This window comes from Plectrocnemia conspersa, unplaced genomic scaffold (genome assembly GCF_051122295.1).
Source record: "Plectrocnemia conspersa isolate PC_06_02 unplaced genomic scaffold, ASM5112229v1 ptg000008l, whole genome shotgun sequence".
In the NCBI taxonomy this organism is placed as follows: domain Eukaryota; kingdom Metazoa; phylum Arthropoda; class Insecta; order Trichoptera; family Polycentropodidae; genus Plectrocnemia; species Plectrocnemia conspersa.
In genome coordinates this window covers 15,107,105-15,669,929 of record NW_028277172.1, presented here as the reverse complement: position 1 = coordinate 15,669,929, position 562,825 = coordinate 15,107,105, and the positions used below count along the sequence as shown (strand labels likewise).

The 562,825-nt window shown below is 30.8% G+C and overlaps 16 protein-coding genes and 7 long non-coding RNA genes across 63 annotated transcripts; 11 read left to right on the top strand and 12 right to left on the bottom strand.

Annotated features, from left to right (window-relative positions):
- Positions 1–5,145: 5,145 nt before the first annotated feature.
- tkv (serine/threonine receptor kinase thickveins) lies at positions 5,146–11,415 on the bottom strand. Its single transcript, XM_088189801.1, has 3 exons — positions 11,308–11,415; positions 10,760–10,938; positions 5,146–8,034 (listed from the first exon to the last, which is right to left on the bottom strand). The coding sequence occupies exons 1-3, from the start codon at positions 11,318–11,320 to the stop codon at positions 6,769–6,771; spliced, it is 1,458 nt and encodes a 485-aa protein (XP_088045927.1). The 5' UTR covers positions 11,321–11,415; the 3' UTR covers positions 5,146–6,768.
- Positions 11,009–13,938, top strand: LOC148233121 (uncharacterized). The gene is made up of 2 exons (XR_015810380.1): positions 11,009–11,551; positions 11,630–13,938. It is a non-coding gene; the product is annotated as an uncharacterized LOC148233121 (long non-coding RNA).
- Positions 13,207–14,746, bottom strand: LOC148233120 (uncharacterized). Its single transcript, XR_015810379.1, has 2 exons — positions 14,517–14,746; positions 13,207–14,458 (listed from the first exon to the last, which is right to left on the bottom strand). It is a non-coding gene; the product is annotated as an uncharacterized LOC148233120 (long non-coding RNA).
- A 26,117-nt stretch (positions 14,747–40,863) lies between these two features.
- LOC148233119 (uncharacterized) lies at positions 40,864–42,236 on the top strand. 3 transcript variants are annotated; one of them, XR_015810362.1, is made up of 3 exons: positions 40,864–40,976; positions 41,049–41,244; positions 41,400–42,236. It is a non-coding gene; the product is annotated as an uncharacterized LOC148233119 (long non-coding RNA). The 3 variants fall into 3 exon arrangements; XR_015810363.1 differs by having other exon boundaries at positions 40,875–40,976; positions 41,405–42,236; XR_015810361.1 differs by having other exon boundaries at positions 41,049–42,236.
- Positions 42,237–45,683: 3,447 nt separating this feature from the next.
- Rbbp5 (retinoblastoma binding protein 5) lies at positions 45,684–47,408 on the bottom strand. The gene is made up of 2 exons (XM_088189577.1): positions 47,265–47,408; positions 45,684–47,202 (listed from the first exon to the last, which is right to left on the bottom strand). Exon 2 carries the CDS (start codon positions 47,178–47,180, stop codon positions 45,750–45,752), a length of 1,431 nt encoding a protein of 476 aa, XP_088045703.1. The 5' UTR covers positions 47,181–47,202; positions 47,265–47,408; the 3' UTR covers positions 45,684–45,749.
- Positions 47,409–48,764: 1,356 nt separating this feature from the next.
- On the top strand, positions 48,765–49,762 carry LOC148233117 (large ribosomal subunit protein eL34-like). Its single transcript, XM_088191072.1, has 2 exons — positions 48,765–48,880; positions 49,427–49,762. Exons 1-2 carry the CDS (start codon positions 48,816–48,818, stop codon positions 49,713–49,715), a joined length of 354 nt encoding a protein of 117 aa, XP_088047198.1. The 5' UTR covers positions 48,765–48,815; the 3' UTR covers positions 49,716–49,762.
- Positions 49,763–57,731: 7,969 nt separating this feature from the next.
- On the top strand, positions 57,732–60,611 carry LOC148233116 (uncharacterized). 3 transcript variants are annotated; one of them, XR_015810369.1, is made up of 4 exons: positions 57,732–57,847; positions 58,563–58,773; positions 58,851–58,951; positions 60,180–60,611. It is a non-coding gene; the product is annotated as an uncharacterized LOC148233116 (long non-coding RNA). The 3 variants fall into 3 exon arrangements; XR_015810370.1 differs by having other exon boundaries at positions 57,748–57,847; positions 58,563–58,777; XR_015810371.1 differs by having other exon boundaries at positions 57,748–57,847; positions 58,563–58,782.
- A 17,659-nt stretch (positions 60,612–78,270) lies between these two features.
- lark (RNA-binding protein lark) lies at positions 78,271–79,991 on the top strand. Of its 2 annotated transcripts, XM_088189903.1 has the most exons (5): positions 78,271–78,437; positions 78,514–79,192; positions 79,293–79,564; positions 79,625–79,666; positions 79,741–79,991. In XM_088189903.1, the coding sequence occupies exons 2-5, from the start codon at positions 78,521–78,523 to the stop codon at positions 79,787–79,789; spliced, it is 1,035 nt and encodes a 344-aa protein (XP_088046029.1). In that variant the 5' UTR covers positions 78,271–78,437; positions 78,514–78,520; the 3' UTR covers positions 79,790–79,991. The 2 variants fall into 2 exon arrangements, with proteins under 2 accessions (XP_088046029.1, XP_088046030.1); XM_088189904.1 differs by lacking the exon at positions 79,625–79,666.
- Positions 79,992–87,097: 7,106 nt separating this feature from the next.
- bsk (mitogen-activated protein kinase dJNK) lies at positions 87,098–204,443 on the top strand. 11 transcript variants are annotated; one of them, XM_088191065.1, is made up of 14 exons: positions 87,114–87,268; positions 140,375–140,426; positions 173,049–173,107; positions 194,038–194,112; positions 194,214–194,377; positions 195,949–196,126; positions 197,754–198,021; positions 199,816–199,945; positions 200,029–200,226; positions 200,303–200,437; positions 200,501–200,630; positions 201,336–201,493; positions 201,562–201,687; positions 203,379–204,443. In XM_088191065.1, the coding sequence occupies exons 7-14, from the start codon at positions 197,924–197,926 to the stop codon at positions 203,526–203,528; spliced, it is 1,125 nt and encodes a 374-aa protein (XP_088047191.1). In that variant the 5' UTR covers positions 87,114–87,268; positions 140,375–140,426; positions 173,049–173,107; positions 194,038–194,112; positions 194,214–194,377; positions 195,949–196,126; positions 197,754–197,923; the 3' UTR covers positions 203,529–204,443. The 11 variants fall into 11 exon arrangements, with proteins under 11 accessions (XP_088047185.1, XP_088047191.1, XP_088047194.1 ...); XM_088191068.1 differs by having other exon boundaries at positions 87,122–87,268; positions 194,181–194,377; XM_088191067.1 differs by lacking the exon at positions 87,114–87,268 and adding an exon at positions 120,622–120,753.
- LOC148233114 (uncharacterized) lies at positions 194,377–196,549 on the bottom strand. The gene is made up of 2 exons (XR_015810550.1): positions 195,739–196,549; positions 194,377–195,701 (listed from the first exon to the last, which is right to left on the bottom strand). It is a non-coding gene; the product is annotated as an uncharacterized LOC148233114 (long non-coding RNA).
- A 5,324-nt stretch (positions 204,444–209,767) lies between the features above and the next one.
- Positions 209,768–210,867, bottom strand: Taf9 (TBP-associated factor 9). The gene has a single exon (XM_088191071.1). It carries the CDS (start codon positions 210,723–210,725, stop codon positions 209,961–209,963), a length of 765 nt encoding a protein of 254 aa, XP_088047197.1. The 5' UTR covers positions 210,726–210,867; the 3' UTR covers positions 209,768–209,960.
- Positions 210,868–211,930: 1,063 nt separating this feature from the next.
- Positions 211,931–459,299, bottom strand: LOC148233103 (uncharacterized). Of its 12 annotated transcripts, none has more exons than XR_015810352.1 (6): positions 458,520–459,277; positions 458,187–458,349; positions 455,562–455,939; positions 455,360–455,484; positions 450,777–451,049; positions 211,931–212,117 (listed from the first exon to the last, which is right to left on the bottom strand). It is a non-coding gene; the product is annotated as an uncharacterized LOC148233103 (long non-coding RNA). The 12 variants fall into 12 exon arrangements; XR_015810353.1 differs by lacking the exon at positions 211,931–212,117 and adding an exon at positions 451,123–451,181 and having other exon boundaries at positions 450,847–451,049; positions 455,360–455,481; XR_015810357.1 differs by lacking the exon at positions 211,931–212,117 and having other exon boundaries at positions 450,847–451,049; positions 455,360–455,481; positions 455,562–455,959; positions 458,520–458,684; positions 458,880–459,277.
- On the bottom strand, positions 213,512–216,081 carry MetRS-m (Methionyl-tRNA synthetase, mitochondrial). Its single transcript, XM_088190816.1, has 8 exons — positions 215,880–216,081; positions 215,335–215,615; positions 215,030–215,258; positions 214,848–214,963; positions 214,630–214,772; positions 214,360–214,565; positions 214,091–214,285; positions 213,512–214,021 (listed from the first exon to the last, which is right to left on the bottom strand). The coding sequence occupies exons 1-8, from the start codon at positions 215,962–215,964 to the stop codon at positions 213,627–213,629; spliced, it is 1,650 nt and encodes a 549-aa protein (XP_088046942.1). The 5' UTR covers positions 215,965–216,081; the 3' UTR covers positions 213,512–213,626.
- On the top strand, positions 216,359–234,894 carry LOC148233109 (hydroxyacyl-coenzyme A dehydrogenase, mitochondrial-like). Of its 5 annotated transcripts, none has more exons than XM_088190820.1 (5): positions 216,359–216,552; positions 227,416–227,624; positions 227,689–228,126; positions 228,193–228,382; positions 234,410–234,894. In XM_088190820.1, exons 2-5 carry the CDS (start codon positions 227,429–227,431, stop codon positions 234,867–234,869), a joined length of 1,284 nt encoding a protein of 427 aa, XP_088046946.1. In that variant the 5' UTR covers positions 216,359–216,552; positions 227,416–227,428; the 3' UTR covers positions 234,870–234,894. The 5 variants fall into 5 exon arrangements, with proteins under 5 accessions (XP_088046946.1, XP_088046944.1, XP_088046948.1 ...); XM_088190818.1 differs by lacking the exon at positions 216,359–216,552 and adding an exon at positions 216,629–216,782; XM_088190822.1 differs by lacking the exons at positions 216,359–216,552; positions 227,416–227,624; positions 227,689–228,126; positions 228,193–228,382; positions 234,410–234,894 and adding exons at positions 216,629–216,782; positions 219,954–220,229; positions 220,295–220,380; positions 220,996–221,210; positions 221,279–221,634.
- On the bottom strand, positions 230,949–231,799 carry LOC148233110 (large ribosomal subunit protein eL34-like). Its single transcript, XM_088190825.1, has 2 exons — positions 231,700–231,799; positions 230,949–231,278 (listed from the first exon to the last, which is right to left on the bottom strand). The coding sequence occupies exons 1-2, from the start codon at positions 231,762–231,764 to the stop codon at positions 230,990–230,992; spliced, it is 354 nt and encodes a 117-aa protein (XP_088046951.1). The 5' UTR covers positions 231,765–231,799; the 3' UTR covers positions 230,949–230,989.
- LOC148233108 (uncharacterized) lies at positions 235,579–239,510 on the bottom strand. Of its 2 annotated transcripts, XM_088190823.1 has the most exons (5): positions 239,319–239,510; positions 238,714–238,921; positions 238,517–238,647; positions 237,692–237,784; positions 235,579–237,634 (listed from the first exon to the last, which is right to left on the bottom strand). In XM_088190823.1, the coding sequence occupies exons 1-5, from the start codon at positions 239,428–239,430 to the stop codon at positions 237,015–237,017; spliced, it is 1,164 nt and encodes a 387-aa protein (XP_088046949.1). In that variant the 5' UTR covers positions 239,431–239,510; the 3' UTR covers positions 235,579–237,014. The 2 variants fall into 2 exon arrangements, with proteins under 2 accessions (XP_088046949.1, XP_088046950.1); XM_088190824.1 differs by lacking the exon at positions 239,319–239,510 and having other exon boundaries at positions 236,968–237,634; positions 238,517–238,678; positions 238,714–238,846.
- On the top strand, positions 240,328–248,229 carry Tbc1d8-9 (TBC1 domain family member 8/9). Of its 5 annotated transcripts, none has more exons than XM_088190813.1 (18): positions 240,328–240,458; positions 241,503–241,669; positions 241,777–241,944; positions 242,019–242,115; positions 242,184–242,444; positions 242,503–242,767; positions 243,483–243,691; positions 243,770–243,887; positions 243,985–244,264; positions 244,322–244,710; positions 244,775–244,924; positions 244,988–245,173; positions 245,238–245,420; positions 245,488–245,696; positions 245,760–245,863; positions 246,004–246,243; positions 246,307–246,416; positions 246,940–248,229. In XM_088190813.1, the coding sequence occupies exons 1-18, from the start codon at positions 240,415–240,417 to the stop codon at positions 247,111–247,113; spliced, it is 3,354 nt and encodes a 1,117-aa protein (XP_088046939.1). In that variant the 5' UTR covers positions 240,328–240,414; the 3' UTR covers positions 247,114–248,229. The 5 variants fall into 5 exon arrangements, with proteins under 5 accessions (XP_088046939.1, XP_088046938.1, XP_088046937.1 ...); XM_088190812.1 differs by having other exon boundaries at positions 243,764–243,887; XM_088190811.1 differs by having other exon boundaries at positions 242,488–242,767.
- LOC148233106 (putative alpha-L-fucosidase) lies at positions 248,220–252,888 on the bottom strand. The gene is made up of 6 exons (XM_088190815.1): positions 252,771–252,888; positions 252,396–252,631; positions 252,190–252,331; positions 249,175–249,641; positions 248,664–249,112; positions 248,220–248,445 (listed from the first exon to the last, which is right to left on the bottom strand). The coding sequence occupies exons 2-6, from the start codon at positions 252,619–252,621 to the stop codon at positions 248,344–248,346; spliced, it is 1,386 nt and encodes a 461-aa protein (XP_088046941.1). The 5' UTR covers positions 252,622–252,631; positions 252,771–252,888; the 3' UTR covers positions 248,220–248,343.
- Positions 256,335–258,454, bottom strand: LOC148233105 (alpha-L-fucosidase-like). The gene is made up of 5 exons (XM_088190647.1): positions 258,229–258,454; positions 258,025–258,163; positions 257,195–257,661; positions 256,684–257,132; positions 256,335–256,557 (listed from the first exon to the last, which is right to left on the bottom strand). The coding sequence occupies exons 1-5, from the start codon at positions 258,452–258,454 to the stop codon at positions 256,453–256,455; spliced, it is 1,386 nt and encodes a 461-aa protein (XP_088046773.1). The 3' UTR covers positions 256,335–256,452.
- Positions 259,712–277,392, bottom strand: Pc (chromodomain protein polycomb). 2 transcript variants are annotated; one of them, XM_088190526.1, is made up of 3 exons: positions 277,271–277,392; positions 276,691–276,962; positions 259,712–261,446 (listed from the first exon to the last, which is right to left on the bottom strand). In XM_088190526.1, exons 2-3 carry the CDS (start codon positions 276,757–276,759, stop codon positions 260,535–260,537), a joined length of 981 nt encoding a protein of 326 aa, XP_088046652.1. In that variant the 5' UTR covers positions 276,760–276,962; positions 277,271–277,392; the 3' UTR covers positions 259,712–260,534. The 2 variants fall into 2 exon arrangements, with proteins under 2 accessions (XP_088046652.1, XP_088046653.1); XM_088190527.1 differs by lacking the exons at positions 276,691–276,962; positions 277,271–277,392 and adding an exon at positions 267,927–268,062.
- Positions 459,300–508,505: 49,206 nt separating the features above from the next.
- On the top strand, positions 508,506–512,326 carry LOC148233102 (uncharacterized). 4 transcript variants are annotated; one of them, XR_015810405.1, is made up of 4 exons: positions 508,506–508,643; positions 508,710–508,868; positions 510,104–510,315; positions 510,392–512,326. It is a non-coding gene; the product is annotated as an uncharacterized LOC148233102 (long non-coding RNA). The 4 variants fall into 4 exon arrangements; XR_015810406.1 differs by having other exon boundaries at positions 508,710–508,910; XR_015810404.1 differs by lacking the exon at positions 508,710–508,868 and having other exon boundaries at positions 510,392–512,325.
- A 1,355-nt stretch (positions 512,327–513,681) lies between these two features.
- Positions 513,682–520,054, top strand: LOC148233101 (ras-related protein Rab-26-like). Of its 2 annotated transcripts, none has more exons than XM_088190105.1 (4): positions 513,682–513,918; positions 514,049–514,072; positions 519,235–519,385; positions 519,792–520,054. In XM_088190105.1, exons 3-4 carry the CDS (start codon positions 519,236–519,238, stop codon positions 519,915–519,917), a joined length of 276 nt encoding a protein of 91 aa, XP_088046231.1. In that variant the 5' UTR covers positions 513,682–513,918; positions 514,049–514,072; position 519,235; the 3' UTR covers positions 519,918–520,054. The 2 variants fall into 2 exon arrangements, with proteins under 2 accessions (XP_088046231.1, XP_088046230.1); XM_088190104.1 differs by having other exon boundaries at positions 513,837–513,974.
- Positions 520,055–525,096: 5,042 nt separating this feature from the next.
- On the top strand, positions 525,097–558,828 carry LOC148233100 (ras-related protein Rab-37-like). The gene is made up of 6 exons (XM_088190103.1): positions 525,097–525,238; positions 545,947–546,343; positions 546,628–546,738; positions 547,392–547,500; positions 547,906–548,016; positions 558,434–558,828. Exons 2-6 carry the CDS (start codon positions 546,173–546,175, stop codon positions 558,700–558,702), a joined length of 771 nt encoding a protein of 256 aa, XP_088046229.1. The 5' UTR covers positions 525,097–525,238; positions 545,947–546,172; the 3' UTR covers positions 558,703–558,828.
- Positions 558,829–562,825: the final 3,997 nt, after the last annotated feature.

The following is a 562,825-nucleotide window of genomic DNA, read 5'->3' as shown; positions in this document are numbered from 1 at the left end:
TAACTAAACTAAAATTCTACTGCTTTTGATTAAATTCAGTGTTCAGTTTATTGTCTTTTTTCTAGCAAATATAATTTAATTATAACTTATCGTAAACAAATATTATCAGGTGGTCTACTATAAAAGTGTAAATAGGGCCAAAATATTTGTTTTATATATTTATGATATTTTATATTACACTACTTATATTATTTTAATTCATGATAGTAGATATTTATGTTTGATTGTTAATAATATACTTTCGTCTTCGTTAAATTATTATGTTGTTTCGCTCTTTGCGATTATATACTATTGTATTTTACATATTTAATTATGTTCATATATAATATGTTAATGTCAATATATAATATGTGAACATATGCTAAGGATTTCGTACAATATATATAAGTGCAAAACATATGCTAAAAATGTTCTAATTCTTGATATATACATATAATATATGTATATCACACATTAGAGTTACTATGGTAGAGTTAGAATGGCAGGTATTGTAAGTTGGAGAGTCTTCGCTGACGTGTCAAGCTATATTATTGTCTGCTGCAATTTCGATAGATTGGCTGAGATTGTATGTGAGATGTAATGTGTTCTCGCAATGCTCTCTAAACGATCCACTGATATCCATTGGCTCGTCTCTACTGTTGTGACTCCGTGGCGTCTCTCTTCATCTGTCATCTGAATCTTTCACCGCGTTTCTCCCATCTGTGACCAATTGTCACATATTTTATAATGATGGTTCGAAAAAGATCTGGTGAATCGCAGATTAAGATGCTTGCGAACCATTTGTATCGCTTCTTGGGCATACCCACGAAATGTATTTACGCCTTAAAATAGAAACGGTCCAGATGACTACTTCTGCGATCGGTAATCAAAAGATAAAATAACACAATTCAAATAATATTATAAATAATACACCGAAATATAATTTTAATTAAAAAAATAAATTAATATTTGGTATTGTCGCAAATATATATCTAATGTCAGTTACGAGGAGCTGGACCAGTACGAATCATTTCATTTTATTATTTTATGATTTTTTCTCTTTAGAACCCCGAATAACACGGTAAATTGGGAATGTGTTATTTGTGTGCGTGTAGTTGGAGGATTAGAAAATACTCATACATTTTTTTGCAATATAATATTATATATATATATATATATATATATATATATATATATATATATATATATATATTTGTTAAAAAGCATTTTTAAAAAAAGCTGGCATTTATTAAAAAGTTACTGACTGTTTATGACAAATATACTGATTATATTATATATATATATATATATATATATATATATATATATATATATATATATATATATATATATATATATATATATATATATATATATATATATCCGACCTGTCCGCTTGGAAGGAAAGGACCCACGGTGGCGAGCTGTCGTACCGTCTCACTCAAGTAATGACCGGGCACGGCTGCTTCGGCCATTATCTTAGAAGAATCGGCAAGACAGCGAGCGCCGCTATATATATATATATATATAAATATATATATATATATATATATATATATATATATATATATATATATATATATATATATAGCATGTGGTTGTTCAGATCCGAACAACCACATGCTGGGCTTTGCCCACACCGGATGTTCATATTCTCAATTTTCCCCTGAGGATGGCTGGGCGAATCTGGCCGAAACGTAGGGACCATGATTCCACACGGAATCAAAAAAGTACGCGGAGTAATCCGACTCCTAGAAATATTAACCATATATATATATATATATATATATATATATATATATATATATATATATATATATATATATATATATATATATATATATATATATATATAAATAATAATACTAATAATCAAATGAATTTGCTGCTTTACGTTACGTAACAAAGTATTATTTACTGTAACTATTTTATGAGGTATTGCTAATACACGCTCTGTTACAATATATTATTTTTTTGTATATTCATGTATTATATGATGTTTACTCACTGTGAGCAAAAATATATTTTTTTTAAAGCTTTGCGCATTACAAGACTAATTTTAATTTAATAAGTTTTTATGAAACAAGTATATTAAAATTCATCCACCGGTAAAACTATTACCATTGATATTTACTCCTTTATCTGTATAAAATTCCATTTTTGATAATCTTTTAATAACATAATTTTATTATATACTAATCTTAGGATTTTGTACACATTAAATTAAATTAATTTAATATCATAATATGTTTGCTTAAATTATTTTTACAGTAAATGAAAAATGAACCTTCAATATCGCAAACAATTATATTTTCTTCCTTACAAAGAATTTGATATTTTATCGTATAATTTTCCTTCTTTTCCGAAGCAATTATATTATATTGTGATAGAGCAATGAATAAATTTGTTCACCACAAATATCACTAGCTCGAGTCGTTAAGGAAGAAGTAATTTAAAACTACTAGTGGATTGTTAAAAGTGAGAAAAATGATTCTATAGCATCGAAAATTTTTAATAAAGGTTCAATTGCAGGGAATAATTAAAGAGGCTTAATTTTGCTATGATATAATACAATTTTAATTTTAGTATCTACAAACTTACAAAGCTACATTAGTATATATTTAATAGTCTACTGGTAACTCTGATAACTCTGCAAAACATAAGATTTTTGATTCTATGTATCTGTCCCATTATGTTGTTAGATATTTCGTTTAATGTAATAAATTTAACGATACAATGAAATGGTATTCTAAAGCAAATTTTAGTTTTGGTCAAATTTTTATTGGATCTCTATGTCTGAAAATGGAACTTACATACAGAACAAATCTTATTTCGAAAAAAAATCAAAGCAAATGACAATCGATATAACTAGTGACATCATGTAAAAAAACAGACAAAAACATAAATGCTGGCCTCCAATTTTTGTATGTCTAGGTATGCTACAACTTTTCTTGGTACACGTCTGCGTAATGTAAAAGACTGGTTTAATCAATGCTTATTTAATATGCTCTACAAATTTGCATCAACTTTTAGTAAAGAAACCACTTAAAATTTAATATTGATTAAATACGTCATCGTCGCATTTAATTATAATAATGTGTTTCTACAACACATATTGTTTTTTACAACAATAAGGAAATGATGCTTATTAAATTTTAATCTAAGAGTAGGTACTTACAAAGTTGAAGATGCCTTTTTGTGGTCAACGATAATAATGACTGATGATGTGCGTCATTTGTAAACAAAAATAAAGTAGATTTTTTAATAGTATAATTAATACTACAATGTATAATATATTATAGGCAGACTCCAATAAGTGTATTTTTTATTTCAAAATAATATTCTGCGATTATCGAAGTGCAACACAGTAAAACGTCATAGATTTCTAGAATACATCTCAAAATAGATGGATATATCCGCTGTATTTATTTATTTAATGTAAATCTTCCGTTGCACAATGACAGGCGCTAACTCAATGCGTTACAGCGTGGTAAGGCGGCTTCCATAAACTATGTCTTTGGTGTTTCGTGAATTGTTTTAAAAATTGCCTGTGTCTAACATAAATGACTAACTTCGATCTTTCAGACACAATAGATATTGAAAAACACTAGGATCTATATGAATTGATACGTTTTTCTTGAGTCAGCGACCCAGCTAATATATTTCCGGGGAAATGGGAGGAGATTAACAATTCTCTCGTCTGGACTCTTCCTCGCTTTATTCGACCTATCATATGTGATTTGTGCTTAGAATCTCCTTAATTTTTATAGAATATTGTTTCTAACGCACGCTGGTTAGATCACGTCACGAGTGTTTACGTGACCTTGTAGCGTTTTTACGCTGAAATTTACAGAATAATATAATTATTTACTTGCCCAAAGGTATATGATTCAATTATATATTTTTCATGTATATTTGGGTCGGCTGTCTCAAACGGTCGCATTTTTTAATATTTTTCATTTAAATACATATCAGGCCAACAAAAAAGGCGTTAATTGCTCCGTAATCAAGATTTTAGTACCACATCGATAGTTCATCATCTTCGAAACTATTTTTGGTTGGTGAGCTCAAGTGTGAGTTCTTGCAAAAAATCCATTAATTATAACGATTTTCTTGACGGCTGATTTCTGTCAAATCGTTTACAATTAAATTGTGTCAATTTGTGATGATCTCTATATGAGATTAAGCTTGAAACTTCTAATGGCCATGATCTCAGTAAGTGTATATGACATTATGCTTTATCTTATTTATATGGTACTTGCTAGACTATCTCTATTTAATAGTTAGGTTTGCAGAATTTAAAATATTATATTTACTACTTCAAGCGAAATATTAATAGAATAAAGTAAATTATTTCACTCATTTATACTATTTTTTCTGATCTTTCCTTTTGTAGTTTAATGCTGATCGCACTTATACATTGGTAGGCTCATCCCCACTCATTGCTTGTCCTGACACTCGTGACGTCACGTTAAGTCTGAGGCTAATCTGTTTGGCTTTTATATAGATGGTATTGGTTTTACACAGATATGCCTATCTTTTATAATAAGTTATAACAATGACGTAAACATCATAGACGGTGTAAAATAAATGCCATACTTTGATGAAATGCATAAGCAATGTCATAACTTGGCATATTGGTTACATTTTCATTTAATTTATATGGGATAACGATATTATACGCCATTAAAAATAATTTAGAAAAATAAAATAATATATTGTGCAATATTTATAATAATTTTATCTATATAATACACATACATATGTACGTATGTAACATATACAATATATAATGTATGCATATTTAAATGATGATCACATGTGTCAATGAAAAAACCCAATAGCCTATTTCACCTTTGATCAGGATCCTTCAAATATTTATCTATGACGTACTTATAAATCAATAACTAACGTTTGAAAAATAAATAACTTTCATTTTTATTTAGTTAAAACATAAATTATGACTGATTATTGAATATCATATAATAGATGTATTGATTTATAAATATCTAAACTTCTAAAAGAAAACATTTCAATTTTAATTTGGAATGTTGCATAATAAAATGAACAATGTAATGTAAGTTGTCCTTATATCTAATAAATTTTGTTAGGATTATAACCATTGAATTGTTCGTGTAATTATTCAGTATAGGTAAAAATAAAACATTTTATTAAGGTATAGGTATTTAATATATACATAGTTACATATTTTAATTGTCTATATTTATAAACAACTATTGTATCTGTACAAATCGTTCAACAATGAATGTTTTCACAAAATCGATAAAAAATATTCTATTCGTAAATTATACACTTAAAAACAACACTTAATTAAGTCTGAATATCATATATCTTACATTGACTGCTGTATACGGAATAAATAGCCGCTGAACGTCGGCAAATAGTCGACGTACGAACAAATTAATTTTAAAATGGCACTGAATCGTTATCAACGAACGTTTTCATCCGAGTGTCTTTTAGTCTGCATAACAACTTTGTACACAATACGAATATTACGTTGGGCTAAATGTTATAAATATACAATACGCGTATAAAATACTGTTTCGACAGATAATTTTACATATATATATAAAAAATAATAATACGCACAGAGGTGATTGTCCTTTCAAATGTATCGAAAGCTGTGTCGGTTAAAAGGCCGCTTCACAAATTACAAGATTAGGCCACATTTATAAAATCACAGAATCGTGTTTTCCAAAATGGTATATAAGATCAAATATTTTATGAGACTCTAAAGGCACGTCGTAAATTAAACTGCACTTTATTTATTAATTCATCTGTGAATTGGATGGATGCGAATATTATAGGCACATTTTTTTTCTTCATAAAAATGTATATTATCCAGATTGAAGAGTGAAAGCTGATCAAAATTAATCTCATGTTAAATTTTATGTACTTTATAAACAATTTGTCTGTACACAATTACATCAAATAATCCTTGATCAGCCATTTACCCCAAATTGGACTTTAACGACAAATATTTATTTAACATATATGTTTGGTTTCGTAAAATATTATGCATTTCATGCAATACTAATGCATTTAATTATACGTTTATCAGTCTAATTGTATGTTAAGGTTCGAATAGATCGTTGCAAGAAATCCGATTGGCATAGCTCAAATTTGTACCTTTCAATATTAAAGACATATTAAAGCTATAAATACACATTGGTTAAAATATACGTTTTTCGACATCACAATATACAATTATCATCGCAACGCACACACATTCCCTCTTTCAATAAATCTTTCTGCAATTAAACTTAATAGATTGCTGCGCAGGTTAATCTAATCTTTATCGTCGATTCCGTGTCATACTTAATCAATAATAAATATACACAAAATATTCAAGGTTTTCATTTAAATAAGTTCATTCAGATGCATTCAGAATTATTTAACATATAAAACATGATTTCAAGCAGTTGTTATTTTTACTATTAGAATGATGTAAATTTAATTTAAAATAAACTATTCATCAAAAAAGAGTGGACCTACGCAACGCAAAAAAAAACAATATATGAATAACGACGACTGTTTGCGTTTAAATGTTAAACTTTCTACAGATAGCAACTTCTCTCACATAAAAATTAAAATATACATCGTCAACAACATCACACAATTTACTAACGCTAAACTCTTCTGTAACACACTTGGACGGCCAGTCTCAAAACATTCCTCCATGTACATCATGAACGATTTGGCCATCGAAGCGGAGAACAGCCTGTATATATTTATAAATATATACATTTAAATAGGTAAATCTAAAATTTACAGTAACGCGTCCGGCGAGTCGGTGTGAATTTTCGAAAGTGTCTTTTTTACTCTGAGCGCGGTCAGCCTCACCAGCGGATTCCGATGCCAGCACTCCTGCATGACTTTGCTCATCGTCAACAGGACGTCGTCTGTCTCCCACCTCAGCGGTATCTGAGGTCGGATCTTCTTCACGCAGACGACGGCGTGCATGTCTTCGAAGGACGGATCGTTGGGCACGCAGTCGTAGTAAGGCAGAGCATAATCGTCGACGATGAGAATCTTATCGCCGGTGACGCATCTCCTGCACATCTCCCAAAACACAAGACCCAACGAATACATATCGGCCATCTTGAACGCTTCGAAATTTGTAATATCGAGCGTCTCGTCCAGCACTTCGGGTGCCATGTACCGTCTGGTGCCGACTCTGGTGTTTGGAGCGATGTCGACTTCGTTACGTTCGGCTACATACCGTACAGCCAAACCAAAATCGGCGATGACGCATTCTCCGTTGCGTTTTACGAGAATATTTTTGGTCTTGATGTCTCTGTGCGATATAGCCGGTTTGCCTTTCGTTCCGAATATTTCTATGTGCAAGTGACTGAGACCGCTTGCGACCGAATAGACCATCACAAAGAGCGATCGAGCGTCCAAAGTTGCGATCTGCAGATAATCGTGCAACGAACCCAACTCGTGGAAGTCGGTGATGAGCAGCATTTGAGTCCAAGATCCCGTGCCTTTTATATCGGCGGCGATGAATCCCAAGATGTTCTCGTGTCGCATGAGCACAGTCCGGTATATCTCAGTTTCCCGGAACCACGAGTCTTCCTCGGTCGTGAAGAATACTTTGACCGCGACTTTTTCGCCTCTCCATCTAGCGAGCCATACTTCACCATAGCGTCCCTTGCCGACTGACGTGATCATCTGGATCTGCTTGGCGATCGTCCGCTGCACCAATAGAGGCAGGCCAGAACCAGATCCGGAAGATTGTTCAGGATGCAACAGCTGCGATATCGGTCGAGACAATTTAGTGGACATAGAGTTCTTTTGCTTGTAGCAGCACATGTATCTTCTCAACAGCAAGAGTATCAAAACGAAGAACAAAACGACAGCCAGCAAACCGAAGCACAAAAGTAACACCTGCGTAGATTCTGTCTCGGTGATTACGGAGGGAGTAGTAGTGGACTGTTCGCTCAGTTGAGGTTCCAGATCTTTATTGCACATGTTGGTATTGCAACAGATGATGGATTTGCTGCGGAAGTGGGGGGCGAGCGATCCCTTGCACTGTGAACATATAAAGGAATAATTTAAAATTAAGCATAAAATTGACAGCAGGGGAGATCGACATACTTATATATTCATTATTTATTATTATTTACACTAGATTTACGGGCATAAACCAGTCAATTTTACGGGTGCCATTAAAAATAGGTATATAGTAACGAGATTTTCAAAAATAAGAAATTTCCGAAAATAAAAATAATGTTAATATATTTATATAAAAAAAACCAGAAAAAATACTGTATGATATAAATCAAAACAGAAACCCATCAATTTGACGGGTGCGTAAATCTAGTGTTGAAACAATTAGGATTGTTAAGTTTTATTTGTTATAATTCAGCCCTATCCTCAGCGATCACATGAATTTATTTTTGAGCACTGACTTGAGATAAAAAAATGCAGGTAAGTAACGATTAACATTTAAGCAATGCTGCCACTGATGGAAGTTTCGGCACTTAAATCCCATTTATTTGGCAATAATTATAATCTAAAAATCTTAGCTAGGTATTTTATGTTAGCATTTTGAGTAGTGATTTAATTTATGCACATTTATTAATTTGTTAGTATACACCTGATAGTGAGTTAATTTTACGTATTATTCCATAATTATTTCTATATTATTATTTTATATTGCATTTAAAGTAAATTTTTAAAAAATCACTGATTCTCAACGTTTTCTTACATTGGTTTATTTTACTACTTTTTTTAATTAGTGTATTTTTATAATTTATTAGTATTATTAAATTTCCCTAATTTGTTTTACATATGTTTTGGCTTTTGTGGTATTTTTATTTATATTAATTAAGAGACTCTCGATACTTTTTTATAAAATGAATATAAAATATTTGTTGTTATGTTCATTTATTTCGTACTCTATAATTTATTTACTATATAAATAATTTTACATGTAATCAAATTTTTAAAAATATTTTATAAGTACAATGTATTTTATTTATTATTTCTTCAGTTAGTTTAAAATTTTACTGACTCAGATTCCAATTATTAATTTCAATAAATCAATTTTTGCCAGCAATATAATTGATAGCAATAAAAATAATAACGATTTTCAAAATATATAGCAAAAAAAGGATTTAAAAAATTCATTAAGGAAGAATAGGTCTCATCTACCTAATTCACCTTTATTGCCTTATTATTATAATATACTTAAAAAGTAATTACAAAAAATAAATACAATAAAATATACATAATATACATTAAGAAAAATAAAATATTTATATTAAGTAAAACTATACATTAAAATAAACAAAATAGCAAGTTGGATAATTAGATTCACAAGGAAAAAATCTTGTTTCATTGCTTAAATTTTACCAGGTTGACTAAATCTAATCTTAATGTTGAATAATACTAAATCTAAATTTAATCTTTTCCATCTGTGATTTAAACTGAATTAGATCTTTAAAAAATAATTGCTTCTAATAAATCAGTGTTTATGGAAGCTCTTAAATCATATTTGATTATTTTAGGCGCGGAAAATAAACGCTCTTTGGTGTACTGTGTTAAAGAAAATTACAAAAGGAGTCAAGTCAGTTGATTTTTTTACGACTCCGACTCTGCGGGCCTGGTTATATATAAGTAAAAATATAACTAACTGGGTAACCAGTTACAGGAACCTTTTGATTACCGAATGCTTTTGCTAATTTGTCGAAAATTGGTGGATTTAACAACATCATTGAAGAAAGAATCAGATACAGTTTAATGAGCTGTAGGGTATTCACTTCAAGGGAAAATAGCATGTTTTCTGAACATACACTATTTTTATTATGTAATAACATTGATAACTTTAACATATATTATATAGAGATCCCAAAAGTCTAGGCAATCAAAGGGGAACCCAATATACAATTTATGATGTGTTAAAATCTCAAGCTTTTTGAATACAACTAATTTGGAAATAGAATTAGTGGAATAACAAAATAACCACCAGTACCATATGTCCTATAGGGATCAAATTAAACCATCACATTAATTTTAAATTTCAGAACATGATTCCTACCTATTATTATTATAATTACATCGGTTACTATTTTTCAGGTCAGAATTTTAATTTCAGAATTTAAATTTTTTATTTCAGAATAAATATTATTGATCACGATTTATATTAAATGGTTAGAATCAAAATTGAACTGAATACCTTTGCATCCTACATACAATTAAATGGATTCGTTAAAGAGTTATTGGTGGGGTGTTCACTGTTCTGATCAATCCTGCGAACGAGATATTTTATAAGATTTTTCTAAAATAAATAATTTATTGCTCATTTACATTTATAAATGTTAAAATATTTCTTATAATTCACATGATCGTTCTAAATTTTATTTCTAATTGTCCTATATTTTAATTCTGACAATGAATAATATAATTATGACCAAGCCGTTAATAAAATTCTGACCGATCTGATTTTTATTCTGACTCAAAGTTGATTTAAATTCTGACCATTTAATTTGTTACCAGAGACATCATTTGAGGGGGGCTCACAGCTCTACAACATTTGTTCATTGAATTATAATACCTATACGTGTGATTTGGGACATTTGTAGCAGCTCCTATAATTTGGCAATTGATTTATTGATATAAAATAAGATTACCATAAAATATGAACTAGCGTGTGATTATTTTGACAACACATTTAGAAAGAAAAACATAAAATTGATGCATTTGTAATGAATAGTGGAGTTGAATGTTGTATAGAGTATATAGTTAAGTCTACCTGCATGAGACCGGTCTCGTCCGGAGGCAGACAGCCGAAAGAGTTTTCCGGCACCCATGATTCGGTTTCTTTGTCGTAAACTTCTTCGGCGGCTGCGAAGCAGTGTCCCCCGGGACGGGCGACGCAAGTGTCATTCCCGGACGTGTGGGGACAGTGCCCCTCGCAGTAACAGGAGATCCCTGAAAAGATACGCCATATCGATTAAAATCACTTTTGGTCCAAACGCGAAATCGAACGTCCGACTTATTTGCGTTGCGTTGCGTCGCGTCGACTTGACAGGGTGTAAGCGTAAATACGATCGTGATCGCCATCGCGTTGGCAACACTGCGCGGCGCTGGCTGGGAACGTTTTGGCGAAAAACACGCGAGGGGAGGATCGATAAAAGTCGGGGGGCGGTCCCGTTGCACTTTTGGCCGAAACGCGCAATATGGCGAGTCGCTCCGCTCAAATCGGGATATGGCGGAGCGCTAGATCCGAAGTCTATGTCCGACACGACGGCGGAAGCGAGCCAAAGAATCGAAGCAGCAATAATTTCAGTGGATCGTTACCCGGGAGCTTCATGTCGCGGCCATGTTCGATACCGGCAGTGACGTAGGTACCCCCTGGCGGCGGGCGACCGACTGCCGACTGCCGACTGCCGCCAGTCGTTCGACACTGTACGCATCCGCGTTCCGGCAGCCCATACACCATGCGCATATTTCAAAAAAATATTTTATAACATTCATTTCGATTTTGTTCAAGAGTAGTAATTAAATGATTCGCCACTTAAATATTGGGTCAGCAGCAAAAACGGTACAAATTTATTCTAAAAATAACATTTATACATTTTATTTATTTCTACAATATATACAATTATATTTTCAATCTCAGAGCATCGACAAAATGTGGCGATCAGCTAAAAGACACCAAAGAACAGCATGTCATCTTTTGGAGTCATATAAGGTAAGCCAATCCGAGTTTCCTTTGTTGGTAGCACTTTAAATTAGACAGCTGTCAATAATCAAGCAACGACACATTTACGAAATGAATCGCCTAACGCATTAAAATGATTCAATTGCTCTACAGAAATAACAATTCTGTTCGAACTGTGTATCGAAATTTACGGGAAGGTTTAAATCAATTTAATCGTCATACTGAGAAAATAATTTGCAACGTAGTGAAAAAAAATATGAGACTGGAAGCGCTGGAGATAGGATAAGGCCTGTGCATCATCATGGTACCCATTCAGCCGAGAATATTGTTGACGTAAGTGTACGTGCGGCCAAAGACGTCGGCGTTCGCAGCTTTTGGACTTTTTTATGGCTCCCTTTAGCGCATTTTGCATCTATACTTACACCTACACCAATAGTGTGCGCTATAGATGCATGATAACCGATTATTTTTGGCACGAAATCAAAGATATTAATGCGGAAGACACACGAGTCCATTAAGACTGCATAACTTGCGACACATCGGGTGCAACGTTGGATGATTTGCGTAAAAAGTTCCCAAGTCGCAATATTTCACGTTTTGGTGACGTCAACTGGCTTCCAAGATCATGTGATTTACCGCCGTTGGATTTTTTGTCGTGTTAAGCTAAGATCGTGTCTACGCTGACAAACCCAAAACGTATGAGCACCTAAAAACCAACATCCGACAAGTTATAGCCAAGATACCGCCCAAAATATACGAAAAAGTCATCGAAAATTACATCAAAAAGATTGACTGTTGCAAAAGGTATAGAGATGACCACTCATTTGATATTATTTTTCATAATTAATGAAATACGTCAAATGTTTGATTAATAAAAATCAGAATTATATTCTGATTTTTAAATTATTTTTTAAAAGCTTGGAAACAAAAGTTGGATGACCCTTTATAGTGTTAACCCTTTGGTTAATATGTAATTAACTTCTTCCAGCTGGTCCCTAGGTAATATTGAAAAATATATTAGAGTCCGTGCTACATCTGATCTGGTTGCCAAATAATACAACCGACTCACTTTTAACGGAAAAGATCCGGAAAAAGTTTCACAGTACACGAGGGAATATAAATATTATCCATTTATAGTTCTCACAAAATTCCTACAAGATACCATTCTTTCGAATCGCGTCGACGACTTGAGAAAACACTTCTTAAAATCGTAAATTTTGGTAGAGCTTAGTTTGCGTGTGCTAGTGTTCCTGAGTAATGTTTGAAGTTCCGCGTGCAAAAACAGAAGTATTAGACAATTCCTCAATAAGCATAGCTATCTGAATTTTTAATATCTGTCAGATATTATTAATTTTTTCTCATTCATATACTTACAGTTCGTTGATTCATTGAGGTCTAGCCATTATTATATAATTAATTCTAATTGTTCTATAAATATTTTTAATATGTTTCGCACTTGCCATCCAGTGGGGTACTGTTTTTAGCTGAAGCCAGGAAAGGGTGAGGCGGATGCTCCAGAAATAATACGACGGTAGTTCTAGTCTTAATCACTCCATATTTATAGTAAAAAAATATAATTTGATACACGTGTGAATAATAATAATTACATATTTTTTTCAAGTACATTAAATTTTATTAATGTGTAATGTGTCGATAAAAATTTATTCGTTGCTATGCGAATTTATTTTTAATAAAATAATGTGAGGTTATTAAACCCGACCATTAGCGGCAGTTAATTTGCTCGTCTCAACATATGTATTGTTTCTTTCTATGCAGGGGGCAATAAGCCCTATACAGCTGTTATTCCCTACACATTTATTTAAATAAATAAAGACAGGGCAAAATCTCCTAATTTGTGCAAAGCAATAAAAAATGATGCATTATCAGCATACCCGGTATATTTACTCCAGCGACGGTGGGTAAAGTAAGACATACACTATAAATATAACTACTGTATCCATACACCATGAAAATAAATGCGAGCAAGATTTACAATAAAATAGATGCAAATCATCACCAAATCTATGTATTTCCTATCATATTTTCGACTTAATTTTCAATCGACATAAGCACATTTCCTGCAATTTTTTAAATGAAATGCATAGATATGCATTTTGATATTTAACTCAATGAAAATTTTATCGTGTATATTCATTTGACTTTTCGGAGAATAATATCACTTGATTTACAATCACGTATTATTCATGTCATCATTTGTCAGTTTATCTGAACAACTATTTTAAGAATAAATCATACAAAAAATAAAATTGGAATAAATATATCTGACGAGCATCTTGAAAACTCACTAAGAATTGCAACCACCTCTATGGAACAAGATATTGATTGATCTTACATAAACAGGGACAAATATCCCACTAATTTTATGTTGCCTTACTTTTCAAATTTTTATATTTTTCACTTATGAGCATATATTTTATGTGTGGCAGAAGATGGTTTATTTTAGCTTATAATTGTGGCCAAGAAAACCATATCGTTGAATGTACTATAAATATTAAATGTATCTGTGATATTAGTGTGCAGCGTATATGGGTTGCGTGCTCCGGCTGCTGGCGACCGTCGCGCCACGCCGGCCATATCTAGCTCAGATAAAACTCGATTACTGGCATTATTTTTGTTTAGCCCGACTGGCGCATGGTAAATAATAATAAATGTAAACACGACTTTTGGGTCACTTTGACCCCAGAATTCGACCGAGCGGATGCAACAACGGGGCGTGTGCAAATCTTGCCGTCCATCTCGCGGAATGCTTTCCATAGATCAGGGTTGCTGCAATACACCAGAATAAAAAAATCCATAGACGACGGAAATATATTTTGATTTTTACCGGGGTAATATCGAACGTTCGCTGATTTAACGATGCAGGTTAAATTATAGTATTTTGGTTCATTATTGGACCGTTTTACAGAGAAAACATTTAAGTTTACATGTAAAACGAGCTCCTGATAAATTGCAGCTATTGATGCACTTGATAACATTGGAACTGGTTTGTATTAGCTGCGAATCTCTCGAAAGAAACGCGCTAAGCAGTAACCAGTATCGCCAATTACGGACTGCGATCATTCATTCATTTTCTGGTGGCCGCATTATGAGCGTCATACCCCTTCCCTCTCTCCCACTTCATTTTTAATATTCTAATCCTATTATAGAAATAGTGACGATAAATATTAGATAAGTTAGCCATAATTCTACGAGACCAACACATTTTACGAAATAAAAATAGTCGTAGTTTATTTCGTCAAATTCTGATAATTTAATTGATGAAAAATATAGTTTATTTGCTGGCATTTTGGATTTATGTTTACATATAAGTATTTCTACTTCAGGAAAAAGTGTAATATACAGGTTGATCCAATTATAGTTTCCTAGTTTAGCAGCAGTGTAAGTCAGAGAGCTGTCAATAATCACGTTTGTTCAAAGTGTGCCCACAAAGTGACTGGTGCGCATTGCGGTCAGGTGGCGTCGCTGAGCCATACTTTTTGAAAACGATGAAGGTTGGATTGTAACATTGAATGGTGAGCGCTATAGGCGCATCATAACCGATTATGATTGGCCCGAAAACCAATATGTTAATGTGGAAGACATGTGGCGCAACTTGTTTCACATCGGGTGATTTGCGTGAAAAGTTCCCAGGTCACGTTATTTCACGTTTTGGTGACGTCAACTGGCCGCCAAGATCATACGATTTAACACCATTGGATTTTTTTGTGTGGTTACACTAAGAGTCGTGTCTATGCTGGCAAACCCGAAATGTTAGAGCATCTAAAAACCAACATCCGACAAGTTATAGCCGAGATACCGCCCGAAATGTACGAAAAAGTCATCTACTTTACTACTATAAAATACATTTTATACTTCTTTTACTTTTTTCACTGGAAAGTTTAGCAATGCGTGTGATCTATTTTAACAACATTTTCTACCTTGTCGAGTTTATGCGTTCGATTAATAAGCTCCTATGTCAGATAAGCTCCATTGCGATATTCTTAAAAACAGTTCAAGTGACAATCGTTCTGCGACTAGCCAGCGAGTGTCACTCGCAGTATGCGGGTGGGATACATGGCTTTTGCATAACAAGTGCTGGCTCCACTTGTTACGCCACGTAAGCCACGTTAGCCACGGATATTCAAGCTGACAATAAAGTTGCTGTTAATTCTTTGACTCATAGTAGAAACACATTTTTACTGTCAACAATTGGGACGGGTGAGCCCTTTTACGTGTTTTTACGATAAGCAAATTTATATATTAAAACACACAGACAAAAGCAAAACAAGAGTGGTTCTGAAATATTTCTTTGCCATTTTTTTCCATCTTACTTTGGTTTCATCACAACATTTTAATCTATTCTGTGGACTTTAAAATTTGTATATTATAACTAAAATGAAATCTTTCTTATATATAACTTTATAAAAAATATATTAGTTTAATATGCAGTGCAATATAAATTATCAAATTGTTTATCTGTTATTCTACGAATATTTCAAAACTGATAAATTTATCAACCATAATAGTTTTCTAACAAATAATATTTTAACCGCCGTTGTAATTCATTTTGAAGTATTAATTTTAATCAAAATATTAATATGACGGTTGCAGTTTATGAACCCCCACCCCCTCTTCTTTCTTATACATTTTTTGAACATCCACTTTTTATTTCTCAGGTTCAATTTACTTAAATCAAGAATCAACAAATACTATATTATAATTACACATATTTTTTTATAATATATTTATTTTTGCTATCAGAATTCAAATAATTCTGATTTTTATTATAGTAATTTAAAGTTTTGTTTAAATAATTATAAATATTATATACTTATGTATATAATGATTAAATCATATGTGTACATACAATACATATATACATACATTCGTTGTCGATAACAATTACACATAAATAGGTATTTGATTAGATAATTAATATTAATTATATCAAATATTAACCCTTTGCACTCGTAATCGTTTCGTTTGTTGCAAAAAATTATCATGAAAAAAAGTTCTATGTAATATGAAACACTTAATGCGTTGATATTTTTAAAATATTACTTTTAGAAAAAAATAACAGCAATGATTAATTAAATTTCAAAACAAAATTAAGTCTTTTTTAATTGAATACTATTTTAGCAAAATACGAAATTCAATTATTTTAATTTATACGTATATAATATAAATTATATATCTGTATCAGTATATAATAGTGGACAAAAATTACCCGGAACCGAACCGGATATCCTGTTAAGTAATGGAAAAATATTCATTATAACTTAGCAACCACTTTGTGAAACACGTTGTAAAATTCCTATTGAGTGTCTAAAACTGTTAAAATATCAAATTATTATTATTTATGACGCTTTTATTTCACTTAGTAAAATATCGATTAAAAAAGCGATTAAATATGGACCACTGTCTAGTAATATTGAGCGTATAACTATCTATAGAAGTGCGGCGTCCCTGATCACAATTCGCCACTTCTGTGCAACGAACAGCTCCAGACGAAAACGACGAGAGCAAAAGGAATGCCACACGTGCAACCGACCAGCCAGCCACCTATGGACCGGCGGCTGAAAGGCGTAAGCTCGGTGGCAATAAATTTGTGAAAGTGTCCCCAGACATCTGCCATCTAAACGCGGAATGACAGTCTTCTCACGAATGTCCCTACAGGTACTCCACAGATTCCTGGGGCAAAGTGGCGTTCGGGAATCTCTCGCAAAAAGAAAAAGGTCGCCGCGACACATGTACAAACATACATACAGTAGCTATTTCTATTTATAAGCAAAATTAAAGGAAGACGTAGCTATAATCGGCGCTCACGTCTGTCTCACTAGCATTATGGCTATGTCGTTCCAATTATCGGAAATCTCATAAAGACAGCCACACGAAAAGAGACCCGGCGAGACGGGTGTGCGCGTGAAATATAAAAAAACAGCGCTTTTAATACCGTGTTATTAAATTAACTCGTACGTTCGCGCTGCACGCAGGGCTGGCCCTCGGAATTTTGATTCCTAATTATTTTTTTGGAAACCCAGGAATTGAGGATTTCACTTTGATGAATATCGGGAATTTCCGTAATTTGAGATTTTTATTCACCCAGTTATTATTATTTTTATTATTTATTATTATTATTTTTTATAATATATTTACTTGTAATATTATCACTTATATGCAAGTAAAACTCATACATGATATTTAAGTATGAATTAAAAATGTCATTATGTGTTCAATTGTCAAACATTTCGGCAATTGGCACACTAGTAAGAAATATTTACAAAATATTTTTAACAATTAACTATCAAAAATAAATGTTTTGACGGGACAATAATAATTTGGTTGTCTTAGCCCTTTGAGTAGTAAGTTAATTTATAAACCTTTGTTAATTTGTTAGTATACATCTGAGAGTATTTTTTCATAATTAGTTTTGTTGTTATTTATCTAGTATTATGTTATGTTGCATTTACAGTAAATTATAGAAAACATCATTGCTCTTACTACATTTTTGTATTAGTATGTTTTAATAATTTATTTTAACACTTTCTATTATAATTTCCGTTAATTTATTTTACATATTTATTATATATTATTCGACTTTTGTGAATTTTTTATTTCAATACAGAGGCTTTCAATATTAATATAAAATGTTTTTTGTTACGTTAATTCATTTCGTATTCTTTAATTCATCGGTATTTTTTTCCATAGAAATCATTTAATCAAATTAAAATGATTCTAAGTAATAATTAAGAAGTATAATTCTTATTTTTTTTTGAAATCACAGAGATCGAGAATCATACCTAATAGTTCTAATTTTTCGATGAAGCTATTAAAAAAAAATTTTTGAGCGTTATTTGACAATCCATAAATCGGTAATATCATTTTGATAAATCCCGGGAATACAAAATCTATATTTAGATTTTGTTGTTGTTGTTATTTTATTTATACTTACATATATTAATTAAGTATTTATTAAAACATGTACATGTGTATTTAATACCAGAATTCGAGATTTCTATATTTAATTTATTTATCTACAATTTTAGCCTATTAAACCTTAAAGATTTTATTAAATTTATTTTGTGCTTATTTTTCATTTTTTTATGTACATATAATATCCGTAAAAAGAAATGCTCTTTAACCCATTTTTTCCTCATTTTTAAGGAATTTGCTGAAGATTTTAGGTAGTTATAAAAATCACATTTACACAAAATATTTTATTTTAATTTCACTACACTCACATTTCACTTTATAGATTAAATGTATACTTACTTTTCATTTATACGCACATAAAAAATAATGTTTTGATAATATATATTTATCTGGATTTCATACCCATTTGGTTTCCTTTTAAATTCTGAGCAGTGGCGTAGCTATGGTGAGGCGGAGGGGGCGGGCCGGGCGGCACTTGCTTGGGGGCGGCATATTCGCGATGGAATCGTCTAATGTGGTTCTTAACCCTGAATATACTAAAATTTATGTAAATCTACGAATAGCAAGAACTTAACAATAATCAATTTATAATTTTAAGAAATGCTGATTTTATGAATTTGCCAAAAAAATGTATGGGGGGGGGGGGCGGCAATTTTAAGGATTGTCCCGGGCGAAACATACCCTAGCTACGCCACTGATTCTAAGGCATGCATGTTATGCCCACTATGATTTGAGTTACTATCTCCTCAAAATGGCACTCATTGACTCCTCGGAAATTGATATATATTGCTTAATACAATATTAGAGTGTAATTAATGAATCTCTGTCTGCATATATTTTTTAATTTTTCGGATAAGTATAGCATCAATTATTCGCAAATGACATTAATTATGTTTTGAAGCATCTATGAAAAGTTAACAAAATATTGATTTTGTAAATATTTTATTAAAAGTACAAGACTTTTACTTTTATATAAAGCCATTTAAACCTTGTTTTACTGATAATGGAGAATGTATCATATTTAACTTTTCATTGAAGACTTTTAAATGGTATTTTTTAATAAATTTTAGGTTTTTTGTATTCGTCTTCATACGAAGATAAATTATGACATTTTGAGTTTTTTGTTAAGCCATGATAAACTAAAATTCAGTTTCAAATTTTGACCGACAAAATATTTTTGACGAATATTCACTCATGCATTCAACAGAATGCACCTGAATTCTTTTCTAAGAGTACAATAGTCCTTTGTTATAGTTATATAAAAGCCCATCGTGTGTTATTTGAAGAAATCACAATAAAGAACAGGTATGTATTGCGTCGGCAGGTATACCCTCTTTATTCAGCGATCGATTGTATGCGAAACCCCATCCAAATTGGATATTGTCTGGCGAGGGCAATGCGAGTGGAATCCTTTGCTGCAAAAGGAGGTGAGGAGAAAGAATAAAAAAAGGATCGCTTTGGTAGAGAAAAAGGGCCGACGTTTGTGAATTCGGAAATAAAAAAAAATGGGATTCGTGTCGGACCGTGTGCCTTTTGTAACCTGGCGATTCGCTAATCTGCTATGTGGATTGCTTGGCACGTTTCTTGATTGTTGTACGAGGATAACTAATCGAAAAAAATAAACGCTACACGACAGAATGTTAATTTAATTAATTTCATCACAACAATCAATAACCTATTGTGTTTATCTATCTATTATCTAAGTTGGAATCAAATGTATAAATACATTTGCTTCGCAAAGTTTATAAATAAATAGATAATTTTTGAATATCGCATTACAATAACTAAGCATACGTATACGCCCCTCATATCGCATATCAGCTATTTTGCATTCCAAACTTCTACTTAGATCTATATAAAACTTCAAATGCATGTAATCTAAGCAATTAATTTAAGCATAAAAAATGTCATTTCGTGCTTTGTCGCACGAATTTCGTAACTATTCGTACGACTACTTATTGCTCTTTATCTTCGTAAGAAGAAGAAAAGATTACATAGATAAGATGGAATACAAATAATACATAGGAAGAGTAATATGACAAATTAAAATTATTATTATTATAAAATAATTACGCACATGTGTGTATTCATATTTAACGCTTTAAAATATAATACAAAAGTGGCGGCATAACATTTGAATAATTGTCTCGAAAAACCGTGGGCCGAAGTTGCCAGATCGGACACTGCTCCCTCTTTGGTGGGCGGACGATATTAACGGCATGGGCGGATAGAGCGGTGAAACTACTGAAACAACAAATCGATAGAAAACTCGAATCGCCCACGGAGGTCATCTCTTCGCCAGATTTTTTAGTGGGACGAAAGAGCGAAAGCTCGAGACGAAATGTTGCGAGAGATGTTATAACCCAAACGAAAATGAAAACTCTTCCATTTCCCCTTTTCATAGACATATTCAGTTGCGACAGATAATAATATATATAAGCTAATAAAATGAGATAAACAAATATCGGTAATACATCCGTGGTTTTATATAATAACAACCAAAGACACATTTTTACATAAGACTAGTAAACATAAAAGCGTGACGTGGCAGAGTCTCAAATCTTAGTTGCAGCAACATTGTTGCAATGTGTGTTTGAAATGGGCGTGTCGTACTTAGTACTACTAGTTGTTCTTAGTCTTCAGCAGGGAGCCCTGCTGAAGGCTTATTACAAGAATAAAAAAAGCGACTGAGCGTATAACTTAGGTACAAAAAAGACTATTAGCACTGAGATGCAATCAAAAGTATTTTAAAAAATAATTCTAAATTAACTATTCTAAGTAAAAGTACTTTAAATAATTAATTCAGTAATAGATATGTAATCGGAGGATGAAATAGACTACTAAAAGTCGATCTCTATTTGATAAATTTGATTCCAAATTTATTAATTTTTTTATTCCTGTCCTTTTTATTTAGGCTAGATTGTGTTACTCCCTTTAGTTCTCTCCCTCTTCATTTTATATAAAATTTGCATATCACAAAAACAGTTAACTTGAGGGTGCAACGTATTCCCCATAATTGCATTTCGCAATATCGATTAAACTGCGCAATTTAAGCTATTATGCAACGCCGATAAATATTTTCGTACACGATGCGTTCATGATTTATTTTTATTTTGTCAATTTGGAAACAATGGCTGTGAATTGTCGCGTTTCAGTCGTAAACAATGATGACACCTTAAAATTTGTAGCACGTCATATTTCACTTCCGAGTGCACGATTGATTGTACAAAAAAATGTCATCGACCTATTCGCGTTTTGTTGTTTGTCACATATGCGTCTATTGTTGTTATTATTTACAAAATATGTTAAAGGGAAATAAACATTTTACGATGACAGTTCATTGATAAGATATGTTGATAAGCAGCTTTCATTTTAAAGTAAATATTAGATTTGAGTCAGTTGTATTATCGTTATTCATGAAAGATCATTATAATCGTTTATTTACCGATATAGATAATATTTCTGTGGCGTGATAAAAACTGATAAAATATCATATATTGTTAAAAGAGCTAATATTTTAGTAGAAGGTTTGTTTAGAATTTTTATAGACGATAGGATGATACACAATGCATTCAATGCAAGCAATGAGAGCACGTCTCCCCGAGCGCTCGCGAGAAATACTAATGCAACTCAAATAAAATATTACGCACTATGAAGGGTGTGGATCCCAATCTGGCAGTCAAAGCTGGATGCCCGCCCATAAGGGTCGGACTCGTAGGGCCTTAGTATTGGTAATGGCAGTGGATAACATGTAGCTATACTTCTCACCATAGACGAAGCTACTAAAAGTCAGAATGGTGTTTAAAATCGCCAGTTATACACAAGCATTCCTCATACAAATAATTTGATTGCTTCAGCTGAGTATATACAGTTTTCCAAGAAACTCGTATAGGCATTGAAACAAACTGTAAACATTAACACATTGAGATTTTGAGTTAGTAAGTTAGTAGAATGAACGCACATATACAGAGAAGGATGTGGATTAAGAAGAACCGATGAATAAATTTAATTATAACTAAAAAATATTTTTCTCTGGACATTATGAGGGTCCTTGTAGTGTCAGTCTTTTGTGTTGTCGTTCTTACTGGTCATCTTTTATTTATATTATATTAGGGGTACCGGAAAAGATTCCATTTTTTTTTACATTCCTTGTTTGAGATCAGTTTGATCCTGGACACGGTGGAGTGAGCATCTTTGTATGTTTTTTTTCTATAGTATTGTTCCTCGGCTTTCTTTTTGCGCCATAAATATTTTTTTAATCTTAAGGGTAAAATTAGCAAACCAGAAGCAATCGAACAATACATACGGCATTGCATGCTACTTTTTTTTCGATCAAGGCTGGAAAGCAACTAAGGCAGCTAAAACCATTATTGAAAGTTATGGAGCAGTAATAACAGCAAACAGATGCCAGTTTTGGTTCCGGCGATTTAAATCTGGCGATAGGACCTTAACAGACGTTCCGAAATCAGGACGACTTTCGAAATTAGACGATGAACTGCTGAAGGTCATTTTGTAATCAAATCCTCGTTAAAGTATCGAGGATTTATCCTAAAAACTTGCTGCTCCGTGGTCTACAGTGCAAGAACACAAAAAAATTCGGCAAAACTAATCGAATGGGTGTTTGGGTTCCCCGTGCGCTGTCCGTAGCGAACAAAGAGGAGCGAATGAACACGTGCGATTCACTGTTGTCAAGAAACAGAATTCACCCATATTTGGATCAAATTGTGACTAGTGACAAAAAGTGGATAGTATACGACAACGTGGTGCGAAAAAAACAATGGCTTTCAAAGAAGGAAGTACCTGTTCCGACCCCTAAGCCCGACCTCACCCTTCGCAAGTCCTATTGTGTGTATGGTGGGATATTAGTGGAATTATCCATTATGAACTGTTAAAACTGGGTGATACGATAACTGCAGAAGTTTATTGTCAACAACTCGAAAGATTGAATGAGAAATTAAAAGTGAAACGTCTGAATTTGATAAACCGAAAAGGAGTGATTCTGTTACACGACCACGCGCACCCTCTCAGTGCAAAGATGACCCGTGAAAAAATATGCAATTTAAATTTTGAAGTCTTGAAGCATCCTACATATTCTTCAGACCTCGCTCCTTCTGATTTTTATCTCTTTAGATTTATGGAACATTCATTTAGGGACAAAAAATTTGAAAATCTGAAGGAAGTCGAAAATCATTTAAATTCGCATTTTAATTCGAAACCACCAAATTGTTATAAAGCGGGAATCCAAAAATTGCCTAAAAGTTGGCAAACAGTTCTAGATAACTATGGGGATTATATTTTATAATATGTAAAATAATATGAAAATAAAATTTCAATAAGACCTATGATGTTTAAAATAATGGTTTTCTTTCCGGTACCCCTAATATAATTGTCAAGATACATTCTTATAATTATCGTTTAGTTATGGTATTTGCTGAGCGAGTATACGTAGAAGACAATATATTTATAAATACGGTTTGCGAAACAAGATAACGTTTATTGGAATTAGATTTTGAACTACTTTTTCACTGTTCACGGAACTATGCTTAAATTTTGGAAAAAAAATATAGAAAGCATTAGCTTTTCTAAAGAAATATTGAATGCCACCGAGAGACACCTACCTTCGCCAGACGCTAGGGATATCACTCGAGCCACAAAGCCACTTGAGCTAAGAAGGACATTAGCAGCGAAACACGTTAGGAATCAACGGGATTCCGAGAATAAATACATTTAAATGTTCCAGTTAATGTACAAATCCTGACATTGCACAATTTTGGTGTATATTATTTATTACCACTTATTTTATACTTACTAGCAGCCAAAATAAACGCCGGAAAAGAGTTTATTTAATAAACATATATAGAGAAATGTAGATGGCGTTATCAGATGGTAGAGTTGAAATGACAGGTCTTGGAAGTCAGACAGTATTCGCTGGAGTGTCGAGTTGAATTATTACCGGCTGTGTTGGACGATCCACTGATCTCGTGGTCTCTGGTGCGTTTCTTAACGCGTATCCCTTTTGTGACCAAATGTCACATATCTGATAATGTTGGTTTGAGACAGCTTGTGAAGGTAGTTAAAACCATAATAGATTCAAGAGATTGAATAACCCAACTTCATAACTGGTAACTTATTCGTTGTTTATTATTTTTTTATTTGGTTAACATAATAAATATATAAAAATAGAATTGAGAAAAAAACATATAGTGGTTTTTATTATTAACTATTTAATGCATATTTTAATAGTCGATGAAAATCTATTATTCTTAGAATATCTACACATGTTAATTAAACCGAGAAGAGTTCAGCTAATTCCAACAACAAATAATACGGATTATATATCAATCAAATAAATAATAATAAGAAGAGTTGCCAGTCAGATTTTCTTTTATTGACTTTCCATACTAGACATTAGCTATTGGTCCTAATAATTATTTAGTTATTTACCGAAAATATCTGATATTCCAATGATTCGCATCGATGGCAGCGCCAGGCCTAAGGTTGAAAGTACGCTTTTATTTTGACGATTTGACTTTGATATAATTTTATGAGATTGACGCGACCGGTCGCCGAGACAATTCGCCGATAAATTGCGAACGGAGACAGAGAACTTATTATCGAATTGAACGCAATTGGCGTCAAAGTGTTCAACGACCGTGTTCGATGCTCGAGACTAATCTAAATATCATTAGAATACACAAATGCACTCGTGATCGCAATCAAAACTCGTTAACAACGCTCGGCAGTTAAGCGACAATTTAGCACGATTTGAACTTTTGATTTTACGAGCTTTTTATTCTCGAATGCGAGAATCAGTAAATAATATATAGCCATTACAGAATGATTCAGCTGCAGTTTTGGAATTATATGGACTACATTTTTGGTGTTAAAAATGAAATCCTCGGAAACCTTAGTGTTTCGCAAAATGAGCCAAAATTTTTAATAAATTTTGACTTAATAAACGAGCGATGTCTTGCAATACGAGCAGTATTGCAAGATAATGTTCTTGCTCATCCCTCAGATCATAAGGACGACTTACTGGAGAAATTCGAGTTCATTAAGATAAAGTTTCTTTCTCTCAACTCCACTCCATTAATTCTGCCTACGGATCAGCAGGGGATTTCGAACTTCATAAAGCTTTACACTAAACCACTATTTCAAATATGCTTCGAAGTGACCGAAGAAACAAATCTTATGCTCAGCGACATTTGGAAAAAGCATTTCCACATCGTGAGTTGCCTCAAGATTATCGGCAAAGCATGAGGTGGGGTTATCAAAAGTACCTTCAATTCTGCTTAAAGAAAACTGTGGCGTAAATGCGTTGGAACGTTTTCAACGAATTATGCTCGTAAATCGAGGTTCCACTGTAGCATGCCTTATTGTCTTTATATATGATTCTTTAATCAGTTGCACTGATTAAAACATCAGATATTTCATCAAAGAATAATATAAACAAAATTTTATTGAACCTCACAATTTGTTTTCGTCGGTTCGAAAATGCAATGATTAGGCGTGCGTGCTCAAGCGTATATGAATAATTTCCATTGTACACCATTTAGACGTTTATAGTTATTATGATTATGCCCAAGTAGATTAAAAACCAGTCTACAACTTTAACATATTCTACTTTTGATATTTGGTGTTGTTTGATTAAGTATAATTTATGTTGGTCGTTTTATGTTCATTTAATGTGCAGAAAATTGCTTTGATGTATCTATGTCAAGCTTGTGGTTTTGATTTAGATATTTAATCCCATTTAAGTATTAATTTAAGAGTAAATAATCCGTTTTTTATATCTGAAATGTGTGTTAATGTATTAAAAAACGTATCTTTAAATTTAATCCTTTAAGCTTGTCGTGTTCATTTCTCTAAATGATGAATGTAAGTTTGCGCAATGATATTTGTGTTTTTATATTAATAGACTTGAATTAAATCAATCTTGAATTTAAAAAAAACAGATGATAATATCTCTATTAGTATATAGAAAGCAAAAGAAAGAATTCAGAATTATTTCTACAGCATATTATAAACTTTTTAACGCCTCCTGTATGCATTTGATGAGCTAAGAAATGACTTTATTAATTGTCATTTCATAGAAGTCTTACGCCGGCTCTTTTTTCAGCACCCAACGCGAGCAGAGTTTCCGATATTTTACTCGTATAAGCCTATCAAAACGGTTTCTTCTTCATTTTTCTAAATTCAGCAGATTGGTATTCTTATCTTCCTTAAATTTATAACACTAATTTGCCAGATTTTTTTTTTTTTTATAAACAGAAAAATATGCATATTAATTTAAACAGCAGATTATTTATGGCCTAAACGGCAAGAGAATCTGTAAAATAATGTTAATCTGAAACTTTCAATCTACATTGACGGATCATAAATAGAAATCTGCAAAGACCAACATTCCATTTCAATGTATTTTTACGGTTTAAAAAATATACATTATACTTGTTAAAAGTTGAACATCACTGTACGCGGAATCGTTTTTCAAAGAACGATTCGAAAGCGTTTATTAAAACTTTTAACAACCACCCGCTGCACTAATATTAGCTAAACGCCGAGATTAGTGTAACTGTCGCTTTTTAACTTATTAACCCAACCGGTTGCGGAATAACCGGTGATTTTCCTACCTAATGCGATCATTATTTTCTCTCTTCGAAATGACTCAACCCTCAATTAGGATCGGCAGGTTAGAGAGGTAATAAAAAAAACGTGTCGAAGATTATTCGACTCGGGTTTTTAGCTCGCTTTTGTAGCTGCTTATAATGTTTATAACAAGTTGAAGGCCTCCTCCGAATATGGACTCTCAGAAAGGAGATCTCCTTCCGACAGGACAATGGCGGCGTTCGATTTATGCTCGCTCCCGAATGTATATTATTGTGCTTTTGCCATTTTCACAAAGGTAAACTGGCGGCGAAGCGTTTACCATAAGCGTTTGGAGAATAAAACAAGCCGACTTGAGAGGCGGCTCGGTAGGAAAATTCCTGGATTGGACAATATTAAGTTTTTAATTATTGTTACGTGTTATCCATTTTTTATATTTAAAATGCACGATACACATTCTGATACATCGAATAACTAATAAATTAATTATAGCAAAATGGTATATTAAGATATGGATCCAGTCGTTTCCGAAGCGGGTTGAACTTTGGATTCCTATTGTGGTGAATCTGTCTATTGTCACGTATGGACTGGCTCAATCGAAAATGTCAAACAAGGTGTTTATTAATTGCAAGAAATTCGTGGTTCCAGAAACATTCTTAAAAAAAAGTAATTTTTCAACATTGTTAATAAAAGATCAACGAATTGGCGAAATTATAACCAAATGTTTGACTTGCTATAATGAGAGGTTATTAAAAAACAGATGAAAAACAGACAAACTTGTTGATTGATCTTATCTAACTACCCCATAAACTAATAATGGGGCAATATTTCTTTATTTTACATAAATATACTCATATTTCATATTTTACATAAGTATACTCTTTACTGTATAAAGTATATTTAGACTCTACACCACTACAATACAAATACTATTTTTAGAATGTTTAATATAAAAAATGTATTAATATTATAAATAGTATATAGAGCCTCAAACTTGTATTTTAACGAGTTTAAATTGTCATACGAATCATAGTCTATGGTAATTAATTATAAAATTGACTTACACTGAAATTGGGGTAATAGTGTTTTGAGTCCAGTATTTTTTTAACACCCGTCATACAGTACCACACTTGATACCAAATACGGAAAGATTGGAAACGCTTTATATGTCGCTTTGTTCACTTTCAACGTACACAACATGCTACGTACATACATATATAATAGATACCTATGAGAGAACACCGATGGCATTGATTGTAAAAATGGTAAGAGCCCGGGGCGCACCATTCCTCTTGTCCAAACCATCATCGGCCGGGTCACGGGGAGTGTTCAATCTCAATTCTTCTTGATGATGATTTATAATATTCTGACCGACACTATGCAAATACATATTCACACAGGCGTGACACAACAGACAATGCATATCTCGTCAAGAATTAAGATGGGTTATAGGAGGCGTCAAACGTTTCTTCTATCGACGTGTTAATCATTATTTTTGTCAGGATCTGATGCCATGAATCAAATCGACGTCTTTTCGGATATAGTAGAAGTTTTTTTCGTCAGATCAATACATCATTGTTACCAACGGAGAATGTACGGTTTATATGAGGCGCGAGAAGCAGAATTTTATGTATGTGTATCACCCACCTGATTCTGGTGCAACGTTTTGCATTGTCTGAAAAACATAATGTGGGAGTAACAGGTAGGAATTGCTATTTAGCAGGCTCGTTTCAGTCCGGTTTAGGATCTCATTTTAAATTTGATTTATTTCCACGAGTATCCGGGAGAAATAGTTGCATTTATACATTCAGGTGTAGAAATAGTTGCATTTATACAACCAGTTTTTGTATGAAAATATCGTTGGATTTTGCACATATGGCTAAGGAAAAATGACTTGAGTTTCAGCATAAACTGCAGAAATACTTCCAGAAGTTTGCATTAGGAATTATGACTCCTGAAAAACTGAGTACGTATTTTCTATGTCCTGTCATGGTGCACATCTAGACTCTATATTTAAAAAAAATGGACTGCAAAATTTACGATAGCATAATTTTTATTAAGTGAACAATTTATATAAAACTGCATGTTATATGAATGTATTTACAAAAATTGCCTACTACGGCCCCTAAAAACATTTGTGTAGTGGTAGGTGATTCATTAGATATCCGTAAACGGAAAAATCGTGTTCGGACAGCGGACAGACGGCGGACAAACACATCTGTGTTTTTTCACACCACACACGATCGGATTTGTCCGCCAGACATCCGACACGGACACACCCGTGCGTGTATGGCCAGCTAATATCAAGAATAGTCCTGAATCTGCGAGACCTGCAGAGCTAGACGATGAAGTTCTAGCAGCAGAAATGGAAGTAAATTCTATTTAAACTATATATCTGCTGACCGAGTGATTTAACAGTGCATAGACACATTAAAAAATTGGGAAGGCTTGAAGACAAGGTGAGGGAATTTCACACTAATTGAGCAAAGAAAACAAATCTGCGCGAATCCGCATATCCCAATAACTTCTGGATATTGAAGCTGGTCGCCTTTTCTCGATCATTTGATAATCGGATGTGAGACCTACCTCCATACATAAAAAAAATTATGTATGGTGGGATTGCAAAGGAATTATGTTTTATAAAATTCTTATACCTGGACAAACAATAACATTAAGCTTCTATTGTGTCAGCTGGATCGTTTGCACTAGGAAGTAAAAAAGCCTACACTTGTCAATAGAAATCATGATAATGCGCGTCCTAATGTGTTTTATGCTTTTATTTATAACTAGCAAAAATACTGTGATTTAAAAGACAAAAAATATAATTTTATTAGTACAATAACTGTTTTTATTTTTCATATAAGTACATTCCATAAAATAGTTTTGTAATGTTTTACCATTATCAACATTCTTCGAGTCCAAACTCTAGAGCAGAGGTGGCCAGCCTTTTGTATACCATGCGCCAATTTTTTCACAGACAAGTTCAGATGCGCCATACAACTCAAGCACTTTTTTTTATCTTCTTTCGTTCACATTTTGGGTTGTAAAATAAAGATAGGAGTAGGAACTGCTTCGCTTATGGGAGAAAAAGGAATAACTCAATCACGGAATTCAATTAATTAATTTACGTAATTTTAAAAGCACACGTTTATTAGAGCACAAATCTACAATAGTAAGAAATAATCACATGGGCGAGAGGGTGATCGCTGTTCAAATTCTAATTAGTTTTTCGCGACCCTGTTTTGCTTTTTACTAATTTCATTTATTAAAAGGCTTGTTCACACCTGTATGCGGTTCCAAAGCGACATATATAACTTTTTGCATATTTTCTTAGCTCTGGGAAATGTTCACTAAGTAATGAATGCCAGAAATTAATAATGTCAGACGCATTTTGATCCGGGAAAAACTTATCAAATTCAATTTTTAAGAAGGAATTTGATTTTAAATCAATCAATTCCATTTGCATGTTACAAAGCATCTGCATTTTATTTTGTTCACTTACTGAAAATGGCTTTATAAATGAGAGCATACAGTTTTCTTCTTTAGCAAAATCACGAAACCACTTTCAAATGACTCTTGCAAAATCTTGATTTTGTCAATATATTTGGTCAAATTGCTATTACCCGCAGCACGTTCACTCTGCTCTTTTAAGTGTGAAAATTGATTTTAATCCTCATTTTGTAACTGGGAGATAAACATTTTTAATTTGATTTTAAATAAACTAATGCTATTTACTCAGCTAGAAAAGAATGTATTCTTATCTTGTAGTTTTATATTTAGATCATTAAGATGGCTAGTAATGTCAACTAAAAATGCCAAATCAAATAGCCAGTATAATAAAGTTCTTTCATCAGGTAGTTCATTTTCCTTTACCGAAAAATTAGAAACGGCATTTTTAAATTTCCAAAATCTACTCAGAATCGGACCTGTAGAAAGCAAGCACACTTCACATTGAAGGATAAGTTCACCATATTCCCAATCTAGCAATTCACAGTATTCTCTGAATTCTCGTCTGTTTAATCCTCTTGCTCTAATTTTATTCACACATTTCACAACCGGTAACATAACATGTTTTATATTTAAAGTTTTCCCACACAATGCCTCTTGGTGTATAATTCAGTGATATTTTAATACAGGACGTTATAAAAAGTTTTCAAGCAAAGTTGTAAATCCAGAAACTCCATCAGTACAGACACTGATGAGTTTACTATAATCGAATTTTAGATTTTCTATGCATAATTTTACTTTTTCAAATATGTCTGTTCTTCTTGTTTTACCATGCAATGACTTCAGACTAGCAAGTTCTTCAAATATATTAAAATTATCATTAATTCCTCTTATAAAAATGTTTAACTAGGCAACATCACATATGTCCATTGATTCATCCAAAGCTAGCGAAAAGAAAGTACAAGAATGAACAACATCTCCCAATTGCTGATCTACGTCCTTTCTTTCTAAAACTTTGGATAAATATTTGGAGACAAGATTTAACAATTTCTTCTCCTAAAGAAAAAAGGCTTCTTTTTTTTGCCAATGCTAAAGCAATTTTATATGATGCTTCTGTCGTCGCCAAGTCTTCACAACCTACTTTAAGAAATATATTTTGTCTTTTTTCTGATTTTTTCCTTTTTCTTAGTTACATATTCTTTTCGTAACTCAGACTCAAGAACAAGCTTCATTTTTTCTTCTATATTAGTCTGATGCTGTGTTTGATAGTGTCTCTGAAGATCATGCCTTCTATTATATGAAAGAGTACTTTCACAAACAATGCAAAACGGTTTTCCTGATGAATTTGCTATAAATAGCTATTCATTTTCCAACTTTTCATTGAAATCGCGCTTACTATCACTATCTTGGCTTCTTTTCTTCATTTTCTTTTGCATTATAACAGATAACAGGAATTTATAAAAAACATAGAAAAGTATATAACTCTAAAAAGTTGAAAAAGAACAAATAGATCCAATGTACGTACGTCATACTACACAGAATATCAACTATGTGGGATTTTAATTCTATATATTGCTCTGCTTCGACAATTGTTATACATATTTATTCTTGAATCTGTCTTTTAATCACTCAATACAAAAACCACGCTAGTACACCTAACACTCGCAAAAACTCCGCTTCAAACTCCACGCCACGGTGGCTCACTCAGAATTAACTGACAAGCACGTTGTGTGTTGCTAGTGCGCAGTGCTTGCGAACGTTTGAGTGGGAACGCACAATGGCAACACCTATAGCAGCGGTTCTGAACTGGTGCATCGCGAAAAAAAATATGAAAAGCCGAAAAATCCGCATAAAGTTGGACATTACCGAAGGCTGAATGAATTGAATTAAGGGGACTTGAATTAAATATGGAGTCAGTTATGACGCCTATTTCAAAAGCAATGCAATGCGCCACTTGTGATCATCCAATGCGCCACGTTTGGCGCATGCGCCACGGGCTGGCCACCACTGCTCTAGAGCAACTCATATTTCGGCTTTTTATTATTATCCTATAAATCAAAACTTGCTAACTAACTGTGAAATATTATATTGTCAAGCTTAGGTGTTTTAGTGTTACTTTTGCTCCGTTGTTAAACTATTAGATACAATTGAGTAAATTTGGATATATTTTTCGACAAGCTATTGTATAATTAAATACGTAGAATTGATTTAATTTTATTAAAAAGAAAAATGTCCAGCTACTTCTTAATTATTACTGATATCAAAGTCTAAATTAAAAGGTGTTGTGGTATTCCATCTTTTAATAAAAAAAAGTCACGATGCTTTTGACATATAGTCATGTGTAGAATATTTTTTTTTATTGTTTTATGTTTTTTAATATGCAAAAAATATTTTAATTAGTGTTTTTGCACACTGAACTTTAATAATTAATAACACAACTTTCTAAATCGCCCGAGAGAATAGTATAAAACACATAAATTTGAAGCCGTGTCTCCATTTGATAATAAATTATATTTTTTATATATTGTATCTTATACCTATCTCATATTTATTACCATTTTGATCTATCATGAAATGACTGTGATTTTCGCAAAAAAGACTCCAATTTGCGGTCTGCATTTTTGAAATAACCACACCACAAAAAAATCCTTCTCAAAACGAAATTTCACTCGAATCGGTAATTAAAACTAATATCGATATCGGCCATCGAAAAAATCGCTTTTTCGCCAAAAACAGGTTCCATAAAACTAAAAGAGTTCTTCGATGCTATGCTTGATTTATGGGTGCTATTTTTCACGGAAAGCCATTTATGTATTCACGTGTCGTAAATCGAAATGGGATGTATAATATGATACACGTAAAGCGTGTGATTATTTTCACCGAAGGAGAACCAACGTGGAACCAAAGGATTAAAGGCCGAAGATGAAATATGAGCATTGTGGAATGTGAATATTTGGAGGCTATGCGGTGGAACGGAGCCAGGTGAGGAGACTGGAGACTGGGGAGACTCCGCCTGAGGACGCTGAGGAGATTTACGATTAGAGATGTGTTCGGGGGGATAAGGAGTAAGCGCCTCGGTTAATTCGAAGCGACGACTGAGGACGCCCAGTTTCTTGGAGGATGTTCAAAGCATACAGTAGATAGTTAAATTTCTTAAATTTTCGATTATGATCTCTGAATATTTTTTTCATGACTTATGTATAAATGTATCATTCCATATATTTTTTATACAGGATGTACAAAAAACTTTTGGCGAATCTACTACTAGATTTATTCTATAATATATACAGTAATTACACAATCAAAATTAATCCTTATGCAAAACTGCAAACGAGAAATTGCAGTGCATTCAGATACTCGTAGAAGAGTTGACAACAAATATTTTAGATAAATTTGACTTCTTTTACCAATGTATGTATATATTAGGAGTTCGCTATTTTGTTCTGTTATAAGGCTACGCGATCAAGAAGGAAGCAAGAGTATATACATAAATCAAACGCTTATTAAATTAAATCATTTTAACCATAAGTAATGTTATATTTGTCTACTCTTTCTGAAGAACTGTTTTCTATGTAAATAAACATAATATTACATAAATGGCTCTCTGAAACTCGTAACATAATTATATAATAATTACATGAATCGAAACTATTAGTGGAAAATAAAAGTTATAATATTTATATGTTTACCTCTCACATATATAATATAGAAAAATAGACTCGAAAAATTATAATGTTGCTGTCTATATGAATATACTCTGGTTAATTTAAAAATGTATTACTTGTGACGAAAAAATGTTACATGTTTGATGTCAGCTCAGTAAATTGACCACTCACACGTCACGAGTCACTATTCCCCTAATATATCAGTTGAACAACCGAAGTAAAGTATTAAGTAACTGTTTTATAATTTTAACAAATCTTATAGCAACACGACAGACCAGTGGTTTAAGTCAGTGAGTAATATAATACATGAAAAAATTGAGTTCGAATCCCATATAAACCCCAATATTTTTCAATTTCTATCATGTCTAAAATTATATATTTCCGAGCAATCACGACAGATTAGGTTTTTCTAGATTTTCCTAATCTCAGGAATGAACATCGTAAAGAATAAATAAAATTAAGGTCGTGCATGGTGGCATATATTAATTGTAAGTTGTAATAACAGGTCATATCTTATAAAATAGTTAGCATTGATTTAGACTTCAATTTCAGTCTTACTTCTTACATGGTAATCGTTGGTTGTACCTTTTTGTAACATCTGTCATGTTGCAAATAAAGATTTACGATAAAAAAAACATAAGAACTTTTCTAAATGTTCTTTAAAAATATAATAATAAAATTTTAAGTAAAATCAAAGTAATATGATATTTTTGGAATTCGACATACGATTTTTAAACTATTTCCAATTAACATTTCTTAAAAATTGGATAAAGATCAGTTAAAATTTTATTGTTAGATGTGCTTCTTAAACTTGTATGGTGATTTTATAATATATTATACATATTTAGATAGATACATATGAATATCCGATTTTATATATTAGCAATTCAGTATAAGAGCAATTTATTATGGCTATTTTTTAGTAATGGTATTTTTTTATTCACAATGACCGATATTCTCGCTTCCTAAATACATTTTTTTTTATTCTAAATGCATTTAGTAAATTTGTATCGCCCACACTATAAAACGAAGGAAAACGCGTTTCACTAAAATGTTATTTTTATTACAATCATAATGAAATTTAAAGAAAAAAAACACACACATCTAACGAAGAAAACACATTAAGCTTATAAATAAGCAATTATGTTGAACAGAAAACCAATTCTATTGATTTCCATAAATTTAACTTTGACAAAGGAAGCATTCTTGTATATTGATAAATCATTTAATTCTCAGAAAGAATAAATTATAAAATATTATAAATATTTTTCTGGAAAAAGATAAACGATTTTATTTTGTGTCATACCTTATGAAAATTTATAGCTTCAATAAAAGATATTGTAGCAAACGATCTTCCGGCAATGAGATAAGATGGAAGAAAAAAAGAATAAAAATGTCTGCGGTTTCGTTGCAGCATCTCCACGGGGCTACCTGAGAATAACAAAAGAGCTCACACCTTTGGTCCGGTCAGAGGCGAGTAGAAATAAAAAGGATTCTCGAAGGAGACCAGACAATGGAACAAGGAATGCATTATAGTCGGCTGGGAGAAAATCGACTCGGGTGAAGGTTATCATTGGTTGTATCGATAAAATCCTCTTGTGTGCAAACAATTTCATCGAATTAATTATTAAATTACATATACATAAATGGCCCACTGAAATTATAGACAAAGCTATTTAATAATACGATAGCCATAAAAGGATTTTTTTAATTGCTACTTATCATTAAATCTAATTCATAAGAATTTAAGAATCTTGATGCCAATTCCATATATAATTATATGCAAAAGTGTTGGGAACTGCTTCTAAAGGTACATATACAACTCCTGAATATTATGCTACATAGTATGTAAGTATATACAATACAACAATAATTTAAGATATGATCTCCCGACACGCATCGCGCCTAAGTGTCGGGTATGACCTCTCCTCGAATTATCTACATAATTTGGGGTCTAAACCATTTTTGAAGGGAGTCAATCATTTTTTTCAAAAATATCTCGTCAGTTATTGCTTCTTTTTTTATTTTAGTCTCAAGTATATGTATATTGTGAATGAGAAAGGTAGACAGACTATTTATCAAACTTCTGAATTACTACATTGTTTCAATCTAATATCGTAATGTTGAAAGTTGTAAATGTTAATCTTAAATGAAATCATTTTATGGGTGTAGTATTCATGCGAAGGTTTACTGTATTCCAATTAACTCACCTCAAATGGGTGCTGTTGTGTGAACATCATAATGGTTGGTTGAAATGCAACATGGCGCCAAGTGAAATTAGAAAAAACGTCTTGCTTGAATTTTTTTAATAACTGAATGATATTTATATATTTTTTTCTACCTTTGAATAAGTAAGGATACATACTATGTAAGTTCTAATTACAAAAACGGGGAAAAATCATTTTTATTTTTATTATTTCGAATTTTTTATTGTATCAAAAATATTTGCATACAAATTTTCATTTTTACCTTGACTTTTTTTAAATAAAAGGTGTAATAACTAATTATTGTGTATATTTTTAAATACTTATCCATTCAATAGTTTTGACACTATGAATTAAATGAGAAAGTTTAAAGGACTTATAAATTTATGAAGAATCTATTCAAAACATTTTAAATTGACGAGTCTCGATGAAGCTCAGCAATGCCACTAGCATATGTTGCTATTTTTAGTGGTTATGATTTTCAGGTTTCGAACAATGTCTGAAGTATTCTATAAGATTTGGCGATTCTTCACAGCTTCTAAGTTCCAATATTATCGCAGGTTTCTAGGAAGGTATTTGCAAGTTTTATGAGGAACTTTATATACCCGCCTTAAAATAATTGTTATCGCTACGAGCTAGCTGCTACTCGACTAAATATCGATATTTTCAGTGTGGATGGACCATTTAGTACACAAAATAACACTATAATGCATCCCGAACAAAAAAAGTCTCTATTATAAGTAGTATGTTACCAGCCAAACATAACAATGCAACGTTTGTTGCTGCGCAAACGTTCGCTGCTGAGCGATTGACCTTCGCTTAAGCCCAAATATTAAACATTAGTTACCACTTAAATCGCAACACAATACAATTATAAAGATCGCAATATCATTTCATAAACAACTGCCACTTTAAGATACTCAACAACAGGAATTGTCAATCAGCTATAAAACATGAACTGTGTTACATAGTCTTAAATAAATATTTTTACGAAAAGGTTAAATATAAAGAAAAGATTTATATTTAACAGACAAGATTTCTGTATTGATAATTTTGTGTATACTACGTTAGATAGCATGATTCTTCATTAGAAAATTGAAGCTTTGACCTAAATAATAAAAATTAATATGTTTTATTCCTTACTACGTGTAAGCAAACTACATTTGTCAGAATTTATCGAGAATGCTATACTGATCGCCCTTAGAAGAGTGTCATAGGCTCATTAAGCTGTTGTCACTATATATAATTTTAAAATACATTACACAGTATTTTTAATTGTTTTTATAGATTTTTTTACGTAAACGCTTAAACTTCCTAAAAATTTAAATCCTATCCCATCTTTAACTCTGTCACGAATGTCGAGACGAAGGGATTAAATATTTATAAACACCTACATAACACGACCGATGGGTCACAAAAAATGTCACATATTCAACGATTCCGGAGAAATACGATCCGAGATCCAATCCCAATCCTGGCCATCAAAATAAAACTTAATAAACTGTTTCCTACGTTTTGGGCTAAAGGTGCCGGCGTCAAATATTTCATTGCCAGTAACACCTTATAAATTATCATTACCCCCTCAGCCAGTCTTGCTATGAAACGTTTACTCCTAAAAACTGGTTATCAGGTATAAGATAATCATCGAGGCGAGTGTTGAAAAAAGGAGACGAGGAATAAAGAACCAAGTCGAAATTGGGCGTCGGAGCGTGGAGGAGGCAAATAAACGAGGATTCGACGCCTGATCATAAACACGATTTCTTCGACCCGTGTCCAATCCATTTTTCTTTGGACATTTTTTTATGAACGTTATTAAAAAAATATTGTTTCGCGGAATAATTATAATACATATTTCACACCTAATGAACCATTACAGCATTGTATTATTTTATAAAATATCTGATCTGATAATTTATTTCTATTATTCATTTGTCATATTTCATTACATAAGTGCTACTTTTAGTGAAACAAATAAACGCAACCTGTATTTTAATTTTGAAATAATTTAGCCTTTATTGTCTCTAAAAAAATATGGTCACCGTATATATAATGGCAAGGATTAAGACGGCGCAAGCTAATGAAATTTCGCAAGAAGAATGTGTAAAAAGGCCGCGTGTTATATAAAAAACCGCCAAATCAATATAATTGTATATATAAAACCATATGTGAGAGTCGCGTGTCTTATAAACGAGAATCTAAGAACATAATTTCACAGAGTATGTACATACAATGTATGTATATTTATACATTGTACCGAGAGCTGCGTGTTCAACTAATTAATAAAACTCACAGACCTGAAATCCTCTCTCTCAGAACTCACGAAATCCACTTACGGATGAAAATGAACCAATTACAACTATTTCAAAAAATAATTATTTTTTATGTTGTGTCACTATACAGGCCGGTGGTACAGCATGTGTGTCATGTTTCCGCCAATAGTTATTGTCCGATAACACAACTCCTGTGCCACGTTTTCTTCAACAATTATTAGTCTTTGTCACAATTCACTATCATTTATATTTTTATTAGAATGCAGGAATTTTGAAATATTATTTATTAATTCTTAAAACGACTTGCCGGCATCTAGTTAAGTTTAACTCTGGAAGCTAAGAAGACTTCAAATTTATCATACTTACAGCATAAAGGATATTTACAATAAAGTTAACTTGAAATGTTTAATTAGTACTATTAACTCAATCACTTTGACACACATATTAGCTAAATAATACACAAATTTGTTGATTAAGAATTGGCGTCAGAGTTCTTGGCGAATTTTATTTGTTATAAATCATTTGACAAAAGCGCGTGGGTAGTGACGCCATCACTTTAAAAAACTGCTATTTGATAATATATAATTATCATAATCGCAGCACATTAAAAACATGAATATTTCATGTGTTTAGTAATGGGCGCGTATCAATGGCTGACATCGATTCGCTCAAGACCTACAGCGAACTGTCTTCTTCTTTTTTTTATTTCTTAATAAAACACGGCCCTAATCGCAAATGTGCCAACCGGGTCATCCCAGCGGACAGCTCATTTAATTACTCGAATTTATGAAGGTGTGAATTCACATCAGAGCCTCCATTGTCGGCTGCCATCAATGAGACTGACAAACGGGGGAAATATCAAAATAAAAGTTTATAATTTTTATTTTGCGATACAAAATCATATTCGAATAACAAAATAAATAGCTTCTTAATGCATGCAAATTGTTTGCATAGTTTAAAGACATACAAACGCACTTGAACGCAATGTATTCGTGCTTATAAATTATTTATCATTTGATGGGCCAAGCGGTAGAACAGACGATACCAATAATGGAGGGACGAATTTTCTAAAACGAGGTCCCAATTATGTATTTATAATATACATAAATCGTCGGACTACCGTCTTTAGTATTATAATAAAAAAATCATAAAAGAATGGGTAAAATTGATATATGAGATAGTTGACCAAAATTAAGGTGACCACACATCCCAACCTGAGACTGATAATTTAATTTTTTTGGAGATTAGTTTATGTAACCTTTTTTGCTAATTAATTCTATATGTTTTATAATACATATCGATTCAAAATCTCATCGCCTTTTCTCAGTTTTCATATTAAAGATGTAGGTTTTAATGGAGTGTTTGAGGTATTCTACAATAATTTAAACTCGAAGTATCCCTTCCCAGCTTCCAGGTGTATTAATTATTTATATGAGAACATCTCGAGGTAAATATTGGGGTGGTTTTTTTTGAGAGGCCTTAAAATAGTAATATGGAACATTTGCTACTCAAAAGTTAATTAATATATAACACTACTTTGCATAGCTGTTAAGTAATGGGAGGAGAAATTATTTGACGAACGACTTGTAAATGAGTAGACGTTGTATTAGCTCTGACTTACATATACTTAGCATGTGACGCATTTCGTGGTTCACACGATACAACTGTGCTTCTATTGTTCTTACATCGAATGTCAAAATTACATCATACTATCGTTCACCTCACATGATTGATAAAGATATTCAAATATCAAATTAATATGACTCGATTCAAAATTACGTTACAGCTAAATAATTGCGTTTCAATCATAGTAATATTTGCCAATAATATTTTATAGTGCAATATATAATATTAAGAATACATACTACATTATAAATCAGAGTATATAAAATTGCAAACATAGTGCTTCGACAAAATAACTGAAAATTATTAAAGATAATGGGACAGGTAGGTGTGCACATGCGCATTAACGTTTCAATAAATGAATTTTATTTGCATTTTCACGAGCCACCGTTTGCGATTCAACGGCGTGGCGTCCGTTTAAATAGCGCGTTAGCGAAAACAAATTTGTAGTATTCCAGACGTATTCAACGAGCTCCACATGTCGATTTGCGTAATGATTTCATTTATAAAATTTAAGGTCGCGCATGCGCAGATGATCGAGTGCAATTGAAATTGACAGGTGACCGGATTTTAGCCATCGCGCGACATTATCTTTCAAAATTAATACGCGTTTACTTTTTGTGAATTCTAGCGCCCTGGCATCGGAAAAAAACACTATACTATGCGTTCGTTCGATTCGTTAAGGCTGTCACAGGTGGTGCCATAAAGTCCGGCCGCGTCGAAACCGTCCGAAAAAGGAACGAGACCTGAGGGAACGTTTTTGAGAGGCTGCGCAGGCGCTGACAACCTTTTATAAAATACAATAAAATATTATACAAAAACAAATGGTATGACGATTTTCACTTTTGTTAATTAAGATACCGATCGTTTTTATTATCGATTTAAGCGATATAATTTGCGCGGTCATCGGTTGCCGATCGCTGATATGTGAGCGTTCACTTGTATATTCAACGGATAATATAATTGAATCGACATTATCCAGTTAAGGTTACGAACCACGGATCTATCCCGTGACAAGTGATCGCATACAGAGGCGCCGTCTGAGATGTGCTGGCACCAGGAGGGCGCATCCAAACAGGGTCAACCACAGCTTCCAAAAGCGAAGCGCAACATCTCCGATTTATTTTTTTACCTTTCGCTAGGCGGTCATGTTTGAAGAGTGTATGTAATATATTTTTAATGAGCGACTGACATATTTGGCCATAAGGTGACAATAATTGGCATAAAACTATGAATTAGCGTACTTCGATTTAAAAAATACATAAAAATAGCTAAGGAAAGCTTCGAAAGTGCTTCCAACGAGGACTTTTTTAATATTGTGTTTGTGCACAATTAAACAATATACAATTTAATTAATCTTATAATTGTTTCATTAATGGATATATTATAAAAATATTGTTAGCAATTAATCAAAAATTACAAATAATCAATATAAAGCTACAACGAATAAAGATATTTAGAAGAACGTCATTGTTATATACCTATGAAACTATATGTATATCTTATTGTGCGTTACATGCTTTTACAGCAAGATAGAAAAATAAAATGTTAATCTCCTACATCTATTCACTTGCAGGTTAAAATGTCCGGTGATTTGTTAATTACTATAAAATACATTTTTAATTTCACACAATAATTTTTATGAGAAATAAAAAATACTTTCAATTATGATATATAAAATACTCATTGCAAAATAATGTTGAAAAATGTCATTAAAACAAAAAACCTTTTAACGAAAGTATCCAAATCCGAAGCAAATTTGTAATCCCTTGATTTCAGAATTAAAATTTAAATCCAGTCCCAGGATTGGATGACCTAATCACGGTATATTTTTAATTTAAGAACCCTTGATGACTATTCCTCGATAATTTGTTGCTAAGTCGCATAGAAAAACTAAATTTGAAGGATTTTTAAATTGTATAAAAAAAACAAGAGATCAGTTTTTGAAATAAGCCAGGGACTTTTTCAGTACTCCCTGAGATCTTATTATTTTTTTAATCGAATGAAAGTATTTAATTTATTATATATGTTGTATAGACAACATGTATAACATTTTAGTTATGCATGTGTATATAGCTATTTTAAATAAACATTAATTTTCATGTTATGATACATATTGCGGGCTTTATTGATACATAAAAAATAATTATATTTCATAAATAAGTACCAAATCTATCGGCAGGGAGATATTATCAATATCGAAAAGGTGCACAATGATAGTTTTAACAAAGTCTCCTTTGAAGGAAAGCAATGGGTCATTTTTCAAAAATATGATGGCACAATACATGTTACCAGTTCTTTGTACCATACGGTTCTTCAGGGTACTACTGATTTTGATCTTCAACTGAATCGCAGTAATAATTATTTATGACATGTCAATAAAGTTTGTCGATAAATCTAGAAGCTGGAGGGTTACGAGATTCTAATTAGAAAATCTCAAACCACGATAAACTTTGGATATGGAAGCTAAGAAGAATCCCCGAGTTTTAAAGCAATGGTGAGAATTTTTTTATAAATTTAATTTCACACGGTTTCTTACTATTTTCGATTTTTAGTCGTTTCTGGGCAATTGAATTCAATTCTCTCTGTTTTTTGAATCATGTGTGTAATGCCTGTTTTTTGCCAAGCAAAAACGCAAAATTATATCTTCCCCTTTGTATTAAATGAGTCATTAATAATAATTTAAATATAGAAGAAAGATAAAATAATAAACAAGATATATTCATTTTTAATCCGATTAACATTTAAATAAGTATTTGTCATTTAGATTTAAGCGCATTAACGTCATAATTATTTTTAAGCCTTTCATTTTTAGGAAAAAAATGGAGAGATTAAATTAGTTTGTGTTCATCGTACAGCTTGTATATGTATAGATTTCTTTCAGATTTATCAATTCTAAATCTATAAACGTGACTAAAACCATGATTCGTAAGATATTGTATTGTGCAATGAATCTCGGACGCCAACGGATAAAAAAGCGAATTGGACAAACCCACGGGGAGCCATAAACGCGAGCAACAAAAAAGTAGACGCCATTTCTTATTTAAATTCGAGTTGACTCGAGATGATGGGCATCTAAACGGGATTCCAAATGGCGTAACCCTCGTCAGGAATCGTCGGTTTTTGGGGTTCGCCGCGTTTGGCGCCGCAACACTGGTGAACTACTTTTTTTTTTGAGGTCCGAGATCTGTGTCTCCAAAGGGACTGTAGATCGTAGCGAGAATCCAAAGCGCTCATTAAAATGTGCCGAGAATTTCTATACCGGTGCTTGTAGAAATTTAATTTAATATAACCTTCAGTGTTTTTCAACGTGGTCTTTAGTTTTACGTAATCTGGTAAAATTGGGAGAGAGTATTAATGGAAACTTTGTAAATACATATGTAAATTGTATAAATATTTGTCTACTTATCCCAAAAATATTTATTCTACCTTATTTACCTCAAGTCAATGACAAAGTAGATAACTTGAGAAGGTAAACTTTCAAAGTCACATTTAGGATAATATCTATATCAATATATAAACAACTTTATCTGAGGAATTTGGTGAATAATTTAAGATAAACGTAATAATATATTAAATATAAAACAGCAAAATCGACAGGTGCACGTTATAAAAATGTCTTTGTCGCAGACTCCGGTTATGGTCCAAGTCTTTGCATAGAAGGAAAGATTGTGATCTCACAATGACACGTACAGATCTCGGCGGTAATTTCGATCAATGGAACTGGTTATCGATCAAGCGGAGAAAAAACCGTTACGGACTGCACACCGGAGCTGTTTGATACGAGAAATTTTACGATTTACATCGAAACATTACTGCGCCATATAATAAAAAAAATATTTTTTACAAAAAAGGAGAGGAATAAAAATTAGCTATGTCGTGTTCCCGAAGATGATCCTTAATGGTGATCGACTGCTGCATAACTACATGTGTGCTATATTTATAGATTTAAACCTAAGAGAAAAATAATCAAAACATATTTATCGCATTAATTAATATTATTCAATGTTTTATTATAAACTTAATCTTTACAAAAATAAACTGTTTAAGCAATAACGCTTTTAAACGTGTGTAATCCTCATTCTGTCTATAGTCCACGTAATGCTTTGTCTTAAATACATTTTTTGATCATATGATAATCTTCTAATTATTGGCAGGAAATCTTTAAAGACTTGAAAATCAACGTCGTCGTCAAATTCACATTCATTCATATTGCATTGTATGTGTACGGATTTCATTCGGAGTGATTTTTTAGGTTCTAGTTTTATTTTTTTAGCCACTACTCCTTCAGTACTGCTCGAAGTATCAGTGCGCGGTATGAAGAGTTTATTTTTAACAATTTCACTTTTCGTATAGGGTCGTAAGAAGGACAATATATGAGCCAAATAAAATCCTTGTTTGTCTTTGATAGTTGCTGTTCTTACGCGAAGGTGATTCGGTGCCCTCATATAAGCAGCGCGAAGGTTTTTCCATAATTTTTGGCAATTTTCCTCTGAAATAGAAAAAAAATTACTATTAAAAGAACAATTTCAATTATTTTCCTTGGTGATTTTAATGTGAATTTTAAATAAGTTGACTACCCCCATTATACTTTTACTAACAACAATACCTGTATCAAACATTTCTCTAGAAATCTGTCCCCATGCTGAATCAGTAAGGTCGTTATTATAGTATTCCTTCAAAGTATGATTCCACAGACACGGATTCTTTTCAATGGCAAGTACAAAAGGTACCAGAAACAGAGGATCATCCGTCATTATTCAGCAAGTCAACGTACGATACTAACAACGTACGTCTTGTTTATGTAATGTTAACTACTTTATCGATCGAATATTATTATAAATAAAGGTGTATAACTTGTCTAATAAAAAGTAAAATAATGTTATAAATTAACGATTATCTCTAAAATAAAAATGTCAATGACAATATTTTTAACCATTTCTGTACTACAGATAAATATAATAATTAGCCATCGTTGCGACATATTTTCTGAAATCACATTTTATGCGAAATATTACAATTTATTTGCTGCACGTAATAATTTTTTCGGTTTTTTCTCATGTGGTAACGTCTTTCCAAAAATAAAAACCAATATATTAAACCCAAATCTTATATTTAAATATTTTTTTATCTTTTCTCCAGAGATGGCACTATATTTCTTTCAATTATTTTTTTCAATACAGCTACGGCCGACGTCTGTAGCATCGAAACTGTTAAACAAAAATTAAAAATGACATCTACTAGTAAAAATTAACAACAAAAAATATCTTGCAAATTTTTTATTACTAAATATATTACAGTATATAATTTATTAGTAAAAAAATAATATTATCTATTTTCTAGGTCTACCCGCTGCTTTTTTTCCACCTGTCGATGGTTTATCTTTGCCAGAAATGATAGGATGAGTTTCAGTCGAGTTAATTTTGATGTTGATATCATAAAACTTGACCTTTTTCTTCTTAGACGGAGGTGATTTTTCAGGCGATTCAGGCGGAGGAGCTTGCGCATCCATCGTAGCCGCCCAACCTTCTTCCGGATCCTCAATCTCAGGAGCGATCGGCAAGAACAATAACATATTATCATCGTCGGCTTCTTCGTCTGAGCTGCAGAAAGCAGCGACTGGTTCGCAAGTCGTCACGTCTACTTCCGTCTCTTCGTCGTGTTCGTTTTCTCCTTCTAGATTGATACTCTTATCTTCGTCGGTGACGTCGAATTCAGACTCTCTCTCTTCATATTCGACATTTTCGTCCAATTCCTTAAAATCCGGAGCAAATGCAGACCAATTTTCGACTTGATTTTGCGCCCAGATAGAAACGACTCCAGAGCTGATACTCGCAATGATCGGTCTGACAGGATGCCAAACGACATCTAATAGCAATTCTCCTTTCGTACCGTGTAAAATCTTTACGAGATTACCGATTGATTTTTCCCATATGTATAAAGCGTGCTGTCTAGCTGATCCGGCACAAATATATTCTCCGTCGCCAGAAAAGCAGCACTTCTTCCAAGTCGTCTTATTGACTAGATCTTGCAATTTCTGTATCGGTTCTGGTTCGCCATTCTTTCCGCATCGTAACACTTCTCTACCGTTATAAACTCTAATTACTCTATCGGAAGTATTAACCAAAAAGCATTCGCCTCTTCTGGCAAATTCGATACTTTTAATACCAGTGGTGCTCGAAGTTCCGATCGTGATTCTGAAGCTAGCTTTCGTTTCTAACGACTGCGAATCCAATATCAAAATGCGACCTTTGGCGTTTCCAGTATATACGTTATCGCCTCTTCTATCGAAAGAAGCGATAATGTTCACGTCACCGTCTTCGTCCAAAGGCAATATTTTATAATCACCGTCCAAATCTAATAACAATGCGGCGTGTTTCATAGGACATACCAAAAAACGTTTATCGTTTCTCGGATCGAATTGTACCCTCAAAATCGTCGTTGGGAATCTAAATTGTTGTTCGCATTCTCCGGATAATACGTCCCAAATACATACATTATGATCGGTGGACGCTGATAACAGTTTGTGGCAATCTCTGGACCAGCTCAAACTGCAAACGGGATGGACGTGAGCTGATATAGATTTAGCGATACCCCTCGTAAGAAAGTCCCATATGAAAATCCTTCCATCGTTACAGCCTACAGCCAATAATGTACCCCTTTTATTGAAGGCACAAGTTGCCGCTAATGAGATTGAGTCTAAAGTTCCGTCAAATTCTTCTGGATAATTCTGACCGAACGATTCCAACAGTTCCAAATTCATGATTGAAATTAAACAAGTATGCCTGTAACATGCAAACGTAAAATGAGTTATTCGTAATATTTATTTGTGCTTTTCAATACATACCTAAAAATGTTTTAATTCGCCTAAGCGCGAAATATCTATCAATTTTTAAATTTATTACGTTTTTTGGTGAATAATTGTGTTATTGTTAGAAATCAAACGGCGAAAGCCGGCATAAGCTATGAACTGTCAACAAAGAAACAACACAGTGCTGCCAGTGCTCATAAATGTATGGATTTGAGCGCTAACAATTTAAATCGAAAAATTACTTTTTGAAAATTTTTAACCATTTTTTACTGCTGATTCTAAGAATGAATTTTATTCTTTCTATCACGTAAGATTATTTTACAAAAAGATAATATATTATTAAGAAAACGACACAAAATGCAATTTTTAAGATATTTGTGTTTTAATGTTGACAACTAAAAATATATAATAATTAATGTTGCTCAAAACTAAAATCATTATTAAAGTTTCATAAGTTATTATAGCAACGTTTTCTCTTTCCCTCAAAACTTGTTTTTTCCGTTTTTCCTTATGTATATTTACTGGGAATCGTTCCTTTTAAACATCCAGCAATAGTTTGCGATTATGTTCACATTTCATCTTCCTTAGTATCGCATTTCCATTCTTTTGAAATCTAGATAACTTAGGTAGTTATTAGTGGTACTTATACGTTTAAATAACAAATTATAAAATAAAAAACAAAATTAGTAATACAAGGGCGCTTATTACCAGGCAACGACACAACATAAATATATATTTTATTTAAAACTTAATTGTAAATCCCTAATTTCATTTATTTATAAGTTATAAAAATATTTTTATGTATATGCAAAATAAGATTTATTTTATGAATTGTGAGTTGATTTCGAGTTAATACTAATTATTATTAATAATATTTAAGTAACTAAAATTAGCTAACCGGCATTTGTGTTTTTTTTTTAATATTATCGTGTCTGAAATATTGAAATTAGTGATTATTACATAATTATAATTTCATTCGATCATCACAGATAAGGTTCTCCTAAATTTTCCTAGTCTCACGAATAAATATCGTGAGAAATAATTAGAATGAAATGAACCAAGGTCGTGCATGACTAGGGGCGGACTGAGGAATTGAATCGGCCCTGGCCAATAGATTTTGAAAATATTTATTATATACGAAAAAAAGTCACCTCGGACATTTTTGATCGTCTACGGTTTTTTTTGTTTGTAAACAAATAAAAATGATTTTCTTGTTTATTTCTGCTAAAAATGGTGACATTTTTTAATTTATTGTAACTTCTACTTGTATTCCTAGTTGAAATACATGTTTTTATAAATTTAATTTTAAAAATATAAATGTAAAGAAGGAGGATAATTTTTGTAAATAATAGCTACCGTCGCATCGGCCCATAATATAACATAATTTCAAATATATTTAAATCAATAATTATGTATTACACAAATAATATTTTTATGAATAATATAAACCAAATCGCAATTGAAATAAGTCAACGTTCACTTTTAGCATATTTCGGAGCTATTTAGCGCTGTTCGGCGTTGCACTGTGGCAAACTATCTCTTTTCCCGTGGCGGTGGTGTCCGCATCGGTCTCCATCCGCTACAAACATGGTTCAGCGGCTCACTTTCAGGCGCCGCCTGAGTTACAACTCCAAATCAAACAGGAGGCGCATGTGAGTACCCTTAAAATTGCTAAAATCGTCGAAATAGCATCCGATGGCCTGAGTTAACCTAACTTTTGAATCTGTCAATTTTGATCAGACACCAATTGTATTGAAAGTTGAAGGACGATTAACAATAGAATAATGTTTGACGAGCGATTAAATATTAGTTCGCGTACATATAGGGATCTCCTAAGTATGTGATTATGTATACTTGTTGCGTGTAAATAATGTTTGGTTATGATTTCCATTTATGTATGACATGTGTGTTTTTTAAAATTGGTTAATTTTACACATGTGATATCTGCCTATTAGTATTATTTAATAGAGGATGTTTCGATTTGTGGTGTCGCAAAAGAGACATTAAAAGCAATCATTTGTGCTAGGTAGTCTTTCAGGATTATAATCAAGTGAATTTAAATATGATTTCTATCATAAGAGTAGTCCAAAGCTTGTAATGAATGACCATTAATAATTTTTATGAAAAATGTTTTGGTCAAGAGCTCATATAGTATGGCCATTAAAGGTTTTAATATAATTATTTTATTGTTATTTCAGGGTGCGCACTCCCGGCGGTAAACTCGTTTACCAATATTTAAAGAAACCCAAGCGGGTACCCAAATGCGGACAGTGCAAGGATAGGCTCAGAGGTATCACCCCCGCCAGGCCGATGGAACGCTCCCGCATGTCGAGGAGGAAGAAGACCGTGACCCGCGCTTACGGCGGCGTCCTTTGCCACAGATGCGTCAAGGAGAGGATTCTCCGCGCCTTCCTCATCGAAGAGCAAAAGATTGTCGTTAAAGTGACCAAAGCGTCTGGTATAAAAGTGAAATTGGTCAAAAAGTAAACGTTGTTACGATGTAAGCTAAAATAAAAACTATAAACAAAAACAAAGTTATTTTATTTTTCTCGTTTCTAGATAGTGCACTGATCTATAAGCGCTGTAACTGATACAAGATACAATTCGCAAATTCGATTTCTGTAATGTAATTGTTTATTTGATTTATAATATACAACGTTTATAATTTATTCATTAGCAATGAATAAATTTAAAACGTTTATTTCATTAGCAATGAATAAATTTAGAATGTATCAGATTATAGATTGACCCAGAAATAATAGTTTAATAATACTAGACAGCTGAAATTTGTATTTGTTATAATATGTGTAATAATAATCTGGACATGATAACCAGTTATGGGTGATGTGCTACTATACAGCAAAGACCAATCTGAATTTGAAATCAAAACTGTATCTGCTTCCGTATAGTATTGATAAATGCTACTGGCAATACTTAAGTCAACCGTTCATCTTTCTATAGTGAGAAACGTCGATGAATAATATTTTCATAATAACCAAAACTACAGATTGCCTGTTAACCAATATTATTCATAAGTGATTATTTGTGTAAACATATTTTATATCTGCGATCAAAATGTTAGTGAGGAGTTATAGCATTTATATATTATTAGAACAATTATATATAAGATTTTAGTTGGTTTAGTTTTGAAACATGTTAATAAGCTAGCCAACTTTATACACAGATGATAAATTCCATATGTTGATATATGTTCATGTATTTGTTAAAAGAAGAATAAACAAAAAAGAAAACGAATACATTAACCCGCTGGGCAGTATGGCCGCACGTATGCGGCGACACTCAATGGGTCCAGATAGAGTATCGCCGCGCATACGCGTCCACGACCATTTCACTCGATTTTTTTATTTTATGTTTGTAAATTCGATTTATTTATTATTTATCATGACGATACTATTTATTATCAGTAATATTTCGATAATAAAATTATAAAATTATAATAATTATTAGTATTTAGTATGTGAAAAAATCGTAAAAATTGCGAATATTACGTATGCGCTATTTTATTTATATTTTTTAGATTTTTGTAATGTCGATCAATTATTTATTAATCTCGGTAGTACATATCAATGATATTTGGATATCAATGATATCTGGATATCATTTATTTATAGTGAAAAAAAATAGTATAATAGATGTACACAATCTAAATTCATTGTATGTGATTCTTGGAATTGATATCATCAGGATCACAGATGTTCTTTGAAGATTCCAGGCCTAAAATGGAAGTAAATATCGTATTCAAGATTTTAAAAATAATTACGGAAATAAATTTCAAAAAAATCATATCAGTTTTGTCAACTCTGGTGTTCGTAAGTAAAAAAATTAAAAATAATAAAAGTAAAAATATTATTATTTTATAATAATATTTATTTATTTACATAGTAATATCAAACTTCTTCAATGAGTTTGTTTTGAGAACAAGCAACATGTATTTCTCATTTCAATTTAGGTTTTGCACGTGACAAATTGCTTTTAGGCACACAAAAGAGATTCGCATTTTTGGTCAAATCTCACTCTTATCAACCCTCAACAATGCTTATAGATTTTTTTTAGTCTTTTCGGAGAACGCTTTGGTATCGGATTGCGACAATTAGTTCGATAATTATTTCATTTCTCTCCCGTATCGTGTAAAAATCGTAAATTTATAAGCATGTCCCGTAAAATGAGTGATCAAGAAATAGACAAAGTTTTCATCGATAGTGAAGACGAAAATGTGATGGAAGATTTAGAAGACTTGGTGCTCCATCTAAACAATTCCTCAGATGAGGAAACAGACTCCGAAGAGGAGGCTGAATCGCCACTCGCTCGACGTCCTCGAAGAGAGGAACGAAAGTGGGAAGATGGTGATTTCTCCCCTCAGATACTAGAATTCAACAATTCATCATCTGGAATTCAGTCTTCATTTCAAAAAAATTTCACCCTTTTTTTCAATGTTGAAATTATGAATAATATTGTAACGGAGACAAATAAATATGCTAATCAAATAAGCATAAATATGAGTGCAAATTCTAAACTGCAAAAATGGGTAGATACAAATATTTCGGAAATGTATGTATTTTTAGCTACTATAATGTTGACTAGTTTGGTTGGTAAAAGTTCTATGAAGGAATACTGGTCAACAAATCCAATTATTTCGACTCCATTTTTTCGAGTATTTTTTTCCCAAGACCGATTTTTTCTTCTTCTGCGAGCACTACACTTTGCAGATAATACAATCCGGAGCAATGATGGCTTACAAAAAAGGGGCATTTGTCATTCAGAATTTATATTCCATCAAAAAGAAACCGTTTCGGTATAAAAATTTTTGTCTTGTGCGATGCACAGACTAGCTTTGTGATTGACATAATTGTCTACACGGGAAGCCAGACGGATATTGATGTGGATAAAGCCACTGGGATTTCAGGATCGGTAGTCAAAACAATACTGGCATATTATTTGGGAAAAAGGCACCGATTATATATTGATAACTGGTACTAGAGTCCAGCATTGCACTATTTATTCTAAAATAAAACTCACGCCTGTGGCACAATTAGAGCGAATCGTAAAGATTATGCTAAATTTCCCACAGGAAAGCAGAGTCGTGGGTATGTAAAGTTTCTCCACTCTGATATTTTCTTTGGTTTATTTTCTGTTTTTTGGAAACTTATTCCAATTGTATAACATTTTTAGTTGCTCTTGTTATTCTACCTATGTAATTTTCCACATATGAGATATCGTGACTTGTAAAAGATAAACACCAAAGAAAAAAATATTACAGTACTCGTGGACCCAGAGCAAGAAAGAAGAACTAACTGATTATTTTTTATGTTTATATAATGAAACTTTACCTATATGTACACCTTTATTATTATATATAATAGATTTTTATATTTTACTCTCTTGTTTTTATATTTTTATACATTATTCACATGAAAAAACTGACAATAAAATGTTCAGAACCACTAATTTATGTTATCAATAAAACAACAATTACTCTAATATAACGTGAATAAAAAATTCATAAATTGATAAAAGTGAGACATAAGTAAAACACTTACAATAAATGTTGAGAACCAATACAATTGTAAATAAAATAATAATAAGTTGATAAAAGTGAGACATAAATAAAAAATGCTTATAATAAAATGTTGAGAACCATTGAATTTACTGTATCAATAAAGCAACATTTATTTCAATACATACGGGAATAAAATGATCATAAGTTGAAAGCAATGAGACCGTAAATAAAATAATCAAAAGTTGATAAAAGTAATATGTAAATAAAAAAACAAAAAATGGTGAGAACCACTAAATTAATTTACCAATGAAGCAGCATTTACTCTAATATAAACGTAAATAAGATAATCATAATTTGATAAAATTGAGAAATAAATAAAATAATCATAAGTTGATAAATGTGAGATGTAAATAAAAAACTTACAATAAAATGTTGAGAACCACTGAATTACTTTACCAATAAAGCAACATTTACTCTTATATAAAAAAAATACTATTGTAAATATAAAATAATCATAATTTGATAAAAGTGAGAAATAAATAAAATAAACATAAGTTGATAAATGTGAGATGTAAATAAAAAACTTACAATAAAATGTTGAGAGCCACTGAATTACTTTACCAATAAAGCAACATTTACTCTTATATAAAAAAATACTATTGTAAATAAAATAATCATAAGTTGATAAAAGTGAGAAATAAATAAAAAATGCTTAAATTAAAATGTTGAGAACCACTGAATTAACATTATCAATAAAACAACATTTACTTCAATATATACGGAAATAAAATTATCATAATCATAAGTTGATAAAAGGGAGACGTAAATAAATAATCATAAGTTGATAAAAGTAAAATGTAAATAAAAAGCAATAAAATGTTGAGAACCACTGAATTTTCTTTAGCAATAAATAAAAATTCACTAATATATTAAAATTTACTCTAATGTAAATAAAATAATCATAAGTTGATAAATGTGATACATAAATAATATAAATCTTATAATAAAATGTTGAGAGCCACTGAATTTGCCTTATCAATAAATATAATACAAAAAAAATATAATACAATAAATAAAAATAATAATCGATGAAAAAAATAAACAAAACGAATTTAAAAAAAAAAAAAAAAACTGAAAATTAACTCACTCCCACGATGTATATGCCGAAAAAATAACTCACTACTCAAAGGGTTAAGCAGAATAACATGAAATAAAGCTAAATTTATTTACTTGAAAAATTGTAGTTCTTGAAGAGAATTCTTCACAAATGCATAGATATTACTACTGACTTGATCAATTTCAGATGCTAAAAGAAAGTACTTATTTCAAATTAATATTAATCAAGACCTATCTGCGATCAAGTATATTCATGAAAAACAGTTTGGCATTGATTTAAATGTGATGTGCTATGGAAAATTTTGCTATAATGAAAGCCATTTATCGAATAAATCTTAATTTAGTTATAAATAAAGATATATTTCTTCAGTCATTTAAAAAATCAGAACTGAGACATATGTAAGATCATATATTTTGGCTCTCATCTCTTTTTCATTTGTTATTCCTTTTATTCGCCGCTATTACAGAATTTGCAAAAAAAACATTTCTATTTTTAATTCGGGCGAACGTAGTTTAAATCAGTAAATCACTTAGTAAAAACTCGACAAATGGTTACCCATTTAAAAATTATTGAACGCCTTATATCAAATTAATTTTTAATTTATTTTCCTTGATTTTTTGCCGTTTCAAAACCTTTGCTTCTCTATATTTTAAAGAAATCGTTCAATTAATTTAACCCTTAAATTCATGATTTTTCCAAATTCAAAAACAAAAATATTTTTATACTAAAATTAAGCTGAAAATGACGGCAAAAATAATTAAAAAATATTTAGGTTTATTTGTGGATTATATTTATAAAAATTTGCTTATAATACGATCTTTTTTAAAATGGCATTATCACGAGTACAGTGACATCTGTCGAAATAATTTGTAAACACAATAGCTCGGCATTTGTTACACATATGTAACAATATGCAATAAAGTTCCTTTATTGAACGTATACTGAGTTATAAGCGCTTAAATAAATTGTTGCAGATTTTCAACACCGTGCTTTTAAGGGTTAAATGCTGTATAGCTAAATCTATGTGCATTTTTAGACAAAATTTCACTTCTTAATAAATTGTTAGAGAAAGTGATGGCAATTTTGTTTAATGTAAATCTGATATGTATACGACTGTTCTTCGACTTTATCTCTGCCACTCATGATAGATTTTAAAAAGTACAAACTTTTATCTACATTAGCGGTCCACAAGCATTTCAAAAAGTTATATCGCTAGTATATTTATTACAACATAAGCGATTTGATACACATGGGTAAGAGATTGTGGAATTTAAATGGATATTACATATATTTATAAACACATGATAAAAGGTTATTGGAAAATTTTTTAAAATTACAATAAAATATAAAAAGAGTTTGCTATGATAACATTAAAAATATACCACTAAATTTAAGTACAAACCATTTTTAATGAATGTAAAATTATTATCTATATACAATATATATTTTTCAATTCTAAACATTATTAAAAATGGCGATTTTAGAACCCCAATTCAATTGACAAATCATTGAAAATATTTTATAAGTAAGTTCAACATAAAAAAGTAGGCGTGTCACCGCATTTATAAGCTTTAATGAATATAGGTCATTTTTAAATATCATCTGCTAGCTTTACGAAAGGTTTTGAATGTACTCCAATTCCTAATTGTCTCTGATCGTGTGCACACAGCTGCTTGTATGCTCATCAAGCAATTTTAGATTTCTTTAGCATCACTTTTTCAAAATTTTTGAAAGAAAATTTACGCCTAAATTTTTTTTTTGTGCTCTGGTGCTTGCAAGGGCGAGGGGCGTTGGCGATTGCGTTTGGTGTAGCGAGATTATCTAGCGGCGACCTGGTGATCTCTGCCGCTACCTCGTCTGGCACATTGTTGCCAATGCAAGTGCCACCCTGGTGATATCAGAAGGTTATGTAGGCGGGTTACCATTTTGGAGCCGTCTTTGTCTTCCTTAATCACGTAGGGATCACCACTTTTTGTTTATAGGATAAAGTGTATAATTGTGCGAACTTTGAGTCTTTTAATATTATATTTTAGATGTCACTCAAATGTTTCAAGAGGGGGGGGGGGGCAGCAACAGCATGCACCGGGGCTCGATTTTTCTCTTGGTGGCCTTAGGCATACAAAATATACATTTTGTACTAAAAATATATCTCTAGTGACGTCACTTGTAGGAAAATCGACGGTAATAAATAAATATGTGTTTCGGAAAGTTGGTAGATATTTCAGAAGCTCTTCTATTGAGCCAACGATGATTCGAAAGTTCACCTCACAGTTGAGACCTGAAATCCGATCTTTTCATATGAGACCGGGAAGCTCCATAAGATTCCCATGTCATCTGGACGAAGTACCGTTACACGAAATAGCATGCTTTATCTCTTTCTTCGTTGTATGCGACACCACTCTCACTTTTAGTTCTAGGGGCTCGGTGTCAGTCCTGGATTGTTAAATGAATCAATTTGATTAATCTACAATACCACTAACTTCATTCCATAATTTTGCTACTTATGTATCTGATTTTTTAAATTTTTCCCAGAATTTTAACGATCTTTTAAATAAATATAATTATTATAGTCATTATTATATATGTTTCTACTATTGTTGTTTCCAAAAGCAATAAAATATTTATATTTATTATAAGAAAAGAGCATTATTGTATAATAAAAATAAAATAGTAAATATTTCTTTAGAAACGCAGAGTAACAGCCCCACGGTGTATGGCTGAGAGGCAAATAGTAGTGGATTCTAATTAGAATGTAACGGTAAACCGTCGAGCTCGATAGGGAATCTTATGATGCGACCAGGAAACGATGCTGTGCTTCTTCAACCAAGCCAAGAAAAAGACAGGACTACGCCTCACAGTCTGCAACAATTGTCAGGAGTACCACTGGGAGGCGTCGAGGATTTCGGCCCGTGTAATGTAGTCTCGCTAGTCTTGAGTGATGTTATTTGTGTATTTTTTATTACTTGTAATCATGACAAATAATACTTGGATTACTAGTTTCTATTTATCTGAGTTTGATATGAAATTTTTTTTGAGACAAGTCTTCGTCAATGTAACGTGTACGTTAAAAATCATTTGAAAGTTGTAACTTTCAAATGATTTTCATAAAAAGTAATTGTAAAATTGTAATGAATTTTATGTTTTTTTTTTTGTTAATAAACATTAAGCCTTTGTCCGCGGTTGGTATTTTTGAGTAATTTTTAGTTATTTTGCACCTCAATATGCCATAAATTATTTAAATAATATTTCATTAAATAAAGTGTTTTTAAGCTTAAATTATACAAAAAACATATTACAAGGCACAAAAATTCATGACAACTTTAGGTGCCCAATGCATACTGGCGATTTTATTAATGACATCTATAGGTGTCATCCGCAGTCAAAGGGTTAAGGTACTTATAAAGAATATCGGCCCTACGCTAAAAAATAATGTTTATGAGCATTTTTTTTGGTTTTTCCCTAACGGCTACGAACTTTTTGCTACATAAATACGTTTTAAAATTTAAACTGGTTAGGTGTAATCGAAAGAGCGTTAGTCAAAATATTTAAACCATTTATGTAATAAAATATTCTGGGCCATTTATATAATCATCCTTTTAAGTAGATACGTTGCAGAGAGTTATTTATGTGGTGTTCACTGTTCTGACCTAATCTGTTTTATTTTTAAAATGTATTTACGTAGCAAACGCAACGGATAGTAGTTCATAATCATTAGTTAAATTCATACATTAAAATTTTAAATTGTAATAATAATATAATTGTACATTTTTAGGAAGTAAAAATAATATTTGAATTTTTAAAATGTTATATAAACAATTTGCTTTTTTTTTAATTTTCGGGAAAAAACAAACTGGCGAAACGGTTAATTACGCGCACGAGAGCAATGAACTTTCGAACTGTAGACAATTTTCGTCTTCGGCGGAAGTGCAGTCTTCTTCCGGCATTATTCGAGATAAGGAAGGACCTGCTTACATAGTTTACCAGGTTAGCTTTTAAAAACTACCTCCGCATTCTTTGTAGTCTTATAAACGCAGTTCACTTACGCCATTGTCGCAGGAATTCAAATTCAACGGTTTGCCGTTAAATTTTTCAAGGTCGCTAATATTTCTCGCGTTTTTATCACAAAACGACTTAATGTAGACATTGACTAAAAGGGCACGATACGTGTTAAGACACGTAAGCACAATCACCGTCGCATCCCTTTGCGTGTAACCTGCAAAATCTTTGTAATTTTGTAATTTTCAAACGACGCACATGAAGATAAAATGGCGGCGATGCAATTTTATTTCATGCGCTTGTATTTTTATAGATTTCACGATAATAATTGGACATGAACTAACATCGACACTTAAATTATGCTCTTCGGGTTATTAACAAGTTATTGGCTATATAATGAATTAATTTGTGTGAAAAAACCGCCGCCAGAAAATAGCGCGGGTGCCATTTTGTTTCATGTCGTCCATCTCTTATTTCGTGTAAATTAATCTTAATTTGCATTTTGCAATAGTTCCATTGTTGAACGCTTTATCGTTGATAAACAATGTCAACGATAATAAACTGACCTTTTTAAAAATTTTAAATGTACGTATGGGCTGGGAGAAAAATATTCTTAATGGAATCCTATTCAAATCTATGGATATTTAAACAAATTAAATTTATAATGGTAAATACACTAAGTCTTCTACTTTTTTATCCTCAGAATAAATTTATACCAAATCTAATAAGTTTGAGGGATGGCGCGTCGCCAGAAGCATCATCAAGACAAACCACCAAAAACCGACAATGCTGATTCCCAAGCCTGTAAAAAGCAAAGTAACTATGACTGTCAAATTGTCAGTCATTGTAAGGGCTGAAGCCAACAGTTTCAGTAGGGCAGCCAAAACTATAATGAGTAAGAAGTAGATGGAGTGGTCAGTAAGGTCTTCCAGTGAGTATATCATATGTTAAGGAGATACAACTTTTAACTTGTATTTTTACTAAATTTCAGAAGATAAATTTGGGGGGGAATGACATTGGAACGAAACAAACATGGAATACGATTCAAAGAACCAGCAGCAATATTTGTTAGTGGACTCATCCCTGAAGAAGGTATACCACCTATTATAATTATTCTTAGTTAAGAGCAGTATTTATCTTTATACAGTCGATTCCGCTTAATTGGAAAATATAGTTTATGGTAAAATTAAAAAATTAATGTTTCTCTTGAATTTTATAATATTCCTGAACCAAGATTTAAATTACAGAAAAATAGTACGTAATTAATAAGTATAAATATTTATATAGAAAATGAAATAATCAATAAAGCTATAAAAATATATAAATTTTTGAAAAAAATATTATATATTCTGTAACCCTTAACAAAGTTGAAAATAAAAGTGATATTGATATAGTACAGTATAGAAAATTCATAATAATTAACAATTAAAACGTAGTTAAGCAGCTGCCCCGATTTAGTGGAATTGACTAGTTAAATTTTGGAAAAGAAATTCAGAACAAAGTAGGAATTGTAAAATGAGAATCAAGTACATGGAACTTGATACTGACTATTGTCACCCATCTAGTTGAAAATGTTTGCCGTATTTTCCTGAAAGCAAGAGTTTGGTGGAGTTTTTTATAATTTATGCATCATATAATACTTTTTCACTTAGTAAAGGTTTCATATTCACCCGTGCAAGTGTGACGTCGCTAATTCAGCTGAATTACACCTGGAGGATAATGTCCATCTTTTCGTCATTACTTTTTTCCATTTTTAATATACTTATATTGTGTAATATACTTATACAAATATTCCTGTATGTAAGATTATAGAAAAGACACAATGTAGTGAATTATTTTTTAAAAGTTCATTGTTTAAATAAATATTCTTTAAGAGTAAAAAGTGCTCAAATTTTAATATAATTTAAAGCTTTATTGAAGGTAAAAAAAGTATATAGATTAATGTTGTCATCTGGGCATTCTCTCATGTCACAATAGTGAGTGTGTACAACCGAGGGTTGATCATAGTAGTCTATCCAAAATTTGCCATCTCGAATTTTGTGCGATTTACTACTGTATATAATTTCAAATTTTACATGTAGAAAATGTCTTAAATGATTTCTTATAATTTTTTGCTAATAAAATTAGCAACGTGAATTCTACTTATTATTTCATTATCTCATTACCCAGAAATCTTGGCACAATATTTAAGTCACATTAAATGCTCATCAAATATTCAAAAAATAAAATTTATTTTACCAGAAAGGATTGAATATGTGTGTATATAGATTTTATTATATTTATATTTTCTACTGTATTTAACTTTGATTAATTATTTCAGTATCGACCATTGCAATGTCGCCGACATCTCGGAGAAGACCTCTACACTGCTTTCGCAATACACATATAAATGAGTATCCAAAGATTATATTTACAAAATCGACACCACTACCACTTTGCAAAATAACTAGATTGTTCAGTGTAAATTATATACAAATATAATAAATATTAAGGAAGTAATAACAATAAAGAATAAATTAAATTAAGCTAATGCATCGGAGCAATATTTATCAACCTTTTTTTGCTCCATGCACCTATCCCCCCCCCCCTTCATATGTAATAGTGTCATCTCCTTTTAATGTTGCAAGTTATCTAGGAAAAATTATTGTAAATATTGGTATAGTTGGGTTACAGAATAATTATTCTATGATACAACAATATTTATTTACTTCAGTTAACTTATCGCAGAATAAAGTGTATCGAATTAAGTGGAGCATTCAGTATATATATATATTCAGGAACATTTAAATTCCCCTCCTAAAATCCCCAACTCCTCATTTAAGCAACGTAAAGCATGTTAATGCTTTACATGTATGTTACCAATGCTGAACAGCGGGATAAGCCTTTTTATTAACTTTGTTCCAGTTTTTTTTAAGTACAAATTAGAATCAATATTTATTTTAATTTGTAGTTATTAAGATTTCATGGTTTTAAAATATTTAGAATACTTTTAAAGATGTCTTTTGTGCGGGGTTTTATATTTGATATTATTAATGGTAACCAGTCCATTATTTTTACCAGAATTTTACTAGTTATAGAATGCGTTTTATTAATTATATTTATACAAAATGAAACCAACATTTTATTATGTAATTTTTTTATTTTTGATTTAGAGCAGCACATATTTAGAAAACAACAGACTTGTACCAAATATTAATTTGTGTAACAATACGACTGACAACTTTTATTTTTTTTAATACAAAAGTAATTATTTTGTTTTAATGAAGCAGTTTGTAAAAATTCCTCAATACATCTCATCGTTAAAAAAAAAATTATTTGTTAGTAAATTTACTTGAATTTTGTTGTATAATACATATTTATAATTTATTAAGTTATTACTTAAATCTACAACATTTTCAGTTTCTTAAAATTATTATCTTAGTCTAGTGTAATATATTAGGCTAATTCATTATTTATAAAGGAAAAGTTGACAAAAACCTTCTTGCAGATCTGTTATTTTTAATTTAAAGATTTAAAAAAAAAAATTGCACTTTTACGTAATTTCGGCGAATCATCGAAAAAGATTTTGAATACAATTTTAACTAATTAACAGTATTTACAATTATACCAATAAATGAGCTCGCACGAAAATGTCTACATGGCATTTTTGGTTCAATGTTGAATGCGGGATCTAGCGGCGGACGATTCCTGGGCGAATTTTAAACCGAAAATTTGACGCCTCCACTTTCTCCGGGGACTTGCAGATATCACAGCAGTTAACACCTGAATGCAGATCATTAAACTTCTCGGGCGGTTCGTTTCTTAATTCATGTATAGGTAAGGTGATCAGACGTCCTCCTTTGAGGATTGTCATAAAAAATGCTGTCCTGTAAACAAATTTCCGAATTGACCCTTTTCTTTCTTTTTTAACTCTCATAGCTATCTGTCCTCCTTTATCCTCCTCAAATAAAAAATCCCGAGATGGTTTTTGAACAGAAATTTTTATTAAATTACTTATTTTAGCTCTCATAACAATTTGTCCTTCTTTGTCCCCCTCGAATAAAAATTTTAATTTTTTTTATAAACATTAAAACTGGTTTTTATGACCAACAATTAATTTTATTATATATTTTAAACATTATTTTCACCCATTGGAGCTTAAAAGTTTTCTGTTCTACACTACACAATCAAATGAGTTCAAGTAATGATAACTAGACCAGTTCGAAGTGCTTGGTCCTTTTCAGCTTTCTTTTTAAGTTGTCCACATTAAGGAGTTTGTTGCCTCGATGTTGACGTACCGTTGGAACCTCGTTTCATGTTGAGCTGCTAAACGTTTTATAGCACTATCGACGTCATCGACACAGGTCACGATGTATGTCTTGATCGCGAACACTTGAATTTTCTTAATCATTTTAATATGGCATTGTTTGGCATATGCTGTAGACCCAAACTAGTCTTAGCAGTTGATTGTATATTTATAGTTTGGAGGTTATTCCCATAAGCCAATATAGCTTTCTATATTTTATTTCAAGTTCTTCTTTTTCCTTTTTTATATGTTCCTTTCACTGCATATTGGTGTGCAAGGTCATGCCAAGATATTTAGCTGTGTTTCCAAAAGGGATAGTGTTGCCGTTTATGAAAATTCGTAATTAATTAGTTATATTTTTATTAGTGAGGTTGATATGTACCGATTTTAATTCATTCAACTCTAATTGGTGATCCTATCAGCGGCTTGGTGAAGTTTTTCGATAGTATTTGCTATTTATTTCCCCACTGCCATGATTGCTGTATTATCAGCGAATGTTGCAATTGTGACATTCTCTATTTGTGGTAAATCATACGCGTACAACAAATAGAATATCGGCGTTATGACACTTCCTTGTGGAACTCCAGCTCTTGTTTTATTTAATTCACAATATTCGTTATTTTGTTTAATTCTAAGTAATCTGTTGAAAATGTTTGATTCAAGTAATTCTACATATTGCTTCGGTAGTATGCTGTTTAGTTTTTTTAATTAAGCCTCTGTGCCTTACTTTATCAAAAGATCGACATTTAAGAAAATGGCCGATTTTTTTTTATATTTTCAATATGGCCTTTTTATTTTTAGTGTCCTTCTTTGATATTTTCAAATTCTGGTCACCTTAGTTTAGTAGCTTATGCTTATATCCAGTGGTGGCCGGTGAAACATTGTGTATCAGCTGCATGATCACAAAAACACCGTGCTGATACATGCGTGTGACAGAGAGAGCATACGCACGCGTCAGCACGGTTATTTGTGATTGTGCGACTGAGACGCAATTTTTCACCGACCGCCTCTACTTATAGCTGAACGGTAAGTTATTAAGGTTGTATTTAGGGAGATCAGTGAGAGAAGTGGTATTTATCTTTCTGCATTTTAAAATCTTTTAGAGGTCAAATGTCTTTCTATGACAAAAGTCCTTTATTATTTTTAAACGTTCACTTGGCAAGTGAAGTTCCTTTACGCTATTTTTAGGGTGGGCAAATAAGGCGATTATCAAGCACTTGTTTTGCAAAATACCTATTATGTAGAAGGAGCTATGGGATATGCTGGACTTATGTAACAATGGATTTATGTAACAATTGTTTAATTTTGCTACCGAGACCGCTTATTATTCGAAAAATTGGAGCAGTTGCTGAAATGGCTGAGATTAGTTTTTACTTATTGCTTCAACTTGTTTTCTCCAATTTAGACGACAATTCAAGCCAACCCGGGGTGTTTGACTGATTTTTCATAGGAAATTGCCTCGCCGTTCATTTTTATTCGTCACAGGAGAGTCTCTCTTGTTTTACGAGAGAACATGAGTCTATTTTACCGCAATTTATTTTTATCTTCCACTTGCTATATAAGTTGCCCAGTTGCTGCAATCCGTTTTCTAGTCCTTTGGCGAGCATTTTCCTGCTTGATGAGCAGGTATAGATCGCTAAATAATCCGCATATAGCCAACACGCCGAACAAGTAGTTGAATACAGGGCCGGCCCTAGGTTATTTGGCGCCCCAGGCAAAAACTAAATTTGCGCACCCCCCCCCCCCCCTATTAATACTTGATGAGCGCAAAAATATAATTCAAATTAAGTAAATAATATATTATATTTCACAACATGCTCTTTTTTACGATTGTGGGTATTTAAGAATTTATAATTTATTTTTTGTTGTGATTTTTTACGTGTGAAATAATTTAAAGAGTACACAGTAGTGTATAAAAACTAATATCAGATTATATTCCTTAACAATATTGTTTGATAATTTTAAGTGAATATTGCGCCTTTATTTGGTATCACGGCGCCCCACAAAATCTAGCGCCCCAGGCGATCGCCTGTACTGCCTGCCCCTCGGGCCGGCCCTGGTTGAATATATACGTTATATAGAAATAATTTTATCATGTGAGAACACAAAATCTGATTTGATTCTTCATTATGCGTTTAAAACTTATCTGCTTATTATTAATAGGTATTTTAAACAAACAACTGATTTTCAAAATCTCGTTATTTTATTTCCTATGTGTACTTGTTTCATTAATATCGTAAATTTTGCTTTAGAATATTTACGGCAAAATTGTTTGTTTTTAAAAGCTTTTCATTGATAATTTAACCGCAAATCAATTATTAACATTTCGCAGTTGAATAAATAGAAACCGCAGAAAATTAGCAAATATTACCAAAAAAAGTGCGTTAATTTGTTTCTTCTACTTCCTTATGATTGCTATAAAAATAGTCTTAAGGTGCTATAAAACATTAGCAGCTATGCTATAAGCGACTACATAGAAATTTTTCGAAAATCCCACTTAGGTGTAGTACGAAAAATGTGAGATCTAAGCCCCTAACCATGACTTGAAGCTATGAATGCATAATAAAGAATCGAACCCAATTTTGTGTTCTAACAAGATAAAATTATTTCTAAAACACGAATACATTTGATTAATTCTTTGACGTTTATTTAATTCATATTTTTTTAGTTTATTTTTAACATTTGTACTATAAACCACAATTTAATAATCATAATTTTAATTTAAATTTTCGGTACATAATTATAGATTATATTTTTTTAATTACCATTTAATAACATGTTATGCTTTTGCGCTTTTGTTATGCTTTACTAAAAATTGTGTTTTATGTTATGCAAAATTTATGATATTTATAAGATGTCTTCATACACTTTTTGCTTTGCTATTATGATTTTTTAAATTATGTACTATAAAGTATGTTTCATGTTATGCAAAATTTATGCTATTTATAAGATGTCTTCATACATTTTTTGCTTTGCTTTTATCTGTTTTTTTTAATTCTGTGCTATTACTTGTGTTTTAAAACATATGCCATATGTATTTTTCTATTTATAAGATGCTATGCTTTTATCTATTATATGTATTGTGTTTTATTGTATATAGTGTCCTATTTTTAACAGTGTTCTTTTTTATAAATTATTCTATATAATGCTGTGTTCCATTTTATATATTGTTGTAAATGGTATAGTGTTATTGTGTATAGTGTTTTATTATATATACAGTGTTCTAATATATATATAGTGTTCCGTTTTGGATAGTGTTATATTTTATATAGTGTTTTATTATATACAGTGTAATATTATATAGTGTTCTATTTTTTAAAGTAATTAATAATATATAGTGCTATATTTTATATAGTGTTGTGGCGACCACATAGATAGGTGTACGTTTAAGGGCACCCTATCAAGCACGCAGACATCCCGTTGCAGACACTGCGACAACCAGCCATGGCACAGACAGTGCAAGACACCAAGTAGAAAGATACGCGTATGACTTGTGATTCCTGTGAGTCGCTCCTTGTGGAGCCACTCAGAGTAACCACAAATCATACGCTCCCTCGTAGACAGTCCTGAAGACCAGTCCTGGATCTCCCAAACCAGCAGCCTCACAAAAAATTTGACCTGAAACTAGCCGCGCTCAGCCACAAGAGCCTTGAAGATCATCTACGGGCATTACAACTTGCAGTACTTTAACCGCAGTTGGAAGAAACGTCACGCCGTTAATCGTCTATTGTCACATATAAATACTACCACCGAAAGACTACTTTGATTCACACAAGAGCGAGATCAACCACTCCTAGGACTATGCACCATAAAGTGTTATATGTAATAGAGAGTTGAATTTAATACAGTGTTTTATGTTATATAGTGTTCTCTTGTGTTAAGTGTTTTATATTATTTTAGTGTTCTACTTTATATAGTGTCCTATTTTATACAATGTTTTATTTGATATAGTGTTATATTATATACAGTGTTATATTATATAGTGTTAAATATATTGTATTGTACTATTTTATATAGTGAAGTGTTTTGTTAAGTGTGTAATTATATTTAGTGTTCCATTTTCTATAGTGTTGTGGAGACTACACATATAGTTCTACATTTAATAGCACCCTATCAAACAAGCAGACATCCCGTGGCAGACTCTGAGACAACCAGCCATCGCACAGACAGTGCGAGACACCATGGAGAAAGATACACGTATGACTTGTGATTTCTGTGAGTGGCTCCTTGTGGAGCGACTCAAAGTAAACACAAGTCATACGCGCCCTCGTAGACAGACCTGACGACCAGTCCTGAATTTTCCAAACCACCAGCCGCACGAAGAATCTGACCTGACACTAGCCGCGCGCAGCCACAAGAGCCCTGAAGATCATCTACGGGCATTACAACTTGCAGTACTTAAACTGCAGTAGGAAGGAACGTCACGCCGTTAATCGTCTATTGTCACATGTAAATATTACCAAGGAAAGTCTACTTTGATTCACACAAGAGCAAGATCAACCACCCCTAGGACTACGAACGCTAAAGTGTTATATTTAATAGAGTAGTGTATTTAATACAGTGTGTTATGTTATATAGTGTTCTATTTTATATAATGTTCTCTTGTGTATAGTGTTATAATTTATACAGTGTTATATTATAGTGTTATATATATTTGTAGTGTACTATTTTAAATAGTGTTGTGTTTTGTAAAGTGTGTAATTATATTTAGTGTTCCATTTTCTATAATGTTGTGGAGACTACACAGATAGTTCTATATTTAATGGCACCCTATCAAACAAGCAGACATCCCGTGGCAGACTCTGAGACAACCAGCCATCGCACAGACAGTGCGAGACACCATGGAGAAAGATACACGTATGACTTGTGATTTCTGTGAGTGGCTCCTTGTGGAGCGACTCAGAGTAAACACAAGTCATACGCGCCCTCGTAGACAGACCTGACGACCAGTCCTGAATTTTCCAAACCACCAGCCGCACGAAGAATCTGACCTGACACTAGCCGCGCGCAGCCACAAGAGCCCTGAAGATCATCTACGGGCATTACAACTTGCAGTACTTAAACTGCAGTAGGAAGGAACGTCACACCGTTAATCGTCTATTGTCACATGTAAATATTACCAAGGAAAGTCTACTTTGATTCACACAAGAGCAAGATCAACCACCCCTAGGACTACGAACGCTAAAGTGTTATATTTATTAGAGTGGTGTATTTAATACAGTGTGTTATGTTATATAGTGTTCTATTTTATATAATGTTCTCTTGTGTATAGTGTTATAATTTATACAGTGTTATATTATATAGTGTTATATATATATTTGTAGTGTACTATTTTATATAGTGTTGTGTTTTGTAAAGTGTGTAATTATATTTAGTGTTCCATTTTCTATAGTGTTGTGGAGACTACACAGATAGTTTTACATTTAAAGACACCCTATCAAACAAGCAGACATCCCGTGGCAGACTCTGAGACAACCAGCCATCGCACAGACAGTGCGAGACATCATGGAGAAAGATACACGTATGACTTGTGATTTCTGTGAGTGGCTCCTTGTGGAGCGACTCAGAGTAACCACAAGTCATACGCGCCCTCGTGGACAGACCTGACGACCAGTCCTGGATTTTCCAAACCACCAGCCACACGAAGAATCTGACCTGACACTAGCCGCGCGCAGCCACAAGAGCCCTGAAGATCATCTACGGGCATTACGACTTGCAGTACTTAAACCGCAGTAGGAAGGAACGTCACGCCGTTAATCGTCTATTGTCACATGTAAATATTACCAAGGAAAGTCTACTTTGATTTACACAAGAGCAAGATCAACCACCCCTAGGACTACGAACGCTAAAGTGTTATATTTAATAGAGTGGTGTATTTAATACATTGTGTTATGTTATATAGTGTTCTATTTTATATAATGTTCTCTTGTGTATAGTGTTATAATTTATACAGTGTTATATTATATAGTGTTATATATATATATTTGTAGTGTACTATTTTCTAAAGTGTTAAATTTAAAAAAATGTGTAATTATATATAGTGTTTTTTTTTATATAGTGTTTTACGTTTAATTCATTCATATGTATTTATTTAATTTTTTAATTTTCTGTACATAATTATAAATTGTGTTTTTTTAATTTACCATTTTTTAGCATGTTATGATTTGGCGCTGCTATTGTTAATTTTAAATTATGTTTATAATATGTGTTTTATATGATTCTATATTTTTCTGTAACTATAAAATGTTTTCTCACACTTTTTGCTCTGCTATTATTATATTATAATTTATGTACTAAAAATTGTGTTTTATGTTATGCAAAATTTATAATATTTATAACTTGTCTTCATACACTTTTTGCTTTGCTATTATGATTTTTTAAATTATGTACTATAAAGTGTGTTTCATGTTATGCAAAATTTATGCTATTTATAAGATGTCTTCATACACTTTTTGCTTCGCTTTTATCTGTTTTTTTTTTAATTCTGTGCTATTACTTGTGTTTTAAAACATATGCCATATGTATTTTTCTATTTATAAGATGCTATGCTTTTATCTATTATATGTATTGTGTTTTATTGTATATAGTGTCCTATTTTAAACAGTGTTCTTTTTTATAAAGTATTCTATATAATGCTGTGTTCCATTTTATATAGTGTTGTATATGGTATAGTGTTATTGTGTATAGTGTTTTATAATATATATATATATATATAGTGTTCTAATATATATATAGTGTTCCATTTTGGATAGTGTTATATTTTATATAGTGTTTTATTATATACAGTGTAATATTATATAGTGTTCTATTTTTTAAAGTGATTAATAATATATAGTGCTATATTTTATATAGTGTTGTGGCGACCACATAGATAGGTGTACATTTAGGGGCACCCTATCAAACACGCAGACATCCCGTTGCAGACACTGCGACAACCAGCCATGGCACAGACAGTGCAAGACACCAAGTAGAAAGATACACGTATGACTTGTGATTCCTGTGAGTCGCTCCTTGTGGAGCCACTCAGAGTAACCACAAATCATACGCTCCCTCGTAGACAGTCCTGAAGACCAGTCCTGGATCTCCCAAACCAGCAGCCTCACAAAAAATCTGTCCTGAAACTAGCCGCGCTCAGCCACAGGAGCCTTGAAGGTCATCTACGGGCATTACAACTTGCAGTACTTTAACCGCAGTTGGAAGAAACGTCACGCCGTTAATCGTCTATTGTCACATATAAATACTACCACTGAAAGACTACTTTGATTTACACAAGAGCGAGATCAACCACTCCTAGGACTACGCACCATAAAGTGTTATATGTAATAGAGTGTAGTATTTAATACAGTGTTTTATGTTATATAGTGTTCTCTTGTGTTAAGTGATTTATATTATTTTAGTGTTCTACTTTATATAGTGTCCTATTTTATAAAATGTTTTATTTGATATATTGTTATATTATAAACAGTGTTATATTATATAGTGTTATATATATTTGTAGTGTACTATTTTATATAGTGTTGTGTTTTGTAAAGTGTGTAATTATATTTAGTGTTCCATTTTCTATAGCGTTGTGGAGACTACACAGATAGTTCTACATTTAAAGGCACCCTATCAAACAAGCAGACATCCCGTGGCAGACTCTGAGACAACCAGCCATCGCACGGACAGTGCGAGACACCATGGAGAAAGATACACGTATGACTTGTGATTTCTGTGAGTGGCTCCTTGTGGAGCCACTTAGAGTAACCACAAGTCATACGCGCCCTCGTAGACAGACCTGACGACCAGTCCTGGATTTTCCAAACCACCAGCCGCACGAAGAATCTGACCTGACACTAGCCGCGCGCAGCCACAAGAGCCCTGAAGATCCTTCACAGGCATTACAACTTGCAGTACTTAAACCGCAGTAGGAAGGAACGTCACGCCGCTAATCGTCTATTGTCACACGTAAATATTACCAAGGAAAGTCTACTTTGATTCACACAAGAGCAAGATCAACCACCCCTAGGACTACGAACGCTAAAGTGTTATTTTTAATAGAGTGATGTATTTAATACAGTGTGTTATGTTATATTGTTTTCTATTTTATATAATGTTTTCTTGTGTATAGTGTTATAATTTATACAGTGTTATTTTATATAGTGTTATATATATATTTGTAGTGTACTATTTTATAAAGTGTTAAATTTTAAAAAATTTGTAATTATATATAGTGTTTTTTTTATATAGTGTTTTACGTTTAATTCATTCATTTGTATTTATTTTATTTTTTAAGTTTCCATACATAATTATAAATTTTGTTTTTTTAATTTACCATTTTTTAGCATGTTATGATTTTGCGCTGCTATTGTTAATTTTTAATTATGTTTATAATATGTGTTTTATATTATTCTATATTTTTCTATAACTATAAAATGTTTTCTCACACTTTTAGCTCTGCTATTATTATATTATAAATTATGTACTAAAAATTGTGTTTTATGGGTTGCAAAATTTATGATATTTATAAGATGTCTTCATACACTTTTTGCTTTGCTATTATGATTTTTTAAATTATGTTTGTATTTATTTTATTTTTTAAGTTTCCATACATAATTATAAATTTTGTTTTTTTAATTTACCATTTTTTAGCATGTTATGATTTTGCGCTGCTATTGTTAATTTTTAATTATGTTTATAATATGTGTTTTATATTATTCTATATTTTTCTATAACTATAAAATGTTTTCTCACACTTTTAGCTCTGCTATTATTATATTATAAATTATGTACTAAAAATTGTGTTTTATGGGTTGCAAAATTTATGATATTTATAAGATGTCTTCATACACTTTTTGCTTTGCTATTATGATTTTTTAAATTATGTACTATAAAGTGTGTTTCATGTTATGCAAAATTTATGCTATTTATTAGATGTCTTCATACACTTTTTGCTTTGCTTTTATCTGTTTTTTTTAAATTCTGTGCTATTACTTGTGTTTTAATTAATATGCCATATGTATTTTTCTATTTATAAGATGCTATGCTTTTATCTATTATATGTATTGTGTGTTATTGTATATAGTGTCCTATTTTAAACAGTGTTCTTTTTTATAAAGTATTCTATATAATGCTGTGTTCCATTTTATATGGTGTTGTATATGGTATAGTGTTATTGTGTATAGTGTTTTATTATATATATATAGTGTTCTAATATATATATAGTGTTCCATTTTGGATAGTGTTATATTTTATATAGTGTTTTATTATATACAGTGTAATATTATATAGTGTTCTATTTTTTAGTGTTTAATAATATATAGTGCTATATTTTATATAGTGTTGTGGCGACCACATAGATAGGTGTACGTTTAGGGGCACCCTATCAAACACGCGGACATCCCGTTGCAGACACTGCGACAACCAGCCATGGCACAGACAGTGCAAGACACCAAGTAGAAAGATACACGTATGACTTGTGATTCCTGTGAGTCGCTCCTTGTGGAGCCACTCAGAGTAACCACAAATCATATGCTCCCTCGTAGACAGTCCTGAAGACCAGTCCTGGATCTCCCAAACCACCAGCCGCACGAAGAATCTGACCTGACACTAGCCGCGCGCAGCCACAAGAGCCCTGAAGATCATTTACGGGCATTACAACTTGCAGTACTTTACCCGCAGTTGGAAGGAACGTCACAATGTTAATCGTCTATATTCACATATAAATATTACCACTGAAAGACAATTTGATTCACACAAGAGCGAGATCAACCACTCCTAGGACTACGCACCATAAAGTGTTATATGTAATAGAGTGTTGTATTTAATACAGTGTTTTATGTTATATAGTGTTCTCTTGTGTTAAGTGTTTTATATTATTTTAGTGTTCTACTTTACATAGTGTCCTATTTTATACAATGTTTTATTTGATATAGTGTTATATTATATACAGTGTTATATTATATAGTGTTATATATATTTGTAGTGTACTATTTTATATAGTGTTGTGTTTTGTAAAGTGTGCAATTATATTTAGTGTTCTATTATACAGTGTTATATATATTTGTAGTGTACTATTTTATATAGTGTTGTGTTTTGTAAAGTGTGCAATTATATTTAGTGTTCCATTTTCTATAGTGTTGTGGAGACTACACAGATAGTTCTACATTTAAAGGCACCCTATCAAACAAGCAGGCTCAAGTTCGGCTATTTTCTTAGATGTTGCTCAAGCTTTTTATAAAGTATGGTGCAGAGGCTCAATACAAAAACTAAACAGCATACTATCGAAGCAATATGTAGAATTACTTGAATCGTACATTTCCAACAGATTCAGAATTAAACAAAATAACGAATATTCTGAATTAAAAGAAATAAGAGTTGGAGTCCCACAAGGAAGTATCCTAAAAGTGGCCGATACTTTATTTGTTGTACACGTATGATTGGTTTGGTCGTCACGATTGACGACCGTGGATGTCGCGAAAATGCTGTTGATGGCCTCCGGCATCACTAACCGATTGGAGATGGAGGCTAAAGAGGACTAAAAGGACTAAGCCCTTGGAATTGATCTAGTTATCATTACTGGAACTCGTTTACTATTAACAGAAAACCTTTGGACGCCAATGGATGAACAGTGTTTAAAGTGCCTTCCACACCTGCAGTTTTTACTTAGGTCTTGCCTGTGCAAACCGGTTTGCGCAGGTAATCTCGTGCGTACGAGTGATCTATTCCGTATAGTTTGCGAAAAATATACCCTGCAGGCAAGACTTGAATAAAAACTACACGTGCGGAAGCCGCTTAAAATATCAAATATTAAATATAGAGTAAAATTAATTGTTGGTCATTAAGACATTTTAATGTTTAAAAAACATTCTATAGAAACTATAAGATGGCTTGAAACAATTTTTGTTCTGCTTTTATCAATTTTTTAATTATGTACTATAAATTGTGTTTTTTTATTATGATACATGTTATTTTACAATTATATAACTTATAAGATAACTTTTTATATATAGGTATACTTTCTCTTTAATTATAAATTATAAATTGTGTTTTATATTTTGCTACATTTTTTCTACAATTAAATGATAGCTTGATCAACCTTTTGTTTAATTTTGCTTTTGTCTATTTTAAAGTTTTGTATAATAAATTTTGTTTTATATTATGCCATATTTTTTTCTATAATTATAAAATACTTCGTTTTTAAATGCAAAAAATCTAATAATACATTAATTTTAACAATATTATTGGCAATTTAATGTGAATATGGAGCTGACAAGTTATATTTCTGGGACACAGCATTTTGTTCAGGGAAATAGCCACCAAGCAAGAACTTCTCAAAACTGATAACTAAAGGATATGAAACAGAAAGATAACACATCCATATTGTGATTCGTGTAGGTTAAATGAACATTGAAACAGATGCAAGCAAAACATGTGAGAGTAGCTTTACTTGGACACTTCGCAGCATACCTTGTCGAAAGGTTGGCAAGGAGTGCAGGAAAACGATAGTGCTTAAGACTGAATTATTGACAGTGTATATCAGGCCTTGTAGTATTTCAGATACATTGTGGATGATTGTCCCAACAGTCATGCTTTACTTACCGAGAGGGATAAAGACTAACCTATGTTGTTAAGAGTCAAGGTAATCTAAGCCGTCAGTTTTTTAAGGTTAGAGGCCGTCCAAGATTCAGACGAAAATTTGCGCTACTTCATCTCAACCGGCAATATTCCTACCGCAGGGAAGCGATCCATCAATTTTATGCAACGACTGGTGCCACGTCCTAACAAGCTGTTTTTGAGTCTATGGAATGTTCGTAGCGAGAGTAAGAAGATTTCATCACATATATATTTGCAAACTTAATTACACTTCTGTAGCAAACTCATTAAATAGTAATAATCTACTGATTTAATTTGTGCTTCATATGAACTTTCTTGAATATCTCTTCCAAAAGAGCAATTCTCTTTTTTTTATCTCTAACATTTCATTTCTAATGTCATTAGCTATTTTTCTGTTTGTAAATGTTTGCGTGAGACTAGACATTGTGGGTGACTGTATAAACAATCTGTATCAATCTGTGAGCTGTGTTCACTGCTTTGTATAGATACCTGAGACGCAGTGTTTGTTATTTGAGTAGAATTATCATCATCGATTATATTTAAATTGACGACACTTTCATTTGGTAAAATTTCACTTTTTAAAAAACCCATCTGCTTAAAATATTGCCATGTAGGCTGATATTCGTTTCCGGAATCGTCTGATCTAGAGACAGGAAATTTTCTAATCTTTTCGATATTGATCTTATAAGTTTTTCAAAATTTTGTTCAATGAGAAAACTAGAGTAAAAAAAAAATAAAAAAAATTACATTTTTTTACTGATTTTTATTATTTAGAGTGTTAGCATTCAAATTTCGAATGGGTAAAGCGTCAGTAGAAAAGACAGTTTATACAATTTGCGAGTCTGTTTGGAAGAACGTTCTAGAAACTCACATGCCAATAGAAGACTTTTTTAAAGAAGTAGCAAATAAGTATTCTAATCAATGGCAGTTTCAAGCAAATTTTTGTTTCAAACAAACGACAGTTTTAATTAGCTTTTCAATATGGTATTTCAATAAATGGCAAGCTTTGTTGGCAAAAAAGTTGGCTTCGCTAAAATGGCAGAAATGAACTCCTTATTGTCAATTTCCATTTTTTAAGAACATGGACTTATTTTAACAAAGAAAAACACATTGCCTAACAAGGTTTTTAGGCAGCGTCTTACATAAGCGACCTCGACGCGGCGCGAAAATAACAAACAGTCGCTGCTGCTAGAAGTGGCCTGTGACCAAGCGCACGAGGGTGCATTGCGACGCGTAACGAGACGAAGTGAATGCGATCAGTTGGTTCGATATTCTCGCATGCAACGTGGACACAGTGCTGTTTGTAATTTTATAACGTCGAAGGTAAAAATTTTAATCAGTGCTATCCAAAAACGTCCTATAGTTTGGGACAAGAAAAATAAAAATTATCACAACCGGATATTATCATACCGTAAATGGGAGACAGTTGTCAAAATAATCGGTACTACAAGCAAGTACATATAACACATTTATTTCTAATTTACATTCTTTGTATAGGATTTTGTTCAAAATACACTTTAAAATTTTCCCTCACTTGCACGGCTGCTCGTGATGAAGCATTAAACTTTTTTTGTAAATTGTCTCGTGGTGTTCTTGAAATGTTTCCGCATGTATCCCGGAAAGATATAACTTCAGCATCATTTGTTGATTCAAGATCATGTATAAGATTGTGCAGTAAAGTTATGGCTTTCACGATATGTACTGCATTTTCTACATTGGTTTCGATAGGTTTATGCAGAATTCTAAATTTAGAGGTTATAGAACCAAAAGAACATTCTACCACCATTCTTGCCTGAGATAGTCGATAGTTATAGTTATCTTTAGCGTCCCCTTTAGTCGTTGTTCTTTCCGGAAAAGGTCTCATTAAATATTCCTTTAGAGGAAATGCCGCATCCCCTAGGAGAACATATGGAGCCTTGATATCGGATCCCGGTAATAATTCTTCTTTGGGTATTTTTAGTCTTTCCAGTTCTATTGCACGTCGAAAGGGGCATTCATCGAAAACACCTGCATCCTTTTCTTTACCATAGGAGCCCACGTTCACCGTTACAAACTTATAATTTGCATCGGTGACAGTTAATAATCCGATCGAAAAGAAAGATTTGTAGCAGTAATACATGGAACCAGATTTTCTGGGTTTTTTTATGCAAATGTGCCTCCCGTCAATACCTCCGATGCAGTTCGGGAATTGCCATCTCTCCCAGAAACATTGCGCTATTTTTTTAAAATCATCTTCTGTAGGCTCGGGCATGTGTTTCGTTAATAATGTTGTCCATATAGCTTTGCAAACGTCCGGTACGATTGTCGAAATAGCCGATTTTGAAATTCTGAAAGAGAATGCGAGTTGCCGGAACTGTATGCCCGTGGCTAAGTACCTGAAATAGTGAAAAAGTATATTAATTTCTTGTATTTTTATTTCAGGTGATAAGGCTAAGAAAAAGTGGAAAAACACACATTCGCGAAAGAAATTTAAAAAATTCCGAAACCTCGTTTGGGAACTGATACTGACAACGAGCCGGAGTATACAGGCATGTGGCCATATTTTGACTCCCTGTCATTTTTAAAAGTTGTTTTAAAACCCCGATTCAATGGATTTGTTGGAGTCTATGACGCTAATCCGAAAAACGAATTGGACTTGAACGTGGTACAAAATACTGCTGAAAGTGCTACCGTCGATGTCAATCTGTCTGACAATACGTCGTTCGTGCATCACACGGTAGACGTCTTTACCTTCATCCGCGACAACAGCTGTGATGAGACAAAAACGCAAAAGAAAAAACGATAGGCTAGAAGTATTTCTCGAAATTGAGAGAAAGAAGAAAGTTCTTCACCAGGATCAACAAGATAACAATGACGATGACCTCGTTTGGTTCAAATCAATATTAGCACACATAAAAAAGTTATCATTATTAAATATGTTGAATTTTAGGACACAAATGCAGGAATTACTATTAACGGAGCAGTCAATATTTATTATATATTTAATTTAATAATAATTTTTCCGTTGCTAGCAATTTTTCATAAAAAAATCAAAGTTCTATGAAATATATGCATTGATATTTTTAAAATGTTATTTTTTAGAAAAAACAACAGCAATGATATATTACATTTTTAATAAATTTGAAAAAAATATTTAAAGTCTAATCTATGTATTATACTAAAATATAAACGTATAATGTTCTCGTTTTCTATATCTATCATTATCTATTGTTTATTTGAGCACATGAATATTTCGATTAACAATTATACACTAATTCTTACCTTAAAGTCACCATCAATCGTTCTTCAACGGAAATAGGTCGCTGGAAATTAGTAGAGGTCAATTGCAGAACAGGTTTTATAGCGTCCGCGATATAATCGAACGTTGTAGGTAACATTCGAGCATACTCCTTAAATTTCAACGGTTGACTCCTTAATTCTTTAAATTTATTATGAAATTCTCCATAAATATGCCTTTCTAAATATAAGATATTAGTTTCACTTCTTTGCCGTATATATTTAGTCATTATTTTATATTTAAGATATGAGTTTTCCAATAAAAATTCCTTCCGTGCGTCCATGGCCAATGTACTATGTCGAAGGGGCCGGGCTGGGAGTTGGGGGAGGCTGGAACAGGAGGTCGGTACGCCGCCAGAAGAATAGGATAGCGTAGCCGCGTTGCATCGCCTCGAGATCGCGGTTGCTAGGATCGCTTACGTAGGCCGTTACTTTATTGTCGCTCCGTTTCGCTTCCAACCCGTCCGTCGCTCTGTAACCGCTCACTTCGTAGCCGTTTCAATATGCCACAATACATTTGTGTGTTGTCAACCGCTTATTCCGTAGCCCCAGCATTAGTGCTATACGAGAAAGATACATTTTTTTGTTGTTGATTTTTGACGTTTTGTACGCTTAATGAACTGTCAATTCTGATTCTGTGTTACTACAAGAAAAATTTTTTTTCGACGGAATGTAAATGTCTACTATTTGCTCGTAGTGAACAAAATTAGGAATTTTGAACGGGATGGAAAAAAACGGAATTTTGGAAATTTATAGGTAAAAATGTGTGGTTCTTTTTTATAAAAAGGTTAAAAAATAATAATTACAGATAGTTAATCATTTAGTCCAGCAAGGAGGATAAAACGAAAATTCAACCTATTTAAACATAGTAAAAGCTTTTTAAAATTATTTCATTTAAAATATTGTATATTGTATATAATACAATACAAAACCCCACTACACAAATACAAATGAAAATGCAAATATTTTCGATTAAATGTAACAACCATTTAATTATAAAAATATTATCTAAAAATTAAATTATTTTGTGTCAATTTACAAAAATTTTCGATACACAATTCGTATAGAACCAGCTATTATTATTATTGCCAGCTATCTGAGCCACTTTTGTTAATTATGCATGTGTAAATCGTAATTATTGTTTGTATACCTATTATATTATTTTAAATTCCAAATAAACGTAAGTTATTAGTTTTGAATTGAATTGCTTTCTTTTATTATTATTTTAGGCAATGGTCGCTATCGGCGAGATCGAGACCTTTGGCCGCGTCCGTTGGCAGAACCGTTTCCTGCGGCGTCAGCGTCTGCAGATCGGAGTCGCCGGGAGCCTCGCAAGCGCACGCCGTACCGCAAGACGTCCGCCACGGCAGACCTCGAGGAGCCCCCGCAGCCCGTCCCGAACTCGCAGCGGCCGTCGGAGAGGTGGGTGAAGAGCGAAGGGTGGAAGGCGACGGGTGAGTATTGACGGGAGTTCTGAGCTGTGGTGCGTGTGTTGCAGACCGATCATGCCGGGCGCGGGCACCTTCAAGATCTTCATCGGCAACCTGTCGGAGAAGACGACGTCGAACGAACTGCGGCCGCTGTTCGAGAAGTACGGGCCGGTGGTGGAGTGCGACGTGGTGCGCAACTACGGGTTCGTGCACATGGAGTCGGAGACGGTGGGGCGCGAGGCGATCCAGGGTCTAAACGGGCAGACGCTGCACGGGCAGTCGATCAAATGCGAGGCGGCCAAGTCGCGGCGCGCGCCCTCCACGCCCACCACCAAGATCTTCGTGGGCAACCTGACGGACAAGACGCGGGCGCCCGAGGTGCGCGAGCTGTTCCAGAAGTTCGGCGCCGTGGTGGAGTGCGACATCGTGCGCAACTACGGCTTCGTGCACCTGGACGCCACGGGCGACGTGAACGACGCCATCAAGGAGCTGAACGGCATGATGGTGGACGGGCAGCGTATGAAGGTGCAGGTGTCGACGTCGCGCGTGCGCCAGAAGCCCGGCATGGGCGACCCCGAGCAGTGCTACCGCTGCGGCCGCGGCGGCCACTGGTCCAAGGAGTGCCCCAAGGTGGTGGGGCCCGACCGCAACGGATTCCGCGACCGCGCCTTCGGCCGCGACCCCTATCCGCCGCCACCGCCGCCGCCCCCCGCCTTCCTCCGCGACCGCATCATGGCCGGATTCCCGGTACAGTCTCTCGTCTCTGTCTCTCTCGCTCGTCTATTCGCTTACCGCCTAGCCGTCGCATGATGATAACGCGCGCTCGTCGCGATGCTTTGACACGCAGGATTCGTACGACGGGTACTACGATCGGTACGATTCGTCCCGGGACTTGTTCGAACGCCGCTACCCGGCCGCCGCCGGGGGCCGAGGAGGCGACCGAGGCGCGATGGGCGGCCGGGGCGAGTTCGCCGCGCCGCCGATGAGACGCGAGCAGATGCCGATGGCTCCGATGCCGCCCGCGCCGCGCTCCATGGGCGCCATGCGATCCTCCTACGACTCCATGTTCAGCCGGAGGAGCCCGCCGAGGGGCGGCCCGCAGATTTCTCGCGGATTCGGGTAAATATCACGCTCCACCGCGTCCGTTCAGTTCCCTGAACCAGTGTCTTATTGTTGCAGAGCGTTCGAGGACTTTAGTCGCGATACGTTCGACGATAGAAGGTAACTCGGAGCGCGTCCCGCCCTCCCTCCTTCGCGCGAGAGAGGAGTGGACTAACTTTTCGACTATGTTTCAGACCCGCTATGAGGGGACCGTCGCCGCCTCGGAGATACGCGCCCTATTAATCGATCGGCGATCGCGCGAATTCGCCCGTTTTCGGTCACTCGCCTTCCCGACGCCGCCGCCGCCGCTCGTTCGCGCGTAGATCGGTCTAGCTATATAAACACACTATTTACTCTAATTGTATTTAATTATTGATTAAGTGAGATGCGTCGAAGTGAGATATGTAGAAAATATTTTTTCCAAATAAATGTATATGATTGACCATGTCCGTATTTTACTCGGTTCAAGGGCCAGAATAGCGCAATCGGTTCCGTCTCCACGTTTTCCATCTCCGGTGCGGGGATGAGCGCGTCGGCCCGCCTCCAAAATCCTACCAATGATCTCACAGATCGACGCGGTGATAGGGTTCTCGATTATTCATACTTTTCAACTATTCCAAATTTTTTTCTCGGTTTTTACCGATATTAATTTATTTAACTAATTGCCTGTAAGATATCATTTAATTCAAAAATAATTATTTTAATGAATCATCAATTACATGAATAATCATAGATATGCTGTGCGAATTACTGATCAGAGAGAGCGTCAAAAGAAAAATGCTTAATTTGTTATTGCATGTTTTTTAATTAATTCAGCAAAATTGTTGGAACGTTTTAAATACATTAATTTATCCAATGAATTTTCTACACAAAGATTGGATCCGTATCGGCGTTTTTGTGCCGATTTGCATATTATTTAAACAAGTAGAAATAAATTAATTGTGATTGAATTATTGAATTGATTTAAATAAAGTTTTTGCTTTTTTGAAACATCAAACACAAACATAATATGAACTTCACCAAAATTTATGACACACGTCTGTTTTTGGGATATGCATTAAACGATAATCAATGGTGAGTTTTTTCAACATCTTGTTTCCTTCATCTAATGAATTCTGCGAATTTCGGTCATAATAAATACAACCGATAAATATTCTATCCATGAATGTTTTTCAAAGGCCTATAAGCATTTTTTTGTGAAGAAGAAGCGTCTCATTGTCTCACATTTCGAAACAAAATTAAGGACAATGGATTTTGGAGCGGCACTTGTCATTTGGATATATTGAGAGAGAAAACGACCACCTGTGTTGCCCAAGTATACAAATTGTTTCATTTTAAGATATTTTTCAAATTTCATTCCAGATGGTATTAACGAATATTTGATCAACTATTCGAATATTTATGTAATTAAAAATCAAGCGAATAATTTGAATATTCGATTGAGAACCCTATGTGGTAACTTTCTTCATTTTATTACTGGTCCAGTGAGTCACACTGTTACAATATGAGTCACCAACTGTATAGATATACATAGTTAATTTCGTTTCTTTCTAGAAACAACGAAAATAACTAATAATAATCAGAGTATGCTGCGCCATGAGTGCAAAATCGTCCCAGATATTGCTACTGTATACTTAAGGTGGCCAGACGTTCTGTATTTACGGAAAATGTCCTGTATTCAAGTAATTGTAAAAAACATAATTCAGCACAATGTGCTGCCGGAAGATTGGAGTGTGATTTTGTATTTTTGTACTTTTCAGTATATACATTAAGAACAAAACGTTTGAAAGAATTCTATTCATCTGTTGTTATTGAATATGTTAAAATATTGTTGCATTTAAAGGGCCGTTGTATATATCCAGCGATAGATAGGATATTAAAAATGTTTAATGGACAAACTGCTTATTGGTTAGTCTCATTCGTAATCAAGTCCAGGATTTCCATATTCCAAAAATATTCAAAATAGTGTATAATTGTTGCCTCTGCATCATCATCAAACTGCAAATTTATATTTTAAATGGTAGGTGCTGGATTTTCTATATTTATCAACAAAATCTTTTAATAGAATGAGATCATCATCAGATAATTCAGAAAAATCAATTTCATTGTCTGATTTACTTATTAATACTTCCTCGTCACTTTCATAATCTGCTTTAAACATTTTGGACTAAAATTAAAATAAAATAAATATACTTTTTTTTTATGTGAACCAAGATTACATAAATTTCACATAATACAAAAAGTCGAGACTACAGAAAGATTTCTGATTAGTGGACTAAAAGTAATATTACATATTTTGCGGTTTTGCTTTCAGTTAAAAAAATTCTCTAGACGAAACCGTTAACAGATTAAATTTATGGCTGTGGATTTTTAATATTTCAAGTTTTCAGCAACAATGTGTAAGTTGATTGACTAACCACAATAAATAGTTTACTCATTGATGATTTTATAATGTATTTCTATTCCTTTAACTTTTAAATGTTGCTCCAAAATTACAGATACGTTACTTGCAATTATGTTGCAATTATCTCAATCCAACTAGTTTCATTACATCATCCAAAATTTGCTTTTAATTTATTAATATTCGATAATTTCACTCTCGCTGTTCTAGGCTTAATATTAACTACATATTACTTAAGACATTTCGTATTATTTGTTTGCTGACATTGCAATAAGCTGTAAATAGTTAACATTGTTTATATAACAGATGCAATGAAGAAATTTTAAAAGAGTGGTCTATCACATTCTTAATCAGGGTTGAAAATCAAGTTACGTACGTATGTTCTTGAGCTCAGTTAGTCTTGCAATAAGCACTATTTTACATTAAAACCAAATTTTTGTGAATGAAGTGCTCTTTCAAAAGCCATTTATGTAAGGTTATTTTTGTCGATTCAACCGCTGATTTGACACATTAATCAGTAATTCAAATGAACAAAACATACTACACTTGATGTAGAACACTGCTGCTGAAGTGTCGAGTCGACACATGATTTCTCTAGGACTTTAGAGCGAATCAAAAGGTCACGTCGACACATCGTATGTTTGCCATTCGGAGTGCTCAAATGCTTCATCTCATATTGTTTCGAAGTTTACGACGCAACAATTGCTTCTTACGTTATACCAATAGCAAGTTTTTTTAGTTGGAAAAAGATTGGATGAATCCAGAAACGTTATTTTTCTTTGGTAAAATAATATCTCAAAGGTCGCTACGACAGTCACCGTCATGACTTTTGTCGACTCGACAAAAACTGGCTCTTCAAACTCAGTCTAAAAATTGAGCTTCAGTTGATTTTGTTCCATTTCAATAATAGATTCTAAGAATAAAACATTAACTTTACTCATTATTAAAACAAATCTATTTTTAATGTCATTTAACCTTTTTTATTCCTGCTTATATGTGTGTATTTTTCATATGGTATTTTAATTAACATAAAATTGAGTTGTGGATGGGTATGTTTCTATTTTGTCTACTGTGAGGATTAGACGCATCTTTACTTTATATTTTGCTTGATTAACTAGATATTAAAAATAGTCTTGACGTTTGTTTGGTGTGGATTTTAATTGTATTAAATCAGCATAGGATCGTGACATGTTGAAAAGAATAGTCGATGCAGTCAAAACCAGTTCTGGATTATGCCAGAATGTCTTAACGCCTGCACCGCCTCATGCATCAAAACAATAAATTCGAAAATTTGTCATGAAAGTCGCAAAAAGCGTTAAACAATAGTAAATAATGAACCATTACGACTGTTTTCTTTAACACATACTTTTTTTAGATGTTGTAAAATTCACTCATAAATGGTCTGTTGTATTCTCAGTATTTCACGAAGACGTAAATAATGGGTTTCATATTGTTATTTTAATTAAAAACTGCGATCTCGCCCACCAATTTATTACCGAAACTGTGTCCCGGAGAGTTCCAGCCTTTACATGGTGTTGCTAGTTATTTAACCTCGTGGAGATATTTTGTGCTGTTTATTTTGAAATAATATAGAGGTTTTACTTCAATAAAATCTGGCATCTTATTTGGTAAATCGACGAGAGATTCAACGATTTCTCTCATAGCTGATAATTTCGCGATCTGCATTATTAGGTCACACGGCAAGAAATTATAGATTTTTCTTAATATAGTGCATTTTACATTGTCCATCTTGTGTAAAAATTGAATGGCATTCTTGTGGTGGTCTGAGGAATTTGCCATTTTAATAAATTTCCTGTACCTAGCAATGATATACATAGATCGTATAACTCAGCGAATAATAGTGATAGCGAAAGAGACGAAAGTCATAGCTGCTTCGGATATTGACTGGCGTTAAGTTTACATGGAAAAGAGAGATGCCGATAGACGAGGCGTCCACGTTGGACTGCTGCTGAAGAAGTGCTGACTGAAGCACAATGGGGACAAACGAAATCATTTTTACAAAATATCACTTATAAATGTGGAGTTATGACTACATTTTGTATTGATCTTAATCTAATGATTTATTAAAACGTCTCAAATAGTGTTTCATGATTTTAAACAAATATTATTACTTATCTGTTTAAATACTAATGTCACATTAGTTGTATGTTATACAATAATAAATCAAGAAATTGATAAAAAAAGTATTTTTTTACTATTGGTTGAATTCTAAATAATGAACTGAAAAGTGCACTTTTTTAATCAAAAGTAAACATACAACTAAAAACTTGAACATTGCGCATAAATAACTTGTAATAATTTTAAACATGAAAAATGCCTTTTATTGTATTTTTTATGATAAATGTTATTCAATTATAATATGTATTTTTGGCTCTAAAAATAAAACTACTCAAAAAATAAATAATATTTTTTATTTTGTCGAATGTGCGATAAGAAAAGATAAATTACATATCCACTCGATTAACTGTTATATTTTTTACAGTTATTGATGCAAAATATTGATGTTTTTTGATTAAAAATCTCTGGTAAAGTGAACCATAAAACTAAGAAAATTCTCACCATCCAGAAAAACAACAGGGATAAGACACGATATATTTAAACGAGAATTTTGTAGAACTTTAGCTTTTAATTGATACACCACGACAATGAAGAACTTTAACTTTTTATTGATACACCAATCAATAATGACAACATTAGTAAAAGAACTTTCGGATTTCAAAAAAGTCGGTGACTAATATTTAAAACCCTTATATGAACCTTATTGCTTTTCAATTTCTGTCGTGTCTGATATCGGAACTGGTTATTATTATACAAATATAATTTCGAACGATTATCACATATCAGATTTTTCTAATTTCACGGTATAAAGGTAAAACAGCTAAAATACAACTAGCCTAAAATTTTGTTAAAGTATGGATACTATTACCAAAAATTGCTGGACATTATTCAGTCTATAACAACAAACTAAAGGTATGTAAAGGGTGTTTTTCGAATTGGCAACTCTTTTTCCAGCGACAGCTGATTTGTGCTCAGTTTGGTTTGCCATTTCACCATAAATAGACTTACGCCAGAATAACGCTTGCAAATTTATTTCAAAAATCGTGGTTCGTCCATTGTACGGTTCACATAAACGTCAATCCTAACAAGTAATTCGAATAACTATGGATCGTCTTCATACCACGTATACTCTAATTGATAATACGCATCCGCAGAGACGTCGTACAGTGCGCACCGTTATTTTTGCTGTGAAGCGTAGTATTGAGGAAGACCCGAATGAGTAAATTCGCCATCGTGCACAGCAATTGCAGCTGTGCACCATCCATTTTATTAATGATTTTGCTGAAATTTCTTGGTTTACGAGCTTACAAGATCCAGCTCGTACAAAAATTGCTGCCGCTTTACAATCGTGTGCGCCGTACGTTTGATGAATGGGTCGAAAATGAAATTGCTCTTGATCCTCATTTTCACCACAAAATTGTGTTCAGCAACGAGGCTCGTTTTTGATTGAATGGCTATGTCAAAAAGAAAAATTGTCGCATTTGAAGTGAAGAAAATTCACAAGCCAATGGAAATGTTAGTCAATGGAAAGCGCTATAGATCCAAGATTACTGACCTTTTCGTTTCCCAATTGAATGGCATGTGAAACATCTTTGGTTTCAACAAGACGGCGCAACATGCTACACAGCGCGCTACAATCAATTTATTGAATGAAACATACATGTTAACAACATACTTTATCAGTTAAATCAACAGTTAGGCGTTAGTACTTCAACAGTTATGAATCACTTAAAACACGCTTTTACGGGCTTTTTTAAGTGCAATAAAAAATGGATATTTTACAGCAAAAAGCGGTCTAGACAAACATGAAGCTCCAAAGCATTTTGCGAAACCAAAATTGCACAAAAATGAGTTCTTAACCATGTGTTAAGTGGTTTATCGTATTTTTGTCGTTGATAAGCAGAAAGCCCAGATTCGATCACTTTGGCACTCCACAGTTAGCGATGATTATCATAGCTCACATACTGTCGGCGGTAACTAAAGTAACTTGAAAAAGAGCTAATAAAACCGTTCGATAAACTGAAGTTACTAAGCTTTTAAAGAAGTAGCTCATTACAAACTTTGACGAATGCTTTTTGACAGTCGGTGTAGATTATATCGACCTGAACCTTCGAAAGACGCAAGAGATTATGACACTGAAACAACGCTGACAAAAACCGTGTTGCTGGTCCACTAGCGCTTGCTATTGATTATGGATATATCTGTGAATAATCAAATCAATCAAACAATTTGGCAGATTTCGAAGGAATGGCAACCTTTATGAAGTTTTCGATACAGGATTAATCACTTTTTATGTGGATTGAGAAAACATTTGTACATCTCCTCAAATTAGGACACGATTAAGTTTCAAGCGACGAATTGAAAATGTATGTATGTATATAGAGGAGCATGGAGATTTTTTTAACAGCCTTTCAATATCAAGTCAGGAATAATGTCTGGTCCTGTGCGATTTAAACTTCTTAAAACCATATTTCATATAAAATACGTAAACTTCGTTATCAGGGACATCAGTGGTTCTACAATTTATATAATATTCAAGTGTCTTAATTTAGCTTTTACATTTAAACGATGGCAATTACATACACACAGATTAAGCTGCTGCAGTAGTATTTTAAATAAATTATTAGAATTTAGCTACACGTTTCATGAATGAAATAGATGAGCGACCAGCGGACGAGGCACTATCGTTCGTCGTCTCCACGTCAAAGTCGCCAAATAATGTGCTGCCCTCCACCGCTGTCACGTGTGCTACCAGAGTGCCGCTGGGTCTTGGTCTTAAAAAATAAGCCCCCCACAAGATAATATTTTTACAAATAAAGTTGTTATAAACAACATTTTTTAATAACTTATAATTAATAATAATAAAAAACTACTAGTATGCAATACTTGTATAAACCCGATACCAATTATTACCAAGAAAATTACTACATCTTTTGTTAGGACAGTAATGAATAAGATAAGTATAACAAATGTTCTAACAGTTAACCTTAAATAATATTTTTTATTATGTTATAATTTTTATTATAAAAAATTGCTACGTATACATGGCCGTTAAGCGCGTTGTTACGTTCGCGGTTGATGGCCGCTATTGCGTCAGTTAGGTCCGCGTGTCGCCGGCGGAGATTGTAGTCTGACTGCGGAGCGTAGACAGCGGCCGATCTCGGCCCGGAACCTCCCAGTCCGTAAATTGAACAACAATCCCAATCGACGATCTCGGATTTAGACCTTCAAACTCATCGACGGTAAGCTTCGCGAACGATCTCGCCATCGCCATTCGCGTTTTGACAGTTCGATCGATCCTATAAGACTCCACGGCTGTTACATTATCAAACTACATAATCTTATAAGAATTCAATATAATTGTTTTTTATGATAGATATTGTTAAGAGTTTTGAAACTCATACTTTTAATGTAATGTTTATATTGTGTAGATGACGTGAGATAATCGCGTGTTATTCTTATTTTTTTAGTTGTGTGATTAATTTTGGCGCAATTGCTTAAAATCGATAAACGCATTACGTCGCGTCGGTATTGCGGCGCTCGTGCTTATCTCGCTCGTTTGACAGGTGCGATGGTCATAAATTGTTTATCGGGTTTTGGTCGCTAATCGAGGTGTTACTGTCTGTGGTAGGTTTGTTTTTTTGGCGGGAAACCGGCGTTCGTTTAAAGTGGTGCGCTTCGACGCCGACAGCGGCGCCTTTGTCGCAACTCGCCGATCGATAGCGCGCCACCCCCTCCCACTCAACGCCTTCCTCGTCCCCGGAGAACTTTCAAAGGGGAGATTTTTTCGTTTTGTCAAGTTGTTCGGCCTGAAGATGCGACGGTAGATACAACTTTTCAGTTTGATCTCTACTGCTCCGACTTTTGTTGGTTCATTGTAAATACATATGTTCCTCTTTTGAAAGCACATATCTGGTTAGCCATTTGCTTCCAGAACCTTCAAAAGTTTTCAAAACATTATGCGAACTTGCCATTGTGGTAAAACAGATAAGACTTCATATACACTACTGTGTAAAAGTCTTGTGCCACCTAACGCAATGGAAGACTTCCACTAAAAAACTTGGATATCATGAAAACATTTTGATCATCCATTGTTTTTAATGTTTCTTTAAGTTTTAAGTCACATTCTTTAACCAGTTCAACGCCAAGCAAATTTCTATGAATTTGCTCTGTAGGCCACCATTTTCAACCCTTTAAATTATTATGAAAGAGGAACATTATTTACCTGGAAAATCACTGTTTACTTTCCTTTTTATTAATTTTAACATAAAAGTGAAAAAAAAGCACAGAAATAACAAGTTTTAAAAACCACTGTCAGGGCTGCCACACACAAATATTATATGTAATTTATATTGTATGTGGTTTATATTATATGTTTTTGGTTGTTTTTAATATTTGTATGGGACACGATAATTTCCGTTGTTTTAATCAAAATCTTTTATCAAAATGGCGGCTACTTCATATATTTAAAAAATTTCAATTTTTTCAAAAAAATTAAAAAAAAATTAAATATGGCAATAATGTTATAATATAAACAAAAACAAAATTCAAATTCAACAAATGTTTTTTTTTTACAAAAAATTGTGTTTTTTTATCATTTTAAAAAAACATTGTAGCAGCCCTAACAACGTCTGTATGCTCGATCGTAAATAATAAAAGAATGGTTCAAAAATTGCACATTTTAACGATCACATTCCATTTAATAGATGTCTCTGTATTAAATTAACGAAAAAAAAATCAATTTTATTAATAAATGTGTCCGTAATAACATTTGCGTGCCTGCACGCGCTGGCGTTTGACGGTCCGACAGCTTTGGCGTGCAGGCACGTCACTGGCGTCTAAAGGGTTAAGTTACCAAATTTTTTATTACACGATGGTGTTTCAAAAAGTTCTTACAAGTAACTAAATAGTCAATTCAAAATATGATCGAGTGCCATTATCCCGGTGCTAGAGCACGATTTTTAAAGCTCTTAAGTAGACGTATACTATATAGACAGGTTAGATGCGAGCAAGTGTTGGTCAGAAAGCGAACCCCGTCAATAAATCTGCAACGAAAATATTTAAAAGGAGAATTATATAAATTGGCAACATGATTTACCTTACATAAATGGTTTAAAATACTTATTAAATATATAAATTATTTAATTTTAACAAACACTCAACAGTGAGAGTATACAATACCTAGATACATTGTTTATAAATTATTTTGTGTGTACTGTGTGCAAGTGATTTGACAGTGCATATATGAAGGATGTTCTTTTAGAGATGTAAAACTTTCAAATTAAATAAAAAACATAACAATCGTGGATGGTATTGCCTTTATGGGAAAGGTAATTTTATACCATTAGTGTTTACATATAATTTTGGGCATATGAGCGTCGCAGCTAGCTCGAATAAAACCAATAGTCCAATTTTCGACCACTTTTTCGAACAGTTAAAGCCATATATCGGCAATAACGCGGCGAATGTTGGCTTCCAAGTCGTCCATCGTCTCTGGTTTATCGGCGTAGACTAGTGACTTCACATATCCGCGAAGAAAATAATCCAATCACACGATCTTGGAGGCCAATTCACAAGTCCATTACGCGAAGTTATGCGCTCATCCAATGTTTCCTTCAATAGATTGATTTTAGCGCGCGCTTTGTGGCATGTAGCGCTGTCTTGTTGAAACCAAAGCTCTTCCATATTAATGCCATTCAAATTGAGAATGAGTCAGTAATCATGCATCTATAGAACTCACCATTGTCTGTGACGTTCTTGCCGGCGTCGTTTTTGAAAAAATATTTACCGATGATTCCACCAGCCCCATAAAGCACACAAAACAGTGACTTTTTGTTAATGTCCAAAAATGAACCTCATCGCTGAACAAAATTGTGTGGTCAAAATGAGGATCAAGAGTAATCTCGTTTTCGGCCCATTCACCGAACGTAAGACGCACGCGATGGTCAAGCGGCTTCAATTCTTGCACGAGCTGGATCTTGTAAGCTCGTAAACCAAAATTTTCCATAAAGTGGATGGACACAGCTCTGTTTGCTGTGCACGATGCGCACCGAAGAAACAACTTCTTCGATGCGCACTGTACGACGTCTTTGCGGATGCGTATTATCAGTTAGTGTACGCGTGGTGCGAAAACAATCCATGGTTATTCGAATTACTTCCTCGATCCCTCGTAGCATTGCAGGATTTCTTAATGTGAGAGGTTGTTTTGAGCATGGACAAAATGAGTCATTTCAGGTGGTTTTTGATTTTGAGGAACATCAATTAGTTTCTGGGGATGAGTTTCTCACAATTTTTCCTCATGTAAAGATTCTCTGTAATGATTTGTTTTTAATATTCCTATCTCATCCGAGATTAGTATTTACATGTAAACGTCGATTTCGAACAGTCTTGATAATGATCACATTTTTATTTGTTCTTGATGTTTAAAGCTTTCCATCATTGATTGCTCCTGAAAACTTTAACATTTCTAATGTTTTTACAAGTTTCATGCAAGGTTTAATCATTAATCGCCACCAGAAGCTCCTCAGCGCTATCGTCTGTGACGAGAGTAAACAACAACAGTGTACTTTTGAACGTACCGCTGTTCAAATGACTCAAGCTCAACCTAGTAGGGTCCGAACGTGTAGCTGAGATCTCCCCAGCAATTACCACGACCCTAATTGCCCGAAGCGCAAAAAATATTACTATTACATCTCAATGTATTTCAGCAGCAGAATAAACTAATCACCGAACGCCCCCTTTCACTTGGCAAGATTAGTACAATAATTTACGCGACTATTTTAAACACACTGAAACAATTTTGCTTGATAAACTCTGATACATCACCCGCATCCTAGTGGAAACGGCAGTATTTCTAACCGAGTAAAACAAAAAAGCTCCCATTTTTACTACCGAATATTTCTGAAACGACTTTGATACATATTTAATTTATTAAGCATATTCGGAAGCTTAATAAGTTGGCCTCGGGCGAAACTATGTCACAACAAAATAAGCTTAATCTGAAAGACAAAGGGAACTGACCGTATCTCGAACTGACAGAGGTTAACAAGCGGCTCCAGGCTCTCGCCAATTTGACATTCATTGAATATGGTTCGCAAGAAATGTGATAAAGCATGCCCGTTTGAAAGGTACAGGATGAACGAGGACGGCGCTGATGACCCTTCAGTTGAAGGATGCCATCTTAACGAGGCCTCAAATAACCCTTTTGTGTTACAAGACTCCTGCTTGACTTTACATATTTAGAAGCGAAAATATCTGCATGCGCGAATCTGTCATTAAAATGTCGTGTCTTTGTTACTGCATATAAGTACAACTATAGCAATTTCGGTTAAGTTTTCCGGGAGATCTCAAACACATTTCAGTCTCGAATATCTTTTGATAGAACGGAAACTAATATTCATATTTATAACATTTTTTTAGAAGCTTTTACTTCATTTATCTTTAAATGATTAAATTTGTGAATGAGCTACGTATTAGGTGTAATGATTTTCCATTGGTTCTTAATGTACGTTAATTTAATGTATTATGTAATTGCTCCTAAATAATGTATGCCACATGCCGTATTTAATCCGCAAACCACATTCAATGTTTACCCTTAGTAATATTAAATTAACGCATTGAACCAAATTCGTTCGCCCGTGAAAGACTCGAATTCACTTACCTAATCATTTTAGCGATTTACTGTGCGGCAATAATCGGGTTAGCGCGGAAATAAGCGCAAATGATCAATGCCGAAAAACGGATCGATCTTGCGTTAAACCGAGGGTTAATAATAATAATCACGATCAGATGAATGGTTTGTGTTTTGGCCGTGTTTGTGGTTTTATAGTTGGTGGTTTTGCGGCAGAAAAAGACCATTTGTGTCGAGCTTTACCCTTCGTTTTTGCCGATTTAACCAATTAAGCCGGTAATCGGCCTTATCGGTAAAAGTGTTGGCGTTTCTGGGCTTTGTGCTTTTATCGTTGTTCAGATAAGCGTTTTGCTGTAATACTTGCGTTTTCAGTTTGTAATAAATAATCGTGTGTGGTAGAAAAAATGTCGGAATCGTGTTCAATATCAAAGTTAATCCGTCGTAAATTAAATTCACTATATATTAAATAGAACGGAGATAACTCATAAGAGTATTTATTATTTTTGATGAGAATATGTATGTATAGTTATTATAGAGTTATTTTCAACTATTCCAATATCTAATAGTAAGCGATAAAATATTCGTAAAGATATGAAGAATCAAAAAATACAGTTTAAATAATGAATACAGTTTCACTCATACGTATTTCTATGTATGTTAAAAAATATCAAGATTATCTGTTTTAATTTTAAACATAATGGAACATCCTAATTTAGTTGCTGTTTATGTAGGCTATATTGCCAACAATGTGTTACAGCAACTCGGTATGCCCAAAAATATATTACTATTATATTATATGATCAATTTTTTACAACACTTAAAATATTTTTTGTATTGATTTAAATAAAATTCAATACCAGCCGTCGAGAAGTCCACAGTTGTATAATATTAACTTGGAAATATATGAGTAATTTCTGCAATTACAAAGTGTTTTTTGTTGTTGTTAGCTTTTAGCTTATATAAATAACATTAACCATTTGGCTACCGAAATCCGATATATCGGCTTTCGCTACACTAGCGAGAACTGCCGGATCCGACGGCTCCGAAATCGTAGTATCCAATACATTTTCAACCGTCTGTAGGGTAATTGCTTCAGGGGTTTATAACATTTTTCAAATATATGTTATAAATATATTATAATCATTATTTTTATATATATACATATACATATATATATATATATATATATATATATATATATATATATATATATATATATATATATATATATATATATATATATATATATATATATATATATATATATATATATATATATATATATATATATATATATATATATAAATATATAAATATATATATATACATATATTCAACAGTCTGTAGGGTATTTTTACTTAAACCATTATTTAAAAATATCATATTTTATTATTTTACGAAAAGTTTTATTTACATTTTAAAAATAAATAACATATTATATACCATTGTTATTGATTCCTGGTCGGAGTTCGGCCGCTCAGATCTCGTAATTTTTAATACGTCATGCGATAATGACTCTTATTACAGCGCAAATAAGAACTAAAATAACACACAATCGCATATTCATCATTAATTAGGTCAAGTTCACTGCAGACAGCGTCGCACGCCGCGACAGCATGTTTACAAACTAAAATACACATTTTGACTTTTTAATTATTTAATAAAAAGTCCCGGCAGTTCTGGAACATTTTTCCCAAAATGCCCGGCATCCAAAGGGTTAATATAATAATATAAATTTCGCAAAACAAGACAGGACACATGAACTGTCGATACTACAGCGGTACATCAACACATTTTTAGAGTTGCAATATTCATCTACGAATTAAAAAATCATAATATTGCACTACACATGTGAACGAATCGTTAGACAAATACTCGAATAACAAATGTATTCTATTATATAATACATATTCCAATAGTCGAATTGGAGTCTCCGATATAAATATTATATATTATACGACGGTAGTTAGTTATTATCTTGTTAATTATCTTGTTGATTTCACTCTCATTAATACATTGATTGTTTGTTTGTTTTACAACCTTTAAATTCCTATATTATATTCAATTTGGCAGGCTTTTCAAGAACCCACCGAGCTACTGAAATTTGATTCTTATGACCTTTATTGCTCGAAGTCAGGTATCAGGTAACTAATATTTTCTTCGACGTAACACTACCTTCAATATCTTCATATCGGCACTTAAAATTTAATTTAGTGGTTTACCGGCAAGTTTTTTGTTATCGAACTATTTAGTATAATAAATTCTATATAAAAAATATAATAAGATTCCATGCCCTTGTGATATTTTTGGCTTATATGGAATGCCTTCATATAATAATTCAAGAACGAGGGATTCAAAACCCATTTGCCATTCCGAATTCAATTGCTAATGGCAAAACACGCTTAAATAATATATTAGAAAAACAGCTGCGCCTTTGAGGTTTCGTGATCCTCAAATTATAACATAATATGAACTTTGTAGAACTATTAATAATAAACTGCTTTTAAGTTCGAAACAGCTTTCATTGCTCTTTCACATATGAATAATTCCAGTAGTGAATTTCGGCAAATCAATACGTAGCTTATGTTAGTCGATGTTTATTGTTGCTTAACCTTTCCGTTAATTTATCAACTATTTTTTTGCTAGTGAACGCTACAATGTTTCGAATCGAGGTATGGTTTGGTGCTATCTGTTGCTTGCACCGCATCTAAGCCTTTCGGTGATTGTTTTGTATAAAGCAGTGAGCGTCACATCTTCCTCTTTTTATCCAAAACACACAGACGCTGGAACTAACATATCGATACGGTAGGAGTTGCCAACTAGTTACTGTGATATTACAAATATATTATTTATTTTGTGCGAAATGGGCCGAAATATTTATTTTTATAGCCGGATGTGAATCTTGAAATGAGCATTCTCGCATCAATAAGAGAAGCGAGAATGTATCGCTTCTCACTCACATTCACAAAAAGAATGCCGATGCACTACACCCATACCTCGCTTTACGGCCTAGATACGTTCCACGAAACTTGGCCGCTAAGCGAAAAGCCGTATAACGAATCAATTATTCTAATACAAATTCATACAAATTCAATGGGATCGGTTCCAAATTTGTTAAATATGTAACATGGTTTATCATTTAAAATGCATTCTATCTTTTTATTTAATTTAAATCAAAAATACATACATAATAAGTACATACATTTGTACATAAAATAATAACAGACTCCAAAAACCAACAATAATCCATAAACAAAAATGAAACAACTTCATGTTACATAACATATGTGTATGAATACATACATAAGTTTTTTTAAAATGGCTTTAATCTAAAGACGATGAAGAAATGGTAACCTGCAGATCACTGTCGTTCTCATTTTTCGCTGGTAAGGATGGGCCTGGCTTAAAAAAATTGTCCAACGTTGTTTGTCTTGCCTTTTTGTCTCTTTCGTTCTTCAGTGATTAATAACAGCTAATGGCTGATATCATTCCTCGAGAAACTTTAGCGCTACGTTCGACGTCAGGATCGTTTTCAAGGAAGATGTTTATTCCTTGTTCGAAATAGAAAAAAGCTTTTGACAATTTTTTTGATGTTAGCTGTTTGGATACAACAGGCTCTGTTTCTTCATCAAATGCCGGTTCTGCTTGCAACTGAATGAGTTCCTTATATGAAAGGCGTTCTCTATCAGCTTCAAGTAGATCAAGCACATCACGTTCGTTCAAACCTTCAAAGTCGAGATCATGTGCTAGATCCAAAATGTTTTGCCTAATTTCAGGAAGGCAATTAACTTCTGCATCAGTACTTTTTACACATTCTGGCCATATTTTTTCCAAACATGGTTCATTGTTGTTAATTTTAATTCCTTCCATGATTCACTGATGCTGTCAACAGCGTCCTTGATGTTATAGTTTTTCCAAAATGTTTTAATTGAAGATTTACCATCGGTTTCCCTTATAAGTTGTCGGAAAGTTCGGCGTAGGTAATATGCCTTAAAAGTGGCTATTGCACCCTGATCCATTGGTTGGATCAGAGCTGTTGTATTTTTCGGAAGGTACTCAATCATGACATCTTCAGATAGTTCGGATAAATTAGTAGGATGCCCTGGTGCATTATCCAAAATTAGCCAAGCCTTTTTGCTTAAGTTATTGTCTCGCAAATATTTTTTCACTTCTGTGCAAAAGTGATTTTTGAACCAATCCTCTAAAGTAGCTTTAGTCATCCAAGCTTTCTTGTTGGATCTCCATGTGACGGGTAATTGATTTTTATTTAGTCCTTTAAGAGGCCTTGGATTGTCGGACAAATATATTAAAAGTGGTTTTAGCTTAAAATCACCCGCGGTATTTGCACCAAGTAGCAAAGTTAATCGTTCTTTAGACACCTTATAAGCAGGCGCAGATTTTTCGGTTTTTGAAATGTACCTGCAATCAGGCATTCTCTTCCAATAAAGCCCTGTTTCGTCTACGTTAAACACTTGTTTAGGTTTATGACCACCTCTTTCAATAATTCCCTTTAAAATGTTGGGATATTTCTTAGATGCGGCCTCATCGGCGCTAGCTGCTTCACCTTTCATTTTAAAATTATGCAAATTAAATCTATTTTTAAATTTAAAAAAAAAATCGACATCGAAAAAAAGTTTTTTTGCCGTTATAGCGAAACATTTTAGGCCGTAAATCGAAAACGTGCCTTAATTGAAGAGGGCCGTTATAGCGAAAGGCCGTTTAAAGAGCGGCCGTATAGCGAGGTATGGGTGTATTGCAGTACGAATTAACAGCAAACTGTCTTTGGATTCGGTACACTCACAATTTTTCATAGTGACTTTTTAAAAATTGAAAATGTACTACCAATCTTCTTCTACATAAACTGAAAACTGACATAAAATAATAGTATTTTTACTTTCAACTTAACCGTGATTTTATTTTTAAAATGTAATGAATTGTTTTTTAAAATATGTATATTTTCCATGTATTGGTTGCGTTTCGAATGTTGCATAAACTAAAAGAGCTAGCTTACAAGTACATACATATTTGATGTGACATGTGTGGGGCAAGCGAACTGTTACTATCACTACGCACCATTTAGTCGAAAATATTGCACTAAACATTATTAACTTGTTTAAATCTAAAACAAAAATAATAATTCTAGATGTAAAGATTTATCAATCTTATATATTCGGAATTGATATTCTGTAAAATCTGTATCTTCAAGAGAAATTTTTGCGAACTTATTAAAAAAGTCGTTTCTCCTACTTACCAAATATTTTTCTTCGCAGTATTGATGTTTAATATTAGGTAAAAATATCAAAGTTGCATAATCAAAGTAAACTATGTAATATTGTAATTCTGTAATGTATACTTTAATTAAAATGTGATGATGGTAATTAATTGACAAACACAATTTACTAAAATTCGCTAACAAGTTGAATGAAAACCGCCGGTTAAATAATTGGGTATGGTTAGTTTTCGAGTGGTTATGTATGTATATACCAGTCGCCGAGTCGAATGCTAATGGTTTTCGTAGACGAAATTCAAAACAGGAGAGAGAGAGAGAGAATAAAAATAACGAACCACCACCTTTATATTATGCACACAGACACGAAACGTTACTCGATACACTGTTTTGATTAAAACAAATTTGAGCTCTCCTTCGGTTAATGAGGAGCAGTTTCAGCCGATATTGTTTCAGCAACATAATAATTGAAAAACGCCTACACAAATTGATATTTGATATTTTGCTGTAAGCAAACAATTATAACGTTTTATAAGAGCGTAGTTATTACGAGAGGTGTGCAAGAATGTGTGCGAAACTTTAAATTTGGGTTTATTGCTCGCTTAACGGCCGCGGATGAAAGATATGAGTACGCGGAAGATAAAAAAGACAGTAAAAGTCTTCAGCTATAACATAAATTAGTTTTATGGAGGTGTGCATTGTTTATTTTAGTGGCGTTTTGTTGAATGTATAAATTTGGAACCCTCTCTCTATTTTGAAGAATGGTGCTTTGCTTGCGGGAGTGTTTTGTGCAATTCGATGAATCTCTTGGCATATATAATATTGGAACATTTTATTAGACAAGTTGATCATAGTTTTGTTATTATAATAAGTTTTTCGCTTTATTTTTATTTTTATGGTTAGAATTAGTGATATATGAGCATTTTATAGGAAAGGAAGAGAGCATATTTATTTATATAATTTATGTATATATCTTCAAAATCTACTTGTACCTTCAAAAAATTAAAACCATTGTATACAAGATACCAAAATCTTATATATTTAGAATTCCATTTTTGAGAAGAATTCCTCCAATATATGGTTTTACTTTTAACATTTTAATGGAGTTTAATATTTTTATGTCATCGATGGTTAATATCATTTATAAACAGAAGAAATAATAGTCGACACAAATTTGATCCTCCTCAACCTCCAAATAATTAGGAAAAAAATCTTGTTAGATCAACTTGAAAGCCAGATACGAATATATATGATGAAAATGAACCAAAAATAAGTGGCGAACGCTTTTTCTTTTATTTATATTAGGCGAAATGTTCACATTCGAGTATATTGTATAAATCTTATCAGAATTCCAGATCGCGGAGTAGTAGAGCTCAGCAATCTTGCAACTTGACAGCTAATTTTCCCTGGATATATCGTAGTACCGCACACGCGTTTCGAGCACGTTCTGGGAAAGTGGGTTAGTTTTGGTTCGACTCTCCGTGAGCGGGGGAACGACCCCTTTCCGCGACAAGTGTCTTCTTATTCCTTCATCATCATGACTTTCCCGCGTTTCCGGGCCAGGGTATTACCGCAGCCGGCTCGCGTGTGGCTTCATTGATCGACGCCCGCTGACGTCACGGCCGTCGTGGGCGGCAGTTCTGGCGAGGGTTGGGCGGCCGGGGTGGCTGCCAGAAGGTGAAGACTGTGTGCACGGACAGTACGTATAATATGGACCGTTCATATTCGCGTACTGTGGCGAGAATGCGATTGTTTTGGCTGGAATAGTTCCGTCTGGGTTAACCTTTTGCAATTGTAAGGCGCCAGTTGAACAGTGAAGTCTGGCGAAATTTGGAGAAAAAGCTGTTAAAAAGATCAATGATCAGAATCGCCCGACTGCATCTATAGGCAAGTTAAAAACATATATAATAAACATTTTATTTACAACGGATCAAACGTATACATAAATTAGTCCAAGGTTTTGGTCTAGGCGCATTCATAAAACCTAATTTAGTTCGTTTCATGGCTCCATTGAGATATTTTAATGTCTAATTAGCATTCTAAAAATATCGACCCAAAGGCACAAACATTTTTTCGAGGGTTAATATGTAAATCTTTTGACATTGAAGCATTGTTACTAAAGTTGTACACTAATTTGTTAAATAAAACCGCATTGATAAAAAATGCTCGGTGTTGCTCGGACCACAGCTCCATACAGCATCGAATTCAGTATTTTATTTAAAACCAATTAGCTAATTCATTATATTGTCATATTTAGTAATAGCAGAAATGCTTTCGAGTCATATATTTTATTTACAACGTATCAAACGTACACATTAGTCATGAGTTTTATTGCTCTTGCAGTTGTATTACTTTGGAACATGCCTCCAAAATTATATTTTTTCACTAGTTTGGCATCAAACTTTTTAGTATATGTTAAAAGACACTTTTCAGATTGATATTGTCTATTCTGGCGATTCTGGCCGCAGTTTGATCTTCAGTTTTTTCTCGCTCTTGATCGTCTAACATCCTGCAAGGTTATAAATTGGTGGAAATAGTATAATAATATAATCTCTAATGGAGGTTTTCCGATAATAGCAACTTTCGCGTTGACTAAGCGAGTCCTATAATACTAAGATAAAATTCATTATTTTATTTATTCTATTAATTGATCTACTTCATTAAAGACGAACGTAACTCGCCGAAACTTCAGGATATTAGTTCGAACGTAGCTCTTCGAAATCGTTTTAAGTTTAATTTGTTTTACTAATCTTATACCTTTGAAGTAATGCTTACATTATTGTCGTAATCAATCTTTACGCTGTTACAAATACCAATGAGTTTGTTCGTGAAATCTAACATTGCTCATCGAAATCCTTTTTAGTTTGGCACAGGTGGAATAAGTTTGAATGTTGTGATATGGCTGGTAATACATCATCCGAGTCGAAAAAAGTCATTTATGTGTCGAATTTGATTGATTGTCGTATCGCACAATGTATTTGGACAGCGAGATCGTTGTTACGGTTTAATGAAGACGTAAATGGATTAACTTGCGTTTTATCTGAGAGAGCCGGGGGTGAAACTTTCACGGATCTTTATTGATTCGCTTGACGTCCGAGATTAGAATCAAATTAAGGCTGTCAGAATAAATAGCTAGTCGAAGGAACGGCTATGTTTTATTGATGAGATTCTGTCGATGTTATTATGCGTGACATTGTTGCTTTACCTCTTAAATTAAGTATTGAAATCAGGAATAGAACAGTGGTGGTTATATATCTTTGACGACTCTCTTCTTTCATTCGGAACGATTCTTGCAGCATCTATTGCCTGGGTAATTGAAATCCCGTACTTGACATGACAGTGCTCTTCCCTGCACTTGTCCCAAAGGTATCAAGTTATATGAACACTCTGGACTTTTACTGAAAAAATACCGAAAACTGCAAGATGCAGTGCTATTTTCAATATTTTTGCACACATTTTTTTTCAGATGTAAAATGCAATGAGATACGATGGTTTCTTGTTCCTGTAACCTGCATTACATCTTTGGTTAAAAGTTGATTCGCTCCTTGAAGGTCTGCATTTAATTTTGTGTAATATTAACACAAAAAGCAAAATCACACATCCATTCTTCATTAAATCCAGAAAATGAGTATTCCCTCATCTCTAAAAACAGTTTGATATCGATTTTTTAAATCGTACATCCATTTTTATATTTTACCGCGACTTAACCATCGAACTTCGGTATTTAAAATAACAATTATTAAAAATTCTTTAAATCCATTTTGTGTCATTTGCCATTTTTTATATTTTTGTACACAAATTTTCCTGATGTAAATTGGAATGAAAATGATTTCTCGTTTTTGTAGCTTGCGTCAATTCCTTGCTTAAAATTCCTAACACTACAATATTCATAATAGACATGGCTCTTGCTCTGTCTGTTAAAATTTCCACGATATTTTTTATTGGGATATTAAATCGGCACAAAAACTTTTCAATACTTAATAAATATTTATTATTAATAAAACCAAGAATGCTAGTTCTTCGATTTAATTAAAACTGGAATCTGTTCCTATAAAAAAAAAACCCCCAGCAAGTTTCCAATCCACTCCAGTTTCGAGGTTTGCTCCTTTAAATTTAATTCTATATCATTTCAAAGATCGTCAATTCTTTTGCAATTGTAAACCGAGATAAACTATTTTTTGCGATCGTTTATTTTTTATTTGGGAAAGCAACATCTGTTCTGCAAAGCACGACTTCTAAATATTCTTTTTTTAATTCTCCATTAGTAAATCGTTTCATCATTTCTGCTAAAATTTGACAGTATAACTTGCATGAACAGTCGTATCAAGTGATGATGAGGCAATTTAAAAAATATATCGATGTCGCTTCACTTTTTTGCAATTCATTTAATTTGTATTTCCGCAATTGTCCTTGTGTTTCTTTAAATTTAAAAAATGTTTTAGTTTCGTAACTTGATAATATATTCTTTAAAAACATATCTTTTTTCTGAACATATCAAACAAACAGCATTGCATTTTGTACACATACATATTTGTATGTTTATATTTCGAGGATTAAACAATGAGTTTCAAAGAACCATGAATAAATATAAGACATACCAACTGCAAGTAATGTATAACAGATAATTTTTGTACTGAAAGTAATGCATAACTGTTCATGTAGCTTCGAACAAAAACCAAAACACCAAAAAGATTTTGGTGTTTTGCTTTGGATGTCTATCGATATTTATACTTTTAAAACGTCGCAACTGCTCATGGACCGCGGGCCTTGAGTTGCTCATCACTGGTCTAGCTTATTGGTAGTATTATTTTTTTGTTTATTAATAAATTTAATTAAATTATCTTGCAGTATTATTTTTTGTAAATTTCAATGTATATAATTCTCATAGTATGCATAAAAACTACCCTAAAAATCTCTATTTCATCATTGTAATGCTAATTTTTTGTTTGGGTGTTTCAGCAACCATTTAAGTTTTTTGTGTGGGAAATTGATTTTTGCACTCTGCCAGTGTTTTCCCGGGTTGGAGATTGGCCGGTCGGAAATGCGAGGGTAAAAAACACGCGCAAGGGTTGAAGGGCGGTTTCATTACCGTATCCGGTGCGAATGGATGCGCGTGAAGGGATGATGAGGGAATTTCAACCCCATCTGTGTGCTGAGTGGTTTAAAAATCGATAACTGGTGGGAAATATGCTTCGCTAGGGTCTCCGTATGTAGCTGTAAGACCCTTGGCATTTACCCTGTGCAACTATATATATACAATCTGCATTCTTTCTCAAAATTTTATTGTGTATAACATTGTAGATGAGATGTTACGGCTGCCGGTTTTGAAGCGCGCACTAGAACGTTCCCGAAGCTTCGCGCTTCTAATTTTCCTGAACTAGCTGTTCAAAAAAGTTCATAGCTAGTTTATTGATTTACAATTATGAACTGTGTTTATATAGTACATACTAAACTAGAAAAATAGTAATAAAAAAATAAGTCATACAAGTAACGCGTGAAAAAATGCTATCGTGAATTTAGGGCGGGAATTTATGACGAGCAGGCCATCCGTAGTCACTGATGAAGTAGTTTAAAAATTTAATTAAAAAAAATCGTTCTCATTGGCGTGAACTTTATTTATGAAACGTAAGGCTAAACTGCGCGTGTTGGGTGCCGAAAAAGAGAGCAGGCGCGAGTCTTATATGGTATTGGAATTTAATAACTCGTTACCAGTATGTAAAATTAAAGAAAGATAGTTTCTAATCAATCAGTTAAATTCAAAAATAAATGCTATAAAAATATTTTATAATTATATTGTGTTTATTATTTGTGTGCGATGTAGAGTAATCAAAATTAAAGCTTGTTTTAAATTTGAAAATTCATTATAGCTCTCAAAACCATTTATTGTGCATGATTGGTGCTTTCGTTTTTTTTTATGGTTTTATATTATAGTACATTGTTCGATATTGGCGTTTTACGATCGAGATATTATCAAGCTCCCCGTTATGATGTTATTTATTACATTAGGACACAAATTACTACAGTGTGTTATTAAATTATTTATGATGGATATGAGCGATTTTCTAGCGATCCGTCATGTGTTGAATTCGAGGATGGATGAACGTCATATGCGTTATGAGTTGGCTTATATTGCCTTTGTAAATCTCAAATGAAGCAGAAATTTAATGAAATTATTCTCCGAATTGTGAAGTCAATACTAAAAAATGATGGCGACACTGGCAGAGACATTAGTCAACTTTGACCATAGTTACAATATATTCTATCTTGGGGCTTCTCGGCTAAAAATATATTTTGCACTGCAAAACTGGTAACAGTTTATTTTATAAAAATATATAAATTACCACATATATAGAGAAATGTAAATGTCGCTTTTAGTCAGTGGAGTTGAAATGGTAAGTCTTGGAAGTCGCAGGCGTGTCGAATTGTATTATTGTCGTCTGTGATTTCGGTGGAACAGCTGATTTTTGGACGATCCGCTGATGTCTCAGGTGTCGATGCAGTTTCCTGGTTTGTATCCACTGCTGTGGCGTATCTCTCCATGATAAGTGTATTTTATAATGCTGGTTCAAAAAAGATGTCTGCGAGACAATTGCATCGCTTTTTGGGTACCCTTGTCCGAAATTTGTTCACGCCTCAAAGGAAACGGTCCAAATGCCTACTCCGGCGATTAGCAACCAAAAAACAATAGTAATGTGTGTAGGGTAGAATGTATTGTTTAGCGCGCGTCTCTTCCAAACAAAGGGTAGTTTTTCGGCGATACTCGTGGCTGAGCAATGTCTCGAGACGAATGTGCTATTGAGTTGTTCATGCAATTTTTTTTATTAATAACGCAATTATTTGGTCACGAGATCTTGACTCGTGACCAAATAATTGACTAGAGAGACTCTAAAAATTACAAATGATACGTACAACAATAACAATCTGTTATTCCTAGGCGTGTCTTGAAGCTTATGAAAAATACCTTAAAGAGTTCTTATGTTTTGGTAATTAATGATAATTGACGGTTATCCAAAATCTGCGTGGCTATTGTGAAAACTTTTTGGGTGTTCTGAAATTATGATTTCACTCGTTTAGTTTAGCCAAACTTTTTTTCTTGTTGCTTTTTAGAGGACCATTGTTAGAACTTCCACAATAAGTATTCGATTTTAGAACATAATTCAAAATGCTTAGAAAATATAATGATTTTTTTTGCACTGAAGTTAAAAAATGCAGAAAAATAACTAAAATTCGAAATGCAAAAATATAGCAAACTTGTGACGTAATCCGTGATTTTCTGAGTTGAGTTTAGTTAGTCATTAATATTGTACTAATAATAAGCGTATGTTGAGTACGTCTTTAATATTATTAACGCCTCATTTAGTTACGATATCTTCCAAATACAATTTTGCTGGGCTTAAAATTAAAACCAAATATGCCTCTTTCCTTCAAACATATTTTTTGGAAGTAAAGTAAACTAATTTTATTTTCTAACCCATTTTGTAGAATATTTTATACATTTTATATTTCACATAGTAATAATACACATTGCCAAGCTACTCTAGCTTTCAAAAGTTACATGTATGTACATACATATATCTCATTATTTTTTTTTTGAGGAACCTATTTTCATTATGTAGTTTATTTATAGGGTATTTAAATCTCGTGTGCTTTCACCATGATATCGGATTTAGAGGTACTAGAAAACTTCCATATAAAACTCGCCAGATTCCGCACGGCACGTGTTCGCCACAAATCGATGTGTGCTATGAATATGAATACTATATCTCCAGCATGTGTTTGTGCGCTTTGAACGCTTCATCCCCCTTTTGTGTTACATTTATCCGAAGGTGTCAGAAGCCGAAGCGCATCCACCCTTAATCCGTGCGCTGAACTTTCTCACTCTAGGGCTTTGTTTCTTCTTCGCTCGCCATTTTGGGAAATTACATCTTGCAGCTTTCGGCGGCTGGGCGCATCGATTTGTCTGTGTTGATGTACTGCCGCGTTGTTGTTGAAGAACTCAACTCAACGGCACTTTCGAAACTTTTTTTTAATTTCTTCAGCTTGAAACTCGAGAGCTTATGGGGGTTGAATATTAAGCGCGTTCAAATCCGCCGCCGTAATTCAATTAGTTCGTCGCCAATGAGTGTCTGGACTGCACAATTTGGATTACAGTAATTTTTGCTCGATCACGTTTTGCTAGTATAAGGTATTTAATTTCCAAAACCATTAAATAGAGATCTTGTATAATCCTCGTTTAAATACATTCTGGATTTTCTGGACTTACAACTAATTCTATATACCTCAAATATATATAAATTAAACGAACTGAGGACGCTTTTTTGTCGGCAAATTATAATAATAGACATGGCAGACGGTGATGTGTTAATTAAGTGCGACCATCCATTCTTCATCTCGCTAACTAATTTGTTATTAGCTTTTTTGCCAGCTTCTTAAAATTAAAATTAATTTAGTGTATACATCGTATTTGTTCAAGAAGTTAACTCGGCCGACAATAAAACATGTATTTAAAAGTAATATAACTTAACATTTTCAAGTTATCATATTTATCGCAATAACAATAACACGCGTATAACTTTTATTTTTTTGCCAACCGGTGGTTATTGTATTTAAAGGAGAATTCTTAATTTGTATCCGTTATCATCAATCTTTGTCTTGTAGCTGCTTATTATTCATGTATCTACTTAAGCTGTGGAATCATTGTGATTATGTGATGGACCGGTATTTACATTTCAGTAATAGGGAGGGAACGGTTTAGTGAAACGTTAATATCTATTATGTTTAGTAATCTCGGAGAAGGAGGGGAATGTAAGGAGAAAATTATTTTAAAAAATATCTTCAAAAACTTACAAGCTATGTTTAGCAGAGTAGCCCTGCTATTTTATTTAATTAAAAACGCTGGGATGCTTAAGCCGCGCAGTCATTTGGTCCAAGAAAGTATGATTATATTGTCCTGACCTTCTAGTCAGGGTGTTTATTTGGTAAGACAAAGTTTGTGTTTTGCGCAATGATAAATAGTGTGTCAGTATACTTTGGATTTACTCTGTGTTCCGGACGTCGATCTGGAGTGGATGCGAAGAGAGAAGCGGCGGCGTCTGCGATCTTCGCTTGTCTGAAAATGAATCGGCCTCCTCTCGGTTGTAGTCTAAGTTGGAGGACTCTCGAAGATCTGATGCCTTGAACTCTGATGTGGACGTGTGAAGTGTGAATGCGAGTAGTGTACTCTTGTGATTAGTGGAAGTTATTCCTGGTTGCATGCGTATCAGTATTTATAAACATGGTCTGCTCCATGATAGATTTTGTTGTCAATTACAGAAAAGTGACAATTTTTTTTTATTTGGCTGCTAAGGCAGGTCAGAAGCGGTCGTTTCGATAATAAACCCTAATGCACGGGTTATTTCTCCTCAGGGCGGCGGATATATTAATTCTTTTGATCTACAGCGAGTACTTTTTAACGAAAAAACATAATTTTTCTTAAACCGTTGAAACGCTTTTCGCGAGTTAAACTGGCCTTTTTTTATGAATAATAGTATCAGCTAATCCTTCCAATTGTAAATAAATTGTAATAATATTTCATCATAGTATAATTACAGCACCTACTATAAATTTTAGATTTTAGAAAAAATCTTCTGGATATGCAATTTTAAATTATGATTTGAATTTTGTGAATAGGTTATACCATGGTTAAAACTTTCGCTGCATTAGAGTAGATCAATATACATAGTAGTGTTCTTTTTAACATTTCCCATCAAATATGTAAGTATATCTGCAGAATGTCAAGGACGACCTTTCTTTCTTATAACCGTTTCATTTAATCTTGAGCTTTTAGTTGCTTATCGGCGTATTGTTGCGTAACTCACCACCTAGGGACATACCCTTGAAAACTTGTATTATTTTTATACATATTACTTGCGAGACGCTCTGAAGAGTAGCAAGCAGCAGAAACATCCAGATGATTGATGGCGCAGCGCCGGGTCTCCTTCCATTATGAATGATTTAATATCTTACGCCGCGTTTGGCCTTCGCCCAAATCGATAAACTTCGGTCGGAGAATTCGCGAAAGATTCGCTGAAAGCGGCCTCTAGGTCAGATGTAGACACCTAGAGATGCGGGATTAAGACCGGGATTAGACCGGGAGTCGTAAATTGTGTTTTAAATTACACAGGTCTCCGACTCGCCTTAATCTTGTTAAGGCGACTCAATTTGCGATTAGTCTAATGAAAGTTTTATGAAAAGTGGAGTGACTCTAGAGTGGAATATTAAATTACTGTGATTACTCTTAAAATATTAAGTTTTCACTTTTATCGTCGGCTTGGAAAATGATGGTCATAACACAAAATTGACCGGGACAAATAATATGAACAAGAAATTCTAAAAGAGATTAGGATATATAATTTTAGAAATCTCGTACGATTTATGCAAAGGTACGGATACGTTGTCCTCGAAGCTTTATCTGGACCATGTTCTCTTCAATCGTATCAGAAGATTTCGCTGAGAAGCTGCTACTTCCTCAATCTTTCAAGTCTCGATCTATACTCAGCGTAGCTCCACTTAATGTGAGTTCTGATGAACTATCGTGTGTCTAAAGTCGTTACTTTTCTTATAAGAATGCACGTCTAACGACATTTTTCAAACAGTTAGAAATTTGGCAACGCAATTATAATTTTCATCCATGTAACTGCTAGCCACAATCACCGATTTTTCGGTATTTGTATTTGTATAGACACCGATTATATTACGGTGCATGTGGCCTGATACGCCAAATTCTCCGATCGTCACGTGCGCTTGTATAACGTCGACGTGAATAATATACTAATACACTTTTTCCGTTCAATTTTATATTTATAATATATAATATTTCCGTCGAAAACTGTAAATTGCTGCAATATTTGCTGCTAAAAATATACAATGTAAAGTTCACGATAACAGTCTTGGCACAATGCGTGAATCTCATACTCAAAATTATGGTGTAAAATGAGTAGCAACACAGTGTCATACCCTCTGAGATATAACTTGCAATTGAGTTATAATGACTTTAATTGTTTAAAATTCATATTATTAGGTTGTGAGACTATTTTTCTTGACCGACGATATGTCCTTAGTAACAATACTTTAATAGATTCTGTTTGAAAAGAAAACATCGGAACAATATCTTTGATATCCAAATAAGCTGTTTAATAATTCCTTCAGAGCTTATGGGACTATAAGCATGAGGGCTATCCCTTGAAACTCTCTAATCCTTAATGGATTTTGATTAAGTCACTCGTGTTCCCTAAAATAATACTTTGAACTATCTAACATTCAACATACGACTAAAGTTGTTTTCCTTTAGAATATAATATAACTTATTTTCGTAAAATATGTAGACGGTTACGATGAAGTTTTGCTATAGCATAAGTCGAAGCGTATACATTACCTCAGAGCAGAACTGTTTTTAATCAAAACCCTCTAAGTGTGCTTATGCATCTATTTATGAGATATAAGATTTTTATAGCAGTGCTACCTACCATTGCTGTATCGCATTCGCCTTATATAACATATTCAGTTGGAAGGCTTCCTAACCGATTCGAGCCAACTAGCTCTTTTTATAGAATTATTATAGGCACATGTATAGACGCAATCGCTATATAGAGCGTTTCGATTATCATTTATGTATATAACGCTCAGTCTATGTGTGTTCAAAATATTTATACTAAAAAAGTAGATACCCCATAACAATGAAGTAACTAAATATTGATTTTATAGTGTATATTTATATTTAAAAAAAATGTTTTTTAGGAATACTCATCTGTGCCTCAATTAGATTTAAAACGAGAGATAATTCAGTTATTATTTTTACGTATATTAAAAATATGTAAAATTAATGTTATTCTTAAAATTCATTTAGTAATATTATATTTTGCAGTATTTGTGCTGGCTGGGTATTATTAATAATAGTATCCATTTAAAAATAAATAATTTAATCCAAACAGCTGGCATTGCCTGTCTCAAATAAAATACAGGATAAATTCTATGAAAATGTTTCATATTAAACATTGGCTTTGAATGAATTCTCAGACTATTAATAATTGATGTGCGTATGTTTTATTTATCATAATACAATTCTCGATGTTTATTTTGCTTAATATTATTTTTAATTAAAATACTATTAGCTATTGAATACATGTACATTTAAGAAAATTACATTTTTTTAGAAAACGTCTTGGTGGACCAATAGCATTGTTTAAAACTCACGCGGTCAGCATTTTATTTAACAGTCACTAGATCGTTTGATTCAGGAGCTCAAGTTAATACCATCTCTGTGGATTTTGATAAAGTCTTTGTCATGGCATTTTTCTGCGAATATTATGGTTTGGTTATTCGGAATTTTTTTAATAGATCGCCATGGTGGCTGTAAATAGAGTATTTCACAACTGCAGTTCCAACATGGATTCTTTGTGAAGATAGGCTGCTGATATTCATCCACCTTTCAGTTTTGGAAAATGCTACGTCGTGTTGTTGATCAGATCTTTATTGCCGGCGGAATTTTCTTATCGCCTGCGAGAAATTTTCTACTGAATTCGAGAGGTAGTTAAAATTTTATCTACATTTCAAAAACATCTGTGCCAGGTCTTTTAAGATGCTCGTTTCTCTTTGATATTAATGATTCGCGTCTTTTGTAACACACAGGATCCTTAATTCATTCGAGGACAAAAATTCTTTCATTCTAGAAAAGCTTTCTGAGTTACCTCTATATGACGGAGTAGCGTAGTCCGTAACGTCTCAGACTCAAAATCTGAGGTTGCGGTTTCGAGCCTCGGCAACGACCCTCGAATTTTAATTTACCGGTTAAAAAAACCGGTCCAGCTGCAGTGATATCTATTGGTCATAAATTGTATTACACATAATAATTTATAATTATTAAAATATAGATGTCATCGACTCCCAGGTTTTCAGTCTGGTTATTATTACTTGTAGATATTCATTATATCTGACGGACTCAGTTGGTACAGATTTAACCCGTTGTAACTCATTGGGCATACGCCTATCAGGTTAAAACGGAAGATTTAAATGAGGAAATTTGGTTATTATCATTTCCTATATCTGATAGCCATTTTATTAGAAAGTTATTTATAGTTATAAGTTATAAAATTAACAATACTTATATTCTTGAGAATTTTCAGCTTTGGATTATGAACCACCCTTAAGCAACGCTTTCAATGCAACTTTTCCTGCCGGTTTCGTAAAGCACATCCGCATTTGCTAACTTGCCTATGGCATCCAGCCTCTTAATACGCTGGCATTGTGCATTGATAAGTCTAATGTCAGCTATGAGGAGCTGACATTAGACATCATATGTTTCTTGGTTTCATTTTATTACGTTCTTTTTGATTTTGATCTTTGTGACGCATTGCAGTAACCTGTTATCATGAGGGTCTTATTTAAAATAAATGAATAATTCCAGTAAATCTTATCATGATTCCGAAGAACAATTAAGATGTTATTCAAAAGCTAGACAATTGTAAAATATGGTAATAAATATCGATCTCAATGCGAAGAGTTAACGACAGATTAAAAATATGTACAGTGGAACTCGGTTACGAGCATAATTCGTTCTGGAAACATGCTCGTATTTTAAAGCATTCATATATTAAATCAAATTTCCCCATAATAAATAATGGAAAATTTAGTTAGTTTCATTCTAAAACCCTAAAATAAACATTTAAAAATGATACACTAATATATTTTATTAATTTAATTTATTATAATACAATGAAATCCTTTTTATTTTAATGAACCCGTCTAATGACACGCTTTTGCCTTATTTTAAAGATTTGGCAAAAATGTGACATTGCATTGTCATTGAATGGACTCGAGAATCACGCGAGAAAAAATTAATGCCCTCGGATGGTAAACTGTTGCTCACCCTCCATGTTCTCCCGATATAGCTCCATCAGATTACCATTAATTTTAGTCTTGATAACATAATTTAGATGTTAAAAAATTAATAGTGTTTGTGAAGTTAAAACATTTCTTTCTGAATATTTTAACTCACATCCAGTCAGTTTTTACAAATGTGGGATTAAAAACTTGCTTGATCGATGGAAGAAGGTTGCATCTGTCGATGGAAAATATTGTGTAGAATAATATTGTAAAATAAATTTGATATTGAAAAATTATTACTCATTAAATTAACGTATTGGAAAAATACTTTTCAGTCCAAAGGTTAGCCATAAATTAAGTAATTAATGCATTATATTGTAGTTAATCATAAACATGTTTGTTGTAGCATGTGTTAAAAAATCAATAAAAAATAAATATTTTAAAAACGCATATACAGCTGAATAATAAAATAATTATTATATTTACTGCATAAATGAGCAAAATTGCTTCACATATGCTTTCGGAGTCAGCCGCGAGGAGCTAGTTTGATACATGTGAAGTAGTACATAACTATTATGTGTATATTATGCTGGTATTTATATAAGTGCATTGAAGGGCATGATGGCCAGATTTTAAATAAATTTTAAACATGTCTGTTAAGATCTTATTAAATGTTCATTGTTTGTATCAGTAGTTTATAGGTTCTTATGAATCCTAGACTGTCCGTCTCCAGTTGGAAAGAGTAGCGACCTTGTGTATGTATATGCGAGGAATTCGCGTTCTTCCGCCGCATCGGCAGACGTTTGGTCTGGTCGGACGCCCACTTCGTCCGCGGCGAAAGACGCATCGGGAATTCGACGGGAGAGCCGCGGGACGCGGGAGCGGTCCCGCTTTAATGAAATATTTTGAAGGACGCCCAGTCGCGGGATGCGCTCGTGAATGAATCGGCTATTTACGACTGTCGCGTGCTCGGCATTCCTCGACCATTTCGCCGGTCTCGATGCCGAGCCAATGAGTATTTTCGCGACTGCGAGACGGTCGCGGGTTTTCCCGACACAGATTAGATTTTCTCTATGAATTGCTGATGATATGGAAGTTAGAAAATCTTGGACTCTCCCATATCGCCCGCCCATCTATTCTGTGGCTTGCCTCGCTCTTTTCTCTCTAGTCATGTATTTTTTTATCGACGCAGTATTTACTGATGCTTATATGGTGTCATCAACAGATTTCAGAAATACGTCGGTCACTTTTATGTTTTCTCTTATTCGAATTTTGTCCAAAAATATGTCTTCGTCGTCAGTTGTGACGAGCTGGTCCGATTCATATGAGATGACAATTTCACATTTAATAAATTTATTTATTTTATATTTATTATCAAAATATACAGTGTTTTATATTATAGGTATTACTTATGTTTTAAAAGACTCTTTAACTAGATATTTTTTATCACCTAGCAACTAAGCGAAAGCGATGAGGTGTAAATCGCAAAAAATGCATCAGCAGTGAATTGTAACGAGCGTTTGTTACCAAGTGTTAATACGAAATCGATACATTAGTGGAAATATACGTATTTATGCACGGAAAGCTCTTAATACTACGATTTACGGTTTGATATCGTTTCCATTCCCATATTGGCGTGTGTTCCATTTTACGATTTTTTATTTCCAAATTGAAAAAATATCGGAAAATATATGCATGCGCTCTATAAATTGACCCTATTTTACGAGCAGGAATAAAGTGAAATACTCATATATGTACATATGTACATATTCATATGTAATATAAATAATTTACTGATGCTTAATGTTATAATAATTCACAGTATTATTATACCTTTTATGTTTAAAAATAAAAGTGCTTCTACTTTGCTTGAACGAAAATTTTCCCCTCTGTATAGATAACGATATTTTATTAATTTCTTATTAGATAATGGCATAATTTATGACACTTCATAAATTCGATATTTATGTATTATTTAAATTATAACTTTTTAAATTTGAACCTTTATGTATCTGTATTATCAATTTAATAACATATTTCTCGTTGAAAAATCAACAGAGAGTACACATATTAGTATAAATTAATCGATTTTTTAATATTCATAATCCATATTAGTAAATACACTTAGTTTAACCTTTACTAAAAATGCGTTATACATTTTCATATACGTAAACCGCATTTTTATTAAAAGTTATTAAAGTTCTTATTATCTATTGGTATATATTGTGACGTACAACTGATCAGACACTACTTGAAATTTATTTAAAGTAATTAATAAGGTTCTTGAATATTATAAAACAGCATGATCCAATTCGAGCTTCTATCGAGCTATGTTGGCAGCACTGTAAATCAGACAGCTGTCAATAATCACGCGTGTTCAAAGTGTCAAATGTTAGTATGTAGCTGTTAAAATTGTTTAATTGCTCTACAGAAATAACAATTCTGTACGAACTGTGTATCGAAATTTATGGGAAGATTATGATCAATTTTGTCGTCCTACTAAGCGAACAATTCGCAACGTAGTTAAAAAAATAAAGACTGCAAGATATGGTAAGAGCTGTGTATCATCGTGGCGCTCGTTCAGCCGAGAATATTATTGCTATATGCGAAAGTGTGGCCGATGATCCGGAATTGTCGATTCGTCGTCGTTCGCAGCTTTTGGACTTTTTTTATGGCTCCCTTTGGCGTATTTTGCATCTAAACCTTATTATAATAAAATTCAGATATCACAAGAACTGAAGCTCAGAGACCATGGACAGCGAATAATGTAAGAAGATTGAGTGTTTAAAAAGTACGGATACTGTAATTGGATTACATTTATATATGAATTTTAATAGATAAAGCTTTAAAGCTCGTCATTTGATATCGTTAGCTACTACATATTTTACCCTTTTCCATTACTTAAAATTAGTTTGTATCACTGCACCGAATTTTAATTACTGTAAATGGCGTATTAAACATAATTTCAGCAATGTATTACATTTTTCCATTTTAGTAACAATATCTTTGAAAATTCATAAGAGCGAAATATATATTACTTATTCCACTTCTTCTACCATCGAGAACCCTTCTCATTACAAAACCTTTTTTTTTAATTTTCTTTGCGTTTTTCTTTACATTCGAGAACGCTTAACATCCATTGTTAGTTAACGTTTTTTAATTATCTAACTCTCAAAGTCACCATAATACACCTATTGTATACTCTTGTATTACATATATATGTATGCTTTAAACCGAGAAATAATTTAATGGTTCAATCCTTTTGTGTGTGAATGGTTCCACGTGTACTCTACATACATATGTGACCAGCATTGTAGCACTACGTGCTCTCAAACGCTATATTTTATTACAGCCCCGCAAACTGATAAAAGCAAATGATTAATCCATTACTTACTCACCCATAGTCAAATGTTATTTGGGAAGTAATTTATGGAATTTAATTACTAAACCTTTAAAACTCTTTTATTTTTCTTTGGTGAATCTAGAAACGAGTTTAATCTGTGTATGCTCTCTTTTTCGGCACCCAACGCGCGCCTAATATTTTGTAACTAGTATCAGAGTAGTATAACTTTTCAGACAGTCAGACACAGAAAGAGTTGTTTGATATACAGTTCATTGTACAAATGTTAGATACTGATATATAATCAAAACTGTGGTATCAATATCAAACGGCGGTGTTGAATGAGAACGAATCGAAGAGACTAGCGGTTGTAAAAATCGAGTCTTACTGGTCTCTTGTCGTCCATGAGTAGTGCTGTAACCAAGTGTCAAGTCCTTTATACTGGTTCTTCCAATTAAGGAACAATCGCGTTATTGCTTAGCTCCGACTCCGTTATATCCCTCGATGAAAGGATTATTTCCCAGGTGGCCATGTATGCGCGATCCGATAATGACAATGTTTATATAATGCGAGGCCATGAGTATTTTTTTCTAGACATATATCTCGAAACTTAGGAGTTTTCATGTTGGAAATTGACATCTGAAAATTCATGTTCAACATACCGATTTCTCACGTTTTGTTTGTTTAAACCTTTACTATTTTAGGTTTCTAGAGGAAGATTGTTGGATTGAGAAATTGGTCAATATTAAAACATTCTTTCTCTTAAATCTTTGAATGAGTTTCTCAATGACAATGGATGGCATTCCACTCCTTTTTCCACACTGCTTTAAATTCGCGACACTTGTTTATAACGTTACTGCTACAAATATCAAAAAAACATTACGGCCTAATAAACTCTGTTGCTGTTTGAGTTAAAAAAATTGCCTCTATCTTTATACTTCGTATAATACGCACCCCACAACATATTAGTATACGGTCAATTACAATTTTAACTCTAGATTGGCTATTACGTCGTATGCACCAGTCGTGTAGAATTTGCTTGGGAAGGCTTCCGTAGGTATCCAGCCGCATGGGGTGGTTGTATATACGTATGTATGTAGCTAGGGGGTGAGTGTGCGCGCACGTTTCGACGCAGCGGTTCGCGTCATGATCGCGACGCTGCATCCCGGCCAATTTTGCCATCGTCGATTTGCAAATTGTCAGCCTGCGCCAAGGAACGCGCGCGCCACAACTGTGTATCTATAATCGTATGTGTAGACATCGCGATTGGGTTTTTACGCTTTCGCAAGGTCGATTGATTGAATTTGCATTGATGAAAAATTAGTGCTCGCGTTACGAAATGTTCGAGTATTCATTGGCTGAGATGCGTGTCACACGTGGCTCGGCTCATTAACAATTCAAATATATATTAATATAACCCGTTTAATGTTTAGGTCCTGCTGTTGGTGGGGTAGAAAAACAGACTTGTGATTGCCATTTCGAACAGCTCGCGTCGAAACATCCAAAAATGTTTTGCAACGCAGCCAAATAAATATTGATGTTTTAAATTAAATAAACAGTTTATAAATATCGTATTATTCTAAAATTGTGTTTTGCGTAGATACAGTATCTATTTTTGTTGTGCTAAAATAGCCAAACATATAACGAAACGCATTACATTAATAAAAAGTTAGATTCAACTCATTATATATATATAAAAACTAGTTATCTCTGTTGATACTTCGTTTAGAAGTCAGATTGCTCTCGCTAAATAAATATTTAAAATCGCAAAAATAGATTGATATAGTATGCAAGATCGCAACGCAAGAGTGTGTTCCATGATAAAAAGTTTCGCAATCATAGAAAGACTCACTACCATGTAGAACTATTTTTGTACATACACATTTTTATGGCTATTCAGTAATTTGAATCCCCCCAAAGTCCATCGACTTATAGGGGATTTTAGGGAAATTCGTATTGACATTAAAAAATCACAAAAGGGTCATAAATTGATCAAAATTATATAATTTTAAAGTATTGAAATATTAGTCTAATTTGAAAATATTTAATAAAATTTTAAAATGAATTAATAATAGGCAGTCGCTATACCCTATTTCATATTTCTTTTTATACAAATCATTTTTTTAATTCGCGCAAATGATGCCGCGCGACTATGACGACGCGCAAATGTTAGGCGTGTATATGACGCCGCGCGATTGTGCCGGCGTGCTTATGTCTGGGTGCTTTTGCTAGGCGCACAAATGTCGGGGTATCTGATTTATTATATAATATAAGAAACATTTTATCGTACTGGAATTTATATTTTTCGACAATATTTAGGCTTAAATATTTTACTTATGTTCATATATATTGTGTAGTTATACGAATCGTTAAAATGAGCTAAGAGGTTCTGAAAGATTTCGCCCTCTTCAGATTTTTCCGATCCATCGGAAAAATCTGAAGAGGGCGAATATCGAACCTTATGCTCCTAAGGGTTCACGTTTATTTATTTAAACCCTTTTTTATTAGTATTTTACCTCTTGTGTTCATTGGTAATTGTTATCATAAAAGTCAATAGATAATGGACAATGTGTGGAATTTGAGCTCGACAAAGAGCAAGATTTTTGACCCTCAGAAAAATACAAGGGAAGGATTAGGGTATTTGTAAAATACCTTACTTAAAATAAAACACAAAATATAATATCTTTATATATTTTATTCGTAGATATTTGTAAAATATGAATATAGTTAAGAAAAATTATGTCTATACGCATAAAATGGAAGAAGCGTATAGTTAGACTTTGCTATATAGTATTTGCATATCTTAAACGTACAATACCGACATGTTTTTAATTTTATTTTGATATTATTTACAAAATTATGACTCTTGGGCAATGAGCTACATCTTTTAATATAAAAGGCAGTGATTTTTTATTACTGATATAATCAGAAATCTAAATAAATCTTGTATTCCAGAAAATGATTGTTTCAATTCCTGGGGTTTCAAAAAGTGGCGATAATATAAATCTTCATATATTATAGATTCATGATGAAGAGGACTTCGGTTAAATGTTTATCGATCAGCATTTAAAAAATTCTCTAGTTTGGATGTGGAATACGTATAATTAAATACTTAATAGCATAGATATAAAGATATTGAATATATAAGAATTGATTAATAATATTCAAGAATATCGGAACAATTTTGGCGAATGATAGTCATGGGTCGGCAATGAAACAGAAGTTAGCCGCTGTAAAATATTTATTTACGGGTTAAATTCGTACCGACTGGCACGTCCTTCCGTCGCGTCCACAAACGAGTAAATCCTCCCGCCACCGCTTCCTATCAGTATTACTAGCGTAGATTAAAAGTGTCAATTGAATTATTTATTGGAGCGCTGAATTAATATGGAATGTACTATATATAATTATTTTACATTTACTCGTACTGTTTCAATCCATTCTTCGAAATCAAACATACTTACATAAGCATTTAGCGAGAGCATTCCTGTATATTAATGATATTAATATCTTTCATATTTCATACAGGTAGTTAAAAAACTTTCTAATGGGACATACATTTTAAATTTACTGCTTCATTTAATTTATATATTTTTAAATGTAGTGTAGTTAAAATATATTTTTTATGTGCAAGATAGAGGCGCATTGGATTAAGCTGTTAGGCCCTACGAATCTATTTATAAATAAATAAAATATATTTTTAGGCATTCTAGGAAGTAGTAAAAAAATGGTTATATATGTATGTATATTATGTGAATGTAATGTAACAAATCTTAAAATTGGAGTACTTTGATCCATTGACTGACGTAAAGTCCGAAGTTCCGAACAGCGACCGTCAACCTTTCGATGCATCACAGCAAACTATCAACATTGTTTTTCATTGTTCTCTACCGGGTCGTTCGCACTGTTCGATACGCTTTATATTTTTGAAACGTGCTCAGTCAATGTCGCCGCTCTCGTTCGACATATCACATTTTTTGTTTATCCTCCGCGGATCGGATCTCAGATTTCGGAATCGTCGAAAATTCGATTCCCGTCCTGGGTAGGAAACGAGAGAAAACGCCAGAGGTGAATCGGGCCCTGGGAAAATTCGCTCAAATTATATAATAACACGCTCGGATACTCGGTACGCTCGATTAGTGTCAATTTGGATTACTGCGAAGATGCGAGAGAGCGTGGGCGAAAATTGTTATACCTACAATTTAAAAATATTGTAAATGTTCTTAAAATTCTAAAAATGTATACGTAGGCCAGAAAAGTTGACAATTTTAATAAAAAAAAGTTTATTTTTATAAAACTTTTTCGCCTTTAGAGGCTGTATTTCAAAGAAACGATCGCCAAGAGAGTCGTACGACCCTTCTTGGTAGGCAATTATCAGCATTGTTCGATTGTAAAAGTCAGAGTTTGCATTTTGAACAGATTTGCGCCAATAGGGAATAAAGTTTTATTTCATGCAAATTTGCGGTAAAAAAATTGCGGTAGATGAATCGAGTAATTTTTAAAAGTATAATGAAATTTATAAAAGTACACATAGAAATATCTGAGCATCTCGAACTTGCTATAGTAAATAATAGACGACAAACATGATAATGAAAATATGACCAATTTTTAATTGCCAAAATTCCAAAAAAATAATATTGTGCAGATGTGGACTTTTTCAAGACATATTAAATGTTCAACTTTTTAAATCAACTTTGGGTCAGTATAAAAATCAACCTGTCAGAGTTTTTTAACTGCCTGGTCATACTTATATTATTCAGGGTCAGAATAAAGTTATGGGAGATCATATGAATTAAAAAAATATTATTACATTTATAAATATAAATGAGCAATAAATTATTTATTTTAGAAATATCTTATAAAATATCTCGCTCGCACAAAAACTGTTGCACAGGTTATGTGCGGCAAGCATGAACAATTCTCAAAGAATCTATTTAATTGTATATAGGACGCTAAGGAAGCGAGAATAACGACAGAACGGCGGCGGAGTGCACGATTGCTTGTTGTGTTGCTATCCGACGATGTTGCGAGCCCAATCAAACAAGTGGGATCTAAAATACTTTGATAATAACCCTGTATTATTATGCTGAGCATCTGTCAACATAAAACTGACCTTGAGGTTAAAATATAGATCATATAATATAAATACTGGCTATTCTTTATAAACACTGATCAATGAACTTTAATAAATTTTCAATGGCCGGTATTTTTTTGTTTATTTTAAATTCAAGTCTAAGTCTCTACAAAGTAATTTACTTGAGTAATATATTTTTGAGCATTCTGAGTTGTACTCTTTTCGGCACCGGGTATAATTAAAATTAAAATTCGTACTAAATCAAAGTTTGAAACACTTATTTCTCTATTATTTTTAAACTTCATACTTTTTTTGTAACTATTTATTATTAAAACTGTATCTTTTAATTCTTGACAACTTAACGGATATATTCCAATGTTATCGTTTACTATTCGATTTTGAATAATTGAAAATAATAAATATTGGAAAATCTAGTTAAAATCTCCTTTAATACACAATTGATTATTTAAATTAACATTACTCAAACGCGATGAGAACATACATTTTTTGAGTTTAGAATTTCAACATTAAATTATATGAAATAACCATATAATAAGGCTCAAAAATTCATGGTGTATATATAGGGGGTCTACGTCGTACTAACGGTGTTCGAGATGGCATGTATAAATGCCATCCACGGTGAAAGGGTTAAAAAGCTTAGGTTAGAAAAAATCAATATAGAGGGGGACGCCAAAAAAATGTCTGAAAAGGGGGGTATTGAGCTAAAAAAGTTTGGAAAATGTACATATGAAAAGTATATTATGTAAGTACCGCGGCGCCATCACCACACTTTTTGCTAGAATTTCTTGATAGATTCAGTATGTATTATATTTTTCTCGATCATCGACAATTCGGAGTGCCTTCTGAAAAAACAGTTTAATTTTCCAAAGCAGTCATTTAGTTTTTACGTGTTCGCTTCATCGCAATTTCATGTCCAAAATCATGCCGAAGTATTTGAGATACTTAAAAGTTATAAGAAGTTACAAGTTTTTAAATCATATTCAATAAGAATGGATTATCCGTCTGTTTTATTCTTTTGGGATAATAAAATCTTTACATTGGACGTCATGGCTACACTTGTTATATCTAGAATAAGTCAGCCTATTATGCTAAATTAATTCTAACAATAGAATTTGATTGAAGGAAAATAGGGTGTTGCCGGAAGTTGCTTTCGTTTTCTACCGGTGCCTTTCCTTCTAGAACATATAATGCTTTCGAGATAAATAAAGTTTTTTTTACATTCCGGTTATGTAATTCGTTCATGTCCCAATTAAAGGAGTCCCTGTCCCGATTGATCGCAGTAAATCACGAAACTGAACCGTAAGCGCACAACATGTCGCCTTTCCGCATTTCACCCCGATAGCCTTTGGAGCGGCGCCCGGGCGTTCCGCCCCTCATCCCCGTAGGAAGTGCGTATGTATGTCATGTGCCGGTGCGTCGCCCCTTGGCGGGCGTATGCGCGTCAGTCGCTCGCGGGCAGCGCCCCCGTTCGGCCGCGCCCCACGATTCGCTACGATCGATACGACACCACGTGCCGCCACCCAACGCCCCCTGACTTGAATCGAACCACCGCCGCCGAGAGTCAGCTGTTTTGCGGTGCTTAAAAATATATATCATACTACCTTTGAGTGATAGTGAAGAGATAGTTTGTATTCATGTATTTTATGTACGCGTAAAGATATATAGATTTAAACTGTACTGTACTGACGGAATCACAGGTGGGTATTGTGTTTATTGAGTGTTTAAATATAAATGCACACTTCACCTGTGCAAACTGCGGCAGGAAATAGTCGCATTCTTGAATTGGACCTCGACCTCTCGTTGTTATTTGTATCGGGTGAAAGCGCGTTTTTTTATTCGAATGTATTTTTTTCCTCAATATCAAATTGTTACGCAATGTAAATTAATGTATATTATTATAATTTTACAAATTTTGCACGATTATTGCTACTTAACATATTATTAAAATCATATTCGGTTTGAAAATGGATGATAATAGTTAACATTTTAAACCTAACCTAACCGATAATTATATATTCAGTAATGTGTTACATATAATAATAATAATACATTTACGAGTAAAATATCTAAAATATTTGCGTTGCGCGGCCAAATTATCTTCTGCATAATCAATTAAGTAGAAAAAAATAGCACAGTTTATAGCGACTAATTTTTTTTTCAAGTAAAAAGTAGGTTTTTAATATTATTTTCTTAATGCTTACGTATCTCTACATTTTATAAACGGTAATAATTTTGGTAAAATGTATTATACAAAATAAAATTATCCTGAAAATTTATAAAAAACTTTGCTGGTTATAAAAGCTTGGCCACCCCTTATTAAATATGCAAATAAAAAAACATGTCCGATTACAAAGTTAAATTATTAATTTATTGTAATTTTGCGTTGTAACATGGCAGTCATTAACCCAATGCGTTACAATTAAGTAAACTCAATCGACACCTACTAGTAAATAGTTAGACATCAAAATCTGTAAATCAGTGATATATTTTATTAATTATAAACTATAATTACAGCTTACAGTATGTCACTATGCACAACCTAGCTCAATTTTATTTTAATTCTTCATCACGACTTTCATCCGTAAGATTAGGAAAACCTAATATCAGATAATCAGATGATTTGAAAGTTTGGCATAGAAATGGCGGGTAGAATGACGCGTGCAAATATCACGTCGTTATTGTCCACCATTTGGGAGGATTTCTTGTGAATGACTGTTTTAATATATAGATATCTATATTTTAATACGCTGTGCAATTTTAATAAAAATCACCATAATTTTGTACTGATTTATTAGAAATATTGAATATGAGAGTTAAAATTTACAATTAATAATAAACAAAATGTTAAGATCATATAAGATTGTAAAAAAATATCGAAGGTGAACCGTAAACGATTTACCGCAAGATTCTGAAGCATATCGTAGAAATTAAGTAACCGTATCCGATTGAAGAACTTCTTTGTTTGGATCATTCAAAAATATAATAATTGGTCCAAGATGATCAAAACACTGAGGCACGATTCAATATATAATGTTGAACATTGAAACAATAATTTGTCAAGTGTTGACTCTTTAAGAGTAAGCACGTTGTCATGTGTTATTCTAACTTTACGTTGTAGTTTTCACCCAATCAATATTTCTTAATTTTTTGTCATTTTTAAAAAGTTGTGTATTTCAAATTAAACTTCTAAATGAACATTTTGGAAATGTGCATATGTTTAATTATAGGTTATTTGTATTATAAATTATTTATAAAATTTTAATCGTTATAATATTTTGAATCCCGTACAATTTATGTATTTACTTAAAGATCGGGAAAGATTGGGTTGCATTCTAAATTTTGGATTTCATATCTAGTCTAGGTTTGACGTGAAGTGGGAAGCGGCTGCTTCCTCGGTCGATGCTTGGCGTAGTTCCGCTTGGTACGAATCCGAATGAACTCTTGTCCCATGTTGGAGTATCCAGTGGAAGTTTCTGACGGAAGTGTATTCCGAACTGTTTTATGTATGCGGTTATAACACTGGTCGAGATGGAGGTGGTTCATTTGCTTTGTCTACTCTCGACGCCTAGATTTGGAAGTTGAATTGGATTTGTTATTTTCTGCTGTATTTATAATAAGAATGCTTTTGCGTCTTGTTTAAACAGCTATAGATTCGTCAATATTGTAATAGCACTTTTAATCCTGGATAGCGCACTGCATAACGATTGCATTTGTACTAACCCTTTAGTAATGCTTCATTTGGGAATTCATTTACCTAATTTGTTCGAATCTCCGACCGTCACGTACATCAGTAAAACAAATGCATTTGTTCGACAAGTAGAGACTAATAATTATTTTATTTATTACGCTTTTAACACGTATTTACGATATGCCATTACTCACAGTCGGGTGATGTTCCCAATATTGTAGATACATTTACGTATGTTTTGTTAATTTTAATACATAAAACAACTTTGTACAATACATATCATAATCGTAACAAAAATTAGGTAAACAGTTCGTAACAAATATGAATTATTTTATTAAATTTCTTTGTTGTACATATTTGTATATAAAACATATATTATTTTACATACAAATATGTACGGTCTCCTTGTTCCTTTTTTGTTCCGCTAACGAACGCTTCAAAGCTCTCGAAAGCTTTTGCTCGCTGGTCCGTCGAAAGCTTTATCGATTCAGACGATATTAATAAACCGCCAATTAAGACAAAAATACCTATACAAATATTTGTTGTAGTTTAAATGTCGGTAATACATATTATTTGTATATTGTATATTATGAATTATTTATCATCACTTAAATATTATTTTTTGTCTTTGTTTTAGATTAGGTTAGGTTCATAACTTGTATACTCTCAAAATTGGAAATCGATCTATTTAATTTCCGCTTTGTTCAATAAATCTTAAACTCCATTTCAATAAATGCTTTCGATGGCAGACATTAAGTCGAAAGATGATTGAATCCGAGATTGAAAAAGTTGCGAGCGAAAAAATATGTATATAGGGGGTGAGATTTTTTTACACTTCCCGCATTGCAGTCGAATAGTTCGACGTTCGCAAATAAATAATGAAATCATTCGCGTGCTCACAGACATAGGATATATTTTATGTAAGATATTATATAAAGCATCAAATATTTTCATGCCGCGTGATATAACAATAACAACTTTACAACCCCTTAACGTACAGTTTTTTCCGGAAAGAGCTGAGCGGACGAGATAAGAAACCGCATTTGGGGCAATTTTACCGCTGCGCCACGGGGCAAAATGTTCCAGAAAAAATCCTAGCGGAATAACAAACGGCACTTAACTCGAAACACAATTTTGACAGGAATACATCACTGGGGGGAGGGTCGGTTAATGGGGGTCGGATCGGTGGCATGTCCACTTTCCTGGGGGCAACTCCATCAGCATAATCCCACTCCGGCAGTTCCATAAACGAGACCAACCGACGGCTAAAGGTGGAAATGTAATCGAATTTGGCTGTGCCTGTATTGTTTTAAAGCGCTTTGGGGGGTTGGATTGTAGATAATCTATCATGGAAAAGTTTTAATCAGTTTTGATCGTTGAATGGCTGAATTTGCAAGGATTAGGCCTATGGTAATCAGTGGTATACGGACTAATATTGCACGGGATTGTTTCAGAGATCAATTTGGCTACCATAATGTCACAAATTTTGTGAAAAAATGCATTTTTTCTGTTGACATCACGGATTTTTTTGTAAAAAGAACTAATAACATCAGAATAATATGATTAGATGTGTCGGTACTGGATAAAGCCCCGCCGAAGGCGCACTGCCGTGAGTCCTCTTATGGAAGCCCCATAAGCCAAGGGTAAAGCCCCGGCGTCGGACCCAAGGGCGTAGGCTATCTACGGTGCGCGGTCCTCGGTCTATGGTGACTAAAACTTTTCTGTCAAGCCCGTGACTCGAATGCCTGTTATATCTGGCTGAGAAAAGGGGTTTCTTGAAACCAAAACTTTTCAGATTAATATAAGCGTTTCTTATCTCGATTGCATTAAAAGAAGAATGGTAATAACATGATATAATAATATCCTGTTATTACCATTTAAAATAAAAATACGTTAGTGCTTAAAAATATTAATCCAGTACATATCGCGTTTTAGTACAATATCATACATACTTTTGATGGAAGATAAGCAATGAATAATTATAAACGGTATTTTTATTAGTTGTTTGATTATCGGTTGAACAGCAGTGAATACAACTACTGTGTAAATATCAACACCTGAAACTTTATATTATATATATAGATGAATTTGAACGATCCTTACACGTGCAAATTGTTATATGATTGATTGTATCGATATATCTATGATTTTATTGACATTTTTTTGTTAAAAGCGTAATAAATACAATTACTATCGGTATTTTTTCCTCTGTTTAAAATACGGTCGTTAAGCAAAAACATTTTTATAAGAAATGTGACAGACAATAACATCTGTTTCTACCCCTTAAATCGTCGCATTGGTCTAAACGTCGAGATTAGAAAGAATAAAAGTGTATTTAACTCATACTAAGCGGAAATACATTTCGTATTGTGATAAGCTGTTCCTTCTCAGATAAATACACAATACAAAACACCGCGAACAAATCAGAAAATCCGTTCTGGATATAATCGTGGACATACAAATCTAATAAAACATGCACAGTAGACCCCCCAATAACACGGTAAATTGGGAACGTGCTATTTATAATAGATGCCCGTTACTTTATGTGTGAGCGAGCCAAAGGAATGATATCTCACCACATGTGCCTGATTCGTACGTACGTATTGCAAAAAAAATATGAGTATTTTCTAGTCCCCCAACTACACGCACCCAAATACCACGTCCTCAATTTACCGTGTTATTGGGGGGGGGGGAAGGTCAATTGTATTGTGTATATTATATTATATTTATAATTACCTGCGGTTCCCACAGCTAGTGAGTGTATAAGAATTCTGGACCCTTAACTTTTCTGGTTATAAATATTATTTTTGATTCGTTCTGATTTTTCAAAAGCTAGTTTTAGTATTTTTTTCTTAAAATTAAATATTTAAACTATTGTATAGAGCTGTGCGCTAAATTTTAAAGTATACATTGTATAAAAAGTTACACAACACTGCATATTTTTATTGTTTTTTCCTGGTTGGGCTAGCTTTAAAACATTGAAATAAACATATTGGTTGCTCAGGGCCAAGTTCTAATTTCTCCGCTACTGTTGAAAGCCTTGAAAGCCTCACATATCACATCACATTTTACAAAAACTAGCATCGTACACCAAAACACAATAAACCACGAATTTAAAAGTAGAAACTTGCTTAATAAGCTGACTTAATATTAGCGAAAATATAATTTTATATAAACACTCTGAGAAATACTGACAAAAGATGGGTTAATACGGTCTAAGAATACGATGACTCGTGCCTGTCCAAAATATATGTATATCATACAAATACCTACAAACATACATTGCCATCTAGACTTTTATAAATATTAAACGCAAATTAATACATTTTTTTTAAATAATAACATTATATTCTAACAATAAAATATATTGTTTATGAGAATAAATGTCTAATATATAAATTATAATGACAACGTTAAATTTTTGTCTGTATATTTCACAGTATAGTAATTATAACAAATCATCGTTTTATTATAATATTAACAAAATGTTAAATAACCACAGGAGAGTTGTTAACGCGAAGGTCAGCGTTATTAAACAATAAACTAATGCGAATGTATATTAAAGCTAATGGCCAATGAAATAAGTAACAATAGAAAGCTCCATTACCATATACCATACAGCATACACCCTTTTATGCGGTATTTATGATAGTAATAATATTCAATCCTTTTTTCATACACATTTATGAAATGTTACATCAGAAACATTTTAAAAATTATCATTAACGTTTATATTTAAAAATTAATCTAATAGTTGAATTAGATAATATACAATTCGTTATCTTAAATGTTATTATTACCTATCACTCAGTATTTATATTAGTAATTTTTAAATTTGGAACAATTATCAAAGTTGCTTTTATGCGTTATCATTTAATGCCTTTCGATGTTAACTAAGCTAAATTAATATAAGAAAAATGCGATAAAAAAATTCTATTATATACTTACTCCTTAAGGTCATTACCATTTGGCGAATGTCAAAGAACTGCGAAACCTGTCACAACGGCACCGGCAATCAGCTGATCGCTATTATCGCGTGACGCTAGCCAATAACGGCTGTTCCGAAACTTTTCGTCCATCTTTCGAAGCAGATAGTGGCGTGCCGGAAAAATTCGTTCTCATTATCGATATTGCTACCATTTTGCCCCTGGTTAGGACGACCTCGGCTTTCTTGGTGAAAAATGTCAAACAGTGTAAAAGTGTACATTGTATAATCCGATTATCCACAGTTTATCGTGCTATAAAAAACAAGACTTATCGGCTCTACGCTCTTGTGTAGGATTATATCAATTTGTCCTCTATTCAACTTTATGTTGTGATCACGAAAATACTGATTTTTACACGAAATTAGTACACAGAGAAAATGGATCGTTTACATAGATATGTTAATCGTTTTTATATGTTATTTAATATTCATAAATCAGTACAGGCTTATCCTTCCGATCCAACGCTTGTGTTTTATTTTTCATTATATTAGTAGCCGAGGAATGTTGTATTTCTGTTTTTTGTGTATTTCTCGCATAACGTAGCCTAATATCATCATTTACCGGCGTTTGTTTAATTTAATCTGAAAACCCCAAGGCAAGGATAAGTTTACTGAATAAACGTAGTGGTAATAATGTTTTCGCGATATTTAGACATTTATATGTAGTTTTAAAGTTTATAACAAATACAAAGTTTTATGGTGGAAATGATGATTCAAATATTACAAAAACCCATGTTATTTTATGCATTTTTATCTTTATTAAAATAAAACTAGCTATTTTCCAATCTACAGCTGAACCATTATGTTCAATATTAGGTAGAGGCATTAAAACAATTTCTTAAATTGTAAAGACTATATTTTATTTTAAAAATAATTTATGAATGACATGCTTATGCATGTTATTCATAACCTCAAATATTAATTTACGCTGATTCATGAAATAAAACAATATTTTTTTTTCTCATTTTCAATTTAAAAAACACATACAGAGCCAAATGCTTACATATTTATCGCAGGAAGTTGTTAAATATGTAAGCTTAGCTTTTACTATATTGTCGTTATATTTTCCTACCATAAAAATCAAATAATATATTTTTCAGTTGCTGGTTTTAAATCTTAAAGTAATTTTAAGAGCACACAATACCAATTCTAGTAGATATTAGGTGAAGTGGCCGTTATTTTTACTGTAACAATTATTTTATTAATCAAAATATCCTTCATTTACAGAAGATCTCTTTCCCTATGATTTAACAATGAATCCCTCGTCTACAAAAATCTGCATTATTAGAAGTTATATAATCATTAAAGGTTCACATTATAATATCACTCTGATTATTGAATCTCTTATTTTGAAGAAATAAGTCTAAATGTTTAAAAACATCTTAATTTGTAGGATTGTAGGGGATAAGCGAAAAATTTCCAATCCTTATTAGTTTAATTTTGCGACAGTAATTAGTGAAGTATGATGTCTCGTATTATCATGAAGCAATATCACTCTAAGTAAGTTTACCAATATTTTATGTGTTATGGTAAATTTTCTGTGCGTGATTTCATTTTCTCTACATTATGATTCTGATGTCTCGCCTTTAAAAAACGATCGATTAATAGTTTCACCGGAATACGACATTTGCTATTTTACAATTGTTTTAATATTTGTGGTTATAGTAGAGAATCTATTTCTTATCGCAAGTAATGATTATCTTCAAGTGTGGTTCGCTATTTTTTCTTAGCACTAATGAAAAACATACTTTCTGTTTTTGCCTTTCGGTCAGTTCGTGCGGTACCCATTTGCCTTTTAAAATTTGAGAATCCTAGGGGGTGTTGTTTCGTAGCCAGTGAAATCCAGGTGGAATCTAGTTAAAATTGTATTAGATTATATTTACATATGTTGCGACAGACGATAAAAGGCGAGATGTTTTCTCCGAGCGGTGGTGGAGAAGCTGGCGGAGGGATGATGTTACTGGACGATCCTCAGAGTTTTGATTGATGTGGCAGCAACAGTATATTCTCCGAGCGGCGGTGGAGAAGCTGGCGGCCGGATTGTGTGTTGTCCTCGGGCGGTGGAAGTCTACTAGTCTCTTCATGTATCTGCCGGAGTCTGCGAGTGACTGCTTGTGACTACCCTCTCCTCATCGGAGTCAAGGCTTAAATTTGGCTTTGCTTACCAATCACAAGTATGCAGCGATCATCCAGCCAATAGGCGTGCTCGTTTCTTAGGTATACGGCTTTAGAAAGCGTCACTTGCTTGATGGGCATTGTCCAAAATCGTATGCTGCAACGGGAATATTGTGGATCCGGTGATTTATTATATCCGGGACCGTTTCGCAACAAAGAAATATTCTTTCAATGACGGAGAATATTTACAACAAAAACACTTTTATTTATGTGATTTTTTCTGTTCGTAACGAGGGCTTTTATGTGCGGTCCATCCTTCACGCTATTGTCTTGTTTCCTTGTTGATGGATGATCATTTTGGTAACAGTAAATTAACGCAAGTTTTAAGAATAAGGCCCTACAGTCTATTGTTGTACTTTTTCTATGGCATTTATTGTAGTTTTTAAATGAGTTTATAATGTATAGCAATTAAAACATTGCATTTGCTGATTTTATTAAAATAACTAGTGTTACAGCTGAAATTATATTATTTAGTTACGGATTTTAGTATATCATAATACTGGTTCTCATGTGTTATACCGCACCCATCTTGAGTCAGCCGCGCCTTTGGTTTGTTCACTTATTAGCATACTAAACATCGCCATTGATACCATTAAATCGTGTTATTTTTATTTCGGCTAATCTAACTTACAGCCACATTTGTATAATGTTAATTAAATACGATACTTGGTCGCGTGTTGTTAAATTTTAATTGAGGTAAATGTTGAAATATAACCGTTCGAGATTCGGCAAAGTCGTTAATAAGTTAATATAACCATTTGCGATTATAACGAGGTCGAGGTAGATTATAGTTAATTATTACATTCGTATAATAAACCCAGTGATTATACAACGCATATCATTGGACTTAAAATTCAAAGTAATGAACTGAACTTTCAAGTTCCATTCTCCTGTTATAATAGATTATGCTCCAGGCGCCATTGTTCTTGAACTCTGCCAATTCGTGTAAAATTCGCCTCGGTACGTATTGCCTTTTGAAATATATATATATTCGTCTGGCGTTCCTGTTTTACACAAAATCGCATTTAGCCAGAGGGTGCGTAACGGGGGTCCATACACAGGGGTCCTAGCGTTACATATCCATTTGCCGAGATTGGCTCATAAGAAAAGGGAGTTAGAGGGCCTGCTCTCTTTGTGGGCGGCGTCAGGTGCGACCAACGCTTGATTTACGATTCAACTTTGTCGATGTGAAATTTAACCGTCCACGTCTGAGTGGGATGGGTGGAGGTGGTAAAGGGGTGGCAGCCCTTGCGACAAGTGCTCCTACGCTCGGGATCGCAACGATAAAGGCGCTCTTTGTGAAATCCGCCACTCTTTTGCGGATTTGAAGATCGTTTGCACAGTCAGCAAGGCTGAGCTCTGAGGTTCTTGAACAATTTTCACGGAAGAAGATTATCTTATAATGAGGCGCTGTAGTATCAAGGCCTAGATGTATGAAAATTCACACAAGAAGCTCTTAATCAAAAAATTTCGCCTTTTGTTGATGACATCATAACAATTAACGCGATTGCTATGGATTTCAGGAATTTCGGTGGATTTATTAAATCACTATTATTAGTAAGCATCTGAAAATCCTTTATAACTTTTCCGCACGCATAGAAGTAATTATTATTCATGTAACTTTTCTGCAAAGTCAGCTGTAAATATTTAATAATAATCTCATAATCATGAATCAGCTTCCTTAAGAGCAACAATTGATGCAGGATAAAATATCATATATATTGATCTTAATGGTAATTGTGTTTTAACTGGAGGGTATTCTATTATTTACAAACGTGTACAGAACCAATATGTAATTTACAATTTGCTAATATAACTACAATTTAATTATGACAGCCACGAATGCTCGATTGTTTCGCAGACTTTGCGGCCGAAATACTTAGATACGGTATGTTTGTATTAGAAACTGCTGTTAGAGTATGTGCGCGGTTTTGAACGATAAATTCTAAGAGAGCTACGGTTTCGATATATAAATCGGGTAAAGGGTGTTCGTTAATGTGATGTTTTGGTTAACGTTAACCCTTGTGATGGAGTCTAACGCAAGTTAGATGCATGTATAAGGAGAGAGAATATTTATTACTCATTTATTAATTTTTCATTGCTTTCCTACATCCTACACCAAATGAATTTTGGTTTTCATTTACAGAGATAGTTCTTCAAAGATCCGTAATCTTTCATCTGGTTGATGTAAATATCACATGTAAAAAGAAGCTCCTTTTGTTTCTTATGTATGTAGATTTTTATAATCATTTATGAAATAAAGAAATATTTTATACTCTATTTTTATCTCTAGATAATTGTAGATTATCGTTGGAATTTTAAATTATAAAACTGCAACTCTATAATCTTTGTATCTTACCTTGATTTCGGAAGTGCGGTGAGGAAGATACTTTGGTTTGTTTAATATTATATAAATGCATATTCAAATATGCATTTATATAATATTTTGTTTAATATTATATAGATGCATATTCAAAGAACCAACGTGTCATATAAAATACGAAGTATATGTAAGCAATACAAAATAAAACATAGTAAATAAAAATCAGGATCGTAATAACTAAATTATTGACGACTAAGTCAGTCTTTATAATTTTGTTGAAGTAAAAAAGCAGTAATTGTTTTACACATTAACGACCAATCCCGCACTAATGCGCAACTTTTCACACCACCCAGACGGATAATCTCGCATTTCACAAGAACCAGTCAAAATTTTATTTAACCCTTTGTACTTGTACGGCGGTCGATCTTTCACTGTTTTGAGGTACCCCAGATAGTTATATATTTACGTATATAACTGAAAAAATAATAAATAAAAAACATTTATATAATTACTTTTTTAATTTGCTTTAATGTAAATGATTTCTATTGAAAACGAAATAAATGAATTTATGTTAATATTATAAAAAAAATATTGAGAGGTTCTGAATTTATATAAAAAAATCTACAAAGGTCGAACAATATGAAAATATAAAAAAGTAGTAAAATAAATCAAAACAATAAAACGCTGAGAATCATTTACTTTTTTTCTATAACTTGCAACAAATGGAATATAAAATAATAATAAATAAATATCATCAAAAATTAACTCACTACTCAAAGAGTTATTAATTAGATATAATAAAACGCAAATCATGAATAACGTCTGCTACACAGTTTTTATGGTGCCGGTTTTTTACTGTATTGGAATCATATTTCTCCATATTGATATGTTATAGACATGCTAAGATAAATACATATATGTATCTTCCGTTAGTCCGACAGCCTTGGAATTTTTACTACATGATTTTATTTTATTAACTTGTGAAATGTTTTTATTTTATTAACTTGTAAAATATGATTTTTTAAACTTTTCTTGTTATTGATACAAAACGTAAATTTGGGCTGAATATATGTATGTGGGTTTAGTGTATTAATTAATCAGGTATGGTCATTAAAGTGTTGATATATTATGCGCGTGGTTGCATATTTTGATTGAAACACATTTTATTTCAAAGCGGTAAATAATCATCTTTATACACAAATATCTTAGAAATTCCCTTTGTATTATCTTAAAATTTCTATCCCAGGATACAATATTTCAGTTCCATCGATCATGTTTTGGTAGTTGCTCCAATTTAGTTTTCCGTTATAATTTAATTTACTTACACAATAACTATCATAGCTAAAAGTTTATATATTGAAGTTAAACTTCTTAGCATTCCCAAGAGATCAGTCTAGAATCTCTTCAGAGTTAGTTTTATTAAATCCTTGATAATAAACTTTTCGAATTATATGGATCAATGTCGACGTTTACACATTTCTGTGAATCCGTATAAGAAGTAAGTATATAAACAAATGTACACACATTCTCGTGTTTGTTTATAAGTTGTGTCCTGTACACAAACTACCCTTGTTTTCCTCTTCTGTATTTTTGCGCATTGAAGTTCCGCATTGGGCCAAGGCGACACCTCACGTTTTAGCCGCGCGAGCCATCAACCCTTTTTGATTTGCTAATATTTCAAACTTTGCTTTCAGTTCGAACCCCCAAAGGTCCTTAACTGCTTCCTGAACCGTCAAAGTTACACACTGGTTGCCAGAAAAAAAACACGAGAACTTTTTATGTGCATAACTTTTTCTCGAGAAATATCTCAACACAAACGGTTCTATTTGTGTTGTGTCGTTTATGCTTCTGAATTGTGGACGCTGGTGGACGCTGGTGGACGCTGTACGCCATACTTTATCGGATTTGTATATGCAGTACCTACTAATATGATACCCGCGTGTCGTTTATGTAAATTTTGATGTTTTGTTAGCTCCACTCCGACAGTTTGCAAATTTAGTTTCGAGTTATATTAATGATGCTCGGAGAGTTAACGTTGTGTGCTTTATGTACGAAACTTAACACGATTTAAATTAAAATTTGATATTTCGCACATTTAGAATTTATTAGCATCCCTTTAGTCGATTCAATGTATGTATTGAAGCGAATGTGCATTACCAGTGAAAATATATTTTCACTGGCATTTCAGTAAAATCATATCGGAATAAATTTTCACCGGTAAATAAATATTATAATATTTTTTTAACAGGTGCTATTTAATTACATGCTGTTCTAAACTGTCATTTACCAGCTAAATGTGTTGAATCAGGTAAGAGTATTAATTATCAGGATAATGCTTATTTTTGATAAAAAATATTTTTCTATTTTTTTTTCAAATTAATACATGGAAAATACAAAATTATTTACCGTACAGGTAAAAATACAGTTTTACTGATATTAACCAGTGAAATTATAAAGCAGTTGTTTGATTCATTTTGACTGAACTATTTACTGAAATTTTATTTTTACTAGTGAATATATATATTATTACTAAAAATACATATTCACTATTACTTGTATTTTACAATTATATCAAAAGAATAATGAAAAAATCAGCACAATTTGATGAACTAAGATGGTTCTAGTCACGCTTAGTTTTTTTAAGGTAAGCTGCAGCTGAATTGTCAAGGAATACATTTTTATGCCACCCTACAAATATGTAATAGTACTATTTCATTATTTTATGGCTTATAAAAACTGAACAATCATTAATCGCCAATAATTTGTGACAGCTAGCAATACAGCAATCCTTACTGAAATTGTAATACCAAAACATATTTTCTAAGATCGTAATAAGACTTAAAACGGCACCCAAATGTTTGGATGCTATTAAGCCTTGTTATTATTGTGAAAATAGGCCCACTTAAAAACAGGTGACGGTCCGCAAAAAGCACAATTTTATACGCTGCATATTTGACAGGTTGCATTAAAACAATTACGTTAACATTAACCTCTAAATATTTAAGTTTAAAATAAAAAACCGTGACCACCACTGTTACATTTCGAACTATGCTTTTCAGGGTTCACGTAATTGGCCTTAAAAGCTTTTTTAAATATATGATTACTGGATTTATTTATAAAACTTTAATATTTACTAATACAGGCTTGGCCATAATAATGAGACACCCCAATAAATGTGTTATATTCTAAAAAATAGTGAAAATATAAATAAAAAACTGATTAAATGTTTATTTTCAACTTATTTTTAATATTTAGTATGCCTACCCTAAGCTTCAATTACAGCTGCAACCTTTTTTTTGCATAATGTCAAAAGCATTATAAGCATGTTAAAAGTATTTTCTTAAACATTTCTGTAAACTAAATATTTTTGTAAGGTACGCCTTTTAACTCTAGACTCAGAAAACTTTATTTAAATGCTTAATTCAAAGCATCTACAAGAAAGCAGTGTTTGTTAATTAAGGATAGGTAGATGAGTCGGAAAATTATGCAAATTTTACTTGAAAATCTGGAGTTTTTTTTTATGAATATTTCAAAGCTGAAATTTCTATTAGTAGTAATATTAAATTAAGTATGTACTCTAAAGCTTTAAGTCTAAGCATGTACTCCTTCTCTGTGTATATCGTGCAGACTTTAAATGCTTTCCCCTAATCGTATGAGGATAATTACGAACGCTACTCACCAACGGATACAAAAGGGAACGAAGCAGAAAAAGTTTCGCTCGATTTAATTAAAATGCGCAACAGTATCTCCCATCCTCAAAAGAACCAGCCACAACTGATGGAATAGTATCCGCAATATCCGCAGCATCCGGCTGCCTGGATATCGCGCCTTGCTTCAAATTCGGCTTGATTCGATTGGATTTGTCTCTATCCGAAAGATTTTAGAGTGAAAATGTATTAGTATGCGTGAGATGGGAGCTTAACGTAGTTGGTTTAAATCCCTTGAAGGGTTATTCTTCAATCTTGTTTGCTTACAAATGGAGTGAATGGCTAAATAATAATGTTTTTTATTAAAAAATATAGAATATTTAATTTTTATATTTATTAGCCTTTCTCGTTGTAAAACTCTTACATCACATACCTAATTCATTTAAAATCAAGTTGATTGCTCTGTATTATAACTACAGTTTTTTTTAGTGATTTTTTTGTTAGAATCGTATTTATTCCTACAAGTATTGAATTATCAAAGTTATATGTACAGTAATGCGATATTGTGCATATAGTGACATGTCATACATATACATAAAAATAATATATTTTAAAACTGAAATATTAAGGTTCTTTAAAAAAAATATTTACTGTGATGTACACCGAGTGTACATATCTTTTTATGTGAGTGTCTCTAAATATGTCGAATATAATGTTTATATTTTAAGTATTCCTCTATTATAAATTGGATAATTACAATAAATATGTATTATAATTACAAAAGTGACTAAAATAATTATTCTGTCAATAAAATCGGTATCAATTCGTTATTATTTGTTTTTTTTGCTTTGCACTGAAATTTTCGCACTTTAATTTCTGCATTTATAAATAATAATTGCGATGTCCAATGCATTTATTGAATTATTGTTGTGACGTTAACTATTGTTGTAATGATTATTTCTAGTTTTACTCATTTATAATTAATAATTTGTACACATTTATCCATGTACACTGAGTGTACATTACCGGAGCGCGAGGATTTTTTATGCACCGTAAAAACAAGGTCAATATAATACAATGTAACATATTTGCTTTTTATGTGTTATACCGCTCCCAATCTAGGCGTACTTCCCAATAATTTTATATAATAATTAATAATGAAAATTTAAATTAAAATTATATTGTTGAAAAAACTAAAAAAAAATACCACTAAAATCATTTTTTGTAGCAATATATACAGTGCAATTCAATGTTATTTCCTCACGCCCTCCCTTCACATACTCAATAGTCTTCGAATCGTTTAATGAATAATGAGCACAAGAAACTTTCGACGGGCCCTTATAAATCAATCAGCTCGTTATTAAGCTTATTTCTCATGCCCTTGCAGTAAAATTCTACCCTCGGAACTATTGAATAGTTTTTGCACGATAATTCATGGTGAAATTTCGCGTCACGAGCGTGTATTGATCTTTCGGTTTGGCCACGTCCTTACCCCGTGGACTAATGTAAATGTTGAATCGATACCCGCTTCCGCTTCCTATTCGTGTTGCCAAAAATAAAGCTCTCTCCTAGCGCGCCTACCCAGTACTTGAGTAATGATTTTTTGCGCTCGCCACCCCGACCCGGAGCAGAGCAGAGCTTTAATCCGGATGTCGTAGTTAAAGCTCGCGGTCTGAACTTTTTAGCAGATAACCACCAGACGAACGGAATTCGATATAATTTGCTTCGAAAATTGTCACTAAAGAAGTATCAATTTTCTTCTTAATAAATGATCGCGATTTAAAAAAAAAGTGTACCTATGTAAAGGTAACATTACTCGACATCAAAGAATCAATGAGATAAAAATATATTTGAATTATTATGATCTTTCCTTCTGCAATTGAGATAATATGGATCAAATTGTATTTAATACAATAGAAGGGAAGAAGTGGACGTGGGAGGGAATGACTCATTCCCTCAAGCTCCTAATGTGCAAGTGAGAAAATTGCTAAATATATATATATATACATCATTCATTATAATTCACATGTGTAATGCTGTCTAATTAAAATAAACGTTGTCGACGTCCTGATACACATTACATCAAGTTAAGTCCGTACAATTTACAAACTGACAATTTATAGAGGTACGCCTACACTATGCGTGTCCTTGTGTGAGACGTCCATTTTTATCGCTTGCTTACCTTTGTGACGCCGCTCCGGTAAACACCTCAATTATCCCGCGTCCCTTTATTCTACCTCTTGTGAAAGCGTATAATTTTCTTCCTCTGCTTTCGCTTGCCTGGTCCTTATCGCTAAAAACGACGCAGATTCGTAATATGGGCCTATTTTGGAAGGCACTACATTCTGAAGCACCGTTTGGGACAGGATGAAATTGAAGAAAATTGTACAGAATCGTCAACAATGCTTGAAGTAAACATGCACGATGTAGTCCTACTACTGAAGTACTTAGCTATATTTAATATACTAAAACACATATCAGTGTTTAACGCATGAAGTTAGTAAAATATTTTAGAATTCGTTTTAAAATTATATATTTTTATGTAATGAAAGTGGTTTGTTTTACTCGATGGCCAACACAGTAACATTGTGCTTCCAGTGTGTGTCAATTTTTAATACGGGGTTTGTTCAAAAAGAGAAACTGCTACTGAATCGTATTGCCAACTTTGCTTTGTAACAATATACAGCAGGAAGAAGCGAATCGTGGTGAAGAAATAACAAAGTCCATCTGTGTTATGTTACTAAATAATCCAATTCCGTGCGTATTCCAGGCTATTTACGATACATATGCATCCTTCGATTATATTTGACATAATTAAAAAAAAATCTGATTTGTTTTTTTGTAGAATAATTAAATTGGTTTCTATTCGATACACCTGCACTTGTCACGTGCGAGAATGCTAAATAATAAATAGTCATTTAATGGCGCATAACACAATTATAAATATAATTTTATTATCAAAATTAATTTAGAGAACGAAAAATAGAAAATAGAAAAACGATTTAATTTAATAGCATACATTTGCAAATAAAAATTATTGTATAGTTTATCTACTTCCGGAACCAATCCCGAGCTCCTAGGATAGTCTGATTACAATATTAAAATCTCGGGATTGCAGTTTTAAATGGAATTGGATTCTTTGGTTGTATTGATTGGCGTTTAACAATTACTATAATTAATTATTAAAAAGGTCACGAAAATATTGCTTTAAATATCAATGTATAAATATAAATATTTATATTAAATAAAACATAATATTTTCAAGCAGTTCATAAATATTTAGGGTTAGAATTATAGTTCTTAAAATGAAAACTTTCGGTTAATTTATAATGCTTTTATGTTCTCTCCGTTGTCGTTTAAACAGATACGATAGTAGTTATAATACATAATATTACTTACAAGTTTACCCCTATTCAACTTTGTTAGCAAACTAATGCGCAGGATTGTTACATTTTCAAAGAAATTAGTTACTAAAACATTTCTATGTAATCTACTGCTCAGGCCATTGCCTTCATGAATGCATAACTATTGTATAACCAGGCCTGCCGAAAGGGGGGGGGGGGGAGAGAGGGAAAAAATACCCAGGGCCTGTTCTCCTTGAGAGGCCCGACTCTAGAAAAAATCATAGCAGGAAATTAAAATCGACTTCAAATAATGAATCTGAACTAAACTACAATTGTTTGAGATGTACTTATATAGTAATGTATTTAAGGTATAAGTTTCTTTAGCCCTTTTTATACATATTATACAAGACGTAAAAGGAGCGGAACATTGCCTTCAAAAGCACCCACTTTTTATATAATACTTTCACAATTAACATTATTATTCAAAGGGACAGATTGTAGTTTTTTGACGCGGCTTCGTTTGTGTTAAAATTTGTTTGGAAATTATAGTTTAATTGATTACTTTTTGAAAGTTTAAAAAAATAAAAGGCATGAGAGAAAATATTCAACGAATGTAAATTAGTAGCAGTAAATTTTGGTATTCGATCTGAGACATTAACATCCGTTGTATACATGTTACATCGAATGTGTATTTTTTAGTAAAGTTATATTTTCATTAGTTATTCCAATTACATTTTCACCAGTATATATATTTCTACTAACGAAAATATAATTTTACTGATAGGCGCTAATGTAATAATAGGCTAAAATGTCTATGAAACTCAATTTGACAGTTGCGAAACGTCCATTTGCTATTCAAATATAACCTAATGAAAGTTCTAAAACTAATTATAGTTTTAGAACTTTCCCTAAGTCAAGTCGAAAATACTAATTTATGTGGAAAGAAGCATAAAAAGATGTACAGACAAACATCGCATCTCACACATTGCTCCATAGTTTGTCTGCATTTCGATATTACATTATATTTCAAGAATATGATAGTTATCCTTACCGATAATACAATGGACTTCTAATATAAGAGGGCTGATCAAAGTATATTCAAATCGAATTTTGGTCAATAGGAGAGCGCAAAAAACAATTATCACTTTTCAGAAGGCAAAAATTCACGTCAAATGCAATAAAATCGTGTCGGCGCCGTCGCAGTGGGAACGCTCGGTAACGAGCGTTACCACTGCGACGGTGACGGCACGAGTTTATTGCTTTTGACGTTAATTTTTTACTTCTGAGAAGGGATAATTGTTTTTGCGCTCTTCTATTGGGCAAAATTTGATTTAGATATGCTTTATTCGATTCTCACACTTAATATAAACGATTGATAATCGAGCGTTTTTACTGCGATGGCACCTGGACTAGAAATTCACTATATGGCAACACTGAGCAGCACAAATAAACACGACTAATTATCAGATAAATATAATGAGTAGATATTTTTAATAATTTTTAATGCATACTTAAAATATTTCGCATAAAATATGATTTCAGAAAATATGTCGCAACGGTGGCTAACATAGAAAGGGTTAACTCTTACCTATTATTATTTATTCAAGATATTATATTTATTACGATGTTAAAAAATATATAAAATGCGATTTTTGTCATGAGGCTCGGAATCATTGTTTTTTCAGGGCCCGGGTTTGCTCTCGACGGTTCTGTGTATAACTAATATACAGGATTATTTCTTTCTTTAAGAATCTTGTGGCCAAATACCATAATATCGTAGATACTAGAAATAACGATACCGTACTGCTTTTATAGGATAATTTGGGATAAAAATATATATTTATTCCGACATTGAAATTGCGTGAAAAACTTGATATAAAGGCCCTGCGTGGGTCATCAATCGTGTGCTGTATTTATTATCCGATACTGAAGCGTAACTGTGTCTTCAGGGAGTAGTTTTTAATTTTGTTTTGCCCAAAAATATGTGTAAATATGTTTCACGTGATTAATGTTCTCTTTTTGTTTTATCCGCAGGAGCTTTGGAAACTTGGCAACGGAAGTTCGACCCTAGTGAACTTCGTCTATTGTAAGTCTTTTAATATATATGTATGTTTGTCTTGTTATTTATATGTATTATATATAATATGTCAAATTGTAAGGCAAGTTTACCCTGGGGTGTATTTTGTTGTAAACTTACTGTGTTACATTTTAAACGTTTCATTTGCTTTAGATACAAGGCATCTTTTTTGCATATTATTTTGAGGCTAATAGAACATTATGTTTAATTTATGTATTATTCCTAAACACATTTTTATTTAACGACAGTCTTCATGACAAGTTTATGTTAGTATCATCGGATGTAACACGACACAGGTGTTAGCCCGATTAATCGTGTCACAAAGTTCGTGTCAGGTCTTTTTGACAGTATGTCAGATCGTTACACATTTGTTATGGAACGCTTGACGATTCAACAAGAATATTAAAACGTATTACTAAAATCTGTTTTCAATTACGGTCTAATTCTTGGCAGAAACAATACGCCGCGGCTTTTCGCTTTTTGCGTAGAACGAAGAACCGACAACTTCCACAAGGCGGCGTTCGCATTAATTGAGAATCTTGCGGTCTCTGCAAAATATTTGCATATGTATCCATGTAGGGTACAGTCGGCTCAATAACTTCAGCCTTGAGTTTATGAAGCGTAGCTACAGTATTTCTGTACCAATTGAATTTATACGAGAAGCCAATTTTGATGTTATCAATCAAAATAGTCGATATTTTTTCATTATAGCTTATAAACTACAATATTTAATGTATATTAATTTTATAATCGAATTAAAATTTCGTTAATAGTTAATCAAGACCAACTAAAGACGCAATGGTCTAGTCATAATCAATGTCGATTTATCGAGTGTTGGGAGAATGGGAGATCACGTATTAAGCGAAGATTAAAATTAGTGATTAAAATATAATTATAATTCCGATAGATAATCACAGATTATGTTTTCCTAGATTTTTCTAATCTCATGGATGAATATCGTGATGATTAATTTAAATTGAGCTAGGTCGTACTTATTAATTATATTTTTTTTAAATAGTAATCTATTTTAACGTATTGCCATTATTAAATATGTATAATAATATTTAAAAAAATGATTTATTTTTGCTATTCACATTCTTTTAAAATATAAATATTTTTTATTGAGTCTACTATTAATATTTTCAATGTCTAATATGTACTATAGTTTATTAAATTAGGTTGGGATCTATTTCCTTTAATTTATTATGTTATCCATATATTTTATATTGAGTCTCCTACTAATATTTCTAACGCCTCATATGTATATATATGTATATATTAATAAGCAGGTTGAGACTTTAAAAATATTTTATTTAGTTTAAATATTTCGTCAGATAATTTAGTTGTTGAAGTATAAAGTATGAGCCAATGTCAAATTTATCTAAAAAACGTTTTATAAATCATGGTTAATAACTAATATATCTTTCATTGTAATATGACATGCGTTAAGCCAATGCCTTACAGCGATGTAAACACATTCATTAATTATAAAATAATTATTAATCATAAACAATATTGCAGCTTACAATATATATTAAAAAATAAAACAGACGAAAGTACCCAAACATAACATACACGAATTAAACTAACCCAACTTTCATTAGAATATGTATTTCTCAGTGAATTTATATTTTCGCTAGTAGTAATATACATATTCTGGTAAAAATGTATTTGGACTTCACTAGCGAATATATAAATTCCCTCATAAGCGCTAGTAAAATTACATATATTCTGCTTTTAAATATTTATGAAACTCAATTTGACAATTGCGAAACGTCCATGTTTTATTTAAACACAAACTAAACGGATTAACCAAACCCAACTTTACATAATAAAAGTTCAAAAAATATAGTTTGTTTTAAAACTTTTATTTTTTCATGATGGGTTTGTTTGATTCGCTTAGATTACGTTTGATTTTGAATAGGAAATGGATGTTTTAGAGCAGCATATAATTTTACTAACGCTTATAAGTTGATTAAATTTTTTGGTTAATATTTCGATTTTTTCTCTACTGGTGAAATGAAATCGAATATGATTTCATTGAAACACTTACTAATAATAAATTTATACTAGTGAAAATATAAGTTCACTGAAACATACACATTTACTGTAATATAGTATAAATTGTTTAAATGTTACTAATGATAAATAATAGTGTTTTAATTTATCTTTATAAAAAAACTTTCATGTTGTTTAATTACGCAATTAACTTGGAACACTGAACGTTTTATATATTACATTTAAAATGTAATTACGATTTATATAGAATCAAAAAACTTTGAAGCAATAAAAATTATTTTGATGCTATTTAGAGTATGAATGTATGTGTTACTGCTCTATAAAAAGACAACTAAATTTGTTTTTATATCATTTAAAATTAAAAGGCTTAGTCTACACGTGTTGTATCGTGCGTGTTCATTACACATGCACTTTACAATCAACAGTAAATTCATATCTACATTCAGGCATTAACATTTTACGTTTGTGTAATATGATATTTATTTTTACTGTGTAAGGTGAAGTTAATTATTTTACGCACACCTTCTTTTTTTTATTATCGACACCAATTGATCACAAAAATTATGGTAGATTGTATCGAACGTAGCTCTCCGATGTTTCGTGTTTATTTATAAACACTTCCAGCTGATGCATGTTTTCGCTGAAATGTCTAAGGTTGCTTTTCGTAAAGGTCACCCACACCCACCATCACATATGTTTCTAAAAACAGCTTTCAAACTCAAGCTTAGGCTTTAAGGGCGCTTTTCAATGGACACTTCTGTGTGAATGCGCATGCAGGCTTCTACAGGAAGTGTCCTATTCACGCTCAAATGGGCGCAAACAAGTTTCATAAAGCGAATTTGATTTTTTTTACTCCAAACCACCCCCTCATGCGAATGTCTGTGTGCTCTAACGTAGTTCTAAGCGCGTGTTCAGTATAATAATCGTGAATAATGTGTGCGGGAGCAACCGAGCGATGAGCGCGTGTTTAAATATTCGTTTATGTTTTGAGGGGGTGGTCTGCAGCGGTGGTGTATAGTTGCCACCCGGGGGTCGTTGGGGCGACAACAACTAATGAAAACATTCCGTCACGGCTAAAAACGGACCCAGCCGCCATTTTTTTTATTTCAGACCTTCGCGTGTTCCGTGACCCGCGAACTGTACGTTGATTATTTTTATGCTAGTATTATGTATAACATATTGAATGCTTTAGCTTAATTAATAACACGTCCCGACAGCAGAGGTGGCTACGAGGTTGGTAAAATTTGACGAAACGCGTCAGTGAAAAGTTATGGCCTTTCTCCTGTTTTTATACACACTAAAAGTTTAACGTGATATTTAATGTGCCGTATATAACGCAATATAGCATGAATAAAATTTGTAAGCATTATTTAAATTTATGTTTTACACACATAAATATAACATATGTTTGAGTTACTTAAAATGTATCTGCTTTATATGAATTTCAAGTTATTGCTGTTAGTTGTTTATTGAGATCTGATAAGTTCCTTTAGCCCCTTTTTTATATATTATACAATATATTATACAAAAAATAAAAGGAGCGGAACATTGCCTTTAAAAGCACCCACTTTCTAGGTAGTACTTACACAATAAACTTTATTATTCAAAGGGACAGATTGTAGTTTTTTGACGCAGCTCCGTTTGTGTTAAAATTTGTTTGCAAATTATTGTTGAATTTATTCCTTTTGGAACGTTTAAAAAATATTAGACATGAGAAGAAATATTCAACGAATGATATATACGAATGAATATATTGTATAATCGGTAATTTGACAACTAGATTTAATGCTTTAAAATAAATAAATAATACATTCAGTTTCATATGATTATTTCTAAAAGAAAATCTAGAAAAAACAGTCTCGAATTTATTTTGAAACAGACTTGTCTACATTTATTTTTGAAACGCTTTTGCGTAACGGCTACAATTTGGACAGCTGGAGATTTGGCAACACTCGCGGTTCATTTGTAATCCAGGTCGACACATTTCCTTATCGGCGGCACTAGTCAATATGATATTGCATTCCTTTGTATTTTAAAGACACCTACCTACCCTTTGTTATGAACCTCCGATCGTCACGTGCGTCAGCAAAACAGATAACCCCTAATTTACAAATCGTTATCACACAAGAAATGTGACAAAGTTATATCAATACAATGTTTTGCATTGATGTGACTGTTAAAGAATGCACTTATAATTTATACAGTAGCTTCAGTGAATATATTATAGTTTCGAATAATAAGTATATAATATAAATAGCAATTATCAAATAAATTACTTTTTGATATTTAGTTAATTTGACTGAAAATAACAATATTTTAAAGGTCATGTATTTTTAAAACCCAGCAACTTTAAAATGTTTGTGTACTTAATAAGAATGGGTATTATTAAATTCTTTGCGCTTTGCCGAGCAATGAATTTACGTTCTTAAGATATTATTTTTGGACGTGTAACTCTTCGGCTTGGAACGCCAAGGCTTTCACGGTGTAAACTCGTTTAGATTACTAGACCAAATTTACTTTTCAACTTTATACTTTAACAGCGGTGCCCCCGGGCGTGAAATTGCGAACGGGGCGAGAAATTGTGCCTAAGTGGAGGCTTATGTACACTGATAAAAAATATCTACGGCGCATCCCCAGAGACTGAAGATCGGTTAAATTTATATTTGGCGTTTGATCCCGTTCTGCAGCCACATGGAAGTCCCAGAAAAAGATGTTTGGGCTATTTTTTATGTATATAATGAGACCATGGTCGTTGGAAAATATAAATTTCCCAAACGCCCCCTAACGGTCGTTTCGTTTTCCCGAATTGTCCCTGGGGGTGCCCGTGTGCTATTTGGAAAATCGCGATTATCCTTCGAAATCCGTGATTAACCGTCCTCCAGATAAGTCGCTGTCTTGTTTTGGTCGAAAACGCTTTTTCGAAAAGGTTCTTCTGCTCAGTGAAGTGAAAATGTTTTTCTATCTTGTTATACATGTACCTACAAAGCTGTATAAATGCGATCACATGTATAGTGTGCGACAAAAAACTAGACTAGTTGTCTTAAATTCAATAATAGGAAGTTAACAAATCTATTTGTTAAATTTAAAAGACAATAATAACTTATCTTGAGTATCACTAGAATTGTTACTTACTCTTGATGTGAATTTTCCGAGCGTTTTAAAAAGTAACAAATAAATTTGTGTGTTTATGGCGGTTGATTATTATTAGGTTGTTCCATAAATCTTTGCATTTTTTAAGGTGCGTGTTAAATGAGTTAAAAATTAAAACGTATAATACTTGTACTAATTTATATGTTCTCCATATTTTTCTACAATTATTCTCCATATGTTAATCACTTTTTTATATCTGATTCGAAATATATTGTAATTTTAAAAGCAATAAATTTTTTGATGTCATTTTTTATATACGTTTTTGTAAAATATTTTTTTCCACCTAAAAGCTGTTTCAGGGATCTAAATAGATGATACTCATTTGGAGCAATGTCTGAAGAATACGGTGTGTTCGTAAGGAGTGCCAAAAAAAATGATTTGATTTTTATTGTCTTCTTAGAAACACGAGAGCGAGCGCTATCTTGGTGTAAAATAACTCTAATTTATAAGGGAATGTCGCTTTTAAATGAATTAGCTGAGCACACTATGTGCCTGTTATAATTGTCTGCCAATAATTCAAAAACTGATAATGATATATGTCCTTCATATCTCACAAAATACATAACATTATCTTATTAGGATGTAATCCTGTTTTCAGAGTTGGAATTGGGGGTTGATTGTCATCCAATCACTGTATTTTACACGGCGTGTTAAAGTAAAGGATCTGTTTCTCATCTTCAGTAACAATTCGACTCAAAAATAAATCTTTCTGTTCTAGAATCAATAATTATTACCACATTGAGATTCGCTGCGCGTTGTTTTCTACAGACAATTAATGAAATACCCATATCTGCAAATTAACACATCTAGCTTCTGTATTGTTAATCTCGGACCTGTTTTGGTGGCAGCCCTAATATCCTCACTAACAACCCCGAAATAAAATTTTTAGATCCACATTTGAAACTTTCTAAATTTTATGGCATCCCTGCCTATTGCATTACAGATTGTCGCATTATGACCGAGTAGAAAGTCATTAATCATAATATAGCTTAACTGAGATTATTTTATCTACACTGCCATTCTTGATTTAGGGTTTGAAAATATCGAAAAAAAATATTCCTGCTATTAAATAGCATTATTACTACGATAACTGTTAACAAACACCGAAATAATTGTAAAAAGTTTTTCATTCATTTATAAAAAGTTTTACATTTTTGCAAATTTAAGAAAAAAACCGCAGAGGTTTATGGTACAACCTGTTCTTTTCCTCGTCTTCGTTTAAGGAATATTTTTATTTGCTAGTATTAATCAATTATTAGGTGTATCACGTATTCGTTTTGCCAGAACAAGTGTCGCACAGAAACGAGGAATTAACTCTTATAAAATTGGGACGGCACTTGGCGGAACTTCGGGGCTGAAACCGTTTTGAACGTGTCAAAACTTGAGTAAGAAAAAACTTCAGCGAACACTCGGGGCAAAGTTGGAGCATAGTTAAAATTGCGCAATGCCCTACGTCTTGCACTAGATAAGATAATTCTTGACGTACGTACATATATACAACACGCACAAGAGTTTTTAAAAAACCGTCAATAAGATCTAATCGCTAAGCTGGTTTTAAATGCGTCAGTAGTTACGATAACAATACCAATACTAAAAAATGTTTTTTTAATATAGTTTTAGCGATTAGGGTCAGATATGCTATTTTTTACTGATGTACGTTTTCAACAAAGGCGTATTTATTTTTAATCGTAAATCTATAATAGCTTAGGGCAATAAATTATAAGGACTTTTTATCACCGAGGTAGATTTACCATCATTGTACGTAGTTCTACATAGGGTTGCCAGATTTCCAGATGGAAATCAATTCTAGAATTTCGGATAATTTTCGATACATGTGTATCTCGAGATTTGAAAACATAATTAAATTTTTTTTGTCATGAAAAATTGAGTTGGCTTCTGTATTTTAAGCATTCGATGCTCTTTTAGTCGTGTTTGTATTTTAATAAACGGTGCATGCTTCATGGTACGCATTGGACTCCAGATAATGGAGGTTTATGATATGATTATAATAGGAGGAAAATGAGAAGAATTTATTCTGTCCCTGATACGTTCTACAAGCATTATATAAATTAGATACTGAAGCTCAACTTTCTTTATAGATCGTTCACTCTCATCTTAAGTTTTAATATGCAATAAAGATCTCTAATATATATGATACAAAGAGCATTGTAGCAAGCTAGACAAATAAATTATCAATACCATTTTGTCAAGTATCAGCACTTTTCTGACTTGCATCATTTATGTAAAGAAATTCCCTCTGGGTCATTGAACATAACACACTATTGCCGAATTGTTCATTACACCGTATGTTTTCGGGGGGTGGAGTAGGGTTCGGTGCGTTCAGGTATTCCTGTAATTACATTCCAGCACAATGGATGTTAAACGGTCCGGCGTCGTGTTACGGCTGCTGTGGAGAGGGGTGACTGGCTAGTTCTGTTCGCCGTACGGTGTGTGCGTGTCGTAAATTGGAGAAGAAGGGATGCTGTGATTACGCCTAGCGGGTATGATCTGCGTTTGTCTATTGTTGTGGTTCGATTACACGAGGCGGGAGTTGATCATGTATGGGGAGGGTAACGCGAAATTAACCTCGGAAGCTGTTCGCGATTTGCGCAGTTGTTCCCGCATTGGTGACCCCCGACTCGATAAAAAATGATCATTACATATATGGCGTTAATACGGGGTCGTTCGTTTTGATTTTTAATAGTTAGAATACTAGTATCGTCACCTTTAACAAATTAACATAGAGAACATCGAAGTAGGATAAACTAATATAATTTATTAATAATTCCATATATGGAAATTTTTGTTATTTATTTAAGTTAATTAATTACTTTCACAATAAAGTTTGTAATACTAATGTGTATTGTAAGGGTTGGAATTAATCGATTAAGTTTACCAATGAAACAATGGATTTGGCTTACAAAATTTCCATTTGATTGGTCTTTGGGAGCGATTGTGTTCTTCACAGCGCAATATTTAATTAATGTTAAAAAAAATACTTAATTAAAAAGTTGTGTAACTCGTTTAATTAAAATGCAGATTTAACTAACGGTCTGTGTGCAGCGAAACCAAATAAACAAGACGAACACTTACTTCATTACAAACTTTGTCTTGCGTTTGTAGCTTCGTTAGTTGAAATTAAACTTTATTTTCAGAGGTGAGATTCGTCTGGTAATATTTTTATAGCATAAAAATTATGTTACAATCGAATTCGCCTCAGTGTAATGGAATATATACTTTTTCATGTTAAAATATTTGCTGTATGGATAAAATACGTTCCAGAAATGTCGTCCATAAATCTCGATTTCGTACGTAGACTTGTTTTTATTCAAACAAAAACGGTCATAAATATCACTGTAGTATGTCGAATGAAAATCACACGAAAAATAACATGAAATTTGATGACAATTCTATTATATATATACATTATAATATTAAATTATATGAGATATATTGCACGATATTCCTACATATATACATGTATTTCATAATAAACATGTATTTGATACAGCTTAACTTTAAAAATATAATATAATAATATATTGTATTATTAATATGAATTAAGATTAAAGAAAAATATTATAATTTTTCTTAATTGTCTAACGAATTAATAATGGACTTTTGAAGCAAGATTTAAGTGTTATGTCAGTAAGACTATTTGGTAATTTTATCAATATTTAAAATTTGCAAAATATGGTTATCAAACTTACCAGACCGTGAGAAAAAACTTGTCGCAAATAAGCGTTAAAAGCGTAACAAATCTGACTTTACGACTTTATAAATTTCCAAAGTTAATCAAAGGCGTTCTTGTAAAAAATACAACAGAAAATAAATAGTTCAATTCCACCACAAAATTCTCGCAATTTTTTAAATATCAACCATTGTATATAATACATCTAGCACTTCCATTTAGAATACACTTCCATCAGAAACTTTCAGCAAACTTCCACCAGATTCTCCCGACTTGCGACATACCAGAGTTTATCCGAACTCGCGCTAAATGGAGCTACGCTAAGCATTGACCGAGACTTTAAAACCGAAGGAGCAGACGCTTCCCACTTCATGTCAACCTTGGTCTAATTCTGAGTTCAACCGAATTTTAGAAAATTACTGGATTTTACGAAAATTGTATGGGATATATTATTATCCTGTATTATCGATTAAGCTTATACCATTGCGATACTAGTCGCAAAATAATAATACAGCGTTGTTTTATATCGCATGAAAATTTATTTTCAAGCTAACATGCCTTTTCTAGCTTTATATTTTCATCTAAATTCGCATCCTTAGCCCTGCCACTCTGTAACCAAAGGTGGCGGTGAATATTGTATTGAAATTGCCACCTTAGCTCGTTTTTAATTTAACTTGACGGCGCACGGGTTTTAACCCGCACCGCACTCGTACATGCACTTGTCTCGTCAAAAACACATTTGCATTTTTGTCGCATTTATATAGACGGAGAAACAGAATGAGAGAAAAAAAATCGAAAAGCTACAGCGTCGTTACGTTCGAAAAGTTGATTGTTGCTTTATCCTTCCAATCTATGCTTATGTTTCATGATTGACTCGAAACTCTATTAACGTGCTCTGCAATTTGTAACTCTGATTTAAGTGGGTGAGTGTAATTTTGAATTGAATACATGTTGAGCGTTATTTAACAAATTTAGTTTCTATATCTTGCCTATAATAAATTTAATTAATACTTATTAAATGTGTGACTAATTTTTGTGGTGATTGTAACTTACTAATGGATATTTTGTTGCGTCACTTTATAGAATCCCGCAGATGGCCCATCGCCGGGGCTTCGCCCTTGCTTCGCACTATCTTTTGCCGTACCCTCAAATTGAGCGTCCACAGTGACTGCATTATATTTTTTTTATTTGTATAACTATTAGCATGTAATGTAACTAGTGTTTTTTTTTTTATAATTTGTCAAGAAAATGTCAAATCGATAAATCTTCATTTTGCCTTTTTAGTTGAAAATTTAGTCTGTACGACTATTTTTAAAAGTTTTACACCCACTGCATAAGAAAGGGTGGCTCCGTGCCAGACAAAAATATTCATGCTTTTTTGAAAGCTTTTAATAGGAGTCGGAAGTATTTGAATGGCAAAAAAATGTTTATGATTTTGTCAACTACTCTAATCGGCCTTATATAATAACTACAATAATATTCGGATAAGAAACTGCTCTGCATGGGTTTTGACAGATTGCAAAAATGTGCAATAGATCTTAAAATATACACGGATTCACCCACGTTTTGGCTTTCAACACGGAAGCATATTTTAAATCTGCACACATGTTTACTAGATAACAAATTAATTTTGTTCTCTTTTGACATAATAAGTGGATTCAATTATTTTATTATCTTGCAATAAAATAAGTAGCTTCTATTATTTTTCGCAAGCATATGTAGATAATATGTTATTGAGAGAACGGTTGTTTCCACCCACATATTATAATTATCTTCATCTTTAAACGTACAAAAATGTAATTATCTTTGTCCCAACATATTGGGATTGTTATCTCGTACGCATGCTCCATTTACGGATCGTTTATCGCTCTTTTCTCTTACCAGATTTGTTTTCGGCAATTTTTTTATTCAATTAATTACGTCAGTCAACGCGGCTAGATTTCAATTTAAAACATACCGTGTTTAAGCTTTCATTTCTCCGTCTTTCTCGCACACCATTCGTAATTCAATTATGGTAAAATATGCGACTACGAATAAGGAAAAAAGAAAGATGCGAGAAAAAGTAAAATAATATGTAGCCTTTTATACATTTTTTCTCACTTTAACGATTTAATTTCGCGTGGATCGATAGGGATAGCGAGAGGAATAAGCGTTGTAATACCTAGGTGTTTAATATAAAGTATACTCTGTGTCCTGGGAAAGATAAATGTGTGATGCTTAATTTTTGTTGTGTTAATTAAACGCACCCCTGGAGTCTTCTCGTTAAAAGCAAAGAGCTTTGCTTTTCGTTGTAATGTTTCAGACCCGCTTAATGACTTATAAATTTTGCGAGAATCTCTTAGAGTTATGACTGCGTATTTATATTTATTTTTTAATTAATTAAAAAAGTTTTTTTCGCAAAATAAAAAAACGTTAAACGCTTCCATTTTTCTGTGTTTTGTATTATTAGAGAACGCCTTTGTTATAAAAAAAAAATATTTCTCATAAGTTAACAAAGGCAGACCTGATCAAACAACTCGGCAACTTTTACTATGTCGATGTTATTCTATAGTGACCAACTTTTTTTTAAAGATTTAATACAAGGCTCTTCCAGGTGTTGGTAAAGGAAATACATTGAATTTATATCAAATAGGTTTCATTTTATGCTAATGCTTACGTCATTTTCTTGCACATACAGTAGTGTGCAAAAAATATATTTTGTATATAACTTGAGATATGCTTTATTTTTAATAAATATAAATCTTTTTTAAATGCTTTAATATAAACGTTAATAAATTCTAAAACATTAAGAGGTGATAATATATTTTAAAATCGTATATTACCACTAATAAAATATAATAGTATTATTTTGTTGCAACCCCTTTAGTTCTTGTTGTACACTTATTCATCGTGGCAATATTTTTGAGCACTTCTACAAATTTTTAGTTTTCTCCTTGAGTTATGTAATCGTTTTTTTTTCCTAATTACAATCAAAAGATATTCTACCAATTTAATTAAAAATTAATACAAGACCAGTCCAACAATTTTTTTTCACACTTTATTTGTAATTTTAATATAGTAATCTCCTTCTGGTGCCATGTCCAATTCCAGACGTTGGCGATTAAGTTGCACGAAACACTTCTTCGGCTGTCATCCTAATCCATAGGTGTATGTTTCGCCACCAAGACATATTATTTCTGATCCATTTTTACCCTCAATTTTTCCCATTATTAAGATATGAAAAAGCTCATATTTCAGACCTCTCGAATCATGTGTCCAAAGTATGCTATCTTTCTCCGATTGGTGCTTTTTTAAAGAAGTTCTCGATCGCGTCCTACCATGAAGAGAAGTCGATCATTGGAGACTCTTAGTCCATGGAAGTTTTAGCATACTCCAATAAAGCCACATTTCGCTTTCATCTATTGATTGTATTAATTTTTAAAGTCTAGGTTTGCATGTTTATTAGAACTGACTATAAATAGCACATATTAGTGCTTGTTTGTGAGACTAGCTTTAATTTTTAAAATTGCCTTCTAGCAATTTCGATGCAGGATCTACCTCGCCATTTGCGTAACATTTTTCGTTCATCTTCTCAATTTTATCTCAGTCTTATGATAAGACTACGCTTGCTTATAACAAAAAATATTTTATCGATGTTTATTTGTACGCTCTTTTTTAAACATTCCTTATTTACATTATTCGTCAACGGTCTAAGCAAATATTGCTGTGTCATCAGCATAACGAATATTGTCACCCCGCTGATTTTTATTATTTTTGTCCATGGAGTGCTTCTTTAAATATGGTTTCAGAGTATAAATCGAAAAGAGTAAGGAAAATAACACATTCGATTTGACAATACAGATTTTTGAAAAGTTTTATATACAAAGTATTTTTTTATTCTTATCTTTACTGTATTAATTAAATCGATAAATAAAAACATTACTGAATATTTCCATTAAAGGAATGAAAAAAAAATTTCAAACATTTTTATAATCCATTGCCTTCACTGTTGATAAAGTGGATACCTTCCATTCCGGAATATAACAAGCACACCCTGACTGTTTGGCTCGCTAGTTTTCGCAAAGTTGCCTGGAAACCCTTTTCGTCGCTTCTTTCTCCACCTTGACGACGAACAAAGTGCACTCCTTCTAATCCGTAAATATGTATTTTCCTCCCATTACAGAGCGTGACTCTTTTTTAATCTTAAACAATACAACTTTTTGATTTATTCTGTCAATAACGGTTTTTTGGCATACCACGTTTATTTTTTGTCGACATTCATCAAATGTTTCGCAATTACTTATTGGGAAAAATTATTTATTTATTCTATTCAAACTGAATTATGAACGATTTGGCATTATATTTTTAAAATATATTTTAACCACTAAAGCTGACGGTGAATTGATTAGATAACAAAAACAATATGGATATACCTCTAAATGAGTAATAAAAAGTCCCGAGAAATCCAACCATCTTATGCTATCCTCACCGAGCTTTCTTGAACACCGACTCGGAAAAGCTTTGAATTAGTGTAGCGTTATGCGTATATGAAGTTATTGAACTCTGAAATAATCTCGCACAAGTCGGGGTCACCAATTCGAGGGTCAGATATTATCAACAGGATTGTTTATTGATTAAGCCGCGGGGTGAATTACGGCAAATTTTCGCGTAAAAATAATAGCACCGCGGCTCCGTTAATAATATTTGTCCCTTCGCGTGTTTACAAAAGGGTCGATCTCACCCACTCGAAATAGCGCTCCCCTGCGCGTGAATTTAAACCGTAAAAGGTCAACCCTCGCAGGGCTTAAAATATTCCAAATATTAATAACCTAATCAACTGAGCGCGTGCACAACCCTCCGCAAGCCCTTCGTATATTTTGGCGCTTACATAATCGTTGTGACAAAATTACGACGCGTTTTAGTGCGAATTCCGTCGTATATTCAGGTAATAGGGGGGGATGAAAATTTAGCGATGGATTAAATTTACGTTTTTGGTTATAGTGCCTTTATAAGATTTGTATTAAGACCATGCGCAATCAAGAAATGCAAAATTTAAATGTATCAAAATACAAAATAGTAGTATATAATAGAAATCGGGGGTTAAATATGTAGATCAATATTAACTTATTTTGGAACCTTTTAATGGGAAAAATAAACATATGTATAAACATATATACAAACGATTAAAGAAAATTGCTATTTACACACTAGAATATATTTCGCTTGAACTTGAGTATCCAACTTTAGGATTGATCTGCACTAAATATATTTTAATTATTATTTAATATTTTATTTTTATTTTTATTTATATTCCTCTTAATATGTAACTACTCAAGTTTTCTTTATATTTTCATTATATTGTTCTAAAATAACTAGATTGTGAACATGAAAATATATACCTAGTCTTTTATTTAAAAGTAAGTTTGTAAATTTATTAATCATATTGAAATAAAAGTTTCATTAAAAAATATATCATGCGCAATGGAATTCGATTTTATAAAATATACTAATGATGTTGCTCTTCCAATTATCGTTGCTTTCGTTTTTTATGTTTCCGCAATTGAAGTGCTTCGCAAAGCATATCCGAAACTGAAAGTTCTATGCCTTTATATGGACACCAGATTGACCCTTAATTAAAATACCCTTATGTACCACCTGATAATAAAATTAGTCCGTCAAAGTTTCAAATTGTTTAGACTACGAGAACGTGTGACAATTAAGATTTAAATTCTTCAAAAATATATATGAGTTATATATTTGTACCATATATCAAATATAACTTATGTTACATGTATATATTGTTAAAACAAGATTTTAACATATTACATAACAAAATTTATATTTAATTTTTTTTTATAAAAAATAAAACTAGTAGTGCGGTGTCATTTCGTGCTCTGACTTCGGTCCCTTTGACTCGGGCCACAAATACCGACGCGCTCGAAGCTGGCTAAGGCGAAGCGAAGTCGACCGAAGTAGCCCACTACACTCTGTCCCCGGACGAGCTCGGGCAACTTCGAGAGAGTGTAGAGCAGGCATTAGAATTGTTATCGAGTAGTTAATTGTCGGTTAAGTTATGCATGTTATATGACGTTAAATAATGCAATCTATATGTCAATACCAATTTGAGTGGTTTCAAATCAAAGATAAAGTTAATGTTTTTCTGTAAGATTAGCTAACATTATGCGAGAAATTTCACACCTCCCAATTTATAAGCTACATATATAAAACAACACTGCTTTTGTGTCAACCCTTAGCATTCCACAGGCTCAAAGGAAAGAACCCGTCAAATATTAGCCGAGTCAATACGTTACACAGCGAAATACTCTTTTTATATTATACGCCAGAGCGACAGATTGGAACAGTCTGCTGGGATTACATCCATTATTTATGTAGCACTTCTAAACGAATCGACTCGCGAATTTCGAATCGTTAACTCCACCTCCAAAGTGTGAGACGAGCGTCAGAACAAATTTACTCTCACAAACTCTAGAAGATAAGTAAAATCGTTTTTTTTTTTTATATAAAATAAAATGAAAAATACAATCCCTCGTTTTCTACAAGGGGTAGGTAGAAATCTCGCTTGGAGCATTAGTCGGCAATTGGGATAAAAAGGAGCGAAATTTAATTATGGCGAATAAAAGAGAGATAGAGAGAGAAACCCTTCGGTTCTCACTGTTAACCGATGGCAATAAATAACCAGTGGAGTTTTTCCGAGTTTTCACGAATAATTTGCAAGCGCGATTAATACCGTTTGGGATTACTCTGGAAAGGTGTCTTATCGCCGTAATCCGACCTTTTTTTATTATCTTGGTATGCATTATTATTTCGGTGTATGTGGGTGAACATTTTCTTTTCCACGTAACAATATTATTTTATGAATGTATGTAATAATGTTGAGTGCTTAACTAAAGGTTAAGGTTTAATGTTATTATTATATGTTTTTTATTATAAGGCAGATGCTATACCCATGCCGTTAAAATTATTTAAGAAACGTAGCACACATAAAAAGTGCCATATTATCTTCTATTACTATACATATAAGGAAAATATTTTCAAGGAGACGTTATAAAGCGATCTGTTTTTCCACATTTTGGCCTATCGCCATTTAACCATTAAAATAACATTAATATTTGATAAACTGGTACAAAAAGCTAATTCGAAACTATAATAAAATGTTATTAAACAGTTTGTTTAAAAATATTACAATATTACTGTTACCCTGTTGTAATAAGAAATACAAATATTTACATAGATAAATTATTTTAAAGTCCAAAGACATCGGTGCTCATTAAATGAATCGATCACATACATATGTATTTGTATCCTAGTGCCTTTTCGCTAGGGGCGTTAGAATACAATTCATTGCATTCTCGGCGTAGCGTCTAATCAATGAAGCACTTTTTAAAGTTTTAAGGGATGGTGTAGACAAGACATGAATGCTCGGCAACTAGAGAGTCGCGATCGCGTCTCTTATTCTTGCCGTAGCAGCCAGGACGTCTGCGCTTGAGAATGCATCCAGCGTCTCAACTAGCTTGCCAAACATTAGGATGTTTTCGGCGATAGCTGTGTCTATTTTAAGTGCGCACCATAACTGTTTTTTTATTTATTTTTAATGTTTAATTGTATAAATATTGTTTGTATAATGGCCATCATGACACATTATGATGGTCAAATTTGTAATAATAATAAAAATATGTACAGACGTACAGCTTTAAAATGCAAATGCTTCAAACCCATTTTCGTAAATATTATTTAGATATTAAATATTAAGTCCAAATATTAATATCCAAATTATGAAAGAAGAAAACAAACGCAAACAATCTGAGTCTATTAGATTAAGCTGCCATAAACGAACCGATCCAAGAGCGACCGTGTCGCGAATCCTTACACCACCTCCATTAACTGTTTGTTGTCACGTGCCAAGCAAAACGACACATAAACCACCCGTGGCTACGTGTGTCGAAGTCGGCTGCATCCCGGCAATAATAACGCTACGTGCCGACAATTATGCTATACGCCAGTGATGTCCAAGTTTTCCTTCTTCTTCTCCAGACTTTGAGATTAGTTTGCCTCTTCTATGTCTACACATTCTATTCGCGTGCGTCGCCGGAAATTGACCGTAGAAGAGACAACCTTTCTTTTGCAGCTATTTTTCTTCCGAGCACAATGATTCCCTTTTTCTAGGCGTCTCACAGTCTAGCCGTATTGTGTAATTGATCTTGCGACAAGTCGTGGGAGTCTGACATGGTTCAACGCTGGGAGCGATGAATGGGGGTTAATGTGTTGGAAATTAGCCAGAAGTTCCAGTAAGTTATTATATAATATAATAAAAAAACGTTACCCCCAACTCCTCTCTGAATCTGAGACACACATACCTACATGGCGGCTAGATAAAATAATAATGAAGATTGTTTGCGTCATACCCTTTTCAGTTTGAGCAACTTGGATACATAGTTTGGGTTCGGATTTAATACTTCGTGGTCTTCGGTTGCCGCAGTGTTATGTACGTACGTAAATTCAAGTCTTTAATTTTAATCTGTAGAGATTCTAATTAATGTTTGAAACTGCGGTTTTAATTTCTTCTCTCTATATATTTATAATATATATATATATCGTCGGTTTGAAAAAAGACCTCCACAACTCAAAGAAATTAATATATTTTTCATACTTATATTTTGTGTTATATTACGTAATCCCAAAATATCGTTTATTTTAATGCTTCAAAATATAATTTTATTCTAAAAATACTTTTCCCACCTCCTAGTATTTTAAAAAAATTCCATTAGCATAAAATGTTGGAGGTGTGGGGGATCTTTTACTTGTAACTCACGCCCTTAATTACCGTAACCACGACATAATAAGGATGAACTTGACAATAGAGTGTAAAGGAAGAGCACACAAAAGCCTTCGTTACGTCTAGAAAAAAAATTTTCACAAAAAATAACGCTTAATTACTCTCCGATGCAACGAAAGAATGTTTCTTTGTTGCGAAGCGAGCATGGAAAATATATCATCGGACGACAAAACACACCATAAAGTCACAATATTCCCGTTGCACTATTCGCCCTCGGAAAGATGTCCGTCAAGCAAATGTTATTTGCTAGAGGCGTTTCATATAGGCTTAGATTTTGCTATAGTAATTTCCCATTCGATTTTTTTATAACATCTGACATTGTCTAATAAATCACCTACCACTTTACAAATATTTTGGTATATAACATACAATTTTGTATTCATTTTTCACTTGATAAAAATTTGGGTCCTATTTTTTTTAAATATTGTGCACCAACATATACATATATTATATAATATAATATATAATAATACATTTTTTTTAATATTGGAGTGTAGCTAGATGTGCACCAACACATACATAATATTGTATAATATAATATATAATAAAATATGTACGAATGTATCAACGGCCAAAGCCCGACTGACTTAATTTAAAAAAAACGACATTCATTTTGGGATTACATAATACAACTAGAAATAAAAAAGGGTTCAAAGTCATAAAGCTAGTCTCATTGCTCACCCAATATTGCTTTTTAAGCTCTAAAAAGGATCAATGCGATTTTTGTCTTGAGAATGATATAGCTTCGAACCTTACAAGAGCGGCACGTCTTGAGGGGCTTTCGGGGCCGGGCCACACCTATTTTTATATTTATATATATACCACAAATATACAAATTAAATAATACGACGAATATTCTGGATGTTTTATATTTATTTGCCATTTTTAATTTAAACAAAAGCAATGAATATTAGGTATATAGTTTTTTGTTGTGGTGATTTGTTTTACTTTGCCAAGCGTTTTTATACCTACAAAAGGCCAGCGTTTGCTGGCCCGTAGCTAATAGGATAACTTATGCCGTCACTGAGTGTCGAGCCTATTGCCTGTGTAGGTAGCTATGAAGCGAAATTATACGAGCATATTAAGCAGCAATTAAATTCTGAAATCCATAAAAATGTATTTTTCGACAATCATATAATTCTTTATATTTTTCATATTAGGCTTAGAAAAATTATATATTATTACATGAAGAAATTTCTTTTGACATTGATTTATTATTAGTTACTGATTAAAATACTAATGAAGTAGATATATCGTTTGCAAAATAGTTACACAATATAATTTTGCAGCAAGTGGTAACTTTGCCGAAAAATAGACATATTATTTACTATATTTATTTTTAAATTCTTAAATTTAAAATTAGATGAAAAAATAAAACATTAGGCAAAATTTATAAAATAAATGAAATTGGAAATTAAAATAAAAAAGTTTTTAAAAAAATTGTATATATGAAAAATTTGTAGTGGAGAAGATTTACACAAATAAAATTGTGTTTTAACAAAGATTTTTTATTAAAAATATGCAAGATATCTATCGTATGTATATTTTTTATTAAAATAGATTAATATAATTTGTATGACATTTTTTAATTTAGGATCCACCTGTTGAGATCACGAACCATCCCTAATAGTTTGCATAGTGCTGTCATGTCAAATTAGATATGCGTACTTTCCTTAATATGTTTTAAAATATATGATTTTAATTAATTATATTTAGTTATAAAGTCGGTTATTATGATTGACACGAAAGACAAATAAATATATGCTTGACTTTCTAAAAGCTTATAATGATTTATTAGTGTTTTTTGCACTTTCTATGAACGAGTTTACATTATACGAATCTGACCGGACATCTTTTAACCGTCAAAGCACTACATAAACAAGGCCGCAGGGTCGGTGCATATTACGAAGGAATACGTCGCAACCCCAACAGGTACCATGCATCCCTTGGAACCATATTCTATAGAATTCCAGCGCTTTTTTAAATACATATAATATATTCTGAGTTGAATAGCTATGTAGTATGTACGACCTAGCTCAATTTTAATTAATCATCACAATATTTATTCGTGATAATATAAAATTCTAGGTTAAACTAATCTGTTTTGATCGATCGGAATTATAATTATATAATAATCACTAATTCTGATCTCACAGACACGATATAATTTTGAAAAACAGATCAATATAAGATTCAAACCCAAGTCTTTCAGGTCAAAGGTTAACGACTTATACGACTATTGGTTTTCATTAATGATTTTTGAACCACCGTTTACGCAGATACAGTCAAACAAGTTATATAATAGTCAATATCAAATTGTATGTTTCCGCCCCGAATCATTGGATTGGCCGTGCTGAATCATTTTCATCATAAATATACTTTCTTCAGACACTTCAGTCAGAAACATCATTCAGAACTTCCACTTGGCTCCGAATAATAATATACTGTTTTTACTGATCTTGACAAGCCAAATCGACCGAGAAAGCAGCTGCTTTTCACTTCGACCTTCCGAACCGGTCCATCTATTCAGTCACCTGAACCATAGAATTTAATCCGGTATTCGAGACGACTTGATACATGCCATAGTAATATGTCGAGAACAAACATTTAAAATGTACCTGTATTCATAATTATTTTTTGCATGTGTTTGAAATGTTTAATACTAACAACTCAATGAATCATACTTTTCTTTGTATCCTTTCTAATAATTATTTTGAATATTTTATCGTAATTGGATTTTAAATAAGATAATCATATTCAAATATATTAAGCACATATGTGTCATATAAATAAGTATGACTACATTGTTATTGTGCCTCGCATTTCACGTTATATATTTTTGATGCTTTATTAGAATTATTAATTAAGTAAAATTTCCACATTTCTCTTTTAAATGTAATTTGCAAATAGTTTTACCTGATCTGCGAGAATATGTTTGTTTTTAGAATTAATTTATATTTACAGTTGCAATTTCACAATTAGCGAGAGTGGTCCAGCGATACAAATTATTTACACTGGCACGAGGTAAAGGGAATAATGATGCGAAACTATTGTCAAGAGAGCTGGGTGACACGTTTCACAACACAAAATGGTTTATTAATACTTACTACAATTAATTAAGATCTCAATTAGCGTAGGTGACAATAGAATAACCACTACGTTTAAGATATCAAACAATCATAATCGTGATTTCATTAAGAATATTCTCGGCGGTGACATTTAGAGTGCTGAGAGAAAAACAATTTGTCTAATATTATCTTGAGACAGCTATGAGTCAGGCGGTAGTAAATGAGTCAGCACAGGTGTGATTCAATTCATAAATAATATTTTTTTCGGAGACAGTAAATATTGCAAGATTCGACAGCCTTGTAAAAAACCTATTTTAGATTCTAGCCTCTTTTTTTCACTTCGACTTTATCCTTAATGTAATGAATGTACTTAGCATGGTTTTGCTTTTGTTATAATTATAAAATAACGTAAGGTGTAATAATAATATATAATATTTTCAAAGTAAAACAAGTTTTTTTTGTAACTAATTTTATCAATAATAATATGTATTATTGATTAATTATGTATTTTGTATGTTTGCATTTTATTTTTATTTCTTTAATATATTAATTAGATAGAGTAACCATTTCAAGCACGGCTTATAAGCGAATTTTCACAAATACAAGTAAAGGTAGCATCATTTTTTTATTACTATCTCATTTTATTTGGCTATTACTTTAATTTTAATATGTTGAAGTGGTTCGTTTTTCCACGTTGAATAATAATATAGATATTGCAAAAAATCGTTCAACAATCACTTTATTTTTGTATCGAGTCTGACATACTTTTCTCATTATTTTTTTAATTAAATTTGTGTGATGTACCATTTATTACACATTGTTTTATTAATGGAATTATTAATGATTTCAATCCTATAAGATCAATCTTTGCGCGTTTCGATGATACTTTTGTATATTTTTTACCGTTAAGAAATAACTCAATTTATACATTTTTCACTATAAACAGCAAAATCTCTTATAAATATCGAATAAGCATTACCAGTGATGGCACGTTAAAAGGAAATTTTATAAGTTTTAATATTTATGAACAGGGCAAGAAGAAGAAAACGTCGCGAAACACGTTATATGGGGTTTTATCGCTCCGGTTGCATTCCGCGAATCTGGAACGCGAGTGAACCATGCAGGGGCTGCCAACATACTTTAATGTGAAAAAATTCTACTTTCGTTACATAAAATTCTATAAATATTCAAGCACTTTTAAAAAAACAAAATATGAATTCCTTCTGCAATATCATATTTTATTAAATGTCTTGTGAGACAAAGATAATCAATAGTAGGATGGAAAATCTTTCAGTTCTCTAAACTATTATATAAATAGCCAAAAAAATCTTAAGTTTCGATAAATTTAAACAAATTACTACTTTAATGCTGTTTAAAGTGAGAGCTCTTATACATTTTTATGGTAGTTAGGATAAGTACCGCTATATGTATAATACATATCTGTAACAATCGAAACATTTTCTATAAATAAAATTGTAGATAACGTCGAGGTCACCAATTTTATTAGTAGACGTCATCGATTATAATACTATACAATTTACAATAGCTATTTTGTAATTAGTATTAGGTCAGACTATAAAAATGTTAAAGCTAAGCATTCTGCAAAATTTCTCGAGAATTCTCGAGAAATTTTGATACATAAAAAAGAATGTAACATTATTTTTATACTGTATTATTATAATCACATACTATAGTATGTGATTATAATAATACAGTATATTATTGATGAACAGAGTTCAATAGGATGATAATATGTTACAATGGACGTGAATAATCGAAGGACCAGAATGAATCGATTTACCTCGATTAATTACAGAACTTCCAAGTTACGAAGATATTTCGTACTCTCATATTTATACTCGAATCGTAGTGAAAATTGTCAATAATAGCAGTTGCTACTTTACATTTTTCGTATTTGGAATAAGATGGAGACAAAAAACCTCTTTGATTATTAGAAAAAACGAAATTCAAATTAAACGACAGGCAAATTTTATGGCGTAGCTCTGTGGAAAGCCCCCATACATTTATGCAATCTGTTGACTTCCGAGCGAAGCGACTTTTTCTTAGCTGATTATTAATGGAGTTCTTAGATAACCAAATCAAAGATAAGTTGAGAAATCGTAAACATTTCCATTCCAATAATTCCAACCTCTATTAAAAGCTTCGAAGAAAGCATCTGGTATGAACTTACCCATATATTCAGTGGTATTTAAATGCAGCGGTTGTGAAATATTTTTAAATATTTGTAAAAATTTAATTTTAATAAAAAAGCTCTGAAAATTCTTGTATAATTAAAGTGTTGACTGTTCTGGTTTATATTTTGAAAGTTTAAACAATGACATATTGAAAGATGTAAACGACAAAGGCTTGGCTTAACAAAACATAAGTGAAATTAACATTTGCAGAACACCAAATATTTCATATATAATAGCCACGCACACTTTTAAAAGCCTTTAATTAGCATAAAAATTATATAAATAATTTTCTTTATATGATTTAAAAATGTTTGGTGACGATTGATCCCCCAAAATTTCTTTATCCGTGAAGATTATAGATATATTATAATTAAATAGGGTAAGAGCAAATTTTTAAAACTATTACTTTCATTACACATTTTTTCATTCAAAAGCTACACATGTTAATAATTAATTTGTATCTATACGTAAGTAAATAAATAATTTTACTAAATGTATAAATAAATAAATAAACAACAGAGCAAACTTTTCAATATATCGTTATGAAAAATAAATGTAAAAATATATTTACATTAAATCAAGGTACAATTGAATCAACAACTAGAAGCAAATTAATTTGAAATAAAATAAATATATAAGACTCGGCGCTTATCTTGAAAATACAATTAGAGAAAATGAGATCAACACCCCTTTTCTCTCACGATTCTTAGATTGAACAGCTGCAGTTCGTTCGAGATAATATAAGTTTGGCAACAATGAAATTGTGCCTGCTTGCTCGGAGACGATATTTTGAGGTACGCGTCTGACAGTTGTCTTTTAAAAGTGTGCATTCTTTCATTACTCTGTGCCGTCATGATAGATCTGTTAATTACATTCGGTAAAGATATGCATAACTGGTGTTCTATTATGACAAAAGATGATGTCTGAACTGAAGGCAATTCTGTTTCTTTGAAAATGCTCGGCACACAAATCCATTAGGGTTTATTCCCTTAATTTTAAGTTTTCTTAACCTTTTAGTTATATTATTATTCCATATGTAACTATTTTTTGTTTGGTTGTAACTGGAAGACTTTCACTTTTACTTATCAAGTTAATATTATTTTATTTATTTAAACCTGATATTACTACAGCGGGAGTTTGGCGGTTACTTCCTCAATGATTGCGGAGGTTAAATTTTAGTTGTGGAATGTGAATACTTTAAGTTCGAATATTTCTACGAATCTCAATCGTAAGCATTTGGTCCGAGTTGTACAATTTTAATATTGAGCTATATGATTTATGTACTAGTTTTCGAAGTTTATATTCCAGACTTTATCAAAGCTTTGCGGTTACATTGAGAAAAATAACGGCGCAAACTTTATTTTATTCTATAGTTTTCGTAATATCGTTTGTTATCATCTTATACTAAACTTCAAAAGAAGACACGTGCATTCCATTTTCCTGAATATGTTAGTGAAAGCGACAATAGTTTCCTTCTATAACTGTGCATTTTCAAATGTAACCAGAAGATCCTTTAATATATATAATATCAAAGTTACCAACACAGTAGTGTTTATAATTACCATGTACATCTTTGAGTGAGATCATAGACTCAAGATTTCACATATATTAAGCTTTTGCGTTAAAGAGCATCACTCGGCGTTTTAAATTCTACGTTGACGCGTGTTTAGTGTGTTGAAAAGTCTCAACTGCCAACATAAATTGAATTTATGTTTCAAATCAAAAATTTATCACCGCTCGCGATTAGCGTTTATGGCCCAATAATGGCCCGCAAGTTTACGAGTGTGTCTTGAGTGGACCGAGGCAGTAAAAAGAAAAAGAAACACATAATGGGAAAGCGCCCGGAGGGTTCGAAAAGGTGTGAGAGCAGGGAAGGGAAGAGGCGAAAGAAAAGTTGTAGTACCTCGACGCCTGGAGCGTTTGCATTTTTGACGTTTTGTATAATGCTCACCTGAAGGCTGCTGCGCAAAGGGCCCGGGGATAATGGCCCAGCGCAGTTTGAATGCATTCTCGTAGTTTTGTTCTCGAAAGCGTAGGACTCAAAAGCTAGGCGCTCTCGTCGAAGCGAAATCTGAAAGCTTACATGGCTCTGTGAATAGATGTATGTTATATAAATAGGGAAAATGCGTTATACAATGGAGTGGTAGATAGGCGTACAAGTATATCAATGGAAAACATTCACTAATTAACACTTCACCATATACGTGGCTCTTTAAAAATTGTATATTTTTAATTCTGGAGATGCATTGCTTTAACGGGCCCAGTGTTGAATGTCGCGTCAATAAAAAAAGTGCCTATTTATAATAAAAAAAATAATAACTAATAATTTTATACGTACATCGAATACGCTTTTACACTTTAACACATAAAAAAGGCTCGTCTGTATATGTGATGGCTATGACGTTAACTTATGCTATGTTTACATCATTATATTCCATCATATAAAAAGCGTTTTGGTGTGACACGTCATTATATTACTTACATGTTTTATGAATTCAGGCCGTAAAAAATCTCTGCAGATATTTCACTCAGAATTTAGATATGCTCTTTTGAATAAGGAATTTATTTAAAGGTGTTTTGAATTTGTGCAAAGATAACTCGAAATCGCAACGCACTTGTGTGTTCAGAGAAAAAACTGGACAATGTGCGAAACCCCTCAGTATATTGCATAAATGTTTGTCATATATCATATCTAAGTGCACTTAAAAAAAATACTAACTTGGATATTCTAAAGGAAAAAAATTCTATTCTATCATATTCAAATATCTTAAGATTTTTTGTAAGGTTTATGTAGCAATTCTGCACATTAGTATGACAATGAAATCGAATAGGAGTGAACTTGTTGTGGTTTTATAAATAATATATTACCTGTTAAAAAATAAACAGAGAGGACGTAATAGTTACGCAAATTAACTGATTTTTTCAATATGAATTAGTCATAACACAATTTAAAACTTATCTAAAATAATTTTTAAAAAAAGAAGATTGCTTAAAGTCCTCCACGTAAATAATATCAGTTGTATTTAATAAAATCAAAGTGTGAATATAAATTTTTAATGTATAAATACATATTCAGCAATTGGAACTTATAATACGCTTCGAACGCTATTTATACAGTGCTTATTAAATTTCTCAAAAAATTTGGTGATTTCTCGAGAATTTTCATAAAGCCTGTTATGGTAAAAATTAAATTTGTACGAATATTTTTGAGTGCTCTACAACCGCTGCATACAATGGGTGGGTTCGTGCCAGATGTTTCAAAATATGCATGATTTCTTGGAGTATTTGAATAGTAAAATAAAATGTTTACGATTTTCTTAACTACTCTAATCGAAATTATCTTTGCTTTGGTAATCTAAGAACTGCATTAATAATCATATAATAATTCAGGACGGATTAGTTAGAATTATTTTATTTTTTAATAATTGTTAAAGTTGTACTATTTTTTTCCTAATTAATAGATGTGTCCCTTTTTTTCCAACTTATTTTATTACTCGTGTTAAGCCATTACCCTAAGTTGTATTAAAATAATAAATAAATAAATACCATCTACAGGTATACACATATGTACCCATTTACGACGATAGCCATTACGGTTTGTTAAGCTAACATATTTCGTTTTATTTCTCCGGCTCAAGTGGGATTCTTATATTTTCCGATACGAAAAAAAGAAAAGTATGAGGATAAATAGACGTCATAAAGAAGGATACTTGTCCGCCACGGAGTTCGCTCGTGCGGAACATTATACCTAGGTATCATACAGGGTGCTTATAAATGCATAATAATATTGTAGAAAAAATATTTAAATAAAAACTAGTTAATTTAATCAATGGCCTGTGAATTTGTCAAGTGTCAAAATACAGTACATATTAATGTATTCTTCATGTATTTTTTTTTTTTTTTGAAAAGCGCTGTTTTCCTATTCGTTACTTATTGTTGTTCGTAACAAACAAAAGGAGGCGCGTCGGAAAATCCGTTACGTGTTTGCATTGGTAAGTGCGCATCCTCGTTAAGCCCGTTTGCAGCCCGTAGTACGTGCCTCAGTCAAACAGGAACACGTTGTGCATTAAAACTTCATAAGCTGCAAAGGTTGTTACAACTTCTTTGTTCAATTGCTACAGTATGTCGGGAAGATTGTGAAATTTTTGAAGTAAAATTAAGCTTCCTGTAGCTTAATTTTTTTTTGTTTGGCAGTATAAAGTACAATCCATGTTATTTATGCTTTCAATGAATTTTTTTGTAAAGAATTTACCTAATGAAATTTAAAAAACTATAGTTTTTAAAAACTTTCAAAATGTTCGGTTTGGTTAATTCGTTGGGGTTAGATTCATGTTTGAACAGCAATTTTTTTGTGTAGTTTTATTAAATGTAATTTTTTCCTTGTGTAATTTTATCCCGACACCTCACGTGTGCTATCTAGAACCAGTCACGAATTTTTAATTTGTATACATATGTACATTTAGTTGGTCCTTATTTTATGAATTTTCAATTTGTTTGATAAATTAATAAGTAATTTTGCATTTTGATCGTTGATCTCACGCAGCGCGCTCGTAATTGTACACTATGCGCGTTTTTAGAATTTCTGGCAAAATTTACTTTTTCTTCGACAAAATTCACAAAAAATATTTTAATGATAATTTGTATATTATGTATAAAAAATATGTTGCATTGATATATTATAAGACTATATTTTTGTATTTTCAATAAAAGTTCATTTTTATTGTATATCAAAATATCCCAATAACGATGATGCTAATATTTTTACAATAAACTAGTAACACTAATTTAGCATTTAATTTTACAAATAAATCAGATTAATGAATCTTTGTGACAAAATAGCCCCACATATTGCTTTACTCTTAATATCCATCAATATAAATAACCCAAAACTGATGTTTATATTATATGTTAGCGTCTCTTTAAAATTTCACATAAATCAGTCAATTTGTGATTTTTTCTAAAGTAAACTGTTCGTTAAGTTTTGCAAAAATAAAAAAATACTTAATACAGTAACAAATACAAAATAGTATAGTTGATGGCAAACATATTGTCCACACACAATGGTGAAAAAGTAAGCATGTATGTGAGTTTTTAACATTAAAGTTTGCAATTTCGAAAATCACTGAAGAAAACATCGATTTGATTCACGATATGGTTATGGCATTTCCCATGAAGGAGCTTAAAACATTTTGAGTAATAGATAATGTCTTGTGTTTTTTATCAATTCCAATGAAAATATTTATTACTACCGGTGAAACAAGGGCTCATTACTATCCTGAAATAAAGCAACGGTGGCAAATGGCTCATGCTTTTGAGACGCGAATAGAATATTGATTATGAATTGATTTCCTACAGCAAGTTAGTGAAAAATAAAAATAGAGAAATGCCTAAAATGCCTGATGCGGCTTTTGATACCTCATATTCCCTAATCATAGGATATATCTCCAACAAACTTCCATATACACATTGCTGTACCTCGTGTGCAACAATTTTCATCCATCAAAGTTCTAACAGCATTAAAGGATTATTTTGCATACCAGAACAAAGTATTTATCAGACCATGATCAAAGCATTCCAGCATCGATAGACTATTATATATGAATTAAATAATAGATTAAAGAATGCTGAAAGCATTTGTGAAATTTTCACTTATGTATTCATGTATGATTACGGTTCGTATTGTTTTATTCAGTCATGAAAGGGAGTTTTCCCTTTAAACATTGTAAATATATAATACATTTGTCAGGAAAAAGAATCCATTAAAAACAAATCCGTCCGATTCAGTTTCAACCGTCTCTATTCGGACTCTCGTCACGCGTCCTTTTTTACCACCACGTCTGGAAAACTGTCCCGTCTCCTCCCCTTCTATTCGTTGTCTCCTTTCCGGCGGTGAAACTTTCCCGGGGAGAGAGTCCATAAAACGAATTAAGTCACATCGGCAAATTGATTTATCTAGACGGTCGTAAACAGATGCCGTTCGCTGCACGGAGGGATGCTGCAAAATAAACTTCTCATCGCCGTCATATCTCGTTTAGCGTGTTTATACTGATTTAACGATCGTCGCGTTGCACTCTGTAACGTAAATATCGTATAAGGTTACTTATATGAAGAAAGGATAACAAGCACGTATGAATTAAATATCGTTTCACATATAGAAATCTCTGATTTTTTATTATAAAATTATATCTAAATTTTTAAATCATATATGTTTTGCTGCCATTTATTATTAGTGAACTATGTATGAAACTTTTTTTAAATATAAAAATGTCATTTCATTCCCTAGTACATGGTTTTTGAGCTTTTCAAAAAGGCGCGAGCTTTCATTACATCCAATTAATCATTCCCACTTCCCGTCAATTTGTCTGCTAAATGATATCGTTTGCCTTGTTCGCATTCCCGACGGATATCCGTTTGTTCCGTTTGTTGGGATGTAATAATTATTGTTTTATACGCGAGTATGATACAGATACATAGGTATTGCAGATCACTGTCAGTAACAGGCGGCGCTGATCGTTTTGCCTATTTATTGTTTGACCGGTTTGACAGGGTGAATAATTCATTTATCAATCAAGGCTGTTCTCGTGAGTTATATTGTTTTAATGATTGTATTTTAACCCTTTGAAATTTGGAGAAATATTTTATATAAATGTTTACTTTTTGTACGATTTGAGTTGAATAATTTAGCAATTAAGGGAGTTATATTGTTTGTGTTCAAACCCTCGGTATTTTATATAATATTTTAACCATTTTAGAACAACGTAAAATAGTAACTGAAATGTGGTTTAATTGTTTTATTGCTTCATAAATGCTATAAAGTACATATACATATATGTTCAGCGATAAGTTATTTTTTTCTAACTTCGGCGTAGAATTCTTAGATTTTTTCTGATCCATATATATGTAACAGTGAATGATTATTTTTAAGTGAAGTTATATTTTCACTGTTTTAGTAAATTTATATCTGAATACATCTTCACCACTAGATAGCAAAAATATAATTTAATTGAAAAGTTTATTTTAATTATATTTTTATAATATAATATTGGTATATCGTGCTGATCCAAATCCGCGCCTGCTTATTCTTAAAAAAATGTACCACCCGTCCAATTTATTAGTTTATTACTAATATTTCAAGTTCCATAACTTTCATTTAAAATATATTTACAGAAATATACCCAAAAATTTCACGTTGCTAAGCTAAATTAAACTTTTAATTGCTAATTTAATTTTGCAGACATTCGTGTTATATTATCACTATGATCATTGATTATAAGATTGTCGAATTTGTTACTAGATTTTGACAACTTCAGCTATGTGCTTGTTTTTTTATATACAAAACGTAGATTAAGTGAACCGCAATCCTCAAATCGGTCGGTAGGTTCACTTGTATTGCGTTTTTCTCGCACGTGCGCATTATATATGGCTTTTTAAGCTTTCCGATATTATATTTTCCGCATTTGGCAACGGCGCACCCGGACGCCATTTTCAATTTCCTCAGTGACGTCACGAAATTTTCTCATAAGGGCAGACCGAGCCAGCGATCGTTATTCGCGCCGCAGCTATTATTTCCATTTTTTGTTGTTTCTCCACACAATATATGCTTTTTTCTTCACATATTTTAGCATATCTTTGAGTCGTTTTTCATTTGCCCTTTTCTCCCAACACATTCTGCGAATCCTACGCAAAAAGTTATTCTTATTTAAACAACGATGAAAAAAATTACGCAATGAAAAATGCCTTTCGGACGTAAAAAAGCTCTTGAATCGCATTTCACTTGAAATTCTTGACCACGCGCGTTTCACGCGAATGGGGGTCATTCTCGGTACGCGAGGTTTTGACCGTTTTTGCTGACCCACGTGCGAAAAAGGTTATATTGGAGTGGAGGATGTATGTACATGAAGATAGGAAAAATGGTATTTATACCCTTCGCGAAGGCGAGTGCCTTTCATTTATCAAATTTCATGAATCGTGATAATGATATTGTTATAATAATTATACAAGACAAAATGCCGCTTTGGACTAATTTGACTTCGCTCAACCGGGTATCAGTCCCTAGCAATACTTATACTGACTTTTTAATTAATCCATATATAAAGTATTTTATTGCAATGTTTGTTTAAAACGTCATATTTACTATTGTCACTTATGATAATGAAGTGCAATATTTGCTGTTAATGGTAAGACTTTAAGTACGAAACTTCACCTGCAGCTTCCATCCGCCTTTTTCCATTAATCATCCGAGCTCTCGCTTGCCCGTTAGCCGATGCTGTACTATAATACCGGTGTATAGTATAATACGTCTGGCGCGACCTTATAGACGTCTATAAATTGAAAATTTTCTGAATTAAACGTCTTCGCCCTTTAAAAGCTCTCACGAATTGCAAATGTAAAATATTCCTTCAGCATTTCCGCATTCAATTTCCATTCCTATTCCTCGGGGCTCTCGACTGTCTCCCTCCCTCGCTCATTGGCAGAAAAGTATCATCGACACAATTAAAACGGAAAAGTAAACGTAATTGTGTTTTAAATTGTAAATTTATGCAGAAAATTCCGTTTAAATCATGTGTAATTTTTTTATTATTTATACACGTGGTGGTACTTTATTGTCAAAATGTTATTAAAGAACGTACTGAAGCCGTATTATAAATTGTTGTTTTTATACTATATTTTATTTAATATGTTTGAATTCAGATTCGTTTAAGCTTTTATTTATATGTGGGGAAAGCGTAGGTCCTTCTATTGATTTGGAAATGCTTTGTTGGGGCGTGATTTGGACCCTGTTGTACGTTGTTCGTAAACGTGAATGGAAAAGGTTCAGGAATTTATTGAATTGAAATATTATTTGATTAAATAATATATTTTCGTATGTTATATATATTCTATTGTATAATAAAAATATTTTTGATCTCGTACCTATTGTGGTTTGTAAAAAATATTTTTATTATACAATGTTTATAGTTTGCTACACAAACTAGTCTGACCCACAAAATGTCCGCTTGTCTATCTGTCTGCAGATAAAAAAAATTGTAAGACCTATACCCTTTTCAGGGTCAAAATTCATTAATATGAATTGACGAAAATCAGGGATTGAAATAGCAGAATAATGTGGAATTTAAGCTATTATTATGAATCTGGAATACTAATTACTTTAGTTTGCTATACAACTGATATTTATTAATAGCATAAATGCTTAGATATGTATAGTATTAAAAATAATTCGTTAAGACCAAGTTGTAATTATGATTGTTAAGACCAAGTAAAAAATGTTACGCGCAGATAGACGTTTTTGACATTGATTAGTGGTCCTTTTATGTAAAATAGTTAATAAGAACAACATTATTATTTTTAAGTATAAGCTAATTATTTTTTTAATATGTGTGTTGTCAGTCAAAAGGTAACTAAACAAAAAATATAAATTATTTTTACACATAATGATGTTGAAATTTATGTTGGACATGTTTACAAACAACTTCAATTAAAATTTGAAGCTATAACACCACCACAGGGTTGCGAGCTGCTAATTTAAATGAAAACTAAACACGCTCCATGTTTATACGATAATCCACAAACTATCCGTACTGCAAATTGGATTTGTAAACTTTCCCCTAGCTATAGAAGAAACGTGTTTTTTACGTGTTTTGTATTTTACTAACTGATTTCTTTTCTTTTTTTCAGAGCTGGTCGTAAAAAATATTAGAAAAAGTTTATTTTTCTTGCACTGCGTGATTGATTAGGTGAGTTTTCTATTTTTGTTGTTATTATTTCTAAACAGCGGTTCCTTGCTGAAAGGACATTCGAACCCTGAGTGCTTTCACTCTATCCTGAATCATACTAGATAATCAAATCAATCAAGATGGGTTGTGAGATAGGAGATGGATAAAAGCATGATTCTATTCAATTGAGGGCAAGTTTTGTCACAGGAAACTATAGTTTTTTTATGTCGATGATAATTTCAGCAATGAGTTTCCTTGTTTGTAATTTTTTTTAAAACAATCGACGTATTTGTTAGTACGTAGTAGTATATGTATTTATGATGTACTTGCGATCATTTAAAAATATAAAAAATTTAGTGATCTTTCATCGCAGTCGTTCTAAACAAACAAAATGACGTCATTTAGTAAATGTTACCCATTAACAAATGTGTAAAAAGCTTACACTGTTATACTTACTTCAAATATGATGCGATACTATAAACATTAAAGCAAGTCGCTTGCCACCTGTAACGTGTGACGGCATCCTGTTATTAAGATTGTACATCGTACTATTACCATACCTCATTAACCCTTAAGATTACCATAAAACGGTAGTTAGAACAATGTTCTATCTGCCGTTCAGCCGCCGATAAATAACTTTACACAAACGACGTTATTTACGCTCGCACGTAAACCCCAGTTTCTCCAACAGCCGTAAACCTATCCCGATTTCCCTCGTCGATTTCGAATCGATATTCCGGTCACGGGGAAGGCCTCGTTCTTGCCACTTGCCTACTAATTTAAAATATCGATTCGGTTGAAAGCAACGGGCCATTCATTGTGGTAGTATTTAATATTAAGGTTCAATTAACCGCGCAATGATCGAAATTTGTGGCGCTACTTTTCCTAATTTTCACACGCTTCGGAAAACTTAAATGACATTAAAGGAGTTCAAGTTGCGCCCCTTGAAATATTTCACCGTTAGTTAAACGGATTCGTCAGTAATCATTACGTCGGAAATACGCGAACGTAATTAAACACGGCGGTAACTTCATAAATATACACCGCTATTCTTTTGTGTTCGATGGAAGCAATTAAATTATTTAATTTGAACAATACATCTTTATCTACGATCATTAATTATTGATTGATACTTAATTAAATTCATATTATATATAACATATACATATTTTATATGAAGTGATCTTGATTTAAAAAATAATAATTTATATAAGTTATTCTAGCCAAAAAGTTTATAAGAGAAATCAATGTCAAATATTGGGGTGGCTTAATAGTTGACAAGATGTAATTTATGTCGTTAAACTAAAACTTGATCACAAGTTTACTTTGAGAGACATATTGCCAAAGTTAGATGCCGAGTTTTAGTTTTGTGCGAGATAAATATACATATTTTTGTTAAATGAGAAAATCTTACAAGCATGGTATATAATTTGTAATGCTGTAATTAGTTTTCAAATTGAAAGCATAAACATGTTTTAAAATGTTTATCAACTGGACCTCTAACTTTTAAACTTAATTTATGTATTAAATTTTATTTGATAATAATTGCTAATATAATTAATATTTTATGTTTTAAATAATTTTCTACAATAATTTCTATACTTGATCTTATATTTTTTTTATTTAAGAAAATTATATAGTACATTATTCTTATTGTTTTGAATTTTCTACTTACATTGTGCTGTTTTTTTTTTGAGAACTACTATGTTTTTATGTAGCAGTTTCGCTTTTATAAAAATGTAGTACGCCACTTTTAAAATCTGAAATAGTGCGTACTATTATTTAATATATTAAAATGTTTTGAGCTGGCGTCCGTTGTATTAAAAATAAGGTCGAAATAACGTAATTCGTAAGGTCTAGACTGGTAACCCAGAGGCTGGAGGTTCTAGTCACAACAGCAGACTCAAATTTTTATTTATAAAAATGCGCTATTATTAAAAAAACAACGCCAGGTGCAAAATGACATTATTTTTCTTTGACCCGCATCGATTCCTGACCTTGACCTCCAGCATTCCCCAATTCTCTTATTTAAATGCACTCTCATAGCATATTCCAATCCTCTCCGACACAATCAATCCATTTCTTCCTTAGACCGTTTTATTCCTAGAACCCAACGTGTCATTATTGTGGGCGCTCTATCCTTTTTGTACATGATCCGCCTATCGAAGACTTTGGAACTTATAGAACGGCAGCAAGGACTCCTGACTGAATAGTTTCTATAGTTCGTGTTTCATGTTGCTATAGGAGCCATCTTCTGATTTTATCTTTTCCTGCTATTTTTCTCAACACTTGTCTCAGTCTTTTTTTGTCGCTTTGCGTTTTAGTCCAAGTCTCACTGCCATAAAAAAATTAGAACCGAATAGAATTTTACACGCATGATAGCACTTGTTGAGATTTCATTCTTCCTCTATCTTGTTTTGCCATTTAGAGTCAAGTCCAAGTACTTAAAATTTTCGACTCCTTTTTATTGCTACTGTTCAATCTCTGCAGAGTGATATCTATTACTTAAAAATTATATTACATTATATAGCTGTTACTGATTTCCATACTATTATTTCAGTGATTAATAGATATTCATTATGTCTGATTGATTTACTAAGATCATACAGATTTACCCCGTTGCAACGCATTAGGCTTACGCCTGTCAGGCTACAACGGAAGATTTAAAAAATAATAAAATATATCTATGTATAGAAAAAAAACGGTAAAAGTTTCTGGAATCAAAAATTACGATAGTCAAATACCCTTCTAGAAATTTCTGTTTTATTAACACCCTTGATGGCACAATAAGAATTATAGGGAAAAAATCAGACACTGAATCTGAAAAGGATTCAGATAATGATCGTCATTCTATAATATTTACTTTCGTTTATTGTTTTTAATTCTAAAATAAATACTGTGTTTTAAAATTAAATGAAATAAATGTACTGTAATTATTGTTGCATAACTTTCACCTTATTTTTACTTCCATTTCAAACGCACATTGCGGTTTGTGTAAAGTACAATATACAAATTTAATATATAGACGCAATGTAAGAGACAAAATAATATAACTTTGAAATAAAATATAATTAACTCTTTTGTTGCCGAAATCCGATATGTAAGATTTTGGCACCTTGGCGGGAATTGCTATCATTGAAGAAATAAACCGATACATGTTTACGGATTGTATGGTATTTGTTTCTGGGTAAATAATATTTTTTTCCGAACATACTTTTTTATTATGTAATACAATATCGATATTTAGACATTATAGTTACGCCAACCAAAAGGTTAAACGTAAAGCTATTGGTGAACTCGGTTGTGTTTCTCGAAACGTGCTAGCTTTTAGTCCTAAAGACGCTTTGTTTTCCTCCATATGGGATTTGTATTATTATATCATATAAATATATACTTTAATTTTTAATTCCTCTTATGCTTCCTATTACTTATTACTTATATTTACAGGTGAATTTGTGTTAGCATTTTGCACGTTCGAAGTTAGCTATAAATATTTTATATGTGCTTCCAGCTCCTAGATTTGTTTTATCAGCCTGAGCTTAGATATTTGATTTGATTAAAATGCCCTAATTTAAGGGTTGCTTTAATCTACTAAATAATTACCTGATATACTCTTCTTTCATGGATTTTTTTTTAATTTACAAAATAATTTATTTCTATACTAATAACAGCTAAAGAATTAATAACATGCTGTCTACTTTATTAAACTACAACAATATTATTCATATTCGCTTAGCCAGATTCTAAACAATTTGCTTTTTTATAAATGCAATAATATTTATGTTTAATAAGATTTAGTTGTGTATTATGAATTAATTATATTTTCACTAGTATATAATTATATAATATAAAACCTTATTAATTTATACTTATTTTATCTACCACGTAAACTTTTCAACGTATAAAATAAATAAAATAATAAAAAAGCTTCAAATTATTAATTAAGAAATGTTAAAGTTCAGCCTAGATTTAATTCAAGACTTTCTGATTCAATTAAACATTTCATGTGATCTTTAAAAAATAGACGAATTCTACTATTGAACACTTGTACTATAATTGTACTATGTAATTCATACAGATGGAGTTTAATTTTTAGCTGTTTTTAAACTCTAGTAGTATTAAATTTAATTCAATATATATATTTCTTTATTACTTGGACATTCTATTATGGTATCTTTGGCAAACGTCACAAGCGCTTATCTTCCGATTAGGCACGTATATTTGCGCCTGTTTAAATGTTATCTCTGCACACGTCTATCGATCCGTTCCGGTTTCGGCTTTGTTAAATGCCGTCGAGTCCCTTTCGCCATGGAGTAAGTGCCTCCCGTTTTACTCCAGTGATATTCTGGACTCCGAGGAATACGTACGTACATCTAAAAATACATCAAGTGAACTAGCACTATCAATGGATCTTCTTCCACCTCTCACTTGTTCGCCACTTTATGTCACCCACTTTTAATATATTATCATTGGATCCCTGATCTACCTCGATCACATAAATTTTGTTGTAATTCACTTCAGTGCGCAAACACATATCAGTTTGTTTTTCTATGAGGTTGTCAAAATAATTTATTTTACCCTGAGTTTGTTTCTTCACATAATAACCCGTTTTAAGTGACATTTACGAGTGTCCTTAAGTGTCCACGATCTGCTTGGGACGCTTCAAGTCCGATTTCGGGATAAAGCTCTATGATTCATCGCAGTCCTTAAAAGCGCCTTACACCATACGCAGCACGTATTGCCATTATGTCTTTCGCTCGCGAATAACTCATCTTTACAACTCCACATGAGTTATTGCTGCCTTTTCTTGGATTTGTTTTGTAGAGAAAAACTGTCGAGACGCCCGCTTCGTATGTGTATATCACTATTGCTTTTTAATATATACGTTATATTGGCTGTGTAATGTGTCAAACGCGATAATGTGTCTCAAGGTTGTTTGGGCCGTTTATGGTGTATTATACGAAGATTGTAGTGATAATGATTATTTTTAGATCATTTATAGATTGACTAATAATGAAAATAAATTATTAATCATGTACAAATCTAGACGGTTATGTGTGTATATATGTATATATAAAGATGGTAATATGTACAGATTTTCATAGCTTCAATCCAAAACGCAAAATGTTTTATAAAATAAGAAAATGAATTCAGTACATACATCTCATAGGTAATATTACGTACTTATTAATAAACGTATATTTTTATCTTGAAATATCAGATATTGATATTTTTATAAATATAACATATTGAATTGTAATCATAAATATATTAACACTCATACACGTTTGTCTCTTTAACCTTCTGTATCTTATTTTTATCCCTTGTTATTTTAAAATATATTTTTTCGTAGCAGTTAAAATTAATATAAATCTTTTAGTAAATAATATTAATTAATATGTTCCTAGAAATATAATTATGATGATACGTTTATTGGACATTTTCTCTGAAATTTTCCGATTCATTATTATCGTTCTCTCCGAATTTTTTTTCTTTAACGTCTTATGAACGTCTTTGTATATAAAAATGGTCCATTTTCTAAAGGCTCTGTTTAATGAATGCCTTTTATATTTTACCCTGAAAAGTGACATTTTATTTTTTTAATCAAAAAGCTCGTGCCAAACGTGAATGCCTATTTATCGTTTATTTACAGGTCTTTAGCAATTTCAAGAACCAATAGACTGCCGACGTACTTTTAGTACATTATAAAACGAATAGCGGTTTATGTTTGAGTTTAAGATTGGTCATTAGGAAAATCAGGGTTCAATTCGGTGGGTTTTGTATGTGTAAAACTTTGCCTTCAATATTTCATTTAAGTTTCTGCTGAGATTATAATTAAAATATTATATTACCATAGAATCACTTGAGTGTATTCACATTTGAATCATACACTCGATTGAATAATTTCTATAATTAAATAAATTCTACAAATTCTGATACCCATTGGTCAATCTCTTCTTTTTTAATTTTCTTAGTTATAGGATTCTAACATTTGTATATTGCTCCATCTAATTTAGGAAACCTTAATTTATTTATTTCAATGATAATTTCAATTCATGAGTTCACTTTTACTCCTTTTATTTTCTCTAGAAATGACATTAAGTATTTTTCTTCAGCACCACATTTACATTTTTCCCATCGATGTTCTGTCAATCGTGATATTTTATTTTTTTGTGCAAGGCACATTTTTTTTATTGGCAGAAACATTTTGATTTTCCATATTTTATGTTTGATGTAGAGGCAATACATTTGTACAATTTTGATTAAAGGTTTCTTAAAAAAAATCTTCTAAATCTCTTATAGGCTCATTGTTACCTATAAAAATAATTTGAACGTTTATTGCACTAATATTTATCAATGAAAAGAAAATTACCATTAGCCAACGTTTTCATCTGCAGTCAGTAATCGAAGCACTTATTCAACATCACATTTTTTATCAGTCATTCTAAAATAATATCACAAAATATTTAGTTCATTTATTTATTGTAAATCTTCGGCATTAGAATATACGATACAACGATTTAATTAGAAAAAAAAATAGAAAAACCTAATCTGTGATGATCGATCAGAATTAAAATTATATAATAATCGTCAATTCCGATCTATCTTGGAAACACAATAGAAATTAAAAAACACTAGATCCCATACGATATTAGAACCCATGTCTTTCAGATAGTTGCCAAATAATCATTGCATATTGCCATGGTTTTTTTATAATTCATGCTGAGACTTATTATCGAGATGTTATAAAATAGATGACTAAATTAATATTTTTTAATATTAAGGTTACACTGAACAATGTCATCTATTAAGCAGAAAAAACTCAACACTGAAACTTCGAGTGGTCTCAAAAGTTTTCCAAGAAGCTGAACCACCACCTGACTAGACTAGATTTTATCGTACCCGTCGCTTCGCTTGGGTTTAATATAAACATACCCACACACGTCGATTTAATTAAAAACTTAACGTAGGGAGTCAAAATGTCACATCTTTCATAAAACCCAAGAGCACCGCTCATAGTATATACTAGGTGCTTAAGGCCATACATACCCAGATGCGTAACATGTACAAGAAAGCTCACCGATCGCAGAAAAGCTTACTGGCAGGGGCCACTCGCTGATACCCCGGGCAAAGAACAACTCAAAGGGGCGAGCAACGGTCGGGGGGTGGCAAGATAATATTGAATAATGCATCCGATATTGTGTCCCCCGCGGCGTATGCGCATGCACCGTCAGGCCTATGCGATATGGTAATGCAAGGTTTACTATAGTAGCCTTGCTTTCACGCCGAAAGCTCTAGGCAAATTGCTGCTCTTGTAGGGTGGGCTGCTAGTTTGAACAAACAGGGTGGCTAATTATGATCCGGACGGCTTCGCGGAAAAGCCTATGGGGTGGTGTCACCGGAATCAATTTGCCTATTGGATACGCTCGACACGAAGAGTGTCAGCTAGGTTGGATGACACGTTGATGGTAATTTCTTGGCTCACATTTATCAATTTGAAGCAAATCTTTGAATTAACTTTCATTGCGCTATTCGTTGTTTTGATAATAGGTATTAATTACCAGAGAAGTGAAGCACTCTAATAAATATTTCATATTAGGTAATTGACATAATAAGATCATAAGATATTTATTTTGATATTAGACAAAATTATTTTTGTTAATAATTAATATTGTGCAACAATTTGAATGACGTTAGCGTACAGTTGAACTCTGGCTTTTGCACTTCAAACAAACCAGGGTGGCGTGAAGAGAGAAGCGGCTGCTTTTTCAATCTTGTCCGTCTGTCACTGGTCAGCGGCTCCTCATTGGCTTCGAGTTTGTACAAACTAAGTGAGTCCATATTGGAAAGCTCTGGTTGTAGTTCTTGATGATACTGTCGGGTTGGTGCTTTAATCGTAAAGTTATCATTTGGGACATTTATACACATGGCCGACCTGGAGAGATTTTTCTACAACGACTACTGGTGGTGCGGTATTACATCTGATCATTACGTCGAACAGGTTGCTTTGTCATTCGCGCAGGTTTTGGAACGCTATTATGATGAATTTCGGGATGCAAATTCCTTGAAATTTATGACCAATACTTACAAAAAACAATGGAATTTGTATTTATGAAGGCAACCCCAAAATTCTATCGACACAATATATAATAGCAATCGTCAATTGTAAAGATTCCGAATAGCTATTGTTATGCATCTATTGTCACATATGGTTTACACCGGGCACTAATCCCTTCCTATATTGCAGGTACTTTAGCTCTATCCTCCGATATGACAAAGGCATGTCGACGTTTATGACTTAATATGTAAAATTTTGCTTCTGACGATCAGTGCCTCAATTTCACTAATTGTATTGTTTTGGATCTGCAGGATTTGGATAAATCAATACAAATACCTACTTATATATTATGTCATTGTCAAAATTGTGGTAGTACTGATTTTTTGCCTATCCAATAGCAACTTCAATTTTCATTAATGAATTCGCCAATTGGTTGTCGACATGCAAAACATAGAAATGGTAAAGAACTACTCAAAACATTTTTATGGTTCGTATATTATCGCTCGTTGATGAGGTGTGCTTTTTATTATTTGGAATATATAACAAGAGTGACATTAAAAAAAAAATTCGAACGGAATATTAGAATATTAACGTACAATACTACAATCAAGCAATCTTAAAATGTGTGCCCAAAATGATCTTAGTATGACGTTTCCTAGTTAAGAGTCATGAATTATTGAGTTAGTGATATTTAAAAATGAATAGCCCATATGAATAAAGTACTTAAAGTTGTGTGCACCCTGCCATAAATATTCATCATTATGTATCAGAATAAAAACACTGAAAGAAAATACTAAAATGGTAAGGGGGTTAAACCAAAATGGCTTAAAAAACCTCTTCATCATTTAGGCCTAGCATATTTTTATATAAAGTTTTGCCCTTATTTTTCCATAGGGACTTTGAATATTTTATCAACATTATCTTTTAGCAATAAAAAAATTTAGTTTTTTAGTTTTCTAAAACTTTCTTAGTAAAAATATCAGACCCAAAATTTGCTCATTGCCGTACTTTCAATGTTGCGAATATACATATATGATTATTTATTTAAAGCATGTTTTTCATGTGTAGTCAACAGTTAGGCGAAGACAATTTTCTCCATACACCTACAATTTTTCCCGCAGCTTTTTTCCTTTAAAATGTATCACAAATGCTTTATTAGAATAATGTCTGGTAATTGTAAAACCAATACAAAACCTTCAACTCCTTCAACGCAAATTATGATCTGTTTTTTAATAAAGTATGGCGAGTAGCATTGTTTTATTATAATTGGATGGTAGAAATATTTAATTTAGAGTGAATTCTAGGTTGAGTTTAATGTGATAATAGTCATGCTACCTTCGGTCATAAACATCGTTCCTACTTCTTCTGCTGGTATGCAAAAATATGAACGCATTCGAAGATACGAGGGGGACCCAAAAGTAACGAGACTCGAACTGTGGAAGGGAGGTACGTTAAGTGGTGGTGTGTTTTAGAGGGAAACAGTATGAGTCAGTATGTAACGTTTCGTCGCCGTGAAAGCATCCGTCCGTGCGTAGCATTTTTTTTAACAAAACAACTTTTTCCCGCGAGATGGCTGACGCTTGAGTCAACGCGCGGCGTTATAATTTTGTTTTCTGCTAAGGAAAAAGGCCGCGGAAGCTCTTGTAATGCTTCAAACAGCTTACAAGAATGATGCTAAAGTGAAGGTAACTCACTCTACTTGTCCGAAAAAAGCACGCAGGTGAAGTTAAACAGCAAGACAATGCTCACTTTTTTTTATACTAGAGGTGTTTTGCACGCAGTTTGTTCCTCCAGGCTTAAACACTTAATACACACATGGAGGTATTAAATAGATTGAGAGAGAGAGCACCAGGAAGAAAAAGGCGGATTTTTTGTGCACATGAGATTGGTTCTTTCATAATGACAACGCACTGGCTCACACTGCGTTATCTGTGAGGCAGTGTTTTAAGTAAAGGCGGAATTATACCGATTATTCCCTACCCTACTCATCTGACCTGGCCATCTGTTACTTCTTTTTGTTCCCTAGACTCAAAAGAAACATGAAAGGAAAACATTTTGGAACTGTGGTGGAGGTAAATCTAAAATCGCTGGAGGGGTTAAAATACACGGAGAGTACTCTGAAGGTGATCAAAATTTGGAGTAAAAATATTTAAAAATTAAAAATTAATAAGTAAATATTTTCTTCAATTCTGACACACACACCAAAAACAGTAATCATAAAAAACGACGTCAACATAATGATAAATTAAATGCTTAATATTAAAATATGCAAACAAAGATTAATTTTAACGTATATGACTTGTCCAATCTTCAAGTGTGCAGTCATGGTTTTGCCAAACCTATTTTACCTTTCTTATATTTTTTTTTCTTAAAGTCATTAAAAACGACTGAAAAATATTGTAAAAATAAATACAATAATCGATGATATTTATAAAACACGACCTTATTTAAAATAAATTAATTAGGCGTATAAATTGAGTTATCTTATATTTGTGACACAAAATGTACAATGATATTGTTATATGTCAATAGATATCGTGGAATACATATGTAATCTGTAACGTGAAGAAATCAGCGATAACAAAGGGAAAACGGCGTTCAGGTGGCAGCGCCGCGTTTAATTGGCAGCGGCTCTCAAACTTCGTTGCGCAAGACTAAAATGCACTCAAACGGTGACGATGTGCAAACGACGTGATATATGCAGTCTAGACGTGTTCAAATGTCGTGCTAAATCGCTTTCGGTTAATACGTGCATAAATTTTGAATTAGTGGTTCATTAAATCTCAGCAAATTTGCGTGTATGTCAGGTGTGACTATGCTTTAGAAATGAGTGAATATGTTTTACTATATCATGAGTTATCTTAGTCTACTTTATATATAGTTATGGACAGTATAGTAAACTTTCTAAAAAATACTAAATAAGCTGAAAATGATTACTTCTTCTTTTTCCTTTCTATAAATCATTAAGCATTCATCCCTCAACCCCTCAAAGCTCAAAACTCGCGACGTCCCTCGTCAACCACACAGTTGTCAAAGTCAAATAACATCTCTTGAAATTGATATAAAAGCGTCCCTATCCAGAAGGACCCATTATTAATTTGCGCCCAAGGCCAAGGGCCCAAACCGGCGGCTTAGCGGATCCCGTGTATTTGTACAAACAGACGCAGTACGTTAATTAAACGCGAGAAGCGGAAGCTCGACAGCTCGAAAGGCCGTGGCGAGAAAGCTCAAGTACTTCCTGGCATTCCTAAAGCGCGAAAGAGGGTCGAAAAAGTCGATATTGTGCGACTTCTGTCGTGCTTTGTTTCACTGAGTTGTTTTAATTAAGGCGTAACTGGATACTCGGGCGCAACTGAAACCCCTATCGCTGAATAGAGATATTGGATTCGAGCCTCGGACTGAATTGATTGGGGAGGATGGAGTATCCTTTAATAGATTTTTAAAACCCGATACAAGGGTTTTATTTGGGTTAAACTATCCTAATTCCATATTTAGAATGCCTCTCAATATTGATTTTCGTATTCGGCTTTAGGGTTGAACATTAATCAATCTTAATCAACTCAGAATTTTTGTATTTATTATCCAATTATCTCAATACCCTGTTTCTTCGATCCTTCTAGTAACAATGAGCCTTTATATAGTGAAGCATTCATATTAATAATTCACCGAGAAATATTTAACATTTTACTTCAGCACCATTTAAACTCATTTTAGCCCTCATAGTCATAAATCATATAAAATGTTATTATATATTCTTTCATTTTTATTTGTTGAGGCCCATCAGTATGGCATGCGGCATGATACACCAATAAATGAACTCCATGTAATACCGCACGGCAAGTGCGAGAAATAAATCATCACAGTTCGTCGCTATAAATGTGCAACATTTTCTAAATTAAACATTCAAAATCGTGTATTAAATATAATCATATTAATGGTATGACATCTACATCCAAATGGTAGGCGACCTACTAAGTAACTATACCTGTTACTTATAACATTCATTATAGCCTACTGTTAATAGGTCGAAATATGAAGACAATGGCAATTGAAAGGTTTATTACATTACATACGTATATATACAATAGCACGACAATTTTAAATATTTGTGCATTAATGATATTTATACATATGTGTTTGTTCTAGAAGTAGTAATGTGTCGCTGTAGTCTTCTAGTCGTATCGAAGATAGGGTTGAACTCTTAAAAATTTGAATAGACCATATTGTACGATGTTAAGTGAAAACGACTACTTTCCTTATATTTTTAATGGTCATCTCGTTAATTCGGCGTAGCTCAGCTTAGTGTGAGTTCGACTGAGCTCCCTTATTCGTCGGGAGCAAAATCGTAGTTTTGTAGTCAAGTTCCGGATGGAAAATCTTGACTGAAATTCTGGTGGATATGATTAAGTATGGCAGCGCTTAAGCTGCCATAATATTAGAGGTACCCAACAGAAAGGATTTTTTTCTTTAATGAAAAGTATTTTACTAATAACAAATTTATTTTTAAATATTCTACAAAATAATCTCCATCGACAGATACAACTTTCTTCCATCGATTAGGCAAGTTTTCAATCCCACATTTATAAAAACTGACTGGCTCTGAGTTAAAATATTCAAAAAAATATGTTTTAACTTCACTAATACTATTACATTTGTAACCATCTAAATTATGTTGTAGAGACTTAAATAAATTATAAGCTTATGGTGCTTTGGTGATTTTGCATCCGAAAGCATTATTTTTTTCTCGCAGTATGAGGTAGGCGCGTCGCCTTGTTCTCGTCGCTTAGTGCGTGTGGAACCCACACGCCTCGTTTCCACGCCTTCCCGATAGTTTTTAATCTTCTATGAATTCTATATTATTATCACACTGACTTAAAAGTTTAAAGTGTGTTTTTATATATCCAGTATTTACAAAATATATAAAGTTTACATCGTTTCAAGCCAGCAACATTCGTCTTAAATTTTAAATAGCGAGCTGTCACAAAGCTATTTTTTTTTTTTAGAAATTTATTTAAAAAATTATGTAATATACCTGCGCAGTGAGTCTCTTTTGTTCAACAAAAAATATCTAGGTGTGCTATATTATTTTATAAAATTCTTGAAATTAATTATTAATAAATTATCGAGTGTTAAAAGTATCTGATACGGGAAAATAATTCATGTTGAATGACAATTTTCCGTTTTTTAATATATTATAAAAATAAAATAAAAAGTTTAAATAATAGAATAATGAAATTATCGTTAGTTTAATAAAATGTTATTAAAAAAAAAACAAAGATACGGGACAACCTGATGAATAGATTATATTTCGCTTTATAATTTTGGTCAGGTAGTTGTCGATTCCTGAATTAAGAGTATATCTTTATTAAACGGGGAAAGATGTAATAAATAAAAATACATATGTTGAGTTGATATAATAACACGCGCGTACCTCAAGGGCCGCGTTCGGCTCGCGAGCTACACACCCTGTGATAATGTATCTTTTTTTTAATCGCGTTTTATTTTACTCTTATTATTTATATTCCAGATTCTATATTAACTTTTACCTTTATAATTAATTTATATTTTTTAATTTTCCTTTAGAATAATTATTTATTAAAATTATAATTGAAAGGTATTAATTTATATAATTGTATTGTACTTTTTATTATTTTTTGTAAAAGTTTCTGAACTAAATTATTAAAATAAAATATTTAGAAATCGCCTCCTAATTAATACATAATAAACATGCTACGTGTTACTATTATATTTTGCTCGTTTGCCGTGTCTACCCTTCGAGCGACATTAAAGCCATTATTTTACCAGCAAAATGACACGCATGTACCAGCACGAACGTCACAATATCAAAATTCATTATCTAAAATTCAAGGTTGTCGTCGATTGCTTCATGTGTTATATACGTATAGTCTTTTTACATGTTTATTAGTCGAACCATTTTTATTTTGAAAATCGAACCAAAACCGTCGACGATTGCCGTCAACATACAAATTAATATTATTTGCGGGTCAACAATCGTCCCAAGGCGATTGGATATCCGATAGTCCGGACAAATGTCGTGAACCCAGGCTGGGTCTTCGCTCCGCTGGGAATCGAACCATTTGGCCAAGACCTCCCCTTCGAACCGTCACTTTTCTGCGAAAACATCGAATTAGGGTGTGCCGAAAAAACTGGATAAATGTCAGAGGAACTCCACGTCCGGGAAATGGATAGAAGGAGAGCGAGGGCAGTATCGAATTTCTCGCGGGAATTAGGGGAAATTAAATCAACAACTAGGTTTTAATTGGATACTGGAGGGTTGTATGACATAGTCGAAAGCTTTCCACCTTAGAATGTTGCGGTTTGTGTACCGCAAAACCGACGTTTATACTAAGGTCCCTCTACCTTCAGCAATGTAAATATTTACTTTAAACTCCCACCCCCAGCGTTGATGAGAAGCTAATGACAATCTTGTAGTATCTTTTGAAAGATCAAAGGGTTGCTGCGTTAGATGGCACACTGACATTGTTTTCAATGGTTAAACAATGGCTATTAATATCTTGGGGCAATATTTATTTTATAGCTTAACCTATCTTAAGAAATAAAATACTATAGAAACACTTTGTAAAGGTCCAAATTTTTTTTGCAAAAATATAAGATTTGTATAAATATATTTTTTTTCGATAAAGCCAATTTTATTTATAATATTTAAAAATATATCGTATTAATTAAAAACACGAGAATTTTTTTATGAAATTATATTATTGTTATTGTGTATAGTCTACTATTTTTGTGATATGCCTTATTTTACTTTCAACGACATTTTTCTAAGAATTATTTATCAGCAAATATTAGTCTATAAGTCATTAATGTTTCTCATATCAGTTTGTAATTTAAATTTCGTTCTATCAATGTGATTAAGTTTTTAAAATGAAAAATACTAAAATATGTTGCTTTTTTATTTACTGCTGTATCTTTTTTGTTGGATTTATAAATCCTTTCCTTACTTTCACTCAGCGATGCGAAGAATTTATATACATTTTAAAAGTATAAACATAGTTAAGAAGTACTTTACTGCAACATTTTCCTGAGACACCCTAAACTGATTACATAATTCGAAACTTAAATGTTCAAAGTTTCAATGCTTTCCTCTTTGCGAATTATTTCACTTCTTTGAAGTGAAATAATTCAATAATTTAATTTAGCACTTCATCCTATAGATTGGTACTTGTATATTTGTCTATTTTTTCTCTTTTCCGAACTGATCATACGTGATCCTGGCTCGTTTCTCTTCGTTAGATTGTGCAGCGCTAATAAAGCTCGTCGGTCCCTTCGCGTTCGCGCGTGTGTTCGCTCACAGCAATTTCGCACTGAATACCCAAAGGCCCTTTTTGAGCCCTCAGCTCGTCTCGTTTTGTTCGCGCTACCCTTGTGCCCAAAGTGGAACGCAATCAATAACTCTCGGCCGTGTAAAACCTTTTTTACGGCTGCTAAATCGGCAGGGACGCTAGGTTTTTATTTTAGGGAAATTCGCATGATTAAAAAGGTACGTTAGAAATGGTATGACTTTTTTGACAATGATGAGCTGTACAGTAAGTTCGCGATCGAGATCGATAGTGATAGATTGTATTTTTAATACGTTACTAAAATGGCATATATTATCGATGATCTATAATCAGTAAAAAACGAAAGAGATTATTATTACTAAATGCTTAGTATTAGTATGTAGTCGAAAATATATAAAGTAATATAAAATATGTAGTCCATCTCGTCCATACTTCCCTGTTTGGTTTTGTAGATAGATTCAAACTCGTTCTTTATACATTATAATTATTTTTAGTATCTTGTATCCACGTATTGCAGTAGCACGTAATCGGTCGTCAGCACGTTGCTGTTCAGCTCAATTTGACCTAGAAATGGCAGCAAGAATGACATGTACAAATGTCACTGTTCACCGTTTGGGAGGAGTATAGATACATCTAATGTTACGTGTGTTCTAGTCGTTGATCGAGAGTTAAAAAATATTTTTAAGTTAATCTTCGCTTGGATCAAAGTGAAAACATAATTATTTGAGGTATATTAAATTTATCATACAGGAAAAATATCAAAAAATATTGCGCTTTGCGAAAAAATGTGAATACCTCGACAATTTCATTATAGTGAAATTTTCTAGCTGCGCAGCTAAATAAGTATGATCGATTACATTCAATAAAAATTGTTTTTAAATTCAATAAAGTAGATCCATGACTCGCCCTAACCAATAATAATAATAACAGTAGTATTATATGCTATAAATTGTAAATAACGAAACTGTTTATTTTCCTGCGTATAAAGCAAAACGTATGTACTTACAAAAACAAGTTATTGCAATGAATATAAATGCATATTTTACAGGGGCAGAGTTGATGTGAAGGGGGAAGCGGCTGCTTCCTTGTTTTTTTCAATCGCTGTCGATGCTCAGTGTAGTGTGAGTTCAGATCAGCTCTTGTGTCTTAAATCGGGGATATAAGCTGAAAATTCTTATCGGAAACGAGGTAAGGGGAGGGGGGATTCTTACTTGCTCACTCTACTCACACAATTATTCTCTACTCACATAACCATCAGAGTTTGAACAGGTGGATATTTGGCAACCTCTCACGTCATTTTGCATCTAACCTGCTGCGTCTGTTAATACATAACAATAACATTTGTATTTGTAAGGCCCCAGACAGTCGTTAGGAATGTTGTTAGGTACCCAACGGACAAAAATAAAATTTTTGGCCGATTTATTGTCCTTTTAACGCGAATCGCGACAAGTTTTTTTCTCGCGGTTGCTGCTTTTGCGATTGCCGGATATTATTTTTGCCTTATACAAAATTCTGCTAGACTTCCATAATTAAATTCAACTTTTTATCTAATTAAATATCAATTATTTATGCTTGAGCTTCATTTTTTATTATAATTCGACAGTTGCAGATAACGATAATTGTAGTAGGGAATGATATTTCATTGGTGGTAAAAAAAACTCACCCTAGCATGAAAACATGTTCGTGTATCTTTGATCTGTCCGCGAAAAAAGCTTTGGTTGTAATGGTTTAAGTTTGGTACTATTCCCTAAACAAAACACATCCATTTTATTAAAGGAGGAAGATAGATCGTTTTTTGTCATGAAGATAGAAGCGAAGTTTATTATTAAGTTTTCTAAGCACATGTTTTCGTAAAAAAACATATAACTTCGGTATGATACAATATAAATTCATACAGTAGAACTCATGTTGATTGTTTTAAGTTTTGTTTGATTGAGAAGCACTGGCGCAGAAGAACCATTGCACACTGAACCGCATAGAATCAACATGCAACTGAATGTACTCTTGTATCAATTATTCGAAGAAAGATCTTGAATCAATAATAAGAAGGACCTTCAACCGTCTGCAAACTGTGGGTCACAAACCTCATCAATGAGAATTATCTATATCAAGATTGGTTCATACACAATTTATTGATCGAGTTCTACAGCCGTTTTCTCAGCAAGTAGGGGTTTTTGCTTGGTTGAATTTCGCTCATTTGGGATTTGAACCTTTGCCAACATTGACCGACGGCGTCAACTTTTTATTCTAATCCATCATCCGGAAAATTTGTAGCGCAGACCGCAAACAAAAGATGTGGAGAGACATTGGTGGCGTGTAAACATGTCTCGGAATGCGATCTGTTATCTTTAAAACATCACTTTGTTTTTTTAGTGAATATATATTGACCCTTCAATACTTAAATTATCAATTAAAGAGTGGAATAATGTCTTTCGATCTTTTTTAATACTATATTTAATTTTAAAACCACATGAATCGTTCTTTAACGTTTTCTATCCAATGTTAGATAAAGACATTCGAACAATTTCTTTAATTTAAATTAGCACATTTCATTACATTTTTTTATGAAGGACGTGCATTACATAATCACAAATATTAATATTTTTTGTTAAAATAATATTTAATGTAAACACAGATCCATGAAATAGAACAAACCAAAACACGTGTATGGCAAAAGCGTGTTCTTACCTTGTTGTTGGTAAATCTTTTTTCAAGCAATGAAACGTAGTCTAGTGGATATTATAACTAATTTTCGTCAGAAATATATATGAGAACCCTGTTCAATGAACAATAAATTTGATGGATAATATTTATAAGTGCGTGTAAAAAAATATGAATTATGTATTATCGTTCAAAATGATGGAATATTGCTATCCAAAGGTAAAAAAACTTTCTCATAAACCTATCAAGATCCCAGGCAGAGCATGTTACAGCTGTCATTCGAAATATGACGCGTAACGACGCGAATGACGTAGTCAAACCCGTATAAAATCGAGCCAGGTCCCTTTTGTCGTGTCAGGATTAATGGAAATTTCGCCATTTCACTGATATCGCAAATATAATTAATATTGCATCGTTTACAAACTACATATGCTTGCAATTACTCATCATATTGAACGATTCAGATGATTTAATTTTTTTTGTTAACGTTGGTTTTTAATATAATAAACTGTTAATATATTACAATAGTTGTAACTGCATTTAATAAAAATGTTTTCAATTAAAATAAATATATTTTTTTAATTACAAATTTTGTCATTTTTCTTGATTTTATTCATATTTATATATTTATATTTTTAGGCCTGGTTGTCTTATCTAAAATGTAAAAAATATTCATTACTTAACTGAGTCTTATTAAGTCTATGCTCAATTTATTCTGTCATATGAATTCTGCGTGCTACGCGTTTATTTTTATATTAAAGCGTCTCCGATTTTGGACTAGGGTTGCCGTGAAGTGGGAAGCAGCTGCTTCCTCGGTCCTCTAAATCTTGTTTCAGTGCAAGTTCGGATGAACTATAGCAATGCTCATCACGCTATCCACATTTCATCCAAAACACTGTTGTATTGTTGGAACGAAACCAAAGAAAACTGACTTCCAACTTAACCGTGATTTTATTTTGAATTTTTATTTTTTAAATGTAATTAATTGTATTTTAAAATATGTATATTCTCTATGTAAATTTTCTGTAAATATATTTTCTATTTATATAAATTTATATCTATTATATGTATATTGTTTGTATCACTATATAACAAACATATTTTATTCATTTTTTAAATGTTTTTAATTGCATTTTTTTAAATAATATATCATAAGTGTAAAAGTTTACAATATATTCTAAACTCTCCAAACTATGCCGATACGCTGCAGTTTCCCGATAATAACCTTTATTGCAGCGCATGTAGAAACAAAAACAACACACAATCGTATTTTCGTGCGACGAATACGACTTTATTCTTGTGACTGTGCTCTAGCACGCGCGAATGTATGTGTGTACAAATTTGTATAATTTAATTTCGTGCAGAATCACCTTTTGTATAATTTAATTTCGTGCGAAAATTATTTTAGGGTACCGCAAAAACCGAATGGTGATTATTAGTATGATTTAACGAAATAATACAGACCATTTATGTTAATAAAAAAAATACTGACGATAAACGGGTTAAGGAAATTAAGGAAAATATCCGACGTTTCATTTTATATGAGTGCTATGCCATTTCTGAATGAATGAGATATCCCAGTCGGAAACCGGTAACATCCAGCCGTAGCGTCGGACCTCTCAGTTCTGGAGCTGTCACTTCCGCGTCCTGTCATGTCTACTAACCACCCACGATCCACCCTCGCACCACCCTCTAAGCTTGTAAAACATTTCGCGCAGGCATTATGAAATTTCTAGCCGAATATCATCCCGGGCGAATATAGGATTTACTCATTTTTTATAGCTGGTCATAAAAATACCCTGACATGGCAGTCACAGAATAAATTTTTCATACGAGCGCTCTAGATCGATATAGCCTGTTTGAATTAGTTATTGCTTTAAAGATTTTTGCGTTTCACGGTCGGGGGAGCGCAGGTGTGTGATTGATTAACGTTTGTTTGAGCGTAGTGCAGGGCTGCCAACGCGCGAGTCCGCCGTTAAAGGGGGAGATTGTTTTATGCTTATTTTGGAGAGAATGTGTATTTTTGTGGTGATTTATCTTTTTTATAGCATTGTTAACGTTAAGTAAATTTAAATCTTTAATGGAGGCAATATGCAAGCACTATAAAGTGCATTTTTGTAAATAAATTTAATAATCAGGGTGAAGTGAAATATTTAGAATTTCATTATATTTGTACCCTTTGATTTTTTTATATATCCATATTCAGATTTAAATTTAATTTATTAACGACGTTTACACCGCATAAATGTTGTTCAATTTTACATTGAAAATCAGCGCTCCATTATTTTTACATACCTGAAGGGTATATTTTTTATCAATAAGAGCCTGGATAGACATAGCTTGTTATGGTATAAGAGATCCATGGTCTTAATCCCAGATTTATCACTTAAGTAGAATTATAAAATGATCTTATCCAATAAACATTGACGCTTCAAAATCCATTTTTTCTAATTGCAATAATAATTTTATGAAATAAAAATATGTAAATCGATTTTAAAACTGTATTATTTAATCCTACTTTAGAAATTAAACAAACCCGATTATAGATGGTAACAGTTTTCAGCAAGAAAACTTGTGTACTCGAGTCACAACTAATTAATGTATCACAAAATACCGCTAGTGTATTTATGCATATCTTTATGTTGTTCACATCTTGTGCATTATTCCAGACTGCACCTGCTCGCCTGGTAAAATTCCCAGCATCGTGGATAATAATGCAGCAAGTTCAATTTGTAGTTCCTTAATATACCAAAGTAGTTTATGTTGCATATCAAATAATCTTAGTACAAAATAATCCTCCGTCTACTTCAAGTGTTAATTTAATTTCAGAGAAATTTGCTCTTTCCCAAATATAAATTTATCAGTTCATATAATACGAATATTCATGAATTCCTATTGTGTTGTTTCAGGTGAACTGTGATCAGATCTAGAAGTGAACAACAGCACTGCGGCGATAGTTACAAAATGATGCGTACAAATTTATGGTGAGTGGTTCATCGCTGGCGATGCACATCAAACATGCATATCGTGATCGAGTTTTGTATTTTTGCAGACATTACTTTGAAACGCAATTGTCTTTTCACAGGAGCTCAAGTTAAATTACGTAGTTGTAATACATATCATAGACTGATAAACTAATTCGTCGTCTTTAAACGGTAATGATCGTTTAAAACTGAGGCATATTTAAGTGATTGACTCTTCGAGGAGAGCAGCAGCGTTTGCCGTCGACGATTTGCGAGGAAAGACTTGGTAAGTTGTATATTTGCTATTATCTACAAAAGACTTCAATTTTTAATGATTATATGTACTTAGTATATTGATACTCTTGAATGACTATTGTTCATATTTTACTGCCAGTAGTGTTTTTAAGTTTTGGTAACTATGTTCTGAATACTTATTTAAACGTGGTGCTTATGATTGGCAATTCAAATTGGAGTTATGAGCTTCATTTCACAAGCAATGCCTGGCGATGAATCATACAGTGATTAATTTAAATGTTTGGATTATTCTAATCGCCAAAGCCGAAAATCCACTAACATGACCCAAAATAGCTGGAGCTCCATCAACAGAAACAGCAATGCAATCTTTCCATTTTAAATTAACGTTATTGAAGAATTCATTAGCTTTATTGTAGACATCAATTCGAGAGGAGAACAAAACAATAATTCCTTTATGTAAACCTTTGTAATGAGCAAATACCATCAGCTGAGAATTACTACTGAAGTCTGTAGATTCATCAAGCTGAATAGCAAAATATTTACTTTCTTTTATTGAAGAAATTACTTGTTCCTTCACGTTTTCTGCTAAAAGAGAAATTTATTTTTTCACAACTTTTGCAGACGAGGGCACTGAATTTAGTTTTATGGTTCCTTTCTGACCACACATTAACTCTACCACCTTCAATGGTGCAGGTTTAATCAAATCGCCGTATATGGTTTCTTGTTTCAAAAATTAACCAAGCCACTCCAAAGCTTTGAACGTTGATTGAATGTACCTCTCATGTTGTTTTCCAGTCTTTATCTTTTGACAGAAATTTACAAAATATTCCCACAAGCTGGAAGAAAAATTTGGGTGTAAATTATCAAAGTGTTTCTGTCAGTAAATTATCCAACTCTTTTGTCAGTACATACTTTCAAACAGACAACACGCTGGTTTCATTATTCCTCTGTGTAAACCCATAACCGAGGAACTCTTCCTGGTATATTATTTTTCTTATTGATGCCATCTAATGGGTAAAAAAGTGACCAAAACAAATCTAACCCTTCAGCACACGGTGAAGTAAAAGAAAACTCCACGTGTACATTATATGTAAGTCAGTAGCGTATATTCATTGTAAATAAAAAATATAGTATAAAGAAAAAATTTAATTACTCCGAAAATTGCATATTCCTAATAAAGAAATGCTCTTAGCTTTTTGCAACGTTGACATATTCATTGGTTCAACTGGAATAAGGATCAATTCATTAAAACAAATATTTCAGAAAATGTATATTTTTAAATGAAGGAATGCTCATTACCACCAAAAAATTAATTTTTACCCCATTTGGGGTAATTTACCCCGGCTAGCCGACCACTGCCTTAGGCAATCAGCTATTCTTCTTTATAGTTACAAGGGTGTAAACGTGACAGCTTTTTGAGTTCTTACAAAAACGAATGATTCTTTGATACATGTTTCAAGTGCAGCGACCATTTTAAACTACTGCTGAGCTTTCGTGTCGTATGCCTGATTCATATTAATTTTTTTATGAGGATGGAATAGCGTAGTATAAATTATTCTTTGTATTTTAATTATAATATCTAATGATTATTTCCTTTTTCAGTAAATTCACAGGCGAGTAGGCCCTGCCGCATGCCGCACGCAGCGCCTCCGTCCTCCCGAGCCATGTCCACTCGCCACACCTACTTCTATACGGTCGAGGTGGGCGACACAAAATTCACGATCCTCAAGCGTTATCAGAACCTAAAACCGATCGGTTCCGGTGCCCAAGGAATCGTATGGTGAGTGCCAAATCAAAAAAATCACTCAAGCATCAACATACTTTAGAATCTATCATACTATTTGTAATTAATATTATAGTTCAATCTTATCTTAATACATATATTTTATTTAAACACTGCATGTGGTGATTTAATATGCACATTCTATTATTAGATAGTATAAGTAATATTTGACGTTAGATTTGCTTATGTAGAATGATTAGACCATCTGCTTTATGCTTTAAGTCTGCTTTTGAAAAGGATAAATTTGATTGTATTAAATTAAATTCTTTGAATATTATGAAAACATACTCTGGTTGAATTATCGGTCAGTACATAGCATTTGCAATACTGATCAACTATGACTGAAGGCATTCCCCTAATACAATTTCAAAGCTTTCGACGTTTTGGTATTGCAATTTTACAATAATAATGAATAAAAAATATATTAGCTTTCTTTCCTGGTTTCATTCGCGTTTTTTTAAATTATTCTCGCACATGATTTTGCAACATAAAATTTAGCACGAGAGAAGCATTCATCTCACAAATCAATTCTTATTACATTTAGCGATTATTCTCGTGACTTATTTATTACAATGGCGAATTGAGCCGCTTGAAGTGAAAAGACAAATCGCTAGGATTTTAGTGATACTTAGAATCATTGATCATTGAGCATTGGGGTAAACTGTTAAGTCATGACAGCCAAAATTTTAAATTATTAAATAGATAAATATATATTTTCAATGCTTTCACAATTTTACAATTGCACATTTTTAGTGAATTTAAGAAATTAACTAGATAACTGATAGCTCATTTATCGTTCATTATCTTATCAATCGATTAAAATGAACATGTTACAACTGGCATTTTTCTTGAATCAATAGATTTATTTTGTTTTTGAAGTCATTCGTTTTATGTATTATTTTTTAAATTACCTTCCGAAAAAATATTGAAGAACAAATGTAAATTAAAAAATATCTATTTTAGCTATAATACCATTTTAAAAAAGTTCCATTGCCTTATAAATTTGCAGCACATGTTTATAGTTTCCTGATATTTTAATCAAATATTTTATTATCTTATTAACGATAAATTATGCTTCATACTGACTCGATAAATAGGACAGAGTATAATTATTATAATTAACTATCAATAGTGATTTGCCAAAAGCTGAGAAATTGTTCTTGCCTTCTATTTTTTTACCCATAAGCTGTCTGATTACGTTGGGTCACTAATAAAAATATTCTGAAGCCTTGAAACACACCACTAGAATTTGCATAAAATACTATCTACGATAAGTTTCAACTGTAAATTTATCAATTCAAAAGTAATGCAATGAAAAACACAGCAAAAGAAAGTATGTTTATATACTTTTCATATCTACTACTCTTATCCAGCTAGCTATTATCAAGCAACTTTCGGTAAGATTAGATAAATTTCTGATTTTAGTATTCGTATTCAAATAACTTCAGTTAGTGCTCGAGAGTCGATGAAAGTTGTCATCGAATCATTTGCATCCATCATCACAGATTTCACACACTTTCTCTCACACACGAATTTAACAATCTGTATACTTATTGTTTGTATTATTACTATTATTACATACTATTTTATTTTTATTATTTATTTTTAATTTGTTTTCCTGTAGCTGACGCTGTCGGTGATATTGTGTTGTGATTCGTTACATGCATACATAGACGTTAGTGTAAATAGCAACATTATCATATGTCCGCCGCACATGGTTTATCGCAATCGTTGGGTTAATTAGCTCTCTGTCGCTCTCACTGACTCGAGGAGTTGCGCTTTGAAATCTTTGATATGTTTTGTACCGTCGAGTTCGGTGGCACAGAGTTCACCGTGCCGAGTCGCTACATATATCTATCACCACGTGGCTTAGGAGCCCAGGGGACCGTTTGGTAAGCAACATCAATAGCTTATGTACGACCGACATTTGGACATTTTAATTTATTAACAAATATCACGCATCGCATTATATACATATATTAACAAGTTAACCATCATCCATGTTGTGTGCGTATCTATGTATTGTATATTTATCCTATATAATCAGATTCAGTAGAGAAGATTGATCGAGAATTTTCAATATACAACTTTTATGTTTAAAATACTCTTATAATAATATTTGTATATACAATAAGATTTGATTAAACAATTCATTGAATCAAACTGATTTTATCTTCATGTCAAATACTTGTGTTGTATGATTTATGCTAAAGCTAATTAGGCGAGATAAACCTTGTGCTATCAAATATGCTATAATTAATATAAAGAACTTCTTTATAAGAGTGAAAGTAATATTTATAAATCATAACACAGAATGCAAATGGTTTAGTTTATATTTTATTAAGTCTCCCGTTTCCTAAATTATAGATACTAGTTAAAATTAGAATTATTGTAGTTGTTGGAAAAGTGACAAAATTTAGTAAATATATTTATTAAAAAAATCTTTTTTATAAAGTAGTTCTTTAAGATACTTTAAATAAGGCATTGCTAGATTTAGCTATTTTTAATAGAAGACTGTTAGCTTTGCATGTTTAAAATATTTAAATAACTGTTTTTTAAAGTATCATATAAATCTTTATATTCAGTTTTCTTTAGAATTTATAGTACATGTTTTGGAAGAAGCGTTGCGGTAATAAAATATTATTTTGGCTTCCGAGCTATTGTTTTAATACATAATTAAAAAATGTATGTTCAGATAAAAATATTTGCCCTGAATAAAATACTCTACAGCCCATTAACAATGTATCCGATTCCTTCTTCAATGATGACAACGTATCCGGCAATTCTCGAATTTCGGCAACCAAAGGGTTAATCATATATTTCAGTAATCTCTTTATATTCTAGACTTTCGATACTCTTTAAAATAAAATATAATATAATAAAAAGCAATAAAATAAAGAATATGAAATATCATATTAGGTGCAGTAATTAAATTCCTGGATTAAGAGTTTTTGAAACAGTAAACAATGGCGTCTAAAGAAACTGCTTTCAATTTGGTGATTACATTTTACTTTTGGAAAGAAAATAATCTGCTGGAGTTATTAATAATACCATATTTTATGATAGTTATACTACAAAAACATTGACGTTCAACTTATCTACTATCTAATTCAGAGTTTTATTGCTGCAATTTCACGAGCTTTGACCAAATAAATTCGGGAAATAAATAGCATTATAATTATAACAAATCAGACACGTTTCTTCCAAGATGTCGCACTATATAATATATATAAAACTTTTGATATTGTCATGTTAATACACTATTTTTTTTTTGCCGTTATAATAAAAATCTCTTCTTAATGGATTTAGTATGAATATTGATACTTTATATCATAGCATAATAGATTAAATTAGAATAAATAATATAATTTCTAACAGATTACTAAATTATTTATTCCATTGCGAGTTTTTATTTGTATAATACATCATATCTTTATAGTTTGATTATGAAAGATTTACAAATAAAAGGAGTCAATACCATTACAATTGCATTATCTCTCGTAGTCAAACTATGCTATATCTACAGCCATTAATCATTTATTTTAGAATTTAGTGTATAACATCACTTCTTATATATGCACCTTAGATACTAACAATTGTGTGGTCTTCGCCTCATTCTAAGCTCATTTAAATCTTGTATGTTACTCATTCGCATACGATTAATAAAATGAAACTTTGTTTTTCAGTGCGGCTTATGACACAGTCACGCAGCAAAATGTAGCCATTAAAAAACTCTCTAGGCCCTTTCAAAATGTGACGCACGCGAAAAGGGCCTATAGAGAGTTTAAGCTTATGAAACTTGTAAATCATAAAAATGTAAGTTTGTGTTTCAATATTCAAATTAGAGGGTATTTCGATTGTACACTATGGATGTTAAACGATTCACTAATAAATTTCAGATAATCGGACTATTAAATGCATTCACGCCACAGAGGTCATTGGAGGAGTTTCAAGACGTATACTTAGTAATGGAATTAATGGATGCGAATCTATGTCAAGTTATACAAATGGACTTGGACCACGAGCGAATGAGCTATCTGCTGTATCAAATGCTCTGCGGGATTAAACATTTACACTCAGCTGGAATCATACACAGGGTATGCGATATTTACTATATATGTATATATAAATTCAAAGTCAAATCGTACTATATATGTTTTTTTCTTGATACAGGATTTGAAACCGTCCAATATAGTTGTGAAAAGCGATTGCACATTAAAGATTTTAGATTTTGGATTAGCGAGAACCGCCGGTACGACGTTCATGATGACACCGTACGTCGTGACACGGTACTATAGGGCGCCAGAGGTTTGTACGCTTTTATTTTACTGTATCAAAGAGCAAGGTTTTGATTTGGATCGATTGTTTCAGGTCATCCTGGGCATGGGATACACGGAGAATGTAGATATATGGTCAGTCGGATGCATCATGGGTGAGATGATCAGAGGCGGAGTACTGTTTCCGGGTACTGATCATATCGATCAGTGGAACAAAATCATCGGTTAGTTTATTTTATCTTCTGCATCTATCCGACACACAATATTCATAAGCATATTTTATATAATCAAATTTGAGCATTTGTCTCCATTTTTACATCTCAAAGACTAACAATACTAGCACCAATAAAATAAATGCTAGTTGTAGCATATTCATTTTACTCAATTGACAAGATTATTTTTATCCACTGAAACTTGAAGTTAAGCAGATTATAAAAGCAGATCAAAACGAAAGTGGTTACGAAAGCTGGTTTCTTATGGAACTAATGAAATTTAGTACTCAAGATAAACCATTTTTTATATATAGTCTCACACTTAAGCATATTTTTTTTGCTTTCGATCTTAACACATTAAAATTATAAATATGTACATTATCATCTCTAGAAAAAAAATTATAAGCATGATATACATCATTTTAAATTCTCGAAAATGCGTGAACCGACTGGTCACAAAAATTTTGCTATCACGCGAAAACGCGTGATCGGGTCATAATTTGCTAAGACGATTCTGTAAACTTGTTACAAACAAAAATGTTGCACGCGAAAACGCATGATCGGGTCATAATGTGCTAAGACGATTCTGTAAACTTGTTACAAACAAAATATAGCAATCCTACGAATTCTATTATACATATATCATATTTATAAGCTTCTACATAAACCACATTTCTACTAATTTTCAATAAATAACATCTTGTTTTTAATGTTCAGAACAACTTGGCACACCGTCTCAAAACTTCATGACTAGACTACAACCGACGGTTCGTAACTATGTCGAAAACAGGCCTCGACATAATGGCTTCGCATTCGATCGCCTATTTCCGGACGTGCTCTTCCCTTCAGATAGCAATGAACACAACAGATTAAAGGTAAAAATTTATATTTGCAACATTAATGCTTAGTTTATTTGTCACTTAATCATCATGTTATTTTTTAGGCTTCCCAAGCACGAGATTTGTTATCGCGAATGCTCGTTATTGATCCTCAACGCAGGATATCAGTCGAAGATGCTTTGATGCATCCTTACATAAACGTTTGGTATGACGAAGGAGAAGTGAATGCTGTAAGTTGTATACAATTATTTGATCCTAGATTTTATATGTTTAGATTAAAATATAAATATACTATCCGTCTCACATTCGTTATAACAACAAAAAAAAGGTTGGATATTATGTTTACAAATCGTTACAAAAGGTTTAGAGAAACAAGAAGAGCATATCAAATGGTGTAATTTTTGATGATTGAAAGCTTTTTTCGGAGGGGTGTTAATCAGTGGTCGTTTTTTAATATTTCCACTTCATTATGATTCATAGCCCTTCATTAAATGACATGATTTTTTTATTAAATTCAAGTGGCTCGAATCCGTGGCACCTGGCGGAGGGAAAGGGTTTCTCGGAACCAATATTTTTCCATCGACGTGTTATTTTTATCTCTTTATATGGGAAGTAGTTATTATCTATTTTAGAGAAGCAGTTTGACATAACATATCGTCGCCACAATACCATTGGAAAAATTTAATAAGACAGACAACTAATTTTTTCAAACTTGTCTGACAAAAAGTAGTGAATGCAATAGTCGCAAGATTAATTACTATTCCCCATACTAAATTTAAATAAATATGGCTATATTATTTTTAACTTGAGGTACAAAAATCCTACATTATATAGTGAAATTGATGAAGATTTATCAATATCTAGTACTTTGATTCTTGTCTAAGAGTAAGTTCGCAGTAGATGACAATTGATGCTAATGTTAAACTAGGACGATTGGGAGATGAAATAATTGAGAGCCAATCAAATTAGTTTTAAGCTCCACTTCTAAATTCAACCCTTTGTGAAAGCTTAGGTTGTAAGGTGACTGTACGATAATTACAAAGGATATTTTAAACAACTTGTATATTTGGCGCCTAACTAGATGCAAAAGTCACACCACTCAGCCACTAATCCTGAAAATAGATAAACTGGTAAAATGTTGAGAATAGATAGACTAAGAGTAATCGATTCGATTGATTCAAACAAAACATTAAAAAGTGTCAACAAAAATATTTATCTAGTCCAACTTCACTGCAAGATTGCTTAAATAATCTACTTTGAACTAAAACTATTGCTGCATTTATATTGATCGAACTGTCAAGAACCAATTAGAACACTTTAGTATAGAATTGTATGAACTTTTCCATCTCAACTTATATCGTCAGCTATGAAACTACATGCGACGTAAAATCGGGAGATTACTGTAATTGATATTCAATGGTGTGTATACTCTATTTGCGTTAATACAGTCAGTTTGAGAGCTCTCCATTTCATCATTATTCATAATTGAGAAAGCACACGATACGAATATACGTTAGATATACTTATCATTACTTCAATTGATTGATAAATAAAAGATGTAGTAATGATTTTAATTTCTATAAATTTGTTCAAAATATAAACATGAGTAATAATAAATATATTGAACGTATATCTGTATCGTGTGCTTTAGAGCTAATAGTAGGGGTGTAAACCCAAACTTTTCATCTATTTCCCAATTATGAATAATGATGAAATGGATAGCTCTAGAACTGACTGTGTTAACGCAAATATAGTATAGTGAAAATTATGAATATAGAGAGTCATAAGATTCAACACTATCTTCTATGATAGAAAATAATAATAATTATGTGTGAGGAGACTTGGTTTACACTGTAATAACGAAATCTTTCATATAATCAGATATTTATATGATTAATGTAATTGTTGATTTTTGTTTCAGCCTGCACCAGGTCCTTATGATCATTCAGTGGACGAACGAGAGCATACGGTCGATCAGTGGAAACAGTTAATATACCAGGAAGTGATGGAGTACGAAGCACAGCATAATCCGCCGGCGACTGTGCAGCCTCAAAACGAGCCGGCAAACTGAACTATTCATTATTAACTTACTCTAAGATTGTCATGTCATACCTTTAAATGAAAAAAAATCCTCTAATATTGTAGGCCACAGTTTAACGAAAGTACTATGGAATGTGTACTCTTATTATTATTATCATGAATTTATTATTAGTATTATAATACATTATTTTAAAACTAAGTTCTACTGTCCTGCTGTGTCTTTTATCTATCACTTAATTGTAATTAATAGTATAGGACAATATGTTAATTAGTATTTAACGTTTAGTGATGATTGGTTCCATATAATGCAATTTTGATAATAGTAAATTATGATTGTTTTGTGTGAGTTACTTAATAATTTTTTGGTTATGTTTGTTAAATCAAGGCGACATGATGATTTATATTTTTATATGGAAAATTAATATACGAAGAAGCTTTAATATTAAATTTTCTTCGTCGATTAAATTATTATATTTTAACGATCAGGATGTTTTTATTATATTTTATTATGTGAATTTGTTCAAGATGTTATTGTTTTACTTGTATGAGAATTTATTATATTTTCGTTTTTTTAATATCAATTTTATTATGTTGAAAATCATTTTTTTATCTAAATTGACGCGATCACATTGCAAAGAGGTTCATTACAGGGCTTACGGTGATTATTTTCACGAACTTACTTTATACGATAAGTGTAAAATTATACGATTAAGCTCTACACGTAAGATCATGGCGCACGATTATTTTTTAAAACGGTAGTGACATTCCTCAAATTTCGATTAAAATATATTAAATACCATTTATATTTACTATATACACGTATTTGCCAGTAATGAGTTGAATCGTATATTATGTGAAAATAAATAAATATATACATGTATATTTAATAAAATAGTCTAATTACTTTAGTTATTTTTTATTTAGAAAGATTCACAAATACGAGCAATAATAATGGAGATGAAAAAAACGAAATTAAAAAAATAATTGCCTTAAAAATAATTAATTCATAATATTATATAATAATTATGTATTACAAATAGATTCATTTTCATTTTTTTATAAACGGCTTATCTATATATTATATAAAATAATATGTATTTTAATCGGCGTCGATTCAATGACGATGTCAAATAGTCGTGAATCGTCTATTGTAATTTTCGTCGTGTCGTCTGGTGCTGGTCGCCTTTAAAAAATATTCTATTGTAACGAGTCGGAGCGAAATTATTAAGAAAGCTGATCGTCGTCATTAAACGAACGCCGATCTTATCGAGCCTTGTTTGCAATAAAAATCAAAAAAGTAAAGGATTTGAACATACTTTTATTAATTTACCGATTTAGAATGTTACGTTCAGGATTGATTAACGACGTGAAAGTGCAATAGTGTTACGTGCGAGTAAAAGTGCAATTACGATGACGTACTGTGACGATTAGTGACTTACCCGAGTTTGGAGTGTGTCGTTCGTTTTTTGAAGCCAATAATTAGTTTGTACTGTTTAAAATAAGAATACAATCAAATCATAATAATTGTAAATAAACTATTTATGATAACATATATATTTTTTTGTTACGTAACTAATTACGACATCATTTACGCTAGTGAATTAACTGTAAATTAATTAATAATACATGTAAATATTGATGCAAATGTTAAGTACTAATGTAAGACGTAAATACAGTTACAAAAATACTTAAAACATAGTCGTAATAACGTTGGCTTAACGATAGATACTTTTTCTATTATACATCATGACTATATTTTGCATCTTTATATACATATGATTAATATATATTTATGATGTAAAAGTGATATAAATTATCTAAATGCAACAATCCGTTCCAATAAGTAATAAATAATCCTTTCCAATGTGTATAATGGTATAGTATTTTTTTTTTATATACATAAATGCATAAGTACGGATTCTTGCAAACGATAACTTTGTAGCGACTTGATGACGGGTTCATCACTGATATTTTGTTATAATTTTACCGTCATCCAAATTTATATTATTCAATTCTTAAGTATCAATACTTTATATATTTTTATCGAAAACGGTCTGGAGATCTTTTGAATCTAGTGCAAAGTCTACTCTATGCATTTTTCTAATATTTTTTACACCCTCGGCTTAAAAATCTATTTTAGATCAACAAAAATGCTTTTTATACATTTTTTGCTGACAAACTAGCACTAATAATCATTATTTTAGAATAAAAACAAATTATTTGAATTTTCATTATTTGGGTGGTCAATTGAATGCACTCGTATACTCTTTGATTCTTATTTGCTTGCACTGCTTGTACCACCTCCAGACTGTTTCTGATCTATTTAATATCTAGCCTTAAGATAAACCAATAAGTTCAAAGTTACTGTCACATCATTGTTATACTAAACTCTGGAAAATTGAGATAAATATGCTTCTGATTATATACTACTTTAATAGACGTTAATATAAATAAATAGCATCATTTTTTGCACACTTTCTTGTCACTCGTTGCATAAAACAGTGCCACTATTTTGTTCCTGCAGATCCGCCTTCAAAATAGACTCCCCATTGTGTCTCCATATTTTTTAATATAAGTATGAAAAACTGTACATATATGTAAATTTTATCGATGATTACTTTTAAAAAAAGTCGCCGTAAAAATCAAATTTGTCGACGGCCAAATCAAATACGAGGATCCGATATCATCAACATAAAAAAAATGTATTTAAGTAGTGCAGTGTCGGTACTGTGATCGCTTCGTAGAGATAAGCCGTCTCTCGTCGCCGACGGACGGAGTCGTAGTTTTTGAAATTAGCCACGTAAGGTCTATTATCGGTTCGGAGCGTCATTTTTTTTATTTTAACACATTCCATTCAATGATGATGAATAAACTTTCGAGGGGTATTTACATAATATAATCAAAATCTAATTCTAGAAGCACTGGATCAGTCTTTTGTCTTACTAAATCTTTTATGAGAATTTTGTCTCATCTAGAATTGATTTAAAAAATATGTCTAATTTAAATCTGTTTTGAAATACACCACTTGTGACTTAATGCAGATATTTTTAAGCCCCTCAAATGTTCTTCATAAACAAGACAAAATAAATAATACCCGTCTTCCGCATTATTGGATTAAATCCACTGATTCAATCAATTTAATCGATATTCATCGGGACGCGTCGGTAATTATCGTAAAGTTCCTCGTATCGTTTTCTACATAACGATGTCATCACCCACAAACGAATAAACTCGTCTTGGCTAGTCAAGCTTATCTAGTGCTAGTTAGTCACAAACTTTGAATTAAATAGTGATTAAAAATAAAAATAAAATAGCTTGCACGTACAACAATTACGTTATATAGCTTTAAAACATCCCAAATATTGTTATATAAAGTATCTCGCAAGCGTACGTCCAAAACATTTTTGTCCAGACTCTCTAACGTTTAATCAGTAGTGGCATTGTTACGATTAATTAAGACGACTACGTCCCCGTGACCGAGTACAATATTTTTTATTACATGTGTATATAATGAAATATATATATATACATCCAACAGATCACAATAAAATAATACACAATACACTTTTTTATATTGTACAATGTTCTTTATAAATAATGTGTAGTACTCGTTTATTGGTTTGTTTTGTAAACGTCTGCGTGTAAGCGACACAGATCGTCTTCGAAGATTAATATTATTGTATTGAAAAATCCTTGTATTTTAATACTCAGGACACTCATGACTTCCTAGTGTTTAAAAATGATGAAAAATAAAATCGTAAAGCTGTGTATATGGAAAAGAACCTAAACATTGGTGTTTTGAATAAAATAGCTAATTTAAAGTGAGTCATGTATTTTATTTATTATATATATTTTAAATGATATTATTTACAATAATTTTATATTTTGCCTGACAAGTCGTCTTGATTCATTTTATGCGTTGGTGTCTATGGCAGAATGAAATCTGAAAAACCACAGATCAACGTATTTTGCAGGATCGAAAAGTTTGATCAATAAAAGTGACGAAACTGTATTGGTCTTCAACGAAGCTCTTATTGATGGTAACAATTAGATTCATTTGCGAAAATCCATGTTCACATTCACTAAAAAAAATGGGAATAGAATTCATAGCATATATCAAACGCAATATTTTTTCAGGATGTCTTCGACAATGTATTCGCAAAGTTCACGAATCATTTATCTTTCGATTAGTGGAAGTCTGATTGACATGTTTCTAATTTCCACATCTCCAAATGTCAACTGAGCATTAATAATTTCTTCACTACATCAATAACTCAAGATCAGCTTGGGATGATTCAGATTAATCGATTTGCACCAATATTTCCATATTTTCTGTCGTTTTTATTATTGTTTTAGTATTTTTTTAGTGGGACTGGAAGTTGAGAAATAATTGGAATTTTCTTTCAATTTTAAACTTGGGGTTAAATTTTTACACTAAAAAATAAATAAAATAAAAATAATGACGTCAAAAGACACTGGGCAAAAGTGGCCTATGGACCAACGGAATCGAACTATATACCATTTAAAAAAACTAATCAAGACTTAATTTCTTTATTTTGATCCCATCAAAATATTACCTACAGAAATGAAAATATGCAAACTTAAACATTACATCACGTGAGGGACAGAGCAATTGGGTTTAGTTGCAAGTAGTGGCATGCCTCTGCGCAGTGTTTCATCGTTTATCGTGAATCATTGTGTGCTTTTATGAATTTTTCTATTACCTACTATTGATAACTTAAGCTTTGACGTTTCACCGACGTTTCCATTGCCCTCGCGGGCACGTAAAAAAATAAAAGTTGTAAAAATAATAATCGTTTTATTTATTTACCTACCAGTATCAACCCATATGTCTTATGGTAAAAAGAAAAATGATTTTCTCAAAATCCTCGACGCATATTTTGATGCGCCTTTCTATGAATATAGAACTATGGTCCACCAACAAAAATAGCATACTCTCTCATCTCTATTGGTTCATAGGGCACTCTCCATACAAATTTGCCCAGTCTCCTTTATGTATAAATAAAGAAATAAAATGTTCCACACATTGTCAATTACTATGCACATGCATTCAGAAACAACTATTTTTGAAACCTTAAAAATACCGTAAAAATAGGTGCCGGAACGCCAAGTGAATTTATCCACTTTTATGTAACTTTTGTTCAATTTTAGGAATAATACAGCAACATTCAGGACGTCCATCATCAACACCGTCACCATTACTTTTAATTGGTAGACATTTTATAGAAACCCACGGCAAATAAAGACAGCCCTTTTTTTAACAAAAAAATCCGACAGTGTAGAAGTATGTTGCTCATAAAAGAGTGGAAACAGCAATAGAATTTGAAAAGAGATAAGATCCTACTACTGTCCGAATTGTGATTTATGGTTATGTATTGAATGTTTCAAAATATACCATACCAAAAAAACTTATTGAATAAATTCTGTATAAACATTGTATTAATATTACTAGGTAACTATTTTCTAAAAAAATCTGCCAAAATTTGGACGCTCAAAATCCAACTGTTGAGTGGTTAAGGTAGCTTAGAATTCTTTTGAATTTTTTATCTGGTCATTGTCGAAAGATGTTTTGGATGAACCAATCAATTTGATATTTCTGGTAATATGCTTCATCGTGCAACAGGAATATGTTTTTGGTCGCTTCTGTTGAATGGCAGTATTTTATCTGAGAATGTTGCAGCAGGATCGAGCGGAAATCTTTACTATTTGGTTGTATTTCAGAATACTATTATAAGATAATGATATGCTCACTGAGAGACACATATGTACATCTTAAAACAGCAGATTCTCTGTTTTACATCATTCAAAACGTATGTCGCTATTTCTTACATCAATTTGTAAATTACTTATAGTCCATCCAAGATGTTAGCGCTCATCATCGTTGTGTTGGAAATAGGGTGCGTGTACGCACGCATGCATACACAGTTTTCCGCGAATTTGTTTACACCAATAGGAGAACTTTACCAATACTAAATCAGGACTGTTTTAAGGGTAGGGTGACCATACGTTGGAAATTGAATTAAAAATAATAATGGGTTATATTTTTATTATAAATTATTGCCATGTTGTGGTATTTTGTAATCAATAAAACAATTCCTGTAATATTCTGTTGGTATTTTTTAAATTATTATATTGAACAGATATTCAACCTGTAAAGTGATAACTTGAGTTGTGATGTCTTTCAAATCGAAAACCTCTTAAGAACTGGAAAATTGTTATGATTAATATAATATAATAATAAAACATTGGTAATAAAAAAATGTGTTTTATTTATACAATATTCCATTAAAGAAAAGATTTTTACAATTATAAAATGATATAAAACAACTTTATTTAAAAAAATCATGATTTTTCATATCTGTCCCTAGATATCAGTTACAAATGCATTTAAGTGTAGTGATTACACTCGTTATATTTATAAATATATATTTTTTCAATAAAACTAGAGCACGTCGTAATCGTCATCTTCTCTTTTTCGCTTTACACTCGACAAATCGTCATCAATCTCCATCTTGATACTGTTTTGATCTAATTTGGCGTTAGATTTGTTGACAGTCTTTCCGCCTGAGCTAAATTTGAACACGGGTTTGGGGACGTTAACAGTCTGCGTTTTAGGTACGGTCACAAGCGTGCCAGGTTTCTTCACCATTACGTTCTGTTGAGTTTGAATCGGTTTAGGGGCTTGTTTTATCGCATTGTTGATGACGGTCTTGGGAAGCAGCTTACGAATTTGCGGACGCGCCAATCGGTAATTACACGCCGATAGGCAATATCTATCCGGAGGCAGGCGTAAACCGCAATGAGCTTTGACCAGCGGCAGCGGGGCGAGGTTTTTACATCTAGTGAGATCTAATAGTACTTCTCGGGGAGGCGGCGCTGTGAAACCGCGTTCTAAATACGAAGCGACGGCTAAGCGCACATCTTCGGCTTCGACTGATTTCTTCTTGGCGTGGTTCGCATATACTCTAGCGTCCTCTAAGACGGTGGTGACGTATCTGTAGGCGAACTCTAGCAGCTGACATATGACTCTCGGGTCGTATTCTTGAATGCCCAGTTCCTTCAGCATGGCCATGATGGCGTGAGCGTCCTTGGGTACTTGTCGGGTGGCCGCTCCGGTGGCGTTCGAGGAACTGCCGCCCCCGGAGCCGGCGCCTCTTCGTTCCCGGTCTTTTTCGCGTTCTCGTTCCCGTTCGGGGCGCTCTCCCATGTTCGCCAACGTTCGATAGTGTGGCTTAGGAGTGCACTAAAAGCGTTATTTGGACTATGTTAGTACAAAAAACGCTTAACGGAGATGTCAGATCGCCAAATACAGTAAACAAACTGACGGCTTTGCAACTTTGACTGCTAGTGCTGCCAGTGTCCAAAAATATTTGGCCCTAACAACACAAATAATCAATTTATTTATTTATTTAATATTGAATTTTCAAATAGTCCTAGACTTATATATAAAAAAAGATTCAAATACTTATATTTTTATAAAAAAATATGTGTTCTTCTCACAAAATAGATCCACTTAAATAAAAATATTATTTACATGACAAACTGCATTTCAAAAAATAATTGATATTTATGATAATATACACTCAAAGTTTTACATCAGGAGTTTGTAACTATTTCCAGAAAACAAGAATTTAATAAAGTACACGAGATACATTTTCATCAATATTTTTACAATATTTTTTTTTATATATTTAATAATGCTACTTAATTACATTATAAATATTTTTATACTTGCTCCTTACGCTTAAATAGTTGTTTATAAATGACGTTACATAATTTTTGATATTTTATTGACCCCTCTCTCCCCATTATCACATTTTCATACAGAACTAATTTATCTAAATTACGACATTATGCTTCGCTAATTGAAAAAAAACGCTATTTTTGTAAATCAAAGGTTACTAATTGATTATAAAGTATGAACTTGACAATAACTCTAAACTTTAGAGTTATTGTCAAGTTCATACAGTGATTTCCAAAGTGGTCTATATCGACCCCTAGGGGTCGACGACGACCTGCAAGGGGTACATGTCAGTGAAAAATAAAATTGGGGATCCATGAGATGTAAATGTGGGTGACTTTATTTTTGGCTTTCAATGAATGGAATAATCCACATACACAGATAGTAGAAATCTTTCAAAGTGAGTAGCACGATACCAGCTGTCAAAAACACATTTGAAATTGATGAATTTGCAAAAAATCAATATCAAGCAAGCAGGGGGTCTACCCAAAACCTAAAAGCACGCCAAGTGGTCTACGAGACAAAAAAGTTTAGGGACCTCTGCTCTAAAGGCAAAAAATGCTAAACTTATCGAAAAACCACTAATTTCCCATACTTATTATAAGTAAGTTTAGTTGGCCTTTTATATTCTTTTGGGGCTGTGATGACGGCGGTTGGCAATGAGACACAGATTGAGCCGCTGCAGTAATATTTATTCAAGGTTACAGTGATTACATTACAAAAATGGGGCGGACGCACGACGGCACGCGTCCGAACCCTTACAAGCTTGCCGGTCGAGAGAGCGAAAACCGTCACAACAATGCTATTTCTGCGCCGACCAGTTTTGGCCATAACAAATCTATATTGGCCCCCATAATTCTAAAACAGTTAAATAACTCTTTTGACTTTCTGCTTATAGTTTTCATGATAAGCCAAAAAAGTAACTTTACCGTTTGAAAATTAAATAACTTTTTCAATGTTAAATATTTATATAAATAAAATATATGGTTATTAGTATAATATGCACATTTTTATGGATTGTATCGGAATCATTTGTTATTATTTCATAATTTTAATCTTCAATCAATATATTGGTCCTATAAATGAACGATCAACTTTCCATTGCCGCAATTAGTCAATACATTTCGAGGTTGTTTAAAATGTTTATTTTTATTATTTAGCAGGCCCACCCTTAGCTTTAATTACAGCTGCAACCCTTTTTAACATACTGTCAACTAATAACTTGTAGGTGGAAGGAGCCAATTTTCTCCATTCCATCTGTAATTTTTCTCGCAGCTTAATTTTGTATTTGCAATTTTAATTTTGCCCATAAATGCTCTATAGGATTTAGATCTGGTGACTGCATGTCAATCTTAAAGCGTCAAACTCTTTGACGCAAACCAACCCCTGATTTTTCGCAAAGTATGGCACGGAGCGTTTTCTTGCTGGAATCAGATGGTAGCTTGGTCTGCGCTTGGAAATATTTTCCTGTAGAAACTCATTAAAGTGGATTCCAACGTTGAAATATAAATGTCACTATTCATACTACCCTCGCAAGTATACAGGTTTCCTAACCCTGCTGCTGTTATGCAATCCCAGACCATAAAGCTTTCGCCAACATATTTGGCTTTGGATACTACGCAATCAGCTAGATATTCTTCTCCAACTCTTCGACGCACGTGTAGTACACCTAAGGTCCCAAAAACTCAAAAAAATGTTAATAAAAATATGATTATTTTAAAAAATTACTGCTTCATAAATTTTAGAATAAATTAAGTTTTTAATATTTTTTTTATATTATTAAGGCGAAAGTGTATTCGAAATATGAATTCCCTAAAACTCCAGTGAAAGTATACTTTCACTGCTAGTATGAAATCATTGTAACATATACACATTATAATAAAAAAAACGAAATGTTTAAATGAAAACACATATTAGTTTGATGTAAAAAAGGACAATATTTATTAATGAGCATATCTCTTGTTTTTCTGTCACCCTTTACTAATAGTAAAAAGGTTTATTATTTTTTGCAGATCTTATTATAAACACATTTCACTGATGTAAAACAATCGCTTTATGTATAGTTATATCTTCCCCTCAATGATTTAGCATGTACTACCTCAACAAAGGTGGCCAAAATAAAACCATTGTGCTGAGAGACAAAGATAATATTCAATGAAGTATTTTATTGCTTATCAAAAACAATAGTTATGGAAAATGAGATATATAATAGTGTCCGGAAAGGGTTAAACCAAATAAATGAAAATATAATATTTGTTTAAACATTATTTTATTGTTTCAATAACAGTTTTAAAATAAAATAAATAAAAAAAACTAATATCTAATATCACCAAAAATAAGTATCATATTTAGTTTTTATGACAATTATTAAGCTTTTCTAGTGATCTTCTCGTCGTTTGCGACGATCTTGTTGAAGAAAATAAACTTATCCTTGGCCAAATTCCTCGTCTCAATGATTATATCATCGTTCCAACTGACGCGAGTAGCGTAAGACCAAAACCTACGGTCTTCCGTGATCATCAGTTTATCTAATAGATTTGAGGCCATGTGAGGAATAATCGGTTGCAACGTTATCGCCGCAACCCTGAGTGCTTCCAAAGTCAAATGTAAAATTACATCCAGTTCCTTTTGCTTCTCCGGCATGTTTTTATAAGCCCACGGTTTTTGGCAATTGAAGAATTCGTTAGCGGAGTGTAACATAAAGATAATTTCGTCAACGCCTTTATAAAAATCGAAGATTTCAAAATGCTTATAGCATTTATCTAAAATTATAAATTTATTACATTTTGAATGGTTTATATTTTATTATATAATAATTCATATAACTATACCCGCTAGACTTTCGGTCGCTCTCATTAATTTTATAGCCGATTCCGATTCTTGAAGCATTCTGAATTCATCGTAATGCAAAATAGGAAACTCTAATCTAGGATTCAGTTGAGAGCTAGTACACCTATTCAACAGATTGCCTAAAGTATTGGCGAGTTCCGAGTTTAATATCCTAATCATTTTCGTTTCGCTGTAATCTGTAAAATATGTCAATGAAACACCATTGAGATGTATTAAACCCGAATGAAAGAGTTTTATTTAACGAACATACTTGCGTCATTATATTTCGTTCCTTCTCTCAACAGAAAATATCTCAATGCTTCTAAAGATGTTACAGTGTTACGTGGATTTACTACGTTGTTCAACGATTTAGACATTTTTTTGCCGTCGACCGTCCAATGACTGTGGCATAAAATTTTCCTAGGCGGATTTAGGCCGATTGCCATTAAAAATGCGGGCCAATACAGAGCATGAAATCTGCAATAAAAATATGTCAATATATTTAGATAATAAACACTATTTTGAGACGCAGATTTATTACTTTAAAATGTCCTTCCCGACGACGTGAATATCGACTGGCCATTTTTCTAACAAGTTCTCATTGTGTGGATAACCGATTACAGTTAGATAATTAATTAATGCGTCCAACCAAACGTATACGCCTTGCGTCGGATCATCTGGAACCTTAGAAAATATAAGGAAGAAGACTATCAACTCAAAAACACTGTAATAATAAATAAATTTATACGATCTAATTACCGGTATAGAGCAAAATACTCTATTCAAAGGTCTGCTGATGGAAATATCTGATACATAATTGTTGTTAATAAAATTTAATAAGGCGGTTTGAAACTTTTGCGGAGTGACAACTCCCTCTGTAAGTTAATTATTTTTATATAAAACGAGTAAATAAAACGTATAGATTAATATAAGATATTCACTTTGACTCAACCATTTTCCAACGTCTGATTGCAAAGAACTGAGCCTGAACATGTAATTCTGCTCTTCGGTCCATTCCACAGGATGGCCCGACTCTATAGACACCATAATCTTTTTTCCATCTACGACTTCTTCTTTTAAATGAGATTGCGTTAAGAAGGTCTCGTCGTTTACGCAATACCATCCCGAATATTGCGAAAGATAAATATATTTTTTTTCTTTGAGTGTGTTCTGAAATAACAATGTCACAATTCAGTACACGTTAAATAAGCGAATTATCTACGTATTGTATTGTATATCTACCAACCCAAAAATGTCTAACGGCTATGTTATGCCTCTCTTCAGTGGTTCGCACAAAGTCTGTGAATTGCACGCCGGAATCTTGGAACAGTTTTTTATACTGATCAGAGATAGACGTACAATACTCGTCGATCGGTTTATTGAATTTGGCTGCCGCTTGCTGTATTTTCGAACCGTGTTCGTCCGTACCCGTCGTGAATATTATAGAACATTTTGGGTCAATTAACTTTTCGAACCGTTGAATTGCATCAGCGATCACAGCCGAATATAAATGACCGATGTGTGGCGCTAAAAATAAACGTACAATTTATTTATAAATAAAACAAAAACAGTTGTAAAATTAATTGAATAAGTTGGCATTATACACGTACATTTATAATAATTTGCGTTTTAGGTAGGCTTACCATAATTATGAAATTCTAAACCGGGACATATGGTAAACCTAGTGTTAGGTATGATTTAATTCGTAAGTAATTAAATGTAAGATTGTGAGGTTATTGGCTAATATATTTGACAGATGGTGACAATAAAGTAAATAATAGCTATGCTTACATGCGTTTACATAAAATATGGGCGTCGTTACATAATACGACCTGGACTTGATCGTCGAGCTAAATAATCGAGCGGAAAGACGCATTTCGACATTAGCGCCGACATATGTTTTCGTAAATGGCGCTAGATGGCTCTGACGTGTTCTTGAATTGGTAATAACACCTCAAAACACGACCAACAAAGAAAATCACATTTTTTAATTAAAAGCTAAAAATCACATGAAAATTAATTTTTAATTATATCTAAAAACAATGAATAAATTTTACACTAACACACTAGATTGCTCACATGCAATTGATATGAATCAAATTGGTAAAATATAAGATAATCTTTAATAAAGAGGACGAGTTGTGGTATCCCTTTTAGCAGCAGCAATGTTAAATCTCTACTAATTTTTATTTGTGGTTAGTTTCTTTCCATTTTTTATTAAATCTACTTTTAATTAAATTAAATGACAGTAAGGCAGTCAAATTTTTTTCATCCCATTGTAAAGAATTACGTGTGATATTTGTTTTTAAATTTAAATTTTACAATATATTATCGATAATATTTTATCGTTTTATTTGTTTGCAGCGTTAAATTGTATGTAACGTCAATATGTTTTCAGTCGCCCGTCTGAACCGATCCAAATTGTATCGGCGTTGTGGGAATTTTGCATTCGGCTGCCGTCTCGGTGAGTATTCACGTTTTTATCTGTTATAAATTTTAATCAGACTGTCCTAAGTTAGCGGTCGATGTGTTAATAACTCGCGGGGGCAAAGTCCGCACCGAATAGCTGCTTAAAACGCTCGCGCTCCCGGCGGACTTTAGTACGCCGCATCTCGCTGGTTAAAAATGTCGGTTTCATTGGTGCGACATGTCACAGTCATCGGCGGCGGCCTCATGGGCTCCGGCATTGCGCAGGTTCCTTTTTATTTCATAAATTTCGATCTTAGTTGATCCAATGTCGACATATTTTATATGCACTGTCAAACTGTCGTTATGTCAACATCAATTTTTAGTTAATTATTAATTGCTTATAAAGTAGGACTATTTATGCCTACGATCCAACGGCTGCAACAATTACTATTAAAAATATTGTTACAATTGCTCGATGATTATGTCGTTAACATTTTGAGGTCAAATTTAACTATGTATTTCATTACAGTCTTGTGGTTACACATGCGATTGCATTTGTGATTTTTGAAGATTGTAGCATATCCTGTTCTAATAATTGCCATGCGATTCAATAACATTAAAAGGTATTATTGGCAATAAATTCTATAATATTATTAGTATTTAGCCTTTTGATTCCTTACAAATCGGTAAATATAGTTTGATTGACTCGACTCTTTAATTGATATTTTTATCCAAATATTAATTGTTTATTATTGCCAATAAACAATTTATCTATTATTCGCTTAAATTAACATGAACACTAGAATTGAGCAAATTTTAATTTATAAAATAAATTAGATTTCCTCGAAACTTACGGATTGTGAAACACAATATAAAATTTGAATAGAAAAAGTCTAGACAACCAAAACGGCAATATATCATAATAAAATAAAATTCAAAAGTGATTGCAACAACGAAATTTAGTGTTTTACCCGTTTTGATTGATTCCCGTGTTAAAAAACATTTTTATTTAATGAAATAATATTATAGTTAATACACGTATATATCAGCCGCGGTGAAATTTATGTTAAAACCGTACGTATAAGGCTTACAGTGACGTTGAATTAATTGTTAAGTCAAAGTTGGCGATATATTCACAACACGAAATTAATACATTTTCATAATAAATAATAAAAACGATCAAACTATGCGACCCACGTTTTAATTTTATGGTATTAATCAGGACTGTGCAATCATTTCAAAATTGAACAATTATAATAAAATCAGTTTCATATCAACATTTCTTTGTCAGCGTATAAAATGATTTTCAAATTAAATTAAAAGTGTTATCATTTTGATAACATTTTTTACTTTTTTCCGTACGATTTTTTTGCTGTTTTGAATAACCGCCATTTTGAAACAAGATGGCGTATCAGGTTGGATGCCGTACTTCTATGAAAAGATATATTTTTAGAACAAGTTTTATGTCGATATGAATAAAACTATGGGAGCTATAAGACTGGTTAACGAACTTAGCCAATATTTTTACTATGTTTATTCTTAGAAAAAGTTTATTTCTAATAGGTTAAAAATTACAGCAGTCATCTTGTCCTCAAATTTTTTTATATCTCATATAATATATATGTACCAGTGTCGTGCCGTCCATACATGTGGTAGGTTCAAAACGTCAACCCGCATGCACGGTTGATCGACTATAAACACGAGCATGTGTAACTGCTGAGTCGCTCGCCATCAACCGTACATGCGGTTGAGGTTTTGAATCTACCGCATGTATGGATGGCACGCCACTGATATGTACATATATAGATGTTTTTGAAATCTTGTCATGAGTACTTTTGCAATAGATACATGTCTTAAGAAATCTACCTAATATAATATATATATTTCTTAACATATCTACCTAAAGAATAAAGAACATTAAACATTAAAAATCGCCACGTCCACTCGACTCTTTAGCTCTTTCTATTCATGTTTATTTTTAAATTACATTTCTTTTAAATAAAAATACATTATATAATATAATTTTTAAAAATCCTTCTTTTTTATTTATATGCAACACATTTTAAAAAAATACTTATCAAAGAAAAAAAAGTGAATTTTTCGATTTTTTTCAACTCCTGATTCCGCCTAAAATGCCACAATTTTACAACTCGGACTCCGACTTCACAGCCCATTTTAGACAAAATTAATATTATAAATCGTTAGAGAAATCATAATAAGGTCATGGAAAAACTTTTTTGTAGAAATTCCTTTCTACTCGGCCACTAATATATTTTTTTCTTACGACTTTATTTTATTGCAGTGAATTTGTTATTTAGTGTCTTAGATTTGCAATATTTGCAGTGAAGAACTGCTGTTGCTCATATAAGATTTTCATAAAAAAACATTCCTTACCTTTCTGCACCGTCAAAGCTTTCATGTCTATGATTTTTATTATTTCACCTTCCTAATTTCTATATAGGTTATTTATGCCCATCTCATTGATAAGTTTCTTTAAAATGAAAAAATTTTCATAGCACATTTCTTCCACAAAATACAGTTAATAATTTTTTGCCTGCCTAATAGGCGATGTGTACTTTTCAGACAATTTGCTGATGCCATTCAATCATTGTATGGGTATATGCGTTTACGAAAAAATTATGTACCACTCTCACAGATTTATAGTATAACTGCACTTATTCATATTTTCCTTGTACAGTTGTTTCTAAAACTAGCCCCATTTATTATTTTGAGCCTTATTGTTTAAACGAATGAGACAACTTCATTCTGATTTTTTTTATTTCCATTTGCATTTAAAAATGTAAAACAAATATCGCATTGATAATTTTTCGGGCTAAAAATGCAACAGTGAGTGAAACCAAAATATAGAAGAAGCTACTCTTCCACGAGAACAGGAGAGGCACAATTGGCATGTGATGCTCTTACTCAGAATGCCAGTGAAAAGAATGCCACGCTGTTACAAACTTACTTTACTCTCTGCAACATAAAAATATTGATCAATTCCAGTTATCTTTTTTTAAACTGACGTTATATATTTTTGACATAATTTATTACTGCGCTAATCTTATATCGTTTTATCTTGGCTTATTTATCAAATCATCGTTTCTGTCATAGTATGCTATTTGCAGTTACTGTGGTGTTAAATAGGCGCACAAGTTCTCATTATTATGAGAGTAACATGTTATCTTTTGTATATATTATTATTTTCAAAGTAACATTAATACAATACAAAAAATTAAATTATTCACAAAAGTTTGTGTTGTGAAGTCTTTTAAAAACATACGACTTGTCAATCTTGTGTTTAATCGCCTGCCATAAAACATCGTGAATGTTTGCTTTAAAGATAAGTTTCTTTACATTGTAATCAAGCATTTTACACATTCTCGTGCAGTATTTTATTTGAATTTAAAAATACATAATTCTTTCCGTTTCATTTTCACTTTTTAACATTTTTAGGTCGCAGCTCAAGCCGGAAACAGCGTCACTTTAGTCGACATCAACGGCGATGTGCTTAAAAAGGCGAAGGCGTCCATCGAAAAAAACTTGCAGAGAGTCGCAAAGAAGAATTACAAAGATGATGCCGCAGCTGGCGGGAAATTCATCTCGGAATCGTTATCGAGATTGAACTGCTCTACGGATATGAAGGAATCTGTTAAAAACACCGATCTGGTTGTCGAAGCCGTCGTTGAAAACATGGCATTGAAACACAAAATCTTTGCAGAGCTAGACAAGGTAGATACTAATCATGAATTCATTAAAATTTATAATTTGATTAAAATGTATTAATTTATATTTAGATCGCTCCGGAGCACACCATGTTTGCGTCAAATACTTCTTCGCTTCCCATTACTGAGATTGCATCTGTGGTATCTCGTAAAGACAAGTATGATTCATATTAAAATAAATTTATAGTCGAGTTCTTCATCTTTTCTTCATGAAATTCGTATTTTTTTTATCAAATATTCGCCTTTGATGTTAATAAATATTATTGGCTATAGAATGCATCCATTACTTACACGCTTGTATGTTATTATAAAATATATTATATTTATTACTTGATATGGGAAATATTGTTTTTTCCTCAATGACTGTTTCAGTCTATTTGAGTGTTAATTATATATTATAAATATATTTATGCTCTCAAAAACTGTTAATTAATTTGGGAATTCAGTATTTTATATTGGGTTTGCAACTCATTAATTAAGAAAATTTTATACAATTTTATAATAAACGAATTCTTAAAATAACTCTTTATGGAGAATGAAATAAAAGTTTATCTCCTATTTAAAATTGCTTATCTCTTGCTAAAAAATTCCAATTAGTGCTGTATGACAATAATCATGTACAATAAATTATGTTTTTAATTTATTATTATATTCCTCTTTAGACATCAAGAAAATAATGATAAACTTATGAACCACATAAATTCTTAGAATATCTACAATCCAATAAAGATGTATTATTTCTGACAAAAAATATTATTATATTTATAATACAGATTCGGTGGATTGCATTTTTTCAATCCAGTTCCGGTCATGAAACTACTCGAAGTGATTCGAATCGCCGAAACCTCCGAAGAGACATATCAAGCTTTCATGGCATGGGGAAAATCCGTCGGTAAAACTTGCATCACATGTAAAGATACTCCTGGATTTGTAGTTAACAGACTGCTCGTTCCATATTTGGCCGAAGCCGCCCGATTATTCGAGAGAGGTTATTTTTATACAAATAATTATATAATTATATAAAATAAAACATTAATTTATAATTTGTCATTATAGGAGATGCATCAGCTCGCGATATCGATATTGCAATGAAATTGGGAGCAGGACATCCCATGGGACCTCTGGAATTAGCCGATTATGTCGGTCACGACACTACTAAGGCAATTTTAGATGGTTGGCACCAAAAATATCCCGATAATCCACTTTTCAAGCCGGTCGAATCTTTGAATAAGTTGGTAGCTGAAGGCAAGCTTGGCGTAAAGAGCGGAGAAGGATATTACAACTATAAAATTGAAAAATGAGATTGCTGATTGAATATTTTTTTTATATCCACAATAGATATTACTAGTAAATATAAATTGTTTTTAAACAGAATTTGTAACAGATAAATAAATATATTTTTGTGAAAAGTGCTGAAGTTTTTTTATCTGTAAAATGTATGTTAGCATTGATGCGTAATCTGAATCAGTAAGATATGCGTAAATTAAGTACAGTTCAAAGAGCTTTCCGTGTAAATGCTTTATCTTTAAAAACATTGCTTGATATTGTTATGTGAATTTGTAAAATTAGGTGTGAAACTGGTATTGGCTGATGATATTGACATTGTTGAATGACTTGCTAGAATTAAATAAAAATACGAAGATAATAAGGCAATCAAAAAAGTAAAGAAATATCCACAAAAATTTAAAGCGCCAATTGCTCTTACCCATAATAGTAATTCCCTTACCCCATACTATTATTCTGTTTGATATTTTTAGCCCAAGGTTAAGTTATGTCCGTTTAAAATAATACGTTATTATTTGTTTTAACATAGACATACGTATAAATATTTTGAATTATTCTTCTTCTAATTATTAATAATGAAATTTATGGCTTATAATATGGGACATGTTTGTTTCCAATTTTTTTCTAAACTTATTTTGAAGCTGGTATGTTTTTTTTATTGAAAGTCCATAACTTCCATGGAGGAGCATTGCCCTCAAAGTCGATGGAAAGGATAAATAATTCTTATAAGATTTTTTTTATCTAGTTGACATTTATATTATTTATATTTATTTAGTCTTTAAATGACAGCAATTTTCTTTTTGCCTCACTCGGATGCAACGTTCTTTCACAATCATCACACGAATATTTTGATGAAGTGTATCATTTATATTTAAATTTTTGCCTTTACACCCGATCTAAGTTCTATATATCCAAGTAGAGCTATATCATCCACTAATGTGACCGTTGTTGTATCCTTTGAAAGTATCCTAAGTGTTTTTTCCAAATATTTCAGGATCAAATAATAATAGTGAAGTAGGTACTTTTTCAATTTGTCAAGTAAACCATTTCAGCACTTCTTATGAGGTACAGCCTACTTTTTTACAATTCTGTGAACTTTCTAAATGGTGTCATGCTGCTGTCGAATACTATATTAATGAACTAGTTATTTTGAACAATTATTCGGGGACTATTATAACGGTAGAGACATTTTTGATCTGATATATATAATATATTAAAGAAGCTATACCACCCACTAATATGGCCATAGTGTTATCCTTTGTAATGAGCGTATTATAAGTGTTTATTAAACATAGGATCGGTCAGGGCCGGCCCTAGGTTATTTGGCGCCCCAGGCAAAAACTAAATTTGCGCCCCCCCCTATTAATACTTTAATAACTCATTACATGAGCACAAAAATATAATTTAAAATAAAGTAATTTAATATTATATTTGACACCATACTATTTTTTGAGATTGTGGGTATTTAAGAATTTGTAGCTTTATTTTCGTCGCGATTTTTTACTCGTGAAATAATCTAAAGAGTGCACAGTAGTGTATACAAAAAAATAATATCAGATTATATTTTTTAACAATATGGTTTGATAATTTTAAGTGAATATTGCGCCTTTATTTGGTATCACGGCGCCCCACAAGATCTAGCGCCCCAGGCGATCGCCTGTACTGCCTGCCCCTCGGGCCGGCCCTGGGATCGGTCACATGATACTGCTCTGTAGAACTCCTGAATTTAATGAATGGAGTGATATTTTTCCTCCTTAGTATATACATATTTCAGGTATGAGTTCAGGGTCATATAATGCGTATGTAGAAGGTTATTTTTTCAATTTGTAGAGTTAACCATTGTGTCTAAATTTAAAAAATTCCTGCTTGTACTATTTTTCATCTATATATTTATTAGCACCTAATGCGCCACACTTACGCGAAAAAAGACACGTAGAGTGTACGTCGAAAAAAGTGCCAAATAATCGCAATTTTCAAATTGTCATATTACTAAAACTACGCTACTGATAATTATCAAAATTGGTGTGGGCACTCACCAAATACAATATCTAGTAAATATTCAATTAGCGCAACGTTTTTGTCGGCTTTAAAATTTAAAGGCATAAAATGAGACTTCAGAATACGAGCACCACATGTGTGACTATCCTAGAATTTGTGAAGTAAATGAGAATTCGTTATGGTGTGACATTTATATATAGCGGTTTAGATGAAAAGATTTTTTTAACAACATCTCGAACCACTAATTATTTATTAATTATTTAATTTTGTATGAAAAGAATTATAATAATGACATCTGCTAGAAGAATATACTATCTAAAATATAATTAATCCCTTTTGGTGCCCTAAAATATTCAAAGATGTCAGTAAGAGTCTGTTAAAGATCGAATTTCATTAAAGCGTGTTAACACTCATCTGACTGTACGATCGAGTACCCAAAAAGCGTGTTAATCGGATTGTGTTAATTATCTGAACTCTGTGAATTTGTTTAATATTTTGCTTCAGAAAACCAAATTTATGATCAAAAAATAGTTTGTTTTCATGTAGTATTTGGTTTTATTCTACAGAAGAGCAATTTTTGAGAAAATGGATAATATTGGTTATAAACTAAGAGATCTATGTAAACACACATTTTCTCATGGTCTTCCAGATTTATGTGTAAAAATTATTTGAGGCACCTTCTACTGGGATGAAAAATATCCCATTTTAAGTACGGCATCCAAAATTAATATAGTAAACATTATAGCTTTTTTGGAAGTTCTTTTAATACTCTGAGTATTTATGTTATATCCAGGGCCTTAATTATTTGTCATTGTTTTAAATAATTGGTAATAATTCATTGATATTGAGTTGCCAAATGTTTTGCATTCAAGTAAGGTAAATCCGAAGATTTACCTTACATGAATGCAAAAACAATTCGTTTTATGGAACAAAGTATTTATTTAAATGCACATATCTCTCAAAATAATTCCAAGTTAAATAGCATCCATTTTAAACGTGTATTTTTTGGAGGTTTTGATGTTTATTTAATTTATTGCTAATGAAAGATGTAATTTATTATATTTTTCATTAACAATTTATGTATTTAACCCTTTGTTATGCAAGAATAAACATGTTTATTTTTATGAAGTAAGCTAAAATGAAATACGATATATATGAATGTAAAGTTCTAAATATATTATCATTTTTTAATGTTTTTGCATATTTAGTTAAAAACTATAAATAACAGTCACTTCTAATATTTATTTTTGATATCACATATGTTCGTCATACACCATCTGTCCCAAATCCGCGAGGACCTATCAAAAACAAATACTAGAAGACGTTTGTTATTCTGCAATATTATATTAGTTTATTTAAGATACAATCATAGAAAATTCATAGAATAGACAGAAGTCACAGGGAGCCAAATCAGGTGAATACGGGGGGTGGCTGAGCACTACGATGGCTTTATTGCCCAAGAATTTGCGTACAATATTTTCTTTGTGGGTTGGTGCATAATCATGCAACAACCAACTGCCTTGGGCTCGGTATTCTGGTCGAACCAAAAGAGCTAGCGCCAAAAATATGATAGTGGTGAATGTCAAAACCTAGACTTACAAAACGCATGCCATAACTAAGGAATAGCACTACTAGAACCAGAGGTATGACTAATATAACTAGTCCTCGCGGATTTGAGCAGATAGTGTATATAAACAAAATATAGAAAAATACATCGTTGCATAGCAAGGGGTTAAGTACATATGACTATCATACCCACATGGAAAATATTTTTAGTAATCCAAAGTAGTTTTGATTGTATTATGTATAAAATTGTAAATTAATACTAATTAATTATTTGCATCAAAAAACAGACGAGAATCCCCGTCTGTGGTTCACCTTGAACAGCTATACCTATTACGTTCAATCATATATGAGTCACGTTTTTTGTTTGATTTGTTTTTTGTTCTATAACAGTCGGCCAACGATGTATTCTTCGATGAGACATTGAGTGGTCACACATTGGCTCAGTCATCGAATTGATGTGTGATATTGCAAATGTACTGATAAAACAAAAGTGATAGAAGGATGTCTTGATACGTGTAAGTATACGTATTAACAAATAATGATAACGTTTGCTTTTAACGTTAAGTCCCAGTGACAACTTTGACAGATTTAATTTTTTATATCAGCTGATAAATAATTCAATTAGACGTTATTTGTAAATCGTCCACATAGGTGGAAAGTGCACCCAACATATAATAGCAGTTTATATTGTAAGTTTTTTATTTATAATCCATATCCCTTTAAATGGATAATTTCCGCTTTAAATATTATGTATTCTATGTAAAAATTACACATTAAAATGGGTAATAATAAATATTTTATATATTTACTTGATTTTAGTATAAAATTATATACCGACAGCCAATTTTATTTTTTCATGTAATTTTTTTTAAGTAGTTTATAATTGAGGCTATTTAGATAATATTTTAAATAATAATCGAGCTTAAGACCGCTTATACTTTTGTACGAGAACCTTTTTAAAATGTGCTAATGCCGATCCTTAAATTAAAGTAAATTTTATAAACATATTATTTTAAAAACTAAGTTTAACTGTACTTATTCTATAAAAGATAAGTGTTTACTTGTTGGTTTACACCGATAAGGTGTTTACTATATCAAACTAATAAATATCACTAGCTTGGTACACAGCTTCGCTCATGTTTTATTTCAAGTTATAGTTTATCCTTTAACACTTAACCATAAAGGATGATTTTTTTATCTGTTAACACATGTTTCGATGCTTTGCTCGTGATAATGCGACATAAAATTGACTATGTGAGAAGCATTCATCTATCAAACCAATTTTTGTCACTGACTGATCATGTGACTTATATATTATCACATTGAAGACAATGTTAATTGAGAATTTAAGTTACTTGAAGTAAATTAGTGATTATTATATAATTATAATTCCGATCGATCATCACAGATTGTGTTTTTCTAGATTTTCCTAAATAAATATCACGATGATTAATCAGCTAGATCATGCATATATGGTATAAAAAGCTGTAATACATAAAAATTAAGGCAAGATTCTGAGCCTTTCAATGTGCTAGTCAGAATTGTCTAAAACACATCTATGCTTCATGCGTTTCATTGCACAATTCCACGTTCTTTGTGCTGAGGTTTTAAGAACTCAACTACATCTACTTTTTCGTTCTGTGAAAAGTATATCGGTCGAGTATTCGCAAAGCTTTATAAGTGACTGGCATTATATTATTTTTACCAAAATATTTTTCTAATTGTTCAATTTGCGATGATTGAAAATAAAATATCTATAATCTTTTTACTCGGTTGCGACATACATATTTTATTCTGCACAGGTGTCTGCTTATTGATAATATCATCGCAGTATATTGACCACTCACAAGTCAAGAATCATTATAGTGAGGATGTGTGAGGCATTGCCATGCACTGCTTAAACAGAGCCTTGTTTTTAACTACTATTATTTTTAATATAAACCTATAAAAGTTGTTATTATATACTAGTTTTCATGTCAATACAATTTAATATATGTATATTTAAACATTGCAAGATATAACAATGACATTTTGCATACTCTTTGCTACATCAACTTTGGTTGTTTTAAAAATGTATCATTAGCCGCGCAATGTAATACCTTTCACGATTACGTTACATTTAGTTGAAATGTTTTATCTTTCCATTTTTAATTTTATTTATCAGTAAGTGTTTTTTTTTTCTGTGGCATGCATTGGACAATAGACTCGTGATTTGTGAGTGTTCAATTTACATGCTTCAACACAGAACTCACCGTTCAACATAGTGTTTTTTTTTGTAGGGTTATGGCCAACTATTTTTTTTATTATTTTTAATACTATTAATAATATTTTTATTATTATTACAGATATGATTGAAACATGAACGATAAAAGACCTGCAAAACAGGAACAAAAATCAGTTACTTTTGCACCACAAGTGAATGGAAAAATATCATTAAATGAACTATCTGATGATTTACCATTCGTACGAAACAAATCAATATCTGATTACGTTGATTTGGAGCCGTTCGACAATCAGGTAGCTGGTCATCAGTTTGACGGGAAAGAAAAAATTGGTAACTATATATAAAAAATATGATATACTGAATGATAATCATTTATATAACATTAATTTTATAGGTTTGTTGAAATGCAAAAACGGTACTGTTTTAAAACCGATCAACAAAGAAAATATCGGTGCTAGAGAAATAGATTTTTACGAACAACTGAAAACTACTACAAATCCGTCTTTGTTGGAATTCAAAGAATTTTGCACAAATTACCATGGAACGAAGACGGTCGATATCAATGGTAAAAAAGTTAAGTTTCTCATGCTGGACGATATCACCGACGGGATGGTTGAACCTTGTATCATCGATATCAAGATCGGTAAAGTGACTTCGGATCCGGAAGCTAGTGAGGAGAAAGTTATGAAAGAAAAGCTAAAGTATAAGCAATGTAAAGATGATATTGCATTTTGTGTACCAGGCTTTCAAGTGTACAAAGTATCGACGGAAAGATTACACAAGTATAATAAGGAATATGGAAAGAAACTTAACGGAATGACTGTCATTGATGGTAATTGATTATAATAGTATTTCTATTTATATATTTTATTGTTTTAAAACCCCATTTATTTTATAGCTTTGAAGATATTCTTAAACGCAGATAATAACCGGATCATATGCAGAGAGCTCATAGTAAAACTACTTTCCGTTTTATGGAAAATCCAAAAGTGGGCCAGAAATCAGAAAGTCATACGTCTCTATTCATCTTCATTGCTCATTGTATACGACTGTAAAAAACTAAGGAAAATCTTAGAAGAAAACAAGAGGTAACTAATTATTTTCATTCCATATATAAAAGTTGCCCAGTCAAAAAGGTTAGAGCGTTCCCACTGCAGCGGCACTGACGATTTTATTGCTTTTGACGTGAATTTTTGACTTCTGATAAGTGATAATTGTTTTTGCCCCCTTCTATTGACTAAAATTCGGTTTGAATATACTCTAATCAGCCCTGTTATATCAAAAGTGCACAGTAATGTCGGTAAGAATAGCTATCATATTTTAATACCGAAGTGCAGACAAACTATGGAGCAATATGTGAGATGCGACATCTGTCTGTACTTCTTCTTCCGCTTATATCGCCCTGAGAGATGAGTTGGCTTACTTTGTATTTTGGACTTATTTAAAATATAATTAGCTTTAGAACTTTCATTAGGTTAGGTTTGTTGAGGAGGACGAAGAAGGTCAACATTTTTGAGGAGAACGTCTGATATGATATGCCAATTCTAACCGACTATCAGCTCTTCCTGTATGCTGATGACATTTTGCTATATGTATGTCATCCCTAAGTCGTAACCTCATTTTAAATCGAATCTAGGAGGCACTAGTCAAATTGGTGACATACATCCGCCGATGGAAGATAAAAATGAATGAAGTCAAAACTGAGGCGATCATTTTCTCAAAAAATGGATTAGCTCCACCTTCTTGACGGTTCTGTTTTAATGATTCAATAGTGAAGTGAAGTGAAAAAGTTGAATATATAGGATTTCACTTAGACCGTATATCAAACTTTAAATTTCAAATGAATAAGTTCCATAAAAAGGGATGTATGGCCTTAGCAAGTACACTATGTAAAATAGCGAATATTTTTTAAAATAAGTAACCATACATATGTATGGATATTACTAAGTGAGTTACTGGATTAACTAGGTTTGCCCAGTGTCGAGCAATAAAATTGTGGGGTCTTATTCTTAAAATTCGCATTCATTTACTGTGACCAAAATGATCATCCATCAACAACATCCACACAAAAGCCCTCATTATCAGAAAAAAATCGGACATCATCCCTTCGCCAGCTTCTCCACCACCGCTCGGAGAATAACAAACTCGGTCAAAATAGGTTGTCGCAACATATGTAAATATAATCTATTGAAACTCGTTTCCACTTGCGTCTTACTGGCTGCGAAGTCACACCCCTTAGGGTTACTAAACCTTAAAAATTTATTCAAATTTTGTAATAGCAGCAAAAAAATAATAGCAAGTGAAAAACAGATGAGAACCAAAATATACTTTAATCTTATGTATTTCTCAGTTCTACTTTTTAAAATTACTAAAGAAAAATATATTTATTTATAAAAAAATTCAGGTTTGTTTATCTTTTGCTAAAGAGGGAAATCAAGATTTATTAACTTTTAATTATGGGCAATAATATTTTATATTAAAATTACTGTGTTTTTCTTGACACATACTTGATCGCAGATAGGTCTTGTTCAATATAAATTTGGAAAAATCTTTCTCACTTAGCAACTAAAATTGCAAGTAGTACTTTCGGCGCATTTGGGAAGAGTTCTTCAAAGTTGTCATTTTTTAAGTCCGCTTTTGTTGTACTACTTATCTTCTTTAATTTTTCAAGAAAATCAATGCAGTTCTATTTCAAGAAATTCTACTTAATCCCTTGAGTAGTGAGTTAATTTATACTCATTTGTTAGTATACAGACCTGGGAGTAAGTTAATTTTACGTTTTTTTCCATAACTATTTATTTATTATTATTTTATATTGCATTTATAGTAAATCTGCGTTTCTTAACGTTTTATTGCTTTGATTTATTTTACTTTTCTATTATTAAATTAAATTTATTTTATATATTATTCAGCTTTTGTGGAATTTTTTTATACCAATTCGGGCTCTCAATTTTTTTATAAAATTAATATAAAATACGTTTTATGTTAATTTATTTCGTACTCTTCAACGTATTGGTATTATTAGTATTATATTTTATGTAAACATCTTTTTTGTTTGTGTCAAGTTTGCCATCTTCTAAAGTAATTTATAAACGGTAGCATTTTTCACTAAGATTTTAATCGAAAATATAAAATATATTTGCACAATAAACATTGATGAACGATATTAATTAACGGGCGGTCTGTAACGATGTTTCTCAATCACATGAAGACATAACGAGCCTTATCTCACTGGAGGAAGATGAATGGTTGTCTTACATATTGCCAACAACATTTAGCAATATTATTGTCTTAACAATCCTACACAGAAGCAGACGCAGTTTCATTTTGGAATCCAAATGGAGTCTCTCTATTTAGATATCATTTCCAAATTATTATTATATATATTTAGACAAATGAAAATTGAAGTTGTCCATATATATCATTAGATAACTAAGCTTTTAGGTAAACCTTTCATCTAAAGATACAATCTCATTAGCAAATGATTCTATCTATCTTTGATTTATAGTATACAATCATTATCTAAAACATGGGATACTATATCAAATATTGTACGATTTAACGCCATAGAAACAATTTTAATTAAATTATGGGAAGTATACTAGTTGTATCTTGTATCGGTTATATTATAAGACTTTTAGATATAAAACGAGATAAATAAAATAACTTTTTATTTTAGCTTAAGTGTACACGGTTTACTTTTTGGCTAATTTCACTTTTATGCCGGACGCTTTGGTCACTTTAACGACAATCTTTTGCTCTTCGATGAGGAAGGCGCGGAGAATCCTCTCCTTGACGCATCTGTGGCAAAGGACACCGCCGTAAGCGCGGGTCACGGTCTTTTTCCTCCTCGACATGCGGGAGCGTTCCATCGGCCTGGCGGGGGTGATGCCTCTGAGCCTATCCTTGCACTGTCCGCATTTTGGTACCCGCTTGGGTTTCTTCAAGTATTGGTAAACGAGTTTACCGCCGGGAGTGCGCACCCTGAAATAACAATAAATAACTTTTAATTTTGACAAAACTTTTATTCAGAAAAAATGTTAATTGTTAAGTTAATGGACTATTTTTATGATAGAAATCATACATTTATATTTATAAATAAGACTAATAGGCAATTCACATATGTAGAATTAGCTAATTATAAAAAACACACATGTCATACATAAATGGTAATCATAACCAAACATTATTTACACGCAACAAGTATACATAATCACATACTTAGGAGATCCCTATATGCACGCGAATTAAGATTTAATCGCTCGTCAAACATTATTCTATTGTTAATCGTCCTTCAACTTTCAATACAATTGGTGTCTGATCAAAAAATGACAGCTTTAAAAGTTAGGTTAGCTCAGGCCATCGGGTGCCATTTCGATTGTTTTAGAATTTAAGCGGTTCTCACATGCGCCTCCTATTGGATTTGGAGTTGTAACTCAGGCGGCGCCTGAAAGTGAGCCGCTGAACCATGTTCGTAGCGAATGGACAACACCGCCACGGAAAGTGAGAAATGTTGCCACAGCGCAACGCCTAACAGCGCTAAATAGCTCCCAGAGTTGCTAAGAGTGAGCGCTAACTTATTTCATTTGCGATTTGCTTTATATTATTGGTGTATTATATAATTTAATATCGTATATATTTATCATTATTATATTAATATTTATTTATTAATTTATTGCAAATCATCTATTATGTCATAATAGCAGCTAACCCAAATGCGATTCAAAGAGTTTCACACAACCAGCAACTATTGTGAGACACCAGACCGTAATTAAAGTCTGTAAATCAATGAGATATATTTAATTACAACTTACAATCAATATATGTCACTACGCAACTACCACTAATAACTAGGTTATCTACATTTTCAATCATTTTATTTTGCCTAGGATATCTATATTTGCTTCAATTATATGCTTACTTAGACATGAGCTTCCACATTCGTTATTATTTTTTTACTTTTTATCTCGACTAAATTTGCTTGAACTTAATAAATCCAAAAGGTTGAAGATGAATCCACATTTTCTATAATAATTATTTCGTCGGCATGTTAGTGATATCGACAAGCATACCACACTCACAAAATAAGAAATATTTGTTAATAGATTCCTTATGCATTATTTGGTTGCGTCATATTCTAGATAGTATTCATTCATAATTTGTTCCAGTATCACAGTTATTCTTAATTGCTCCTGATATCTTATATTCAACAGTAAATAATAAAATATGTGGACACCAGAGTGTTATATCAAGCATATTTAAAATATTAAATATATTGCTAAGATATGCTACACGTGTCTATTTGAAATTGAAAAACTTTTTTGATTGTCGTTAATTTGCGTAAGAACATTTCTAATACACATTTTGCAAAGTCAGCGTACTTTTGTTTAAAAAGTACATTTTTACTACAGCTCTTTTCAGATTTTTTCACCAGCAAAAGTTCTCTGTTAATATACTAATGTACGAAATACCAGGATTTCAATGTGCTGTTGATATGAGATTTGAGGGTGAAACGTTTGCGTATTATGTATAAGATTATCTGGAAAATTGATATCCAACAAAATCACTGATTATTCACTATGGAAACATATTTAAATGCTAAAACAATACATATGTATATCTATCCCCAAATTAAAGTAGACACACAAAGATAAAAACAATAAAAAATGAATTAATATGAATTGTTAGGATAATGACAAATAATAATAAACCTAAATACTGGGAGAGTTCTAAAATCACTTCCCAAAAGATTTAAGCTATAAGATTTATTATATTAATTTCGGAAGGCGGCTCAAATAATTCGCACACATAAATCTGGAAGACCATCAGAAAATATGTGTTCACATAGATCTTTTATATTGCTACTAATATTATCCAGTCTCAAAAATTACTATAAAGTAGAATGAAACCAAATACTGTATAAAAACAAGCTATTTTCTGATCATAAATTTGGTTTTTAGAACCAAAATATTCAACAAGCTTACAGAATTATTCAAATAATTAATAAATATATAGATGAAAAATAGTAGTCGCAGGCGTTTGTTAAATTTAGGCACAAATTTAACTCTACAAAATGTGAAAAAACTCATACCTGATAAATAGATACTAAGGAGCAAAGAACATCACTCCATCCATTAAATTCAGAAGTTATACAGAGCAGCGCCATAGGACCAATCCTATGTTTAATTAATATTAATGTTTAATTATTATTCTTATTAATCATTATTATTAAAGTTTAATTATTATTAATCCTATGATTAATTAATATTATGGGTAAAAGCAATTGGCACTCTCAATTTTTGTAGATTTTTCTTAACTTTTCTGATTACCTTATTATCTTATACTAGTAAGTCATACAACGATGTTAATATTATCAGCCAATATCAGTCTGATCACACCCGGTATAGCTTCTTGGATATATAGAACTTAGATCAAAAATTTCAATAGCGAAATAAACCAAAGGTTACAGTCAAAAATAATTTTATCAATATTATAGTCCCTGAAAATATGTTCTTGAATAGACAAACTATAACGACAAAAAACACGCTAATTTATCAATTTGGTTTTCAGTAGCAGAGTGCCATCTTTTAGAACACAGTGTTCTACAATAGTCTACTTGACAAATTGATCTGTATCTTCCATATTATTATCATTTGATTCTAAAGTTATAATTTGTCAACTATCAAGAGTAACATATAACTCCATAAAATAAATCAGGAGTTCCACAAGGCAGCGTCATGGGTCCAGCCTTGTATTTAATATACACCACAATAACCAAAATTCATGGTTGTATCAAAATATTTCATAGGCAAAAATTATCAAAAGTAGAAATTTCAAGAATCTTTAAAGAACAAAAATAAAAGTACTAGATACACCTTAAAATATACTGAATAATCGTTCCAAAGATCTCAACTGTCGTTCAGAAATATATTGTTACTGTATTAATCATCGAAATTATGCCAAGATTTCAATCAAAAACATTGAGGTTGTAACTAATGAGAACTGTGTCTGCGAATCACTCATGATGGACGCAGAAATTCAAAGTTTAAACATTTAATAAATATCAATAGTTATATTTTAAATGTATCTGATTTTAATTAGATTTTATGTTTTAGCGATTCTTACCAACGATCAGCAATGAAATCCAAATTGACCAGAAAAGTGTCCTTCAATTCACCCGAGAGTTATACGAGCGGAGGAGCTGGACGCTTCAGCGGTCAAATATCTTCGACAGGTCCTATTCTTAAATTGACAATGACGCCAAGTCGACAACCGTTGATGCACAATTCTGAAAGTATGGTTTTTAATAAACCGAGCGTAGAAAGAAAGGCTTGTGTTAGAAGTCATTCTTTCCATCACAATTATAACGATTATCTAGCACAATTGAAAAAAGACTACGCTTCGACTTTGAAAGAATTGATCAATCCGAATAGAAACAACACTTGGTTCGAAGTGAAAGCTATCGATTTCGCTCACACGTTTTCATCGGATGAACCCGAAAGAGACACAAATTATATAGAAGGCATAGATAATTTAGTAAGGATTTTCGAAAATTTTTTGGAGTGCGCTGAGTGACTTTAAAATAAATATTTTTTGTGTATTCACGTTTTTTTATTATCATCTGCAACAAACGTACATGTAACGGAATGTTTTATAAATAATAACTGTTCATCTGGTTATAAAAATAATAATTTCAAATCACTGCAATATAGCAAACAATCATAGATCACAGATTAGTAACAAAATTTAATATATTAGTGTATCAAACTGGAGCAGAAATGACATGCAACAAATTTATAAATTCTATATATGTATATAATACAAATCAACGAATAAATATATATATCAATTTATATATTTATAAATAGATATATAGATTATTCTAAAACTATAATATTAAAGCAATTCTGAATCTATAATATTAAATGTATTTAAAGCGGTATTATTTAAGTGCAGATCATTAATGTTATTAATACACAAGCGCATACATATAATATATGTCTATAATTTTAAATGTATATATTATTACTTCGCACCATTTATTTGCAACACCTAATAAATCTTTTTAAGTTTTAGCTTTGTAAATAATAATATAATGATAAGAATTTCAATAATTTTAAATTAAAAAAAACACTTGTGTATTAATAACTTCTAAGATCTCAACTTATCATAATTATTATAAACAATAAAATGCAAATATTAACAATTAATAATCATATAATTTAAAAAATATATTAATAGTTGAACATCTAGTCAAATATGAGATTTTATGAGTGTATCTCACTATTCTTTACACACAACCATAACATACCTTCCTACTTCTTAAACATGCAATTTATATATAACAATAACAATCTCTTGGTCCCTTACAAAAAATAAAAGTATAGTAAAACTCTTCCGTATTGGAAATAAAATCTCTAAATAAAATAATGATTCACTAAAAGATGATAAAAGTGTCTGATAATATTATATATAAAAACATTTTTTTAATAGATGCAATGAATAACTTTTTGAAAGCAATATCTCAGTGAGTAATATTGAGAAAGCATGAAATGAAATTGTTGATTCATTTCAATGTAAAAAATATATGTATAAAATAAGTTTTTTTTTTAATTTAATTTCAAATTAGAAGAGTTTCACTGGATAATGACGATTGCCTCATAAAACTTCATATTGAAATAATATTAAACAGCACATAAATAAATAACATTAGGATGAAATCAGCGAAGATAATCACAATAACACAGGAATTAGTTATGTGTGAATTGTCGAGTTATAAAAACTGCTTTGGAGTGGTATTACTCCTATTATATTGCGTTACAAATCTAATTTCAAATAATCTATAAAATAACATATTTGTATATTGAGATTCAACGAGAATCTCTGACAATTCTTAACAGCATTTCTGAACATTTTCCCAAAATAGAAGAGGCACTGGGATCGTTGCATTGATTCAAATGGCATTCAAGTTTAAGATCTATAAGTACACTTTAAATATTTTTAAAAAATTAATTCTGGAAACTTTTGGGTATAATGATTTGAAATAAGATTAATTCAAGGCACATAATTTGCACTAGACTGTGAGTATTCTACATTTCAACAGTTTCTACCAATACATTTAAATTGTTAATTCACTTACGTATACAACAAAATTTGATTAAGATAAGTGAATAACTCTTTTTAGCTTAAAAAAGCTCACAAAGCAGGTTTTAACATCTTGACGATTCCTACACTACAATACAATAATATTTTTGCTATAAATATACGAAAACCTGGTTTATACCTTTTTTTTGCTATAGTCGATTTCAAAATGTATCACTATTGGATGGTGCAATATTTTTATTATTTACTATAATTATATTTTTTACACTAACCTGATTTATATATAAAATTGCTAATTATACATGTCAGTATTTTTGCTTAGCACGTATTTATTTTTATAATTTGATTTAATGCGTAATTTTGCAATACTTTTATTGTGACGAAAAACTCCACTATTCTAACATCAACATAATGTGATTGTATCTCTATTAATATATAACCATCATAAAGAATGAATAAAAAAACAATCATGGAATGTTTTCGGATACTTTGTGTTGATAAACTTTACAATCGACTGTAACAAAAAAACCTATACATGCAAAGAAAAAGCTAATTAAATAAAAAATATATATTAGCGTGCAATTTTATATATAGATCAAGTTATCGTATTTCTTGTGACTATATTTTGGGTAATTTAGGTAAACTATACGCTGATGGATTCGCTCTATGTAGCTGCATCTGCCACTCTTTACTATAGTCATATTTACAATTGTGCACTTCGGAATAGCGGTGTGGCGCACAATACGATCCGCCACACTGACAAATGTGAACCGTCGAAATGGACAGCCTTTTCCGGCACATGAAGCACCTCACGCGCTCTGTCTTCCCCATTATTTGACGTTTCCCGTTCTCCTTCATCTTCGTGTCAATCGGTGGCAGAAAATTTCTCTTGTTCGATTCTTTATTTAAACTACTATCGGGCGTTGCGTTAACTTTCGAAGACTCTATCTTGGGTAAAACTTTAATCTCGTCGTGCAGTCGTAGTATGCTTTTAGCTATTTCCTCTTCGCTGCAACTGTAACTTTGTTCATCGCATTTAAAATGCTCTTCGCAATCACAGTCTATAGGGTGTTGGTCGAATACGAATCGTCTGTTGTGGACTTTTTGTATTGACGACTCGTAGCTGTATTTGTTAATGGGCTTCCTATAGTATTCTCGTATTCCGGAAAGCAAGGAATCGACGTGACTTCCCTCACCGCATGGACAGTTTTCCGACGAACAGTTTGTATAATAATCATCTAAAAATTATAATTATTAACATTTGATTAAATTCAATAATTCAATTTGTAACTCACTATTAAATGAACTTTTTTCGTATCGTTTTATCGACAATTCCCGCATTTTAGTTTGAACGTCGATCATTTTGCATTTGGTAACGCAGTCCTCCTCTAAAAAAACAATGCCATATTAAAATCAATAATTGAGTGTTGAAAATTCTCAATACAAAAAATCCTCAAGAGAAATAGCCATATTAAAACCTTAAATATTAATTACCATAACCAAAACTTCTTAACCGTTTGTTACAATTTAACACCAAGTATTGTGCTCGTTTAAACAAAGGAATATTTCGCTCAAACAAAAACAGCATCTTTTCAGGATATTTTGTTGAGTGAAAGGGAAGTGAGCACAATGGTTTTGTTTATAAAGGGCCACCCGAGATACATTTAATAATACATCCTATTTGGTCTAAATAATATTTGTTCAAGCTTCTGTGAAATAATATATATAAGGGATAAAAAATCAGATTCTGTTACTTCTAATACTACTCTACCACTGCAATAATTATTCTATATTGGATTTGACCGCTTGCATTAACTTCATAATCAACCTGGATTCTTCAGCATTCGATATCACTGAAAAATACTGACACCTGAATTACATCTGTATATTGATACGAATAATAGCTCGTGTAATAAATATATATATGTATTATATATATCAAACAGATGTTCAGTATTTATCATGTAAAGCAAGTAAAGAACATGTTAATTACACTATTGTATATAACAAAGAAGGCAAATATATCATTTACGACAATAATATATTAAACGCTGATCTGTTCCGTAAATCAGTAGAATAATTAGGTTGATTTTTCATATTAAATTGAATAAAATAATTACCAGTTAAAGGAATTCCCGGTAAAAACATTATTTGCGGATTATCGATCAACACGTGGCTGACATAATCGTCTTCCTCCTCGTCGATCATTAGCCCTTTACAACCGACGTGCAACCATTCGACCGCCTCTTCTCTGTAAGTTTATCGTAAATTATTTATTTTACCTAACGGTAATAAAGTAATAATAATAAAATATTACTTATTGTTTTCTAAAAAATGTTTAATGTCCGTCCATTGTATGTTATCCAGCGTCGATATATTCCGTCCGCAATCCGATATCATTCCGTTCTTCAACGACACAATCAATTTCAATATGCTACCTTCGCCGATTGAATAACTGCTGAGCGTAGCCGAATTTGAAAGTTCCTTAAAGTTGTACATCAAATGCTGCTGTGACACGGGAATGCCTGTAACATATTTTTATTAAGTAATTACATGGTAAATGGCATTATATTTTCTTGAATCAATAGGAGCGTAAGTGTAATTTGAACAAAATTCCATTTATAAAAACGTAAAATAGCAATTAGCACAATTAATATATTTTTAATCAAATCGATCAACACGAATCAGTGTCAAGTGTTACGTTAGGAGGGCGTTAAGTTAATAGTTGTTGCGACTTTCACAAACGGAGAACGAATTTATTTGAATCAATTTATATTAACGGCACACTACCATACATCGTAAAATATATTATGCATTCTATGGATAAGCTAATTTTCATTTGATATTTATACCAGTAATTTAGCAATATTTTACCATTTCTAGTGTTAAACAAATTATTTTTTACATAACGTGTTGTTATACCTCTCTTGCGGGCAATCTTGCACTTGAGCAAGTAGATGTTGTCCTCGGTGTTGACGTAAACCTCGAGTTTAACGCCAAGCGGTGACTGCACGATCACTCGCACGGTCTCCATGCCTCGCCGAGGAGAGCCGAGCGACCTTCCGATCTGACACTTGCCTTTAGAAGATCTTAACGAGGCGGATCGTGGCCATTGCTGGACAGTCAAACTCACGTGGTAAAACTATTACGAGTGATTATTTTAAATGTTTTTAATAGTATTATACATTCATTTTCTACCATATTTTAAAACATTTAATATCCTCTATTGTATCATAAAAAATTGAAACAGGTGACCGACACATCAAAAAACTCAATATATTCTTTCGATAATGTACCAAAATAAATAAAACAATTATATCCTTACATATGCTTTTAAACAAAACAAAGAAACATTTCTTGGACATTTTACAAAGAACCTTCGATTTTACAAAAAATGTTTCGAGATTTGATGTAGTTCAGTGACAAGTTCGATCACTATACGGGAATATTTCAAGTCAAATGCGGAATTATTAACGCGTGGCCTTTGTGTGAACCCCTTAATATAAAACTCACTGCCATGGTTCTATTCGATAAAATCTCGTATACGGTAAACGGGAAAAATATTTCTGTGTGAACCCAGTCTTAGGCATCAAACTAATATATATTGCATTTGTACATCTGTTATCTGTTTAATACGAATATGATAATTAAATTAAAATACGATGATTATGGAACGAAAATATTAATTTTATATTAGTAAGACTGCAGACCTGCAGCCCTTATGTCATTTAACAAGAGAGAACTGGTTTTTCCTGTGTTTTCGTCTGATATTGAATCCATTAATACAAAATTACAAATAAGAAGTAAACTTCTGCACTAAATTGAAATGTGTTAAAATAATAAATTTATTAATGATACAGCTAAAGTGAAAAAAGTAAAGTAAAGATTTGAAATTATTTTCTTCTAGGTATGGTATTTGAATGGTACAATTGTCCCATGGCAACACTGTTCGCTAGTTGACGTACGACGTACTGCTGGTCGAGTTGTGACCAGCTTTTTAGCCGACTTCGGCCCCAGGATGTGGGTCAAGCCGGAGGAGACGACCCTCAACCTCACATTCTGGTCAGATTTCATCTAATCTTCCTACGTACAAATCATATTCTCGTACGAATCGGCAACAAAATAAATAAAAGTGATTCCTTATCGCCTCTTTTGTATTGAATTTCGTCAATCGGTATATTGTGACTAATTACGCACTTTTTGTGCATTTACAACTGCTAAGCAATAGCGCAATTCAATTAACTGATCGTTTTACTATTTTTAACCATTAATGTTCTTTGTGAACGATTGATTTGTTGCAAATTATCGTTTGTTTATTGTTTCTTATAGGTAGTGTTTAAATAATTGATTAATATCTTTTTATTAATTAATATTGCTATAGAGCTGATACTGAATTATTGCACAAATTTATTCAAATTTTATTTTTGTTTATTACTAACTTATTTGCTTTGTCTACCAACTTTCTAAAATTTATTTCAATGTGTTACAACTTTTTCACTATTTATTATTACTAACGTTGTGTAAACAAGTTATTATTCACACTGTAAATGTTACCTTATTATATATGCACTCAAAAATTCAAAAAGCATTGCCACAAAAAGTTTAAAGCTATTTATATTAACAGCATTGTTAATATAAATAGCTTTTGTAAATAAATCTTCTTGAAAATTTAACAGAAACAATCTGCCAACGAGTGTCATTCGCAGATACGGGAGGAGTACATAATATTGCATAGAAAATGGTAAAAATTATTGTTATAAGACAAGGCCTCACAACTCACACAATATATACCTTCTCTGCTGAATAAGCTCCATGGTAGTTTACTTAACACCAAATTTACGGAACCTGTCAATTTGCCGAGTTTCTGATTTGTATTTGGGTTTTTTTACGACTGTTTATATTTGAACAATGCAAATATATTAACACTATTATTATTTTTGAAAATCTGATCATTATATACCTATTTTTTATACCTGTAAAACTAATTTTTTACCAGTCTCTGATTGATCTTCTTCTAATTTAAATCTGACTTTTTTGTTTTTGTTCAAAAAAATATGATAAAACTACAATTTTGATTAATGATCCTCTTTTATTTTGACTATACAGGGAGACCGATCAAACCACACTATACTTTGTCCAGCAAAGACGCAAAGGCCACGGAAACTCCAAAAAATTAGTTACTTTCGTCGTCGAAACCATAGACATATTCAGTGGGAGCAAACCGGCGCCTTATAGGATACTTCATCAAGCACCGTCAGCCGAATCGTATTTCGGTAATAATTATTAATAAATAAACTCATTCAGTATCAATTTTTACATAACACATATTATCTATTGTAAACATCGACTGATTCATTCACTCTACTGATAATATTTGCAGTAATAGCATGCGCTTTGACCCAAGACGAGATCGAGAACGATTGGAAATGGTTATTAGAAAATGTCTGTCCTACGTTGCATTCCATCGAATCGGAAGACGAGATAAGAAAGTTTGTTTGCGGAAAGATACAGTCGATTATTGCCATAAGTCAAAATAGCATAACGGAAGGTATTTTGAATTGTATACCTTTAATAATATAATATGATACTAATGACGCATTTAATTATATGTATATATTACAGATGAAGATTCAAATTCTTTCAAACATATGGCACTCGATTTTCAAAAGTTGTTCAATATGTCAAAAGAGGAGAAGTTGGTCAATCATTACTCTTGTAGGTGAGTATATGATGATACTGTGTCGAAACACATTTTAAAAACAACATTAATTTAAAAAAAAATTTTAGTTACTGGAAAGGTAAAATGCCACAGCAAGGAACTCTATACTTATCCGTAAATTATTTCTGCTTCTACCCGTATTTTCCGGGAAACGACAACGTTATCACAATACGTTGGGCGGACATCACGGAACTGTTGAAAACTAACAACTACATCAGGATCAACTATATCAAAATAGCAACTAGAGATAAACTCTATTACTTTTCAATGTTCAAAATGAACGATATATTTTTACTGATGCAGCAACTCGTCAATATGGCGATTAAGGGGTATGCCTTAAGATAATTGAAATATTAATAACGTTCATTATAGTGTACATTATTATAGATTGATCGATGATAAAGCGTATACGTTCAACGAAGACACTGAATTGCTCCATAAGTCGTCCAAGAACGTTCCAAAGCAACCTTCTTTTTTGAAACGCGATTTGGATGCTAGAAATCACTCAGCGACTTTCACGCACAAGTTTAAATTACCGCAGATGGAAAAGTTAGACGGGAGAGTGAAATGCACTCTGTGGACTCCTTACGATAGAGCTCAGAACTGGGGTTGTTTGTATCTATCCCAAAACTATCTGTGCTTTGATAGTAAGGTAAAATTATTTAATATTATTATCACATTGAGTACCGGACATTATTCCTAAAATGCTTATTTGCGAAAATTAGAACCTAAAGGCCTTTCCAAACAGAGAGCGAAGCGAAGGCGCGGCGAAAGCGAACCGAAGCGTGAGCAATGCGAAGACGTCACACTAGACGCGTGGACATGCGAAGCGAAGGCGTGGCGAAAGCGTGACGATATTTTATTTTTGCCTGTTTTATTATTAAAAAATAAGAAAAAGGGCAAAGAATTTGGCTACACGACATAAATAAAACCCGGTAAGACTATGAAGAGTATCATAGGCTCCATAATTGAATCTTATGAAGACCGATTTTATACTTATTTTTGTATGTCTAACGAATAGTTTGTAAACAATCACAACCGGCACGCTTCGCCGCGAAAACGCCTCGGAACGCTTCGCGTTCGCTTTCTGTATGACGAGACACCTCTAAAATAATTTCTTTATTTTTAACACTGGTCGATTTACACAGCGATATTCGCACGACTATCAACTTTTATACTGTTAACAGCGAAAAATATCGATACATCATTATATATTTTGATCCCAGTCACTCAGGCATCTTATTAATAATAATGGAAGCAGTAAAAACAGTAAGAAATATATTTTTCATAAGCCCTCTTCGAACAATCCTCTCAGACACCACAAACAAATTTCCATGCATTTTTAAGTGATCACTAATATTTTACAGCTCGTCAAGCTGATTCTTCCATTATATACTCTCTTAAAAGTCGAGATGACTTCAAACAAGACAGGCTCGGATTCAGCTCCGGCGAGTGGCAGTGATCAAGCGTCCATGCTAATCAGTACGATACATGATAGTCGTTTTTATTTCTCTCACTTGCGCGATAGAGAATTTGTAGTCAAGAAAATTGAAGAACTGATCACTAAATTGCCCAAGTAATTAAAACATAGCTTTGATGTATTACGTAATATGTTTTTATATATATATATCGGTCATGTGATTTTTAGAAACAGGCTCAATAGAGTGACCACACCGGAAGCCACAGAGGAAGAGTGGAAACCACAACCACGTTTGTCTACATTGTTTAAGTCCCATCCTACTGCGGTCATAAAGGAAAATCAAGTTGAAAAGGTTGGAATTTTATCTATGTTTCTTGATAATTTTTTTCAATAGTAGCTGGTGTTAAATAGATTTTAATATTGTTTAATAACATGTATTAAACCTACAGGAAAAACAATGGGAAGAACATATGTCAAAAGTAGGACGAGGCGTCAGCATGTACCGTACGGACACAGGAAGCAATCTCGTATTGAAAGGTATCCCAGAAAATTTACGCGGAGAGCTATGGGGCGTTTTTTCTGGATCGGTAGTGAGACATGCTCAAAGTCCAGGACTTTATAAAAAACTGGTAGATCAAGCTCTCAAGACTCAAACTCACGCAAACGAAGAAATAGAAAGAGATTTACATAGATCGCTCCCAGAACATCCAGCATTCCAGAACGACATAGGTATAACCGTCTACCGTATAGTTTTGAAGTAGAATTTAATTTTGTTGCATTTTTAAGGAATCACTGCCTTACGAAGAGTCTTGTGCGCTTACGCTCTTTACAATCCACAGATCGGCTATTGTCAGGCTATGAACATAGTCACTTCCGTCTTATTGATCTATTGTCCTGAAGAACAGGCCTTTTGGCTTTTAGCCACAATCTGTGAGACTTTATTGACCGATTATTACAATACGAGAGTGATCGGCGCTTTGGTCGATCAGGGAGTAATGGACGATCTCATTAAAGAGTACCTTCCAAGCTTACACATGAAATTAGCTCAATTGGGAATGATGAAGATGATATCTCTGTCGTGGTTCTTGACTATATTCATCAGCGTCATGCCCTACGAGAGTGCCGTGCATATTATGGACTGCTTCTTTTACGACGGCTCTAAAGTGATCTTTCAAGTGAGTCTTTAAAATATTTAAGATCAAAGATAGATGTTATTATTTAATTATTTTATTGCGATAGGTTGCTTTAACCATATTGGATTGGAACAAAGATAGACTAATCAATTGCTTAGACGACGGAGAAGCTATGCAGATTCTCGGAGATTATTTAGAAGGCGTATATAATGACGAAGCTGTCGCCGTTACAGTTGAGCCGAGGAATAAGAATAAGGTATGTGTCATATAATATTCAATAAAACGTTAGATAAAAAGCTATTTTATATTATTATTCTAGTTTATACGCATACAAACTTTAATTCATGAGTCGTACGTAAGATATGGAAAGATTAGCAGCGAAGGTATCGAAGAGCGCAGATTCAAACATCGCCTTCGTGTCATCAGTCAGTGGGAAGAGGGCTTGGAGAAGAACGCTATAAGATCAATGGCTAATAATGGATATTACAGTCCCGAAGAATTGAAGGTATTATTTAATTTGACGATAAGATGATTTAATCTATTTAATATTATTTTTTTAATTGATTCAGGATATTATATCATTGGTACGAGAAGTTCTATTCTGGCGTAAGTGGACGCCGTATGAAAGATCCGACGGTTCTCCTTGCGATCCGTTCATGCTTGACTTCGAACAGTTCAAGATTCTCATCACCGATTTGTCTCCGTGGATGTTAGGATATTCTTCGGAGAGTCTAGCCGCTCGCATGTTTAGGGTATGATATTAAAATAAAATTAATTTAACTCGATCGAATAATGTTAATTGTCGGATTAACTTTTCAGTTATCCGACGCTGAAGATACAGGATCGGTCAGCTTACAGTCACTCGTCGAATGGGCCGGTCGTAGTGGACGAGCCGATATTTCAGTTAGACTCCGTGCATTATTTTGTCTGCATGCTCCTCCGTTGCTGTCGACTAAAGACTTGACAGCGCCGAATCCTCTACCGACGGGCGAAGAAGTAGCCACAGATGCCGTAGACTTCTTTGAAAGGTTTTAATTTATAATATACTCTTAGTACGTAATAATGATCTATACACTTGAAATTTACTGTAGCATGCCAACGCCTGGAACGCCTCTCGAAGATTATTTAGCGCTTTCAAGCGTACCAAGATCGATCAGCGATATGGAACGATCGACGGAGAGCGCAAGTCAAGCAGGTAATGTAGTCTTATAAAAATCTAACATAAGAGATCCCACCCATATTTTTTATTACCTTTGAAGAGAGTAGTCAGGCTGTAGATCTTTTTATAAGTGCTAGTAATTGCCGCATCTGATTTAAAAATATATTTTGTTTTAGGTGGTAGTGATTGTTGGGAAGTTCACAGTATATCTTCGTTGAGGTCGATCGCTTTAAAATCGGAAGCTTCGTCTTTCAACATCGGCGCTTCTTCAAGTACTGCAATTAATGCTCCATCGAGAAGCAAAAAGCCGGTGGTTTTACCTAAAACTCATTTTATGGAGTTGTGGAGACTGTTGCAAGATATTGTCGAACAACATCAGTCGTCGTCAGAACTGCATGACAGAATTGCCGTTATAGGTATTTTTGTTTAGCTTTATCTATGGAAAATTTAAGGTTTTAACATTTATTTTATATTTTCAGGCATTCGATTACTCGAATTAGGCGACATGAGAAGAAGCCGGTGGTCTTTGGAGAGGGAAGAATCCCAAGAAAACATTCCAGAAGATATGAATCAAGAAGCAGTCACACCTGTAAGTATTTTTGTAGCTATCGGTGGCTAGTTATTCCATTTAGCTGTAAAAAATATATTATCGACTATAATAAGAGAAATGGCATATACTGACAATAAACTAATTATGCTCTGGTTGTTTCAAGAATGTATTACTAACCACACATATGACTTGTTAGTGGTCCTTTTTCTGTGATGACGTAATCGGTAAGCGGAGTTATGCGCAGAACGAAATATTTTGAACCCAAGCAATACATTCTTAGCTTAACTAGAGTATACAGCAGTAGGTTCCGTACATAAAATATACTATATCCATTATTATCAATCATAAAAATGGATTTGAAGCATATTGTCAAAGCAAAAGTTCTGAAAAATAATGTAAGAAAGTTATAGAAAAGAACTAATTTTACACATAAATTAAGTTAGTTATTTTTCTTGCAAAAAAGTATAATTAATTTATTTCTTCGTGGATCCTTTATATGAATTTAAATACAGATTGTTTAGGTCTTTAAATTAGTATTTGATATAATTTTTATGTTTTACAGTTATCGGATTGCAATGGTAATCCATTCCGTCCGACTCTGGAATGGGCAATCTCTTTGGAGCAGTTCTTAGCCGAAGCTTTGGCTTGTCCTCTGTTCGTAGACTTTTTCTCGACGAAAGTGCCGTTGAATTTAGACGCTCACCGGCAGAGAGGCAGACTGCAGTCAATTTCATAACCTAACCTCACCTTAAGTATTGAGCGAATATGATTGAATGATATTACGTATTATTGGATAAAAGTGAGATTTGTTGCGATGTGCTTTATATAAAAAAAATGTTGACTTTTATACTTGACTTAAAATATATAAAGGATATTTTAATTGGCACGCTGTTATATGATTGAATTATATATTTTAAGTTGACTATGCCATAAATATATTATTGTATATAAATCAGAGATGGTTTATTTTTAAAGTTGGGAGGGATTTTAGCGTTGATTTTATAATATATAACAATAATCAATTATTATAGACACAAGATTCTTCTCTAATTTGCATAATGTTAAACATGATTATTTTTACCTAGTATTTATAGTTTGTGAAGATCTTTCTCCTTGTGTGTTCCAAAATAAGCAAATAAAAACAAATCAATGGTCTGATCATAATTAAGTAAAAGATCTTGATGTGTTGGAATAATTATAGAGCAAAAATAAGTAGATAGAAATGCTTGAATGACTTGAATGGACTCTATTTGAAATAATGTTATGACAAAGTACAACAATTATATACTATATAAATGTATTTTTACGGGATGATTATCGCTTATTTTTAGCTTACATGTTTATGCATTGATAACGAACAAAAAGTATATTGTCTTGTATTTAATGCTGGAATAGTATAGTGCAATAATAATTATCAAATTTGTATAATAATCTAAAAGTTTAAAGCTTGTTTTAATTTATTATTTATATATTTCACTGCTAATAATATATTTTATATATGTATATATTGCTTGAAACCTTTATTATGTACAGGACGCACATTAAATGAACTTTTTAGATCGTCCTATATATTTTATTTATATTATATTACTGTGATAATTGTACGATTAATGGCACACAAGTTTTATCCATATAACATCAAATATCTTATCATTTCATTCCTTGTATGTATGTATTTTTTTATAATCGAATCATTAAGAATCTCTATGATTTTTTTTATATTATTAGACAGAGCAGCTGTTTGAGTATGTGTTATTTTATTTAGGTATAGTTTTATGTGCCATTGCGTTATATAGTTACAAAAGGATTATATTATGTAAAGATATCAATAATAAACGGGCGAAAAGATGTATGTTATTAATTTTATTACAAAATTTTCATATCATTAAAATACATAATATATATAAAAATATTTTTATTACAATTTTAAAATAAACGACAACATTTTAAAGTATTGAGGTTTTTATTACTGTAATAGGTTAGTAATGCGAAGTGTCCAACTCAGGTTGGAAGTCACGATGCTCTTGTTTGGAAACTGCACCAAAACGTGGTCCTGAATCTTCTCCCACTGAAAAAAAACCGAAACGGATTCATAAAATCTTCTCTTATTAATTAATTCATCAGATCTCATTTTTAATGAGACTTAAAACAGTGCACAAATAGGATACTTTAGTTTTTTTTTAAATATCGTTGATATATAGTTGATTACAACCAAGAAAATGACAAGGAAGAAGTTAATAATATTAATTAAAACCATCATATGAGTTGATTATATAAAAAATTTACCCTCAAAGGTGCTGCAGAGTTGCCTAGTAATATAAATTGAGTCTTTTCTGAAACTAGCGGTACTATATCTCCGAGTGGCAGCGTATCCATTTTAGGCCATTTCAGCGAAATGGCATAAACATCACCTGTCTTTGATTGTGTATACCAAACGTTACCGTTCAGCGAATCGTTCTGATGCTGCCAAGGTTTGGTATTGAAAATAGCTTCACCGTTAATATCCAGCCATGAGCCTAAGCCTCTTAATCGGTCTTCAAAGATTGGCGCTATAATACCGTCTTTCGTCGGACCTACATTCATCAACAAATTTCCTCCGCAACTAACAGTAGTGACCAGATCTTCGATCAGTTCACGAACGGACTTGTAATCGGATAGTTCGGCGTTCCTTCTGAATCCCCACGACTTTTTATCGATCGTCATGCAGTTCTCCCACTTGTGTAATTGCAAAACACCTATAAATAAACGTTAGTTGCAACATCTATTATAAAAATTAATAGATAAAGAGTTATCTGACCTGGATTGAATCTATCGGTGCATGTGTAAAAATCGCCATGAGTGCAAGGAATGCCCCTGCCCCATCTGTCGTTAACGACAACTTTATCTTTGATCGGACTCTCGTTGTACAGCCAACTCAAGAATTCCGTTGATTTCCAGTATTTATCTTCCGCTTCCCAATCCCCGTCTGTCCAGATGATATCCGGTTGATAATCGTAGACCAATTCTTGCAGTTCTGGCCACATTTTCTCTTCAACAAACTTTCTTTCATTGAAATTACTGGATTTGTCGTCTAAATACATGGGATTGAACCATTCGTACAGGGAATAGTATAATCCAAATCTTATGTCTTCTTCTCTGACGGCTTTTGATAGTTCTGCAATTAAGTCTCTGTGAGGTCCGACGTCCATGGCGTTCCAACTGAAGGCACGTTTCGATGGCCATAAGGTAAAACCTTCATGATGCTTACTCGTGAGCACAATATATCTGTAATATAAATTAATATGTATTGGTATATGTAAATAAGTTAGTGGGTGATTATGAAATCTAACCATGTGGTTGCCGATGAGCTAAAAGAAGCCCTATACCAGCTTATTACGAATTCAATAGAAAAGCAATAGACAGTTGCCAATCTTAAGTCTTTCTATCAAGAAACACTTAATATATTTTAGTATATCTTAGCTTAAAAATGATGTTTAACACATCTATAACTTACTAGTATAAAAGCATTAAGTCCTCTTGTTTTTGTACTTTACAATATGACATTGTTAAGTAATTTTCACCCAAAAGTGGAGTTAGCAAATTTTTACCCTTTAAGCTATTGATATGAAGAATTAAAATCAGAAGCTAATGAAAATAGCCAGTAAGTGTTTATTTTGAAAGCAAACATCAAAATATCATTAAATGTTGTGCTGATGAGTTAACGTCTGACTATTGATTCAAAAATAATGAAAATCTGTTCAGAGTCAATGTATTTAATAATATTATTGACATGATAACTGTTCAACTAAAAGGTCGATTTCAAGGAATGCAGTTAGTGAAAAACTACTTCAGTTTTCTTGAACCTCGCAATATCATAAATACTCAGAAATAAATACACATAAGTTTTCTCAGAGCAATTTGAGCTTCACTATTGAAAAATAACTCACTGAATATATGTCTATAAGACAATTTTTTAAATTATTCATCACGAAATACAGTTGTTTGGAATGTGAATTTTTAGAAGTTTATGTCGTGTTTCTATTATTTCTTACTATTCCAATAACTAGGAAGTGTTGAAAGGTCGTTTAGTAGGTTAAAAATGATAAAAGACGATTATTTTTTACTTCTGAAGTTGATAGTCTCGAAATTAATTTTTGGCAGACACTTGCTTGTTGAAAATCTTACCCTGTAATGCTTGCAATACACTCTCTGGAAGTTGTCCGAACCGAAGTTCAACTGAAGTCGGCCGAGGTCGCCGACTTCCGAGTAGCGGCCTCATTGCACAAATGTCATATGCCGTCCGGACGGCGGCCGTGAACGATATCCGTACGGCAGCTGCTGTCACGTACAGCTGGCATATTTGCGCGCGATAGAAAAATGTGCCAAATAATCGCAATTTTTAAATTGTCATATGATTAAAATTACGCTACTGATAATTATAAAAGTTTGTGTGAGCACTCACCAATACAATATCAGTGAAAACTTTTCGGTCATAAATATTCAATTTACGCAAAATCTTTGTCGGCTTTTACAAAATGCCATAAGGCATAAAAATTATACTTCAGAATACAAACACCACATCTGTGACTATCCTAGAATTTGTTGCCATCGATTCTAAATAAGAATGCGTTATGGTGTGACATTTATATAAGCCGATCATAAGGATATTCGAAACGATTTTTTTTAACAAAATCAAGTACCACTAATTATTTTTTAATTATTTAATTTTATATATAAAAAAAATATAATAACGATATCTGTACCACGATGCAGCGCTCGTCATGCGTGCTAACCATAGGACGCCTACGCGCATACTGAAATTGAACCGAGTTACTCGTTCTATTTCAGTTTGCAAAAAACCATATCATATCTCTTTCACTCTCGTCACTTAACACGCGAGAGAGCGAAAGGGGAAGTATCTCACCGCTCACGCTCGAAAGAGCAGCTCCGACTTCGGTCCGTTTGCCGACAATGTTCGGAAGCGCTCGAAGCTGGCCAAGTCGACTGAATTACCCCCACTTTACCTCCCGATCTCGGTAACCTCGGACAACTTCCGAGAGATTTTAGAGCGGGCAGAACCGAACTCGACCGAAGTAACCCACTATATTCCCCGTCCTTGGCCAACCTTGGCCAACTTGCAGAGAGTGTAGTTCAGGCATTACAAATGATAATCTGTGGGTAAGATATCTAGTGAGTATGGTGGATGAGGCAATATTTCATAGCACAACTCATTCAACTTTTAGAGTGCCAATCATGAGATGTGTCGTGAAAAAGAATTGAACCTTTTTGATTGATCAATGCATGAACAAGACGTAGATTTCAAAAAGAAACAACTCACAGCTGTAATAGTTTCCTAGTAAACTAATATTTTGTCAAGAACAATTGTAAACAAATACAATCGACCCTATTTAAAAAAAATAGAAAGCAATCTTATCTTTGAAAATTTTGCTATACAGTGTTATCTAAATAAAAAAGTAGCCATTCCTGCACTAGTAAATGTAAAACTATCGATTCAAGATATGATGCTATTTGCAGTACATTTATTTTACTCAATTGACAAGATAATGGACGAAGAAAAAGCTATACGTGCAGCACGATCACTTTACTCAATTGATTCTTAAATGCATTGAATAGAAGTTGATTACTAAAGTACAAACAAACGTTGCTGAGAAGTTTGGATTTACAAAACACTGCAATGAAATGCGGCTGGTCTGATTGGCACATTTAATTCCCATTTCTTATTTTTGCTTAAATTCCCAATTCGCATTGCATTAAAATCGACTTAAAAATGAATGCTTCTGTCATTTTTGAAATATATAGTTTATAACATTACTTTGCATTAGATTTCTTGAATATTTCTGCCCATTTGGTTGCGTTGAAGAACTCGGCCGTGAATTCCGGAGCGAACTCTTGATAAGTGAAACCAGGTGGACGAGACTTGTCCATGTACTCCACATAGTGAGGCACTTTATCATCTAAGCATATCAAAAACACATAACATTAGTTCAGAACTCGTTGCGAATCAAGCTAATGACTTACTTATCCAATTGTTCCAAAACCACTCGCTGCCGTATCCAGGGACGGAATAAACCCCCCAATGCAGGAATATTCCAAATTTGACATCATCGTACCATTGAGGAAGAGGTCTCTTATCTAAACTCTCCCAAGTCGGCTCGTAAGGTCCAGATTTTGAGATGATCGTAGGCGGAACACAAATTACGCAACCGATGACAAGAAATAAAAAACCAACCGCTTTTGTCCACATTTTGATGACACTGTAAATATTTATGTATATCTCACAATAACCTTTGATCTTTGTTAAATTATATTTAGTATTAGTAATAAAATATACAGTAATACACTATGTTTAATATATTATTATAAATATGTAATAATCTTTAAATAGAAACTTACAAGATTATACTGACCACGGCTATTGTCGGTGGCCGACTGACAATGAGAAAGCTGATATCGGCCTATTAAATATGAGATGTTATTGTTGTTGTCAATCTTGTCGCCTTATCACTATTACTATTTCAACAATTGACTGATGAATTATATAATAAATAAATGTGAAAATAAAAATGATTGACTATGATACAATTTATTATTATTAGTATTGTTATTAAAACCATAGGTAATAGAAAATGTGATTCAATCATTTTGCGATTTTAATCGTGTTATACATATGTCTGTATTATGTCATTGTCATGTCAACAACATTTAAATGTTGATATTATTTGGTTCAAAAGGTTGATAAAAACTCATTGTTTATATTAAAAGCGGTTAATTTAAAGAGACGTTGAATTGCAGCAACAAAAAAATATGATTATTCGAAATTGGATATGAACCATTCTGAAATACTACATTCTAAAATTAGCATGAACGTGAAGCTAACCTAACTTTCATTTTTTTACTTCGGGTGCTCTTTCTTCAATATTTTGTAAAGGAGTTTATAAATACATATACTTACATCAGGTTTCACTTTTTTAATATTTTAAATGCATCGCGTAAAGCAGACAATATCTCATATTTTACTGAAAATTAAAATTTTTAATATTTCATTACTGAAATTAAATTACTCATTTTTGTGAATTTTACACTGAATTCAATCAGTGTTTATAATTTTAATATCCTGTCAAGTATTTTTGCTATATGTAAAAATGAGTGATTGACATTTAGAAATTTTTTATCGACTTAATTTCGAACGTGTTTCTTATTAAAATGATCAAATATTTTGATGTGATTTATAGATAATATTTGATTTTTTACCACTTAAATCACGGAATTTCCAGCGCAAAAGTTCGTTGAATAATTAAATAAGTGAAAAGTTAATAATAAGATAATTAAAACTTAATTAATTAAAATATTTTTTATAGTTAATTTAACGGATTTAACTATTAAATATAAATGAAATAATTTAAAACTAATAAAAAAATAGAAAAATCGGAGACAAGAGATTTTGTCAATTATTTTTAATTTTTAATCCCTTTTGGGCAAGTGTCTGCTTGAGTATTTGAGTGGCTGCTTGTAACTGTCCTCTCATCATCGGAGTCCAAGACTTAAGTATCCAGAGATGCAAAGCTTGCTGACCAATCACAATCATGCAGCGATCATCCAGCTAATATATACTCGTTTGTAAGTACAGCGAAATAGGTATACGCCTTTAGAAAGCGACATTTGCTTGATGGGCATTGTCCAAGGTCGTATACTGCAACGGGAATCTTGTGGATCCGGTGATTTATTGTGTTTCGCAACAAATAAATATTCTTTCAATGACTATATAGATTAATTATTAAATTTCAATAATAATATAGAGACTTGGAATTCTTGAATTTATTAAATTGCTGTGCTATCACTTGATTGAAAGGTTTACAAAATAAGACATAGCAGATTGGAATGTTTTAGATCTTCATGTCTTGAAAAAAAATTTAAATACAGAGCTTGGAAAAAACATTATAAAAAAACTATGTCTTAAATATGAGTATCAAATTAGAAGTAACGATGAAAACTATTCAAACATAATATTGGAAAATTTACAGATTTCAAGTTTTTAGTTGATAAAATAATATAAAACTGGTTGTATAAACATTTAATGACTCACTTATGTATGTCCTTACAGATAAAGAGTATAAAGAACTTTCGGTTTTATCTGATATTTGTGGAACATTTTAAGCACCCAGTCCTGAATCTACGGATCTAGTTTGATGAATGTTATCAAATTTAAAGCACGTACTAAAGATAAAATATTTAATGAAAATTAAGTCGTATATATTATTAGAAAAACGGATTGATTTGGATGAAACAGTTTGGCTAAATCGTAAAGGTTAACGCGAAAACATAAAATTTATTTGTTAAAAATATTTTTAACACATGCTCTGTAATTATGTCAATTTATGCTTGATCAACTTTTGTGAAAAAAAACACACGTTTTATAATAATTTTTGTGTATAGAAAAAAAATATTTTATCATATTCTAAATCATTGTATGTTTTATATATACTTAACAATATGAATTATAAAAAGTAGAGTGTAAAAGTCTCGCCTCCTATAACATATATTATTAATTTTTAGTTAAACGTATTTATGTCGCCTTTATCCACGAAAGCAGAACCAGAATTTTTTATTGTTAAAATTCTTATATAAAAAAATACTGTATTAGAATTCAGTTGTATTTTGCATAATTATGAGATTAATGTTATCGTATAATGATACTGCAGTGTTATTCACAGCAATTCTGCACTTCTGTGCTACATGATAAAATAATTCGATATATACATACATAAGTAAAATTACAAAAACCATTAGCTTATTTTATGAATAATACTTTTTATTTTTTACATACAAATTTTATTTGTAAAAAAAATCTAGAAAATTCCTTTTCATTTAAATGCATGCTTTGACAAAATACTAAAAAAGTGTTTGATCCAATTTTTACAATTTAATATTGTGTGGTATATCATATAATATTAAATTGTAAAAGTTTGATCAAACACTTTTTTAGTATGTATTGTATTTATTATTAATAATTATAATTATACGAAAAACGACGACGGCTTACAAAATGAAATGCGAGGAGTATTTTTTATTTGTAAAATCTTTGAATCTAAATATCGCAGCATCAGTGCATATAGCGGGAGCTTGCGTTTCTAATAAAATAGAGAATTATGATGACGGCGAATAACATTATATTGCTTGCTTTTTAGTAACATTTTAAGCGATAGCGAATGTTAAACGGCAAAGAATGGGATAAAAGGTTGAGATAACACGCCGGATCGAGTTGCGAGCGTGGGTTCAATCTATTCCGAAAATTTTTCAGTGTTATTATCAAAAAAAATCTGTATAAAATAAATTCAATAAAACATTGATTAATAACAGAACAATGTTAAATTCTAATTTTATGTATATTAATCCATCAGTGTTTTTTTTTTAATTTTTTGCTAGAAAAATATGGAATATAGAAATATTATTGTAATTTTGTTTAAACAATTTGGCGAATGTGTGATAATTAGTGGCTTTTAACAACGAAAGGGTAGCGCAACAATGGGTATAGTAATTGTGTAAGACACCTAATACTGCACAATAACCACAAATTTTTGCAAGGCAATAATAATCGCTCATTACCTCAGTCATAAAAAGCTAAGTTTCCTGTATCGAGCAAATTGGAACGAACACCTTGACGAACGATTGCCATTCGACACACCAAAGAAGACTCTCGAACTTTCAATACCTAGCATTTTAATTCCACCGCCTGATATCGACATTTAAATTTCTCTATATAATAGTATATAAATTAATGGAACATAAGTTTAGTTCATATATCACAAACTATCTTATCGTTTTATTCCTTGTACATATGTATCATTTTTATAATAAAATATTTAGAAATATCTATGATTTTTATACTATAAAATAGAGCAGCTCCTTAATAATGTGTTATTTTATTTATGTATGGTTGTTTTATGTGTCATTTCATTATATAGTTATAAACGGACCAAATGATATATGTTACAACTTTTTATTTCGTTAAGTACATTAATCTACTATTTATTAAAATATATCTTTCATACATTTCTAAAATATAAAATTGAGATTTTTATTGCTGTTTAAGGTTGGTTATACGAAGAGTCCAACTCAAGCTAGAATTCACGATGCCCTTGTCTGGAAACTGCACCAATACGTGGACATGAACTTTATCCCACTGAAATTTACAAATTTATTTTGCTCAAAAAGTTCATGAAAAGTAAAATCAGGGCTATCATTGAGATATTTTAAAGTACAGTTCTTTTCAATCCCTCATTTACGGTACAATTATGTATAAACTAACCTTTAAAGGCGTTTCAGAGTTTCCAAGTAAAACAAATTGAGTTTGTTCTGAAACCATCGGAACAAGATCACCAAGTGGTAGCGTATTCATCTTAGGCCATGTCAGCGAAATGGCATAAACATCACCTGTCTTTGATTGTGTGTACCAAACGTCACCGTTCAAAGAATCGTTTTGATGCAGCCAAGGTTTCGTATTGAAAATAGCTTCACCGTTAATATCCAGCCATGAGCCCAAACCCTTCAAACGGTCTTCGAAAATTGGTGCTATAATACCGTTGCTCGTTGGACCCACATTCATCAGCAAATTTCCTCCGCAACTAACAGTAGTTACAAGTTCCTTTATCAGTTCAAGGACGGACATGTAATCGGACAGTTCGGCATTACTTCTGTATCCCCACGATTTTTTATCGATCGTCATGCAATTTTCCCATTTGTGCTTTTGCAAAACACCTATAAACAAACGTGAGTTGTATAATATTGTATAAAAGTTATTAGATAAGAAGATATCTGACCTGGATTATATCTGTCGGAGCATGTGTAGTAACCGCCGTGATTGCAAGGAGTTTCTTTTCCCCATCTATCGTTGACGACAACCTTATCTTTGATCGGACTATCGTTATATAGCCAAGAAAGGAATTCTGTTGACTTCCAATATTTATATTCAGCTTCCCATGCTCCGTCTGTCCAAATAACATCCGGCTGATAATCGTAAACCAATTCTTGCAGTTCTGGCAACATTTTTTCGTCAACAAACTTACTTTCGCTGAAATTATTGGATTTGTCCTCTAAATACATAGGATTGAACCATTCGAAAAGAGAGAAATATAATCCGAATCTTATATCTTGTTCCCTCACAGCTTTTGATAGTTCTGCAATTAAGTCTCTGTGAGGTCCGACGTCCACGGCGTTCCAACTGAAGGCGCGCTTCGATGGCCATAAAGTAAAACCGTCATGATGCTTACTCGTGAGTACTATATATCTGTAATATGAATAAATATGTATTAGCAAGCAACCAATTAATGAATTTGATCGACAACAACGTAAACAATGCCTTAATAATAGCAGTCAATAGCAGTTGGGGAGAAAATATTAATTATTATATTTCGACTGTGTTTGACATGTGTCTTGCCTTATAGTTAAGTGTGTGTGGCCTTATATTTTATTATACGAATGTTTTATTTGGCGTCATATGATTGCTAGGAACGGAGTGCCAATGCAGAGTATGCGTTTGTTCGAATCTTAAGATTAAAAAAGAGATACATATATTGGTATTTACCGCTAATATTATAATTATATGTATGTATGTAAAATCAATATTAGCTAGCAGTATATAATAATTTACTTTGCGTTAGATGTCTTAAATAGTTCTGCCCAATTAGTTGCGTTGAAGAACTCGGCCGTGAATTCTGGCGCATACTGTTGATAAGTAAAACCAGGCGGACGAGACTTTTTAACGTATTCCACATATTCAGGCACACCATCTGAATATTAAAAAACACATCAAATTTCAAATCAGTTCAGAACTTGGATGTGTTTAAAGACCTACTTTTCCATCTCTTCCAAAACCACTCGTTGCCCATTCCGGGGACGGAATAAACGCCCCAATGCAAGAATATACCAAATTTGACGTCGTCGAACCATTGAGGAATAGGTCTTTTATCTAAACTGTCCCAAGTCGGCATATAAGGTCCAGATTTTGAGATAATCGTCGACGAAACAGAGCTTCCACTACATATGACTAGAAATAAAAAGCCGATCACCTTCGTCCACATTGTGGTTATACTGTAAAAAATTACCTTATTGAATTTTATTTAGACTGATATGTAATAAATATTATTATTTATATGTATTTATAAATATTTATGATCTTTGAATATAAACTAACAAGAGCATACTGACCACGGCTATTGTCGTTGGTTTACTGACAATAAAAAAGTCAGTATCTGTCTATTAAATATGATTATCACTATTTATTACTAAATAATATTTTTATGGCGGTTTCAAAGTATATTGCTCAACAATAATTAAACATGGAAATAATTTTTTTATTGTAAGTATAGTCATAAAAATCATAATTGAAAGTGTGATTATATATTGGAATTTTAATGATAATATATTCTTACATTTTTGGATTTAAAAATATTCTTCAAATATTTAATTATAAAGTAAATATTTTTTGGTTAATAAATATTTTTGTAAAATAAAAATGTAATTTTACAATGAAGATTTTAAAACTTGAAACTAGATTCGAGCTAAAAATAAGCCGTCAAAGAATTAATAAAAAGTGCATAAAAGTAAGGGAATTTGAGCTTACCGTAAGAAAATAATTTAATTTTTTTATTGAGGAAAACACCTATATTGCTTGGAATATTTCATCGTTTACCTGGACCGGTATCGAAACCTTTAAAAATGATTGTTACATGGTCAATGTGCTTCGATTTAATAAATGCAAATTTAAGGCAAAATGATTTTTTAAATGCTAACCTAATAATAGTAGATAATTGATAACTTGCTCAAATCATATACATTATCACTGTGAATACTAAAACGGCTTCAAGTTTTTAATTCGATATTTTAAAGTTAATAAAAATTTTATAGGGTCGTAAATTTTCAATAAAAAGCAATAGTAAATTATTTTTATATCGTTTTATTTTCACATCACATTATATCATACAATCAACAAATTTTAAAAATAATTTCACTAAAATATACAATTTATTTACAGCCGTTTCTTGTTTTTATATTAATTCTGTAAAAACGCTAACAATAAAAGTTTAAATTAAAAATCGACAAATGACTGACGCGCGTTTTAATAATAATAATATATTATCATATAATCTATGAGGAATGAGATTTTATAATAATTTCAATAAAATTATTAAAAACAAATATATTCAAGTTTTCTAATATAAATATATAGTACCTATATATATATATATTTATGAGAGTTTGCTCGTGAGTAACAAATTAACGATCAATATTGACTTGCAGTGAGAAATTCATAATTTTATGACATAAATACAAAAAAATTTGTTCAGATTTGAGCAATCATTTATTATTTTTTTTAAAAATGTCTATTAAGTATTATAATGTTGATTGTATATCGTAAATTTGTAATAAAAAAGTTTGTACATTTGCGCAAGGCCTTTTCTTTCTTTGACACAATAAATCTATATAATGACTATAGTTAGTTTTACGTCCTTAAATATCATCATCACTTTTAGTCACCGATGTAATAAATATCGTTTAAAATTAAACAAACGCTGTACATTATACAGAAAATTTAACAATCATTTCTACAATAAAAATGGTTCTTCTGTACATATTATAATTTCTATATTTACAAGATAGTGTGTATCTACAAATCATTATACACATTTTATCTAAATTTTTTGGTCATCAATCTTTTTATACATACAAATCAAAAAATTAAGGAACATAACAAAAACATAAATGATAATTAGATAAAACGTAAACAAACATTGCAACCTGACTTTCATGCAAGGGTAAATCAAATAGTAAGGGCAATTTGCATTTCTCACTCTGACTTTTACAATCGGGAAGTCAGAGTGAATAAAACTCTCCAATTTTTAAATAAATAAATTATAATGAAGAGCATTCGAATCATCTTTTTGTTAACAATCATATAACTGCCTCGACTTCTTTTAATTTACCCTAATACTAATATTTCGTTCATGGCTTACAATCTGGAGACTCCTCGTCGGAGAGCAACGCTGAGTACACTTCGTCAATAGTCTTTCCGATGCACCAATCTTCCTCTGTATCGAAATTATCACATTGTTCGCTGGGCAAAAACACAGATTTGAGGTCACCGAGTGACTCGTGCCGAAGTCACGCAGGATTTAAGTCTCTGGATTTGAAAAACCCACGTTCGGATCGACACTCGCGTATCGTGACGGTCTGGGTGTTAACGGTTACATCTGTGATGAATACTTCGTTAGCTATCGCACTCCGAGCTAACCAAAAAGCTGCCGTGTACTTCGGAGTCGGCGGCGGTTCGGTTGCAGTGGACGTAGCAACTTCCGGAGCGGTAGGTGTGGGAGTTTCTTCTATTATGCCGGGTGGAGGATCAGCAGGCCCTGACGATTCCGGTCGAGACGCCGGCGTCTGCGTTTCAGATTCAGGCGAGTGAGGTGGCCGTCTTCCGGCTCCAGATTTGGGTGCAGCTCCATTAGGTGGACATGTTAATCCGACTCGAGGCGGAATCGGGGGTATGTTTTTAATGTGGATCGTGAGAGGAGGTGATATGGCTCTAATTTTGTGATTGTTGTGATTAATCGGAGATGGCATTTGACTCTTGAGGTCATTTAATAATGAATTTGTGTCTATTATTTCCTTCATTATGTGAGGTGGTGAAGGAGACTGAGGAGGATGAGACGAAGGCAGATGGTGTCTCCCGTTGATCTTGTGAGGGTAGTTGTTGTTGAGGAGCAGCGGCGCTTTAGGAGTAAGACCGGTGGGACTAGTGGTTATTGTGACGCCTATTTTGCCTGACTCCTTGGAGAGGACCTCGGCTTTGCGCTTAGTGCCAGCCGGGAGGATGGGCCTGTCTTCTGAGGAGGAGCTGGAAGGCGAAGGAGGGGATGGGGGTCGCCGGCGAGGCGCTCCACGACGACCACCGCCTTCGCCGCGAGTCATCACGAAGCTGTGTATGAGCCGAGCGTCCAAGATGTTCTCCTCTGGCTCCCATGTATTGTATTTAGGACTCCATCCTTTCCATTTCACATAGTATTCGACTTTGTTCTGAAAAAGACAAATATATAATTAGTAAAATATATAACAATTTTTTGAAAGTATAAGAATATCTGGATTTGAATTAGGAAATTAAATTGTTTTATGGACACTGATTTTGCATTTATATAATAAACACCAAAATTCTTGTGGAATCCATGAAGTTAGTCACATATGAGATAATGAATATTATACCAATTTTAAAGCTGAATAAATTTCTTTACCAATTATGTTCAAACATTTAAGTAAAAATAATAAAATTATTTTATTTTATATTTATAGTAGATCTACCTATATAGAATTATTGGTTTTAAACTTGGCTAAATTTATTTACCAATTATTTTAATATTGTGTAAAAAAGTTTTATACATATTAATAACTTATAATAACAACAAATTGTCTGATTTTATAAAAGAGTAATAATATTTTTTAATGGATATGTACCTATAATGGAAAGCTTGTTTTTATTGATTTTTAAATGGTTACCATAGAAGTTTTGCAATAAAATATATAAAAATATGATTATAAGGGGGGTATTTACATATCTTAATATGTAAACTAAAACGCAAAATTTGTTGTCTCCTATACAAACGCATATTGAAGAAAGACTAGTAAATGCATGGACTATCCAAAAAATTGCTCAGTTAAAACTAGTTATTTAGCTGCTAAATAATAAAATGATGAAAATATAATTGTGTAGCATAATGCATGAGAACAATGGGTAATTGAACGAGAATCGAGATGATAAGCCTTATAAAATATAATTCAGTGGACTAAAGACTTATGAATGGTTGCATCACCGCCAAAGAGATCTTATAGAATTCTAATTAAAACCATTTTAATATTGAAAGAAAATTTATATGCGTATATTAACACTTTTAACCAACGGGCCGGGTAGTATTTACCGGCTTCGTCCACTGATGTTAATCGATGGGACTGGTAGTGACTATCTTTTATGATTTCTGACGTTTAACGACGGGTCCAATAGTATCTACTTGCAAGAACTAATGCGTTTTGTGCTGCCGTCTATGAATGAATGTTTGTACTTTAAGAAAAAAAATATTTCACTGCATAATTATTTTTATTGCCCCAGCTGATTTTTCGTGTGAGGGACAGTCAAAGAACTCTTTGTATAAACAAGAGATGATAATAAATCTTGACCTTAAATTATTTTTAAAGCGTGACAGAGCTATAAGCATACGATTTTTAATCCATGGAAGACCGAATTATGACCGAATTTTTTGTTATAACTCTGTTGCGCAAAGTTCTCGTGAAACAGCGACACGCATAAAACAAAATCAATGCATTTCGTCAACTAATCATCAAAACCAGCATTTTTTATTTTTTTTTATTTATGTTGAGTTTCAAGATTGTATTTATTGTTTTTGTAAATATTTTTTTAAGCTAGAGATAAAATAAAATAGAATAAAACAAATTTTATGATATTAATTATTATCTAATGCGACCCACAGATTGAAAACCACTGATAAAATAATTTTGACATATGAACCAATACAATGCAGAACTTTCGGTAAATTTTTGTTTTTTAATTCCGTTTAATTAAAAAATTATCATATCTTTTTGTTATAACTTTGTGTTGCACAAAATTCTCGCGAAACACAGAAAAAGTGCTAAGCCTTTTAATTAAAAGCTGAAGATTTGTTTAATTAAACATAAAATGCGTTACTATTCTTATATGTAGTTTTTACTGAAAATTTTAAAAGCAAAATACTCGATAGATCCATTACATGTCAATCTATTTGTGAAATACAATCTATTTTCAATTTCGCTCAATTGAAACGAGCTGCATACTCGACAAGTAAAGCCAATTGTGTCAATTTGACAGGAGAGCTTTCACCCAATGTTCGTGACAGGGCACACCGCACGAAAGAGAGAGAAGAGAGCAAATAAGCGCAAGGGAAACTAGCAAAACGGGCGCCATTGTTGGTAAATAGGGATGTGATCGTAAAGCAGCAATAAAAATAGTAACCTAATACTTAGGTAGAAAAATCACCGTCACTTTTATAAGCGTTGCAATGGAAGCGCACACTTTCTTTTGATTGCGAAGATAGTGATTTCACCTCGCATAAATTAAATTATTAACAATATGTACCTCTCACATATGAAGTATAGAGAGGTTTTGATCTGTGGAAATTCGACATAAGTGTTACTACAATGATCGCTTACGTTTTTAGTCTTTCTTTAAGGTTTTACGAATTAATCGACGCTCACTGGTATGTTCCTAATGACGTAATACATAACGACCTTAACCCTTTGCACTCGTAATCGTTTTCGTACTAGGTATGTCGCCAGCTCGGGAAAAATGAAAAATGTTAAATTCTTTTTAAATATTAAAATTATATATGTAGAGCATAACTATGAATAAACTAATATCAAAAACGAAGAAATCAGAACAAATACTTGCATTTCTCTAAATTACATTTTTATTTTTTTTGGTTCTCTCAAGTACCATTGGTTGGCAATCCATAACAATAAATTAACACAATAGGGTGACGACCCTTTTTAAAATATTTATGGGACCGAAAAATGTTTAAACCATAAATATACACAAATAACAATATGCCGCTCGGTTTTAGGTTTAGATATATCTACCTGCGAACGAAGCCAGCTTACATCGCTCGCAGAATTACAAATTGTACGTTTTTCCATAATTAAAGAAACCCACAAGATATCTATATTTATATAAACTAATATTAGTCTCATCGCCCCATCGAAGGGCAAATGGAACGTTGCAGTTAGTGTCATATTATTTTATATATTTCTTAATTAAAAATAGACAAAACTTTTATTAATGAATAGCTGTATGGTAAATATGTATTTGTTTGTAATTTTATACGACGACGACGGTCAATTGGGCGATGGTTTATTGGGCGACAGAAATTAAAAAAAACTTGCACGCCTTGCTTTATTGTAAATATTAATAAAATATACATTAACTATTTATAGGACACCTTGAACAAAGTGGTACATGTATATACCACCAAAATTAAGGTTTATTTTTCCTATGTTTTTTTTTTAATAATGAACCTAATGTTACAAGAGCACCCGTGATAACGTACATTGGTAGGTCAGTTTACCATTCAATATAAAGTTGACTTAATTTAGAATATTGCAGCCTAAAACGACAAATAAGATATTAATTCATTTTTAAAAAATGTAAATAAAACAAAAATATGTGTCCTATAAAGGGTTAAAACGAAAAATTATATTGGAAATTCCAAAAGCTTGTTCTCACAGTAATTTATAATTCTCAAAATATAAAAAAATCGCGTAAAGGGTAAAATCTGCGATAAGCACTTATCAGCGCTAGTTCTGGGTTATTATATTTATATATAACTACCCTATCCAGTTTAAAATAGATAACGGTAAAGTATGCGATTTTTGGAAATTCCAAAAGATTGTTCTCACAGTAATTTAAAAGTCTCAAAATATAAAAAAATCGCGTAAAGGGCGAAATCCACGATAAACACTTATCAGCGATAGTTCTGTGTTATTATATTTATATATAACAATCCTATCTAATTTAAAATAGATAACTGTAAAATATGCGATTTTTGGGAATTCCAAAAGTTTGTTCTCACAGTAGTTTCCAAGGCTCAAAACATAAAAAAAATTCGCGTCCCACTATAAACATTTTTTTGGTAGGTATTTATAATAAAATTACCGACTTTAGCCTAAGTGTTTTATGATATCGAGTAACTCTCTTAAATTCTTGAATAAAAAAATCAAACTGTTTAAGTGATTAATTTTATGATTAAATATGCACAAATGATAAGTAAATATACATATACATATATCTTATGTAGGTATATTATATTTTGTTTAGACCGAATAATGTTTTCATCTTTTAATTCTTTTCTAAAAAATATTACTTATATTTTCGTATGTATTTAATTACGTTAATTATTTAATTAATTATAAGATCATGATTTGCATTACATTTATTTGTAATGCATTATTATTGTATCGCCCAAAAGACCATCGCCCGTTTGTCTGTCGCCCATTTTGAATCGCCCATTTGACTGTCGCCCAATATACGATTATACACTATCATTACAAAACATATCTTCACAATCACTATATTTAGCCATAGCACTATTTTTTCACAATAATATTTAAAAAATACCTTTACAATAACTTCACAATAAAATTACAAATAAGTAATTAAACAAAATTATCAGTCACTATATATAGTTTCACTTAGACACAAATTACGGACAACCGAGCCACTGTCGAAAACAGAATAGGTAATAAAAACGTCACCGACGCGTGTCAACCGAAAGGTGATCGCCAACTGCTGCCTTTGGGAGAAGCTACGGCAAATCTGCCGTTAAATTTAGTCATCAAAAAAACCCCGACTTATCCCGATAAATAAGCTCTCCCCGGCTTGATTCAGGTAAAAATGATATTTTTTTGATAAGGTATGACTCTTGAAACTCTTGTCTACAACACTGCAAAAACGCCATTCAAAACATGCACAGGAAATACCCAAAAATCGACGTTATATTTCATTAATTGAAACGGTGCGTCTGACGCGCCTGACGAGTAATATAGACCCAAGTACTGGTGCGTCTCACGCACCATACGAGCGGAAAGGGTTAGGATCATAAAATTGTAGTTTTTACTATAGAGGACCATTGCTTATATGTTGTGAGTTTGAATCGCAGACGAGAATAGATTTATTTATTTTTTATCATTTGAATATTATATTTATTATAGGGTTTCCTCTTGGTAAGTGATATGTTTTAAATAGCATCATAAAAAATCTCCTTAATCCAATATATTACAAAGAAGAAACAAACCACGTTACACGAAGTCGTTAGTAATGGGTAAGGATTCCAATCCCGGGTCAAAATTTTGATCCCGGGATTTCGGTATTGCAATTAGTCGATCCCGGGATCCCGGGACCAGTCCCGGGATAATTTTCATGTTATTTTATCGATAAAAATAATTTAAAATGAATAATACAATATATTTTTACATCCGTTTTTTATAACGTACAATGTATAAAGTACGTATAATTTTAGTCTTGGACTTAAAATAAAAAATAATATAATAAAAATAAAAAAGGGAAGGTCTTATATATTTATTTGAGAAGAAAAAAATGAACTTTTGACAATGTATGTACATACCTGTGTACATTCATAGACAATTAATTGAAAACATTATTTTGAATAAAACTCACGAAGTAACATCAAAGCATCAAGTGTTTTATCATTTAGCCTTGATCTGATTTTGGTTCCTAAGCAGCCTGCTGCTGAAAAAGCACGTTTAGACTCACAGCCTCAAAGATTCACAGATGACACGTGCAACTCGCGCAAGTTTGTACACGAAATATAACGATGTTGTCAATAATAATTCGATTGTGCTTGATAAATCAACCAATCCGAAAAATTCGGGATTATGTTTTATAATCCCGGGACTCATCGGGTATTGAAAATCGTTCGGGATCCCGGGATTGGAATCCCTAGTAATGGGCAATAGAATATTTCTAGAGTGCACGGAGTGAAGATTGTAAGTCAAAATAATATTTTTCGGAGTATTAAAAGCTAATGAATCATATTGAAACTAAGATATTAGTTTGGTTTAGAATGTTTAGATAATAGCATAACAATTGCCGTGGTTTATATTATTTTATGTTTTCAAAGGCAAAGGCAAACTTAGTCACACAAAATGGTTATCTTTAGAAATTTGTAGTTTCGCCTCAGTGATAATTGAGTATACGCTTTTTATGACTACTCACTATTTTACAGATGAGGAGACATAAAAAAAAGGAATTTTCATTATGGATTTATATACAATACATATGAAAAAGATAAATAAAATTGACTGGGTAAAAACACAGAGCATTTATCTATTTTGCTGTCAAGTCAAGGACAGTTAAATCGCAAGTACCTTCATTTCAGGTAGTCAGAAATGTCCTTTATCTATTCTTGGAACACGAAAGAACCTCTACTAAGAATTCTTCATAATAACATGTTCAAATAACATGATGTATTATATTACAAAAAAATGAGAACAAAACACCAACACTAATGCAAAATGACACTATCGTGATAAAACATGGCAAATCGTATTTCTATAGACAAAAATGATTTTAAAAAGGTTTGTTGTATGTGTATAACCACGTAGATACACGACCTACGCCGGTAATAACAGGTAAAGTAAATAAAAACCCTATTTACTTTTCGCACATCACTAGCACGCGTTCAAAAACCCAACCCAACCGAACTAAACCAACCACTAGTGCGAGCAGCAAAGCGACCCCACATTTTTGTACCGACGGCACAGCCCCAACGGTAAAACTATATACACGCTATTCTCACTGCACATAATTATTATTATTACTCGCAATTTTAGCTGAGTTATATATAAGATAACTCGAACAGGTCTCTATAAATCGGGTTTGAATAAAAAAAAAAATACGGATATAAAGAGTGAGTGATTGATATAAAAAAAGTTTTGCAGTACCTAGCGAAGCTCGCGGTCAGGACGTGCGGCCGCGCGGAAATCCGCCGGCCAACTGACGCACCAACGGCGAGCGACGATGCATGTGCATTAGTCGCGCGGCGCATGCGCACGGCGGCCACAGCTGGCGGCTATTCGCGCGACTCTTTTTCCCCTGTCGTTACTTACTACCTGTGCTCTGATTTTTTTCGGTGCCGGAAAGTGTTGCTCTAATCCGCTATTTAACATCATCATTGTTAATTGTTTTTTTTATGTTATGATGTCTCAACTGCAGATGCGTTAAGCCTGGTTCGGGAAATTTATGATGCGTTATCTCATAAAATCATACTGTGCATGAACAGTGCTAATTAATGTATTTATATATTTTCGTTATGGAATTTCAGTGCAATTTAAAAAATATCGGTAGCAGCTATTTATAAATATTTAAATTGAGATGGCACCACTGCTCAATCCACTATATAATTAATCTTTCTTCGGTCTTGTTAGTGTATGTAGTAAGAAAATTAAAAATTAGGCGCGCAACGCCAAATTGTTAGAAGAAACATCAAGTGTGTTAGACCGTAAAGGCAAATTCTTACGTTATTTTTACAATAACTAGTGCTTTATTTAACGAAAATATCACAGGCAATTTGGGCGAAATTTCACTCATAAACTACTGATTTGATCATATATTTCCGATAGTTGGAAACGGATATGTAATTTTCTTTTTAGCGTTGATTTGTAATATGTTAGAAAATTAAATATGTTTTGTGATGAGCAAATATAAATTCCAACGTCGCCTCTCTCAATTTGTGACATAATTTATAGTGAAAAAATGTCGTTATGATATCAAAACGGTTGAAATATCATACAGTAGCGTAGATATGGATATATACAACAAACAAGAGGAATTTTTAACCCCAATTTAAATTATCTATGAGTCAGAGGCTAGCCATTTTGGATTCGCATCACGATAAATTTTATATAATGGTTTATATAATACATCGTGGTGTATTGAGGTAGTAAATTTCAACAATTAACATGTCTCCAGCCAAAATAAGTGGACCGCGAGTAAATGTTTTTCTCTAATTTAATTGAAAATAACTTATTTGGTCCGCGATTTAGTGTAAGTTTGACACGCCTGCATATAATTCATTAGCACAAGTGGTTTGACTAAACGTCGCATTCCAAAAATCTAAACGATAAGAACTATTTTCTGTGAATGAACGGTTCGAAAGTTACGGCCTCCCGCTGAGTTTTCCATTATGTGTATACACGTGTGCGAAAATGTTGAGAGCCATTAGACATTTTGTAAAACCCTACGTAATTGCACGTATTTTCGCGGTTGAAACCTTGAATTTCTTGAAAACACACAAATCTGCATATTTTCTGTAATAGTATCAAAGCGATTTTCATTATTTTTTGACTAGAAAAATCTCATGTAATCTATCTTTCATGACTATGTGGAGGAATGTTATGTTTCATGAATATGTAGAAGAAGTAAGACATGAATTTATTTAATCTTATTACACTAAAATATAAATTATGCCATCCATGCATATTATAATTAAATATGTTATTTTTAGTTAAATACAGGTAACCCCCCGTTCATTGCGACCCCGGCGAGTGCGGATTCGTTACATCGGGACCGACAATTTAAAAAAAATATTTAATGAATAAATCACTTAGTCTTTAGGATCATTTAAAATCTCAACATGGAAGAGAAGAAGTATTTAAAGCAAGCAAAGGTTGGTTTGATCGGTTTAGAAAACGATCAAACTTGCATAACCTTAAGATGAATCGGCAAGTGCAGACGTAGAATTAGCTGAAAAGTATCCAATGGAGTTTCGTGAAATAGTAGAAAAAGGAAATTATTCACCAAATTTAATTTTTATGCGAACGAGACTAGACTTTATTGGAAACGAATGTCAATACGTACGTTAATCTCCATAGAGAAGAATGCTTCTGGATTTAAAGCATCCAAGGACCATCTATGACACAACATTTATTTATGGACCTGACTATCGAAGAGCTGCAGGAAATGGACTGCCATACGTCCCTAGAAAATGACCCTGAACCTGTCCCCGTGCGAAATTTAACTGTTAAAACCACCAAAAACGCCCTTTCTCTTCACAATCAATGCATGGAATTGTTAGAAGAGAAAGACGAAAATTACGAGCGGGTGAGTGCTGTTAAACGTGGCTGTAACGCATTACTTGCCTGTTATCGGCAAATTTTGCGCAATAAACGTAGAGACCAAACAAGGGAATCTAGACCGTAGAATCTAGCAACGTGGAACAAAATGAATAAAGTATTAATTGTTTAACGTATGCCTTTTTGTTATTATTAATGTTTATTTAATTCGAGTTTTACAATGTTTTATTCAAAAATCTCCCGTTGATCTCGGAATTTCGCTTAACGCGATTGTGTCCAAAAGGTATCCCCCGCGTTGAGCGGGGGTTTACTGTATGGTATTTAATTTAATAAATAGTTCAAAATCCTTGAACTATCATTGAAAATAAGACATTGCCTATTGATTCAGCTATAAATAACGATTTTTTCTTGGCATAAATTATATTATAGTCTTTTTACTTTTTATTAACGCAAACGGACAATTTTTTTTATTAACTTGGTTACAAATAATTTTTAGTTGATGTAAAGTAAAGGAACCTATCTCACATTTTCATAACTGGAGTTATTTTTTTACACGTTATTTTCATGGTAGCTTCCGGACCGTTTTTTCCGTGTAAAAAGAGAATCAGTTGTACAAATACTTTCGCTAAATTTTTGTTTAGGTCTAACTTATGAATGTTCTCGAAGCGGCACATTTTATGGTAGTCATGAAAAAAAATCTTCACGTTCCATATAATATGACATTCGCAAAATAAATCCATCTCACAATCGCAATTTCGTTCGTATTTCATTATTCTTCAAGCGCCGATACCAACTGTCGCGTCACGCACGAGCTGCTCGAAGCTGCTAATTCCTATAAAATCCCAGAGTCGTGCGGTCTCAATAATCACGCATTTGAGAGTCACTCTTAGACCGTTCAGCCATACGGCAACGAGGAGAGATGTTGAGAGAAGTCGGCTTGCTTCTATCTAATTAGCGATGCTGTCCACGACCGCGAGCGCCAGACTGAAGGTCGGTCTGGGCTCTTTATTTATTTATTCAAATGGCAAGAGAGCGAGATGGAGGTGGACAGATAAAGAGTGGAAGGTATTAAGCTCTGGGCGGAAAATCGCCTCTGGTAAACGTAGGCCACACGAAATAGCGAAAGATGTGTTTCGCATTGCACACATGTAGGCCTCATAATCAATTAGAATTTTAAGATGACCAACTTTGCTTCAATGTTACAAATTTTATAAATACTGATGTTTAATTAAACACAAGGATATACTTATTATGTTAATATGATCGTAAAATGTTGCTAAAAAAGTCTTTACGACTACTAAAAATCCGGCCCAAAGGCTAAGAAACTATGCGGTTCCTTTTGATGTAAGATTAACTACAATAAATTCAATATAAAGCCCCGGAATGTGTCACAGATAAATATATTAAGATAGACACAATACATAAGAAAGCTTTAGTATAGGATGCAAATATAATTTATTAATGATATAAAAGGAGGACACTCATCACGAAAATCCTATTTGTATATTATAATAAAAAGCACAAAAACAACCTAGACTTTACAATGAAAAAAAATATTCAATATTCTCCATTGCAATACATAGATTAGCAATCTCCACTTGCGTGGACATAAGAGGTAAAAAATTATGGCAATGATAACTTTATTAGTTCAGTTTAGGGTGATAAAAAGTAACCTACAAGGCGAATGCTGTACAATTTTATGTTTGTAGCTCGTTTTTGAGATGTCAAGCCAAAACAATGGCGACGACACTGTTTTATTGCTTTTAACGTAGATTTTTGATTTCTCAGAAGTGATATTTTACGCTTTCCTATTGGTCAAAATTATGTTTTAATGTATTTCGTCCAAATCTCACTTCTCAGAAGTTGTAAAACAATGTCGTTTGATTACGTTGTATTGATTACGATATCGGCATGTAAAGAAAACATCCCATTGGTGCCTCTCCATATTTATTGTAACAAAATCTAATTTATTATTTGTCTTGTATGTCAGATATGTATGATGGTCTTTGTTTAAGTCATCAGATCTACTACAGTCAAATAGTTTGGTTGCCATTTTGTTTAGTTAGTCCCTCTGTATATCGTGTATTTGTTTGTTATTTCGTCTTTTATGAATTAAATGTTCAAGTCATTATGTATAACGTCATTAGGAACATACAAGGGAGCATCGACTATCATTCGCAGAACTATGTTTTGGAACCTATGGGTGCACAGAGTTGAATCCCGTATGTCCATACTGGTTTGATATTTGATTTGTACATTAGTATCTTGTTTTCCAGTGCAATCTATGATCTTCTTCCCATCATCCAGTGCATTTTCCGAAATTGAATTCAGAGTTGTTTCCAATTATACTCCCAGGTATTTAACCTCTTTCTTGTGTTGGAACACTTGACCCTTTAGCAACACATTTGGGCAGGTATTTTTATTCAACGTGAATGTTAATGTGTTGATTTCGTCGTATTTGCTTCCATTCTCCAATATTTCATCTATTGTTCAATTCCGTTAAGGTTTCTCTGGAGGTTATCTGACGCTTTTAATAGCCATCACAGTTGTATCGTCCGCAAATGTCGCTATTGTTGCTGAACCGATCTTCGGGAGGTCAGCTGTATATATTAGGTAGATTACAGGTCCCAATACACTTTCCTATGGAGCTCTGGAGTTGATCTCTTTCAGCTCCGTGCACTCCACGTTGACTCTCACGCGAAAGTATCTACCTACTATATTTTATAGATTATGTTCGGTAGGTTTACTTTTATCTTATAGAGCAGTCCATCGTGCCAAACTTTTTAAAGGCCTGCAGTACCTTTTGCCCGCTAAATCATTTCCCGTGGCGATTTTTAAATCCAAATCTGGAGTAACTATCTGGTTTATTTGTTGTATTAGTTTTTCGAATAATTTTGACAGCGTCTATACGACGTTGTTTCTTAGAGTCGAGGAAAAGTATCGGTAACTGCAAAAAAAATCCGAGCGCCCCGCTCCCGGTAATGTATACTCAAAGTACATGTAAACATGTGTGAAAAATAATGATTTAAATTTGGATGAACATGAATATTATTACGAAATAATCATTATAATAATAATCAAAGTGGTAACTTATATTGAAATAATAGGGCTGAAAACGAGTAAATGTAATTTACATTGCAATTATTTTGTTAAAATGCAGAAATTGAATATACCTAATATTTATTCAAAAAATTATAAAATTAAAAATAGGAACGATGTACATATGACTCGATAGTCAATTGCCAAATATCTAAACAAGCGGTATTAATCATAATATCAAGGCAAAATTCTTGTACTATAATTATTAATTTTCTCAATATTCCCGTGTTTTTAATAGGATAGATTAAATACCGAAATGAGGTTACGGAGATAACTCTCAAAAGAAAATAAAATTAGTGTCTCTGATATCGCGGAGGGAAAGCGATAATTGTTTTTACGTTTGGTTACTGGGAACGGCAAATAATTTGGAGAATGATATGGCTAATAATTTATATGCAAAATGACTGATTTAGAAGTGGGTTAATCTCTTAATTTCACACAATCGAATCAGGTTACATCTAGTTTTCTATCATTGATAGGTAAAACAAGTAGTTACCTACTAACACATAGAAACAGCAAAGGCAACGCAATCAAAAAATAAACACCACAAAACCAACGAGTCCAGAAAACTGCCTTTAAAAAACAAAACAAAACCTTTATCCAGGAGTAGGGCACTAGGGGTCGCCGTCCCGAAAAGCCAATTTCGCCCACCCGCTCCCGAAAGAGAAGAGAGAGAGAGAGATATTTAAAATAGATAATGGACAACAGGCTAGGGAGGAACGTGGGGGTTGCAAGGGAAAGCCCCCGAGGCACGGCCCTAACCCTCCGATCTATAAGGAATTTATTACATATCGCGAGCTAACCCCAAATCCTCCCTCGCGAGCCAAATTCGTCGCGAAGAAAATTAAAACGAGATCTAAAATCGAGATTTTCAATAATCCTATAAGGCTTATAAAGTTTATGTAGACCACGTGACACTGAAAAATGATGATCACCGTATCTTGGAGAGAAAAAAATAACCGCCTCGGTCTTAGAATATATGCTAGTTATATAAAAGCCGTGAAAATAACACTAGGATTTTTTTATTAGAGCGTCGAGCGAATTGGGGAATAATCTAATTGTATACTTTAATTGTTTTATATTGATATAAACATATTGAGAACATTAGATCGCGTCACCTGCGTATGTCGCCACGTGGCGTCGATTCCCACGGAGACGCCGGCGCTCTATTTGCCAACTGTCTCTTTCCTTCTCTTTGTACTAAACATGTTACAGACTCTCGATGATAATGTGATTAAATCCAAATGAGACTTGTAAGCGCGACTTTTAGTACCGTTCCGATGGGAAATGACATTATGTGACGCATTGAAATTGTGCAAGAATATACAGGATATGGTATGACATGACTGTTTTCTTATTATTGTATCAATACTAAGATAAAACTGAAACATTCGATAAACTCAATAATATTAGATGCACACAATGTATTGTTTTTATATCAAGTTTTAAATGCGACTTAACAGGGAATTATTTTAAGAGATATGTGCATTTAAATAAATACTTTGTTCAATAAAACAATTTTTTGTGCATCTATGTAAAGTAAATCTTTGGATTTTTTCTTATAAAACGGATTCGTTGTAGAAAGTTATGTTCACTGTTCTAACTAAAGCTCGTTTGCACATAATCTATCCAACAGTAATGGGCAAACAATTCGTTTTTTGGAACAATTGTTTTATATATTGCGCATTTAAATTGTCTTTGTTTTAAACTATTTATATATGAATACTAGTTTGTTTATTTTCTCTTTGATTAAATTAGTTATACAATAATATATAAAAGATGATCCAACATCAGTCAAAAATAATGTTATCATGCGCCTATAGCGCTCATCATTTACTATTCAAATCCGACCTTCGTAGTTTTCAAAAAAGTAAGACCCAATGACGCCACCTGACAACAATGCGCACCAGTCACTTTTTGGGCATGTAATGATCTCTCGTGAATCACATGAAGATTTTCTTCGTCCTATATGCGGTAATTTTGCTTATTAACATACTCAGAAGGTGGAAATGTGCCTCATTTTCCTCGACAAATCAGCACCAACTTCCTGCTGCTTTAACACCCAATCTGCGTCTCTGCTTCAGATCTTGTATTATCTAATTTACAATGCTGCCAACACAGAAAACGCGAATTGGATCATCTGTAGCATATATCAATATTTATGTATATGGAGCATATTAGATAATTTCTCATTTTATTAACTTTTCAGTTAATTATTTGTAGCTTTTTTTAAGAATGATATAATCTATATATTTGTATAACATTTGTAAATATAAGTTTATTGATTTATTAAAGTATTACAATAATGTGATGCATATTTAAAAATAAAATTGGTCGTGCATGACATGATGTTTGCAAGCTGTATTAATTAGTTTATAATTAATAAAATATATGTCATTGATTTACCGACTAGTTTGGTGTCTTACTATTTTTGTGTAGCGAGACACCAGACTCTTGTATTTAAATCGTTGTAACGCATTGGGCTAACGTAGGTGGCATGATGCAATGGAAGATTTACAATAATTATAAATTGTAGTTTCCATTAATATTTAATATTCAAATCTTTAACTCAGTAATTTTTAAGTTTTTCCTTAATTTATTTATTAGGCCTACAAGATAAACTAGTGGTGACTAATATACGAAAGACCTGGGATCAAATCCCATACGGAGTAGTGTTATTCAATTTATATCGTGTCTGGGTGATCGAAATTAGTGATTATTAAATCAATAAAATTCCGAACGATAGCAAATATAAGGTTTTCTTAATCTCAGAAATGAATAATTAAAATAAAATCAAGCTAGGTCGCGCAGACATCTATTGCTGTAATAATTGTTTAGAATTAATGAAATAGATGCCCATTTCGGTCTAGTGCCTCACTAATTAGTAGTGTTGGTTGTGTTTACTGTGTCATTTTAAATATATAAATTCATGACGAACTAGTGTAGCCAATGCTTTGATATTCACGAGTGATAATAAAAACTCGATTTTTTCGACATTCTATGGTAAACATTTAAGTTGTTTATGATTCGCTATACTCAAAAGGGTATTCAAGATGTTTTGAAGTGCTTCACTTGAACTTGTTATATGCCGACGATTTGAAAATATTTAAATCTATCAGAACGATCACTCTTAATCTCTAAGATGTACCATATTTATGAATGATATGACCAATTCTTTTGATTGAGCTCTAATTTTTAATTCAGTGTTTCATAAATGTCTTCCCATTTTACCTTTCAAGATAGGTTTTAACCTCCAATGTCGTGTTTAGATTATAATTAGATATACATGGGATTCTTCAGTGTCGTAGATTTTGGCACAGTACTTTTCTCGACTAAATTCGCAGCGAAGTGCGTTTATCTGATAAGAACCCAATAGTGCAAACGTCAAACTGATTTTGCCGCCAAAAATTATATAAACAAAAAACAGCTGCTGCGGATCGGAAACGCCAATGCGGCATAATTTAGCAAAAAAAAACGCTCCACGTCCAATTGGGGTGGGACACAATAGGGTCGGCGCTTAAACACACGCGCATACCTTTCTTAGTCTCTTCTTGATTATCTTCTCGGCGGCGTACACCCTGTCGCCGGCCATCCCGAGCTCCATGCTTCCCGCAATTTTGACGAATCAACACCCCCTACCCCAGCAGCGAGACATATCCGATTCGAATTTGGCGCCAAACACCGCGTGAAACGACAATGCGTTCAACTGCAACGACAGCCGGCGCGGCACTGGCGTGACGTATTACCCCCACCGCTTCGAGCAGTTCGGAGCTTCGCCGACAGAGTGCGCGAGTGCAGCAATTGCCTCTGAAACGTGAAACATTTGAATATTAAAAAAAAAATATGAATCGAAGTACAGAACCGAGCATCGATCGAGTGGTGAGCGTCATTTCGTATGGCTCGCATGTTATTTTGCGCAATTTAGAGCACTACGGGACGCTCCGTTCGCCTCCCGCCGATAATAGACTCGTCCGGCACTAGAGGGAGATGGGCGATCATGCACAATGCGCGCGAGCGAGACGGAAGACAACCCCGCGCGCGGCGCTGCGTTGCCACACTTATACGCGAGTAGCCTGAAAGCGATCGAATCGAATGCAAAATAAATCGATAAAAACCTGTATATAGTTAATCCAAGGTCCGATATTGAGGTTAGGGCACTCGCGATGCTTGTGTTCGATTTGAGCGAAAATTCGGCACAGAGTAAACGTCCGTCACACGACACCGGCGCGTCGAGACTGAGTCCCCCCGGCGGTGAATCGCATCAAGCGCTGCGGATCGGAAGTGGGGGTAAGCGATTAGCGATTGGTCCGTCGGCGCCCCCGCGTCCCGTTTGGCCAATCGGAGGCAAGGCGCTGCCCCCTCGCTCCCTTTGGCAACGTCGCCGGCGCCGGGTCGAAGGCCCCTCGCACGGAGCGTCTCTTTTTACGTTTTTCATTATTATGTGACCCCTCCGCGGCGATCGAATTACATTACATGCCTACTGCGCGCCGCTTTCTTTTTTTTATGTCGCCGCCGCGGTGCAAACACGCAGATCGGCGGCCATGTGCAATTCGAGGCGAATTGCGTAGTTGAGCGTCGATCGGAAAAACAAACATGTCCGCCGATCGATCTATCGGATATTATGCATCTAGAGATGGGTGTGTAATTTTATATTATTACACAAATTCTATGCTATCATCTGAATTAAAAAACTAAGACAGCTTGTATAAACATACAGGAAAAACTAAAGCATATTACCTTTAAAAACTAAGGCTAGAGTTGAGAGATTAGCATTTAAAAAAATTTCGATCTTTAGAAAACATTGCACAAGAAATGACAAGAAAAATATAATATACGAAAAGATATGGATCTCATAAGTCTAAGATAAGGTGACCAGATTTTGAAAATATCAAAGAAGGACACTAAAAATAAAAAGGTCATATTGTAAATTTTTGTTCGAGGAAGACATTATCTAAGAGAATACAGCAATAATGCCTGCTTCATTATTGATTCCCGTTGATGAAGTGGCTGTATTCTAACGTATAAGTATATAATATTATATATACACCGAGAAAAAGTTGAATTGGGAATTAGTACTAATAAATTTACGCCCAAAATGGCCGTCAATAATAGAAGCATATTGTCTACGAATATGTTGGCCTTGAACCCAGAGCGGACTGGGCAATCCTCCATGCCAGTGCTTCCCAAACATTTTGGCGGACCAGTAGAAAATTTTCCTAAGCACCAGCTTCCGCTACTAATTTTTTTTATATGACTTGAAATTTATTTAAATGCATGATTAGCCATCTCAAAATGTCCAATATAAGATTTGTTGGTTAAAGCTGTTCTAAATCTTAAGTAATACACTAGTAATTCTTATCTTTTTTATGGGATTTAATTAATTACATTAATTATAACTTGATTCTTAATAAACCAAATTATATATTTATAGTTTTTAAAAATCATATTTTAATCAAGTTAAACTTGTTAGTATTAAAATAATTATAGCTAACAGTGATTTGAAGGTAAAGATGAACCAATTAGAACCCATATACATACTGTTCTCGTACTTAATCTTTCAATTTTACAGGCATATGACTCAAAAATAAAATTACGTGCTAGGAAACATTGTGAATGCTCCGCAGTATGTTCGCGATAAAGACATTCATCATGACCTAGGTGTCGAAGACGTCGCCAATGCTATAAAAAGTTTTACTGCTAAGCATAAAACGAGGCTCTAATAGCATGTCAACATCGAGGCAGTAAACTCTTCAATATGGACAACTTGAAAATACGGCTGAAGAGGACTAAGCCATTCGTACTGGTCTAGTTATTATTACTGGAACTCATTTACTATTAGTGATTGCGTAATGTAGTGTCAATATAATGTAATATTATTTTTTGATCATATAGACCAGTTTTAATGTTTAAAAATAAAATAAAAACAAAAAAATGTATATTTCAATGCTATTAACATTTTTGTATAATTAGCCTCGAACAATCATAGCCTTGTGTTGGACCGTTCCATGGTCGTAAAAAGTTTCATTCGTAAAATCCAACAGTTTAGCTTACAAAGTGACAGTATTCTTTGATGTTATAAATGGATTTCGGATCCATTTAGTTCCTATTCTTTGATAGTCTATTGAACTTTCGTAGATATAGTACGCTTCACCGACATAAATGATGGTTGATGCTAAATTGTGAAACATATCGTAACTCACTCACTTTTTCCATGTTTCTATCTTTCGTTTATAGTACGGTGACCAGACGTTCTCCTCAAAAAATTTCGAGAATTTTTTAGTGCCCGTTGAAAAAATAAAAAAAGCATTAGCAAATGTTTTAATTTAAAAATAAAACATTAAGAATTAAAATACTGGAGGATTTTTTTTTATTTCGTTGTAAACAACATCGACTCAATCGTATTTGATTTGGTTAGATTTTTAATTGGTTATTTTTGCTGACAATCTAGAAAATAAAAATCTAAATTTATTTAAAAAAATGTTTTTATGTATAAGTGTTAAGTCTTTACGATTTCAGAAATAAAAAAATAGTAAAGCCGTATTTCCAAATGCAACGAATGAATTACAATGCAATGGTGACAAGACCATTTAGTCTTGAGCGCTTATCTTCAGTTTTTCAAAATCTGGTCATCTTATTAATAACCATTGTAAAACATGAAGCTATCTTTGCTTGCCTGTAGTTTGGTAAAGATCACGCCAAGTCATCTAACTTAGATATTCGATCTAATTTTTCTGTTTTAAGGGTATGCGATCAAAAAGTTTGGAGACTACTGCATTACGTTAGAAACTTTTAGTCATAAAGAGCCAAATATGAATAGCCCGATTTAGTTTTTAGGATTCGTTTAATCGCGAATTTTCGTATAGGATTTCGTACAGGTCGAACCATATAACAGCAACCATAATGTTATATTGGTTTCACAAAATTCCCAAAGCGCTTCATATTTGTCTAAATATTATGTACAACTCTTTCTCTCCTTGTCTTTTTAAGTGCAGAATAATCTTCCAATAGGCGATTTTTTGGTTAACTTTTAGTTCGTGCGGCATCCATTTGTCAAGCTTCTTCGTATGTATTTACATGTACTGGCACATTCCTCTTCGCGCACAACCAATCACAGGGCAGAAATTTAAGAAAAATATGTTATTGTGCACACATTCCTGAAAAAAAATGATGTTTACAATGTGTGAAAAGTATTAATACATATAATATATTACTTGTACATATTCGAGCCTTCCGTGTTATGGACTGTAGGTATGTATCATATTATAAGTTAAGATTCTCTCTTTCAACTTATTGTTTGTAGTCGGGCGATTCTTGTACATCGATTCTTCAGCCTTACACGATAAATATGAATATGGTGGTGTCATTCGGGTAAAAGATTTAAAATAATCGTGCTTCAATACACCTTAGAATAGTGCCATAGAGTTTCAAGAAGTGTACACAAAAGCTCTATGTGGTTAAAATTAGCATTATTAATTATATTTTCATTGAATTGGCTTATAAATAGATAGATAATATTTAATATTAATAATCCTACAATACATTGTCGAGGAATTCCTAATCTAACTCTATTAACGTGTGGATTCTCAGTACCTATAATCTTGTTTTGAAGAATTATATGCTCCAATAGACAAAGAGCTTATATAGTTACCGAGAATATACTTTTTGAATACACTGTTGAAGTGTCAATAGAATTATAAAAATCCAGGATGCAATAAGAGTAATCACATACATAGATAAATAATCGTTCTTATCATTTATTAGTTAGATACAAGTTTTATGTTTTGTTAAATATTAAAACATTATTATAACAATTGTATCGGTATTTTTTTTATATACACATGTATATCAAAAAGCAGCCTGTGAGCGATAAAATCTCTAGATTTCATTTGAAAGTTGATGGAGTAATTTTTTCAATGAATCCAATCCTATAGATGGTATTTGCTTACTTTGTATGCGTGGGTAAAAATACATTGCGTTTGTTCCATTAATTCCAAACAATTATAAGGCAAAGGATGGACGATAAGAATCTCAAGGACTCTTGTCCGCAAAAATGGCTCCCGTGTCCCATTCAACGTTATAATGATCTCCCGCAGGCGTGCGCTTTTGTTATATTTGGCACAAAACATGGCGAAATTCTATTGTGTACTTCGAATAGGACGTTACGTTATGTGCAACGCGTGTAAACATGTAGGAGTATATATCCTTAAATTTTAGTGATTTATAATATATAATACTTATGCTAAATAAATAATTTTAATAAAATATCATAGCAGTTATTCAAAGGCAAAATAAGTTATCAAAAAAAAAAAAAAACTTAACAATTTCTTTATTAAAATAAATGTTGAGTACAAATGATATATATTACAAACTTAAGTACCTAGTTAAAACTATTTCCTTAATTACAAAAAGGTATTAAATTTAGAATAACATAATGCTACAAGTACAATTATTGAATATTTTAGACGTGTGGAGGAAAAGTTGGCAAAAACCTCCTAACAACAATGTAGTTCCTTAATAAATTATAAACAACTTACAACTACTTAAGACTACTTACATACTAGGTTCTAACCACCGTCACCAAGGAAGAACCGGTGAACTTCATTCTAATGTTTAAAACAACCAGTTAATCCCCGGTGGTCAATGGTTTACATAATTTTCTTAACTGATCCGTGCCGAGCGGTAGACGCGCTTCGCTTCCACTATTCTAAAGCGAACTCGCGGCACACTCGGGGACAAGAGAGCGAGAGAGTTTCCGCTTGGATTCTGATGGTTGACAGTCTCAGATATATCATCCCTTATTATGTGTTTGGGAAGCTTATGCTTATAGGTGTATGGTAAGCAATTGATATTATAATTACCCAGCTTTCCAAGAAGAGAGTCGGCTCTCTCCTTTTTTACTCGTTTGTATAGTAATAAGGTTTGCCTATAACAAAACTCTTTTACCGTTCTTATCCTGCCGCTCCGCTGATGGAGTCGCATAGTATTTGTTCTGGGATGCGCGTTCAATGCAATCCTAAGACACTTGTTCTGTACTACTTGTATTCTTCGGAATTGAGTATCAGAAATACTAGACCAAACCGGGGATCCATAAGTAGTTAGGGGTCTAATTAGAGTTTTATACAGGATCAGTTTATTTTTACTACTCAGTTTACTTTTTCGCTTGTAGATCGGGGCAAGAGCCGACAGTGCCATAAATCCTTTCCTACGGCACTCTTCTACTTGGAATTTCCAATTTAATTTATTGTCTAAGTGCAATCCTAAGTATTTAACTCTTTCACTCCATTTCACCAGTGAATTATTGAAACAAAGTTGCCGGGTGGGTGGAGCAAGTCTCTTTTTACTAAAGATTATCGCTTCAGTTTTGGCCTCATTAATTTTTATCTTCCATTGACGGAAATACGCCGCCAATTTGAGAAGTGCCTCCTGGAGTCGATTTATAATGAGGTTCCGACTTAATGACGAAGTGTAACACGCTGTGTCATCTGCATATAGAGACATCTGGCATTTTTTCAAAGTGGGCATGTCGCCAATATATACATTAAAGAGGTGGGGTCCTAGTATGCTCCCTTGAGGCACTCCCATGGGAATTTCTCTCGGGGACGACGGTGAACCCTTAACCGTAACAGTATACTGCCTCTCACTCAAGTACGCATCTATGATGCGGATAAGAAAAAAAGGTACATCTGCCTTTAATAATTTAAATATAAGACCGTCATGCCAGACAGTATCGAAAGCCTTTTCGATGTCTAGGAGAAACATTCCCGTGTCTCTTTTGGTATTAAATTTTTGCGAAACGTATTCTGCAACTCTTGTCAACTGATGATTAGTTGAGTGATGCTGTCTGAATCCGAATTGGAATTCAGGGATTGCGGACGCTATATGGGGTTGTAGCTTTCTTAAGATTATTCGCTCGAGGACTTTACTGAGGCAAGAGAGGAGGCTAATTGGACGATAGCTAATTGGCATTTTTGAGTCCTTGCCTGTTTTATGAATGGGGATTACGTTAGCTGTTTTCCAAGCCTGAGGAAAGTAACCAATAGATAAGCAACCGTTAAATATTTTCGTGAGTAGAACAAGTGCCTTTTGAGGCAGGTGTTTTAATGCTATATTTTCTATTGAATCCAGCCCCGCGGCTTTTTTTGTTTTAAATTTATGAATCGCTTGCCTAACATCAGAAGGATGTATCAGTGACAACCTGGTGCAAGGGTGTGTATCAGATCTAAATTCGTCCACGGCTCGTTTAACAATCGATTCGGTGCCGTGGTCGTACATGTTTAGTGTAAGTCTGTGTGAACTTTCAAAACAAGTCGCAAGAGCTTCTGCTTTTTCGCGATCCGTGTGTGCGTAGTTACCATTCGCACACACGAGGGGCGGGATATTTGTATTATTACGACGAATAGCCTTTGCTAGTTTCCATAGAGTGTTGTCTTGTGGAGTCGTACTTTGAAGCTTGTGTTCCCACGACTTGTTTTTTAGTTTTTGAATTTCTACTGATATTTCCGTGGTGAGTGAATTGACAATGGTTTTTATACCACTGTCCCTATGCCTCTGCCATTCTTTTCTAAAGCGATTTTTCCTATTTATTAACTCTTTAATAGCAGGTGTTAATGTAAATTTAAAAGGCACCATAGGGGATCGCGGTGTATATGTATGAATTTCCTCGTTAATACATATCGTTAAGTCCATTACGTATAAGTCAATTAATTCTTTACAGTTAAAGGTTTTAGGAGTAAGATTTATTCTTGAATTAACCCCTGTTTTGAACCCTATCCAATCCGTCCGAGAGTACATCAGACAAGTCCTATCGGTCCTCACCACCGAACCTCCCAGTGAAAATTTCACCGGCAGGTGGTCAGAGGAGAGTTTCTGAAGGGTCTCCATTGACGCTACACTCGGGACGTCTTTGTAAAGGGCGATGTCTAGTGTTGATGACGCGTTTTTTCGATAATATGTGGGCTTGTCTGGAAATTCTATATTAAAATCTCTAACACTCATTAGGTCCACTAAGGTTCTGCCGTTTTTGTTAGATTTTTGACAGTTCCAAAAACCATGTTTAGCGTTTAGGTCACCTGCTATTATGACCGCAGGAGCAGCCGCAATGAGCTTGTCTAAATCAGTTTTGAATTCGCTTCCTTGCTTAGGGCAGTATGCTGATATTATTAAAATGGGCTTAGAGTCTACGTTAATCATAATAGCGACCGCTTCGATGATTCTGGTTTCTGGTAATTTAAATTGGCAGTGACTAAGGTTATTCCTAATGAGTATTGCTACACCCCCTCCCATACCGCGTTCTCTATCTACACGATAGCAATCGAAACCAGAAATCTTAAGTGTGTGATTTGACTTTAGGCGCGTTTCATTTAATAATATTATGTCGATATCTGAGTTTTCAACCATCAGAATCATTTCATCCACCTTCTTACGAACGCCATTTGCGTTCCAGAAAGCCACGTTAGTTTTTCTTGATGATTCAATCATCTAATTTATCTAAGAATTCTAACACTAACATAAATTTTTCTGACATATTTTTACAGGTTTTGATGCCTGTTTTGAGGTCGAGAAGCGACCTCATCAACTTTTTAATATCAGATAAATCTTCTAAGTCATCTAATGCATTTTTAATGGTTTCAGTGCCCTCAACATTCTTACTTGGTTTTGAGTTAGATTCGTTGTTGGTTTGTAGTCGCCGTGGCTCTGGTTTGGTTGGCAAGGCGGGAAGTCTGCAATACTATTGAGCAAAGCGGCTCTCTTTTCCCGTTCCGTCTTCGGCTCCGGGAAACTCCTTGGGGTCGCCCACGCTGGTGCTCCACTGCTTCTGGGCTTGATTATGTTGCTCACATATTTGACCCTGGCTGAGCAAAATTTATAGTTTGCAGGATGGTCTCCCTGGCAGTTGCAGCATTTGGCCGGCGCCTCTCTGTCTACTTTGGTGCAGTCGGATGTCGCGTGGTCCCCGTCGCATTTGACGCATCTCGGTTTCCAATTGCAGTTTCTGGCTCCATGTCCGAAATTTTGGCATCTAAAACATTGAGTACCGATGGCTTTATTTTTGTATTTTTCCACAGTAATTTTTGTGTGGAAGATATATTTTACATGTGAAGTAAACTTCCCCATATCGGTTCCGTTGGGAAGATTAATTAAATATACAGGAAACCTGTTATTGGTAATTTTAGATTTAAGGGCAGTCACGGAAGTGACGTCAAAGCCCTGGGAGACAATGTCTCTTTTTATAATTTCAACTTCCAACATTGGAAGTCCTTTAATTACAGCCTTGGCTGACTTGTCGCCAGCCGAGGTGTACGTATGAAATTGTTGAGCCTCATTTTTGAGGCTCTCGACCAGTTTTTTGTGGTCATCCATGTTCGAACACTGGACGCTTACGTTGCTATTGCGAGTGTATCGCACATAAAATTTATTTTCAATTAAACTGCGAAGAGCAGTCATAAAGGATTCGGCGTTACTGGCGGCCTTCATAATGACCGGCGGGACTCTGATGGGGTTGCCTGATAACGGCGAAGTTGGTAACGGTGTAAGTGCACCGAATTTGTTTGTTGTGACAACTGGGTTTTCCCCTGCACCGACTCTTAATCTTTTTGCCGGATTTTTTGGCGTTTGCCATTGATTTTGGCCGATGGCCTGCGATAAATACTCGCTATATTTTGACATTTTATTATTATTTCCGATATGGGGGTTATTAAGGATCGGATACAACCTTTGTGCCGCCCGCGGGCGGCAGCGATCTCTGGTTTTTCGCTCCTGGCGCTGCGTGGTTCTTCTTCCTCTTACTGACAGTTGATGGTCCGGTCCGGTCCGCTGGTCCGGTGCTCCCTTGGGGGCTTCACTGGCGTCCTGTCCACTATGTTTATATGTATGGTGAACACATACGCGAATAAACTTTCGCAGCCGCAAGGCAGCTATACTTGGCCGCGGGGCGGCCAGGTACACGCACACTTATCACTGGACACAACCGCCCCCGTCAAGTGACAAGCAGCGTCTGTGAAAATAAGTTATCTAATGACTCTAAAGCTATAACTATATAAGTATAATACAATTAAATTTTGAATAAGTTTTAAATATATAGATATATTAACCATATCTTTAAGGAAATCTGGTTTGTTGCTTGCGTGAGATTTTTTAAGTAGAAAATATTATAATTAGTATGTAGTAATCTCATTAACATTATTTACTATCGCGGCGGAAGCTTGATAGCTTATGACAGACATGTCAAACTAGTTTTGCGCCACGAGCCACACTATGTATTATTTGCATAATTTCAATATTAAAATAAAAAAACAAATAATTTAAATTTATTTTGTTATGCTGTGAGGAATTTCAGGACTTTTTTGTGGCAAAATTTTGATAAAATAAAATGCGTACGTGTGGTAATATATAATTATTAACAGAAAAAAAGATCCTTATTATAATATATTTTAAAATAATTTATTTATCTCACGTAAGAATAATAATCATGCAAAGATAATTTGGCAGTTAATCAATAATTAAAATTTTTTTCAGATACAAATTCGTTTGACTAGTTTTGTCTAAAAGTGTAAAAATTATTTAAAAAAAAAGACTTCTAACCGTGTCCGGGTGTTTCAGGGTGTAGATATTACCGAGCGAAATTTTTACCACTTGGACATTTTACGGTGCGACAATCTTACCTTGGGACTTTTTGCCGTATGGTCATTTCACCATGTGAGCAATAATTCACGTAGTTAATGAAATCATACCGGACATTCGGCCAGAATCAAAGCCAATAAAACTCTTCGATCGATAGAAGATAAAGCGATTACAACGCAACAGGATTGAGTGCAGCAATCATCGGCCTAACAACAAATAATTCTATAACAAAAAATAAATAAATATTAATAGGTAAAAATATAAATAATAACAGAAATAAAAAAAACTTTTATTTAAAAAATAAAAAAAACAACACGAAAAAATTAGTAAATAAAAATTAGGAAACATTTAAATAAAACACACATGTGAAATATCAATAATACTTTAATAAAAAAAACATGTAAACAACTTTTATTTTATTTAAAAAATAGAAAATAGGAAAAAATAATTAAAAAAACATTAAGAAACATTTAAAACTATTTGTGACTATTAGCTTTCATATTTTTATACAGGCATTAGGCGAAATAAACAAGCAGCCATTTTTGTTTACTCCTGGAAAGGCTGCTTGAAACATATTGCGCCGATTTCAAAATCTGTCATTAAATATTCCAGAGCCAAATTTAGCTCCAGATTTTTTAATTGCATTAAAAATTTGAAATATTCAACTTTTATTTTTTTAGGAAGTAAAGCGAATACTGCCAGAATCATGTTATCTTCTGCAGCTCCTTGTATTGTATACAACAGGTAAAAAAGCAACGACAATATTTTGAATGTCCCGTTTGCGAACTATTTTTTGGAGCGCGCTAACAGCCGCAAATTTAAATGGGTTGTGAAGATTAAGATCATCATCACTGTCGTACATCAGAAACAGTTCATTATTATGCGTCATTTTATATCTATTTGGAATTATCAAATTTGTTGGATTAAGAAGCACGTAAACGCGTCGTGCCGATTTATTTTTATAATTTTTTTGACATTAGAATTATTTGGTATTTGGCCGATGACTACTGCACTAAATCCTATACAACCTTCTGCCAATAGCTGATAACTCCCGTGTTGTGTTGTAATCGCTTTATCTTTTATCGATTGAAAAGTTTTAGTGGCTTCGATTCTCACCGAATTTCCAGAATGATTATGTTCACCGACTCGTTGTGTTATGCTTTCATTAACCACATGAACAATTGCCCACACAGTAAAATGACCACGCAATAAAAAGGTCATACGGTGAAACGGGCACGGTAAAATGGCCGTGAATTTTGATTAAGCAGTGTAAATTCTTACTGCTATTTTTAGAGCTTAGAATATCGACGAACTTAAACAGAATTGAACAGATATAGTATGTATTATATGTATAGTGTTTCAAAATAAAAAAATAAAAATTTATTGTTAGATAATTTAACTGCAATAATTGTCGTTTTTTTCTCAAAACTAAAATTTAAATGGATTTTTAGATGTTTTTTTATTGTATATCTTCCGTTACAATATAACATACGTTAGCTTAATGCGTTATAAAAGAATAAGTAGTGATAGTCACCTATCTTTACGACTGGTCTGTTGGGCTAGTTTTATTATATATATATTAATTACGAATATGTAAAACCATATAGGGTTTAATAAAAATTGTCAAATTAAATCTTAAATTTTATAATCTAGATAAAGTTAAAATATCTGGAATACCCACCAGTAAAATTTCTAAATTGCGACGGAAAGACGACGGATCGCTTTATTTTTATTAATACGTTTTATGCTCCCAATGCATTCCTAATCAATGACTCTAGCTTCATTGATAATATTCTTTGGAGTGCAATTTAAAGATTTTAAATTATTATATACACATGTAAGTAAATATTTAAGGCAAATATAAATTTACTTATCAGGATAATGATTTGCAATGTAAGTCTAATCTCTAAATCTCGTATAAAAATTCTTATCAGGGCTTTGAATATAGGACCAAGCTTCATGTTTACATTATGTTGTTTACATTTTGGCATATCTTAAGTTATTTACATTTAAATGAAAAGCAATGATATTATCTACTAAAATTATATAAAAAATATAGTCTAACGCTAATGGCTTCAAATAAATAACACATAACGGCGCGAAATGACTCATTATGAATCATTAGGTATCATTATTTAATCGCGTTTATTTGTTCAGCATGTAAGTACATGACAGCTAAGCGTATTTACTGTGTGCTGATTGGCCAATTTCGGGTTTAGAAACCATTTTGCATGTTACATGTTTTAAAATATAAAATTTAACTATAAATCTTTGTATTTAATTGATTTATTTATATAAAGTCAGTGTCTTTCCACCTGCGTCTATCTGCCTGTAGATTATTAATAGAAAACTAAAAAAAGGAAAATTCTTCGTAAATTAAAGGTTACTCAAAGCCAAAAAATAGCACGCAAAGATGCTATTAAAATTCAAGGCAGTAGGAACTATTTCAAATAACAATATTTATATAAGTATTACTATACTGAAAAAATACTAATAAATAAATAATAATGTTATACTAAAGAAATAGGGGAAATATCTAGGCAGGTATATAGAAAATATAGAACGAGTTTTTTCTTAAAACTAGTAATTTTATTTTATTTAATTATATTTTATCATATATTTTATATGTTTAAGATATAGTGATTTTACGGCTGCGCATAGAGACGCCATTTATGGGGAACAGGGGGGGGTGCATTGCCCCCCCCCCTTAACTTTAGCCAGAAAAATGCATGTCATTTAATAAAATCGTAATATTAAAAACACAATCACTGACTGGCCAACTTTTGCTCCCCCCCCCCGTAAATACTGAAATAGCGTCCCTGGCTGCACAGCAAGAAATTCTAAGATATTTAGCTGATAATATACTTTAGAAACTTTTTTCCTCAAAAAAATAATATTGTATTGTTTTTCCGGTATGAAAATAGCTAGTTGTAAAATATTCAGACCTTTTACAATAGTTAGTTCTGCTCTTTTCACGTATAAATTATGCACATGACAAAGCCATATGTATGAAATGTATATTTTAAGCTACTTAAAAAATCGCGGTAATATTTCAAATATATTTTGCGGGCCAGATCCGGCCCGCGGGCCGCCATATACCTAGACTTAGTTTAAAGTGAGTTTATTTTTTTCGTAATGCCTATCAAATCTTTTCTCATTCGTGCCTTTACGTAATCTATATTTATATTGTGATATAATATCATGTAATTATCGGCGTATACATAGGATTTTCGTGTATAATAACAATATATAAACACATTTATTTACATATATAAGTACATTACAGTGAACCCAGAATTGATTTCTGCGGTATACCGCATGCGACTATTCCAGGCTCACTATAGACCAGTGGTTCTCACTTAAAATTTGGCTGTGGCCGCATTACAGACATCAACGGTCCTATGGAAATGCCTTGTGGCCACACCAAATTTGGATTTTGGGATGTGGTAAAAATAGTTGTTATATTTACATAAAAGTTAATCAACTTATAAGTATATATTCAATAAAAGACAACATTTAAGCATATTGATTTTTATGTATTTAAAACTAATTCAAATGGAAATTGTTGAACAGTTCTCTCTTCCAGTATTTACTATGATACGTTTTTTGGTGGAATGTTTGTTGGTGGCCGCATGCGGCCACCGTGGCCTATCTAGAGTATGGCAGGCATGGCACGTGCACTGGGCAAATTATTTATTTTTAACTGATTTTGAAAAACAATCTGAAATTATAAGTGGAAATTTGAGATAAAATTTTTTTAATTATGTAAAAATAGATTTTAGATATTTGGACAGGGGCGCATATTTTCCGTAGATACGCCCTATTACAGTTATTTGCCGTCTATTATGCAAATACATTTTTAACAAATTAAATGCAGGCCCAGTTATACTTAGATATTTTAATTTTGCAAGTATAATTTTATGATCAACGGTATCTAAAGTCTGTAATTAATAATTAGGTAGATCTTTTTAGTAAATCTTTCTCTCTCTCTATGTATATAAATGGAATGTAACTAAATCTGAGAACACGATAATTGCCATAGTTTAAATATATCAAATCATCATTTAACTTTTTATAAAAATATACATGGAAGAAGTTCGTTACCAGCATTATCCGCCATCTTGTTTCAAAATCGCGAATATTAAAAAAAAATAAAAAAATCGTTAAAAAATCATAGAAATTAAAATTAAATAAATATTACAAAAAACGTTTCTTTTTTACATTTTTTTGAATTTATGTGTTTTTCAGAACACGATAACTGTCATAGTTTTATTGGTAACGTCATGAAACTTATTCTAAAAATAGTTTTTTTAAATATCTCAGCTAAATTAATGAGGTCAAAAAAGTAATGAGGTCAAAAATGATCAATAATTGAAATTATTTAAAATAAATAAATTATTTAAAAATTGAAGTAAAAATATTTTTCATTAAATAATTTAAAAATTAAAATTAAAGGGTCGATTTTTTTTTATTTAATGATATTTTTATGATTTTGACAGACGCTGAATTAATTATTTTCATTGCGCGAAAGTTGTAAAAAAATATGAACAACAAAAATTTCGCTATGCGGCAATATTTTCTTCAAATTTTCAAAACTAAAAATACTAGTAGAATTTATGTCCAATGCGGATAATAACATCTTTAAAGACAATAATTTTCTTCGTATTTTAAAATCTAAAAATTGCACTTTTCCTGGTAAAATATCACTATTATATGCAATGCAGTAGATTGCTATGTTTTTTAAATCAGTTTATGAAAAATAAAATTTTCGCGGGGCGCGGCTTCAGAATTTATATTTAGCAAAACAATAGTGTATATAAAAAACAAAGTATTGTATTTCAACATGTTTTTAACTGAAAAATGACATTAAAATACACCCAAAAAAATGGGTTGTACTGAAAAATACACAAACTACATTTGCATCTCACGCTTGTGCTTATTACGTATTATATTAATATTTTAATGGCATGTGGTGATTTTTTATACAGAGCATTATATAACTAATTTTATTTCTTAACTCAAATTGACAATACATTTTTTTATTCATTAAATCAAGTTTAATTTTCACTAAGTACATTTTATTTATATTTTCCATTATTAAAAGATACGCAATAATTTAACAAATATTCCAAATTCTTATCTAGATTTGAGTTATTGAAGATAGCCGCGCTGTTTGATATGTTTGAGCAACTATATATTTGATGAACGCGCGTGCATTTATTAGGCTTTAGAATATAAACTTGGGATCGAAATACCGGAAAATATATCAATACCTGAATTAAAAAAATAAAAAAACAGCAAAAAATGGATTAGGTCACTCTTTTTTTTAGCTCCCACAAGCAAAAGAAACTTAGTCCCCAGATATTTTTGAAACAGAAAAAATCGATACATTTCGAATTTGCTTCAATTTCAGATACCGAAATACAGGTATTTCGTATTTTCAAAACCAGTATCTGAAAAAGTATTTCTTGGTAATTCAATCCCTTATTCAAAAATAAATTATTATTTACAGAGAAAAAGACTATTATTTAAATATTTGTATTGTTGTTATAGTTATTGTAGGACATGCGGCAATTCTACCGCATATATGAACGGCACGCCACTGTTATTTACTTATGTAGATATTTCCTAAAGTTGCTCTTGCTGTAATTTTGAATATTTTGATTTTAATAATATTATTTACATACAATGTAGCTATTTATGTGATTAATATAGACGCATATTTTATTTCCCATTTCTCGCAAATTATTGCATCTATCCTACTTTTTAGTGTTTTGAAATAAAAATTGCATACTGTGTGTGTGTAAAATTAAAGATAAAATAAATTAAATACTTCTTAATGAGCTAAAGCATCTATTCGCATATTTTATATTTTTTTTGTAAAAATTAGCATATATTGTGAATTTTAGTAACTATAGCAAATTGCTCAAAATATGAGTCTCCAGTGATAAGTTTAGTTTTTAAATGATTTTGGGTAAAATAAAATATTTTTTGCGTGCGGTGTTTTAAGCACGCCACTTTTTCAACGTGAAAAAACGTTATTAGTTGAAAATATTATTTGTATTATATTTCTAGTATGTAATTCTTTATCATGTTTAACGTAAATTATATCAATAGAGCAAATATGAATACTGTTACGCGTTTCGTTATAGCTTTAATTGCGCAATATAGCATGTCTGTGTTGCATAGCGCGCGAGGCCGGGTTAATTCGTTGCATCCGTTGCACTCAAATGCGCGCGGTCGGATAAAACATTTCTAAATAGAATTTCTACTTGTTTTTTTTAAATTATTACTTATAATCATAAAATATTTTTAGAAATTCACGATTATATTAAACCGCGTTATGAGATTATTTCTTAAATATAATTATTTAAAAAAATGGTTGTTAATAATTATGAATAAATTTCAAAAACATGTTAGAATGAATTTTCTCAAATCCTTTTATGATTTTAATATAAATGTTTTAAAATATAAAATATGTAATAATTTTGTAATATTGAAAGGAAGAGTAAAGATAATAAAGGTAAGATTATCAAGCCGCGCAGTGTGATTTTTTTTAGGAATTTCACTATCAAATTAATACTTCTTTTTAAATTACCACAATGTCAGTTGAAGTTGCTAGAATCAACAATTATATACCTGTTTTTGTGAACAATATTTCGATCGGCGATTAATAATAAGTTATTGGATTAAAATATGAAATATTCGGGACTGAAGATAAAAACTTCCTAGTATTGGGACATCAAGAATCTCAGGAATACTATGGAACTATTTCCTTGGACGAGTTAGTATAGAAACTCCATTCATAAACCGTTTATTAAGTGGCACCTCTATTTCTAAATAATAAGCAGCAAATTAGACAATTCTAATAAAAATATCCAACGCTTGCGGCTAATTATACTTATATGTTTTTTAGGAGTAAAAGAGCTTTTTATCGGGAAAAAATCGTGTTACACAGTAAATAACTTTTTAAGTTAGTAAAACATGAAAAACTGTCATACATATGTTTGCCTATTTTTATTGATGCATTTTTGTGACACTTAAAAAGTATTTCGTTGTGGTAGAATTTGGTTATGAAAAAAAATATATGTGAGATATTTTCGATACGTGGCAAACTAGTCATTGATATTATTTTTTTGGTTGCGCAGTCACATGCCAAATTATTTATTATATCTTTTTGCTATTTAACATTGCGAATATTCCATATTATCAACTTTTTCAACAGCGTTCCCTGAGAATTGCTGAATAAAATATATTTAATAAAATCTGGCCCTATTCTAATCATCTTCCGTTACTTCCTTTCGAATCATCTACCGTCACCAAATGTTGACTTAAGTAGCTTTAATAATATATATGTATATAAAGAATGGACCGTGGTTATAAAAAAAATCCATAATTACAAAAACTAATTATTGGATGAGAACTGAAATATTTTCTTAGTAGATCCGCAAACTAATCACAATTATGTTTTATAAAAATATAAAAAATGTATTTTTCGCATAGGTATTCTAATACTTTTCTTATAATGGAGGTTGATTCTAGGAATATCATTCATCTAGATTTTATATGCGCTTTGCTTCAAAGTTCTTTATTTAGTTAATATTTCTACCTAATTTATTTACTTTGACGATCGCTACCTTCCAACCCCGTGACGGCTGCGAGAAATGTTTTGCACCGGTTCACCACTAAAACATGTCTATATATTGTATACATACATATGTATATTATACTATTCAGTGTGCATGCTATTTATATATACATTAACCCTTTTAACATTTTAAATATTATTTTTTAGCTTAATTTCTTGCTATTTTTAAATATATGTTTTTTATTATTATTATTTTTAATTTAATTTACATAAAAACATTATTATGAACGTTATTTATAATAGATCTAGCAGTGTTAGTCCAATGGAACAAACTATGAGATTTAAATATAATTTTAATTAATTTTACGCATAATAATTCCTCATGTTAAAAACACAATTATAATTATGTAGTAAAATATTTACATTTCACATTCGTGTTCTATTTTATGTGTGTTTTTTTATTATTATTTATTTTTTGTGTATGTACAATGTTTCAACAGATAATCAAAAGATAAAACGCCGTAGGCTCAGCGTAATATTGCAAATTACCGGGCGTATGATTATTACAGATGTAATCTTCCGGACTTAATAAGCGAGTGTTTTTTTAGCCTGATAAAAAACGAGAAACAAACAAAAATAGCTTGATTCAATCACTTGAAAGTTTGCAGTTTCGAAAGAGAAATAAGCAAAGCGTGAATGCTATTTCGTTTCATTTATATTATAATGTTTATTCGGATGACCTTTTTTGCTTTCCTGTCGTACTGCCTTTTTTGTAGTTGTTTTCGGATCATTTTTTGCAGCTTCGGCCTGTGCTCTGAAGTTAATGCAAAGTAGCCAATGATTCAACACGAGTTTGACATGCCAGCATTGTTATTGCTGGCAATAACTTTAACATATCAAAGCGAGCATGTTTGTTGATTGTAAAAAAAATATCTCATTTATTGTGAATCATTGCATAGTTTCATTTATTTTTTTCATAGTGAATTTCAGCTTTGAGTGCCATAGAGAGTCGCGATGGCGTCCTTTATTTTTATATGAGAACGCTCCTCTTGCACGAGATATCCAGCTCCTTGCTTGCCAAACACAATAATTTATTTTAGGTATGTACTAAAATAATTTTAATTTAAAAATATTTTATGATATAATTATTTTTTGAATAAAGGCCATAATGACGCATTGGAGAAACCTGTCCTGAAAAATAAAATAAATATTTTAATTAGACGGATTATGTTATCTTAATCAATGATTTTTGGTCTAGTTCTAGCAAGACTCCGATATAAATATCATTATCAAAATTATGGGCTATTAATTAAAAGCACAATTTGCAAGATACATATTTTTTATAAAAATATAGCAAAATACTTTTTGTGTATTTTTTTTTATTTTGTAAAAGAATTTAAATATGATAAAACATTTTATAAATATTTATTTTGCAGAACGCAGAATTATTTCATACAAAAATGTCTGAGCTTATATTTTACAGTTATGTCAATTAAGACGTTAAATGAAAAAAAACTTTATTGGATATAAATGAAATAATATATTATATAATAATGAAATAATCAAATAAATATTTTTTTATTGTTTACACATATTATATTATTTTTATATATGCAATAAATATTTTTTAATGTGTGCAATTATCAGAAACATAATTATCACAAACTAAAAAAAAAGTTTTTTAAATAAAAAAATGCTTTTTTGTCGAAATTTATTTTTCATTCAAATATTCTTTCTTTGTCAAAAATTATTTAATTAAGAGTTCAGTCTTCAAAGGGTTTAAATATAGATGTAAAAATTATACATAATTTCCTCTAAAAATTAAAAAAACCTGAGGATGATTTTTTACACAAAATTAAAAAATACTCGGTTAGATATTCTGATGATTTTGTAGACTATTACGAATTTTAACTTCTAAATCCAGTTTAAAAGGAAGTCATTAAGCTTAGTTACCATATCTCGTTTTTTTACAGAACTGTATTTTTTCTTAGCATGCCAATTAAAACGCCGGGATTTGTTTTTGTATAGAAAGTTATTTGGTTCAACTCAATTTCCCATTAAGAGCACATCTAAAAAAATATTTTTAGGGGTAGTATAGAGTGCCGTAGTGATAATGTGCACTATTTGGATTGTTTTAAATCCTTAAAGTTTTTGGTTAACTTCATAATTTTTAAATTTAGAAGAAGGTTAATAAATTTAATTCATTGAAACGAAGTAGTAGCTAGGTCTATCTTATTTTTTATCGAAAATAAAAATAAAAAAAAAACATATTTTTGATAGAAAATAAAATACACGTGCAAAAAAGAAAAGTTATTTTTATAAATTTGCACATGAAGAAAAAACTACGTGAGTCAATTTTATATAAATATATATTTTTTTAATAAAGTAAATCTATAGACTTTACAACTCACTTTTACTTCACATTTACTCAAATGAATTTACATATTATCGAAGTTTACCAGTGAATCATTTTGTAACTCGAAAATAGTTTTACCAGTCTTAGTTTGAGAATTTGCAAATTACAAACGTTAAGAATTTAAGACAATATTTGTATACTGTTTAAATTAACATTTTCAATCATTCTTGTGGCAGCAAATCTATTACGCTATTGAAAGAGCTAGAAATAATTAAAAATATGTAGAATTATGTATGTTTTTACTAATATTAAAGCAATAGAGTTTAAGTTATAAAATCAGCAAAAAAATATCATTCTGCGAATAATTTTGCCATAAAAGCTTGTCAAACCCATGGTTTCTAGCTAGTTATCACTACTCAACAGTTTGTATTGCACTTCTAGGAGTTCACGAACAGACGAATGGTTCAGTAGTAGCATCAGAAGCCTGGTTACTAATTCAGCAATTAATACTATAGTATCTTAATCAATACCGCAATGGTGGATTGGTATAACATATTGTTTCAAATTAACAAATTTGAAACATTAGATCTCGTAAATGCACCATAATTGTTCGGAATTTGTGCAACAGTACATATATAATAACAGTCGAGGAAATAGCCGTTAAGGCTATGATAGAGCCAGTTTTTAAAGCAGTCCAATACCGGAAAAAGAAGAGTTTATTCGCTTTTCTTTTAGTTATAGTCTTTAGGTTAAATTATTTTATCACACGACCCACACAATTGAAAATGCACTGTTCACTTGATTTGAACAACTAACGAAATTTTATGCCATGTGGTTATTTTTATACAATATCAAAATATAATAAATCCTGATAAATCAAAATTATACGGTTTCGAAATAAGTTTGATGGATTGTGAAAGACGTGACATTTCAATGCAGTTTTAGTCTGAATCCAATTTAACTCATTGATCAAAGATAAATTTCAATCACTAGAAGACTCTGATTCAACATGCTTGTTAAAACGCCCGGATAGCGCTCCGGGTGCTGCAATAAAATTTAATGATTTTTTATATACATGTGTATTTTATAGTGGATGTGTATTACAAGTGAATATATATTTTCACTATCGCTTCAGTGAAATCATTTCGGAATAGATTTTCATATATATTTTTACTAGTGAAAATATAATTTATCTGACAGGTGCTACATTGCCATTTGACAGGCGTGAAACGCGTAAAAGAGCGATAAAATTCAGTTCAACTGAAATTTACCAGGGAAAGTATAAACCAATTGTTTGATATATTTTAACTGACCTAGATATAGTTTCACTAAAAAATACACATTCACTGTAACTGTTGCAGTGTATTATGTATGTTACAAATACAAATTATTTCCTTCAAAAACAACCATTGAAAAATCACAGTAGTTCGTAGCAATATTGATAGTCCCCTCATATTCAATTTCAGCGTAAGAAAGTGCTAGAAATCGCAATGAGCTATGTTTGAAAAATGTGAGAGAATCCAAAAAGACCTGATTGAGTTATCTGTCACAATTTTACGGCTGTTAAAAATATAATCATCGCTTCGATACGTTTTGAAGAACCCCATACAAAAAAGAGCACGTCAAGTTCGATCAAACGTAATGATTCTCCGTACTGTTTTCTTCTTATTGTAATAGTATCATTTTCTAATTATTTTTATCATCATGTCGTACGGGGAATAAAAATAAAACCTTGCAGTTTAACGTTGTTTTTGTAGGGCAATCCAAAGAAAACGATTAGAACCGAAGACAAACTACTCCTGGATTTTGCATCACGATAATGCACCAGCTCATATTTCACTACTAATTGGTAAATTTTTGACTAAAAACCATTCCATAAATGTTTTACGGATTGGAAGAAGTATAATAAACCAAAATTTATTATTTATGAAAGATTAATCTTTTTTTAAGTATTTATTTTAAAGAGGACATAGAATAAAATATGATTTTCCATGAAAATTCTGATATTATATGGTAAACAATATTGAATCAATTACCATTGCTTTAATGTTGCACAACACGGTGTTAACAAGACAAACAAACGCAAGGACGCGTTGCTAAAAAAACATAGAATAATATCAGATTTATTATGCAGCGCTTCCGCCTTACGAAATGGTTGGTGAAAGCTGGTCGGCTAGAGCCGGCAACGTCGCGCGCGGCAGATGCTCCGCGAGACGTTCGAGTTGTTCTCGAGACGCGTCACCGCCGCCGCGCACGTCGATAATGCACACACACAAACAGGCACGCAGACAAGGCACACACACGCACGCGTGCGAGGCGCAAAACGCGTGCCTTGCTTGCGCCACGAACTGGGACTTGTCGGGTGTGACGGCGCGAGTCGTGTGAGACTTTTTGGCCTGTCGCTTATCACAGTGCTCCGGAATCTCATATCACTTACGGCACACTAAAAATCTTCACAGAATACCGCAGCACACCATCAGAAAAAAAAATATGAGAGATAGGGGATAACTTCGCGATAGCTTGCAAATTACAGTTATCTCCAAAATTCACGTGGAAAGCGATCCCTGGAACTAAGATCAATCAGTAATCGGTTATATTTATTGAAGTGTAAAAGATTAACCAATTCAAAAAATCAATGCAACTCGAAAGATAAAGAGTGTGGCTCAAATTGAAAGAGATTTTGATCAAAATATGCTTATATGATGTTTCATCAGGAACAGAAAAGTCTTATTGAAAGATATAGTAGAATATTTATAATAATAATTTGTAGACGATCCTTCTGGAGCGGAATATATACAATCAATGTCAGCGTTTTTTTTAAATAGAAAAAAATCTGAACATTAATATATGATATAATTATAATAAAAAAATATATATTCGAGAAGACACATTAGTAATAAAATGCCGTGATTGCAATAAAAAACACTTCTTACACTTTATCTATCATCTATTTGCGCAATAACTGTATTAATTACAAGATTGAAAAAAAATGTACCTAAATTCTTCCACGAAATCTTTTGATACTTCATTTTCTACCAATTTATTACTTTCATAATATTAAAAATATAAGAATAATATACTAAAACAGTAATGAAAAAAAGGTAAACGGAAAAAAATCATTACTCAATAATCGAAACATTCAACGAGCCGCTTCTCAAAATAAATGTCATAATAAATACTTTTCAATAAATTTATTGACAGATTTTAAATAAAAAATATAAAAATCTTCCATGAATTTTTTTGTTAGTTCATCTATCAATTAATCATATACTGTATTATTTTTTCTGATTCATTTCTCACGAAAACTCTTCCGCTTTACTCAAGAAATTGACGAACTATGATCTTAAATTGGGATTTAATTTTTACTCTAAGTTGTCAAATTTAAAGCTGAATCAAGTAATAGGACTTTTGTTGGTACTAATTAATTTACAATATCAATTTTGCTACTAATAAGTTATTCATGATTACAAGCAGTGGCGGATCATACATAGATCAAAATAAGCGCCCGCACGGGGCCTCAAAAAAAAATGATAAGACATATTTATTTTTTATATATTTGTAAAAAATATTTATAGTGAATGTATACAGTTACGATATTTACATTAAAACTCCACTAGCATCAATAACCTTACATAACAATTTTCTATGTTTTCAACAAATTTTCAGGTTCTCAACTAAAATACGATCTTAAAAATCCATTATTTATTAGATATAATTACATTATAATTTAGGAATAAACGAAACAGATCGCAGAATTATTGCTATTTTTTTTAAATGTATTAATTTATATAGCCCAGCTTATGTTGCGTTAGGGGCCTCCGAAAAATTTGATCCGTCACTGATTAAAGGTTTGTAAGAATTTTTTTTATTGTATTTAATTGAATAAATTTTGTCCTTCCTTCGAGTATCACACAATGGTTTAATGGTAATATTTAAATAATTTTACATTACTTTCCATCTATTTGTGGATGAAAAAAAAGTTATACAAGCAATATTAAAAAACAATAGTATATTTTTTTGGAAATAGCATAAAAAATTAACAATTTGCGAAATGTGATAAACAAGCAACACATTAATTATTGTTAAATATATGTGAGTGTAGAAATTGAACGCAATTCCAACTTTAACACTTCGAACTGTGAAATTGACGGGAATGTTTTAGCATCCTAAAACATTAAATGTTATTAGTAATATATAAAAGATGCTTTACGTATTTTAGTTATTACTAATAATATTAGTTTCAATTAAAAAAAAATTGTATTATTAAAAAAAAATATTTTTAATCCCATTGCTTTTTTATTATCAAAAATAATTGAAAGTGTACCAATTTTTTTTATTGTTTGAAAAAGGTTTCACGTTTAAAATGAGTTGGGTACCACTGGTTTATTTCAATGCTCTTGCAAAATGTAATAGCAATAATTACAACAAAAAAATAATGGGCTGTACTTCGATTCCCGTAGCATAATCGACTTCTTATTTGTAATAAAAATTATGCTATTAATAAAAGCCGGCAGTTGCACTTCGAGTGATTGAATGCTGCAATGAAATAGTTTATAATTAATTAAAATATATGTTATATATTAGCAGATTTCAGTTGATTGTTATCTAACGCATGAAAACCTACAATTTTACTTATCGCAGCGGTACATTTTGGGATTTTCATTGATGAAAAATTAATTTATAATCGTGGTTAAAAAAACCGCACCCGCATGCTAACTGGTTAATAGATTTGATTTCGGCAGGGCCGGCTGGTTTTGTGGCACCTCGGGAAAATATTATATGCGGGGCCTCCCGAAACAAAGGTAGAAATAATTCAGAAGCATGATTTTATTCATACGGGGCTTGTGGAAAAATCTCAAAATCCCGATATATGAGCCGGCCCTGGGTGTCGAAGCCGAAAATATAAAAAGGGTGGAGTCGAACTCGGAAATTTTTGTATGGACTCCGCAGCCGTGATATGTTTTAGCATATATTTATATATAATATCTATATGGGAAGTTAGGAATATTAAGGTTGAACTCAACAATTGTATGTTTATAAATAATCGATTACAAAATCACTAGTGTTTTATATTAATTAACTAGAGTTACTAAATTCTTGGGTTAAACCACCATTCTTCAGGGTCATTTAGTGGTTGGTATAAGGAAAATCATGTATTTCGTGTTGAGTTTGCATTTTTTTGCCTTCCAAATTTTAGTTAATTTAACATATTGATCTGTTCTAGTTAGGATTGTCAAGCTAGCATAGGATTAGTCTGGTAATGAATATAATATGAAATAATAAAAAAAAACTAATTTTTCGGATGGTTTTATTTTGAAAATAACATTATTAAAAATAAGCATTCGAAAGTTTGAACAAAACTTTAAAAATGTAGAGATGACATTTTAAGGTACTTTATTCCTAAATAGTTATTTTCATGTTTAATTGATTTAATATTGCACTTTTTTCTAATTAATAAAAATGCGCCGCCATTTAAAAATTTATTTATTCAGCTGTAAAAAGTAGCGTATTGGTTAGATATGTCAATATTGTTTTTTGTATACTCTAGAATTATTCTCTTTGCAATTGCTCTAATAATTTCAATATTGTGCTACTTAAAAAGCTTTATTAAATTATTCTTTCTTGTTAATCCATTCAGGATATAGCATTACTAATTTTTTCCACAAGCAATATTTTGTCTTTGTCCTAAACTGAGTTACATTATTGCGGCTATACTCTGAGCCCAGAAATCGATCTTTAGGTTAGCATATTTATATAAGTGTACGGTAGAGGATAATCCAGGAGATAAAAAATATATTTATACGAAGCATATTATTTATTACTGCTTATCTTATTAAATTAGTTTAGTTCACAAATTAAGTATTTGTAAAATGTCTTTATAATATCGCATCGTTGATTAATAATTAAAAATACATGATACAATTGTGAGAAACTGTAAACTAAAATATATATTGAGCAGTTTTTCCATAAAGAAAACGTTGAATTGTAAATCGCGTAGCTATGTAATTAATAAAAATAAGCAAAAAATTTACTACATTGGATGTTTCAGAACTAAAAATTAATCTACGCAGTAAACTTTTGCTGTTTCTTGCGTAAAAATACCCCCTTTTTAAAATAATATTTAGACTTTTGCGCAGCGCGGTCAATTTATTGGTGTCAAGAAAAAATTACACAAAAAAATACACGTGATAAAATTTTACAACAAAAATTACACAATGAATAAATTACATACTGCAGTAATTTCAAATTTTCTAGCAACACCCTTTTGCTGTGCATATAAAATATAAAAAGCGTGCATTTTTTTCATAAATATATTATATTTTATTTATATTAGTAATTAAATTGATATAGTACACTCGCTTAAAATTAAAAAAAATATTATTAATAAAGTCAGCAATAAATATTGATACAAAAAATTAATTCTTATTCTTATAACTGCTAAATAGAAATTAAATTAAAATTTAAGAAAGCAGAAGTATTTGATACCAAAGGAAATTATGCATTTTATTTTATAATATTACTAATTATTTAATAAAAATATTATTTTTATTAAATATTTAATAAAAATATTATTTTTATTAACTAATGCTTTTTATTGCCAAAAGAATATATTTGTGGAAAAATGGCATTTTTGGTACCGCTTTTAGTATTATATAATATATTGTATGCACACCGAAAAGGTTAAACATGTTACTGGAGAATGAGAAATTTATTGTTTTTTCATGTATAATTTATTTCTTGATTCATCATGTTATCCAATTAAACATATTTTTTGTTGCGCAAATAATTTCTTATTTCTCATTAAATTTAACTTTGATTACTTGTTCTAGCCATTTTAATAAATAAATATAAATCCAAGATGTTATGAATTTCCGTAAATTCTTCCGTAAAATCAGTGATAAAAAAGGATGCAAAATAATAAGAAACAAAGTATATTGATATTATGTCTACACTGGAAGCTTTGGAAACAGATAGCAATAATCCTAAAAAATATATAGAAATACTTGTGTTTCACCAAATATTGAGGCGTTGAAGTAGAATATTAGATAATATTACACATTAAAAAAAATAAAAAAAATGTGCAAATGCAATTTTAATGGGTTGGTATTTGATTACTATCGATAACTTGTAAAAATACATCAAAAACTTTTAGTTAATTACATTATTACGCTCATTTTAAATTTGCCAATAAGTTTTTTCAATTATCATCAAATTTCTTTAAATGCATTAAATGGGCGTGTAATATGTTTTGGCAAGTGTTGAAGCAAAGAAGCAATGAAATAAATTTTGATAAGTGTAATTTTGTACACCAGGGAATAAAAATACGTGTAAATGGAAAGAGCTAGTTAGATATTACGTTTTAAAGTAAATAATTAAATGGGAGTGTTATTTTACCATTCCGGCGGCAAATTAAGCATATTTATAATTAAAACAATTTTTAAGGCATTTACCGACCACTTTATTAAATTTTAATTTATAAGTATAACATAATTTATAAGTATATATCTTTCCGTGTTCATTTATAATAAATAAAATGGCAATTTATTAGTGAAACTCTTTTGCAATTTCTAAAAAGAAAATAAATTTATAGTAATAACTAAATAATTAATAATAATCACTAATTAGAAACTGGCGTTTCTTCCTATTAAATAACTGTGAAAGAAATTCTGTACCTGTACGATATATTATAATTTGTATATATACCTATAGCGAATATATATATTTATTAACGTTAACGTCTGCTTCGAAAATTTGATTACTAGAAGACATTTACGTTATTTATTCTTAAGATTTGGTTCTTTTGATTAGTGTTTATATTATTATTATATTATAATATTATTTTTCTAAACAAAATTGGCACTTAAACGTGCATTAAAAATTATATGATTACATGTGATACCTACCTATTATTTTATCCCAGATGCGTAGTGAGAAATAGTATTTTTTAATATAATTTCATATTTTTTTTGAAAGCCTCTCTATAACTAAATACGTATATGTATTTATTTTTTCTTAATAATGTAAATATTACAATATAAGCGAGGAGGGGGAGGAGATATTTAATGATTTTTCCTGAAATTTGCCTTATTCTAAGAAAAAATAACAAAAAAATTATAACCAAGTAATAACTATATAAAATAATACAATTATGTCATTGAGCTAGCTACTTTATTTTAAATTCTGACTAGCTAATTTTGTTAGGTAATTTAAGATTTTGTACCTACTTATTACTTTATAGTTTAAAATAACTAATAAAAGTTTTGAACCATTGAGCCTTGACCATTAAATTTAGAAACGGTGAATTAGTTGATTTTGTTATGCAATAGAAACTCGGTGCATATTGCTTGAGACCTTTTCCAAGGTTTAACTGATTTTCTAAGCTTGTTTTAAGTATAAGATATAATTATCTCAATGCAATAAATTTAGTTTGATTTTTATTAAATATATGTAAATTCGCGATACAAAAATATATATATCGAAATGCGTCATTATAAACCACAGTTTTATCGATATTTATATATGGTTTAAAATATTGTTTTATAGCGGATATAAAAAGATTAAAATGTAATTTCCGAGAAGGATTTTAAGTATTTTTAGATTCAAAGTATAAATATAAGCTGTATGTTGAAAACTTATACTTCTGCGGACATATTTATATAAACATATTGTGAAGCGACAATTATTTATGACTTTTATCAACTCACAACATTGAATAATAATTTCTTATTATAGAGATAAGATAAATTCTAAGATGCTCTAATAAAATGGTTAGAACTCAAGAAGAATCAGCAAATGAGCAAAAGTAGTCTTTATAGGATAGCAGAGCCGGGACTAGACATTTCGTCACTTGAGGTTTAGGTTAGTTTCTTTTTCTTTCAATAAGTATAATATTAAGCAAAAATAAGATTTAACACAAATATGGAAATTAAATAAATTTATTGATAATTATATTATATAAAAAAGTCATAGAACACAGAAATAGTATAATTATTTTAAAAATATATAGTTTTGAACATAATAAAATAAAATGACACCAACTTTTATAAAAAAATAGATATTATTTTTTAACTAATTTAAAGTTAAAATTTTATTTTATACAATAATAACAACGTATTTTTTTATAGTTATTTTCAGAATATCAACAAATTTCCAGTTATTTGATTTACAATTTTTCGATGATTAAAACTCACTTACTCAAAAAATAAATAATCAAACATTACAATAGCATAGTATCGTATACTCTTTACCTTTAAAGATTTATTTTTTGTGATTTTGTTGAAGCAAATATATCAATTTTTTTTTAAATCAATCTGTTTTGTCAAGTCACGATTAATCGGTAAAAATGCATATGACGATCTTAAATTGTTCTATAGCGGACAGTTTCGAAAGATCTAACACGAATTATATTTATTATAATTATATGCCCATCACATTTTCACACAATATTATTTTTCAAGCAAACTTTTTGCCCACTTCTCCTTCGTCCTCCTTGTCTCCCTCCAACGCACATCCAAATTCTCCCGGAGCCAGCAATGCCCACTGAGATTCGTTCATCGCCCACCGGTGGACAATATTGCCCTCTTTGAGAACCTATGATCTATACTAGAAAATAGAAAATACATGTGTCTGTCTATCCCAAACGTGATTATTATATTTTTGGACTGAATTCACATGAGATTTTATAATCATTAAAATAGTAAAACAGAGTTGAATATAAAATGTATTAAGTATTCACATATAAAATTTGAGATCTATGATAATCCAGTTTTTTTATTGGTTTACTTTTTATATGTACAAAAAACTGTTTATCTTCAAGGAAACCTGTTATGCGGTCGGCCATTCTTTAATCAGTTTTTTTCCATGTTTTTTTAATTGGCAGTAGATAGATTACTTTTTTTTAGCAATATTGAATATCAAGATTAGAAGCAATATTTTTGTAAAAGAGGTGTTTAGCCTTTTTCTGATGAATCACCAGTAAGTCACATTTGATTAAAATAGCATGATTAATCGCTGAAATAAAGTGCGATTACATCAAAATTTAATCGCCAATCTACATTACATTGTATGAATAATGTAGAATACGTGCATTGTTATCAATAACATTGACGATAAACGTCAGAATTTCACGATTGTTAGGAAACTATAATATATATTTTTTCTGTGTATATATACAAAATTATGTTTTAAACACTTTACTGTGGTTGTAAAAAATATGATAAAAAATTGAGTTGAGATAAATTAAATTTATTTTTGCTTTTTTTTCCTCAAATCAATAGACATTGTTTGCTTATATATACGTGCGCCTTTGTGCTTTTATTTGTTTAGAAAAAACAGAAGCAATAAAACGATAATAAGAAACATGTTTCTTCCTTCGCATCTTCCCCCACTAATTCTATTTTTCTCCCATGAATCCCTTTAGACGCCGTTGGTTATATATTCCAGACACCCGCAAGGGCATTAGACAGGTACGCCCCTGTGTACGAGAACATTACAAGAAAGGTGTACCCAAATATAATCTTTGATTCCTAATAAACACATAAGAAAAATACATTTTTTATAGAAAAGAAAACAATATTTTATAGATATATAAAGAGCTACATTCTACATTATTCTAGAAATAAACTAGAATAAATTAAAAAAATGAATAGATATTTATTAATTTATATAATATAATATCCAATACAACATCCTTATCTTAGGTTATCAAATCCACCTTAATTTACCGTCTATCTATTTTAGGTACTATGCGTACAAATAATAATTATGTTTTTCTATGATGTGTATATATTTCATATAAACAAATAGTTAAGGTGTAATAATGTTGGTTATAATAAGTACGTAGTAAAATGTGTGCTTTGGTTAATTAATGTTTATCGATTTCTTATGGTAGTAGGACTTAAAACTAATGAAAAAACGGAACCTGTAAATAAAGTATGTAAACTGCTCCATTATTTTTGGTTTATTATTTAAAAAATTCAGATGTAAAAATGAGAAGTGAAATATTAAAAAATTATGCGTTGCGCGGCCAAATTAATATTTTAAGTAATTTTTATTATTTGTATGTACAAAAATTGTGTTGCATTTTACGTGAACTGAAGTTATTTAACCATAAAAAAATATATTAAATCTAATGTTTTAATTTTAAAGCACTACAGAATGAATAAGTAATTCGCTGTTGAAGAAAAATAAAAGTCTCGCGAATTCCCGATATTCGAAGCTTATCGGTAAAAGCATAGTTAAAAATATAAAAATATTCATTTTTATTAGAAATTGAAAAAGCTGAAGAGCAAATTGGAGACTTTTGAAATTCTCCTAAAAAAACTAATTTCATTTAATGAAATATAAAGCGTTATTCAGATGCGTAGCGAAATGTTTCTGTTCATAATTTGTGTTATATAAAGTAATTAACCAATAGGAAGATACACTTATTGAGCTCTAATCATTTATTTCAGTTGCTTCATAGTAGAGGACGAGTTTTAGATAAGTAGAATATTTCACTGTATTCATTGAAAATCTGCGAAAGACCGATTGTTTAGAACAGTCCTGTTTTAGAACGGTAAGTTTTTTAATAAAAAATAAAAATGAACAAAATTTATGCATCTTAAAAATCAAGTGCTATTTTTTATTAGCCGAGATTTATTTGGATTTTAGCAATAAGATTTTTCTAATGCCTTTTACGTAAAAAAATGTTTGGGTTCAACTATTTTCACAGTGCGAATTTCTTGTATATTCTACTTATTCGAATAAATTAGCCGTAAGTTTATGATATTATATCAATAAACTACTATTTTATTAGGAGTGAAATGTTTACTTATTTGTGCGATTTTTTGATTGCATCATGGATTGTCAAGGGTTTCTTGATTATTGCGGAAATAAATATTGCGAATAAAAACTGCGGACATGAAAATTGCGGTAAGCAAAAATTCTGCATCTTATGATATAATTGTTTATTAAAAAAAATGGATAATCCCAAAATAGTGAAACATGTAATATAAACGATAAAATACAGTCATACAAAAAATGCATCATAAAAACAGTTAATTTTAAATTTAGGAAAATAATATATGACAATGTATACATTTACAATCAGATAATAAAGAAGGAAAAAGTATATAAAAAAAAACACCAAAATCCATAGATATTTAAATTTGTCAGACATTTAGTTTTTCATTTTGGCAATTTTATTTTCCGCAATAATCCGGTCATCGTTGTAAAGAGAATGTTATTATTTATGGATACTTGTATACTTGTTATTAATTAAATTTATAGTAGAAAACTCAGACACTAGAAGAAAATAATGCATTCACTCGGAATCTGGGAGATATCCGGAACATTCGGATTAATTTTCCCGCAGGACGTGTTTAGCGTATAGGCGCGGGACAGACCTGTTTTAGAACGGCTTCTTTAATTCGCACTTTATAGTACCTACGGTTTTCCAAAGAAGAAAAAAGATATCATTAAAAAGTTAGTCGGATTGCTATTAACCGCATTTTCGCAAAGCAAGGCAATGGCACAAAAACCTTTCCGTTTGGAAAGCCGACTGCGAAACTCTCGCAGCGGACAGACCGACATAAAAAACAAACAATAGAGCGTTTCGCAACAAAGAGTTCGTTGTGTGTGTCTGTCTATGCATAGCACAGAAGTTGGTTGATGGATTGACGTTCAGCCATTTTGGCAAAAAGGTCGGCCCTGGTGAAGAGCGGCGAGAGCAAAAAACCGGCCGGCCGGGGGTTCGAATTAACCCGGCCTCCCCGAGCAGGTGTCGCGCACCGTTCGGCGAGCGTACGTTGGATTGGTGTGGGTTGCATGTAGATGTATTGTAGATAGACGGCAGTGATCGTGATGGACACCCCAATTATTGCGGTCTTTCGGAAAGCCATTTTGGGCAGGGGTGGAGAACTAATTTACATGTACGTGTATCTCAGAGGCGGTTCAAAGTACATACAACTATATAATTTCACCGAGCTTCGCGTTTGACCCTTCCACAAATACTGTTTCTTGTATTTTTACTTTTTACGCTTAGTAGAGTATTTCTATATCTCTTTGCTTCTTCACTATACAAATATCCACTATTTTGAATTAAATATTGGGGTTTAGAATCGTAATTATTGAATTAAATATATTTGGAAAGTTTCAGTATTATAAGCTGCAATAAAAAAATATTTTTTACAAGATTGTAATTTTTGATATTATAAGAATATAAAGACAATTGCGAAAAAATCCATATAGCACATGAAGCCTCGCGTAATTTGTTTTTGACTTACAGAGTTTTTTTTTTGTAATTTATAGTCAAAATAAGGTAACAAATAATTTAATATATACTTATGCTTATGCTTAATTTTTTCTGTTGGGAAAGAATTATAGAGATAGGAGAGCTTTTTAAATTTATTGGTAGAAATCATATTATACCAGTAGATAGATTCGCTGAAAGCGAACTCAGACACTGGGAAAACAATGATTCCGGGCCTCATAACAAAAATGGCATTTTATATATTTTTTACATCGTAATATAATTTCTTTAATGATTAATAATAGCTACGAATTAACCCTTTTTATGCTACAAATAAATATAAAAATTAGCCACTGTTGCGATATATTTTCTGAAATCACATTTTATGCGAAATATTTTAATTTGGCATTAAAAAGTATTTAAAATGTCTACTCACAATATTTACTTGATAATTAGTTGTGTTTTCTTTGCTGCTCAGTGTTGCCATTTATTGTTTTTCTATGCTTTAAATGTATTGCTGCTAATTTACATTCGTTAAATATTTCTTCTCATGTCTAATAAATATTTTTAAACGTTCAAAAAGCAATAAAGTCAGCAATAATTTGCAAATAATTTTTAACACAAACGGAGCCGCGTTAAAAAACTATAATCTGTTCCTTTGATTATTGTGAAAGTACTACATTGAAAGTGGATGCTTTTGAAGGCAATGTTCCGCTCCTTTTATTTATTGTATAATATGTATAAAAAAATATATACATACATCTCAAACAACTGTAGTTTAGTTTCATTATTTGAAGTTGGTTTTTATTTTTTTTATATATATATTTTTGCTATGATTTTTTCCAGAGTTGGCCCCCTCAAGAAGAATGGGCCCCTGGAATTTGTCTCCTCCCCCTTCCCTCTTGACAAGCCTGCAAACAGGCTATTCATGACTGGGATTATTCTCGTAGAAAACTAACCGTATTTATAAATTTAAGAAAAATTCAATCACTCTTAATTTACACGAAAAAATTCTAAATTGCGTTGTACATATTTTTAAATTGCCCAATAACTGTTCTAAATATCCATTTTGTATGTGAAAAAAATTATAAAATATCGGATAATTCATTAACCTAGTAGAAGAAACGTAACTTATATTACTACTAAATAGATTTTAAAACAATGATATTTTTAAGATATAATTTTTTAATTTTTTTTTGAGATATTTTTAAATAGCTATAAGATAATTTATATATAATAAAAATATTTCAAACACAGCTAATTACAAATTAAAAGAAATTATTTTATAAGGCAGCGTTAAGGTAATATTTAGAAAAATCAGTCAAAAACAACTTTGTTTTGACAAAATATTCAAAAATACTTTAATCTATATATAATATTTTCTTTGGTAATATTTCAGATAACTATAATGCATTTATTATTATGAATGCAACCTTTAGGTTACTTAACGCTGTACAGCCTTGTTCTATTTTGGAATATGAAGATAAACAATTTCGATATTTTTCATACCAAATTATGATCAGATCATTGTTCGTTTATTTTTGGTTATTTAAGAGAATATTCTTAGTAAAACTCTTTGTTTAGAAACATCGAATATATTATCGCTTTGTGTTATATATAGGGCTAAATGAGTGACCAAATTCTTAGAACTCCACCATCTATTTCATATTAAATTTTATCAAGGCCTAGCCCAAAGAATAACAACTATTGTCGCGGCCTTTTTACGCCAATCTATATTTTTATATGGGGTAATTTTATACCAATATTTTCTGATTTAATATAACAGAAGCGGAGTTCTATGTCATATAAAAAATACCGCATAGAAGTAGCCCGAAGTTAGTGATACATATATTGTTGCAATCTATGCTGTCCACAGGCCTAAAGAATTTAGTACGTTTGTCGCTTATTTTTAAGATAGTTTTAGCTGCCTACTCAAAACAATAAATATTGATTTTCGTGCTGTACGAACAAGTAATCATTTCATTATTAAGAAAATTGTAGCCTATTAGCAAACGATCATTAAATTTCGCACCACGCTGCTAAATGATTGAAGAATATACAAAAAAAATCTTAGTGTAAAACTAATTTATGGCAATGGAAATTTATGAGAAAAAAGCTTTTAAAAATTGAAAATAAGGAATTTTTTGCAAAATATTTAATTGTTTTGCTAAGAAAAATTACTGAAAAATTCATGTAATAATTAAAAATGAAAATAATAAGTGCATAAAAAAAAGAGTTTCACAGAAATGCACAAACTGGATCTGCCCGCATTCTTATTATGTATGATTTATATGCCTTAGGGATTTCAAAATTTATTTTGTAAAGTATTGGAAATACTATCGATTAAGAACTGAATATTACAACGTTATTTTTATTAGACTGATGAATTCATATTTAAAGCCTCAAATATAATATATAAATAATTATTTATTCAATGCATAGCTTGAAAACATATTATGTTTAATTAATAAATTCATATAAAATTAAATGTTTTTAATTCCAAAAAAATAAAATGAACTTATAAAAAATATTTTGGAAACTTGAAAAAAATTTAATTATTTGTTTTAAAAAATTTACAATTTTTATTATAAAATTTACTAAAATTCATGTTATTTCTATTTATCTAAGAAAATAACCACTTAAAAACTTGATTTTTTAATTTATCATATTATTATATATAATATATGTAGGTGCAATTAAAATATAATTTAACGTAAGTGTCGAGTATTAATTGTTTATTTCCGTAAATGTACAATTAGTTATAGTATTTTTTTGGGTATGTTATATGTATTAAAATGGAGGAAAAGATGGCAAAAATCTATTATTGAGAAAGTAAGAAAAAGCAGAATATTTATAGCATTTATCAGTTGTTTTCTTTTATCAAATTGCAACGATTCCTAAGAAGATTTACAACACTTTTAAGCATTGATTTTATATTCTGTTAATTCAAATATTACTTTCTAAACAAAAAACTTATTTTTCAACTCTAATTTTGAGAACTTTGTGCCGGGAATTTACAGCAAAAGAGGTCCTATTTTATTATTATATTAATAATAATAACATATTGGCATCATTTTAATTTATTCGATTACCAGATTCAATTTTTGACTAATAAGTATTTTGAATAAAACAAGCACAACAATTACATCACTACTTCTTATTATTATTTTTAATATTATTGTCAGATTCGTATAACATTCTTTAAATAAAATATGTAATTTATAAATAAAAAGATAAACAGGAAATTTTACTAAAAAAACCTTGTTATTTAAACATATCTAATAGATCATTGTTACGTAAACTTTCTCTTAAAACAAATCAGTATATCTTTCAGTCTTCAGAATTTTAATAATCAATCAAAATAGAAAATAGGCAGAGGTTTAAAGTATACACTTAATTTTAAGATCATACTTTAAAAACTTTTAAAATGCTTTAGCGAAATTTATAAATTTCTTACAATTATATTTAAGTTAAGTATCAAATACAATTATATTTAAGTTAAGTAATAGTGTAATATGCAGAAAAAAATATATGTTTCTATTTTAGTATTTTATCATTAGGTACTCAATATACATATCATATTTGTTCTCTATGAATTCCAATTTTTGGTTTCGAAACGTCTTTGAGAATCACGATCGCGTCCTCTGAACTGTAAATCTAGGACATCCGCTGACTAGCCTATGACTGTCACCATCCATCTCCTTAATACACTGGCTTTGCTCTATTTAATGTATATTATATATAGCATATATTTTTTTTTATTGTATATTTTATTCTCTTTCTTGCGATGTTTAATTTTCATGTATTGTAATAATACAATGTGTTTTTTAACCATCGTAACGCATTGATATAACTCATTCGGTTACGACGTCATTATTTAATTAAAATAAATAAATACATTTATTAATTTTATTTTTTTTATATTATGAATTTGAAAACACCCGGTAGCAAAATGTAATTCCGATACTAATATTATATACATTATAGATACCTAGTAGGATTATTTGCCCACTTCTTTGTTTTGTGCTAAAGCATTGCTAGATACACTTGCAATAGGTAGATGCGGGTAAGTTGCCCACATTTCACGAGGGGTGAGTTCCCCCCGTATTATAGAACGCTTTTGCACCCCTAGCTCTACATAGTTGCATATAAGCATTACTCAGTGGATAAACGCACTGCTTTTCCAATGGCTTTGACAGGATATGGATTCAACTTTTGTAACTTGACCTCAAAGCCTATTCGATCTTGAGTTCAGATACCGTATAGGTATCCGGTACGATATTTTTAAACACATTTTATAACTAATTACGTTATTTGATTGAACAGTACAGTTTGAATGAATAAATAAATATAATATACATAGATTTATGTTATTCTCTATAATATCTAATATTTACGGCCTAGGTCTATTTTAATTATTCATCACGATACTCATTTGTGAGATTAGGAAAATCTAGGAAAACAAATCTGTGACGATTGATCTGAATTATATTTATTTAATAATCACTATTTGCAATCTCAACACAATAGATATTGATAACATTGGTAAAAGATTACGTATGATATATTTTTTATTAAACGTGAACCATGGCAAAGCAGGTGTAAATTTAAATGTTTTTTACAAACTCAATCGCAATCATTCTATAAGCTATGCTTATTTTTCCTTGTGTTGTGATAGCGGGATTACTATTGTGTACATTAAAATATTCTTTATTACCAGTTGTAAAGAACATCTTCAGCTTTGTTATGGCAGTTCAATTAAAGTAGAAGCAGATAAATTGGGAAATGTTTTCGGGGAGAATGCTTTTAGTGTAAGTCAAATATTGAGCAGAATCCAATTGTAATGTTTAAAACATTGTTATAAGATCCTAATCAAGCTATTCATTGGCACCAAAATATATAAAGATAAGGTAATATCTTCAAATATGAACAATGGATGTACACGAATTAAGCAAAATCTGCAGCAAATATGAATACGTGTACTTACAAACCTTTCTTTTTGAGATCGAGGAATGAGCATTTTTTAATTGGGTTTAATTTTGTAATATTTCAACACACTGTAAAAAATGCACAAAAAGATTTTATTTTTTATTTTTGGAGATGAAATGCTATTTAATTTAAGCTGCCTTTGTGGAATTATCGTGAATGTTGTTATGAAGAATATATTTTAATTTGCTTTTAGCTATTATTTTAGCATAACTTAAAAGGTGTTTTAAATTGTTTTGATAAATAAATAGCATATCGTTTATAATAAATAACTTTTATAATATTCTATTTTAAAAACCAATCTTCTAATGATTTTCATAGCACAATTAATATATCTATATTCTATGTTGTACATTAAAAAGAGAGAACAATTATAAGGAATGTGATATTTACGAAAGTTTTATTTATAATGCTTCAAACATTTAGCTCCGTTATAGAAAGTGATTTAGATCATGATATTACAATATTTTGTAATTACCAGAGACTTAACTAGAAGTATATTTTATAAATAATAAAGATAGATAAAACTCATAAAACTAACAAATTGTTTCTAGGAATTTCTATGATAAATTTGACTGCACAAGAAGTTTATTCATTTTCTTAAAAAAATAATTTCATAGTATTTTATGTGTAGCACTCTTAAAAAATATCATTCAAAAAATTACATAGTTATGTCTAGAATTTTTTAAGAATATTTCGATAAAAAGTAAAAATTTTGCTTATTCATATTTAGAGAAATTTCTCTATTTTCATAAAAACGTATATTATAATTATTGAAATGTTTACAACATAAAAGTGACACAATAGAAAAATTCTCACAATACAAAAATTTAAAGGTAAAACTAATGAAAAATAAGTATAAAAACATATTGGGTAATCCTTAATTTTGTGTTTTAAGATAGATGTAACATAATAACAGTGATTTTGGGAATTAAAGAAACTAATCTATTAAAATATATTTAGATACTACAATACTGTCGTATTGCGTCACATCGAAATTATTAGAAACTTAAAAGTCTGTAGAATAACTTTAGAATGTTTGAGCAGAGAATTTTCCACTTTGCTTATTGCGGAAATGTTGCTAGAATTTTTGTTTGAAATTTTGATGAGAATAAAAGTAAAATAAATAATGTGTCTTTTATTTTATAGATAAAACATATATAATACATATACAATCTTTGGAAGCAGCTAAAATAATTATTTCGAAGAAAAATACTTAAAAAGATACACAACAGATCTTAAAATGATTATTATATTACGGTGGTTAAGATTATTGGACTTATCATTAGATCATTTAAAACGACTATAAAAATGATTTTTTATTAAGCGAATATCAATAAATTTCTGAAGAAATACAGTTTATATATTTTCTCGAGATATTGACGATTGATCGAAATTATGCATATAGAAAATATAGTTTACTTTATTACTTAATATACCGACGTTCTTCATATCATATATAAAATTGACCTTTTCACAAAAATATCAAAGTCGATAAAGTTGGTAAATATAGACAGAGTTTTTATTTGCATTTTTTGTTGGATGAATTATAGGTTTTATATTACATTATTGACTTTGATTTTGCATCTCTAAAAGGCGGAAGCCGACGTGATAAATACTACATATATGTATATAGCGGTAGTGATATGACCATATATTAAAATAGCTATTTACCTTAATTTACGTACGTTTTCAATTATGTTCTTATACATAAAAAATATCCAAACTACTTGATTTTAGTCATATGAATTATGATATAAATATGTTCGATTTAGTAGAATATTTTTTCAGATTTATTTATATTAAAAAATAACACATATGGAAAAAATAAGCTTATGCTCAGTAGCTCTATACTATTTAGTAATTGTATGATGAAAAATATGAATAAGATATATTAGTTTATATAAATATTAAAAAATCTATTTATTTAATTTATTCAGTAACTGCTAACGTATTTGCATTTCGCAAGATATAATATGTACGATAGTGCAAATTAAATTATGCAATTAGAAAACTTTTGTTCCAAGGAATATTTTTTTATGCCGTAATAAACAAATAGAACGGATAAATTGTCAATGTTTAAAGAATGAATATGATTACTTTTTGTATAAATATCATAATATAAGTTACGAGCCCGACAATGAAGTTTTTTACTAATACCCAAAATCCGTTTCATTCAATGTCTTGTACAAAATTTATGGTGGATCCGGTGAATATTTGGGAATAGGCGTCAATGAGATGCCCAATCGTCGGTAGGTGGCGGGAGGGCCGGACCTCACGGAGTGGGGACCTCCGCGGAGGTCCAAAGGTTGCCCAACCGGTTACACCGGGCTCGTCGATAAGCCTTCAACCTTCGTCAACCGGTGCCTTCAACCTCTGTTGGGTGTATGCGAATTAATCCTTGTGCAGATTTAGTTGGCAAAGTTTTCAGAAATGCTGATTAATATAATCATTCTGAAAACCTTCGACCTCTATGTGACATGTTCTTTTTTGGCAATTATATTATCAAATTTTCAGAAGCGCTGATTAATAAAACTTTTCTAAAAACGAAATTCCAGAAGTGAGTAAGGTGGTGATGTCAGGATTTGGTTTTGTGTCATGAATGTGAGTCACTGTGTTGTGATCTGGATCAATAGATGCATCATATATGCAAATTTTACTGATGATTCTATGGCGTTGGATATTCGCCAGCATATTTATTTATAAACTTTATGTTGCTATTTGAGCAAAGCTGTAATATATGACTGAGGTGTCATCATCTGTCTTATACAATTGATGGACTACTTATTTTTTTATAGCATAATTGCGTTCCGATGATGATTTGATGAATAACGATAAATTATAGCTTTTCGTAGAAATATTCAACAAAGTAAGTGTACTTAAAAATATTCATTTTTTTAATTTGCTGCGCATGTGTTGACATAAAATGTATATATTGTCCTTAACACGATAACAAAGCTTCGTTTACAAAGAAAATTGATTCGTAAGTATTATATACAGACCACATTTAAACATGCAGTTACAGCTATTGCTGGACATGACTTTAAATTTTTAATACTAATAAATATATCTATATTTAAAAGAAGAAGATTTTCTTTTCAACGGAAATAAACAACGAAGTTCTCATGAGACTTGAAGCCCAAATAAAGGAAGACTTTTTTTAAAAAGAACAGTAAGAAAAGGAGCAACTAAAGCAATTTTTAACCAAGAAGATGAATATGAAGAGCTTAAATGAGGAATTGTGAAATACACCAGAAATTTAATTTTGCTTGCTTGAGTTTTTAATCTAAATCTAACAAGACGATATGATATTCCGTTATCTAATATTTTTATCATATCTATTATCAATAAAGAATACCGCAATCGGATGCTGGTGCTTATTGCGAAAGTCGAAGGTCGACAACTGTTTTAACTCCCACGCGATATTACATTCATTATATGCGTTATAAATGATATGTTATTATATAAAGTTAATCAAATTCAAGCATAAGTTTCAAGAATAAGAGATACTGTTTATATTGAGTATGAGTTTGTGGAAAGTTGTGTTGTCTTTGTCTCGTAAGGTGTAAATAAAACAATACGATCGTCTTACTCCAAGGAGCTAAACAAACTAAACTTTGACTTACCCTCTAATGTGGTTTTAGGCGAAGTAAAGCTTAGAATTTGATAAAGTGATTCGTTGTTTAAATTGATTAATCTTTAATATATAAAACGCATGCACAGAGCAAATGTAGATAAGATCAAAAATAACCGCTGATAAAATGCCGATACAGTTCATATGCCTATCGCATGTACGATAGGCATATGAAACATGCTTTTGACTTAAACTAAAAATCCATTTGAAAGAGTAATTAATACATATATGAATATTTTTTCAGGTTCATTAGTTATCTAAAATATAAAATACTGTAACAATTAACAAAACTATAACCGCGTTCCTTAAAATTTTCTTTGTGCTAGAAATGAATTTTGTCTAGATATTGATAAGTGGAAAATTACAACATTTAATTAAAACATAATTTACACAAAAAATACATTATAATTAAAGAGTGATAAGCAATGGGTGATAACTTAAGTGTCAACAACTACACATTGAAACATGAAACAAGAAATGGGACCGTAATTTATGAATGATTATATTAGCTATTTGTTTGGAAGACAATTTTTTATAAATTATTTATTTTATATCTTCAATGATTTCCAGCTTTCAATTTATATTTAATTAATTGTAAATCTGGCTTAAAAACGACTAATAGGTAATCATTAGTATACCTTTAAAGTTATTTTATCCTTTTTAAAAATTCTGATTAAATAACATTTACAAAAAGTACATTTGTTATCAAAAACTACGTAAATTAGCTAATTAGCTTAATCTTAAATATAAGTTTGGGAGAATTTTGTTATCAATTTATTACTCTTTTCAATATAAATATTTTGCTTCGGGGCGAAAACCAACGCGAATAATAAAATTGAAGGATTTTCAAGGAAAAATAATAATTGGTAAAACAATTAATTTTAGTTTTGTTAAAAAAATCCATTTAAAATACATATAATTTTTTTAGCAATTTACTTTAATTACTTTATATGTGACTTTCGAAAAGACTCCTGTTTTTGTACTATCTACTAATATAGTCATTAACCCTTTGAGTAGTGATTAATTTATTAAAATTTGTTAATGTGTTACTATGCACCTGAGAGTGAGTTAATTTTACGTACATTTCTGTTGTTATTTATTTATTATTGTTTAATAATACATTTATAGAAAATAATACTAAAAAAACAGTGATTCTATTAGTTTTATTGCTTTGATTTATCTTACTACTTTTTTGTATTAGTATATTTTAATAATTTATTTATTTTACATATTTATTATATATTATTCGGCTTTTGTGGATTTTTTATATCAATACAGAGGCTATAAATATTTTTTATGAAATTATCATAAAATATTTTTTGTAATGTTAGTTTATTTGTATTAATTTGTATAGGTAGCAATTACAAAAAAATAAATTAAAAAAGTATTATTATTAAATAAGTTATAATAATAAGTCATAAATATATATAAATATATAGCTGTCTGGGGTACCTCAAAACAGTAAAAGATCGACTACCGTACATGTACGGCGATACTCTTCAAAGGGTTAAAAGTTGAGGAATTAAATCTTAATTGAAATTTCTGTGGTTGAGAGATTTGTAATAATATCCAATAAAAATCCAATCATTGTTTTTCTAATCTCACAGATGAATATTGCTCTTATTATATATTATTATACATTAAACTACTTACGAGTAGTTTAATGTATAATAATATATAATAAGAGTCAAGTAAAATAATTTTGACTCCTGGTTTCAGTTATTTTCAGAATCAAAATCAAGCAAGAAAAATATATACATAGATCAAAATCAAGCAAGAAAAATAAATGTCGATTTTTCTCCATATATATTGCCCTGATGCCATATCGTTTGTTTGGATCCTTGAAGAATTATTACGATTGATTTTTTAAACAATGTTATTCAAAAAAACCGGTCCTTATCGAGAATATTGAGTCAAAACCTAAAAGTATTTATTAACGAGGAAGCGAAAGCTAGCCTGAACGATGGAGTATAATATTGTTAAAAGCCATTTATTTTTTCTGAGTATAACGATATTATTAAAATTCAATTGAAATTATTACATCTTAATAATTATTAATATCTGTATTTTAAATTAGCTAAAAAATTGCAATTTTATTGTAGGAAATAAATGCTTAAATCAACCACCAAAAAGCATCCGCGTTTCGACCCTTAGTTATGACAGTTACAAACAATATTGATTACATTACGGATTGCCAATTAATATAAAAATTATTTAATCTAGATCTCTAAATTCATATCCCACCCTAATATAACACAACTTTCCAACCATAAATGCATGTTACCATCGGAATATGGAAATACATGTCTAATTTATTATTTTCAGTGAGGTAGCGGCATGGTACTGACAACTCCAAGGCAATTCTACACGCAGTACGAATCCACCAGGCAGCTCGGATATAGCTATGAAACACCCCAAACAACCCCAACCCTTAATTTGGAGTCAGGGGGTGTTTGGGAGGGCGGAAACTCACTGCAGAGACAGGACCCGCGCTCAATAATTGACAGGCGTGCGGCTATAACTCTCCACCGCGAATACATATTGCCTTTTTTACCTCACGCCTACGTATGAGAGTTATTGATATTGCAGTTTGACATTATTGAACTTGAAATTGTGTTGTAATATAATATAATGATTGTGAAAGGTTAAAAATATTAACAAAAGTTTATTTTATTTAATTACATTTTCATAAAAAAACACTTCTAAGCGGGGATTTAACTGTTCTTGTTTTATGTTTGACTTCTCTCTAAACTTTGATAATAAATGAAAGCTTAATGTAGCATACTTAATTTAAAAAAAATGTATGTATGTATATACAAATTGTAAACATGCATATGTATTTAAAAATATATATCGATTGATTTATAATGCGAGTTAAACAAATAATAACCATGTGTATTGTATCTAAATGAAATTATAAATATATAATATTTTTAATAGCAAAATAATACTTAGATCTAAAAAAGTTAAACTTCCTGAATGCCATTATATGAAACTAAAGATTTTTTTTAAAGAAGTGTTGGTGAAACGGTGTAATTTATTTACCAAATACTATATGTAAGTATGCACGTATGCCAGAGCGAGTACGTTATATATTTACGGTTCGTGACATTCCTGAGGCATCGTTGGTGATCATGTCACGTTTTGGTCATCGATGGCTAAGGAGACGTAATGGCTTTATCAAAGGTCGTCTCGTTGCTCGAAGTCAAATTCGAGTGTTATTTTGTGGTGTTCCTTATAGAATTGATGCTTGAACATGTTTAATAAGTCAAAGTTCTAACTAGTACGTTACAATATACGTAAATGTTAAATATAATAAGATAATACTTGAGTGGTTTATAAGCATGGAAATTTTGGACAAAGTCTGCATAATCATATAATATAGTATTAATTATTTTCAATGGTAATGATTATACTAATGATCTTAAAAAAATTAAATTTAAAGTTTAGCATGGTCAGTATTTCGAATAAAAATATCACTTTGTACGTTATTTATGTAAATTGAACTATTCCACATTATTAGAAAAAGTTTATTGGAAATAATTTACTGATTTTTCGTAGAAATGTTTATAAAATCAAATTTATACAAACAAAACGATTGGAATTCTTCGTCTTTTAACATTAACTAATATTTATTTAAAAGCAGATTTGCATCATGTTTGTGTTAAATTGTTATGAAGTTTATGATTAATGCTGAAATGATAATTCGGAGTCTCGGGCTTGATTTCCACAGCAGAATTTAATTAGTATTTATAAATATATGCTAATAATATAACCAAAAGTCAATAATCAATAGAATATATGTGTATCAGTTATTTACAGATTTCACTCAAACTGGTGCGTCACGATACTTATTTTTGGGTGTTGATTATTTATTACAACAGTAGATTTAAGAAAATAGAAAAATGTGGTGCAAGCGCTTATTGTCTTAAATTCCAAATCTTTAGATTTTTTAAATTTTCCGTAAAAATGTTTATTTAATATTTTTTTATTGGGTACACAATGTATTTTTATACTTATTTATTTATTTATTTATTAAATAAATAACATCACATATTGCTCCACAGTTTTATGCATTTCGATATTACACTGTTTTAAAAATATGATAGCTATCCTCACCGATATTACTACGGACTTCCAATATAAGAGGGCTGATCAAAGTATTTTCGAACCGAATTTTAATCAATATGAGAGCGCAAAAACAATTATCACTTCTCAAAAAGCAAAAATTCACGTCAAAAGCAATAAAATCGTGTCAGCGCCGTTGCAGTGGGACCAGTGGAATAGTCAGTGACTAACATCTGAAAGAGCTAGATTTGAATCAATTTATATCGTGGCTGACAGATCAGATTAATGATTATTATTTAATCATAATTCCGATTAATTATCGCAGATTAGGTTTAATTAGATTTTCCTAATCTCCAATAAAAATAATTAAAATTGAGTTACAATAGATCATGCACAAACTATTGATAGTAAGCAGAAAATTAAAAATATTATACGAACAATGATTTCAATCCTGTGATTTACTATTTACTTGTATAAGGCGTTGATTGTGTTTACACAGTAGCTAAATATTACGCCTGTCTTATTACAACTATTTCACTAAATAAATAAATATGTTTAAGTTTAATATTTATTTAGTCATTTTCATGTAATATTAGTTGTATAATATATATTATATGTTTTACAACCACTATATTTAATATTTAAATATATAAAATATACTATTATATATACAAAAATGTTACATTGAATATATTATATAAAACATAATAAATAAATATATAATTTGTTACTTCTACATAAAAGACAACATATGTTATTGAAACAACAGTTGCAGTTGTTTAAAGACTGGCATAATAACAGCTATTGGTTAAAATATAATACGTCTTTATTTGACAAAGGTATCTTTCCTGAATAGAAAAATTCCTGAATTTTTAAATACATATTATAATTGCATCTGAATCAAGTTTATGATTTAAATTCAACTTGGAGTTATTTACAAACATCTAACCTTCTCTATGTAAATTGTTGAGTAGTCAAACATGTTATTATTATGTTATTGGGTATCGGTTTTTTAGTCTGCATCTCAATTATTTAAAATTTGTTAGTAACTTATTCATATGCATATTACGACGTTTGCACGTAGCTTGCTTGCTAATAATAAATTTTAATAAATAATTATTTTTAAATACATACAAAGGTTAAAATGTAGAATATATTTTTTTTTTGCTACTATGAAGTACCTAATGAAGTATATTTTACACCCAAAATAAACGAAGCATTTACGATATGAAATATATCCTGTATTTTAAAATATGCAGACTAAAGAATTTTTAGCATGCGACGCCAACACTTTGAGGGCGTCGATCTTCCCATGTTCCCTGTTTGTTTGTTTTCTTTTTCGTTCACTTTTATTTTTCTTCTATTTTCGGCAAGTTAAACGATTCTAACACACGAGATCATGTATATTTAGAGTCAATAATAATGAATTTATAATGGAATATACGCGTTTTAAGTATCTTATAAATTATATACACACATTTTAACAATTCATATCATTCGTTAAAATACTCATTTAATTCATTTTTGAGTTGAAATATTGATAGGATAAAATTAATAGTAAATTTATGAGTATAAAATTAAATTATTTTAGATTTTATAGTGGTAGATTGAGCACCTTTTTACAAACTAGATTTAATTATATTAACCAAACGTGCTGTTTTTACAATTAATATTTTACATCAAAATCTATACAAAAAAATCGACCTAAAATTAAAAATAAATATGTTCTGCGATCTAAGAAATGAGAGTTTTTATGTCCCATAAAATTCACATAAAAACAAGATTTATTGAATAAATGCGGAACAATTATATTCTTCTGAAAATAAAGTTATTTATCAATTGCTATTCCAGCCACAAAAAAAAAGTATTCGAATTATTAAAACACAATTTTACAGTAATTGAATATAGTTTTTGCTAGTTAATATGAAACAAACTATTGTATAAAAAAAATTATAAAAATCAAAATATCATAAAACTGCAAGAATATCATTAACTTATGCAATATCTGAAAAATCGAGTTGGAAAAAAAGTAAAAAAAAATTAAAAATTATATAATATAAACATTAAATATTTCAATTATACATAAAATAAACATATAACAATCAACTAAAATGAACTAAAAATTCTGACTTTTAAATAAATAACATTTTCGTAGATTATGCTATCAACCAATATGAAAGGCTTATGGCATAAGTCAGTGGCTAATACCCTAAAGACACGAGTTCTAATCTCATATGGACTTCAATTTTTATCATGTCTGGAAGATCGGAATTAGTGATCCAATCGACCATAACTTATTTGGTTTTCCTAAGTTTTTCTAATTTCATGAATAAATATCGTGTTAAATAATTAAAATAAAATTTAGTTAGGTCGTTAGGTCTTATTAATTGTATGCTGTAATAATAGTATATAATCAATATGTAACTGATTTATATAGTTCGATTTCAGTCTGATGTCTCACCACTTACCTAGTAGTTGTTGATTGTATTTATCCTGTTGTATCGACTTGATAAAAACAATGCAACTAAATTGTATTAAAAAAATTATTACCTTATTTAATTATATATTTACTTATAATTATGTAAAATTAAATAAAGTAATAAAAATACTTTTATTACCTTATTTAATTTTATATGTACCTATAATGTTATTTTATTTTAGTAAATTCTTCTACAATATTAATTGAATTGAATATGTGCTTAGAACATGCATTGTTTCTATTAAGTCTGAAAATATCGTTGCACTATAAATCCTTGGCTTACTTCTAAAAATAAGATCTTCAGAATTATTTTGCCGGCGATCATTCTTTTAGGCTCTGAAGAGATACCAAATCAGTGTGTGAAAATTATTTTAACAACCAAATACCTGAACTTTTCAACCTTTATTTTTGCTTATCTGTGTTAATTTAAAACATTTGTTGCTAAAACTTTAAGTTATAAACTCAAAAATAAAAAATAAAATACAGTATTTTTATAATATAATTATTTAGTGTATATTGTAGTAAAAATTACTATTTACAGATATTATTAATATAATATTCACCAACTTAAGTTTCTATTGTAATTTATTAACTATTTCCCCTTAGTAAATGTATAATTAGGGATATTTATACTTGTGTGTATATTGTTTTTATTTAGGTAGCAAAAAGTTGACAAAATTCGGTATAAGCATTGGAGTGGTACGCAAAGCTAGCATTATTATCAGTATATTTATGTTGTTAACACAGGAAACCAATTATAAAAGTTATCAAACAACACTACTAAGTTTATGATTAAACTTGTATAATATTTACCAGTTGCAAATCAATGATTCAAGACCATTAGTTGTTTGATATATTTTTTTTAATTACTACTATGAGCTAAAATATCTACAAAATTTTTTAGCTGAAAACGTTTTCAATAAAATTTAAAGTGTATTGCGTGATTTTAAATATAGAATTAGGATGATGTGATAATAACTATAGATTTTAGTTAACTAATCCAATACATTTTTTGTGACACACCCAAACACAGATATTTAACACAATTCCCAGTTTTTATCTTTTAACGTTTGATTGCTTAATATTTAACCTTTCTGATTCTCCTGAGGTCAGTCAAGGGTCTGCATCCATCATTGACAGCAGTGGGTTATCAACGTGAATGGTATGTCAAAGGCGGGACTCGTCTTTCAAGGGTAAATTTCCTGATTGGAACTCGATGATTCAAAATTGACCCGTTAAAGTTTTTAACACGTTTCCTCGTACGCTAAACATATATTATTAGTAGTGATAGTTGCATTACTTCCTTTTTTAAATTTATATAACATGCAATATCGTATAATAATTTTATTCTCAGTCATTAGTAATTTTGTATTTGAGATTATGAAAGAAAACTGACCAAAACAAGGAGAAAGTTACAATGTGATTAAATAAACCACATTTAATACCATATTACACTTTTATTTTTCAATGAAAACTAGATAGAAATAAAAATTAAATTTTTTTTACGGATTTCATGAATTTTTAAAGGAAAATGCAAAGAAAAATACATTAAGAAATAATAATTGGTATTGTTTAGACAAATTGGTTTTTCGAGATCATTTGAGGTCAATCTAAGACATTTGCAACTTTGCACAATTTCTTTTATGAGAGCAAATTTCTTTAGCTGAATGCAATTTCAGATTTAACATTTTAAAACATAAAAATTATAAAAACAACATATCGCAAAATATATATATATATATATAAAAAAGCAAAACATAGACTTTACAAAAGTATCCCTGCCATTGTAATATTTTAAATGTCATTTTGAGCTTATATATACATATAAGATTATTTTTATCGTGATCTGATAAACGAGATTAGTTGGTTAGTGTGGTTACGCGAAATATTGTTATAGGTAGTATTTTATGGTATAAAAGTGTGTATTATTTATTATTTTTATAGATTTATTTTATATAACTTGCAAATTAAGAAAGTTTCACTGTTCTTAATTAATATTTTAAAATGAGTCTGATTTTCTGTTTATATATCAAGATTTTATTTTTTTTCGCACTCTTTCTATTAAATATCGGCATAAGAGCCGTAATAGCGGCAAGCTCTTTAGAGCTAAGTTTCATAATTGTTTATTAAATCTAAGCTTAGAGTCCGTGTGTAAGCTTAGGTATACCCTGTTTGCTCTGGAAAGGCAGTGACAAAGTTTATTTTCGTTTCATAAATATAATTAACTCATCAATTTTTAACTTCATAAAATATTTCAAAAGATTTTTGTAATTTATTCGCGATTGGTTCAAGACTGCAAACACTTGTTAACATAGTTGTATCGTCAGCATACATGCTGACGATAAACGCGTATTTTTAATTTTAGGATTTCGTTCGTATACATTATACAAGATAAAGAGAAAACTTTCCTGAGAAGCAGCTGGAATATTACGCGGTTTTGATTGTTCATTATTTAGTGTAACAATATAGATTTTTATTTGTATAATCTGTATAAATATATATCTACGCTCTGCAAATATATCAACAGAGACTGGAATAAAGAAGTATCTTAAGACGTAAAATATATATTTTCAGAAATTTTCAGGTGAGATTTCAAGATATCTAAACTCATGAACGTTTTGAACCATCACACAAATTGTTCTCTGTATGTAAATTATTAAAATAAATTATTATCTGAAACCCACGGGACACTAAAATGGTACAGAGTGGTTGAGTTTGCACTTGAAGACTTTTCAAAAGGTCCTTTTATATTAGATACTGTTTTTGGAAGCATGCAAAATTTATATCGACGCCGTCTGGCGTTTTATCCCGTCCACCCCCGCCCCCACCGGGGGCAGAGCGCTAATGGGGGAGGCCCTCGGTCGATCCTACACCCTCGTCACCTCCATCTCATCCCTACCCAGCGGTACCCCCTTCCGACCGACCCTTTTGCTTGTTTGTACTTTGCCTGGCCCGCAACAGGGAATACAGATTTTACGCATTGCGTTTGCTTTTATCACCTGTGTGCTTTTATTATCCTCGTAATGATCAAATGAGCGGTTCTCAAATTATTATATGAATGACGACTTGATAATAAAAAACACATGCATATATTTTAGGACTATTTACATTTTTATTTAAGATGCAATAGAAAATCATTAGTGAGAGTGATTCAATTATATCTGCAATTCGCTCAACTGTAAGTGTTCAGATAGGTAGAAGATTTTTGATAAACACCTAAATCATAAGTTTTGATGAGCACGTAGATCATACGAAATATAGAAAAAGCTATAATGTTGTATAATATGTTTATAGTATTTTTTTTGTAACTAAACTTCATACTCTATTTAATAGCTTACTGCCCGGTTTTTTTTTGCTAACCTTTGCTTAGTGGGCGGGCGATTTCGCAGAATATTGGCAAACAATTATCTTTTTTAGTAAATTCTCTAAAACGTGTAAACCAATTAAGATATTTTATTTAAATTTTATATGTAGCTTCCTTATGATTTTTCGCATAAATATATTGAGACACCTTTTAAAAATTCATATGACGCACCTCGAAACAGAAGTTTGTGGAACAATTCTGAAAAATAGGGGTCTGCCTATGAAACATGGCAGAAAGGGTAAAACGCTTATCCAATTTTGGAATAGAAATTTCAGAATGATATCTACTTTTCATAACAGCCAGATGTTAGACACGGAAAAAACCCAGAACGACCGGCTTTACAATCTTCAACTGATCCAGTCTCTCTGAATTTTTCAATTAATCTATTCACAGTTGACGAAGTTAAAACATATTCCGACCATATTTTGTATTAAATTTTCGAATTGCGGCCGCCAAACTTTCATTATTTTTGAGATTTCGTTCAATCACGTTGTTGCTCGCTGTCAAAAAATGTTATTTTTTGTTTATTTTAATACGCATTGTTTTATTCATTCAGTGTCTATCAAAATTTTAATCTTAGCAGAAAAATTAAATTCTAAGATTTTCTTTTGAGTATGGCTAAAGGATGGATGCAGAATGCAGTGGAATCTATCAATTCTGCAGACATTTAACCAGTTTTTACTACATCTTGCCGTGCCCGTGCTGTCGATTCACCGGAAAGGCTTTCGGACAAGCTGAAAAACCACCAGCCGATAAAAATAAGAAATTAGGAGAAATATGTGAGAAGAAAGTGTCGTGATACAACATACATGTGCAAAAGTTGTGGTTTTCCTCTTCATATTGACGCATGTTTTTATACGAATCAAAAAAATATTGAAAAAAATAAAAAAGTGTAAATAATAAAAAAAATATAAATAGTGATATAGTACGGTTAATAAGTGTAGTGATAAAAATAAATGTGTCCGTGAAAGTTGTAAGCAGAAAAAGGACGCCGAAAAATTTGGTGAGTGCAAATTATATTATATTATAAACGGATATTTTTTATAAATCATTGATACAAATATTTATAGAAGCATTTAAACATACATATTATTAAATTTTAAATAACTGGTTTGTAACCATAGCAACCATTTTCAATTTACACAAAATATTAAGAATGAAAAATATCATATATATTTATTCGTTCATAATTTAAGATTCTTTTAAGTGCAATAATATTTTTTTCAATTATTTTACAATAAACTAATACGGTGATAATATATCCAAATTAAAGTTTTTCCCCCTGGTTTCTTAATTTGTGAATCATTGCGGTTTTCCAAATGGTGAGGAAATTTTAAATTATTGGATGATATTTTTTAGAAGTTCTTTGATTACTGTATTATCTAATTTATCTACATATACCGTACCGATTTTCTTTCTTAATTCTGCAATAACATACAGAATTTTAGGTTGAAACACTCAATTGATGTATTATCAATCGGGAAGTTTCGATTTCTTTTGATTGGATTAGTTTTACGTTTACCTATCTAGACAGTTTGACATGTTTATGTACATTTATTTTTTCCCGAAGCATACAAAAAATAAATTTTAAACGAGCATCTTTAAAATACTCTTTGCATCAACCAGATATTGATGCACTGACAAAACAAGCTCAGTGTTCACATTAAAAATAAATATTATCTTTAGTGTAAAAAGTGAAGTTGTAATCTACCCATCTGTGAAAAATAAGTATTAAATTCTATATGTGCAGCCCAGAAGATCCATAAGGTTGGTGAACGCTGCTTTATGACTTTGTGGGAGATAAAATTCATCGTTTCGCAACGCTTATTGGTTAAAAACGGGAGACGAGGACGAAAGTTTTTTGTACTGCAATGTTGGGATATTATTTATTTACGCCCGTCTGTTTTAGTAAATATTTACTTTGGAATCTACTTTGTCACTTCAATTTGTTTTAAAACTGTTTATATTGTCTTGAATTCTAAATGCATATTAGCAGATAAACGTATCATTTAATTCAGCATATTGGATTTAACTAATAGAGTAATAAATAAGCTTTGCTAGTAAATACATTTGAAAAGCTGTGATAGGATAAATACGTAGAGTTTATTTACGCAGAATTATTACTTAGTTGCGTAAAATTACTAGTCGTAGGGTTTAATATACATATGTCTTAAAAATCTATGATAGAATAATAAAGTAGTAGTTTTTTTATTTTTTTGAATTAGGTACAGCCATTCTCAAAAAAGTACGAGATATTACGTTATGTATTTAGTTTCTCCATTATTTTTATAAAGCAACTGTTAGCATCTATATTTGACGTTGATTCAACATAAACAGTGAATAATAAATTTACGTTTTATATCGTGTGGCGTTTTATCACCCTGTCAATGCTCACAATGTATCTTTGATGTTGTTTTCCTCTTCTGCCACTCCGCCCAATCGGATGGGGCAATAAGATTTCGTACACCAGAAAGTTAGTTCGACGCCTATTTTAATCCCTGGACGCGTGCCAGCCAGCAAAATATGTGCTCTATATTTGTACCAGTAATCAGTACCGGTGAATGATCACCCAATCTAATAGTATTTCACCTCCATTTTGTGACCTTGTCAACTTTGAGGCGCCTATCGCGGTCACGATTGGCGATGGCAACAGGGCCGCAATTAACAAGTAGTAACAAGAGTTGATGGCTAATTTACATTCACATAAAAGTTATAAATCAGCATTTGAACTAAAAACTCTTTATGAATAAAATTATTTTTTGCTTCCTAAGATAACTAATAATTTATGAAATACTCGCCTTATTCTTCGGCCTCACTCGAAATATATCACACTAATTCTTTATTCATTATAATTAATTATATTTATTCTGTTATTAATTTTTTTTTGTTATTAAACACTTTTTTTTAATTTAACGAAGCTCATTGTTTATTTTGTAAAGATGGTATACATAATTAAAATTTAAATAAATAAGAATTTTTTTTTTTTTTATTTAATTAATGAAGTTCTGCCTTCGATGATTTTGGATCATGTAAATGCAAACCTTCTCTAAATCAGGCACAATATTAGAAAGTTAAATTCTTATATCTGGTGTGGTGTTGAACTTGTTGAAGCATAATAATAAAATTCTGCTTCGTATAAATATATTGTAGTAAGCTAAAGTAAAGCAATAATATCTTGTTTTGAAAAAACTAGGGCACTCATCTGATAAATTCGCCCAAAATCATTTGATAGGTGATCTTTGTGTCTTACTTATTAGATCAAGTAGGTTTTCAAAATAACCTATACTTCAGTCTACTGGCTTATCTGTCACGGAAAATGGACTCCAAACCTAAGAATCGTCTTCATTAGTTTTATAAAAATATTTATTTTATAGTGTTCTGAAAATACTTATCTGCTTAAAAATTTAAGTCAGTCGAACATTCATCTGAGAAGGAAAAACAATCAAAATTATTCTGTTTAACTGTAGAAATCCAAAATAATATTTTTTTGCAAAAGATGCAATTATATCTCTTGTATTAAACATTGAAATATTTTTTTCTTGTAATGATGGGTACAAATATCGGACAAATACGCGAAATACACCATGAAGAATTTGTTAAAAATGCAACAAAATCTTGTCCTCAATTATTTTGTACCTTAAGAAGTCTCATTAGTGTTAATATTATGGACAGCCACTTCACTTCAGTATGTAATAAAAGTGCGTTATTAGTCATTTCATCGCATAAAAAATTAAATACTCTGGTTTGAAGTAATTGAGATTTTGTATAGTTTATCATTTTTAATATTTTTTTATTTTATAGATCTCATCTCATATTTTATAAGATATTCATCAATAATTACAGTTAAATACATCTTCTCATATGGTTTTTTCATGTAAATATGCGCACATGAGTAAATTTTCTTCGATATTTAAAAAAAAATTGTAACAACAAATAAACCTATACCCTAGATACATTCATTTGCGATGCATATTCACTGCAAAGTTCAAGTCGATAATATAGCTTTTTCTCTGTTACAGCAGAAAGATTTTTGATGCGTCGTAAAACAGTATTATAAGATAATTGCTCTGCATCTATTTTTTTGGCAACCTACTTTTTATTTAATCAGGTTTAGACTTTTATAGTGAGTCACGCTCTCTTTTAAAAAAAGACATGTCCTTTTTTTCGTGATCAGCATATTTCGTTTAGAAGTGCCTACGAAGATCAACTATAGTTAAAGAACTATTTGTGAGTATCCTATGACATACAACAATTTAAAATTTAAATAACTTTCATTGTACTTCAGTTTTAGTCTGTTCATAAGGATTCTTTCTTTAATATTAGATTTTGAATAAATAAAATTTTGTACATCCTTCTTTTTCTTCAATCGTAGATGTATCAGTCGAATTACCACGTCTTCTTTTTGATAAAGTTCCTGGTTTTAATCTAAATCCCATGGATAGATTAAAAATAATATTTCAATTTTCTAATATAAAAAAAATTTTTTTTTTGTCAAAATGTCATTTTTACGCAAATTCATACACAATTTATGTTTTCAAAAGTAAATACATAGACATAGTCATGTTAATAATTTACAAATATTTTTAATGCAAATTTAATTAAATTTTAATAATTTAATACACACTTGTGAAGTAGGTAATATTATTGCAGATGTTTCTTCTTGAATACTTAACGCATATATTAAAGCTGTTTTTTAAAAATATTTAAACTAATTTGTGAACGTATTTGCCAACGGACTTGACAATCTGACAACTGTCGGCAGACTAATGACAATTGGGTGTCGCGTCAGTCGAGTAAAAACAATATACGCCATTTCTTTTATGCGTACTGGGTGAATTTTATTCGCGAAAGCCTATTAATTTTCTGCGGAACACTAGTATTCCGCAAAACATAGTTCTAAAAACCCTGGTATATATCATACAAATAACATATGTAAGTTCAATTTCATGCGATACATTTTTAAAAATAAATGGGAGCCGTTTATAATATATATGCATTTGTATCCACTCTATTATTTATAATCTCCATATAAAGTTAAAAACTACTTAATAATAAAATTTTGCTCTTTTTATTCTGATACGTGTGCTATGAAAATATAACATCTCTAAAATAGCAATTACTCCTAATATAAACAAATAAATAAATTTTACTTTTGATTATATTTTCAATGAATGAAACACTGAAAAAAATGTTATCACACCATTTTTTTAGGGACCTATCAGAAAATATTTTGTACATTAATTTATCATAAAACGTTGCATGCGAAAAAACATTATATAGAAGAAATTAAAATATATCTAATATACCCCATTATTTTATTTTAATGTATATAAATAAATATTTATATGACATCGATATAGTATTTAAAAAAATATTTTTTTTTACGCATTTTTAAATTTTCCTATCAAATATGCATTATTCATTCATTACTTTGAGGAACTCTGTGCATCTTATCGATATGTCATAAATATAAATATGATGTAATGTAGCATATTTTTTTGTTGTATTTATGATCCCTAAAATGCTATAATATATTATTACTCAGATCGATATCGCTGTGTAAGTTAAAAATGCGGTCTTTTTGTACCCTAGAAACCAATCAATAAGTTTGTGCTCTACTTTCTCTATTTACGTGTTTACGATGATGGTAGGTTGATAGTTGATTATAGCTCTGTGTGCGTGAGTTTATATATTTCCCAGTAAATACGTACAGTTGATGGAAAATTATATACATGTATAAAATCCAGACTACTGCACTATCTATTAATTTTAATCTATTGATTTTTATTTTATTTAAAATATACCAGTCCTTAAAGTTGGCTTACTTAATGATTACATGAAAGTCAACTGATTATTTATTTGTAGCGGTGCATTTTTTAAAAATTATGTCGCATTATAAATATATGGCGGAATTGTTCAGAAGTAATTTGATTACCCTTACAGAATGCGTAAGTGATAATTAACCTTCACTTTAATGCATATTTTGAATGGGTACGTCATTAGAGACTACTTACTGCTTTGCATGTTCGTGTCAATTGCGGTTTCCCCTCCCGATTATTAGTCAGTGACATGTCAGCATGTCACTTCTGAAATGTAGTACATGTCATATACGATTATTGGATATTTTTTTTTATTTTTACTAATGTGTCATGTTTACTACACACTTACACAATAATATGTTTTTGATAAAATATATTTTTCGCATCAATTGTTAATATTATATAATAATATATTAACAACAATTGATGCAATCCATTAGATACATTTGCCGATCATTGTATTATATTTTCATTTATAAATAAAATTTATAAAAAACATTTTCACTGAGCCTTCAATGGATCTTTAAGATCATCTTTTAATAAAATAAAATTACTAAAATCTCATATTTAGAAACCAACGGATTAATAATAAAATATCCTTATAATATTATCATTAGAATTAGAATAGTAGCTGATTAACAAATATTTCAAAGTAAAACATATACAAAATATATTTATTGAAGAATTTTAAAATTGGGGACTGTAATAATAAGACCCATTTTAGAGGCTATCTTCGTGAATCGGTGACGAATGAATGGTCACCCTAGTTAAATGTATATCATTCAATAATGCCATTTCATCACACTTACATCACAATTAAAATTTATCAACTATTTTTTTTAAGCTTACCAGATTAGTATTTCCCTATTTCTGAATATTTTAATCCGATTCTAATTAAATTCTGATTTTATATGCAATATAATAGCATTTAAAATGCTATAAGAAACTAATTAAATCAAAGTGTATTGTATTTAGGGAATTTATATGTAACTAAATAATAATTTCCTTGTAATTTTATTTAAAAAATCGACCGTAAATTGTTAAAAATAAAGAAATTATTGTTTAAGTCAGTTTGATATTTGTTGTTTTTATAATGAGCAAAAGTATTTTACTATTATTTATCATGTTTTTAATTAAAAAAGATGTATATAATGTTTCTCTAAACTGAATTTTAATAGTACGCGATCCACAGTTTGACGTTAACTGGTTATACCATCGTGAATACAAAAAAAAACATTATTGCCGTTAAAGCTTTAGCTAGCTAATTAACTTTTGTATACATACTTATAATAAATGTAAAAAGGACGAAAAAACACCTCTGCTTACATAATTATTTTTGTTTGAAATATAATATGACTAACGTGTATATGTTTTTCTGTAATTTTCTGCTTGCATTACATTTTTACAATTTATAAATAAAATAAAATATCACGCGAATTTATTTGTAGGAAAATTTTAGACAATGTTTTAAATTTAGAAAAAAATGCAAAAGAAAAAATGAAGCAAATAACATTACATAAAAAGCAAGGTAGGCAAATTCATAAAACAAAGTCTTATGGAATCATATAAGTAAACACATATACATAATAGGTTTTATTTTAACCATTTACCAAGTTATTACAAAATATGATTTATTTAATTTATATTTTTAATAAAATCATATTAAATCTAAGTTGTAATATATATCCGATAAAATTCTTACTTATTTAAAAAGAGGATTAGAAATTTAATGTAACTATTTTAAGTTATAAACATATGTGGGATGATGTTAATCTATTTTAGTTTTGCACCATAATGTTTTGTATGTTTTTTATTTTATTTTTTTAATGTTCATTATTGTTTGTAAAATTGCTATCATGACGCATTAAGGAAACCTGTCAAGTCAGATTTGTAATAAAATATACATAAATAAATAAAAAAAGAATGATTATTAACTGTTTCATGCAAGGGAGCGAGTAACGCAATACCCTCTGACACTCCTCTTTGGATGACATGTCACGAGACTCGAATGAGTGACTTGAATGACGCATTGTTGTCCAGACATCGTTTGAATGCTCATTGTTCTTGTGTCGGCGGCGGTTTTTTTTATCACTATAGCCTAGCATTCGCTACTCTGCTTGTGCATTCTTGACACACTTACTAATTATTGTGTTCACGCTTATTTCGCACGTCTGTGCTAAGAATCGTTAATTTTAATCCAGAGAGTGAGCCGTACGTAGATAGTATACTATTGAGAACAATGGATAGCTAAGTTTGTTCGGTCAGTGAATAATTATCACCCCAAGGATTATTTATGATTAGGTATATGTATTATCGGTTCACTGTTTATCCATAATACGGTGGCGGAACTTTTGATGGAATAATAAATAGAAACTTGGTAAAACTTCAATGCTGTATAATAATAGATACGGTATAATATATGTAGGTATACATACATAGTATTTTAAATAATTGATATTAAACGTAGATTTATTACGAAAAATGAGATATATTCGTAGCATAAAAATCTTGAATCAATTTTTAATAAATTTTGCTTGAAGAAAATTACAATAATTAAATAACCCAGCAGAGCTATAAATTATAATGTTTAACTAATACATTGTAATTTTATATAAAGAAAATGTTAAAGTTTAATTGGTGACGAAATTTTTTTTAAATATATTTTTTCAGGATAATGCGAAATTGGCTTCACGGCGTAATTTTATTTTTCATAATTTTGAGGTTCAATTAGTTGAGCAGTGAAAATATTTTTGGAAATTTTACTTATAAATGGTGTGGTGGAAAAACGTCTCTAATTTATTGCATTATATATGTATGCTAAATTCGTGAGAGAAATGAATATATCATTCCAATTAATTTCATTCATTCTTTTTAGCTGATTGTTGCCATATTAATTTTATTTATTATACATCTGACCATTATGACTTGATAGGTTTATCTAATGAACGATGGCGTTTATATAAATAGTTTTATTAAGCATTTCATATACAAACAAAGATATATTATCGAGTCAATGTGCGACTTGTGGCATTACTTAGGTCAAATTTTTGCATTATAATATATTATAATTCTATTTTGATAATTGCGATATAGCGCTTTATTTATATTTCAAGAACTTTATAAACTTTTTAAATAGTTTTGGCGATGCTGGTTCAGTTTTAGTTTTATAAAAACAAAATAATAACTACCCTGAAATAGTAAACGGTAATTTCAAGCTAAAATTACATACGTATATTACATAGTTCCGAAAATTCTGTTTTTACTTAGATTTAAAAGGACCAAGTAAAGCTGCATTTTAAAATATTTCTTAGCTCATTTTTTACAGAACCAATTTTTATAATATGATTTTAATAACAGCCAAATCCATTGACTGTATCTTTTCAAAGTTATTTATATTACGATATTTGCTCATATATTATAATATTACGCAAACTCTTATATTTTATAATTTTTTAAATAATTTTACTCACTACAATAGAGGATTGTAAATTTACTCACTACAAAGAGAATCAGTTAATAACAGATTTAGATATTAATTTAAAATCATCAATTAATTTCAATCAAACGAATACATACACCAGATTTTAATTACAATATTTTATAGTAAACTTAATTAAATTTACTTTAATTCTTTAATTAATTAATTAATTCTTTATAATATTAATTGGTATGGTTTTACGTCTATATATATATTGATGAAAAGTGTTTCAATGGTTATTAATTACATTTTTATCATTAGATAATGTTGTTTGAATTTACCATTCATTTTATACTAAAACTATTTATTATGTATTGATTGTTGTAGTTTTAGAACTGATTTCGATTTTTTTTGAGTGCCTATTGTAATATATTAAAAAGTCTAGACTATAGTTTTATAAAAAGCCACCTGAAGTTTTCACATCTAAAAAATAAAACGCGTTGTATAACTGTGTATTGTACTTACACATAAGGACAAATTACATCTGCGGCCATTGACTCTGAAACTTCAAGTTGGATTCAATTATTTTATTTTGTAAACACATTTACATGGATTACGTGGTATCCAATAGAGAAGAGCGTCCATAAATTCGGCTTAGCGTAATTTATACATGCATTATATATAGATTAATAGATAATTATTATAAATGATAGTCGGAGATATTTTTAGGGTTCTTAAAAATCAATTGCTTTAATATCATAATCCTGCCTCACATCATTTTTAAAATACATTTTCTCACTTTGAAGTATTTTTTATGTATAGTTTTTTTTGTGTAATAATATATTGTTCTGTAATTTTTTTTGATCATCGTGATGCATTAGAGTAACTTGTTAGGTCACGATGATCTTTATTTAATTAAAATAAATATATAAATAAATAAACATTCACTTAAAAGGGCAACTATTCCAAGAATTTTTTTTTACTTGGACGAGATTTAAAAAACTAGCGATATTTTAAAGAGAAAAAAGTAATATATAATTAGCTAATCTTTAATTTCTTATTCTTTAATTTCAATTTTTTAATTTCACTCAAAAGCTAGTTTTCTAATAATTTATCAGATAAATCATTTTGATGTATCTTTAAATGTCAAGTAGAATTTTCGTTGATATAACTATTTTCAATCATTTTTAAATGTGTATTTCAATTAGTTTTCTTATTTAGTATGTAATACGGCGTACAATCTGTTGATTAAACTTATTCATATTACAAATTTCAACATTTCTTAACTTTTTTCAAGGTAGAATAAACTATATTAAAATGCAAAATCTTAAGCATTTTTCCTATATTTTTAGAATTTTTAATTGTTGCCAATATCTGTAATTGTCAATTCGTTTTTGGGAACCATACTTTCATTGTTCATAGATATATTGTAAGTATGTTTCACTATGTATTTTCGCTTGTATCGCTATCAATATTTAGAAGCATAGGTTTCATTTTTTCTTTATGTGTTTCACTATTCTTAAGTTGTTTTATCACTAGTGTTACCTTTTTTTAATACTCACAGTTCTTGCGAAAAAAGCTACCTAGAGGCGTTAGTTTTTCAAGAGTAGATTCCTTATTTAATTAACTATTTGTACGTATCTTTTGGTACTGTGTGAAGATGTAAATGAATTATCCCTCTTTTAACAACGTGATAAAAAAAGTAGTGAAGACTTTAAAATTTTTACTGTTTACTAAAACAATGTGGACATCAAAATACAATGTTGTATATATACTAAGTTTGGCATTTCTTTGTGGAATTAAATTCTACAATGCATAAAAGATCAAATAAAACAGTCATGCTTTATTTGTTGTGTCAATAGGTCATGTAACAAAATTAATACATACATAGTACATACATATACAGACTACGTCGTATTTTGAAAGGACTACGTAAATCAGGATTCATACAACATTTTATTAAAGGAAAGTTGTAGCTAAGCTGTTAGAATTAACATAAGAGAAGAGTTAATAAAATTTAAAAATACTAAACACTAGAGCTAGACCATTGTTGTCCAGTCCAAGCTTTTGGATTTTTTGTTCGCATTGCTCGACAAAAAGTTGTCAATGGCTGTATATTTATTTTTTACAGTGTAAATCATATTACCAAAGGATCCATTACACTTTTAATTTTTACACAAAAGATAATTACATATTATTCATTATTGGAACAATGAGCTTGTTTTTTTTTATATCAGTGCATCTAGGGATTCCAATACCGGGATCCCGAACGATTTTCAATACCCGATGAGTCCCGGGATTATAAAACATAATCCCGAATTTTTCGGATTGATTAATTTATCAAGCACAATCGAATTATTATTGACAACATCGTTATATTTCGTGTACAAACTTGCGCGAGTTGCACGTGTCATCTGTGCATCGTTGAGGCTGTGAGTCTGAACGTGCTTTTTCAGCAGCAGGCTGCTTAGGAACCAGCATCAGATCAAGGCTAAATGATAAAACACTTGATGCTTTGATGTTACTTCGTGAGTTTTATTCAAAATAATGTTTTCAGTTAATTGTGTCTATGAATGTACATATGTACATACATTGTCAAAAGTTCATTTTTTTCTTCTCAAATAAATATATAAGACCTTCCTTTTTTTATTTTTTTTATACTATTTTCTATTTTAAGCCCAAGACTAAAATTATACGTACTTTATACATTGTACGTTACAAAAAACATATGTAAAAATATATTGTATTATTCATTTTAAATTATTTTTATCGATAAAATAACATGAAAATTATCCCGGGACTGGTCCCGGGATCCCGGGATCGACTAATTGCAATACCGAAATCCCGGGAGCAAAATTTTGGCCCGGGATTGGAATCCCTAAGTGCATCCATATCTGGTTTAATAATGAAAATAGTGACGCAAGAAGTATTTTAATGATGCTTATATAATTATTTTGTTATAATTTTACTTTTTTTATGCTTCTTATGGGGAAAAATAAATTTACCTACTCTCCAAAAAACATGTACACGTATACAAGGCATATGCAGGGTATTTTTTTATGCAGTTATAAACTTAAAAAATCTAATAAATACACGTGAATAAATAACTCTTAAAATTACTTATATGTGTCGATGTCAACTGATAATAAAGTAGCAAAATATTGAAATACAGTGGCAGTGTTCTGAAATTTTAAAATATACTTTCAAAATTATGTGATTATATTGAAATAGTAGTCATATATTTTGTGCTGTTTACGTGTCTTTATTCAGACAGTATTTTAAAGTAAATTTAGTAACTGTTATTATTCTCAGATAGGCGCAATTTTGGTTTAATTTTAAAATGCCAACACTATCTGAAACATTCAATTCATTAACTGATTTTCATCTTGGAGATGTATGTTCAGTTAATTTAAATTAGCAGTAAATAAATCTTAAATTAGTTCATGACTTATCACTTTACTGCAGTAAAGTGCAGTGTCTCCGTAGCTAGTTTCCAAAGGATTCAGATTTTAAATGAATGGTTATTTAATCCTTTTTATTTTTATTAAATTTATTTTGTTAATGTGAACGTTTATAATATTATCTATATTAACGTCACTTTATTGAAGTATAATGGGGTGATACTTCATGAAATGGAAAATTTTCGATTTGTTTTGCTAGTATTTTTTTTTGTGCAACCATTAGTTATTATATCAAACATATGATGTTAAAGTAAATTCTTACTAACGTTGCTTTTTCTGCTAATGCAAATATGTGAAAAAATAAAAAAGTAAGTTCTTCGGTAATATTAAATTCGTTGTAAACTCTTTGTAATATATGTAATATTAGTGCTTTTATCTACAGCTATAAAATACGACTTAGAAGTATCTGTATGTGTTTGGGACTGATTATTTTTTCTACGCTTTAAGAATATACACGAATAAATTCATCATCAGTAAACAAATTTGATTTGTTTAGAAATTAAATTTTCTACCATATAACTTGCCTTTATTAATGAATGAATAGTTGGTAATATTTTTTACTGATCTATATTTGTTGTACACGGCACATTTCTTTCAGTTTATTAAAATTAAATTTTGTTGCACTACAAAAAAATGCTTTATTTTTCCAATAAAAATAGTTGCCTGTTTTTTTTCGTATATTGTGTCTTTTCATTTTAACAGATTTCTTAAGAAATGATGATAATAGAGGCTATGCTAAAAAAATAAACAATACTAATATGAGTGTTGTGGGCCGCGTGTTAAATTCCTGCACTAGACGAAAGAAGTAGCATGACAAAACTGAATACATATTTTTAAATATGCCTTTTACTAATGACTTTTCATTTTATCAATATTTATAAGATATTGATAGCCCAATCATAATTTTTGATAATTGTAATTTTTACAAGTAACGAGACGACTGAAAAAATGCACATATTTGCCGTCACGTTGCAAACAGGAAAATGTAATCAACGGACTTTTGCTGATTATAAAATACGACTTTTTTATCAGCTGAAGTAGCTCATTATATAAGATTTTTATTACCTATGTACGACTTAGCCATATTTTAATTAATCATCACGATATTCATCAATGAGTTAAGGAAAAATCTATGAAAATCTAATCTGTGATAATCGATGGGAATTATAATTATATAGCCAATCTACTAAGCACGATAGGGTCCATATGGGATTTGAACCCAGGATTTTCAGGTAATAGTCAGCGACTTATACCATTCGTCTTTCGTCCTGATTAGGTCGTGAATGTTGTACTTCAACTTCATTGCATTTCTTCTAAAATTGCGCGGCACTTAAAATTTAAAGGTCCTGGAAACTGCACTTCTTGCACCCTTACCTTAATTCGGTAAGAAAGAATTTTATTTTAGGCTTGACTAAGAATACTTTTGGAACGGTCTTTAAATTATCTTTCAAATATATTCACCATGGATTCGCTGTGGTATTTTTCTGCGAGAACGAATTTTTTGATTCCATCATTATATAAGTCTCTCGCATGCTCACGTTTTTGGTACCAAGCGTGAGCATTTTTCGATAACTGTTGCAAAAATATCAGTTTTGGACACTTATTGACATTGTTCATAAAACACATCGATCGTTGGATATTAAAACGATATTTTTCCTTCTGATTAATATTTTTCTTATGGATACCAATGATGAATTTTAGCAGCAATTTCTAATTTTGAACGGAAGAAGCGAATCACTGAACGAATCATTCACTGAGGTTGCTGCCATTGAGGCCTGGTTTACTTAGCCACATCACGCGGATCCTAACGGAGATGGCAGCCCTGCCTTATCTTGTATCTTTACTCTCGTATTTTAACCATAGTTTCAGGCAAACTAAAATAAGTATTAATGAATAACAAAATACTGACAGTGTCGATTATAAAATATTTGCAAAATGGCGATTTGTTTTTTTTTTCACTCAAAAGAAAAGATAATCTGGTGTCCTCCGCGTGTCTCGCCACGTGATAAACGATGCGCGTAAACGTCGCCGTTGTCCCGTTAATTGCAGTCGTTATCATGGTCGCCGGAGTAAAGGTCGACGCTGTTGTTCCGACTCGGCTATGTTCGGTCGCATTCGGCAAATCTCGCGCCCCTCTAGCGCCGACGGCTCTATTCACGAGACGAGCCGCTGATTATTTGCGCAATCTTTGGTGTGCGAGCTGCTTAAATATAATATTTTTTTGATAAAAACAAACGTAAAAAATAAGTAGGGTTTGTAACGAAATTTGATGCGAAAATAGTATGACTTGTACACTATTATTTTACAATAAATACTATTTTTTGTTGACTATAGTTACAAGTGTCATTTGTGCAATAAACTGATATTATTATATAAATACATGCTCTATCGTTGCATTTTAAAACCTTTAATTTGTTTCGAAGACAGACTTAAATGTTTCACGTTTTGAGTTGACTGCTTGTATGGATAAGATCTGATGATTGAAGTGAAAAAGGTCCAATTAGCTTATTTACGACACGACAAATAAAAGGAAATCAATGATTTTCCTCTACCCGACTCATTTGAAAATTCTGGTCTATTAGGGTATAATTGAAATCTTTGTTTTATGATATAATATTTTATTAGAATAGTCTAACTCTATTATATATGTGTTCATCCTGGGTTGCATAAATCCAGCAACAATGAAATTTGTAGTTTTACAACATTTTTTTGTATTTGTGTTCTTTGGCTATATTTCTTATTATTTCGTTTTATTGTTAATTTGATTTAAAAAAACATCATTTTATGTACTTTTCATAAACGAAATTTTAATCAGTTTATTGCGAGTTATTTTTAGACAGTTTTCAATGATGATGAAAATCGGAGAAGTAGATTTACTTTATTAAGTAAATTTTACACAAAAGTACTTAGGTAGATAATGGGTTATTATATGTAGATATACTATTAATATAAAATATTTTTTTTAAATTTTATTAAAGTATACTTTTGTATGTATATGTTACAGTGAATGTGTATTTTCTGTGAAGCTGTAATTGCACTATTATAAATATAATTTCACTAGTGCAGCCGGATAAAAACTGTCTTTGTTCACAAAGGGATGGTCTGGTACGTGTATTTCCACATTATCGAAGGTACAGGATCACATCATTCAACAAAATAACAAAATATTAAAAATACTAAAAATACTATAGTTAGTTTTTGGCTAATTGGTTTAGGTAAGGTTTGGGTTTTAAGAGTAAATGAACGTTTCGCAACTGTCAAATTGATTTTCATAGACATTGGAGCAGTATATGATTCAAATATATCAGTAGAAATATATACATAAATACCGATGAAAATATATTTTCAAATATGATTTCACTGAAACGTTAGTAAAAGTGTAGCTTCACTGGTAAACACATTCACTGTAACGCTTATTGATTGTCATTATTATAGAATATATTTTTCAGTAGCATAAATCACTACTGAATCTAGGATCTCTTGTACCATAACAAGAGTCCACTACACTACTGATATTGTTTGCCCAATTTTATGTTTCGAAACGATCTATTCTTCACGCTCGATCGCCGACGGTTTCTCTCCAATGCCGAAGGGGAGCGGCCTCTCTCTATCGGCACAGTGTTTATCGCACACACAAGAATTTATCAATAAGGAAATCTGCCACAACCCAAAATCCACCTTATATATGAATACAATACGGGCTATAATCAAATGTCGACATAATTTGGGCCCTGAAGCCGCTCGGTCAAGTCGTGAATGTAAATAAATGAAGCAGCGGCGGCTCCCTCGTCGCCGGCTCTCTTTACAATATTTTCAACTCGACTTACGTAACGCACGCACACACGAGAGACGTTTTTTATACATACGTATATAATGTGAATTTCGAGAGTGTGTGTGTGGCTTCACGTAGCAATAGTCACGGATTGTTCTTGTTTACCGGACTGTTGCTGTATTACGATAATATGGCAATGCGACGAATGGGATGGAGCATAAAAATATGGCAAATGCGCCACAACTCGAAATATGTATATTTTAGTTTTATTGATATCGCTTTGGAACTGCTTAGATGATTCCACTAGCTCGATTCATGATTCGCAGTTCGATGATCCATAAAAATAAGCCTTGAGACTCGATTAAATGTACCACAAATCTTAAATGTATGTATATATATACATCTCAGCCAGGTTTTCCGCAATACGACGTAGCATACAAATAGGCCTATTATCTCGGGATACGTATATGTGTGTCTATTCTCCATAGCTGTATTAATATATTTGAGATAATGTATAGACAATTCATGTAACTCAAATATTGATTCACAATGCGATGCTCCAAAAAAATGGGTTTATTATATCGGACTACTTATAAATGGACACCAAATCGTAATATGTACATAAATCTCAGATAGTTTTTTCACAATTATATTGATTTCTTTGAGCAAACATTTTGATAATTTCAATAATTCGGTTCAAGATTTGCAATGCGACGTTTCATAAGAATAAGTTTGTTATCTCAAATTATATTTAAATTTACAACAAATCGTAATATGTACAAATATCTAATAGTATTCCTACAATTATTTTTAATTGCCTAAGCAAATGTTTAGATAATTCATTAGCAATGAGACTTCCATAAAAATTGCTTTATAATCTCGGATTTCTTTTAAATTCTCCACAAATCGTAATATGTATATTGTAGCCATTTATTTCAGTCATATTATTTTTTTAGAAAAAATACTAGGATATTTTTAGTAGCTAAATATTTTTAGTTCAAAATGTAATGTACCATAAAAATATGGTATAAAAACTCATATCATATTAGCTACATTTTCGCAAATTCTTAAATAATTTACCACTTGTTTTATGATTCGCAATGCGGCGATTCATACATATAGGTCTATTCCCTTTTAAGAGCATTACAGTTCGTAATATATCCTAACAATTTTCCTACAATTGATTATTTAGAGAAAAGTTCCACTATAAGTTTATGATTCGCAGTAAGACGTTCCATACAAATAAGTTTATTATCTTAGATTGATTTTAAATTTAACACATATCATAATATGTACATCACAGCCATTTATATCACATTCAATAGCCAAGTTATGGTTTATAATGCGATTTATTATAAAACTATGGTTAAAAAAAAACAAATTTTACCGCTGCAAAATTAGTCATTTATCATATAAGCCATATTTTTTACAGTTGTATTAATTTATTTAATCAAATTTTCAGATAATTCACTAAAAAGGTTCACGATACACAATGTAAAGTTTCAAAAATTTAGACCTGTTTTCTTGGTCTACTATTAAAGAAAATTTTCCTTTAATTATATTGAATATTTTGAGTGAATGCTTAGATAGTGCCACTATCTAGATTTAAGATTCGCTATGATACGTTCTATAAAAATAGGCTTATCTCTGGCAACTTTTAAATTCACCGTAAATTGATTGTGGTGATCATCACTATCATATGAATTTATTGACGAAAACACCTGAATATTTTCACTAGCTAAGCCATGAATGGCAATACGGTGTACCATAAAAATACGCCCTATGAACTACTACTTTTTATGCACCATTATTCGTCATATATCAGCCATTTTTTATAGCTTTATTAATTTTTTTGATCAAATTCTCAAATAATTTACTATCTAGATTTATGATTTACAATGTGACATTTTTATAAAAATAATGATATTATCTGTCTGTATCACAATACGTAATATATCTAAGCTATGTATCTTGATTTATTTAAAGAAATGCATATATATTACTACTATCTATTAATATATCGGGTTACTTTGAAATTTACCAATAAACATTATATGTATATGAGTTAATTTTCATTCAGTTATAATGATATATATGAGCAAATGATCCGGTAACTCAGTTCATAATTCGCATTAGAATGTTTCGTGAAAAATGTCTTTTCTCAAGTTACTTTTAAATTTACCATTAATCGTTATATGTAGGTATATCTGACAGTATTTATACAAATAAATTAAATAGTTTAGGCAAATGATTTGATAATTTCGTTAGCTTAATTAATTAGATTCGCTATGAGACGTTCTATAAAAATAGGTTTATTATCGCAGATTATTTTTAAATTCACCATAAATCGTAATATGTATGTACATAGCAGCCATTTATATAACTGTCATAATTTTTTTAAAGAAAATACTTCATTAATACACTGTAGCATAAAAATATAATACAGGAACTACTACTTTATATACACAATTATTCGTCATATATCATTTCAGGTATTTTTATAAATTCTCAAATAATTTACGATTTTATAAAAATAGGTTTATTATCACAGACATTACATAATATACCTAATATACCTCAGCTATGTATTCATATATTTATATTTTTAGATAGGTATTGCTATTATTTAGGTTTATGATTCATAACGCGACGTTCCATAAAAATATGCGTATTATATTGGGTTACATTTACGAAAAAACGTATTACGTTCATATACATAAGTATATCTAAATGCTACGGTAAAACGGTTCACGATTTGCAATGCGATGTTCCATAAAAATACATATAGAAACTCGGGCTATTTTAAATGCGTGTCACGAATTGCTTTATCGACTCACAATAATTGATATTTGCGTAAATACTAAGATAATTATAGTATTTATAGTAAGTTTCTATAGGTACGTTTCGCAATAATATGTATATAAAACTATATGTTCCATAAAAATAGTCTCTGGCTTTAACATTTAAGTATAAAGACAATATAAAATAATATTTTATGTAGACTTTATATGTTAAAAAATATAAAGACAACATAAAATATTATTTTATGCTTTTTTTATATGTTACATAAACACCGTTATATATTGTCTCGAGATAAGTTATTTGCAGGTATATCGTTTCTTCTGAATGCTAATGTGATTCAAAATACAAATCAGAATTTTCTATATAAATATATATTTGTAAAGTTACAAAACCTAGGGACTGCTTTTTTTTATTTAGTTATTTTAGATATTTTATTAAAAATAAACTAATTATTTTTAACTACTATTAAATGCACCGTAAATCGAAATTTGTACGTTATTACAATAGAAATTTTTTATTAATTTCTTTAAATTCAACATAACTCCACTAAGTTCAATTAATCCGTAATGGTAATTTTATTTGCTCCACTAATCATGAGTTCTTCTTACTTGAGTGGATTTATATCAGAATTTGGTTCAAAACGCTAATAATTAGATTTATATGTTCTATTGTATATCATTACTTGTAATTTTTTTTTTAAATTTTTGCATAATCTAATTTTTTACTAGCGCTTTAGTGATATTGTAAAAATATGATATTATGTCCGAATTTCTTGTATTGACAGTTTTACCGTGTACACCTTACCTGGAACCTTTTTATCATATGGACATTTTACCGTGTGGTTATTCTACCGGTGGGAAATATTTCATATTTCATAAAAATAAATTCTGAAACTGGGTCTATTTTAATGCACCGCAGTTCATAATACATAGCATAATATGGATATCTTTGAGTAATTAATTGATTAGGTAATTCAACTTTAAAATACAACGTTCCATAAAAGTATTTATTGTACAACATATTTAGAGACACACTATGATGTTTGTAGACGTCGTATTATAAAATTCACTGTCATATTACCATGCGACCTTTTTACTGTGTTGAAATCTTACCGAATGACCTTCTTACCTTATGGACTTTTTACCGTAGAACTATCTTACAGTGTGGGCAATATTTCATGTGATTAATGAAATCGTAACAAAACGAGTCGATAAATAAAATCATTAAAATCATTACGGAAAGTCGGCGGCGAGAATTGAAGCGGAGGAATTTTGTTCACCGGATCGTTTTATTATGATTTAATTAATCACTTAAAATATTACTTATATAATAAAATACGGTAAAAAGGTCACACTGTACGATTTCCACATAGTAAAATGTTTACGGAAATATGACTGTGAATCTTATAATATATCTACAAACATCATAGTTTGTTTCTAAATATGTTGTAAATTCTTTGCAAAATACATTGAAATAAAAATAAATAAAGATGAAATAGATTTAATAAAAAAATAAATCAAGACATACATAATGTTCGTAAAAAATTGAATAAGAGCTTATATTATAGTTTCTGAATATTGAAATAGGAAAATATTATACGTATGAGAAGCAGTATCTTTCTGCTTCAACATTTATATATTGCACATTAACATAAATTTATGTTAAAATTTTTTATCATAAATCTTTATTATTTTTTAAATAAAATACAATTACAAATCTAAAATTTATTGATATTTTTTAATGTATATTGTTTGTACAGCAATATTATGATTTTTTGTATTAACTTGCTGTGTCATAATATTTGTTTAAAACATATACGTATATTTTTAATAGTAGATAAAAATACGTACTATTTGTTTTAGCGAAAAAGTTAATCGATATGAGATTGAATGACTTGATGTTATCTAGAATTTTCGGGGAATCTTCATACCTCATGATTTTCATTGTTGGCGCGTAATGAATTGGAACAATTTTTGAAGAGATTAGTTACAGACGATGAACGTTGTATTGTAGGCGATAATGTGGCTTTAAAATTGCTTAATTCTAATAAAAAACATTTATCCGTATCTAGAGGTTATTATTAAAAAGATAAGAACGCGTAACAGATAGACGCAATCTGTATTAAAATTAGTAAATTATAATATTTTTTTGTATTAAAGTATACTACTATATATTTCTTTATTAAATTAAATTAAGTAGTTATAGAATTATGCTGTGCTATAGATTATTTCTAGGATTGAAGGTATAAGTTATACAAATGCATTTGATTTTTTAACACGGTTGTATTATAAATGTAATATATTTTTAAGATAAAAGCTACTTTAAAGAGAGAAATATTATGAAATTATAATTATAAATCAATCAGAATTAGAACACAGATTAGTTAATTGATATAATTCCTAGACACCGTATTATTATAAATAGATTATAATCTGCACGATAATTAATACGTTCACTGGTAAAAATATATATATCTACCGGTGAAAATGTAATCCGATATGATTTATGAATGACATATTTTAAAAAATATTCTCAGGATAGATTCGAGATTTTTTTTCTAGATTTTCTTTTAGAAATAACCAAATGAAACTTAATGTATTATTTATTTATTTTTCTGCATTAAATTTAGTTTTACGATAGTACAATTTATAAAAAATTAAATTTTATGTAATTTAGCTGGTGCTGTTATTGATTTTTCGTTATTTCTTTGCTTCTTTTTTAAGTATTCGATCTGAATTTTCAGATTGAATACCTAAATTTACTACTACTAAATTACATTCGTTGAATATTTCCTCTCAGGTCTAATATTTTTCAAACAATCTAAAAGCAGTAATGTCAACAATAACGTGCAAACAAATTTTAACACAAATGGAGCCGCGTCAAAAAAATACAATCTGTCCCTTTGAATAATAACGTTTATTGTGAAAGAACTACCTAGAAAATGGATGTTTTTGAAGGCAATGTTACGCTCCTTTTTTTCTTGTATAATATGTATAAAAAGGGCTGAAGGAACTAATACCTGAATTATATCAGTAACATACATCTCAAATAGCTGTAGTTTAGTTCAGATTCATTATTTGAGGTCGATTTATACCTTTTTTTAAAATATATTCTTGCTGATTCGGGTCCCGGGAATATGTCCTCCCCCCGTTTCGGCCGGCCTGATTATGATCCCTTCATTATCCCAAAAGCAGGTTAAAATCTCAGCAGGTTAAGATAGCAATTTTATGCTATTGCGCTGATATCTGCCTTATTTAATATTATGATAATGAACTTATGTTTCATTGACTGTCACAGCTTTAACGCGCGTTGTTCTTAACTGCACATCTCTAAAAAATAATAAAGATATCGAGGCGGCATTTTGTTTAAGGATGCGACAATCTTAGCATTCTTGGAGTCTGTTTCACATGTTTAGATGATCTTGTAGAATTAATAAAACCATTTTAAAATTAAAGTACCGTCAAGAGTAGTTCTTAAATAATATTTCAAAGTTTCACAAAAGATTTTAGATAATTCCATTAATCTGGATTTATCTATGTAATGTAATGTTAAATAAAAGTTTGATTATAATCTTAAATTACCATTAAATACACTACAGGTCGTAATACTATATACATTTCAAACAGTTTTCCTCAGTTAAATAATTTTATTTAAAACACACTAGTTTCATGATTCATGCCATGCCATGATATCCAATGCCATGATACTAAAAATTGTATCATAGCATTGGGAATCTTAAGCTTTTAAATATACAACAATTCGAAACATATACATATTAGCCAATATTACATTTAATAATTAAATGCTTAAATTTATCTGTGGCTGAGTTCATGTTTTTTATTGTGAAATTTCATAAAAATAAACTCTGAAGCTCGGACTATTCTTGAAACACCACAAATCATAATATGTATATCTCATTTCATCAATTGCAATGCAATGTTATATAAAATTAGCTTAAAGTCTAATTTTTCTCCATATTTAAATGTTTAAAATATTCCGTTAGTTCAGTTTATATTTTGGATATTTTATAAGAATAAATACTGAAGCTAAGACTGTATATATAAAAAACACATTTTATTATGATTATCTCAGCCATATATATTACAGTTATATAGATTTATTCAAGTAAAGTCTTAAATAATTCGACTAACTCGTTTCATGATTCACAATGCACTGTTTAAAAAATAGGCCCATAATCTAAAGCTATTTTAAATGCATAACAAATCGTTATATGTATGTACATCTTAGCTAATTTTTTCCATTAATATGGTTTATGATTCGAAATGCACTATTGCATGAAAATAAATCCTGAAACTGGATCTATTTAAATGCGCCACAGATCATAGTACATAGCATAATAAATTTCAAAGTTATGTGGATATCTTTGAGTAAATGATTAGGTAGTTCCACTATAAAATTGAAAATGCAACGTTCCATAAAAAAATCTATAATATTAAAACATATGTACAATTCACATTTTTTGTACATTTTTCTACACTTTTATTATTTTTTTATGCAAAATGCTTAAATAATTTCTTTGACTCGCTTCGTGATTTACAATGCGCAGTTTCATAAAAATATGCTTAAAATCTCAGGTTAGCTGTAAATACCTCACAAGTCATACTATGTATATTTAGCCACTTGTTTTATAATATGAATTTTCTGAACTAAAAATCATTAAAGCTGTCTAAAAATGTGTTTTCTTAACTACTTTTCTATAGCAATTGCTAATTTCTCTCTAATTATTGCACTCATATTTGTGCTGTTTTCTGATATAAAAATAATATAATTATTTATTTGCGTTCTCAAAAAAGAGCTAAATAAGATTAGATTTATAAAAAAATATTAGATTACCATTTACAGATATAAATTGGCTTGTTTTAATAATTCGATTATCAAACTCGTAGTTATATAAAGTAGTAAGTAGAGGTGTATAATAATACGATTTATTTTTATTTTTAATACATATAAGATATTCTCTATGAGATACATTAACTCATTATTAGAGAATTTTCAATACCAGATATGTACGACCTAGCTCGATTTTAATTAATCATTACGATATTTATCCGTGAGTTTAAGAAGATCTTGTTGAACGTAATCTGTGATGATCGATCGGAATTATAATTATATAATAATCACTATTATCGATTTCCCAGATACGATAGAAATTTAATGATTCGAACCTAGGTATTTTAGGTGAATAGTCAGACTTATATCACTCATCTATCGTGCTGGTAAAATATATGTATTGGAATATATTTGTTTAATTTTTGAGGGTAAAAGACAAGCTTTTCACTCCAAAAATACTAGTTTTGATATATTGTTTTATTTATACTCTATAAAATATATTTATAAAATTATTCTGCATATTTTTTTTATAATATACAAATGTATTTAAGCTCTAAAACTGTATTCTACAGAAAATAATAATTTTACGTAACGCAACAGGTTCGATCATAATATTCAAATCTAATTCCTGTATCTAACTACACACGTCATTTACTGAATAGATTCAAGAATTGATAAGTTATAATAGATCCAACCACGTTCCAAATGTCAGTGCTTATAATATGCATTAATCTTATAACCGGTTATTTTAGAGTTGTTTATGTTACATACCTACTTGACATACACGCAATATTTGCACATCCATTTATGACATGACTTTTTGCTCATTTTAATCTAAAAGAATTATAAGTGCAAAAAATCAAGCAATACATTATGAATAATTTATACAAAATAAACATTATTGGTTGATATTATGCATATAAATGATTATATTTGATATACACTTTTCAATAAACGAAGTTTGAAAGCATTCTGAGAATTTAAATTATTCAATAGCGGAGTCGAGTCGACCCTTGGTGAAAGTTAGACGAACATAGAGAGGATAGGAGGGTTCTTGAACCCAACCCTACCACCCCTTAAGATTCACCCCCTAGAGGTGTTCTGCTTTCTGCCCCGTTAGGGGAGAAATTCAATCGGGAAAATTGAATACAAAACCCATTTCTGGGCATCCCTCGCGCGTTTGATAAAAGATGAAAATTCAGATCATTCTTCTATCGTCATTATGACCTTGAAATATTTTTAGTAAATTAATCAAGCAATAGTTGATTTAAATTGGAATTTATTGATAAAACATTTTTTTATTGGTAAAATATGCAATTTGTGTGTGCGTTAATGAATATTATAATTTTACAGTTTGTTTAAAACGAGTTATGCACAGTTGGCGAATATTTCCATTGTATGTAAATATTTAAACAGTGACACATGTGTACTTACAAAATTGTTTTTGTAGCATTATGCAAGTTGGTAATTGTGAATTATTTGTGACGGTGTAGCAGAAGCATTGGCGGAACTACATGGCGCAAGACCCCGTAACGATTATTGTTATTTAATTTTCTATCTGTTTTATGTAAAATGTGGCAGTAGCCATACAAAATATTTACTTATAAATTTTAAGCAATATTATGGGAAGCTTCTGTCAACACGCTACCATCTTTCGTTCGATCTGGGTGATCGATAAACTTCTCTGTTAGTCATCCAGGAGAGAAAACCACCGTAATGTCGCTCAGGGAATATTGTTAGTAATATATAAAAAATAATTTAAAAGTTGAAATACAAGCTTCTTTAGTATAATTGTAACATTTCCAATTCTGTTAAAGTCCGCGTGACATGGCAGAATTTATTTTGCGAGATTCGTTTAGTGACTCGTCTTTTTTGTGCGAAAGGAGATTTATCGCCAGTTTGTTTTTTGTTTATAGCAATGATCATGCACAGATATTTCATATTTAATAAAGGAAGACGTGATTTTTACGACAAAGGAATGGGTAGAAGGATAAACTATCTGAAAAGATCAAACTATCTGAATCTGCGAGCAATGGGTGTCTTATATACCCTAGATTTCGGTGACTTTCTCTCTCTCTCACTAAATACAGATAGTACCAAATTCCACTTTTTCCTCAAATCATATACTCTAAAAACATAAATATATAATATATATTTAAGTTATGAATGAAATTATTTATAATAGATCGTTAGGGTAGATCCTATATCAATAGTTGTGTTACCCAATAACTGCCATTTCTTGAACCAATTAAAGCTCTTGATCTAAACGTTAGTACAATTAAAAACTTTTTCTAAAGTTTGATGGATATTTTTGCACACTGCTTCTTTTGTGAAATAAAAATGGAGCAAAAGCATTTATAAGGATTGGCACGATTGACAATATCAACAAAAAAAAATACAGAAATATTTATCTATTGTTAATAAATCGGCAGATTGCAAAAATGTATGGGGTCTTTCCATAAGTTTTTCATAGTAAGCATAACATTTGCCAATCGGCAAACTTAAATTTCGTTTTATCAATAATTCAAAAAGGTTTTTAATCTTTATTTTGCTCGAAATATGAGTAGGCAAAATGTAAAGTAGCTACAGGTGTTATTGACAATTTTCTCTACGATTCACGTATAAATTCGGGAGCTCGAAATTCCTCCATATATGATCGATCCAATCTGATCCTTCGATTATTCGCGTCCAATATGACAAATCATCATTGTATTGAAGTTTGTGCTCTTCAACGATCAGGTTCTCTGCTCATCAATTATATAAATATATCTACAATAATATAATGCATTATTTCAAGCACATATTCTATATCACATATATTTTTATTTATCAAAATTTCTCGAGAAAATGAGAATTCTCATTTTTTGAGAAATAAAAAAACATATTGAAACCAGAATGCCTAGTTAATAGTATATACATAGTTAGTAAAACGGTTAAAAGTGCTACGCTGGTCTCCATATAATTTTGCGGGTAATGAACCTATGAAAGTCTTCAATGAGACAACAAAAAATAAGAAGAGCATTTTCGAATCCAATTAAACTACTTATATTGAGATATATATTTATTATAATTATTATTGCAAATGACAATCTAAATGAAATAAGACGAAACTTTGAATAGCTCAGAGAGATGTAGGATTAGCTTTGGTTAAAAAGTGTTATTTTAAATCACGTCTTAAAAACATCAACAGTATTTTAAATAATTGCTGTTGTCCTTGGAAAATAATAGAATGTGAAACATTCTCAGTAAAAGAAGTTAAATATAGTATAAAAAATAGTAAACGCCAAGAAGACAAAATGCAAACAATTGCGGGTGAAAGTTATCAGATTAAAGACAATCTAATTTACCTCAGAAATTTAATTAAAGTACATTCTAACCTAAAAAAACCCAGATGATATTGTCTTAAGAAGTATCAACAATGTCAGTGTAAAATAAACAATTAAAAGAATAAGTGAAAAATATATGAACAGATTTATATTTCATCTAAACATACTGGCAATCTGTTAAAAGATGATGTTTTAACTAAACGTACACTTTAGCGTGTAAATATGTAGACTAACAAATACATTTTATTAATATTAGCAATATCATGACCACTAATAGAAGTATTAATAACTAAACTTTAATAAAATTATATAGAAATAAGATTATAATTAAACATGATATAATTTTGCTTGTATTTAAAGAAAGCCTTCTTAGTGAAAAATTTCCTACATAAGATTTTTTTCCCTTTGTGCCTAGTTGTTGAGAAAAAGGATAAAAATTAAATATATATGAATATTATAAGGCGGGCCCCGGGAACAAATTCCCGGGGGCCGTTTTCCTTGAAGGGCTCGACTCTGGAAATGTATGAAAAAAGTAAAAACTGACCTCAAATAATAAATCTGAATTAAAATACAGTTGTTTGAGATATACCTATATACTGATGTATTTCAGATATAAGTTCCTTTAGCCCTTTTTGTACATATTATACAAGAAATAAAAGGAGTGGAACATTGCCTTCAATAGCATACATTTTCTAGGAAGTACTTTTACATTAAATATTATTATTTAAAGGGTCAGATTATAGTTTTTTGACGCGGCTCCGTTTGTGTTAAAATTTGTTTGCAAATTATTGTTGCTTTATTCTTTATTGAACGTTTAAAAAATATTAGACATGAGAGGAAATATTTCGCAGCTCATTAAAAATCATCAATACCCCAGATTCCAGGTGTATTGATGATTTTTAACGAGCTGCAAATAGGATGAAGATTAATGTTATCGTGTCCTGATGGACTAACATGTAATACAGAAGTTATATAGTAAATGTTCTCGATCAAAAGAGAATTCTCCATTTATATCATTATGCTTATTATAAGTGTCGAAAGCATGAGGACGTCATTTTGCCTTAAAATAACTATGAAGCACTTCGGTCGCTATCCAAGAATTCATTGCTGAGAGATTGACATGACCTTCGCTTAAACCCATATATATAACAGTATCATAACTATTTTTTTCAATATGTTAAAAATTATATATTGCATAACATCGAGATAATGTAGATTTTTCATTATAGAGAAGAGTGATAAACATAAAAAATTAGCACATCAAATTTTATTTTACCTTTAAATATAAATATAATATTATAGTGAAATTCGCTCAGAAATTAAATAAATAGAAAATATGAAAAGTTCTTAGCAGTTTACAATACTCATATCGAGTTAGAACTAAGAAATAGCTTACTCACCTATTTGTTAAATATATAAAAATGGAATTGTATCATCCTACTGTTTCTTAGCGTTTTAAATGATTACAACGTAAAATACGCAATCAATTTCAAATAAGGTACATAAAAAGTTATTTTAGTCCTTTATAATTATTGTTTATAAACTTTTATGTAACAAATTTATTATTACTAAAAATAGTATAAAACGGGATGAACATTATTGAAAATTGGTGGTGAACAATTTCTTAAAAGAACTAACAACATTTTGATTTATGGTCGGTCGTTTGACAAAAACCATTTCTTTCATTAAATATGCAAAAGTATAAAGCAAGATTGCTACGATTGACAATATCATAAAAAAAAAATTTTTTTACACAAATAGTTATCTACTGTAAATAAATTTAATAAAATATTCTGTCTAAGTACTACATTATAGATAATAAACATCGTTAATTCAAAGACTGAAAGATTATTGATTTAAATTGAATAAGTTAAATATGGTGTTGAACATATTGTAGTTTAGCAAATAATACTTCATTTTTAAAATATTTTAATTTTATACTTCAAGGTCTTTGGCACCAGTGGCGCAAAACCCTTTGATTGATGGTCGGTCGTTTGACAAAAAATATTTCTTTCATTAAATATGCATATTTGAGAAGGCCTTCGACAAGGTCTGTCATGGGTTATTATTTAAAAAATCATGTCTGACCTCAGTTGTTCGGATGATTTAACTCGGTAACTCTCGAGTTATTTGAGCGATCGTATACCTATGGCGACCGATTGTCGAAAAAGTATTTCACCCTTTCGGGATTGGATTGGATCTTCAAGGGACCAACCTGGGCCATCTGCTTTTCATGTTATTTATTAATGAGCTACAATTTCAAATTTTCTTATGTATGCAGATGATTTAAAATTGTAAAAATGCATTTGATTTGTTGCAGATTCCTTCTCTTTACAGAATGATTTTGCTTTTTTATAGAGATGGGCTTTCGTCTGCTCATTAGTGCGGAAAAGTGCCATACGGTGTCATTTTCTCGTTCTCGTTCACTCTTGATGGGAACATTTTAGATAGAAAGACTTCCACTAAAGGTCTCGAAATCACTTTTGAGAGCAAGTGGAGGTTCTCTCTACAGCTCTGCGATAAATCTACCAAGATGGTCGGTTTTATTTTGAGGAATACATTTCACTTTGACGATCCGTCAGTTATTTGCTTCCTTTATGAAACGTTAGCTTGCAGCATTCTTGAATCAGGATTTAATTTTGAATTTACGAATAACCAAATACTCCATCTTAATCGAAAAAATCAGAAAAGGTTCTTGAGATACCTTTATAGATTGGTTATTATCCGTTCTAGCACATTTCTTTTAGGAGCGTTCTTACGGAAAGTTGTATGTCGCTAAGCATTTCTGTAAACGATTGAAGGGTTGCTGTTGGCAATCAAACTATTCTAGAGCGATTCCAGTTTTGGGCTTCGTAAAGACTTCGAGAATCGATTTTAATGCCTGTAAAAGCCAGGACGTTCGCACTAGCCGACTCGCCTATGGTTGTAGCTATCCGTTTTAATGCAGTAAGGACGCCGGTGTTCACTTACGAACGACGACATGGATGCCGCTAGGACGCGGGTGTCCGTTCCTAGTTTTGTATTTTTTTTGTAAAATTATGAAAAAATTTTTTTCGATACTTTTTGAGTACTTAATTGTATTAACTAGATTTTATTTTGTTCTAATAATAAATATAAGTTAAATTTTCGCAAATATTTTTTATAAATATGTTTATGAAAACATCAATATATTATAAAAAAATACTTGCCATTCTTAGCATACACCACCTAATTTCGCTTGGCACTAAAAGGGTTAATATGCTGACATTACACATTGATTTGTTTAATGTCAGCTACGAGGAGCTGGTCCGGCTTGTATCATTCAATTCAAATGATTTTTTCTTTCTTGCTAGTAGGTATTATTTTTATTTTATTTTTTTGTATTGTAATAATGCCATTGGGGTAACCTGTAAGGCACGATGGTCTATTTTAATTTAAATAAATAAATATATCGAGTATTGAATGTTCCATATATATAGTAAAAAATATCACATATTAGATTTTGTGCGTAAATATCGAAAAATACAGAGGATCGAATCAAACAATTAGATACGTAGTAATAACTTATACTTATTATTTTATTATTAATTTTTATACGAAATTTTATTCAAGGGATCAAATCTACTTTGCCTCGTATGTTACTTTTCTTTTCTTTACAATTTTTTAAGCGTATAACTTGTTGCCGACCCCTGGCCGCGTCGCTTGGGCCAATTGCCCATATTTGAGCGAGCGAGTCGCGTTTTATCGCTCGCCGGCTTATCGTAGCTAAAAATAGTCGGCTATATAAAATAAAGTGTGACGACGAGACGGTAGCTCATATATTCGCCGGCCGCTATTGGAAATTTCGGTTGCCTGTAGAATACAATGCCATATTTTGTTCACAATCCATTATGAAAAATAATCCATGACGCCGAGCACTAAATTCTTCGCGAGAGTTTAAAATAAACGGTGAAAGGGTTTTGAACCCATTTCACGCACTCAAAACCTTGTATTGTACTTTCATCTGACCAAAATAACATACTAACAAAAATTTAGTAATAATGCATTTTATTTATCTCTCAACAACTAATGTTTCTGATTTCTTGAGAAAATAAAATTTACATAAACTCTCAAACTAATGAACTTGATAATTATTAGATACTCAAAAAAGTTTGCGTAGTTATCGTTAGAGTTCGATGCAACGACTTATCGCAACTTTTCGAGACATGTCAGGCTCGTGTGTTTATTTATATCATGTATCACCGATATGCGTCAATTAATTAGAGCGTTAAAGCAGCTGTCGGCAACTGTTGGTCCGCAGGAAAATCTTGACATAATTAGTCATTTTTACGGTTTATTGATATTAAAACAAAAAATACATTTAATTAAGAAGTTTTGGGAAAACGTTCGACAACTGAAAACAAGAATTATTTCCGCTAGCACTGTCAAGCGCAGATTTAAAGACATGGCTAAAAACATTAAAAATCAAGTTATAAAAATTGCGAAAAACTCGCCATTTTATTAAATTTAACTTGACGAAGCAAATGGAAAAAAATGTATAGGAATATTTATAGAACTTCTGAAAGATGTACATCTTTCAGGAGTTCTTGTAAAAGTGAAAAATGTTGGTCACCCAAACATTTCGTTTACACCAGGGGTAGGCATATATTTTAGCTGTCGGTATTGTCATATTGTGGATAAAAATTTGGCTGCGGGCTACAATAGAAAATTGCCTATTATTTTATAAATTTTAAAAGCAATATTTTCTAAGTTCTAAGTTTTTGTTATATTGGAAATGTTTGTTCGCAAATGTGCGTTAATCCAAAAAGAATGAACATTTTTTAGGCAGAAGTTTTCAAATTAGCAAAGCTATCCGAGTCCAGTGGTTTATAACATGAGCATATTTCTTTAGCAGTTGTAAAATAAGCAATGTAATAATTTAGAAGATTTACATCTTATATACATATATATTTTAAATTATTATTACACTGCATGTCTATAATTAAAAGTTGAAATTCACTCAGTAGTGATGCTTTCAACGTTTACGGAAAATGGTTGATGAATAATCAACAATAGATTTTCTATTATGCGGAAATCAACGAATTAAAATAAAATTCTTTACTTAATATTATTAATAAATCTTCACTTAATGATAATTATATAATCGCGAAATGTACTCGTGGAAAATGCTGTTTTAACTGTTGGAAAATGTTTTTTAAATTGCTTAAATACAGTTTTAAATGTTCATTAGTCCTTTACGTTCATAAATAAATTAAATGCATTATTTTTTCTGCAATTCTCTGACATTTAAATGAGTGACTATGTCCAGGGCATAAGCAAAATCACAAAGCCAGTTATGGTTTTTAAGCTCGGAAAAATCTTTTCAATTCGCATATCCGATGAAGAATTTTTCCGAAACTTTACTAACGAATTTGGCTGTGATAAATGACATCTAAATATTCGTAATTGAGATTATGAAGAAAACTAATAAATTGTCTATGAAAAAAATGAACTAATTTAGCAATACAAGATTTCAAGATACAAGATTCAACCTGTAGCACGTTTTTGCACAACGCTTGTTGATGTAAAATATCATGAATTGTAATTAGTTTCTTATCACTGCATTCCTCATTAATCTTGTTCTTTATTTTATTCAGAGCTCCTGAATTTTTGTCGGTTAAACTTGGTTGTTCATCTGTAGATTCACGAGTTTTCTCCATGGTAATTTATTATTGTGTAGGAAATTATTTACTTGTTAAAAAATTATCATTTCCTGTTGTCTGGTCCTCCATAGGCTTTATTGAATCTTCGATTATGTCAAAATAATAAGTAAATGCTATTATAAAAATTAATAATCGAGCTGTATCATTTTGATCAGTACTTTCATCGAGGCGGTTGAATACTTATCATAATGCTTATAACAGTTCCTTATTCACATAATCAATACTTTCAATTCTACGGGTCATTGTCCGTCGAGATAAATTTAGATTTTGTAATTGGTTTGTAATACTTGGACATCAGCAGCTGAAATTCTATATTTCTTAATATAGACACCTTAAAAAAATGGTTTATTCTTCTTTGAAATTATATGGGACGTCATATTACTCGCTTTTGTAGCATCTTCTTGTTCCTTAACCCTTTCCAGTCTTATAGTAATTTTTAACATTTTTTAAAATTTATATTAATAGTATTTTTTTGTTATTATACAAGTTGTAGAATATAAAAGTTTTGTGAATACTTAAGTGAAATAAAATAGTTTTGCCAACAATGTTTTATTTAGAAAATAATAAAAAATATTTTCATCTTAGAATTTTACAATTTTATTATGGACCTCTTGAAGTTTTTTTAGGAGCGCAAAGGGTTAATCGTCCGCGTCAATGTATTTTGTCGTGAGAATAAATTGTGACTCAGTTTATATGCTGCTTTCGATCAGGATTCCGTGGTAATTAACAAGTACTTATTTTTTATTAATTAAAAACTAAGTACTAATCATGAACTAGCTCGATTTTATTTTAATTCTTTATCACGATGTTCATCCGCGAGATTTAGAAAATCAAGGAAAACATAATGCATAAAATCAAGGAAAAATCTGTGATTAACGTTCGGAATTATAATCTCTAATTCTGAGCTCAATATAAATTTAAAAACACTCACCAGTCCATATGGGTTTTCAAGGTCTTTAAGGTATTAGTCAGCAATTTATACAACTGGTCTATCGAGCTGGTGCGTATGTTATTATGATTTGTGAATGGTGAACTGCAGCCGTTATTATGCAGAGTAAGATGTTGAATAGTTACGGCTAAGGTCTACTTGTAAACAATGTAAACTTTACTGTGTATTCACCCAGAATATATTACTTTAGAAACATTTTCTGGTTATTTAAAATAAAGTTTTATTCTTGCAAGATAACGCAAGACACTCGGGAAAAGATTGTGTAATATGATTTGAAATCCTACATCACCTATCATATTCTCCCGATATTTCCATAATCGACTATTACCTATTTATAGAAGCGGAGATTGCTAGATTTTTTGCTTCTAAAAATACAACCTTTTATAAAAATGTATTTATAAACTTAAAAAGAGAGATGAAACGTGAATGTTTTTCCTGTTGTATGATTTTTAATATATTATGCAAAACCTCATGACATATTTTAGTTACCTGGTATAATAATATAGAAACAATTATTAGACTTAATGTTTTACATTACACTATATTAATTAAGGTAAATATATACGATTAATAATAAAATATAACTTAATTTAAAAGTATTTATAAAATTATTATCTAATAAATTAGAGTTAGTGGTTTTAGTTCGTTTTTTTGTAATAAAATCATGAGCAACCAAAAAATTATGTTCCAAAGTATTATCATAAGCAACGAATCCCTAAGTTATTAAAAATTGTTTTTATTGTGAAGTTCTATCTTTAGTTGCATAATATGATGAATTGTTCGGTTATCCTGCTTGATAATGTAATTATTTTATTAAATAGTGAAGCCTCTGACAAATCCTGTATTATTTTACCCGCTTTCTAATATTAGGCTTATTATGAATCCTTGCAAACAAAATGAACGATTAATTTGATTAATTTATAAAGGGGTTTTATTTATTTTTTTATTTTTACTATCAATATAACGCTCCATACTCATTTTACAATAAACCTTTTCTAAATTTTAGCAATTATTTCGCACTGTCAAAAATGTCATAAAACTTCTTGGCATTTATGATTGTTTTTTTAATTTTCATAAATCAAGCAATGCTTACATTACATTTAATTAAGCCTTGCCTAACAATCTATATTCAACGATCGCCTACTTTTGTTAAATTAATAATTTTCTCATCATAATTTTACAATTTATATATTATTATATTTAAGCAGACTAACGGTTGTTCTAGATTTAGCATCACATTCGTAAGCTGCAAAACAAAATTTTGAAAAAAAAGTATTGCACCATTAGCGAAATTAAATTTTTAATAAATATTGTATAATAAAAGATTATTTATAATAATTAAAACTAAAATGATTTTCCTCCTTAGTTGTTATATTATTCGTTTTGTTGAAAAACGATTCGTCGAGCGCAGTGTTAAATTTCACTATGACAATGGCGCATACGGATTTTTTTCGTAAGCAAAGTTGCCGTGCTGGGCACCGATGCACACTATGGCGGAATGCCATTGTCGTGTGCCGGCACTGCCGGGCACCAGTGAGCACAATTGCAGCTTATGTATTAACTATAGAATACCCCATAATACAATAATTTTAAACAACCAAGGATTCTGAAAAAAATATCATTTTCAAATCAACAAAAATCGCTCATCTTAACAAAATGCTATCAATTATAATACAAAATATTATGAAAAAACATCACTGAAACGTAAATATAAACACAATATGCTTAGTAATTACTTTCAACAATTTCTCAGATTGCTGTAAATAAAATCAGTAAAAAAATTCTATGCATAAATATATATATACGTAATAATATAAATGCTACTGCATATTTAATGTATTTTTTCATAAGTGCAAATTTCTTAAGGATTCCCGAGAATTTCGATTATTTCTTATTTTTTAAGAAGTAGAATTTATTGAGAAATAAGAAACGTTATCTGCCAAAATTTTCGACTTAGGAATATAATAACTATTCAGTATTAATATATATTCGTTATATCTTCTTATTTCGGCATTTCGCTGCAGAATTTTAAAACAGAATCTTCGATTTGATATCATATTGTCACACTAAATTTAATGTTGTTTTTATACTTGCACGAAGAGTAACAAAGCATGTTCTTAATTTCTGAAATAAAGAGTTTTCTATTTAATTTATATTAACATGTACATGCAAAACTTCTTCGTCACTTTGTCGAAGAAAATATACAATAATTAGTTGGTATAGATAAATAAACATATAGCGAAGATAGTTCAATATAGAAATCAAACTACGATTAGATTCTCGAGTAAATGGCTTCGAAATATTGACGTCAATAGTTCAAGAAAGGAGAAGAATAAACGACTTTGGAATGTGGTGTTGCTGGAAATACGTGGTATGAATTATCATTAGCTGCCGTGGATATTACGTAGAAATACAGAGTTCAGATACAAAGTATTTATTAGTTATTGGCCAAACTGTTTCTGAAATGCCGTATTCCGTCGATTATTAAAGGTATGTTTTTTATGTTATATGGTCTCTGAATTTAGGGGTGTGGCTTATAATTTATGGCGTATTAAAAATCAGCTTCTTGGACTACGAGTTCAATAGTTTAAATCTGCAGTCAATAGTGGAGTTTATATTTATGATATGCAAAATAAATCGCTAACGCTCTTGATGGCCCAAAAGACAATATTTTATGTAAAAATAAATTTATTATTAACCTTGAAAAATTGAGAACTACATATTTAAAAAGTTTTAGACTCTGATGATAATATTACAGATTAAAGTAAATAACACATATATTGATTAATAAAGATTTAATGTATGTTGTATTATTGGAATTTAAAAAAAAGATACGTTTTATAATCGATGTAAAATGAATTATTTATATTTACCTAGAGTAGTAATGAAACTTAATAGTGCTCTAAAATCTAAAAAGAAAGTCCCAATTTTTGTAGGAGTTCAATACTCATATTTTTCAGATGAGCTTGGCCTACCTACATAATGTATTATCTCATATTTGATAGTTTGCAAATATTAAATAAAGTCAATGGCAATGTAATTGTAGAAGTGTTTGCAACATGTTAATACACGATAAATTTATTGTTAGCTAGATAACGATTTTCACTGCTTTATACTATATTATCAGCAAATTGCAGCACTGTTACTATTTTATGAGTGTTTATTTTACAAATATTAATAATTAGATTTCCCCCATTGTAAATAAAGCGATAATTCCACATCTGATAATACAATACATGCATAATTGATTTAATTTGTACATTTTTTGTGATTTAAAATATGAATGTAAAATGTCTAGCTAAATATTAGATAAAGAAGAACTAAAGACGTCAAACAACTAAGGAAATCCATTGATTTGACGATCATTGTAATACAATTTCATTAATTAGTAATTGCTATACATTAAAAAAAATACTTGTAAACAACTTTATTTACTGCACGACCAGTTTAAAACACAAAAGTTTTGGGCTGCGTAGCAAAATATTACTCTGCACAAGAAAATCGTTTGTTATGAGGATTTTTTTTAAATTCTACAAAACTAACACTTGTCATTTTATTTAAGGAAAATATATTTTTTCTGCAGGAATATGATACAATTTTAATATTATAACATGAAACACAATTAGCAATTTCCCCATTTATGACTAAAATCCGAATTAGTAAAAGTTTAGGTTGATTACAAAATTTTGAAGCATATGCAAATATGACAATGTTCTACGATTGTTGGTATTTGTAGGCTGTTATAAAGTTTTTTGAGATTCATATAAAAGGGTGTGCTATACATTATTTTTATGGTTTTGTTTTAGATGAATGGTATTACTTGTGTTATCTCTCACGGGGCAAGAATATGTTAAAATGAGTTTAATTAATAGTTTGTATATTAGGATTTTATTTTTTGTAGTAAGCGCGCTCTTTCTTTTAAATATCAGTCTGAGGGTTGCAATGAGAGCAAATTCTTTATAGCGAAGCTGCAAAATGTGTTTATTAAATATTAGTTTGGAGTCCAGTTATTTAATGCTAGATTTATATTTTATTAAACTGCCACTTTGGAGAGGCGGTGGCAAAGTTAGTTCTCGTTTTGTAAATATAATTGATTCTGTATTATTCCGCTCGATTTTAATTTTTTTCTTCTCGTAATATTTCCGTTGATTTCCAGATAGTAAAACTTAAATATTTTGCTAGATGCATTGAATTTCCGTTGGACTTATTTTTTCACTACTTTCATATTTGTACAAATTTATATATGGATAAAAGAGAAAAAAATATTGCAATTTTTTGTATAAATATACGTTTAGTATGTGATTAAAATACATTTAGTATATACTGTGAAAAGCATTTTTTTTACAAAAGAATATCAGAAGTTGAGTCTAAGATTTATAAATATCGGTCTGAGACAGGGACGACATTTTAGCTTTTTTCAGGGGACGACGAAAAAAGTGAGCCAGTCAGTGATCGTTACTTAATATTTCGATTTCATTAATATTAATAGTATTTAATTGCATGATATGCATTTTTCTGGGCAATCTGGGACGTAATTGGGCCTCTCCCCAATTACGTCCCAGATCTGAGGGCCGCAATAGCAGCAAACTCTTTAGATCGAAGTTCCAAAATATGTTTGTTAAATTTTAACTTAGATTTCAGATGTAAGTCCAGATATTTAACGCTAGATTTTCATTCTAAATGGCAGTGGCAAAGTTTTTTTACATTTCGTAAATATACAACTATTTATATTTATGATCCGTCGATTCTTGGCAAAGAAGCAAAAGCCGATATATTGGATTTCGGCAACCAAATAGTTATACACTTAATGCAAACTAAAAAACATACGGTCCGTTTTTTTCTACACAGCCACGTGACAAATTTCCATCCAATATAGAATAACTAAATCTTAAATGCACTGTGATATCACTTTTATAACATTTTTTTCTATTCTATTTTTTTTAATCAAGGATAATTTTTTTTACATATTCAGGGTAATAAAAATACCAATATTGCATAATATTTATTTTTGTGTTTAGCTAAATCTAATAATTAAATTTAAAGAGTATAGAGTCAAAGGCAAAAAATAAGAAATGCGGTAAATAATTGAAAAGTTAATGGCACAATAAATATAAACAACAGTTTCTAAAGCAACTTTTATTTAACAATAAATTAATAAAATAATATTATTATGTTAAAAAGTTGTTTTATTTGCAAATAAAATATATTATATTTTATACTAGCAATCTTGATTTGATTTACGTTCGTGTCATTGTCAGATATAATAAATTTCCTCAAAGTTAAGGTATTTTAATTAACGTTACGGATTTATTATGGAGTCGACTTTTTGCTAAGTTACCCTTGGAGGTTTCAAGAATATTATAGATTCGCGCCTAATATTCTAAATGATTTATATACAATAGTGTTATGGTGACGACAGGGTCATGATCAGTTATGACGTCCTTTTTTAATTTAAAGAATTCGATATATTCACAATAAACTTTTTATTTTGCGATCGAAATTTATTTGATAGGCTTACCAATATTTAGCAATCTGCAAAAGAACGATATGCAAATAAACGTCACTTTTCAATTTCTCAAACGCTCTTTCTTAAAAAATACATTTTGAATATTTTGCTTAATGTCGCTGGATCTAATGTTATTTGGATCAATGGTCGGCTGGAGCTTTTGTCGTGGATCGCTACAAAAATATTTCTTTTTGTGGCCACTTTACATAAATAAAGTGGCAAGAAACAGTTATTCAGACAACGAAAATATAGGTTATTTTACTGAACATAATAGACTTTTTCCACGCAGCGCCAAAATTTTGAAAAAAAAGCTTGTAAATTTAGGATGTTTTATTTATGAGTTACATTAAAAAATAACTTAGTCGATAGTCCATCCAAGATGTTAGTGTTCATCATCGTTGTGTTGGAAATAAGGGTGCGTGTACGCATGCATGCATACATACACAGTTTTCCGACAATTTGTTTACACCGATAGGAGAACGTTACCAATACTAAATCAGGGCTGTTTTAAGGGCAGGGTGACCATACGTTGGAAATTAAACTAAAAATTATAATGTGCTATATTTTTATTATAAATTATTGTCATGTTGTGGTATTTTGTAATCAATAAAACAATTCCTGTAATATTCTATTGGTATTTAAAAAAAAAATATGTTGAACAGATATTCAACCAAAACTGCTCTCATGTTTTTTAAGTTAAATATGTATATAAATAAACAAAATAAGTAAGAAAGTGATATTTTACACTTTCCTCGACAAATTAAATTAAATAAGCAAAAATTAATTGCACTTGTAATTTCACATGGTCACCCTATTATATTTTCTCACCAATACTGTGATGATGAGCGATCATATCTTGGACGGACTGTTTTTTTACTTCTACATATTTTTTACCTATTTCTAAAGCATCGAATACAGTCAAATTTGCGCAATACAGCCAAATAAATTTCAACATATTCTTTTAGGGAAATAGCAGTTTATAAGTATAATATTGCAAATGAAAAAAAAAACATTCTTTACGGAAAATGTCAGTAAGATACCCGAAAAGTTCGAGCTGCGTATCGCCCTTTGTTCGCATTGTTTTCGGAAGAAGAAATAAATGTGGGCGAAAATCTTTTTAATCATTGGGAAATTTCACGATGAATCAGAAATATTTTCTCTTTGCTAGGTCTAAATTATTTAGTCGAATGTATATGAAATATTATGTATAAACGCCATAATAACGCAACCTTTTAAATCATGATAGTAACTTATTTATAATTACTGTATCACTACTACGGCTAATTGATTCAATGATTCGTGCAAATTTGTATATGTGTTAAATGAGAAAAGAAAAAAATTATTGTATGATTTTGTTAAAATCTGTATCTAACAAAGGCCTAAGTTTGCCGCGTGACTACAATACGACGACACACGGCACACTCGCACTAGCATTGGTGTCGTGACGTCATCGATGACGTCACGGGCTCTGATGCTCGACTGGCGCGCCGCCAGCCAACCAAACGCGACCGTGGCGCTCATTGGTCGGACGCAGATTTATCCGGCCGCGCTGAATTAACCCGGTCGTCGCAGACTAACCCGGCCGCATTTCGCATAGAAATTTTCGTTTATTGGCATACATAACTTTAATTTGTGAATGAGATAATTACACACCAATCTAATTAACTGTCTTGATATTTTTATAATTATACTTTATTTAAATAATCAATAACATTTGCGCAATAAATATAATTGTGAATTTGATATCAAAACGAGCGCGGATTAATTCACACCCATTCTGATTTGGTGCGGATTCGTTTCGGCGAGCGAGTGTTTGGCGCTTTTATATGTAGCCCATGATTGAAATAAGATATATGGATACTGATACTGTAAATACATATGCATTTAACATTATGTTAGAATTTTATATTTAGAAAAACTTAGAAAAATATATTTTTAAGAGCCGGCATTAGACGCCATCAATGGTAGTGATGTTAATAATGTACACAATATCTAAATAGGAAATCAAAGGACTGTTTCGCGAACGGCGATGTAAGAATATAATTTATCCTACTGATTTTTCTTAAATAAAGGATGTTGAATTATTATAATATAACATAAAAATATAATGTAATATATACGGTGTTTTTTTACGTTGGAAATAAAAATCTAAAATATTTATTAATAACTTTTGCCGGCGAACGTTGAAATTCTGCTAGCAACCCTTCATTGTTTTGTGATATGTTACGCATCACTGCTTCACATATTTCCTTTAGTGTAGAATCTGGTGTAGAAATTTACGGGAAATCGCTACACTTCTTGGTGTAGTATATATACTATTCTTGTAATATGTGTAAGAGTAATTGTTACACATTTTACTCATTCGTCTTAAAATTAGCTTTGAAGATATAAACTATATAGCAGCTTCATTAACCATTTTAATCATTACACATGATGATTGACAAATAGAGTAGGTAAAGCAAACATTTATTTTAGGTAAAAAAAAATAATATCACGAGAATGTTTTCTTCAAGTTTTTTAATGTAGCTCAATTTATTGACATTTTATTAAGAAAAACACGCTCGCTCATAATTTTCTATATACTTAACTCATTAACTACCAGTGTGAGTTACCAGAAGCTTGAAAGTATGCAATGGTTTTCTTTTGATTTAGTGCGGGAGTAATATAGTGGAATTTGTATAAGTTTTTACTTATGATTGAACTGAACTAAGGTTTAGTTTGAAGATGGCCGACAGTTTTTCACAATTCGCTATACTCAACGATCATTACATTATGCCGAATCAAACGGATAAACTCCCCAGCGAGTAGGGAATTGGGAGGGTGCCACATTTGCATTTGAGATGGGGGAGGTAAAATCAGACAAAGGGACTGTATAATTATTCCACACACGCTTACAGCTACGTATAAAATATAAAATAAAGTAATGTTTCGCCAGCTTTCATCAGGATTGGTCTTATTGACTAAGAAAATATAACTCTGATTATTCTTTGCCAATAGATGTCGCATTATTTCAATACAAATATATGATTTAAACAGACTCTCATTTAATTTGTTATTCATGTTATGTACATATGGAATCATAAGACATTTCAAGACTTTTCTTTAGCTGCTGAAGATCGGATTCTTCTGAGTAGTAAAGCAGTTTGTGCTACAGTACTTCTCCATAGCATAATTGTACATTTCACCTCTAGAATGTTACAGTGCTGCTGAGAAATATATCTAGTACTACTATCTAAAGTAAAAAAACTGAGTTTTTTTATTAAAAATTCCAATCAATGGATTATTTTTTTTTATTTGTAAATACATTTTTCTGGATTTATAAACTAATTATTTTGGTTTATTGCATCTAATTTATAATGGATAAGGTGGTAATGAACTACATATTTGAACCATATTTCTACGTTGAAACTTTGTGTTTTCACTGCTATTTTTTATATCGAGATATATTTAGAATAATTTATTAAAAAATTGTCATTATATTTAATAAGAACTTTGAGGGTGAATTGGTCACGCAGTGACAATATTTTTGTCAGTCAAGTTTATTATTATCGTAGACGATATATTTACTGTTACGCGGCATAGAAAAAAAAATCGAACCCCAAAAATATAGTTTTCGAGCAAATATAACAAAGCTATTTAGAAAATATATGATAGACGAAAGCTAGAGATCTTGTCTAGCTATTTCATATATGACGCTAAAATTTGATAGTTGATACATTTAAGTAATCGTCAATAGATTTTTTGCTGAACACAGAATTATAATTCTATAATAATTACTAATTCCGATCTCCCAGATAGTATTAAAACTAAAAAACGCTAAGATTCATTATATGTATCAAACCTAGATCTTTCAAGTTAATAGTCAGCGACTTACACCACTCGTCTATTGTGCTGGTAATAGATATATATTGCATTTAAAATGGGTGTATACGTGTTGTGGGATCTTGCGTAATATAGTTTTACCACTAATTAAATCAAAATAATATAGGTAATATTAGAGAAAAGTTCTTTTACCACTAATTAAATTAAAATAATATAGGTAATATTAGAGAAAAGTTCTAATATGAATGGCATGTAAATTACATACATGTAATAAGGATGAATGTTCGTTCCAGTGAAAGATTAAGAAATGGAACACCCTTTTAATTAAAAAAAATCTTTTTAGATTTAAAATAGCATTATTTCTATTTGATATACGTACGCATTATTTACTTCCATGAAATGCTGTAAACGTTGAGAACGGAATGGAGCATTTCTGCTTGAATTTTATGACCTCAAAGTTTTTGTGTAATGCCGGTACTGAATGAAACAAGCAAGCGAAGCAGTCGGAATATCTAACGCTTATCTCAAAACAGACGCGCATCATTGCTACAATGTAAAATTTCGTATTCATTCTCTTTTGATATGTAAAGTGTTGCACGCGTGAAGACGTTTAAATTTATTTAGTAATTATGCTTTATTTAATTAAAAAATAATTGTGCTTTTTTTCTTATATTTTATTTTTTATCAATTTTTTTTCACTAATTTGTATAAATCTGTAGTTATTATATTTGAACTTTTAGCTACTACAGATATTAAGTATAAACTACAAGTTTACGAATGATAGATTCACAGTTTTACCAAAATGGCAGGACAGTGATCTCTAGCGGTATTTTGTTATTCGATCTTCATTATTTAATATCCCTTGATGGCCGGATTCTAGTTTCCGAGGCGGATTTCGAGACCGAGTCTCCGTTCCGGATGTGAGGTCGTTTTTTGTAATGATGCCGCGGGATGCTGTGCGCTTGGTGGGAAACGATCTGTGTCGATCCGCTCCGTTGGGGTCACGGTAACGGTTCGTTCTCAGCTCCGAATTAACCCGCGCTCGCCGCTAACGGTGTACATAACGAGCGTTCGTCCGTTCACCGCGCAGTCGATATTTTTACACGAGCTACGATTTGACCGCACAGAAATATAATACTGAGATTAAAGATGGTATAGAGTATATAATTTCTAATTCTCTGTTTATACATATGTAAGTATATCTAAGATTTATACGCAAAAAATTCTCTAATTGAATAATAAATAGATTAAAATCATTGCAAAACATTTAAATAGGTGTAGACTTTACGATGTTATAACGCCACATGATACGCGTAAATCGTCAAAAATGCGATAAAGAGAGGTACACATATGTACCCAATACCATGTAAAGTTCGGGCATATTTTTTATTTTACGTTGGGATTGTAGTGGTAAAGGAGTGTTGGCAAAGTTTATGTGGAGGGTGATGGGGTTGCAAACGACGCTACTCTATTGGGGGTGAGTCAGGGGGGGGTGGCAAGAGAGGGCTGTAAATAGAGGAGGGTTGGTAGAGTATCATACTTGTTATTGTGTCAGAAAAAATGCTTTTCTGCTCTCTAGTTTAAAAATGTATGCAAATTGAATAAAATATGAAAGTATTTAGATTTGCTTTTTTAAATCTTGTTTACAGTAAAATATCATAATGACTATTAAATTTGGGTTAGCATATGATAATAAATTAAAGTTTTCATTAGCATAATCTATGTTAATCGTTTCATAAATAATAATATAAATACATGACATTGCCAAAAATATATATAGCTCCCACTGATACGATCTTTTTAAACTGAAACTGTAAACACTATATAGATTAAGTCCTGATAAACTCGGACTCTAGAAAAAACGGCAAAGTTGCCATCGAGTAAGAAAAGTTTTGTACTTTTACTTCTCGAATATACTTTATAAAAATATCAATTGACATCAGAGATAAAATTTTTTTTAAATACCTTAAGTATTTATGGCTATTTTTAAAACACGCTTAACAATGCTAATCGGAATATAGGAAAGTATAAAAGTAACCCAGTAAGTTAACAAAAGTTATTAACTTTGTTAGATATAAGTATAATACACATTCCTATCGATGCTTTAATATGGTTTTTATGTTAGATATATGATGTATGATGATTAGTTGGAGGGTATAGAAATTAGTTTGAGAGTTTATCTTTCGTTACCGTTTCATAAATAATAGGTTTTAAAAGTCATTGATATTGCTTATAAAATGTTTTGATCGCTAAACGCTTATCAAAACGATATCTTTTATTTTTTAGAATAAGTTTATCATAGAGTATTTTACCATATTTTGCTTGTTATAAATATAAGTAAATTTAAATTGAAGCAGTTTCTCCTCTTGCATAGAAAAAAGTCACTGAATAAACTTTTGTTTCTGCAACTGAAGTCTAGTATATTTTGTCACGTCACAGAGTTACCAACTGAATAAAAAAACTTGTATCATATTACTTTTCGAATAACCTTTCGGATTTTATCTGTTCTATCAATAAAATCAGATAATATTTTTAAAATCACTAAACATCTATCATGCCACATTTACAACCCTTCCACATCATCAATAGCAATAGATTACCCGCTTCAATGAGGTAGATATAGGCATTACAAATAAAGCTCCCCTTATTTTTACAAAAATAAAATCTGCGGGTCTAACGATATAATTTCAATGTTTGAGATTTGTTTTATAAATTAGTAAAATATTTTCTCGATGATAAATGCAAAAAAATGTAGAATGTAGGAAAACTGTAGGATACTATTTTAAAAAAAATGGGTTCCAACCACAAATCAGTCCGGAACAAATTGTCACCGTTTTCTGTCAATGGTATGGCGTGCTCGTGTGAAGAGCGATGCGTCGTCTGGTCCCAGGTAAAGCGGCCCTTTGTGCTTTTGTGTAGGAAAAAAACACACAAAACGAGTCTGGGTCCAAGTTTTCAAAACACGCCTACGGAGCTCGAGGCCCTCCGGTTTATTATTCGTGATTTGGTGGACGGAATTCTAAGCTTGGGCGAAAGAATGCAGAAGACAGAAAACGGTCATCAAATTATCGTCACGGGTCACTTTAAAAAAATATTCGAACCATACTGTTTTAGCAAAAAAGTAAAGACGATACATCTACATTTTTTTTGGATAAAATAGTAATAATTAATTACAATATAATGTTTATAAGTAATCTATAAGTAGCACACTGTTATTCGGATATGACTCAATTAATAAAAAATTGTGAAGTTCCTGTGAAATATCTAATCAGTGTCTTTAAAGTTTAAACTTTGAATTGAAAATTTGAGTTAGTACATATTTTATTTTATTTGCAGCCCACTTTTGTAAAAAGTCATAGATGACCATTTTAAAAAAAAAAAAAATTATTTTTTCACCAAAACGAGAAAGTTTTAAAGCATTTATTATATGTAGTCATAAACATTACATTTAAAGCAAGCATTTTATTAAAAAAAATGATAATGATACCGTTTTTATTAAAGCAAGTTTACAAAATGTATAAAACTGTTTCACACAATTCATATTAAAGTTGATTTTGCTGCACGTTTTCAATACTTTTCTACTGTTCCATATATTTTTCATTATTGAAAATAGTTGTTTAGTATAGGTATTGGATTTAGGGAGACATAAGCAAAATTCAAAAATTTTTAAAATGTTTTTAGAAGATATGTAACATTATTTCATTTACTTACGATGGTAGGACACGGGAATATATCGTCATTCTTCAATCTTTTTACTGAAGATAAATTGGCAATAACTTTGAAAACAGGAAATTTCATCAACAGTTTGCCGTTATTTATATATAAGTTCCATTAACTGTAAATAAAAACCCTTCCCTAGATCTTCGCCCACAGATGGATTTCTCCTTGTAGAATACATTAAAAAAAATATATTTTCAAGAAGGAGTTATTCCAGTTATTTAAACCAGCGTTCGCCAATCTTTCGGATCTCACGGGCAACAAAATTAAAAATTATGAATCTAGCGGACCACTACCAAGTTTCTTTTCATACAAGTATTATTCTAAATATGAATTAATATATACATACATACACTTATTTTTTGCACTCTAAGCTATTTGTAAAAAATAAACATATTTATTTTTATTTAATACATATTTAATATTCTCTATGAGCTGACGTAACTCATTATTAGAGATTTTTATATCTAATATGTATGACTATGGTCGTTTTGAATTAATCATCATGATATTCCTCCGTGAGTTTAGGCACCTAGGAAAACATAATCTGTGATGATCAACCGAAGTATAATTATATAATAATCACTAATTTCCATCTACCAGACATTTTAATTAAACAACGGAACTTGTTTTTAATTGCAGTAACTTTTAAGAATGTATCTTTAAACATACTATATTTTCTGCAAATAAAATTAAAATTTTTATGAGCATTTTACTCAGCACTCACCAGTGGAATTTACCTTTGAGACGACTCGTCAGATTATACAATTTATTTTTATTTTTGTTTCTATTTAAATTGCTATTCTTGATTTATTATCATCGCCATGTATAGTGTCCTCTTCCTTTGGGTAATTACGACCAAAATGGTAAATGAGTGACTGCAAAAAAAATTCATTATCTGTCGGTTGTTTTAACTTTATTTCATGTAATCATTGAACTTTTGGAACATTCGTACATCTTCTTTACTCAGCTGCATTTGCCAAAGCAATATCATCTTTTATAATGCACATATTTTTCCTTACGTATGAACATATTTGTAAGCTGTCATTGCAATGAAGTGTTGAAATATCTCCCGCAAGTTTGACTAGCTAATCATCTTTAGACAAAAGATCTTAGAACTTCTGCTGCTCGAATAATAACTCGATTTCTTGGCGTAGGTCGAACAATCGGGTTAATATAATACTTTGCCTCTCGATAGTCATCTCATCTTAGCACAAAAAAGAAGATGATTATACTAAGAGTATATTTTTTCATAAAGACCCTCAAATATTCGACAATTGAGCGCTTTATGAAGAATTCCGTTTATAATTGAAATTTCATAAAATAGCACTTCGTGCAGTTCTGAAAATAATTTTTGTAGTTCAGTTTCACCACAGTCTATTGACATAAAACCTATTAACTGGCTTGTAACAATTCTCCAGTCGTTTACGGCTTTTTACATATCGCAATTTGAAGTGATATCAAAAAAGAAAATTATGCTAGAGACTTATCTTCAACAAACATTGTCGGTAATGAATGTTTGCTTTTGCATATTTTATTACTACTATAATTTTAGCTGTGTTTTAATGAGTGTTTTTACTGTAAATCACTGTCGAGTTTCGAAGGTTTTATGTCACATTAGATAAACTATCAGAACACACAAAACCATGCTGCAATAAATTAGAATATGATGAAACATTTTAATAAATACGAGAATCGTTTACGCCAGAACGTCTAGCCGATGGATTTCTCAGAGTTAGCTCCTATAACTCTGTAGTATGTATTTCGATTTTATAAAATTGGTTTATTGAATAACGTTTTTTTCTATTTATAATGTAACAGTGATTTTTCATATAATATTTGTGTCAGAGAATGCAATGCAGAAACTTGTTATTATTATAGTAAACGTTATCAGATGATGCATACTGAATTGGACACAAATGACGTTGCAAATATATATACAACGTGTGGTTATAGCAATTTAGCTGTCATAGTTAATGGGTCGTTAAATAATCGACCATTTTGAACGTTTACGTTGTTCGAAACGTGCTGGCGAAAGTGTGGCAACGTCGCATTTTCTTACACAATGGTCGAGCCGTTTCTATACAATGCTAGTAGCTGGAAAAATACACCCTGTCACTCATGGCTTTGTGAGAGATAATACATGAAAATGGGATATTCATGTTCTAGATACTATTCATGAATTTATTATAATTATAGTACATCTGATTTATATACTGTATGTTTACAACCAAAACGTGAAAGGCGTTAGCCTAAAGCGTTTCAGAGTAGTAACAATACTCAGACAAACTATTGGGAGATTTAAAAAAAGTTAATTTGCATTATTTCATGTATTTCTACATACATACATATATACTAGAGTAAGATTTAGATAACCCTCCTTTTGCTAACATATAAATAGCACTTTCTTATGCTAGTCAAGTATATCAAATTCCTTTAGTTGATGACTTTTTTATCGAGAATATTTTCGGAGTGAGAAAAAATGTTGTTCTATTTTATGATAAATATGCATCAAATCTAATTTATTTAAAAAAATATATTAGAAATATTTGATTCCATAATGATTTAGCTGTAGTTCTGGAATTAAAATTTCTTGTCAAAAATAGTAAAAAAATGTTTATATATACATATTTATTTTTTAACATTTCCGTAAACATCTTCACCATAAACGTTGTATTGCTTAAATCAATTATAAAAATATAGGTAAATTTGCAAATGTCTAAATATTTAACAATTTATAATATACCTTCTTCAATAATTTACGATTTTAGACGATAAAACTCTGTTTTTACTATTATTAATGTAATTAAATGGATGTTTTCAAACGACACACGTGTGAACACATTTGTTGTACAGGATGTACAGTTATGTAGAAAAAATGTGGCAAAAAATCTTTTGTCACTTAATAGCTGAATAGCAGATGCTCTTTATTTCATAGTTTGGTATATACAATGTAGCATTTTGGCAGTTATATAAATGCGTAATAATTAGTAGCAATAAGTATGGCACACTAAAACTATTCGATCCTTTGAGCACTAGCAAATGTTAAATCGGTAGAGGAACATGTTCATACATATTAATCATTCTTTGTTTTCCTTTAGCGACATTCTTGTTACTAATGGCGTCTCAATATGGCAAGAAGATCCTTGAAACATAACCACGAGTCCATAGGCTTTTATCGGAATACGTAAAGCTTATGATATTTGTTTTAGCAAAATTTTCCTCATTTAAGTACGTACATACAGTATAAGTATGTATGTAACTCAAAAACTATGGTTAGTTTTGAAACTTTCATAATGGCAATTTGGATTTAGTTAACTCGTTTATAATAGGCTTGTTATTTATTTTGTGTTATATACGGTTATTTTAAAAAACTGTTTTTTTCACGAATGCTACACTGAACTCGGGAGTTGAAAATTCAACAATTGATTTTTTAAATATACCAAATATTAAAAATATTTTTTGTCCAATAAAATCAGTATCCGGAAAGATAGAATCGTGTCCTTAAAATCTATCCGAAAAATTTGTGTCCGAAATTACCTACACGATAGTATAAGTCGGTGACCTTACCTAGATTATATGATCCACATAAGATTTGAACCCTAGGACTTGGGTTTGAGTCCCATCTGGACCCTAGTGTATTTCAATTTTTATCGTGTCTGGGATACAGGGACGTCATATCTGCTTTTTACAAGGGGGGGACAAAAGTTGGCCAGTCAGTAGTATTTTTTTAATATTTCCATATCATTAAGATTCATATTATTTCATTAAATGATATGAATTTTTCTGGCCAAATTTAAAATTCACGCCAAAAGCAATAAAAACATGCCGTCGCAGCAAAAACGCTCGATTTATAGCGTCATATTAAGACTTTTTATTACAATATTACGACTTACAGTAAGCTAGAATCGAATAAAGCATATCTAAACTTAATTTTTGACCAGTAGAAGGGCCAAAAACAACAATTATCCTTTCTCATTGCAACGGCGTCGACACGGTTTTATTGGTTTTGACGTGAATTTTTGACTTCTGAGAAGTGATATTAGTTTTTTTTAACCCTCATATTGATCAAAATTCGGTTTGAATATACGTTTAACCAATCCTCTTATATTATAAATCCGTAGTAATATCGGAAAGGATAGCTATCATATTTTTAAAACGTAGTGTAATATCGAAATGCAGACAAATTATTGAGCAATATGCGAGATGCAACGTCTGTACTTCTTCTTCTGCTTATTTTCTTCTGAGATATTTTGGACTAGACCTAATGAAAGTTCTTAAACTATAATTAGTATAATTAGTTTTAGAACATTCATTAGGTTAGGTTTGCGTTAGAACTGTCAAATTGCGTTTCATACAATGCTTCGAACCGTTTTGTTTTCATTTTGGTTTTCGTTTCGATTCAATTAAAAAAAATGTATCGGTTCGGTTCCGGTTTTATTCCTTTTTTTGTAATATGCATACTACATGAATTAATACAATAATATAAATAATATTTATTAATAATTGTTCAAAAGTATAATAATTAGAATTATATAATATATGATAACAATATATATAACTAAACGAAACAAATTCGTAGTTACCTCTAATTATTTAAATATCTTCCAATGTTTTTCATTTAAACTATTTGTATTCTCTCGTAGAGTAAACTTTAAACTAGATAAGGCCCTTTCAACAGTAACTTATTTGTTGGAGCTCCAAAAACCATCATTGAAATTTTGTATAAATATGAGTATGTATTTTTATTTTCCTCCCAAAATCATAAAATATGTTTTTTTGTTTAATCTTTGTACATGGTTGAAGTCATTCAAAATTAATTCTATGTCTACATCTAAAGAAATAAGAAATCTATGTGTCTCAATCGCCGATTCTTTACTTCTTAAGAAATCCTCTAAATCATCCTCCTTTTTATCGGACGTTTCACAAGATGGTTGTACTTGTTCATTTGTGATTGAAATTGATTTCTCTAAAAATTGTAATTTGTTCCAAATATTTTTTAAATGTAGCACAGTTTGCAACTGCGTGTTTGAATATGTACCAAACTGAAATAAACTGATATTTTTTCATTTCGACAAAAATATTTTTTTCCGGTTTTCGGTTCATTGCCGGTTCGAAGCATGGTTTCATAGACATTTTAAAGCAGCATATTAACGTCTATTAGTTAAATTATATTTTCGCTTGTAAAAATATATATCTACTAGTGAAAATGTATTTGGACTTTACTAGTAAAAATATAACTTTATTGAAAAATACTAATAAATATGTAAATATATTTAGATATATTTGGAAAAATTGAAATCATATAATTTTACTAGCATCTGCCAGATTAATTATATTTTCACTATTAAAAATATATATCTACCGCCGAAAATAAATTCCTATATGATTTCACTAAAAATGACATATTGTAAAAAATATTTTCGGGATCGATTCCAGACTGTTTTTATTAGATTTTCTTTTAGGAACAACCCGATAATTTCTGGTTTAGAGTTAGGGAATCATTTCAGATTTTTTAATATTTTTATTTCATTACAATTCATACTATTTAATTAGATGCCATGCATTTTTTCTAGACAAATTCAAGGGGGGGGGGCAAAAGGCCCCACCTGCCCCTCCCCTCAAATGACATACCTCCTGGGATATCGGAACTATTGATTATTATATGATATAATAATAATTTGAATCGTTCATCACAAATAAGGTTTTCCTAGAGCAGTGGTGGCCAACTGAAATCAGAAGAAATCCAACTGAAGTCTTTGAAGAGCCACACATAAATATTTTACAGCTTATTAATAATATGAGCTTTTATATTTAAAATAAATAAACAGTTAACAATTAAAATATAATATTTTATTATTTTTTTAAATAGTTTTAACATTTATTTGTATACTATGTAAAACATATAGAAATTTCAAAACTTCAAAAGGACCAATCAAAGCCTTCAAGTGGGCCACTTGTGGCCCGCTGTCCTATCTCAAAGATGAATATCGTGGTGATTAATTAAAAGTGAGCTAGGTCGTACATTTTAGGTACTACAATTTTTAATAATGAGTTACTTAAGATCATATATAAAATGTAACAATGACTGTTTTGCATCTCGAATAAACTGTGACAGAAGACTTTGTCAACTCAATTTTGACTCAATTTTCGTCAAAATAGTAGATTACAACTTTTGCATTTAAACGAATCAATTGAATGGAATTCTTTACATTGCCATTTATATTGATAATAAATAAAAGAGGTCACAAAATAGAGCGCTGTGGAACCACATGATAAAGTCTGAGTACAACTTCTGATTCGAAAAATTTCTACAATTAAACATGTTAAGCGACGGTCCAGATACGCTAATTAGTTCCAATGTTTTGAAAAGTATCTGGTATTCTATAATATGTAACTGTATCAAATGCCATAAAGATGAGCCGCGTTGCACTGCATCGTTGAGCGATTCGCGTCATTTATTTGTTACTACACCGACTCCGAATTAACCCGCGTCCGCCGAGCACGAACCGAGAGAGAGCCCGTGCGTGCGAGTGGGTGCGTGTGCGTGTGTGTGTGCGCGCGCACAATGGCGCCGTATTGATCCGGCCGCGCCACAGCCGAAGCAAAAGGCTTTCCGGGTGACCTCGGCTCGGAAACTCGCGCTGGGGAAATTCGCTGTTGCCACGTAGCGCCAAATTGATTTACCCCTACCATTCCAGATCGCCGCAGGGCCGCAAGGACGAATGAAACCAATCAAGCGCCGCAGACGTGGGCGCCTTGATTAATCGCGAGTGCCCTTTGATTTAATGAGGGAGTAATTATTTTGTAGGAGGATACTAACAATTTTCTGGGTATTTGTGTATAATTAATTATACGAGGCTCACGAGAGATTTCGCAATGAGCCGTATATATCAAACAGGGATCGATTCCATCATGTCATGCGCTAGCCCAATGCGTTACATAGGGGGTAACAATACATTTTCCTGGAATTGATATTAGAAAATAATCAAATTCACGGCTGTGGATTATTAGTATTTGAAGCAACAGAGCCAATCTTAGGCCGATTGGACCGATTGGACGCAATCGGACCCCGCGCGAGGCCTCAAAATTATTAAATTGTTCTTAAGAAATATATTCATAAAAAATATTACTTATTGTTTAAATATAAAGTTATTTATCCCGCTTTGAAGTGCTTCAGGTAGAAAATAGTAGATGAGACCGACATCGACCGACGCCGATAACCGACCGAGGCCTATAGAATTTTTTTAGAATTATATTGTAATTGTGCCTGCCACAATTGGAGATATGGCTAAAACTTGTTCTGAGGCAGTGACCTTTTTTGGGACACTTCAACGTGTGTAGATGCACTTTTCAGCATCAATATCAGTATTCCAAAAACACGTGTAGAGCTTTTCCGTAAAGCCTCTTTGTGAAACGAGGTGAGAATGTCGAATGCAAATATAAAAGCTTTAAGGTATCAAGTTAGTAATTTTTATGATCTACATTTCGAAATTGCACAAGCATCGGAAGACGTTCAAGCTAGAAGTGAAGCTGTATCATTAGCCAACCAAATAAAGGACTATAAGTTTCTTGTGTCATTAGTATTTTGACATGATTTGTTGTAAATAAAGTCTTTTTTTAGCAAGGAACTCCAAAGTGATTTGCTGTATCTCGTAGCTCTTGATTTATTTAATATATTTTTGCACTACCTTTGACCAAGTCTTGATTGAGGCTCCTTGACAGAATTAGAAGTGTCCCTTGAAATTTACACAAAAAGATTGCAAAAAAGAAAAAGAGTTTTAATTTTTCTTAATATGTGTATATAATAACTCCACACTAATAAATCAATAAAGGTATAAATCTATGAATTATGTACTTAATTATGTTATACCTATGTATGTACATATATACAATATGTCTATAGCCCTTTTCATGAATTTGGTAAATTGGATGACAATATTGATTCATTTTATAATATTTTGTATCAATGTTTCTGGGTATATACTTATTGTATAGCAAAGTTAATGTTTCAAGTTTGTCTTGCTTGTTTTAAGGATATGGATATACTCTTTTTATATGGTAGATACGTTTTACAGGAAAATACATACAAAATAGCATAAAAATACCTGACACGCGTTAAAAATAAAGGATACGTTCCATTATTTTCTAAAACCGCAAAAGTTTATTAAATTTCAGAAAAATAAATAATCTTAAAAATTAGCATTATCATTTTTTCTTTAAAATTATCGTCGCAGTATGACAGTGTTCGGCATGATTTACGAATTGGTTCGAATCACTTTCATTATTAGAAAAGATAGTCAGCGCATCATATGTCCTGAAGATTATGGTTCTTAGCTTTAGCTTCGCGTGTTGATTTTTCCACTTTGACAATATAATCAGCGATTAAACTTTGCGATGGCTTTGCTATTTTTTGTACAATTTATGATATCCAGATATACAATTTTGATGCTTGCAATCTTGAAACTTGAAGGCTCGTTCAGAATTATCACATTTTTCAAGAAAATGGATTGCCAATTTACTGAAAAGTTGAAGACCTTCTCGAATTACATTCGCAGTAAGGGCGACTTGAGTTTCATTTTCTCTCGATTTATTTTCGTTTTCTATTTTTTAGAGTATTGACATGTGTCCCTATATGTGTATTTTTCGTGGTTCGTTTTAATTTCCAAAGTTTCTATATAGGTAAATTATCAGAAAATTATTAAAAAAAATTTTCGAGCGAATTAATCGTTTTACTTCATTTTACACGCTCACTGATTGGCGGTTCACATTATAGGAGTATCGACGAGTGTTCATGTATTAGTAACATTAAATGTTTTTTTTCGTTTTTCGTTTTGACTTCCGAAGTTTCTATAAAAGAAAAGTTTTCAGAAAATGATGTTATAAAATTAATTTTATTTTTATATTTTAGAAAAATAAAACATATTTTTGAGAAAGTTAAAAAATGTGTAACATAATATAAACTTTATCTTAGAGTAAATGTTGCTAGAAATAAAAAAAAACTATGCTGGAAAATTGCAGGAATATATAAAAAATAAACTTAAACATATACGAAAACTTTTTGCATATTTTCTTTAGTGAAATGTTGGTTTATGAGACAAAAATAAGTATAAAAATAGTTGACATTTTTACTTTTGAAACGAGGAAACAACCAATGTCTCGGATTAACATTAAGCTATCATCACATAGTAGATTATTCTTTTTTCTAATCTCACGAATAGATATTATGTGTAATGAAAAATCGAGTTAGGTCGCGCATATATTATCAAATATTTAATAAATAGCTAAATGCAGCTCAATACATGTATAAAAAAACATAACGTCACAAATCAGTAGTAAACAGTATGACCGTCGATAACCAGCACAATTTTCCAATTTGGTTTAACCATTTTAAATCCAGTAGAAGTATAAAATAGTTTTTATGCCATTAAACAAAAAAATAAATAAAATGTCGTTCAGCAAAAAAAAATTGCCGAACGACAAACATACATTAGAAATTGAATTAATATTGCTATACATATTTAGACTTCGATTCTTCTTAGCTAATGGAATTTACTTCATTGTTCTATTTTTAATATAAAAAATAAATAATAACTTTTAGTCTTGCTGTATTACATGTGATTTCATACTGTGCTTATACATTGCATTATTCATGGATAATCGTTTACAGCGATGAAAACGCGGCATAGCGTGAAATTCATCAATAATATCGTTTGATTGCATTTCTTTCGTTTAATACTTAATTTTATGGTTGTATACGCTTCACAAGAATAATTATAATTAAAAATGCTGAAAACACCCATAAACTTTATGCATAATAACTATAATAATCTTTATATTTGGCATTATACTTCAAATCGTGTTATTATATGATATATGGTAAAAAGTGCACGACAAGATGGTTGCCATAAATAATTTAAGTACACTGATTTTAGCTAAATATTTAACAGTTAAAAATAGGTTTTCGTTTTTTTAGATATTTTAAATATTGTTTTTTTTTTTTTTTTTTTACATTTACATTGAAAACTTTTGTTTATGATATTCTCATTTTTTAGAGTCTATTAAATGGCCAAAGGCTATAATAACATAACTGATTATTAAATGTCATATTTCTATGAACTAGATCTTAATGTTAAAGACTGTAATAGTCTGAAGGGAATATTAGTGATTTGGTAAAATTTAAATTATAGCTCGTTTAATTTTAAACGGTAATAAGTGATTGCATTAACATGGAGCAATATCGCTCTAGGTCTTTTTAATTAAAATTTAATGTTCATAGTTAATTTTCTATGCATGGTATTAATTATTCTACACTATGATTCCGCTGTAATAGTCGCGTCTGAATTAAGGTTTCACTTTTTTACCTCTCCTTTAGCATCTAGATGTGAAATTTTTGAAAGAGAAACCTCTAAGTCTGCGTTGAGTGTCTGCTAGCTTAAGCAATGTTATTCAATATTCAATTCATGAACAGCAGATGCCAATTACCAAATTGATATTTCTCGTAGTTTGCGTAGCTTTGTGTTTCAGTTTGAACTCATAAATGAGATACGTAAATCTTTAACTGACACCATAATACATATGAGAAAAAAACAAAAAAGAAACACAACATTCCCTGTGAAATAAATAAAAATACAGTTTACTAAGATGGTCCAATTAATGTTCGTTTTTACTGAGTAAAATCATCCACTTGATAAAAAACATGACTTTAGATATTTTTATGAAAGAAATATGTACAATTATTTCGTTAATATAAATAGTTGTATTCCTTACAGTTCTCAGACTAGCAGTACCCTTGTCAAATCTCAAATTGATTTTACTCGTAGTCTGCGCTTTACCTCGTACAAAAAGGATATATAAGTCTTTTAATGACACCATAATGCATAGGAGTCTGAAAAATATAAAAAAAATAAGTATGTCTGCAAATTATAAAATAATTAAATAACTCAACATCTTTTGTGAAATAAATACAAAATATGTATGATATATATATTTTAAAAATCCGTCATTTACTCAGAAACAACTTAATATCATATAAAAATAGGTGATGGCAAGAATATTATATAATCTAAATATTGTTATCTCTTTCTTACTTGCATATTAATATTGATGTAAGAGGTAGCCCTCCACTGGCTGATCTGAATCGAGTTGCATGCGCGCAATGCTATATGTGTGCATTAGTTGCATTTAAAAACGTATAGCCTTCAACGATAGGGACAGATTGTCTGTATATATAAAATAGCATTATATGAGCTTTATCTTTTGTACTGATCAATTCGTATTAATCTTTATTTCTCGCTTTTATGAGCTCCACCATTCGCCGTCTTTGTCATATGACTAGGAATATAATTATCATATGTAAAATAAGTTATTTTATATTTATACTTAAAAATGTCTAATATAAATATAGCAACCAATTTCGATTCTTCCAGAAAATCTAAATAAAATTCTGCACGCATACTGTGCAAAATCGTAAAGACCCGCCGAGTCTACTTTACGACCTCGAGCACAGTGTGTGAAATAAATTTAGACTTGGGGTTTTAGAGCGGCGGAAGTGTACAATTTGGCTTTTAACAACCGGAACGCGGCGTTCCGGAGCGCGTTCGGCCGATGCTTAATGACGAATAAAATTTGACCTCTGGCTATGTAATAAATGTACGAGTGCGCGCACGAGAAATGCGGGTCTGTAATTACCTCGGTCGATTTTTATTTCCATCGTGTGTTAGGCATTTTTTGTGTTGTCTAGTCTTCGTTTCGGATTTCTGAGTTGATTGACGCATCTCTAATTGCGAACGATTGCGCCGGTTTGCCTATTACGTGGACTATAAATAAACCAAAATCAAAAGGCGTCGAACTGCATTTTTTACACTGTCGAATCGTAGTATAATACAATGAGCATTATGAAGAAATGTGTATTGAATGTTAATTTATTACTGTGTATGTTCCTCGCCGATTTATTTGCGTTGTTAATTAGTTTCAATTGCCAAATTTGCACTTGAATCTACTCCATTTAGAAGTAAGTATGTGACCTTGGACGTATATACTTTTCAATTGGCAAAATATACAGAGTGTCACGAACGTGTCTGAATACTAATCCAGGGTCATTTAAAACTATTTTTTAATGGCATATTGAGTAAAGGTAGAAAAAATGCATACTTTAATTATAATAAAAATATAATACTAACTCCTAATTAGGTATTAGAATTCCTAACTAGAATATATTTTGCAATACAATAAGACAAAGAGATTTTTAAACAATATTTATCATACATATTTCTTAAATAAATATTGTAGCTAGCTATTTCTGTAAAAAGGAAAATATATAGTAAATTACTCATTGTTATATTTATACCATCACTATTCAAATGGTGGGCCGCGAATTACCGATTAAAATAAAAGCGATCGCATGAAGCAATAACTTTGTGTAACAGATAAAGGCATTTAAAATAAAATATAGATTAGATAGATAGATTAAGGGTAAAGGTATAAAAGGTCAAGTATTAACATAGTTTGATGACTATTTAATTATTTAAAAAAACACTCTGTAAATATCGTGTAATAAAGGTTGATGTTTTCAAACGCAGAGAAAAATTTTTACTTGCGTAAATAATAAAAATTATTATAAATATATCAATAACGAACTGATAATATTATAACCTCGAACGCAAGTTAATTATAATTTATTTAATAGGTACTTACACACTTAACCGTGATTTCATCGTTAACTTTTTCTGCATTTAACATATTTTTTGACATTAAAAAGCGATACTAATCAATTGTGTTTTTAAAAAAATATTTTCTGTGTCATGTAAAAAAATGCGTTGAAAAAAATGTGTATATATATATATATATATATATATATATATATATATATATATATATATATATATATATATATATATATATATATATATATATATATATATATATATATATATATATATACATATATATATATATATATATATATTTATATATATATATATATATATATATATATATATATATATATACACACATGTACCTATATATATATACACATATATTTATACATACAGTAGACCCCCTAATAACACGGTAAATTAGAAACGTGCTATTTGCGTTCGTGTAGTTGGAGGAATAGAAAATACGTATGAATCAGGCGCGTGTGGTGAGATATCCTCTCTTTGGCTCGTCACACATAAAATAACGGGCATCCAACATATATACACACAAATATATTTAACACAAACGCAAATGGCCGCAAAACGTAAATTACAATTTTATTTTATAAACTATATTTGGCATGGCAGATATAATAGTTCCACGTGGTATCATTACAATCTGAATGTCTTCAATTATAATATGTTTTTTTATGCATTTTCAACTCCTTGAGTAGCTATTAAAATAGTATTTGTAGTAATTTATGATGAAATATTTTGCAAATTAGGTTAATATTTTAAATTAGGAGTATCTATGCGTTTGTGATTTTTGAGTAATTCTTCAACTACAGAACGGCACAGTAAAAAGCAAATCACCATGTTATCTTTTGTAAAAATAAAAAATGTCGTTTATCCAGACAATGTGAATTTTTTTTAAGATATTTGGATGATTCATAAAAAATAACAGAAACTATAGATACATATCAATTGAGTGGAAGCAAATTTTGAAACCACCAAATTGTCTTTGATTGTTTCTAGATTACGGAATTAATGAGCGAACAAATTGCCCCCGGAATTTAATTCAGCGCTCGTAGGTAAAACATGTTGAGAGCACCTGGCTTACGGCGAAACGAGCCGCATAGGCCAAAAGTGCAATTCGTTTTCAAAAACGGATTCATACATTATTAAATAGCGAACCGGCATACAATGAATGCTAAACAAATTTGACCCAAATACCGGTCGGCTAGACGCGTCGAGCGAACGTGTGCTTTCTCTTTACTTTTTTTTTACAATTCTTGCACAAATGTTGCCAATGCAATTTTTACTCCGTGAGAGAGCCACGCTATTCCAAAATTTTATGCGAGGCATAAAATCAGAAAATCAACCGGTCGAGTCGGAGATAAAAATCACAGAATGCGCGAGCTATGGAAATGTTTTGAGGTCGATCGTGTTGATTATTCAAAAGTATTTTTTTTGTATTAAATCTCTGTTTTCATAATATTATTAACATATTATTTATACAAATACATCTTTTTAGTTTTAAGATATAGTATTTTAAAGTATGATAAAAGAAATATTGAAGTTTCCGAACCATTTACGGCATCTTGTCTAGATCATCACATTAACTCAATTTCCCTTTGAAGAAAATAAAATTAGTTAATTTCATAATTAAAAATACTCTACGCTTTAAAAAAGCTCCTAAGCATGATTAAATTATAGGGAAGGTGCTTAAAAAATTACTGGAAAAAAATATAAAAAATAATTACAAACATTTTCAACGCAATAATAAGACTCCAATATTTTGCAATACAATGGAAGATGGTACAGGTTATCTTTATTTCAAAACCAGGAACTGCTATGTTTATCTCCAAGAACACTTATACAAAATTCAAGAATAGTTGCGTATTTAGAAAATAAAAGCAATCGTGCTAAAGTATGTTACGTTTGCCATGAGAAAAAAAACACGACCTCTCGTCCAATTAAATATACACAGTAATTCTACAATCGGATGATGCAAAGTATTTGAGGATGTACCTCGACAGAAGGCTTTCGTGGAAAACCCATATTTGGAGTAAGAGAAAGCATCTAGGACTAAGAAATAATATTATTGGCTAATAGACAAAACCTCCCAACTGGAGAATAAACTGCTCGTATCCAAATCCATCTTTAAGCCAATTTGGATGTAATGGTATTAAACTCTGGGTGTCAGCAAGCAACTCCAACATAGAAATAATTCAGAGGCTTTAAAATAAAACTTTAAGAGTGACATTGGATGCTCCGTGGTAGGCTTAAACTTCACAAAGTAAATTGTCAAGGAAGAAGTGGAAATTGCAAGACGAAAATACGAAGTAAGACTGGAGAACATCCTAACGAATTGGCCAATAAGTTGATTATGGAGAGATCAACTGGAGATTTAAAGAGATAAATAAGGATTTGTAGTGTCCTGATAAATTGTTGATGAGCGATTCAGTATAAAAAAACATTGCAAAAAAATGTGGCAATGACATTATGTGCAGGAAAATTAATGTCATGAATTTAAGTAAGGAAGAAGTGATGTTCATGACAAATAAATAAATAGAAGCCCATCATTGTCATTGACTAACTCAAAATAAATGAAAGAAATCATTTTGATAGGCGCTTAACAATTTATAAACTTTATGGAGAATATCAAGAAGTTTAGCAATCATTAAAATAAATACTTTAATGGTATTTGTATATTTTTACAAATATTTCTCGTACATTGTATACATTTATAATGTTGATAAAAATAATCGACCTTTGGACTACTTTACCTATAAAATTTTAACCGTAGTTTCTTTAAATATATATTTTTGGAAATCATCTTTTAAAATTTCCATCGAGAGTTTTATCAAATTTATCATGTTATTACTGTGTCCTAAAATCTAGTTATTTTCAGTATGAATCTAAATTTGAGGACAAGCTAAAAGTCGTACGGAGTTTAATTTTTAGATAGTTATTCTTCTTGCTCTGTAGAGTTCTGGAATGAATTTTGCCTTTCGTTTATGTAGTTTAGTTATAAATACAAAGATACTGAAAGATATTCTGTTATCGACCAGTAAAAAATAAATGAGTTTAATTTGACATTTATTCTAATCCTCAAAGAAAATTGAAATTAATATAATTTCGATCGAACATCTTAGATTAGGTTTATAGTTAAATGCAATCTTATTTATATTTTAGGTTATAGATTTTATTTAAGGTAAAAGTTATGCTTCCAAAGTATTTATATATATTATTTTTTAGATTAAATTAAGACCATCGTGGCCTAACAGGTTACCCCAATGCGCCACGATGGTCGAAAACAAAATATATTGAATTCAAATTTAAGATCTTTAAAGCAATTAAAAAATATATAACAACCTATTAGTTACTGGAAATTAAAGTTGTTACATAAGAAAACATTTGAATAAGCTTGCATATGTAATTTCACCATATTGTTGTATTTTATAAAATCAGAGAGTATGATATAATATTTGTATATATTTAGATCTACTTAATATTTATGTATAAACTCTATTTTAATACAAAATCAAATTATTTTATGCTTTTTATACACATATCTATAAAAATATAGCTTAAACGTTAAACAGGTATCGTTTTTTTTTATTTAAGTACATATTTATTTATATTTTTTTAACAACTTGTGTGTTTACTAGGTGTTTACATATACCTCTTTTTATAAATGTAGGTATTTATTATTTATTTTTCATTGTTGCTTCCTCATTGACAAGAATTCTGACCCATAATTCAATGCCTTATTTACCTATGATTTTTTCCAATTCTTTCAACGCATATTTTAGCGCTTCTATTAATTGAAGGCATTATTTTGATTTTTTAATGTACATTTTAAGGAAGATAATTATCTCTTTCTTGTTATTTTGACTTGAACATTATTTTTATAAATATTTCCGAAAGCCGTTCTAGACCAATGTGTAATAATAATATTAATTTATATAAGCCTTCGGGGCTTTATAAAAATAAAAACCTGAACCATGGTCACCCTGTTGAGTGCTAATTGCGGCCGAGAATCGCGGGAGCCACTTTCTCCTGATTAATACGCCGACAGACTCCATAACTCGTCTTCTGTGACCATTCAAACTCTTTCAATAGGTCCGCGGGCGTACGATTGCAGAAATAACCAACCTTTTGCCGCCCGTGTCGTTATGTGTTTGATTGTATCTTAAAGAGTTATTAGCATAGCTCTGACATATTTCAAAATGAATGTTCCGAGATGTATGTATTCAAAATGAATTTAATGGTTGAGTATACATATGTATATGTACATTCAAATAAGGATCATTGCTTAAAAAATAAATCTATAATTGCTTCAAAACATAGATACATAGAAATATGATTTAAAAATTTAAATATCACATTTATCGACATTTTTTCTACATAAATTATACAATTGCAAAGTAGATATTACATTTTTTGTACAGAAAATAATTTCTGGGATATAATATTTTACATATAAAGAACTGGTTGGAATAATATAATATGCTAAGATTATCGTCGACCTCGTACCGTTTATAAAACTGTATAAGTCATGAAAAATGATTTGGAAAAAAAACAAATTAATATATATGTAGTAAATAGGAAATATTTAAAAAATTATGTTAATCGGTGTATTTATTACTGCGTATTAGTTTCCATTACTAAGAAGGGATATTGCATTTGAAATTATTATAGTTATAGTGTTATCGTAATATAGATAATATTCTAAGAAAATACAGTTAGAGGCTTTTTTATGTCGATAACTACCGCTTCTGCTGTTTCTGCTATGCACCCATGACATGCAAGCATTTTGCTTACAATATCATGGAACTATGCTCTTGCACTTTATCCTGTAATTCTTTTACTATAGTACCTCGCTTTAGTAGGCTCGACTTCCTACCTGGGTTGTTGTGAGTGACAGTCGCGGTCAGGTAAACTGGCCCGAATCTATTGATATTTTCAGTATTACTAATATAATTTAAGAAAATAGAGGTAGCGGTCAGTCGCGTTCAGCATACCTTAGAATAATTGTCATTTAGAGCAGTAGACCACGAGTTGACTCTTGTGGATACTAAAAAAAGAGTTGACAGAAAATATTTTAGATAATTTAGTTTTTTTACCAATGTAAGTACGGACTAAAGATTCTGTGTCGAAACAACCCGTGAAATTCCGGATTTTGTGCCATCTCGTGCCTTAAGGCGTTCAAAAAAATTACCTAAGAGTATAGGCTTTCTGATTTTCTAGTGAAAAGTTGTTTTAAATTACCACAACTTGCACTAGAAATATCGCAGTGCTAAAATAAAAAAAAAAACGAATAAAGAATAAATAAGCAACTCATTGGTTTACTACATTTTTTATAGTCTACTAATGTTGCCAATGAAAACTATTTTTGTAGTAGTTTCCATAATATATATTTGAATAACACGAAAGATTTACAAAAAATATTTTGTCCAATTTATATAGTAAACAGTGTATTTATGATGATTTTATTATTATGACACTGAAAATCGAAAACTAATTGAACAAACATCTAATAAACAACCAACATATTACACCAGTAAAAAATAATAAATGTAGTCAACGAAATTATGAAAGATTTTGAAATCAACCGGAGATAGGGAGAACAGACTCAAAATTTTGTTTTTCTATATAAATATTTGCTCATAATTAAGCCAACATCAACGGAAAGCGAGCGAGTATTCTCAGCGGTAGGAATATTTATTAATAAAATTAGAAATAGATTCGTTCCTTAATGTCTTTATCTTTCTAAAAACCTATTTTGGCAAGCAAAAATATGTATTCTTATTTTATAATTTAATTTTACCATTTCTGTTTTGTATTTAGAATTAAAATTATTTTTTTCTTGTTAGTTTTGATAATTAATAATTAATGCAAAATATTATAATATACTTTTAATTATTTTTTATTTAAATTTATTAATATGTGTGCTTATTTACATACATGTTTATTTAAAAATATTCATAGTATTTTTTGTAAATAGCTTTGATTTTATCGCTATTCTCGATTCACGAGAATTCCCGGGATTTTATTTTTTTGTCTTTTTTACGGTCAAATTTGGAGACCACTGATTTAGGGAACGAAGAGATACGCCTGAAAATAAATAGTCAAACATTACATTAACTATATTTGCGAGAACTGTAAAGCTGAAAAAATAATACAAGGATACGTCTTCTTTTCTCTCCTTAAGAGAAAATCATTTCAATAAATCGTGATACGAAAAATTAATTCCTACTCTCGTAAAGTAATCATTTTTTTAATTCGTTATCAATAGACAAAATGAAGAAAAGAATGAAAGCTCACCCGTTGGCACTGAGGAACACACACAAAAAAAAAATTGACTAAAAGATTATCGAAATATTAGACTATTGAAAACTTTGTACGCGATTGGCACTGAAAAACTTTCATTGTGTTTGTATAGCTTTTTTTCAAGCTAGTCAAATGCATTGGAGTCTTTGATGAGGATGTTGAATAAAAAGTTGACAGAAAGTACAATTAAAGATAAGCAACCAGAAAATAAATAGTGTGCTGATATAAATAAGGCAATTTAATAATATATGGTTTTAAGTTATTTTTACCAGGTATATCACAAAGATAACAGCCATTAGGTACACATATGTGTGAAAGTAATTTATATGTGAGCAATGGGATTTAAACTATAATATAATTAGGGTAAGGTTGCTATGATTGGATCACCTAATTTTGTGGTAGTGTCACTCATAAAGTATTATTAAAATAATTAAACGAATTGTTCTTTTCTTCACATTTTTTACTTTATTATTTTTAACCTTATGTCTTATGAAATTAATATGTTACGGAAAGTGTTAGGACGTTGCTTCTTTGCATTTAATAAAAAAATAAACAAAGGTTTTATTATAAATTTTATTATTAGTATTACCTATAATCATCAAACATTTTATTATTCAGACTTACATGTAGTATGTGGTACATGTATATTTTATAAAACTTTTGTGTAAAACCAGGCATTAAAAATAAGGCATTGAATCATACTATTACTGTTTATTGAAAACCTATTTTGCAAAAATATGTTTTAAAGTTCTTTTTAACTTTTTAGACATTGGTTTTGGGTTCTTGATATTTGCATACTACAGTCTTTTAATACTGTGATGATGTAAATTATATTGTGTATTGCATTTTGCGACTATTTTTTCGTATTTTTTTTTAAATTATCTAATTAGCGTCTGGAGATACATGAACGAAACTCTTAACTAACAAAAAAATAAAGCAATTGACTTTGCGGAACATATCTTTAGTTGTGACGGTTGGGAGTTCTAAAATAATGGATCTTGTTCGTTCTGCTTTGCTGATTCAGGTTATTGTGAGAGAATTCTCCTATTCTTCTAAAATTGATAAGTAATAACTAGCAAATACATATTTACTTAAGGACAAACGTCTGTTTTTAAAAAGCCATTTACAGATACTTAAAATGTCGCATATTTTGACGCATCCATTTTTTGGTTTTATCTATGTCAAACTAACTGAAATGCAAATTGTCTGACATTTACTGCAGTGTTATTATACAAACCACTTTTTAGCTCGATATTGTGGTGGTAAAGCTCTGTCTCTAATTTACCTTTGGAATCAACTATCTGAACTAATTCTTTGATTTTTTAGGTCCTTCCATCCAATCGTCCTTTTAATGCTGTTTTTTAATTCCATGGTGAAATAACGGTCTTATTTCAGATATAGTAATTCCCTCTCTTGCCATTCTGGGAGAAAAAAAATACATAAAACAATTCCAAATGTACAAAAATAAAGTTAACGATATCTAATTAAAACATATTTTATAAATAGAAAGTGAAACTGAAAGCAACTTATTTGTTTTCAACTTCTTCAAGTTATCTCTTCTCAGTAAAAAAAAATTCAAAAATTCACGTTAAAAGCAATATAATTGTACAAAAATTAACGTAAAAAGCAATAAAGTGCAAAATACAAATTAAACCAACTCATCTCTCAGAGAAAAAAAAGCGGAAGCATAAGTACAGGCACATCGAATTTAACATATTGCTCCATAATTTGTCTACATTTCGATATTACACTATGTTTTAAAAATATGATAGCTATCCTAACGGACATTACTATGGACTTCTTATATAAGAGGGTTGATCAAAGTATATTCAAACCCATTTTTTTGGGGAGAGATGAGAATTGAATAAAGTACATTAAACGGTTTAGATGTGCCTTATTCACTCGTAATATTGTTATAAGAAATCTTAGTATAAGCGCTTAAATGGCACGATTTTATTGCTTGTGGCCTGGACTAGATTTTCACTATATGGCAACACTGAGCAAAAACGACTAATTATCAGATAAATATTACGAGTAGATTTTTTTAATAATTTTTAATGCCTAATTAAAATATTTCGTATACAATATGCATTTAGAAAATATGGTAATTATTATATTTATTTGTAGCATAAAAAGGGTTAACTCGTAGCTAATATTATTTATTCAAGAAATTATGTTACGATATTAAAAAATATACAAAGTGCCATTTTTATCATGAGGCTCGGAAACATTGTTTTCCCAGGGCCCGGGTTCTGCCTATGACAGCCGATTGTCGAAAAAGTATTTCATTTAATCCTCAAGGATCCAATCTGGGCCATCTGCTATTCACGTTATTTAGTATTGATATAAATACGACAATTACAAATTAAGTTTTATTTTTGTATGCATTGCTTAAATGTATTCGATCTGTCACGGATTCCTTCTCTCTACAGATTGATTAAAATTCTGTATGAATATGGCCATATCGTCATTTTAGATAGAGAAACTTTACTAAAAATCTAAGAATCACTTTTGAGAGCATACGAAGGTTTTCTCTATACATAAACGACATCTGCATTAAATCTTCCCAGATGATTGGCTTACGAGGAACGCATTTCATTTTGACGACCCTTCAGTTATTAGCATCCTATATGATAGTTTGCAGCAACCTTGAATCGGAATTGATAATTTATGATTGTCAAATAACTAAATACTGTTTCTAAATTTAAAAAAAATAGAAAAGGTTCTTGAGATACCTTTATAAAAGAATATTTGGTTATTATCCGTTCTTGTATCTCCGTGCCTTTTTGTGGGAGCGTTGAGATACGATTTTCTGAGTTCTCGCATAAAATATGTCGTTAAGGATTTATATAAAATACTAAAGGGTGCTGTCGACAATAAAAATAGTCTCAAAGAATTTCAGTTTTGGGTTCTGGAACGTTTTCGATAAGCACGATCGCGTCCTCTTTTGATAACTGTTAGGGCCAAAGCACTAGCCGACTTGCCTATGACTGTCGCCATGCGGCTCCTTAATAAACTGGCATTGCACATTGCTCTGTATTATGTCAGCTACGAGGAGCTGGTTTGATTTGTATCATTTCATTTTAATAATATTTTTTGTATATAATATATTATATTATATACAATTTTTTTTTACTATGTATTTTTTCATCTTACTTGTATTATATTTTTTTGTATATTGTATTAATAATATATATTGCTTTTTTGCTACGGTGACGCATTGGGTTAACCTGTTATGTCACGATGGTTGTAATTTAATTTAAATAAATTATTAATAGCGAAAGTATAGATGATGTATTCGTGATGCTATATCGTGAAGTTCTTTATTTGGATCGAAAGCAATTAATTTCCAGTGTCGAAACATACGTGAGTGAAAGATTATAATATGGGAGTATGAAAACTGGGTACGTCAAGAGATGCATCGATCCTCATGGTGGTATTTCGTGCCAAACTTAGATGAAGCTAAGTAAAAAAATCGCGTTAAAGACAATATAATTTCGTCAGAATCGTGAGATTTTATCGCAATTGCAAAAAGGCTGTTTTTTCTGGTTTCCAGTGTGAGTGTGTGTATGTACGGTACCCGGAGCGGTACAGTACCGGTTGAGGTTGGTATCGGAGTCACCTCGGCCGTATCGCCTTTTCAGGTGACGTTGCGGTCACGCAACCACGGCGAAATTGTCAATCGTGCCACGGAGTGCGGCCATATGCCATTTAACCATGCCGGCACTCAGTGGCACGAAACCTTTGGGACATGGAATCAAAAATGCATCCCTCATTTCCTTCGATCTAAACTTTAGACTCAGAAGGCGGTGTCCAGTTTGTGGCAAAGACAAAATTAATACTCCCCCCCTAGCATGGCAACTGAATATAGTTTGTATAATACAATTGTTAAAAATAAACAAATAATATGTGAAGTTTAGGTTTTAGCGCTGAGAATATTAGTGGCGAGCTCATTAATAAATGCTCGTTAATAAACAATTCTGCACTAAAACACTTTTAGATAGATTCAATTTTAATTTTGGCTAGTTACATATCTGTATATTCAATTATTAATTAATTTACATCGGTATAAATTAAGTAATATTTAAATTTACTAATTTTATATTTGTGCCCTAATTTTCAAATAAACTGAAATACATATAAACATTCTCCATATATTCATAAAATTAAAAAAAAACATTTACTTAAGTATAATAACTTTAATATCGCTTTATTGTGCAAAACATACAACCTATTAAATTACGAGTTATGTATTATAAATAAATATGTTGCACAATAAACCATATAAGAAAGCTGAAACGTTACAGCGCAATGTTTTAATACATAATATAAAAAACATATACAAATAAGAAAGCTGTGCAAAAATCGACCAATCCGTTCACATAGTCATGATGTAATAAACAAGCCTTATAGTGTGATATATTTTTTATAACACTTTTTTATTATTATTTATATTTGCATATAATATCTGATTTTATAATATACAATAATATTATTGTCTTTTTTTTCATAAAATACAATATTCGAACAATGCAAAATTTAAAATAAGAATAATAGTCTTAAACATTAATAATGTTGTATATTTATATTTTTCATGATTTATATTTTTTCAATACAATATTCGCTTGTAATATTATCATACTTATAATTAATGTTTTCTAGAAAGAATGTGTAATATACTTCATATACATTCATAGCAATATATAGTAAAAAGTAGACGCTCTTCAGACATAGGGGAATAAGGGGGTGGTTGTCTCCACAACCCTAAAACACATTTATCCACAGGTTTTGCAGACGTCTAAGCTTTCATGGTGTTTGAATGGATCCACTTATAGCTGGGGAAAAAGAAGGGAAAATATTGCGTCTGGGATTTTCCTCGCATAATAAATTGCATACTATACATTCATATTATATGTAGGTATGCTTAACATTTGCAGGTATACATATAATATATGTATATGTGAACATGTAAATATCTAATCCAATATTTAGTATGTATGCATTTAAAAACAAAAAAAACTATCTAGCAATCTATCTTGTTTATTAAAATTTACAACAATTACTTTGTTGAAATACGTAAAATATTAACAATAGAATTTTCAATCTCATTTTTGTCGCTTTAGGTAACCTTTGATTTAGATTAAACTGATAAAAGTAATTTAACGCGTCCAAAATTGAAACGTGCGAACTTTTGTTAAAGAAATATCTTGGTTATCTGATTAAATTTTAACTATTGTTCTGCTTTCATTATAATTTAGATAAGGCTATCGCAAATTTGCTAAATTGAATATGTTAAATAAAACAATTCAGATATTAGTTGTATATAAAGTGGTTTTTAATATGTTTATAAACTGCTTAATAATTAATAGTACATTACAATAATACGGTTAATACCAAATTTTATTCATAATATTTTTTATTGTTAAAATACAATCTGTTTATTTGGACAATAAGCAATTCTTATAATATATATATTTCCTTCTTTCTCCTTTGTCCTATAAACTTGGAACTTGGGGAACGAAAAAGTCTCCCACTGGTGGCTTCCTTTAAATAATTAACATAAAATTATGGTATGTTAAAATAGCTTCAATTATAGTTTTTTCTCTATTTTATTTGTACTTTTAGTGATCATGATATTGCTTGAGTAAATTAAATCTATTTTTTAGTCTTAGCAAATTTACACGCTAAAGTCTACATTTACTCAAAACATTTTTCATTAATATTTTAGATTGTTTATTTAAGACTGACAAAGTTGCAGTCACTTAGTATATAATTGTTATGCACAAATCATGGAGCACCGGTCATTAACATGAGAAATTTATTCTGGAATCTCACAAGAATGTTAGTATTAGATGTAGAGGTAACTTTGATTTATTTATATTAGCTCTAATTCGCATTTAGAAAGCCAAACATGGACTTCGGTGAGATGATCATCTAGTGTATTCGGTGCTATTATTGTAATGTCGTTGGCAAATGTAGCAATTCTTATTGAGTTTGTCTGAAGAAAATCTATCGTGTATAACAAATACAGCTGGGTCCAAGAACATTGCCCTGACGCACTCCCTATAATATTTGGTTCAGTTTTGTGTTTACTTCTCCGATTTTAATTTGGAAGTATCTATCATTCAGGTAGGTTTGAATTATTAGGAAGATTTTGTATGGAAATAGTTTCTTAATTGTGTAGAATAGTCCAGGGTGCCACACTTTGTCAAAAGTCTGGGTTAAATCTAAGAATACAATTGAGCAATATTTTTAATTTCGAAGTCTTTATTGATATATTTTGCCAACCTATGCACTTGTTATATTGTAGCATGTTTATTTTTAATAAAGACAAATTTATGATTTTGTAAAAGATTAAGTTTCTCTGTTACGGGTTTTATTATTTTTAATAGTATTTTTTTTTAATATTTTTGATATAACTGGTAAGATACTGATCTGTAGTAGAAATATCGTTGAGTTTTTTCCTGGTTTCAGTAAAATCTTGCATTGAATTGTAAAATAATTTAATCTAATTACTGAGTTGAATGAATAGTCATTAATCTGATGACTTTCACTGGCAATTATTTTATCGCTTTGGCATTAATACCCTTTTATAATATGTATTTAACTTATTCTATTGATTTTTTTAATTGCTATCACATATGAAATAATGCATTTAAAAAATCGTGAATTTTACGTCACTATTATGATCATTTTCACAAATGTCTTTTATAGGAAATGATTTAAATGTATTTAGTAAGTGATCACCGAAAGCTTCAGCATTTTCTATATCATATTTGACTTATTTTATGGTATTAAGTCTTACGTGAGAATTTTTTGAAAGTTTCTTTTCCTCTTTGTTACCTTCCAAAGCGAGTATTATGTATATTTTGTAGCAGTAAGATATTCATGATTAGTTTTTCCAGTTATTTTGTTGATTTATTTAATTTAGCTTTGTCGTGAGGTGATCGCATATATTGCAATTTTTCTCTTCTCTTTTAAAGAGTTTTGTTTATAACATTTTTTACACAGTTTAAATTCTTATATTGGTCGCATGAAAGATCAAACCATAATCTAGCACTGGTATATTTAGTTGATATTTTTATTATGTAGTCTATGATCTCTATGATCTATGTAGCAAATAATCTGTTTTCCAATATTTAAAATATTTTTTTGTATTTAAATTATTTAATCGTGTATTTTGGAGGAATACATATGGTCGTAAAGGTATTGAGCCTATCTAATCATCCACTTGAATGGTGGTTGCTTGCAGGAAGATTTAAAAATATTTATCTTTTTCATAGTGTTTAATTAATATTTCTGTGCCTCCATGGGCAATACCATTTGGGTGTTTAGTATGATACATATTATAATTTTGATTTTTTTATAAAGTTTTTTACAGTGAACCATTATATCTATGTTGTGGTCTATCAGAAATATTTTAAATTCTTGGGTTCTTTATAATTAGCCGAATGGTTTTCATCGCCATCATTATTTGTGCCTTTTATTGGACACCCTTGAGTTAAATGTTCCTCCGCGCATTTGACGCATTTTGGGTTTTATAACATTTTTTTGTGTTGATAATTTTGACACCACAGACATACAATGATCTCCATTTTCTAAGCGGTTGTTCAATTTTGACAAATGTGCTTAGTATTTTGCCAATTTTACAATAATCTTTATTAATTTCATTTTGCTGAGTTTTTATTTAAAGTCCTTATTTTTGTCTTTCTGGTTACTTTTCGTCCATATTTATGAATGTCTTCAGCGATTTTGTTGATATAGGTAGATTGTTATTTTTTTAATACCATTCTAAGGATTTTTTTAATCTGATATGTGATACATAACATGGGATATACAGGTGTAGTTTTTCTTTGTAAAATATAGTTTTTGCCAATAATTATGTTCCATTTTTAAAACTCACCAGTCTCTTAAATACTTATTATTTTTAACGAATTGAATATACTTAATTAGCTATTACATTTTAGAGCTTATGTAATAACACTGAAATATTCGATTTTACACTCAATAGTTTTTCTATGAACTTTCAATGAAATTATATTTCAAGTACGTGCATTTTTACTGAAAAAGTTATTTTAATAATAGCACAAAGATAAAAATAGATTTTGTTATTTCTATCTTAATTTAAATCAAAAGCTGATTTTAACTGTAATTTTTCACCAAAAAATATTTTTTTATTTTGTATATTATCTGAAAAATCCATTGATTTCTAATGTTTGACGAAGTTAATTTACACCACATATTATTAATTTACATGCTTTTAATATTCTTAGCTTCATTTTTATACAAAAAAATATTATTTGTTATTATAATATTTTATAGAGATTATTGTTGTAGTATCTTTTTTACTAGCAAATACAAAATTTTATCATTTCTACCGTCTAAATTTAACGTGCGTTATTTTCTTGCAATTTTATCACATATTTTGTTACAAAATATATATATATATATATATATATATATATATATATATATATATATATATATATATATATATATATATATATATATATATATATATATTTTTCCTGATTTGTAAGAAAAAAATAAGAACTGATAATAAACATATTATTAGTTATCTCTTATCTTACTGTAGTGATTTTATGTGTTGTACTATTTTGTCATTTAATACAATCGTAGTTATTCAAAAATATGTTGTTAATTAGCCTTTAGTGCAGTACTACTAAGATAATGCGTAGGTATAGAGATAAGCGTTTAAAAATATAAAAATGATTACAATAAACAAATGTTTATACAAATTCAATAAAAAAAACTTTCTACAAAATATTAAAATTGAATAATATTATATATGGTTAAAAATATTTTTAAAGCGATTTTACACCTAAAATTTCTCCAGTATATAATTATAATTTAGTGCCTAAAATTTTTAAATGTTAATTCAACATGGTTTATATAGCTTAAATTATCACAATCTAGAATCTGTCATTAAAATGTAATTAAAACAATATTTTATCAAAGCGTTGGAAAAACAAAGTGTTTTAAAACTTCATTTTTTTTCAAAAACTTAAAATAAAATTAAATCTAAATAATATATTATATTATAAAGATAAAAAATGCATTCACTTAGAATTTGTATATGAAAGCATTTTCACAAATTTAAGTAACAAATTAAAAAAAATGTAAAGTATCCTTTAATAAATTCAATACCGTCCAAACATTTTTACTTATAATCTTCGGAATCGGAATCTCAAAGGAATATTTTAAATGGAATGGAATACTGCCTCTTAATTAGTCCAATTATAAAGATGAGATTATTCGTTCTATGTGGCGGGAGGTTAAACGATGAATCCTTTGTTAGTTGTCCACAAACAGGTAACGAGATAACCAACCACAATTTCACCTCACCGTGACAAACAACCTCCAAAGGTAGGTATGGGCTACATATAGTTCTTCTGGCGGTAATTGGCTAGGCCGTCGAACCGAGTTAAAGATCGACTCGTTTACCATCAAGTGGCCGCCAATTAACTGCTAAAAATGTTACTTCTTTATTTGGTTCAATGGCCAACGCTCTCTGTCTCTTCTGTTTCTGTTTTCTCACTCTCGCTAGGCCGCGTGAGAATAACGACTACATTGTGTGTATACTACGATACGATATACCCGTTTCATTTATCAATTCAGTCACGAATCTATCTTGTATAATACAAATGCGAAAGCAGAAAGAAGAAATCGTCTGGTATAGAAATGGCGAAATAAAAGGAATAAGACAGAGTAATAATCTGGAATTATTTCCTGGGATTTTATTAGAAATTAAAAATATACCAGTGACACATTACGAACAATAAAATATTATAAATATATTAATTGATTGTAATTCCATAATTTAAAAATATATAAAATATAGAAACACGCATTTAGTTTGTGTATGGAATTATTTTAGCTGTCATTAATGTAAAAAAGAGACGTATAATTCCTAATACTGTAATAGTATTATAATGATAGTTATGATTAAGTATCTATACAATAATCTGACACTAATAAGTAGAGAGATTATATCCGGTCATAATTTGATGATGTATTAACAAAAACTCAAAAAAAAAGCAATGAAAATAGCAATATTTTAAAAGTATAGCACTATCTAATACAGCATTAAATTAATTTACTTATACATTTTCAGTAATGATGTAATTCAATGATATCGATATATAAATGATTCATAAATTTATAGAGCTGCAATGCCAAAGCATTTATATGGAGATTAAATGAACATAAGCTAATATATGTATATGTATGTTATATTACAGTTTTTTTAATGACAATTTCTGTTGAAGAACGAACACATAAAGAAGGTATAATTAATCTTTACCATAATGTTAATCTAATAAAATAAAAATTAAAGAACCCATAAATAATAATCTTATATACCAAATGCTGACATTTTTTCTAGATAAAAAATCTAGGAATGACTTTTCATAGTAAATACAAAAGTTTCTTTAAACAATGATTTATTAATTATTTTTGGAAATCATCGAGAAAAATATACGGATAAAACAATATATAAACAGAATTTATGTTTATTTAGTTTATTTGTCATAAATATTTTTTAAAGATTGTTTGCTATTTTTAAGATTTGAGATTTTTTGGCAAGTATATCTTTATAACAATAAAAATATTGTTTGCCATTGGTAAATATATTTATTTTGATTTTTGATAATTTATAATGCACATTTAAAATTAATTGTATTTAAGAGTACTTTTAGATATTCCATATGTATGTATGTATGTTATTATTTTATATTATATTTAATCATATTATTAATATTAATGTTAATCATAATATCAATTAACGGAAACGACACAATTACTCAAATAGAAAAATACGCCCCGGGAAATTCAGGGAAGCTTTTCTAGGGGTGACTTACTATGGTAACCGCGTTACAAAAATAGGGGGAAAATATTCTGTCTAGAATCACACATAAAATACGTTATAAATATATGTATTAAAATTTATTTAATTTATTAAACTCCATCTCTTAACTTGAAAAGCTTCAAAAATGATTTAATGATGCTTTGGGTCATACATTAGGAATCCCCGCCCATTACTGACCGATGACCGCCCAAACGAGTAATTAATTATACCAGAGAGGGTGACTCGATTAATTAACATACACACTTAGTTGATAGCGTGTGACTAATTGAATTTATATGTTTGTTTACTATGTGTCAACATAACTGTTAAATATCATTTTTCTCATAATATTATATTTCATTTATTTTATATGATTAATTTACATAAATAAAAAACATATTTATTCTTCTGTCAAATCCTGGCCGTAGAGGATGACAAATTATAGGCTTAAGGTCCTTGTTTATTTAAAAAAAAAGATCCAGCAATGTAGCTTTGCTGCAATAATTATAATTGAAAACATGGCGACGGCGCCCACGAACGACGATAAATTTTCTTATCTTAACCGCGATAAGAAATGGCAATATTTTCACAAGAGTGTATGAGCAATATTTTCACAACAACTTGAATGTGAGCGGTGTGAACGAGCAGTGGTCGGAAACCTCTGGTACATGAATAAATGCAAAACATTGCATATATTATGATTTGCTTAAATGAGGTATAACAGTTTAATATTAAGTTGCTTTTTTATCCCATGAGAAGGCGGCAACAAATGCAATTTTTTATTATAGGGGTGTGATATCTGAATATTAGTGGATATTAAAATAGTATTATAAGATTAGAAAAAGTGATACATAAAAGAGAGCAAAAATCGCTCTTGTTGCTCTTTGCTTTGTAAGTAATACAAAGGCATTCATTGAAGTGCTGTTGAACGTGTACTATGATAGAACAGTTTAAATATCGGCAGAAAGGACTAAAAGTCTGACTTTTCCTGATCTACAAATAATACTCTTTCGATAACTGTTTCATAAACCTTTTTTCTATATAATTAGGTATTTAGAAAAACAAGTTCATCAGTGAGAATAGATCGATTTCTGATCGTCTTTCTGATTGAATTTTATTATATCATTTTGCCACAGTTGTCACTATCTTTAACAAAAACAAATAGGCAACACATTTCAGGAATGGTTTCAGATTCCTTTCACACATCAGTAATATGAATTAGCACACATCGAAGAATCTTTAAAATTAGTTAATTATATAAGCATTTAAATAATAAACGATAGGAGAAGCCAAAGTCTCAAAGGCAATGGAGTCGGATTTCCGCAAGAAACTCAAATTTTTATTTATAAAAATGAGACATTATTAAAAACCGTGCTTAACTAAAAAATGGCAACTATTGATTATAAATTTTAATACATTATAGTTTATGATTAATTATGCAGATGTCACCGATTCCGAGACTTTGATTCTGACGTTGATTGACTTATTCTGTATTGATTTATCCAGTTGTACCGCATTGGGCTTACGCATGTAATATTATAATAGAAAATTTAAAAATATATAAAAATAATATTAATTTTGTTTCACATTTATATTAATTGTAAATTTTCTTTTCAATAAATAATATTTTTTAAAGATCTTTTACTAGTCGTATTGATAATATGCAATATATAATATTATAATATTCTAATGCTGCTTAGAGACAGCTCTAGCGAATCAGGGATTAGGATATTTGCGATGCAATTGCATTGCTACTTGGATACACCCACTACATGTATTTACTATAGCGATCGGTTACTAAAGGGGAAAATAACAATAGTGTTATTCACAGATTAGGTCGTACTGTATAGCGCACATCCTTTTTAAGTAAAGAGAAGTTTTTCAGCGATACTTATGAGTGATTATAGCGGTACTTATGAGTGAGTGAGATATTCCGTGAAATATTTCCAATTAATCACACAATTGTTTGGTCACGAGATTTCTTATTCATTGCTATAAAAATACTGTATGTGGCCCGAATTTTGAGATTTTTGATATCTTTTTAGTTTGTTCAAAGGGTCGTTAGAATGATCTCTAAATTATAAAAAAAATGTGCAGGTGGTTGAAGTTTTACAAAAAGAGATTGTGTTTATTTTATTAAAATAAGCGTATAAGTATATTTAAAATTTAACATGATGGTATTACAATTAAATACAACCTTGAATTTATCCTATTTATGTAAAGCTTAATATGCCAGTATAGTGAATCCTGCTATTAAATAGCAGTTTTTTAGTACTTGTATCGGCTCAATCTATTTCTTGAATAGTTGGTAATATCACGAACTGATTATTCAAATTATCCCATTAACTTTTAAATTTTGTGAGTTTTTAACTATGAATATTATGAATTTTGCAAATTTTTTTCAATTGAAAATTTGTTAAGCGCAAAATATCCATTTCCTGCACACATATCATTAGCGGCGAAACTCTTTGAGTGATTCTCGTCTACATCCCGTCTACTGATAATAAATATTGTATAAGATTAAATTCACAACACAGCGTTGTGTTAACTGGCTATCTGAAAACAGAAGATTAACTCGCCCACAAATAAAATTATATAAAGCAATAAATATTTATGTGAATATTAAAATTAAAAAATAATATGACAAGATTGAACATTTTCTTAAGAATAGAACTATTGGTTTTTATTTATAACCTGTTTATAAATAGCTTAAGAAATAGGGAATTACATAGGCACTAGCAAGTTGTAGTTATATGGTAGTTAAATATAAAAAAGTCTCTAAATTGCTTGTGAAAAATAAGTACAGGACCATAACTCTGTGTAAAATATTTCGGCAAAAAATGGAAGCATTGTTGTATGTTTGAATAATTCATGTTTCCACTGGAACGTGTACCTATTACGAATATTTAAAAATATAGCTTTGATAGAATAAATATTTTGCAAAATTAAAACTATTCTGCAGATTGGTTATTTTTAATTTATTGAAAAATATCTAATCCAAGTTTAAATGCAAAGCATGCTGTGGAAAATTAAAATTAGATCCATTAAACCTAAAGATGATTTAAGTTCGGAATAGCGTAATCCGTACGGTCTTGTCTGGTAACTCAAAGTTGCGGGCTCGAGTCCACGGCAATTAACTTGAATTTGGATTAAAAAAATGCGTTACTATTAAAAACCGAACTTAGCTGAAAAGTGACATTTATTGATTATAATTATTTTTATATTAATTCTCTATTTACAATCTATAAATTTTTTATCACAAGTAAATTTTTTACACTTATGTTAGCATGTAGAGAAGGAGCCCGTTGGATGTGTCTCCTAATAAATTATAATACATATAATAATATATATATATATATATATATATATATATATATATATATATATATATATATATATATATATATATATATATCACCGACTTCCACACTTTAAAGTCTGGTGGTTTTAATACTTACTTGTAGCTTGTATGTTTGAAGTTTGATTGACTTACCCAAGTAGTACAGATTTACCTCGTTGTAAGACATTGGACTTACACCTGTAAGATTACAACGGAATATTATTAATACATTAATAATACAAATATCTAAATATTGTTAATATTATTATTATTTTTATTGAGGTTTTATACTTAAAAATAACGATATGTATATTAGATATTTTTATTTATTAAATTGTTAATTTAAATACCTCAGTGCCTTGTTAGTTTATCTTCTATTCAAGCCTATATAATAAATATAAAATATTTTACTAACATTTACTAATAATTTAGTTATAGAAATTAATATAAAAAGGTGTTAATAAATACTAAATAATATAACAATATTTGTTTAACATAATTTTATATTAATGACATAACACGTGGTTACAAGCGCCATTTTGTAATTTGCACCACTTCCGTTATTGACTCGGAAGACAACAATGAACATCCTATTGACCACTTCCGCTACAAACAATGCATTTGCCGACATATACCAAAGTGCATTCCAGTACCACATTTACCAACAAAAAATAATAAGCAAGAACGGTGTCTATAATAACCAAACTAATAAATAATTCAAATTAATATTTTTAATTAAAAATATGGTTACATACTTTTTTATATCTCACCCTAGTTTACCGATCGTTCGATTCTGTGCATTTATGTATGAGTGTAGTGGCTTTTGCGGGGGCTGGGGGGATGAATCACGGACAAAATCCACCCTAAACCCACATTCCACCCTCTTCCCTTTCAATGCTATCTTAATATTGCCTCCCCTTGCTTCCGTCACGAATTTGCAGACGAGAAAACAGATGCTGCATCATTCGATTGTTATGTAATCTATACGTAATTACTTAAAGTTTGATAATTATTTTTAATTAAATAACATATCTATAATCAACATTTTATTAAGTAATATAACACCGAATTTACTATGAGAATCAATTTTATTCTCATATTAAATTTTATAAGAAGCTTTACATATATTCTATATACATATGTATGTGCTTTTTATATCACTCCTTCCAATATTTATTTCAGCTACTTAATGGTAATAATTTAGACTTTTAAAAACCATTGATTAACATGGTACTAAAAATCATAACAATAGTATTATTTTTTAGATTGCACAATTAAATCTAATTTAATTATTGTTTTTTTTCCACTATATTTTTTATTAGTTTAAGTAAATTTCAATAAATTTATGAATATAAATTTGTGAATCTTCGAAATTTTTGTTTTAATCAAGTAGTAAGTAATCAATTGGATGCCAATATTATTATTGATTATGAAAGTTTAGATTTTATTAAAAATTTTAATTTTTAATAATTGAACATAAATATTTACTGTTTTCTCAAATATATAATATAATAAACTTATTTATATATTTAAACATATGTTTTATATTACCAATCTTTTTCTATCATAAATAGTATTTTAAAGGATACTGATAAATTAGGCAACAGTATATTTACATTTTACAACAATGTCTATTTTTTTGGTTAATATTTACATTTTAACTAAAATGCGTTAAAAGGTTTCAACAGAACCATTAAAAAATAATTTTAATGTTTCTATTGGTATTAAAGTGCTAAATATTAAAATTACATCCGAAGAAAATACTCGTGATAAAATAAATTTTATATTTTATAATAATGTCTTTAGTCCTTACAGGTGGCATATAAATTATCATATGCGGAATTAAATATTTTTATCAATATACTCTATTGGTAAAATGGTTTTGAATATAAAAAAAAATTGGTTAAATGATTTTTAATTTTATTGGTATGATACACTTTCTTATAATTATGAAAAAAAATACAAGGGAGTTTGAAATAAAATTGAGATTTATACTTTATAAAGTCATCAAACTTTTTTATTTTTATAACAGTTAAATAGAATAAATTATAAAATAAGTAATAAAAACATGAAATATTCCATACCAATGTAAATTAATAGTTTTATTGTAAACTATTTTTTAAATATTTATTTTTTGTATGAAAAATGCACTTTTTTGGCTCCGTTTTTTCTATTTTATACGCACATGAATCTTGTCTATCACCACAAGTAAGTTGTAAAAGACAAGATTTTTTATTGATAACTTATAACCAACACCAGCCTAGTCGGTTAAAATATAAGCGCATTTTTATAAATAAAAATTTGAGTTTTCTGCGGGACCCGAACCCTCAATAATTTGAATAATCTGCTTGATAATCTAAATCAATGTTCAATAACTATTGAGGTGTTTATTTTTCACATTATATTTTATGTTTTTAAAGTCAATAGCTCTTTATATTTTAAAAGTATAAAAATAATATGTTTTTAGACATGAGATAAAATCATTTTATAAAAAAAATACTGGCAAAATAATATTGATATTACTGACCGTTTCGTATTAACTATTTCTAAAACAGCAAACTGTTTATTTTGCCTCAAGGTTTATTTGTAAAATTTTTAATAAATCATTTTCTCAACAATATCTCGTTTTTAATCTGTCATTAATTTTATTTTATATATTTTTAATAATTATGTTATTGTTGATTAATACAAATTACATGATTAATTATGAGCTTGAAAAAGCAGCTGTAGATCTGTGAGGATATTGGGTTGCTAGTAAAGATCCAATTTAAACTATTTTAAATTAAAAAAAACACTTCATTTACTTACAAAATTATATTAATATATATAAATCGGAAAATTGACACTTATTGACACGGTTTACGAAGCATATTATCTGGGGGCACAGACCATCAGCGACGCACCATAAGCGCTGTAGATCGGTAAAGCGCACTGATGAAGTCGTCGTCCTCAGAAAGAGTAGCGCTGACTGCTGGCTGTGCCTCTGAAGAGTTCATTTTTTGGTGAAGGATATCGTTAGGGGCATACTTCAGCGAATGCCATATATTTAGGTGTAGGCCCTTGTCTGGCTGTGCTTCGCGTTTGAAATTTCAGGGGGCATCGATGGGGGGTTGTTTCCAGAGGATGCCTTAAATGAAGCCTGATACAAACCAAAGGTTTAAGGCTTGGCGTCGAGCCAAGAAAAAAAAGGGCGCTCTCTTTTCTGCTCTAGTCGACGACTCAATACAAACCATCGAACGTGGCTTAAAACTGTATACATATCTCGGCGCCTTGTGATGGGAAGGGGTGTCATGAAGTACGCGATAATCCTACGATTTTAATACTTTTTTTAGAATTAATTTAAGCCTGTATGTTTCTATTAAAAATTAGTTTGTTCCGTAAAGTATTTCTGAGAAACGTTGAAAATCAGTTTAATATTTAGTTCCAAGAAACATCGTTATCTTGTTTGGCGAACGGTCGTCAAATATCTATGATACAATTAAAACTATACCAAACAGCAAATACATTATATGTGCATGCTATAAAATATGATTGACATATAAATTCAGAATGTAAATTAAGTTCATGAATATTTATTTTTAAAAAATATATGTATACGTACAGATGTAATTAATTTCGTCAATGTATCATAAGCCAACAGTTATCGACGTCTGTACACGAGTCGCGGTTCAGCTACTCCGTTTGCGGCCTTCACGACTCGCTGCTCTGCTCTTTGCCAGCCAAAACAATTCTTTTCACATTTTATGTGTGTGTGTTATCGTCAACATTTTCATGTACACGCCATCGTGATTTTGCTACACGCACGCGACTCATTAGCTAGAAAAAAAAACAGAGACGAATTCGTGATTTTGCATTATTGATTTTTTTATATACATTAATACATATTCATCGATAAAAAATGTAAATTAATAGTGAATTCTAAAAGAAATTTAATCTCTGATAGTCTTAAACCAATACTGGAAAATATGAAATAAAACACGATAATATCAAGTTTTTTTAATGATTTAGTTAACGTGTTATATATCTATTAATTGGAATAATGTTATGCCATAAAACTACATTATTGATGGGCTTTATTTAAATAAAATATATTAACACATTGTTCACCATAAATCTACTTTAAAGCAGCGTATTTATACAATATAATATTTGCTTTAATTTATAAATACATGCATATGATTCTAGTAATACTGTATATTTTATTACGCTACATAATATTAAAATATTTTTAGAAGACTCGACCTCTAAAAGACGCGTTCGTTGTATGTAAATCTATCGTATAACGAATCGGTAGTTCACATTTTATAGCAATAAAAATAAAACACCACACGGCGACTTTATCGTGGAGGTTTAACGGCGGTTTTATTACCTAGATAACTAAAATGGCTTCCCAATAAGCCGGCTTAAAATGTCTATTTTTATATGTACGAGTTAATACATAAAAAATGCAACGTTGAATTACTTATTTAATTAAGCGTTTATCGATTCTGAATCAATAAAACATATAGAATCACTTTAGGAAAAACATAAAAGTATATTTAAATAAATCAATGTTTTATTGCGATAAATAATAATACCTAAGCATAATATAATAATGCGACAATCATGTTTTCCCGTTGTAAGTCGATATTGATGTAAATTGTTATTAAGTTCAAACTATAATACTGATACATGAGTGCGGTTTGGATATTATGTTTGTACAAGATATTAATTTCAGGTAACATTTAAGTTATACTAGCAGATATTTTTAATTCATTTTAACAATGTTTTATCTATCTAATCTATGAATCGTAATGAAATCGAAAATCGATTTAAAAAGACGAGATATTACAAACTGACCACTGACCTTTTGAACTGAACTGAACTCCCCCCCCCCCTAGAAAAAAGTGAAATGACATTCAATAACAACTTAGTATGTAATGAGACATCAGATTGAAATGAAAGTCTGTAAATCAGTGACATCTATTTTATTAACTAAAAATTAAAATTATAGCTTGCAAACAATATGTTATGCACGACCTAGTTTGATTATATTTTAGTTATCATGATTTTTTATAAATTAGTTATCATGGTTTTTATTTGTGAGATAAGAAAAGTAGGACGATGATCACATAAACTGTGATGATCGATCGGAATTTTAATTATATAATAATCACTAATTACGATTTCATATACGATACAAATAATTAAAAACACTAAGATCTGGGACTCAAAAACTTTTTTTTAATTGAGAAGTAATATATATTTTGACATTTTTTTCATAAGAATTATCATCTCTATGTGACAATATTATGTAAAATTTATTTAATTATATTTTGAAATTATTTTCATCACTAGAAGAGATGAAAGTTTTTTTGAAATAACTGTTAAAGACTCCACAAATAGAGTTTGCATTCTAAATGATTTTTTTCTTTGTACTGTGATTAAACTTCACAATGCTTCTACTATTATTTCTTTTAGTTCATAATATTCAGACATTAAATTTTTATGCTAAACTTGCAATTTAGAGGTTTGTTTAAAATTGTTGTTATTAACAAGAAAATGATTTTACAATATCAGAGTAGAATAAAATTTGGACCGCATTGCTCTACAAAATTCATCAAGGGCCTCATATAGAATTTTGTATTTCTTTTTGACTACAGTGTAACCAATATTACCAATGGGTCGATTACAACTTTACCGTTCACCCAAAAAACAATACCATACTATTATTAATGTGAGCACTGAGCTTGTTTTCTCGATAGCCGTGCAGCAATTCTGGTTCAATAATGAAAATAGCGATGCAAAGAGTATTTTAAAGATGCTCATTTAAAATTTTTTGTATGCTTCAACCGGACAAAAATAAACATACCCTCTAAATATTAACGGGGTATATTCTTAAAATGCAGGGTATTTTCCATTATACAGTTATAAACTTATGAAAGTCCAATAAATAATTCTTAAAATTGCGAATTTTATCTGATATGTCTATACATTTTATCTGAACTATTTCAACTAAAAATAGTAGCACATATACTGAAATGCTGTAGCTGTTTACTAAAATTTTAAAATATACTGTTAGATCATGTGATAAAATAGCAATTAAAGTACCATCTTTTCTGTTGCTTACGTGACTTTCTACAGATAGTGCTTCAAAGTGAATTAGATTATTTTTCTCATATTGTCACAATTTCGGTTTATATAATTTTAAATGCCGACTCTGTTTAAAACATTTGATTCATTAGCTGATTTTCATCTTAAAGATGTATATTCCATTCATTTAAATGAGCCGTGATATGCATTAGAAATGTTAAGTCGGCCATTAAGTCGGCCAGTTATGACTTAACCATTTTATTATTGTCATTTAATCCTTTTGATTTTTAATAAATTTGTTTTGTCAATGACGACTTTTATAATATCATCCACCTTTAACGTCGCTTTATTGATGTTGAAAGCAGTGATATTTCATGATATGGAAATTATCGATCTTATTTTCATAATCGTCCACTAGCTTCGATAATCTTTCGTGACTATATCAGACATGTTATGGTTAAGTGAAATCTTGCTAATGTTGCGTTTTCTGCTTCATAAAAATCTGTGAAAAAACTTGCCCTTTAGTGAAACTAGAAAAGTAAGTTATTCTGTAATATTTGAATTGATTAGAAAGTAGTTGAAGCATATTCGTAACATCAGTGCTTTCATCCAAAGCTATGGAATAAGACTTTTTTGTGATAAATGTTTCAGCTACGCTTTCAAAACATACTTCAATAAATTTATCGTCAGTAAACGGATTAATATATAATAATGCTTAAAATTAAATTTTGTACCATATATTATAACTTGTGTTTACTAATGAATTTGAAGTCAATTTTTGAGACGTGATAATGCTTAAAAAAATAAGTTTTGTTGCATTGCAAAAAATGGTTAATTTTTTCAATAAAAAATAATTTCCAGTTTTTTATTAATAGTTCTTTAATTGTATATTTTTTATTTTTATTTTACTGGTAGATAATGTAAGAGATAATAACAATAGAAGCTATGCTAAAATAATGAAAAAAATTAAAATAATATTAATTACTTAATTTGTAATATCTGCTATAATGGTATTGACAGTAGCTAGCACTTTAGGAAGACAATTTGAAATATGCTTTTAATTTTAAGAGTGGAGTTCAAGTGCAAATCCAATTATTTAAATCTAGATTTTAATTAAATACTACTACCTTGTTATATTTTGAGAAGCAGTGACAAAACGTCTAAGATTGTATTTGTTTTATTGTGATTAATTTGCATTGTCTACATTTCAAAATTCTTTTTAACCTAAAATCCGGTTAATTAATGACAATAATTGCATGGTAATGTTATAGCAAATAATAATATTGTTTGGACAAAAAGCGCTGCATAGTTATTTTTCTCTGGTAAGACAAGGGATGACATTTTTAATTAACATGTTGGGTTCAACAACCTCATATTATTTTATTAAAAATAAATGCGCATAGCTACGAATAAATGATTATAGACGCATGTTACAAATTAATTAAATTATATGTAATTAATAATTCACACGTGTTGCGCATTAAGATGTAATTATAATGAATTAAACATTTACTATAAATATAGAGTAATTAAGCAAATAAATATAGTCATATGATAGTACGCAATCAGAGAGTCGCTAGAACTACCGTGGTATTATTTCTGAAGTATCCGCCTCACCGTTTGCTGGCTTCCGTTAACAACAGCGCCCCCCTAGAGAGCAAGTGCTAAAAGTATAAAGTTAAAAATATGCTAGTCTCTTTTGATATATAAAGCATTATTATAGAATTCTGTACCATTCGGTCCGCCAGGACACTGACTGTATATATTTAAGTCACAGCTAGCTCGTAGCGATAATAAGTTAATAAACCTGGATGCTCGAAAAATACTTCAAACCCTCCTTATATTTTTTAGTAATAAATTTTAAATCTAAAAGCAGGGACGAGTCTCTGAGTTTCAACAAATAATTCAGACCTTCATGGAAACGTAAATTTTTTGACCCGCTAACAGTAGTTGTATTCAGTTTTGTTTAATCTGTATTTACCACCAACTCATCAAACTTACCATTTGCAAATTTTTGATATGCAGTGCTACTAGTGCATTTTTAGTGAAAAAACAGTCTATAATTGTCTTAAATTATTTTGGATCCTAAATATTGTATAAAAATATATATACAATTAGAAAGTTCGGTAACTCCATATAAAAAGGTATATATGTATCTCTGCAGATATTTAATTCGAAGTACCTTGCAGAAATATTTGTGAAATGCTCCTGAGATAAACTTATTTGGATATTCATATATCTATAGAATTTGTATGAAATTAATAATTAGAAATATTTTATCGAACTTGAATTCCACATTATTGTTCCATAACCAGGGCTGGGAGTCTTGCGGGCCTCGGGAAAATATATGCGGGGCCCATTTAGTTATGATATATGAAGAGGTGCAACTTTACGGAAGTATGCGGGGCCTCGGTAAGAATCCCGAAATCTGTATGGCCCTGTATGGACAGGACTAAGAATCATTCCATTATATAAAATACAAAGTTTGACTGCATCATTGTGTTAGGTGTGAGTGTGCATCATAAATCTCTTTTATTAAAAATTATCATCAATTTACATAATTTTATCAATATCATCAACATTATATACCCACGATAAACATGATGTATTTCCTAGAGCTACAAACCAAAACAAATTTAATTTCGCACACAACAGGTGATAAATGCCAGTTGTGCCGCCGTTACGTACACAACTGCGTAACTCGGAACCGAAACGCCATAAAATTAACTCGGAATGTTTCGCTTCAAACGTTTCGGTTCTCGGTTTACTATGCATGGAGCCAAGTAAAGTGTCTACTCACTGCAATCATTCAGTTTTTACTATATAAAGTATAATGTAACATAAAACAATTATCCCATGGCTTATATTTGGGTAAAATTTTATGAGTCGCTTATGTCTTTTTGATTCGATCATAAATACTTTTATAAAAGCCGCACAAAGGGAAAGTTTGATGTATAAAAGATCGTAGGCGACGCGAACTGAATTTGGGATATGTCTACGTTATGATAGATACAATTTGGGTTATATTAGCTTGAGATTACATTTATCTCTGTGAATGATCGATTAGGGCTTCCTGTTAGTTTGGTGTTTTGGAGTGTGGAAATTAACCGACGGGTAATTAAACTGTTAACCAATTTGTGCGATAATTTATTTGAACTACAAATTTTGCAGATTATGTGTATTGGATTCGTCGGAAGAATAACACTATCAAGTTTCTGCCAAAACCTGTCAGGTATTAGTTACTGTTTTATAATTTTTGCGATGATCCATGTCACAACATGTTATCTATGATTTACAAACCTAAATTAATGTATTATAAATATCTAAATTAAATATTATATAAAGACCACAAAACTGACTTTCGAGATATATAGTAAATTGCACTGGTATGCTGATTGCAATGTTAAAAAGCATATAATCTTTTATAAAATAATCTTTAATGCAGAGGTTTTTATTTTATTATAATTAAATAACACGAGTTTTATATTCTTTTTTAATTTTCAATTTTTTACATAATTTCTTAAATAGTAGTTGTTTAAGTTGTCAGTGATTAAATGTTTCTGTTTATTAAACTTTCATTAATTTAAAAAAATTTTTTTTAACTCTTTATTGCATATTCATTATATTTTAAAATATAATAAATATACAATAAAGAGTTTTATAAAAATATATATGATTATCAGGAGCAAATAGTTTATTTTACTGATTTTAATTAGAAATATTGGTTTTTAATAATATATATTTTCTTAAATAAAACTGTACTTTTTTCCAAGGCTTATAAAAATATCTATATTTCTACAATATTTATCATAAGAATAACTTAATCACTGACAATACATACAATTATGTCTACGATATTAGCTAACAAATATTTTTAGACAATAATATCACTAATATTATTTATTTATTGTAAATATTTAATTGTAACATGAGCCATTATTCCAATGTGTTACATAAAAAACAATCAACAACTACTGAGTAAATAGTAAAATCAGTCTGAAAATCTATGACAGCTATTTTTATTAATTATAAACTACCATCACAGCCTTTAATCAATAGCATATTGCACGACTTATCTTGATTTTATTTTAATTATTTATTCGTGATAAGAAAAATCTATGAAAACTTAATCTGTAAGGATGGATCGTAATTTAAACTACATAATAATTATTAAATCCAATCTCCCAGGTACGATAAAAGTGAAATAACAGTAAGGTACATATAGGGTTTGAACTGTCATTCAGATAATAGTTCCGACTTATACCAATGATCAATCATAAGAGTTGATCTGCATATTTTGAATGTGCTCACTTAAATAAATCACAACGTTATCGCTTATATTATTTGTAGAAAAAAATATGCTAATTATCTCTACTAGGCATACGAATTTTTATTACAAAGTAAATACAAAAATACTTCATTTGTGGCAATTTAATAAAGGCATGTAAAGGATAAAGTTAGAAAAGTATTTAGAACTTCAGTCATTAAATTATAATATTGATTTTAATATAAAAAATTAAATGATATATCAGTAAAATTAGAGTTCGATAAGATTATAAAGAAATATATTATGGATTGAATTTTCTTTGGCCAATATTTTCAATATTTATGTTTTTCTAGCAAATATTATCTACTTTTCATGTTTCTTAGCAAAATTTATTGTGGTTTAGTTTTAAATGGTTTATGCCATGCAATACACGTTCTTATTACACTTCTACAAAAAAATATATACCTATAATATCGTTGACGGTTTTCACTAAATTTTCACTGAAGATCCAAAAGATTTTTCTTTCCATACCTAAAAAAAATTATCGAGGGCATTTACTATGCACATTTTCACAAATTTTATATTATTAATAATGTTTTAATATATCGTAAATTTGTATTTTTTTAGTTCAATTTTTAAATTAACTATTAGTTCATATTGAATAGTATCATAACGTCTTTTACTTATATATCAACTATATACTTCATTATATTTTTATATGAAGTACCTTATTAATTATTATTTTAATAACAATTTATTTAATTAATTACACGATGATGAAAATAAGATTATTAATATTTTTTATTCTTATTGCACTTGAATATTTCCTAATGTCAGTTTATATTTAAAATTGAAGTTTTTCATTAGTAAAATTATATAAGTTTATTTGGTATCATTGATATTATCATATAAAAAATATTAAATTATAGGAATATAGATATTTAGTCAAAAATCAAACCATTAAATATTATCACACACAATTTACCTGAATTTTGCGACCAGTGCCAGAAGGATTTTTGTGTTTTACCAAGAATTTTACATTAGTAATAAAATATTGTTTTACTTGTTATTGTGGATATAAAATGATACATTTTAATTTTACGTCATATTTATTCAAAAATCAAACCAAAAAATATCTAGATTCTATGGCAAAAAATAACAATTCCTATGTATCTATTTTAACTGTCGTAATCTATAAAGTAGTGTTCCGCAAATATTTAGCATCCATTTTAAAATTAAATACTAAAAGTAACAAAAAGAATCTTCAAAACTTGTGAACTTTCAATTGGTTGAGCACAACGTTTTTAATACCATCTTGTTATATTTCGAGTTGAAAATTGAGAAAAGTCAAATAAAAAAGATGATGACTGTTGATAAGTCGCTGTTTCAAACCTCTTATTTAGTTGCACTACGAATATCTAAAATGAAAAAACCGTTCTCTATTTGTGAGAAGTTAATGAAACCTTGCATCTTGGATGTTGATCTGAAAGATATAAAATATTTTAAATTTAAATTTCAATCTGTTGCTTAATTTCTGGGACTTTATTAAGAAAAAATCAAATCAAAAGCAATCGAAAGATCCTACTATGAATTTCATAGAAGTAGTAACTGATCTTGAAGATCTAGAATTAGAATTGTTGAAATTCCGCGATAATTTATGCGAAAATTCTGTTAAAATATAAAAAAAAAAAATGCACATATTGAAAAAAAGTATTAGGTAATGTAGAATGATAAATTCATTACAGAACAAAATCATGCGTGCTCTATTATAACGAGAAATATCAACACATTTTTTAAGATTAAAAGCCCTAAATAAAAAGTTTGGATTTTTACTAAATATCTAAGCTCTCTCTTCTAAAATATATGAAAATATACTACATAAAAATTGCACAAATTTTGTGAATTTCTACGCTTCAATGGAATAAAATCGTCTTAGTAATTTAACTCTTCTTAGCATTTTAAAATAAACATTAAGAAAATTGTCATTGATCAGTTTGCTTCAGCAAAAAAGTTTTTTTAAAAATTAGTTATTGTTATTCTTAGCGTTTTGTAAATTGATATTTTGGTATGTTATGTGTTATTTATTTTGCTGTTATTTTTAAGGGAATATTCATGTACAAGACTTCCGTGTGGTTATAAATATTGTTTGGTAATTATATTTGATATAATTCAATACTTTTTTCCTTATATATGATTGGCTTAATATAAATATTGTATTTACTGTTAGTTTTTAACAATATATTCATTTTTTGTTGTCAAACTACTAACGGCATTGATTAAAGCATTAGTACGATTATATATAAGTGCATGACTTGCACTGAAGAAAATATTTCGGAGTGCGTACAGACATTGCTCGGGTGTAGTTGCAAAAATAAAGGCTGTTGCTCATCCATAAATCTAGTCCATTAATTGTATGATCCTCAAACAGCACCTTTTTAAGCAACCAGTGAGAAAATTGCATATAAAGTACATTGATTTGATCGGCTAAAAATCATGCTTAAAACAAAAATTGTTTCAAGGGATTATTTTACAATTGATCATTTTAATCTGAGAGTAGATGGATGACATTAGATATATTATATTGAAGAGTCTGAAAGATGCAGATACATTTATTATTAGGTTTATTGTTCTAAAGATTAAAGTAAATGACACGTCAAGATTAACGACGTTCAACAGCCGAGATGACAATGTACATTAAATATAGTATCAATGACATGCTCTTAGATAAAAAATATGATAGTCAATTAAATTAACCGCCAATTAAATATAATAGATTGCTCGTGTTCTTGCATTGGCCCGTCGACGTGTCAGACAGAGAGAGAACGATCTGTGGCAACCGGCGAGATAGACAGGGACGAATTGGTAGAGGGGAAAGAGCCCTTGGGCCGAAATCGAACGGGGAGACAAGAGAGTAAGTTACAGGAAGATCAAAAAATATTTTAAGTAAATAAATTTAAATAATATGTAATGATGAAAAAACTATGTTGCTATATGCATATAAGATCATAATATAAAACATATATTTATATTTTCATAATATATATTTATTTTTAAATAGTTTTTTTTGTAAAACGATTGATCAAGAACCAGTTCTTGTCACCATTTTTTTTTTGTAAATTTATAATAAATATTTTTATAGCAAGGACTTTATAAACACACTGTATGGCACCGGTTCACCTCGTGCGCCACAGGTACCGACTGCCACTCTCTTAGAAACAGGGGTAATCAACAGGTTTTTTGAGATTTTTTCAGATGCGTGATGTATTTATTAGTCAATATGTAATAAAGTTATGCAGTTTTAATTAAACATATTATTTAAGTAAATAAAAGTAGATAAATTATCTTTATTCACTTCCCACCGAAAATATAATTGATTCATGATAGATTGTGTAATTTAAATAATGTTTATATACTGCTCGAATATTATTGAATTTTATAAAAATAAAGCGCAATTATTTTATAATTTTTTCTCCGTTCCTTAGTAGCTAGGAACATAGAAAAGAAAAATAACATGCAGGGAACTCCCCACAGGTTTCCTTTAAATATACATACATATATCTTTTATTATAAGCTAGTCGTTAGTTATGATTATGTTAGTTAATTTAAACATACTTACACGCTAAAGTCTACCTTCACTTCTGTTATTGTATGATGATTCTATAGTCTATTTAAGTATCTTTGATTACTTTTTTTTTGTTACTATTTATTATTTTTTTTTGTTTTGTGGGTTCTTCTATCCACATATATTCCCAGATACTTGGTGGAGCTCTTCTGTGTTATTCATGTCGCATTTGTGGATACAGAGGACAGGTATGTATCTTTGTTCAAGGTCTATCGTTTATAACAAGTGTAGAATTGGTCCTAGAATGCTACATTGAGGCACGCCCGAAGATAATTCATGACTTTATATACTCTTCTCCGATTTTAATTTAAAAATGCTTATCTTTAAAGTACGATTTAAGTATAAGGGAGATATTGTATGGAATACACATTTTTAATTTTGTATAATAGTCCAGGATGCATTTTCGTTGATGTAATTTGCCAGTCTATGTATTTGCTCGATTGTAGAGTGGTTATTTATAAATCCAAATTGGTAATTTGGTAAAAGATTATATTGTTCAATTATTGGTTTATTCATATTTTTAAAAATTGGTAAGATACTTAGCGGCTGTTGGAGGTAAAAAGCTGGTTTGTAGGAGGTAGTCTTTATCAGTGGCAGATCAAGTTTTTCGGATGCCTCAAGTCCAACATAAGTTGGGCTATATATGTATATATTTATATAATATATACATCATTGGTGTGTGGTCCTTACATGCGGTAGATGCGGCGCATGCCTTGGGATTGTAAAACGATTCTAAAAATTAAATATTTTTATCATTTATTCGTTATATAGGATTTTCTAAATCTTCTAGAGTTCTTAATAAAATGTTCTTTTTAAGTATTTTTATATTTTTTAAAGTTGTGAAACTTTTTTTCCAACTTCACTATTTATCGTGACTATTAAGTGGTTTGGTGACAGATCAAGACAATGTTTAGCTGTAATGTATTGAGTTGGTTTTAGTTTTGTTATGCCAAATTCTATAAGATCTGGTTTCCTTCTTCAGTCAGTTACCCAGTATCTATAATATATAGGTAGAAATGTAGAAATGCATTTCAAACCCAATTTATTTACGAATATCAGACCTTATTTGCTGCCATATTGTAACTGCAGTGTGTGTTTCTAATCTCAATGAGTGCGAAGTTTATTTAGTGAACCGTTTTTTTCTGTATACTGAAATTCACTGACAATTCACTCAACAGTATACAGTCATGACTTTATAGCAGTAAGAAAAGATGTTTATGCGGAAGAAAACAGTGAAAGGCTATCCTTTGTTTCTGATGATGTTACGAGAAAAAAATAGAAATCGTATTGTTTATTAATCGTCAATGAACAAGTGTCAAGAACTGTTTTATATAGTGCGTTAAAATGAGGGTTACAATTAACACTTAGTATTGTGACAAATCAACACGATAGATTAGTGGTGTAAGTCAGTGAATAGTACATGAAATATTTAAGTTCAAATCTCACTTACATAGATCATAGTGTTTTTTTTTATTTTATTTTCAGAATTAGTGATTATTGTTTAATTATAATTTTTATAATCTCATGGTTTAATTACGTAATGAATTATTTAGCAAGGTAGTGCAAAGTGACATCTATTGATTGTGAGCTTTAATTATAGTTTATAATTAAGAAAATAGTTTTACTACTTAATTAGTAGTTGTTGATTGTGTTTATTCAGTTGGAAAATATTGGGCTAACGCCTGTCGTGTTGCACCTTTTATTTTATTAAATATAAACTATTGAATGTCACCATGCAGCTAAAACTGGTTTTGAACATTTGCATTTTTTATCACTAAAAATTGGTTTTGCTATAGGAATCAAACCCAAATCTCTGAATTATCAATCCAGCATATATAAGTAGTTAATATTTTTACGTAACAAAAGATTAGACTATCTGAAACGTTTATATTTTTACCCTTACATTCAATGCATTGCGATGTAAGATGATGATCACAAAAGAAAGAGGTATTTTAAAAGCAAAAAAAAAAAGTTAATACACATGTTTAATTTTATGATGCAATATGAGTACTGAAGATATCTTAGAATCTTTCTCAAAGTTGGAGAATTACTCTAAATAATTCGCATATTTTATCTTTAATGCATCATGAATTATTCCTCCTCTCGTTCGATCGCCAGCTCGACTAGCAGATCTTATTTCTTCTCTTTTTCTTCTCTCAGCTTTCAATGGCAAAATATTAAGCATTGAAGAATCCTGCATGAGAAGATCGTGGTGTCCTCGGGAATGAAATGCAAAAAGAATTTGGCTCGCGAGTCACGTATTCGAGCGCCTGTCCGCGCCGTTTGACCCGTTCAATGCAATGAGGTTAAAATTTACATATCTCCTTTTTATGTCTGCTATTTTGCCCCTTGCATAGTACTTTTCTGCTTCATCGGCTACCATGTGCAAGTATTAAAATTAAAATAAACAACAAATCAGGCGCTTCTCAAAAATTGTTATTTTTTAAAGATATAAAAATTAAAAACTTACATATTTTTTTGTGTTAATTTATTAAAAAAAATGTTTTTTGAATATTACATATCAACAACATATATCTACATATGCTAACATGTAGTGTGTAATCAAAGAGTTGGTTTCTTGTTTCACGCGCGGCCGGGTTAATTAAATTTGACTATATGCTAATTCAGGCCATAATGGTTAATTTTACATTCACGAAAAATAACCATATCATTTAATACTCATTCCTAATGTTCAACAGAAATTAGTGAAGAAAATAATATAATAAAATATACACCTAATTAAATCATTATTTATAAAAAAAGGATGAAAAAAATGTATAGAATAACAAATAGAATAATAATGAAGTTAAAATTGAACAATTAAAAGTATTTGTTTGGTTTTTTATTTTAATTTATGTGAAAGTTAATCTCGCTAATTAAATTTACGTGTATTATTTTGTATAGAATTATATCTTAATATACACATATTTAGTGTTCATAGATTGTATTTTTGTAAATGAATCGAATTAATTTAAGCAATTTTAAATTATCTGCATACAGAAGAATTTGTATTTGCCGTATATATGTCATTAATAAATATCGTGAATAGCAGAAGGCCCAGGTTTAACCCTTAACCCCCGAAGGGGTGAAATACTCTTTCGGCAATCGGCAGCCATGGGTTACAAACAGCCTACGATCGATCAAATAACTTGAGCATCCGAGCAACCGAGGTACGAATTTTTTTTTAAAATAACCCAAGACAAAGCTTGTCGAAGGCCTTCTCAAAATACGTATATAAAATGTCTACTCAAATAAAACATAAAGACTGATCGTTGTAACTTTTTAATTTAACAATAATAATTATTGCATTATAATGCTTAAAACACAGTAATATATAAAATAAAATATATACTATGTGGCATAATATATCAATATTTTTAATTTATTAATTTGATATTGTAATAATAATAGCCTGAATCAGAATTGTGATATTAAGGGACTATTATTTTTAAGCTATTTTATAATATAGATACGAATTACTAAATATCTTGGATCAGTTTTTATTCTTCGTGTACTTTTTAAAAATAAATTCTATTGAGAGATTATTTTTTTATAGCTCTTTATTTGACAATTTGTAAACCGTATCATTACAATATTCACGCGTGGTATTAATACAATATAGGAAAAACATAATTTGTGAAGATCGATCGGATATATAATTATATAAATATCACTAATTACGAGCTTTCACACTGTGGAAATTGAAAATTTTTAAAAGATTTATTATGGAATTCGAACCTATGTTTTTTGGTTTTAGTCGTTGACTTACACCACTCATCTACCTTGCTAGTTTAAATCTATAAATTCAGCTCTAGCATAACATTTAATATTTAACATGTATATATAAATATATAAACTAAAAAAATACTATGCAGTAGTGTTGGTGTCGATATTTCCACTGAATAATTTTCTGCATTTTCTCGACATAGTAATAACATAATAATTTCTTAATGATTATTAATTAAGGGTAACTATAAAATGTCTGAGAGCCGCCGGTCTTACTTGAAAGCATAGAGCTCAAAGCTAGCTATTAAATCGCCATCAAGCCAGTAATTTGCCGAAGTTAATGCCGATTATGGTCGTAAAGTTAACGACGGCATCTATCCGAACTGATCTTTCTCGGTAGCCATCTAGACTGTATACTTATATTTTTTATAATAAAAAAGCGTTCTTCTTATAAGTTTATCGTTTAAATGTTTACACTGGCCTTGCTTGGTTTAATGTGTGTTGATCTTTTGCGTAATATAAAAAAACGTGACTCGTTTACCAATCGATTAATCTTGGATTGATATCGCATGATCTTGTGTAAATAACTAATCCAAAACAAAATAAGACTGTTATGTTTGTTGTATGTTTCAAATGCTATTAATATGTTATTTAAAGTTGTAAAATAATAACACGAATTTATCAGAAAGTTGCTGCTTATATATTTTTCTATAAACAAGGAATCTTGGTTGTAATTGCATTTACTTTATTATTAATTTACTTCGAGTAGTTGTTTGTCTAGTTAGAGTACAATAGTATTTATTGCAGTCAAAGGATTAAGGATTATAAAATATTCTATGCATATAAAATGAGAATTTGCTTGTTCTAATATCGAGCCACATAATTATAATATATTAATAAAACAATCCTAATAATATCCTTCATTCTCTCATATCATTTAAGCCTTACAACTTCAGTGTATAACTGACACACTCATCCCTCCTCTCTTATTCATTGTTTGCAAACAGAGGTCGGAAAAGGGTTCAATTTGGATCTGGTTCTATGTACCTCACAACAAACGAAACAATGGTGCATCTCTTCACACTTCACCACAACAATAAACACCACATGATAAATGAAACCTAAAACATTTTTAATCGCTATCAAATACCTCCTGAATAGTAGCGAGAACCGTAAACAACAAAGGTTTCTATGAAATATATTTTATATTACGACAGGAAAAATATAGTATCAATTACGTCTTTATGGTTCACACATTATTTCCGAATGTTTTGATGATTCTTCTCCAATTCTCTCGTTACAAATCGAAGCACTTCTGAAAATTGTAGATCATTGAAGATTTATTTGAGTGATATTTTCAATGTTTTTTTTACATCTTACCATATTTCACCTTACTTATTATACAGAGTAAGGCTAAGAATGCATAATTAAACAAATTGGCTATCAAATATAATTAAAGCACTAATACAAATCATACTGAAAAGCCGAAAAAGAACACACAAATAAACATTAGTTTTAAGACAATATGAATTACTAAAAATTTAATTAAAAATAAATATTAAATCAAAATTTATATAATGAGTGCATTAGAAATAATTTTAAAGCGTACTGTAATGTATGTTGAATTAATCATGTACTATTAAATAATAAAAGATTCATCTACAGTGATAACGAACCTTCTGAGCTCGGTATGTCAAAATTATGAAAAACCTAGCTCAGTTTGTGTGTCGTGTCAGTGTGTCACATATTTTTATTATATTTATTTATATTTATTTTATTAGTTTAGAATTCTATAAAATTATGTTTATTTTATTAAATAGCGATATTCTACAACAACTCTGTTTTTAATGACACATAATCACCAGCGTTGCATATTTAATCCAATTAATAATACAAATAAGATTGCCAAGAACAATAGCTAAATACGAAAAATAATACAAAGCACTAGGATTAAAAGAGAAAATTTATAAAGAATATATAAACACAATTTCCCCAAAATTCCCTTGAACGTTTTGATTGGCATGTAAAAGCAGCTGGCGTCACGCTGGGGGATGCTGCAATTTTGAGGGTTGATGCAGACGTGTAAATTTTTCCACGTTGGCTAATAAGCCCCCTTATTCGCTCGCACACATCTCTGCCTTTCACTCTAATCCACCCCCTAATCTCTCCCCCAACAAAGGGCGACTAGTAATCCATTGTACGTTTATCCGACTCGAGTAATCTCGTTAGGGGTACACGGTGTCTGGGCATGAGGACACGTATCTTAACCTGCAATTATCTCTTATCGAGGTGGCGCAGAGGAGCACCGAAAAATTTAATTATCAATTTATTTTCATTTTCATTTTAAAGACTCTTTAATTACGGATTATTTGGGATGTGAATTTAAAATTAAAAATTCTGCCGAAATTTATTTTATAATAATATTGTAAATTTTTAAAATCGTTTTCTTTATGTGTAAATAGTAATGATACTTGAAACGAAAATTACCATTTTTTTTATTCGCTGGTCCTTCCTTACATCCAACCATAGCTGACGTTTTTGATATGTAAATAAATCTTTGATTGACTTTTACAATACCAATTTGTTGTTAATACTATGAATAAATTTAAGCTTTGAAATAAAAGCAAAATTTCACACTGAATTTCCAAACCCTTTCTAATTTTATACATGAATTCACAGACAGTAAATGGATTTGGTTTGTTAGCAATCCAATTCATCACCTTACAGTAATTTTTTTAAATAGTTACATAGATTTTTCATTAGATACTTTTTGTTTATGGCATATACCTTGCAGTTTATTAAATTTTTAATGTAATTTAATTAAAAGCGTTTTAAAATTTAAGTCTCTAAAAATCTTTCTTAGTATGTTTTTTATGGAATAGCTATTTTTCGTATTTATTTATTCACATATTTTTTGTTTAAGCAATAATGATTCTCGGAACGCTTAATTGCATTTTGAGGCCCGTGAATTTAATAGTCCTGTCTCCTAGTCTATAATGTAGAGGTGTCCAAGTAAATGTGGATTTATTTTGGATTCATGTATTGTAAATATTCAAGTTCATTTTGCTGTGGAAAACACTGCCATTAAATTTACATTTTAATGGCAGCGCAGAAAAAATGCTGAAATACAAATAGCTAGGTACAGTGAAAATTTAACATGAAAACAATTATTTTATATAAATATAATGTGAAGACCATGAAGATTTGAAATTGTATTTTTCTTCATAAATTGCTATCTTCTTTAAGAGATTCTTTTTGCATTTACCCACACAGCACATTTTTTTGTCGGTACAGTCAACTTATACAATTGTTGCGTAACTGAAAAATAAACTTTATCATTAATTTAGGTTGTATGTATTTACCATTTTAATGGCTATTAGTCTATTTAAAATTTTCCCATTGGAAAGGATTTATGGCATTTCAATTAATTCAATGAGGAAAATTGATTTAACATACGAGTAATTCGAGCTACGAGCTCCACCACGGAACGAATTTAATTCGTGAGTCAAAGCACTTGTATTATTTTATTTAAATAAAATCTTGAGGTTCATTTTAAGGCTCAACTGGTTGTGTAAAGAACATTGCTTTTGCTTCTTTACCTATAAATTAATATTAATACAATGACCGAAAAATTATTGATTACTCTGATTAGTCCATTGGAAAATGCAAATAACAATACATATGAACCTAATATTAAGCTAAGTAGTTGTTAATATTGATACAGTAGTTATTTCTAATGGTGAAAAAAAATAAAAAACAACATTTCATTGCTTCAAAATTTGCTAAAAATACATCTTTCTAAAAGTTTAAAAAGTCTTATTTTTGACAATTTTTAAATATCCTAACGATAACGTAATAACAATGCCAATAAAAATACGATACCCTATATATTTTATTTATTTTTTAATCGGAATGCATGAAAATTTATTTAAGTCTAAACACTATAATATTCTCGTGATGTTATTTGGGGTTTTAATATGTTTTTTTGTTAAGACGTTATATCAAAAATTGAGCTTTGTTAGTCAATAGTTAAAAATAATATATCTTATTATATTGAATTTATCCGTTAATATTATAATATATAATATTTTACGCTAAACTTAACATACATACGATAAATCTATAGAATTTACTACATTTTATAAAAAATAAAATAAGAACTACAAATATGTATTAACTTTTCACGGAAGAAAGGTGAAAAAATGCTCTCTGTGCGAACCACAGATTTATTGCAAATTTTTTTGTGAATAGTCGTTTTCAGCTACGGGAAAATTTTTGATACTGATAAACATCCTAAATAGACACATTTTTATTGACATTTCGTAAAAATGTAATTGGGGCATTTTCTCGCCTGTGTCGATATCTTTCTTTGTTAGATTATACAAAACCACATCTGTCCTTTTTCTTTAGTGTTTTTCTATATTCCAATCGTGAAATTCTGTGGCAGCTTTATATTTTTTAGGACATCAGCAAAATCAGATCTTTGGCTTCTTCTTAAATAATAAATGAATCGACCAATAAGCATTTCAACATATTTTAACATTTCAATACAGGATTATCTAAAATGTAATTTTAATAATATTAGTAATTAAAAATATATGGCAAAAATTAGTTAGTGGGTTTTTACGTTACCCATTTCGCCCGGGCTGGATTAAATATGGGTCTCTTTTACACCACATATTGGTTATTGCGTCACATAATTTTGCCATTGCTCTTCAGGGCAAATATATTATTTTTTTCCCTATCTTTTGGGATTTCCGTGGTAAAATTCTTTACAGCGAGATTATGTATTTTTATTTATTTATTAGAAAAATAATTTTATAGTAGGACAATGCACCAGTTAATATACAACGTATTTTATAAGTCAATTAGTAATGTACTGAAAAGCATAACCGTAATGTCGATGTTTAGTGCACGCCCAATTATTTTTGTGAAACTTGTTTGACAGTCAGGTATAGTTTATGAGCAAATCAGTTACTGCAAAGATTGACCGATTCAGATTTTTTTTAAATTGATATAAATGGTTTGATTCACTTGAAACTGAAACATTTGGTCCTTACTGCGCATATCAAGAAAACCTTAGTATCAATTTACCTTAGATCACAATGTATATGAAATATTGTAAATATTGCAGAAGCTTATACACAAGACCGAAGCGTTCTCGGTTTAAATTGAACGAATTGCAACAAAGAGAGTATCACGGAGTATGTGGCAGTGGGCGGCGGGATATTTGACCGGTTTAAACCAAGTTGGTTAAATGTAGTAACACACGACAAGGATGGAAAATGTTCAATGCACTCATAAACGAAGGTTCTCGCGAGTGAATCTGGATAACTACACATGTACGAGATCGATTTGAGTTCAGAAAAAATACGTCATCAAAAAACATTATGGGTTAAGGTTTAATTTTAGTTTACGGTATTTATAAATATAAATATTTTACAGATTATATAACTATGTATGTATGTAAAAACATATTTTGAGCTAACAAAAAATACTGATATTTTTACTTACCATTTTATTAAAGATAATTTTAATATCAATAGTCTATTTTAATAATATTATAAAAATAATCATAGATATATGCTTAAGATTCGTGATTGAGATAAAAGGCAAAAAGTGAATCAATTATATTTTATTCACTTGAATTGAATTAGAGAAATCTATTTGAATAACTTTATGACAACACGCTCTTCAATATAGGATAAAACCGTTTATAAAGTATGGTATTAACAGGTCTAGATCAAGAACTAGAAGAAAACAAATGACATCTGCCTATAAAAATGGAGTTGTTGCATTGCGAGTATCTTAGAAACTGATAAAATACATATTCAGAACTATATGGAAATCTATTTCATTGCAAATGTTAATGGGACTCAAAGATTAAAAAACTCTACATAAACCATGACTTGACAGCTGGATTGGGACCGATTACACTGATACAGGATAATTGAAGATCAGTAATTTTGTCTAGCGAATCTAACACTGGAATATTAATTCTGGTTTAATTAAAGTACCTAAAATCTTGATCTTGTTCTTACTACAAAAAATGTCAATGATTCTCAACGTTTCATTGCTTTGATTTATTTTACTGAATTTTTGTAATAGTATGTTTTAATCATTTATTTATACAATTTTCTATTATTAAATTTAGTTAATTTATTTTAGATATTTTATTAACATGTATTATATGACTTCTGTGAATTTTTTTTAATCGATTTAGAAGGTCGCAATATTTTTTTATAAAATTAATATAAAATAATTTTTGTTATGTTTATTTATTTCCTAATCAATAATTTATTATTATAATTTTTTTTGATATTAAATACATTTAAAAATAAATATTATTATTTTTTATATTATGTAAATATATAACTATCTGGGGTACCTCAAAACAGTGAAGATCGATCACCGTACATGTACGGCGATACTGCTCTTCAAATTGTTGGTCGAATTTTTGATTACTTATTTGTGTTAAAACTTTTTCAGCTTGTCAGTGTTAACAAACAGATAAATGCAGCATTTTTTATTTAAATTAAATAAAGTTGCTGAATTAACATGTAAGTCCGTAGATATAAAAAGCTTCAAACTTCTCTAAATAAAGCATATTCTTCGCATCTCAACTGTCAAAAGAAGCTGTAAAAATATAAAATAGACTATATCTTAAAATCTTGATATGTTATAAAAACTAGTAACAGAAGTCCATTGCAACATCAATGCCATCAAAAACGGTAAATTGTTGTCATAATTAAAATTAAATACAAAATTATAATTTAAAGCTTTCAGCTTTAAATTAATATATATTTACTATGTGCTATTTTTTATTTTATTCAATTTTATCATAGTTATCAAAACAAAACTATTTTAGGTAAAATTATAAATTTTTACAAGCTTTTCTAAGATATAATTGAATATATCTAGAAATGAAAGCTTTAAGGGGAAAACTAATGATATCAATGTAATATAAAGCTTACAGGTTTTTTATGCACATTCTCTAATCCCTATTCACATAATAAAGTATACTATACTCATGCGCCTTACTTACCTGTTTTTTTATTCTTACCCCAAGTTCCAGTTACTCCCTAACAGAATTTAAAAAATTAGGGTGGCAATTACAATGACTTAGTATTAATTGAGCAATAATTTTTAATTAACGCACATTGACACATGCATATAGAAATAAGATCCTTTGACGGAATGGACCACCGAGAATTTATCCTAATATTTCTTGAGAATTCCTAGACACACCTTAGAATGGACATTGTTACCAAGAGGGTCAGTATCTAAGTGTGAGTGTGTTTATACGTGGAGATGTAGAGCGTGGTATAGGAAACCGAATTTGTGGAAGTTATTAAATGGCAGTCGAGTGTAAAGAAACCGCCGTAAAGTGCAAAGGGCTTGAGCTAAGGGTAAAAATGTGAATAGCATATTCCGGTATGTGTGCGTTAGCATATCGTTAGTATGCGATAATATCTTAGTGTGTGTTTGTGGGTGAAATGGGAGGGGTACAGGATGAAGTGGGTATGTGTGTGCGGTCGCGAGGATAAAGCGGATATGGCTCGCGGTTGCGTTTAGTGGAGGAGAATTATTAATGAAACATATTTAAATTATAAATAACAATCAGAACAGTATTATTTTTAGTAATTTATTTGCATTAAGATTCAGATAAATAAGTTAAAAATATGATAAGAACGATTGACTGAATTTATACCAAAATATTTTTGGGACATACAAATACGCAGACAATTAAGCATCTTCAAAATAATTTTCAGGAAAATGTCTTATCATGCCTAAGTGCTCTTTTACAAATACTTATTAATTCATATTTTTGGGGTACCGTTACCTGTTAAACGTCACACAATACAAATTGCATGCGACTCAAAAATAATAAATCTCCTGGTAGTGAGAGGATTCCAGTAGAGATCTTAAATTATAATGGAGCTGAACTTCTCCAATACATTTATCAGACAATTAAAGAGGTGTGAAAAAATTAAATATTGAGGTGAAGCACTTCGTTGGCGCATAGTTGATTGCGACGCCTATAGGATGTTTAACCTACTGGTTGGTAATGGGTCGGTGGTTAAGAACCTATGCTCAATCACAAGGAGCAGGCGCAGAGCATCCAAATACCCAGCCAAATTAATTATTTGGTTCTCGGATATTTTTCTTTAAATTAACCGGGTATAGAGTTATAATTGGTAACGACCACACACAGATACTCAAGTTTGAAAGTGTCTTATTCTATGACCAAAATGATCATCCATCAACAAGGAAACATGACAATAGCGTAAATGATTGGAACCACACAATAGCCCTCGTTATGACCAAAAAATTCACATAAATAACACGCAAGTGTTTTTACTGTAAATATTCTCCGTCATTGAAAGAATATTTATTTGTTGCAAAACGGTCACGAATATAATAAATCACCGGATCCACAAGATTCTCGTTATAGAATACGACCATGTATAATGCCTATCAAGCAAATGTCGCTTTCGCGTATATCTATTTCACTGTTCTAAGAAACGAGTACATCTATTGACTGGATGATCGCTGCACGATTGTGATTGGTCAGCAAGCTTTGCAGCCCTGGATACATAAGTCTGGACTCCGATAAGGAGAGGGCAGTCACAAGCAGCAACTGGAAGACTCAGGTAGACACTCGAAGAGACCAACAGACGCCCGCCGCCCGCGAACAACATACTGTAATGGGAGTTCACATTCAGAGAGAAAGACTCTACCATCCGAGCACCATCGTAGCAGAGAGGAATCATTCTCCGCTATACTGTTGCTGCCACACCATCTATAAGATCGTTGAGGACCTCCCGCGGACATCGTCCCTGCGCTAGCTTCTCTACCACTGCTCGGAGGAAACATTTCGCCATTTATATTTTTCATATTTATATAAAACTCTAACTATAATATATTTGTCTGCGTTCCACTGGCTACAAAGTTGCACTTCTAGAGTTCTCAAACTTTAAAAATATACATTAAAAACTAAAATATTGCTCAAATAGTATTTAATTATAAAAATAAAAATATGTTTGAATAAAAAATTGAAACAGATGTATAATTGTTATTATTTTATTTAAGCAAAATATTTATGTACACACACAGAGATCTTTCTAAGGGAGGGAAGGGGAGGGGGTAAAAGTTGGCCAGTCAGTAAGTAAGTAATCGTTTTTTAATATTTCTATTTCATCAAGATTCATAGTATTTTATTAAATGACATGCATTTTCTGGTCAAATTCAAGGCGTCCCTGTTTAGAATTTACGTCAATAGAAATAAAATCAGCAGTGGAAATGCTCGATTATTTGGCGTTCACGTTCATGACTTTTTAGAATAATAATACGACTTACAATTAAAGTGAGAATTAAATAAAGTATATATAAAACAAATTCATATTCTGCTTATTTTACCTGAGAGATAAGATGGTTCAAAGTTAAAAATAAGTTGGTTTAACTTCACTGGAAAATACACATTTATTGTAACATTTATACATAGCATGTAAATAAATAATGAAAATTATGTAAATGTACATATGGAAAAGTTGAAATCATATATTTTTTAGTACCTGCCAGATAAATTAGCCAGTCAGTGGTCTTTTTCTTATTATTTCGATTTTAATAAAATTAATATTATTTCATTAAATGACATGCATTTTTCTGATCAAATTTAAGGAAGTTCTTAACCTGAACGGGATGATATTTTTTGTAATACATGAGATTTCTCCTCCTCTTTTTGTTGTTCAAGTAGTCGTTATGGTGACCTCTAAACTGTGGCTAATAGTTTAAACCTCTCTAAATAATCATTTATGCAAGTGATATATTATCACTAATTAAATACATTTTATCGCAACAACAAAACAATTTAGTTGTCAAAATCATGCAAAAATCGATCGAAAAATATATATTTAATTATTTTATCGCGGGTGAGTTAATGTCAGCTTTTATTATTATTACATGCATGGTTTATTAACTGTGCTAGCCTCACTTTGGTTTTTACGCGGCATTATTGATCTAGAATATTTTATTTCTTAATTTTACATTCTCTTTGATGCATGCACGAGCCGGTAGCGCCATCTGCCCGCGGGGAGCTGTTCCGAGGGTTATTAGGCCCATACACCTCCCATTGGATATAAACCCCACACACAAACACACACACATACATGCATACCTAAACCCTATCGGAATTCCTATCAATTCTCCGCGAACGGGCTACAGAAATAAATATACACAAAAAATATATACACAGCTTAACGCCACGGACCGTTCCAATAAGCCACGTGGGCTAAAAAATAGCGACACATTTTTTTTCACCTTGAACTAATATGAGTGTATTGTACACACTCACATAATTATGTAGATGTATGCTCCTATATACTATGTATGTATGTGACACATAAGGGTAATAGAGCGTGGCGTTTCTGCGATTGATTGTCTCTTATGTACCATTATAGGAGTGCATATGCTAAGTTATGCAATATGAATTTGAATGATTTAATTTTGGTATGTTTTTATCACGTGTTGATAGAATCGTGTTAGTAATATGTCGTATTTTAGTATATAATTTACTCATCAGCTGCTAAAACATAAGTCAAGATATAAACTGAATATTAGCAGTAGTTGCAAACAGATGTATTTTATTTATTTCCCAAAAATAATAATAGCTCCAACTTTGTAACTATTTTATTTACATTAAAGTATTATAGATGGATATGAATCCAAGCCAGGTCATATTACCTTGAGTGTCCTTTATTAAATATTATATTTTTAAATGAAGGTACAATTAAAATAAGACGTAACAACGATGTTTTAAAAATGTATGACCATAGGGAAAGTGTAATTTAAATTGATACATGATACATACCTAACATAGATTTTAGATAAACAAACACATATCACAATTTCTATTTATTAGTTTTACTAAATAATATAATACATTTTATTTTATGATAATTCGGCAGTGATACTCCTCCTAGTCACAAAATTTCAGAAATATATTTGTATGTATATAAATAAAACTGAACACCATTCAAAAAGGTTACATTAGTTTAAGATCTGGGCATAATTTTAGTTTTTTTAGTCTAATTCATCAGTCAAGTGTCTATATTATAAGGTTTTTTATTGTCATTGAAGTCTGAATTCACTTTTTTGTATTCAACAAGCTTAAATGCGACTAAAAATCATAGGGTGATTAATAATATCATAAATAAACACTTCGTTTTAAAATACAGAGAAATGTTATTCTATCAACAATTATGAACACTGTTCTTAAACAATATAGAGCCAACTTTTTGTAGTATCGCAAAATGTGTTTTAAAAAACAAACCGTTTAATAAACGAAGAATGTCCATGGGACTTTTTGTGCTTATACCAAAACGATAACTGATACCAAACTACAATACGTGGGTTATTATTTAATAAAGTTGGAATAGCGTAATCTGTAGGCCAAGACTGGCAACCCAGAGATTAACTGCGCAGCAGACTTAGATTTATAAAAAATGCGCTAATATCAAACTTTTTTGGGGTGGTAAAATTCAAAGAAATTTATTTGACAAAAAATATAAGGTTTTTATTTAACAAAATTGTTTTATTAGAATTAATAATTATTTCTGTGAAGGTAGCAAAGACGAACAGGATACAGCCTCAATAGCTGGCCACAGTATTTGTCCGAAATGGATGTCCGGCGGACAAATCCGATCGTGTGTGGTGTGAAAAACCTTAGATGTATCTGTCCACTGTCCGTGCTCAAAAATGTCACTGCCATCGGTAGGTATATCGTCTAGAAGATCTAAATAATATTATGCTGATAATTTTATTATTTTATGAGCCATCGGCGACTCAATATTATTACCGTTGTAAATGTATTTTTTGCCATTTTTTTATCAAAGACAGTGAGAGATCATATATTGTAAACTAAATTCGCGTGTTAAAAATAATTGAAAGCCATGTAATTGTTTATTGTTTTGACGCCAATCGTCATTAGATATTCTTCTAGTACTGTAGGGATAGGGCTTCATAATATGCTTGTTTAGTTGAAACGCAGAATCACCTAAAAACACGTAAATCTGATGTCCGAGTTCAGATAGTTCGAGTGTGTGGCGAAGCTCGGACAGATCTATCCTGGTGTCCGTCGGCTTCATAAGATTCTCATGTCATCTGGAAGAAGTACCGTTACACGAAAGAGCATGCTTTATCTCTTTCTTCGTTGCATGCGACACCACTCCCACTTTTATTTCTAGGGGATCGGCGTCAGTTTTTGATTGTTAAATGAATAAATTTGATTAACCTACAATACCACTAACTTCATTCCATAATTTTACTACTTACGTATCTGATTTTTTTTAATTTTGTGCAGAATTTTAACGATATTTTAAATAAATATAATTATTATAGTCATTATTAAATGTATTCCTACTATTTTTGTTTCCAAAAGCAATAAAATATTTATATTTAATATAAGAAAAGAGCATTATTATATAATAAAAATCAAATGGTAAATATTTCTTTAGAAGCGCAGGGTAACACCCCCACGGTGTATGGCTGAGAGGCAAATAGTAGTGGATTCTAATTAGAATGTAACGGTAAACCGTCGAGCTCGATAGGGAATCTTATGATGCTGTCCGTCGGGCATATCCGTACGTGTGTTTAGATAACCGCCAGATAAAGTGCCATGCGACGCGATGCGGATTGCGTACTCTCTCAATCTCATAGCTTATGCCAGACAATTGGTACGTAATGAAGATGACTTATAGCTTGCGATTTCCACATAGTGGTACTGCATTATAAAGTAAAAACAAAAATAATTTATTTTGTGTGGGTAAATTATTGGTCCAGAGAAGTAATTGTACGCTGATTAATTCATATTTTTTTAATTTTAGAGACTAATTTCTATAAATTGGTATAGATTTTCACTGATTTAGCACTCATAAAAAGCTACACTTTTACAATATTTTTTTCTATATTAAAAATATGTTTGTACTTATTAGTAAACGATTAACTTGAAAGCTATTTATGTAATAATAATTTGCCGTAAAAATAATACATCTCACATACATAGTTACATATTTTATGTCGAGCCTTTTTTAATTTGTATTTATATATTGAAAATATATAACATTAAGTATTTTCTTAAATATTGACATATCTAAATAATATTGTAATTATATACATAGTACATAAAACAGTTTTGGACACTTTATATTTATTTATTTTATAGTAGGTAGATTGTTTTCAAAACAGGGCTTAAAAATTGATAATTAATTTTCTGTAAAAGATTTTGTTACTCCCATATTATAAATGATCATGTTTTCTTAATATTACTAAAATATTAAATAAAATTGTGTGCCTGTAATTTTTTGGAATCGATGGATTTTATGTTAAATTGCATCGAGTTAATAAATTGAATTTAGGATAATAATCCTTTAAATTCAATTAATCCGATACTATTATGATATTCATATATATACCGAGGCAACTCAGAGTTAATTGAAAAAACGCATCGTGCAAAGGAAACGATAAAATAACATCAAAGATGCGGTTTTATTATCAAAGTGCGAAAACGTACCGAGAATTACGATAATATCGCAATTCGGCGCAATAAACAACTCAGTCCTTGATAAATTAACAGATAACAATACAACTCACGTAAGATTTAATTTGATATTTATTACTACGTGTATTTTTTGTGTTATAAACACATAATTGATAAATGCAGTAAAACAATTATTTACAAACAGCAGTCATTAAATTCATGTGCATTTACAACATATATATGCCAACATAAATATTTTTTATATAATGTATTTATGTTATAAAATGCTTATAAATATAATTAAATAACTTAATATTAATAAAACACTACTTAGTAAAAAAACGATTTAATTAATAATGAATAATAAAATGAATAATCATATTTTAAGATGGGACTTCTTGTCAGCTAATCTTATACGCGCGGGGGGGGGGGGAATAATTTTATAAACAAAAAAATAATATGATAATAATTTAATAATAATATCATCAGTATAATTGTAATTAACAGCGTTAATGATATTATTGAGATACATTTGTCTCGCTAACACACACGCAACATTTCACCCCAACTCTGACGTGTTTATAATATTATCATTACATCTGATATCTATCTATACCATTCCCCCTATATTTATCTCGTTGCGTGCAGATAACAGAGCGTTCGTTAATCGTTTTGAGATTAATATTTATATCTAATTGTCGTTTCCAAATCCTATTGCTAAATATAAATTACTTATATTTTTTACGATCGACCGATAAAATTAAATGTAATATGTTATTTATTTACCATTGATAGTTAACATAAAATATCATGCTATTTATTGATAAATTATACAAATTAAAACAGAATTGTATTGCTTGAATAGTTTTTTTAATAACTTAAAATATAAAAATATTTTATATTTTTAATTAGCAAATATGTGCATATTTTCTGCGGTAAATCTAAGATACAATTTATACTTCAAATATACTAGTATATGCATATGTATGTATCAGGCTACATTGTGTTATGTAACAGTGAATATGTGCAATTATTAATTCAACTTTCTACAATGTGAGCGCTACTTTATTTGACGAATTCATGTCTCAATATTGTAGTAAAACGAATGGTAGAAAACACAGTGGCGTACGTATTTATAAGTAAAACATTATTATTCATTATTATTAAAAATCTATAATTGTATAAGCCAGTGATATTTTGGGTGTCAAACATTTTTTAAAAAGACGCTTTAAGTCCAATAACATTCAACGCGCGCTGAAACTATTTTGAAACAAATTATCGCCAGCTCTTGAAAAAAGTAAGGATGAAAGAAAACAATATATTTTTGGGCAGCAACTTTAAAAAAAAAAAAAAAAATCATACTAAAAACAATATATTTTTATTGATTATTATTTTATTAATAAAACCATATGATTACGTGGTTTACGAAATAAGTATTTAACAGTATTGCTATGTCTAATATACATATACAATTTATTGTTATAATACATAATACATAAATTATATTGCTATACGTTAAAAATTTAAATTCATAATTTAGTCTGTGATATTTTTTATGTACTCACAATATATATTGCCAAAGGTCGGAACGTTTGCGATTATAAATGATACGCATGATAACACTGAAATATATTGTTTCCATTTTACCTGAATGAATTTGTTAAATCAGATATTTTTTTATCGTGTTCACTTTTGCAGAAGACTAAATTTAGGTAAGCCAATCAAATCAAATCCGATCGCGAAATACAAAGTTTATCGTTGGAATACCGAATTCTTTAAATTAATAAAAAGTACCATAATTATACAAAAAAAAAAAAACATATACATCTTTATATTTCCTTAATTATATACCTTTAGTTTGTTTAGTTTAATTATTTAAATATAATAATACAATTGATCGTAGCTATTATTTTATGTCAGTGTGTTAATTACAAATGCTTTCGAAAGTCAATAGAATTATATATACGTACCCAAATGTGTTATCCATTCATCATCTACAGATTTTTTTACTAATAGTATAATAGGATTACGAGGTTTATATGTATTTAACGATATTGATATGTATAATATAATATATAAATTTTCATGATATTTAAATTTTATGTAATTGTCAAAGTTTGCGATTATAACTGAAAGAGATAGTTGAGTCAATTTTTAGTATTTAAACGTGTAATTAAACTTATAATACCGTAATTGAAATTTAACTTTCTAAATTAAAATGCTTACAATTTTAATAAATGATTTTTTAATCTTATTTGTTTAATTTCTATGTATTTTTAAGATTTTACTGTTATATTATTTTTACTGTAAAACAATTATTAATAAGTTTATTCTTTGTTTACAAGTATAAAGTATTTTGTATTTGATCAAATAAGTTAATAAATAAAAATAAACATCTCTTACACTATTAAATTATGTATTAACAATTTTCGCAGTGCATAATTCGAACTGATTTATTGCGATAATTAATTATATTATTCGCGAGCCGCCCCTGCCCTCCAGCACGCCGCATTCACTGCATACACATAATATATAAAACACTCATAAAATCCGCTGTCATATAAAAAGAGAACAGGAAAAGGGTCTCCGTTTTTTTCTCATTTTATATTAGATCGTTTCTATAGTACCTCGCCGGTTTGTATGGATATGTAGAGCAACAGGGCGGTTATGAAAATATAGCCTATATATTTATTTGGTATATAATTAAAAACAATTATACCTCTCGTGCTCAAATACATCATAAGTATTATAATTGATTTAAAATGGTTGCTATAATTTAATAATTTATTTTAATATTCAATTTATTGCTATTGCAAACAAACATGTTAGTTAAACAGATAAAATTCACATAGTCATAAAGACGCGGTCAAACGATTTTTCACTGTAATAAATATTTTATGAGGGTCTTAAATTTATACTTTTCATATTTTTCTTTTTAGTATATTAATGAAAATAGTAATAAATCATACATATATTCATAACAGCTTAGTTTAATGTTCAAGTAATGGGTGATCCATGTTGGCAACATTGTAAATCAGACAGCTGTCTATAACCACGCGTGTTCAAAGTGTTAAATGTTAGTTTGTAACAACACATTTACGAAATGGATCATTTAACTACCACTCAAATTCTACAGAAATAACAATTCAGTACTAACTGTATCGAAATTTACAAAAAAATTATGGTCAATTTTATCATCCTACTGATCGAACAGTGTACGCCATAGCTTCCAATTTTTACAAATACACATTCGCACGTGCCGAGTTACAAGAAGAAAGTCGTATACGTCGCATAATACTAATCCAGACAAATCACAGGGAATGTCTTTTGCCTTATGTAGAAAATTTTAATTTAAAAGTGATTTATCATATATTTTCTATTTTTACTGTGCGACCAATTTAAACTTTATTCGAGTTTCCTTTAGATTAAATTTGAATTTATAAATTGAATTGTGGTGATAAAAAGGAAAAGATAAATGATTATATTCCTAGATACATATTTAGTCATTAATGCATACATATGATTTTTTAAAATAAAATAATAATTTGCTAATATTTATTACAGAATTATGAACACCCTGTAGTGTGGTGGCACAAAGAGCAACTCAGGGCCCGTTGGGAATGTCTTCATGTAGCCGGTGCCGACATCTATCCGCACGCTTTGCGAACAATGCATCGTTCAGACATGTCGCGGCATTCAAAATGTCGCATTCACTAATTTTTCCTCCGGTCAAAGTGTATCCGCATCCGAAATAATAAAAAAATGGACTGATTTATTAAAAAATAAGTTTCTCAAGGATCTAATCTAATCTTAATTTTGTTTTATTTTATTTATACATGTGATATTGTCTTTATCAGCTGAATTTAGCTCTTTTCAACATTATGGTCCGTTGACGCGTTATCGCGTGATATCGAGATTTTTGTGGAAACGTAATAAAGATTTTTTTTCTAGAGATGGCTATGTATAGATTAATAATTTTACCTTTTGGCTAAACATATAAATATTTAAAATTCCGCAAAATAGCAGACGATAATTTGTTAAAAATGTTTTATAACATATGTATATACCCAATCAGGTTCGATTTTAATTATTTATCACAATTTTCACTTATAAGATTACGACAATTTAGAAAAACTTTAATTAATCATTACGATATTTATCTGTGATATTAGAAAAATCTTGGTAATCCTAATCTGTGATGATCGAGCGGACATTATTATAATATAATAGCACTAATTCTGATCTATCAGATACGATATACCAAAAAAATCCGTATAAATGTCAATATCGAAGCAGTGCGTGAGAGTGTTGATGAAAATCCCGAAACACATTTCACATTTACCATACGTTCGAGGGATATAGGAAAGATAGGGCCAGCAAGTAGTACTTTTCGAAGAGAGTGAGAACAATTCTTATATCTTATTATGATATATGAAGCATGAAGAAAAGACAAAATTTATAATGAATCAAAACAAATATACTAGATTTATTGTACCGTACGATTTTACAAAGAAAAATAGAACATAGAAATGCGATAAAATGCTTTGATGAAAAATTAACCTTGGCAGACCACACTGTCAATGAAAATCCCCATTCAATTTTGATACAACTAAAACTTCAAGCAAAATTCAAAACCCAATTGTAAAAAAATATATAAGCAATTAAAAAAAAAATAGCACTAAATAAAAGTGACGACGCGAAAGTAATTTCGTGAACCAAACTAAATTAAATTTTAACCAAATTCATACAAACCTATTCGAAAATGAATGCACTTGTTGTTTCCTTAGTAACAAGCAAACAAAAAAATTCAAAACACACGATCGAATCAAAGACGCGGATAGCTGAAAAGTCTGCAGCGGCTGTGATAAGGTTAGGATTACCCTCTGTATCAGGAATTCTCAACCCTGTGCCCATGGGCGCCATGGCACCCGCTGACCGATTTGTGTACCCTCGCCACTTCACTGATTTTTTAATTGAAATTTCCCTATTTTATTGTATTTTAACGGGTTTTTAAAATGCGTATTTAGCACGTTCAATGCTGACAATGCACCTAACGCGTTTTTTTCGTATCCGTCGGGTTCTGAAAACATTAAGAGCCAAACGTGCTCACACCGCTTGTAGTGCGTTCAAATTACTAAGACTTCTATTACTTAATGAATTGTACACATTTATATTTTTTAATATGAGTAATTAATTATTTTTCTATATTTTTTATTATGTAAAATAAATTATACACTTTTATATTTTTTTGCATTATTAAATAATATCTATATATTATATGTTAGTGTATAATTTAAATAAACATTTTTAAGACTTGATTACCATATTTATAAATATGTACATCTGTATTTAATAGGCTGTCGGTAATCTTTAAAATTAGTTGCTTGTTCAGATGTGGAATTATATCGTTCTTAGGTTTACACATAGTTTGCTTTATCTTGTATAATTTTATATTTATATTTATTTTATAAATATAAAATTTACTTATAAAAAAACACAAATTTACTAATAAATTGATCTAATTTTAATACTAATAAACTTAATGCGTTGACTGACATTTCTACATTGTTGACATGTTTTCCATTTTTTCTTAAGGACTTTATATTCTACTAATTTTGTTTTTATTATTTGAAATATTTTATATGAATCATCTATTTTCTTTAAAGCATTTTTAACATCATTAATTTGGGTTGTATTTATATTTTGTTTTAAAATTATATATACTTTTTATTTTACTATATACAGTATTTTTATAAATATTGTTCCATATCCATGTTATCTACATTTCAGTCACATTTTTGTAATTCAATACTACATTTGGTTAAAAAAATAATTATTATATCATTCTTTTTTTAACTTTAATAAGAACTCCATTATGTAATATTATTTATGAATTCCATGAATAAGTTTGGATAACTGTTTGGGGATTTATGTATATGCTAATATGCTTTTTTCACGAAAATCTTTATCGTAATGGACCAGTATGTCTTATCTTTATTATTTTTAAATATTGTAATATAAAATATATTTTTTACCTCTTCTAAAATTATATTTATTTTTATTTTTATTTACTGTTACATGCTATAATTAAGCCACATTTATTTACGGGCATAATATTTTAAATGCCAACTTCCAATTCTGTTGGTCCTATAATAATTTTGCAAGCAATTTTAGTTTTCTCTATATTTTGTATATTTTTTGGTATAATTATCGCTACGTCTTTGCCTTTTTAAACTACATCAGAAAAATATCTCTCTCATTTTTAAAAATATTGTTGTTGCTTAAATTTAAATTGTCTTTTATTATGTTAACATCCTTTTTATCTCATTTCATATCTTAATCGTTAATCAGTTTCATTTCTTATTCGTTAAACAATCAATTTCAATTTTATTACTTTTTTCATAGTTATTGGTTTTCATAATATAAAAATTACTGTTATATGATTATACATAATGTCAAATGCAGCATTTATAACATATTTTTTCTAGACTAGATATTAAATCATTGATTTTTATTTTCAATTCCTTCCCTTATTTTATTCTACATAAGTTCGGGCGTAATTAAGCCCGTTAATGTCACACCGTTGTAGCCCATTTCTGTTAAGTGACAATACTATTCTAAGTTTTCATTCTATACTATATATTATGAATATTTATATTATAATTATTTATTAAATTATGCTAACATACGAGTACTTACATCTGCCGGTTTTCAGCTCCAAAGTGGTTGGTTATCACAATCTTAGCTAATTACACGACAAACACAAATTAAGAATGGTCAATATTTTAGTCATACATATTTATAGTTATTTTATGGATCAAGTGCTCAGCAGTATATAATACAAAAAATATATTTGTATAAGTTTTTGCTATATCGAGTAAAATTTTACGGTTTTATTTTATTGCCTTTTAAAATCTTCTTCTAAAATGAATAGATGACCAGATAAACTACCAAGAGTAATGACAATGATTACGAATATGGAACAGTTAGTGATTTTGAAACTGGAATTGAAGCTTAAAATTTTTTTTTACCCATGTCCAAATATAAATTTGCTTTTAAAAAATAGATGGTGCACTCCGCCTCATGAGATTGCATCTTAGAATGTGCTCTAGGATGCAAAAATGTTGGAAATTTCACATCTAGATGATGACATCAAAAGATATTATTTAATCTGATGTTACCATACAGTTGATTTCGCCGCTATTTTGTAGGTCTTTATTAAATAATTATTATACAATAAACTACCACTATGTAGTTGTTTTGATTTGCGAAAAAAATTAAATGCTTATTGTTAATTTTAATTACTATAAATTATTTGCAAAATATAATTTATGGTAAAGTAGTTTTAATATATGATATTTGAATGTCAATATATGGGGGGGGGGAGGGGAACAACTGAGTTTTTGCCTGGGACGCTTATAAATTAGACCTGACTGATTATAGACCGTAATTTCAGTATGGTTTCTCCACACCAAGATACTTAGTAGGTGTTGATTGTTTTTAGGATTACGCCATTAATGTTTCAACGGAAGATTTACTTTAAATTATTAAATAAATCAACATAATATGAATATGGAAAAAACATTGTCATTGTGCAAGATAATGAATTATTGATAGTTTTAAATAATTGTATTGAAAATTACTTTAAAATATAAATCACCTAATTATGAATAATTGGAAGCGTTGGTTAACATTTTCTTAACCTTCTATTTTATGGACTCTTTTGACAGTTAAAAGAAATCTCTTCTCAAAATAAAATGTCAATGTTACTACATTTAAAATAATACATATATGTTATATCAACATTTTATTTAGTAATTGAATAAGAACTTTAAATTATTGTGATCTTTTGACTAGGCAACACATGTTATTTTGGGTATTGGAAAATTGCGATTTGCATAGATACCTTGCTGCAAATAGAATAAAAATTTCCATTGCTCGCTTTACAATACGAAGAGTTAAACACTAATTGAAATAAGTTATTTGCCCTAAGATCAAGTTTATCGTTGTTTGGTTAGCATATTCGATACAGTTTATATTTGAAAGAAAGCTATTGCAGATTATTCGTTTAGATTTTATATATTCAAAGTAATAACATTTTTTATTAGTTGTATTTTCAAATGCTTGCAGATATCTCTACTCTCTTTTTTTTAGATGTGTAAGCTCACTATAAAAGTTTGTAATATATCATTTGTATCAAGAATGGTGAAACTTTTTATGTTCCCTTTTCTTATCGAAATGTTTTAAAAATGTGAAGTTTCAAAGAATTGCGTCTGGTAAAGTTAAAACATTTTACGATTGCTGACAACATTTCTTTCTGTGTTATCAAAAGAACTATTGTTGCCAGTGCACATCTGTGTAAGATGCAATGATAAAAAAACGCGCAATCCCTCGGCAACCAAAATACGAATACCCTACTCAGTGCTGGTAAATCTTGTAAGACATAATACAGACGAACTGCATGAAACTATCGAATTTTTAAAAATTTTAAGCTTATTGCAATACAAATAATGTGATTTTAAAAATTATATTGAAACTTCACATAATTACGAAAATTCATTCTAGCTAAATGTATAATAATCTCACAAAAGACAAGTTTTGGAAAATGAAAATATTTTCACAAAGAAAATTTTATATAGTTTCGTAATTATTTTACCAAGTGAACTTGCATTTTTTAACTTTTGACTTTCATTTTTAACACTTTTTTTGTATGTATGTGTGAAGACATATACAATTATATTTTAGTTTTGCTTTCCTGTAGATAGATGTCAGTTCACAGACTACTATTTGAGTAGCACTGATGTATACCACTAAGATTAGGTGCATCGAACCTCTAGCTCATTGGATCGATGATCGGAACGGCGTTCCCACGTAAGACAAACGGTGTGAAAGCATCCACTTTCATTGTGTCTCCACGGGGCGTGTCCCCGGTGCAATGACCCGCTTCCATTCGACAATTGTCCGTTGTGCAATCCTGTTGTCCGAGGTAATTGCCTGGATGATTACCGGGTATCACGAAAAGTATGACCATTACGCACGCACTCAAAAACAATGTGCTCACGTACGGCTCTCCAGCAAAATCGTGCGTACACTAAAAAATATAATAATTATGAGCAAAACTACGGAGCCAAAACATAAAAACGATAGATTCTAGGTATTGATATTATAAAAGAAACGTTTGGAAAAATCCGAGTGTGATATAGCAAAAAACGCATACACAAAAAATCGCAAACATAAAAATAAAATAATTGAACTATATTTAATGAAAAAATTGAAAAACATGCTATTAAATCTACCGCTACGATATTTTATATTATTTGTAAAGGATTGTTCAATGATGAGGAATCGGGTAAAATTATCCTGTAAAATAATATTTCAATAAATAACCGGAAACCATCTAGATCTCTTTTTGACATGTTTGTTTTGTCTGACTGGAATTTTAAATCTAGCTTCATACAATGTTTCTTGAAGGTAGCATTATCCATTTTTTTAAATTACATAACAAACTAAATAAAGATTTTCTTTCATATACTAATTCAAATCTTTGAGTGAGGGAACTGCTCATTTGATCTAAAATCGTAAAATAAAAATTTATCTTAAATTGCTGCTTGGAATCTGAAATCGAATTTGATTTGGTTTCGTAGAACAAGTGACGTAGCTTTTTAATTTGACGAATTATAGAAAATTCAGGCTCTGTTTTAATTTCCTCAGCCCCAGTAATGGCATCGCTAGTGAATATATCAAAACATTCATTATTTATTTTTTGCATTCTATAAATTTAGGGATTCGGCTAAGCTTATATTTGGGTTTGAAAGAATTTTATTAACCCTCGAATACAAATTGTGCCAAATAATTATAGAATATATAAATTTGAAATAAGATATCTTTTGCTCTAATGAATGAGTCATATTTTTTGTTTTTATATCTCGGGTTGACTATTTCTGTTAAACTGCTAATCATGTTTTTTAGATTTAGACGTAAGGGCCTTGTAGCTTTATTTCTGCTTTCCCATCTTGTATTGCTTTTAGTAGTTAGATATGAAATGTGTTTATTATTATTTTATTTATTTATTTTATTAATTTATTTAGCTTAATAGCTAATCTTTACATCTAACAAATTTAGTAAACATATATAAAAATATATAAAAAATACATAACAGAAAGAAAAAATAAAAATATACAACAATAAAGTCTTAATATTATAATTTATTTCTATATGTACGAAGGTGTTTTTTTATTCCATTTATGAAACCCGTTATATTTTTGCTGTTTCGGATTTCTCTTGGAAGACTATTATATAAATCAAAACCTCCGTACATAATTCCCCTAGCCGTACTCGTTTTCTTATACTTAATTATCTTTAAATTTTCTCTATTTCTAGTATTGTATTTATGTACATCTTTATTTCTTATTAAATACTTATTAAAATATTCAGGTAACATATTATTTTCTAACTTATATATAAATACTAAAACATTCATACTCAATATTTCTTGAACATTCAACCATTCTAATCTATCAATCATACTTTTACAATTAGTTAATCTATTTTTATTTAAAATTACTCTCATTGCCCTATTTTGTAATTTTTGCAACATTTGTTTACTAATTTATTTAACATATTTAACAGTGTTGCACAATAATTAAAATGGGGCAATATTATACTATTGTAAATTATTTTTTTTGTATTTATACTTAATATATTTCTTAATCTAGATAATAAACCTATTTTTCTACTAATTTTTTTTAATATGTAATTACAATGTTCTTTAAAATTTAATTTTGTATCAACAAACACTTATACCTATACTCTCCAATTTCTTTAACATTATTTTTCTGTCTATTGTTTCGAAGGCTCTCTTGAAATCCAAGAAAACTGCTCCAATGATTTTGTTTGTATCCTTAGCCAACAGCCAATCATTTATCACTACTTGTAATGCAGTTTCAGTGGAATGCTTTTCTCTGAATCCCGATTGTTGTTCACATATTATGTTTTGAGAAGTAATAAATTTCTTCAAAACATCCCATCGATATCTGGAAGCAGAAAAAAATTACCATGTGTGACGAAAAAATTGCCATTCCAATTACTAACTTCTACTAAAAATACCAATTAAGGAAACTCGAGAGTAGCTTTTCGCCCTCCGCCAGGAACGGCCCTGTTCCTAGCTAAAGTTCCACGAAAAGAAAAATATTTCATTGGGCTTTCACTGATAGATAGCAGTGATTCCGATTTGAATAATTAAAAAATTCAATGATTTTATAATACATTTAAATATTAAAAAATCTAAAAAAAATCTATTTCATTTTTATAAAAATATATTTGGGTTTTGAAATGAACCCACTCAAGTTTTCATTATTTTTTATGAAAAAAATTGTTTTGATATACGAGTGTTTTAAGTACGTTAATTTTTCCCGAACGACTTATGCTAGTAAACTGAGATTCTTTTGTATATTATACATCAATTGTATCACTGTTACACAGTGGAAAAAATTCACCATTTTATTTCACACATCCATGTATATGTTTGTATCTACTTTATAATATGATACAAATCTTGTTTTTCGCACTTATAATTATATTTTAAAAATCATAGAAGTCAATGATTATATTTTTTTCTTTAAACAATCACATTGCTTCACATTTACGTATATGGCATAGTAGATAATAAATGTTGAAACAAGCAGTACAAAAACATTTCACCGATAGTAAAATTTTTGAACCTGATTCATTACTAACATCGCAATATTTCTTAAGTAGTAATGGAATTTTTGATTGAAAATTTTAAAGATTTGTAGTTTTTAAAATGTGGTTACAACATGTGTTTACCAAAGGCGTAGTCTTTACTAAAACATGTTCAGTTTCGTTGTCATTTGGTATTTTTTATATCTGCCACAACTTGCTCTCTCATATCTAAAATCATTTTAATTTTATTGCCTCTTATTCGACATTACTAATAAATGTAGTAACATGCTAATGAGTTTTACAAAACTTACAATATATTATGTAATATATTTATTTTTTGCTTGTAAAACATTTCTAAAAACATAATTTTTAGTTATAGTCTTACTAGTAAAAGACGTAGGATTTTTTAATTGCATATATAGTATTTATATATTTTGTCAGTTGTAAAAATATTTCAATTACAATCGCAATAAATATTTCTAATTGAACGATCTCTTTTACATCTGCGCTCTCTTTTTCAGCTATTGAGAAAGCGTAAATATTTTAATTCTATTCGATAAATACTTATATCCATATTAGAAATTCTATGCCTTTTTGAAATGAATAATTTTCATATATTATAATCATTCCGATATAAATTTTCATTCGGCTTAGAATTAGTTGGAAATAAATTCAATAGGGTGTCGTTTTGAGATCAATTATCTTATTGTCTGCATTTTCCGGTATACGATAATTATTTTGTATATGCGCAATGTCGTTAGATAATTTATTTTATAAGAACTTACTGTTTTTGACAAACATAACATTTGTGAATGTTACTTATTTTCAATTAAATAAAGAGGTATTTTATGACACATTTTTTGTTAAATTTGCGGCTCTCGTATTTAATATAACATTTGTATTTGTTAAAGCTTATGATCTATATATTATTTTATGTATATTAATGAATCAAAACAAGCGCAGCAATTTTAAGCTGTATTCAAAATGTTAGCAGCTTAAATAAGCAGATTTTAGGCACTTTTTGAAAATACCTAAAATTATGCTCATCAGGCCTGAAAAGGTTAAAAAATAAATATTAGTAATAATAACCTTACCATTCCTTATAATAATTTACTTTTTATCACCGCTGTACTTGTACATTGGTATCAGGATATCTTAATCGATAATTATATCATAATATGTTGACGATTATATGTTAAAAAGTTTAAAGTACTCCATTCCGTAAATTTGTGCGATGTAATGTTTGCTCTAAAAGTTCGCATCCTAGCATTAATAATCCTGTATTTTTTTTCATGATGAAATTAGCAGAGATGTATTCATTTAGTCTGTTAAATTAGTCAGTCGTTGAAAGCATTTCGCGAAAAGCAAATTGTTGTTTATAATTTTATTGCCGAAAGATTATTTTAGACGCGATAAGATATATTTTTTAAATGTTTAACTAAGCGAAGAAAATAGACTAATGGGAAAATTATTTCCCAGGAATCCTTTTCTTAGAAATAGTTTAGAACCAAGTTACAAAATTAAAAAAAATATTTTTGTTTTTAAATTTACGATACTGAATTGCAGATCGCAAAAGATACTCGACGTCTTTTGTAACGTGCTATTTAAACGTGACGCTAAGCTCACTCAAAAAAGCCAATTTATATGTATAACAAGATAATTTTGGCCCACATTCAAAAACTTGTAAATAGGCTTTTTTGTCAAGAAAAAGAAATTGATAAACTTTCAAATTTTAAATGTCTTTTTATCTATCAATTTCTTTAATTTTGAAATTTACTGACGTTGTCCAATTTAATGTTCTTCCCATTGCTTACCTGAGGCTAGTGCCTTGCTCGTCTCACCCTCTTACTGGCACAGTCAATCAATTTTCACGCGTGTTTAAAGTGCCAAATGTTAATTTGTAACACGGAATGAATCGCTTAACCACCGCTCAACGCATTAAAATTGCTCATTTTTCTACAGATATAACACTTCTGTACGAACTGTGTATCTAAATTTACGGGAAGAATCTATTTAATTTCATCATCCTACTGAGCGAAAAAATTTGTGCATTGGAGATAGGGTAGGACCTGTGCATAATTGTGACGCCCGTTTAGCTGAGAATATTCATTCGTTCAGTCGGAATTGTCGATTCGTCAGCGTTCGCAGCTTTTGGGCTTTTATTATTGCTCTCATTGGCGCATTTTGCATCTGTACTTGCAGCTACATCCGTATAAAATTAAGATAACATACGAACTGAAGCCCAGAAACCATGTATGTATAGTAAAGAATTCACGCAGATTGGGCGTTGGAGCAACAGGAAGTTGGTGCTGATTTTTCAAAGAAAATCTTCCTTTCTGATGAGGCACATTTCCACCTCTTTGTGTATGTTAATAAGCAAATTTATCGCACATGGAGCGAGGAAAATCCTTATGTGATTTACGAGAGAGCATTACATGCCCAAAAAGTGACTGGGCCTTTCTTTTTTGTGTGATTGTGCCTTACTTTTTTAAAAATGATGAAACCCTCATTGGTGTTTTCCACAGTAGCTGCCTTTAAGTAAGCTGGGGTGAATATTGACGCCATTTGGTAAACTGTTATTGCTCGGCCAATGTGCACTCATTAGAGCAGTATTTCTTCAAAGGAGAGAAAAAGCTTTTGTCCAGGGATTGCATTCGATGACTGCTGTGAGGTGGAAGCGTTAGTGCAACGATATTATTTTGTCTAAAGAATTCGATAGCAGTGTGAACGGTGGTTGTTCATTGGCGGGCTTTGTGTGATATTTAATCAGATATATAATCAAGAAACAGTTCCTGATTGATTATGCTATCTATCAGACACCATTCCTACTAAAGATGGTGAAGATCAATCGACTAGTTCACTCTTCATCTTTTTCCTAGGGTATATGAATGCAGGAGGAACAAAATGCCCACTTACACTCATGGCGCATACGACAGTCACATTTGTACCCCTCTCTGCAATGGATATCTTGTTTAAACATATTTCACCTTTCGTGGAAAGTATTTCAGGAGGTTTGTTCGGAACTGTTGAGACGTCGGATTCATCCATGTTATATATGGAGTGTGGTGAAAACTTATACTTTGTGAATAAGTTGTTCAAGTTGTTGTATAATCGAATGCATTGTGCCTGATTAAAGCCGATGGCTCTGGCAGTTGGTTGTGTCAAAGAAATATTTTTATTCCTCTTTAAAAAACCACGCAGCCAATGACAGCCATTCGTGATGTCGTATCAATTCGATGGAGAATATTATTTTCTTTCACAAATTTAAAAGCCAAAGCTCTTATGTATTTTCTTGTCAGGCTATAAAACATATTGCCTAGAATTTTTATATGGTTGGAGAGTTCGGCTTCCATCTACTTGAATAAAGTTTGGTCATATCTGACAAGCTTTATACATTGATACATTGTGTATAGATCTGTAAGAGTGCGCGCAAACTTTAGGGCAGCGCACTCCTATAGGCTACCGGCATTATTCACATTTGATACAAGTGGTGGCATCTCTGTTACAATTGGGGAATTACGATGCCGGTGGACGCTTGCTAATTTGATTTACACTATCGATTTTCAAAAATAATAGCCCATCCCATCATAAACGAACACATTGTACAGGTTTCAAGATGTGAAAAATAATTAGTAAAATACAGGATAATGTGAAAACTTACCTGACATCCGTATTTTCAATTTATTTACGATGCAGCAGCGTGTTCACTTATCACAAATGAAGCTAGCCACAAATGTATGAATGGTGCACACTCTTAGAGCAGTCCACCCTACCATTTCTTTTCTGCTTAATTGACGAAAGATATGTGATTTATAAATTCATTTTTAGCATAAATAATTATGATCAGTTTTTAAAAACCGTACTTTTTTGGGCCACAATCTATATAAACATACATATATTATGAATCCATATATTCCCATAATTTTCAGTTTTAAGAATAATGTATAATGTGAGGTGACATATTGTATTCCCTACGTTCATACTTCTTGTTTTCTATTCATATGTCGTCAAAGGTACTAATTGTCCTTACAAGGAGTCATGTCCTCTCTTTAATTATTACGAAACGCAGTAGCGCGAGTTCGCTCCCCCGCCCTTCACCCCCGCGGCCCGCGACGCTCCCACGGAGTTGAACGTGGGCCAGAAAGTGTTCGATTCCGAGGCCGCTTGGCGCTTAAACACAAACGGAACACTTGTTGGGCGCCACAAGAGGCATTCAACTCCTCTTTTTGTCAGGCGGCAATCTAAAAGCAACGTTCTCAAACTGTAACATATTTTTAAAACAAATATTATTGTGAACCTAACCAACAATGTATCATATATATGTACATAAAGTACTGTTCTTTTTCTTAGTGTGACTAACCACGTAACAGTTGCAGTTGTCAAAGTACGATAGAACGGATGACAACAAGTGTTTCTTCTTGGGAATTATTATTCGCGAATTTCGCGATAAAAAAGTCAAATCGAAAATTCTCATTTCTCGAGAAATTTTCTGATTTCTCAAAAATTTTCCTAAAGCCTTTTTTGTTGAAAATTAAATATGTGCCAATTTTTTACTTTTTATAACACCTTTGCTTTTTTAATCTGCTGCGTAAGAATGCGTGGGTCCATTCAGATGTTTGAACATATGCGGGCCTTCTAGAAAGCTTTAAATAGAGGTCGAAAATAATTGAATCATAAAAAATGGCTTACGATTTTAAAAACTACTCTAATCGGCCTTATATTTGGTTTGGTATTCTAAGAACTACATTAATAATCAGATAAGAAGAAACCGCTCCGCTTATAAATCGGCAGATTGCAAAAATGTATGAGGGATTTCCACTGAGATTTTTTCCCGCCGATAATTTAATAACAAAAAAAGAACAAGGATGATCCATTCCATTTTAGATAGATTGTGTTTTTATAAACAATATTTTAAGAATAATGTGTGCTAATGTACCTATTTTACATTTTAATTACTATGACTAATATAATTTAATGCCTAAATGAATTCCATGGCAAAATCTTCACGGACATTTGGTTCAATGGCTATACGTCCATGACAAAGTTCTAGTTGACAAAAGTTCCACGCGACAAATGGTCCACATGCTATTTGACAAACGACATAACGTCCACAAACAAAATATTCAAAATGATTTTTATTAAATCGATGAATCCAGGGATGACGGAAATTCGGAAGTCAGAAAGTCTCCACTGGCGTGTCCAGATGTATCCTGTCAACTGAGTGCTGGTGATGTAGCTGTAGTATTGTCGTCGTGATGCTCTCTGGTCGATCCGTTGATGTCTTTCGTGTTAATGCGGGTCTCGTTTGTAAAACTTCTCAACATTGAGCTCTTATATTGATTGGCTTTTTGTTGAGGCGAGTTGGTATTTCCTTTTCATAACGTTTGAAATAGTTGTTTTAATGACTTTAAAATTAGATCGCGGCAAAACTTTGAAACAAAATTGCAACGAAGGGGGGACAGTAATGACACAAGTTTGCACACTACTGTGCTCTAGCTCTACAACTTATGTTAATGATTAAAAATATTATAATATTATGACGTCAACGATTACAATACATACCGACCTCTTAAATATTCAATGCTTGCTTATTACATATTTCATTTACAAATCTCGAGTATTGTATCATAAAAATATATTTAAATAAATTTGCGACAGTTTTACAGGCAGTGCGCTCTCAGGCTTTGAAATTTAATTTGAGAAGTTTCAAATGATCAAATGCTAAGCGGCGCATAAACCACTAGTGGACGCGTGGGGAGTCATTTCGACTCAATTCCAAAACGTCGTATGCGTTGCGAGTCTTAAAACAAATATTGGCATTTCGAATTCTAGTCACATGTGCTCGGTCAATATTTTATTTGAACCGAGCGCGACGCGAAAGGTCGTAAACAACGTATTTTTTGTAGCCCATTTGTCCTTTCGCTTGCTGGGTGATATTGTGAATAATAACCTCTTGTCGTTAAGGGCACACGTTAACGACGCGGGAAAGGGAAGGAATGTGCAAATTTTAATTCGATTGTTGTGGTGCGAATGATAGAGTGGTGATCTGGTTTATATTTCTGTATGTATTATTACGCAAACAATAACTGCGCACACGAAAATTCTAAGCATAGGTGATTTTTTGAATGTCAAATGTATTTTACTCTTAATTCTATTTTTTTTATTTCCTAATTAAAATGTAATTATATGAAATGTGAGTGTATCATACGAATGTAAATTACTAATATAATTTTAAAATATTTGTAAAACATGATACGTTAAAACTAAAATCATATTAACATTTGTTATACATACATATACAGTTATTCCTTTTGTAATTATATTGACGCATTCTATAATGTACACATATCTGTGAATTCATCACCTATGATCAGAATTTTTGCTGTTTGAATTTTATTGATATAATAATTACCAAACCCATTGTTGCGTATATTTAAGTATTTCAAGAAAAAGGTTTAAATATAAGGTTAAAAACGTGTTTAACTTACGACATTGATTTATGGGAATAATCTCCAGGAGAAGTTGGTCTCCTATTGAATCCCTGTTGAGAGAAGCATCCCCACCCATTGTTGTCATTATTTGGAACGATAGTATAACATGTCTTTTAAATTTATGGACCAGTAAGTCTGAATTCTTTGATCGAGACACATGCTAAAAATAAAGAAAATTAAATACTATAGCATTTAAAATAGCACTTAGATTAGGATTATTACTTACTTACTTAGATACAAATATATCATATATTTCATATAGTACATACATATATAAGTATTTCTAAGAAAATGTGTTCAATATAAAATTAAAAACGTGTTTTAACTTACGGCATTGATTTATGGGAATACAGTCTATAGGAGATGTTGATCTCCTAATGAATTCCTTTTGACAGAAGCATCCCAATCATTGTTATCATTACTTGGAACAGTAACATAACATGTACTTTTTAATGGAAGGACCAGAATGTCTGAATTCTTCGTTTGGGCCACTTGCTAAAAATAACCATATTTTTTTATACTAAAAATAAACATTTTATTTGCAGCATTTCAAATAAAATTTTCCGAATGGTCACCAAATATTACAAAAAATAATTAGAGGTTGAAATAGGGAAATAGGTTGAAAAGGTTAAATAAATAAATTTGATATACTTATGGTGATTCATGGTCATTTTACCATGTACATCTTACCGTGCGACCTTCTTACTGTGGGGGCTTTTTACTTTGTGACCTTTTTACCGTGAGGACTTTTTACTGTGCGAGCTTCTTACTGTAAAGCCGGCTTTAAGCTAGAGCGGCTCACACGCGTGAGCAGCTCATGAGCGGCTCATGCGTATGAGTATGATCAAGACCATTTGACCAAATTATTTGCAAGATTTGGTCGAACGAGCCGCACATACTTATGCTCACCGCAGTGAGCCGGCTGCGGTGAGCAGTCGGCTCACTGTTTAAATTTTTATCTCGGTTTGGATGTCAACAGATATAGCAACTATACATATAAAAAAACTTTTAAATTAAAAACGAAGAAATAGGAGGCCCAGCTTGCAAAAGAGAAAACGTTCGTCCACACTAAGCGCAGTGTATCTACTGGCTCACCGCATGCTCGCCTTTGTGAGCCACAAACAGCGGCTCGCGGTGAGTTCAAGGTACACACTAGAGCGGTTCACACACATGAGCGGCTCATTCGTGTGAGCGTACTTTACTTATAAGGCGGCTTAAGACTTTTTACCACGTAGGTAACATTTCGTAAGAAAAATTCACTCACTTCTCCCCCTTCCCCCCCCCCCACCTCCTATCAATTCTCGACTTCTCTCTACTGGATCTCGCTCTACATATCTTCAACCTGGATCGCCCATTGATTCATCATTGTGTGAATGTGTCAAATCTTAAAATTTATTTTTATATTATATGATATCCTTATAAAAGTGCGGATTTATTTAAATCGTTTACTATTTTTCAGTTGCCTGGCAAAATTTAGGGTTAATTGGTTAACTTTTCCGATTGGTTTTTCTCTTCTTTCTCTTCACATTCTTCTACGGCCAGGGCTTCATATCTATTCAATGTGTGGCTTAGCCTAAATAGTCCGTGATATTTTTTGCTTTTTTCCTGTACAGGAATGGCTCGCTTGGTTTTTCTAGCTTTTTCCGTTTTTCTATCCCGAAAGTATTTTTTAAAATATGTCATTTCAGTAAAACCATATCAGAATACATTTTCACAAGTATGTATATATATATATATTTTCTATATGTAGTGATATACCATATATTTACATACTTATCATTATTTATTTACATCAGATGTATAAATGTTACAGCGAATGTGTATTTTTTAGTGAATTAATATTTTCACTAGTCCAAATACATTTTCACCAGTAAATTTATATTTCTAATAGCGAAAATATAATTTTACTGATAGGCGCTAAAATGTCTATGAAACTCAATTTGACTCAATTCAAACCCAAACCGAACCTAATGAAAGTTCTAAAACTAATAATAGTTTTAGAACTTTCATAAGTCTAAAATACAATTTAAGCCAACAACTCATCTCTCAGTAGTATTAAATTTTGGGTTATATATAATTGCTCTAAACATTTGATGATATGCTCTTTGTACACACGAAGATAAATTTTATTAATTTGCACTAAAAATTTTTATAGTATGCACTTTGTACACACAAAGATAAATTTTATTGCTTTGCACTAAACATTTGATAGTATGTATTTTGTACATATAAACATAACTTTTAACACTTTGCACTAAAAATTTGATAGTATGCAATTTTTACACTTAAACTTGAATTTAATATTTAGTTCTTTGGAACAAATCTTTTTTTAGACATATGTATCATAGCATAGTATCAACATATTTATTTGTTATCTAATGTTTTAGTTGTTTAAAAACGATCAGAGGTTCTTAGCATTTTATTTAATTACGAAATGTATATCAGTAGTAAAACACAGTGGAATCATTCAGTGCAAAGTATTAATTTTTAGTGGAAACTCTTTATTCAATGTGACATAATTTGTTTTAAGTTCAAAATATTTGTTGAATTAATGTAATAATATATTAGGATAGATAGATAGGTTATATTATATAAAGATGATAAGATGATTAGTTGGCAAAATATGTACCCGTAATGAGAGAACACGCAAGGAAGATTATTAATAATGATATCCACCAACATTTGGGAAAAAACATTAAAAATAAAATAATTCATATGTTAAATAATTCAATAAAATGAAATATTGTACCGAAGTTAAACAAGTAAATATTATTTTATAATAGTCGATTGATTTCATGCCAGATTTCTCACATACTGAGCAAATAACAATAATAGTTCGTTTTGTAAATATATTACCTTTTCCAAATAGAGCAGAAAAATATTCGAAAAATACAGAAATATAATCTGTAGTGATCTAAGGGGTCAATGATATGATAACGGCTCCAATATGTGAGAAAAACATTATGGTATTCAGAACAGCATATTATGATATATGATATATTTGGCTATTTTTGGTTATTTGTCACGAGATATCTATGAAACAATATAATTATTACTAGTAAGCTTTACAAGTAAAATATTATAGTGTGTATTTCAAACGTAACAAATATAGCACATATGTCGCTTTTATAACTTCGCGAAATATCCGCTTAGGACTACTGGAATTAAATCGATATAAACTGTGTTGTTCGTATTAATGTGTACTTACATTTCTACAAACTGAACACACACCTCGAATATAGCAATTCGTTTACTTAATAATGAATATTATTCAATAACTACTATTTTTATTTAAATATTAATCCAGCTGTGTGAATAGAATACTGCGCCATAAAAATTCCTCAATTCGTGTATACTCTATATGCGTTAACACAGTTCGAGAGCTATCCATTTCATCATTATTCATAATTGAAAAAGTGGTGGTAAGTTTGGGTTTACGCCCTTACTATTAGCTCTAAAGTACACGATACGGATATACGTTCGATATACTTATCATTACTCCCGTGTTCATTTTAAACAAATTTATATGTTGTCAAGATTTGGAAGGTGATATTGATGGCACAGAATTTTTAAGGAAATCAATATGTTTCGGTTGAAATTACAAGAAGACTGTTCAAGTCTTGATTCCATAAAATTTATCATTAAAAACAATCTTTCTGAAGCATACAAATTACAAATTATGTTGACAATCCCAGTAGCTATAGCTTTAGCCGAAAGTAGTTTCTTATAAATTAAAATAAATTAAAAGTTATCTCTGATTATCAATGAGCTAAGACCGATTAATAACCTACCTTTGGTAAGTTTTCTATAGAAAGCGCAATTTTAGTACTAAAGATTTGTTGCAAAAAAAGAGAGGAAATTTTTACATTGAATATTTATAATATTTTTTATTTTTGCTTTCGAATATAAAAGCTTTAAATATATAGAACATTTTTAATATATTTTTTTTCTAAATACTTCTTAATTGATGGGGTAAATTTTTATGTAAATATAATTTTATCTGGTTTTCATTATTTTTTTGTAACCTTAAAATATTTAGGGATATTTGATTCAACGTCACATTTAAATATACATACATACATTTATTGACGATTATTGTTTGTTAACATATTGTAATTTAATTCATTTTGAAAGCCATTGGATGTCCATAAAATAATTATTTAATACAATGATTTTCTTCTTATTAAAAATAGTTACTCTTCATCTATACTCTCAACGATTTTTTAAAGTGCTTTTCCTCATTTAAGCCATCGTACAGTGTTCTACTTGTATTAGTAAGTCATTGTATAAAAATATTTTGTATGTGATAATGTATGTAAAAATGTAAAGCGTGTAGTAAGTGTGTGTCAAAATGTAATATATTCTACTACTTCTATTTGCAAACTTGAACAACATGTGTAAATTTCTAGAAAACGTAAATATTTATAGACTGTCTCCTCATTCGGCATGTTACATAGAAGCCATAATAGGGAAGTTTGTGTACACAATATCATATTGAAAGTCTCACAATGGCTAATAATAAAATATTTCACAAATATTTTATGAAAACTCAATGGTGTAAGTGCCATCATCATTTATCGCAGGGGTCGTAAACCTTTTTATGCCCACCGCCCGCTTTTCCTTATTTTTTATGGTTAAGATTTCCTTACCGCCCACCAGCATCGCTATATTTCAATCCAGTATATAGGTGCAAAAAATTCTAGAAGGAATTTAGGAGATTTGAAAAAACAAGTTTTTATAACCAACATTTTATTGTAAAAAAAAAATTGTGAAGCAAAAGATTTTGTAGTAAAAGCAAAAATCGCCCACCGCCCACCAAGGAAGCCTTTAACGCCCACTAGTGGGCGGTATGAATCAGGTTGGCGACCCGTGTAGCAAAAATATTTACTAATGAAATACTATTTTTATTTAATTTGATAATAATATTCAATATAGTTTCATTAGTTGCGCGACTCATATTTTAAACCAAAAAATCAATTTGTGGAGGGAAATTCTAAAATTTCTTGCTAGCAGTCCATTTTCTTTAGCAAATTTATTAGTTTTTGAGGGTAAGCTTTTAAAATGTATCGTTGCGCCAAAACATTTGATCCATTCATAAAATCATGTGTATTATTAACAGCATGTGAATTTTACACTGGACTAGCATCAGAAGTCGAATTTACTCTCAATGGCCCACTTTGTCCAGAAGTGTGTTATGATGGCATTCGATACAAAGGTTTCTGTACTTCTAGCAACCAACCAACGTGTGTATCTAAAAATGGCCTTTAAATTAAGTCCCAACACTGTTTCAAATACACTAATGACATTGGGACCATGCATTAGTTGCGATTATGCACATGTGGGTGGAAACTCTGATTATTAAACTAATATAAATACGAAAGTATTGGCTTAAAAAAACGTTTTATTGACATTTCATTTTTTTTATTGACATTTCATTTCACAATGTTTAATCATCTAATCAGTACAATAAAATTATTTACATTAAAAAAAAGATAAATATTATTTTTCCTTTTCCACATGACGCTTTAATGAACTAATACTTAATATACATCTAGAATAAACACAGAATACAAAAATATACACAAATACAGATTAGATAAAAAATTGATTAAACATTTTTCTTGAATTTTCATTTATTAACTAAACAAACATTTTTAACGATTGCTTATCTTTTAGGATTTTCCTAACCAGTTAAAAAACTGCTAAAATGTATTCGATAAAAACGCCCGATAAGGATCCTGCAACAGTTATCTGTCCATTATTTAGTACTCCATTTGAAAATATATACTTATACGCTTAAAATAATTTTTGGGAAATAAAATAATTAGCAAACAGTTCGGTTTCCGCGAAAATCGCTCGACAACACAGCAATTTAATAGTTCAAACATGTATAAACTAATTTTAATATATAAAATAGTACTTTTAGTAATAAAAAGCTTTCGACACTGTATGGCATGACGGTTTGATTCATAAACTATATAAATGCAAAAACTCTGACTATCTGCAACGCTTAGTACACTCATACCTGAGAAGTATATTTATATTATATACGAACGATATCTCAAAATTACTATGTACGTTGACGATTTAGAAATTTTAACGGGTGTTTACGGTCATAAACGAACCGCGTATAAATTTTAAAAATCTTTGGAAAACTTAAATAAATATTTTGAGTGGTTGAAAATATAAATCAACCAGAATAAAAGTCAATTACATTTGTCAAATGTATACAAATTTTGCCCCTGCCTCTCCAAAGTAAACAGGACAGTAAAGTAAAATGGAAATAGCGATACCTGGGCCTTGATCCTCTGTTTAAAATTAATAAAAATATTTTTGAACTTGACTCTAAAGGGCTTGTCTAAGCCATTGCGGCCCTAATACCGATATTGAATAGAAAGAGCGCACCTATTACAAAAAATAAAATCGGACCCATCTTAATATGATATATGTCCGGTGTAAAGTAACACCAGTAATACTATTTTTCTCAATTATACAAATAATATTTAGTATACTTCTTTATATTTATATCAAAAAACTTCATAATAGTCTCTTAGAAAAGAGTAATAAAGTTCTGATGGAACTTGAGAACCAGAAAAAATAATATTTTTTCAGAAGATCAGCAAGAAAATGAATACATAAGTTAAGGACTAAGTTTATGTATTACTAAAGTATTAAATAAAGCAATATCACATATCAATAATAAAATGTAAGAAACAATAATACGTGTACAATAGTTTTGTCCTATTGTGCCGCCCTCCATTAGCGTTTCGCCATTTTGTCGCAATTCATTGTTGCCTCATTGGCTGATTAAAAATTAAAAAAATAACAAGGATCGCGAGAGTAACGCGTCTGACCCTATGCATGTTTGCATGTGCAATTGCACGCTATTTGAACGATGTTTTGAGGGAGGCACGTGCACGTTCGACACCCAACCTTTGGCAGGCGTGTAAGCTTTAAGCTTCGCGTGTTTTCATATATTCATCGAAATTATGTGTAACAAATTATAAAACAGTAATCAGATATTGCAAAAAATTTGATAAACAAGTATATAAAGGAAATTTTACGTGTGCGAACGAGATGCTCGAGTGCGTGTGACATAGTGGGAGAGCTAGGGCAAGGTAGGTGCCCCATGCTCTGACTTACTGTGACGCACGCATCAGACGGCGTTTCAATCGTGCATCAGTATTTGTTTGTTTGTCGTCTAAAGAGCTACGCTGTAGCGCAGAATATTTCTGCGCTTCTCAATTATTTTTCGACTTAACAAAAATATTTAATATTATTGTTAAGCAATTTCAATATAAAAGAACATGATTTTAAATAATATTTATAGTGATAGCCGAAATATATAATGATTCCGATGAATCGCATCTCGAATTTTAAGGTGTAGAATTTCTCTTGGATATGGAAGACGTGACGAAGATTATTGCAATTACGAAGTAAGTACTTTTCAGATTTAAAATTATTATTTAATATAAATGCAGTAATAAAAAAAATACTATTGACTTTCTAGGATCAAATATTAAAAGGCAAACAGCAGTAATTTTCCATTCAAAGATATACATACCATATTTAATTAAATATTACAATGGTATGATTAGCATGGTAGTAAAAATGAAAAATTTGATATTCGTTTAAACAAAAAGTATATAGAATCGTTTACAGCTAATTTTCAGAAGCAATGAAAGATCTAATAACATTTACTCATGACATACAATTAAAATATAATTTGTTGCAACACTTTTTTAGTTAAAGAAGAGGTGCCAATCAATATAATTAATTCTCTAAGATAACTTCCGTTATTTTTTTTCTTGGGTTGTCGTTTAAATTTCATTTATGATAATATTAGTTGCAATAGTGTGTTCAATTTAATTCAATGTTTAACTCTTAATAAGAGTCTTAGTGCTTTTAATTATTTTTCAGAAGCAATGATAGAACAATTTGATAACCTATATGGCTACAACGTAGAATTGGTATATGTAAACAAAAAGTTAATCATCTCAAGTTGAAGTATCTGTCAACAGGTATTATCTTTTTATAAAGAACATACTACATAAGTTTTATGTAACTGAATATCCTGAATTTGGCTGTTCTAGTTATTATAGCTGAAACAATATATGATTTTTCAAGTTATTTATGTATCTTTATTTTCACATAATTTTTATTTTCATTCATACTTAATAACATTTTCATAAAAAAGCATATCTACCTAATATTTTCATATTCATAGTTTTAAAATACATATTAGTTTAAAGCGCTGGCAAACTGATATTTTTGTATAAAATTATTGACTAGCACCAATTTTTTTTATGTAAGCCAATTTCCTTTATATCTTTACTTAATTTATCATTATATTAATTTAAGTTAAATAGCCAACATTTCAAACTTTAAATCATGCTAACATATAATAAGTCAATTACGCTGTGTTTAATTTTGTAACACATAATTTAATTAAAACAGAAGTTAGTTACTATTGTATGAATTGTTTTTTTCTGACAAATGTCATAATTGACTTTTGATACAGCTATTTTTTTCGTACGAATAAGAATATAATAGGTTTTCAAATTACCTGAGAACAGTAAAGTACGAATATTGATTTGTTGCATTTATTTCTGATGGTAGTGAATCTGATTTGACTTGTGGATTGTTAATCGAGATTTTTCATTCAATACAATTTTGTAAAACATACTTTCTGTGTGAACAGGGCTGAACCCCAGATCTATTGCAGATTCCATCTTTTGATTAGAATTTTATCTTCTTTTCAAGATTTTTTAGATCCAAAAACTTTATATAAGGTTGATGCATTTTTGATCATTATAAGCATCGAAGATCCCATTTTTTCGTTGAGCTCAAACAAAAATAGAATAAATCTTTGTTCAGTTCTAATGCCAAGCCACTTGTAGCGTTTTTTCCTATTATCTTATTCTGAATAAAATCATGAAAAACTTTTTCTAAGGTAGTATTCATTTTATTTATTTTTGTAGCATTTACGGTTTTTGAAATATCTCAAAAGTATAATACATAAATTTATTTTTATTGTTACTTTTCTCAAACGACTTTTGTTATCGTTAAAATGATTCTATAAACTAAGATATATTATTTATTGACAATTTAATCTTTAAAATATCTTGATAGAATATGTGATTTTCTAAATTTAATTAGGTTCATCTTTTATGGTGTGTGAAAATAGCGCCTCATATTACATGTTCCGCCTGCTTATTTTATTACTGTATTGTATACATCTTAATGCCTGTATATCCATAAAATATAATAGACGTACCGAAAAATAATAAACACCAGTCTCGATGAACCCTGTGGGTAGACTCGAATGAGATGTAAAGCATCAATAGACGCATACCGTATTGATTGATTAAACTTAAGGAAGCAGGAAGCATTTTTAAGAAAGTGGTTGCTTAAATAGAAAAATCCCAATTTTCATATTTATAAAACCCAATACAAATGCAATTTTCAAGGGTAATAAAATAATGAGAAAAATACTAGAGTACGCTCGGGATAAGGATTCCGGTTTGGTATTGTGTGCGTGAACTGTGTGGCCCAAAACAATTTCGCTCAGAATATTTAATTTTTTTATTTTAAAAGAAAATATATGTTTATTTAACATACATACATCTGAGCTAAGTTGGAAATTTCAACGGACAATTAAAAATATATTATATAATCGAAGAAACCAGACAATGATGTAATTAATTAAATATTTGCAAAATTCAAAATCTTTTACTAGTCAAAAAAGTAATGAAGTCTTTAGCTATTCTTCAAAAGCAAAAAGATATAAAATGGGGAAAGAAATTATTCGCAGATTGTTTAATGGCTCGACGACTCTATTAAATCATTAGAATCCATTAAATAAATTAAAAAATTATCATTGGCGCAACGATAAGAATAATAACTTTTTTAAGCCTTACAGATAATAATGTAAAAAAACCAACAACGTACGGATTAATGGAAAAATAATTAAAATATTTTAATCCACGGGTAAGAGAACGAATAACTTACAGTGTATATTTGAAGCCTTGATATCAATTAACCCAGATATGCCCAAGAAATTTTGTTCTCTTAAAATTTCATTTATAAATAAAAAACAGTGGCACGAGCTTAGTGACCTACCCATGGGACAGTGGGCATATCTGGTTAAACCAATATCAACACAAAATTATTTAAAATAAATCACTAGAGAAGATCGAACTTCTGTGCCACACTGCACTTTAATGACGAATACCAGCGTTGACAAATCAACGAGAGAAGCGAGACAACGAAGTACACGCTACATCGCTTCTCCCTCTCATACACATGTACACGCACACAATAACAAACCGGCATCCTTATCCCGAGCGTACTCTACATGGGCTAATAAAAACAAATACAGTGGTAGAGTTAAAACATTTATTTATTTAAATTAAATCAGGTCCATCGTTATCTAACACGTTACCCCAATGCGTCACTATCGTAAAATATATAAAATAATATTATTTTAAAACACAAAAAATATAATACAGGTAAAGTAAATAATAATAATACACATAAAAGTAAAAAATCATATAGTATTTAAATTAAATGAAAGGAACCTGATCAGCACTTTTTAAAATAGACACTTCATGATAGGATTTTTTTATAATATTCAATATTTAACAGAGTCATAGGTTATTTTTTAATCTTTAGGAATCTTGTTTCACATAGATAAGTTATTACAAAGGAAGTGGTTTTTGTATTGCTTCTTCGTGCAGTCTTTGTAGCTCTTAGGATTTTAAAATATGATCGACTTAAATTTTTATTGAGATATATGTTATATGTAATAATTAATATAATAAACAATTTTTAATTGTTTCATCAAACCAAAAGTATGGATAAATAGTAAATTTTGCCGAAAATTTAAATAAAAAAATAAGTTTCATAAAGAAAAAGTAATGATAATCTTACATAAAAATCAAGTCAATATATTTCTCTATAAATATTTTATTTAAAGTATTTGCTATATTTAAGTGTACTCTTTTATATGAGGGCAGATTTAAAGCATCCACTAAACATATATGTTTATAGCTACATTTGGTAATAAATTTGTTTCGGTATAATAATACCAAAACAAATTTAATTACTGTGTTATTTAGCAGTTGATAACTACTGAAATATGTGCATTTTCTCAGTATTAAAAAGTCGATTATGCTAAACGCAGTGATTTGCATGACGTAGATCTCGTTGACTGTTTGCTGGCTTAGATTTATAGATGACAATTCAGATAAACAGCGTGACTTTTGCCATTTATATCATTGAACACGCAATAGAAAAAACTTCATAGATTCATGAATTATTTAACGTTTTCAGTTTAAATAAAACGAGGGTAAGGTAAAAGGGCTTCTTGGAAGTAACACATAATATTTTTTTAGAGTATATAATATATAATTAGTTGTATTTATGACTTTATCAGATTAAACTATCAAGTTCGTCTATAAACTAGTTTTATTGTAATAGATTTAAAAATGCTAATATATAAGGTTTATATATAAGTATTTTTGTAAATAAATTAATATATGTATATATATATATATATATATATATATATATATATATATATATATATATATATATATATATATATATATATATATATATATATATATATATATATATATATATGGTTAATATTTCTAGGAGTCGGATTACTCCGCGTACTTTTTTGATTCCGTGTGGAATCATGGTCCCTACGTTTCGGCCAGATTCGCCCAGCCATCCTCAGGGGAAAATTGAGAATATGAACATCCGGTGTGGGCAAAGCCCAGCATGTGGTTGTTCAGATCTGATCTGATTCCTCTGAGGATGGCTGGGCGAATCTGGCCGAAACGTAGGGACCATGATTCCACACGGAATCAAAAAAGTACGCGGAGTAATCCGACTCCTAGAAATATTAACCAAATATTTCTCCGCGAAAACGCATTCAACCACATATATATATATATATATATATATATATATATATATATATATATATATATATATATATATATATATATATATATATATATATATATATATATATATATATATATATATATATGATATAACATAATAAGCATACATACATATTGTAAGATGTGTAATTATTTAAAATAGAAAGGTTGGAGTAGCGCAGTCCGTAATATCTAGATTGTTAACTCAGAGGTCACAGGTCCGAATCATGACTGCAGACATTAGTAAAGTTACAATTATTGATTAAAAATTCAAATACACATAATAATTTATGATTATTAATATCGATGTCATGGATTCGCAGACTAAAAAGTCTGGTGAATAATACTTACTTGTAGGAATTCATTTGATCGACTTACCCAGTTATTACAGATTTACTCTGTTGTAACGTATTGGACTTATTGGAAAATCCAAAGATGAAAAATATATGTATCATTACAAATCAAAATATGTTTAGTTATATAACGTATATAATATACTATGACATGATAATAAAAAAAATGTATTTAATCTTCGATTTAATACATACGTATATGTGTTACGTATAACTCCTGATAAATCTGTCATACAATTTATTTTATGACAGATTTATCAAGAGACGTTTTAAATAGGTATCTGCAAAGTTAGAAGTATATTATATATGATATATATTTTTAATTTAGAAACTAGAATCTAATGTTAAACTGATCACAATGTCTAAAAAGCCGGATTTAATAATGAAAAATCGAAAAACAAGACGTGCTGGCCGCATGTGGCCCACAACTCCGCTTGTGTGATTTTGTTGAAAAAATAATATTTTAAAATATTTTTCAGCGTGACTTCTACATTATCTCTTAATAAAGCTGGTGAAATGGAAATGCAAAATGTACGACAAAAGAGCGTTTCATGAAAAAGAGACGAGTATTTATTAAAAAAAAAGTAAAGCATTAATTTTAAAATTTAATAAACTGCAATAAATATGCCGTATACAATAAAATAAAGATCTGGAAAAAATATGTTACGAAATATGACTAGTCATTTATTAGTAAACTAAGTTATGTGGTAGAAAGTTTAATTTCTAAACAAAGAAAATCTGTTTATTGACGATGAATTTATTAAAGTATGTTTTGAAAGCGCAGCAGAAATAATATGTCCTAAAAAGATACAGACATCATTGATGTTACAGATATGAATAAACTTTTTTAGAAAAATTGACAACGAATTTAATATAACCGAAGAACTTACTTCTTTAGTTTCATTAAAGAGCAAGTTTTTCACAGATATGCATGAAGCAAAAAAAGCACCTAAAGCAAGCTTTTGCTTATCCTTCACATGTTTGATATAGTCACTGATGTTTGGATAAAGAAAATATCAGCAAAACTATTGGATGACGATGCAAAGAAGATCGATAATTTCCATTTCATGAAGTATTACTGCATTTTACATCAATAAAGCAATGTTAAAAATGGACAATAGTATAAATGTCGCCATTAATAAAATAGATTTTACAAAAATCAAGGAGATTAAATCAGAATTAATTTCAAGTTTCTGAATCCTCCGAAAATAGTAACGGAAATATTGTGTACTTTATTGCACTAAAGTGGTTAAGTAATGAACTTGTAATAAAATTTAAAATGTCTGATTTATCATTTCTTGTGTATATCACTACTCTTTTAAATTACCGTAAGTAGTAGATCTCTAAGATGATAATCTGAAAATAGTTTATAACTTATAATTTTTAAACTTTCGTTAGGTTAATTCGTTTAGGCTAGGTTGTACAGGAATTGGACATTTCGCAACTATCAAATTAAGTTTCATAGACATATTGGAGCGGAATATAATTTCACTAGCGTCTATCAGCTAAATTATATATTTGCTAGAATAAACGTATCTACCGATGAAAGTGTATTTTGATATGATTTCCCTGAAACAGCTAGTGAAATTTTATTTATACTAGTGAAAATATACACATTGCCTTTTTAATTTATTACAACAATTTAATTAGTTTTGAGTAAAATATAATATTATATATTGATATATGACTTTCTCAAAAACCGCTATTTTAATTGAACATAATGTAAAAAAAATATAAGTTTCTGGATGTTAATAAAAAAATCATGAGCATCGGCTCGCGATCTACCGTTTGCTAACCGCTGGTTAGATAAAATAAACTAGCTTCGACTCCTGCCCGGAGACAACCACCGCCCATCCAAAACCCATAATTTAACTGGCAGTAATTGACAGCGACCACGTGACACGCGTTACCAAGTCCTCAGCGTGTAAACAGCTCCCGCAAACCGGTTGCCAAGCGAAAAGTACAAGTACGAGCGCTCCGTTTACGTCTCGTGACGAATATCGACAGGCGCGAATTTACGACAGGGGCGGCCAATTTACGAGCGGCCGCGGGCCGCAAACGAGCCGAGAACTGACGTCACATGCGGAGCTGGCAACGCAGCGTTAGCTATATAGTTGGTCTTTGGAAACGCGCGTGGGATTGACACGCGTGTTTATATGCAATCATGCGCGTGTTTGTGCATGTTGTTTTTTATGCTTGCCAATGCGATAGTTTATGTAATGTGGCTATTATCGTTGGCGGCGATTGCGTAGGTACCGAAATCTAGCGAAGAAATAAATCAGCGGTTCCTAAGCTCTTTGGTGTAAAAAACGGTGGTTTAACCTGGCTGTACATATATAATACTATTTTTTTTTATTATAGTGCATTATCTGTAAACAGACTTGGAAATTATTTTGGCAACATATGTTCTAAATAAGGAGGAAGTGCTCTTTCCTAACCACTGTACTTATATCAGTGGCATAGCTATGGGGGCGGAGGGCCCCGGGCGGCACTTTCTTGGGGGCGGCATATTCGCGATGGGATCGTCTAGTGTGGTTCTTAACTCTAAATGCACTAAAACATATATAAATCTACGAATAACAAGAGCTTAATAATAACCAATTTATTATTTTAAGAAATGCTGATTTCATGACCATGCCAAAAATGTATGTGGGGGGGGGGGGGCACCAATTTTAAGGATCGTCCTGGGCGGCACATACCCTAGCTACGCCACTGACTTATATGCTTAGATTTATACCTTAATTGCTGTGTTAGTGTGTATTTATTATTATACATGTATTAAGGAAAATGAAAACGCTTCAAGGGTAATATAAGAACAAATTTTAAGCGAACCCAGGTCCTGGAAAAACAATGATTTCGGGCTTCATGACAAAAATGGCATTATATATTTTTTTAACATTGTAATATAATTTCTTTAATAAATAATAACTGGTACTAATTAACCCTTTCTATGATACAAATAAAAATAAAAATTAGCCACCGTTGCAACATATTTTTTGATATCATATTTTATGCGAAATATTTTAATTAGGTATTAAAAACTATTAAAAATATCTATTCATAATATTTACCTGATAATTACTCGTGTTTTTTTTTTGCTGCTCAGTGTTGCTATATAGTGAACTTCCAGTGCAGGTCAAAAACAATAAAATCGCGCTATTGCGGTGAAGACTATTTATAACAATACTACGAGTGAGAATCGAATAAAGCAAATCTTAACCGAATTTTACCAAATAGTAGAGCGAAAAAACAATTATCTCTTCTCAGTATGTATAAAAAAGGCTGAAGGAACTTATATCTGAAATACATCAGTACATACCTACATCTCAAACAACTGTAGATTCATAATTTGAAGTTGATTTTTATTTTTTTATAAATATATTTTTGCTAGGATTTGGATCAGGAATTTGTCTCCTCCCACCTCTAGTCAGGCCTGAACATGACTGAACATAAAAGTCTTGCAATACTATGACTAAATTGCTGAATTCTTTGAATTAATGTTCGGTGAAAGTGTATCTTTAAATCATTACAAAATTTGTATATATAGTCTCTTATTGGTATATTATCTAAGATGATGTATGAAGTATACTCACAAAAAAATCTACGATATTATATTGCCCCACTTTGGGTATTGTGCAACAATATTATATATTCTTAATAAATTAAATAAAACTAGGGCAATGAGAGTAATTTAAAATAAAAACCGATTTATAATTAAAAGATTATAATGGTTGCATATTCAGAAATTATTGAAGAATAATGTTTTAGTATTTATATATAAAAGTTATAAAATAATATGCTACCATAAAATTTTATTAAAAAATAAAGATGTACATAGATAATTTAGGGATAAGTACATATATATGTATAAGAAATCGAGTACAGCTAGGGGAATAATATACGGAAGTGTTTATCTGTATATTAATATTCCTAGGACAATACAAAAAAATAAAAACATAGCGGGTTTCCTCAATGGAATAAAGAAATACTTTCGTCAATAAGTGTATATTTATACAAATGGATTATAATTTTTTGAGAACCATGAATATTTTTTGCAGCTGAGATTGCGTCCTTGTTTTACCCTAATATACAGCTCTCTTTTAAATTAATGTATAGCTATGCAGCAGATTATTATTGTGTTTTTAAATAAATTATGAAATATTCCTATATATTTTTATTTTATTTAAAATATAAAATTGTAAAGCGCGAAATTTTACCTTAAAAACTAACTGACCCAATTGATTATTCGACAATTCAAAGCTCATTTAACGCATCATTTTTTGAAAACTTTCTACAAAATTTTAATGGCTTTCTTAGCTGCTTAGTGCAAAATTATTGGATATTTTAATCATGAAGTTAGAATTTTCTCTTAAAATACATATCATAATAATTGTCTTTGTAGCATAATAGAAAACGTCGATATCTAATACTGGATGTAAGCAGAAAATCTATAACTAAATCTGTTAATTTAATTCAAAATCTAAAAATAGCTTCACATCAACATATTTGTTATCATGGAGCAAAAGTCAAAATTATACTATCGGCCAGTAGATGGTGCTAATGTAAATTCAACACTTTTTTATTCTTCCTGATCACTAATCGAAATGAGTTGCGAATAAATGAGTCATTAAAGTATGTTTAATATTTCGAGTGCATTAAAATTATTAAATTAAGTAATTATTTTTTCTAAATATGTCTAATACAATCATTCACATCATTGTTATATTTTAAGGAGCGCTTCTTTACATTTCTATATGTAAAGAAGCATTTATATATAATATATGTATATAGAAATACGCTGCGAATCAAAGTGTTTTTGGAACCTACTGTAATATCACATATATTTACAACCCCTACAATCTACCCCCACATAATATATGACAGTTCAGACCATCATTACTATTTTTTAATAAGCAATAGGGGAGGTATTCGAATGCCTCGTTATAATCACCCCGAAACGAATGAATGTAAACAAATCGGTGAAGTATGGTCCCATTAAAAGTAGCCTGAACCTCACACTCAATATTATTTTATATATAAAATAAATTAATATCAATTTTGGTTAATATTTATTAAATAGAAAAGTCGTTTTTCTACATATTTATTATTTTTAAGGCGATCGTAACGCCATCTATGAGGCACAGATGTGAGTACTAAAATATTTTTCCTTCAATGGTCATTGGTTTATTGGGTATTTTTTTTATTAAAATTGATGAATATAATAAATTAAAAATGTATTATACTCAAGAATTGTAACTAATTGAATAGGATTTGCTAGAAAACTAAAATAAATCTTACATAATAGTAGACCAACAATACGGGTTTCGTCCTCGTCGTTCCATTGTCACTAACCTCTCGTGCTCTTCGAAAGTTGTGACAAAATCCCTCGATTTGAAAATCATGGTCGATGTACTTGATAGCGAATTTTAAAAAGCGTTCGACAAAGTTTGTCATAAACTATTTCTACGAAAGTTAAGCAACTTCAGTTTATCGAATGGTCTTGTTAGCTTTTTTGGCGTGAAAGTTGTGTAGTGTTGAGCCAAAGCATGAAATAATTATTTGAGGGTGGCACGTTTCTCCTCCTATATTTAATCAGTATTTTGTGATTTTGGCTAGAAATGGTTTAGGTTTGGTTTTCCATGTTTTACTAATAAGACTTTTGAAACATCCACCTTGATTCCGAAGTATAAATGTTGATTATGGAATTGTAATTCATCAATCTTTGCGTACGGTATTTCCACAAATGAACATAAATGGTTAATTTTTTTTTTTGTACAAAATCTTTTTTTAAAAAGACTTTTCACTTGCTATCGTTTCAGAATAAGATATTATACATGCTATTTATGAACTGCAGAATCATTTATTCAATGAATTAGAACCAATTTTCTAATGGTTTAGAACGCCTATATATGTGGATTTCATTTCAAATTTATGGATTTTTCTCAATGTTCTCAAAAAAATCGAAAAAAAACTATGATGTTGATTATGAGATAACTATGACATCAGCGCAAATGTTGCGAGGAAGTAGAGCAAAAATTTTTATAAAAGTTTTGATGTACAATAGAGAACATTGCATATAGCATAACATTTCAAAATATGAATTAATAATTTTAAAATAAAATTGTTTTTTTTCTGTTTTAATGTGTATTTTACAAATGATTATTTTACTTTTTAAAGTTTTTTTTTGTTTCTGTCGTCCACTTTTTCCGTCGCCCAGTTATCGTGTACCGTTACTTGGGGCTGAAAATTGGTAACCTGATGAGTATCAACTAGTTTGCGTATAGTGTAATAATTTTGAATCTCTTGTATATCATTTTGATGAAGCAATGTATGATCTTACAATGGATAAAAATTATAAATGCACTTATAATGGCTTGAAAAGTAAAATCACTTACAAGTAAAATGAGAAGTTTTTCAATATTTTTAATTTTTTTTTATATAGTATATAAAGACCGCTAAAGGGTTGAATCTCCCCGCCGGCCAAGTTATATTTCAATAATGTATTGCTAGCCGCGCTAATGTACGTAATAAATACAACAGATTTATCTTTCTTTAACTATCACTTACCAAAAAGTTATATATTCGGCATATATTAAATCAAAATTGACCTTTATAGATATATAGAATAAGATCTATATTAGCATACATATTTTTTAATACTTAAATCAAAGGTTCAAAGTGGACGTCAAGATAATTTATCACGGTCTGGCCCAACAAGGGGACGTGATGAATGTTTCCTTCGTCGAACTTCGGCAATTGTCGGTTTGGTTCGGTTAACTCCGGGTGTGAACTCTCAGCAGAAAATAGGCTTTGTTTTGATATTCTTGTTTGGGCAACGATTGATTGTGCTAGCGAAAATATACGCTTGTCTAATAGTAGCATCTGTGATATCCGGGAGGATGTCTTTATAAAAGGAATTTTCAGTGCTGAAAAATAAATTATCATCAAGACACATTTAAACAATCTTCTAATATATAATTACCTTATATGTAAGCATATGTGCTTTTAATTATTTCTGATAAAACTATATCGCAGGACTATTTTATTAACGCTCCTTACAGAAAAATATATTGCTTCTCAAATAATTATAGTCATTATCACTTTCTTATTAACGTAGTTATTTATTTTAATAAAAACAAACAGTGATACCAATTGATTGGGTTTGATGATATTATTCTCAGAATATTATCAAGTCAGTTTAATCTTTTGCCTTGAGAAGAAATAAAACCATCTGATCAATAATGTTTTTGTATAAAAAAGTTCATAATTAAGAGTAAAAATAAAACACAAAAAATAATACATAAAAAAATCATTAAAACTAAATGATACGAACTAGATTAGTTCATTGTAGCTGACATTAAACAGATCAATATGCAATGCCAGCGTATTAAAGAGCCGGATGGCGACAGCTACAGGCGAGTCGGCTAGAGCGGAGGTCCTTTTCCTAACGGGCATCAAATGAGGACGTGATCCTTATTCTCAAAGACGTTTCAGAACCCAAAATTTAATTTAAATAGTTTAATTGTCGACAACATAACTCTGGTTCCCCACCAGCTCAAAAACACTATTCGACACGCTCGAGAGAAATTCTAATGAAACTCCAATAAAATATGTAGTACTACGGGGGGTGGGTCCCACTTATCCGGCCGTCAAAAGCTGTGTGCCCGCCCATAGGGTTGGACTCGTTGGGCCCAAGTACTGGTAACGGCTGTGTCGCACGCAACAGATGCTAAAGTAGTTATAAACACTTTTCGACAGTTTGAAGATATATTTAGCGACATACAACTTTCAGAGAGAACTCAGCGAATCGTACCTCAACGCTCCTTAAAAAACGACGCTGGGATACAAGAACGGATAATAACCAAATATCCTTCTATAAAGGTTTCTCAAGAACGTATTCTGACATTTTTAGATTAAGAGGGAAAATTTGGTTATTCGGGGATTCTAAATTATAGATTCAAGAATGCTGCGAACTAAAGTGTAAGTAGAGGAAACAAATAACTTATGAATCGGCAAAGTGAAATGCGTCCCTTATAAAAAAGCCAAGCATCTTAGAAGATTAATCACAAACGTTTACGTGTAGAAACGTTTATGTCTTCACTTGCTCTTAAAAATTATTTCGAGATCTTTAGTGGAAGTTTCTCTGGGAAAATTGTTCCCACTAAACTGATGGTAAATGGGATCAAGAAAATAACACAGTATGGAACTTTTCTACACTAAAGGTCAGACGGTTGACGGAAGCCCATCTTTATAAATCCCTCCGTAGAAAGGAGTCCGTAGCTTGGGCTTCTGATCTTGATAGAACCAGAACCGGATATTCGCACGTTTGTAAAATAACGAAATACCCTGTTATTTTTAACATGTACCCGATTATTTCAATATAATATTTGATTTCTTCATATGAAATAAATATAAAGATGTAAAATTCTCCTGAAATCCAGGAAATCAGTCCAAAAGTATTGCTTCACATTATAAGTTGTATGACACATTTCGTTTTGGCATTCTCAAACTTAAAATGCAACTATTTCCAAAAATACACACAGCATACTCGGGGGACGGTTGTACACAAAAAACACGACATTTAAATCTATTGTTATTATTTACTGTCACTAATTTATGATCGCACCGCTAGCAAGAGATGTGTACAGATTATTTTTTAAATATTCCAATACAATTTTGATACAGAATAAATTATTTGATGAAAATTAAAAACTAAACATTGTTATCAATAGATTAGAATTCCATTTTTTTAAGGAGCAACTTTTATGGTATATATGAAAATATTTTCGTAAATAATACATTATACACATGTCGTACCAATTACCTTAATCATGCAGTACTCAGGTTTTTATAGCAATTTTTAGTATTATATGTTGCTTTTAATTATATACTTCTCTTTAAAAATACTAAATTTTAATCATATTTTAGGCAAAAATTGAACGTATAAGTTAATATTATATAAAAAAAAGGTTGGCAACTACTGTTGAGCACGCTATAAAAATAACACAAAACCGCATCGAAAGATAAAATTTTATTATTATGTATTCTCGGTATTGCCCGCTTCCTCTGCGCGCTCAAAGTTTGTTCAACAATTATTGGGTTTGAAATTACCATATTCATATGGGGACCTCACAGCCGTCATGTCAATAACAAGAAGAAGAATACGACAAAAATAAATTCTACGGTCTCAGTTTTGCCCCCCACGACGGAACTTGAGGTCAAATTTCCATAAGAAAACAAAACGCGGCGTTTGGCGGGCAGAAAATTTTGCACAGTGCAATAAATCACGTTCCGAGAATAGTTGCATTGTGCGACGATTGTTTTTCAGATAAGCTTGTGGTCAAGGTCCGAAAAAAATTATTTTGCTTGATAGAGCGAGATTCGAGGATATTTAATTTATACATACGTTTACATATATACGTTTCATACACGTGACACCTGTGTAAGTTATATTTTTAGGTCACTAACATTTTTTTGGTAAATTACACTGCAGTGGCGGTGTTTTAGATGAGATTATTACAAAATAAATCTGTAACGATCAACATTTTTCTCATGAATGTCAATAAATTGTTATAAATATATCATCTATAGATTAAACTCTGATTAAAAAATCGGTTACCTTTGGCTTCCAAAACATAAAATTGTGGAGATTTATATTACCAGTAGTCCAACGGGCCATTTGCTACGCAATGCTATACGATAATGCTTTCAGAGTAAAGGAATTCCCCTATTGATACAGTAATGTTATTAATAATGTGCTAAAGAATGAGACGCAATTTATCAATTGTGATAAGATAATATGAGCTTTCGTGCAATGAATAATCAGGTAAATATTACTATCTATGTTTATTTTGTCTTAATTTAGAAACAAAATATTGTTCTTTTACGATTCATATTTTAAATCCTATCTTATCAGATTGTCGTTAATATATTCAACATTGAATATGTTCAACATCTAAAGGTGAGACAAATTTAAATGCGGCCCTGAAGAATACTTCTTGAAGAGGAAATAGAACCAACGAAACGTCTCGATTATAGAAGAAGCGGTGTAACTCAAACGGTGTTCCGCGGGCCAATGCTAATTTTAATCAGATTACTTTCCCGCCTTAGATTTATTTTATCCGAAATAAATATTATTATTACTATTATTAATTTATTTCAAAAGAATAGTTTCAGGTGAATGTTGCATATTAAGCTGTGCGACCTGACTTAATAAAAAGAAAGTAAAACTTTGCCATTTCTGTATCAAAGCGAAATTAGATATATTAAATTTTAATTAAAACTCGATTACGATTTTTCCTAACATCTTTGCTTTCTTCTCCATAAATTAAATATTAATTAATAATATTAGGTAAATCCAGATACCAACTGTTAACGGCAATAACTAAGCATATTGCTCATAAATCTTTTTACATTATCATCTGCGACTAGACCGTTCGTATATTTAATTACCTACGACGTTTTCTCAGCACTCTTTGAAACGTTTGTTCCATTAATTCTTCATAAGCTCTTCATTTGGACTTAACCTCATATTTAAAAGCCTTCTTCAATATTTGCATAACTTCACTGAACTCTAATCCATTTTTAACCTGAAATTTAATGCAAATTATTGGCAGAAATCCGCAAAAACAAGCTTAACAAATTATTCAGAGAATTCTGAAGCATTGTTTCTCATCGTTTGGCATTAAGAATTTTGTAGTATATTCTAAATAACTTAAAAAAATATCCCAATGAACTTCTTAGGCATTCAAAAATCCGGTTTAATCCCTAACACGCTCGAGCACAATAGGAACAAACCCCTTCAAAACGTCACTTCCGTCTTGTATACGCCTCGTTGATCAAACGTATAAATTATTCGTTGAGTGTGTAAAATTAAGTTCGCATTCGTCGATACATAAACGGATGACACGAGGGCGTAGCCAGCAATCGTGTGGGAGTTTAGGGAGGAGCACCCACCACCCAACTCTTGGGGTGGTGGCCGATTCCAATTACATCTACCACCCTTGTAACAAACACGAATGATCAGATACATACACGCATTTTTTATTTGCTCAATTATAGTGATTCCTTTACATTACTTTTTCTCCATGGGGTGTCTTTGCCTCTCACATATAATAAGCGACTTTGCAACATATATTTATTTTGAAGAAAATATATTATGGTTTTATTTTTCCTTTTACATAGAAAAAAATAATTTCCTAATCATTGTCACATTAAAGAGGATTCAAATTTGCTCGAAATGCAGACTTAAGCTGCTACAATTGTGGGGTTTATTTTAATTCATTGAAATAAAATAAAAGTAAGATGTTTTATATTCATCAGGTTCATTTATATATCCTGTTCTTTTCACAAGATTTTTAATACCATTTTTTGGATTGGAAAATTCAAGCGCTTTAATTAATTTAAAAAATCTAGATAGTATTATTTACAATAAATATGTTTTGTCATAAATCTTAAAACGTCTTCATACTACTTATTGCAATGCACTCAATTATCATCTTTAAGTGATATTTGTTTTTTTATACTTATCTAAAAGTGCCGCTAGTCAATTAGTTGCTGGAGGCTCCCTAATTAATACGTAAAATCCTTGTTTGATGAACGATAATCACCCTGTTCTTGAGTGTCCTTTTCTCGTTTATGTTGCTTTCTCCCTCGCACTCCAGTAGCTACATTCGTCTTCCGTCACACTTCAACGCACACTCAGTATTTTTCCACACCTTTGAAGTGCATTCATGAATAGAAGACCGTTTTACACTGCTCACTCATTTATTTTATTATTATTTTCAAACTTTAACCTATATATTTATTGAGTAAAAATAAATATATCCTGATCAATGCTCGGCAGAAAAATCAGAGTACATCAGGGTTGGCAAAAATTATTTAAGAAATATTTTTTTAAATAAAACATAAAGAGTCGTAAAACAATTTTCTTAATCTAAAAGTTGCCAAAATAAAAAAAATAAATAAGTTTTAGATTATTCATAAAATTACTCAGAAACTAAAGTGTACATACAGGGTTGGGGTAAGACATTTAGAGGTCCTAAGTAAGCATGTCGTCTTTTGACTCCTTTGAATTGATTTTTTTTTTATAAATTAAAATATATTTCAATATATTTCATTTAATGAAAGAATTATACGCAAGCTTTTGGAAAAAAGGCGTAATCAACCCATGATATGTTCCCAAAATTTCTGGTACTGATTTTGAGGTTATCAATTGAAATTTCTTGAATGTGTTTTTTTTTGTTCGAACTAACTTAATGCGGTCTTCCAACGCGAAAAGGTTTTCTACCCCTGCCCTAAGCACTTAAATGATTTTGGTGGCCCTAAAGTATATATAGTTGAATAGAATCTAAAAAAAATGGGTAAAAACATTACGAACATCTGTATTGGATTAAACAATGGTATAATAGTCGATTATTCTATGGTTTAACCTTTCAGTTCATGTGAATTTTAAATCATAAAAGCTAGATATAGACGTCTCATTTTCCCATTTCTTTTTCCATATTTGCAACATTCGCTTCATGAATAAATAAAGTCCATTCCACAGCAGAGCCCCACCCTAACTTTGTACCATAAAAAATATGATATCATATCAATAATTATTTGTAATAATCTTTTTTAAATAATATTTATATTCGTTTAATTATAGCTTTAAAAGAAGTACATCAATTTTATTTATATAAATTATTTTTTGCCAGGTCAACGAGCAATAAAGTGGAAATAATTTTAAAAGTGGCAATAGAGTTATCAAATTTTCCATATACACCTTTTATGGTAAATGTGAGTAAAAATTCTGTTTTTACATTTTTTATATCAAATTGCATTTAAAATAATCAATACATATATATTATTAGGCTCAGTGTAATACTGTCTTTTTGAGTAGCGAAGAAAATCTCGTATTGCATTCATTGTATTGTGTTGAAGAAAACCACAAACGTTTGCATTTCCGCGGTCAAGTGACACCGCGGGTGGTTTCTTACACAATGGACCTTGAAGTCCGAAGCACGATTCGATTTATTCCCTTGACCACAAAGCTAATAAAACTACCGAGAGTGGGGATAACTTAATTTGGAGAGATCGAACAAATCAGAGTTCATTTCGATTGGATATATTGGTTTCGTATTTCCCTTCATTTATCAAATTAATATTTTTATTTTTATTGCGAATTATAAAATAGTTATAAACTATATACTATGTGTATTTTTATAAATTCTTTAATATTGTAATACACATTTTTAATAACAATAATCGAAAACCATATTCTAAATTGTCTATAATAAATAATTTTATATAATATATCAATATATAGTAAAGATTTTAATACGTTTATTTATTTTGTAGACATACTATTTTAAAATATGATTCTCAAAAATATCTAAAATTAATCGTGATACTGATGATGCATCGTTGAGATAATTGGCACCCGGCGTGTTGGATGCGAGTCAATGATTAATTGAGAATGCTCGAAAATAGATCGAAAAATATTATGTATGATAGAGTAAACTGATTTATATCTTGTTTAATCTTGATCTACATTTATATTATCTATGATCATATTTTTGTGTATTAATACAAATTTTTACGTCTACTTTTAATTTTTCTGTAATAAAATATCATTGAAAGACGAATGTATAGTTGGCCTAAAAACATATTTTAGAAAGTGTACTTATATCATTTAAAAAGAATGGCTCTTTCTTATTGATGAAAATTTTAATTGCTTATCTCTGAATTTGTTTTTTATAACAAATTTCCTTCTGCTTACAAATGATGTAAACATAGAAGTAGTTATTTCGGCCTTTTTAACAATTATTGATTCTCATTTATTCAAAATGATTATTGTTGTTATATTTCTAAGATTTTTTATCATATTATTGTTTGAGAAAATTTACTTTCACTCTAATTAGAACATGGATTAATAGTATTGATTCAATATTATGGTATTACAGTAAGTATATAAATAGATAAAGCCATTTCTTTGTTTCAGATTAACAGTTAAAATGTTATTATAACTCCAAAAAAAGAACAGATACCTTTTATCCTTCCTTCGTCTAGAACAATTTCTTCGCTAAAATAAAAAAATAAATTTATTCACTTTCTTTATCTTTATTCTAATGAAGCATTATATACAACGAAATTTGATGCATTATTTGTTAAAATTATTTATTTCTAGTCTGTCGGTTTCGATGGAAGTATCGTCATCGTTAAATCTATTTTGAGCTTTAAATGCCTACGCCGAATCGGAAAATAAGTCATAAAATCTACATTTGGTAGATTACTTCCGGTGTTTTTATCACAGAGTATTTGAATTTAAAATGAATGAAAGAATAAGGTAAATATAATTAGAATGCAGCAGGGCTGTCTAACCGGTCGATCACGGCATGATATTTAATCGATTTTTGCTCCATTCTTAAAACGTTCTTATTTAGACAAATGTAACCTGAAAACATCTAAAACACAATCAAAGTATTCGTTGTGTTGATGTATCTCTGATGCAACAGAAATGCGGATAAACTCGCATACTCCATACTTTGAATATCTTCATTCACTTAGTAACATCCACTGCATGGCGCTACATATGTGTCGTGGACGTTGGCCAGTCGTTGATTGATTAAAAAAATTGTTTACTGACCGCTTATAGAGCAAACGCGACGTTCTGTATTCGAACTATTTATAACGTTCATATATTAATTAAGCATGCATGAAAGGTCAATTTTTGAGTTAGCGTATACGTACATATATTGCTCATACGTACATTCAATCACTTTATCCCAGAAGTTAAAAAAATTAAATATATTTTATTAAGTTATTTGTCATGTTTTTCTATTGACCCTTTCCTCGCAAATCTATGCAAGTAACGTGTAGGCGCAGGTGGGCAAATGTTACAAATATTCCATCTTTCATGAATATAAAAAAATATTCCAGATTTAAATCGACATGTTTATTCCCTTTTATAAAGTGAAACGATGTGTTTATGTTGAATTTTAAATTTATATAGACGTTGATTATATACTTATACTGCCGCGGTTAAAAGGGTTAATAGCTCCTTTTAATTATTATTAAATTCAATATTTAAGAAGTAATAATTAGAAGTACTCTTAGTTATGAGCTCAACAACAAAAAATAATAACAATTATAGTTACTGTTTGTGAAATCTATAATGTAAATGTAATGTAAAGCATGTTTGTGACTACTGTTAATATAAACCACTTTGATTAATAATTGATACACAAAGTGGGTCAATTATTAATCAAAAACATAAACATTTGTTGATAAAAATTTAATTGAAGAATCGTTTTTGACGGCTGCAGATTAGCTATTTTAAAATTAAAAATATACTATTGATAAAATTATAGATTTATAACTTTCAAGAAATGCAGTCATGAGACGAAATAAAAAAAATCGTCAACTAAAAGAGGTAGGCTTTTCTTTAAAATTTTATCAATCAACTGATGTGATGCGTACTGCACAATTAATGACATCTACTCGGGTGGTATTCGAAGATTTCCTAAAGTACCTAATACCAATGGACTGAAAAACGTTAAGAGAATATATATTTTAGTTTAGAAATAAAATTTCCAATTTATAAATTGACTGTTTTATTGGTTTTGATGATGATAATTATCAAAACTTTATGATGTCACTGCATTATCCACCAATTTCAAAGAGACTGAATACACATAATGTTATGAAAACTATATTTAAAATAGTCAATTCTATACGAGGAAATGCTTTTCAGAGGAACCTATTTAGATTAGAAAATGAAGATCATGATAAGGAACTTTTGTTGTACACCAATGTTGGATGGATTAGCAGAAATCCATTCCTTATGAAGACATGGAAAAGTTTCGAGAAGAGAAAAAGAAATAAGTTATTAGAAGACATGGAAAGATTCCTCTATGCTAGAAGTAACAAAGAGTAGTAATTGAATTTGTTATTCCTAGCAGACTTTAGCTCAAAGCACAGTGATTTTAATCTTGAATTACTAGGCCAATATAAAGAGTTATTAGATATGATAAGCTCGATAAAAGTTTATCAAAAACTTTAAAAGATGGAGTGTTAAAGCATTTCACATGCATTGGAAAATATTTGTTTATGTAATATAACTTAATTTCACCCAAACAAATTGTAAATGTTGAAAAAAAATTTAAGACAAGATTCAAAGATTTTGGAATAATTGAAAATTTCATATTGTATTTTTTTAAATATATTAACATAGAAGTGATTACAAGTTAAATCAGAATGAACTATAGCTGAAAATATTCAAGCAGCAAAATGATTTATAATTTTTAATCCAAAAATTGTATTTAGAAACATACTCACTAAAAAACAAATTTATTGTTATAGCTGAATCAGCATTTTCTTATATTATAAATATCAGAATATAAAAAAATCTGAATTATGAAATTATTAAATCGGATTTATGTACGAAATTTATGAGTGATGAACAACTCTTTTATCGTATAATCTCAACTTTGAATTATTATTTTTTCACTGAAATATTTAATAAACATTTTATATTACGTATTCGTTATATAACATATTATTATTTGCCCCCCTGTATACTAGTAGGTCGCGATTATAATTTTTTATAAATATGTATATCGCAATTACAAAAAGGTTGGGCTGCTCTGGTATACAGAAATGCACGACAAATAAAGTATTTCCTCAGAAGCTTCGAGCGAACTTATACCTAAAATTATACTTATACTATTCCAATTATGAAGAACGTGCCCTTCGTTGATTAGGTCAATTTAAATAAACATCTAAGCAAACCTTATTATAATTGATATTTCATTTTAATATTATATAATATTTTTAATATATATTTTAATGTTATAAAATATTTAAAACTAAAAATATGAAAAGTAAGGTGATAGATTCAATGTTAAGAGAGATGATATATACTTTTTATTGGTATTGTGCTATCATAGATAGTTGATCAACAGCTTAATAACTTAACAGCAAGACTCTTCTTTGCATCGATAATTTAAAATTTATTTTCAAGAAAATCATGTGTTATTTATCTTTTGTAATAGATAAAAATATGCAATAGATAAAAATCTAGTGACGAAGTATTTTCATTATTTTTATTAAACATCGCCACAGTGGCAATCTTTTCATAAGACTACACAAACATAATCAGTAAGAATAAATTCTTACAAATTTTGTATAATTGTCATCAATAGATTACCGTCAACTACATGCACAACAAAATTCGAATTGGCTTGTATAAAAAATTGTAACGTTCGGTGCACGTGTATATGTGCTTACAGATAATAAATAACTTCAGAAATCGGTAAAATAGAGATAGGTTTACTCCATTATTAAGTTGGCATCACTGCATTACTCACACACACTCGTTCGTAATTATGTATCCCTTATGGAATTTACTTAGCTGTCTCTGAAGTTCTATACAAAATGATTTCAATCCAACCTTCGAAATCATTCTCGGAAAAAAATGATCAATATTAATTTACCGATGGATATAAGAAATGAAAGGATTTTTGATAATCGATTGTGAATCTGAAAAAACACTGCTTCAGAGATGTAAATAAAGTAAGAAAACTCTTAAGAAATATGCTATTTAAAAAAAAAAAGTTAAAAACGAGCATGGAAAATATCTTTCATGTATGTATGTATTAAACTGTAAAACCAGATGAAATAATCTTTATAATATGCGATTTATTTAAAAAAATATGTATACATAAAACGTAAATAGACTTAAACAGTTAAAGTTAAAGTTAAAGTTCAATTAAAAAGAAAACAGCTGAAAAAATAGAAGTTTTGAAACCTCTAAAATTACTAAAACACTGCCAACGTGATTTCAACCTTTGCTTAGCCGTAGCAATTATTAAATCTACGTTAAGCTCAGTTACGTTAATTGATATCACAACAAATATAGAAAAACGAAGACGAATAAATTTAACGGATACGATTACATATTTATTCAATCTCAAATCGCTTGATGAGATTAATATTGATATAATTTTCCCTGTAATAACTCGTAAAACTCAGTCAATTATAAAATTAATGGAAAGGTTAACTGAAGACTGTGAGCAAGGCGTGGTAAAATATCAAAAGAGTCACTTGAAGCACAGTCGTCTCATCCTCAGTTCTCTTCAGTTAAACAAATAATATGAAGCACAAAAAAAATAACAAATACATAAATGACAAAAAGTTTGATGATATTCTAACCGAAAGTTCAGAATGACACTAGCCTTATGTCCGTAATAAGAAAATGGCGTTTCACGTGGTCATCACTTCAAAATGGTTTACAAATAATCTCATGACAATAACTTCAACGCATGTGGAGGCTGAGCGGGCTTTTTCAGAAGCAGGCTTCCTGGACACCAAATTTAGATCCAGACTAAATGAAGAGACACTCAATGATCCAATATTACTACGAGCATATTATTAAAAATAATACTTGAATTGATTATTTTAATAATACCAGTATTCGTTTAGTGTTTTATTTTAATTATACAGGAAGGCGGCCAATTTCTAGATAGCGGCCGATTCAACAAAATCTCAATTTCTAATATACGACACCAACGTAAAAAGAATAATAAAATAATACTAAGAATTGATTATAATTTGAAACAAAAAAAAAATAGTTTAGGCGTAAAGTTATTCTTGAGTTTCCCTAATCGGTATTTTTTAACAAAATTAATATTTTATTGGATGCAATTAGTACCAAAACCTCATGCTTTTGAAGATATCTAAGTCATCTTATTTCCATTTCTAATAAATTGATGCCTTATTCGCCACACAAATATTATTTTTCGGTTTCGTATTAATGCTCTTTAAAAGTTCAATTTTTACTTTTTTCGTGTAATTTTTCATGCAATATTTAAAGCCGTAAAATTCCCCCCTACGAGAAGTTAGTTCGCTAAAATACCGCCCTATCTCGTTTTCTCTTAATTGACATGGCAATCCTTTTGTCACACATGGTAAAAAATTTCTGCTTCCAAATATCGATGGGATGTTTTGAAGAAACACATTTTAAACTTAACTCTCAAAAGTTTTAACGATACAATATGGTAAAGCAGAATTAAATCTATAAGGCCTTTACGTCTTAATATAAAGAACATAAGAACATAACCCGTGATATAAAAGCAAGAAATATGGCTCATTCATTAGAGCAAAATTTGCTTTCAAAGGTAGATATCGTTAGTAAAATGCTTCCAAACCCAAATATAAGCTTAACCGAATGCGTCAAAAATTTACAAATTTATATAATGCAAAAAATGATGAATGTTTCAATATATTTACTAGCAATACCTTTACAAGGGCTGAGAAAATTAACACAAGCCTGACCTTCCTGTAATTCATCAAATTAAAAAGCACGTCACCTTTTCTACGAAACCAAATCAAATTCGATTGCAGATCTCAAGCAGCAATTTAAGATAAATTTTTATTTTACGGTTTTGGATCACATGAGCAATTCCCTCAATCAAAAGTTTAAATTAGCAAATGCAAGTGAATCTTTATTTAGTTTTTTGTATAATTTTAAAGAAATGGATAATGCTACCTTAAAGAAATATTGGATCGAGCTAGATGTAAAACTCTAGTCAGACAAAATAAACATGTGAAAAAGAGATCTAGACAGTATCCAGTTATTTAATGAAATACTGTTTTATCGGGAGATTTACCCCGATTCCTCGTCATTGAACAATCCTTTACAAATACTACAAAATATCGTATAGGTATATTTAATAGCATGTTTTTCAAATTTTACCATTGCCCTTAGAATTTTTTTAACACTGCCAGTTTCCGTTGCCTAAGTTATTCAAGACTCAAATTAAATCAAAGCAAAACTGGTGAATAACCAATTGTCCAAGACGCTTCTAGTGGATCGCTCAGAAGACCACGACTACGCTGGTGGGATAGAGTCACTTCATACGCTTTCAATTGGGGGATGACGCTCTGGAGTGATAACAATAAGTAAATCAAATACCCATGTGATGTGATAATCATATTCAAATGCTCAGTGTCAAATTGGATAGGTTCACAGTACAAAGGGCACGTGTTGCCCTCGTGATTAATTGGGCGCGAAAAAGTAGGTGTGTGGATGTGATAGCGACCGTGACGTCACCACCACTTTGAGAACAAAGAGGACACCGGGAGAGAAGAGGAGCAAAGAGCAGAGAATGAAGAGTGCGAAGGGCGCGGTCGATAGGGCGGCGCCTGCGCGCAACTCGCCCTACAGAGCCATCTCGTGGAGTCGAATGGAAGCAGGAGCAACACGTGGTGACGCGTCGCCACGTGCTCGGATTGTAATGAGGCGCTACGGTTGTCAAAGTGTTCCGGTTAGCCAAATAATAAATAATTTAATATTATTTTTAATAGCATTCGTTTTAAAATAAATCGGTACTGAAATTGGTTTCGCATATATTGCTTTACTTTTGCTTATCATGGGATTCTTAATTAATTGCGAGATTTCCAGATTGGAAAATTGTCATTATTGATAGCATTTCTTGATCCATATTGGTCATAAATTAGGTATTTATAAAATATTTTATTGTCCATTTTCGTATGTCTAATGTCGCTTCATTGGTCCACTATGAGCGCAAATTTGAAACGAATATTTATTTTTTAAAGACTTGCGATTATTAAAATAGTTAGCTCTTTACCTATGGACTAAATATTTTAAGTATCAAATTATTTTAAATTTATCCACTGGTCAAATGATACATTGGGTTGCAACATATATTCGTCCAGTTTCATATATAATAATGAAATACATTGCATTAATTTGCAATATAATATATTACATTAAATTATAGTGGAACTAATACATTTTAATGAGTATGTAATAAAATAACTAATTTTCCTAAATTTATAAATAAATAAACAACGGAACAAACGCTTAAAGATATCATAAAAAAATAATTTGCAGAGACATATTATAATTAATAAAAATTAAATTAAATTCAAGTTCAATTAAATAGACAACTTAATATATTATATACATACATACATATGTCAATATAAATATAAACAAATTATTTAAAAATAAAATACATATTAAATGAATATATATAAAAAAGTATTTATAGACATATAAAATACATGTACTATATAACCATCTTATTATTGTTATTATTTATTATATAAATAAAAATATAATATATTATTTTTATTTATAATTTATGTGAATGCATCGAATTTAAGAAATATTTCCTATATAATAATGAAAAACATTGCATTAATTTGCAATATAACATATTAAATTAAAGTATTAAAAAAATAGAAGTGTACATAATTATTTTTAATAAATAAATTATCAGCGAAGAATTGTAGAATCGGTGAATATGAATTTTCAATTCGACGAATTTACCACTCGGTGAAATTTCCGCTCGAGGAATTGTGGTCGGTGAACTTTCCCAGAGCCCTCTCTTGTCTATTGCTTCATTTAGTTTGATAAATTGTGAGTCTTACTTAGTGGAATCAATGGTATGATTTAGTGACGAAGATTTCTAGTTCATTTTCATTGAGTTGTTATTGCCTAATAGCCCCAGCATCCAAGTATAGAGCTATCGTCGTCAATGCAAATTAAAAGTTAAGTCTGGTAAAAGTAGGGACATTTTTTCTCACATTGACGGGATTTCTCGTCACGTCTATTAAAATTAGCTTGAAAACCGATCATACTTATAAAAAATGCTGTTAATACGTCATTACCATATCCAAAACGAGCAAAAAAGAAAGGAAAATCTTTTAATTTTATTATACAAATATATAGAAAAATAAAACATAAAATTAAAATATCTGACAATTATAAAAATAAAATTACCATATTACAAAAAAATATATTCCAAATTTTAGATTTAAGAAAACATATATTTTTAATTGATGTATATAAAATTAATCTCTTGTGCGGGAACATTTACAATGTAGACATATTTCATCATCCCTATCATCAGTAAGAGTTTATTTTTTATCCTAATTTTATAGCTGTTTTAAAATTTTTGGTTTTAAATCATATTAAAATAGTTAAAATATTATCTTGCAGTGTTTAGATGTATTAATATTAAGCGTTATACTTCGTCTTTCCGCTGTAGCTTAGTTATTAAAAGAATATGACGAGTTAACTCGTCATTCCTGTTTAATTATATTATTGTTTGAATGACGAATTTATTCATCACACCCAGTAAAAGGTTAAAAATAACTTATTTAACATTAATAGAAAAATTATTTGGTCAAAATTTATAATTTTGTGAAATCATAAATTTTCAATTTGAGCTTAACAGCAAGTAATATTGAAAGGCGTTTAATTTTATTATGATATAATAAAATGTGCTTAGTTCCTTGATACTAACAAAACTATTTTGATTTAAATACTTCGTTTTTTTAATTACTTAGATGGGGAGTCAGCAGGTATACAAAAAGGATGATTTAAATTTAATCAAGGCTTGGTTGGTAAAGGCTGTCAAACTTTTTTCGGCTGCATATTTGTTGCAGTTCTTAAGCTTCCACTATTGAAATATAAGAGCAAATAATATCTAAATTTTATTTCATGCAAATAATAAACGTTTCCAAGTTTCATAAAAAATTTAATGTACTTGAGAATCCTTGTAAAGTTAGTATTTTTTTTTATAAGCAAATGATTCTTGGAAATGATTTTATTTGTCGCAAAATTTTTCTTCCAATTTGGGCAATATTTGATGGCAAACGGATGTCTGATTTTATTTGCGTGCTATTTTTGGCAAATTATGCCAAAAATCTTGTTGTTCATCCCAATTCTATCCTAAAAGAAATTCAAATATGTATTACTATATTAGGCCTTCCCTAATCTACATATATATTTATACATACATACATATGATTTATTATGTCGAAGGCGGAAAATCAATAACCAAATAATTAATTCAAAACCGCCTACATATTGAGGACCGCAGCGCCATTCGGACAACGCATGCTCTTTGAAATTGATCTGAGAGAGAGAGAGAGAGAGAGAGAGAGAGAGAGAGAGAGAGATACTCAACAGCAAAGGATATTATTTTTATTTTCCGTTCCTTTCGTGTCTACCAGCTCGCTCTCCCAAATTCTATAGGTGGAAGCGAGATAACACCACGCAAACTCGATTGCCTTCGTAATTATGTATAACTTCTACGGCGAAGTTGCACACGTCTCACCAAAATGAACTCTATGGCATATGAACACAATGTTTAGATTAGTATGTGTGAGGGTTGTTTATTTTTTATCGCTTCCTTGTATCGCGTTTGTTTCTTTATTGCGCTCATTAATCCTCTTACCTTCTCGGTATATCAAGACTGGTATCCTCTGTTTAGACAGAGTTTTGCACCAATCAAATTAACGCACGGTGTTCGGGATGTCTTGGCGGTAATTTTGAATGTTTGGAATTCTACTGGGAATTTATGAGGAATATGTATAGGAATGTTACTCTAAGAATCAAAAAAATAAAAGCTGGTATGTTGAATTATATCAGATAAAATCTGCTTTGAAGTCTTATGTATCCGACAATATTCATAACCTGTTGAATTAACGACCAATAGATAAGACTTGCATATCGATTAGGATTTATTATTACTTTTGGAACTATTTTTTTATACTAACCTAATATGTACGATTTGAATTAATCATATTAACGATATTCATCCGCGAGATTAGGAAAATCTAGAAAAATCTAAACTGCGATGATCGGTCAGAATTAAAATTATATAATAATCCCAGACACGATTGAAGTTGAAAATCATAATGTTTCATACGGGATTCGAATCCAGGTTTTTCAGGAATTAGTCACTAACTACAGCACTGCTCAATCGTGCTGGTATGTATCAGAATAGTAGTAGCCATGTGTCATTATTAGGTCATTTAAATCCAAAAGCTAGCAAATTAAACTTATGTTCAGAGGTAAAAGCTAGCTGGAACGCTCCAGTTAAAAAAAATGTTGCGTCTTATATGTAAAACAGCGGAGTTTCTACTCAATATAAAACATTTTTTACGTTATCGTGAAGTACTGCGAACGTTGAGAATGGAACGGAGCATTTCTGCTTTAATCTAACAACCTCAAAGTATAATATTTGGGAGATGGCTAATAAAACGATATGGTATAGTTCGCCGTGTAGACTACACTTATCTCAAAACTTATGTGAACAAAACTTTCATATATAAACGTGAAGTGGTACATAAAGACGTTCAATCAATTTGTGCACCAAACCTATATTTTATATATTTTTTAAGCCGTTTCTTCCACTTTCACCTCTGCTTATGGTCATTGAAATTGTGTGCCATTAAATGCTCACGATCACGGATTTACATAAAATTTATTTTGTCTTCGTAGTTCATTTTTCTTTTGTAGTTACAGCACTTTAACAAGATTCAGTTGGAATTAGTGTATTACAAAAAGAAAGAGATTAACAGTTATTGCTGATTTTAGATTGCAAGAAAATATAAAGTATAACTAAGATATTTGTTTAACTATTTTTGAGACTCTTTATACATTTTATCAAGACCCATTGCAAGAATAAATATTTTTCTAAATGGTAACGAAAAAATAATATTACAAAATAGCTAAATAAATGTCCAATAGTCAGATTTTGTTATAAAAGATCATAAATGTTTAAAAAGTGCTATCCCTTGCCTATCAAGGACTTTATATTGTGAAGGGATCTGTTGCTTTCATCTCACTAGCAAAGAGGCCCATGTATATACATATATTTTCTTGTTCAGGCATGAACACATATATACAGAAATTCGCAATAACATGACATTGTATATTTATCTATGGTATTTTCAATGGCTATGGTATTGCAAATTTCCATATTGAATCCTATATAAATATACATATATAACATTTTATTATATTTATTTATTGTAAATCTTTCGTTTTAATTGCAGCTTACAATCAATAAATGTCACTATTCACGACCTAGCTCCATTTAATTTTATTAAATATTTTAAACACGATATTCATCAATGAGATTAAGAAAATTTAGGAAAATCTAATCTGTGAGTTTGATCTTCTAATCACTAAGTTTGATCTTTCAGAATCGATAGAAATTGAAACACAGATACTAAATAAGATTCAAACCCAGCTCTTTCAAGTATTAGTCAGGAACATATACTATCGTTTTAACACAACATATGTCAAAAGCTGTAGTTCTGTGATCAGTCACATCTTAGTAATTTTATCTATATTAAATATTTGTATAGTTACCTTCGCTAACAAATTTCTTCGCATTTACAAAATAGCTCAAATCGCTAACCACACTCAGAAGGCAAATTGAGATTCAATTTTATTACCGACCAATTTACCCTCGGCTTCACCGTGTATTAAATCAAGATTAATTTATATAAAAAATCCTCCCCTACAGAGCATTAAGCTATTGCCCCATAAACGCCCACGGGCAAAAACTCTCACAGCAAATCCGCTCTGAAAATCATACGCATCACCCACGTGTCGGATATATGTACATGGCATAATTCCATAGGACCTCGACTAATATTAAGAAATAATCGGGTTTTAATTCCTAGTTTCAGATTATATTTTTATCAGTTAATAAATAATAAATACCTGACGGTTCTGGCAGATATATCTAGTGATTTAATAACAACCTTAAATCTTCTACTCCTTTTCATAAAAATTAAACTAATTTTCCGTATTGTTGTCGTATGTAAATAATGTTGTTAAAACATGTTTAATTTGAATATAAAGTTTAGATAACATCTACAATATATTAAATAGGGATGTAAATGTTATCATTATTAGTAATAATTTGTAGCCCGAGAGTACTGATAGGAGGCAAATGTATTTAACGATAAAGTAAAAGATTTGAAACCCTTAAAATTTATGGTCGAAGCACTCTTTCGTCGTGGCAAATTTTTAATTTTCTAACAGTTAACCGAGCTTAAATCTGCATTACATAAAGATTTTATCAAGATCATATATTCGTCGCAAATCTTAATTTCCATATATTGAAATTCACGAAATTACCGCTATGGGAAAAACTGAAATATCACAAGCTTCATCAGCTAAGCTAGCAATCTGGAAGAAAAGAGTATACAAAATAATTATTGGAAACTTTCATGACAATATTCTTGTATGCTTGTTGGCATTCGAAAGTTTGTTAGCATTCTTTCATGCCAACAAACTTTCTTGCCAACTTTCCAATGCTAGAGGAAGTGCTTGACCAAAATTGAGTTCAAATAGATATCAGCGGGCACTTAGAATCATTACAGAATTCATTTAAAATCTATTTCGATCTTGATGAAACGAAAGCTAAAATATATATATACATTCCTTTTATTTTATATACTATATCGAAAAATTTTGGTGATTTTTGAAAATAAGCTATCCTTGATTGGTATAGCGAGTTTGCAACAAAGTGTTTTTACGAATCAGGATTTTTAACACTTAAGTATCACTGCATACTACACCAAAAAAGTGACATTAATAATGGACAATTTTATAAACATCGTCATTAATAAAATAAATTTAATCAAACATGAAAATAATAAATCATTATTTATTTCTAGTTTATGAATTATCTTGTAACTAGCTACAGAGATACTGTGTACTTTACTGCAGTAAAGTGATAAGACATGAACTAAAGAAAAACCTAAACTTGCATTTAAAAATGTCTGATTGAACATTTCTAGTGCATATCACTCCTCATTTAAATTAAAAAGCGTCGCATTTGTAATTAAATCGAAATTGTGTCTATCTGAAAATAAGAACAGTAACCTAATTTACTTTGAAATACTGTCTGAACAAAGCCACGTGAATAACAAATCTTCGTCTTTAATTTCTATTTTATTACATGACTTTGAGAGTGGATTTTAAAATTTCAGAAAATAGAAACTGCATTTCAGTATATTTGCTACTTTATAATTAGTTGTCATCGACACATTGCCTGCGATCTTCCTGATATAATGTATATATTTAAAATCATTTATGTAATTTTAAGAATTATTTATTCAAGTGTCTTTATTAGATTTACGTAAGTTTATAGCTGCGTAATAAAAAATACCCCGCATTCTTAAAAATATCTTATGCAGAGTACGTTTGTTTTTTTCCGTATAAAGCATACAAGAAATAAAATTTTTAGACAATCATCATAAAAACTACTCATTGCATCGCTGTTTCCATTATTAAACCAGATATTGATCCACTGAAATGTTCACATTAAGAATAATATGCTGTAATTTTTTGTGTAAAAAGTAAAATTACACTGTAGAAAATAAATATTAAATTTTATATGCGCCCTTGACATTTTTTTGTCAGGCAATGCGGGCCAGATGATTAAAAGGCGTTGGAAAGAGTCGTATCAGATGTTTATGAGACGTTTTTGAGAGTATGCATTTTTGGAACTGGAGAAACTCCACACAAGTAAATTTACCCTTTGTAACGTATTGGGTGTATGCGGTTATGTAGCAATTACAATACAATCAAAATTACGACACACCCATGCACGCGACAGAACCGGTCTAAAAACATTCCCAATTTATATTCATTGTTCCTAGAATTTGCAGATCTGGTTTACCCTCGGCCAGACAGGCGTCTGCAGATTGCATAGACGGCCGCAGATATAATTATAGACGACTTTCTAATTGAGTGAAATAGATGGCTGTAATTTCTATCCTACAACACGCGAGTATACGCGACGCTCATTGAGCTGGGAGAATGCAGCCGTGAAGGTCACGCGATAAGCGAAGCTGAGATTGAAGGAGAAAGAGAGATGGGTGTATATGGAGGGTCAAAAGCGAGGGAGTGAGATGGTTGTATGCTTATCGACGTGGAGATTGGGAGACGCCGTTTTATAAATGGGTGTACGTGATTGACACAGTCAGAACAGTTCGGTGCGTTTTATTTAAAAATTGTTTTTAATTTTAATTGATTATTTGCGCTGTTTGAGGGGTTTGAATAACCTTTAGACCAGAAACAAACTTTTAAACTAATTTAGAAATTAAATATATTTAGTAAGACATTTTATTCAGAAAAAATATTTATTTATTAAAATTATAACCATCGTGACCTGACAGGCAAACCCAATGCGTCACGATAGTCAAAAGTACTAATACATCATAATACATACAAATATAAACAAGACAAAACAACAGACACAAATCACCTCAACAGGTGTGCATTGTCCCATACGAACTGAACCAAAACTCCATATGTGCAAGAGAAAATGTGAATATTACTATGGACAGAATTGAGCAGATAAATAGCCTTGGCCAGAGAAGAGTTGGCAAGTGCCCCAGTTCTAGACTTAACAGGCAAGAATAGTGGACGCGACCGAGAACTATAACCACCTTCAGGAGCCCACATTTGAAGCTGCTCGAGCACTGAATGATTGTCTACGATGCCCTTGAGCAATTTCCAGAAGTGTTTAATTACATAAACACGTCTGCGAGTCGACAAAGAAACGTATCCCAGGGCTCCCAAAATAAAAGCACTGGGAAAAATTATAAAAATATTATAAAAAATATATAAAAATATTATTATAAAAAATATTATAAAAAAACCCAAGAAATTTAACATATTTTATTAAATTGAAGAATTTAAGATATATCCACAATACTTGCTTGGATTTTTTGGAAATTTTAATCACTTATTTAGATGTATGTCTATATTGTTTTATAGTTAAGAATGTTACTGTTTGAAGACTGACACATGGGTGCAATAAATCGTGTTAAGGGTGAAAATATCTACCTTTTTAAAGATCGAGTTATACTATGAATGTGCTTATGTGATATTGCCATTGAGTATTTATCAAACATATAAATCAAATGTATTTCACACTGCAATAATTAAATTTCACTAGCTCGTTATTAATTACATGTTTCGTTTCTCTTCATAAATTTCAATTTTTCATCGTTTTGTCACCTACTCAGTTTTCTTTATAAGATCGCAACAGCATAGTCCATGGGACTGGTAATCCAGAGGGTGCGGGTTCGTGTCACGGCAGAAGACTCGAATTTTTATTTATAAAAATGCGCTATAATTAAAAATCGACCATAATCTCTATTGATTATAATGCGCTATTATTAAAAACCGAAAATGTGACATCTATTCATTATAAATTATAATCGTTATCATTATTGGCTCATCAATCTAATATGAAACTTTGAGGAGAATGGAGAATGTTCTTCATCTCTTTAGATCCTGCGCCAGGTTCCTCCAGTTGTTGGCTTCAGCTCCACTGCCATTTTTTGCCCAACCACCGAAGCTTTGGTTTGCCGGTCAACCTTCTGCCATCAGGCTTGTTATCCAGCAGTTGGGTAGTCCAGTCGTACACCAAAATCTTTCTATTTTAATAAAATCTATGGATAGCCTCTCCATAAAACACACTGTAGAGTGAAATTTTAAAATCAATAAATATGTGGCGTGTCTCGATGTCTTTTCTAAAATTTATCAACTTAAGAAAATTAGGTTTATTACTGATTTTCTTGTTTTGAATCCTCATTGGTATTTCCTTACTTTTTTCTCGATAAAATTGCATGCAGCTTGATATAATATTATATATTTTATTTGTATAATATTATATCAAGCTGCATGCAATTATGCATAATTACTTCTTATGTACTGGACTGTATAAGTCCTATATTCTATTCAAATGGTATGTTTTCATACTACACATAATATTTTGTAATTAATTATATATATATTTTACCGATTCCCAGACTAAGTCTAGTGGCTAATATTTATTTGTAAGTATTCATTTTTTTATTTACTTACTATTTTACCGGCTTACGCCTATCAGGTTACAATGGAAGATTAAAAAATACACCATTATCCATTATTCACGAATAAATATAATAAGCTGTTCTATATCTAAAATTTATGTACTTTATTTTATTGCAATTGAATATGCAATAAATTGTTTTTACTGATGCTTGCTTGTAATCTTAGAAGTAATCAACTATATTCTTTAACATATACCTAAAAACACGGTTTACTTGGTTTAATAATTTCATTTGTAAATATGTAGACAAGTAGGTAAAACTGATGTTGAAGTATTTTTTAACTGTAATTTTTAGAGTTCAAAATTTAATGCTCAATGATCATGATTTGTATTATAGTATTTTTTTATAATATATTTCTTGATAGCAGCTATTTTTTTAAATGAGAAATAACGGTTTTACACGAACATATATATCACATATGTCATTTTTATATAACGTATATTATAAAAGTTCATCTGGGCTTGACTCACAAGATTATAATAAAAACTAAATTTAATTAAATAAAAATAAAAAATAAATAATAAATTAAATTACGATTCTTTATTGTCTATCTGTGCATTACACAAATATCCTGTCAGTAATACGCCGGTAAATAGCGGCGCTGTTCCCTACTTGTTTTTTCTCTGTCCCTGTCTCTCCAACGAGCTTTCGTCTCTTTCTTTTTATTAGCCGGCTTGTTCAGTGAGGCGAAAACTGTTAAATCCTTGAAGATTCCCATTTAATCTCCTGCGTGGAATTTTAAAGTGTAAGTAATCTTCGGCGAGGGAATAAGCGAGGGTTCTTTTATTTCGATAGAAAACCGAACGATATCGCGTCGTTTTTTACATTGAACTGACAAGTGTTACTAAGGGTAATTTCATTGAAGAATTAACTGTGTAAAAGTAAGATTTATTATACACATTTTAACTTTTAGTTAAAGATAGATAAGTAGATTAACTTAAAAATAATAGACAATATTTATTTTTCTTTTTGGGCTCATATCTAATTATAATAAATTTTATTTTTACAAAGAAACAATGTATCTTATTTATTAAATACATTTTTATAATGCGATCGATAGTAATATAATAAATATGAAAAAAGTTGATGTAACTTTAACTACGAAGCTGAATTGGCATATGTTTGGACATACAAAATAGCGATCGATCGAGAGAAATAGTATGAGATAATGGCATGAGTTTTTTATACTCGACAACGGTAGATCAAAACTTTATTGATAAGATATGAAGGACTTTTTATTTTATTTATATGATAATTCCATATTGAGTGCTTAATAAAATCTGGTTTCAACTGGGTTTTTAACTCACAAGCTTGAGATTGGTTAACAATACCGAATCAATGAACTTTTCTTTGGTTTTTAATGGCCTTAAATATATTCATACTGTTTTACTGTTATCAGATTTTATGGTAAAAATTCAAATATTTTTATCGTTGAGAATCAGAGCGTGAGATAATGAGATTTTTTTCCCTTGAATTAATTTTTAGATGTTATTTTATTTACCATTCCTTTATTTGATTGCTTGAGAGGAAAAGCTTTCTAGCTTAAATGTTTTACAATCTAAATTGTAATTATCAGAGTATTTTATATTTAATTAAATTATAATTTTATATTTTACCAAATATGATTTTTTAAATTATTTTTAATAATAAAGAAAGGTTTAAAACATTTGCCATCCTCTCACCTATGACATATAAGAGAGATTGCGTATTTATTAGCAAATACAGGTAGTGACGATATAGCTCTAATATATGTTTAAATATAGATATGTACATATATCAAACGATAACAAACATTTTTTGCAGATTAAAATCCAATATAAACGATAAGCATATAACAAGTTTAGTATATAATTAATTTATTAATAAATAATGTGATAACTGTAATTTTTATTCTACCCATGTGTATAAATTAACTTATGGTAACACATTATCAATAATATGTTAAATTAAAATATCTTTTACTTTTTATTCATGATTTTTTCATTATGTGACATCTAAACTAGAAAATGGAAAATGAGCAAGAAGCAATAAATAAAAAACTATTGTATTCTCTAATTACATAACAAAAGTTTTCGAACCATTTTCAGTATCCTGTCTATAAAATAAAGAGTTTAAAATAGTCATTTCTGGAAGCACCACATCAACCAGACCTAAATTATAATAAGAAAAGTTAATTCCATAATTAAAAATGACAAGCCGCAAAATAGCTTCTGGACATGAATTAATTACAGGAAAGGTGCTTAAAGAACTACCGGAATAGAGTATAAAAATAATTAAATGCATTTTTAAATCAATAATATGACTCCAATATTTTTCAACCCATTGGAAGATGGCAAAGGTTATCCTAATTTCAAAACCAGGAAATAACCCAGAAGGCGTGAAATAAACGTCTTTTGCCTATATCATCAACAATGATTGAGAAGCTAATGCTACGTAGAATAAATATAATATTATAGAAACGAAAGATAATCATAAGCCACCAATTTTGTTTTCTACAAAGAGTGTCTTAATTATTACATAAAAAGTACAGTGGAACTTCGAATTGCGAGTAACTTGGCTTACGAGTGTTTCTCAATACGAATAATTATGATTTGATAAACAAGCGATATTTTGCAATACGAGCATTACGTTACTTTCTTGCCAATCGAGCCGTTGATGATTCTTCTTGCAGTGAAGACATACATTTGCGAAAAAATTTGCCACTGAGTCTTGTTGCCTATGGATAATGCTCCTACTCATCCTCCAGATCTTGAGTATGACTTACTGGAGGAATTCAAGTTCATTAAGATCAAGTTTCTTCATCCCAATACTACTCTATTACTCCAGCTCATTGATCAGCAGGTTATTTCAAACTTGAATAAGCTCTACACCAAATCACTATTTTATAGATGCTTCGAAGTGCCTGAAGGAACAAATTTTACCCACAAATATTTTTGGTAAAATCATTTCGACATCGTAAACTGTAACATGGTCATCGATAAAGCATGGGGTGTGGTTTTCGAGAGAACCTTCAATTATACTCAGAGAAAACTGTAGGCTATTGCGTTTATGGGTTTGCTAAAGAACGGGAGTCGCCAATTTCTATGAAATTGTGTCCTTGGGGATAAATATGGGATGATATTCAAGAATTGGTGGATGTATTTACATACATGGCCAGGAGCTGACTATATCTGCATCGCGAGCAACAGCACGATACTACAGAGAAGGAGAAAGAGACTGAGAAACCTCTCATTTAAAATTATAATAGGGATATTTATAATGTTTGGGAAACAGTGCAAATTTCAAATTTCGACTAAGGTTGTAGCAGTGTGAGCCATAAATCTAATTAATGACAATGCTATGTCACATTTTCGGCAAATCCTCAAAAGGAGGCAAAGTTCCACAAAAACTAAAATATTTTATTGAGCTATATCAGTGATAAACAGCAGTGATTCATATATGAATAATTAATAAAATATAATATTATATTATATAATAAATTAAAATATTAAAAAAATATAAACGTGTATTTTATTTTAGAGGAAAATTTGGTTTAAAAAAACTCTCTGTGGGGGTCGATTTAGTTGAATACCCTGGAGTTACGTAATACACTGGCAACACCGTCAGATAAAGCGGCGTCTAAGAATTTTATATTTTGCTATTATCGTAATTGTTTGCTAATTCTCGCCACGAATAATATGATAAAAAAAATATTTCATAGATATCGATTGCACCTTATTTTCGTATTTTTAACTTTAATCGCCTATTTATTACACGTAATAAGAATTTTCAGTTAGTTCATATGTGTGTATTTCGGTTTAGAGTATTAACTTAATGCCTACTAATATTTATAAATTTAATTTTCACTTTATGGTTATTTATATCAGTTGTTTTTGCAACGTATACACATATACACTAATACATACATAATTTAAAAAATGTACATAAAAAACATTTGCGAAAAAAACATATTATCACTTCGTCACTTGAAATGTAAACATCGGCGAAGTTTTTCGTACATAATAAATTAAAACGTAGCTGACAGGTAAAAAAAATCCACCTGGCGGCACTCTGAATGATTTATGAGCTTGCGTTCCGAATGGACATCTGTTGTTGTTTTATCTCGCTCTTGCGCAGTGTAGTAGAGCGAGACGCGAAACGTAGCAAACGTCGAACGAGACTGCTTGACATTACATTCATAAATGCTTGTAATTGGCCTATTTTTATCCCCACCTACTTTACCATTTCAGTACACATTTTGGGAGTAAGAAATATAAATGTCACTGTTACATCAAGCATTTCTCAAGGATCTAATCTGTCAAATAATATTTAATATTTTTTTATTCAGCTCAAAGCCTTGAAAATAATAGAGAATAGGTACTACAGAAAAGATTAACCTTTTAATTTTTCCTATATTTCAGAAATGTAATGATGTGTTGTTATGTATAATGTAAATGTTTCTCCAATGTAACGATGTCAGTCAAGCTACAGTAAAAATACTGACATATACTAACATAAATTTAGGTTCTATTTGCTTTATTGTGTTCGCTCTCCTTATTGAAATTTACACAATTTATTACCGATGTGAGTTTTCATGTAGTTTTAATATATGTTAATAATATTATTAAGAATGTGAACCTCTCCAATTAAGGTGCCATTTCATTCCGCGTTTAATTTAAATATACAATGCATAAATTAACTAGTCAGTGTATACACTAACGGACATAAACTAGTTAAAGTGTAAAGAAATCGTTCGTCTTGAATTCTAGTATCTTGAAACACTGATATTATGACTGTTATCGCCAGATGCGAATAAAAAACTCAACATATAAAGACGAACTGCATGCTTCAAAGAGCAGTTTTTGTTCCAAAAAATATGAGCAGAGAACTTAACAACATTTTTACGAAAGTTTGGAAATCACTGGGTTAAGTTAAAGAAAATCGTTTAAATTTTTTTGTTGCTATTTAATTGCTTATTGATGTTACTCACAATGTGCTCAACACTTTTAGCAACTATTTTCACCGAAAGTCTTATAGATTGAAATAAGGTTGTAGCAATCATACACGATTTTATCAATTCACCATTGGTAAATTGCTTTATTTTATTTAGAGTTAAGATAAAATACGTAGAATTATTTAGGGTTAAGATAAAACACGTAGAATTAACCGAATTATATTTTTTAAATAATATGTATTATAATTGCACGTAAAATAAATGAATTTAAAATGCCCCCTTTGCGGACTTTTGCGCCACGTAGCTCTGCTGATCCCATGCACGTTTTAGCACATTGAGTTCTTTATTATATACGAAATTGCTCATCTGAGAATAGACCGTTTATATTTAACAACATAATAAAGGTCAGGTCCGTTTTAGGATGGGGCACGTGCCTGTCGGGCGCCGGCGGTCGGGGGCGATCCTTCACGGCAACAGGTAGCAACAAATTAGAGCTTCCCCCTTTTATTGCTGCAGCACAGGGAGGCAGACCGAAATATACAGTCATAAATCTGTGATCTCGACTCTTCTGGCTATTAGAGTTATAGCTATAGCTATAGCACACGCCCACCGTTAACTTAACAACTTCGTTCTGGAGGTTATTAGCCAATTATACGTTATATTGTATAGCAAACCCTTCTCGACTTTCAATAAGAGGCGATAAAATTAAATTTGTGGTTCTATTGAATAGTGGATATCGATTTTAACTGTGCCATATGGAAAATTAGGTTTTCAATGCTCTGCATTTTGTGATCAAAATAATGTTTACGAATTCATTAAGATTAGTAGTGAAATAGTTTTGGCAACAAATGACTGACTTATTAATGCGAATTGCTTACTGGAAAACAATTTGACTATAATTTATTTATTCTCAAGAGTCAATGGACCAATATAAATACACGTAGAATTTAAGTAGACGCAGAGAACAGAGCTGAATTAGAATAAATAAAAAATACTACTAATTTTAAAAACAAATAAAAATAAAATCACGTTGTGCAAGACATTATCTCAGCGTCCACAGCGAATCTAGGAAAAAACTTATTATCGGTGCATGTAGAAGACATTTTAATATTTTGTAAATATAGTGAAAGAGGGCATAGAATAATAATCTCGACAATTGTATTTCAAGAACAAGAAAACAATATTGCACTGTATATTTACATAAACCAGCCCATCCTTCACAACACATGGTATTCATTTAAGAGCACATGATGATCACGCTTTGATCGATGTTATTGTGGACTGACTGTTGAAAATAAATAGTTAAAGTGTTTACATCTGATTATAATCTAAACTATTCCATTAAGTTCTGTTACCATATTTTTATATATTTTTTTTATTATTTAATTTGCCTTATTATTTACTCTACAACTAATTACTGCACTGATGCAGCTACATTTTTGAAATGCATATTTAATATAATTATTTTTGATTTTTTAAGTTCTAACATATTGTTTATTTATTTTACATATTATATTTTCCATAAAATGCTGCTCTCCCTGTATGCACAGACAGCACAATATCATAAAGATCTAAAAGTAAACCACCCAGACAGGCACTCCATCATTCTCCCACGCCGAAAGAAAATTTTCTCTCAAGGTCTTTTCCCTTTGCGGAATCTCCATCCACCCCTTTCAAGTTGTCACGTGTCGTATTACAAGGTCACAAAATTTCTGTATACGTAGAACGTAGATCTATATATCCTCTGCTTGTTGCTCCTCTCGGCGTGACCGGCTTGTTAATATACTCTCCCTTTTGGCGGGCCACCCCCTTCTGGCATGGGTGTTAAATCCCACCCCACCCCTAGTTCACCTTTCACCCTACGAGAGCAAACTCAATTAGTTCCGGGCTCTTGTAGCACTTGCCTATTCGTTCCAGCGATGGTATTACACTCGATTTGCTCCGTGGGTGAAAGGTTTAAGTATTTTTTGGAAAGACATGCTATAAATCGAGGTTTGTTATGAAATTTAGAAAGTAAATTCAAATGGAAGACAAAAAATACCGTAAACAAGGTAGTGTTTTACTTGTACATAATATTTTTTTACACGTAAAATTTTGTATGGCTATCAGGAGGAAGAGATGGCGCGGATTCTTGGTTGGGCCTCTGACGAGGGACTTAATTATGCGAATGCGAGGTGGAGACTTCGATGAAAGATACCTTACTCCGTTGCTTGAGTGTGAAAGACTTTTGTATGTAAATACAGCGTAAAGGTGCTTCAAAGGACACTGTAAATAGAGCGGAGTCTTTGATGGAGACGGCTGGCCAAGGACAAGCTTTACGAATGGCGGCTCACTGCAATGCTGGCTTATATAATAAAGACATGCGATTAGCCTTCGACAAGTCAAAATACAAAGCTTCTGCCCAATCGCTAGTAATAGCCTAAGAAGTGATTTCTTTTTTAATAATTGTTTTATTGCGCTTTTTTTATCCGTCTCAAAGAACAGTTCAGAGAATAACGTCCGAATGTAAAAAGATTGCCACAATACCGCATAATTATTTTTTATTACTTAAATTCATTGTTGTAAATTAAAAATTTAAGAGGCAAATTTATGGATTTAAGTCATATATAATTAATAGGCGTTAAAATCTTGAAAATTATTTTTCACTACAGCTTTTTAATTTTTAAGGACATTTTAATTTTATTTAAAATATATATATTCGCTTTGTTTTGTAATATTAGTAATTTTGCACTTTGTTCAAAAGAGGAGGTTAAGTAAATAAGGTTCTACGATATTTTAAATGTGGTCGAATAAAGGTGCTATACAAATTCATTTTTCAGTACTAAATTAATGTTTATTTTAATTCCAAAAAATATTCAAAGATTAAAATTTGGTTTATACCTAATAAATAATTGCTTAGCAAAAACGTAAAATCTTAATCCAAATAATGTCAAAAGTAGTTGTGAGAAAATAAATTTGAAATAAAAAAAATCAAACTAGGTAAATAAAGACCAAGGAATACGCATCTCCCAAATATTTTACAAAGTGCGGTACAACGAAATCTAATGATTTAAAAAAAATAATAATACTGTTGTCTTTAAAGTAGATATGTTATTATTTATATTAATTCGAATAAATTCAATAAAATAGTATAGCAATTAATTTTAGTTTAGTATAAACAAATATTTATGTATATATTTATAGCATGTTAATAAAAATCTAGGGCCTTTATAAAAGCATATTTAATTATGCAACATGTAGTGACGTAGCCTGATTTAATTACGTTTTAAAATTAAATTAAATATGGAAAATGGAGTAATGATAAACGTATTGGTATGTGTGTCGTTTGTAGGGCACTCGCCGCATTGATCAGCGCCGCGACGCATATTTCCAATCCCATACGCGTTCGGGCCCGTTCATTAGTGTATGTGCGCGACGCTGCAGCCCCCAAGTGTGAAGCAGTTGCACCGTGTCGAACTGTGTTACTTTTAAAATTAAACGGTTTTTATTTTATTAAACGGTATTTATTCAATTTAATTACTAACTAAAGTTAAAATTAAATTAACAGTTTTTCTTTCAATTTAAGGATGGATAATAAAATTTATAGAAGACCATAACCATCCCATACTAAATGCTGAAGCTCTCTCTTGTTTGCCTCCATCTGAGGAAACTAATATACAATAATAAAATTCCTAATGCGCCGCCTTTATTTTCATATCTAGCTTTTGATGAAAAGACACTACCGGTTAATTTTTTTTAATCACTACCTGATGTGTGTGTTTCTAATGTAAATACTAGTTATTCTGTTACTAGTCGTAATGCTATTATAGATCATAATTATTCTGCTACTAGTAGTAATACAGTAAAATTCTATATGATGTTTTGTGTGACTTTTCCATTGGTAATAATAATTTTAGTGAAAATTAAGTTTCCACTAGTAATAATTTAGTCAATGTATATATAAATGAAAAAATACATTGCATAAATGCTTTCAATAATTTATTAAAAAAATGGAAAAAAATAATAATAATAACTTGTATGAATAAAGATATAACTAATTCTGTAAATTCTAAATATAAAAATGTAAAATTAAATTCTAGATAAATTAAGTATTAACTAATTCTAGTTATTAACTAATTCTATAAAAGTTCACTAGTAGCCTCAGGCCGCCCAGCACTTTCAAGTAATGGAAAAAAGAAGCGCTTAAACGTCTGCAAAACTTTAATCTAAACGTTAAAATAATTTGCTCAATGCAAAGTTACACGAAGCAACACGTTTTATAAGCAATTTGCTTATTAAAATTATTATACTAGGAACAAGGGCCTAGCTCTAGATCAGGGCCGGCCCTAGGGGCAGGCAGTACAGGCGATCGCCTGGGGCGCTAGATCTTGTGGGGCGCCATGATACCAAATAAAGGCGCAATATTCACTTAATATTTTCAAACAATATTGTTAAAGAATATAATCTGATATTATTTTTTTTGTATACACTACTGTGCACTCTTTAGATTATTTCACGAGCAAAAAATCGCGACGAAAATAAAACTACAAATTCTTAAATACCCACAATCTCAAAAAATAGTATGGTGTCAAAATCATATTAAATTACTTTAATTTGAATTATATTTTTGTGCTCATGTAATGAGTTATTAAAGTATTAATAGGGGGGGGGCGCAAATTTAGTTTTTGCCTGGGGCGCCAAATAACCTAGGGCCGGCCCTGCTCTAGATAGGAGCTTACAAATAATTATTTTATGAGTATTTTGAGGGGTATTCCAAATGTTGATATATCCTTTTTGTTGGTATAGAATGAAAATAGATATAAAATGAAAAAAATATGTTTTAAGTTATTTTTTACAAAAAAAAAAATATTATTAATATTAATTTATTTATATTTTTACAAAGAAAATAATTTATTTATATTAATTTATTATTATTTTTACAAAGAAAATAATTTCAATATTCTGTATTTTTTACAAAAGGTGCCGAAGGGGATGTATGGATTAATATTACTCATTGATTTTTACCTCAAATCAAGATACCTATAATGATTACCTGCAATATGTTGTGTATCCATTTATCATATGTATTTGACGATTCACACCCAGATACAGAATACTTTTCATATTTATTATCATAGTTAATTGTAGATGCTACATGGATGCATCATGATTGATGTTTGTGCTAACGCGAGGTAAATTACGTATTAATTTTATTCTGCTAATGATTGAAGTAACGCAATGTAATCTAAATTGCATGTACATTTTTAGATCGATTTTGAAGCGAATGGACCTAAGTGCATGTGACTTTCAAACGATCTGTCAGTTTGGCATTTGAAGTTCGATCGTTTTACGCTTGGGGGCAGCAGCGTCGGGCACGCACACTAATGAACGGGCCAGAACGCGTATAGGATTGGAAATATGCCGCCGCGACGCTTCAGACGCCCCATTTTATAGTAAGCACATACCGAAAAGGTGTTGCATTTAGGATAATTTAAAGATTACGAAATAATAACGTAATCAATTAATATCACGCTGAGAAAAAAAACTTGTTGAACTTCTCTGTGATTCAATATGCGTGTAATTTCTGGAATGGGATTTATAAGGTGGTTATTAAAAAAAAGCAGACCGTATAATTAAATTCGTTTAATATTCATTTTACATCACTTAAGAACAAGATCAAGTTTCGTTTAATGGTGACCATGTTAAGGCGGTCGGTGGGAGGAAACGGAGGAAAATACTAGTCATAAATTATTGGAAAGATTGGTTTATATTGTAAGTCTTGTAAAATAATAAGGTCGCTGTTGTCTTATTTATGCATAATTTGAGATATAAATTTTATATATTTATTTATAATTTATTCTGTATATTCATTATAAATAATTCTTACAGTTTTACTATAAGAATCAATTTAATATAACTAGTGTATATAGACATTTTTAGATAAATACTTGAAATATGTGTTTATATGTTGTGTATTTTCTTAGTTTGTACAATAGAAATGGAATTTGAAATAAGACTTGACTAATGTTTTATATTTAATATGTAAGTACCAGCAACAATTCACATGTAGCACTTTTTTCAAATGGTTGCTATTTTTATAACTTAATACATTATAAGATACATGTTTAATGTAATATACGAATTTAAAATTACGTTCTCATTTCATTGGATTATCCTATACAGTCGAATGTATGTAAATATTTAGTCAACTGAAATAACTAATACATTTTTTAAATTTATTCAAGTTATGAAACAGGCTAAAAAAATTTCATTAATACAAAAAGTGACGCATCATTATTTCTTTATAATTTACAGTATACGAGTAAATGCAATAAAAACAAATAGATATACAAATCTACACATACGAATATAGTTATTGTAGCACCATCAGGGAATCGTTGACGTGTGTTTTTAATTTAATGTGTACCATCAACAATTCATAAGTATACTAATTTGTGGTACGTTTTTTGTAATTAGTTACTATTTTTGTAACTTATTAATTAATACTATTTAATTTTTTTTTAAAGATAAATGATTCATGTAATATAAGAATTTAAAATTATGTTCTCTTTTCTTTGAGTCCAATACAGTCATATATATGTAAATATTTAATCAACTGAAATAACTAATACATTTTTTAAATTTATTTTAGTTAAGAAGCAAGCTAAACAATTTTTCATTTAGTACAAAAATTGATACATAATTATTTATTTATATAATACTGTTAACGAGAAGTAAAAATAGAAATTGTGTTACAATAAAGTGAAAAAATCTACACATATGAATATAGTTATTGTAACACATTTAAAATAATCAGGATATATTTTATTTTGTATCTATTGAATAAAATCAAGATTAAGTAAAAGTTTAGCTGCAATTTATATTAATATTATATATAATTTTTTATTTAAATTAAATTTAGAACGGATCACGATAGTCAAAATTTATACTCTATACTATAAAACACAAAATACACGTGTATTTCTGTCACAACACCTCATATTAAATGGTGAACTGTAGCGATGTGACATTGCACATGTCATTATGGCTGCCATTTCAAAGTCTACTGTGCTATTTATAACTTTATTAAGCTAAAAGTTTTACTAAACGGCGACGTGCTGACGACCGATTACGTGCTACTGCAATACGTGAAGACAAGATATTAAAATTTTATATATAGCAAAGTATTGAAATAAATTTGTAAAATTAGTATGAATACAATTATTTATAATAATTAGAATGTGTTTAAACCTATCCTAGATGAAGCAAAGTAAAAAATCTAATAATAATATATAAAAAAAGAAAACATTAATCAGCAAAATGAAATTATGACGAACTGGACCAGCTCTTAACTGACATTAAATAGAACAATGTGCGATGCCAGCGTATTAAGGAACTGGATGGCGACAGTGATAGGTGAATATGCTAGTGCAGATTCCGAGATCTTTAGTGGAAGTTTTTATAGACAGAACATATTTATCAAGATTGTAGAAATATTCTGATTGTGAATGATACCAGGAAAATTACATAATATGGAATATTCTGACGGAAGCCCATTTCCATTGAGAATCTAAAACACTATGTAGAGTAAAAAAATCCGCAACAGGTTGAATGCATCTAATCAATTTGAAATTTTGAAATGACACCCAAATAAAACCATTAAGGAACACTCAAAAAGGTAAAATATGCTTTCGTTACGTATACTATCTACGATTACTTAAATACCTAAGAAATATTCTTTCGTCAATTTTTTACTAATAACCCATGCCAAAATTTTTTGAAGGCTTTTAAAAAAATAGTATATACGACTTTTATTCGCGTATCAATGTCAGCTATGGATAATTATTTAAAATACTTTAGCAGGAACTAAAAACACTGAAATTTGCTATAGTTCTTAATGCGCAATTTGTTACCCATTTACGAAGATCAGGAAATAATGTTTGATGAGTAGCGAGATTCGCATCCTTTTATAATAAATTTAATAGGTTAACATGAAAATAGTAATTTATTTAGTGTTGCATTTATTTTGGTATATATTTATAATTATGTAAATATTAAATAATCGGTGATAATTATTTTATTACTATTTTTTTTGTAAAAATTCTAAAATCTGTTTTAACAAGTTTTTAAAAATTATTTCTTCTATAAACGGTATACACCACGACAATGGTAATCTCACGAAAATAGTCATTAAAGAGCCTATTTTGTAATTTTTTTAGCAGCTACTGGATTTTTTATTTTTCAGTGAAAAATCTATATTACACCGAAATAATAGCAGAAAATTATTATTGTATACTTATTATTTCAATAAAAATCAAAGTAATATAAAGCTTTACAATTGGTCATTCAGTTTTATATCGGCAAATTGTATTATATTAGCTTTTTATCGATACCTTCCAAAAATGAGAGGTTACAGTAAAATAACTTCACCTAGGACCGATTTCAGCACGACACCTTACCGAATTCTTCCCTCTCGTGACGTCACAGGCGATCGATGGCTCACACGCAACCCGACACATACATCCGCACACACTTATACAGACAAAACTCAGACTGTCAGTACAGGACCGGCCGCGGGCCGTGCCGCCCAGGGCGCCAACTGTCATTCCCATAGCCGTCTCATTTTGCATCTGGTCGATTAATCTCTCCCCCCACTCTTAACGTAAAACCATTGTTTATAAACATACGCTAACGATCGCTCCCGCTTGACGCGTGACGGCGCCCTTATGAACCGTACGCTGGGCGTCGATACAGCATCCGGTTCATCTCGCGTCATCGAGAGCAGTTGAATAAAAGTGATAATAATTTACAATAAAATTAATATAACAGTACAATAAAGTGTTTAGAAAATGTGACTTATTCTAAATTATTAATATACTTATAATATTTATACACCAATATTAATACCAAAATATATACAATAAGGAGAAGATTTACATCATCTCTAAGGTATGTACGATTTATTTTATATTTTATACATATAAAAAATAAATAATAAACCATGTGGAATGGCGCAACATATGGCAGCGCCATTTTTGTTATTTGACAGTTCCTTACCAACGCAATTTGTTTATGATTGTGGGTAATTGTATTAAAAATAAAACTGAATACCAATAAAAATAAGGTATATGATTTTTTTATTTATGATGTACAATATGTAGATATGTAGTAAACATATTGATTATTAAAATAAAATTTAACTATTAATTTAATATTTCGTGTATGATTTTTATTAATATTTAAATAATTTTATTAATGCATATTATAAAAAAATATTAGTATGATAAAAATATTCATTTTAAATTAAAATGTGTTGGAAAATCGGAAAAGCTCTTTGACGAACAGAGCGCTCACATCATCTAACGGGAAAAGCTCGCGACATTTTCACGGAAATTTTCATATCTGCACCCAGATGGCATTCAAACTTCCATTTAAAAAAATTCTAAAATTTAATAAATAATTAAATAAAAATTACTGTTTAAATCTAGTTTGGTATCTAAATATCTTTTATATTTTTAAAAAGTTATTCATATTATTTTAATTTACTTAAAATATTATTAAGTATAAATAATATTATTTAATAACTAATTTATAATTATAATAAAAATTTATTATCATTTATTGTTATATTGTAAATATTCGAAAAATACATATTTTTGTATTTTAATAGACATCTATGAACTTAAAATAATACTAAAATAATTGGTTAATATATTTAGCCTAGTTTGAAACCATTAATAAAATATTTAGCATTTCACTCAATAACATACAAAGCTGGGTGTATCTTGTACATAAAACAATTATATATTAGCTGTGTTTTTTAAATTATTTATTTGTAAGTTCAGCAAAACACACAATTAATTATAATGTGTCATTATGATTAATTATTTTTTATTTTCTTTCTGAGAACTGAAGGATTTCTTTCAAAGAATTTATGTGAAAAGTGGTTTTGGTAGGAATTAAAATCTATTTTTTTCTGAATGAAAAAAAGAACAGAAAAATTTAGAATGTCAAAGCATGTTGAATACTAATATCATATATTTAGAATTCAGTCGATTAATGTACATTATGTTTATGAGCATTAGTGTAAAAGTTGTAGCAAAGGCAGTAGATTTTTTATCGCTTCTTCGCGAACAGTTTTACAAGCTTTTGCAGCTCTTGCCATCTTTAATTTTTGTTTTCAAATTTAATAAGAGCTTTATTTTGTCGGCAAAAAAATATTGTAAAAATAATACCGCGTCTCAATTTATATAAAATCGTACAAACATTTATTAACTTTGTCACTTTTTGGAATAATTTACTCCGACTCCCTGACCATTATTCTAAAAATGATATTTTTAAGGTCTATGGTCCAGATTATATGGTAAATGCACTTTAACATTCTAGCCATCAGTGGAGTCAATTGTGAGTAGTACTTACAGGATTTGATAGTTTGTTTTAGTGGCATCAGTTTTTAGTATACGATTCCTTCATCATCGACATCAATGTTCTGAATCCACTACTATTAATGAGTTAATTGAGATGAAACTAGTTTTTAATATGCTTAAATAAAGTGGCAGTAATATATGGGAATAATAATAAATATTGTCACTCTCGTTGATTTTATCAACGCTTATTAAAACAGCTCGGCCGGATTTGTCTACAAAATTTTCCTTTCATAATAAATTGACCACTTACGTGTCACGATTCAGTCGCTCCATGTCATCATTCTGGAAGAAGAGTAAAGGAAAAAATATTTCAGCCTTATGTTACAGTAAATGTATTATACTTTCACTGGCATTTCAATGAAATCATATCTGAATACATTTTCACCGGTTGATATATATTTCGACTAGAAAAAATATAACTTAAATGATAGGCGCCAGTGAAATTATATACTGATATTTCTATGTTGCAAAGCGTTCAATTAATTTTCAATCACAAACCTAACCTAAACGAAGTAATCAAACCCAACTAGACCAAATAAAATCGAGCAATGTGGCGCAATATTTCTGTAAATCTCTGACCATATGTAGATACGCGTACATTAGTGTACAAATACAGTTTGACTTACACAATTTTTTGATAAATTTCAGCTAGCTTCATTAGTGAAATTATATGTATACCAGTGAAAATATAAATACACTTATTTCGATAAACTTAAAGTAAATTACCATGACAGAAACAAAAATCATTCTAACCCATTAGTTAAAAACCTTAATAAGGTAACATGAATATTTGTAAAAAAAAGTGCTAGCTAACGTAATAAGAAACAACTTTTTTTTTTTTTTTTACTTTTTTTTTTTTTTTTTTTTGTCCTAAAAATAAATAAATAAAAGTGAGAACCAATTAATAGATACCCAGGTAAATGGCTTTGGCCAGGAACTGGTAAAAATAAATATTAGACACTGTATAAATACACTGTAACATGTGCATTAGACGAGAGTATCAGAGTCATTGCCGTACGAGACTGGTAATATATTCTTAGAATTTAGACATCTATAAACAATAAAGAAATAATAGTTGGTAAATATATTGAACTTAGCTTAGAAACAATAATATAATTTTATTTATATTATTAATGTTATTTAAATAATATTATTTGCATAGCATACGAATCATTGTGCTAATTTTTTATTTATTATTTTGTATAAAATACACCAAAATATTTGAGTTTACGTTAATATTTTATTATATTTATATATAATATATTTTTACTTGTGTATTACGTACCTATATATAATAATATATTTACAAATTACACTCGACGTGAACATGTTTTCGCGACATTTATTTAAAATTCAATAAGATAAAAAGTATTTTTAGTCATTTTTATGTAGAATACGTATTCGCAATGTGGAATACATATACGTATTCAACATTGCGTTTCAGCGCGTAGGTGTAAATGCCTTTCACCCTCTTTATTTTATGTAGGCGGAGTTAACAAATACGTACTTTATTTTACATTTAGAATATAAATACACATCAACATTGCCTTCCTTATATCTAAAAATAGCTTCAATGTTACTAAATTCGTCCGGGAAACCCCTGTTTAAAAGTAGGTGTAAAACGAATTCATTATTTCGCATTAATCTCACAGCAGATAAGCTTATTTTACATTACTTTGTATATACATATAAAGTTTATATCAGTATCTAAAACTTGAAACTTTCAAGTTTTAACTTCTTAATATACGAGGGATGTGTACAAATATTTCTAAGAGATATTTCTCATTAAGTTTTATATAATTTTTTTCTAAAAAACATACTATAATAAAGTTAAATTTAATAGCCAGTCTGATTCACTATCTTGTTTTAAATCGATCGAATGAATTTAAAAAGAAATTAGTTTTCTAAATAAAATTTCTGATAATAATAATAATAATAAAAATCTGATAATATCACATACCCTTCCATAGAAAAATACTTATTTTTGTAGATATTTTCAGTATTTATTTAGTTTATTAATTTATGTGCTCCAAAAACGTTATTTACTAATTATTAAAGCTAATTATTTATTTTTTTAAATCAGAAACCATAATATATTTAGTGATAAGTAAAACTTTTCAGGCATATGTGTAATTTACAGCTTACAGTAAAAAATCAGTTAATTATAAAACCTTTATATAACATACACCTATGATTGTAGATGGTTTCTCGCGTTTATTTAGTTTATTTCAGAATAATTATTTTATATTTATAACACCTAAAATTAAAATATTCGGAACATCAGCAGGACTTTTTTTATGTTTCACTATTATCAGAGCTCTACTTTATTTACATGCAAATCAGGTTTAGTCGTATTACAGAATTCCTGACAACGTCATACACGCTTAATTACAAGCGTGACATGCATGAATTTTTCTCCATGCAAAATTTCACTTAAAACCATATGACGTAGATACACTTATTTTTAATTAGATTATGTTAAATTTTTAATTAAAAAATTAAAAAATATGTAAATTAAAATAAAGTTAATTTACATGTTTTTATATAATTCAGTTAACTTTTTTTATTGGGAATTTTTAAACTCTTTCTAAAGAGGTGCATTAGAAAATTATAAGTATTATTGTCACTATTCAGATATAAGTGTCTTCCTTTTGAAACGATTAAAATGTATTAAGTAAGTGATTGCCGAAAGCTTAAGCTTTTTCTCTATCGTCTCTGACCCATTTTCCGTTATTAGGTTTGATTAGAGAAAATAATTGTTAAAGATTTATTATTCTCTTTGTTACCATTAAAAGCAAGAATGAAAGATAAATAAAACATAACATAAAAGGATAATATAAAAAGCTAATAAAAATTTTAAGAGCTGAAGTAGCATATTCTTAGAGAATTTTCAATATCAAATATGTACAGTTGATTTTAATTAATCATCACGATATTCCTCTATGAGATTAAAAAAAATCTAGATGAACCTAATATGTGATAATTGACCGGAAATATATTAATATATAAATCACTTCTTCTGATCTTCCAGACACGATATAAATTGAAAAGCATAAGGGATTCGAACTACTCGTCTATCGTACTGATAATAATAAACTCATTGTTAAGATTGACTGTCAAAATATTAACGAATTTTTATTCACCATAAATAAATGTAGCCTTAATAGATAATGTATTAAAAAAATAAAAATAATATTACAATTTAATTAAAACTAATATGCCACACTATTCTCGGCTAGGTATAAAAGTCTCTTTTTTCTTGCTAGAATGGGAAAGTCGTGACAAAATTGAAATAACAGAAATATTTGTAATAAAACTTATATTATCAGTCAGTTAATAATAATATAATAAATAATGTATTTAATAATTAAGGTTCATTAATCAAGAAGAGTTGTAATTTTAGTTTTAAATAATTAAAGTATGTATATCGTTCAAGTAAATTACAATATGGCAATGAGTAAAACTATCAAGATTTTAAATGTTATAACAACCAAAAGCATATGTTGAAAGCATTGATATGTTCCATTACTTATATTTAAACACGTACATAGAGTTTAAGAAAAATATAATTCACACCCCTTTACTCCTCGTGAGACCGGCTCTCGACCGCTGGGCTGTAGCAATGTCGCTCGCTCGCACGGAATATAAATAAAAAATTAACACCATAATATTTTCTAATTTCAGAATGACAGACGACAGTATGAGCGACGACGTCTTTGAGGACGAAGTTCGTCCACCGACAATAAGCACAGGATACAGGGACTACGAACCACCTCCTGATTTACTCAATCACTACAAAACTAAGAAACCGGAGGAAGACTTGCCAATTCATAAGGTATAAAATAAATTCTTAATTTTTTTAACAACCTACGCATCTATTAATTTTGGTATGATATGCAACTACAATTATAAACAGCAATGTAAGTATGATAAAAGGTAAGATCTGTACATGCCACTAATAACAAATAAATCGTGAAAAATAGAACACAAACTACAATCACTTATTAAACTTGAATTTTTGCCACAAAACAAAGTTTTAATACTGGTTCCTGTTTTGTTTTTTGATATCTGAAACATTATTATTATTTTAACTATTTTGCCACGTGTGTTAAAAACAGAAATTTCATGATTTGAGAAAAGCACGGTAAAAACCTACGTGCTTTAATTTAATATTTAGTATAAGCATTGGTATACAATTTTTTTGCGTTGATAATTAATTATATGTTTATTTATATTTTTAGACAATACTACTGGGTGATAGCGGCGTAGGAAAGACATCTTTATTAGTTCAATTTGAAACTGGAAAATTTCAATCAGGAAACTTTTCAGCAACAGTAGGAATAGGATTTACAGTAAGTTTTTATTAAAAAATATATTTAGTATACAAAAGGGATCATTGTAAGGAAAATAATATTTAAAAATTAGGTCAAGATCAATATTATATAAAAATATGATCCATTATGTATATAAAAAAATGCATGAAATAAATTAATATTACTTTAAATAGCACGCTTTTATTTTTATTACAACTTTCATATAATTATAGATATATTTTTATGCTTAATATATTATTTTACTAAACGACATTCGAATATAATTTATGCATCAATATATTGTTGATATTATCTTATAAATAAACATATATACATTATAAATATTAAATATTAAAACAATGGATGTTTCTTATTCCATCATAAAATCTGCTCAGTTTTTCTTCAGTCGATTGTATGCTATTGTATCGTAATTTCTATATTTCTATAATTAAATACATGTACCTCTATATATATTCATATATTCAACCATTTTAATTGTTCAAAAAAATCTATCTAATTAAAAAACCTGATAAAGAAATAAGTTTATTTCCTTCATTCCATAAAATATTAACGACTATTTCGATTTTGAAAAATCCACTCGATTACAGATCAAATTAATTGTTTGATTACGTTTTCATTAATGCATGAACAAGATTAGCGTCTTTTAATTCTAGATGTATATAAAGCCTTAGATATGATGAAAATTATACAAATATAAGATCACCGACTATCTGCTACAATTAATACTCACATTCGTTTGAGGTAGAAGTTGTTTATTTAAATAACGAGCTGGAATTCCTCATAGAAGCTTGCTTAAAAATATGCGCAAAAATTAGTAATTGCAACAAAATATCCTGAGTATCACCAAAAACACAATAAAGCGATTTTAAATAGAATCAAGAAAACCAATTTATAACTTGAATCAAGAAAGGATAATGGGTGTCACAAAATGGATTATTTTATAATGAGCAAAAAATTGAAATTTGAAACTCAATTTAATAAGTAACAATACTCTGACAATTAAATACATGGTGAATCTGCTATTATATTTAAAGATTACATTATGAAAAAGCAAAATTAGAGATAAGTTTACAAAATAGCAAATATCAATGTGTCATTTGTGAATTATATTGTCCACATAGGTCTAATTCACAAACGATGGCTACTATGTACGAGGTGGGATAAAAAAATACGGTAAATGAATTTTTATAGCAGCAACTGCTGACGCTACATCCATTTGAAGTAATAAGTCCAATAGCCTGATCCATTGAGATAGTCAGTGTCAAGTTTGAATAATTTGGGATTTATAAGCCGGCTTCCAGAGCTGAAAGAGTGAGGTTGTATTTACAGTGTCTGTCGCGCATCATGAATTTCGAACAACTCATTAACATTAAGTTTTGTTTTAAGTTGAAAGAAGTGTCAAAGACGCTAATGAAATGTTAAAATCAGTATATGGCGATAATGTGATGACTCTGAAGACGGTTTACAAGAGGTTTGAGCGATTTAAAAGCAGAAATGAGTGGGTTGAAGACGAGCAATGGTCGGGATGTCCTTCGACCTTAGAAACAAAAAGGTTCAAAAATGGTTCGTTCAAATAGGCGATTGACTATTATTAGCTTACCGAAGAACTGAACATCTCGTACGGGTCCGAGCAAAGCATTTTAACCGATAATTTACAAATGAGACGAGTGAGTGCGAAATTTGTTCCCAGCCTTTTGACTGACGAACAGAAAGAAATTCGTGTGTCAGTTTGCACGGAATTCAAGAATCTTCTAGATGCAGTTCCGGACTTCATGGTCAAAATTATAACTGGAGATGAAAGTTGGGTGTATGACTATGACCCTGAGACGACAATACAGGGTTCCCAATGGAAAACGAGTGGCTCTCCTCGCCCTAAGAAAGCACGTCAGTCAAAGTTGAGCCTCAACTTCATGCTAATTGTTTTTTCGATAGTGAGGGCATAGTTCGTTCCAAGGGAAACCAATGTGAACTCAGAATTTTACATGAACGTACTGCAAAGTTTGCGAAACGATGTACGGAGAAATAGACCAGAAAAATGGACCAATGGCTTTCTCCTTCATCACGACAACGTGCAGTGCCACACCTCGCTTCTGAACTGCGATTTTTTGGCCGAAAAAAAGGTTCCTGTCTGTCTATATCCGCCGTACTCTCTGGATTTAGCACCATGCGACTTCTGGCTCTTCCCAAAAATAAAAACTGTGTTAAAAGGAAAACGTTTTGTCACACCATTCCAGACATTGACGGCCACGACGAAGCAACTGAAGACCCTTCCGAAAGAAGCCTTCTAGAAATGCTTTGAATCATGGAATTAACGTTGAGATAAGTGCATTGCTAGCCAAGGAGAGTACTTTGAAGAAGATTAATTCAAATTTGATCGAAGATTATTACTTTGTTCTTAATAAAATTATTCACCGTATTTTTTGATCACACCTCATATTTATTCAAGTTCTTGGAAAATAATTTATAGCTAGTGAAGAATCAGTTGGTAAAAGTGATATTAAACTAACATAAAAAAGATAATTATTTTAAAAACCCAGTTTTAATATGCCAGGCAAATTTCGTTGAATACCTCCAACTAACTAACGTTAAAATTTAAGATTGTTACTCATCATTAACGCTTTTTGCTGTATGTTGTATTCCAAAGCACAATCTTAAAAAATAAAACTGTACATCCTTGTTTAGCAAACTGGAAAATAAATTGAAAATTTAATCCACAAACAATCTCCGACTTCATATAATCATAAAATTGATTAGAATTTGTTCAGAGAAAACATTGACCAAGTTATCGAATTAAACATCCCATTTAAAAGCATTGAAAAAGTAGAATAGGCAGTCGAACACAATAGGAAATGTATACAGCAGTTTGGAAAGCCACAACCAATCTAAAATACAAATGAAAAAAGAAAAAGTCATCCCACAGTATTAACACAAACATTAGCAGAAAAGCGTAAGTTACGCAATAAGTGGCAACAATTAAGATTACTAAGTGACAAAACACTATTAGAAAAAATAATTCTTTTCAAAGCTAAACAACGAAGAAGCAAAACAAATCCAATACCAAAAAATGCCGCCAATCAAAATCGAAAACAATAAATGAATAAGGAAAAGACCGACAACTTTGTAGCTTACTTATTTGAGGTATTCCCACCATAGCTGCGATCCTTCGACACAATCGTATAGAGACAGAGTAAAAACCCATCCAATTAAAAAGGCAACCGAACTATTGTACTTGACTGTAGATCTGACAACACCAGAATAAATAAATATGGAGAGGTATCCAAGGGGATGTTTTCTTAACATGCCAATATCGTAATCTAAAAAAGTAATTAGTTAAACATATATAAACAGGTTATAAATCAATAATAGAAAAATAAATGTTGTGTCTCATCAACTGAAAATAAAATTGTTGTGTCTTATCCACTGATAAGGTCATTTTATCGCACATAAGACTGAGAAGACTTTAAAAAACAATTAGAGCAACATAATTAAATAAAACACTAAAAAATATCTAAAAACAAACTCTCAGCTTGATAATGAAGTTGAATTTATGGCTAGCTTAATTATAATAGAATTGATGTAAATGATAAGATAAAAGATTTAATTTTTAAAAGCTAAAAATAAATTTCATGCAAAACACGTTCATATTGTGTAATTGCCTTAACCATTTGATTATTGAGTTAATTTATACACAATTAATTTGTTAGTATACACCTGGGAGTGAGTTAATTTGACGTATTTTTCAATAATTATTTGTGTTGTTATTTATTTATTATTATTTATATTGCATTTATAGAAAGAAATTAATTCTTCTCAACGTTTAATTTCTTTGATTGATTTTACTATTTTTTTGTATTAGTGTGTTTTAGTAATTTATTTTACATATTTTTTATAATTTGTTGGCTTTTGTGAATTTTTTTATATCAATTTAAAGGTCCTCAATATATTTTTTTATAAAATTAATATAATATATTTTTTGTTATGTTCATTTACGTACTCTTAAATTTATAAAAAAATATTATATAAATATAATGTTCTTTATTTATTATTTCTACAGTTATGTATGTAAATATATTACAGTCTGGGGTACCTTAAAACATGTACGGTGATACCTCTCAAAGGGTTAAATCAGTTTAAGAATTAAAAGATTCCAAAACAGAATCATATATTTTTTGCAATGAGTAACTGCATATTAATCTATAAAATACTCCTTTTGGAGGAGCACTAAACATGCACTGTATAAAACAAGATCAGTACTTTGGAAATAAGACATTAAATGCGTAAGAACAAAACAAGAAAAGGAGGAACTTTATACAAATCATTTGGAGAAAATATTCTAAGAAAGAAAGCTGATAAAAACATATCCTCAATATATAATACAACGGAGAAAATAGTCCACTGAGTTATGATACATACAAACAAGCTAAACGAAATCTATAAGAACACCAGTCAAAAAAAGCGCTTGGATATTAATCACTGGACAAATTTTAAAATAAAATCAAAATTATTATAAATGTAACTAATCAGCAGTATATTAGTTATAATATACATTATTAGTTATAACATACAATGCGGCGGTACAAAAAAGGTTTATCTTCGATTTTAAACTATGTTTATAGAGTTGCTACAATATTCACCTAGATTTTAGAAAACATTTTTTTTTAAATATATCATTACAAATATGATTAAATATTATACGAATATTTGCACTAATACTCGAATAACAAATAGTTCAAAAATGAGTAAATATATTCGGTATTTAAATATTTGAATATTTAGAAGTCTAGTAGTAATCTATGAAAAACTTCTGTCAATATAACTAACAAATCTAAAAATATGAACTTCTTAACTTATAAATAATATATCATAAATAAAGTTCATGTTCTATTATGACCCTCATACGTGAGGGTGAATTTATGTGACCATTGGTCTTTCAATACGCGTTTAATTAATATTAACTTTTATTTTATTTAAACCAATGTTTGTATGTTTGTATATTTATGTATCAAATTGATAAAAACAATTTATAAAAAAGAGCGTCTATATCGGTAGCGAGCCCATTAAACGACCTCGCGGTGTTATCGAGCCTCCCCGCACAAATTAAATTCCAATTTGCCACCCCCCGGTTGACCGCCCCTGGCTGGGAGCTGGGCTCTTAACAGTGTATTATTTCGCATTAGTTACCCTTTGACGAGTCCCGGCCGGGAGGGACGTCAGTCCTGCGGGGTCGGTGCTCGGGGTAGGGTCGTACCGGAGCGTCCCGGCACGTACCGGTTGTTTAGATATTGGCGCGAAAATCTACTGTGTAAATAATTTTGAGGATAAATAAAGAAAATTAATAAGTAAAAACTATAGAGGTGCGTGTGTAGTTTATAATTATATGTAATAAAAATATATAAAAAATACTAAAAATAAAAATATGAAGCTCTTAAATTTGAGAGGTTATAATTCTATAAGCTTTTTCTTGGAATTTATAAGCATATAAGATATGTATTTAATATACACAGTGACAAAGATAAAAAAATTCACAAATAATTTTAACTTTTAAAATATTATTTTTATACATATTAATAAATTTTGAACTACGTGTAGCTTTCAAAAGCACAAAGTTAAGATACTTTAAGTGCTTTTTATATTACGCATCCCGTATCTAGGTATATGATCATTCAGCCCTTTCAGCTGTTCAATGGTTTTATGTTTCCTTAACATTCACCCTCTCTCTAAAGCTTCAAATATAATAATAAAAGACTGTTAAATCTGGTAAACATTAAGACCAGAAAAATGCTGACTTTCTCCAAATATATTCATTAAAAATATAATGGTGGGTCAAGCACTGAGTGTAGTGTCAACAAGAATTGCTCGTAAAAAGTTTTTACGAGCAATTCTTTTTTTTTTCAAATATCCATTTAGGTCTAAAAAGAATAAAATGTCATAATTTCGATCCTTTGGGAAGCAACTGTGCACCAGACCGTATATTTAAACGAGTGGAATACTCGCTGGTGATCGTTCAGGTGGAAATGAGCTTCTTCCCTCATTATGAGTCGTTGAATGATTTGTTCCCTGCCCAATTTGTGTAATCAAACAACATTAACAGTTGAGTCTTTGTTATATATATTTTGTCTTCAATTTATGAACTAATTGCAGTTCAGATGGTAAGTTTTAAACCCTAAAAGTCTTTGTCACGCGTTGATATTAAAAATTATTAATAAACTTGAAACAATTTTGAAATTTGTATACTTTGTATATATACGCATAGATATGTAATGTGCTTGTAGAACCCAGTCGTCTTTAAAGATCGAGCTGAACTCTGGATTTCGGACTAGTTTTTGTGTAGTGAGAAGCGGTTGCTTCCTCGGTCAATGTTTGGCGTAGCTCCGCTCGATTCGAGTTAGGATAAACTATCCGGTGGAAGTTATTGATGAAAGTTTCTGATGGTAGTGTCTGACGTGGTATTTTTGTTGGTTGAGATAGAAGAAATTATTTTGCTCTGTCTACTTTCGATGTTGAGCTAATGGCGACAATTTGAGGGTGGAAAAATATTTTTATTTTCCCCTGCTTATCTTAAAAAAACGCTTATACATAAGTGTAGTATTTTTAACAGCTAGAGAATTAGCAATGTTGATCCCGGGTAGCATATTTGTAAAAGTACTTATGGTTCATTTGAGAAGCAATCGTCAAGTAGTAAAGACTCATTTAACCATTTAATTTATTGCGCTTTTAACACGTATTTGCGACAAGTCTTTTTTCGCAGTCGTTTCAACTTGTGAAATAATGAATAGGTATATGATATATTTGCTTTTATACGTTTAATTTTGGGCTGACTGTGCTCTTCTGGTTCGTAAAACAGCATTGTTCCATATTATTAACCTTATTTTTATCATTTTATGTTAACGTCTTTTTTATATAAACTCTTTTTGCTACTTGAATTAAATATTTTTATGTGGATAAAATCGACTATAATAAATAAACAATATATAACAGAAAATACATATGTCATATTTTAAATCAACGTATAAAAATTTATTGAATTTTTGTGGCAAAAAAATTGTATTAAAAATGATTTTACTGATTTAAAAAAATATATTTATAATGCCTTATTTATTAGTTAAGTACTTTTTATTAAATGATCAGTATTGTGTAGTATTCAATTAGCTTAATCCTGCATTATTTTCATAAATTGAAGATGATGTGGCATAAATATTTTTCAATTTACACTACAAATAAATTAAGAAAGTGTCTGAATAATATCAAATGTGAAATGTGTCTCTGAGCCAACGAAAAAATATATTTTTATAGCGCCTGGGGTCAGGATTTGTATTGATCTGACAAGGTCGTACGATGTACCAAGCTCTCTTGCTTCAGAATTACATTAAGCTACTCTGAATAATTCTAGCAAATTGAATAAAACCAATTTCGCGAAACCCGAAGTTGTTTTAACCGCAACTGAAATAACGAACTGCAGAATTCATTAGTTTTAATGTTGCATAGTGCTATCTGGCAATGATAATTTGTAATCAATCTCAATAACTACATTAAAAACAGATTTATCATAAGCGTTATAACATAATAAAACTGTGATATTTATTAGCAAAATAATAAAATAAATACATGCTACGACATTGAGTAAGCATAATAAACTTTGACAAACAAACAATAAAATAATTTGCCGCAAAATTTAACCCTTTGCTCGCATATATATAAAATATATTACGACGTTGTTTTGTAAATATTTTATTTTATAAACTCTCTAACGCTTTGTATCCTCTGATTACGGTTTTATGACACTGTGTTGCGTCTTATTGTGCAAAAAATGCCATAAAAATATATTTTATACGAGATTAACGATGAAACGCTAATGATTTGTTTTTATGTCAATCTTTTATGATGTGATATTATGTGAAATAAAACGTGAATTCATTAAAAGTCTAATGAAAAGATTTATATATTACATACCTTTATTTATTAAAATTATATTAAATTATTATATTATAAAGCAAAAATATAATAATATAAAAAATGTATTTTATGAAATCAGATAATATGATCTGCTAGCAATTAAATATAAAATTGTAAGTATTTAGACATTTAATAATTATATAATTAAAAGCAATAAAAAAATATATTTTTTTTAGCTATCGTATATATGTAGTTATTTTTTTAAGTGACGAAGAAGAAAGGCCTATACTAAAAATGTATACATCACTATAATTGAAAAATTTCTATTTTAAAAATTAATTTAAAATATTGTAGATTTCTCATAAAAAAGATATGCTTCAAAAAAACAATATAATAATTATTATTAACAATATTTATCAATATCTATCAATATAATTGTATTTTTTTATGAATATTGTCAAAATGATTGAGGATGAATATGAGTTATTTTTAATTAAATTTTAATGATAAAAAATTAGTCTAGTTTTATTGTAAATATTATGTCAATCAAGTACTTTATTAGGTTGTTTAATTAACATAAAAATAATAAATATATACAGCATCTATGATACGATGAAACTTTAAAGCACACGTACCGTTATAAGTTGAAAATTAATTTGGAAGTCCACCGCACTTTTAATCTTCAGCACCAAAGGAAAACTCATTCTGAACTTTTTCATTTTGCGATTTATTACCGTCGAACCCACTTTTTTATATTTCATAGAATTGACGTCTAAAAATAAACAATATCATACAAAGGCGAGAATTAAAAATTTTTCTACGATAAAAAAAGAAGATAGTAGATAGATAATAAATATATATTTTATAAAATTATTTATAAACCGAACCAAGAGTGCTGGATAATTTAGAGTATTACTTTCATTTTTATATGTGAATTATTCCAGGAAAGTAATATTTTTTTCAAGAAATATTTTATATTTTTCTGTGTATTCTTGAAACGCAAGATGCTTAATATTTTTGATGTTTCTTATAGTATATTATATTTGTGAATATACGTATATCCATTTATAAATTTTGTGACCTGTAAAATACCCACCGCTCCTGCACAATTCAGTTATGTTTTTTTTACGTTAAAATATGTTTCAGAGAAACGTAGGTATTAAATGCTGTGAATGTTTATTTAATATCCTCACGAGCTTAGAGGTTTCCATGTAATTTTGAAAGACGTACCAAATACATAAATATGTATGTATATTATTTCTGAGTTGAATAAGCACAGCGTAGACAAGAGGTAAAAATATTTGTTTTAATGTAGCTATATCAGATTTAAAATACTTGGCTGTTTAAATTTATTACATCATTCAATGTATTTAATCCCTTGTCTTAGAAATTATATAATAAATTAAATCTTAATGTAAAGTTATGTCTTCAGATTTAGAGAAAATAGTTAAAATTGTATTAAATATGATTTGAACCAATTTATAAAACTGTCCTTTTTTAATCGTAGTGTTGCTTAGTTGCTAATTTTACTATAAAGAAAATTTAGTTACCATTTAAATTAAAACTATTCAAATTTTAAAATTACACCGTAATTAAACAAGCTTACAATTTAATTTTAATGTTATTACAATTTATTACCATAATTATACTGGAAAAATGTAAATTTATAATAATGTAATGTGTTATAATATATTTAATTACATAATAATAAAATACCGTAATTTTTACTTTGCTAGATAAAAAGGATAAATTGTAAAAAAATATTGCATAACAGTTTTTTTTCAAAGCAAAAATCCACATTGTTAACTTAATATCATAGCTTACAAATTCTAGTTAGGATTTAATTTTAACAATTAAATTTTAATGAATATAAAAGCAATTAATATATTACACAATGAAGTAGTATTAAAGCCATTGCTTATAAATTAAGGATCGTGAATTAAAATGTCACATTACGATATTTTAAATTTTCTGTTGTTTTGTAAGAATTATTTCTTGATCGATCTATTTGGATTGGATTTTTAATATTTTCGTATAAAGTCTTGAACGAATATAAAGTTAAAATTCTAAATATGTTTAAATTACACTAGTTTGATGTACTTATAGTACATATTTAAATAAAATCAGCACGATAGAAGAGTGGTATGTCTTTGATTATTGATCTGAAAGACGAGTGTTTTAAAAAAATCTATTTACATGTCTGATACATCGAAATTAGTGATTATTATATAATTAAAATTCCGATCGATCATTACAGATTAGGTTTACCAAGATGTTCCTAATCTCACGGAGGAATATCGTGATGATTCATTAAAATCGAGCTAGGTCGTACATATAAGTTATTAAAAATTCTTTAATAATGAGCTACTTCAGCTCATAGAAAATATATTATGTATTAAAATGAAAAATGATCTACATACTCTGTTTACTTATAATGGCAAATCACTGTATGCTTCTATAGAAAAATACGTAAAAAATAACTCAACCTCAAATACACCATCAACCAATTAAAAATAGTGATGACAGTTGAAAAATCACCAACTTTCGCTAAACATATGGAAAACATTTTCAAACCACACCACCTGGCCACGATAAAGAAAGACTCGAATATCTCAAAGAACATTTATAATTAAGCCCACAATTAAAATATTTTATAAAAAAAAATATTAAATTAACAATAATATTTAAGCTAAAAAAAAAACAGTATTAAATTACAAGGAATTAAAAAATAGTTGCTTTATCATCTATACATTTATAGACTTTTACTTTCTGTCTGATGCACCATATGAAAAATGATACCAACACAAAAGGTTTTTCGTGTCGATCCCGAAAAACTAATGAGCTGAACTAATCCGCTGGATAATCCTCTTGTGAATGAATGATAAGTTCATGAGCTCACTTCGGGCATCCTGTAGACACAAAAGACTATAACGGGCGTGTTCATAAAATAATACCAATACGCTTACCGGACGTTGGGGAGAATGGCAAAAATAAAATTATTAATCTAAATAGATGTACTATATATCATATTTTTAATAAAATTAATAATTTATAAAACATACTTTGTATATCGTGTATATTGTGACACTCATTGTATATTCTACCTTTAAAAGTTATCACACAATAGATGGATGCATAAGTATCTACCTTAGAGCAAAATCAATCTTTGAAAATTAATTACTTCAGCTTTGTCTCAACTCAGCGGGGATAGTGTAATACGGGCTTTGCGCCAACTAATTAATCGCTGAAGTATTACAACCGAACCGATGGCCAATCTAATACGTAATTAAACTGTAGTCCAAGTTATGAGGTCACGTCAAAAACTGTCAAAGCGATTCTGCAATTGACTACTAATTTAATGGCTGAGGTTAGGGAGAGCAGTGCAAAAAGCGGTCTTTGCTAAAATGGCAAACTTTAGTGTTAAATGTAATGAGAGTGACAGTAAAGTAATTAAACAGACAATTGTAGATATCGTTAAAAAAATAAGCTCATGATATGTTATATACTTTAATTAATTTCAACTGTTGACATACATATATGTTTTAGATACAACACGCTAAATTTAATGACATACAATTGACCACGACAGAAACATTTATCTCCAGTCAATTCCTTTCATATTGAGCGACTGTTCTTGTTCTTATTTAACGTCATTGCGAAAGCAAGGCGAACTGAGAATTAAATCATATATCAAATATGTTCCACTGCACATTTCTGCTAGATTAATATTTTAACCAATTTTAATATATGCGGTGGTAATACACTTAGATTCAGAAAATTTAAGATCTTAACCGGATAACTGGTAGCTTACATCGACCTCAACATTTATTTAGTCACTAGTTGTAGCTACTTTAAGGTTTTGAGGACAACGGGGTGTGACTTTGCAGCCAAATAGAGTAATAAATGTAGATAGAATGGCAGGTTTTTGAAGTCGGAGAGTCATCGTTGGCGTGTCGAGTTGTATTATTGTCAGCTGTGATGCTTTATGGATGATCTGCTGATGTCTCTAGTGTCATGCAGTCTCCTGGCTTGACTGCGTCTCTCACCACGCCTCTGGATTATGTAACCAAATGTCACAAACTTTATAATACTGGTTTGAGTCTGTTCTGGCGAATCGCAGATGAGTAAGCTTACGAAACATTGCATAGCTTTTTAGGCCAACCCACGAAATGTGTTCACGTCTTAAAATAAAAATGGTCCAGATAGTCATTCCAGCATGTATTATTATGTATCATCTAGTGCGCATCCTTTTTACACAAAAAGTAATTTTTTGGCGATGCTTATGTATGATTACGTTTCGGAATGGACGTGCTTTCCAATTACTAACGCAATTATTTGGTCACGTGATTTGCATTCCATTGTTTGTGGTCTTACTTTGGAGACTAGCTGATTTATCTTTTTGTTTGTTAAAAATTGTGTTTAGAATGACCTGCAAATTACAAAAACTGTGGTTGAAAACCACACGTATTTTGATGATACCAAAAGTGCCACACTGACACGCTGGTAGTTTGCTTCTCAGATACCAGAAATGCTTGGAATGCTCTGAACTGTATTGTTGTATATTTATAAAAAAAGTTTGATCTCATCATCTTGCTAATGTATTTAGTAAGATATTTAAACATATACATATATATTCTTAAGGTAGGAAGCTGCAACAGAATACTGTTATTATCCATATTAAAAGTTGTAATTATTAATTATTTTATTATGACATTTATATCAATGTATATTTTAAATTCACGAGATGGCAAAGGCTCACTTTTTATCACAATCCGCCTTTGATGTCATCGCTTATATTGTTCTCTTAAAACGCTCCGCTTTGACGAGATGTAGATATGATGTAGATTTTCTTGGATTTTTTATATACAAACAATCATGCCCACGGCCCGGATGCCGAGTGCTACACGGATGTGTTCTGCAATCTCGCGATAGTTAGTTTGACTAGGTTAGGCAGTTCATTGACCTTTTTATGTATTTAAGATGTATTCAATATATTATATTTGAGTTATAGCTACTAATCTATAAATGTAAATTATGTGTCAGAATCGGGCGGCGATGTAGAATGCAAAAAATACCAGATAAATTAAAATCAAAACTTTTTATTAATTCTCTCCGAACAGCTTGAACGAATGCAAAAAAGGCTTATTTAGAATAATTAGGCAATAATATCAAACTCCGCTTCTTTAATTAAAAAATTGATTTTCAATTTTACTGATCAGTATCAGTAAATGTGGTATTTAATCACTCATGTTTGATATGCTACGCGAATTTGATGTCAGATGGTTCGATTAAATACTACAATATTTAAAATTAACCACCAAAAATCTAAGTTGATGAAATTTTAAGAACTATAGTTGTTTTTATAATATAAAATTCATTGGGTAAAATTATACTTGGTTTCGTTTAGGTTAGATTTGGGTTTGTACAGCGAATGCACGTTTTGCAACTATCAAACTGGGTATAATGACAGTTTTGAGCAGCATATAATTATACTAGTGGATCAGATAACTTACATTTTTGCTAGTAGATATATATAATATATATCTAATAGTGAAAATGTATTCGGATGTGATTTTATTGAAATTTTTAACTTATAAAAATATTGATTATCTTGGTAGATAGTTTACATGCTACACAGAAAATTTACTTCAAAACCTAACAAACCAAAACAGACATTATTTAACCACGAACTAACTAATCAAATCGAACCAGATTTAGTTCATTCGGTTCAAGAATTCAACAAATTTTAAAACCTGCATTTTTATTAAGCGTAAATGAATTACACGCATATATGTACATGTGAAGACAGAAAACGTCATCTATGACTTTTGTGGAATTTCCAAATGTGCATGGAATTACATAATAACAAAAAAGGGCTAAAAACACAATAAACATATATTTTCATTCATATGAAATTATAGGGTTTCTTTAATAATTAACCAGTAAAAAGTCACAATCAAAAAAAAGTGGTTTACTGAATTTATTAATAATATTTATCTAGTATCCAAAAATCGTTATATTTAAAGTTTCTTTAAAAATAATAAACTCTGATAAATTATATTTTTATTCGGCACTATTCATTGCATTCTGCAACTTTTATGATATTATTTTATCTACTTTATTTCTCACATGTAAAATCGTTTTACAATAGTAACAAAAATTAATTTAATAAAATGCAACTCTAAATGTTTTTTTGTTGTACAATGGTACTTCGGTTATCGACGATTTTTTCCGTGAAAAAATTGTCTCGGTTTTCGTGCTTTGCCTCGGATTTCGTCGGCGTTAGCTTGCCAGTGTTCTTGTTTTTGTGTAAATATTTATACTTATTTCTCATTAGACGGTAAATCTAGTACCAACAATAATTATAATGATCTAAAAATACCCCTAAATAATAACTATTATAAGCAACGTTTACGTTTAACATATCTACAATTAATTTAATTTTAATAATAATATATTTAGCTTAGGTTCATTGTATTTAAACCAATTTTTATTGTAAATATTTATATATAATAATTATTTAAACTTAATACTATTTCTTAAGCACATTAAGCAATATAATAAGTTAAAGTATCATCTGAAAAAAATTGATATTTTTACAATCCTTATTATATAGAATTATAAATAATAAAAGTCTCAAATTGTATCCTTGTTGTACATCGTGAGATATTTTTTTTCTTAGAACACAGTTACAAATTCCGTAGAATGTCTTTTTCTAAAGGCCGACTGTCTTTTGCATAAAATAGGATATATGTATATTTATTTGTCGTTCGTTGAAACATGATGTGCGTTAGCTTAATGCGTTACAACAGGGTAAACACAATAAAAAAACAGCTAAGTGAGTAATGAAACACCAGACACCAATATGCACAACCTAGCTCGATTTTATTTTAAATTATTTATCATGATAGTCATCCATGAGATTTGGAAAATCTAGAAAAACTTTATCTACATTGATTGATCGGAATTATAATATATAATAATTACCAGATCTGATCTCGCAGAAAAACACTAACGTCTTTTAGATATTAATGACTTCCATATACCACTAGTCTATCGTATTGATTTAGTATATAATAATAACTCACTTCTTCACTTTTGCGAAGACTGCTTCTTCGATTACTTCTTTAATACATATAAATGTGTTAATTAATCGCATTTCTTCAATCATTTTAAATTTATTTTGGTATAGATTTAATAATAGCAATCCTCATCTTTACTTCTACTCCATAAAATTGTTTACTAAATATTGTAATTTTGCTCGTATAATTTTTCATGTTTCTTTACACATACAAAGTTTTGGATTTACTTGATTTGTTAATAAATTTTTTTTTGACCCATCTGAACGTATAATTTTCTCGCGACTTTGTATAGTATGCACACATACGCGCTTGTATGTTAGAAGCAATCTCTCTTTTCTCGCTTTAATTACGACCGAAAAATAAATACTAAACCGTCAGAAAGGGTCGTAAAACAGGCTTTATTCAGGAGATTTTTGCCATCAAGTATTCCTTTGTGAAGCGATCTGCTGACGAGTAAAAGCAGTACATAATTTTGGGTTATAATAAAAAAATCAGGAATACCACGAAACGGCTTTTAATAAAATTTATATTACATCTTTTTTTAAAGGGATTCGTGATAGTTATGAGTGCTATTACAAGCAATTATTTTGAGATATATGTGCATTTAAATAAATACTTTGTACCATAAAACGAATTCGCACCAAATCACTAATTCACAAACAATCCGTTTCATGGAGCAATTATTTTATATGGTGTTGCTCATTTTAATTATCCTCGATAGTTATCAGAAGCGGTATTGGAATTGTATCCAAACTATAGTTACGTTACTAATACGTCCTTTCTCTCTCTGTATATAATTAGAAAAGGGCATTAGTAATTACAAACAAAAATACAATGTTAATTATAGTACTGAAGTATATAATTAATTATATTTTTTTATTACTATTTTATATGTACTATTTTATTTTTAATATTCCTCCGTGAAATTACGAAAATCTAGAAAAACCTAATTCGTGATATTCGATCGAAATTATAATTATTTAATAATTACTAATTATTATCCTCTAGACAAGTTAAAAATTGAAAACACTAGGGTTTATTTGTGATTCAAACTCTGATTTTTTATGTATTATAATAAAGGAATCACACAAATTTCAGTGATTTATTTTAACAAATAGGTGATATGGTGCTCATATTTTAGGTGTGCACCATAACTGTTTTTTTTTAATTTTAATATGTTTAATTGTGTAATTTTTGTCTGTATATTGGCCATTGTGATGCTTTGATATGAAGTTTTTTAATAAAAAATATATATAATACAGGTACTGACTTATACCACTGGTCTATCAAACTGATATATTACAATGTAAATAAATATAATATTTAATTTTCTGTATTCATATAATCGGTATTTTTGTCTCTTTCTCTTTCAGACTATAAACAGGAAAATTATTGGTAAATCAATTAACATAATGGACGAAGGCATCTTATTAAAGCATTGCTTTTAAATATTTAAACAATATCTATTTGTTAAATTGTAAAGTATGTATTTGTTAAAATTGAGTTAAAAGTTTTACCATATTTTTATTTGAGAAATTATTTATATTTCAGTTAAGAATATATTTAATTTAAATTTATAAAAGAGAAGCTATATAACATGTTATTTAACATAAGTAAAACAGGTTTATAATTTTTCTGTCATCCTGTATATTTTAATTAAGCTTTAGTGGTCAGCCGAAATTTTCAAAGCGTATTATATACTTTCATGGTTTCGCTTTTAAGGTGATTTACAAAGTACACATTTCCCTTACATTATATAGATACAAAAATAAAGAAGTTGCTAAATCTATTTAGTTCTCTTCTAACGAAAGCTTTTAAAGTTAGTGCTTTTTCTATGTTTATAATCAACAATGAGGACTTTGCATTGTCGTTTAGAGTATGGCTAATTGCATTAGCTCTCTGAAAATGCATTTGCTTTGTTTTGTTTGTTCCGCTTTCAATCCAATTTTCAGAACAATTTTCAATTCAGCGACTCTTTTTATATATCGAGCTATTATATATTTTATACAAAAATTTGATTGTTTGGTGTTATCAATTATAAATAATAAACAATGCAGCCATACCTATAGAATGTTTACAACGTATACAGTTACATTGTTTACAAATTTAATAAGCAGAATCGTGAGTATTTTCGAATTGTTATGGTTTTACATTAAGGCAATCTGCTTATGATTTTTCTCGGAGCCCACCTATTCACACACCCACACGCAGTGGGGTGCTCTTTGGGTGAGGTCGCAGATATATGGGGACGCCAACCCTGGGGGCGAGAGATCAGACAGACCCCCGATAATCTAACCACTGAACAGAGAGTAATTTGAAAAGAGGATCCATGGCAACCCCTCTTCGTGGGCGCCTGGCTGCGCGACACTCTTGTACCGCGATGCGAGATCTCAGCCACTCGAAGGATTTCGTTTCGTGATGCGATATTAATTGCGAGGCGGAGTGTGTGGTGTATTGTGTGTTGTTTCGAGAACTAGAATGGAAAATTCAGGTCAGTTGGCAGCATTTTGACTGTTGAAAGAATTGAAATTTAAATTAAACATGACATAAAGAAAACATACAAATTTATGCATTACTAATTTTATATAAATTTCTTTCATTATATATAACTGATGAAAATTTAGATGATAATTAAGCTTCTACATCTTAATCAAAATATATTGTATAATAGGAACAAACTACCCAACGGAAGATATATAATTATTTTAAGCTTTATTAAGTAATATATGCATTACGTGTTGGAAATGATGATAAAACTGCGAGTAAATCATAAATTGTATATTTGACTTTAGAGCTATATAATTCTCATTATGAGTCAAAACTATTTTATTTTAGGATGCTTAACATCTTTTTTTAGCAGCTTAATAATTTTTTAATTTTAATTACTATTATATATAATCAATACAATGCGTTTAAAATTTTCCTAATCGTTTATAACGCATGAAAAAAATATAATAAGTAAATAATTGTATTAAAAAATGTATTTTGTAATAAAGCAGGCCGAGTAAAATATTCTAGGTACTCAAAAAACATATTATTACTAATGATAGTCAGTCGATAGATTTTTGTGTTTCGTTAGCAAAAGTGATGTTTCTATCTACAAAAAATTGATAAGGAACAAGTAAGAGAAACGTTTTTTCTTATCAAACCTTTAAAGCATGCTAACTTTTTGACTAAATCGGTCAGATTATGGTTGTTGAATATGCTTTAAAATATTTCGCGATCCACTTAATATGTCAATCCATTTAATAAGGTGCAAGATATAGAACGATAAGTTGTAATGTCTCCATTTTCTTCTATATTAAAAATATTTTTATTTAAATCAGTGAATCATATTTACGTACTACTGAGATAAACCAACTTGAATATTATGTTATTTTATATACAAATATATACAAAAAAAATCCTTTGTATCCTTTCTAATAGTATGGAATATTTCATGGAACTGGTTTTCATCCATATTCTAATATGCTAAACAGTAATGTGTTATATAAAATTCGTCTGACTGAATTATTGAGGTGTTTCGCATCGCAAACTCCAGGGTTTTTGATACTTTAAAATTGTTAAAGTAATTTTAATAATAAATAATTAACTAGTATTATTATTATTATATATCTGTAATGTAGTATTACATAATGTATATACAATATAAATTCATCTAGCCTCTAGGGCGTTAGATTCACACTATCGGATTTTTGTTCGTATTTCGCCAATTTGTAGTAATTGCGGTTAGATGAGCTCTAGCTTTTGGGGGAGTTTGAGGCGGGGGAGAAACGCACCCTGTCATTCGCCCTAGCAACAGGTGACCTTGAACGCAGACAAATCTTGGGGTGCGTGAAACAGGGTTGCGACGCTAATATATTTATTTTGAAAATATGTGTACAGGGGTTAACAGACTTATAGGAACATCTGTCTGTATGTACGCAATTTTTTAGAAAATGCTTTGTGTTGTTTAAACACACATTGTAATGTGTATTCAGATGTGGTTTATAACTTTTTATTACACCGAGTTATTCAATAATGAAATAGACACTGCTAGATTTTTATCGTCATTGTCTTTTTGAATTATCATTTTTTTATATTTCTTTGACTTATGATTACTTAACCAGCACGATAAACCACTGGTTTAAATCGGTAACTAATTCCTGAAAAACCAGGGTTTGAATCTCATATAGATAAATTTCTATTGTGGTCAAAATTATTGATCACTATATCTAATTTAATTCCGATCGATCATCACACAAATAAATATCATGGTGAATAATTAAACTAAACTAGAGCTAGGTCATGCATAGCACTATTGATTGTAAGCTTTCAGTAATATATTATTTTTCGTAATGTTTTGTGTTTCGCGATTGTCTTCTACATAGATTTTTGCAAAATTCACGATAGAAGATAAAAACATTTTATTAAAAGCTTTGAACAAAGCTGGCGCTATGCAACAATGAAAGTAATTTTCCGAACTTTAACAAAGTTAAAGATTATTTTTTCTATGGCCCTTTACTCGGAAAGTTTATCCCCATCCTAATACCTCATTTTCGTCATGGGGCGTATAAAGAAAATTCAGAGCGAAAAGTTAACAGCTTTCCTATCAAAGTCTTATATTTAATAATTTGACTCTCATGCGCCATTTTTTACTGTTATTTATCATGTAACTTTTCGTCAATTAGGAGTAATTTATGATTTGAAATGCTATTTATTATAAACAGTATTATTATTATTATAAATCATTTAACTTAAGGTATCTACTTATATAGAAAAATATACAAAAATATATTTAGAATTGACGACAATTTTATTATATTATTTAACAAAAATTAGCTGTAGCTACAAATAAACGACATTAATCTGATGACTTCATTAGAAACTTTAAAAATAGCCAGAAATTATTAATCAGGTAAATATAAATCTGATCAACAAGGAAATAAAATTTGTTTGTTCAGTTTTAAAGAGCGTTGTGATTATTGTTTTACCAACAGCTAAGACTACTGTGAAAATATCAATAGGAATCATTGTAATCTTTCAATTCTATGTTCATTCTTTCAATAAGAGTATCTTGTATATATATTTTTAAGCTTATACTGGATTCAGAAATCACTTTCGTTGATATTCATAAGTAAGAAAGAGTTGGCAATCTTTAGTTGCAATCTTATCATTTATTTCGTAATTCAAGACATGTATTTACAATCGATGTGATCGTTGTCACTACATTTTATTTTTTAGAATAGTTTATATTATATGTTAATGTCGTTGAAGTTATCAGAACCCATTTAATTTATATTTTTTTATAAATGAAAAAGCTTAAGGGTAAAATATGCATATTTTCATTGTAAAAGTGTACAGATAAGTATGTTTTATTATTATCAGAGCTTTACATAAAAAATAATAAATTCAATATTAAAACATATAAACCACTTGATAAAAGCAGAACTACATGTAAAAGTTAAAAATAAATATTATCCAATTATTTTCTGAAAAACTACTACTATCCTCTCTCCTTTTAATAATCAGCATACATAATATTTCTGGTTTAAAATGGTACAAAAAATTATAATCATTGTCAGTTTGCCACAAAATACAATTATGTCATTTTAAGTTTTAAACAAATTACAGCCACATTGTCAGTATTAAGCAAATTACTAACTTACGAATCATGTTTATTGCATTTCAACCTCGTTTTATGAAGCAGGGCATAGCAAAAAAATATATATGGAAACAATACATTGATCAGAAGAATAATCTGTGTTCTCAAATATACACATTTTAAAAAATACGTTTGTTGGTGATTAGTATAAGTAGAATACAATAGTTAAGAAATGTATTTATAATGGGTTTATCTTTAAAGTATGATGTTAACGATAAATTAACAATAAATAAAAATAAATATTTTTTTACGAAAAATAACAAGTAAATATAAAAAAGTTTTTACGCAACTTTTTAGCACCCATGAATTTCGGCTCAATAAAACATATTTTTGTATTATATAAAATAAAAGTTTTTGAAAAAATATTAAAAATTCCTAAAATCTAAAACACTGATTTATAATATATTTATGGCTTTGAAAAACGATGATTAGTTTTATGCTAAATTTTGTATTGGGAAAATAAATGGTCAGCAAAAATCTCTAGAGTTGCGCCCCTAGATTACAATGTACCGTATACAATATAAGGTATACAAGTCTAGACTTTTAACCCAAGGGACTTAATTTTATCCCCGCAGTAAAATTGAATTTTACCATATAAATAGTTTACAATTAATAATAATAATATACATATATCTCTAATGGCCAGACATTGATTATTTGCCAAATTATTGTTACACACATTGTCTTGTTACAGTAGTAGATTTATAAATTAATATATTATTCTATTCGATGTTAATTTATATGGCAACGTACAACCACTACAGCTATTCATAAACGAGGTATAAGATTATGAAAAAGATGGTGATGTATATTTATTTATTTTAATTAAATTAAGACCATCCTGACCTATCAGGTTACCCTAATGCATCACAATGATAAAAAAACAATACATAGTATTATTATAATATACAAAAAATAGAATACAAGTAATATAAAAAAGAAAAAATATTAAAATTAAATGTTACGAACCAGATCAGTTCCTCATGTCTGACATTAAATAGATTAATGTGCAATACCAGTGCTCCAAAACCCCAAACTGGAATTCCTCGTAAATAGTTTGATTTTTGACAGAACTTTCCAGTAGTTTGAAAAAATGCTTAACACACTTACAAATTTCTGTGAGAACACAGCAAGTCGCATCCTAACACTCCTAATGAAAGGCACTGTGGTATAAGAACAAATAATAACCAAATATCCTCTTATAAAGGTATCTCAAGAACCTTTTCTGAACTTTTTAGATTAAGTGAGAGTATTTTGTTATTCGGGGATTCCAAATTATATATCCCGATTCAAGAATGCTTCGTACCAAAGTGTCAGAAGACGCGAATAACTGACGAATCGTCAAAGTGAAATACGTTCCTCATAACAAAACCAAGCATCTTGTAATATTTATCGCAGACGTGATGATGAACGGCGTTGAAAAAATGACACAGTATGGCACTTTCACATATTCGACACTATAGGACAGACAGTTGACAGAAGCCCATCTTCATAAAAAATCTCAATCATTCTGTAGAGAAGAGGCCGCAATAATTTGAATTCCTTTATAAAATTTAAGTCTACAAAAGCGTCATTAATAATTAACGCGAACAGCAGAGGCCCATGTTTTGCAAATATTCAACTTAGCTCTTAGCTATTTTTGAAAATGTATTTTTGCTCATTCAGTTTAAGAGCGGTATTTCCATCGTGATAATGTCACCCCTAAGCAAATGCCGCCCGGGGCGGTCCGTACCCCCCCCCTTCCCGGCCTCCTAGCTACGTCACTGATACAACGTCTATAGTTCACACTGTGACTATTTAGTTCTTTATGCAGAATTTATCACTCTTTTTATGAATAAGAACGACTTTTGCATTTACAAAGATCAGGAAATTATGACGTCTTGAGAATCAGACCAAAACTACGTTGTAGAAAAGCAGCGAGACTGACTTTGTAACAGTGGCGTAGCTTTGGGGGGGGCGGAGGGGGCGGGCCGCCCCGGGCGGCACTTGCTTGGGGGCGGCATATTCGCGATAGGATCGTCTACTGTGGTTCTTATTGGTTACTTATATACATTTACGAATAACAAGAGCTTAATAATAACCAATTTATTATTTTAAGAAATGCTGATTTTATGACCCTACAAAAAATGTATGGGGGGGGCTGCAATTTTAAGGATCGCCCTGGGCGGCACATACCCTAGCTACGCTGCTGCTTCGTAATTTCAAAATGAAACCATGAACCAAATCAGGTTCAAAACAACGTATATATGTGAATATGCACACTAAATCCAAAATAAAAAGATCTTAAATAAAACTAATTATAATTAAAAAAAGTATAAAACAAATAAATGTATACCTAGCGTCTTATATAAAAAAAACGTATAGATGCCTGAAATACGGATCTATAAAAATGTCTGGCAATGGCATGACCTATTAAAATCTTCTCGAACATTAAAAAAGTAAATCTCGAACATAGACTTAAAAATATTGTATAAGTACATACATATATTTCTGTATAAATTTTAATAAAATTGTATGTTCCATATGGAATTTCGTGGAAAAGTTAAGTAAAAAATTTTCATCATTCCACGGGATTTTTATTACGTCAAGGATGCCTTATTTACTAAATTAAATATCTCTTAAATAAAGCTAGAGGAAATGTTTTATGTAAGCCAAAGAGAGTATAAAGAGAATATGTAATGTGATCAATATTGAAAAATTGTATCTATGGTTAAAAATGATAAAAGTAGTTGATTTATGTGACCCTTTCAACGCGTTATTTTACCTATTTTGCTTTTGATGTTATCAATCAATATATTCTATATATAAATTTAATATTAAGTAAAATCATATAAGAAGTTAAAAGCTCAAGTATGATTGAAATCACAAAACATAATTAAATATTTTCAGCGAATCGTTTTGTTGAATATATTTAAATTAATAGCTTATCAAAATATATATTTAAGAGGATACTCGTTGTTTTACCCAGCAAAGTTTAGTTATCTATACGATATATAATATTTTAATGTTGGCAAATTAGTATTGTTTTATAAATATAATAAAAACAGAAAGTTTACTGTAAGTTTAATTAAAAAATATAATTGACTCATGCCTTATCCCTAAAATACCATATAGTAATCATAATTAGTAGCTATCATTTAAATTTAATTCCAATAAATAATCACAGATTAGGGTTTCTTAGATTTTTCTAATGAATATCGTATTGAATAATTACATAAAATCAAGTTAGTCGTGCATGGTAACATCTATTGAGTGTCAACTGTAAAAGAGAAATAAAATAAATCATAGTTTCTCATTACATATTTATTAGTTATTTATTTTGCTCTTATTCCTCATTGTAATGTCGTCGGAAATTAACAATATAATTCCTAAACTAAACTATAATATAAACATTTATTTAAATATGTATATTTCTGCAAGTCTTTGTTCAATATGTTTAATGAGTTTTTTTTGGTATTTTATTGTATTTGACATCTATTAACTATTTAGTGTTTTTTAAATTAAATTAATATTGTAGTATATTCAACATTTGCATTATATGGTTGCTTCTCAGTAATCATTAATCATATACTATAACGTTAAATCGCAATTTTAAGTGAAGTTAGTAAATTCTAGGTAAATCTAATCTGATATGACGTATAAATTATTTTTATTATTATTATTAAATCCAAAAATATAAAAAAAACAATTTTTGTTGTCGGTTCACTTTATTATTATTTATTTAATCATGTCAATAATGAAGTTGAAGGATATTATTTTCACGTATGCTTACGTTTAATTAATTTCCTTTTCCGCCCTTTTCGTGTGCCTTAATTATTTCAGGCCAACGACCGCGTTTTACTTCAAGCTTTAAAACGAGACCCTATCGATGACCTTAATTATACAGCACATCTGATAAATCTCGACGAGGGTTGATGATAAATCAAATATTTGCACAAACCGGAAGCAACGTTTTGGTAAAATTTTGTGTTTCATTTATCTAATTACATTTATTCAAGTTCAACATAAATTTGCTCAAATATACATGTTTGAGCGTTTTTAATAAACTTGTAAAGCTAAAGAAAAGATCTTTATTTAAATTGAACCAGTGTTTCTCAACTTAATTTGTGCCGTGGCACATTTATGTAGAGGTGTGATATATAACTACTTTTCAATCAGATTGATGGATGATGAATTGAGTAAATTAACAATTACTTTAATTTTATTTCTAGTGCATATAGCTTAAAATATCGAAAAGCCTAAACCAAAGGCCAATATGGGCCGAATTACATTCGTTATAATTGCCACGGCGGTGTTTTTTTTACAACAAAGGTTACACCATACAGCTAATATAGCTGTACAGTTTAACTAAAGCTAGTGATGAATTTAACGTATTTTAATTATCAAAATATTAAGGCTTAACTATCCAAAAATATACATACATTCGTTTTATTTTTAATTTTAATTATAATTAGTTTCATTTTGAATTAATTGATACGTATTTACATACACGACATATAAGTTGTTTTGAACCTGATTTGGTTCATGGTTTCAGTTTGAAGGATTACGAAGTCAGTCTCGCTGCTCTTTTACAACGTAGTTTTGGTCTGATTCTCAAAACGTCATCATTTTCTGATCTTTGTAAATGCAAAAGTCGTCCTTATTCATAAAAAGGGTGATAAATTCTGCATAAATAACTAAATAGTTACAGTGGGAACAATAGACGTTGTATCAGTGACGTAGCTAGGAGGCCGGGAGGAGAGGGGGGGGTACGGATCGCCCCGGGCGGCACCTGTTTAGGGGCGGCATTGTCACGATGGAAGTACCGTTCTTATAGTGTTGTTCTTAAACTGAATGAGCATAAATACATATTCAAAAATAGCTGAGAACTATATTGAATATGTGCAAAACAATAAAGAACAGCTTAACAAATGCTAATTTTATTACCCGGCCGGTCATAAATGCCTCAAAAATATTTTTGGCAGGCCCGAAAATTTGGCTAGTTTTTCAGTTGACAGCAGTGCTGGCAATATTACTGTGTTGCCAATGTAAAAAAGTGTCACAAACACAAATTAAATGGTTAATAAAAATATTGTATGATTGGTGCAAAAATGAAAAATTATAACCTACATATATATATGTATAATATTATAATACCTATCTTTAACTGAAAAATCTGACATGCCAGATTTTTTTGTTTTCGATTTTGAATTTACTTCTGCATAATGCATTAAGATCAGGTATTGTTATGCAACTTACAAAAATAGTTTAAAAATGTTGGCCAGTGTGATCAAGAGCATAATAAGTTTGTTTTTGAAGTATGTTAGAGTTAAGGATGAGTAATGGGCATATAACATTATGAATGATACAATAATATCGTTAGCACTACCACATACATACCGATTAAAAAACTGAAAATCAAATGTTTCCCACAACTGGTTTAATCTATGAATAATAATTTCAGTGGCAAAGTTCAGACTTTTCAATATGCGCTTATGACACGTACGTTTTCAACGGAGAAATACACGCAAATTCAATTTTGCAAAACAATATCCTTTCGCAGAGCAATAATGAAACCATGTACAGAGCGCTCGTGCGTTGCATGCAATTTCATTTGCATTCGAAGTGGCGGTGATGGTGCTGTGATGTTTTTCAATTAAGCCGCAGAGTGACGCCCAGCGCTTGTAAAAATGTGGGACAAGGGCGATGGTGAGAGGAGGGTCGTCGTCAACAGGGTTAGGCCCATGTGGGCCAATCAGGGCGAGGGCCAGCCGCAACCGCCTAGAAGGCCCCCAAGGACGCCTTCGTTCGAGGGGCCTCCGCTGAGGCCTCAGGTGGAACATTATGACATTTTCTGCAAGGTGGGTATATTTAGGTTAGGGTTGTCCGAAAAATTATATTGGGTTTTTTTGATAAGAAAATATTTACAGTATCAAAAAGCAATTTTTGAAGAAACTGTCAAATTGCTGTAAATAACTATGGTTTAAAATCAGCACATAATTTCATATATTAATCAGTTTATTATGTCAATTTTATTTTTGAATAAAAGGGTTGTATAATAAATACATATATCAAAAAATAATTTGTGTTTCGATTAAATTAAAATGTTTGATAATTTGATTTATAACAAATTTTGATTACTTAGGTGATGCTTTTGGGAGACTCAGGAGTCGGGAAGACATGTCTGTTGGTTCGTTTCCGGGACGGTACATTTCTGGGAGGAAACTACATCTCTACGGTTGGAATCGATTTCCGGGTTAGATTCGACAATATCCTCAAAAAACGAAATTGCCTCTTACGACGGCATCGGAATGTTTGGTGTTTTAATATTTTTTTAAATAAGATAAAATATTATGATGTGATCGGAAGATATCTCTCTTTCGTTTTAGATCAAATTAGATCATTGCGGAGAGATAATTAAATAATTTAACAGCGAAAATTTGTTTGAAGTTAACGGAGGAGAGAAAGCGTATAGTATGTTACACATAAATATAAAAAAATCTATTTATTTATGAGAATGACAATACATATCTTATTTTCACTTAAATAAATCTATCGACACCCATTAGCATTTTTACTGATCTGTAACTGAGGATTTTTATATTTTGTAAATATGACTGAATGCATTAAAAATATATTTTTATGTAATATATATTGATTTTATTTCAGTTCAATAAAATATTCAATTAAACACAACAATAATAAAATACCGACAATAAATTATAAAAATATATATGTATGTACATAAATGCATGTTTTTTTTAAGAATTTTTATTTATTTATTGTTTGCTTTTTAGTGTTTTAATTCTGCACGTTTTTTTTAAAATAAGTAATGATTCTTATAAATTGTAATATATATTTTTTATTAATTGTATTTATATATTTTTAACCAATGAAATTTAATTTCAGAATAAAATAGTAGCAGTTGATGGATCCAAAGTTAAATTACAAATCTGGGACACTGCGGGCCAAGAAAGATTTAGAAGTGTCACTCACGCTTACTATAGAGATGCACATGGTAAGATTTTAATATTGTATATAGTAAAACACATTATTATATTTTTAAGAAATATGGTTTATTTCTCAGAATTTGAACCTTCGGATGCCACATTTTTTCTAGCCTTGTATCTATTATTATACGTTTCGAATGGTGGCAAGAGTTAATGATGTGTGAAAGTATCAAGTAATGTTTTTATAAATAATGGATTGGTTATATCTTACACCTTTCATTTAACAAGCTATAAAAATAGTTTCTTTTCTTCTCGAGTGGTTAAAAATAATTAACTGACACGTGAGCGTAATAGGTTGAATAAAGGGCGGATATTTTCGTACCAGATATTTATTGGGGGTGTTTAAGTAACACCCTAGATGTGATATTTTTGGATTTGCCGGTAAATATTAGTTTTACTTATGACGCTTTTAGCTCTGCTATTGTTGTACGACGTCACAAACAAAACGAGTTTCGACAACACGAGGGCGTGGCTCGGCGAAATCAGAGAATATGCTCAAGAAGATGTCGTCATTATGCTTTTGGGTAAGTTATTTTAATCTAATTTTATATATATAAACAATTATGTTTAGTTAAGTGGTGGTTAACAAATTTATTAATTGTTTTGATATAAATGTGTTTGAATGTTAAGATTATCAATTAAGTAAAATTACGTGTTAGCGAAAAGATTTATATTTATCAAAATTGATGTCTGTAAAGGTAAGCAACGTAAATATAGAACGAAGAGCTTCTCGAAAAGTTGCTAATATTTATTTTATTATCGTTATCTGCCTGATTTTTTTAATCTGAATATATTAGCAATTTAATACTTTATCAATTCAATATTAACTTATTTTCAGTTTAATTTAATTTAAGAGTATTACTGAATTTAGTAATACTGACACAAAAGAAACGCTGCAAAAAATTACATTTTAGACAAAGCTTATATGTTTTAATGTAAATTAAAAATAAGTTTTCTTACTGCATTTATTCAAGTGAAGTCCTATTTTTATGCTTTTAAAATTGTAACTCAAGATACTCAATTCTTTATTGCTTACAAAAAACAAAAAGACCCAAGGGTGCCTTTCTTTTGACGGATGTCTTAATACGTTGATGACAAAAGTATTTAAATTAAATATTGTAGATATCCACAATTGAAAATTTAATGCTGCATTTACCTATCTGTATATTTATTTTTGTTTGATTATTGGTTATTACTTTGACACTTTAATTCGAATTTAGTTACCGAGAGTCTAAAAAATACATTTAATATTTTAATCTGAGAATTTATTTTTATATTTGGTTTTAACCAACTTCATATTTGTAAACAATGCCTTCATTTGGAATCCAGGACAAATCTTGAACATTTTGGAAATCCAGAATTTTTTAGACAATTATTTATCCTGGGTTATCCCACTTATTTCGGTATCTGCTTACCTTCCTCCTATTCCATCACTGATATAATATTTAATAATTTATATGTTTAACATTATTTTATTATCAACATTAAAATGTTTAAATAAATATTCAGTATAGTGCAAATTATAATTTTCTACTTCATGAATTATATTAATGTCTAAATTTCTGGTCCAATATAAATATAATAATATATACATTAATTAACTTTTATAGTTTGCAATTCGACGCTCAGGAAGTTGAAGAATAATAAATGATAATAGAAAGTATTTATAGTTCAATGAGAAACTTCAGTTTATAATTAATATATTGTACAAATGTATTAATACGTATAGAACTTACATAATTAAATTATTATAAATGCTTAAGTGAGGAGATTATATTAAGGTATATTTAAGTTAAATTATTTATTCTTTTTAAAAGATCTAAAAGTTAATAATACAAGATATTTAGTGATTTAAGTTAAAATCAATAATACAGTTAGTCCCTTACATTATTAACGAATACCAATATAACTTTTAGTAAATAATTAAAAGTATTATTTTATTAACAATAGATAATCGAAAATTTTATTATTAGCAATATTGTGTTAGAATTTATTATTAGAACTCAAATTCGTTACACAAAAATTAATTAATAAAAACCATTCGAATTGTAAATCTTCTGGTCTCTACGATTTTTTTTACAAGTAACTTATAGAATTTAAAATTTACGTATTACAATAATGTAACTTATGTTCCTTCATATGTACATATTATTTTTAATGTGAGCATTTAGTCTGTTTTGTAATTACATATTTTTAAGACGCTCGTCTAAAAATTTTTAATGAACTTTATAGTTCCAAGAACATATGATTTATTTTAGAAAATATTTATTCAAGTGTCCTTCTTGAATTTTTATATAAACATTTAAGAAGGGAATGATTTTGTTAAATAATGATTACTGACTGTGATTTCTAAATAGAGTATTCTTATTGTCAACATCCTTAACAAAAAATGACAAGTTGAGTATTGTTATTATTTGTAGACGCAGTGCTTTCATCCAAAGCTCTGAAATAAAACTTGAATGAATTATAAACTATTATTAAGGTTACAATCAGTAAATTTTACTATGCATGACCAAGCTCAATTTTATTTAACATATAAGTAAAAAATAGTGATGTCTGTAACATCTTAGATTAGTAACTCTGAAGTTGCGGGTTTGAGCCCCAGGAGCAGCAGACACAATTTTTTTTTAAATGCGCTAATAATAAAATCAGCCCCAGCTATATATTTATTATAAATTATATTACACATAATAATTTATAATTAATAATATGGATTACACCGATTCTCAGATTTTTCTGTCTTCATGATTTCGCTATATCTGGTTGACTTACCTAATTATTAAATATTTATATTTCGAGCCTACTGCTTTGTTATTAAATTTTTAATTAAATTGGAACGACTGTGTCTGTCCACTATTTTTATTTTTAATTTTGCTAATTCTATTTTAAGACAAGGAAAAAACCATGCTTAAATAAATAACTCATATTTAAAAATCTTTGTAAGAATAAATACCAAGAATGCTTATGTAGCGATTTTAATATCACGGCTTTGCTTGCTAGTTAACATGTTTTTGTTAACTCAATTATATAATTCCTAGATAAAAAATGTGATTTATAATCTCATTTCAAGAAACGAAAACATGTGATTCTTACGTTTAGTATCGGTAGAATTATTTTCGGTTTTCACAAAACAATTTCAACCCAGACAAAACCCTTCCCAGCTCAACACGTGGCTCATAAAACTCAGCGGTGGAAACGCACCCCACGATTGCGCTGGTCGCGTCTGGGTTTGGCCGCCGCCGCCAGGGTGGCAGTTACCATGGTTGTCGGGCGGGGGCCGGTTGCACGCGATCGATTTTCCCGGATGTGCAGTCTGCTACGAATCTAGCTGCATCCGCGCAAGATGCGCCCCCCACCTGCAGAAATGTGCAGCACCTGAGGGCTGCGGCGACCCTGGCCGGCGCCAGTTGCGTCGGAGCGGCCGAGGAGGCTGAACAACCGGGCGCCCTAGGTCCTGGGGCGCCCTGCTGTTCGGCGTGGATCTCTACAGCCGCACAGGGTCGTCCACATGGAGCGATAGATTAGGGACTTAGAATTTTAATCACTATAAACTTCGCTATTTAGACAATTAGGGCACTCCACTAACACTATAGCAGCAACACCGCTGATGATATGTGAGTAAATTTTATTTTTATATGTAATACTATTTTTTTCACAAGAGGGTATTGTCATGTTTTACATTGATCACCTGTTATATATGTATGTTAAAAATATTGAGAGAGACAGCGGAGAAGGGGGAGGGGTGGATTATAGGGGAGGAATGCGCCATTCACATTGATCCCTTTCATACATGTATTACTTATAGTTCAATATTGTTAATTAATTATGTAAATCTATTTTAATTAATTAAATATAATATATGAGAAAGAATTTTTTAACCCTTTAGGTTTCATACTTATCGTTGATTTCTAATATATTAGTATCTCATACATAAAATCAGTTCTTTATAATTTTTGGATTTTAAAAGTACTAAAATGTATGAGAGAGACGGAGAGATTGTGGAATAGGTGAGAGAAGAGAAGGGGGTGGAAGGGAGGGGGTCTAGGGATGGGCCTTTCACATTGACCCCCTTCCCACTTTTAGTAAGAGAAAGGAGTGATGAGAGGCAGGGTTGAAAGAGGGATGGGGAGGGGTAACTATTACATTTTATATTTATCTTTCATATTATTATGATGATCTAATTAATGTACGAAAAAATATTTTATTCTATTTAATTTAACAACAATTATAAAACGCGGTAGTAAAAGGGTTATTATGCTATTTAATTATTTATTCATATTAAAATTTATTTAAATGAAAGAGATGGAGAATGTGGCGCATTATTTTTATTAGTTGAAAATTTATATTTTACATTTTAATTATTACATGCAAAAAGTTAGACGTGGCAGTTAAAGAATTAATTTCGTATTTTGATAAGTATGCCTTTAAAATTGTCAAATGTATATAAAAATAATAAAAAAATACGCACGATATATCATAATAAATCTACTGTGGCATTGAATGGGTTAAGTCTGAACGCTCAACAAAGGACGTGCGCAGAGGCGTAGAAGTAGCGCATAAAAGGGAAGAGTATGAAAAATAATTTTGTAATATGAAAATTGTTTATAATTCCGAATTACCAAACTTTTCAAAAATGCTTTATCACACTGTCCCTAATTATATAAAATTTAATTCATGACATAATTAAAAAAACATGTAATGCGAGCTGTAGGCTACATCGCCAGTGAATGCGAATTTTTTATGTATTAAAAATGCGATTTTCTTTGTCTCGATTATGTATGTATGTATGTATGTTGGTATATTGCATTATGTCTGTCTGCGAAACATCCGGGATGAAAAGGGGTGGAGGTGCTTCGATTGATTTGCCCGGGACCGACAGTTGCTATGATACACGGCTGCTGCATCTACGCATGCCTTTTAAGCTGAGGCTGTATGTACCCGTTGCACCTGCGCATCGTCTGTTTAGTTGTTACCGGGCACCAGAAGGACGATAACGACACACCCTAATTAAAACACCCCATCTGCCCCAACCATGGCCCGCATCAGGCGGAAAACCTTCGGCAACCGTGGTCTCTACATGAAGCAGTACATCTCCATGGTCTTGCTTCTCCTGCTGATCAAGTTGTTTTTTCACTTTTACAACGAGTTCAACCGGGACGTGCTGCTGTAAGTTTCTATTGTTTGAAATATTGCTACATATTTTCATGTAGAGTCCCGGGGTTATTTATGACCTGCGCACATCACCTCGGGTCGAGACAGGTGCATTGATTGATGGTCCCGGATGTTGGGTTGCCATGCAAGCCGGGTTGCATCTACGCATGTCCTGGTGTAACGTGATTGCCCGGGATAGGTCACCACATAGTCCCGGGCGTCAGACAATTGCCATTGCATCCTAGCTTCTCGCGTTGAAAGGGTTGGAAACACTTAATCATTCTGATTTTTTTTTAACAAATCAAATTTTGAATATTATGGGTGTTTTAGTCTTTCTATTTTTGATCATTTTCATAATCATCGTGTTGGAACTCTGCGCATCTTAAAACTTTCGCTGCCGCAAACAGATTCGCACTGGTACTCTCCATATACATGGACGCATTAGTGTTTTTGTTGTTTTACTAAGACGAGTAGAATAGAACAGACTGTAAGTAGACGTTATCATTTACACATATAAATGTTGTCATATATATAAAATTATCATTATTATATATTTAACATATTTACTTTGAAACGTAAAATTTCGCCATTTAATATTTATATAAAAAACGTACGCATGCCACTTTTGACTCAATTGAGTCAAAAAAGTAAAAATCTGAAAAAAAGATTTTTATATATTTTATTGCATGAATTTTCGGTAAAGTCGTGGATATTAAAATTGTACGCACACAGCTATATATATATACATACATCATCTTAAAAACTGATTTAGACTAAAATTAATCTCAAAAAATCCCGAACAAAATACCTAAAAAACACAAAATTGAAATCTCCAGAAATTTCCATCTCAAAATAGGCAACTGCGCATAATTTCACGCATGTTCAATATTGCACTGTCATCCCCGGGCGTTTCCCAGACCCTGCGTCCCGGGCATTTCCAGGCTGGGTTTATTTCTAGCTGCTGCAACGCAGTTGCATCGATTGATTTTCCAGGTATTTTCCGTTGCTACGATACCAGGTTGAAACTACGCATGTCATAAACCCCCACCACTTTCCTCTGATGCCCCCCACTACTGGATGCAATTGCGCCAGGCCCGGGATAGTTCATTAGTCTTTGATTGACCGTTGCATAGATCACCCGGATCTCGAGCTCCTGTGATAGTCCAGTAAGTCCTAATAAAATATTTCTTTTATATCTATGATTTTAAAATTATGATTACTGCATTAACATGAAAATGTGTAGTTTTTGCGAGCGCCGGTCAATAATAACTGAGTGAAGTCTTTGTTTGATATAACACAAACGCTCAATATCGATATTCTACTCCCTTTGTCTGCCGCTGGTATAGTAAATGGATTTAATCCCAAATATATCCTTTTACTTAATCTTTTTTTAAATGTTCTGCTCGCGTACCGCCACTGACTTCTAATACTGCGCGTCTCAAATTTTATTGAGTTTTTGTAAAAAAAACAAATTATCAATAGAATGTTTTCTTCACGCGCCGCCACTGAGTTCTGATACCGCACGTGTCCAAGATTTCAATTTTCTGCGATTCTCTTTGTTTTGTTCGGGGTAAAAGCTCCGCTTGCGAAACGTCCTAAGACTCGCGCCCCCGACCTGTTGCACTTAGTGTCTGAGGGCGGTTCCGGCTCAGGGTTGAACTGGGAGTGGGGGGTGCTCCGCAAACTTTTATGTGAATCAATTACTCATTTTCATTGTGCGCTTTCTCAAAAGAGTGAGCGACGATTGCAAATTTTTTTACGCGTAAAAATTGATTACATATTTTAGCTCAATTTCGACAACGCCCATCACGCGCCACGCCTATGTCGCTAATATGGTAACATTTACATATGTAGTCAAACTGCGAAAATCATACAAAAGCTACCGGTTGCCCATAGAGCGACATATATATTTATTTTTAAAAACATGTTTTACAACGTATGTCCGGTCGTCTGGCCTTCCCACACCCTTCATATTTTCTCTCCTACCTACTCCCGCCATCTACCCTCAACCCCCCTAAACCCTAGGTCTGACCCACCCAAGGGGGCAGTGCTCTCCCCAGGCGCCCTGCCCTGATTGTCTACCATTAGAGGCCAATTTGGTGTCTCTCGTACATGTATATAGTACTTCAACTTCTAATTATGATCTGATTTTCAACATTATACATAATATACATTTTATTTTACCTCTAAAATTATGGCTATTCGAGTTAGCCGTTTTTACATCTCACATTTTCTGCCAACAACCCGTGACGATCTCGTGGCCTATAAAGCCAGAACCCTTGATAATGGCCATTGCGACCAATGAACCATATATACGTCGCAAGCAATATTGCACGCGTCATACATGCATGACGCATGCATACATTTACTAAGTACGCCGCATGCAGCAACGATGTATGCATCACGCAGCAATGGTGTGTTCCTCAGGCATTAGAGATTCATGCATTGTGCATAAATGTTGCATGCCTCCTTCAACATGGTGTATGCGTCATTTCAGCATGCAACATGCACATGCATGCTTTAGTTACAAATGCTGCATGCCTCATGTATCAATGGTGCATGCCTTAAGCATTGATGATGCATAACGCATGCCTCGAACATGCTTTATGCAGCAATTCTGTATGCCTTATCTATCAATTGTGTATACCTCAGGCATCGATGATGCATAATGCAAACCTCTTTCAGCAATGATGAGTGCTTGGGGCAGTAATGCTGTACAGCTGATGTAGCAATTATGCAAGCCTCGTGTATCAATTATGCATGCCTCGTGTTTCAATGATGCATGCGTCATATATGTATTACACATTTATCATGTTTGTCTAAAGTATCATTGATGCATTCCTCGCATACATCATTGATGCCTCATGTAGCAATGATGCATGCCTCATTTGGCAATTATACGTGCACCGTGCTCCAATGATGCATGCATCATTTATGCATTACATATTTGTCATGTTTTCTTCAAGTGTCATTGATGTATTTCTCGTGTAACAATAATGCTTATGTTAGGCTTCGATGATGATTAATGCAAACCTCCTGCAACAATGATGTATACTTCATGCAATAATGATGTATGTCTCATGTATCATTGATGCATGCCTCATGTATCATTGATGCATGCCTCATGTATCATTGATGCATGCCTCGTTATCATTGATGCATGCCTCATGTATCATTGATGCATGCCTCATGTATCATTGATGCATGCCTCATGTATCATTGATGCATGCCTCATGTATCATTGATGCATGCCTCATGTATCATTGATGCATGCCTCATGTATCATTTAAGCATGCCTCATGTATCATTGATGCATGCCTCATGTATCATTGATGCATGCCTCATGTATCATTGATGCATGCCTCATGTATCATTGATGCATGCCTCATGTATCATTGATGCATGCCTCATGTATCATTGATGCATGCCTCGTTATCATTGATGCATGCCTCATGTATCATTGATGCATGCCTCATGTATCATTGATGCATGCCTCATGTATCATTGATGCATGCCTCATGTATCATTGATGCATGCCTCATGTATCATTGATGCATGCCTCATGTATCATTGATGCATGCCTCGTTATCATTGATGCATGCCTCATGTATCATTGATGCATGCCTCATGTATCATTGATGCATGCCTCATGTATCATTGATGCATGCCTCATGTATCATTGATGCATGCCTCATGTATCATTGATGCATGCCTCATGTATCATTGATGCATGCCTCATGTATCATTTAAGCATGCCTCATGTATCATTGATGCATGCCTCATGTATCATTGATGCATGCCTCGTTATCATTGATGCATGCCTCATGTATCATTGATGCATGCCTCATGTATCATTGATGCATGCCTCATGTATCATTGATGCATGCCTCATGTATCATTGATGCATGCCTCATGTATCATTGATGCATGCCTCATGTATCATTGATGCATGCCTCATGTATCATTGATGCATGCCTCATGTATCATTGATGCATGCCTCATGTATCATTGATGCATGCCTCATGTATCATTGATGCATGCCTCATGTATCATTGATGCATGCCTCATGTATCATTTAAGCATGCCTCATGTATCATTGATGCATGCCTCATGTATCATTGATGCATGCCTCATGTATCATTGGTGCATGCCTCATGTATCATTGATGAATGCCTCAGGCAGATTATGCATATGCATGCGAACCTCTTGCATCAATGATGTATGCCTCATGTAGCAATGATGCATGCTTCATATGTCAATTATACGTGCCCCGTGCTCCAATGATGCATGACATAAACATGCATGCATCATTTATGCATTACATATTTGTCATGTTTTCTTCAAGTATCATTGCTGCATTTCCCGTGTAACAATGATGCGTATATTAGGCATCATTGATGCATAATATAAATATTCTACAAAAATTATGTATACCTTGTGTAATAATAAATGTAGTGCACGTCTCACGTGGCAATGGTGTGTGCTTCAGGTAGCAATTTAGTTTGTTTCATGCACTATGAATATCACTGACATCAATGCGGTTTGCCATACGTAGCAATGATGTATGCCTTATGTGGAAATGATATATACCACAGGTATCGATGATGTGTAGTGCCCGTCTCATTCGGCAAAGGTGTTTGGTTCAAGCTTGTTCCAGACATTTATGATGCATGTCTTTTGCACGTGTCATGAATGCATATCACAGACATCAATGATGTTTGCTTTACGTAGCATTGATGTATGCCTCATATGCCAACAATACATGCATCAGCTGCCAATGATGCATACCTCAAATGTCAATGATGCATGCCTCGGGCATCGACGATGCATATGCATGTAATATGCAGCAGTTATGTATGTTTTATGTATGCTTCAGGTATCGATATTGCATGCGTGAAACATTTTTCATGTTTTCATAAGGTATCATTGATGCTTTCCCTGTGTAACAATGATGCGGGAACGATGCATAATGCAAACTTCCTGGAGCAATGGTGTATATCTCTGGCATTAATGATGTATGCCTCATGTAGCAATGATGCATGCCTCGTGTTACAATGATGCATGCGTCATTTACGCATTACATATTTATCATGTTTTTCTCAGATATCATTGTTGCAAAATGCGTGAATTAGCCATCGACGATGCATAATCAACTTATTATGTATGTTTTAAGTATTGCTGACGTGTGCCTTAAACATACATATTTTTGTTCAGGTATCAATTATGCATTCCCCATGGAACAATGATGCATACCTCAGGCATATATGACATAATGCATACATCTGTCCAACCATTATTGTTTATGTACATACATGTTATTACAGATTTTTTTTTCTTTCCACTCTGAATTTATGGGTGTTTAAATTATAATGACATATCGACGTATTTTCTGCCGTTTTCGTTGAACATTAGGAAATATACTCAAAGTACCCACCGCTTATTAATAAAACACGTTTTTAGATTTTGCTGTCTCACTACCAAAACAAAAGCGTAAAGAGTCCACTTGTGCCAAATTTGTGAGCACCTTCAACATAAATGATTTTGTTTTGTTTTCTGTATGTGTCAAATAGGTTGAGGTAAATATATATTATACAATGATGCAAGCCTGTACCAGCAATCATGTTTGCATCGAGCATGCATACATTCATCATGCGAGTCTGTCATTTTAGTTGTAAGTTCACGAGCATGCCAATTTTGAATACTATTAACGTTAACCACCACTTTTAAAATATGCCATGTCACATTGTTGTTATACATAGTCGAGCGTTGTTTTTCTTATTTTATGTGCAGGCAACAAGAGCGACAGCGGTTCGGACAGAGAGGTCCGCAAAGAAGAGGGGGAGCGTTTGGCTCGAGAGTACCGGGTGGCTTTTATGGAAACATCGGCGAAGACTGGCGTAAACGTGGAGGTGGCGTTCACTGCTATAGCCAGAGAACTCCGCGCACGCAGTTTGGGTGCTCCTGCTGCTGCAGGTACTGCCGTAGGTGAACGGTTTTGCGTTCGGGAATACGTTCGGGATCAAGCTCAACGAGCCACATGTCCACCTTGCAACACCTAAAACAAAACACTAATCCAAGCATGCAAACTAAAGAAAAAAAAGATGGTGTCGTCGCCGTTTTTGAAGCAAAAGTCACCAGAATCAGGATTCCTCGCCGCAGAGAATACCGCTCCGCAAATCAAGAAATTATACGAAAAATCTTCCGCATTGTATACGCTTTAAACCAATTCGTTTTACTGCTCCAAATTGTGCTGCTAATGAGACTCGTTCTCCAAGTAAACTTCATTACCACCCGCCAAATGTATCAGGATTATATAAAAAACTTGACCCGCTACGAGTGGAATTGCACTTGTGATAACGCAACCCATCTGTTCCGAACGCCATAAATCATACAATAGTCCGCAGCGCAATCTAACGACTCATTATCATCATGATTTTGCTTTCTGCATATTTTTTAGCACTTCTCTGTGGTCTGACCGATTCTATGATTATCAGGCGTCAGGCTTATCGTCACATCATGTGTACTATGTCATCTCAAGTCGTTAAGACGGTTATTCAAATAATCATCATCGCCAAAATCACTAGTTTCATCTACCAGATCATTCAATAAATAATCTTTTAATAATACCTGTAATGGATTTGATCAATATTTAACGTCAATTTAAAATTTATTTTTATCTCACTATTCTTTAATTATATCGAATATATTATTATTAAAAACTGAAATTTTAATTTGAGAGACGCTTCTAAGTAATTTTGTGCGGATACGACTCGATATTTTTCAAAAATTTCTCTAAAAAAATGACATATCATATACGTCAGTTTTTAAGAATTCATTAAATTCACATTAAGATAAAGTCAATAATAGTACATTCGAAATTCAGTATATTTATAGTATAGAATTGCGCTATTTGGGGTTATTGTAATAAGATGAAAAATTTGGTACGTGAAAATTTATGGGATTATAAATTGTATATAATATGCACTATTGACTGTTAATATTTTGGATTAGTACATAACTATTAAATAATATTTTTTTCTAACGACTTGTGCCTCGGATGATCAGCTAACATTTATTATGTTTTGTAGCTCCCAATAAGTTAAAAATTCAATACGTTTAACCGACTGTTCTCACTATAACGGACAAGGGACAATTTTACGGCTTTTGAAAAGGGAGAAATAAAACTTCTAGAAAGTCATGAATTAAAATAAAAAATCGTCCCGTCCCTTCATGGTGGTTGAATGTTTTAACTTCCCATTATTTTATCAAAACTTTCACATGATTAAAAATGGTCACTGATGTTGTTGGAAGAAATATTTAGGTGTTATGTTTTTTCGTTTCCATCTGAAACGGATTAACAAATTAGGGATCGCAAATGTATCAAATTTTGTATGATTTTATATAAACAAAAAATTCCTTCAATTTTGCATATTAGATACAATTTATATTAAGTATTAGAATATAAATATATTGGTCCTACCCGTACACTTTTACTAAGCGTAATTACTTTTTTACATATTATATATATTTTAATTTTAAAATCAATAAAACATTTCTTTAAATATATGTTCGTTATATATTATATGGCGTTATTTATATCATATTTACGGAAGTCTAATCATTAATATCTCTGATTTGAGAATTAATGTTTGTTGCAAATACACATCATACTACAGAAGTAAATCATATCATAAATGCATGCAATTCATACAATTAATTGGTACGTATCTATATCATATAAAAATATTTAGAGTATTCATAATATGTATTTATAACTATATATCAAATCAATATTTAAATTATATACTGGAAATCATGTACATACGTTACGTTATATCATATAATCATAATCAAGTGTATAACACAATATTTAATCAATATCTTTAATATGTAAAATGAAAATAGAGTGCAATTGGCACATTTTTGATCTAAAAATCAATGACTGATCTTTGTACTCTATTTTCATTAATTATATTATATTGTATATCGAAACCGCGACATGTATTGCATTAGTATCAAAACAAGTAGCTTGTAAATGTGTTAGTGGAACATTATCAAATAATCTATATATTATAACAAGTAACAGAAGTATATTAATGATAAGTATATATTGATAATATAACATATATATTTGAAGTGAAATGTCACAACTATCTAAGAAACGAGTAGCCTGTAAATACATAGTTATGTGTCGTAACGCATCGGGAAGAAAATGCTTTTTAGATTTTCATTTTGACATTTGATTATATTTGCGACTCAAAAAATCTGCTTTAAATGTATATTCTAAAACAAAATACCTCCAAATAATCTTGAATGAATGTGAATTACTATTTTATTGAAAATGACCAAAACATAACGTTTTCAAAAAAAAATAATACAGTGTAACAAAATTCAGAATATATTTTTAGAAATTTTTTTAAAATATTTTCGGAATTTCAAAGTCATACTCAGCACTCCATATTATATAAAATTACAATCAAAATAGATTTTATTATGCTTGATTTTTTTAATCTTATTTTGGTAAGAATGGCGATTTTATGAAAGAATACCCCAATCTTTCTATTATTTATTCATTACCCCCAAAGATTTATTTGATGTTTTATTATGTGATATTTGAAGTAGATAGATAAAATATTTTAAAGCGCCGCCATTAATCAACTCTCGATTTTATGGGAATTCAAAAAAATAGACATTTTAAAAACAATTTAAAACCATTTTGAAATTACGAAGACAAAGCTTAGATTTCAAAATCAGTAATACTAATATTTGACCCGTAAAATCGAGAGAAACAGATTTTTAGACGAGTCCGAAAAAATAAATCGCTACTTCGAAACCTGAAAATTTTTATAATTTTGATACATGTTTTTTATACATAGATTTTTTATATGAAAAGTTAGATTAAATGACTGTTTTTTGACTTTATTATCGTTGATTTTATATCCTTCGGTGTTGTGTGATTAGTTTTTAAAGCAATTCTTACAGAAATGCATTTATTTATAAAGAAAACTGTACATACGTTAAATCGCCAAGAGTACATTGTTCGGACAATTCAATAATTGATAAAAAGTAGTTTGCACATATATGCACAATATATAGAGAATGAATGAGTGAGTGAATGAATTCTAAAAGTATATAATCACAAATTTGAGAGTGAAAAAGATGGATGAAATAATAATATATTGCATAGGTTTAGGTATTTATTTGTGTATGTGTGTATATTGTTTTTAAAAATTCACATATAAAATATGTTGTTTTAAATTTTTTTTATTGTTTTTATTACACTGATTTTTCTCAAAGGTTTTATTCGATTTATTCCGAATTCATTATTTATTATTTATAAGTAAGGGTCGGATCGCAGATTCTTTTTTTCGGAGAGCGGATGCTTTTTGGTGTTGACTGTGCATAGACTTGCGTTAGTTCTTCGTTCATTACAATGTAATTCTAGTAGAAGGTATAAAAGTCTATGCATCGTCAGCACCAAAAATAATTCGTATTCCGAGAGAGAGAATCCGCGGTTCGACCCTTATTTTTTATGATTGGTTCACAGATTTTTTTTCTTTGAGCGCGGGTGGTTTTTAGTGTTAAGTGTGCATATGCCATTATATCGTTTGCTAGAATTACCACGTATTGAATGAAGAATTAACGCTGGTCAATGCACAATTATCACTAAAAAACATCCGCGTTCCGAGAAGAAGAATCTGCGATCCAATCATCTTTTTATTTTATTTTTATTTATTTTATTTAGAACATATGCATATATTTATTTACTTTTCCATTACATATATATTATATACACACATACATGGTTTATTAAATTGAAATAATATATTTATAATTATTATTTTGACGCATAAAGCGTCTTATCCGTTTTAAGCTCAGCTTTATTAGAATCGTTCAGTTAAACGCGGACAAACCGCGGATAATTAAATAATTTATTTTCTTTACCGATTAGTAGTTGCGTATCTATAGCCAAATTAAAAATATCAAATTAATTATCGATTATCAATATTTATTATTTTGATCCGGATTCATCGTCGTGTGAAGCTTTTGTGAGAAGTCGCCTTCGAAAGATCGTGTACTGACTACAAAGTCATAGCATGCTCGAAAGTAATCTGGGTAGCTCGTCAAAATAGCTGTATTCATGATTTAGCTTTTAATCATAGTGATCAAAAATATTAAGAA

Excerpts from the sequence above, each read along its gene's own strand:
- tkv (XM_088189801.1), bottom strand. Across the intron at positions 8,035-10,759 it reads ACGAGACCGGTCTCATGCAG|TGCAAGGGATCGCTCGCCCC; the intron begins GTAGACTTAACT and ends ATATGTTCACAG.
- Rbbp5 (XM_088189577.1), bottom strand. The coding sequence starts at position 47,180 with ATGAATTTGGAACTGTTGGAATCGTTCGGTCAGAATTATCCAGAAGAA.
- LOC148233117 (XM_088191072.1), top strand. The coding sequence starts at position 48,816 with ATGGTTCAGCGGCTCACTTTCAGGCGCCGCCTGAGTTACAACTCCAAA. Across the intron at positions 48,881-49,426 it reads AAATCAAACAGGAGGCGCAT|GGTGCGCACTCCCGGCGGTA; the intron begins GTGAGTACCCTT and ends TTGTTATTTCAG.
- lark (XM_088189903.1), top strand. The coding sequence starts at position 78,521 with ATGCCGGGCGCGGGCACCTTCAAGATCTTCATCGGCAACCTGTCGGAG. Across the intron at positions 79,193-79,292 it reads GCATCATGGCCGGATTCCCG|GATTCGTACGACGGGTACTA; the intron begins GTACAGTCTCTC and ends TTTGACACGCAG. Across the intron at positions 79,667-79,740 it reads GATACGTTCGACGATAGAAG|ACCCGCTATGAGGGGACCGT; the intron begins GTAACTCGGAGC and ends ACTATGTTTCAG.
- bsk (XM_088191059.1), top strand. The coding sequence starts at position 195,978 with ATGCCGCACGCAGCGCCTCCGTCCTCCCGAGCCATGTCCACTCGCCAC. Across the intron at positions 200,631-201,335 it reads TCAGTGGAACAAAATCATCG|AACAACTTGGCACACCGTCT; the intron begins GTTAGTTTATTT and ends TTTAATGTTCAG. Across the intron at positions 201,688-203,378 it reads ACGAAGGAGAAGTGAATGCT|CCTGCACCAGGTCCTTATGA; the intron begins GTAAGTTGTATA and ends TTTTTGTTTCAG.
- Taf9 (XM_088191071.1), bottom strand. The coding sequence starts at position 210,725 with ATGGGAGAGCGCCCCGAACGGGAACGAGAACGCGAAAAAGACCGGGAA.
- MetRS-m (XM_088190816.1), bottom strand. The coding sequence starts at position 215,964 with ATGCGTCTTTCCGCTCGATTATTTAGCTCGACGATCAAGTCCAGGTCG. Across the intron at positions 214,964-215,029 it reads TGGAAAATGGTTGAGTCAAA|AGGGAGTTGTCACTCCGCAA; the intron begins GTGAATATCTTA and ends ATTAACTTACAG. Across the intron at positions 214,773-214,847 it reads GAGTATTTTGCTCTATACCG|GTTCCAGATGATCCGACGCA; the intron begins GTAATTAGATCG and ends ATATTTTCTAAG.
- LOC148233109 (XM_088190820.1), top strand. The coding sequence starts at position 227,429 with ATGAACGATAAAAGACCTGCAAAACAGGAACAAAAATCAGTTACTTTT. Across the intron at positions 227,625-227,688 it reads TGACGGGAAAGAAAAAATTG|GTTTGTTGAAATGCAAAAAC; the intron begins GTAACTATATAT and ends TTAATTTTATAG. Across the intron at positions 228,127-228,192 it reads CGGAATGACTGTCATTGATG|CTTTGAAGATATTCTTAAAC; the intron begins GTAATTGATTAT and ends TTTATTTTATAG.
- LOC148233110 (XM_088190825.1), bottom strand. The coding sequence starts at position 231,764 with ATGGTTCAGCGGCTCACTTTCAGGCGCCGCCTGAGTTACAACTCCAAA. Across the intron at positions 231,279-231,699 it reads AAATCCAATAGGAGGCGCAT|GGTGCGCACTCCCGGCGGTA; the intron begins GTGAGAACCGCT and ends TTGTTATTTCAG.
- LOC148233108 (XM_088190823.1), bottom strand. The coding sequence starts at position 239,430 with ATGGAGACCGTGCGAGTGATCGTGCAGTCACCGCTTGGCGTTAAACTC. Across the intron at positions 237,785-238,516 it reads ACCGGGAATTCCTTTAACTG|AGGAGGACTGCGTTACCAAA; the intron begins GTAATTATTTTA and ends TTGTTTTTTTAG. Across the intron at positions 237,635-237,691 it reads CGAAAAAAGTTCATTTAATA|ATGATTATTATACAAACTGT; the intron begins GTGAGTTACAAA and ends TATAATTTTTAG.
- Tbc1d8-9 (XM_088190810.1), top strand. The coding sequence starts at position 240,415 with ATGTGGGTCAAGCCGGAGGAGACGACCCTCAACCTCACATTCTG. Across the intron at positions 243,888-243,984 it reads AGGAAAATCAAGTTGAAAAG|GAAAAACAATGGGAAGAACA; the intron begins GTTGGAATTTTA and ends TTAAACCTACAG. Across the intron at positions 244,265-244,321 it reads AGCATTCCAGAACGACATAG|GAATCACTGCCTTACGAAGA; the intron begins GTATAACCGTCT and ends TGCATTTTTAAG.
- LOC148233106 (XM_088190815.1), bottom strand. The coding sequence starts at position 252,621 with ATGTGGACAAAAGCGGTTGGTTTTTTATTTCTTGTCATCGGTTGCGTA. Across the intron at positions 252,332-252,395 it reads GTTTTGGAACAATTGGATAA|ATGATAAAGTGCCTCACTAT; the intron begins GTAAGTCATTAG and ends TGATATGCTTAG. Across the intron at positions 249,642-252,189 it reads TTCAAGAAATCTAATGCAAA|ATATATTGTGCTCACGAGTA; the intron begins GTAATGTTATAA and ends TTTATATTACAG.
- LOC148233105 (XM_088190647.1), bottom strand. The coding sequence starts at position 258,454 with ATGTGGACGAAGGTGATCGGCTTTTTATTTCTAGTCATATGTAGTGGA. Across the intron at positions 258,164-258,228 it reads GTTTTGGAAGAGATGGAAAA|ATGGTGTGCCTGAATATGTG; the intron begins GTAGGTCTTTAA and ends TTTAATATTCAG. Across the intron at positions 257,662-258,024 it reads TTTAAGACATCTAACGCAAA|ATATATAGTACTCACGAGTA; the intron begins GTAAATTATTAT and ends TTCATATTACAG.
- Pc (XM_088190526.1), bottom strand. The coding sequence starts at position 276,759 with ATGGAGCTCGGGATGGCCGGCGACAGGGTGTACGCCGCCGAGAAGATA. Across the intron at positions 261,447-276,690 it reads TCAAGAAGAGACTAAGAAAG|AACAAAGTCGAATACTATGT; the intron begins GTATGCGCGTGT and ends TGTCTTTTTCAG.
- LOC148233101 (XM_088190104.1), top strand. Across the intron at positions 514,073-519,234 it reads AGATTTACATCATCTCTAAG|AATGACAGACGACAGTATGA; the intron begins GTATGTACGATT and ends TTCTAATTTCAG. Across the intron at positions 519,386-519,791 it reads AAGACTTGCCAATTCATAAG|ACAATACTACTGGGTGATAG; the intron begins GTATAAAATAAA and ends TTATATTTTTAG.
- LOC148233100 (XM_088190103.1), top strand. The coding sequence starts at position 546,173 with ATGTGGGACAAGGGCGATGGTGAGAGGAGGGTCGTCGTCAACAGGGTT. Across the intron at positions 546,344-546,627 it reads ATTATGACATTTTCTGCAAG|GTGATGCTTTTGGGAGACTC; the intron begins GTGGGTATATTT and ends TTGATTACTTAG. Across the intron at positions 548,017-558,433 it reads TGTCGTCATTATGCTTTTGG|GCAACAAGAGCGACAGCGGT; the intron begins GTAAGTTATTTT and ends TTTTATGTGCAG.